We start from the raw sequence: 576716 nt of genomic DNA, 5'->3' as shown, positions 1-576716 counted from the left end.
GTTTAAATGTACTTTTTTTAAAATACCAGAACCTTTAATCTTTCCACCTTTTTTGACCACATTACAGCACAGAGACTGATCTATTTTAAACTGTTTGAAAATCTCCTCTGTCAAAAACATCAGCTTTGGTTTTACAGAAAGTTGATCATGACATTTTAATTAAGGGTGTGCGACACTGGGAATTTTGGTATTGATCCAATACCAAGTAAATACAGGACTAGTATTGCCGATACCAAAACCGATACAATACTTTTTATTGATATGCCATTATCATTGAATAATTATCATTGGTTATTTGACTTCAGTTAGTTGATTATGATTATGACAAAAATATAGAACAAAGATTTGAGAAAAATAAAAGTGTTTCTTTTATTATTATTAACTAACTACAATATATCACAATGTAACAGAATATACACTAATTTTTTTATTCCTATTTTGTCTGATAAGTTACAAAGTAAAGTTACTGTTTTCTGCAGAAAAGACTTTGTCAGGGTACTGGGTGCGGTTTGTGGGAGGAGGGAAGGCTGACATAGGGGCTTACCCAGAGCACCAGCTTACTTTGACATATCTATCACGTAGTTCTCTTGGATTTTTTTGTGACAAATTTGTGCTTCTCTGCAAGTAATTATTTATTTTTTTTATTTTATTTTAGGTCATTTCTTTGTGTTTCTTTTGCCTTAAACATGGAGTCCCTTTCCCTCCCTTTCCAAAGAGGTGAAGACAGGACTGTTTTCCACGTTGAAAGTGACCTGGTGCGTAAAGGACCTCGCCGCAAGAGGGAATTCATACCCGATGAAAAGAAGGACGACCTGTATTGGGAGAAGCGTCGCAAGAACAACGAGGCAGCCAAACGGTCACGGGAGAAGAGGAAGTTAAATGACCATGTGCTGGAGTCTCACCTCATGGCTTTGAAAGAAGAAAACACCAGGCTTAGTGCTGAATTGATGGCCATCAAGCTACATTTTGGCCTGGCTCAGTCCACGGCATACACAGGTCGCCAAAGCAACCAGCTGCAGCACCACTCCCACAGCAGCGTCCAACCCAGCACCTATAACCAATCCCTGCAGGGGAATCCCTACTGGAGCACCAGAGACTCTTCCTCTGTGGCTAATCACCAGTCTTCTTACCCATTTTTAATCCCTGCATATGCCCTTCACACAATGAGGGGCTATTCTTACCTAAACGGATCCGCCACGAGTGGATCTGGTGTCCTAGCACCTCTTGTTTTTCCTCGAAATCTGCTGCCACCCTATTCTGCCTGTCCTGGGGCTCCTCTCCCGAAGCCCTACCCCACCAGAGCCACTTCTGACGAAGAGGAGGAGCAGCAAGTACCAGGGGTTCTGTACCGATCCGTCCCACATCACAGAACGAGCACAAGGAAAGACAAAAGTTCCCCACTAAGACAATACATCTCTGACTGACAAGAACCAGGGGAGTATTTCACTTCTGTTGCACCTACTTGTCACCGAGTTTATTTTAAATTTCTGTCATTTGAAATATTGCCAAAACAACGGCCCAATTTCTCCAAGCTGAAACAGAACAGTAGCCTTGGTGTAACAGCAGCGTCTCATTCAACATATCCAGCAGTGTGTGATCCAGTATGTTCTCCTGACTCACAATATTCAAGAAAAAGCCAATTCACACTACATAATGCCTCCCGAAAGTGTGTAAATGTTAAGATATGCTCATCATGCATCTTCAGCTTTGCAGTCTGTACGTGCTTCAGATTTAAAAATGTCCTTATAAATAGTTGTGGTTCGAGACATAACATAACTGCACATCACAGCATAAAATAAGCCATGAACCATCTAAAGAAACTATCAGCTGGCCAAATTTATCCACATAGCTTCAGCATTAGCTTATCTGACATGTCTAAAGGTTGATCAAAACTGACGACAGCGGTGTGTTCTTGGTTGTAAATAATAAAAAATGATGATGACTGACAGCTTTGGTTTTCTTGTGTGGGAACATTTAGCTTTCTTTTCAAACCCCTTTATCACAGTGCGTTTGAATGTTTTAGTATTAAGATACAAACAGGAACGACCTTGTGCTGTAAAGATTTAAATAAATGACGTTTAAAACTGTGAAATACATGCGCTCGTCGTTTGTTAACTGTCCAAATTCTGCTGATTTTCTTTGTGAACACAGATTCATTTCAATAACCTGGCATATCATCTTATGTAATTTATTTTAAGGATTCAATTAATAAAGTGCAACTAATGCATAAAGTAGTTTCGTGATGCATTTCAAGAGTTTATTCTGTTATTTTTGATGAACACGACTTACAGCTGACAAAAACAAAAACTCAGTTTCTTGGAAAAATAGACTTTTACATCATACCGATTGTAAAATGTGATTTTAAAACATGAGAATTACAGTGTGGTCCATACTAACAGGGAATACTAGCAAAACATATCTTTGCTTAAGGAGCTAGTTATATTTCCAAGCATGCCAATAGAAAGTTGAGCTGTTAAGCCACTGCTTAAGCAGAGAAAACTTTAGAAGTGTCTTACCTGAGTGTTAATAATGGTAGTCTAACCTACCAAAGACCAAAACATTAAAACAGCAGAAGGAGCGATGGCCCTCTCCTTTAGCTATCCTTTCTTTTGGCTGAATGCTTTAAGTCGTCAGCAGCTCAGAAAGCAGCAGGTTGTTGGCTCTCACCCTGACATTGCTGATAGCAACGATGTTCCTGGCCTGGCAGGACGGTCTGTCCTGCTGGCTCAATTATACACAAAGACTCAGAGCCAACTGGAGGACACAAGCCTATTTTAGGAAAACGCTCTGTAATGTAAATCTGTTTTAAAATGTGGTCATGAATTCAATGCATCATTAGCTGTAATAGTTTGATTGTTAAATATAATTTATAAGCCACTTAGCCATGGGATGTTTTTTAAATTGGACCAATTTGTGTGCTGTAAAAAAGCAAAAAAATGTCAAGGTTTTTTTTTCCTATCAATTTCTTAAAACTACAGTAGGTAACTTTTATAGGAACACAAACAATTTCTTAAAACTGTCATTTATGTTATGACAGTATAACATGAGAGAGATAATGTGTGACAAAATCGAGCTCCTCTGCCTCCTCCCTGTGGTTCTGCTCAGAAATCCACCACTCCCAGTCAGAACCACCCAAGGGGAACTGTGAGGAAAGGAGTAGCGTAAGAATAATTCAGTCGCATTTACTGTAACTGGTAGAGGTGGACTCTTACTTTTATATTCACCCTATTTCTAATAACAGCAAGTGATGAAACAGGTTTCAACTGTATTAGTCACAGCACAAAATGAATAGTCCAGGAAACAACTCATGATTATGCTTTCTGGTGTTTTGATGGTTTTCTAATGTGAAACAGCACACGTTTTGCTTTCCATTTACGCAAAAATGACTTTCATGGAAGAGTTGCATGACGAAGGTTGTTGATGGCAGAAAATTAAGAACCAAGTCCTGTTTTCAGTTTGGCCCAAACCATGTGGGGGGGGAGGACACAGCAAATATGTGGAAGAAGATGCTCCAGGTAGTGAAGCCCAAAACCGAACCTCTTGGTTTACGTGCTGAGTGGTATCTGTAGTTGGATGTCCTAAACTTAGCATCTCCGTGAGAGCATCAAAACGTGGGGAAGCCTCTCTTCATCCGTCATGGAAACTGGACAGACTTGATGGGAAGACGGAGCTAACGGCAGAGTAATCCTTCAGACAGGCCATTTAGAGACAATAAAGGTTTGAGAGCTAATTTACATCAAACCATATTCATGTGTTAGAATGGTTCATTCAAAGTACAGTGATAGGAAACGAATACCTTAAACACACTGTGTTCAACATGGCAGAGGCACATGATGTTCTGGGAAAACTTTTATTCAGCAGGCATGAGAGCTGCGCAGATTTGATTTGGATGCATTGGAGGCGACAAACGATTTGATCAGGTCAACGAGCTTCAATGCAATAGATTATATCAAACCATTTATCTTTTTCTTGTTGTTGTTTTGACTTCCAGGATTAAAACAGACTAAAAAGGATAGAGGTTTAAAATGTTACAACCAGTAAAAAAAACTAACAAACAAAAAAAACATAGAAATTATAAGAAATGACATGGATCAATGTCAAAGTATAGAAAATAAATATTGGTAGCAATGTAGATCCAAACCCTTGGTTGTTTGTATTGGGTGTCTTTACCCAGAATGCCTTGCGCTGTGGTTCACGTCCTGCTTTTGGAGCGGTCTTCGGTCCGCTTGGCATTCACATCAAGACCTACTTTTTTAGGCAGACCAGAATTTGATTGCAGGTTCACACCTCTCAAACACAAACCAGACTTTCTTTTCAAACGTACTACAGTTTGATAAAAGTGAACGAAACAGGGCTGGTGTGAATGCACCGTTTAAAGCACCAAGTTCTGTTATTTTCTTGCATTCAGATGGTAATGAGTTTCATAATTTTTTTAAAATAAAAACATAGATTGACCAAGATTTGAAAATTGACGTTCACTGCTCTTTATACATGATTGTGTGTTAGCTAGACTTGCAGCTGTAATCATAGTAATGGTGGTTCTACAAAACAATGCAGATGGATGCCACACCTTTCAGATTTTTATTTGTAATAAAAAAACAAATAATATATATATTAAAACCAGTGTTATTTTCCTGTCACATCATAATTTCTTCTTGCCGCACCATTAAATGTGAATACTTTCAGTGTGCACGAATGAAGATCATTTTCCCCTTCTAACCATTTCAACTAGGAGTGGTGAGAAAAAGGAACCAAACCACCTGTCAGATGAAGTGACGAATGAAAGAGAAAAATTACATGAGACTTGAGTCACACTGACACCTCTGCCTTTTAGTCAAAACAAAACTAAGGCAAACCTGAGTAATTGTGCCATGGTTTTTTAACTGATGTAATGCAGGGCTTGAAAATGTTAACAAGAATTGAAACTAATGCATGAGGATATACTGAAAACAATAATAATGATTTTGCAGGTTTTGTAATGTTCAACAGTTCAATTGGATTTGTGGGCCTAAATAACATATCTGTACTTAATCCAACTGAACAAGAGCAGACAAAACGAAGCTCGTGCATTGTCTGTAGATGATTTTTTTTTCTCTCTTCAGCAACTGCTAACCACAACAATCCCATTTAGGCCACCGCATTTCAACACCATGGTAACACAATATGTGTAATAGCTCTGCACACACAAACATACACGCATGTACGTGTGCACGCACCACGTTATATCATCTTTTTCACCCAATCAATGTTCCCAGCATTGCACCAAAAATAGCTCTGGTGAAGCAGAAGTTCAGCATCTCTGTGTTAAAGTGCAATCTGACATCATTTCCTCTTACAACCAAATGACAGAGGCACTCAAGAATAAGGCTGCAGCACATTTTGCCACTCTTACCCGCGCCGTGTGATGGGGGTTATTGTAGAATCATATTCAGCGGACTAATTTGATCAGTGATGTAATTTCACACGAATGCCAGTAAAGAAGGCCTCGTTGGTGACACATCTTCCCATTGCTGTGCAGACTGAGACGTTGGTGCATAAGGCGTTAATTCCTCTTCAAAGACCCCCGCCTCTGCAAGCTGGCTGCAGTTAACACATGCAAACGTAGGAGGGAGTTTGACATGCACAGAAGTTACTTAATAAATACAATTTGCTGCCTCACAAACGTCAAATAAAAACAGAATGAACATTTTCCATCTTGAACAAGATTGCGCCTTGATTTCCTCCCCATGAAAACACAAAATCTTCAATATGCAGTCGAACAGATCACACGCCGGTTTTAGTGCTGCAAACAACAGCATTTTGAAGGGTTTAAATGCTTAGATTTTCATGCACTGATTCACATTTATCTACTTTTATGACTGTTGTTTTTGGGAAATAAATGAAGACTCGACTCATGCATTGCCCTTGTTTGTAAAAAGGTGAAATGTAAAAGAGTCATAACACAGATTTATAAGTTTCTGAGTCACCTGATGATCATTTTCATTTTTCTCATGATGAGTGCAGCAATCCATAAGTCACAATCTTTGCTGACACATCTGCCGGCGTAAATTGTGACAACAGAACCTGACTGTGATAACAAACGCTTCCACGTCTGTGCAAGTTATGCACAATATGCAAAAACACAGAAATAGAAACTTTTCATTTCTTTATTCTTCTGTGCAAAATGTTAATGCAAACATTTCATTACTGTAACACAAACACGCAAGGCGTGCATCAAATAGTCAGACGATATTTGTGACATCAAAGGTGCAAAGGCCCTTTACGCACACTCCTCTGAGGTGAGGACATGTCACTCAGTGAGTCATTCTTTGCCGTATTTGTGGACATAAGTGTGGGGAGTGTAAGAGCAATAAACACCAACAGAGTGGCCAAAGTGTCAGTGCCCGACCCCCGCAGCGCAGGCGTTTGAAGTTTGACACACACTTGTTTTTTCCCCCTTCAGTTGGAACTACGTGTGCCCTGAGGAGGAAGGGTCATCTCAGGCTCAACTCAAAGTCTTTTTAATAGGTTACGCATCTTTATTTGGACTGAAATAGCATCCAGGTGTATTTAAAAAGAGACGTGATGAGGATTTTTGTCTGGGCCGTTTCCTGTTTTTACATATGCAAAGGTAAAAAAGATTCTTCATTTAGCAGAGGCTAATTTTGTCATGTTTGCAATCACGGGTCTGAGGAATTAGCAATACAGGCATCTTTTTTTTTTTTTTTTTCAGCCACATGTTTCATATTACTAAAATATTTAGTATGTGAACTGGAAGCTTTAGACATCCATCATGTTCTGCAGTAAAACAGAAACCTGATAAAACTTGATAAAATATTTATAGTGATATCTTTATTAACACATGAAGAGATGAAAAAAAAATTGCTTGTTGAAACAACCTCAATCCTAATCATTACCATAATATGTTTGGGCCTTTCTGAATGCATTCCCCCTCCCCCGGGTTATGATGATTAAATAATGCACAACTCCACTGACTTTCAAAATTAAGAACTGGGTGAAAACAAAATCATTTGTTGTGGATTTCCATACGTCACAAAGGATCTAAACTATACATGTGAGCTCATAGCTACTGTCAGGTATAGAAAAACAACATCCTGTGTTTTCCTTTTGTCTTTTTGCAACATACTGTGTGGGTTTTCAATATTATTATTAATAATATCAAGGTAGCTGAAGTTATTTAGGCCTATACGAAAAAACAAACAAGAAACTAAAGAAATTACTTTTATTATTGTTTTCAAAAATGAAAACTGCAATTTCTGGAGAGGAGTAACTTATGAAAGCCTGATATTAAGCCATCCATGGTAATATACATTTATTTCTGTTTAAAGTCACACAGCTTGCTAATAATAAGAACAGAATTACTCAGCTTTTTAGGGAGATTATTCAGACATCAGGAATTTGATGTAGTTTTCTCCTGTGTGATGAAATGACATGGTGAGACGACTCCCTCTTAAACCCAGAGTAGGATTTAAAATTCTCATTTTCACATATAAAGCCCTTAATAAAAATAATTTAATGATCTAATTGTTCCATGTGTTCCTAGTGGAGCACTTCGCTCTCATACTGCATGCTTACTAGTATCGGTCTCCTCTTCTGCAGAACCAGCTCCCAGTTTTAGGTAGTGAGCCAGATCACTTTTCTACTTTTAAGAATGAGCTTAAAGCTCAAAGACTGGTTAACTGGAGTATTCTCTATAGTTATGCTGCCAGATAAGAAACTGACCACTTTTGTGCTGCATTCTTCTCATCTCTCAAATTTCGCAATACATATGCCGTTATTTCAACTTTTAACGTTACATGATGTCCCCCTTTTTTCACTTTGCAGAAGCCACATCTGGTCTGGCGGTCTTATTAGCTGTGACGTTTTCCTGAATGGGGGCATCAGCTGAGCTGCTGCAGCCAACAACTTAGCATTCTCAGTCTATAGAAGATACACTTGAACCTGTTTTTCAACGTTCAACCCAGTCTCTCTTCTAGACAAAGCTATTGGCTGAACTTATGTCGCAACTAACTGCTCTTTTTCATTCTTTAGCAGGTAAAGGAGCTATTACTGCCATTAACTTCTTGTTTTTTTTTCTTGCTGCAAAGTCAACGACACAATTTGAGCGATTGTCTTTTGTCGCTGCATGCGAGGAGTGAACGTCGCAAGTCACTGATTGCAGTCTGCTGGGGTTTGTTAGATAGAAAACTTTAAAAAAACAACTAATTCTAATAACAAACCAAATTTGACTGCACAGATTCAGAGCTTTATTCATGTCCCAATGGGCAATTGATAACTGAGATAACATGTTGTGAATTGGTGCAACTTAAATATAATGAGTTGATATGAATGTGTGAGGTCTTTAGGATAAAAGTATGAGATTTATAGACAGCCAAAGAAAACAGAACACTCAAAAGAAAAGTTTGGAAAACACTGCGCAAGTTTCATTGGAGGTTTGCTAGGAGGAAACCCTTGCTATCTAAGAAAAACAACAAGAACAGACTAAACTTTGTCACAGAGAGACTCCTGGAATAATATTATTTGGACAAACGGGTTTTAAATCAGTGTGTGTGCATGGCTGTGTGTCCTGTGTGTCTCTGTGTTGTCTTGCGACAGACTGGCGACCTGTCCATGGTGTACCCCGCCTCTCGCCTGAAACGTAAGCTGGAGATGGCTACCAGCAACCCTCCCGACCACACTAAGGGACAAGGGTGCAAGATAGATGACAAGGGTGCAAGATAGATGACAAGGGTGCAAGATAGACGGACGGACGGACTGGACTGGATTGGACGGACGGACGGACGGATGGATGGGTTTTAAATCAAACTTTTTGGACATCAGAACAGAGACCATTTTGGCATCAACCAAATAAAACCTTCCAGGTCAAAATTTCTACCACCTGTGAACCTGTGAAGTGCAATGTCATGCTTTGCTGCAGAAGTTCTTGGCCAGATTGTAGTTCCAGAATCCACCATGATTTCATGTATCAGGGGGAGTTTCTTGAGGAAAATGTCAGACAATCTGGAGGAAGAAAAAGAAGTCAAAGCAGAACTGAATCCATCAGCATGACAAATGACCAAAACATTTTGGTAACATTTTACATGCTTGTATGGACTCTCTCCAGTGTGAGAATGTGTCCATAAAAGCATGGAAAATTCTTATATGGACTGTTGATCTTTAAATTGATCTTAAAGATCCACATTCCCATAAAACATCTAGATATTAAATACTTAGAGCTGAAATAAATTTAATCAGTAAAGATCCGTTCAGAAGAATCGGATCGTTTCTGAATGCCATATCAATGCAGACTTTGGTCACAACGTTGTCCCATATTTGTGACACCTCAGTCAACACGTCCACACAATAATTCAAGGCATGAGTGACAACTTTTTTTCATCGCAGATGTGTCTCAGTCAGTACAGCTAGCTTTGCTAGCATCACGTCCACATAGCTTACCTTTCTTTAAGCTTTCCTTCAAAGTGACGCTAAAAATTAGACGAAGTCCCACCGTCTGTGAAAGCAAAGCGCTGCTTATTTTACATGTCGCCATATCTTATTATTTATGCAGCGCTATTATAATACTGAAGATTAGACAGACTTTTCTCCCAGAAACCACTGCGCATGTCTTGGAGCTCCGCGTGCGAGTAAAGGGGGAGGCGATGGGTGGATTTTACGGCGCCACCTTAAGTCCCTGAACTTCACATTTTAACGGACAAAAAGCGCAACGCGACTTGGATGTAACGAGTAACGCGACAGTTTTGTAGAAATGTAGTGAAGTAGAAAGTACAGACACTGACTTTAAAATGTAGTGGAGTAAAAGTAGAAAGTACCCATTATTAAATCTACTTAAGTAAAGGACAGATACTTCGTTACTTCCCACCACTGCTGGTAACGTACTTTAAGATAAAGACAGTAAAGAATGAGGACTGCCTCCAAATGTTCCAACTTGATGTCAATCAAGATCATTGAAAATTAGACAGATGCGTTTTGTTTTTTTTTTGTTTACTGAACAATGCCTACATGTCATGTTGGATTTCAGCATTGATAAAGATGAATTAATGTCAGGCTTGTGGAAAGGTTGTGACCTCATCTCTGATTTATTCCACAAAATCAGCCAATATAAATTCATAATACCAGTTCTGCTAGGATTTGGTGAAATACCCAAACGTTATGACTACAAAAAGCATGTGGTGAAAGTGTAATTTTTTAGGGATAGTTGACCAAATATACACCTCAGTAAGTATGACAAGAAAAAACAACAGCAATAACTTTAAACATGTGAACCCAACTCTTGTATTAGAAAAAAAGATTTAATCTGGGTCCTTCAAACCGATTTGGGTCGTTTCATAAACGCCCCAAGTTTATTGCCCGTTGAGGTGCATGATGTGTGTAAATAACTCACCAGATTTGTGATGTCAAAGATCCTGCAGGTTCTTCTGTCGCACCATAATACAAGCTGAGGTAACAAATCAACTACTATTCTTAAGCTGGCCTTTCAGCTTTTTGTCAGAAATGCATTTTTACATCAACTATTTTTAAAAGCTGTTAGATTTGTCCTCCTCCTACTCAAATAGGACCTCAGAGGAAATCTTGAAATTATAACTGAAAGTTTTGTTCACAAAATTATACCCTTGTGTAATTGTTTTTGGTTTTCTATTCTATAGATGTAACATGTAGTAATAAAAAGTAACAGTTTGCATCTAGAGAGCTAGTTATAAACAGTTGCTTCAAGGTTTTATTTATTTCTGCACTTTCTGTGTCTACAAGATATGTAAAACATCCTGCACACTTTTTATTCCTTCAAGTCAACTTAAGTGAGCAATGCTGACTGTTGTTTAATTCGTCAATACAAATTGTTCAAACTAAGACGATGCTTTCACTTATATAGTTGTTCAGATCAACAGGGTTAGACTCTTGAATTAGAAAAGACATTAATGAAAATTTAATAAAGAAAATGTCTGCATTATTTGTCAACACACAATATATTAAACTCCCATAGTAGTTTAATATGATTTCCATGTTTGCTTCAAGCAGTTTTGAAGAATAGCCATAAGTAATATTCACTCTTTCACAGTTTTGAAAGTGTTTTAAAGATGTAAAATGTGTTTTTGCATTTTATTTTTTTGAAGGTCCACCCGTTAATTTGTGTACATTTATTCATTGAGGGAAAACCATACAATTAACATAATATGGCATTTTTCCTTTAACATTCCTTCAGGTTGGAGCACACAGAGAGAGTGACCTTTCATCATTCCTCCAGAGTCCTCACTCCTCTCTTACGGCTTGGGTCAGAATCTGTAAAAATGCCAAGTAAACACATTTTTAGCTGACTGGTCGTCTGTCTTATTTATTTATTTTTTTAATGTTCTGGTATTTGTAAAAGCTCACAATTCAACCTACCCCAACAAGATTCCTATAGGAGCTTTGGATGAAAAGTGTCACAGTAAACTCAGTGACCATTATGCACCTCATATTCAGAGACAAAGAAACAAAATTGTGACTGTAGCAACTGAACACAGGACAGGACAATACCAGGCATCATATTTGAAAACAATTAATGCTTCAAAAATTGTGCTTCATCATGTCAACAGTTCGTGTTGCATTGCTGTCAGATGCTTTAGATAAATTTATTAAAAGGGCAAAGAATCTACTGATACTGCACTAATATATTTGAAATCTTTTGTCATTACCGGACACAATTATTATCAGTTTCAAACTTCAAAATGAATTTAAAGGTAAGTTTTTTGAGCCAGTGAACATTATTTTACCCTAGATTCTGGTCAGTCATCATCCAGCTTCCTTTCTTTTTTTCTTGAGACGATGGAGTAAAGTCCACAGGTTGCTGAAGCAAAAACCATGAACTGTTTTGTGTCAACAGAGGGCAGCAGAGCCCTGTTTGACAGAGTGTAGACGACCAATACCGTACCTTAAATCCTGAGTTATTTGTTTAGATTTTTATGTAATATATTTAACTCTCCCTACATGCATCCTCTTCTCTCTCATACCTCATACATCTGACATACACAAGTCAGCGTGCAGGTGTATAATGTCCCACAGTATTGCTGCCTTCTAAATATACCTAAAGTTTTTTTTTCTTTTTCTCACCTCAGTCTCTTAATGACCGCTGTGCAAGGTCTCTAATACATTAGCATTTTCCCTGCATGTCACTATTGAGGCTCTTCACCCTCTGCTCAGTGAAAACTCCCCACCTCGACACTCTCAAAGCCAAAAATAGGCAACTGAACTGAAACCCGCTGCACAGTGAATGTCCTTTATGATTGACTACAGCGAGCAGCCACATTTACATGACGAACATGATACACTTAGAGTCGTGTTTACAGCTGCACTGAAGTTCACTGTTTACCGAATGATACTTTAGCAGTTTAATAACGGTAGAGCAGTAAAGTCAGATTAATCACTCAACAGTACTATAAACAGTCACATTAATTTCAATATCAGCAATACAAAATATATATTACATCTTATCATACTCTGTCTGTACAATTTTGGTGATCAAAGAACACCAACGGCTGTTTGTTTTAGAAATACAAATTGTTAAAGTATGAACCAAAGTCTGTACATGCATTCGCTGTTAAAGTTTTCTGTTTTAGACCAAGAGGGTAAAACTCTTGCACAGATTTACCAAAAATAATAATGAAAAAATTCATGATTTTTCAGTGTTCATACATGTGTTCACTTGGGTCCTTAAAAAAGTATCTTGACTCCGACGTTCGCTGTGAACAGATGTTACAGGTAGAAGTAGCTTTTCTCTTCTGCACAGGTTTTTACAGAAGCTGACATGTTTCTTGGCAACCCTGGTAAAGAATAAATAACCTAAAAATGATCTTTCCTTGCAGCAGTTAATTCTCACACAGAAAAGTTTGAAAAAAATAATAATCTGAGCACACTAACTTAGTAGGGAGGGGGAAATCTTATATAAGGAAATCATTGTTTTTAACTAAATCATTGGTACTCCTCCATTTACTAATTTACTACTGCTAGGTATTCATATTTTACCAGTAGGGCAGCACTAATCCGTGTATAAAATTTCACAAGGTCAGAGCACACAGAGAAGTCACTGAAGAAGGTAGGATTTATGGTAAACCATTTCTGGGCTGATTCAGCCTCATGGTTTGGATCAGTATCTTGTTAAACATTTTTATTTCAAATGTTATGATATTTCAAAGAGTTCATAAAACCATGCATTCTTTGTAGGTATAAGGGGCTTTTCCACCATGTTTTTTTGTGACAAAAAAGCTCAATCTTAGGCTCATCTTAACAAAGCCCTTGGTTCCTCTAGAGTTCAACAAACCCTAAAATTTGTGTTGGTGATTGCAGGCTAATATTTTTGCTAATATAACTCCCAAACAATCATCTGCAGTATATTATAGAGACTTGGTGTCCCTAAGATGCCCCACTTTGCTGCACATCTCTAACAGGGTCATTATTTATTTAAATTAAGGCTTGTCCTCATGGTAAAATAAACATGAGTCCTTGTCCATGCAGGGAGTAAAAAATTGGCCTCCTTTGTTAAATTTATACAATAGAAAAAGAGAACGTTGTATATTAATAATTCGTAGGTCATTCACACAATTTCTGACCTAAAAAAAGTATACATTTTATTAATTTAATTAAAGGCATTTTGTTTCCCAATGCAAAAATATTATCGACAAAAAGATTGGATTTTTCCTAAGATGTCTGTGGGAGATCATGCTTCTGCAACTAAAGATCAATAATTTTTTAGGCATTTTACAAATCTATTAACCCTGGTGCCAATAAATGTGGCCAGTGCTGTGCATGGTGCTCTGTGGTCAAATTGGCAGTGATGTAGAGACTGGTACTAAGTTGGTCTATTTTCAAAAATCCTTTAGTAAAATCACAGTCAGCATAAGTAAAGGCGTTGTAACTGTATTGAGCTCTAAATATGCACCAAATAGCTGGAATTATCTAAATATATATTGGCAAGTCCTTGGCAATTACTGAGCACCACCATCTAATTATGTTTTCATCAGCTTGGAGTGCTTGAGTCAGTTTGAATGTGGCCCTTCAAAGGTGAGGATGACGGTTCCTTTCAGGAAAGAAGTGCGTTGGCCTTCGTAAAGGTTAAACACGTGTGGGACGTTGGGGGGCTTACGTTGCTTGTCTTTTAACAGTCTGTCCAAAGTTTTGAGACTTCCTTCTCTGGAATAAAACTTATATACACAATTATATGAACAAAACAAAGAGCAGTAGAAATGTATCAAAGCATCATACTGTAGTTTGACATTTTGCATGCATGCACAAGTTTCTTTAAACAAAACCTCATCCTAATAAAGTGTCCAGTGGGTTGTTTCGCACAAATTTTATTTGTTCTGTTAATTTGCGTCTTATACTGAAGCAGGGAAAAACACCGGGGCTTCTGCAGAATCAAATCATTTTCATGTTGAACTTTCGTGCCCCCCCCTGTCCTCCGCTGGTTGCTGGTCCGTCCACTTTTCTGAAAGAATACTCAACCGAGAAGTTGTTCTTGTGCTGTCCTCTACCCCGACTCCACACAAATAGCAGGATGAAGCAGAACAAGACCACTCCCAGAAACATGATACAGCCCATAGCTGTAGATATTAGAATGGTCTTGAGGTCAAGGGTAAACTTCAAGAACACCCTGGTGTCATTCAGATTTGTGTCATTAAGGTCCCCGGCGTAATAGGTGCGGTTGGCCATGAGTGCTGCATCCAGCGGTAGCCCACTGACTGTGAGCGTAGCAAAGTAGGTGTCATTCCCACCAGCATTGCTAGCGATGCATATGTAAGTTCCACTATCAGTTACCTGGGCGTAGCGTATTTCTAGAGTGCCCTCTGGTAACACAGTCAGTCGCCCACTGCTCTTTGTGGTTATGCGTCGACGCTGAGGAGAAATCCAGAATATCACCGGCGTAGGCTCACCTTCTGCTCTGCAGATAAACGACACTACTTGCCCTTCGCGGGCTGAAATTTGCTGCAGTTTCCTGTTGCGAATTTTAGGCTTCTGGCAAGTAAAGTGGTCAAAAAGAGCTGAGTCGGTGAAAGCGCTAAGAGCCCGACCTTGGACTTCAACAGGGGCCATGCACACAGGGGAGGCACCATCAAAATTAAGGGTCTTCCTACGCTGAAGGATCCAGAGCAGGCGGCAGTCACAGGCAAGAGGGTTTCTGTCCAAGCGCAGCGTCTCAAGAGTGTTGACTGACTGAAAGGCTCCCTCTTCCAAGGTCACTAAGCTGTTGGTCGAAAGATTAAGAAGGCGGATTTGCCTCAGACCACCTAGTGCATAAGGTTGAACTACTGCCAGGTTGGTGTTCACCAGATGCAGCTCCTTCAGTCTGATGAGATCCTGCAGACCCCAGGACTCTAACACAGTGATTGGATTATGGGAGAGGTTGAGGCTAGTGAGGTGAGCCAAACTACGAAGGGCAGAAGTGGGCACAGAGGTGATGTTGGTGTGAGTAATGGACAGCCACGACAAATTAAGACCTTGAAGGCTATGAGGGGAGATATATTCCAAAAAGGGCCAATGATCAATCTCCAGACCTCTAAGGTTTCCAAGTTTTCGAAAGTTCTGGTCGTCTAAGGAAGAGATGCTAAGGTACCTGAGTCGCAGAGTCACCAGGCTGTGCAGATAGGATAACGATTGGCTGGACACTGACGTCAGGTTGCATCTCTCAATTGTCAGCTCCTTGAGTCCTACTAATCCCAGAAAAGCCTTGTTGGAAATGTAAACCAGATCATTGTCACCAACCTCCAGGTTCTTAAGACTTTTTAGGTCTTGGAAAGTGAAGTCCAAAAGAATTACAATCTTATTTCCACTCAAATCTAAGGAGGTGAGGTTGGAGAGACGTGAGAAAGCTCCCATGGGAACCAGTTTTAGCTGGTTACCCCTCAGTGAAAGTGACTGCAAGTTCTGAAGACTGGAAAACGCATTTGGCTCCAGGACGCTGATCATGTTATCACTGAGTTCCAGTTTCTCCAGGCGTGTATATGGAAGAAGATCATCCTGTTCTATCCAGCGAAGTCTATTCCCACTCAGGTCCAAAACTTTGGTGTCAGGCGGGATTCCCTCCGGCAAGGAGGACAGACGTTTGCCAAAGCAGGACACGGTCTTCAGCTTCGCAATGCAGTCACAACGCTGGGGACATCCTTGACTTTGGGTGGAGGACACTGTGATCATAAGCAGCAAGAAGAGGAAAGGCAGCAGCCAACATACACCCTGACCAAGGCAAACCCCCATGGCCCTCCTTTCTGCTTCTTCCTCTGACTCCTGTGCGAGTTTCAATCACTGGGTCTGGCACCTGAGCAAAAGGATAGAGGGAAAAGATGGAAAAATAGAAATGTGAAGGTAGGAAAGAGGGAAAGAAGGAGAGGAAGAGAAAAAATAAAGATGGTGAGACCAAATTCATTTAATTTAATTCCCTTTAAGCAATCAAACATTCTGAATAGGGCATAAGTTATGTATTTTAAGCTCAAATATACCTGAAACAGGTAAAATTAAAGACTGAGTACAATAATCCCCTGCAGGTGATTTTGCTTTACAATGGTTAACTGTGTTCTGTTGAAAGGTGCAAGAATTTTAAACTAGAGAAAACTCTTAATAGCTCTAGACTGAGTTTCATCTCAGCTATGAGTTAGTTATACATGTGAATTATAATAGGTAATGCATCTTTCTATGTTTCCCTCTGGCTCTTGATTTGTATATTGAGAATGGGAATTTGTGGATCTCTTTAATTTATAAAGCCTTATGTGAGACATTACAAGAAAAACTAAGGCAACTGTTAGCTTTCAAACAGCAAACAGACCAGCAAATGGACTCTATCAACTTATCAATAATATACGGAAGGGAAAACAACAGATTTATTGCTCTACAGAAGAAAACCATAGGCCTACACAGTGGAAACAAATGGAGGAAAGTGTCCATGAACAACACAACAAAGTCATTCACCACAGCAGAAGGTCACAACACACAATAATTCAATCCAGCCCATCATCTGCATGAGTCTCTGAGGACATGAGGCTTATCATAAGATGAGCTTGCTAAGCATGGCCCACCAACGGGTTTCCTATTAGACACACAAATGTGTGAGGTTCTCCTACCCAATGCCTCAGTCTGCTGACGGATGTCAACAGCAAAGTAGTAATCTCCCCATAAACCCAGCATGAAATGCCAGCTACCAGCATGGACAGTTACTCCATTATAATAGGCAAGCTGCCTGGTGAATCTGACAGTGTGTCTCACACAAGCCTCACAGATGTGTTTGTTCTTAATTCACAGAAAATTAAAAGGCCAAATAATACATCACAAATTCCCATTAGAAACATCTATAACCCTTTGTAATTAAGGGCTTTGTTGTAAATATCATTCTTAGACCTTTAAAATTAGTTTCCTGAGGGGTTTCTCAAAAAAATGTAAGCAGTCCACTTTAAAATACCCAACCTTTAAACAGATACTGCAGTCACTTTACTATGTACACCTATTCAATTCATCATTGACACAGATAGCTAATCAATCAATCACATAGCAACCTCAAAGCATTTAGACTTCTACACAAAGTAAAAACGACTGTCTGAAGTTCAAGCTGAGCATCAAAAAATAATTAAAAGACTTCAAATGTGGGATGGATGTTGGTGTCATAGACGCATGTTTAAATATTTCAGACGCAGGTGATCTGCTGGGATTTCCAGTCACAACCATCTCTGAGGTGTAAAGAGAATGGTTTGAAAAAGAGCGAGTATTCATGACTGTGAGTTATGAGGATGAAAACGTCTTGCACACGTTGAATCTTGAGGGCAACAGTAGAAAACTTCGCCAGGTGTCACCGTTGACAGATCAGAAAAAGAAACTGAGGCTGGAGTTCACACAGGCTCACCAAAGTTTGACAAGCTGGAAAACTGTCGCAGCTGAATCTCAATTTTAGCTGCAACTTTCACTTGTTGAATCTTTGTCATTAAGAATTAGGAAGTTCAGAGGGGGGTCCAACCTGAACTTGTTGGACCCCTATCTTCTTCATTAATTTGTATAGCCTACTCTAATCCAAAACCCAGAAACACATTAATTCAATGGCTGTGAAGTGACAAAATTATGAAAAAATTAAGAGAGCTTGCAAGTCCCTTTACACTCAGAAACATGTGTATTTTTACTGGTAAAACATTTTAAGACATATAAAGTACAGTTGATATTATGGCCGGTCTTCTTTAACAAGCAGAAAGATTTGTTGCATGCTTACAGAGTAATTTGATTTGGCCTACATGATAAGATCAAACCTGCATCTGTTTGCATTAAAGTGTCACTTGTGACCAGGGGTGAAAGTAGTATGTCTGGCATATAACCATTCATTTTAGCTTTTAAACTGGTTCTATTGATCCTGTGTCCAGACAGAGGGATAATCAGTAGCCCAGCATCATGACCTATTTGTTCTGAAGATCCTCCAGCTTCCACTTCGTCTTCCTAACATGATGCCTCCTCACACAGACTCTCATACTGACAGGAGGAACCACGGAGCTCTGTTAGGTTAAAGCTCATCTTCTGAAGTTGGGATATTTTTCCTCCAACAGGTTCCAGAAGACCTCAAACCAGATGTTGGACTGGATTTTATTTCACTGTTATTTGTGAATGTTAGAGCCTCATTTTCAACAGTGGAGCTATAAAGGTTGAAAAAGGTTATTATTTTGGAGAAAGTCTCATAAACACCAATATTTCCACTAAATAAGAGGCAAAAAATAAAGTTTGATAAAGGAAAAGCCTCAGACTATGAGCCCGACCACACCAAACTATTTTTTATATTCTACAATTAATTTAATTTCACACAATTATCGCAGTAGAAGCCATTTGTTTGTTAAATACTTAATAAAACATATTTACCGTGTTTGATGTTTGTTGTAAATGATGTATACTCACAAAGAACGAGGTAATAGTCCAAGTTTGTCGAATGTTCAGAAATTACATTTAGTTGTTTTACCTTGTATTGATCAGCCAATACAAAGGTAAAACAACCTGAACAGCTGATCAACTCTAAACCACTCGCACCTTTTTACTCTCTGTCTCTCTGTCATTTAAGCACACCCGTTGCCATGGCAACCTCCTGCGCTCCACAAGCCGACCAGAGATTACGCTAAAAACATAACATTCAGTCCGTTACGATATTAGGTTTGCAGGCTTGATATTTTTGCGATTATTAATAAGCCTCTCATGAACACAGTGGTGGTTGATTAGTTAATTTTAAACCCCTGATCTGCTAGTTATTTTGGTAATGGAACTGAAAAGCACAAAATTGCGCAATACCTTGTAAAAACAATAATCATTGAGATTATTATTGTTTTTGGGTCATTAATTTTAACACGTTTTGTTGATTTTTTTATTGTTGTTCTTTAATAAAGTTACGAACGTTTTGATAAGGAGTCAGAGGAGGACGTTCTGCTCTCAGCATCCTTGCAGCGTTCAGTTTGTCACCTAATGCTGAGATCGACTCAAAACCTTCCGCGATCGTCGTGTTGCACCGCTGCTCTAGCAAAGCACGAACAGTTCAGAAACAATATGAAATGGGAAAAAAGTTATTTATTAACTGATTAAGTCGTGTTTTAGATTGTTCTTGAAAAACTAATCAGTCACGGCTGCACAGTGAACCCACTGATTTTTTACAGCAGACAGCCGCTCCTCTCTTGCAGGTACTGCGTACCCCCGCTAAATCTTTTAGGGGTACGCAGTACCCTGCCGTACCCCCTTACTTTCACCCCTGCTTGTGACAGTTGTAGACAGTTGTAAGTGCATTAAAGTCTCGGCATTAGTTCCCAATGCACAGCTCAATATTTTTACTGCTACTGTTTGCAACTTCAAGGTAATGACAGAGGGATATGCGACTGGAGGAAAGGGATTCAGCTCTCATCTCGGCTGTACTGATGTAAGACATTGGATTCTAATAAAAATGGAAATGGAACCTGTGGCTTAATGTAAACCACAAAAGTTCCTAAGTAAAACAAAAGACAATTTTGTAAAGAAGAATAACTATGATGGCTATAGTGCGTTTCGGTTGACAGTAAAGTTGATAAAGTGAAACCTACAACACTAAAAATTATTTACTTGGCATGAGATTAATGTATGCAAAAACCCATCCAACAAGACGGGTGACTGCCAAAACCTTCATGCCAAGCAAGAAGGCTTCTGCTCTGAAACAAAGTAAGAAATTGGATGAAGAAAAATAGGTGTTTAAAATTGTCACATTTCCACATGTTCTGTTTCCTTCTTTTGCCTTTGTCACGATTCAAACACACTTTTTCTTAATCTTCTGTTTTTTCATAACAAGCTGTGATGCAGCTGTCCAGCATCCCTCTGCAGGGTTTCTGCCTTTGTCTGCTGACCTCTCCTGAATGTCGGGATCATCACTCATCCTCTGCACAGACGATGCTCATTTGCGTCCAGCTCCTATGTTGCCTGGTAATGGAGGTATTCAAGACCTTTCCTTTATTTCTCACTTCTGCGTGTAATTTCCTGCCCGCCACTGCATCTCTGCCTAGTAGGCTTTGTGGCAACATTAACATCCTGTTCCTTTTTTGCATGATGCCAAAACTGTCACGATCAGACAGATGGTGACTGTCAGTCACTGACAGAGAGAAAAAGCAAACATTATCGGTGCATTCAAGATGCACATCCAGTGAAGTCTAGTGGAAAAGTTATCTTTTACTTTTTTCTATTGCCAGGCAACAGCTCCTCATCTTGCCCATGTTCTGAAAACAGCTTTAGTGCCTGATAGAGATGGGCAATACTGGGAGTTTTGGTATCTATGCGATATGGAGTAAATGCAGGGCCAGTATCGCCGATATCGATACCAGTACCGATACTTTTTCATGTTTAAGCTTCATAGAACCAAAGGATCCAACAAACCAAGGATGTAATTTCATCAAACATTATACGTGACAACAGAATATTTTAAGGATGATACAGAAGAATTATCACACCACAACAAGTACAGTAAACAGTTTCAAACTTATTATGTTTTTCAAGTCGAACAATACAACAAAAATAATGCAAAGGATAAAGAATTTCTTTCTTTCTAACATTTTAATTCAGCACTATTTTTAGGGTAAAGAATGTTCTTATTTTACTGAAGTGTTAAAAAGAAAAATGGAAAATACTGTCTTAATAAAACAAAATGGCTTCAGGAAAAGAAGTAAAATTAGACGATGGATGACAGAATCTATGAATCGTGTTTTCCGTAACAAATTGGCCTGAGAGCAAATGTTCTGTGTACATTTATAGCTCTAATGGAAAATCAAAGGATAAGTGCGACAGATTGAGCTTGATGTGTGATTTGTAAATGCTTTAAAGGTGGAAAACGGTTTGCTAGAGATTGTCTATTTTCAGGACACGGTGTTGGAGTTCCTCTGCGTGTGTAGCAGACAATCCGACTTCAGTGCGCTGAAAGTGAAAGACAGACTGCAAGTGAAAATCAAAGATAAAGTCCTCCTCCTGTCCTGCCCTTACTTGCAGTGCTTGAGACTGTGGATTACACTTGTCAGGTTCTTGTCAAACTGTACAAACCTAATTCTATCTGAAGCATTGAAATACTTACAAAAGACATGTTTTCTCTGTCCAACTGAGCCACGCCGGACTATGGCTGAAATATTTTTTTACCAAAATAATGCATGAAAACACTTCATTTATACCTGACATTTAAAAGCATGAATGTAGCAAGGGCTATTAAAATTCAAGCGAATATCTCAAATGCATATTAGCCTTTTTCTAAATGTTAATGAGCATGAATAAACAGCCGCCTCCTAAAAGTCACATTACAATATTTAGTGCACATGTGTTTGATTGCATCACAGCAGCAGAGGACAGTTTACGTTCTGGAGCTGACAAAAACAACTGGGAATGTGATGCTGTTAAAATTTCATTAAAAAATCTTTTGTAATAAAAATGTTGATGCCTTTTACTTTCATGATCTGTCACACAGCACACGAAGGCACAACATATTGGAGTCGACGATGCAAACACAAGGCTCATTGTTGTTTCATGTTTGATTTCTCAGGCCTTATTTTAAGCAGAATTATGGGCCAATTTCTCTGCTTATGAGAACAGATCAGGTACTTAATATTTTTTTTATAATTTGTTTTGTTTTGTTTTGGTGACCACCTTATTGTATGTGTCTGCAGGAGTGTCTAAAATGCCTAGCATGTATATTTTATTTATCTTTATCACAGTATATAAAAATTATTTTAATACGACTGTACAACTCCAATGCCTGCAGAAGATAGGCACCAACTCTCCCTTGATCCTGAATAGAAAATGGATGGACAGACAGATTGATGGATTTCCATGGAGATGGTCACAATGAAACAGAGACAGATAAAAACAGAAATTAAAAAAAGTAGCACTCATCCATCGATGTTGTAAATTTTGTAAGTCACCAGCAACACGCGTGTGAGGCTGCTGACCGGAAGCTGACAACTTGGGGAAATAGCAAGACTAACTAACTAATTTTAGCTTGGCTTATTGTTTTACTGTATAAAAATCAAAACTGAAAAATGATCTAATATTTTGTGCAGAAGGAATGCCACTTGTAGCTAACTAAATCCAACCTGTTTTCCTATAAATTTGGCCTAGACCTTGTGATATGTGTACCATACCATGTCATACTTTTTGCAGCAATAGTATACTTTTTAGTTTTGAATGATTCAACTAGATTGTTATAAATTGTTTTTAATTTTTTTCTTATATTGTGAATGTACGGTACTTTTACTCAAGGCCATACTGACGAATACCTATCAAAATCCAGAAGGAAATCAGATAAAATATAAATATGAATAAATAAAACATAGATGCCATAAATGTAAATGTTATGTAAAAGCTGCTTAACTGATAAGAAATAAGAATTATGAAAACTATAACCTACAATGTGCTAAAAGCCAGTTTTCAAAGAGGTCATTTAAAACTGTTTTTGAGTTTTTCAAGTCAAAGAAAGAATCAGGAGTCATGGGATAATTCCACCGTCGGTCAAAGCTAATTTGAGTACGTACACATATTTAAGTGACAACAAGACCCGAGTGTCGCTTATTTAACTTCATCTGCCGTTTCCAGATTTAATTCATTTACAATGTTTATCCTACATAATTAACGGCATCTTTAAAAATTCAATACCTGTTTGAACACTTAAAGTGGTAAACAACCCTGGTTTTGACTGCCGCTCTCACTCTCTGCAGCTACAGCAAACGTGGGTCCTATTCCAATCTCTTAAGCACAGATAGTTAAGTAGGTGATTTGCAACTGTTGTGCTCTTTGACTGCAGCCCAATTACCATCCGAACGCCGCAGATACTTAGCAAGAGAAGGAGGTGGAACAGGGCGGCTAAAAAAGCTTAGTGCAGGTTAGATTTAACTAGAAGAGCCAGATTTAGACTGTGGAGTGGGCTGCAACAGCAGGAGGCTCCAACACATGTTCTGCTACTTTACTCTTACACAAACCCCTGCATCGCTTGTTTCACTGGCTAGACAGCAAAATTAGCTCATGGACATCATCTAAACACTGTGTGATATATGAATTTAAAATAGCCTGTTGTCCAGCCAACCTGATGCTCATCAGACATATGACGCTAATGATGTAAAAGAAAAAAACAAAACAATCAAAAATGTTTCTAAATTAAGTCTCCATAAGGACTATGGTGATAAATGTAAATGTACAGTTAAGTTAAAGAAAAAAAAATACACTAGGGACAAATAATAGCACAAATGCTTGTTGGCTATTGCTGGAAAGAAGCCATTGTGAAAACAGTTCAAAATAAATCCATCCATGTCTAAATCTACAACATGAAGTGAATCTACCAGAGAGACAATCATGCTGCAGGTGTTGGAAACAACTGACAAATGAGCAGCTAGTGTGTTGTAGAGTGTGTAGGTGTTGCCAGAAAAATCACACAGGCTGAAGTACAACATCCAAAGAGGCTCCTCAAATGGCTGCACTCACTCATTTCTACCCTGCCCACTCATTACACTTTACATAAACCAGATTCTGTTTGTGCTAGAGCTTCCATGTCTCTATGTGTGCATGTGTATGCATGTGCGTGCGTGTGTGTGTGCGTGCGTGTGTGTGTGTGTTGTGTATGCGTGCGCTCCACTGAAGCGTCCCTCTGCGAGAAAAAACATTAGTCATTTACACTGAGGGAAGCCATTGTCAGTGTCCACAGGGAAACCTTGAAGCTCCAGGCGGCTCAAACACACACACACACACACGCACACACGCACACACACACACACACACACACACACACACACACACACACACACACACACACACACACACACACACACACACACACACACACACACGCACACACACATACCCCCCCCCACACACACACACACACAGGGAACATTACAAACACTCAAAATCACATTGTATGAGAGAAAGAGCCCAGGGCTAAAAGTGACTGGAATGCTTGTTCCCTTTAATGTCCCTTCCACCTTGCAGTGTAGTGATGGATCGTTGTTTCTGGCAGGGTCATGCCACCCACCACAGGCAAGGACAGCCAGTCGCTGCGTGAGGAAGGAGAAGCTGTGGGTGATAGCCATCTATGTTTTATGCAGATGTGAATAAATGTGTTGGTTGGTGGCAAAGAGGAATTAGTATTTAAATCAGGGATTGTGTATGCACAGTGCCTTGTAAACGCAATCACGCCCCTTCAACTTCCCCACGTTTTATCATGTCACAACCACAAACTTCAGTTTATCTCGCTGGGATTTTCTATGAAGCACCCACAGAACGCAATGCATCTTAGGCAGTCAAAACAAGTATTGAAATAATTTAACAGATACAAAAATTGACACACTGTATGCATCTTTTCAGACCCATATTCAGATATATGTTGTTTGAACATCTCTTGAAGCACTGTTCGACTCATATGATAAAGTGAGTACGGAAAACATTAATCAGAGAAGAACAAAAATCTGTGGAGAAGTTCTAGAGATCAGTTGTGCGTTCCTCTAATCTGGCCTTATAGAAAAGCAGCACAACAATGTATTTTGTTGAAAGTAACGTACAAGAAACCCTGCTTAGTTAGCCACAAGCCACAATGTGGGCACAGAAAACACAGTGAAGGTTGTTGTGTTCAGATAAGAACAAAATTAGACGTTTTGGACTACTGTCTACAAAACTAATTCTGTTCCTGAACATATCGTCCCAACTGTGAAACATGGAAGTGGCAGCCCAATGCTGTGGAGGTCCTGTTTTTTGTATGAACAGGGATACCGCATAAAATAGATTAGAGGATGGTAGAGTTAAATAGAGGTATAAAAAAACATTAAGGAAATACAAAACTGGAGATGAGGTTTGCCTTCTATCAGGATATGAAGACATAGAAGCAGGTCTGCATTATGAGCCTCAAATCCAAACATGTTTATGTTCTAGCATGAGGCCAGATGTAAATCTAAATATGAATCTGTGGCAACATTTGAAAATGGCTGTTTGCAGATGTTCTCCATCCCATGTGGTTGAGGTAAAACTATTCTGCAAAGATGGAAAGAATTTGCGACTCTTAATGTACAAAGTTCATCAGCGTAACCATAAGGTGGATGAATGTAAATGCACATCACACTTATCAATTTACTTGTTGAACATTTTTTAAAACATGCATTTGTTTCCTATCATATCACAATTTTGCCCTTTTTTTCCATTTATCCATCACATAAAAACCCATTACATTTCGGATGATTTGCGTTACGTGCAAATTTATTGTTGATTGGACTCTTAGATTGGAATCTAAGAGTACAATCAACTCTTAGATTCTTGACAGATATATCGGAAACTTTCAGAATAACTCATGATGACCGATACAAAACAGCGGTTGGGTTTGGATGTTCATTACAATAAGTTGCAAAGAGGCAGGGGAGATTCCTGAACTGCAGTTTTGTTCTTTGGAAAGCATAAACAGTGAAACCAAAGGGCACCTAGAGGTGATTAAGAATGTGCCTCGCCATGTGTTGTGAATCTTTAATGAGAGAAAACTGTTTCGGGGCTCACGGGAGAAAAGCTTCAACGAACTGAAGCTAAATAATTGACGACGTTTTGCTACATGGTCATGACCCACTGGCATGCTGGGCTGACCTCACCTGGAGCAGTAATTGCCAAAAAAAACAGACAAAAAAACAGACAGAGAAACAAAAACAATTCATTCCACCTACAACATCATACTCAACTGTGCTGCAAACTGTATCTCTTTCCTTGTTATTACAACTGATGAAGGTTTTCAGTCAGTTTATTATTCTGAAGCTGGAGATTAATGTTGACAATTACAAACAGTTTGCAGAGGAATAATAAAAATTTATGTCCAATGATAAAAGTTTAATTAGATAATACTTGTTTTTTCAACATAAAGTGGAGGTTTCGAGGCATATCCCATGGCTCATGTGCAATATATTTTAAAAGTCACATGGGGAGCATCTGCAGATTTACAGCCTTATTTTTGGCATTAGTCTGACACTGGAAAAGGCTACTCTTTTAGAAAGATTTACACGTCAAAACATGCGATAAGCATCTAGAAACACAAGCAGCATAACTGGACGACCTTTCAAAAACACCAGCAGAAACAAATACACAGGAGAACAGAAAAGGACTGCTTTGCGGATAAATACAATAAAAATGTTACATACACATATTGCAGTTGTGGAAATATAAATAGTCACACTCGCCTCATTTGTAAGGTTTTGGATTCTTGGACATTATATAAATATCATCAGATTTTAAATGAGACCAGTGCAACATCAAAATGAACTCAAAGTCTGCATTGATTTAACAAGTCAGAAAAAAAACTACTTGGTATTTCCAATGGAAATATAGTGTTAGGAAAACCTAAGTTTTCCTCACTTTTGTTAATTTATAGCAAATTTAACATTTGGTTTATCTAGAGAACTCAGTTCTGATGAAAAGAGGAAACTGTTGTTGTGCATTAATCTGACAAAGGGTTCAAAAAGTTTGCAATCTTCCAGATGTATTAGTAATAAATAATGTGGCATTCTCAATATACAGCACATGGTTTTTACAAGTACATGGTGCTAAAGAAAAATGTAAATAAAAAAATAGGTCTGCAAAATGACATGAGAAAATGTAATTGCTAAATAATTCCAGTGGTCTCACAAAAGTCTATCCGACAGAGTAAAATTATTATTGACAAGAAGAATTAGTATGCATGGAAATTGAAATATATCCTAAAAAATTCTATGATGACAAATGTAACTCAGCATACTGGTGCAGCGCTAATAATGCAGATAAAAACACAAATATTCAAACTTTGAGGGAATCCTCTTCATGAGACTGTTATACAACAGCAGAGTGTCTTCAGCTAGAGGCTTCTTCAGCTCCACTGCAGCACAGACCACTACAGGACAGCGCTCCTGTCCACAGACATCGGCATCTACAACAACTCTTGGAAAACAATAAAACTGAATCTGTGGGTTTTCTGATCTCATTCACACAATCTCTGTATGCAGAATGAGGATATTGATTTGTGGCATCAGTATACTTTATCCAGCTAAATAATAATTTTTATTTAGATTTATGTGCAACATTAGTTTGACTGATTTTAAAGCAATCTGATCAATAACTAGACACACTGACAGGCAGCATTGTAAATAGAAATGTGGCAAAATTCAAAGGTGAGACTGGTAGTCATGAAAAAAGTGACTACTCTAAGTGCTGCTGAATGTACTTCTGAAGTTTTGATTCTGTTAGATATTTAACTAGATAGAGTATTTTATGTGCAGAAGTTCTTCACCAAAGGTTGCATTTACCGAAAGACGTGTGCAAGACGTAAAAACATGCATAAAACCTTTTTATAAAGTGATCAATTTTACATTTTGCCAAGTAAAAGTGGGTGTATTTTCTTTTACAAAGTAGTGTGAAAATGACTGACTATAAATCTGCGTATTAAATAGACAAAGTTTATATAATTGACAGGCTTTCTTTATCAAATTTATCATAGCGCCTGCATTTATGGAGATTCTATTTGTGAAATTCAAGTCCAGGCAAGCAGGTGGGCCTGTTGTTCATTTTGAAGCTCAATTTTCCGACAAGGTACGAGGTGATTTTTGTTTTTATATATTAGCACTGAGGCATGTTCACAGCTAAAGGTAAAATACATACATAAAAAAAAAAAGCTCCGTACAAAAACACTCCTACGCAATCTGAGCCCTCGGAGCGCAGTCGGTTTGAGTTAACACAAAGAGATCTGCGGCTTCAGACAACATCGAGTCTGATGCCACACTCTGAGGGGCCACAGGCCATCACCATAATGGAGTGTGAGGTGTCCTCTTACAAACACGTCCACGCGCTCTTTTGAGGCTTATTGAACAATCAGCAGCGTTAGTGCTCCGACACACAACCTTGCACACTTTCATTAGTAATGTTCTGTAACAGCGATTCACTACCGTGCTCCATTAGTTTCGGCTGATTATACGGGTGGCAGACTTATTTATCTTCTGCTTGTTTATTTCATGGCTTCATGCGAGTTGAAAGCTCACGCTGAATGGACTAATGATGACTGAAACTCCATGCAGTAATCGCTGAGGGTGCCAGTTTTTTTTTTTTAACCATAAGTATATATTTTTTTCAAATTCATTTTGTGAGGATAATCCCAAATAAATTTTTTGCATTGAAATTATTGCTAAAAGAATGGAAAATGTTTAATTTTCTCCACCCTGATGAGGCTTGTACAAATGCTAGGACAGAGTTAGCAGACAATTGGTTTGATTTTAGCTTAAAGAGGGGAAAATGACTGCTTCCCTCCCTACACGAAGCCATATGACCAATCAAGACATAACACGGCAGGCAATTAGCTGAAGAAATGCTGGTTGGAAAGCTGCAGAAGAACAGTTACAGTTCATGTCCAACAATGGGCTAATTGGCCCTTTGGCTCTGGTCTCATATTTGTTGGACTGACATAAAAAATTTCAGACCCAACAAGCAATAAAAATAAGCACATTTCCTAACATGTCAAACTTTTCCTTCATTTTTAGTGGTACTTTTCAATTTCTCAAAAAAAAAAAGCCAGTGTCATTCCTTTAATTGGAAGCCATGTCCTTTTGGTAATAAAAAAAAGAAAAGAAAATGAAACTCTGCCCCTGCAGCTCTGGAACAACATGGATGTCACAGAAGAATCACCACCACTACTGTCAGTGACCCGTCGGTGTTTTCAGCCAACTTACCGTGAGGACTGACTGCCCACTAATGGCAGCTGTCCCAGTAAATGTCCAGCCGCTCACTCTGAGACCCCATGTCCTGCGTTTGTCATTCAGCCAGCAGTTTTCCACCTCAATTCCCCCTTTCCCCTTTCAGGCTACACACACACACACACACACACACACGCACGCACGCGCGCGCACACACACACGCACGGACACACACCCCTACACACACACACACACAACTTTAGCATGGATGAAAGTGGCATCCTAAAAGGAAACTGAGGATATAATTGGGGGCACTGGGAGAGCGGGCAACTGTTTACGCTTAGTGAAACAAAAGGGAAAAAAAAGCTTCATTTGTCCTTGTTCTAATCAGCCAGAGTTGTTTGATTAAAAACAATTAGAAACCTTGACTTTGTTTTCCTCATGCTGGGAAAGTAGTAAACCAGTTTGAATGAGATCCATGTCTATGGGAATACTGATCAAATAAAAAATTGAGTAGATGTTTCCATCCATTACTCTGTGGCTCTGTCTTCAGAGCAAATGGCTGACAGCCATCTCCGTTGCTTTGATTGCTCAGTATGCATGGCACCTGCTCAACACATCACTGTACAACACTCTGTTCCATTCCTATTATGCTGGTCTAATAGAAAGCCGGGACCATTATAAGTAATAACTCAATTACTGGTTTCCCACTTTATCAGTGAGCTCAGACGAAAGCAGGCTGGTTGTAATTTGTGCACCGACAATTCATTATCTGGCTTTACTGCTCACAGAGAAATATACAAATAATGGCTTATTTGAGCAATTATTCCATAAAGAAGTAAGTGAAGTGTGATAAATCATTCCGAAGACATAATGTGAAATTACTCCTTTGTAAATGGTGTTTTTATGCAAAAAGATTTGTTTAATTTGTCTTGGGAGTGGAAGCCCTAAACCTGGAATAACATCATAACCCACCAGAATTCATTAGGACTCTTAAGTTGAAAAAAAAACATGTAGAATTTTCCGCTCTTTTTCGAAACTGGCGCTTCAGTTTAACGGAAGAACTAAAAAAAATACCTGCTGTACAGAATAAGCTTGCCACTGCATGCTAATATAATGCAATGGAATATAATACATTCCAGAGCTGCAACTTTTACTACATTTTATCTGCCTGACTTGAGATGGAAAATATATTCCAAACTTATGATGTACGATCAACATCTCAATGAACTGTTTGGGCTGCCATAAATATGACAAACTTGAATAATTGCCATGCTGCGAAAAACTCCATGTTAGTAATATCTTTTCTATTTATTCGACTACACCTAAGTTATTTAATTGCCAAAAACAGCAGATGTGTCCGGGTGTAGTAATTTATTTTTTTATGTGTTGAGGTGAAAACAATTATTTTTCATAATTTATTTTTTAGTAACTGCAGACTGCAGTCTATCTTTACACAGTCTTCATCTATTCACCAACATTACAGTTTATCACATGTTTTCCTAGCGCTTTGCAAGCCAACCTATCGGCTTGTTGGATAAAAAAATTTGAAGCTTCCTGGGAACCTGTGACCCTCGTGGTCTGAGTTTTACCTTGTCATGTTGTTCTCTATTTCTGACTCAGAAAATCTGAAACACTATGTAAAATGTTGCTGAGATTGTTTTTTTTTTTTTTTTTTGCAAATTAGCAGAATAAATTAACACTTGAACTAATTTGTCCTTTGCTTTGATTACTCAATGTGGACCATATGGTCAAATATGATCATCTGAAAGCTGGGACAAAAAGAGCTCTGAACTCAATTTCTTGTTTCCCACTTTATCAGTGAACTCAGATAAAGCAGCCTGTTGTAATTTGTGCAGTCACACTCCATTGCTCCCAGAAACACATTGACAACAAAAAAAAGACATTATTTAGTAAGTTTCCAAAATCACCTCATTGATCCAATATAGGACCTATTTTTTCTGCTTGAATGGGAAGCTGTTAGTAACGAGAGTCAGCAGTGGCCCTCAATTCACAACTAGAGTTGTTTATATTTACAGTAAAATATCCACTGATCTGTATCTCTGAGGTCATGCATTTCCTCTCTGAATGACTTGTCTTCCTTGTCACCAGCCATCACTTCAAATCCTGGCTCTTTTCCTTACCAACAGCCTCGGCTTTTTTGTCTCTCTAACATTGCCTGCCATCACCATGGAGGCGACACGGGAAGGAAGCATATAAGGCAAGACAAGCCAGCTTTGCCACTAATTTTACTCGGGATCATTTCACTCTAAGGCAGGCGAACACAAATGATTTACTTTATGGGTTCCACTTTACAGGCGTCTGTACTGACACACACTAACAGCAGTCGGCACATGAATTTAATCCCTTTACTGCAAAAACCTGAGTTGTTGAAGAGAAGATACAAATCTGCACAACACTGTAAAATATCGAATCTATTTTGTATTTGGAGGAAATATAATTTCTTCTTTATTTTCTTTTATATTTGGTAGATCATGTGGAAGCAAGAATTTGCTTGACCCTGACTAATCCTCCTTGAAGCCCGCAGGCTTTCCATGTCTTTATTAAGGATCCTGTCTTTTCTGCTTCTCTTTCACCGCCTGCTGTAAGCTCATCAAGTGGTCCAATTATAGACAGTTAGCATGCATCAAAAAGACGGGCCTCACATATACGTCGCAGCTGCCCTTTTATTCAAGACGCAAAGTAAAAAATCTGCTATGTTTAGCAGGGAATTAAATTAATGCTGCAGACAGAGTGCGCATGGAGGCCTCATTTCCTAACCTTTTATTTTTACATGACTGTCAGGGTTAGAGTTTCAGGTGGTAATCTAATACCGTCATGGAGGTCCCTTGAGGAAGAGGTCTGTCTAGCGGTGCAAGTCGGCGAGTCGGGAGCAAGTGAGGCAGTGTGCAAATTGAAAGTAATCTTCAGGCCTGGCCTGCGGAGCCTGTAAATTCACATCTATTCATAATTCATCACTCAACAGTCAGGAGGGGGAGAACATTCTGTGTAATAAGGCAAGAAGAGACATCTTTAAAAAGGGACAGAGGAAATCAGGCAGAATCAGCCGCAACACCGCTGAGGGTCTGAGGTGAGAATGGAGCTTGTTATAAGTTGGGGACAGACTTTTACGGACGTGGCAGCTTTAAGTCTGAGGAGTTCACATTGTTTCACACTGAACTATTGGACACCAAGGAAGGGGATTAGCTGGCTAAGCCATGGTCAGTCGAGTTTGAACTGCCAAAAGCCCAATCAGATAACTTTTAAAGTGTACCATGTGTTGGAAAACTTGTTTTTATTTGTTTATTTAATCTTGGCATGGTCGAGGACCAATGGTGGAGGGTTCTGTGGGTGTGGAAATGTTTGGATTGTCACACAGAAAAGTGTTGAAGTTGCTTAAGAGTGTTGCAGTTTCTTTGGCAAAGAAGATGGAGACATCCTTGAAAACAACATTAAGGACATGTCAATGAAAATTATTCAAGTTAGAGAATAGTTAATGCAACCAGATAGATAGCTTCATTGTATGGAAAGTCCCTGTTATTGTTGTTCCTCCCTACTTATTTTGTACACATTTCTATGAGAATTGTTTGCAAATCTGCATTGTAGGCTCTGCTCTAGTTGGTGCAATAATTTCTGAACATCATCCAACAGACTTATCAGAAAGGGAACACATGGGGGGAAAAGGAAAAACAAACAAGAACTGCTTCTATGAGTTCACTTGACAGAAATGTAAGTCATACATTTTGTGTAAGTTACAATTTGAATGGTCAATATTGAAAAACTAATAAGACTTAGTTTGACAAGATTCAGTATGCACCATGTAAAATATTGGAGTACAAATGTCTGAGGATGGTGATTCTTGTTTGCACCTTACAGCAAAAATACTATAGCTTCAACCAGAGAAGAGAGATTTTATAAATTACAATCAGACATGGGAAATGGACAGATGATGGATGAATGAATGGATGGACAGACAGATGGATGGATGAATGGATGGATGGACAGACAGATGGATGGGACTGACCTGATTTTTCCATAAATGAGTTTCAAACAACAGGCTCTGGCTCTGAGAATTTTGAATTTGTAGGTTTTGCCTCATTTGAGCCGAATGAAAGGAAATCAATGCCAGTTTACATTTAAAATAAGGTTTTCCCACTGTACCACTCTGCGCTGCAATCAAACAGCTCTTTCTCATCAGCACCTAAAATTAAATTGTTCTCTTAAAGCCACTAGATCTCCCTTGAGAGCATAAGATTTATAACGCTGGTGCCTCTCACAATGGTTATTTCTTTTACTGGCTTTGGTGTTTTCATAAATCAGGTCAGATCAATAAGGTGGTAATACACCAGTAACAACTGGGTTCTTTTAAAACCTCATATTTTTAAGAGAATAGTCTGATTTTGTTTTTGGTAAGTCCTAAAAAAATGTCACCTTCAATTCTAAATGAAGTTTCCCCAAAAGATACTAAACTAGTCTTTCTGCTGCTTTATGGGTGTTGATATAAAAGAAGCTTTGTCAGGCTCAGAGGGTGTTCAAAGATGTGTTACAAATCTCTTTATTTTGTTTTCTCAAACTTTGAGAGACCTTTTTCATATTCCTAAGGCTCATTTGATCCCTTCCTGTAGTGAAAACAGGAGTTAAATCCACTTTGTCACTTTCATAACTCTAAATCCAGCTTGAAAAACTGTTTTTTACCGCACTCCAATAAAATGTCATGTTTTTTCAGAGCTACATTCGTAACAAACTGCAAAAGAAATTGATGTATTCACCGTATCCAAAATTAAACCCACTGCCTCACAGTAACTGGAGCAGAAAAGCCAGCTCACACTTTGGACCTTTTTTTTTCTGCAGAAGCCCCTCAGCAGATTGAAGCTGACATTGTTAGATGACGGCAACAGCAATTCAAGATGATTGACACTGACAGACAGACCTGTGTTATTCTGGGTTGCTTGACAAAAATAGAAAAAAAGTGACTCTTTAAAGTAAAATGTACTTTATGGAAACGGGAAAAGAATTACACACCAAAACCATATTCCTTATCCTTCACCAGGTATATAAAGGACAGACTGTGTGGCGTCACCTTGAACACTCAGTGAAATGCCCTAATGCAGAGGCACGCACAGCTTGTCTACTGACACCACCTACTGTATACCGGGGAGGCGACTGAGGCTGTCAAGGACCTTGGCCGGTCATGCAAAACCTGGCCACCTAAAGCTGGGACTTGACACTGACCCCAGAGCCAGGGAGGAAACCATAGACTGGAAGAAACATGGCGAAACAAATCCCACACAGTAAACCACCTCTACTGTTACATGAAAAGGTTTACAAAGTCATACGAGCATTAGTGTTAAAACTCTTCCAAAATTAAAATACCTTTATATGTTGAATCACCTCATTTCATAAAACAATAGTGTAAAACTGTTGGACTGGTATGGTGGGCTTTGTTGTAAAATGCTCACCCCTCTGTTTGATTAGCTGCTAATATCCCATTTCCTATCTTAAAAACATGTTTTTGAGTCCAAATGGGAGTAAATAAAATTTTTATGGATCCCTTAAGCTCTTTGAATTGTGTGTGTATACTGGGATCAGGGGTGTGAAACTCAAAGTGTTCAACTGCATCAACACCAGGTTTGTTAGTTTTGCGTCGATGTTGATTTTAAATCAGAGGATCCACTGACTATCTGAGAATTACATTTAAACAGACTACGAGTGCCCCCACCGGTGAGATTATAATTATACAAATTAATCAGAAACTAGAGCAAGTCATTAGTTTCTGTTTCATGCGACACACATGCTGAGGTAAGTGAAGTGTCATAGTCAAACTGTCTATGCTACGGTCTCAAAAGTGTAGAATGACATTGCTGGAGTGTTATTTCCTGTTATTATCAAGGCAAAATCCAGTGCTTCTTCACAATGAAAACATTTTACTACAACACGTTGAATACCCAATTACATAAAACACACAATTTCTACATGGAGGATTTTGTCTATTTATGGCCAGTGAGGATCTCTAATGACATGTAGGGGAAAGAATAGGTCTAGGACTTTGTCAGATGTCATAAAAACTCAAAATTTGATAATATCACAGTATTACTTATTTTACTTTTAGTCATTGGTTGATGATATTTAGGAAGTAGAGCTAGATCAGAAGATTTTACATCTTTCACCATCCAAATAGGGATTTAGAAACAGCAACAAGTGTCAAACAACATACTTTTCAACATGAGTTCTCTTCTTTGGTAGCTACTATTAATTGGCATATCTGGGACATTAACTGGTGAGCCAGACATTTAATTTTAATGCGAATCAGACTGATATCAGTTACATCATATGACATCAGGCATGAAATGCAAATGGTTAATCAAGTCTGCAAAGAAGCGAATTTAAATCTTTAAAACAGGAACAACCTCTTCTGAATAAGTGCAATATTCCTTTTTTATAATTTGCACTGTTTCTTTTTGTAATTTCTAATTGACGTCTTTCGCTTAAACCTGGCAGTGACAACAAAGTGTTGTCTGTGTTTACTAGATTGTACATTTTGTGTTTATGCTGCTCTAAATTAATATAAACTAAACTAGCAAAGCTACAGATATTTAATATTTAAACCATTACTCCAAATTACACCACTTAGTTAACACAGAAAATGTAAAACCTCAAACATAAACAACAGGTTGGGTTATTGTATCGCTATTTTGAAGCCAAGGCAATTGTTTCTGCTTGTGGTTTGAGCTGAGCGAAATAAGAAAACACCGTTTCCCGACTTGGAGACAACAGTCATTGTGACTTCTTGTATGCTTCTTAAAGTTAAGGGCTAAACTAGATGTAAGAAAACTAAGCTAACAAAATTCAATGAAAATATTTAGGTCACATTTTCAGGTTCAAAATTTGTATGAGGAAGGCAGCATGGTGATGCAACACACACACACACACACGCCAACACGCCCACACGTTTGCATGGCTATCTTCGTGGGGACTTTCCATTGACTTCCATTCATTTCTACAGCCTAAACCTTTCCCTTCTCCTAACCCTAACCAAATCTAAATTCACACCGTAGTCACTCTCAATTTTCTGCTTCTACGAGTGACTCTGAAGTAAACTGCATCGTTTCCACTAAGAGAGAAGAAATCAGTGATGATGTGTTGTTCTTTTACGCCGTGTCACTTCCTGTTCAAAGTCCCACTAGTTCCCAGGAGGAGAGACTCATCACCACCAATAAAATCAGCAAATAGCATTTAAAATGAGTCCTGTTTTTGAAAGACTAATATATAAGCTTCAAGAATCATTTAGGGGAATTATTGGAATAATCAAATGGTAAAACCAGCAGGAACAGAAAAAAGTGTATCTTCCTATCTAGAACAACCAATTAAACTTGGGTAAAGTTAGAAAGTTTGAGAAGTTATAATGAGTTCTTCCATTTGTATATTCTATTTTCTGTCACTTTGTGCCAAACAAAAAGTTAATTCTCCATTATTTCTCCCCAGAATTTGTATCTTACAAATGATTCTCAGAAGAAAAACTCACATATGGGAATAAGTTGCTCTCAGCTTCTTTTTTTATATTTCAACAGTAAATGCAAAATATATCAGTTGCCAAGATTCTTATGGTTTAGCCTTATGGTTTTATTTGACAAAATAAAACGAAAATGTATGACATAACTTATTTAATGGAGATCATTTTAAAGTGTGATTGTGGAGAGGAGGCTGTCTGGTTTGGAAACATTTATGTAAATCAAAGTTTTAGAGTATTCAGGTCACTACCTTCACTGGAGTGGTTCACACCTGAATAGTTACAAGCCTGTGACTACTTCCTGTGGTGGATCAGTCGTGTAAAATTGGTGGGATGACCTCAAACCCCCATTTGGTGCTGGGACAGTTCATTTGATCTCATTCACATGACCATCATCAAATGAAAGGAGGACCAGGAGGAGGTTAGTTAAGTCTGAGGCTGTAGATCTGGACTAGAAAAAGAGTGAATTGGTCCAACCAGGTTGGACCATCCTGTCTTATTTAATGGCAGGATGGAGGATGATGTGGATAAATGTCCTCGTCTGCCATAAAGTTGAAGTCCGTCACGTTGGTCAGTTTGTGTTCAGATCCAAAGAGGAGATTTGGATCATGACTGAAAGAACAAGATCCCGGGTAGAAGCGGCTGAAATGAGGGTGGCGAGCCTCGCTGATGCTCATCTGCATGGAAAGAAGTCAGCTAAGGTGGCTTTCAGGTGGTTTATGACCAGGATGCTTTATGAGCATTAAAGATTATTCACAGGAATAATCTTTAATTCCACACATGAGGCAAAGGCTTCATGTTCCAACATTATTTCTCAGACAGGGAGGTGTGACAAAAACTAAAGCAAGGTTGCAAAAAAAAACATAATCTCTTATAATCTCTGATAAAAAAAAAAGAAAAATAGGGCACGTCTGACATCAGAGCCTTGTGTGTCAAGTTGAAAATAGCAATATCCACAAGTGTCCCTGGGTAGTAATTATCCCTGTCTGACACAAATCCAGTCGGGATAGTGGCTGGGCTAGGATTACTGCATAATGACATGGTGATGAAATGTACTGGGCAATCCAGCGATGTCAACGTTCCAGTCTGTTGTCCGTATTTCAACTCAGCCTGTTTGACTGGCCTACTTCAGTGTCCCACCCTCTAATCCTGCATGTGCCTCTGGGAACATGCCTTTGGGAAATGCTCCACTGCCCGGTCCACTTTCAGTCTCTTCTCCGCTTGGCTTTAATCTCTCTGCAGTCAAGACAGCGCAGCGAACGCAATGACAGTGGCTCTTTGAAAAAAGACAAGAAAAAACCCCCCGAAAAAAATCCAAACCAGCCGAATGCAATAACGACACTAAAGTTAAATCAGCTTAAAATATCCTTATTTGTTAATAACTCACCAAAGTCTAATTTAGCCAAATGCATGCTGAGCCTAACAATGTGAGAGCAGCGTAGTTTGGGAGTCGGCTGTAATTATCCGACAGTGTTAATTACAGGAAGATTTCGGAGGCAATTATAGGATCTCATGCAACAGTGCTGGCAGTGGAGCGGCCGCTCCAACGGCACAGAGTCCCAGGAAGAGTCTCGCAGCAACTAACTGTTGATTAATCTTCAAACACCACGTTCGCAATAATGTTTTCACAAAATCTGTGGAGAAAATCTTTCATTTGGCAATTCCCAAACTTACTCATTCTGCCTTTCATTCCCCATTTGTGCTGTTTGCATAGTAACGGGATGTTTTGTCTGGGAAGCAAGATACAGCTTATGGCTTTGAGCCGAAGCAGAGAAAAGTAGAAGAATCCGTATCTGTGCCACGTCTTCCGAGGGATTCGTTAATGCAACAACAACGAGCCTCGTGCTGGAAGAAGGCAAGGAACCCAAGCGTTTGAAGACAGGAAGAGGGCGCGGGAAAGAGAGGGAAAGATGAAAGTGCTGACCATGTTAATGAAATACAGAGGAGTCAACAAAATGAAGAAAAATAAGACGGGGACAAGAACAAGAGTGCATTTATTCAGCACAAGAATGGAAAATTAAATTACAAATAGCAGTTAAAGATAGATGAAGACAAAGCAAAAGATGTGAAATGAATTTGGGAAGCCGGCAAGCAATTATTCAACTGAGCCAGTGAAGGAGGCAGAGCTTTAGAGAAGGATTTGTCAAAAGTTAGGCGCTGGAGAGGAACATGGACTGTAACCATGAGAGTTATCTGGGATGGGCTGAGATGGTTGACAGCAACACTTTTATCTCTGAGGCGTAAAGAGGGTTTCTATCATCGAGAGCGCTGCTGCAGCTGCAACAACCCTGACTAATATGAGAGCCTAAAAGAGCACACACATGTTAACAGCAAAACAGCAAACGCGCTTGAACAAAATCTGAGAAATGTAAAAACTTTGCAGTCCGCTTCAGCGGGAAAATTAGAGTGCCTTGGAAAAAGTATTCCTGCCCCTAGAAACTGAAGATGTAAGTATTTTATTGTGAATTTCTGACATACCAAAGTATAAGGAAGATGATTACATCAAATAAATATATAAATTTTTGCCATTGTGACAGCTCCAAGTCACCCAGCGCGTGCCACAACCAGTTTTGCAAACCTATAAACTGAAATGGAGAGCACCTGGGAACAACAATGTTTAACTCTTTCCACAATTTTTTATTTGGGTTTAGGGCTGGACTTTGACAGTAGCACAAACATTTGTCTTGATAATAACTATTCTACACTTCAATTTTGCCTTTGTCTCTGTTTGCCTTGGTTGTTGTGATGGAAGGTAAATCTCTGCACCACTCCCACGTGCTTTGCGGGATCTAACAATTTTACTTTTAGGAATGCTCTTTAATTAGCTCCATTCAAATCTATTTTAAGAAGCAACGTTCCTGGAGGTGCAGCGTGGCTTTGACACCACCATGTTTTATCCTGGGGTGGATGAAACAAAACAGCTTCTTCACCACTCTCTTCTTGGCTTTCTTCTATAAAAGTCTAGATGTGTGAATAAGTTCCACTTCTCAATAATTTATGTCAAACTTTGTGGTTGCACTGAGCCAAAATGTGAAAAATAAAGCTCAAAGTGTTTTACAGAGGACTGCGAAGGTGGCAAATGACTCAAGCGGTCAACAGCGGTTAATATAGTTCTGCGATAAAGAACGAGGGAAGGTAGAAGAAGGAGGAGTGGGAGCAGAGTGAGCATGAGAGGAGGAGGAGAGAGACTCAGCTGGTCTCCCTGAGGGCCTCTTAAGGGAGGAGACTGAAAAGGGGGACGAACAGCCACCAAAAAGAAGGGGGGTGGTCCGTGTTTCCCTTGCTGTTGATGGAGTCATCTCGAATCCTCAGGGTGAGAAAATAGGAAGGAAAAAATAAAAACAAAAAACAAAAACAGGCCTCAGCCTAGAGGAAGAAAGGAAGAAAGGTCCAAAGAGCGCAGAAGATGAGCAATCAGTGCTCCTGTAAAGGGGATCACCAAGCCACGGCATCCCAAAAATACTCCCTGAGTCGAATTACAACACTGCGTTATTTATTTTTTTCTTCCTCTCTCGTTAAGAGGCCTTTTTTTAAGTCTCTGGTTTCAGCAACCAAGTAACTGGGCCATGTCTGTGTATTAAACATAAATATGTCCTGACATCACATAGAAGCTCAGCATTGGATTCAGTGGGATGAAACGGCATGCGGGATAGAGAAAGACTGCGCCACACCAAAAGTAAAACAAAAAAGAAAAGAAAAGAAAGAACCCTCACCCATGCATGCAGAACCACAGAAACTGACACACAAATTATTTACAGGCTCTTTTTCCACAGTGTTTACTCTGACATTTGCACGTCGCCCCTTGTTGCCCGCAGAGCCGAGAAATCTCCTTAAAGTGGTTCTGATGAGGCGTTTCACGGCCAGAGCAAAAACCCAAATGCAAACGAAAGGATGACGAGCACATTGTTTGAAAGAGAGCTGCTATGCGTGTTTATTTAAAAGTCTAAGGGACGGAGAGAAAGGGAAGCAGGCGGGGTTGTCTTAAGAGATGAGGTGAGCTGACAGTGCGCTGTCATACAGGCGGATTGATCCAAGAGTGTCTGATCAATGTTTTTTTTTCTCTCCTTTTTTTTTTTTTTTTTTTTTTTTTTTTTACTAAGACAACAGAAAAGAAATAATAAAAGATGAAAAAAAAATCATCCCGCAGTAGTGACAAGTAGCTTCATGGAATGCCGTCTCCCTGCAGACTCTTCTGGCTCTCATTATATATTCATAACCTTCCTCCTGATGTCCAGAAGCGGCTCGTCCTCTTCACCTCAAAGTGCGGCAAGCAGCACAGGCAAGAAGGCGCACCTGTCAAACTAAGAATACGTAGCAGGAGGAGGATTAAATGATTGTGTACATATGTGCGTATGCAGAGTGACATGGGGGCGATATTTATAGCCTCGCACATCTATAAAGGCGATCTATTCTGACAAACGTAACCCCGTCCTTCTCGGAAGTAGCGAGCAATCCTCCTCCGCGGGTAAAAATGGAGCCGGCGCGGCACACCGAGTGCTGCAGCCTCTACAGAGCGCTGGTCCAAACAGCAGAGGGAGGGAAGTCACTACAGCTGTGAGTCAGTTCAAAGCGGAGAGCACTTCTGATCAAACAGTTCTGACAGGCAAACCGAATCCGTATGCTCCCAAAGAGCAAGCCGGCAGGACGTGACGGGGGGCGGGGGGGAAGGAAGGAGAGGGAGGAAGAAGTCTGTTATGAGCAATCTCATCACTCCCATCTGTCACGGTTACCCGTGGACACATACAGCTGCAGACTAAACAGATCAAATCAGGCAGAAACGGAAGCAGGGAGAGTTGTTCCTGCGAGCTTTGACGCATTCTCAATTGACAAGAGGGGGGGTGGAGGGGGTGGAGAAATAGTATTTCTAGAGCTGCTGTACTTCAGAGCATCCAAAAGAAAATTAATTCTTCATCAGCTTTGCATACCACTTAGACATTCTGCACCGATTTAGAGCAGGAGTACTGTGACACTTATTGAGATGGATACTGATGACTGAGAGATCAGCAACTTCTCATACTGCTTAAGTCAAATGTTAATAGATACAAAGATGTAGAAATGCTCATCAGAAGGCACCCATGAATGTGACAAACGCTGCAATTCAAAGCACTAAACCTCTGGGAGCTTTCAAGTAAGTGTTGAAATTTCTGTCACTTTTGACCAGCATTGCCTCCCTTACTCCCAGGGGTGTCAGCCCTCTCATTATCCCAAGCCACTGCAAACAGAAAACTTTATATGAGAGAGCCACACGTTGATTGTGCAAGTCTCACTCTGTTACACATAACTGCTCTTTGTTTATCTCGTGAAGGAGAAGGAGCATAAAACTACATCAGTCACTCAAACTCTAGGAATCTGTCCAGATTTAATTTCCTCACTTGTCATTTGGCCCAAAAAAGTCTCGACCATTTAATGGTAGACTTGAGGTGAATAAAAGGGCCAGTAAAGCTGCAGTAGATAACTTTTATGAAATTTTTTTTTTTACACGTATTCATTAAAACTTTGCTGCTTAGTGACACAATAATTACAGATGATTAAAAACAGAGTTTTCAATTTAAGACAAAAATTGGCATTCTCAGTTTTCTCCAATGTATTCCAAAATCGGATCAAACTTTTCTTCAGTTCAACCACCTACTTCAGAAATAAAACCCAAACGAGAACAAAAAGACAAGATGGACGAGTTAACTAAAAGGAAAGAGCAGCTCAAGTTCATCTGCCTGTTCCACTGATCTTCACTCTGAGAAAGTGATGAGATCGACTGATTGCCTGATTCATGTTCAGTGACTGACAAACAGATAAAAGTGTACTTCAGTTTATTGTGTTAACCGGGACAACCTGCGTCTACCGGCTGAAAGGAGCACTGAGGGTTGTGAACTGATGCGGGAACTCAAAGACAAACGGGGCTTTAATCTTAAATCTGGAGAGAAGCAGAGGACATTTGCTACTTAATTTAAAAAAATAACTAAACTTGAAGAAGGACAGAAAGTCAAAGACAATGTTGGGGAAAGCTTAAGTTACAAAAAGGGGAACAAGAAAGACCCGACAGAGAGCTATACAGAGGGTAGACAATTACCGACATAAAGCAGCTAACAAGATTAGCAAGTCAGGATCAGTGATGCAAACTAGGGAACAGACCAAGGGACAGGAGCAACATCATTTCAACACTAACAAACATACAACAAAATCATGGAGAAACAGAGCGAGAAAACATCCAAAAGTAGTGCCAAGAAACAACAGAGGCGGGAAACAGGAGAGGGAGCTAAAAGAGGCACAGACTGAAGAGCAGGACTTGGTCTAAATGCCTCATCAGCTCAGGAGTAAACGGGCTGTTCATAGTTCAGAAGAGTCCAAGAGCCATTAGATGTTGTCAGCGACAGAAACCGTTTGAAGAGTGATTAATTAATCGTGTACTTAATACCCTCTGATGATGTTAATTGTGCTTGACCCCCAACAGAAAGATCATCAGGTGGATCAAGACAGCAAAGAAAATAATATTATTAAACTAGATAAAAACAGGATATAAGATTTCTTGGTTTCGGAGAATGGAAAGTTGTGAGCTTGTGCTTTGCTGATCAGATCCTTAGAAGCAGCCTTACAGCATGAAACCCCATGTAACACACTGTCACATGTGTTAATCTTATCTTGCTCATAGTTGCATAATTGAAGAGAGCTGATTACAAAGCTATCTGATGTGCAGGGGCACGCTGGATGAAAGGAGCGTGTAACCCGAGTCAGCGCGCGGGGACGCAGCTGGCTCGACACGGTGAAGTAAGTCACGACTTTGTGGCTCAGCTCCTGCGAAATGTGCTTCATGGCAGATGAAGGGGCTGATACGCCTGTGAGAATGAACAGATATTGTCTCTGGAATCTGTCATTCGGTCTTCACAAAGCAAAGAAAGTGTGAATAAGCCATTTTCCACATTCGCTCCACTGAGGGACTCACAATGATCAATAGCAAAACGTCAGTGTAGTAACGATGCTGGATCAATGGGGGATAAAGGGGAAAAAAAAGATGCATTTACATATATTTGCTAAAAGCTTGCAGGTACTTCTGACAAAGGTTTTGTTATTATTATTATTATTTGGAGAAATCAAACAAGGCTTGTGCAATGATCTGGAAAATATTCATGTATGAAGTTGAAAACAGCTTCAAATGTCTTCAAGCTTATTTTCCTTCAGTTAAACTTGCTAGCTTAAGGAAATAATTAAGTTGTTTACTTAGTAGTAACAATGTTAAATAAAGACTTTTTAATCTTCTGATATTAAAATGACCATATGTGCATCCCCTTAATGCACAAATGTAAAATTAAAATAATAACGAAAACGGGATTCTAAAAAATCATGAATTTTCAATACAGGATTTCAGCATAGAGGGGCTCCCAGAATAATTGTTATTGTAGGCTTAGTTTGAGATTAACTTGTTTGCATCATTAAACAATATACTGGACACGGAACAAAGTACAGATCTGAATTTCGAAGCATTTTCATTCAGTCTTGCTGCCTGTTTCCTGAGAAATATGGGAATAAGAGCAGATAAGGACAATAATCCTCTACAGAACTTTAATAGGTACAAATCTCTTCATATTCCTTCCTGAAATGATCCTTTTCACTGGTTTCTTTTCATTGACATTCTTCTGTAGTCGATTATGTGGCACGCCTGCATATATCACATACACACATCACACACTCAACAAAGCGCATAAACGAAGCAGAGGACTTAATTTGTGATGTGCAGGAATGAAATAGGTGCTGCATTCGCTACGAGGATGTGTACCGGGGATCACATTTCACATGGAGCTGCAGCGGAGCTAATTGGTTTGAGCGGACCCAGCTGGCATGATTGGCAATCATTCTTAGCAATTGGGGCAAAGTGATGCAACCTGCGTTCAGCTGGTCATGGGAGGATAAATAGTTTGTACTTTCCAATGAAATCTTTGCATGAAATGCTTTCATGTGTTTTTCATTGCCAAGTTAAAAGCAAAAAGCAACATTAGTGTGATTGGTTTCGAAGTTTGGCGCATTACGCTTGAAGTGTTCAAAGAAATCTGCGAGGTCCGGGTAATTTTTAATCTGGAGAAGCCACATAAGGCTTACAGTGATGTGGAATATCATGTGTAGTGTTAAAAACAACCATATTAATTTAACTGAACTATATTGTTTTTATTTATTTCATTGATATCCACCATAGAAAATCACTGCATTGTTCTTTAAGCAGCAGCCTCAAATGCTACGGTCCTAAACCCCACCTTGGCAGGAGCCCCAAGCTGCCTTTTCTTCATGAATCTGAAGGCGGTTGATTTGTATTGACGGATATTGTTTTATAGCTGTCCATTTTCCATACTTTAAGCTGCCAGCAGCAGAAAGTATACATAAAAATAAATGAGGCGGAGAGCTTGACAAGAGTATAAACTCCCAGATACCCAGCTCTTTATCTCGTGGTCCAACTCAATCTCTGAGGCACACGGCACTCTCAGTTTCAAGCATCAACACAGGCGTAAATTTACAACCTCTTAGCGACCTTAACACTCACAAAGCTGTGCTGTCTAGCGCCACTTCGTCTGTAATTCAAGCTGGTGCAAAGCTAAAGGTTTTACAGGTTATTTTGCCCATCGTATTCCTGGGAAGCTGAGAGCCAACAAACTGCAAACGCTGATCTCTGAACTCCTCTTGAGTGCGCCTGCACCTACACTCAGCTTGCTCTGCTTCCCTATTTTTTTTTAAACTTATGTAACACTACAACTATCTCATCACATGTCCTTTCATCCAGAGACCTGAAAAACATGAAATATGCAACATCCAAAGAGCAACAAAAAAAAAAAAAATAGTTTTCTCACTCCAGCACTTCCTCTGCCTGAGCTCTGCTGCTCTTTAGCCAATCCAGCAGTCACACAGGGACCCGTCATGGCAAAATGAGCTTGTTTTGCTCACTGACATATTAAAAGGCTGACAGACACTTTTAGAGCGTGCAAAGATTAAACACAAAAACGTAAGAGGTAAGTGAAATGGTGAGCTTTGCAGACTATTTCTACAGAGTGATTCTGGTGGAATATAAATAGGTTGAGCACTAAAGAAAAGGAGCGGTACAGCCTGAAAATAGACAAGATGATTTATTTTACAATTTCCATCTTGGGAATCAGGATTCTTTGCAATCTTTAAAGTGGACTCCAGATTATTTGGAAGCTCTTTCAAACTTGTTTTTTTTTTTCCAAACATATTCTATTGATTTCTGTCTTGTCCAGTCATTGTCACTGAGCATAATAGCTTTCTGTTCAATGTGTAACTAAAAGAGAAGAGAACAAAACAAAAAAGTGCATCAGAACAGCATCTGATGAAAATCTGCTAGTCTGTAGAAAGAAAAATAAGGACCAAAGAAGTTAGACACGTATTCAGACGATGTTTACCACGTTTCCTGCTGACAGCTCTTCAGCACCTTGCTGCTGCAAAAAAGCTACTTACTCAGAAAACTGTGTTATTTTGGGGCATTTTTGCATTTATTGTTCTTTTAATGTGTGAAAAAGTTGTTTCTTTGTGACAGGTTTTTGTTCATAAGCTACACCAAGGATTGTAAAAGTTAAAAGTTTCCTATCCGTCAATTTCTACGGTTTAAACTGAGATGCCAGGAAGTGAGTCTGAGTGACTGAAGTTTTTTCATCGCTGTAATGAACACAGAGAAACCCAGAGCTGACCCTCCCCAACGTGTTGCCGCACACTGCCAGTCAGCTGGCTGAAACTTGGCTTCTACATGTTTTGCTTGCTTACAAGAAAAATAAATGTGTCGGTTTGGGAATATTTCTGGTCGCAAAAAAAAACCACAGGTAGTAGTTATGGTTTGGAAACTAATCGTATTAAAAGTTGGTTCTTTGACAAGTTGACAATTTAATCTAGTTCTTGTCCATTAGTTCAGTTCAGGATACTTTTACGCACAGCTTATTAAAGTTATTAGAAAAGCCAAATGGAAATTGGTCAAGTACTGCAAACAAGCAACAAAATGAAAAGAAAGAAAAGCGCTAAAATATCACATTAGACGGCCTGGAGAAATATAGATTCAGATTATTTTAAATGAATACAAAAAGTTTGACTTCATGAAAGCGAAACAGAAATAAATGATTTAAGACTTTGGTGTAGTGCAGAAAGCTCATATAAATTTAGGTCACAAGCATCTGCGGAGGGTTTCATTGCTTGCATCTGTCCCATGCTGCTCTGCGTTTTTGCTTTGATCAAATTCTGTTTCAGCTGTTACAATAAAAACTAAGTTTCTCGTATCTCAATTAATGTCACATGAATAACTAGCACTGCAATGTGCTGAGAAATTGCAGAATGCAGCACTTTATTGCTACCCTGCCTGATTTAATTTATGTGTGGCTTCAGCTTATTTTTCACCGGAGAGACGGCTTAACAGAAACTCGAAAGGAAATTCTTACATTTGGCCTCAATTAGGCCCAAACGCACACGGGTCCAATCCGACAAAATGTCATTTAGAGATGTGCTTTTAGCATTACTCACTAAGGTCACTAATTAAAAGCCAATCTAAAGGTGGAGATGGCCACACGGGGACAATGAAGTTTCCACTCCCGAGGAAGGAAAGTGAAGCAACTCTGGTATCTGTAACGAGAATGCTGATTGTTATTGACTACATGAGAACATGTACACAGGTATGCTATAAAGACTATGGTGCAGAAAATTTTTAAATCAAATTTGACAAAAATGAGTAAAATGAAAGTTTAAAAAAAATACTGTCTTGGCAGTGTCACTGTCTGTGGGGATACATGTTCTCAGTGCTGAAAGGAAAGCTGGTCAAAGGATGTTAAATGCTGCTAAAAGGGCTTGCATCGGGTGGATAGTCGTCTTCCAGCAGGACAATGATCGCAAATACATAACAAAATCTACAAAAACAATTTCAAACCAAAACATAACTGTGTGCTAAAATGGTCCATACAAAGTTCAGACCTTATTCCAACCGAGAACCTGTGACAAATCTTCAGAACAAAATACACAGATATTATTCACCCAACCTGACTGAAGATATCTAAGAAGAAGAAAAGCTTAAGTTTTTTTAATGTGCAAAGCTGATAGAAGTATATCAAGCAAAACTTCAAAATGCACCTGCAACAAAATATGGTATTAGGTTATTTATTGACTCAGCAGCAACAAATAAAACACAGAGAACACAGTTTTCAAATGATTATTTGTGTGCGTGCGGGGGTGTGTGTGTGTGTGTGCGTGTGTGTGTGTGTGTAGGTGTGCGTGTGTGTGTGTATGCAAAAAATGTGGATGTGTCCCACACTATGATTAGTTAAATTTCATGACTATGTGAAGTGGAGTAGAAAGGTTCTTATACGTTGTAATTGGTCTGATAAAAGTGCTTGGCGATTCCAGGGTTAGCCAACCACATTTATCAGAGCAAATGTCAAATAAAGCAATCATCTCTGGAAAAACCAAAACAAAACAAAACCAAAAAAAAAAAACATGTAAGGTCCAGATGCTCTCTAAGCTCTGCATTTAGGTTGCAGTCCCATCTATAATAGCATTACACCAGTCAGAGTGGGAGGACAGCCAGCACACACACACACACACGCACACACACACACACACACACACACACACACACACACACACACACACACACACACACACACACACACACACACACACACATACACACACACACACACACACAGGGCCACCATTGTTCCAGTTGGACTTCTTAACAGCGACAGATGACATGCCAGCCTGCCTGCAGGTATCCGAGCCCTCCCGCACTACTCCACCACTGTATCCCTTTATTCCTCGTCCTCTTCGCTATTCTTCCCTGGAGAGCGGCGGTGATGCCGTCTCGCTGACAGAGGATGCATCTCCGCTTTACTGCCTTCATAAATACTGCGAAATTGAAAACAATGAGGTTGTCTGGGCATTGGCAGTGTTAAGCTGCGGTAATGTCACTACTGAGCACAGATGACAGCTTTATGCACATCAGAAAGGCTCGAAATGGGAAGGTAAGAGTGGGCGTCATAATGGACAGAACTAACAGGCCCGATTCAACAATGCACTCTGAAGGGACACATAGACCTGTCGGTGCACATTTCATTACTGACGCATAAATCTGTCAAAGAAGGAGGCTAAGTGGCACCTCGGGTACCATTAAAGCTTTTGCATAATTGCTTTCGCTTCGGTCCTTTATTTTATTTTTATTTTTTTTCCTTTTTGATGTCGGATCATAACTGCTCTTGACAAGTAGGTATAGGAATCCATGAGCTGAGGCGAGCACTACGGGAAACACATCCAGAGATATGGAAAAGGCCACACTCAGAAATGCTGAGAATTGGAAAAGACATCGGTTTTGATTTCTAAACAGGATGAAGTTAGAGATTACATATTGTTTTGGGGATAAATATGAGTTATATCTTAATCTAAATACCTTACCTTATTCCATCTGAGGAAGAACAAAAGTTGATTTTTTTTCCTCTACTGTAACTGGCATATTTCAGCAGATATTTATCCACAGCCTAACAGTGGATCACAAGTCCAGAGTCTGCCAAGTCATGCTCAAAGTTTCTGCAGTCAAGCTAAGCCAAAATGTAACTCACTTTCCAATAGTCTGACACACAGTCCTACAGTTTTCCTGGTCATTCACGGGTCAGTTCAGTTCTTCCTCAATATATTGTTTCTTATTATGTAAGCAAAAGAAGCACACTGAAAAGATTTTTTTTATTCAATATTATGATCTTATTGTGTTTTATCTTGTAGATTTAAAACTGCAGAGATCCCGTGGCAGTGATACTTGAGAAGGATTTGTGAATGTGTGAAATGTGCAGAACCAAAGATAAAACCACAGACTTAACAAGTCAGTCAGACAAAGGCATGAAAAAAAAGCTCTTCCCGTGTGGCCCTTTTATCATTTTAGTAAAACAACATCACTTTTGGTGCTTAAATGTCAAAAAGGATTATCAAAGCTAAAGCATTTTTAGTAAGGAACGTAGCTATGATGGTACTCTGACTGCATATCGAGTAAAGCTTTGTGAGTTATGTGGCTTGATTATCAGAACATGAAATATTAAATTTAGGACAATGATATTGTCGGCATGTATGCCGATGTGTCTGATATTTTGAGTGTCGGTCATTTTCTTGATGTGCTTTTTGAACAGAGTCAATTTAGTCACACTTAAATCTTCAATTAAGGCCATGACCGTTAACATTTTGTTTCTTGTAAAATATAATGTGTAAACATATAAAGTTCTGCATGTGCAACATTAGACATAACAAATTATTCCAAAGATAAATTTTGTCTGCTGTGAGTGAAAATTTGGCTCCGAGCTGTTCCACACCATTCGACACCATGTGTCGACCATGTCATTATACATTATAATTTTAGCAGCGTCACACACCAGTAATACAATCTGAACAAAAAATGTCACAAATATCCATCCTTGTGACGCCTCATAGTACATGGATTAAATAAGTAATGCAGAAAGATTTTTCTTTGTCTTATTTTTCCAATTAAGTAAGCTGTTTGACACCATATGTTTTGTCATAAAAGAATCAAAAGAACAACCTTAAAATAAAATAAATTACCACATGCTATTAACTCAAAATTCTAAAATACAAATTTATAACATAATCTAATAGGATTTTTTTAATTAAAATCTTGCTACTCATTTATATTTTTGGGGGTTCCTTATCTTTTTAGACCTTTGTGTTTTTCACAACTAGACATATTTGCAAACTGCCAAAATAATCTTTTATATAAATATGAGAAAATCCACCTGACCGGAAGTGAGCAGCAAAAAGGTGAGGGAGGATCAGAGCAGCACTAGGATATCCAGTAACATAAAAATACATCTGAAATGACTCGTAAAAATGACTAACTTTAGTAGTTTTGAAACCATAACTTTTACTGGTAACCGGGCTGTAGTGAAGTCTCATTACTGCAGCCTAGGCCATGACCTGGGCTGCAGGTCATGGCATGACCTGGCACCCCATGGTGCCAGGTCATGGCACCTGGCACCTGGGGTGTAAAAGCCTTCCTCACCCCAGGTGAGGAAGGCTTTTACAGCCTTCCTCATCCTCCTCTCCATCTTTTCAGAGTCCTATAATAGGAGCATTAACACCTGTAACTGGATGTCCATTCATTTTTGGATTAAATTTTCTGTCCGACTTGTCTGGCACAACTCTTTTCAGCAACAAATCACACAGTCTGGCATCCTTATCGCATAATGTGACAGGAATTGCTATCAAAAACGAGGTTTTCATATCTTGCGATTTTTTTTTTTTTTTTAATTCCCAGCATGCGATAATAACTTTGTCCTTGACAGATTAAAGGCATAAGAACTGGGATATTAAAGGAACAATACAACAAGGCTGACTGGGAAAAATTCTTTAAGCCTCAAAACAATGAATAAGAATGAGGTCACTGCAGTATAAATGACTGATGAAAACCTTGTTTGCTTGCATAAATGTAAAAAAGTCTTAGACAGGAGTATTGCTGGAATGTGAGTGGAGAAGAGATATAGCATTGTGCGTTCTGTTGGAAAGACTGACCTATATAACCAGAGGGATGAGCGAGGGGATTTGAGGAGGAAGTCTGGAAGTCCTAAGTGACTCCTTGGATGTTAAGAAGCAGTATACTGTTATTATGCTGTTTTGGTGTTCTGTATTTTTGCGGTAGGAGCCTTTTAAACTGTCATTTCACATCACCCACAGTTGTCCAATGGGACAAAATGAGCCAGCGAGTGAACAGTTGCCATCTAATCTGCTACTTACAATAAAATCCAACACATACGCCCCTGGAATGAGACCTACATCACATTCATGAAGTCAGAGAGAAGGGCTGAACTTCCTGCAAAACCTGCATACGGAAGAAAAAAAAAGTCTGAACACCTGGGTGATCAAGCAAACATAATCATTCTGTCACGGCGTGCAAGAATGCAGGGGGGGCTTGTTGGGTGAGGCGAGTTGTGACAGTTTTGTCGTTTCTTGAAATATGTGTCAGATCTTCACGTCATTATTTATTGAATGCTGGCCACGTTAATACAGAAAGCATGCAGTGACACTGCAGTGCAGAAATCTTGGAAGAGGTCAGAGCGTCTATCAATAAATCAAAGCAGCTGAAAAGCTGGAATTGTGAGAAAACAATGGGACAGCTGCTGATTTATGGAGTTGAGGGCAGCAGGTTAGAGTTGTTTGATGCCTTTATCTTGTCTCTCTCTCTCTCTCTCTCTCTCTCTCTCTCTCTCTCTCTCTCTCTCTCTCTCTCTCTCTCTCTCTCTCTCTCTCTCTCTCTCTCTCTCTCTCTCTCTCTCTCTCTCTCTCTCTCTCTCTCTCTCTCCCTGTATAACTTCTGAATGAACAGCTGTGGGAGAGATGAACTCCAAAGCCATTAGAGGGAAGGACAACTGCACTCCTTGGAATAATCATCTGATTTGTAGTTGCTGCACTCAGTTGCTGCACACACACCAATAAAAGACGCTGGGAGCCGAGCTGGAGATGGGCTCGGAGAGCACACGGGATTAGATGTGTCATCTGGTCACACCGATACGATCGTGGGCCGCCTTGCCCTTCCTGCCCACGCCGTTTACATCATTAAATCCTAATTGAAACCTGATCACCAGAGGACTCGCACAGGCACACACATACCGATGGAGATGAGTTGTGCACGGATGCACAAACACACTGCCTCAATAGAAACAATAGAAAAGAACAGATAATGAGAGCTGATGTCCGTCTAAGTTACAGAGCAAATCGATCAGTGGGTGGGAGGTGGGGGGATGCTGCACCATCAGAAAGGAGCTGAAGGGATAAAATAGCATCTTCTGCTGATGAGCAGAAGATGCTCATCAGCAGCAGCAAGGCAGAGGAAAAAAAGTAGGACGTACACACACACAAACACACACCACGTGTGTACAGTCTGTTTTTGTGAAGATGGATGCAGACAGTTACAGACAGCACATGGAGTACTCAGATGAGAGGGGTGTGTGTGTGTGTGCGTGCGTGGGGTGTGTGTGTGTGTGTGTTTATTGGAAGTTGACTCACCCAGGACTGGAAGCTGCACCGTGCTGCTTGTTCATCTATAAGGCTGAAGATGCTCTGATCACTTGTGGCCGTTCGGGCTGCCTGTGCAGGATACCGGAGTTGCTCCAGTCTCTCCAAGCCCACAGCCTCCTCCTCCTCCTCCTCCTCCTCCTCCTCCTCCTCCTCCTCCTCTTCCTCTTCCTCTTCCTCCTCCTCCTCCAGCAGCAGGAGCCAGTAGCTGGACTGGAGCGTATTCACTCGCCTTCCTTCTCTTTCTCTCTCGGCTCTCCCCCGCTTCGCTGGTTAATTGTCTGCCGTCTCAAGCAGAGGTCCGCGGCTCTCCTCTGTCGCCTGTGAGGGCAGCAGGAACTCCTCTCACGGCTTCGAGGTGCGGAGAAGCGGAGAGGGCTGATGCCGCTCGGGTTTTCGGGCTGCTTGCGTGTGTGTGTGCGTGTGTGTGCGGCTGTCGTGTGTGTGTGAGAGAGAGAGAGGGATACGGAGCGTGTGGTGCTTTGTGTTTGAAAGAGGAGCCGGCTGTTGTTCGTTGGGGCTCATCTGCGCTGTTGCCTCTCTCTCCTTCTCTCTCTGGGTCTCATTCTCGAAATGCTTTATGCTGCTTTCGCTTCCTGTGGGATAAATGCGAAATGTGTGGCATATGTAAAAAAAAAAAAAAAAAAAAATTCAGACAGCTTCAGTTTTCCAGTGGGTGGATGTACTCAGAGTTCTGTTCTGGAAGAGAAAATAGCAGAGATTGGATAGATATGCCGTCATCTGGGACCAAGAGGAACAAGTAAATAAAAACAGCTGAAAACAAGTGAATCAAAACAAACATCAGCAGAAGATGTAGCACCTTTAACTCCCTCCCAAAATGATGATGTAACACCTTTAGAAAGACATGGAAAGAAATAGAAGAACTGAATTTTAAGATGTGACTGTAACAGTATAAGTAAATTATCTCATCAGTTTAAAAAGTTAATCTTAGATGGATTTAGTAAAATTTTGTGTCACTATTTCAAGCTTTTATTTATGTTAGTTTTGTGGATTGTGGCTTCCAGATGATGAGAAAATTAACTTTTATTTTATTTAATTTTTTTTGGAAAAGTTGATTATCATTTAAGGTCAGTAAAAATGGATTTATAATACAGCAATGTTACATCATAGGTATTATGTGTCCTAAACAATCATGGAGAGCTCATTTGGACCAATGAAAGAAAATTGTGTACTTTATACTGTTTACTGAACTCACTTAACCTCTAATGGCACAGCTTTGCTCAGCTGATGAAAACATACATTATAACAACAGAACCTGTCTGCAAAGAAAAGCTATCACTTCAACATTAACTGTGCAAGTTGGTTAAAATGTATTCTTCTTAACCAGAAATTGAACTCAAGTAAAAGTAGCTTTACTGAAAAATGATACTTGAATGGAAGCAAAAATAAGTACAGTGCAATTAAAAAAAAACTACTTAAAATTAAAAAGATTACTGAAGTAAGTTTAAGTGAGTGAATGTGATAAGTTACTATCCACCTCTTGACTCTAAAATGAAGATTGGAAACGCCAGCGTCAGCAACCACCTCGCCTGATCGCCTCCATGACACATTGCATGGATGCAGTAATTTATCTTTTTTATCTTTACACCAGAAAAAAAAAAAAAAATCTTTAAGATAAAATGGACCATTGATGCTTCAGCCAAAAATGATCTTCATAGGCAATGATAGTTTCCCATACTACACTGAAGCAAAAGGTATAGAGATTTTTCTTCAGTGACTCCAAAACTCTGAAAGTCTTATATGTACTGAGATCAGCTTCCAGTAAGTTAAAAACCTGTTATTTTAAATCTGCTCTTGTGTAACATATCTTGTGTTAATGTTGATTTTGAGGCAGTTTATGATCTTTATATCTTCAAAGGTGCTATATAAAAAAAAAGTTTAGTTACTGATTCGCTTTCTTCTTTCATGCCCAAGTATTTAGTACATGTAATGTAGGACTTGGACATACATTTTTAGAGTTCATTTTAAATATTGGTCCTATCTAATATTAGTTTCCAATAAACTACATTTTTTGTTTCAATTAACTGTAAGCCAGAATCATTATAATAAATTGAAATAAATGTTTGAAATACATCACTTGTTCTAAACTGGTACATCTAAACGAAACGTGGCCATTTCTGAAAGAGAAATATTTGGTGTATTAACAGCATAATAGAAACAAGATTTTGTCAGAAGTATTCCTTTAAAAGCTACAGATCTCAGCTGCGTACTAAAATCCTTCAGGATGCAGAGTTTGTGGGTGACAGCGGGAAGCCCAAAGTGCATATCGTCTTGCCAAAGTATTCATGTCCCTTGAACTTTCTCATGTTTTACTGCAGAACAACCACAAACCTCAACATGTTACGTTGGAATTTTATGACAGATCAACAAAAAGTGGCGCATAACTGTGACACGGAAGAAAAATGATCCATTTGGACGTGGTTTTTCATAACGTTTATGAATAAAAATCAGAAGAAAAAAAATATAGCGAGTGGGTTCAGACCGATACCCCTTAATAAAATCAAATGCTCTGGTCTTTAAACTTAACCAAAATTCTTCATCTCCTAAAATGATTCAGTGCACTGAGCAATAAATCTCATTTTTGTGGCCCTTTTAAAATATTATAGGATTTTATTCTTTTTACAAGGCTGGAGGAAATGCAACCGAGTGCAACAGAATCACATCTGTTCCCATTGTGCAGTTTCTGCCTCAAAGTGGTGTATTTTTTTATTTTATTTTAAAATACAAAACATCATAAGAAAGGGTATTATTAAAATTAAATAATGCAAATATGCTGAAAGTTAAATGGCTTTTTTCCTCTTTAAACCTAACATATTTACATTTTGAATAATCCTTTACCTTGTCTAGCATTTTATTTCTGATGGGAAAGGATGCATAATGAGAAATATGATACATGTTATTTTTTGACATATGGTTCCGTCATGAATTGTAACTGTGTTCGAGAACATTGAACTTGTGGGAGGCAAATGTTCCAGCTATTGATGGGACTAATCTGCAGTCGTCCTGAAATGGAAACCAGTGATCAGTCAGCATGTGGACATTATTGAGACTGACCAGATGTGCATCGTTACTTTACCATTTGATTTCAAATGTGTAATTGGTGAAAAGCTACCAGTTAAACTCATTGAGCTTTCAAAGTGCGGCAAGATGGAGCACGTTTTAGCCTGAGGCCTGCAGACCGTTCTGTGTGAAGGTCTTTGCGTCTGTGTCGGGTTGTTGCGACTTATTTTTCTGGACACTTCAGCTTCCTCCCACAGCCTACAACAAACAAGTCAACTCGTGTTTCTGAAATGAATAATTTTATTCGGTTTGACCTGGCTGTAGGCAAACAACCAGCACTGGTACTTTTACAGTGATTTACAAAACTTTTCAAACTCTTACAAAGTTATTTAATTGTCAAGTGGAAGGAAAGTGAAACATAGTTTTCCATTATTTCTACCAAAAGAAAGAGAAAAAAAAAGTTGTCTAAACATTTCTCGCTGCATTTTCAGCTGTAACTTGTCCGGGTTCTCTTTACCAGCGTTCAACATTTAGACACTAATGCTTTCTCCCTAACCCGGTAAGAATACATTTCAGTTAATGTAAGAACCCAGATTCAATATTCTGCTTTACATCATCCATCATCAGGTTTTATGCATAGAGCATAAATTCCTACAGGTGAGCAGACTGATGATGAAATGTTATTCCATTCTCCTGGCTGGCTTATAAAAATCCCCTGCTTTAGTATCCGAGGTCTAGATGAAACCACGATCTCTGCAGCCAACATCCAACCTATTACAGCAACCGAACAACATCTGCTGTGCCCTTGTACCACAGTGAGGCTGCGGAGAGAGGGGTATGGTGTGCCAGGTGGCTGCAGATATAATACAGCATTAAGGTTGGAACTGGATCCCGTTCTATGGATAGTGCAGGATAAGTTTTTTTTTAAATCTCAGGAGGGCTAGAGCCAAAACATGATGACATGAAGCTTTACAGGCAACTGTGCAACAACCTTATGCAACATTGTGCAACCCAGGTTTCTGAACAGCTGAGTTAATCTTCAAATCTGTTGAGCATTTTTGCAAACATCCCATTAAAAAAAATTCTTTGTGTAAAATAAGCAATGCTGAATGAACAAAGAAAAAAAAAGGTGTATTTTGAGGATTTTAATCATGCTAGGCACATTCCATCTCATTCCTGACTAAAATATTTACTCTTTAATGGGCCCAGATGGTGACAAGCATGTCAGGTAGATTTGCATTACTGCCCCAGTCATCCACGCAGATTTTTCACACTGTGAGCTTTTTTTTTCAAAGAGCGTGGAATGGAGGCAGCGCAGCAGTGTCACATCCTGTTAAAAATTGGAAAGCTGTGCCATGTATCATCCCATCTGCAGTCTGAGCCGCAGTCCTCAGCAGACACAACGGGGATCTCCTGAGCCGGATTCGTCCGTGCTGCAGTCTCTGCATGATACAGTGTTTCCTTTTTTTTTTTTTTTTAACTGTAAAGTGAATAATAAAGAGGAGTGTCATCATTCCTGCTGGCGGCTGCACTTTTAAGACAGAGTCGCTGTTCTGCAGCGGGGCTATAGTATGTTGACCTTCATGACTGTAATTTCCACAGGAGGTTGAGGGGTTCTGTTGTGAAGTCGAGGATCTGTTTCCATCACCACGGCACACTAACAATCACCGCCTCATCAGCTGTGGTCAGGCCAAATCCTCTCGGAGTTCCAGGAGCTTTCCAGTCTGAATGTTTTTCATACTTCCTGCCGCACTGACGTAAATATGTTATACATAAAACATGAAGCCACCATACCTGCCGGCGCTGAAGGAACAGCAGACCCCAGACTTTACGCTCATTTGTCAAACTGAAAGGTCTGCTTACCCTCAGTCACGGTCCTGGGATCCAAACTGTGTTACTCCCATGGAAACATGTAGAACAGTTGTTCATCATTATGCAGTAAATGCAACTCTAAAGCTGAGTTTTGAAGTACAGTGACTTGCTGAAATAGTTATATCTCTTGTTAGCATTTCATCACATAATCACAAACTTCTGTGTTTTCAGCTGGGATTATGTTGTCATAAACACAGTTGTAAAATGAAAAGAATACATAGATTAAGTGGGTGGGATTGGGTGTTTTGTTTTCTTTTACATGAAACTTTTGTGTGTGTTTGTTTACTGTTAATTTCAGAATTTCACATTAACCCTTTACCTTTCATGATGACACAGATATATAACAAATGCTATTTTTCAGTTTTTCTGATGTCAGTTTAATCATCTTTACTACAAAGTTTTAGAAAACAAGATTTTTTAATATTAAGTTTTTGCATTTGAAAAATAAAAAGAGCACCCTTTTCCAAATATCTCAACTAATAACATCAACATCCACTCTAACAAACAGCAGTGCATTGTCAGATATATGAGCTGCCTCATCTACAGTTAAACCTACAGCTTCATCCAGATGTTTTAGTACATCTACAGGTTAATATTTAAGCTAACAAGGATATTTGTGTTAGCCTTTCACACACGTCTTGTACTCCTTAATAATTGTTGAGTCAGTAAAGGTTTTATTTATTATTATTTATTTATTTTTTGGCCCCAAATCCAAACGTCCCTAAAGGCCAATTCATTTGCATGCTGCTGAACCATCAAGGACTCCGTCATGATATCCCATGATTAATGGAGAAAGAAAAAAATAAACAAAAATACCCCCCCTTGATGATATACTTTATTGAAGCATATTTGATTTCAATTTCAACTATCCTTCTATAAAAAGTGCTCAGATGCTGCCACCACTCTGTTTTGCCTGTGAGTAATGTTTGTCAGTCTGGAAATATAGAAAATATACATAGATTGTTTCTGCAGAACACGACCAGCACCTAGCAGAAATCCCTGCAGCGCAGCCGTTTCCTCCGTGACCACTTTCCATTCTGGAGTAGCAGAGAATTGTCATGATTTCAATTTTATTCTACATTTTTTCTAACCACAGAAGAATGTCTTTATTATGCAACATATAATTTTCCTTTGAACAAAAGATCCAATTTCCCCTTTGCAACCACTCTGTAAACTATCTCTAGCTAAAAGAAAGGAATGGGCAAATGTCAGGAAAATCCTATCAGGATGCCAAAGTTTCATTTCACTTTAATCAGATTTACTGTAATTGTTGGCATGTGTGACTATAAGAAAGTTGGATGATGAAATGACTATAAAAGTTCCACATTTAGTTATCTAGATTATAGTTCTCTTTTTTTCTTTGTTGTCCAACTAAACATAATTATGGACTAATTTTTATTTTTTTACATCAGAAAATTTACTGGAGTTTGTGTAATTTTGATGCTTTCTGTGCTCATGACAATAAACTAGACCTTTCTCATTAATATGCAATTTTTTTTATGCGTATTCATCAAAAATATTACTTGATGGTGGAATAAACATCCCAAAAGAATCTGTCTAGTTCTCATAGTTTGCACTTTTTGAACAGCTTTAATTACTTTCAACTCTTTTTTTGCCCAATTTTTTTTTTTTACCAATTTCTCACTTTTTTTGTGTCTCCCCAAAATTTCAGCAGTTGAGGGTTCCTTTCTACCCACTACCTGAAAAAGTCCAAACAAACAAAAACAAAAACACCGCCTATGAAAATCCAACACACACACACACACACACACACACACACACACACACACACACACACACACACACACACACACACACACACACACACACACACGCACACACCCCCACACACACACACACACACGCACACACACACACACACAGGTGGGTAACAAGCTGGATAAACTCGACTGCAGAAAACAAACAACCACGATTCAAGAAACTGGCAGCTGACAAGGGAGAAGGCTGGGATACAGAGAGACAAACAAGACGCATGTGAACACAAACATTCAAAGAGATGAGAGTAAAAAGCAGGAGCAAAGGAGCTAGAAACAAACTTTGAACATGGAAAGGGGGAGAATTAAAACAGGCAGCAACTGAATAATCAATCAAGTCTCAATAAACCCAACGCAGATCAGACGCCACTTCAGTCTCAATGCAATACCAAACAAAGAAAAGCTGAAAGTGAAGCACAACATTTATGTTGCACAGCATCAACAGCTCCAGTAAAGAGTGGCTGTATCACAAAGGAAATGGGAGAGACGAAGTGTTTGGCTCCGGATGCACACTGCCAGGCAGAATGTTACAGAAAGTGTCATGCTGAGCCCATCTGGCCACTAGTTGCTATTGGATTGGGCAGGCAGTCAGCAAAACACCAGTCGCTGAAGAGCCTTGGATGTAATGTGAAAAACTTGCATTAACATTAGCTGCTGCCTCTCTTGGCTGCCTGCTTTGGACATCCTGAAGGCACATAAAGCTGTAGCATTCAGGGCCCTCAGAAATCTGACTGCATGGCTTCACTTTGCACACCGCTTCGTGTTTTTAATCTTACGCAGAAAGATCTTGATTACATTAGATTAGCTGAAATAATCTAATGTAATCAACTCCAAAATCAATGCTTCTGGGATTTGCAAAATGTTTATGAGCCTGAAGCTTTTTTGAAGAAGCTTTTTAATAAGATTCGTGCCTGTTCACGTGATATAGTGCCCTTTAACGTAATTTTCTATTCTTGAAAGTTAAGGACATATTAAGTTTTTTACTTATTTTTTGAAAATAACGCCTCATGCTTAAAACGCAACAAATATGCAAAATAAGCAGAAAAACACATGAAACTATTAAGGCTTTATTGAATTTTAGAGCTTCTCCATAAAGGCCTTTGTTTTTCTTTTTGCTGCACATTCTTGTCCTTTTCTCAGCACAAGATTTTTGAAAGCACTTGTGAACAACAGCAGGCGTTAACCACAGCGCTCTAAACCGTGTTGTTTCCACAATCTAGGGTGCAAAGGCCTGGTGACCTCTGTGTGAAAGCTTAGACCATCTAGGAGGAGATGATCCCTTACCTATGTGATCCTAAAAGCACATTTGGTAGGCAGAGTGGGATCTCTCATTGATGTTCTGGAGATTTGACCAATGAGAACTTTCTATCTCAGCAGAAAAGTCTTGATCCTGGTAGACACAGAGAGGAAATGGTGGGATGTACGACATGACATATGATCACGCTTTCTAGCCTAAGTCTTCTGGACCAACTTGAAAGGTGAAAGTGAGGTTTGACACCAACATTCAAAACCCATGCAAGCATCCATCCGGGAAGTAATAGTAGCAGGAATCACTCTTTCAACGTCAGTGAAACATGATCTTACCTATGACGACAAAAGTCTCACTTTAAAGAAATATTGACTTTTCACATTCCATTTAGCAAAAGTCACCAGGTTTATCCAAATTCAAAGTTATCATTCTGGACACGTGTGACAAAACCATGATTGATCCGTTTGATTTTTGCTGAAATTAAGGGAATATGTGGCAGTGTGGTTTCTACAGTAACTTAATTGTTACGCTTTGACTGAAATATCCAGGGGCGCTGCCAGGAATCGTGGGCCCCCTGACAAAAAATTCAATTGGGCCCCGCTCACGCAGCTGCTGTTACAATTTCTTGAGTCTATCTGACCCATCAAAAGCGTCACAATTTCAAAGGCTTGCAAATGCCTTGCTTTCTTTGGTCCAATACTGATAACTAATACAATATTTACTGCTCATGAATTTTACATGCAAGAGTAAATTTCAGTATGAATACAGTCTGCATACAGTATGCAAGTAGGTTGCTTAAGTTTTTTGTTTTGTTTTAGATAACTGAAATGTCTCTCCCCATGAGCAACAGTCACAGGCAACATGCAAAATACACATAACGCAATCCAATTTTATTAAAGCTGCAGTCTATAACTAAAAAAATTATATTTTCTCCATATTTGTTAAAGCTGTCACCATGTCATGAAGTTTGTTATGAGACAGATAATTTGTGAAAACAATCAATCTCCTCCACCTGCTCCCTGAACTACTATTGCTAGCTAAAGTAATGCACCGTTCTGACCAAAACAACCAATCAGAACCAATAGGACGCTCTTAACGCTGTCAATCAACCTCATTCACTCACTGCTAAATGTGCTAATGGTGGAGAAACAACTTATTGTTACAGGAACATTTTTATCTGCTATCACTTGTAGCTATGCTTACTAGACTAAGCATTTACAACAGGCTACGCCAGCTGCAGAATAGCACAGAGAGAGGCGGAGGAAGGATGAGCAGCCACATGTAGTTGTGATTGACAGCACTAAAACTCTCCTGGCACTGACTGGTTGTTTCTAGCACTGGGAGAAAGCAGAGGAAATAGATTTTTCACAGATTACCTCTCATACCATAATGTCACAACATAATGACAGTTTTAACAAATATGTGGAAAATATATTTATATAAAAGTTACATAATGCAGCTTTAATTTCACTTAGGAGAGGGCAGGTCAGGAGGGACGTGGGTTATAACTGCTGCTGACTGACTCATCTGTTGTTAAGTGGTAAAAGGTACAAGGGACAAATACATGAATATGTTGGTAATTTTTCTTAATTCATTAAACGATAGTGAAATGGAGGTAATCAGTAGTCTGTAGCTAAGCTAACTATGCTAAATGGTTGATAATCTCACACCGTCTCCTCACCTCTCGGAGAAAAACTGAGCTATAAATTGACACTCTTGCCTTTTTCTCTCCCTCTTTTTTTTTGAAAACCTGATTTTTATAACTTTTCTTAGTAGCATAGTGACTGCCACAATCGTTCGTGTCTTCCACTGACTGCTGCCAACAGCATCACGGTGAAGCAAGCAGGAACGAACCATTTAACTCAGATACGGGGGTTCAGGGCAAATACGGATGTGTGTTTTTTGATCTGGGAGTGTGAACATTAAATTTTTACTGCTAAAAACAATCTTCGAAAATACAATATGATTAATTTTGTAATTGGCAGGGCCCCATTTTTTTTTATTTCTATGAACAATAAATAAATTGTGGAGGGCCCCCTGTTGGTCAGGGCCCCTAGAATTGTCATCGCTTTTCCCCCCTATACCGTGCCCCTGAGGATATCCTGCACAGCCATAAAAAGACGTTTCCTTAAACAAAGCCAGGGAGAATCATGTAGAGAGGGAATAGTATGGGTCCAAGTACAGAGCCTTGATGCACTCTAAAAGAGAAGAGGATCTCTGAAGCACGACAGTCCAAAACTTCCTATACCAGCAAAAAATGTCCATGTGGAACATCAGTGTTCTGGTCCGGGTGATGCATGTTCACAAATTTCTCGTCACATTTCAAATTATGATGGGATGACATAGAAATGATTTACATAGCAAGGCGAGGCAGGGTGAATAATATGACGGAGCTTCACCGTTTCTGTGTGCGTCAAGAGTGTGTGCGTGGGCTGGACAGTCCCACAGCCGTAGGCTTGGACAGCAGCAGGTGACTCACCGTGCCTCAGCTGCAAGCAGGAAGAAAATCAAAGTGATACACTGAACACACAGGACTGAATTAGGGGCGGTTCAGAGGAAAGGAGAGGAGTTTTGAGGAGAGGAGTCGGCAAAGGATGGAGCAAATGGGGGATAAGGGAGGGATACAGAAAGTGTGTAAGTACGGGAGAGGCCAAAAGAGAAGGATAAGCAGCCCCAAGGAGGATGCCGAAGGAAGCATCACAGAAGAAGAGAATAGACACCTCCGGGGAGACTCTGGAGACTAAAGACAAACACAAAAAAATTCCTCCAGGTTGTGGGCAGGAGAGCATATTTGCCTGGGTAAACACTGAGACAACTGTTAGGCTCTGTGTGGATGTGTGCGTGCCTACACAGTTTCTTTTCTTGTAACAGTGTTTACATAAACAGGAACTGGGGACTGCAGTAGCCATGGGCCTCGAGTATCTTTAGACTTCACACATTATGCCACACAGCCTGGAAAATAAACAAAAAAAAAATTAAATATCACTGCGTCCAGAAGCTGAAAGGTGTGTGGCTTAACAGTTTTCTCAGAGAATGATTGGTAATTAAATGAAAGACCTCTCCCTTCACTGATGTCTGGGCGGGGAAACTTCCTCATAAAGCCCCCTGCGGAGACCTTGACCTTCAGAAGAGCTGAGCTTTAATGAGCAACTCTCTGATGGGAGGGAAATGGTCGAAAACAAGTTAGCCAGTGTAAAAAAGGATTCACTAAACACTTTCAAAAATAGCTGCACAGTTGCATACCAAGTGTACATATGTATTTGCTTAAAATGAGAAAGTAATAAAATGTGCTTAAAGATAAGAAGCATACAACTTGTTTCAAAATTTGCACAAGTGCTTGAGATTTTATTTTGAATAATCTTTAACTGGCTCCCTGCTCACTGAGATGCCATCAAAAATTTCCACTCCACATTGCATTTTCCTGCCTTCCTGTGCAAAAACAAAACAAAAACAAAAAAACCTCTCACTTCCAGCACAGTCTGGAATTTTTTTCAATTGAGTCAGATTGTCTCCGGTAGATTTTTCACCAAGCCGATCGATGAACAGAAGGAGAAGTACATTTTCTGGACTGTTTTAGAATTGCAGTCTGCCTGTAGCAGAGGAAGTGAACAAATCTGTTCAGTCTGTGTTGGTCACTTCTAAATATTGAATTAGCATTAGTAGCTGCCTTCATCGGCTCAGTTCTTCCCTCTTTGCAGTGGAAGATGGTTGTTTACAGCTCAGGCAAATTCCTGTAAGCTTCTTGGCATCAAAGTGTTGCCTTACATACATCTCGGGCAAACATTACCAATTTGGTAAAATCTAAAACTTCAGCATAGTCCTCCAGGAAGCAATCGTTTCTCAATAGCCGAGAATCCAGATCCTCTGTTTGAAGCAAATAGTGTAGGACCAGGGGCTGGTTTTCACCTGGCTACCCTTTTCCTTACCAATTTGTTTAAGACAGTGATCCACAATGGTGGGACAGTGGAAAGGGGGAGAAGCAAATTCAATTTCTGATGAAAATTTTAAGAAGCACACATACTTCCACAGGATGGTGGTGTTAAGAAAATATATTTAAAATAAGCTAGTTTTAAAATTTTACGTGACTTGATTGAAATAGCCTAATTATAGTTTTAAAATGTATAACTTATTCTGGCCTATTGACCTTTATTTTACCTGTAGTTAAGGCAGATTGTTTGCCAAGATCTTTGATTTGCCCTCAGTAGCAATCAATAGGAAGTTCCAGCTTTTCACTCTGATCTGTGAAAGCCATGAAGCAGCAGGACTTCAGGAGTCCCTGTTTTCACTTATTTAGACAACTGGTGTTTGATCTTGTGAACAAATTGCAGGGAGTTTCTAACTTTAAAAAGGGTCAGAGACAGGTTCTGGTTGGATGAGAAAAGATACGCCTTATTTGAAGAAATTAAATACAAGAAGATAAAACTTTCCACACAGAGTAACAGATCAGATCTTGCCCTTGCAATTTCTCCAAAGATATCTTTGCTGTCCCCATCTCTTGTCTCAGGTAATGAATTCCTGAGAATTATTTTGTAGTTTTCTGTTGTATCTTCTCACTTTGTTCCGATTTGGATTAAATTATGTGACGTCATCACGCATTGTTGTGTTTTGTCCCAAACGCGCCACCATCAAGAGAACCCGGGATCCAAACAGGAAGAAGGAGAGCCAGATTCTTCTAAATTTAATCACACAAATAATTCTTCCTTAACAGTGGTTTAAAAATAAACATCCATTTTATGCGGAAAATATTTTTTTCAAGTATTTTTACTCTGAATTTGTATTCGCAAAGTTGCTCAGGTGCGAGATGTTGGCGTGTGGTCTTTGTTCTTATTTAGCAATACTGATGATTACAAATGACACCTTCTTCTTCTTGAGATTAGTCATCCATCTCCTTGTCAGGGTAGTGAAAAGCATTCTGGAAACAAAAAAGAAAAAGACCAGATCTCCACGGATGACGTCCAACCTCTGCTACAGCAATAAATACAAATACAGTGAAACAAAACTCTGCACCCCGAGTGTTTCTGGGTCAGCGCGAGTCCTGCCGTGACGTGAAGCCGGCTCTCTACTTGACACGCGGTCCCTGGCTTTTCGTGTCGAGGGTCAGTGCCTTCTGAAAGGGATGTGGAATATCTCTGCACACATCACTGCGTCGCATGAATAACCCTCGCAGCTTCATGCCAGCGTCAGGCACTGATGAGACGTTTCAGCACCCAGGGAGAGCGAGCAGGAGACGGATGTGACAGATCTCTCATTAAACACGCAGACATACAAATATTAAATTTAATATCCTTCTGCACAGGCGCAAAAGTCTGTGCAGCAAACATGGCGACTAAGGGCCCAGCATGACAGATGCAGAGCCACGAAGGCATCTTCAATGAAATGTTGAATTATTGATTAGAGCCCAACTAAAATATAACAGGTGTGTGTGCATGAATGCAGGACTACTGCTCCTGGTGTATAACTCCAACCAAAGCCGCATAAGACTTCATTAATTAAATCAGGACTACATGGGACTAAATTCCCCTGCTAGGTTAGCTAATTAAATCCCAGCAATTATTTATACAGCAGCCATAAAGTTAAATTAATCTTTAATCGTATATCAAATTGCCTGAGCTGTGTGAGCAGATGCAGGAGAGAAAAAGGTTCCTGAAAAAAACAACAACTTTGGAGTGACAAAACGGCAGTAAGTTGGTAATTTGTTAGAACGGCAAAAAAAACAACAAAGAGTGACAGCACATGAATGAAGTGAGAAAGCATGCAGTTAAAGGCTAGGACGCAACCTCCGAGATCATCCATCAAATAAAAGCTTTAAGCTCCAAACGAGCTGAGGCAGCAAATGAAGCTGCAGGTGAAAATCAGTCACATATCCGTGCCTGGATGAAGCTGAGGTTGGCAGAAATGAGGTGAGCAACAGAGGAAGGAGGATGCAACACGGAGCAGCTGCAGGAGCACAGCAGGCTGAGTAACCTGAACAGTAAGATGGATTATTTCAAATAGATTTCTGTTTGTCATCTCTGGTGTTCCACTTCCAGTTTATTCTTTAGTTTTGATTTTTCTAGTGTTTAATCATGCTTTGTGTTTTGTTTTTCCTTCGCCTTTGATATGTATTTATTTAGGTCTCCCTATTTGCTACAGCTCCATAAAAGTGAGCTTTGGATATATATATATACCATCCTTGCCATCGTGCTTGAAGTTCATAGAGACAAGATAAACATGAGTTCTTATCCAGGCAAGTGCCTATTGAATAAAAAAAATAGATCACTGTGTCATGTCACATTTATGTCACATTTGTGCTCCAGGGAAATAAACAAAAACTTCAAGATAAAAATATAAATATTGAGGCATTAGGAAACCAAGGGAGTGAGAAAATCTCTTACATAAACTGTCACTTGGATTCGTTATGTCGATTGTAGTGGATGCCGTTTTGCTTATAACCAAGGGAATGTAAAATAAATACATCTCGGCTTTAAAGCAGTTGGTTTTATTATTTCTCATTCACATTTGCAGATAATGCATAAAACGATGCGCATCTTACCTGTGGCAACACATGCTGCTGCCTTTATTAAAACAACAAGCTTGACATTAAGCTAAAAGGGACTCGATTTGGGTGGTCCATAACTGACCGCCTCCAGAAATTGAATATTAAAGGCTAGAGTCAGGAGGAGAAGCTCTGAATACAAATTAGGTGTTGCTTATAGATTTGGTATTTCTCACGTTCAGGGTGAGTTCAGCTTCTCCACGACTGGTCTGTTGACTTCTGCTTTCCCTCTGAAATTGAAATGCTCAACTCCCTCTAAATGCAAATCTAGGAAATATGTTTCCGTGGCGATTGAACCATGTGCTCTTGCTGACACGCAAGGCTCTCAGAGACCAGCGCAGCTCTCCAGGTACAAAAATAAAACTCAAATCAAAAACCTCCTTTATCCTCAGTAAGGAATGTTTTAGCCAAGTAGAGATTTTTGTTTCCTTGCCTTAAAAAAAGATGTGACTCATGATTAACTGATGGGGGTAAAATTTTATAATTTCTCGAGTTTTGTCAGTCTGTTCACACATCCTGTGGCCTCAAACACCAAACAGCCTTAACAGGAAGCAACGCAGGAAATCAGAGAGTGCAGCAGCACAGAACAGAGGAAGTTACTAATATTGAGCTCCAACTTTTAGACCTTTATGAAACTGGATTTTTTTTTAACTCTCCAGTCTTTCACTCAAACAACTGGAAACAATTTCTGTATTGATTTCATCTTACTTATATTTTGGTAATTGTCTGTATTTAGCATTTACAGTCACCACTGAGATTTAAATGAGTCAATTAAGTTAATTTGTATAGCACATTTCAGCAACAGCAGTTCAAAGTGCTTTATATTAAAACAATAAACATATAGTCAATAGATGTAAAAACTAATAAGACACATTACATTTTGTCATTATAATAATCAATGCACATCAAATATGTTGGTCAATGCTCCATTTATTGTGGTTCAAAAGCAGCTCTAAACATGTGGTCTTGATTTAGCTTCGACTTAAAGAAACTCTGTTTCAGGTGTTTTGCAGTTTTCTGAAAGTTTGTTCCAGATTTGCGGAACATAGAAGTCGAATGTTGTTTCTCCGTGTTTGGTTCTGGTTCTGGGGATACAGAGCAGACCAGAACCAGTATACGCCCCTTTCTCTCTACACTACAGCTGGTTCACCTCAACAGAGCCTGCTATGAAAGCTCAGGCTAGTTAGCATGGCCACCGATGACCCCAGGTAAACGGTTGTTTACCAAACAAATAATTTTGGTAACCCCAACTGACTTGAAACTGGAAAAGTTAAGTTTGAATTTAACGCCAGGTCAATATCCAATAATCATCTCCTTACACGTATTCTGCTGTCGCTCGCAGTGAGCCCACTAATTAAAAAGCGGGCATGAGTCTCGCTCAAACAAAAACCTTCTCAGAGGCAGAAGGTCCTGATGAGAGTGTGTGCAGGAAATTAGCCTTGGACCTGATCTTGGGCTCTTATCTGCTTCACACACCCGCTGGCTTACATCTGTGCCGCTAACAGGCAACGTAAAGTCCATCCAGGTTCTGGACGAGCCGGGCACGAGGCCAGGCACGCCAGCTAAGCTCAGGACTGCCAGAGACTCTCTCTGGCTCCAGGCTCACAGGGGGTGGCTGTTCTGTTTTCAATTCACGAACAAGGACACAACCACAGGTGACATTTTGGTGGTGATTGTGCGTCTGTTGGACTGCGCTGAGGCAATCTGTTGTGAACCGAACTGTGAGTAAACAAGAAAAAGAGAGGCATTGATTTTATTTTTTGCTCTGTCTATTTTTTGGATTTGGTTGTTAGTGCAATAAAAAGTGTATTAATGTGTGCGTGTGGTGTTGTGCTTGATAAGCTGTTTTTCCAACAAATACTACATTGTGGGGACCGGCTGCTTCTTATGGGACCCAAAGAGGTTCTGTTTTTGGGTTAAGGGCTGAGATGTGAATCGAGTTTAGGTTAAGGTCAGGAGTAGGCATGTACTGTTGATGTTTAGGGTAAGGACCTAAATCCTTATCCTCACTTGTTTTTCACACTTCTGCTGTGATTTACCAGCTTAGAGACAAGATATGAATTAAGTTTTGGTCAACAGACTAATACTGGTGAGGATCACGGGAAATGTCTGGTTAGGCAGAAATGTAGCTACTAAACTGAAGCAGTCAAAACAAAGACCTCGGTTTGTATTGAAGTACAAAGATGTGTGTTTGAATTTACATTGACAGTCAAGTCCATATGCTTAACTTGTGGAACGTTCTTTATGTTCGCACTAGAGTTGCCTCTTCAGTTGAATTATTTTGCCAGTGATGGTCTTCCTTACTGGAGGCTGTGCTTGGCCGAGGCTGCGTCTGAGCAGCAGGAGTGTGATATTTTTCAGACAAACAGCGGATATTTGCTCAGCAGACATAGGTCTTTGCTCCCATCCCATCAGACGGTAATGACAGAACTGTCTATAGCTGTCACAGAGAGAAACACACTCGCTGTGATTAATCCACCCCTTATCTCCTCTGTTCTGCTAATCCAATCTCAAGTCATCTGTCTGTCGGGTCTTCAGTCTTAACTAATGTACTGCCCAGTCCACCGAGAGACAGAGGGGAGGCTAGAGGACTAGCGGAAAATAAAACAATGTCAGGGTCAGCTATTGATGGCTCCCCAGAGGATCTGCTACTAAGCCAGAAGAAAAAAAGGATATCAGGAGGGAAGGGCACAGAGAGAGACAAGAGAAGAAAAACTCTCTTCCCCCTGCAGTGCGAAGCTGACCGGCTCTAAAACCCGAGCGTGACTCTGGAACGTTGTGGAAAATGTGATCACAGTTTCAATTTGAAGCTGTCAGGAGTAAATAAGAAGTACGTGTCCGAGAGCCGTATAGGGCAGAATTGCTGAGCCCTGCGGTGCTGCAGCTCATTTAGACTTTTACTTACAAAAAAAAATGGAGATAAATAAATAAATATTACAGTGAAAGACCTTCAATTACCTTATGGCAGCAGACAGGAGATAAGCCCAAAAAAATCTCTACATCTCTATATATACAGCTGCTAATGCTTTATGAAAGCTAGTGAGTTGCTGGAGCATTAATCTTTTTAAGATTTTAGATCAATTTTTCTCTTTCCAGAGAGAGTGTCCTAACTAGTGGTAAAAAAACAAGGTTTGAATGTTTACTAGTAATAATTATAGCAGGAATGTCACATTCTGTGCTTTAAATGGAGCATTCAAGCTCTTTTTTTTTCAGTTTGAGTAAACTTTGGTCTACAAACATTGAACATATACATGCATCACCACTGATACTGGATGAAATGCCCCTTTGTAATTTGGATCTGTACCACAAACTATTTATAGCCATCAAGTTTCTGGCATAGCTCTTCTTGGCAGAAATATCAGAGTTCATTTAAAATGCTTTTTATTCTGCACAGCTGTTCAGCATAGTACATAAATTCAGGATAATCTGTTTATTTACAATAGGTTTTTAGATCAGGGCTATTCCGGACATTTTGATGTTCAGTTTTGCCGTTTCCAGTTTTTGTGCCGTCTTTCCTGTTGGAACATCCAGTTGTGTCCAAATTTCTGACTCAAACTATAACCCTTAGATTAAAGGCAATTGGTTAGGATGTTTACAACCAACCCAAAAACCGTCAAGGCTCAAGTATTATATGAAGTGAAGAGCTGCTCAACTAAGTTCCCCCTTTCAGTGTTATTTAAAACAGGATCCATTATGTGGAGGGGTTAAACTCTGAGTCTAAAATTCATATTAGCCCACACACACATCTTCAGTGATGACCATGTTTATTTGGGCGAATGACCTACTAAATGGGAGGGGAAAGAGCCGGAGGGTTCTGGTACAACATGGGGGAGGGTGGGGGGGGGAGTGGGTCAGGCGGGGCCGAACTTGCAGGAGAGGGCTTGGAACCCGTTCATCACTGCTTGCAATTCAAGTTATCTTTTGAATTTATATTTAAAATTTATTTTAAGCACCTAGTTTATTTTTTTTTTATCATGAAAGTTTCATAATCCTATCCTGGAAGAAGAAGGGTTTGAATTCATAGTTTGAAAAAAGCCCTAAAATAATATTACATTAATGCAAATGACAACATACGCAGGTATCTTAACAAAACTCTGTAGAATGAACTGTTGCCACTACACTGTTTGATATCTATTATAATCAAGAAAAACATTAAGTAAAAGTTTCAGGCCAATAAAGAAAGTTCAAAATAAACATGCACCATCTCTCTTTGCATCTCTTTCTTCATTTAATCTAAAAATGTCATAACCAACGCATTTAAAACCAGAAATCAGCATGAAGCTGACACAAAACTGCAAACAGCAGCAGCTTATGAAGAATCTTCTGACATGTGTGTAGCATCTAGTCATCCTTGCTCAGATAAGCAGCATCACAAGAAAGCCAAATAAATATTTGCCTCAACTAGATCCAACTTAGTATTTTCATCCTCAGGCCCTCCTGAAAGCCAAATTATGTTCTTTCCATTTTCTGTTTAATACCAAACGTTTAAATGTCAATCTAGTTTCAGCAGACAGAGAAGTTTCAGCCATCAAAACAAATTTTTACAGCCTTTTATTAAAGTCATGATAGCTTTTTTAAATGATTAGTGAGCATAAATGTTAGATGTGTGTATGTGTGTGTGTGTGCGTGCGTGCGCTCTCCATATCAAATGAGTGAGTTCAGACAATTGCCTCCCACATCATATGCAGACTGAAGTGGTGCAGAGAATAGTGGGTGGATTAAAAAGCTCTGGGAATGCGTTTCTCTTCTGCTGTGGGTTTCCAGCCGGTTTTACCCCGCTCAGACATGAGGGGGTCTAAATCACTGCAGATGATACAAGAGAATGAGGCATGGTGGATATAATACAAACCAATTAGATGCGGACAAAAGCAGACATTTTTCCATGCTCGGGGCTTTTGCCGAATTGGAAAAATAGCTGCTATCAGTAAGTACACGTTTCAGAAATTGGATTTTAAAGATTACGTTGAGAGGAAGGCGATATCATGTTCCCCCTCTGGGCCTTGCACATTGTACTGCATCAGCTGATATATACAGTGCATGGCAAAAATAGTCAGACCCATTGAACTTTTTTTCCCACATTTAGTCAGATTTGAACCACAAAGCTTTTCTATGTTCTAAAACAAAGTAGTACGTCTGATGTGAAGGAAAACGATACATGACTCTTTCTTCATCTTCTCTTCCCTCTGGTGAAGAGAAGCACCTTTAAAATATTGCTGAGTCGCCAAAGCACTGGTAATCATAAGCAGGGTAAAAAATACTTTTGACAGGCAGATATTCGTTGCTGACCGCTGCCCCGCTTTGCTGTAAGCTTGTTAGCTCTCAGGGCCTGCGAGCCGATTAAAACGGGTGGCCGGTTAAGTTAAGCTGAGCTCTGCGATGCACACAGCTCACATAAAAACCCCTCGCAAATGTCAGAAACAGTGGAGAGAGATGGAGAATTCACACAGAGGGGTGGGGTGGGGTTGCAGTGTGGCTACTGGTGGGAGTGGAAATGAGCTGGAAGCCCACTACTATAAATCAAAAATGATTTAATCGCTAAAGGTGCATGACAGCGAGCTACAGAAACAAACCAAGCTTGATGAGTCAACCAGGAGCCGGCTTTTCAGACAGATCCCAGACAAGGAGCATAAATGTCCCTCTATTGTTCGCGTGTTCTCGCCTTCTGCTTATTTTCAAACCTGTCAAATGGCCTTCCTTCGTCCCAGCGCCACCAGGTATCGGAGGCAGGCTTCTGGCCTGGCAGTTTATCGGTCGTGCTCGCACCGCCTCCGGCCGCTGTCCTTTTGGGGTTTCTTTACATTATGTGAGCAGACCGAAGCGAAGCAGCGCGTCCACATTCGTCAGGTCCCGTCCCCGCAACAAAGGCCACGCTGACACGGCTCTCCGTCCGTTCCCGTCCCGCTGCAAGCAAGCCGGCTTTTATGGGCACACACTCAGCTTTAACAAGTGTCAGCTCGCAGTGGGAGCCTCAGTATTATTTTTTCTGTGCCTCGCCTCACTGCTGCTCCTGTGTCCACCGCAAAAAATATTTTAATTCAATTGGGAAGCACAGCAGCAGTCCTGGCACCCTTTGATAAAGCTCCATCAGAGCTCCATTAGAGGCCCAATCAGGCGGTTGCTCTTCATGCTTCATAACAGTGCGATCAATCATACATCAGAAAAACCCTTTTAAAAAGACTGAAGGCATAAACTACATGCTGCCCATAACCAGTGTCCGGACAGCCAAGGTGAGGTGAAATGAAAACCTATTAAATGCTGTGGTCTCCAGACGGCTCTCAGAGATATTTGTTGCAAAAAAAACTGCAGACATGTCATGAATTGTTATTTTCTGCGGTCTGCAGATGCCTTGGGTTGCATCAACCTTGGGATCACGGCGATGTTATCTGATACAATTTCCCGTTCCATCGCAAATCACATAAATAATCGACGCCACCCAGAGCTTGAAGGCAGTGGCGGAGCTAGACTTTTAAAGTTGGGGGGGCCAAAGGGGGGCCAGGACTACGTCTGGGGGGGGGGGCAAAATTTAAAATGTGTGTGCACATCTATATACACTGCTTAAAAAAATAAAGGGAACACTTGAGTGTTCCCTTTATTTATATATATATATATATATATATATATATATATATATATAGACGGAAATGGGCGAGAGGTGAAAACATGGATCTGTTGGAATGCTACTACTCAAGTAATCCTAGTCAGAGGGGCTACATGCAAAGACTGTGGGAGGAATGGTTAGCTTGACATCCCCAGTCAACACTAACTGCCAAACAACTAGTAGCTCAGTGTTCCAACATCCGCAAACGGCAACTGCTGTCACAACTTGAGATTGACGAGGTACGACACAAGTGCTACGGCAAGGGGAAGGAGCCAGGATGCCAGGTCAGAAGGGAGTCAACTACAACTCCCCGCCCAGAGACTGGGTATGTAGCCCCAGTAATGAACGAACCATCTGAGCTGAACGAGGCAGCAACTGACCTGAGAGAGAGAATCATGGCCCGAATGAACACCAGACGACCCCGACGCCAATTACAACGGCTGAGTGAAGTACCATCAGAAAGTCTCATTGAAGATGTGAATGCAGCATTGAGAACGATCCCTACCAACACCATAACAGAAACCAATGAGCTGATATACAACTCAGCATCAGTGATCCTTGAGATGCTTGAGACCCAATACCCACCATGGAAAAGACGGTTAGAGGCTAAGATCAAGATAACAAGGAGGGAAGTGAGTCAACTGTCAGAGCTCCAAAGGGGTGCAATGAAAAGATCAGTACCCAAGAAGTACAGCCAGATGCCCATACCTGAAGCACTCGAAACTGCCAAACAAAGGCTCCAAGCCTTGGCCAGCCGCCTAAAGAGATACACGAGAGAGAATGAAGCCAGGAGGATTAACCGGCTCTTCGCCACCCAACCAGCTAAAGTGTACTCTCAATGGCAGGGTAATAACAACAGAGCAGACCCACCCAGGCTGGAGACTGAACAATACTGGAAAGGCATATGGGAAAGGGAGGCGTCCCACAACAGCAATGCACAGTGGCTAACCTCTCTACGAGAGGACCACAGCAACCTCCCTGAACAAGCCCTGGTAACCATCACTGTGGCAGATGTCCAAGACAGAGTCTCGGGTATAAAAAACTGGACAGCACCAGGACCTGACATGATCCATGCCTACTGGCTTAAGAAACTCACTGCCCTCCATGAGTGACTGGCAGCTCAACTGAACCAGCTGCTACAAAATGGGACTCACCCTGAATGGTTAACTGAAGGGCGCACAATCCTGATACAGAAGGAACCCTCGAAGGGTTCAGTCCCATCCAACTATCGGCCAATAATCTGTCTCTCTACAACATGGAAGCTCATGTCAGGCATCATAGCGGCTAAGATAAGCGGGCACATGGATAAATACATGAGCAAGGCACAGAAGGGCATAGGCATAAATAGCAGAGGAGCCAAACACCAACTCCTTGTAGACCACACAGTCGCCCGAGACTGCAAAACCCGACACACCAACCTGTGTACCGCTTGGATTGATTACAAGAAAGCCTATGACTCAATGCCACACACTTGGATCATTGAATGCTTAGAGATGTACAACATCAATAGGACTCTAAGAGCCTTCATTGCAAACTCGATGGGACTGTGGAAAACCACCCTTGAAGCCAACTGCAAACCACTTGCACAAGTGTCCATCAAATGTGGCATATACCAAGGAGATGCTCTGTCCCCACTGCTGTTCTGCATAGGCCTGAACCCTCTCAGCCAAATCATCAAGACTGGCTACGGATACCGACTCAAGAATGGGGCCACGATCAGTCACCTCCTCTACATGGATGACATCAAGCTGTACGCCAAGAACGAGCGAGACATCGACTCACTGATCCACACCACCAGGATCTACAGCACTGACATTGGGATGTCATTCGGACTAGAGAAGTGTGGTCGGATGGTTACAAAGAGAGGGAAGGTCGCCCACACAGAAGGGGTCTCACTCCCAGAAGGAACAATAGCAGACATAGAGCACAGCTACAAGTACCTGGGAATACCACAAGCAAATGGCAACCTCGATGAGGTCACAAGGAAAGGAGCCACAGCCAAATACCTCCAACGAATAAGGCAAGTCCTGAGAAGCCAGCTCAATGGCAAGAACAAGATCCGTGCAATAAACAGCTATGCCTTACCAGTAATCAATACCCTGCCGGAATAATTAGCTAGCCAATGGAAGAGATGAAGGCCACGGATGTTAAGACTAGGAAGCTACTAACCATGCATGGAGGGTTCCACCCCAAATCCAGCACCCTGAGACTGTACACGAGCCGTAAGGAAGGAGGCAGAGGACTAGTGAGTGTGAGAGCCACTGTCCAGGATGAAACATCCAAGATCCATAAATACATCAAGGACAAAGCCTCAACAGACGATGTGCTCAGCAAATGTCTCAGGCAATGGGGAACAGAAGACAAGGTGCTGGAAGTACAATCATGGGAGGACAAGCCCCTACATGGGATGTACCATCGACAAATAACTGAAGTGGCTGATGTCAGGAAAACCTACCAATGGCTGGAGAAAGCTGGACTCAAGGACAGCACAGAGGCTCTCATCCTGGCCGCCCAGGAACAGGCCCTAAACACCAGAGCAATAGAGGCTCAGATCTACCACACCAGACAAGACCCAAGGTGTAGGTTGTGCAAGGAGGCCCCTGAGACAGTCCAGCACATAATAGCAGGGTGCAAGATTCTGGCAGGGAAAGCGTACATGGAACGACATAACCAAGTGGCGGGCATAGTGTACAGGAACATCTGTGCAGAATATGGACTGGAAGCCCCGAGATCGAAATGGGGAACACCCCCAAAAGTGGTGGAGAATGACCGAGCTAAGATCTTGTGGGACTTCCAGATCCAGACAGACAAGATGGTAATGGCGAACCAACCGGACATTGTGGTGGTGGATAAAGAACAGAGGAAAGCCGTTGTGGTGGATGTAGCAATACCAAGTGACTACAACATCAGGAAAAAGGAGCATGAGAAATTGGAGAAATACCAGGGCCTCAGGGAGGCGCTACTGAATATCAGCTTGTTGTTATAAGTATAAAGGAGGCTGGTATCGCGCCTGATCTAAATCTATTTATTTATGTCATCACATGGACTTATATAAAGTTTTATACATTTTCTTTTCATATATTTATTATTGTTTTTCTTCTTTAGATATTAGGTTGGCTTAGAATGATTCCAAATAATGTACAGCAATAACCAATCATCAGGGGGGCCACTGGGGGGGCCAATCAGATGACAGGGGGGGCACTGGCCCCCCTGTCCCCCCCTCTGGCTCCGCCACTGGGTACACTACCGCCCCCAGCTGGTCAGTCTGTGTAACCTTTAAATCAGTTGATCTTGGTTTGTCTTCATCTACCATCCAGGATGGATTGCCTCATATTTAGATCCTCCCCGTTACACAAAATGATTGTTTTTTTTAATAGATTTAGTTTACAATGACAAACAAAAATCATGCGTTTGCATAGATCTGAAAATGACCTAGCCTTGACATTTACTGTGGCTCACATTGTGTTTGTGGTGGTCAAGCACGGTGGGATGGGTTTGAGATCCCTGGTTTTCTCATGGGTGAATATTACAACTTTATTTGTGCTCTGTCCACAATTTATTTTGTTTGTTACTTTAATTAGTTCATGTCATTTTCAATTTATTGAATGATTTTATATTTATATTTATGGCATTAACTTAGCAAAATGTTACCTGTTCCCACATCAATGTTCCAATGTTTACTGACACAAGAACAAGAAAATAAATGTTTGACTAAACAAGCAAAATTAACTTTCTCATGTATACTGAAAAAAGTTCAAAATATATGGAACAAAAACCAAGTGAATCAAACTATTTTGAATATAAACAATAGAAAGTATGCTATTTGCTGGTGGGATGATGTAACAGCACCAGCAAAAGAAGATTCTGTGATGTCACAAGTGAGGCAGCGTCTGTGATGTCATAAACTACATATATATATAGAACAGAATTCTGGATATTTTTCATTGCTATATCACTGACTAGTTCAGACATAAGCAAAGCCTTTTCGAGCGTTCAGCTAATTTAGAAATCAATCGATTTTGGAGAAAGTCTTGAGAGAAAATGTCTTATCAAAATCAGAGAAGACACAATGGAATGATGGGACCCCAGGGGAGATGGGGCAACCATCGAAATGTCCAAGGCGGGTTTCCTCCTGTGCACCCAGATCTTTTGCATGAGGAAATCCACAGGATGAGCTCTCTTTTAGAGATGGAGAGAGCCCAAAGGTTTGCAGACAACCAAAGACTGGCCCATCTGGAAGCAGAGCTGGAAGAAACCAAACTCCAGTTAAAGAGGCAGAAAGCTCTCAAAGAAGTATTCATAAACAAGGGCAAAGAGACCAAGAGGGAACTCGAGAGAGTAGAGAGGCTTAGTGATCCAGCTGTTGTTAATGCTGTGATTCTTGCTACCAAGGCGCACAACGAAACGAGATTTAAAAACAAGAAGCAGCTCCAGCAAGACTTTGTGGAATTAAAGACGGCCCACCTCCTCAGCCAGGAAGCATTTACATCGGAAATCCAGGCTGAGAAAGAAAAAAACAAAACCCTGCAAGAAGAAATGGACAAACTCCGGACTTCCCACGAGGACCTTTGCTCCAAGTATGAAGCGTCGGAGAGATCCAACGATGCTCTGGTGAGGCAGGAGGCCGAGATGCAAAAGTTGTGTGAAGTGAGAGTTAGTGAGATACAACTGGACCTTGACAAGATAAGAGCTGAAAAGGACGATATCTTTCAAAAGATGTCAGAAGAGGTCACGTTTCTGAAAAGCAGCAGAAACAGTTTACAGGCAGAATTAGACAAGGTGAAATGTTCATATGAAGAACTTGAGCAGAAGTTTGAAAGAGACGTTTCTGCTCTTAAAGCTGAAGTGGAAACATCTGAGCACGAGCTACAGCGTGAAAGAGAAGCCAGTTCATATACAGCAAAGAGATGTCACTTTGTTCTATCTGAACTGGCTTCTCTTGAGCAAGAACAAGAACTGAAATATAAAGCAGCGTCAAAAGAGCTCCAGACCCAGCAGCAGAAATTCTACAAGGTCACGAACGATTTAAAATGTGAAAATTCTTCCCTTCAACAGCAGGTGGAAATGCTTCGGATACAGATGATTCAGGAGAGAAAAGCGCACATGGAGGAGATGGTGTTTCTAAACAACATGAAAGCCACCTTCCAAGAAAATACAGCAAAAGATATGCAAATCCTGGAAGAGAAGGAAAGGGATGCACAGACAAAGTTAGAGAAGATGAAAGATATATACAAGGTGCTGCATTGCAGATATGACACCGATATTGCTGCACTCAAACAAGAAATAGAAGAATTTAATCAAGTTAGTTGTGAGAAAACTAGTCATTTGGAAGGAGCATATGACTATCTAGAGATTGACACTTCTCTGAGAGACATGAAGGAAGATGTCGAACAAGAAACACCACAAGAGTCCAAAACTTTTCAAGACATGGAGAACGAGAGCCAACCTGACCATGATGAAGTTTTGCATCAAGAGGTTTCTTCTGAGGAGGATCCATTAGAAGGATCCTCCTCAGGTTTTCCCAGGCATTTGGAACCCATGATGGACTTCGCTGCAGAATCCAACCAGGAGGATTTGGACAACATGGAGGATGGAAAAATAAAAAAACCAAAGCTTACAGTATGGAAAAGAATGCTAAACTTCATGCATTTGAAGAAATCAAAAAAAGGAAGAAAAGACTAAACTAAAGCCAAGAACATCAAGTTTTAACCATCGTTCCATGCGACATCATCAGGAAATTTAGAAAGGCCAGCTTTTTTCCTGCCATTAACCATCTAAAAAAAAGATCCTTCCTAACCCAATTCAAAAAAAGATTCAAACTTTAAGACGAATTTGAAATAGAAAAAGTAGTGGGCAGCACGGAGATGCAGTGGCTAGCACTGCATCTGCACAGAGAGGATGTGTCACATCTTTGCTGTGTGGAGTTTGCATGTTCTCCCCGTGCCTGCGTGGGTTTTCTCCAGGTGCTCTGGTTTCCCCCCACATCCCCTAAAACATGTAGGTTAGGTCAATTGGTCAATGTAAATTGCCCCCTAAAAGAGTTTAAGAAACTGCAAGAATTGCTTTAACAAAAAAAGTGCAATTTAACATGAAAAACTGAGTAGAAAAGGTGTTAAATAAAGGCCACTAGAGAATGAAAGAACTGACCACCACATGTTTCCTCATGGAAAAAATAAATAAAACTCTTTCTTAATCTCTCACTCGCGTTCTCTCTTAAACCCTCCTGTTGTCCTCATTTTCTGTGTATAGGGAAAACACATACAAATCTCAGTCATTTTGACCCGAGGACAACAGGAGGGTTTTAATACAGAAGTTACTTAATATACATACACACATATACATACATAAATGCATACACACATGCACACATATACATATACAAACATGCACACACATACACATCCCTTCCATAGGCTGCCACCTTATCGTGGTGGAGGGGTTTGAGTGTCCCAGTGATCCTAGGAGCTGTCAGGGGCTTCATGCCTCTGGTCACCCAATGCAGACAGGTCCTAGGTGAGGAACCAGACCAAGTGCAGCTCAAAGACCCCTTATGATGAGCGCCTGGTGGCCGGGTTTTAACCCACGGAGCCCAATCAGGCTAAATAATACATATTTAGTTCACAAAATAAATTTAGCATTAAGCTAAATATTTATTTAGCAAGCTTAACGTTTAGTGACTAAGCTATATATTTGGCATTGAGCTAAATAAGCCTTGAGCAAAGCTGAATACTTAGCTCTGAACTAAATATTTGGCTGACAAGGCAAACATTTGTCTCTGAGCTAAATATTTAGTTCAGTTTGGAGTATTTACCTCCAAACTAGATATTTAGTTTGAAGCTAAATACTTTGTTGGTAAAGTAAATATTTAGCTTGCTATTTGAATATTTAGTTTGAAACGGTGACATTTATAAATCAACGAATAACATGGAGAAAATATGAGTTAGAAAAATTGGTAACACTTTATTTGAAGCTTAAGACTGAAATGACACTGTCAAAAACATGAACCTGTCATGAACATAAAGAAGTCTTTATGGATGTTTATGACAGTTGTCATGAAGTAATTCGGTAAATAATGACACTTTTAATGCAAAGTTGCTCTAAAAGTTGCATTAAAAGTCAATTAAAAGTGCCAACTTTGCATTATTTTATAATTGATCAAAATCATGCAAAGTTGGCACTTTTAATTGACTTTTAATGCAACTTTTAGAGCAACTTTGCATTAAAAGTGTCATTATTTACCGAATTATTTCATGACAACTGTCATAAACATTCATAAAGACTTCTTTATGTTCATGACAGGTGTTACGTCATGTTTTTGACAGTGTCATGTCAGTCTTATGCACACCCCGTCAAATAGTGTTACCGAAAAATCAACCACATTGTTTTCTGTGACAGTCGAAATAACACAAATTATTGCTGTCAGTTTTTGACTGTAACTTTAAAAATGGTGCCCAATAATTGTGACAAAGCAATCATTCAGTTTCTCTGAGCAGCTCTTCTGTTCTAGGCTAGCGGCAGTTAACACTTCTAATAAAATACACACAGACATTTCTCAAAATACAATGTGTGCCAATAAAATACTGTTCTCCACTCATAAACACTTACAATAATGGTACCTTATCGATTAAATGTAGACTTCACCCACCTGTTAAACAGAAATCAGCTTTTATATCAAAATAATGGCTTCGTAGCTATGGTGACTCTGAGCTTCTTCTAGGCTTGAAGTTAGCCTCTCTCGTATTTACCGCTACTGCCATCTTCTGGTGGAAACTGGTATTGCACCAGAAATGTGCTCAGTCATACGGGTGAAAAAAGAAACAAAGTGCGACGACTATGGATAAACAGATGACGAAAACTCTAAATGTAATGTCTCAGAAAACGTTGTAGCACATTCATAAAACTTTTAGAGAAAGGTAAATGTTTGAGAGGTAAAGAACTAGACTGTTTCTGAAATGCGTGACAAAAAATGTCCCTTTTTCATAATGTTTTTTATAATATTCTCCATTTTTGGAGCTTTACTTGAGCAACTATGGTTGATTTTCAACAAATTAAGTGAAGCGGAAGAAATGTGACATTTTCTATCTTTAAAAAGTCATTTCTGTTCAGACTAAAGATGGACAGAAGGAATAAAAGACTAGCGTTATCTTGTAGTGAAACACGATGCACCGTCTTTCAGCGTTTGTTTTATTTTGAATTATTTTCCCAAATGAGACACGGTGTCTTGATAAACTGACTGGTTCAAAATGAAGCCATTTTCATTTCTCAGAGCAGGAGTTCTGCAGGATGTGAAGTATTTGTTCAGACACTGAATATAATTAGAAGTTAACCAAGAAGTCTGACATGATTTGATTCACATGAACTTTAAATCCTGTAGGACAAGTCCTCTCTCTGTTTGTCTCCTTATCTCTGAGTTTCTTCTGTTTTATTTGAGTGATCAAAATTAAACAGTGAACTTCATGCGAAATTTCTTGAGAAAAGCAAATAAGCCATGTCCTTCCTAAATAAACACAGCTGCTTGTTCTGCAGTCTCAGGCTCTTAAACTAATGCTAAATATGTTTAAACTTCATTCCTTAAGAAAAATAGTTTGTCAATTTATTGTTGGGAACTTAATGCTTTTTTTAACCTCAGTTATCCACATGTTAATGGTTTGGATCGCCTCACTGTTTAAAATTCACACATGAACTGCCGGCCACAAGGGGAACTTAAATCACTTACACATATATCAGCACATGTACGTTTACCAGCTATTCATATGTACGCAAAATAAAGGACAGAGGATAAAATATCCCAAACTCTTCACAGTGTTTTTATTAATAATTGATAAACGCAAACTAGCAGGAAGTTGCTGGACAAAACTACATCTAGTCAGACTGCAGCCAACAATGTAAATACAGATAAAATACCAAAGAGCCTCTGTTTAAATTCTTACAAAAAGATGACGAATTTCCACTACTGCTGGTGAAGGCCAAGTGCCCTTGTAAGAAATGGGATGCTCAGTGGTTATACTGCGCTTTGCAGGCACAGCCATTCATCTCATCTACCTCAAAAAGTTCAGGGCAAAACAAAGCAGTGGCCAAACGACAGGACAAAAGCAGACGCTGAATCACACTCAGCTTGGCACCAATTTCTAGGACATGTAAATAAACTGCTTTGCAAAAGAAGTCATCATTTTGTCACATTAAAACCACAAAACGCAACATACTCTATCCTGATTTCAACCAAGACAAAGAGACAAATAGTCATGAATACACAAGGAAGCCACCATTTTCTGGATTTTATTATTTGGGGGGGGGGGAGCTATGAATGCGAATGAAGTGGTATGAATTTGCAGTTCACCTTCACATATAAGTTTCTAGAGCTTTTTATTATTAGTAAGAAATGGTTAATCCTTCAGGCTGGATGTTCTGTTTCCGCCAACAAAAAGTCTGTTCCAAAAGAGCTCCACCATTTTTTCCATTTGTCTGTCCTACTTCTGCAGTCAGCATCACCACATAACTCTCCTCCAGCAACAGGAGAGATTTTCTACTGCATCAAAAACAGCGTAAAAAAAAAAAAAAAAGTGGGTTAATTGGGGAGCTTGTAGTTGAAGCGTATTATTCAGGAGGCTCCAACAGATCTTCTACAGTGGAAAACTAGAAAGTGGGGCACAGGGGAGACACACTAGCTGATGAGATCTTGAAACATCCTGGTCTGTTTTCACAGTAAAAACAAGTGGGGAGTGTAGCCTTAAGAATGAGGGAAGAATATTAAAATCTAAACATGACATCAAAGAAGCAGCTCTGCCTTTGAATTTATTACACATGAAGCAGGATGTCACAGTCAAGCTGAATTTCAACATTGCACATCATGTTGAAAAATGTTATTCACAGAGAACGCAGAGAAATTTTCCAACATCCGAGTGGGAAATATTTGCATTTCTCTCTAAATCTTAAAGATGGGAGATAAAAGAAAAATATGTACCCAAAGAAATGGCTGATCATTTGAAAACAAAAGACCAATAACAATCAAAATGTGTATATATATATATATATATATATATATATATATATATATATATATATATATATATATATATATATATATATATATATATATATATATATGCTTATCTTTTTTCCAGGACTTGCATGTGGTTCTTATCTTTAGTCATCTCTCTAGGCTGGAAGAAACAAGCAAGCCTTGAACAAATTATATTTGTCAGAATGTATATGCATTTTCTTTAAGTCAGACTTTCATCTTTCCAGTTATTTTAAAACAGGAGGACCATCTGTTGTGGTTTTCTGCACAAACCGCTTCGGTGTTTGATGGCATTCTGCATGCCTCGGCTCCTAACAGCGGCTATATGAGCATGTTTTCTTGAGGCTGCCGTCCTAATCTAACCTCCAACATCAAGAGGCATTTTCCTCCACACACCTGCTGCTCACTGGATGGTTTGTTTTTCTCAGACTGCGTACATGATTGTGTATGAAAATCTAAGTAGGTATCTAAACCAACAACCAAGCTACATTCTCTTCCAGTCACTTAAATCTCCTCTCCATAATTTTGCTCATGTTCAGTTATAACTTTGGTGACAGCTGCTGTCAAGGATGAACATCCAGTTTATGAGGTTGACAGTGATCAAAAACATGCATTCCTATAATAATGACTTTCACACAAACTCCTTCCTTATTTTCTTCTTTTGTTATTACATCTTTAAATATCAATTAGGAATCACCGTGTTTTTGGCTCTGTTCAGATCTGCAGAACTGCTGCCAACATCGTTTTCTAATTTTCTGTCAGTTTTCAGCAAAGTTTGGCTGCAAAGGGTTGATTCATGTAACCAGCTTAGTCCAGAATAATGGCTGCATTATGAATGCCATCAAGTGACATTTAAAAGTTGGTCACAGAGGATGAGCAAGCACTAAATCATTACACGGATGACCTGAGCTGCCCTCCATCCTCAGCCCACACATTAATTCATCATTAGAGAATCAGAGAGAAACTGGGTGCTTTCTCTCATCTTTTAACAATGTGCAATTTAATTCCACTTCCAAATAGCAAACGTATACCTTTCGTGTAACTTTGTAGAGATGAACGACGCGTAAAAAAAGTAAAATAAATAAATATTTGGATGAACTTAGAGTTTGAGTTGTGCCAAAGACAACGCCACTGAAATAATGTTTCTACTATTACTCTGCTTTAGTACAACTAAATCCTCAAGAACAATAAAAAGACTGATTATGTGCAGAAAAGTTCAACTTTGTCTTTGATTCCCTGCTTCTCTTATGGTTTAAATAACTAATGGCTGTCACTGGTTGGCTCATTAGGGAAACTATTCTGGGGACAGAGAAATGGGAGTGCTGGCACATGGATGCATGGATGAGAGGAACAATGCTTATGAAGAACATGTCAAACTCAAGCCTACAAGAATTTCTTCAACTTCATTACAGTTTTTGCCGGAAAGTGCTAGGTCTCCTTCTGCATGTTAAACGGCATTTCTTCTGACTCGTGCAAATCACTATTCACATCTTCCCTTTATTGACTCACATTTGGTCTAGAGACCTCACTATCACTACCATCTTCTCAGGTAGTCACTGTGTTCTGTTACAGATACTATGATTCCTCTGTAACTTTAAAAATCTGTCCTCAGCTGCATTTTGCTAGCTTCTGTTCATGCTTTTTTGCATATTTTCTCAGTTTCGATCGTGGAAATGAATGAAAATATGAGCAACAAGCCCACCCAGAGCTAAAAAAAAAAAAGATCAAAATACCAACGGGATCGGCTATTGACGTGAACCGAAGAGCAAAGCCCACCGTCGGAAAATAAATTAGGTGGTGAACTCATAGTCTAAGCATATAGTCAGAGAAAGGGTACACACTGTGGGAGCAGCTGGGTGCCGCATCAGAGGAAGCAGCTGTCTCTCATCATCACATGAGAAAAATAAAATCCGCCCCCTCCCACATACCCCCAGGTCTGTGTCTTGAAACCAGAAAAAGCTGCAGCTACGGCTGACTGGCTGCAGCGTGCCTCGCTGATGGTGGAAGAGAGATTCCAGGGCAGCTTTACTTTCAGACACGTGGAATATAATCAGCTGCACTGAACAATAGCAGTACATCCTCAAACATTCACAAGAGAAAACAGAATGCCTGAAATTTCACCGAGATATTTTCCTTTGGAGTAAAGGAATGTGATTGTTTGGGCTGTAAAAGCTGCTGGGGAGTAAAAAAAAAAAAAAAACCTGAGAAGCAAAGTGAGTTTGCAGGGGCGCAACCTCTGCTGCAGAGGAAGATAAGTAACCAACAGAGGAAGGTGCCAAAGCATATTTATTCAAGCGCTCCCCTCTCAGTCTGAGGAGCTGACACCAACAATGTTGGGCTTTGACTTTCTTAGTCTCGCTGAAAACCTGTTACATTCCTTTTTAACAGCCTGAAATACTTCCATGGTGTTAGCGTCTGTAGCAGTATGAGGAATGCATGATGACATGCATGAGGAGAAATGCAAGCAACATGTAACTTCATGAAAATAAAGCTGCCCGTCAAAACCGACCCCGTAATAATACAAACATCAAATCTATTACATTTGCAACAGTTAGCAGATGTTCTTAAGCAAAGAGGCTTAGGGAGCTGCTCAGTATGCATGATGAAGACGCCGACAGTAAACGTGAGTCATCCGAGTTGATTCATCTCTCTTTAGTGAAAGAGCTACTTCAAGAGTTGCGAGATGGGCAACTACACTGCCAGAAAGAATGCAGAGTGCATTAAAATGTTCAAATGTATTTTTATCCAACGAGTTGAGGTAAAAACCGAGCATATTTTTCTTGCTTTGGCTTGCATTGTTTGTTACATATTTCCTACTGCAGTGGGCTTGAGGCAAATTGATCCCCCCAAAGAGTATTCACTGAATCAGAAGTAAATCTTTAACAGAACAACGAGGGAAGCTGAAATTAGAGCCATCATCCTTGTATTTTATGCAAAAAAACAAAAAATACAATACATACTTCAGTTGAAGTGTCATTAAACAGCAGGCAGGATTCTGGTCACTTAAATAAGTATTTAACTGCGACAAAGTGGTCTAGATTGTATTTACTCATCACTTGTTCATTCATAACTTCATTTTAATTTACTTATTCATATTAATTTAGATTAAACATTGCTGTTGGGATTTTGCTTCACATCCTATGCTAGGATTATTTGTGGTAGCATTTATGTTTCATTTTACATCCAGACATGTTTATAAAGCAAAGACTACTGAAAAAAAAAATCTGTGAATTTGAGTTTTCTTTCCAGAACAGGTGTATGGGAGGGGAAGGCCCAGCACTTCCTGTTTGCAAAGGTTTATGATGTCATTGATTGCATCACCAGATTCAACCCAATGAAGGGTTTTCCATTTCTCTACATTTTATTTCTTCACTGTAAAGTAACCTTTTGAACTGTACTGTATGAAGTGTTTTACTTGGAAGCAATTTAGTTGTGCAGACAAGTTTGTAAATTATTCATATTTTTTATTTAGATTTTATTCTTCATTAAACGTATTCTCCAATGGTGCAGACTGATTAGGTAAAGTTCTGAATAAACCCAGTAAGGTTTTTTTTTGGCAATTGGGAGCTTAAAATGGCAGAAATGAGGATGTCATTAAATAAAATACACCAAGAAGAAATTCAGCATATCCTCCGATATCTTCCTTGACACTTGTACTACGTTAGTTCTTAAATTTTTCAATCATGCACTTAATTGTTCTGTGTTAGATCTTCAAAACTTGGGATGTTGCTTCAAGCTGAGATGTTTAAGCTTGTATTAAACATCTCAGCTTTATTCCTTACTGCTGCGTTTCTCTTCATGACTTTGTTCTGTGATGAACCTTTGCGTTCATCACAGAACAGCTGCAGTCATGAGTGAATCTATTCACAAATTGCTGGTAAACTGATTGCACTGCGTTTCGTATAGGCCTAACAGAGTAAAAGAGGCTGGATGCAAATTGTCTCCATGCCTAAAAACCATTTATGGTTTTCTTTCATCTCGCAGACAAAATATTTCACTATAAACACAATAGTAAAATTATTAAATAGATGTGGACATGAAATATTCATCCAAAAAAAAAAAAAGACTATAGAGCTGACAGTAATGCTCAAATGTAATGCTTGTCTGAATAAAAGCAAAAGCACATTCAGCTGCTTTTTAAATATGATAATGTCTATGGAGTGAATAAAAAGAAAATCTGACCAAATGTGAAAAGGTTTAAGTAGAAATGCTCCTTCCAGGGCTCCGTGTTGTTAATAAAGTCAAATCCTTTTGATATTCTAGATTGTTGTCCACTAGACGCTGACCGCCCTGCAAACACAGAAGGTGTTGGCAGTCCTTCAGCTGGTGCGAACAAATTGAATAAAGGGGAGCCAAAGGTCACAGAGATCAAAGCAAGATTCCCTCATCACAGCACCGGCGCTCAGACTCCAAACCTCGACTGTCACCATCCTGCAACTTTCGAATGCGTCCCTGCTGCAATGCATCTTTATCAAATTAATGGTTAATGAGAAGGCCTTTTTAAAACTTGCTAACATGCCTAGGAGGTAATTCAGCCTTTGGAGCAGAGATGCATCCAAAAGTTGCAGGACAGTGGCATTTATGGGCTGGAGTTCCACCGATCTGGAATATGTGAAGGTGTTTTTACATACTTCTGACGGACAGCTGCAGTTTGCTAGTTGTGGAGGTTGAGTAGTTGCTAGCTCTGCTCATGAGAAAAGGACCTTAAATGCTCTTGGATTGGGCAAGAAGGTGAGACAAAGATGTGACATCTCTCAAATCTCTTTCAGGCCGTCATATTTGATGGGATTTAAAGCAGCACTAAGGGTTTTGCAATAAATGCCATGCCATATTATCTTCATCGGTGAGCAAGGTTGATTTTGATTTGCTCCAAAAACTTGACATCATTAAGGACAGTGCCCTGAGGTGACAGCGTCTTCTTCAGCTCAGGAAGCTGAAGATGGTGTCACCTGGTAACACGTCTTCTTCAGCTTCCTGTGTCAGCACTTGCATTATCATAATTCGCATAAAGTCTTCACTTTTCTTCACTTCTGAAAACTTTGAGACCCATCACTGTCCAGTGCCTCAAAGTGTGCGACGAACGGAGGGGCTGCTTGTGTCTGCTTTACTTTTCATGCCTCCTTTTCCTGCTCCACTTCTCTGAAGGTGATGGATGCTCTTGAAATCCGCAGGGACAGCCAGTCATTAGGGCCGCAGGTAAAGTGAATCACCCTGCATGACTGTGCTTAGGGGCCGGGGAGCATTACGATTAGAAAGTAAGAGGTATGGCAGTGAGTTCGGGCCGTGTTCGTGGCGGACGTTTCAGGGTCGCATTGTAATGCAGCACGTAAAGCAGCCTGCAGGTCACACTGTGGGCCGGGGAGCAGCCGGCGACTGCCGCTATCCATTTGAGGTGACAATACGCCGATGTCACCAAGTCCTGGCTGTGGCTCTGCAGCGTGCGGGCTGTGCCTCTAGGTGTGCATTTGTTGGTGTCAGGAAGGTTTTACAGCCATCTGCACTCCATCAACTCTGGTGCTGCTCACATAGATCAGGTAAGAGGTACAAAAATATAACCGTGCAGCGTCACAAGAAAGTGCTGTTTGTTGTTTATTCAATACTTCGCAAAAGCACTTTGTACTTAACTGGGATGTTGCAACCGCTATCTTTACTGGATTTTGTGCGAGACATCTACAGAGTAGTGCATAATAGGGAAAGGGAATGAAAAAAGAAAAGAAAGTAAATCAATTTGACATTCAGTGCAACCAATTTCTTTCAGAAGCCACCTAATTTAGGAATACAATCCACCTGTGTGTGACAGCTGTTCTGCGTTTGTACACAGCCGTTGCGTTTCTTGGTCTTCTGGCACATCCGCAAACCATTGACAGGTTTGATGAGAGCAGAAAAAGAAGCAGCCAAGAGGTTCACAGCAACTCTGCAGGAGCCTCAGAGATCTACAATTCATGTGGAGGAAAAAAAACTAAAAAAAAACTAATGACATATGTCATTCAGCTCCCAAATCTGGTCTTAAAAGAAAAGCATTGCTAAAAAAATAAATAAAAAAAAATTTTAATCTTGTTTGCCACAAACATGTGAAAGAAGGGGATCCGACCAGGTGATATAAAGAAAAGCAACTTCTTGACCTACAAGCATGTTGTGATGGAAACTGATCCGAGGCAAAAATAAATTGAACCAAAGACAAATCTGTAGAACGTGTGAAAATGTTGCAGGAAAACTTGAAAAGGACAAATCATTCAGCAGGACAAGCATGAACCTAATGCCAGCGATGCAATATATTAGTAGATGAGTTAGAATTTTTAAAGTCCAGACTGAGATCCAACTCACCAAAAAAAAAAAAAGGAAAAGATTTACAAAGCTTGTGGAGAGACTCCCTAAAACACTGAGCTGTAACTGCAGGACTGAGCGAATACAACAGCAGGAGACTCAAAATTTTATTTGTAAAAAAAAAAAAAAAAAAACCTTTTCAACTACATCTCCTTTGGCTTTCACTTCACATAAATACAAAAATTTGGGGTATAAATACTTTAGCAAGGCACAGTAACAGCAAGTCACCGTGCATCTGAATTGATCATCTCAACGAATCCCTGTGCACCATCTCATCCTCTGCCAGTCTTATTTTTCCTCCTTTGCAGCAGCACATTTAGAACGATTGTTGTTCCTCACATGTATTGTTTTCAAAGTGAAAAACAAAGCTTCGAGCTTTAAAAGATGGTCTCCAGCTGACTACAAACACAAAAGATTGAGGTTGATGCTCTCCACCACTGCCTCTGCTGAGCAGGCTACCCTTCAAACGTTCAGACAGCCATGAGAACCCCCAGAGACCATCAGTTCCTCCTCTGTATCCTGCTCTCACTGCAGCTGCTCCTCTCTACAACACACACACACCAGGCATTTATTTTATACCAATGTCCTCTTAGTATGCCTGCCTTTTTCACCCAAGCATCTGGAGGTGAAATAGATCTCAGAGGGGGATAGAAAACAGGAAGCCACAAAGTACAGTTAAAGCAGGCTCAAAGGCTTCCAGGAATTAATTGAAAGCAGCTGGATCTTGATGTTTACCAAATTACTGCTTATTTTTTGCCGTACAAGTCATTCAGAAATGCACGGTGTAGACAAATTAACGTGAACCCCTGCAGAACAGCAGCTGTGCAGTCAAATTAAATGAAACTGGAAATGATGATTGTTTGCTGAGGATGTGAGCAGTGTTGGCTTTTCAGTTTCTCCTGCTACAAATGTGGTAAATGAAGACAGCCCATTCCCTTTCTGCACCATTAAGAGACTGGCTCATCCTTCTCTAGTTACATTTCACATTGCATATCTCAAAGTCTTGTCATTTTAAGTTTGTTGCAGTCACAACTTTTGGAGTCAGCTACATTTAGCAGTGTTTAAACATTTAAATGTTCCTTTAGGTATAGGAACTTCCATCAATGACTTTCTCCAAACCTGGGAAAGCTAGTGGTTCAGCTTTAGCCTTCAAGCCACTGACCTGAATAAAGGACCCACATTTACTCACCAGGTCTCAATCATTAATTGCATCTACCTTACAAGTGTTTTGAAATTTCAGAGAAAAATAACCGTCCTATTGTAGACATGCGAGGTCTGCTAAATACTACTGGATCAGTTTGTCAGAATAGAGCCTTGGGCAACACTTGGGTCAATTTGGCATGGGGGAAAAAAACACGCAACTTTCTTCCATTATGAAGTACTGTAGATGTGGACCATTTTCTCCAAACACCTAGAACATGAAATGTGTTCTAGCTACATTCCAGTTGTCAAAATCTGGACCACCCTCTAAAGCAGTGTTTCTCAACCTTTTTCGGGCCAGCGCCCCCCTAGCCTTTATCCAGGTCCCTCACCGCCCCCCACCAAAACATTTGTAGGCTACTTTGCACTGACTATTATTTTATTATTAATGTTACTATCATTATTGTAGATGTTTTGAATCGGCGCACCGATTATGTTTTCCGGACACTTCAGCATGCCTTACGCTCCTTCACCTCGCGCACATAACGGGGTAAATGTAGCGAGTTTTGCCCTAAACGTATCGCCGTCTGGAGGAGGGGTTTGGGAGGCGAGCGTAGCCTATGTTTCTACGCTCCTTTGTGGGGGGGCGCCGATTTATGTTTTCGCATCCACCTGAATAATGTGTAGTTGCGCCCCTGCCCATGGCACTTCAACAATATTATTTTACCTTTTATCTGGAAATAGTGTCTGTTTATTCTTGCCATACAGTCCTCTGTATTAATTATTTCTCTAAAGGTCTTGCCATACCAGTTTATTCCTCCGTATTTACTTTAGTTTTAGTTTATTCTTGCATTTTGTTTTTCATTCATTTCCATTTAGTTTCATTTGATTATTATCCTCTCTCGGTTTATTGCCATGTTCACTTTAGTTTCTTTCCTGTTGCTAGATTTATTTTATTGTTTATTGATCAGTAATATTCATTCATCACCTGCTGCGCCGCTTAATCGTCATGTTTTTCACATCATGTGTTGATTTTTCACGGTTCAGCGTCGGATTCTGTTTTTATGCCAAAATTCACATCTAGTTTGTCGCTACGTTTTGCCCGCTTCTCACGTTTCAGAATTTTGCGCAATGTGCTCGGCTTTTTTTTTTTTTTTTAACTCCCTAAGATGCAGGGCGGTCGGGAAACATATCTTTGGTGAAAAGGCAGACTGACATAAAACTTTTAAAACAACGGAAACAATTACGGCATTCTGATTATTGAAATTTTAAAGTGCTGTGGTACCGTTGTTCCATCACACCCGGTTCACGTCGGACCACGTACAGCACCATGTTAACGCTATAAAATGAACGCTCTCTATCGTGGCATCACCCATGGAGGGATTTCTTTATTTAAATGGGTTAATTTAAATAAATTAACCCATTAATTTAAATAATTAATGGGTTTTAATTATTTATCGATACATTCACGATAAAGTGAATGTATCGTGATTTTAGTAATTAAGAGCGATTTTCTGTTCTTCCATGGTAGCAGGCAGCTTTCAAACGGAAATAAAACACTTAATATAAATTGCTGCTTTGACATGATCACAGAACTGCCAAAACGTAGCCTACATAAATACCAGACAAAGTGAATCACAGCAGCGTCATCAGCCGGTGTAGTTGAACTGATGCGGAGCGGAGCTGCGCCATGAAGCTACAAACACTGAATAGAAGAGCTGCCATCGATACCGTTGCAGCCAAGCATGATTTAATGTTACACAATACATTTTTACCAAGTTGCTCAAAGTCTAAACTGGTATTGTTGTGGATTTAAGGTGTAAAGTTTACCTTCGACCAAACGCCCCCCAAAGGCATCCCAGCGGCCCCCTTTTGTAAAAATGTCCGCCAGCGCCCCCCTGCCGGCCTCTGAACGCCCCCTGGGGGGCGGTACCGCCCACGTTGAGAACCGCTACTCTAAAGTCTAATTTCTTCCTGGCAGCAAGTTTAACTAACCCAGTTACAACCTGCAAGGCTCACATTACACCTCAGGAGTAAGATGGGATTTCGCTACAAGACAACAAGGCATGTTTAAAAATGTTACCTACAACTAAAGTTTTTGGAAAGTAAAGCTTAAAATGTTTGAGAGGTACTGCAAACAGTGCTTGGGCAGCACCATGAGCTACTAGAGCGTCATTACCTCAGGTGTGATTAAAATCCAGCTTAGAGTTGAATGGACCTCAGCATAAGACTATGCATAGTGCAAGTGCTGATAACCAGGTTGCTTGGGTTTAACAGCTTTAAGAGGCTTTTCAGTGACATTCCTCCTCCCATAAATACAGCAGGCTGCACCTCCTGTTGAACAGGAGGTTTTACTCTGCAGGCAGCAGAAAAGGTTGGACGCAAGACAAAAAGGACCACATGATTGGAACCTTGCTCTACAGATAAATTATGGGCAGTTTACACAGTTTTTGCAAGCTGTGTTGCTAAACTTTGAACAGTTTCACTTTAGCAAAACTTGATCTAGTTGAGGCACATCACAGTTTCAGATGAGGGGGAACAAAAAATAAAATCTTACTCTTGTAAGAACACATCACATTTGTAATAGCATCTTTGAAAACACAATACTGCCATCTAGTGGTAAAGAGTCCACAATGTTAGAGCAAAATAAAGTTTTATTGAATTACCAAATATATATAAACATACAAAAATCACAGCATATGAAAAAAATTAAACAGCTGTAGACCCCTCAGAAGGCACGTCAACATCCTGTAAATAAAGCAGACAGTTAAAGTAAACGCCTTACACGATGTCGCTCAATGAGGCTGCAAGTCGTCTCACCTCAATAACGACACTACTCCCTGAAATATCAAAAGTACTTTCTGTATTGTCTGAGGCAAATTCCTCACTGTCCGTCTCTTCTGTGGTGTTCTGAGGAGAGAAAGACAAAACCCTTCAGGGTCAACATATCAGACATCTACAAATAGCTGAATAACTTTTAGAGTTGTGTCTGGTTATTTAGAGGGATTAGATTTAAGCTAGTCAAGAACACCAGCTAAAGTAGGTGTTCAATTATGGTAGTAAACTAGTGTCTGGCTTTTCTGTGTTCAACTCATATTTCTACAAAAGTCAGACTGCATGTTGGATCAGCAACACATGCACAAGGCGACACCACAATACCAACTGGCCTGACATGTTAATTAAAGATCATTTAACAAACCTCGTAGTCGGGATCATTTGAGTAGTCATCATCATCTGGAAGTTCCTTAGAAAGCGCAATAACCCAGGATGACTCATCATCGTCGTCGTCAAGCTCATCTATTTTTCTCTTGCTCCCTTTTCCAAATGGTTTAGTAGGAGAAACACCGACTTCTGTTTAGAGAACATGCAGAACCAGCTACAATAATCCATAGCATCTCATGAATATACTGGTTGAGTAAAGCAACTATTTGAAGCTTATTTGCCTTCTAGAAAAAGTGCATGTAAACTAGTCATTGCATGAGATTAAAGTAGCTTCTCCAGCAAGATGCCCCTTTCAGAGAGATTCCATTACACGTTTTCTACTTTGATACATGCAAATTGAAAAAAAAAAAAATTCTGCCAATTGTAACACGCTTTATATTGTACAGGTAACGAATGGGTGAACTCTTGAGTGTCTTTGTGGACCCATCAGTGCAAGATAGAGCCATAAGCCCCAGCTGGCCAATTCTGGATTGAAGTTAAAATCGTAATGAAAATATATAGAGCCACTAGTTGAGAACGCAGTGTAAGCCAAGGTTCTTGCACTTAATTTAATTTCTTTCCTAGATAAACTTGGCATTTCATGTGAACACTTGGGAGCTAAAGAGTTTTTAAAAAGCATGAAAACGGCAACCTCTAAAAACAGATTGGTTCTACACCCCGGGGTGTTCAACATGCAGCTTTGGTCAAATAAAGTTTAAAGGTAAGAAATTCCAACTTCAGCATAGCATTTAAAATATGTCAAGTTATATCATTTCCATTTTTTAAAAATGTATTAATTTTAAAGCCTATGCAAAATTTTGACATGCTGACGAGGTAGTTGGAGCAGAAACTCAATTAAAACTGGCAGGTCTGGAGCCGGACGTCCATGTTTTAACGTCAAAACAAAATGGGCTACTTACCTGGGGACAATGAGCGCCCAATACTGCGGGACACCGGGTAGCCCAGGGCGGCCTGCGCCCAGCAGGGCATGATGCGCAGCAGCAGGCGGGTGAAACGGGAGAGGCGCTTATGGCCAGTGAGGCTGTGACGTGCCGGGCTGGAAGCCACGGAGCAGGAGAGGCTTTTCAGTTGAAGCGCCCACACAATTCCGCGGAAGACCCTTCCCTGCAGTCGTGCACAGAGTTAGTCCACGCCCGAGGAAGCTTCACTCAGTGTTGGTTTTGAAACAAAAACTTACAACGATGCGGAAAGGCCAGAGGAGGCCGCGCCCAACAGAGCGAAACACGCCGTCTCTCCTCACCACTTTGCCCTACAGGTGGAGACACAGACGGGGAGACGCGCTGAACAAACGGACTGATCGCAGACACATGGCCGGCCGCGGCGTGTTTCAGAGTTTACCCTCACCTCAGAGTCCTCAGGCTGCGCCACAGCGTCCCCGGATGCTTCACAAGACATGGTACTGCGGGACAAAGCCTGGACCTGCCGGGTCTGCAGCGGGGGAGAGACGCTCATGAATATCACTGAGAGTTTTGGGGCCTAAAATGTATTTTTCTGTTACGTCGATGTGGCCAATGAGCACCGACGAAACGCACCTGGTGTAATCAGCACAAACCAATAGACATGTCCAGCTAATTAACGCAGAATGCGGAATGTGGGCCAAGTGTGTGGACTCTAAAAACCGAGGATTAAGATGCGGAACCTTCATGTTTCCTGTTTTATCATTTAAAGGGAAACAGCATTAACACACACACAATGTTTAGCAAATGTTTGGATAGCTTTTTTTTCAGTCAATTAACAGATACTCCAAAAAATAAAACACATTTTCCAAAAAATAAATATATACATATGGACAAATAAGGCAAAAAGTGGAACTTTTCAAAGGGTTTCCACCGTTTCACATCTGGTTTAGAACTACAACAGCATTTCAGATAAGAAACATTTTGCTGACAGTCAAACATCACAGCTGTATTGTCCTATTTTGCTCAACTAAGAGCATTTATTTAATATTACAGTGTGCAAACATAAAAAAGGAAGTGATGTAGACATATAGATTAGGGAAGGATATTTTACAAAGATTTTGCAACTGCTGTTCATGTGATTTGTTTCACATTGAATGAACAACAGTTATATACATTCACATCTATTTCCACCCAAACTCTAACTTATATTTTAGCAAAACACCCATAAAGTAGAGTAGTTTAATTTATCCCTCTACACTTGGAAACAATATTTTTTAAAAGCCATACATTCTTCTGTGTGGGACTATTTGGTTTCTATCAAAATAACACATTTTTTTTAACTCCACTTGAGTAATCCCTCATTGATAATGAAAACTAACCCTGAGACGGTTCTATCGTAACAAATGAAAAGTGTTGTGGTCTAATATCAGATTACTGCTTCGGGCCTCGAGAGGCAGACAGATGCTCTTCCTGCTCTTGTTGCTACTTTGCATCTGAAGAGCTTTGAGAAACGAGTCCTTAACCGTGCTTCCATACGAGTGCAGCTCTCTAATTGGTTACCATTTCCGGCAGGAGTTTCTGTCACGTCTCCGTATCCTTTTATGCGTTTGAAGAAAAAAAACAAACAAACAGGTGCAACTAGATGGATATAAAAGCCTCCTGTTGCCCCGCCTTTTGCCAAACTGCAATCAAACCTGCGCAGCAGCAGTGGAAGAACCTTACAAAATGGATAAGCAACCAGTAACGAGAACATTCAGTTTTGGTGCTATATGCAGTGGAAGCAAAGCTTCGGGTAATTTCTCCACAACAAGGAGGCACAGCGGCAGCAGTGCGGGGATCCGGGCCCTGCTGTGGGCCACCGGCAGCGCAAAGTCCTTTGGATGCTCCACAGACTCACAAACAAGTCGAGAAAACATCTACGCCAACATCCTGACACCTGATAGCATCCCACAATTTACCATACCAAGTCTGTCAGTGCAGACCAGTTTACGGTCACTGGACAAGGAAGCAGAGGACAATGAAGCAGAGTCAAAGGGAGAATTAAGGAGCTGTGGGGCTAATGTCTCTTCATCTTCATCCTCCTCCTGCTCCAGTTTGCTGCTGTCAGGCCGCAAAGCTGAGCGGTGTCTTTCAGACCCTTTAGCCAAGAGGAGATCTTTCCATCAGCGGGATGTACCATTTCCTCCCTCCAACAAAAGCACCCTTTACTGCCTGGACCCGACGAGTAAGGCCGCTCTGTCCCTACCCCACCTCACCAAGGTCACCACACCGTACGGCTTTGTGACTTTAAGCCAGAGCCCACAGATGGCGAGTGAGGAGGCGCTGCTCTGTCAGGCCGGATTGCACCGCCTAAACAGTGCCAGCAAGGCTTCTAGTGCCGTTTGTCATTCAGGATCCAACGCGGAGGTCATCAAAGGGAACTGTTCCCACCTGTTAGGAGCCAAGAAGAAGCCGTCCAAAGACTTTCCTGTCTCCCAGTGCGGAGAGAGTTCACTGAGAGGAGAGCTGCACGCTTCCCCATCCGCCTCAAGTTCTGCTTCCTCCACGCCGAAGCCACCAGATAAGCTAAAACGACGCTTCTATCACATCATAAAAAAACATTTAATGTAACACGCTGACAAAAGAAGTTTGATTTTCAATGTCATTTGTGTCCACTGTGTAAGCTGGTTAAAAGTATGCATTTGATTAGAATATCTGTCGTTTCCTGCAGCTGTAAAATGTAAAAACATGCGTGAATAATTGAGTCTGACAAACATTTCAGGTCAATTGAGTCCTCTATTGTGATCATCCTTCATCAATGTACCAGTGCCACTGGCTCTGAAACACGCCCTAAGCATGATGCATCCATCACCATGCTTGTGAGTTAGTATGGAGTTCTTTAGATCATGTTCACACTTACAAATATTCTCCAGTTTTTGTTGTTGTTTTTTTACATATTTATTCTGAACATATCAATTTACTCTCAAGAGTGAATGAATGTTTGGGACAACAAAATTTGTGCGTAAATACAAGTGAGTGCTCCAGAAAGGACAACGATCGAAAAACACTCCCCATTTCAAATTGGTGTTGAAATGGGGAAATTAGGCTGACATTAACTATAAAATGCTCTCCCCAAACCTCTGGCCTTAGGAAAATGTGTCTACTATGTTTGAATTTCAAGAATAGTGGTTGAATATCCTTCCAAAAAAAAAGAAAATGCCAAGAGCGCGTTGATGACTACAAAAACAACAAGTTTCAAGCAGCAACAAACACTTTTAGTTTCTCTGTGCTTTTCTACGGGACATTTGACCAAGTATTAGTGGGAACGTATGTGTATATTTGAGTCTGTATATTTAATTTTGACACCAATGAATGGGAGAAAATTCACTGTAAATTCAACTCAATTCTTGTTTTGTAAATTCATTGATGATGTATGTTGCACAATTATTCTACACCTGTAAAAATAGTGGTTCAAATGCATCATTAAAAAGAAAGAAATCAAAACGGTAGCACGCTGTATAAATCTGACTGGATTTATAATTTGACGCCCTGATGGGCCAATCTTCAGGCTACCTGCTTCGGTTTTTATCAATGTTAAATTCATGTCAAGAGTTTCCACAGTCCCGCTTCAGCGATGTGTTCAGAGGAACCAGACCTGCCCCTCTCACAGCAGAAGAGGTTCGCTGAAGAGGGTCTTAATGTTGGTCACTTGATGCGTCCATCTGCCACCCACTCACTGAAGTGTGGAGGATAAATCGCACTGTGACGCAAACGGCGATGGAGCTGCTCCTTCAAACACGAATTTAAATTTATAATCTCGCTACTATGTGGTTTGTTTATTTGCATGACGTAAAAGGTTTCTCCTGAGTGCTTCTGGGTAATGAAGGGTTTCGGCTTTAATGAAATTCAGCCTCTAAAGCATTTACAAAAGCAGGAGCAGGCAGTGAGGAATGAATGGGAGGAAAAATAATGGATGTTTAATTTTTGAGGGCCTTCTAGTAATCAGGTAGAGAAAATTCAGAAAACAGATTTAGTATGCAGCCCAAACAAATAAAAATCCACAATAAAATGGCTCCTTTGAGCCCATTAATATTCACACCTCTGGTCGAGTTAAATCTAAACTTGTTTTTCATTCAACCAGGAAATTTGTTTCTGGGAAATGAGACAGGCATCGCTCAAGCAACAAGGAAAACAATATAAAATAAGTTTTTTTTAAAATTAAGTATGTTTTAATACATTTTCTTAAAAAAATAATTTCATAAATGATTTTTGCTCATGCAAGTAGCAACTGAAAGTGTATTTATTCATTAGTTCCATTTTATTTTTGGTGATGAATCTCAAATCTTAGAGATTGGAAGCATCTGCTTGAGCTTCAACCACAAGTTTTCTATTTGGACTTTTGAGTTTATTAATTAATATTAATCTTATGTGTAAAACGTTTCCCTTCCAAAAATTTTAATTCTGTCAAAATTGCAAAGTTTCAAGTCTTTAGTTTTTTTCAGTATGTGCCAAATACTATGGATCCATCGTGCAAGGGACAAAATAATGACTTTTTCTGACACTTTTTCACTTTGTTGCAGCAGCAAAGTAAACTACTATTCAAGAAGGACCATTAAAAAGACACACTGCTGTGCAATAAAGGCATGCATGAAATAAGGTAGCTGAGAATATCAGAGGCAAATGAAATTTAACACTTTTCTTTGATTGTATGAACAAGTGAGAAAAAAACGGTAAGAAAAAAGCAGAAAGATATCTGCTTTAACTTTAACTTTGCAGACTGCTTTCGTGCACAAATGATATCCAGACAGAGAGAAGGAACCATCATCTAGTCATAATATGATATCAGCCTCAAGGACTAGAATCTGATTATGCTTAACTCCAGAGGAGGACAGAAATAACACCACGACTAGTATGTTCAGTGGAAACAGGAATCGGTCAGACTCTCCCAGGATTCTGGTCAGTCAGAACAATGCAGTGTAATTCCTGTTGAGTAAAACAGGTGACTGAGAGCGATTCTCAGATTTGTGAACTCCGTCTTTGTTTCTGCTCTCATATGGAAGTGAAAATTCAGATGAACATGAATCAGGGGAGATTTAAACACCAATAATTTGATATTGTTGGTACTGTTTAACAATTTGATATTGTTTAAGCCTTAAAAACTACAACTGTGTTTCTAAATGTGACTCCTAATGCAGGAGTGTTTTCTCTTAGAAACTGATGACAGATATGCAAAAAAAAGTAACAATAAACTATTATTCAATTTTATTGTAGTTATTTACCAATTTAAGGTATTTAGAAAACATATCTGGCTAAGAAGTAGGGAAAAATACCCATTCTATTCATATTTCTGTAAGCAGACACTTAAAGGTGAAACCACCATGTAGCTGTCGTGACATTAGAAGGCTCTGTCTCTTCCTTACACCTTGTTCTCAGAAAGCAATGCGGCAGGTTTGGCTCTATTAAATCACCATTTAGACTCAGACATGATTAATAATTAGGCTACGTGTCATTGCAAATTCTCACACCATACTGGTGCTAACCTGTCACCAGGCAACACGTCAGTTTGCTGTGAGATGAGGATGATGAAGATGATAAAGGATGAGAGACATTCAGGAAGAGATATGTCGCCCAGTGCTTGTTCTCACTCACAGAATGTGCTGTCACATGTTATTATGGCTTAAATACAGTGAGATTAAAATGATTTAAATTTCAGAGGTAGGCTGGCTGGCTAGATTATTATTAATTTTTTAGAAAAACAACATCCTTGTTATCTTTCCAACTGATGGCCTGTTACATTTGTGTTACAGTCCATACGGACACTTGGCTCTGCATTTGACGTAACTTTCAATTTAGAGGCAAGTCAAGGTGAATAGAAGAAAAAAGTGCCTCCTAAAATCTAGAGTCTAGACATATGATAGGTACCTGCTAAGAAATGAAAACAAAAAATATATATTTTTTTGTTTCTCTAACCAGATATTTTATATTTCTATTATCTCAAATAGAAAAAGAATAACTGAATTAAAGCATTTTCAACCACAAAAAAAAAAAAAAAAAAAAGGATACATGTGTCATCTCATCTATTAGGATGTCTTCACATGGCCTCTAAATCAGCTGTTTGGTCTTTTAATCTTGCTCTGTTTATTAGAGGCTGCTAACAGTCCGTTGCATGGTTTGAAACTGAGGGTGCACCGATTGCAGTTTTCTGGCCGATTGCCGATGTGGTACCACTGGTGCCTTGCAGCAAGGACGTCGTAGGTTTGAATCTGTTTGCCCCTATAATGCCCTGTGATGGCCTCTTACTGGGGAGAGGCACCAAAAAGCCCCAAGGCTGGGATTCAAGGCAGCAGTGCTACAAACTGCATCAGCATGCAGTCCAAGTTTAATACTTGATCAGTAGAAAAAGGTCATAGAAGCATATGAAGTTGATGCAAAAGCCTATAAAATTAGTTCTGTAACGTCACATGAGCTTAGGATGAAACACCGGCGAGTTGCACCTGGGAGAAACAGACAGAAACGAGCGCAACTTGAAGGCGCTCTGTTGCAACTGCTCTTCCTCCTTCTGCCGGCGTTGAGGTTAGCTCAGAGAGCAGCTTTGCCCTCAGTACAGAGACAACTCTTCCGGTGCCAACCTCAACCTCTGACGGAAACTGATCGCAGTAAGGCGTCAGCCGAGCAACACCTTTTAAAGACGAGTCGCTTTGAAATACGCAACCATTCAGATGAAATAGTAGGAAGCAGAAACTGAGGCAGACAGGAAGTCTTTAAAAGAGACGGTGAGTTGGCCTCCTGAGCTTCTAGTGTGCTAGAAGTCAGAGGAGGGAGATGCTGCTGAGGTGAAGGGAAAGGATTGAGGTGTTAAAGCTTAAGTTCTTGATGGCGTCTGCTTCTGGTAGCAGAGCGAAGGATCAGCCTCCAATACTGCCCGTCAAACAACACAGGTAAGGCGAAAGTACTTATCAGACTCTCATTAATTCGATTTTCTTTGAAAATGTGGAAAAATGAAAAAAAAAAAAAAAATCATTTTACAATAGTTATATTTTCACAGATCATTTGTCATTGTATGTTCAAGTATTTTTGCAGTGCATGTTCTTACTTGTAGAAAAAAAAATACAATATTCTACAAAAATCAGACTATTTCTGCAGAGGATGATTCTGCAGATATGCACGCTTTATGGGAGAACTATTCTGTGCATGCCTTCAGACGTTCCAGTGTGGAGTCAGACTCTGTTTTCAGCCCCGCTGGGTTTCAGCATCCCAGCTTTGCATTCAACGGCGACGTCTTCTCGGAGCCCACCGACTGTCATGCAGCCCAGTGTCCCATCCACCAGCGCTACGGTACGACTGCTTGTAACTCGTCATTTTGTGTAGGATTTAAATTCTGCACTGAATTGGCGACTGGTGTTGATTAGGGGAACAAACGGGAGGCGTAGTTCACTACTCTCCTCAGTTCGTCTTTCAGTTCGTGAGAACGACAGAGAGGAAGTGTAGCCCTACGCGACTTTTACTTTCAGCAAATTCCAAGTGAGCTTCAGAGTAGAATAACTTTGCAGGAAATTCGGGTCATCCAGCTGTCATAATAATAAAATAAGTTAAAATATGAGGTGAAACATACAAGTAATAAAAATACTGTAGTAAGTTCAAACTGAAAAAGTTAGTGCTCGTTTATTAAATTAAGGTAAATAAAAAAAATCAGTGGTAATTTTTTTTACATTTTTACCGCAGGGCTTCCTGTGTTTTAAGTTCTAAAATAGAAATAGTCTTTTCTGAAACAAGGCCATGTTAGGTAAATAGGTGCCTTACCTGTGTGTGTTATATACTTTATATTAGAGCAGATAAAGCTCTAAAATAAATGAATCTTATATTAAAGTGTGAACATCCCAAAAATCTAGTAAAAATGAAACCTTTTAATTGGTCACATTTATTCAGGGGTGGACAGAAGTTAAGAAACTATTGTGTTTAACTTAATCACTTTTGTTTCTATTAGTAGAACCCACACAAAATACTACTAATAAATGACAAGGTACTTTATGTTTCAAGCTGTCTTTGAAACTTGAATCTATATATTATTTAGTTCTTCACTGAAGTGCAAATATTATATAACACAGAAGCTTATTTCCCATTCATTCTGCAAGATGAATGGGAAATAATCTTTGTTTCATTAAAGAAAAACTATTATCTATGTAGCAGCTTTTTGGTTGGGAGGCGTGACAGGGAAAAGATGTGTGTCGGATTAGAGTACGATTAGGCTGTGCAGCAAAACAAACAAAAAAAGATGAATGGGAAATTTTCATCAAATGTCAATAGCAACTCATCCGTACATATTGAACTACAGATGTCCACAAAATTATGTGAAACACTGTGGACACACAGGAAAACACAGGGAAAAAGTTTTGACCACATGAAGAAAGGAAGGAGCAAAAGGGCACAGAAAGAGATGAAAGCAGCTGAAGTAATATTTAAAAGGAAATCCTGTCACTTTCTGCCTATTAAAAAGTGTCTCATTACCAAGGGTCTGACAAGAAGGTTCACAATGTTCTTATTTGACGTTCTTATTGTTGCATAACATACTGACAGAATTGGTTAGAGAAGAATATCTAAACCACTGAAGGTGTCAGCGATCCAGAAGTTGGAAAAATGTCACTGCAACCTGTTTTTTTCCCCCCCGCGATTGTACAACTATTTTGAGCATTTGCGACTCTTGAATAGAGCCTATTTCCTCTTATATTCTTGTTTAGATCTAAGGTTCCTTCTCATTGTGCTCCCCAGATCCGTTCAAACACCAGACGAGATTCTTCTCCGATGGCACGCCACCTCCTGTTCCAAAGAAGAAGCTGACCCGAACCCTCTCTCTTCCCGGCATTGATCCACCTGCGCACTGTTCCCTCTCTCCACTCTCTCCTCTGCAAAGACGTCCTCAGAACTTTGACAACCCCCTCTACATGATGGCACCGATACCCGACACTTTTATGCATGAGGAGACTCAAGACTTGGAACCAGCCAGAAGAAGCCCCTCTCCCTTGCAGCCCCTGTCCCACCTGACCTTTGACACCCCAGATGAGCACCTAGCCTCCATCTTTGGGAGCTTTGAGGACCAGCGTGTTGTCTCAGGGAGGATTCAGCATCGTCAGCTGCTCTTCCTTCGAAGCATGTCTAAGAGCGTTGAGGAGCGCAGCATCCTGAAGGTGAAAGAAAGGGATTGCGACTCATATGAGCCTCAGGATTTCCTGCTGTGTGAGGGCAGCAAGCCAAAGAAGATCGGAGGCAAGACCTACTATAGCTTCCAGAGCCCAAAGTTCCCCGGGAGGACGCTTGGTTTGAGGGTAATATTGCAGGGAAATCTCTTATTTCATATGTGGTCTTTTATGATTTGATATTTTTCATGGCAAGTTAGGTCTGACATACAAAGCACATTGCGCTAAAAACAATCTTGATCTTTATCAGCATTTGCAAATGTTCTAACCATTGTGGTGCCAACATAACTTCCTTTCAACAGCAACACCAGCTGCAGCTACAGACCTCTTTTTTGTCACATTTATCACAGAATTGCAAAACACTTTGATGCAACCAGTGCATTTTTGTTCCGTTGTTTGTTGTGTAGGCATGCAAAGGGACGAAGAACGCACCTTCGACTCGTAACAAAGAAAACCTGCACGCGAATGTGCAAGATGTCATCGCTTATTTTCAACCGAGCATCAACAAGGAAAGCAAAACCAGCGCGACGCAAGATCTTTCCACCGCTGGAGAGTCAGACTGCAGGGCTCCTGATCCGCCAGACGGAGGCAGCGACGAGAAAGCGTCTCGTCTCGGCATGACGTCTCTCACAGTTCACTCTCTCCTTCAGAGAGGACACTGTGTGAGCGTGGAACGTGACCTGCCGCACGCCACCCTGGAGGACTTTGTTCAGGACAGCTGCTTGGTGCAGCCCAGTGACGGTCAGAATTACAACAGACAGGTGTGTGTTCTGGTGCTGCAGGTCTTAATGGGCTTACACCACCTGCACAGCAACAGTGCTGCTGCAGCTGAGCTCAGACCCAAAGAGATCCTTCTGGTCTGGCCCGGCAGGGAGAGATGTAAAGGGGGAGATGTGCTGGAACGGGATGGTCAAATTGGTTGGGTGCAGGAGTTGTGGAGGAAATATGGCTGTCCTCGTGTGCTAGTGACGCCACAGTCTGCTGCTTCGGCCCCTCAGGCTCTGACCTCCATTAAATGCCAAATGGGAGCCCTAATTCATTTCTGCCTGCGCCCTCAGGAAACCCACAAAGACCCTACTCTGTCTGTATACCGAACGGGGCTCCTTCATTTGTCCTCTCTGCTTCAGAGCGAGAACGGTCCCCAGATGACGGACATAATAGCCACGCTGCAGGTGCTCCTGTGGGGGCCCCGGGTTTCCTTATCCGGCCACGGAGGCTCCTTATCGGTCACGGCTGTGCAGAACTGGCTGACCGTCAAGCGAGCCCTGCTGGTGATGAAGCTGGCAGAGGTGGGACTGAACCAGGATCAGCCTGGTGTGGACTGGGAGGACTGCATGTGTCTGAAGTATCTGCCATTTACCGATTCTGAAACGGTAATGGGTGCAGCTATGCAGCTTTCCAACATCCTGAGCTGAGTTTATACAGATGTTTCTTTTTTTAGAATCCGTCAGGTGCAGAGGACAAAATACTTTCAGAGAGATTCATCCTTCCTTTAGTTCCTCTGTTCATATTGATGTAAACTGGTCTGATAAAAATTTTAACTTGTTAAAATAAATATTAGGGATGAGATCCTTAACTGAGCAAGCCCGTTAGTGATCTCATGCATTTTAATATCCAATTTGCATTTATTCTCACCAATAAATCAACAGAAATGCTGCTACAATGCAAAGCAAGAACACACTGCTTTACCTCCCTGAATGTAGCCGCAGGACAAAGTCAGCTTTTCAGTGAATTAAAACAGAAATGATGGTCATCTATTCAATGCTGGCCAGACGTTTACATACTCCTTTATTTCAATTATGCATTTGAACCTTGTATTTTTTTTTTTAAACACACAGGGTCAAATTGTAATACAGATCTAAAAAAACAAAAGTATATGATGAATACATTTAATGTTTCATCTAAATTACACAGGGTGGAACACATGCACACCTCTCCACAAAATATATAAAGAAGCACAACACACTTTTTGTAACCATCAAACTGCTTGTATAATTCTGGCTGAAAATGTTGACATTGTGATAAATGGTACTTTCGCTTCAGCCTAAGAAGACGCATGTTCATTACTGCTCCTCGCTTTCAAATCGAAGCACAATGTACCTGCTGTCAAGCATGACATGAAAAATACAAAGACTACCTTGAAATTCATCAACTCCAAACACACATCAAACTCGGTTCTGGACAAATTAGCCTTGGGATTAAGCCTGTGAATATTTTATGGCTCGATAGTCGGGTCTCTACCAGGAAACCAATCTATTTGAATTAACTCTACCATTTCTGTAGTGAAGAATTGTTAAATATCCAGCCAGAGGTTTGGCTTTCTCTGCAGTATGCTTTTTTTTTTTTACATGTCTAAAATGTCTTACGTCTGGTTTTACATTACAAAACAATAGTACCCACATGATAAACTCGCCCATCTGTAAATTTGATCCCATGCTGTGCATCACCTAAAAACTTTGATTTTGTCAAATCTTTCACCGACATTACTCAGCCGACCACACGTTAAGGTGAGCACTTTTATTTAGTCGTTACAACATGCAGATCTCTACCACGTGGATCAATACAAATTAAAACCATGCACACATTAAAAAAATTATCAAGAAAAAAAAATCAGCTTATAATTACTATGAAAACATCTACTTACATGAGTACGATTTCAATTTATCTTAAATATACTATGGAGATATTCAGGAATCAGGGGTAGGATGGACAAGAACATTATTAAACGGTGGTGAGGATGTAATGCCCGGATATCATGCAGGCTCTCTGCTTTACATTCCTGATCTATTTAAACGTCTCAACTCTAGTGCAACTTTTACTGAAACACAGCACGCAGTATGTAAAGACAAAAGAAAAACCACCAACCTCAACCACACTTAACGACTAGAATGTACTCATTTTCAGAACTGATGTTGGTGTTGATTGAAATAGGAACAAACATTTGTAACTGCTCAGCGTTATTTTATTCGTCATCGGAGGAGTCTCGCTCGATGCTGTAAGCCATGAAGAAAGCGTCAGGTCGGGAGGGGACGAGAGGATGACCCGGTCTAACAATCTCAAAGCCCAGGAAACTGAACGTACGCAGCAGGGATGCTGTGGAGAAACGGCGAGGGAAGAGACATTCGTTAGCGCGAAATCAATACAGCGTCAACACTTAGAAACATATAAAGTTCTCTCAGAGCAAAAGTACATAAAACACGACATGGAGTATGCATAGAAATAATTCAACAACTTTAGAAACAAAAAAAAAGAAAACAAGTTTGTAGTGCAGCAAAAGCTACATTTGGTTATTAAAATTCATTTAAACAAAATTATTTTCAAGTACTTTTTATGATCTAACCTACATCAAGCAGAAAATAATTTGCTCCCACTTTTGGGAAGCATCAAATTGGATTTAGTGATTTACTGAAGAGAAACATTAAATTTAAAATGTACTTTTTATTTAAACAAAAAACACTTTATTTTAAACAAAGGAAAAAACAGAAAAATAAGCTTTATACCACAAACAAAATGTGTTTAAACTGATAAAATATATTTTTAAAAAGTGGTTTTGCTGCTGTGAGCCAAGGTGGTTTATTATTAAGCAATAGTTATTAGTTAAACCAAAGCCACACAAATATCATCTCACCTCTGTCGTCACGGTTCTTGTGAAAGCAGATGAAAACATGATCAGCCTGTAGTTGTTCTTCTGCAAATTCCAGCAAAAGTGCAAAACTGTTGAGAAAAAATAACATTTGTTCAAGGACTAAGAACTCTGAGGTAATCACAATACTCCTAATACAGGTTTATGAGTGAAAACAGAACGTATTGCTAATAAGCATCCAAATCCATTATAAAATGGGTTATACTTTATAACCCATTTTATAATTATATTAGTACAGTACAAACAGATAAGAAAACAGTAAAGGCATGACTTTAATCACAGACTAAAACAATAAAAGCAATCAGCTTCAGCAAAGATCAACGTCACTTCTATTTAATTTGTTGAAGAAAAACTGAGCTCCAGCACAGATGCAGAGAAAGATGCATTTACTCCTCCTGACCTGTCTTTGCTGCCTTCAGGCAAAGCTCCAGAAGGGATTTCAACATAAAGGTTTCCCCCCTTCAGCGCAGCCCTCCAGACACAATGTTTGCCTTCGGTGCGGCGGGGCTCAAAGAGCAAGAAACGCACTCTGCTGTTTGCAGGGGGAGACTCTTCAAGAACCAACAAATGAGCATCCTATGGAGAGAAATAAAGATGAGACGCCACAAAAGGAAAGGATTGCCTGAAAAAAAAAAAAAAAAAAAACCTGTTCCACGTACAGAGTAGAATAGTGTAGCTGAAAGATTGCGATCCCGCTGGTCATTCCCTCGCCCACCTGGGATCTTCAGGGGTGGGAGAGGGGCATCAGGAGCACCACAGAGGCCCCGGACACGGGTTACTGCAACAGCGGGAGCACCTCCTGGGACTGGAGATGCTGGAGAGGGACACAGACGCACACAAAGACGGAGCCATCGTAAGTGAAGTACTCAGACGCTCACAAACCAAACGTGCAATGCAGACGGGGGGTTTTGAGTTTATTGCACAACGGAGAGATATACGACTGTAAAACATTTGCTCAACTTAAGTTAATAAACACCGGGTAACACGTGGCGGGCAGAGTTCAATCAGCGACTGTGCTTTTCAAAAGAGACGCACACTTCTATATGATGACTCGTGAAATTTGAAACAAGCACATCAACATCCCAGACAGAAAGTTGGTTTATGTGCCACTTCTGTGATGACCAATTAAAAATAAGAGTTCCCAGTTAAGCGAGTCACCTTTCAGTGAAATATTAACTGCAAACTGAATACATTTCTTTAGACTTGAATTACCTTTTTCTTCTATTGAAACTTACTGCTATGCTCAGGGTTCCTACAAATTTTTCATTTTAAAATTTCACACTTTGGGTATTCAAAGTTGTTTTTGTTGCACTTAACATGTTTTAAATATAAATGTTTTATCCTCTAGTAGACAGCAGTGGGGATTTATTATCTGCATGTTCCATAAATCCAGTTGTAAGAGCCCATTTCACCGTTTTTTGACATTTGGGCTGAATTTGATCAACTCAATTTTAAAATGTCTAACACGTAAATGTGTTGCTGCATGTCTAAAATTGTAAGCTAATTATTTGAAGGCTTTAAGCCTCCAGTTTTTGGACCTAAATGTCAAGTTTAAACCGTCACTTATAGCCGTCTAAAAAGCAGAAAAAAAGCTCCCTTATCTAGAGTTTCTCAGGCACTTAGAAACAAACCGCTGAGGTCAAAAAGGACTTGCGGGAAATCAACGTTAAGACAAAAGCCTATACTAAATTACTTAATTTTTTGAATCTAGATTTCCTGTAGAAAACAAAATTAAAGTCAGAAAACAAACATATGTCCATACTTTCAAAAAAAAATGTTCCTATGCTTAAGACAGAAAACTATAAAAGCAAATACTAACTCCACCAAACCAACCTCCATTTTGCCATTTTTCCTGTGGTACATTCAGTTTATTCCAGAAACTATCGAGGGACGACGTCCTGCAGGTCTGACCATCGGCCTACTTTATTCTTTGACTAAACAGGTCGCTCCACTTTTCAACAAATGGAAAAATGCCATCCAGCTCTTTGATTCAGCTTGGCTTTTAGCACTAATGCTTGTGTTATCACATTTATTTTCCACCGTTCGTGAAGATCAGTCTGTTAGGGATTAGGAACGGGATCCATTAGCAGCACCACAAAGATGCTCTAGAACACAAATGTCACAGCTGTGCTGCATCTGGAATAGATGTGTTAAAACCAGCAAACACCCATTCTCATGGCTGACAATGTTACAATATCAGATTTTATAAAATATCATTTTATCTGAAGGTTTTAAGCTAAGAGTTAGACTCAATCAGATTAGAAACTCAAAATCGTATTTCCCCCCACCAGTGAACACACCAGACATAACAACTCTCATGTGGAATGTTGTCATTGAGGAAAGATTTAAGGTTAGCCGTTTTCCACCACAATGGCGTGTTTAAAAATGAAGTTGGAGAACATTCACGGATATAAAGCTCCAAAAAAAAAAAAAGAAAAGGAAACTACTCTTTCTGACATATCTGCAGATAATAGAAATTAGGGACGGAGCAAAAGTCATGGTGCTCCTTTTATTCGTTTGAACTTTGAACCTCGGTTTGTTAGAGAACCTGCTGGATTTGGACAATGTTTACAGCCTTTAGAAAATCTGAGAATTAAGGTAAGGTAAGCATCTACAGTCTCCAGTCTACAGAAAACCCACCAGAGACTGTTAGTTGCACTTGTCACACTTCAAAAGTGTGACACTTTTAGAGATTTCAAAAGTCCTCTTTTAGAGATTTACACATGGGGAGCAAGACATGACTTCTAGTCAATATCACAGCATCTCAACAGTGACTGCCTTACAATAATCTGACCTGCTGCTTGTAAGCACACTACAGCGGCTGAGCAGATTTGGCATTTTAAGGACAGCATCAGACATTCAAAAGAGCTTTGACTTCCACTATTTTTACCTCGTGTTGCACACAGATCACGTCGCGCCACCCTTCTGATTGTGGGACCGCTCAGCTACATGATTACCGCACCCACTAGAGTTGTTGACTGTAATGGATAAAAGCCCAAACTGACCCACTCAGGGAGCGCTCACCTCTGCTTCAGACCAACAGCTTTTGTTCGAGGGACTCGAGCACAGAAAGACACATTCAACCCAAGCACATTTCAGGTTGTCTTTCTTTGAAACAGGATATGTATTTTTAGTATATACTTTATAATAAATTTAGAAAATCATAAAACTTATTTGCCAAAAAATTAAACCAAATTCATAGAGTTTACTGCATTTATCATAGTTCTTAAATAGGAACAAAAATTGACCTGACAAAATCGGAGAATAGAAATAAGCCACAAAATCCTAATTACTCAATGTGAGCTCAACCCTTCAGACACACTTGTGTATCTAAGCACTACTTAATTTCAATTAAAAAAAAAAAAAGCTCTGGCATGTACCACAAGCGGTTACATAACCCCAATCTGACTCAGCGAACAAACTGATGGCAATAAAACAAATCTTTAAGGCAATAAAGCTGGCATGATTGAGAAATAGTCATTATAAAACTATCAGCTGACACTTATTCCTTTATAAACAATCAATGTTCATTTGATGTCCATCAGTACAAACTAACAGTGTTTTGAAAATGTACATCTGACATTTGAAAATGTTACACAACTCATCAATACATCCAGTGGAATAATTGGTCAAGGTTAAAGCTATGATAATAATAATAATTGTACCATCTAAGAGCAAATGTACACTGTGTATCATTAGCTGTCTCAGAGTCCTCTATGCCACCCCCTTTCGCAGTGCAGTGGAAATTTCCTTCGAGAGCTTTAAAAGACGTCAGAACTGGACAGACCGCCTGAATAAAATCTAAATAAACGCCTCAACACAGAACAGGAAAAACGTACCAGTAAAGCATAACTCATGATTCCGGATAAAGACATAAGTGAGCTAATCTGCCCTGTTAACATTTTAATTAACCCTGACACCTATAATCCACCAACCAAGTGAATATCGATCACTGTAGACGCCGAATCAGAATCAGGTGGAGACAATGGTTGCTTAAAATAATCACAGCACCTTCGCCTGATTGGCCAGTTGCAAAATAAATCTGCCTTAAATGGGATTTTCGGAAAATGTCCAAACACTTGTAAGCATGTGAGACAGATGGGGGTAAAACACGACTCATCACGACGTCGGTTGGCATAAAAAGTAAATAAAATAATCCTTTTCTAAGTGTTTTCATACAACAGCAGCATGATATACTATACAATTTAACGAAACTGTTATGTTTTTGTGTCAACTATTAAGAATAACATTATCATGGCAGCGACAAAAACAACATCGATGACATAACCCCATGAAGGATAGGTAAAGTTGGCTTAAAATGAAGAATTTTATCCGTATCCGCCATGCGACTAAATTACAATTTAATTATTTAAGCGTTAAATGTTTTTGATTTGACGATTAAAAATAAATTCAAAGCTAATCTTGCTCCAAACAGCTAACGTGTAGCACTTAGCATCGGGCTAACACATTTCAGTTGCGTTTCATGTATTAGCCATTCCGTTAGCATTAGCTAGCTAATAGACTGTCAACAACGTTACGTGACTTCTGTCTAATTGCTGGTTACCAATGTACAGTATATATTTAAAATTGTAATGAACTGTATCAATTATACGTTTATATATCATTTATAAACTTTTGTTAAATAAAAAAATCCTGACAACTGTTTAGGAGCGTCAAATACCATAAAAAATCGTGTTATTGTGAACAACATACATGACTTGTGCCAGTCGTTCCAGTAAATAGACAGTAGTACACCTTGCTTAGGCCGCAGCTTTAGAACTTAGCGTTTAGCTTTTTTTTTCTAAAACAGCTGACACCGACATACCTTTCCGGTTTATTACTGGACTGCTCAATAACAGGCATCTCGGGTCTTTCTTTTTCTCTTACAAAACAATGACTATTCAAAATCGTCTGTAGGTTGGATTTAACCATCCGGCCAGCGTCCGCCACAGGCTGCTCGCTCCGTCTCCTCTCCTCGTCGGCTGATGCCAGAGTCAAGGCTGCGAGCTGCGGTTATCAGTCAGGGGAGTGTCCCGATAATTGTGACGTATAGGGACAAGACAATCAGACCATTTAAATTATCCCGTGACACTGTTTAATATTACTTCTATAATTGTCCCTTTTAGTTTGTTTTGCAGTGTCTCTAAATAGATCTGTTTCTATGGTAAATGACATGCTGTTTTAATAGTGTTGAACCTTATTAAGAGAAACATGTTGGAAAAATATACTTTTATGAGTTAAGTAATATTATAAAGTGTAACTATTCTTATTTAAAGAAAAACCGAATGCAAGTAACTTAAGGACAAACATATTTTGACCAAAATTACACCCGACTCAGACACACACTAGTTCAACTTAAAGTGAGACTTCTTGTTTGTGTAAAAGCTCTGTTACTCTATGGTTATTTTCTGAGCTTGTGTTCACCCATGCATTAAACTTGGTTTGACAGAAAGTGTTTTGGAAGAAAATGTGCCCCACATCCCAATCTTGAAGTTGAGAGAACTAAAACAATAAATAAAAATAATAATAATACGTAGATCAAGAAAGTAGAATTAATTTGACCTATAAAGTTTGGGACATTGTGTGCCTTTCTTTTATTAATGTACGAGGTCCTTTCAATGTCCTGATCCATTTTCTTCGAAAATCACACTATGTTGTTTTATTGAAATATTGTGTCTTTGTGATTGAGCAGGTAAAAACGGAAAAGTGCAGCTTGGGAGAGCTGATGGTAAGATAGATGAAACTAGATACAGAGAATACTTGGAAGAAAACCTGTCAGAGTCTGACAAAGACTTGAGGCCGATGAAGAGGCTCATTTTCCAGCAGAACAATGACCCTAAACATAAAGCTAGAGCTGTCACTGAATATTCATGTGTTAGAATGGCTCGAAGACCTGAAACCAACTGAGCCTCTATGGTGAGACTTGAGAATTGTAATTGATTTCTCTATTAAACAACGCTCCCAATAAAAATGTTAATGTTTCGGGCTGTAGCATAATAAGAAATTGTGAAATTGTTCAAGGGGTACGAATAGCGGTGTGAGGCTCGGCAGGGCCGTGCAGAGACCACTAAAGGGGCAGGTGCACAACAACAAAAAAAGGGCACATCTAACCGCATTCTAGGACAGAATATTAGCAAAGCCACTCAGCTTTCAGAGTTTAATAAACAATGATAAATTTCCAAAATGTGACATATACCATCAAAGCTAATGAACATCTCCATATAGAGCATAACACTATGTAAGATATTTTATTAGTAATTTCTTTCTGCAGGTCTATTTTGTTATAGGAAAGTATTGCAATATTCAAACCTGCAATTTAGCAAGATATGTAAATCAGAGCTAGACCAGACATATTTTGTCTTTACAGAATTGCACTATTAAAAATGTAAACAAGGACACAATGCAACCTTTTAGTGGATTGTAATTTATAAAAAAGAGCTGCCTGTTTGCTGCAGTGGAGATGAAGATGGTCCATTCAGGAAAGCAGAGCCGCATCAAACTTTAATGTGGAACTGCAGAAAAACGAAAAAAAAAAACAAAAGTAAAAATTTCATTGTTAATGCATGTCACCATGAGAAAAGCCTACTGAGTTTTGCTTAAAAAAAATTTTTTTTAAAAATTTAAATCACACATTTTTGACTCATGAAGTTAACTTTTTTTGCAAAACAAACTTATTTGCGCTTGTCAGAAATCTTTTCTTGCTATTCTAAGTTTTTGGTTGTGACTCAAAGTTTTGCTTGTGATTCCCATATGACGTCTTGAGCAGGGCCTAAAATCACAACAAAAGATTTATGATGTGTGCAAATAAATGTTTATGTTTGGTAAAAAATGAGTGAATTAAAAAAAATCTTTTGAACAAAACTTTTTTTTTTTTAAGGAATCATTACAAGTCCAAAAGTTTTGATTACAATTTTATTTTACTTAACTGAGGTTTTTTTTTTTTTTCATTGAATAATTGAGAAACAAATTTAACTTAATACTGTGCGAACCAGACCCTAAACTTAAAGTCTGGATTGAGTTTTTTCACCTTCATTAATGTCACTTTTATTACATACATTATATCTATCATGGTAATTCAGGGTGAGTTATTTTTAATTCTAAATGAATATCCTTGTTGTATTATTATTTAAGTGATATTCTCCTTCAAGATACATTTATATAACTACATTAGGCAGCAAATTAAACTAGAAGATCAGACATATATCCATTATGGAGATGATCGGTTTTGGACGGGCGATGTGCCCTTATTGCAAAAGCGATACTGAAGAATGACTGATATCATTAAAGATACAGGGGAGAAGCTCTTTAGTTATCTTGCTTTGCTAGCAAAGTCGTTAGCTAGCAGCTAGCTAATAGCACAACAGCAACAGCCTAATGTCTGTATGATATAAATAGTGAATCGATAGATAAGAACAGTTTCTCCTCACCTGGCTGTCTCCTCCCGCTCAGTAGTTCTTCAGAGAAAGGCAGACGCAGAGGCCTGTCAGTGTCTGTTGTATTTCATTACCTCTCTGCTTAAACCGCGACTACAAGCTGAAGCAGAAACGATATTTCAATCTTTTCCGTCATCTTACAAGTAGCAAGTCTACTCCACTTTATTCACCAAAAACGTTTTTTTTAATATAATTCACCAAAAGCTGTTCTGTAATCTGGAACATTCGCTAGTTGAGCTCCGCAGTTAGCCGCCTTATCTCACTGCGCAAAAGGCAACTGCGTCATGCGTCACGGCCTAAAGGTCAAAGGTAACAAGGTGACCGGCTTATTATGTTGTACAAAAAAGAAACAAAAAAAGCAAAGAATGTTAGTACATGTTTTTATGTGTCAGAAGAGGGCTTAGGAAATAATACCAAAAAAAATAAAAAAATAAAAAATTTGACCAAAAGGGCACTTGGGGGCAAGGAGCAAAAAGGGCAGGTGCTCAAGCCCCCCCATCTCCCCCTCTGCACGTGCCTGAGGCTCGGCATGCTACTCCTACTTTTGGCACACTTCTCCAACTGTTAGTAAGTATTAGGGAGCGCTATCAATGTCGTCTTCCTTTCACCCCCTGCCCCCGCGCCTCTCTTCTGTTGCTGTCAGTCAAGAAGCTCAGGAGCATGTTGAAGGGTTTGTGTGACACTTCCCTCTACTCGACTCAAAACAGGGATCATAACTTTTCCGACCCTTGCGTCTTTGCAAAGGGAAACTCAGGTATGTTTACTTTCTGATGGCTAACGTATAGCAAACCTGTGAGGTCCTTCCAGCAAATTTTGATAGCTCCATGTGTTTGCAGGCCCCGATTTAGACCTTTTAAATTGTACATTGAAACATGGTTTGCCAAAAGGAAAAACAATGTACTTATTTGAGACTTTGTTTTTAAAACAGATTCAGTTTGGACCAAGGCTTCATCCCAATTCTCAGAATTCAGAAGTTAGGCCTGGAGCGAATAAAGAAAAAAACATCAGAAGTAATACTAATGTGCACCATGAACAGCCATCTGGGTGTGTGGACGCCACTCCAAATTCTCTGACGCGTTTCCGTCTTTCCGCAGTGTCTTACGAGCGGATTCTGTCCATTGAAAATTTGAACGACGTTCCAAATCCATGGAAGGGATTTACGATGAACCGCTGTTTGGTGGTGGCGCTGGTTGTGCTTCTGGTGAGCTCAGGAGTAACTGAAGTACATGGTGAGTGCTCGCTTGCCATCACTTTTATTCATTTTATGTACACACATGGTTCAATCTCAGGCTGTCAGATTGTTGTTTTTTTTTTTTTTTTTTTTACTTATTTCAACAATAGGTTCAACCACAACACAGATATTTAGTCAGTTCTGCTACGACTAATACTTTAGTGTATTATTTATTTTAAACACAACACATGATAGTTTCTGTCTAATCTTTAACTAGTTTGTTTCAGCAGACTTGAGGGTGTTTTATATTTGTGTGTTTTAGAAGCTCTGGATTATTTTGTGGAGGAGACGGGTATCGGGTATCTGGTTGACTGTCTCCAGACAGGTACTCTACCTGAGGTAGGATCTGTCTCTCCAATGCTGATCCTTTGCATGTAACTCTTTCTGTCTAAACAAAGATATTTAGGATTAGGGGTTCTATAGATACATTTCATACAAAGCTTGAAAGTGGATTATTTTCATCCTTTTGATGGCAGTACATTACTCACAGTAGTAGAATATTCACAATCGTTAAGCCATTTCACAGACTATCACGTTACAAAATCACACTTCAGTATATTTTGTTGGTATTTTGTTCGTGCTAAACCAACACTAATTAGTGTGTAATTGTGGAATGAAAGGAATTTGATGCATCTTATTTCACTATTTTATTTTATTTTTTACATTCCCCAAAAGATTTGCAGCTGGAGTCAGATCATTTTCCTTTCACTTTATAATAAAGCACTATCTTGTTTTGTGTTGTTGTTTTATATAAAATACAACACTATTTTTGTATTAGTTGGTATTTCTTAACCTGATAAAATGTAAAAGAAAACATGAACATAATGCATTTTGTAAGGTAACATTTCTTGAAAAGTGTTAAAGGACAAAATTAGGAAGTTAAACTCATGTCAAGACAGACTTTTACAAAAGTACTGCCAATACCTGAAATGAAGTAAAAAAGACTTTTACTAAAAACCTTTTTACTTTTTACATTATTTTATGTTTATAAAATAATTTCATGTAGGAGAATAGATGGTAACTTTATGTTAAATCATTATTGAATGCCTCTTCCACACTCTAATCTGTCTCACATCAGCACAGAAAAGCTGTAACTTTGCTGAAGTTTGTAGTTTTGGTGTGATTATCATTGACCCACATCTGGCCATCACTTGTCTAGAGATCATTTTTATTCAGAGTATTATATTATTCATCATGCTTTAATATTATATCCGTAATGTGAACTTGCCTTGCCATTTAGAATCAATGTTGTTTCCTATTTTCTGCCCTCAGTTTTCCATATGGGACAGTGTCACAAGTTGGTGGGGATCCGAAGAGGTCGGAGCAATACGAAGAAGAAAAAAGCCAATAGGGAGGAAAGCAATCTTGAAACCGAAAGCTAACGAGTGAAACACAAACATGAAGCTAAGTTACATGTTTCTTTATCAGACTCCAGAATAAATGACAAAGAACCCCCCCAAAAAACACATACTGGCTTTGAAGATGGTGTTTTTAATACATTATCATTTAACTACTGTTTATCTTTGACTGTGCTTGTAAGACAAAAAAATATATATATATATGACGTGCATCATGCAACATTTACTTGAAAGTAAAATCTAAAGAAATCTATGTAAATAATATGAATTTACTGCACTATTTAAATACTGCATGCAGCAAAAATTAAAAAAACAAAAACAAAACACTTATTTCTCTCTGGAGAACAACAGCTCAGGCATTCCGAAACACTTTTAGCGACATCCGCACTCCTTGGCCACCATGTCCGGCTTGCTCGTGAGAAAGCTGCCCTCGTCGTTCCAGTCTATCACCTCCAGGGGGTCGTAGGCCAGCGGCACGCAGCAGGGCCCCCGCTCGTTCACGTCGCCCCGCTCGGTGTGGTAGGTGAGCAGGACGGCGTGGTTGTTGCCGTTGATCAGCGGGATCGCGCACGAGCCGCGGCAGTTGTTGAGGTCGGCACTCTGGGGACCCAAGACGAGCTTTTCCAGGGACACAGTGAGGCTCCCGAGCCCACAGATGGGGCCCCTGGTTGAAGGGCCTGCTCTGGTGGCCCTCAGCTTTCTCTGCATGTTGTACGCACGGGTCACCATCTGCAGGGCCTTCAGGAGGAGGAAAGCGCAGTACTGGCTCTCTCCTGTTTGGAGCAGAAAATAAGATATTGTCGTTTTATTTATTTATTGTTTTGATATCAGGCTCAAACAATGTAAACGAGAGGCTGATGCTTTTGCACACCTTCTGCTGACGAATCTTGCTTCTGAAAAGCACTGAGCTGCCTCAGCCTCTCCAGCTTCTCCGATGCTGTTTGAGGCACCATTCCCTGCCTTATCAACTCTCTTATCTGCCGCTCGTTCGTTTCCAGCCTCTGCCCCAGCTCCCCAAGCAGAGCAGGGGAAAGGGCCAGCTGTCCAGGACGGACCGGGAAGCTGGAGCTCCAGCTGCTGAAGGAAAAGATTGTCGGGGCAGAGGAGTTAATGATCTCCGCCAGCAGGGTCTCGCTGGTGGAAAGGCCAAGAGCCAGGGGAGGAAGGGCCTGCAGGGAGTCGAGCCGCAGCAGAGGGGGCTCGGCGTGTTGCTGCGGCAGGCCGGCATCAAGGAAGCGTCTCAGCTCACACAGGAAGGAGAGAGAAGTTGTCTGGGAGGAGGCCGCTGACGAACCCGACCCGTTTGCATGTCTGAGACAGAGACGACAATGAGAATTCGGTCCGGCACCACATCACTTGAAAGAAGGAACATGAAACCCAAACCAGCCTCGTATCGGTTCCTGTTTCTGCAGCGAAAAGCAGAATTGGGGTCAGGCGAACGTCGCTTCCTGATTTTCCACCAATAAGGACGTCTTTCAGGTTTTCTCCTGCATGACAGGAAACCGTGACGAGGTCGAAGATGACACACGAGACATTGAAAACAAAAATAAGCAGTATGTCTTACTCGTGCTGGGGGATTTTGCCTGAACAGAAATATTCCACTTCTGTTCAACATTTCCCTCAGATGATTTTCCTGTTAGCAGGATGTACAACGTCCTCCCTGAAAAGCAAGCAGACTAGAAAAAAAAACAAACAACAACCTTGTGGTCAGAACACAGTGAAACCTGCAACTTCGGGGAAAATAATTGGTATTAAATTCAAAAAACAATAAGATGAATCTCAGACTAAGTTGCTGCTGCTTAGGGTTTCCCAAAAGAACTTCAGAATGACCCAATTAAAAATAAACATGCTAATTTAATAAAATGTATTCTTTCTTTCTTTCTTTTTTTAAATTGACATATATTCTAGGAAGGAAAATATTAATTCATCAGTCATTCCATAATTTAATATCGAAACGCAGAACGTTTTCTGATGCTCATTAAAAATAATTAACTTTGAAGAGAAAAATAATTTTAAAAAGCCCCAGCTTTACTAGTCTGCATTGAAACACTGTACACTGGTTACAACTTATATGACTAAATGGATACTAAACAAACAAACAAACAAAACAAACATTCAGTTTCTGCAATTTACTCAATGTTGTATTTTTTGTTACATAATGTGATGATCAAGTTAATTCTGCAATATAGTCTGCATAATTTAACTTGCTAGTGAACCATGCATTAACCCTTTCATGCATTTTGATTTTCTTAAGGCATAAAAAAATGTAGGAAAAAAAATTTGTAAAGAAAAAAAATTTAATATTTTTTTAGGTGATCAGTTTCATGTAATTCTGCTTGAGGTCTCAAATACTCTTGGACTTGCCATGATATGGGTAATTTTCTTAACACATAAAAAATGTCACACATTTTTACAACAGAGTGTGTTTTTTTTTTCTGTACCTGTGTGTTTGGCTGCAGAGACTGACTAGAGAAAGTGACGCCCAGCTCTCCGTCTGTAGGGGGGCTTTTAAATGCTAAGACCAGCACCGGTTTCAGCTTCAATAATTGGGATTGCGGGAGGTCAAAGGTTACCATGAGGCCTTCCTGATCATCTTCGTCTGACACAAGCACTAGTGGAGAAAAAACATGCAAGCATGACAAAAATAATAAAATCTTGTTAAAAAAAAAACAAAAAACAAACAAACAAAAAAACGGTCATAGATTGTAAATGCCGATACCTGCAGCCGGATCCAAAACCTCCACGCCTTTTCGGTCGTTCCTTCGTATTCCCACGCTGAGCTCTGATAGGACTGATCGGGGTGAACTGTCGGATTCACTGCAGATCCCAAACGAAGCCGGACTGCTGGCTAGAAGTTCACCGTCTTTCCCAGTGGCGTCATGGAGAGCCGCTACCAAGTCGTCCACAAAGCAGGGGCCATCCCGATGCGCTGCGGAAGCTGGAACATGTGGGGATCAGATCAGAAGAGCTGCAGAACAAACAAAGCCAGATATGGGCATACGCCACCTCAGCCTGACCTGTTACTGCAGGACCAAAGCAGCTCCAGAGCAGGATCAACAAGAACATGTTTCACTTTTGCCGGCGTGAACACCTGTGCGGTCAGACGTCTCTGAGCTGCCTATTTAGTTTGGGTCAAGCTCTGGCGGATGGGAGTAACATCCTCCCACCTTTTTCTTCTCACTAACGGAGGAGTGGGGCACTGAAATGATAAAAAAAAAAAGAAAAAAGGCGGCTGATGTGTCCTTGAGGATTTGAAATGTTCACCGCTCAGGAAGGCAGAAGGCAGGTTTGGGGTGGCTTGTTGAACATCTTTAACTTTGAGAAGTCAGAGCAAAAACAAGCATAAAGGGAGGATTTAACTGGAAACAAACGCAGATTAATGGTGGACCATTAGGTGTCGTTTTCTCTACTAATGCTGCCAACTAATAGCACACAACATAGCTTGCAAGTGTTGAAAAATTACATCTACATTTCTACGAAGCATTTTACAGAAAACGCAACATATTTAACACAGCGTAGCCTAAAAGGAGTTAAAAGAAAGTTTGCAAATCTACTGGTAGTTTTAAACACAGGATTAAAATTTAATAGTAGTGCATCAAAAGTTTTTACTTACTACTGAAACTAATTAAGGCCTTTATTTATAAGGAATATATTTCTCCTTTTGGAGGATCCAGAAGTGAATTTCAAAAAATTTAGCATCATTTGATTAAACATTACAAAAAAAGGAGATAAAAAAAAAAAAGCACTACCATTCACGTTATCCCATGAAACAGTTCTGGTTATGGAGTATCTGAAATTGTAGCAGACAGGGGAAACAGATTCCCTATAGAGACGCTACTCCCTTCAGGTTCTCACCAATTCAGCCTTGTTTTGCAGACAGTCAAGGTCTTGGGGCCCATGAAGCGCCTCTGAATCCCAGGAGATAAAGGATCGACCCATTCATGGACATCGCTACTCTGTCAGCACCAAGTGGCAGGAGAGAAAGCTTCACTTTCTCAGGGAAAACAGCAATGTTATTTATTCGTAAGAGAGCATATAGTGGTGAAATGGAAGAAAAACGATGAACGGCTTTGAATGCATTTTTTTATGTTTTTACAAATAATCTGAAAGGTACGATGTGCATTTTTATTTAGTGCCAGTTACATGACATTTCATGACATGAACATGAAATTTGATGATGTCAATTACAGCTTTGTCTCCATCCACTCCTTGAAATGCACAAGGTCAGAAGCTGACTCTTCCTGTCATGGTTTTGTACCAACGGATTCACCACAGGAACAACGAGCCACTCAGTCAAACTGAAATGAGTTCCACCAATAACACACAGGTAGGTTTAGAGATTCTTTACATAGTTTATCTTATTGGAAGATAAATCAAACTCAGTTGGACTGGATGAAGAGTGTCTGTGTGTGTTCAAAGCTTAGGATATTGTTCTAACCCTCTTTCAAACTCCCCCATAACTTTATCCTTTATCTGCCTGTTGGGGTTCCTGGACCAAGAAACTTCATGAGACACAGGCAGACTCTGCAGACTAACTATGGGACTTCTGAGGGCCATTAACGTGATATGGATATGAAAGCATGTCACCGTTTTTGGAATTTAGCTATGAAACATATTTTGAAAACGTAATTTCCATTCCACTCAGGGGCGGATCTACTGGGGTGGCATTTGCCACCCCAAATGAGAGCCTTGCCACCTCTGTTGCCACTCCAGGTGGCGACTATGAATTCAATAAATAGTTATGGCAAATCGGACATTAAGCGCATGTCCGATTTGCGCTTAATGTCCGATTTGTTATCGGAATCTCTTTTTTCCAATAACATTGAATGCAACACAATGTAACCTGACGTCACCAGCTTGAATTTACCAAAATTAGTAACTATTGTCAAGGCCCTCTACTTTGAAGCCTATATTATGCAGTAAAAATGTCGAATTTGAACAGCGCTTGTTATCTTCCCTGCGTTCAAGTTTTTTCTACTCTTTGTGGCGTTTTTTTAAATAAATGAAAGTGTGCAATACCGCCACCATCTGGTCTGGAGTGTGAACTGGAGCTAATGCCGATTATCAGGATTTACATCACACATCTGAAAATGTATTGGGTACTTTCTTAAAAATTACATCATGATAATTTTTTTTTTATTGTATGCAATTTTAATAAATAGTAAAAGATTATGAAGGCACTTAAAAATTCATACTTTTTAAGTACATATGCCTACATATTACATTAAACACACTTTAAAGGTGCCTAAAAGACATACTTATGCATATGTATCAATTAGTTTTATTTTGTAATCAGGTTACTGCGTGATGCAGACTTCTGCCCAGGTCCCTCTTGAAAATGAGATCTGGATCTCAATGGGGTTCACCTGGTTAAATAAAGAAAATTAAGGCATACTTTATTAGCCTAAAATTTACACTGAGATGTAATTTAAAACATACTGAAATTAATCATCTAAAGTAGTGTTAAGTGAATTTTAAAAAATTATATTTTGAGCATATATTTTTAAATATGCACAAAATATATTTTAAATATACTTGAGAAAGTGCATATTTACACTTGGGCAAAAATATATTTAGTTCACTTAAAGTATACTTTTATTTAATATATTAAAAGTGTATTTTGGTGCAATTATGTTTAAGTGTGTTTAAAGTTTTAATTTCAAAATTGGTACAAGTATACTTTTGGTATACTTCAGATATACTTATAGGTAGTACACTTAATACTTAGTATACTTAAACTGTACTTTCACAAATTTAAGTATGTTTGAAATATACTAAAGTATACTTTTTTTTCACTTGGGTGAACTGAGCCATAGTTTGTCATGTTTCACCTCCTGGTTATTTATTATAGTTTAATTGCTAGATCAAATCACTGCAGCCTTATATTTTATTGGGGAATCAAAATAATCTTATAATTTTACTTATTTATTTATTTTTATTTAAAAATCTGGGGTGCATTTGAGTACAGCATTATTACTCAGCCCAAAATAAAATCGAGTGAAATCAAACACTTTCAGAAGTAACCTGTAATAAACAAAGTCCATCTTTGTCATAGCATATACACCAATGTTTACACTGTTTTTCAATGCTTCCATGCAATGCATGCAAGGCACCTATTGCTCTATACCAGTGTTTCCCAACCCTGGTCCTCAAGGCACACTGACCTTTTATGTTTTAGATGTTCCCCTGCTTCAACACACCCCATTCAGATGATTGCAAATCAGCAAACCCTGTTAATCAGCCATCAATTGCAATCATGTGTGCTGATGATGCAGGGGAGCATCTAAAACATGCAGGTCAGTGTGCCTTGAAGACCAGGGTTGGGAAACACTGCTCTACACCTATAATTAATTTGGTTTTAAGAGATGAGTGTTTTCTAAAGGTAACGAACTGCAACCAAGTATAAATCAGATTTTTACTTTTGTGTTGAATGTCTCTTATACAATATATTTACCATTAAAAACAAACAAAACACAACGCTTTTCTGCAAAATTCAGCAACTGCACAGTTCTTGTTAAATAGTGTAAGATAAATAGTAGGCCTATTTCAAAAGAGCAGAAAAAATCTTATGTTTTTTGAACAATAATAATATTTGTTGCTAACCTGTTGCTTATAGATGGGTGTGTTTACTGGTTACCAAGTGCCACGAAGTGAACATCAGATTTTTACCTTTGCAAAATTTGGCAACGGCAAATGTCTTCTATCTAATCAGGTAAGCATTATTTTTGAAAGAGCTTATGTTTTATAAACTATAAAACTTATTAATTTGGTTTTAAGAGATGAGCGTTTTCTACTGGTAACGAACTGCAACAAAGTATAAATCGAGATTTTTACTTTTGTGTTGAATAAAATATTTAAAACTAATGACAAAAAGAATTAACTTTTCTACAAAATTCACTAACTAAACAATTATTAAGTATAAAATAAGTAGTATTTCGAAAGAGCAGAAGAAATCTTATGTTTTTTGATCAATAAGAATTTTTGTTGCTAGCCTGTTGCTAAGAGATGGGTGTGTTTACTGGTAACTAAGTGCTACGAAGTAAACTTAACATTTTTACTTTTGCAAAATGTACCAACGGTAAATGTCTTGTATCTAATAAGGTAAGCATTATTTCGAAAGAGCTTATGTTTTATAAACTATATAACTTATTAATTTGGTTTTAAGAGATAAGCGTTTTCTACTGCTAACGAACTGCCACGAAGTATAAGTCGAGATTTTAACTTTTGTGTTGGATGTGTGTTTTATAATATATTTACCACTATGACAAAAAAAATTAACTTTTCTACAAAATTCACCAACTACATAATTGTGGTATTTCGAAAGAGCAGAAGAAATCTTATGTTTTTTGATCAATAAGAATTTTTGTTGCTAGCCTGTTGCTAAGAGATGGGTGTGTTTACTGGTAACTAAGTGCTACGAAGTCAACATAAGATTTTCACTTTTGCAAAATTTGCCAACAGCAAATGTCTTCTATCTAATCAGGTAAGCATTATTTCGAAAGAGCTTATGTTTTATAAACTATAAAACTTATTAATTTGGTTTTAAGAAATAAGCGTTTTCTACTGGTAACGAACCGCAACAAAGTATAAATCGAGATTTTTACTTTTGTGTTGAATAAAATATTTAAAACTAATGACAAAAAGAATGAACTTTTCTACAAAATTCACTAACTAAACAATTCTTAAGTATAAAATAAGTGGTATTTCGAAAGAGCAGAAGAAATCTTATGTTTTTTGATCAATAAGAATTTTTGTTGCTAGCCTGTTGCTAAGAGATGGGTGTGTTTACTGGTAACCAAGTGCTACGAATTGTGCAGGCCCCGTTTAAATTTCTTCAGAAATGTTGTAGTTATAACGAACTGTTCTTGATATTGCCTAATGTTTTCTGATAACGAGTATAGTCTACAGAACAAAAACAGAAATATTTACAGAAAGAGATGTTCAAGCAGAATCATTGCAAAGGCAGAAATGAGAAAAAAGCCCTATTTATCTTAAACTCCTAAGAATTGGCTTTAACTCTTGAGTTAAAGGAATTCTGTTAAAAAGCAGAAATACCCGCTTTAAAAGCAGCCTTAAAATGTTCCTTTATGTGAGCACCCTATGTATCACCTGATGATGTTCAGACAGGTTCAGATCTGACATCACTTGCCTTGTTAAATTTCCTGTTCCCAAGTTCTCTGACAGGGCCCAGAAATTTGATAACGAGTCAGATTTCTAAGTTTTAAATGATCAGAAAGGTAGAAAGTTTACAAATTATTTTCCTTACACTTTACAGTTATGCAGCAGTTTTTGTGTTGATCTGTAGTAATCATCTTTGTTGTAAAATATCTTGAAAATTGTGGCTGCAGCATTGCAAATGCTAGAATTAATTATGGGATGTGAGCACTTCTGCACATCATGGTGCTTGTTGGAGAGCCCTAAATACTGTATGTTCATGTTATTTCCCTGAGTTACTCAACATATACTGTTACACAAACTCACAGTTTCAGTGTTGGGGTCACATTGTATTTGGGAAACATTTGATAGTTGTGCACATAAGAAAAAAATAATGTAGTTTACTGCAAGGTGAAACACTAGTTAAAATCAAACCTACTTGAAGATACTCAGACAGTATATATATATATATATATATATATATATATATATATATATATATATATATACTGCTCAAAAAAATAAAGGGAACACTTAAACACTTAAGTGTTCCCTTTATTTTTTGAGCAGTATATATACATTTATAAAAAAATCCCTTTTCACCCTTCCGCAGGTGGACTCTTTCATCCTCTGAGCTCGGGTCCTCTACCAGAAGCCTGGGAGCCGCAGTATCTTGGCTGTGCCTAGAACTGTACATTTCTGGACTGAGATGTCTGATGCTGTTCCTGGGATCCTGTTTTAGCCACTTCTCCAGTTTGGAGGTGACTGCCCTGAGGGGCCCTGCGCTCCTCAGCCCTGTAGACGCATGGTGAATCCTAGCAACCTGCAGCCTCTTTGCTGGGAGTACCGGACGCCAGCTGATGGTGTAGACCCGCTGATTTCTGCCAGGATCGGTTTTGGTTGCTGACAAATAAAACTTTGGTCATTAGGGATTTCTTTTCCTCTCATTGATTGGATGTTTTATTTGTAACAGAATCATGGACAAGTGGTTTGGGTGACTCCAGCATTTTTAAAGAACTTGAACCGCAGAACTGCAGCTATTTTAATGCTCCAAGGATGTCGGGGTCCGGTGGAGGAATAGTGACTGTTTTTAAAAGTTGTTTTACTTGTAAGCAATAAAACAAGTACTATGGGATTAGCTTTGAGATCAGCCTATCTGAACTCGGCAGCTCTCTCACTGTGCTGTGTGCGACAGTCTATCGGCTACCAAAGTACAACAAAAACTTTATAAATGACTTTTCTGATTTCATGGCTGATATCATGCCAAGGTATGACCCAGTTCTCATTGTTGGTGATTTCAATATTAATATCTGTTGTCCTTCTTCACCTATGGCTCAGTCATTTCTTAATGTTACCGATTCTTTTAATTTTGTGCAGTGTGTGACTGGTGCTACCCAGGAGCATGGTCACAGTCTTGATCTGGTTTTATCTTATGGTCTACCAGTTTTTAATTTAGTGATTGGTGACTCATTATTTTCAGACCATATGCCTGTTTATTTTAGATAACGCGGTCCTGTGCTGAAGCTAAAGCATGTGCTGCAGCTCGGTTCTGTCATGTTCTTAACCCTTCTACTGCTGGTCAGTTTTTTTCTGTTTTTAATCAATTTATTGGTGTATAAAGTGCTTCATAAATAAAGTTGGTATGGTATTGTATGGTACTGTGGTCTTCACCTTCCAGGTCTTTTCCAGTTCCTCTCTGAGGCCCTGGTATTTCTCCAGTTTCTCGTGCTCCTTTTTCCTGTTGTTGTAGTCACTTGGTATTGCTACATCCACCACAACGGCTTTCTTCTGTTGTTTATCCACCACCACAATGTCCGATTGGTTTGCCATTACCATCTTGTCTGTCTGGATCTGGAAGTCCCACAGGATCTTAGCTCGGTCATTCTCCACCACATTTGGGGGTGTTCCCCACTTTGATCTTCCAGTCCATATTCTGCACAGATGTTTCTGTACACTATGCCCGCCACTTGGTTATGTCGTTCCATGTATGATTTCCCTGCCAGCATCTTGCACCCTGCTGTTATGTACTGGACTGTCTCAGGGGCCTCCTTGCACAACCTACACCTTGGGTCTTGTCTGGTGTGGTAGATCTGAGCCTCCATTGCTCTGGTGTTTAGGGCCTGTTCCTGCGCAGCCAGGATGAGTGCCTCTGTGCTGTCCTTGAGTCCAGCTTTTTAAAGAGGGGCCTTTATTTCCAATAAAGGTCTTTAGGATTCCCTAAAGGTTTGGTTCCCTCAATTTAGAAAACCAAAACTCAAGGAAACACCTGCCTTACCTTCCTTGCGGCTCGTGTTTAGTCAGGGTGCTGGATTTGGGGTGGAACCCTCCATGCATGGTTAGCAGCTTCCGAGTCTTAACATCTGTGGTGTTTATCTCCTCCATTGGCCAGCTAGTTATTCCTCCAGGGTATCTGATTACTGGCAAGGCATAGCTGTTTATTGCACGGATCTTGTTCTTACCATTGAGCTGGTTTCTCAGGACTTGCCTTATTTGTTGGAGGTATTTGGCTGTAGCTCCTTTATTTGTGATCTGGTCAAGGTTGCCATTTGCTTGTGGTATTCCCAGGTACTTGTAACTGTCCTCAATGTCTGCTATTGTTCCTTCTGGGATTGAGACCCCTTTTGTGTGGATGACCTTCCCTCCATCCGACCACACTTCTCTAGTCCAAATGACATCCCAATGTCAGTGCTGTAGATCCTGGTGGTGTGTATTAGTGAGTCGATGTCTCGCTCACTCTTGGCGTACAGCTTGATGTCATCCATGTAGAGGAGGGTTAGGGTAACATTAATGGTGGCCCCATTCTTGAGTCAGAATCCGTAGCCAGTCTTGTTGATGGTTTGGCTGAGGAGGTTCAGATGCAGAACAGCAGTGGACACTTGTACAAGTGGTTTACAGTTTGCAGTAAATATATATATATAAAAAAAAAAAACTGCAACTGCAAACCAATTGCACAAGTGTCAATCAAATGGGGCAGAGATCAAAAACTCTGGAAAGAATCATAATTCTTTCCAGGAAACTCTCTGCCCCACTGCTGTTTTGCATAGGTCTGAACCCCCTCAGCCAAATCATCAACGCGAACCATCCCGTCCTTCCAAACAGACTCCAGGATGGTGGCTTATGGGATCCTCCCGGTCAGAGGCATCATGCACTCCCGCAACATCTGCCCCCGACCCGGAGTCGGTTAGGCACCTTCTGTGGGAGTGCAGTGCTGCTGTGGACCTGTGGGCAAAGGCCGGCTCCTTGCAATTCCCATACTTGCCAGCAAGGGAGGTCCTCGACACGCAGCTAGTGCTGCACGGGGTGAGCCACCGTAAAATAGCAAAAAAAGACTTCACAGAGATGTGGCTCACCCTAGCCACCATATGGACCTCCAGAAACTTGCTGGTAAGCAGGCGCAGGCAGATGCCCCCCCTGTGGCTGTGATCCAAATGGTGGCAACAAAAAGAAAAACATACAGAGCTACAGGTGACACGCCTGTAGCTCAAGGACACAGGCACAAAGAAGAATCGCCTGCGCCTCTTTGGACGAAGGAGCCGGCGCTCCACGGACAGAGGTCCCAGCAGCAGCGGCTTGGCTCTCCGGGTGAGGCAATGGGGGGGGGGGAGGAGCAATAGGGGAGGAAAGCCCCTCTGAGCACCATTGCTGTTTGGAAGGATGGGATGGCTCCAAACTTCAAAAGAGACTGGCTACGGATGCCGACTCAAGAATGCAGCCACCAAAAGTCTCCTCCTCTACATGGAGAGGAGGAGATACTTCCAACGAATAAGGCAAGTCCTGAGAAACCAGCTCAATGGCAAGAACAAGATCCGTGCAATAAACAGCTATGCCTTACCAGTAATCGGATACCCTGGAGGAATAACTAGCTGGCCAAAGGAGGAGATAAACACCACAGATGTTAAGACTTGGAAGCTACTAACCATGCATGGAGGGTTCCACCCCAAATCCAGCACCCTGACTAAACACGAGCCGGAAGGAAGGTCAATAAGGCAGGTGATTCCTTGAGTTTTGGTTTTCTAAATTGAGGGTATCCGTAGCCAATCTTGTTGATATTTTGGCTGAGGAGGTTCAGATGCAGAACAGCAGTGGGCACTTGTGCAAGTGTCCACTGCTAAAGGATCCTAAATGTGTTTAGGATCCTTTATAGAGAATCCTAAAGACCTTTATTGGAAATAAAGGCCCCTCTTAGAGGATTAAGAGGCAGAGTGACCACAAAGTTGATTTGTTGGATTTTGTGAAGACGTTTGCAGTCTAAAGAGGAAATCCAACCGAATTCAGGAAGAATGGGTCTAAGTGGTTCCAGCACACAATCTCCTCCTCAGGGTGAATTGTTTGGAATAAAATGCTGAACATAAATCTTTTGTTGATAAATTACAGGCCTTAATATGTTTAATTTTTCTTTTGTGGGTTTGAATAAATAAATAAATAAATAAAAAAAAAATTTCTTAAAAGGATCAATCAATTAATTTTATTTATAAGGGACCCTTTGCCAGCAGCTCTAAGAGCTGTACCAACAATTAGTTTCTCAGACAAACTGTTCCACAAACAGAAGCCATAATACTGTATGAATAATAAATGACTAAAACTATACGATCATGTAAAAGTTTAAAATAAGATCCATAGATATAAATATATATGTATAGAAAACAACAAGGAAAATGACAAAACAAACCCTAATCGATTTCTATTTGCTTTCTCTCTTTTCTTCTGTCTGAGCCTCGCGCGGTACCTCTGACCTCAACTCCTCAAACCTGTCCTCCCATGGACCAAATGATGTCCCTCCTACAAAACCAGCCAATGAAAATGATCGAGAAGGTCTGGAGGATCAAGAAGACAAAAAAGACCTCCATCACCTCCAGGGGACAACTGTCAGTCTCCTGTTGGGCATTTGGACTGAAAACTGTGTGAGACTGAGCTTTAACAACCTCCGCTGGTCTGCTGTCCAGTAGCGTAGAGGAAGAAAAGCTAAACATGCTTCAGAGCTGTGAGAGAAGATGACTCTGAACTGTTGACGCTTGTTTCATCTGTGGACAACATGGACATTTCCTGAGGGACGATCTGGACAACCCAAAGATCCAACACCAAAACCAGTTGGACTGACAGGAAGCCGGAGGAGAGAGACGGGGGAGGATTTGGCTGCAGCAACGCCGAGACCGAGTTGGGGAGAAGGGCGAAAAGGAAGGAACAACCTGAATCCACATCAACCACGGTGAAGGACGACCTGTCTGTAATGTTCATCTAGATCATGATTTTAAATTTGACACAGCAACAGAAAGAGCAGCAAAACTTCAGTCTACCAAGTATCAAGTACTTCAACTTTTGACACCAAAGAGGACAACGTCCAGAACAACAGCTAGTTTAGATGTTTCTGAAAGGCTTTCCACTCAAAGAACTATTGCTGATCCACTGGCGAGTGACCGAAGAGGAGAGTGAAGATTTACACTGTCCTGTTATCCTTAAATATGCATTTAAAAGATAAAATCAACTTCAGAAATTACTTGGTTTTTCATATGTTTAATTTTGACCAAAGACGATGAAATTAAATGTTGCCTGGTTGTTTATAACTTGGGTTTATTTAGAATCAAAGAGGATGAAGATCACTTTGAAACTGTTTTGTTTTAATTTGAAGTTTCGGCATTAGAATCAGATGGGGCAACATTAAAATTGTACTTGTTTATTATAATGTGTTATATTAAAATCAAAGAGGATGAGATTATGTTAAATTTTAATTAGATTTTCATAGGAGGATGACTTAATATCACGTAAATTACATTTAGGATTTAAATTTACATTTAGGATTTAAAATTAGTGTAAAACCTACATGTTCATTAACATAAGCAACGTAAAATAAGATTATTCATAATTATCGTGTTAGGGATGTCTAAGGATTGAAATGCATGCTCTTATTTTGCAGAGAAGAATTTGGGATTAAAACAATTACTTATTTAAACAATTTAGAAGAAAACGGTTACTTAATTACTTAGAAAATGGTTTGGTATCCTGCTGGTACTTTACCATTATTTCAAATTCATCCTTTTAAAGTTTTGTGAAAGATGACAAAACATATAGATGACCGTCTCCCTGGCAAGGAGAGGCTACAGGGTAACATTTCCTACTTAACAGAGGTGAAACAAAGGGATGAATGGATGAATGCCAGTGGGTTTTTTGTATCCTGTGTATATGATTTTGTTTTATCATACAGAATAATGTTTCAATGACTGAATGAATATGTAATGTCTTAAAATGTATGGGATACTTTTTCACTTCTCACTATAAAAATTGTAGAAATGTCCTTTTGTATAAGACTCATGTTGTCTCTGCCTGGCAGAGCTTTCCATCCAGAATTGCTTCATGATTGATTGTCCTACTCTGTATTGTGCACAATTCATAAATAAACCTGATTGAGTGATTTTACCTGAACAGTGCTTGATAATAGTTTTTTTCCACAACAATGGACAAAAAAATTAAAGGCTCTCAAGTAAAAGGCCTGGCGGTTTTAGCTAATGTTGGACCCATGAGCAACATGCTAACATTAGCCTGCAAAGACTTTTGTGCGTCATTCTTTTTAAAGACAAATCAACCTTTAACCATATATGCGAGTAGTAAAGGCATACATGACACATGAAAACATACTGAAGACGAATAACTCGCCTTTAAAGAAGCTCTGCTTCTTCCAATGTTCAAGTCCACAAACGTTCTAGAAGCTTCCCACACTTTCCTGTGCAACGCTGAGCTGAAGCGTTCACTCCAGTAACAGAACCCTCAAGCTCCCAGGCTTCTGGTAGAGGACCGAGCTCAGAGGATGTGAGAGAGAGAGAGAGAGAGAGAGAGAGAGAGAGAGAGAGAGAGAGGATATAGGCATATGCTGCCACCCCTGAAAAAATCCCAGCCCCCCAGATATTTTTCTAGATCCGCCCCTGATTCCACTTGACAATGCTTTCTCTTGGTCTCCGACAATGAATCAATAAAGTTTATTAAAGTTGCTTTGTCAGCAATTTGTGTTTAAAATCAAAGTTTCTTTTTGGGTCGTTGACATTCCTAATTTCAGGCCTTAAAAGGCTTAAATACAACCTCATTTTTTTCATTCAAAGTCTGAAAATGTATTTATTATAAATAAAAAATGTAAACTATCGTTTTATTGTATCTGCTAAATGAAGGCTCGAACATGCTTTCATGCTCAAAATAGTGAAATTGTTGTAAAAAATGATAATAAATCCAAATCATATAAGAGGCCCTATTGCACAATTGCATTATAAGACAAGCACGTGAAGTATTTTGAGTTTTTATTTTCAGGGAAGAGACAAATTCATTTATTCTAAGCAGCAAGGAAATGGCGTCAGTCCCTTTCCTCATGTAGCTCTTGCTGCATTAATCAGTGGATGGCAGCACCTAAGTCTCCTTTTTACTTAAAGTTGCCAGATGTATGTGGTTATATTTACTATAAAAAGTCAAATGAATGCAGAAACATGGTTAAAAAAATATTTTTGTTGTACCACTCAACATTGTAACATTATTTTTAATACAGAATTTGTCTGTAAAACTGGAAGAAAAAAAAAGTGTAGGCTAGATGTGCTCCATTCAAATCAGGGGCCGCATCAAATCATTGAGAGGGCCACAAAGGGCTCGATTGTGGGTTGCTGTGTGGTGTTGAAGCTGGGTACAAAACCATTAATTTAACCTCAGTTAAATTAATGGTTTAATTTAACCATTAATTTAACTGAGGTTAAATTAAACCTCAGTTAAATTAAACTGAGGTTTAATTTAACCTCAGTTTAATTTAACTGAGGTTACATTAAACTGAGGTTTAATTTAACCTCAGTTTAATTAAACCTCACCCCATAACTTACTTGTGTAAATTATGGGGTGAATTTAATTTATCTAAAGTCTTGATTTCAAGTAGTACTCCTCGGATCCTTCAGAGATTTATACAGGCAGATATTAATTTATTTGAAAATCAACATCTCTACCAATTAAACACACACTCGAGTCGGGATTAAACACACTGAACACCAGGATGTGTCAATATCATATGAAACATTTTTTATTAATAAACATAAAAGGCAGAAAAAAAGCCCCACTAATTCCATTTGTTTCATTTTAACATCATAGGATAAAAGCACCAACATCAAACAGTAACAATTGTTTCAGGAAAAAAAAAAAACCCAGGGCCTTTTGGAAAGTAGGTTTGCCATTATTGCACCTCAAACCTGCCCTGGCTTCACCAATCAGTCACCGCACGCACCGACGAGGTTACGTCTGTCCTGCGCTGCCCGTCCCGACAACAGGGGACGGGAGCTGGACAGGGAGGACGACCAGCCTCCTTCTTGGTGACACATCTCGAGACAGAGGCATTTGTGAGATGAGGAAGATGTCAAAAGCACATTTCGCGGCTTTTCGGAGATCACAGCGACTCACAAGGGGTCGACTTCACTTGGGGGTGTGGACGCACGCGCCAGTAGGAGTCAGTCTGAGGACATCGCAGACAGATTTCTATTTTTATTTATTTATTTTTGCTTTAAAGCATGCTCACAGAGTTAATTTGTCCTGAGCTTCGATTCTACTGGGACTCCAGTCCCTTTTATAAAAAGAAACAAAAGAGTTGTTTCTAGAAAACTGTTGGAAGGTTCCTGAGTTAAGACCTTTGGCAGGATTCGAAGTAAACAGCATTGAGTGCAAAAACTCACATCTACCAAAGACGTACCAGGAGTATTGCAAAAACAAAAAAAATAAAATAAAATAAAAAAAAAAAATAAAAAAAAAGCTTGAATTTCAAATATTACTGCGCGCGTTAGCTACAAAACTGATTGAAAGCTGTACTGAGCGTCATACAGATACAGTCATACAGACTTTTCTTAGCGGCACATGCATCAAATCACCTCCAAGGGAAAGCCCTGAGAGTCGGATCGGGCCGTCCGAAAAGCAACAAAGTGAGCTCAGGTTGAACATGTTGGAACCATGAAACCCTGCAGCACAACAGGAGGAGGGTAGGATCTATCAAAAGCTGCAACTCTTTACGTTAAGTGAAGGAGAGCACCGTGCTGTCCGTCTGAATAGTAGTAATAAAACCTGACAGGAATCTGCATACACCATAAAAAGCATTACATGTAACTGCAATTGTATCAAACACCAAGAATAGGAAGAGAGAGAGAGAAAACAAAAATCCAAACAGCATCAACAATAATTACAAAATACCTCTCAGTGCTGGTAACAAATGGACTAGTCTCTAACTACGTCTGAAAATGACTTCTGTTCGTTTAAACACTCACATGTGAGAACATTGGTTTACGTGGGGAGTGCACAGGACAGGAGGTTTTGACCATAAAGCTTTCAATATTCTTCCCTTAGATATGCACCAGTAAGAGTGGGGAGAAAGGGAAAAAAAATTAAAACAGCACCCACACGCAACTGAGCTTAAGTGTAATTCCTCTATAAGGTTTCAAAGGGAAGCATTGCTGCTCTCGATCCTCAACACAAAGTACTTTACATCAGCATGTCTGCTCGCGGTCGCACAACACGGTCACTTGACAAAGGTCGGCCTCGTCAGGAAGAGATCAAGAGACAAGTGTGGGAGAAGACGCCGACGTGGCGTTTTTATGCACCAGTACAAGACCTAGTCAGTAAAAACTGAAGTGACGTTGCATTGAAACAGAAGCACCATTTCTTTCTTTCTTCCTTTCTCTTTTTATTTTGTTTTTCTTCTGCAGAATCTGGGTCCAAAACCAAAGAAAACAAAGAGTTAAAAACACCTGATTAAAGTGATAACAGTTCTAGTGCTGGATTCGAAGCGTGTCCAAGCTACAGCACCGCTGTGTGTGTGTGTGTGTTGTGTGTGTGTGTTAGCGCTTAAGTACGAACACACACACACAGTTTGAGTATCTAGTCCTGTTTTGTTTACATAACGAGGATTCAGGAGGTGCTGCGCTGCCATGTTTAAGGTCCCAAGGTGGTAATGCTTTGCTCAGCTTGGCTTCAAGCCTCCTGTTTAACAGGCTGAAAATAAGGGTCAGAATGTGAGCACCAAACATCCCTCATTACTCTATATATACATATATATGTATATATTGTATTTATAGCTATATACATATATATTTATTTACTTATATAGATGTAATGTAAATAGATACATACTTTATAAAACTTTGATGGAGACTTATAACAACAAGACGAAATAGAAAAACAGTGTGTCTTATTCACTGAGAGAAAAGAAGCTCACTTCTGAGAGAAAAAAGCAGTCCGACTCTATATGAAAACCCCCTGTAGGAGAAACATCGACACCTATTTTACTCAGACTATGAGGCAGCTACTAGAGAGCTTTATCATCATTAGGCGGCGTCTACTGCTGTACACTAGGCTAAAAACTTGAAACAATAGCATATTAAATATGAGAAAATAAATGCCAAAAAATACAGCCTAACGAATGTCCCTGTGTAGAGCACCAAGTATTCAAATTGTGTTTTTTTTTTTCTGATTTCAATTTACAATAAATAAGATCAGGCACAGTCCAAACTTAGCACCATTGTTTTCAGACTGTGAGTCAAGTACACACCCACGCACGCACGCACACGCACACACACACACACTATTGCATTCTACTTTGTCAACACAATTCAAAGTGAAGAACAAACACCAAGGCAAAAAGGAGAGACGGACAGCATAAATAATAATCTTCTGAATTATTCACAACTATACAGTTGGAGAATGAATCACATTCACAGTACAAACATTGTTTACAAACAAATAATAATAATAAAAAAAGACAATTAACAAGCAAACAAATGTGTGAAGGGAGTCCAGTAGTTCCTTGTGGTCACTAAATTTTTTTTGTTTGTTTGTTTTTTGTGCCAGTGTGCGAGGGTTTTGCATGTCTGCCTGTGTATGTGTGCGTGGTTGTTTTCACCAAGCGCAGTAGAGATAAATAGGGCAAAATTTAGCTTAAGTTCTGTTTAAAAAAAAACAAAAAAACCTGGCTGTAGAAATGATTCCAAGTAGTAGTGTGACTTAATCAAACTGACTTAGAAACAGAAATCTTAATAAATAGAGAAGCTAGTTGAATTCTCTAATTCTGTACACCTGCTCTGAAGTTTTTTCACAAACTTCAACTAAACTCCGACAACGAGCCGCCGCTGCAGAGCAGCTGCCTTCTTAGAGAGCCGTGTGACTTAGTGAATTTCATTTCCATTTCATCTTTTTAGATTGAAACATACTCGGCTGGTAATGTGAATGCCCAGGACTAAAAATCAAGAACATTGTTGCAACATCTACAGATGTTTTCCATACTTTTCATTCATTAGTTCAATTATTAAGAGGAGAAATGTCTGAACTGTGATAAGCATCACAAAATAAGCCTTGCTGATATGCTAAACGCTTGATATTAGATGAAAATACAGTCAATCACACCTCATTCCAATGTCTAATTTGACTCCGGCTGAATTTCAATTCATAATCAATGCATCAAGAACTCAAAATGATCTTTTTGTTTTTTTTGGTTTTTAGAAAACATATCAGGGTGTCAAATTACCCACCCAAGACTGGAACATTTGCGTCCCAATATCCAGTGTGAAGTTAAACCATATGATCCTCATCTTGCTTCTTAAGAAAAAAAAAAAAAAAGCAACACATGCTCAACTTCATAGGGAAGAATGGATAAGAGAAGATGCATGCAGTGAGGCAAAAGCTGCATGATATCCGAGCCCAGTTCAGTCGACTGGCTCTGGGTTGTGTGTTTCAGTGTACAAACACACACAGACACAGACACACACACACACACACACACACACACACTCATGAAGTGAAGCTTTGGAAGGAGTGCGGCACCTGATTCGGCTGACAGGATGTGTGCTTCATGCTGTGATTTCATTTGTTTAAAGGATTTTATTCCTTCCTTGTTATACCAGAATCATATCTGAGCACCTTTAAGATGAAACTGATAATTATTTCTCTCTCTCCGACGGCTGACTTTCAGATTTTAAATCTTCATTCATCAAACAGAAACAAAACTCTCCACTGTGGATTCTGCTCCAGGTGACCACAGTGGTCCTTAGTGTGAGTGTGTGTGTGTGTGTGTGTGTGTGTGGGTGCGTGCGTGTGTGTGTGTGCGCGTCCCAGATTTTCCCCGTAAGAAGCCGGTCTTGGAGGCGGTTGGGTAGTGCAGACAGTTTGAAGCACCAGTAAATGAGGAGTGTGCCTTGGTCCACGCCTGGACATTTGCATAGTTGTTGCTGAGGTAGTTCGCATCAATTACCTGAAACAGTTGCACACAGAAAACCACAGTCGGTCACTCAGGACATTTCACACAGCAACAACAAAGCAGCGTGCAGTGCTTTGGGAGAGTCTTTGTGCCCCTTGAGCCTTTCTCATATTTAGTCACGGTACAAACACCAATTTAATGCAGCTTGCTGCAACTTTATGTGATAAAACAACAAAAAGTTGTGAATAACTGAAGTGGAAGGTTATCAAACAATTGAACAAATTAGCTGTTTTTTACTCAGGTACATGCAAATGATATCTAGCGCTTTCAAAAGTCACCAAACTAGTAAAAACTAAAGTATTTAAGCATAAATCCAACTGTTCTGCTGAAGAATGTTAGGGAACAAACAGGAACATGAAGATCAACGACCAGAGGAGACGGGGCAAGGAAGGGTTTAGGTTCAGCATTTCTCATGTAGTGGGAAGCGGCACAAAAGGCAGGAGGTTTTAGTACAAGTGTCTGTATTCATGCTTGTCCCACAAGAAGTAGCCTACACAGGCACCCTAAATTTAAGCAACAGTGTTGCAAATTTAGCAAAAAAGAAAGAAAAAAACGCTACAAAAGTTGTATATCTTTTTAAGCAGATAATGTTGACAAGCAACCAAAGCTTAACATTTAAAAAAAAGTTTTGAATGTTACTGTGTTTAATGTAGAACGTACTGTTTAATACACATCCCAGTGAATAATTTGTACTTTTCCTCTAAAGAATCACATTCTCAAGACAAATGAGAGCAGGGACGGAGTCCAGACTAAGGCCAAGGTCGAATGCTAAGAACTTTGACAAATATTTCAGGACGTCGGCTGTCAGCATTGAGATACGTTTGTTACTCTGTGTGTCAAGTCCTTTGCGGGTTAAGCTGCAGCAAAACAACAAAAGTGCATACCACGTTTTTCAGTTCTTATGTGCAAAACAGTTTGAGAACCATGCACTTAAGTTACACACTGCTTTTAGGTCTATCACACAAAATCCTATTAAAATACACCGATTTTTTGGCTGCAGCAACCTGACAAAATATGGAATGGTCAAGGGGTGTTAATACCTTAACAACACACACTTTGAAATGATAAAAAAAAAAAAAAAACAAAAAAAAAAACGCCCAAGACATTAGTTAGTCTTCTTACCTTGTTCATTCTGAACAACAGCTGGTAGAAAAACAGGGAAAACAGGTATCCTGTCTCTGTCTCTCTCTCCCTATCTTTCTCTATCCACCCTCTGATCGCCCTCCGCCCTTCCCCTCTTCATCCCCTCCTCCCCACTGCCCTTTGGCCCAAACGCTATCTGGGTCGGGAGCCGGGGATCTGGGCGGCGGTGTGGGGCCCATGCATGCCCTGAGTCCTCCACATGCTCCCGCCACCGCCCGAGATGCTCGGCGGTGGGTGCAGGGGCAGCCGGGGGGAGTAGTGCACTGCGAATGGACGAGACGAGGACGAGGTGGACAGAGACGAAGAGGGGAGGGAGGGGGAAGCAGCGACAGTGGTGCAGACAGAAGTTGAAGCAGTGGAGGTGGTGGTGATGGAAAGCGAGAGAGATAAGTGTATTCGCTGGTGATGGAGGGACGGCTGGGGCAGACGCGAGGGGTGGAGGGGCTCTGACCTAGAAGACGGCGAGACGTCAGGGTGTGTGGAGGCTGAGGAGGACAAGGAGGAGGAGGAAGGGACACTGTGAAGGGGCGGTGGAGGGGGCAGCAAGAGAGTGGGAGGGGAGGGGCTGTGCAGCACTGACTGCGTGCGGCTGTGCTGGGCCTGGGACAGCGAGAGTGGGGCAGATGAAGACACGGAGGTCAGGCGCGTGGGGGCAGGCGACGCGGTGGTGTGCTGCTGGGTTTGGGGGGAGGCAGAGGAAGAGGAGGAGAGACTGAGCAGAGAGCTGAGGCCTCCAGAGGTGGACAGCGTCGCCCCAAACTGATGGGAGGACGCTGAGGGAACCACATGGTGAAAAATACCTGCAAATCACACAGCAGAAACGGGCCAGAGAGTGGAGAGCGGAAGAAGACAGAGCAGATGACAGCAGCGGAGAGAGCGAGGAGAGGGGGACAAAGAGAGAAGCAAGGGCTGAGCCGGGTTGAGCACAAGCGCCAGGCAAGTCTGAGACAAGCAGGCAAAAAAATAAAAGCAAACAGAGTCAGTCCACTGCTAGCTGCAGAAACACTGAGAGATTAGGGCTGGGCCAAGAAATGTACGTTTTATTGCGATAATTTGTGGTACTACAGTGATGACGATGAAAATACTACTACTTTACTTCTTTGTATGTCTGTGACTGCATGGAACAGCATTCGTAGCACCACAAACATTATTTTTGAAAAGCCTTCCCATTTGAAACAGGATTCTTCAGGACGCCGCTTACGTAAAGATTTACAGTAACTGCATTTTGTCACATCTTCCAATTTACTGACATTTACTGATTCTCTCGTGGAACTAACAGTGGAGAAAAATAACATTATCAATAATTTTGTTTTGTATTTAGCATTATTTGAAATTCACCAAGTCAACAATAAATCAAAATTCTCATCATGATAAGAAGTTTTTCGCAATAAATGATAAACGATACGATAAACGCCCAGCCCTGTAAGAGATTAAATTAATTTACGGAGAAACAGGATTTAGTAAACTGACTCTGATTCAAAACTCAAATATATACACCCCAGGAAAATGACAAGGGATTAAACATTCAACTTGTTTTTTTGTCAATTGTTTTTGTTTTCTATTCACTTTTGTTACAGAATTCCTTCATTCGTTCCTAACATTGTCCCAGGGTGTTTCTAATTGCATCATTCAAGCAGCCAGTCCATGTAGGAAGCAAAGCAGCACAGAAACTCTGTCATTCAGACAAAAAACAAAACAAAAAAAAACAACAGAGCAACGCTGTGTTCCCACTCACCTTTCTCATGCATAAAACTAAGACCTCACTCTGACTGTTCCTACATTTGATGATAACCTGCTAGATGATCAGTGATGCTCACCTCCTGCTGCTCCCCCTGCCAGCCCTGCGCTGGAGAAGCCGCCGAGGGCAGAGTGTCCGTTCACGAGCCGGGAGGTCCCGTTCACAGTGACACCCGTCTGGGCCCCGAACAAGGACTGCAGGACCGAGGCTCCTCCAAGTGGGAACTGGGAGCCCAGGTACTGCCCCATCACTGACCCGGTGGTTGAGGACACCGCCACAGGGCTGCCCCCAACCTTCCCGCTCAGAATGCCGCCTCCGTTGCTGGCGGCAGCGGCGGCGATGAAGAGGTTCTGACTGGCCATGCTGCTGGTGGTCTTCAGCTCCCAGTCGCGCGGGCCCTTCTGCTTCTGAAGGACCTGCCGCTGGTCCGAAGCGGTCCCTCCCTGGACGCCGTTGCTGGCTACCGCCCATGTTCCCGTCTCCTGACTGAGGAAAGGGTTGGGGGTCATGTAGCTGGAGGAATCCCCGTCGCCCGCTTTCCTCCCATTCTGCTGCTTGTAGTCCGAGTCGGAGTCTGTGCTTCGGCTCGAGCCCCCCGTGCTGAACGGGGAGCCCCCCTGCCTGAGGTCCGAGTTGGGTTGCTTGGGGTCTGATATGGGGGAAAACGTTGATTTCCACTTGCTGTTTGAACAAAAGGACGAAGAGGAGGCCTCACTGCCTGTGCTGTTGCCACTGCTGCTACCAGATTTCCTTCCTGGGTGGAAAGAAAAGGCAGTCGATTTCCTAATGACTAATAAAATACATGAGCAAAACGTTTCCCAAAGCGTGCGGTTTTCTCTTCTTACCTCGTTCCCCATCACCCAGTCTACCATGGCCATCTCTGCTCTCCAGTGATATAGTGGCTATTTTTCTTTCAATGCTAAAAGAGAAGGGACAAACAAAACAAGCATGAGCCATGTGGCACAACTCACATGATGAAATGAGAAGTACCTGAGCGAAGTACTGATGAGAATGAGAAGTACTCTGGTGAGAATTTAAACTTAACAATTTGAATGACTTAGTTTTAATGACAGGCTTTTGACAATTTAATTTTTGGAAAATCTGGATGTTTTTTGTTCCCCCCACCAATCCACTCCTTGGGTTTCTAAAGTTCAGAGTGATTCCAGAATGCCCAGGGCGGCCATCTTGTTTGACAAGCGTGTTTCACTTCTTAAGTTTATTTGGACTTAGAATTCAGGTGAACTCTGATGGAATATGAGAGCCTGGTTATTTTATTTTGTTACGAGAATAAATTAATAATATTACAAGAATAAAGTTGTAACATCAGGAGAATGAACTACATAAAAAACCCCAAGAGATTCAAATCAGGAATGTTGAGCATACTGTAATACCCATGGTATCGGTTTTACAGATAAGGATATACTTTATCTTTTCATACATGAGCATCAAATTGTTATTAGTATCAAAACTTTAAAACAACTGAAACAGACAGTTGTTTGCACAAATAAAAGCACACAAACCAAGCTGCTTTAGGTCAAATTCTAGAAGTCTTTTCTTTTAACATTATAATGACTTTTCATGTAATTTTAAGATGGGTTTTTTTATGGTAATATCACTGATTTCACTGCTGAAGCAAGAGCACGCTGAAGTTTGTTTGAAAGATTTGACAATGAAAAGCACAGCTGGGCAGATGAAGAGAAAGCCGTTTGGATTTCAGTGAACACATCATGCTAGGAGGAAGGCTGCTTCTGCTCATCTCCCCTAAATCACCAGAAGTCTGCAGATGGGAACATAAAGTGTGGCTGTGTTGCAGCATACGGGACTGGTAGACTTCCTGTAAGTGAAGGAGGATGAATGAACCGACCAGGATATTCTCGATAAGAATCTGAAGATGAAACGTGTCCGGATTTCCAAACAACACAATAGTCCCAAAACAAAGCCAAGGAAACTCTACATTGATTTCAGAGAAAGACTCCGCTAGAGTGATCCAGCTGGTAACCTGACTAATGTAAAATTAGAAATATAAGAACTGAAGATCAGAGTGCATTGAAAGGATCCCACTTGCTTTAGGATTCAAATACAGTTTTTGTGGAAAAATGGTACAAAAATAACATCTAAGCAATGAGTGTGACCAGTTTTCAATGCAGGAGATGTCTTAAAGTCCTCAGTAACAAAAAAAACATATAGATGTTTTCACTTATTTTCCCTTTTTTTTTTTTTTTTTTTTTTACTTTTAACTAGAACTGAATCACATTCAATAAAAAAAAATAAAATTCTAACTACAATTATTTTCTCAGCAGAAGCAAAAAAAAAAAAACCTGGAGAAATGATGGGAAAAAGAAAAAATCTGCAACTCAACCCAGGACCAGGAAGTCATCTTGTAACAGATACAGTTCAGGCAACATTTGTGATCGTTTCTGAAGCGCTACATTACCGGGAACTGGAGCTGTCGGGAGGATATCCTGAGTCCTCGTCGTCCGAGCTGGGAGCGGTCGAGTATCGACCGGTACCGTTGAGCTCCAGGGGGCGCTCTCTCTTCAAGACTGGGGGCTGGTCCAGGTCGGGACCGTGGGGGCTGCGGCTTGATTGTTCTGGAGAAGAAATGGCGGAGATTTCCAGAGGCTGGTTGATGTTGTTCACCTGTTCGGGTAAACAAGAAAAAGCTCCTTCAGCTCAGACAGACAATTTCATTTAAGCTCCTATTAAAGTAAAGTTCAATTTGGCAACCACAGTATGAGGATTACAACTTCACGTTTCCAGGTGCATTTGTGACTCACCATGGAGTTGATGTTGAGTGGGGATCCTGATGAGTGGCTGTTGGAGCTGACCCCGGGGAAGGAGCGCCTCTTCGGGGATCCGCTGGCCGCCGCTCCGGTGGAGCCGCGTTTCCTCCTACCGCGCCTCCGCCCCTCCTGAGAGCCGAAGCTGTGGGAGGATGACGTGTGTGTTGGAGTGTGTGCGTGCTGCGTGCTCGGAGACTGGTGGTGGTGGTTCCCATGGTTACTGTGGTATCCCTGCTTGGTCGAGCCAGCGTGATGATGAAGGCGTGATCCTCCAGCCACGCAATTCCCGTTGCCTGACAAACAGGAAGACGGAGATGAAGACAGCGAGAAAATCTTCCTCGGCGGGTCGCCGTCTCGCAGCTCCGTGTTGGATTCCTCACCTTGGCGCTCCGCTGCGTCTTCGGGTAGAATCCTGGGGGGTCCGTCAGCATAGTGGAGCACCCCTCCGGTGCTCAGCGACGGGCTCTGGATGGGACCGCCTCGACCCATTGGTCCTGTCAGAGGACTGTTGCTGTGTGGAAGAGGTGATAAAGAAGCACCATTGTGGTCCTCAGGGTGGGGACCTCCATTCATTAGCCCTGAGCTACATGAGTATCCTGCAGAGATGGAACAGTCTAAGGTCAGACCTAAACAAAGAACATATCTAAAAGACATTCTGAATTTAAGTAAGATATGCCACATCAGACTCAAGTTGATAAATACACATATAATTCAGTAAAAATCTGCTGAAGAACAGATTTAAGAACTTTAAAAAATTTACACAGTTCAAATACTTAAAAATCTAAGATTTTTCCAAGCTAAACTAACAGGTGGCACTGACAGCACTCTTCTTTGTATACGTTACTACAGAGTGAAGAAGACTTAACGTTACAAGTTTTTACATCAGCGAATTCTCAAAAGAGTTAATCAGAGTAAGGACAAAAGATGTAAAAAGATATTTAAAAACAAGTTTGTACAAGTTTTAGTAAGCTAAATGTCAGAAGGGCTATAAAGAAATATTTAGAAAGCGTGTAGTTATCTTTAGTTTAGCAACAAAACTGATTTATGAGCAACTCTGATTGATTAACGAATCATCCTTACCATTGGTCTGACCTGATTGAGACACAGGGCTGGGAGTATTTCTCTGAAATGGTAAAAGACAGAAACAAATATTTAAACTGACTATAAACAGTAGCAATTTAACATGGAACCTAACTAATAACACAAGTATTAACTATTTGAAAGTGAACAATAATTCATACTACAAGTCAGGCAGAGATGGCTAGGTATTGTAATGTAGGAACTGTCAAGACAAAACGTACAAGTCTCTCAGCCCGACTGGGCAGCACCACACTGGCCAGCGGAATGCTGACTGGAAGTTTACTGGGATGGACAGTACTCAGAGGGATGCTGATGGGAAGGCTAGTGATGCTGTCACCCTGAACTGACGGACTCCTCTCCTTACCGATCTGGAAAACAACAAACAAGATCAGTTTAGTTTCGTTTACTAAAGCCAAATGCATTTATTAATTTTTTTTTTTTGTAGGCAGAATAATTTAAATTTCTCTTCACCACTCGAGTAAAAACTAGCTTTAAAAACTGGAGAAATATTACCATCAATATGTTTTCACTGTTGTTGCTCAACTGAAGTTAAAGCTTTATTTAGTCAGGAGATGGCAGCATTGGCAAGACAAATATTTCCTGCTCCAACAATCAGTTTATGCTGTGAACTCAGCTATTTGATTTAGGCGTTTGAGAAGAACAAAAGGATCTCAAAGTTGCAGGGTTGTGGCGGATAAAATGATCCTTACAATATCTATTCTTGGTCTAGAAGTTGTAGCATTGATTTAATAAATTATGAAATGTTGCCTACTTAAATGAATTATAGATATCCTATAATTCTGATACATAATACAAAAAAGAGTGAAATAGTAAAAAAAAAAACAACTGAAAAGCGACAAATAAAAATCAGTTAAAAAAACAGAGAAGCTCAATTTTTACCCTGTCAGAGATTTTCACATTACACTGAGAATCAGATGAATTGGGAGAAGGACAGTTTTGTTTGGCTCCATGAGGGGAGTTAACACCTCCCAGTTCCCTAAAAAAACAGAGAGATAAATTCAGCAGGCGGCCGACATCTTTCTTACTCCGTGTAAGCTTTTAGGAGAAGCCCACCTGTACGTCATTAGGCCCGATCCTCTTAAGTGAGCAGAGGCAGTGGGGTCTTGGTTCAGGTGCCTCCGTAAGGCAATCTTGGCAGGGGAGAAGCGAGTGTAATCAGGCTGGGAGGAGCTCTGCTGCCTCTGTCGCGCCTCGGAGGCGGCGGCCACCGCGTCGTGGTCTGGAGAGATGGGAAGGTAGCGAGAAAGCTCTGCTTTTGCGTTAGCCCGGTCGAAGCATGGCGAGCCCGTCCCATTGACCGAAAGCTCCGGGCTGATGCCGTTCAGTGCTGGGGCCGACGACAGGCCGAGCCTAGAAGAGTCCATGTCGGTGGAGCCTCGTGACTCCAGACTCTTCCTGTAGGGGGAGCTATCACGAGGGCTGTAGGATTTGAGCTGCAGCAGTTCCTGTTGCCTTTGACTCTTTTCCAGTTCAACGATGCTAATCTGGAAACAAACAGCAGGGGGAACCATTAGGAAGGACAAAATGCATTCATCAACAGTCATGCATTCAGGAATTACAGTTTAGGTAAAAAATAAAATAAGAGTCATGTAGTGACTTTTGTTTTCACAGAAATGTGAAAATTAAAACAGAAGCTGAAGAATATTAAACGTTATTCTGCAATCACCATTCTATTGAATGCAAATAGAGGATGAGTAAACATTGCCATTTAAAGTGTGCGTTAAAATGTTTAATTACTTGCTCATCTGAAATTAATTGTAAATTTAAATGTTTCTTGGAAATCTATTAAGGGTTTAGCAACAAATGTACATTCATATCAGGTTTTAATGTGTAGTCTATTTAATATTAATAATATTTAACATTATAAAAGCTGTCAGTCTAACCAAGTCTGACTTTCAACATCTTTGTTTAGGTTGTGTTCAAACATGACACACAGCTTAAAAAAGTTATTTTTCTGGACTAAAAACGCAGAATGACAGGAGGGCTTGGGAAGGACGGTGAAGCAGGGAGTCATTCCATCGGCTGAAAACAAAGTCCAAATATCGAGGCGTGGCGTTTACCTGCAGCTCCAGGCAGTGCTTCTGTTTCTCAGAAATCTGTCTGCGCAGCGCCTGCTTCTCCTTCAACAAACTCTCCAAACACAGAGATCCCCAATCTAGCTTCAGCTCCTCGCATCGAGACTTGAGCTGCAAGTAACAAGCACAGCAGAGTTTTCCTCTGATATATTGGGAGCCAGCACCTGTAACTTAATGGAGGTTAAAGCAAGGTGAACAGGCTCTGGGGTCTCACCAGAAGCAGACTGTGGTCCCTCAGGAAAACCATTTCTCTTTCAAGCTGCTTGGTTTGCTCTTTTAGCTGACAGTTGTGGGCTGATATCTCCTTCTGAGCCTGGATGAGGTCCTCCACAGTCAGAGCTTTGACTCCAAGCTGTTCACAAACAGATTTAGAAATAAATATATAATTCATACTGCAGTAGTTTCAAGCACAAGTCTTCCTCCTGAAGCAGCTGGAGCAAAGAGGGGTATTCCTTCTAGGTATTCTAGGAATCAGAGTGTTTCAGTCCATTAGTCCAAACACCCTTAAATGTGAATTCTCCATTGTCTCTCACTATAACTTAGGGCTGCAATTAAGGATTATTCAGCAAATGGCTTTTTATCTTTTGAGTCTGTATACTCCACTTAACCATTAATGGGTTACTAAATTAGCTGACCATAATTTCAATAATTGATTAATCATGATTAATCGTTTCAGCCCTACTGTGAAAGAAAGTAATTTGCTTAATAATGAAGCTCCACAAAATAATCATCAAACCAAGGTCCCCCAAAGGGTTTAAAGGAATTTTGTTTTTTAGGCGAGTTAAAGGCGTCGCTAAAGACATGTCATAGATAAAACAATTTAATACATTTTTGGTGGGAACATTACCACTTAAAAAGTACAGGAAAAGAAGTAAAAATGGATCATTACTGTGGACATCAAAATATTCTGAGTTCAGATGTGCCCATACCTCGTCTAGTTTGGTTTGGAAGAGTCCTTTAATCTTGTCCTTGTGAGACTGACACACCAAATGGAGCTGCTCTGCCTGTCCTGACAAATCCCTGTGTTTTTCCTGGGAAAAGAGTGGAAGACGGAAACAAGCCTGAGGTCAAGTGGAATATCAACCTTTATACCAAAGTTAATGAGTCGAGGGAGATCCTTGTTGCCGGTGATGAAAACATGCAGAATGGATCCAAGCATGACCAGTTACCTTCTCCTGCTCCAAAAGCTGCTGCAGATTGGAGCGATACTGAGGAGTCTTCATGTGAGCCATAAATTGGAGGTACTGGACTTTGATGTTATCTGGAAAACACACGAGTTCAGAAAAAAAAAATGTTTGCAATTCGGTTCAGGAAATTTACTCTCGTTGGACAGTTTTTGCTATTGTTTTGAAGGAACATTTTATATAAAAGTATATGAAGAGAAACCATCCAAAAAAAAACAACAGCATGGGAATAAAAGTGACCAGTGTAAAAAAAAAAAAAAAAAGGTCAGAATAAACTTTTTCAAATCATAATGCGTCTGTCATTATTAGCTTACCAAGTAGTTGTTGCAGACCCGGAGGAGTTGGGCTCATCAGCAGCTGACTGGGATTATAGTGCTGGACCTTGGGAGGTAGCTGGTAGAAGGGAGTCTGAGGTGGCCGGTATGCATCTATACACAAAAACATTTGCAATTGAGCCTAATATTGATTGTCATTACAACTTTCACATTAGTTTTTTTTTTTTGCTAAGGCAATATGCATTGTGTGTTAAAGATGAGTGACCCCACTGACCCTGAGGTGGTGCTGCAGAAAGAGTCTTAGCATGCAGCAGATCTAATGCGCTCTGATTCTTCTTGTTCTTCTCAGCAGCAGGGGTGGCTTTCTTGGGTCGACCGCGTTTCTTGTTGTTTAGCTTGCGACCTTTGGCCAGCAGCCGAGTTCTTCGGGGTTTGGGAGGGGACTTGACCACGGTCATCAGGCTAGGACGCTCCTCCTCACCACCGGAGTCCTGCTGCTGCTGGACGCAGACCGAGATTTATGTGAGTTCTCCGATACATATTCGAGATTTACAAATAAGTGTTTAGAGACACTCAACAAATTTGTAGATTAAACCATTAATGCAAACGTTTGACCATTTTCCCAGGATCTCTCTCATGAGTGAGGTCAAACACCGATGTTAGACAAGAAGGCTTGTCTTGTAGCCTCTGATCTTATTCATCCCAAAGGGGTTTAACATTTTCTTGGCAACTACCAAACCCAGACTTGTCCAGTAGGTTGACAGAGAGGTATGACAGGCATAATAAAAATGGGTCCTGGTCTTACCTTGTTTTGCTCCTTAGGTTTTGTGGGGGTGGTGTTATTGCTTTTGTTGTCCTTTGTGTCCTTTTGTTGACGTCGTCTAGCTGCCTCTTGCTCCTCCTAACAAAAGTAAAAACAATGTATCATTTGATAAAAATAAAAAATACAGAAACAACTCAAATATTCTGATGCAACTCACCCTGAGTTTAGGATTCTTTAGACTGGCAAAATAGTTTTCAAGCTGAAACACAAAGCAAATATAGATATTAGATAAATATGCTGTCACTACTTATACAGGTATTAATTTCATGCAATATTGGTTTTTCTATTCAATTCAATTTATTTATACAGTGACAATTCATAACACAGTCCTTTCAGTTCAATCCTCCATACAATTTAATTAATCTATCTCAAATAGTTCATTATTTTAAAAAAGTTTTCTGTCTAAGGAAACCAAACAGATTGCATCGAGTCATTGACTTGCAGCATTCACTCCTCTCGGGCGAGCGCATAGCGACAGTAGGCAAGCGCTTGTTTTGTGTCGTTGACTTTGCAGCAATCCCTCATACTGAGCATGTATTTAGCAACGGTGGAGAGGAAAAACTCCCCTTTAACGGGGAGAAACCTCTAGCAGAACCCGGCTCAGTACGAGCGGCCATCTGCCATGGCCGACTGGCGGTTTGAGAGGACAGAGCAGATACAACACAAAAAAACAGAAGCTCTGATCCAGGAGTACATTCTATGTTGATGAAAAGTAAACAGTTAATTAGAGAAGAACGTTTTGTTGCTGGCAGCATTATCTCAGCTGATGCTCTCCTCCAGGAAGGTACCACAGCCAAACAGAGGGCCAGAGCAGATGTAGCTTCTATTGAGAGAAAAAAAAACTGAGAGAGAAAAATCAAGTTAAACAGTTGAAATAACAACAAATAATGCAAGTAAGAGAGTAGAAGAAGAAAGTAGCAAAGTGAGGAAAAGTGGTTAGTTTGTCCTTCAGCAGCCTAAGCCTATAGCAGCATAGCTACACAAATAGCTCAGGATAACCTAATGAGGCATGAAAGACGCAGGGAGAACCGTCTTTACAGAATGTAATGCAATGTGTTCTATCAGTGTTTCTATTAGCCTTTAAAAAAAGGTAACAATTGTGTCAGAATTTGAAGCCAAGTCACAGTCACAATGGGATTTATGAGCCAATAAAAATAAAATGCCACTAGCAACAGCTTTTTCCACACCCTACTAGGCTTTAACAAGTTGCTGAAATGGCAAACAGACGGCTTTCTAATCAGCAATAATCTGTGAAAACCATTGTGTCTTTAACTGCTTTCATTCTCAGGACCGGTGACTGAATAAAACACAAGACGGCTCTGTGTTGGGCTCAGTCCATTTGTTGGCTCTAATGTATTACGCACTACTCCAATATTCAGTGTTCAATATTTACTTTTCTGTAATTAAAGGGAAGAGATAGCATTAGGCGCTTACTATAGTGCGGTCTATGGTATGAAGGTAGTAGGAAACGGGCTTTCCAGTCCACGACACCGAGCCCCTCAATGGAGAGAGTTCCACCACGCGCATTATCGTGCCAATATCTGCAACACAGAAGCAACACATGTAACCAAAAACAGGAATAGAACAATGAATTAAGTGTTAAACGCAGAAATCTTACCGCTCAAGTTTCGACTGTTGATTCGAAAATTTAAAGGTGCAAAGGGTTTGGAGGACACAATTTTGCCTCCTGGAAAGAAAGGAGAGGAAAAAATGCAACTATAATAAATATGTGCATTTAATTAAATAAATAACCTGTATGCAGCGTCGAAAACACAAAATAGAAATTAGTGGTCAGGAAACACAGTTCAGACAGCATTTCAACATCGCTGAAACACAGAAGGGTTTAGTGAGATAAAATATAGTTAATAAAGTTATCCAACACCATCCGCTGTTTTAATTTGCATAGCCAACATTTACTAAACATACGTCTTTATTCCTTTGCCTTTTTGAGCCTTATGGCACACAAATAACGTTGCATATTGCAAATGCTGGACAGAAACATTCCATTACTCAACACTGAACTCTTCAGGAAATAATAATCGGGAAATTTACTGAATGTAAATTCAGTTGCCAAATTCTGTGGTTCCATCGATATCGATGGAACCACAGGTGGATATAAAGATTGGTCAATAGAGTTGATTGGCAGAAATAAACAAAAGTGTTTATGAATAAAGATACCAGATTTTTGCTTCAAGGTGACAATTTCTTGTTTAGCACATGTTCAGCTTTATAAAAACAGAACCTAGTTTTAAGAGTAGAACAAATTTCTTTAGTAATAAACACTTTCACTGATGTGAATGAATTGTTTTGGTAATCTAAACAGATTCAGCTGAGTCGTAGAGTTGCAAAAGCAGTGGAACATTCAAACTGTTTTGTATATTTAAGTAAAACATAAGCCCAAAATCAAATATATGGTTGCTATATTGTTTGCTGAGGGGAACGTTATCACTCTTCTCTAGAGATCTGGGTAACATTTTATTTCAAGGGGTGTGCATAAGACTGACATGATACTGTCATAAACATGACATAACACCTGTCATGAACATGAAGAAGTCTTTATGAATGTTTATGACATTCATCTGGTAAATAATGACACTTTTAATTCAAAGTTGCTCTAAAAGTTGCATTGAAAGTCCATTAAAAGTGCCAACTTGTAAATAATCATAATTTACAAAATCATGCAAAGTTGGCACTTTTAATGGACTTTTAATGAAAACTTTTAGAGCAACTTTGCATTAAAAGTGTTATTATTTACTGAATGACACTTTATGACAACCGTCATAAACATTCATAAAGACTTCTTTATGTTTATGACAGGTGTTATGTCATGTTTATAACAGTGTCAAGTCAGTCTTATGTACACCCTGTCAAATAAAGTGTTACCGAGATCTGTTCTCCCAGTTTACAGCTGTGCTTGGACATAAAAACATCTGAGTGTAATTTATACATAAAAATAACAATATCATATAGATATGCAATATCTATATAACTTATAGATATTACATTCATGCATTTCAGTGGCCATAGAATATTCATTTCTCACGTTTATGTATCGTTATGAAGTCAATAAAGTGTTTACTGATACAAAAATCCGTTGAATATCTTCTATCTAATTGAAGGAAGCCAGCCCAGAGATTTTTTTATTTTTTTTTTAAATCAACAGCTCCTACTGGAGCAGCATCACGCAGGGCATGGACTTCAAAACCGCTTGTTGTAAAATAAATGAACTTACCCTTCTTCAAATCGTTCTAATCTGCTGTCAAAATCCTTTTTTACCACAAGAACCAAAATGTTGGAGATCTGATCCACCAGAATCTCACTTTGTATTTTCTCTTGTTCGCAAGCATTTTTAGCAAAAGTATCTGATATTTACTGAACAAAAACTAAAAAAACAGACCTCTTTGGTTGTGACTACATCTTATTGTGTCTGAAAACTGACAGGTCTGATACTTTCATGACTCGATCGCAAATGTAGAGCCTGTCGATGTAGCAGAGTCAGGCTGTCTTCATCTGCTTGTAACGTCCCGCTCTGAGCTAAGTAATATCTTCTTCGGTACTTTAATTACGATAGCACGGATTTTCACGAAATAAATGTTGAGAAAAAGTTGATTTTGGAAGCCCTGGCTCATCATTGTCCGCAAAGGGTTCATTGAGAACTTACCTTCCTTCATGTTTGCAAAGCGCTCCTTCAGTTGGTGATCTACTTCTGGACCAAAGGCAAAGTTATTCACAAAAATAATACTGGAAAACAGACAGAAAAGTACATATTTTAGTATTTTGGTCCACACAAAGAAAAGTTAAATCAATCATTCATGAAAAAGATTTTAGAAAACAATAACTTAGCATCATTTTGTACACAGATGAGAGTGACTAAAAAAAACTGTGTTGATTTCCAAAGATTAATAGACACTGCTAAATCCAGCTAATTGTCACAGCGGTAAAGGAATCTAAATAATCACAAATGAAGAGAAGAAGAAGAAAAAACAAGCTTTACATGTTATTACAAAAATCTACAACTGTCTCAAATATAAATCATGATCACTCCAGCTTGTCTACATGTATATAAACAAAAAATATTAACAAGATTTAACTGCATAAATTACAAATAAATATAAAGTCTGAATCTGAACACTAACCCTAACTTTTCCACACTCAAAAAGGAATGAGTTAGACTTCCTTGTAACGTGGAAAGGAGTCTCCTCTGATGAATTATTAATATTTTTATTGAAGTGTCTGTCAGAAACCCTGTATGGAGCTTTACCTTGTGGTGGCTATCCTTTCTTTCCACTCCTCAGATAAAAAATCGCCTCTCTCCAGCTGAAAAAACACAATAAAAATAAAAAATAAAAAACTGAATACATATTGGAATGCAAAATAAAAATCTGTGAAGTAAAACAAATAGCATAGAACTTACTGTGTACTCCCCATGCTTCTTCCCATACCATCTCATCCACTTTTTAAACTCTTTATCCATGGTCTGAAAAAAAGAAAAAAATCTCCAAATCATTAAAAAAAGAACAGATTACAGACAGAAAACAAGATTCTTTTATTAATATTCTGTAAACTAAATTCAGTCAAATTGTTATTAAAAAGATGCCGGTCATTGAACAACTTTTACAACAATCAGGAGGTGGCTCTCTCCATAAACACTTTGCTTTGGTCACAGTCAAGAAGAGAAAAACCTTCCACAAAAGAGGTAAACCAAACATGGTCATTGCTACAGAAACAGCAAAGTGCTGACTCTGAGGCCCATCATTGTGTCACTGTAATAGTCTCATCCAGTCTTTTAATTAATAGCACAAATCACTATTTTTCCAGAGACTAGCTGTAAACAGTCACCCTAATGTCACTATTTTAATTTATTAACAGTTTAAACAACAAGAGTGTTTGTAAAAGCTTCACAACACCAATCAGCTGATGTCTCATTTGCACCAGAAACCAGGAGTTATGCAAACAGTTTAAAGCAAGACTAATTAACAACTCTTGTTGATGAGAAAAAACAAACAGAGTTTAAGAACCTATTTGCAAAAATGACCTTTGTAGACGGAGTGAATAGTATCGACTGCGAGCGCAGCTCTATGCGGCGCACTGACCTACTTAAAATCCATGATGGGTAACATCGAAATAAGCTGCAGGAAGGAGAGGGGATGGTGGTATTGTGTTACTCTGACACTAATCCAAATTGTTCTTTTTGTTAAAGCACAATGTATTTTCTTTTCTCTTAAATTAAACATGACTCTCACAGAATTTTTTATTAGCTGCTTGTCTTCATAAAGGCTCCACTGGCTCTTGACAAAACCGGTTCAGAGTAGGAAATATTGAAACAATTTGTTGACGTGTGCTGAAGCCAGAGTTTGAGGTGGACTGTTGTTCCACAAATCCTCTTCAGATGAAAGCAAATTTAGATTTTTTTTTTTTATTTGGAAATCACAGTCTCCGAGTCTGGAGGAAGAGCAGAGGCACAGAATGCAAGTTGCTTGAGGTCCATCGTGACATTTCTGGTCAGTGATAACAAAGGGAGCCATTTTATCTGGTGTTGGTCCACTGAGTTCTTTTAAGCCTAAAATTAAAGCAACGGTCTACCAGGAACTTTCAGAACATTTCATGGTTTCAAGCCACGCAGCAGCACTGAGGCAGGAATTCATGGAAAAGGAATCTGGATGTTCTGCAGGGAAAATCTAGTTCTTATTGGTTTGCTGCAATATTCAAATTATCTGGGTGAACTTTGAGTTTTCATTAGCTGCAGGACATAATCTTGACAATGAAATTCACTAAACATTTGAAATATATTTCTTTATATGTAATGAATCTTGATAACAGGAGTTTCACTTTTTGAATTTCATTTCTTAAATTAACTTATTCAAAACAGTAATCTTCTTTTTTCCCCCCTAATTGAAAAGTTATATGAACAGAGTGCTAATTACACAGTTACCTCTGCATAGCTAGCTGGAATGTCTGCTTTCTCTACTCCATAGTAGTGTTTACAGTTTGTTGCTGCTGCAACCTGCAGCACCACCTGCCCCACTCCTGTAAACAAAACGATTCAATGCTTTATCAATCAGTGTGCTCGTTAGGAATGAAGCATTAATCTAAAGCGGGAAAACCAACCACTGCCAAGGTCAACGAATGTGTCTTCTTCCATCATTTCCATCTCATCGATGATCTGAGCCACCAGGTCAAAGGAGGTCTCTCCATACACCTCAGGGGAGAAGGGTTCGTAGTTGTTCAGCTTCTCGGGGTCGGTCACTGAGTGGTTGTACACCTGCTGTAGGATATGTCTCAGCAGCCCGTTGGAAGGACGCTTGTTTAGCTTCATGGGCTGGGTAGTCCCCTTCCACTGCAACCAGATTTTTTTTTTTATCAATTAATTTGCCACACATCAGACAGAAGAACATTTCACTGCCTAAAAATACGACACGTGTTGAAACTATATGAACAAAACTAAAGACAAAAACACTAAAGAGTCCTTGCTTTGATATTTTGTTTGAAGTCTTTAAACTCGAATATTAACAGGGGGAGGGGGAATTTATCAGATAACACTCAGGTATAGCTGAGATTGAAAGAAGTCATCACACACAGACACGATATTCCCCACCTGCTTGTGACTAATACTTTCACTCCACCTACAGAGTAGTGAGAAAGTTCCCACATGTAGACTCACCAGCTGGTGGATGCTGTCAATGGCCCTGTTGTACTTGTCACAAAGTCTCTGCATGCTCTCAAAGCTGCAAGAAAGGCAACATGGATCGCATGGTCATCATATGACGGCGGGATTACAAAATTTATCTCAGCTTCTCTTTTCTGTAGTTAGCATAACTGTTTGGTATTTAATGCTTATATCAAGGGTTTGGTTTATTTCACATCAATGTCAATTTTGAAAGTGATTCAACCCAAGACTTACCTCTTGGTGTCATAATCGATGAGAACATAATTTTCCATTGCAAGTTTGAGGTCAGGGATTTCCTCACACACCCACCTAGAAAAAAAAAACATCCACACACACACACACACACACACACACACACACACACACACACACACACACACACACACACACACACACACACACACACACACACACACACACACACACACACACACACAAGATTATCACTAAATTGATCGTGACACTTGAGTTGATTGGGAGAAAGTGGGTGTGTTCAGTGAGTGGGTGGGGGGGACTGCTGGTGATGTCACTTACCGAATGGTCTCGATGATTTCGTGAGCAGCATCGTGGTGTTTATCCTGAAAGAGAGAGGCGACGAGGCATAATGAAACCCTGAACATGACACATGGCTCCATTTGACATATCAAATTTAATTGGATCACAAATGACCAATGTTGAAATGAGCAGAAAATAATTAAAAGTTCAAGAAAACAACAGTCCAAACAAAAATAAGGGTATTAATTATACAAGACATGGGATGTTGATTATAGTATTTTGCAACTAGAGTGAAACGCGCACAACATCTATTATGTCTGATTCATCCTCTCGTTACAGAAACTCGAAGCAGAAAACACAGCCACTTCAGACATAACTAAAAAGTTACTAAGGACAGACTTGACTTCTCAGGAACGCTTTGTTTTACCAAAATCGAGGTTCCGAGTTATAAACGCTGCGTGACCGCAAAAAAACAAAACTAAAAGCTGCATAAACAATGTCTCAGAAAACCAAAGCTGAGCATTTTCCAGACGCAATATCAGTGAGGTGTTGAGTCAAAGGAAGAACAAAAGCTGTAAAAACGTTCAAAAAAAGACAAAAAAAATAATTAAAGGCACGTTAGCCATTCATTTAGGTTACCATGTAAATGGGGACAGAAAAATCAGCAGATAAGAGGGAATGCAAAGTTACCGTTTTGGCCATTCAAAGAGACCAAATCTGTCTGAAACACCAGATCACCAGAACCAGATAGGCAAAGTTTCCTCTCTGGTCAGTCAGAATCAGTCAGAACTGTATACGACACTTGGAACTATTAATCCACACCTTTCCATCTCTTTTCTTTCCTTACTATTAGGCATTGTCCCCACCAGACCCTGAGAGTTTTGGCATCTCGCCCAGTAAAAATATATATCAGATGTGGGCATTAAAGGCAGCTTGAGTGCATCCAGATGGCCAAATATATTATCAGTATGCACCGCAGCATCTAAAATCCTGCCAAGTATCACATCCAAGGGATAGAAATGTTGCACAGATGGATGTTGCAGAGACGACTGCATTCAGGATATTATACAGCATTATTCAGCACACACACACACACACACACACACACACACACACACACACACACACACACACACACACACACACACACACACACACACACACACAGAATTGCCTCATGCAGTAGAGAGAGGTGTTAACACACACATCTCGTATTTAAATGGAGCAGAGTTGATTCAACACAGTGGGGCCCGCAGAACATTTTATTCATATGTTTATTTATTGGGTTCTACATTTATGTCTTGATTGAAGGAAGTGACTGTATAACTTATACCTGAAACCACAACGCTCATTGACATAACTGAACTAAAGGCTGGCTTCACAATTTAAATTAGAAATGTTGGTTATTGATTGAAAAGACTAAAGTTGATTGATAATATCAATCGACTAAAGATTAATTGATAAGTGGACATTTTCTCTCATATCAAGAGGGTCTTTAACATAAAGGTCTACTTTTTTAATAATACTGTATGCTAAATACAAACAAGGAAGCACATTATATTTTAGCATTTTTTTGTGACAGCACAGCTAAAAGAGTGCCATTAAGGTGATAACAAGAATTAAGGATCCTGTTTAGTGTTTACATTTCAAACCAGAACTTCTTGAAGTGCATTTTCCACCCCACGCCACACTCTATTTGGACCATTTCACTTTCCTGGTCTGGGATGCCTCCGCCATAATTATTTCCCTTCTAACTATCTGCTGGTTCCACTTAAGAAACACCAGCAGCGCCCTCTTCTGGATGGTGGCCACACTACAACACTAAGGGAAGGACTGTGTAAACGGAAGTTATTACTCTAACTGAAATAATTTTGATCTAATTAGCCAAAATTTGACAATTAATTGCATTTGTTTGAATCTCTAGTTTAAATACAGAATTTTAATATTTATATCAGTTACTGGGACAGCAGTGTTTTCTTTAGATGTTGCATGAGGCCTTTTAGGTCCCCGCCCAAAACCAGATGGGCCAGAAGCCAACTGTAAGGGACAGACACACAGATGTGAATGTATAGGAGGAAAAAACAGGATGAAACCAGATGAACCAGATCAATCATTTCAGTAAGACATTTTTACATGGGCTTGGTTCTAACACCACCTCTTATTCTCCAACAGTCAGAGCAAGCAGCATGCATATCAAAACACAGTCAGCAATGTGTTCATGCTCTGTGGGTGAGATAACGAATCTCAACTACTGTGGGTGGAACATGTTTTTAAAGAGACGGTTCTGTAGTTAGCTGCAACAAAATCAAGACGAAAACCTCACCAGGAAATTTGATTGGAACAAACACTTTAATACAGATATTGGTGCAACAAGCCATTTTGTTCTAGGAATACAGCAGAGCGGGAGCAGTTGCACATCTTCCTCCCTGCAGTCCTGACCATATGGACAAGTGAGGAGGGAGAGAGAGAAAAGAGGAAGTGTTTCCCTTTGAAAACAGGAGGAGAGCACCGTATGGCTTCAGAACTCCACATGAATCAGCTGCTTCTAATTCAACTCATGACAACAAGTCATGAAAATAAACAGATAAAAAAAAAAAATATATATATATATATATATATATAGAAAATTCCTGACATTCTCGGCTCCGCGAGACACGAGAGCGTGCATGCAGTTAACGTGGAGGCGGAAAATGTGAGTGACTCAGTAACCCAAGAAAACTCATTTGGTGCATATTATGATAACGAAATAAACGGACTGACTGAGGAAACTGAAAGAACTAGATTGACGAGGTAGACTACAGTGTGGGCGGAGAGATAGGAACTACAAAGAGACCCCACTCAAGCATTCGGAGAAGTTCAGCGCTTTCAGTCAACACAGAGCGTCTCACCATAGTTACTATAAATGTGCACTTACACCACTAAAAAACACCACAAAACTGTTCCCAGCTTTGCTTTCAGTTTCTACTGAATGAGCGAATTGCTCCAGCTTCTGACATGCAGACAGCTACTTAGAAATACTACAGAGAGAGAAAAAAAACAACTCTCTTTCACGGCACAAGTAAATAGCAAATGGAAACGGACTGGTTAGAAATCAACAGATTGCAAAGAACATGGAATAAAACACAAAAGTGAGCTGTTCCTTATCATGAGCTCTAAAAGCTGAAAACAGTCTTAGCTAGTCTCCACAGTCACATGTTGCAACTCATTTTAAAATTCATAACCTATTTTGTAGTTCATGATATTGAGTGTGCAATGCTTTTCTTTGTCTAATAATTGCAAGTGTATTGGCAGCTACTTACAGTTCTTAGTGTGCGTTTACACTAAATCTGATCTGATTTTCTTTATGTTTTTTTCTGTACAAGATTACCCTGAAACACATGGAAATGTGTTAATTACTAAAAAGACTTGAATTACTCAAACAAGCTTTATTATGAAGTGAAACATAACTGGACAGTGAAACATAAAAAATTTAAAGAGTCAAAATACCATGAGTACATTATTCCACAGGTTTTGGTTTTAAACGATTCATATATGTATAAGCAAGCAATGGAAAAAATTAAATGCATACACTGAGAGTGCATCTCTTCATAACCAAGGAATGGATGCAGAATAAATTAATTGAGGCAAATGCAAACCTTATTTGTACAAGAACTGTCCAAATTAATGTGTCTATTTCTTTGTGGTACTTTTAGGTAAGTGAAAGAGCCGGTTACCGAGATTAAAAACTTTTTGTAAAAATTGTTGATCAAAAACATTTCTACACCTGGAAGACGACAAATAAAAGATACCAACTGTACAAAGTGTTCTAGATTTTTTGATAGCCGCTGATTAAAAACCAAATTCCACTGTTTCGGTTTAATAAACAAACAATTAAGTTTAGATTTGTCAGACACAATCTGTGCACCGTTTCGGTCAGTTGTGCTTTAACAAGCAGAGATAATATTCAAATTGCAATTCAAAACAATTCATTTCAGCAGAAAACAGCTTAATTTGCTGTTTATTTCGATCCAGAGTTACAAAACCAAGTAATCAACTCAAACTGATGACGACTATGGTTAACAAATGAGTTCCATTCAAGCACAAATAAGTGATACATTTTTATTCAAAATATGATTTATTTGAATCTTTGCAAAGTGTTGCTTACCATCGCAACTGTGCTACTTTGGTGGTGCAATGAGGCAGCTAACTCATAGGAGAGATGACGACCCAAGTTTGAGACTTTGAGTTAAGTCACAAAAATAAGAGAGTTCAGACACACATTAGATCTGTGACCTATAGACCGTGGACTCCAGGTAAAAGACTCTAGTCTTTGCAACAGAGTCTATCTCATGTGATGAAGAGTGAAAGGAAGCACCAGACAGCATCTGCTGTACAGGTTTTACAGTGAAAGGATGCCCTTCATCTTATTTTTAGAGCAGTGTTTGTGCTCGTCAGACTCTACAGTCTACAGCGTTAGATCCATTTACAAAAAGACTTTTTCAGACTTTTTTTTTTTTGTCGCCTGTCATCAGTACTATGAATATTTGAAGATATAAACTTAAAATTTTACAGCAGCATCACTCATCCACAACTCTAAACTTTTATCAAAATCAAGTATGGCTTTGACAGGCACAGTTTCAGTCATGTTTCTGATCTCCAATCCATCTTTTTTGCTTCATCCAACTTTCTATGCAAGACATGTTGCCTCTCTTAAACTTAAAAGTGCAACTTTAATCAAAAATTGGTGTCTTCTTCTAACACTGTGTGCGTACTTCTCTCTCTTAAAAAGGATTGACCCATAGCACAGTTGAGTGGGTGGATGCCCCTTTGAGTCTATGCTCTCAAAGCTCTCCAGCTTTCAACCTAATTTTTAGATGCACTTCAAAGAAAATAGTTCCAAAAGAGGCAAAAAGAAAAGTGCACTCTTTTTTTGTTCCACCTAGCAAAATCTAAAGTTAGAAATACTAGCAGCGTCTGAGCTTTTCTGTAGGAGGAACAGAGCTCAGGTTTCATCCAGAGTGCAGTCAGGCTGAGCCCGTCGCTCGTGCTGACCCACTGACCCACTTTCTGTCTCCTGTTCCAGAACATTGCCAAGGAGAGCAAGAAACGACAGAGAGGACGAAATAAGAATAAAAGAAAAGGTTAAAGAAAAAAGACGCAACGTTCATAAAAACTACAAACTGTTGGGACCGGAGAGCCACAGAGAGGATGGGAAACGGGACAGTTTTGAGGCCTGGCACAGCAGCTACAGCTAAGCGCTAACAGCTCGGAGTTCCCAGCTTCCCGCTCAATACTGCCCGCCTCTACTACGCAAAACGTCCGCCAAACATAAAACCTGCATGCACACACAAACTTTTATACAGCTACTAACGACATCTACACACCAGATGTACTATATGCATCGTACCGCATGTAACATTTACACTTACGGCATCAAGCCAGGCGGCTAAAAAGCAGCATGAACTAAAGGCTTTCTTGAAAAAAAAATGTCATTTGTATAGTAGATATAAACCCTCGAGTTCAGAAGCTGTAAGTGGTATGCAAAGGCATGGAAATGACTGTGTGCAGCAGAAAGAGAAGCAGTAGGGGGAGGTCACCTGCTAAAACGAAGACGGCACACAGCAACACCAGCAGCGGGCTGCTGCTAAAAATAAACACTGTCTGACAAGCCAGAGACAAAAAGACCAGAAGACCCTCCCCTCTCCCTCCCAGCTGTGGCGCTGACTGATGCATGTTCAACTCCGCCTGTGCACGCAACACAGAGCAAACTCTTCAGTCAATCTCCTGTCAAATCAGTGACGCACGGTGGGCGCAGGGGCTTCATGCCGCACACTGTTTCCCTCTGTAACTCATGCGGCCCACAAGAACAAATGACTGAAGCGGGCTTACACCCGACTACTACTCTGACTCAAAACAACCAAACAGTAGCGTGAATTTGCACAAACTAAGCTAAAGAGCTCTTCTCACACCTCTTCAGAGATGAGCGACGCGCTTACAATGACGAGGAAGTCAACTTGACCTCGAGCGGTTAGTTTCACACTTTGAATATAGAATTAAAAGTATGTCAAAAAAAAAAGAAAAAAAAGAAAGCTGCATAAATATTTCAGTGAAGGTGAGTGGCCAACGAACAATGTAGCGTGTGTTTAACAGCACTGAGACACCAGTGTCTCTTTTAGATGTCGTTTGAGGCCTCCTACTGCCTCCACCCAAAACCAGATGGAAACAGGAGCTGCAACACTTCGGAGGAGGTGGACTTCACATGGAAGCGTTTACAAATCCACACATGGTGTGGAGATGGGAGCGAACACAAAAGCAAGGGTTAAACTGGACAAACAGATCTGGACTTGGTCCTAACCATGCGCCTTGTTCTCCAACAATCGGAGCAAGCGCATTAAAAGCCAGTCAGCAATGTGTTTGTTGTCTGTGAGAGAGTGAGATAACTAATCTTAAATTAAGTGGGTGTGGAACATATTTTTACTAAAGAGGCTCTTTAGTTAACAGCAATAACTTTAACAAAAGAAAACCTAACAAGTAAGTATGATTGGAACAAACACTACAGAACAAATATTGGAACAAGCCTTTTCTTTCTAATAAGATAGCACAGACCTGACCATATGGAGAAGTGAAGGAGGGTGCAGAGAGAGAGAGAGCGAGGGAGTGCTTTCCTCTAAAAACAGGAGGCGATCGCTGTATGAATCAACTCCATGTTCAAGAATCCCATAACAAAAAAAAAATAAAATCAGCTGTTTCTAATTTAATCCATGGCAACTAGTCTCCATGTAAACAGCTATCACGCAGATCGGAAAAGACGTTACATTCCTGACATTCCTGGATTTTGAGTTCATCCTTAAAACAAGGGACTGTGCAAGTTGACTGAAAGTGGAGGCAGCAAACGCTAATGACTCAGTAAAAAATAAAATATATATATATATGTATATTGATCACGAAATAAATGGACCGACTGTTGAAACTGAAACAACTTGATTGACTAGATAGACTAGGATGTGGGTGGAGAGAGATAAACTACAAAGAGACCCTATCCAGGCATTCAGAGAAACTCAGCGCTGGCTGTCTCATCATACTTACTATAAATCTGAACTTGAGCCACTAAAAACACGACTGTTGCCAGCTTCTTTTCCGCTTCTGTTGAAAGAGTGAGCTGCAACCAGCTCCTGATATGCAGACACCTACATGGAAGCCCAGCTGAGATGAAAGACTTGCTTTTCTCTAGCATAACGAGCGCTGCATGAGAAGAGCTAGATAAGACATCAACTGTTCACCCAGTTTTAAATATAAAATAAATGAGTAGTTCTTAGTCATAGCGATGTTACTAAATGGCACAAAAAGAATATGACAACAGCAATGACATAAATAAAGATCGATATCAGAGACGCTGTACACATACACTCGTTAAAACAACATTCATTCATTTGGTGTTTTGCTGACTAGGCAGGAAGTTGTTTTGACCAAAACCAGAAGTCAGGGGCTAAAATTCAAATTTTCTATGCATGAAGTACAACGAGATCTATGCTGGTTTTACAAATCAAACATGAAAAAGAGACTAATGTTAGAAATACTTGTGTCCGATCATGCTACGAGTAAAAACACATAATCAGAATAGGAAAACCAGATGAGAGTTAAATGATCTCGAACGGGAATAACACCCTGGTTCGATCATTTTAGACAATATTTCTATCTGACAACTGAATGTCACCGGTTACTACACCCAAATAACCTCGTTACTAAACCTAAACTACAATTACATCTAATACAGCATAGAGTGTGAAATGTTTTATTTTCAAAAATCTAACGGCAAACGGGAGAAAAACAATCTGCAACTGTCAGATCAGTGTGTCCCAAGTCCCCGGACGAGCTACATCTTCTTCTGTTACCCAGGGTTAGCCCAGGGCTAACATAGCTAACAAAGACAACATCAAGAGACTAAACATAAATTTGTCCCAACTTGGTGCTGAAGGGTATCACTTACGTATACTGGTAACGGCCAGGGATAACCAGCGGGTTCCGCTCCAACCGGCGATTTGAGCTTTAGCTCCAGCTTTTCTCCCATTCTCCACTCTGATAGAGAGCTAACTAGCTCCTGACTGCTCTGTTAGCCAGCTGCTCGATAAGCGAGCGACTCACAACGGGAACATTTTGTAAGAGGGAAAAAACGGCGAAAACTTGAAAAATGAAAACGACCTCCACACTCGCTACGGGAAAAATACACACGCGATGCAGTCAGGTGTGTACAAGAATCCCGCTCGTTTTAATATTATTAATAAAACGCCTATTATGTGCTCACTGGCAGGAACATCTCGTCCGTTTCGCCGCCATCTTGCCCGGCATGAATAAATATGGCAGGAGGCCACTGGCACGAGAGGAGGACTGTGACGACTGCGCGTGGGCCAAAAAGCAACGAGCACGAGCGCCATACAACTGTTTCCGAACTGCGTGAGAGACGTGACATCACAACTATTTTCCAGATAAATACCCGAATAGTTTATTTGCGTGAAACTGAAATATTTCACAATGTGTAATTTCCATTCACTTAAAGTAATAAAATCTGATAATTAAAAACATACAACAACAAACTTGAAACCAGCTGCAAATTTCATCGAGTGAAAGTTTCTTTACTTATTATCCTACCCATTAAATATATTTTTATATAAAGCCATAAATAATAATAATAAGATATATTAGAGGTAAATGTGTCAGCCAAAAAAATTGGAAAAAAATATTTTATTAAATACAAAACAACCTACAAAATCATCAAACATTTTGATGTTTGATGATCATCAAAATGATGCTTTGTTTACAAAGCATACAGTGAATATGCTTTGTAAACAAATAAAAAAGAAATGAATCTAGTTTACTTATATAATGACAATGTACCAATACAATCTAAAGATCAATATGTATGAGTTTATACATCAAATCAATCTTTGTTATACCGGTACAACACATCCATAGTGCAACTGATCATAAATCCGATGGTAAGTACGAAGTATGTGCTGCCTGTTTGTTGATCTGTTCAATGCTTTTCATTTTCTAAAGCACACATTGTTGTTCAGTCATGTTGGTGTGAGCAAAGGGCCCATTAACCTGGTTTAGAAGCTACTTTTCAGACAGATCACACTGTCCTTCTCCAGGTGCATATTAAAAAATTTAAAAGCAGCCCCCCACCCCAAGGCCTAATCTTTGCTCCCCTTAAATTTTTCATTTTATAAATAACAGAGAAGAAATATACTGTCATTCCAACACAACGGAATGACAGTTTACAGTATGCAGATGGCACCATACATGCTTTACTCAGTTGACAATATTCTCAGGTAATGTTGTTTGCTCATCAACTGCCTTCCAGTTGCTGCAGACTTTGCCATTTAACTTAAAATACATTATTAATATTAAAAAAACACACACATTTAATTAAGCATCATTTTATTGAACGCATTCCCTCTATAGATAATGTATTGTGAGAGAGAGAGAGACCATGCTGAAAAAATCGTATTCTTCAAATCTTAGTGTATCTGGCCGAATGGTTGTTTGTCTAAAGGGAACACTAAGCATGCAGCCAAAAAATCTGAAAGTTAGACTTTGCTTTTGTTGTCAAAATAGGCTCAATTTATTGTTAAGAATAACTTGTATAGGCTGCATCTTTAAATTTTCTCACTGCACTCTGACCAGCTTGTAATACAGAACCCATCACTGGTCAACTTCTTGTTAGACAAACCATTTACTTCCTTCTTGTAAATTTTTATTTGTTTTACATTCTAAGGGGAATGTCAAACTACAACAAATAGGTCAAATATTATGACCACCTGCCAAGTAATGTGCTGATGCCGGCTTTGCTACCGAAACAGCTCTGATCTGTTTAGGTGTGGCCTCCGCTTGACTCGTGAAGGTGCGCTTTGCTGTGGTATTTGGCACCAAGACGTTGTTAGCCACAAGTCTATCACGTTCTGCAAGTTGCAAGACTGGCCCTCCATGGATTGGACTTGTTCATCCAGAACATCACAGATGCTCCATTGGATTGAGATTTGGAAAATTTGGAGGCCAACTCAGCATGGTGTGCATTTCAAACAATTATTGGTGACCCAAAGCAAACAAATATATATATACAACAGGGCACTTTATCCTGATGAAAGAGGCCAGAGTCATCAAGGAAACATGTTTTTGTCCTTACTGGTCTGTGAATATACCGTCCCATACACAACAAACTAATGTACAGTGTTACTGATGCATTTCTCTCAGAGCAGCCTCAATGCACCTTGGCACAGGCTCTCCGTTGCTTCTTTTTGACAGCTTGGAGTGGCAAGAGTGGCCTTTAAACTGTAAACAATCTGTTTTGGTCTGACTTCGGCATTTTTGATCACATTCTACACTCAGTTGCTGCAACAGGCAGAGATCTCAGACGACCTGGTTAGCTCCTTCTGTCCCGATTAGCAGAAGAAGCTAACCAGGACAAGGGAAGCACAGAGCGATTAAGGTACGTATAAAAGACAAATGGAAGTTCCAGAGAAAGAAATATTTAGCAACCCGAAGCTGAAACATTCCTATAAAACATGTAGAAATACTACAGACGTTATCAGTCTGTGTGAAGTGTAATCGGGTTGTGAGAAGGTTACTGGGAGAAAAGTCAGTTTAAAAAAAAAAATAAAAATACAGAGGCGATCTCTCACCCTTATTTTATTTGATACTTTTCATAATGAAGAAACATTCATGAAGAAATTCAATAAAGCCAGCACTTTAACCTTATTGAGCTCAGTAGAGGGTACATAGACGACCTTTGGAAAATGCAAACACAAGAAGAAGGGATCAATGTGCTTGATCAAAGGTCACAACAGGGAACTATCGCACAAAAAAAAGTTAAACTCTGCAAAACAAATACTGACATCAGCTCTGACAATTTTCAGTGTTGCAATAGTTTACCGTTACAACAGATATCTGCTACAAAATCGTATACTTTACCAAATAAATTAGACACACACACACACAAAAAAAAAGAAGTTAAAATTCAAATTAGGTCAGTAGCAATCTGTTTTTCTACTTGACGCAACTGCAAAACACCGCAATGTGTTTTTCCAATCGTCAACTGGACCAGTAGAGTAAATTAGGCGCAGCTCTTCTCACGGGCAGTTTTGTAGGCTGATCAAAATCAACAGCATTAACAACTTTGCGCAGCTGCTATTGATAATGAACACTTCCAGCATCTGCACGAAATTGATGAGTCACGCATTTGTGAAGCAATTTAGTGCGATTGAATAAACTGTGCTCAGTGCCGCACAACAGCACACAATTTGGATGCTATATTCATTCACTAGAGGTTACCTGCACAGCTGTAAAACGTCCACAGTGAGGTGGGTTTCATTTTAATAATCTGCTGCTCACCAAAATCTTGTCTTTTCATGCACGATCGCAGATTTTGCAGCAAAAGGCCATAGATTTGATGGAAAGCGTATAAATAAGGATTACAAACATTAGGGAGAATTTTATTTATTTTTTAAAGAAGCTGACTAATTTATTTTGCTAAACTAGAACAGAGTCAGTATTGTTTAGTGGGTTCAGTCATGTGCAGCTGGGATTGTGAACTCAGATTGTAGTTCATCATATAAACACGGGCAGTATCTATGAAAGATATGATTTACTCAAACATTTCAAAACACTAGCATCATCAATCTAATATTGTTTCACTTTTGAGTTGCAAATAAGTTCAAATCAGATGTGAACGTGACTTCATGAACATAAAAAATACACTGAAATGTAATCCACACAGACAAACGGGGGCTCACAACAGTGTAAGCCTCACGTCAAACGGTCAAGATTAATAGAAAGGTAATATCTAGGTGGGGGGAGGAGGGGAACACAATGTAAGGAGAATACAGAGTGGGCACAAAGGTTTAGCTCTTCCACACACTCAAAGCTTGGCTACAAATCACTGAAGCAGATTGTGATACAATCCCAGTAAAATTACCAGCAGTCAAACCTGGCAGTTTGGGGTCTCAATGATGCAATGCATTGCTTTGTGTTGAAATGCTGAGAGAAGCACTGCTACTGGCTCTTTTATGAGAAAAAAAAGTAAGAAAAAAATCAATTTGTCATGCTGTATTAGGACCTTTTGTAAAGAACTATTTAGCCTGGCCCCTGTGTAAGAGTTGAGAAATTTCACGACGACGTCCCAGGGCTTTACCCTTCTAACTGCAGTCACATGTATATGTATAGACTTTTACTAATGCTTTAAAAATATGTGAATAGATAGAAATGTCCTTGCTTGACACAAGCTGTACATGAGAGGAAAATGTTCTTTTTTTTTTATCATTACTTATTTGCTGTGTCGAAATCGATGTTTGCTTTCCTTTAAACTCCAGCAAAGGAACCCAAAGTCTAATGTACAGTTTACTTTAAATGATTTGCTGATAAATTCAGTTGCACAAACAGAAACCAGCACAGAAATCCAGACAAAAATAAATTCTGTTTGACAACTAAAAAAAAAGAAAAATCTTGGAAACACGGAAGGGGAGGGCAGCTCTGATGTGTGTGTGTGTAAACATGTCAGTATACATGGCACTGTATGTTGGGGAGAAAGAAATGGCAGCCTGCCACGGTGAACTCGCTGACCGGGCCCCCTTCGGCTCCCCGAGCTGCTCGGAGGCCAACTTTGGGACGGGAGCCATAGTAGCAGGGCTCAGGCACGGCACAGCCAAGTGGAGCACAAGTTGAAGTGAAGATTTCTGGGATCTGTGTCGGATTACAGCGAGGCTTGTCCTTTGCATAGCATCTTTTGCTTCCAACAGCAAAAGACGCGATGTTTTGTTAAAAAAAAAAAAAACAAAAAAAAAACACAAAAAACATTTATGAGCTGTGAGAAAATGATACTCAGATACGCATCCATGTAGTCCAGAGACGTAAACAAAAGTCTTTTTGTCCTGGGGTCAATAATTTGTTACATCTTACCACTGCACTCAGGATACAGCAGTGAAGGAGACTGGAGGTATTTTTAAGTTTCGTGTGTAATCCAACACTCGCAGGAACAAAACTGATGTGACAGAGGCTACAATGTGAAACTGCTGCCATCTACAGGAAATGAGTGGCAACAACATTTTCCTCAGTGATTTTTAACCGGTAAGTCAGTTTTGAAAGCAGAGCTTGAAAAACATTTTTTTGGAGTTAAAAAAAAGGACATCTAAAAACCATAATCTCAAGTAAAATAAATCATTAAAAAAATGTTGTACCTCCTCTGCAGACAACGCATGTTTACTTATTTTGTTGCAGCCAGAAACGTCAAGGTATTAATTGAGTGTTTAAGTAATATACCTACACAAAGTAGAACTTGATTTTGGAATGACAGGACATTTATGGTTCTAATAATGTTTCTGGAAGTGAGCCCTGCATTTATATGCAAATCCTCATCATTCTGGTACCCCTAAATAAACTGTGGCTCTCCAAACACAGTTCAAGAACGGTAAACGTTGTTCCTCCTGCAAATGAAGCTGATGCAGACGGACGCTATAATGTTTAAAGGACAATGTTTTTAAAGAGAAATTTACACCTTAAAAGGAAAATGCTTGGTACAACACAGACATGGGACCCAGCCATTTGTTAGCCTCTGCTGAAAACAGTATGGGTTTTGTTTCTGATGATGACAATCTAGCAAACAAAACTGAACACCTTTCTGTTAGCCGAAGACAAATTATTCTATCCTACTTTGACTAAAATATTGGTTGTAATTATTTCTGAGCGGGGAAAAAAAGAAAATCACAAAATATGTATGTTTCTAACAAAGGTTAAAAGAAAATTTTGGCCTGAGGGAAAAAAAAAATGTTTATGCAGCACTAGCTTAAATCGAAAGCATATTCATGCGTTACAATTGTGGCAAGACATGAAAACAGATCATCACAGATTTCCTTTCATTCTGACAGAATTTTTTTTAATGAAAAAATTTATACTTTTCCCCTTCCGTTATGTTTTGTGCATCAGAGAAAATCCCAAATTACATTTTAATTTGTGGTTGAAAAATGACAAGATGAGAAAAAGTTCAAGGGGAATTAATTCATTTTGCAAGGCATTATACATTTAGTTTTCAAAAGCCATAAAGAATTAGGGGGCCTTTAATTGTGTGAAATTAAATGAAATGTCTAACTGTGAAAATAAATACCACAACAAGTTCTGATTTTCCCACATGAGGGTGTTAAAGAGTTTTATTGAAACAAAAATCACTTTAAGTCCCAGTCCCTTATGGTTCTCAAAAGGAAAAAAAAAAAAGTAGAAGAAGCATACTTTGGATTTTAGCTGTGATATTTCATGACTAATCTTCAAAGCCCTCCTTGCTTTCACAGCAGCATGTGTATGATCAAAAAACAGAACTATACAACAGGTCATTTTGGCACAATCAGCTCATAACAGTGGCACTGTGCTGGCATGTCTTCACTGACAAGTTTGCTCTCCACTGGCTCAAAACATCTCGCATCCATCAACTCATCTGCAATGGATCTGGAGCCGTAACAGAGATGCGCTACAAACCAAACACAGCAACAATGAGGACAAAGGCATTCCTTGCTAAACAGCTGTGGTTCTGGGTTAAAGTGAAGTGTCGACTGCTCATGTCTCCGATCCAAAATCCGGATCCAGCGGCACACGATCCAACACCGTTCTGATAAGAGTTGATGTAGTGTTAACAGAAGAAAAAAAAAAAAAAAAAAATCAAAGTGAGCATTTTCTGACTTCCTCTTGACATGTTGTGCAGAGTTATAAATTATACAGAGTGAAGAAATGAAACGGGAAGTAAAAAAAAATACTGTAAGATCCTTCTTTGCCAACATTTGGTGAAAGCGCTTTGTGCCATTTCGTTTGATAGGCGCTTTGGTTTAACATGCTGGTCTGAGCCACGGCCAACCGATTACGCGCCAATTCAGCCGGACGATGCCTTTGCTTGGATTTTGATGTTCTTGGGCAGTTTTTCTTTTTTTTTTTAAACCAAGTAAAGATAAAAGACTGCTCATTGTAACATTCATTTAGCATGCATTCTGAGAGACAGAAAATAAGTGTCTTTAGGACAACCCCTCCCACCCAAGTAACAGCAAGATCAGGAGAGAGAAAGTGCCGATTTGTAATATTCACATAAAAAGATCAATACAAGAAATGAATTCAGCGGCTGAAGTCGACTCGCTTCTCGAAAAGGCTTCTCCGAGGACGTCAGCGGATTCGGGCGAGACTTTTTCAGGAACCAATCATTGTTGACATCACGTTCTGAAAAGGCAAAAAGAAAAAACAAAAAACACTCGGCACTCCTTCGACGTGAAGGATCGGGACGATGGACAACGATGGCTTCGTCTTAACAGTCATCTTAATGGGACTACAAAGGGGGTCAAACAAAAGACGAAAAAAAAGAAAGAATATCTCTCTTTTTAGATGCAGTAAACATTTAAACACAATCGATGATCATATGTGTTTAAAAGATATGAGATCTGATCTGAAAAATAACTTCTTTCAAACAACTTTAAGTCGTATGTTGCTACAAAAGCCTGAAAGAGTACCAAATAGGAGCCAACGGGTGGCCTGGTAGGAAACACTGCTGTAAGGAGCACCGCAGAACGACATGACGGGGAAGAGACTGCTTCCGAGAAAATAAATCTACATTCCAAGGGTGACTGAGAACTTCTTCCCCCCTCTGTTAAGACATCTCCACAATTTTTAGAAAAGCCAAACACAAAAACCAGTGTCCGACTCTGTGCATTTGTTTTTTTTTGATTCAAATACTAATTTCTGCATCTCTACATAGAGAAAGAATACTATTGCCAACACTGACAATTAGAAGGGAAAGGCAGCTTCTGAATAGTAAAATACTGGCAGACAATCATAATCTGAGGACACAAAAAAAGAGACAGCATTTTTTTAAGCACTGATTTGATTTTGTTTCTTTTTAAAGGAGTGTAAAATAATTTCACCCCCACCAACAAAGTAAAATGACGAAAAATAAATAGGAAACTAACAAGATTCAGCTTTGCGAGCAATACAATTATGTGAAGAAAACTCATGATCTAGTCACCATTTCTTTTTACTTTTTTAAATGTTCAAAAACAAATTTTGGTGTACAATCTACAGTTTTCAGCTCAGAGTTCAAATTCATCCAGTTTCAAAAGCAGGAAAAATTATTTGGAAAATCTCCCGTGAAAGTAGGAATATTTCACAACGAACTCTCAAGACTCTGTTGCGCATTAAAGGCAGGGAAGGCTGCAGAAGAGCAATATTTACGGATCCACTTTTATCTACGCTCAGACCTGGCCCACATCCTTCAGAAAAAAAAAACAATAGGGAAAGGTTAAGGAAAAAGAGATCATGTGTCCTGCCTCGCCCCAGCACATGGGATTTGTCCTTTCGTGACGTTTCTTTTTAGTGGAAGAGGAATCCAGAGTTTTCCCTTTATCTGCCCGGTTTCCAGGCATAACAGGGAAACGGTCTCTAGTGACTACGTTTAAAGTTGCTGATGATCGTACTCCGCAATAAGTTTCTTTATATGAGCCAGTTTGTTGTGTAGATGTTCACAGCGGTTCTTCTCTTGGCTATAATTTGGATTAGTCTGTGAAGACAGAAGCACAGAGTCACAGCCTGATCGGACTCATATTTTCTTCAAATATATATAAAAGAAAAAAACCCAGCAAAAATGTTTTACCTTTTTGATCTTATGATACTCTTCAAGTATCTGATTGTGGATTGACTGTTGGGAAAACACAAAAATAAAGAGCATTCTAAATAAATGTGAAATACTGACACAGCATTTCCTTAATCTTTACAAGGTTTCTGCAAGTTTCTGAAGGTTACATTGACCTGACCTACTTAAATATGACTCTGATTCAAATATTCTTCCTAAAAAAGACATTTATAATAGAGAAACTACAACAGATGCTACCGCAGAGGGCAAAAGCACCAAATCAAACAGAACAAGATTATCCCTATTTATAGGTTGTTTTTTTTTTACCACTGTTTAAAGTCTGAAACTGGTTTCTGAAGACAGTCAGGAATCCCCTGGCTGCCCCATTTAAGCCGATTATATGTCACGTAGAATAGAAAACGAAGACAGAAAAATATTTTTAAACATAAAACCAGAGAACTCACACCTTTAGTATCATCCAGAGTTTGAAATGTATGAGCACACTGGGCTAGCACTGAACATATGGATTCAGCAGCTGTGAAAGTTAAGAAATTTGGCATGGGAAAAAATCGAATTATAATGCTGAATTTGTAAGTAATTATTGTTGGGTGGCATGATGTGTAAATGCAATAGCAGATACACAATGCACACCTTGGTTACAGTCATGTAGGTTTCAACTTCCAGCCTTGGGATGAGACACATTCCTTCCCCATTCGCTCTCCTATAGTGCAACAAGGAAACACTTTCACTGTACTAAAGAAAATAGGCTATATTAATCTACACACAGTCCTCTTGTAAATTCTTCAGCACATATATCATTTTGTTTCATTTTTGCAATCTTTATAATAAAAATACATTTTTGGAGCCTTTAAAGCATTGTTTTACTGACAGTTTTGTGCAACGCAGCTATAAATTATCTGCATATTTTTTTCAATTTGCAGATAATTGAAAAAATATGCAATTTTATTAGCAATTTCTTGAGATGCACCAGACTCGTACGTAAAGTCATGCATATTAAAATTTTGGCTGCACTGATATATATCAAGTTGAAGATAAACTGCTCTATTGTAGGTTTTATGGTAGATTAATTTTAGCGCACCTAATGAATGGGGAGTAACATGTGACTTGCTGATCACCAGTCAAAGGTGGCCGATTCCATTTGATGATTTATTGTTTGCTTCATTTTGGATTCGCCGCTGTTTTTTGTTACAGAACAATAAGATCCAACCAAAAAAATAAATGAAATCTTGACAGCTAAATTCATCAAATGAAAAAACTTGGGTGAAAACAGCAGTGAATAAATGGCTCATACAAGTGAAGAATGCATTATGAAAAACATTTCTGAAGCTTGCAGAAACCCTGTCTTTACCATTTTATCAGCCGTATCATCAGACTTCCTTCTGAACATTACTTTGTGTTCGTTTCGTATGTACCTTGTACTTGTCTGTGCCTTGTTGAAGCTGTTTCAGCTCGTTGTCAAGCACAGTGAACTGCCGGGTGATGCCCTCTATTCGAGCGTGCAGACCCCGGTACTCGCTGTATTCGGCGTTGAAATCGTTTTTATACCTTTGGCGCTGCTCCGGGGAGGTGATCACTGTGTACTTTCTGGGATTAAAAATACAACAAAAAAATATGAGCAACAAATTCCCCCTCAGACATCACATATAACGGTTTGATTCCAGCGAGCAGAAGACGTGCTGGATTTATTTCACGCAAATGCCAGAAAGGCAGCCAGCTTTTGTTTGTGTTGAAACCGTGACCGCTGCGGAAAGCACCTTGCACATGAATTTTACAACAGCTCAACCAAATGATTCTTCTTCACATAAGTGTTTGTTTTTTTGTTGTTTTTGTTAACTCTGCTGCAATACAAAAAGTCCCTTATAAATTGTAAAATTACAAACATCCCAAAATATATGAATCATGTTTGTGACTGCTGATTTATGCTCGACTTCTGTCTAAATTGCAGCATGGGGGAGATCTGTGTTGACCACAGCTGCCAAAATGACAGAAGATAATCACATGTTTTCAGCACTCTGGCTAACACCTGCCTTCCTTCCTCCTTTCTCTCCTGTGCCTCACTGTTTCACTAACAAAGCTGCTCTTCAGATTGTGAGGAGAGAAAAAAAAAGGTTTGTTTTTGCTGGAGTTGTCCCCATCTGGGCCCCAAGTGTTGAATTAGGGCCCAACCCATGCATTTTAAATCTAGAAGTATAGTCTTTCATTAAACCCATCATATTAGCTGTATGATTTTATGAATGCAGTACCTAAGATAAACTTTTAAAACATTGTATTTTAATGTGCAAGGCTTGATGTATCCCTAGTCCACCCCCCTGCAGCAGAAAGACTAGTAATTAAAGATAATAACATTTGAAGCAAAGTGCCAAGTTTATAAAGCCTGGGAATAATAAGTTTTTGTTTAGTTTGCAAAAAAAAATAAAAAATCCACACAGAAAAGCATTATGAACCATTTCATCACAAAGTTGCATCTAAACAAAAAGTAAAACATACTAATCTGCATCTAGAGTTTATGTTTAAAGACACTGCAGGTGTAAGTGTGGAGTTATTTTAACTTCTGCTCTTTGAATCTACAAGCATAAATCTGGCATTTATTTAACAGACTGGTGGATTCTACTTTTAAATGACTTTCGTTGAGATTGTGGACAAAGATTCCTGACTGGGAAAATCCAGATTTCATATTTAGAACCCATTTAGTAATTTACTTAATACTCACAATAAATAATCTGCCACTTCAGGTGATGATGAAGGAATACTGGTAGTTTTGCACATCCCATTCAGATCTGAAACAAGGTCACACAAATTAGAGTTTTACTTTTTAAAAATGGGACAGACCAAGGTACATTCTATAAAAACCTAATTTAACGAAGGTCAACTCATTGGTCCGTCACTCAGATGTATTTTGTGAGCACAAGTGAAGACGGCTCAAAGGCGAGTTTATTTCAGGAATTCAATTCAAACGGGGAAACTCACATGGGTGAGTGTGTGGAATATTTTAAGAGTTTCTACAGTTTAGATCAGGACAGTCTGTCGGCCAATCAAACACAGTGACACCATGATTATTACAGCACGTAATGGGAAACTGAGCCTGAAACCAGGTAGGATGCTTCTGATGTCTCTGCTACAGGAGAAGCTTAACGCCAGGAATGCGACTGCTCTAATCCGTGTCCTGTGTCTCTCTTTTGGTGGCTTGTGAAATACAGACTTAGGTCGCAGGCCATGGTCTGTCTGCCTCCCACAACTGGTTTTGCTTTGCAATCTTCTGAAAGCTGTGGTAATTCCTGTTGCCTGTGCGCTTTTCTTTACAATGCCTTCCTTCCACTCAATTTTCTATTAGTATCTGAGCAGCTTGCTTCTTTATGCCTCTTACCCTCGCAAACAAAAGCTGTCAGCAGTTGTAATTCAATTGACCATAAAATTGTGCAAATTGGAGTTATAAATATAAATTTGCTTAAAAAGTAATTTTGAAGAAAACCCCCCCAAAAAACTTGCATTTTTAGCTAAGTTTTTGTGGATCTTCAGCCATATCAAAACTTATTCACATCATTTTAAATTTCTTATTAAATGCATTTACAAAATTGCAGAGGTTTTTTTTCGACATTAGCGGAACAGCTTAAATTTTTTGCGCACATCTTTAATGGGATCACAGCTAGCGACTGTCTGCTTCTCAGTTTTGTAGGCTGCAACATTTCTGTTCTGATCAGCTTTTTGAGTTTTTTTTGCTAGATGAAAACCATAATCATCAAAATAGACATAAATCAGCACTTGAACTTCTGTCTTATTGAGATGAACCTGTACATAAATAAGATATTTCCATAAAGAAATATTATGTTCAGATCAGAGAATATTTTGGACATGAAGTTGAACAGCAGGGGTCTCACTTTAGACACCGAGAAGCTTTCAGGTCACATGATTCATCACCTACTCAGTGGAATGACTAACATACCTATATACACAAAGTAGTATTTTATTGAGAAACACACAATGTGCGAGTGTGCTGGGTCTTACCTGTGCTTTTAAATGCAATACTGTTCTTGAAGTTTTTCAGGCTCATCTCACATGCTGCTTTGGGCTCAGACGCAGGCTCCTGACAGATCTTTTTCTCCTTCGCCCTCCCTTTCCCCTTGTCCTTGCTTTTCTCCTTGTCTTTATGTTTTTTTGACTTCTTTCTGGATTTGTTGTTAACCGCTGAAGGGCCATTTTCCCGCGGGCCCTCCAGCACGGTGTGCCCGGAGGACGATGTGCCTATGCTGGGCGCGGAGGCCACCGTTGACACGGACAGGAGCGATGGCGGCTGACTGAGCCTCTCGGACAGCGTCGTTTCCTGAGAGTCGCCGTCCCGCCCGTTGTTGCTGGAGTCATTGCTGACGTCCGACAAAGCCTCGAAAGGACGGGGGATGTCCAGCACCGGGAGCGGCTGCGAGCCAGACATCATGCCGCTTTCGGACGTCGACACTGCGCCGCCAGAGTCTCCTCGCCCGCACGAAGAGCTGAGCTTGCCGTTTATTTGGACTGTTGCGGCCTTGCTGGCAAGGTGTGATATTCTGGGCTTTTTGTTGGCAAGAGGGTCGATGAAGTCAACAGTCGGCCGTTTCTGGTGAAAAATAAGACACCAGGTTTTAAAGAGGGGGGCAAATATATGCCAGAATATATTACAGAAAAGCTGTTTTTTCACCAAAATGTTCCAAAACACTTAAAATGAGTAATTGAACTGGACTTCTCTTATTATCCTGAAGACGTTTCATCCTCTCACCCAAAACCTTCTTCAGTTCAGAAACTAATGTTGGAAGTATTGGGCTCTTTAGTTTTAATCAGGAGCAATCACCCTGATGGGGCAATAGAGGCAGGGGCAGTGCCAAATGGGGTGTGGAGGTTTCTGCCCCTTCTCGATGATTGACATGTAAAAGCACCAGGGCATTTCTGTGCAGTAGTAAAGCGGTACAGCTTAAATAGGGAAGTGGAGAAAAAGAACAAGTGGAACATATATGTATTCATCTAATATATGATGTGGGAATTAGGGAAAGCATTCTCAAATGCTTTCCCTAATCTTTATCTGTGCATGTATAAAGTAGGAGGACTTATTTTTTTTAATCAATGATACTAATGAGGCCGTTGTCGTCACTAATGAAGGATGTTTTCCAAACACAATTTTCTGGTACGTTTTAAATCTAGCAAAGCTCTCAGACAAAGGACAAAACACCCAAACACAAGCTCAGTGGTTTGGTAAATGCAGTCCAGCGCAGTGAAGAATGTTCAGACATTTACACTGGAGAAGCAAAACAGCAGCTGCACAGATGAGCTAACTTAGGTCAAGACTCAGGTTTATCTACATCTCAAGGACGAAGAACAATCCTTCAAAGATAACAATGTACACATTTTGGACAGGGAAGACCGACGGTTTGAGAGGCGTGAAAGAAGCCATCTTTGTGAAACATGAAAAACCAACCTGGAACCGAGGAAGCCGTCTAAAATTCAAACCTCCTTAACATCTACAGCGTAGCCTTGACTTGTTTCTCCCTGCGGTTTCACAGAAACTCGTACCTTGAGACATTTGACCAAAACTGTAGACACTGTTGACATTGTTGGGGATTTGATAGGATCATCAGTTTCAATGAGACTTAAAAAGGGAATATAATAGAGGGTAGGGCCAGGATTTCACATGACCTCATTAGTGACATCAATAAGGGTGATATCGCCCTTTCCGTGTGATTGTTACTGATTACACATTGTGAACCTGATGCTTTCTAAGTTTCAGAACGGAAGAAGCCTTTTGAATGTCTTCAAGAAAATGAGAGAAGTCCAGTTACCGGTACCTTCATTTTTAACTTTCACGATTACCATGTCCAGGTGGCTGAGAATCTAAACTAACGTCCTTAAAATGGGTTATCTTAGCATAATGCTGGAAAGACAGATCAAGAACCAATTAATGACTCGTGCTGCATCTGAAAGACTCATTTACCCTTCAAAAAAATATTTATTTTACACAACTCGTCCAACTCCTTAATATGATATCAAAACCATCCATGAATGGAGCCTCTATGTACAAACATCTCTAAAAATGTCACATTTTTGTGGTAATTAAAAAAATGTTTCACCTCTAAAATCAAATATGTTCTGCATAATTCAACTGAAAATGAAGCTATTTGATGGGAAAAAAAAAAAATGAACATGACAGAATAACCTGGACTGGACCGACTGACGAATCACAGTTTGAGTCGCAGTTTCCAAAGAGCCCACTAAGAATCAAAGGGAGCACACTGTAAAAATGTATCAATCAGGAGAAGGCTGACATTTTCACATTCACAAGGCTGACATTTTCCCAAAACCTTGAGGCAAATTGAGATATGAATTCACGAACCCAAACTTTACATTTTCAAAAGGCACTTTCAGGGAAAACAAAAACAGACATTATAACATCAGTGAAAGATGGTGGTGGAAGAATTGTGATCTAGGGTTACTATTCTTTGTATGCAACAAGGTAAATCTGACAGAAAACCTGTTGGGTCACTTGAAAATGGCCGTGGACATCCTCACAATGACGAGGAAGAAAACCAAATAAAAAAAAATCAACACAGTAGTTTACATGAGTGAGCATTTGCAACCAGTTTTTCTTTTCTTAGTGTAATGCAATTTTATTTATACAACACATTTTCAGCAGCAAGGCAATATACAGTGCTTTCACTTTGTATTAACAGATGCTAAGCGGAAACAGATGCTTTAACAGTAACATATGCTTTTGTTTTTCTGTTGACTTGTTCAGGATGTTTGGCACTTAAAGGGTGGAAATATGAGGCCGACGGGAAGTAACACTTTTGAAATCTACTGTATTTGTCCAGCGAGTATGAAAAACTGCATTGTGGAACTTCCTGATTTAACCCACATCAACCTGAACATTACACTAAGCTCTCTGTGGCTACTTGTAAGACATAACCTTCAAACTAATCCTTCAGTACTGCTGCCTTTTACACATGTATGTGTGTGTGTGTGTACACGTGTCTGTGTTGTGTTTGCAAAAGGAGGGACAGGAAAGAATGGGGCATACAGTAAGTGTCTGGGGTGAAAACAACCTGGAGGGAAGGAGCTATTAATAAAACATAGCAGGTTCTCGTTTGTCTGCCTAATGGAAACGTAAATAATCCTGTTGGCCGTGTGTTTGTAAGCAACGCAAGTCAAATGGAAGCAGTTAGACATGCATTACAAATTAAGCTGTAAAACAAAAATACACTCAAGAGAAAAAAAAAAAAAGTTAACGCAAAAATTCAAACCAGAATAAATTCATAAAAAGGGGAAATAAATTTTGTCCTATGTCTTAAAAGTGATGAAAAGCTGAACTGCCATATACTTAACCATCACTGTGGACATGCAGTTGCATAAAGTGTCTCAGCTGCAGTAAAAGTGTCTCAGTCAACATGCTTGGAAGGTGTGAAGGTGACCACCAGGTGAATGAGAGAAGGTGGGACTCACCTGAGACGGAGAACTGGATCCCAGCTCTTTGGGAGGACTCTCTGGTATGGGTGCAGAGCTGGTTTGGGCTTGTTTTCTGCATGAATTCAAGCAAAAACAGGTGGAGATCCAATTAAGCAGCTTGAAAAAATATAACAGTCAAAGCTAAACTCAGTACAACAGCATTAACCAATAAAACATCAGCAGCTGTCTGTTTAGAAGACAGCTTTTAGAACACTGTCTTCTAAAAGCTCTTCCTTTAGAGCCACCACCCGAATCTGTCCTCTAAAACATTCCTCGCAACAGAATGTGAGAAGTGCTTAAGGCACGGAAAATTTGTTATTTTTTACTGTCGCCAACATTTGGACATTCAAAGTTTTCTCCTAAAACTGGTAAGTGCCATCATGTCCTAAATTCAACACATTTAAATCCTTTAAATTTGAAAATGCATCACTCAAAACGACACAAACTATTGAGCTTTCATCTCAGTGATGACAAGTAAATTACATGGAAGCGGACTTCGGAGACAAGTTACAGTTGCCGTGTGAAGCTGAGTGGGTAGCTATGACAACTGTGAAGGAGGAGGTACTTGACAGGACAGCGTTTTTATCACAAACAGATTATGCTAATTTTCAGTAATTAAACCCACACATTTCCGTTAGTTTAACCCCATTTAGTGTGTTTTTTAAAAAGTATTTAATGGATAATTCTCTCTCTTTTTTTTTAAATCTCGGACACAGTTAGTCGAGTGTTTATTTTATAGCTTAACAACTACAGCAGATTGATGTAAGATAGTGAGACAGCGAGCCGACACTCTGCAGTGACGGAAAGAAAGTGAGAGCTGGAGAATATGGTGGTGCAGCTCACTTTGAGAAAGGAAGCCATTTGGCCAGTGGGATTATGAAAACAATCGCTACGTAGTTGTTTGGAGGAGTCAAGGCACCGGTTGTGTTTGCTTCTGAACTGCTTTTATTCCTGGCCACCCCCACACAGAGCTTGCACGGCTGCGACGTTCACACCTGCTTTGGAGGACATGCACTTTTGGCTTCATTTATCCAAGCAGAAAACATTACGGCTCCAGGTACGAAGCGAGCCTAGTGTTGTAGTAGAGCAAGCTGTTAGGCAGTAGCAGCCAAACTAGGAGCCGTGTTGATATAAACCTATCCAAGATAAACTGATCATCTCCACAGAGATTAAATGAAGTCTCAGGAAAAAAAACAAAAAAAAAACACAGATTTTTATGCATGTATAGCATGCACAATATTGGCAAGAAGTAAAACATTAAAGCTTGCTCTGGATTAAGAGTGCACAAATAGAGATGACATTGCGGTTGCAAAATTAAAAGGTGATTAGAGCTGCACAATGTTGCCACAACTGATGACAAACTCAGTTGTTGGGCACGGTTTGGCACGAGGACAGTCCTGCAGGCAGGGACTGCAAGTGAGACGAGAGGCAGACCAATTCGGCTGGACCTTGGACGGACGCCACCTCACACACAGATCAGCATGTGCTGGAACACTGTTGCATCATGCGCGTTCCAGTCATGTTGCTCTGCTGCTGCTCCTGCGTGACTTGCTGCATGAGCTCCAAACTCTAGAGGAACTAAGGTGGGGGAGGCAGAATTAGGTGGGAGGCTCTGGTTGTTTAGTCAGCTGATGAACTCCCAAACTGAGCTCAAAGTGCAAAGAAAAAAGAAAAAAAGAAGACAGACACAAACAGAAAGAGAAGGTGCACATTTGCACCGTCTTACAAAACAAAATGTGTCTGTGAACTCATTGGATGCACTGGGAATTAAAGAAACAGAAATCCATTTAGAGTGGGATAGTTCAGGGGCAGCTGCTACCTTTGTAAAAGTTTCAATTGCTGACTGCTTCAAAGTACATCTGTGTTATTATTTTACTACATTTCAGCAAGTTTTATGAACTTAAAACAAACCAAAGAAAAATATTCAATTCTTTCACAGAATACCTGTCTTATGTTAGTAGTAATAATAATAATAAGAAGAAGAAAAATTTGAACAAATATGTAAAATAACTATTTAAAAAAAATAAAAGTTACTTATGTAGGATTTTTTAATGACCTTATTTTGTGCAAAACCCAATAGGCAGTAGGAAAATCTGCAGAAATTTACATAAAATTAACTTTAGAGTGTTATTTTCCAACAGGCAACTGGAAAGTTTTTTTTTTTTTTTTTTACACGGTCTAAACAAGCATCTGTTTTAAACAAGCATGAGTTCCCCACCTGCAGCCTTGCCCCGTTTCTATGTTTCTGGTAATGTTGTATCAGATATTCTTTGGTCAGTCAACCGGGTCATGTGACACGGCCTTTAAAATGTTACTCAACTTTGTATCCATCCCTCCTCAGCAAAGCTTGCATTATCCCTTATCGATATCCTTTGGCCTTTTCCTGTTTCTCTTCCTCATAGGCAAAACATGTCAAAAACAACTTTTCTGCTTTTGTCTTTTTGACTAAACGGGGTCAAAAAGGCCCTTATCCAGATGTACTTGCAGGATTTTTTTTTAAAACTTCCAGTAGGTCACAGTTTTGATTGTCAGGTGTCATTGTTTAGAAAAGGACAAGCATAACATATTGTATAAACATAACAGGATTATTCTTTCAATATTCTTTACACAAAGCTCAAGCTCAGTATGCAGGCAATTGCTTGCACTGAATTTTGAAGGCATCAGAGTAAAAAACAAGTGCAGAACACAGTCTTCTGATTTTTAGCTGCAGGAAGTATTGAAAACTGTACAACCTTTTCATTGTACTTCATAATTGTGTGCTGATTGTGTTGGTCTACCACATCTAATCCTGAAAAAAATACAAGGTGACATACCTGAACAAAATTCTCTTGAGAAGCTGCTGGTCTCCCTCTGTGTATCCTGGCCAGTCCTTCTGGACTTCCTTATACATACAATCCTTCAATGTGAAGGTATTTTCTTTCCCATTCAGATTGGCAACCTAAGAACAGAAACATAGCACTACGTTAATACACTAATCTTCACCAACTAATCTGGGGGAATGACACTGAAGATGAAAGTGAGTGGAGAAAATGAAAACCCCAATGTTGTAGATGTTTCCATGACTCGCCTGTTGCAGGTGGCTGTCCAGGGATTCTTTGTCGAGCTGTGACAGGCCGTCCTTCTGCAACCTCAAAATCAGTTCGGGCTTTTTGTAAGGTTTCAGGGCCAGCAGGTGTACGAGGCGCTCACGGAGAGGCCGGTGCTGAGTCGTGGCTTTCTTCTGCGTGCTGCTGGAGATGAGGACGGGCCGAGACGTCCTCCGTGACGGGGCTACGTCTGAAAGCGCAGGGGCCGGTTTCCGGATCTGGACTTTCTTACCTTTGAAAGTCAGCCACACATGAAAAGAATGTTTCTATTTACAAACACAAAAAAAATAAAGTTTTTTAATTATGTACAGAGACATTTATGGTTTTCCCTTTTGGGTCGCTGAACTCGCCGAATGTTTTATTAAAAAGTACCGCGCAGCAGAAATGCACTGATAAAGTAGCCAGTGAATGGAACAACATCAAAAATCATTTGCTATTTGACCCAAACAGCCTGTCAAATCCAGGGTGAACCAGTTCACAAGAAGAGCATAACTACATCATCACTTGGATGTTTGCAGATTCTTCCAGTCTGACTCTGTAATTTAACTCCTGACATGTTTACAATGTCTAAGTGGAGGGTCTGATTGCTCTCCTCAGAAACTAAAGACAAACTTATAAGCTAGCAGTCTTGGGAAGCACAAGGCTAAAAGCACATTATGCACTGAGCAACAGTATGTTCGAGTCAATATCCAGCTTTCCTCACCTACGTATCTCCCCCCTGGCTTGATGACGATGGCGCTCCTGCTGCGAGTCGTCTCCTCAGCCTGGGCCATGCTCTCTCTGGCCTTCTGGTAGGAGTCGTCGGTGGCTCGCACTGTGATCTTGTCCTGGATGCTGCCCAGACAATCCAGCTGAATGCCCCCTTCACTACCAAAACAAAGAGCAGATGCTAAGAAAAACATAGGCAGAAAGAGAAGTTGAAACACAACAAGTATGAAAGAAAAAAAAAACATATTGATTTGATAGCCAACTGAAAGAAAGCCAAGCCATTCTCACATATGCTTTTGCATTACATGCACAAGCCATTTTTTTATTTTTCAACTTTTCATTCCTACCCAGAGATTGAATAAATCTTCTGTGGGAACAACGATTATTTTTCCAATTTCCTCCAACCAGCCATGGTTTCCCACTGTGCAGCTCATTGCCACATAAAATCTGATTCTTTCCCGACTTTCCGACCGTTTTTTTTTTATTCTCCTCCACTTTGGCGGAAAATGAGACGGTGCTGGCACGATCTGCAAAAGCTGAGCTCGGTCATTTGGGTTTCAGGCTGCAATTCAATCCTGAGTAGGATCTAGGGAGAGACTTAAATGAACTCCGCCTGACCCACATGTTAAAAATACTTTCAGAATAATTGGGGTCAGAAATCTGAAAATGACAAGATTCTCATTGTTCCCCTTTCTGTTTCTGTGCCCGTCTTTTTAGGCACTAAAATCCACGTGCGTTTATTCGATTAATCACATGTTCCTTTTTTGGACTCATTAGTTCTTGAGTAGCTTTTCTGTTATAAAAAGAAAGTGTGCAAGTGGGTACACATTTAACCCCTGGATGTATAAATTAATTTCTTACTGTAGTTCACAAGTGCATCTAACAGAGGCTTGTTCATTCAGCTCAAAACTTGTGTGAAGTCAGTTCTCACTGAAAGAGGGGAAAAAAGGGATGTGATTCTGCTTTAGATTTCACCTGGTGATGTACTGCTGGATGCAGTCGAAGCTGCCCTGGGGGTTATCTCTGCCCACATTCGACAGGTCGAAAGTAAACGCTTGCAGCTCGCTGGAAGTTTCTGACCGTGGAATTGAAATCTTCTGTGAAAGACAGAACAGGAAAAAAAAACAAAAAAACATGGACGCGTTAAAAAAACCAAACAAAACATGTTTCTTGATTTAGAATCTAATTATCATAGAAATATATAAAATTTTTTAATTGAGTAAAGAAGTTATGCAAGATGTACTTATGACTTTATAATCTTGTAAAAAAAAAAAATAATAATGTTTTGTAATAGCAGGAAAAAAAAAATCCATCTAATGCCACATTATATACAGCCAGAGCCGGATCAGTGGTATTAAGTTTTAGGTACTCTTTTGCAGCAGGCACCCGGACCCCTCCCCTACCTATTGCTGCACACTGGCATTAAGCCTGACAGAAGAATCACACTTTTCACTTGATCAGAAGATAAATTTGACCATATGGAAATATTTCCATTCACCCCCCCCAAAAAAAAGCATTGATTGCCGAAATCAATGTGTATCACTCAATACTTTTTTTTTTTTTTTTTTAAACGTATCATTTTAAAACTACCATGTACAAGCTACCTATGGTAAGTCTGTCTCCTCACAGCCAGTATTGAACATTTTTATGGAGAAACCTTAGATACACAAGTGGTCTCACCCCCCTCCCCAAAGGTCTTTGAAGGCGTTTAGAGATACACACTATATTGGGCTGCAGTTGTGCAGATGCCACTAAAAGCAGCTTGTAATAATTAGTACTGTGTGCGTTTCAGTGATTGTTGTTGCTACGTTTATTGCTGTGTTTTTGTTTTTTTTCCTGTTTCTACAGGTGGAGAAGCAGCCTTCTAGGGTGTTATCTTGCAATCTCTATTCTGCTCACCTCTATTCTTATCTTTTCGCTTTCAGCCCCACCAGTCTCTTTTTTTTTGTCATTTTCCCCCTTTTGTATCAGTCTCCATGTAAAATGCATTTGAATATATACATTTCTGCTGCACTGTCAAATGCTGTATATAAAATATTTATTCAATATGCACTGCAGCAGCGAGAATAACTTGTTTTTCTGCTTAATAAAAGTATTTAGATCATATTGCATGACTCCGTTTACTCAAGGTTATGACACGATCACATTCTTGCATGAGTCTGTTGCTATAAATTTAACAAGCAGTCATGCAATAGACAAAACTCCAGTAATTTATGTATACTTTGGGCTCAAATCTCGCAATTACAATTCTCCAGCATTGATCTTTTTACATTTGGGAAAAAAAATTCTATAACCATTTCCAACTCCCTCTTAAAAAAAAAAAAAAAGCTGATTGGTAGTTTCTAAGTGGAAGAAATAGTTTGAAATGCAGCAGCAGAAATTTGGACGCTGCATGCTGGTAAGCCTTTTCAAAGCCATGGAGAAGAGGAAGCAGAGGAAGAAAGGGTGACCTTAAAACCTCCCATTTTACCTTCCATTCAGGGCTTGGTTTGTGTGCGAGATTGGCTGGCCAGCTGAATTCGTGGGCTGTCACTGCATCACACTGATCCAGTTCAACAGCACACAGAAGCAGCAGCCAATTAAGATACTTTCGGACTCCTAACACGGGTCCGCATGACCAGTCAGCAGTTCACTGGTAATAGCCTAACCTGTATAAGAAGCTCAGGATGTGACTCAGTGGATTTTATCTGCGCTAGAAGTGACATGTGGTCAAGATGCGGGCCGCTCTGCTCTGTTCAAAGAAGATCTCAGAGATGTGAGAGCAGAGGATGAGTTACAAAGAGCTCTGCGTATATTGCAGCTCACCTAGACAGAGCTTGGTAGCTTCACAGAAGGTTTTATGGTCTGCAGTATCACATTTAAAAGCAGAGGGGGATTGAGAGAAAAAGTTTTGGAAAGGAGATGATAGTTTACTCCAAACGTGACAGATACCTCTAGGGAAAAAGAGTAAAGCGTAAAACCAATAGAAGAAAAGCTGATTAATCATAGTACCTTAAGCGACAACACTTTTCAGATTGGATGCTGTTACTAAGGAGACTTTTGGAATCGAATTGTAAAATGATGTTAGAACATAGTTGACTTGTCTGCAGTTCACTCAGGCTATGAGAGAGTGAGATCTCCAGTAGATAACAGGAAGGCTGAATGAAATACACCAAAGCTGCTGCTTTATCCTGTTGTGCTTCTGGCTCTCCGTTATGGGAAATCATCCATGTAGAAAAAAAAAATGACAATGTCCTGTAGGTGGTAAAACTATTTTTAAAAAGTGCAGTAAATGTGTGAATCTACTATCTAAAGGTATAGGTGCAACATGGCATTACTACGCCTAATACCATTAGGTAAAATCAATTTTAAAATAGCCACTTAAAACAGCCAGAAAATCAAAATACAAACAATTATTTTTCAGTTCTCTTATCCATTTGATCTACTTATTTAAAAGGGCAAACAAAATCATATTCTCAAGCTATCTGAGCTGTTCTCTGAAAACCTTTAATCTGTGCTTATTTAGTGGAACCATCTTCTAAAATTAAGTAATCTTTTGCTTTCAATCTCAATGAAGGTATTACGCCAATGCATGCAAGTAAGAAGGGGAGACAATGACATGTAACTCATTACACTAATGCCCTCTTTTAAAGTTATTGGTTTTAGTCATGTTGACACAAGAGAGACCAATGTTTGGCCTTGCACACACACACAAAAACCCCCCCAGCTCTCATAGCGGTGGTTGATCTCCTGATTGCTCCCGTATTTGTTTCTTATTGCCTGAAGAACATACCCCGTCGATTTTTGGGAAAGGATGTAGCTGGCACACGCAGCGCATGCTTGGCCTCAATTTGGAGATTCTTATTGTTTATCAATGCGGATGCTATTGTTATGAATGTAATTACACTTCTTGTTGTGAGGAACACTATCCAGATGCATGGAATGCATAATAAAAAGGAGAATAGTGCTGGGGGGCAATGTTCTGCTGAGAGAGTTCTGGCCCCGACAAACACGTACCACCCACCTAAACACTGCTGCAGCCACACACACACACACGCACACACACCTTTCATGAACATTTTTACAGTGGCAGGATAATGCACTCCTGTGAAATTTGAGCTCCAGCTGGAAGAGTGGTGGTGATACTATGTCTTGGAACCTGCTAAGGTTTGAGACTTGACAGCTACTGTGCTGTGAAAGATTATTTTCTCTCTCTCATGCAGATTTCATCGGTTAGTGCTTTTTGTCATAATTAAATTATTTGGAGCGTTGATATCATCGGTTTTGGAGCAAGGAAAGGAGAGAAATTTCAAAGAGTAAATATTAATTGGTGATGTAATTTATTCAGGTAAAAAGTGATCAAAAACCTGCCTCTCCCTATGTGGAAAATTATTTCATTCAAACAATAAAACTAACCTGCCACAAATGAAATCAAGTTTTTGTAAGTAGAAGCAATGAGTGGAGGGATTTTATTCCACTCTTTATGGGATTGTTTTAATTCAGCAACACTGGGGGATTTTAATATGGTCCGTTTAAGGTAATTATGCAGCATAAAGATTGAAGCCGAAACTTTAACAGGGCCAATCAAAGACAGGTGGGTCTTACAGGTGGGCTCTGGATTACTGACCATATAAAAGTTTACAAGCAGATTGCTGGTCATTCTCTCTGAGAATCTTCCTGATAAGAGACAACTCAACTTTCTATTGATTATATCACACCAACACTCTACCACTGCTGGTTTTGATCATCGGTATGACACTCTGTGCAAGTTTCTATTGTTGAATCATGGCCACAAACTTTAAATTTGACAAATGACACCTGCAGTGCTTTGAAGCATTTATTTGTCCTTTAGTTATCCTAATCTCCATTTGCAGATAAAGACCATCGCTCTTGGAAAGTGAGTCCAAATATGTGAAGAATTGCTTTTTAAACCAGTCAATAACTGATTCTTATTTGTTCTTGCATTTCTTTAGCTTAGGACATGATGTGTTGCTTTTTGAGGTCTGTTTAGTCTATTTTGGGTTGCAAGACTGGTTCTATTTAGGAGAAATCTTGATTCAGGTCAGTCAGTCATCAGGCTGGAAAACTTGGAAAGTGAACACAGCTTTCCAAAAATTAGGTGAATGTGACTTAATAAAGCCTGATGGGTTATTAATTTTTTTTATATAGACCTAGGTGTTTAGGTCTATATAACATATGTCCAATCTTTGGACATACGTTTTTTTTAATGATTATTATTTATTGACCTGATTTTAATTACGGTAGAAAAAAAAAGGGCCTGGAAAAATCAAACATTTGCAAGCAAAAATAACATCGACATTGCGAGAGAGAGGATAAAGAAGGTAAAAGTACAATCTGCTTCATGCAGATTGCACTCTTCATCTGTCTTTTCAAATACGTGTAATATTTGAAAAGACAGATGAAGAGTGAGGCTGAGCTGACCGTGTTAGTCCAGATACAATTAGGAGGCAGAGGAACTGACTGAAAACCAGGGCACAGGGGTGTGACTAAGCTGGCTCACTGACTCACTGTAGAGGATGACACCGCGAGAAGAGGCTCCTCCGCACCAAATGGCTCAGGTTTCACTTGAACAAACATTACAGCTGAACCCACTCTGAGTACGCATACAAAATAAGAGTGAAGTGTCTGGAAAAGAGATGGATTCTTACTGAAAACCCCAGCTGAAGAGCCCCTTGTAACGGTCAGCCCAGCCTCACCCAAAAGCAAGACAGCGTTCCTCTCATGTAGGTGAGCTGTGTAACTGGGCCACCAAAGTCTGTTTGTATATGCGTGTGGGTACCGATGAAATAAGATTCAACTGCATAGTGATGTTTGTGCAAACTGACACTGACTGTGGCTAAAGAGGTTGCAAAAACAAGGTTTAGCAGTTTGATAATAATCATAATATCTATTACGGCAATACTTTGACGTAAATTAGATTTCTGATATATACTGGCAAAAAAAAAAAAGTCAGAATATAACGATGACTTTCACAGCAGCCTGCCAAGATATAATCTAGCTGGAGATAACGCCAACGACTCATTAAGGTCTTTCTGAAAAAATAACTTAAAAAAAAAGTATCATTTACACATCAGTTTTACGTAAAAAAAAATTGCCAGCTTTTCAGTGTGACCTTTAAAAGCATTCGGACCTGTCAACTGGTTTTGGTACCGACAAACCGGACTCAAGAGTGTGGAAATGGTAAAAACAAAGCAAAGAAGAAAACATGTCTAAGAGGAGCCACTGAAGTGGAGTTTAAAAAGGTCATCTCATGCTTGATAGGACTGGGGAGGAGAAATAAATAAATAAATAAAAAACACGTACAGGCAGAGATTAAGCTGTAACAATCATGTTTTTGGACTTAGGAATCTGATCTAGTAACTTATTATGAAAGCACTGCACAATCCGGTACAAATTATCAGATGCATGTATTATCAGATATCACATGTATGACTCTAAAAAGAGTGAACAACAGGAAGACAACATGTCTAACATAACTAAGAATCAGTGAGTAAAAGTCTAAGACACAATCTGGCCTTTCACCTCATTTAACCGCTTTCCTCTAGGGCGATTCAAAATATCTTTGCTGGACAAGCTTTTAAGTCTTGCAAAGGGAGTCAGGGAATCGGAAAATATTCATGTTTTCAACGACTTTGAAGGATTGTACTAAAAAGAATCTATCTGGATGTCTCTCAGCATCTAAACGATCTTATTTTACCAATTCAGAAAAGTTTTTAATAGATAGATTAATGAATAAAGTTAACCAAACAGAATCTGAAAGCATACTCCCATTTTTTTTTTATTTAACAAAATGGTACACTTCGGAAATCTTGAAAATAAAGCTTCAACCAGCAGATGGTAACTGACATTTTTGATCTCGCTCTAGTCCGGGGTATCAAAACTAGGGTCCACCAGGGCTGGTGTCTAACAGCTTTCAATGTGGCTATGCTTAAACACACACACAAGTCAAATAATTAAATTATTAGCAAGACTCTTTATTTCCAGCTGATGGGGTCATTCAACACATCTAAAAGTTGTGGTACACAAGCCCCTAAGAATTGAAGTCTGAGACTCCTGCACTAGTTAGAAGATATAAAGAAAATTAAACCATTTACGCCAAGCAGTGATTTGCACAATATTTGAAGCTTGCTTCTAATTGGCTTATTAGCACCCTGGGATGACTCTTTTCCTCCAAAACCCCAGCTAAAGGTGAGACTTGAAAGCGGACAAACGCAACCAACGAAAGGTTTGCCCGACAATCTGCAAGAAAAAATAAATAAAAATCTACTCAACACGGTGAGATGTGGATGCAAAAAAATGTTTTCACCATTTTTATGTTAATGTAATTATTAATCCCAACAAAGCCGTTGCTGGAATCCGTTTTGCCTCTACACCTCCAATAGAGTTAGGATTCTTCAGTGACTTTCTTCAACAGTTTCAAATCTGAAGTAGAGAAACAACCCAAGCATCCAACGAACTGAGCCAGAACCAAGAGCTTTCCAGTTCCTGACTAACAGAGCTGAACCCAATAGCCAAAACACAAGTTCTTAGAAATTAAAACAGCTGTGTCTGACTCAGAGAAGGCATCCTCTATTCCCATTCCCTCCTGCCAGTTCTGGCTTGGGCAGCCAACTGATCAAAGACGGTTCAAAAACATTGAATTTTCCCTCATTTGCCTTAGCCTTTAAAAGACTGCAAGCCCCTTTCTTAAAACTGTTGAGATATCAGTGAGCATCTGATAAGACAGATTTTTATTCAGCTTTGATATTTCAAATGTTATTTACTCTTCTACTCTATAGTAAGTAGTGTACAGAAGGTTTAGGTACAATACGTTTTATTTCTCTTATATTCACCTTCTGTGCTTACTTACTAAAATCATAAGTAGGCTCATCGAAAAAAAATACTTCTTGACTTTTTTGAATAAATTGTTGTTTTTCTAATTGTTAAAGTGTTATCGATGCTAAGACATTAACATATGCTTTTTGCAAAACAATCTTAATTATACAAACAGCCTTCACTGCATAGCCATTATTTTTATAAAAGATTTATACGGATTCCATCCTTAAATCTTTGCTTTCTTTTCACTCTAAAAGAAATTTGTGAAAGCTTTACCAGAGCTCAGAGAGAGAGAAAAAAAGAGAATTGTACCAGATGAATGAATCTGACTGAATGAAAAGTGGGATCTTGTGACAGCCAGACCATCTGTTGTATAATTTAGACACTTTCTCACTTCTTACTGGCATTCTGAACTAGTAGCAACAAATATTTTCCTGGGCAAGCCTGCGGCATCAATAAAATCTTCTGCCTGCATGAATGATCAGATGATAAATAAGCTCTGCAACACCGTATCAGCATGTGAAAGGCAGCACTATATGTGCCAAATATGTCACTAGAGGAGGACGCTAAAAGCCAAATAACAGAAGGACTTCCTGCGACACGGCTTTAACAAAACAGGTAAAGTGAGGATGAGTTTTCTGTTCACATTTTCTGAACAGACAGGCTGATTAAAAGAAGAATTAAAAAATAGATGAGGTACAAGAAAATGTTAGCACTTTTTTTTTTGAAGTAGAGGAATCAGAAGACGAAGGTATAACTAAGGGATAAAATTTACCTTTCCAGACAACTGGCTACACTGTTCAGAACTGCAGTAAATGTATAATGAATCCCACCTATGAAACAGTGTCTGTACCGGTGGAAAAGGGCCAACAGTTAGCAAGGAACAGCTTCCCTCCAACAAACACCCTCTTCAAAACTGAAAGCAGGCTTCCCTCCATTAATCTGAATAGTGAAAGCAAGCTTTTGGTAGGCAGATGGTTCATTCAATGTCCTTCCTAGTAATTTTATCTTTCAAAATTGCTTGCATAGTTTCCCCAAAAAAGGATTCCAAAATTGTGAATGGCCCATTCTGCAGGTCTGGTTAACGGTGACTAGCACAACTGGCATTTCACATTTTTTTCACTTTAGCAGAAATCCGAACCCTTCACTGTAACAGAGCTTCGCAATAAATTAAAGCATCACAGAAAAGTTCATTCATACAAGTAATTCAATTCAAAAAAAGGAAAAGAAATGTATATTACATACTTTTGTTGCACAGAGATTGAGATTTAGAAGTGTTTCATATTTCTGATGATTAAACCTTAGTTTAAAAACTTCAAAGATTTTTAATGCAAGAATGTGGCTCTGCTGAAAGGTTGGTCTGTGTCGTATTCAGTTCATGAAGTTAATAACTGGTCGGGGCTTCTTTGCATGAATTCCTGCATCCATGCAGCACAGCATGGAGACAATGAGGTTGTGGTTCTGCTGGAGAGTTAAAGAAGCCCAGGTTGCTTTAGTAGCAGCCTTCAGTACATCTGATGTCCCTCAGCTTCCTCTTGATAAAACCCCGGGTGAACAATGAGGTTTAGGTCGGATCAGTTTGCTGATGATTCAAGCAGGTATTGGTATTGCCAGCACCAGCTGTAAAATGAAATCAGCATCTTCATAAAGCTACTCTGCAAATGCAAGCATGTGAAACGGCACACTAACAAGTCAGCTCCTTTAGCAAATAAAAATATACCACGCTGTGTGTAATGAAGATATATAAACATTCGGGTTTAACTGAATTACAGAAATACATTTACTTTTGGTTGGCATTCTAATCAAGTGGGATGCACCTAAAAATCAGCAGGCGGTGTGCGATTGCCAAAAGGTTTAGGTTCTTCTTGTCACTGAACGTAAATATTCAACTTGACTCATAGACCCTTTTTTTTCCTCTCCAAAGGCTCTCTTTGCATCTATCCCAAATTTATATTCTAATGTAAAGGAATGAATGTAGAGGTCTAAAAACAACAAATCCTCATGAGAATGGATTTCAAACATGCCAATTATTCTCATACCAAGTTGTTTATGTATGAATCGGAAAATGTTACCTGCGCTTCAAAGATTTCCTATTACCACACTTACTGACATACGTCAAGGTAAAGTCAAATTATGCAGGTAATAGTGCGGGGTGGGCCAATCAGTGCAGGAGGTAAAATGTAGCAGGGTAAATTTATACCTTTCCATATATGCAACATCATCGTGTATGGACATGTTAGAAGTTTCTGCAGTTCTTGGAATGAGAACCACAAGAAGCCTATATTACAATATTCAGGATGCGGCTGCAATGCCAGCAGAGTGTTTGGATACAGGAAATCACAAGCTGTGCCAGTCAAGAGCATGTCAAAGTAACCTGAACATTTGCAAAACAGAAGAGCAAATAAACCCACAACCCATGTCGGACTGAGCACGCCCACACACGTTAACCATTTGTTTTGTCTCTTTGTGAATATCGTTACTAGACAATACAGAAATACTTCCACAACTGCACGGTTAGTTTTCTTGAGACACATTTGCAGCAGCCAGCTGCAGGAATAAAGATGTATTATTACACCAACATAAAACACCCCTGTCTAATACATCCATTACCACTTGTCGGTGAGTCAACTTTATGCTTTCACTGACCTGCTTTGAATGCAGAAGAGGCAAAGCAAGCAGATGTGTGTTGAGTGAACATAATCCTTGCTTCAGGGTTTAATTATATGAATATTATTTCCCCTTTTCAGTCTGCACAATTAGCTTCTTTTTTTTTTTTTTTTGCGCTTCCGTGCCAATAATTTTTCTCACTGTGTGAAAACTCTGCAAAACTACTCAGATTTCTTCCTGGAGAGTTAAAATAGACTGTTTTTCTATAGAAAGTATCACACAGGCAAATAAAACCGCTCCAAAACTAAACAAAAAAAAAAAAAAAAAAAAGGACAATCCAGAGAATCCTAGCATTTCTCCAGAGACGGATGCATCATGGTCAAATTTCGCAGAGCCCTACAATGACTCCTATAATGGACAGAAACATGAGTATGCCAAGTATGCTGACCAAAAGGGGAAAAAAAAAACTCAAAGATGACCCGTCCTTCAGCCCTTATATCCACTCACCAAAAACAGAGAAAAGAACATAAGTTGCAAAAATATATGGTCACACAATTAAAAAATATATAGAAAAAAAAGCATTGATTGTTCAAACTTCTAGCCACTTTGATTTGAAACCCCATTAAGGTTTAAAACATCTCTGGAAAACATCTCAAATAATCTCAAACTGAAAAATACAGAAATGACCTATTAATTTTAATATATGGGGGTCGGGTGTTTTTTTTTAAAGATGTGGGGGAACCATACTCATAAGAATGCATTAATATAATGACTAAGTCAAATAGGTTAGGATAAAGATCATCACAGGATAATGATTTAAGTCAAGGCGGAAATGGTTCACCAAATAAAAAGTTAACCTTGATTTCTTAGAAAGCAAAGCAAAAAAAGCTTGCATTATTTTCTTAAATTATTGCTTTTTCTCAGCAACTGCAGCCCCCCTGTTTCTCAGTCCCCAGACCTAAATCCAACAGAAATATGCGAGTTTAGCTGAGGAGAAGAAAGCAAAGGGGAAGACTGGGTCTGTATTACTAGTAAATATATATTAAAAAAAATCATTTCTTATACTGGGATTCTTTTTCACACTGAACAAAAGTATGCAAATTAAAGATAAAATCTCTTTCTGTTTGAGGTTATAGCACTGCAATTATAGATTAGTACATTTTAACGTTGCAGTTTTTAATATTGACCATAAATATGGCTAGGCCTGCAAACCAAAGGAAAAATTACAGCTTTAAAAAAAAAAGAGTAAAATGTAGGCAATAACACAGAACAAATAACAGTAAAGCAATAATTTAAGAAAACAATGTGAGCTTCTGTTGCTTTGCTTTCTAAGAAATGAAACACTGGGGAGTGGGTGGACATGAATTTACAGCACTGTGTGTGTGTCGGCATCAAAATGATGAAATCTTAAACTAAGCTGCATCTCAGAAAGGCTCAAACATGCATTTTGGCACTAAAAAATATATTTTTTAAAAATTCAGCAGGTTAACTGTAATGCCTCCAGAGCAATACTGAATAAAGAAACGATGGTTTTGCAACACGTGCATGAATGGCTGTGCTGAGGTAGTGAAAGATTGTTTGCTTACCCCTTGGTTTCCATTAAATCTGATCAATGGCTGTTGTGACAAGACCTGCAACAAAGAAACAGAAATTAGTTTAGGTTTTATTTTGACTTGTAAAATATGTTCAACTCAGACCACATCTCAAAAATCATATTTTCAATTAAACGATTCAATAAGGGAAATTTATTACACAAATTTACATCAACTTCTTAACAGTCGCCCAATAGTCTTCTGCAGTTACTGCAGCACCTTCCAGTGTAGGGCCAGTTGTGAATGCAGCCAATTAATTTCTGGTCAAAGGTAAGGCCATCTAAAGCTACGCCAGCGCTGGCTCATGCAACAAGTCCAATGTAGCCCATCAGATAAAGAATCAACATTTTCCAGTGGTCTAGTCAAAGTCCAAAATTAAAAAAAACTGAAAACCTGTGAGGGATCTGGAGAAACCTCAATGCAAGTCATACAAAAAAATAGAAGAAAAAAAAAAGAACTGATGTACTAGAAACAAATTTACAAGGAGACAATCTCAAGATAATAGTCAAGTCATACAGAGCAAATATTTTCAGTTTAAGGCTGATAGAGGTGGCCCTTCAGTCCACTGGGTCATAGATTGTACTTTGTTTCTCTAGTCACAAGTTTAGATTTGGGCTTAGCTTGTTAAATAATGAAGTGACGAATTTAAAAGTAAGATTGTATCCGAATTCCAATGTTCCCCATCTCAAAGGCATGGTCGCCTTATTAACTGGTTAAACTTCGCACTAGTTTGATATGCGTTGTTCCAAAGCTTATTGGATGTTCCTTTAGACAGAAGGGAAGACATTTCTAAAGAGTTGGGGACCAGCCATTTTGCAGCATAAACAGATATGCAGTTATTTGTTGCAGATGAGAAAACAATTGACCTCCGACTAAGAGGACAAGGAGGGCGACCCCATTTTGTACATTAGCAGTTTTGGTCGTACAATACCAGACTTTATCAAAGTAATAAATTTAATCATTCTTCGTGAGATGTTTTGCGCTTACAGCATCAATTTGTATCAGTCACAGGAACATTTCATATCTGCTTTGACAAACAGTTTGTCATTTTCTATGATCTGATAGTCTAGATAAATGCCATAATCTAATGCCAATAAACATGTCATTTGGTCTGTATGGGGATAACAACCACAGTAAATAAAAGTCTGATATTCTGCAGGGTTTCCCCCAGAAAACCCGCTAAGCCCAGTGGTACAAGTGATAGAGCAGTTCACTCTGTTTCTGTGTTAAAAATGGAAAACCTGGTGACTAATAATACACTTGGGGAAACCCAGAGTCTGTCTAGAGTTAAGAACATAATTGTTTGAAATGTGACTTTGTTTCTTGCATACAGGCAGTTATTGAATTGTTTATATGAAATGCAGCAAAAATATTTAGCAGGATAAGAAACAATTTATCTGGAGGATAAAATATTTATGTCATGATAATGACATAGCTAAGTGATAAGAGACAGTCTCATAATTATGAGGAATTAATTTTTTTTTCAGAAATGGGCTTCCACAATCTATACCAAATACGGCTTCTAAATTTTTTTTTTTTTTTTTTAGAAACAACTACAAAACTTTTCACCCAACCATAAAGGTCATAAGGTTCCTCTAGACAATGCAATGTCTAGCTCAGTTATTACTTAACTTCACAGTAAAAGCCCAACGTTTTCTGTTGCATCATCCTGACAAAACATACAAATATCTGGACAGTTATCCCACTTGATTTCAACATTAGTAATTCTCTGCTTAAAGCTGTAAGACAAACCAAATTTCACAATACATTTAAGTTACTTATCATTTAAAAAATTATATTTTATAAAACATGTTTGCTTTAATACCTGATATTTTAGAGGTTGAAGCAACCAAAACACACGAATAAGTATATTACTTTAAAGTAGGGCTGTAGTGATGCAATAACCTCACAATACACCATATTCTGCTCACAATACGATATATATTGCGATATTCAGCAAACGATGCAATTCAATATACTTTTGCAATTTTTTGAAAGATTTTAGAGGGACAGAGTGATTTTGGTGACATTTTGTGACTGTTATAGAGTTGGAATGAATTAATTTAACTGAAAACTGATTAAAAGCACCAACTACACAATACCTGGCTCTGGTTGGACATGGACATTTGGACACTGTTTTTTTGTTGTAGGACATTTCTTTTAATTGAAATAGTACAAACTGTAGCTTACATGCATTTGTAAAGTAAATAAAGTGCACCAAGTACCCTGCTCTGAATAGTTTGATACCTTTTTAACCTTGACACTTAACATCATAAGGAATCACTCCAAACCTGATGACCTAATCACTCTCCCGGCGAAGCAAGCAGTGAGTGAGCAAAGTGACAGTTGGATGTTACGATACTTGCGGATGAATATCGATTTTTTTCTAGGAAAGAAAATAGATATATACTGCTCAAAAAAATAAAGGGAACACTTCAGTGTTCACTTAAATGATAAAGTGTTCCCTTTATTTTTTTGAGCAGTGTATATCGCAAAATTGATATTACACAGCCCTACTTTAAAGTAGTAAAACTTAAAAGTAAAATTATTTCATAGGAAATATTTCAATGCTAGAAATAATAAAATTATTTAAGGAGGAAAACATGCACTAAGACACAACAATAAGTGTCTCAAGGAACAGACCCTAAAGCATTGGCTGCATAAAGTCAAACTAGCAACTATGTGTGTACATTTTCAGAAACTCTTAAGATTTAAGTGGAGGTTTAATTGGCAGCTGTGTGGTACATGCTGGACATTATAAAAGACACATAACCACTTTGTCTGGCACCCAGACTAAAAACAACAAAGGGGAAAAAGGAATAAATGCTATAGTTCACAAGCTTTACAGAAAGAGACCGTTTCATTTCCTCATGAAATGTGCTCGCTCAGAGCACCAAAACTGACAAAGCGCCTCACTATTCCTGAAATTTTAAACATTGCAGGTTTTAGCAATCCCCACCCAACAGGCTCCCCACCTCCCCCGCCACTCTGGTAACACTGCTAACATAGTGCTACCCTCAGCCTGTTCATTTCAATGGGCTGCTGACATGTCACTATTCTCTGGGACCTGAGCCCAGAATGTTCCACCCACAGGGCTAACCTTAGGGACAGAGATTGGGTCCTGATCACCGATCAGGGCTGCGGATGCTCCCAGTCAGAGCCAACCAGCAACAGAGTGGGGATCAGCTTGACAAGGCTCCTCTCTGCTGCCAAGCTCACCGGTCTGAAACTAACCCTGTCTAAAATGTGTTGCCCATTTAACCAACACTTGCTCTCTGACTGCATATTCCCGTTATTTTGGAAAAGCAGATAAAAAAAAAAAGACAATCTTGAACCTCAATGTTTTTTCTTTAACGATGGTAGAGAAAAAACAATGACTTCAATCTTAAGACCCCAACAACAAACAAATAAACAAAAACAGCCAAAAATCATTACATTTATGGAAGTCCCTTTTATGTTTTAATTGGAAACAGGCAAAGGAATGGCCAGGTCTAAATAGGTATATGAACTGAAATTATCAGGTATTTGTTTTGCGTCGTTGCCACATTGAGATATTCAACTTGTCTAAGATTAAAGAAGTGGAAGGAGCAGTCTGCACTCTACAAGGATGAAATGACAGCGTCTACATGTTCAGTGTACATTCATCATTGCTGATTATATCTTTCCGCTCTGGTCCTTTAACGTAGCTGAGATTATGAGCCCAAGTAACAGATGTTGGCTTTATTGGACCCAGTTATTGGTGCTTTTACAGGAGCTGGCTCTTCGACACTATGAAGACATCCTTTGAAGCTTTTCATGTCTTTTACCGATGAATGCATCAGTACGTTTGATCTTGTGCTTCAAATGGAAGCATTACTTTAAGATGTATGCACCCTTTGTTCGCTGTAAGAGTAAGATCAGTTTATGTCGCACATGACACACACCTCACAAGCTGCTTCAAGTGACATTTACAAACAAACAAGGTAATTATCAAAAAGCAGACAGATTTTTTATTATTTTTACAGTTCTAAGCACTTTTTTTTTTAAGGAAACGGGTGATGCTTTGAAAATATATATATTGAAAGGTGAAAAAAGAGAAAAAACAAGTATATTTTAACAGGATACACCAGAAAACTTAACATAAACAGCATCATACATTATTTTGCCACTTTACTAGGAATACCATGTTTGTACTACTTTGGCACCCATTTTGCATTTAAACTTCTTGTTTTTAAGGTGCATAGATTCAACTGGGAGTTAAAAATGCTCTCTTAGGGATTCTGGTTGATTTTGGCAAAAGAGCCTCATGCAGTTGCTGCAGATTTGTCCACGTTGCTCAACTCTGATTACATCACATCCTCAAAAATGCTCTGTTGAACTGAGATCTGGTGAGAGTGTAGGTCGTTTAAGTACAGCGACCTTCCTGTCATGTTCAAAAAAGCAGTTTGAGAAGATGTGATCTTAATGACCTGGTGCATTATCCTACTGGAAGCCACAGTCAGACAATGGGTACATTGCGGTCTTAAAAGGGATGATCACAGTCAGCATCAATTACTTGGGTAGGATGTGGTGCATAAACAATATCTGACTGGTACCAGTGTTGTGCATTCAGAGAAGGTATTCTGGATACTTTCCCATGGTAGACATTCAAAGGTATCTTAACACTTATTCGTACGACGCGCCACCCATTCACCCCAACTTGGATCTTTAGTCTCCAGTCGAGCTCCCAGCACCACGCCCACACAGCTGTACCAGCAGCAATTAGCAAACCCTTACAACACACTTAAGAACAGCTGTAAACGTCATCAATGGAGAAGAATTGTGATGACGTGCTGCAGCTAGAATATCGGAAAGGGTAGGAGGATCTTAAAGAGACTGACGCCAATTTCAAAGCGTCATATTGTTATGAAGCTACGTCAGTTTACTTATGAGTTGTTTTCGATACAACATTTTCATATTAATTGAAGGTAACCTAGCTATTTGATTGTTCTATAAAACCGCACTGTGTGCCTGGAAAATACATAACTTTTGTCACTATAGTAGATGTACCTAATAAAATGTTTGGTAAAGCAGGGGTCTTAAACTGCATTTCTCAAGAGCCAGAGTCCTTTGACTTTAGATGTCCATTTCAGCACACCTGGCTCCAATATTAGCTCATTAGCAGAGCTCTGTAGAGCTTCACTGCATGCTGGTGAGACAATTGGACAGTTTGATTCAAGTGTGTGGGACAAGGGTCACATTTAAAAGTTGAGGACTCCAGCCCTCGAGGACTGCAGCTTGAGAACACTGATTTAAAGGAAGAGACGAGTGGTATAAAATGGTTAGGCTGGTGTGTAACATGTTCTGTAATCAGCATGAGTAGTAATGGCTTTAATACTGTTGCAACATAGAAAACACGCTTTTATTAAACAAGTGGTAGCAGAAGAACAGTCTTGAGGATTTGCATTGGTCTATACAACTCCGAACACATTTGACCTTAACCGTGTCATTTTCAGCTTCTGAAAAGTTCTACAACATTTTCCCCTAAATATTCATCCTCTTGTTGCACTCAGCAGTTTTTTGTGCTTCTTAGAACAAAGGGGCTGTCGGACTCGCTGCTTCTATTCCTGTTTGGCAAGAGCCACTTGCAACATAAACAACAACCTCAGACAAACGGAGACTGTACCTGTGCAGCTGGAACAAAAGAAAACACCTCCTGCCAGCAAACTCCAAGCTGCCGTTTTTGTCGCAAGACAATACAAAAGCAGCAGCACGCATAAATTCAACTTTAATCGATGATTTCTACAAACCCCTCCACATGCAAATATCGTTAGGAGCAAGAAGCGAGTTCCCTAGTCAGATGTTCCTCTAAAAGAAACAAATTACTCCCTTCTGTTGCAGAAACAGAGAGATTTGCTGGGACAAAAAGTAGAATTTAACAATAAATGTGAAATTGCAGAGTGCATTAGTGTTGTGAGTCAAGCGCTATTCAAGAACAAGTATTAAACACACTAATGTAGACTATTTAATACTTATGACATTCTGTTCACTTTTGCAGGGCCTTTATTTCATAAAAACATATTTACAATCATATGAGAGGAAATTCTTTACAACATAGGCCTAGCTGGGTATAATGATATAACACAGATTAATGGATATAGCAGTGCATCAACCTGCTTTTATATAGCTGTCCTCAACCTCAAAAAGCATTTAAAAAAAAACAAACAAACAAAAAACCTTGAAAATATAAGGAATCCAGTATTGTAAGCATTATTTACACTTACTGAATGTCTTCATAAGAATACTGTGACACATTTGCTGACAAAATGTGTGAAAACAGGATGGAGTATAGGTTCTCTATGGACCTAAAAAGTATGTCATAAGCTTGAAAACAGTCACAATTAGTTTTTTTTTTTACTTACAGGGACTCCCCTACAGATTTGAAAAAAGCAGAGAAAATCGAGCACCATGTTAGAGGGGATTCCATCAAGTTTTGCCAAATTTTGTTTAATTTTATTTTATGCAATCTCTTAGGGTTAATAAAACAATTTTCAACTGAAGGTTACAGTCATACAAAGCTCCAAATTGCTTCACTAGCTGCTTGTTCAAAAGCAATACGTGCTTCCACACACACGTATTGCCAAAAGACACAACAAGTCAGGCAGTCTGCTGTGACACTGTGTTGACATGGTCACTTGTAGTAACCCCGTCACAGGACAGAGTAACACCATGACATTCAGTGAGTCATATTTGGCTTTAGTCATTACAGCCATCCCTGGCACTGACCTGTGATCTGCTGAGATGGAGGAATAAGCATTCCTTAAATAACCATGGTGCTGGCAGAACAACCAAAGTTGGGCAACAAAATCCAGATCCATTACTTCCCTCCGATCTCATGAGGGTTGAGGAAGGACATGGATGCCCAGGCCCATAGCTTGCCACAAGAATTTGTTTTTTAATCAGTAATAAGATCTGATTATTTAGGTTTCGACACAAAATATTTGCACCAAAAATGCATTTATTTAATGTACCAAACATCTGTGGAGGCGCCAAGTATCCCTATTAGTCATGGCCTTACTGCATTAATGCCAGAGTTCCATTTGAAACATCACCAATACTCCGTGATCTGTTCTTTTCTAATAAATAAATAAATTCACACACAGCAATGAATAAGGGTTATCAAAAATAATTGATATCTTGATCAAATCGATACCTAAAAAAGGAGTCATCCAAAGAAACTCATTGCATCAAAATCCATATAAATCAATAAATTTATTATTTCCCCAAATTGTCGCATTTCCTCAGACAGCAGCTTTGCAACAAGACATCCAAATCCTCTGGAAGTCATAACCCAGAATAAAAAAGAAAAACGTGTGTGACCCTCCTTAGCCGACAAGCCTAACACGGTGTTGTTGTTTGGAGGTTCTTTCCCCACGAAGCAGACAGACAGGAAAAGAGGAAATGCAAAAAGATCCCATATGCTAGTTGTGCTAATGTTACAACACTGATGTTAGAGATCAACTTAAAAAAGGTCAATGAAGCTCCTGAAGCTGCAACAGTGAAATAAATGGTAAGCCTCCAGGAACACGCAAGTTTACACTATCCGTTTACATATTAGCTTCAAAATACTTCATAATGCAAAAAAAATGTTTCAGATAACAGTTCAATCTACTAAATGGTGAAGAAATTAAACAATCCTTCCCTGCTGCTGTAGTTAATTGCTAAAGAAAATATTCAGCAAAATTATCAAAAGGACAGAAAGTCTGCAGAGCTGCTGTCGAACACATCTGAATTAACTATATCCTTGTTTAAACACTGCATTTTTTTTATGCTTAAGAACCATGCTTGTCTCGAGGCAAACTTTATTTTAGCATAGAATTACCCTTTACTTCTCACTTTCATGAATCAAAACTTGATTAATCGCACGGTCAAATTTTCATCTCATCCATTTATAAAGGTTTGATTTTTTAAACAGTGCAATACCCTGTCATCAACTTTGTTATAGTTACAGCAAACTGCTGAAAACTTCAGTCAAAACATTAATCAAAAGTAGATTCGGAACATCAAACAACAGTCTAAAATATCAATATTAAGGTCAGGAGTCTGTCACCAATTCACCGTAGACGCACAAGTTTGGCTTCGTATATATATAATTGATAGTTTGACAAAATTAATCTAAGCCTTACTTCACACAGTTATTTGTGTTGACCAAACATGTGTATTGCCTAAACACTGGGAGAAGGTTTGCTTGTTTTTGCTTGTGTACACTTCAACAGGGGTCAGTGGTTTTCAGTTTGACATTTTCTACACTCAATTGCTGACACAATTTGGCAGAAATACATTTTCTGTATGAAAGGATGAAGAAACATGTCAACCAGATCACATATTCCAGGCCGCAACATGACAATTCCAGTAATTAGGAAATAATTTAGCTTTGAAAAACTTGCAAATGCCAGTTGATATTTAGCTTCTTTATAGCAAAAAAAGAGAAAAAGTAATCTTGAGCACTGCTGAATCACACTTTGTCTCTCAATATAATCGACAACGGCTTTCCAAAGGCGTTATTAAAAACTCATCCGCTCTCTAGAAACCGTTCTGGATGACGCTGGTAGCAGAATTACTCATTTCCTCACTTGCGTCACACCCGGTTAAAGGAAAGAAAAAAAAAATACAAACATGATTAAAAGGAAGAGTGAGTGTTGGGCTCCAAGTCCCACAGCAGGAGCTCCGGTTAACTTTGTCCTCAAATGTGCAGAGAGAGAAACCCAGCTGATAGTCATGTCTCTTACAGGAAGCACTCATTACACAGACAGCGCCATGGCTGCTGGGTGGATGTTGCGCAACATCCAGAAACAACATGAGAAATACTCTGAAGCCAATAAGCAAACTGCACAAGCTCTGCACCTGAGCCAGCATTTTGCTAGCTTAAATAGGCATAAGCTGAAAATATCTGAAAGGAAAAAAAAAAATACAATGTCTTGTTCCGTCAAGTGTCTACACGATATATTTAGTCACAGGACAGTGATGCAATTAAGAGTTTAACTCTCTACCTTGTCCAACCCGCTGCTGCAGCTGGGTACCAGCCAGCGTTCGGGTTATGACGAAGCTAAAGGCGTGCAAATACTTTAGGAAAAAAAAAAATGTCTGAGTCACAGTGAAACAATTGAGGCTGAAGTCTAGGGTGTTGCAAAGAAACATGAGATTAATTTTACTTAGATTGCATGTAGCCTCTGTCTAAGCAAGGTGATTAAGTTGGTCGTTATTGATGTTCAGCTAAGCATAAAGGCAAATCCTACGATGCTGTTGGTTTGTCATGCAATACTATAAGTTTATTCTTCAAAAGCATTTCAAGCTCTCCTTTATAACCTTTAATTATGCATATTTGTTTTAAATGAAATAGGCAAATTGTAGTGCAGCTATGTATACCCATATGAAACTTACATATTTTAAAACAATAACTTATTTGCATGAATTTTCCCATTGTCTATAATTGTCATTTAAATTCATCTGGAATACAAACTGAGATCTCCTAAACCAAAGACACTCCTCATACCCAAAAGAAAAGAGTGACTCAACCATAATCCTTCGTTCTCCAGGTGATCTTGTGTGTGCTCATTTCCCTGCCAATGTTTAAAGCACTCCTAACAAAATAAGTCCTTCATGAACCCATTTGATTATGCGGTAGACTCCATCCAATAAACCCGAGTAAGCGTTTTAAGTGTAATAAGTGGGAAAAGCATAAAGACACGGTTAACCTATAATGAACTTGGCCACGGTGGCTGCAAGTCTGCTTATCTGCTTAGGATGAAAACTGCAAACAGGTTCGTCACTGCCGAGTCCGTCTCTCCAGTTTATCAGTCCCTTTCATCTATGGTGTAATATTCTCCTGTCAGCTGCACAAAGTTAAACGGCTGACAAACTTGTGTGTCTGCACTGATGAATGCCATCTTCAACAGTCACGCCAGACGATAACAAACCGAAGTGTAGCTGCTTAAACTGACACACAAGCCTCGGAGAGGTTACCGTCAAACCAATACAGGTGACTACATCAGCAATAACAATATCCAGTCAAGTTTGCACCTAATGTAGGACTTGAAGATAACCTGTGATAAATACCTGCAAGAAGGAACACTCCAATAACTAGAATAATCAGCAACACAGATAGGAACCAACATCTCTGATTTACATGCCATCACAATCATAGATGTAGTAAATATTTCAATTGCAAAGAAAGGTTTGGGTGAAAGATTTGGTAGGCTGTAAGATGCTAAAGTTCAGGTAGAATGGCGGAAACTTTGTAATTATTAAAAAAGAAAGTGTAGTGAGCAAAAAGTGAATTTATTTTAATGGCCATCTTCATCACATATGAACGTTTTCCCCAATATCTTGAAGCCCTATATCTCAGTTTGAGTCTTTCCTAAATTGTATTTGCCATTAACAGTTTTAATACATGCAGTCCAAACTATGACATGAATAACTTCCCTCTTTCTGACTGCACAGCAGTGGCATTTCTTTCCCCACTTCTTCCCTCTGACGTTGGCTAGCAGTGGCGACTGGACCATAGGGGGCGCCGCCCTTCCAAACGTGGAAGGGGGAAAAATTAAAATGTAAAAAATAATTATCTATATACATGATTAAAATATTGTATTAGCAACACCAGTTTTCCTTAATAGCGTGTGGTTAAAAATAATCTGAATTACTTACACAACATTTCTACCAACTGAGTATTCAACTGTGAATTTCCCTCCTGCACCACAGAAGTGGTGCCTGGTAAAGTCCCACTGATTTCTCGGTTAATTTTATGTTTGTAGTCATGATTATTTCATCTCATACTGCTGTCATTAATTTATACTCAAAAGTTCAATTTCAACAGAATTTAGCCTGTTGTTTCAGAGTTAAACTTCTAGGCAGTCATAGAGTAGTTTGGTATTTTTCACAGTTTTGAGTCGGACTCGGTGTTGACCGTTGTCACTGATTTAATACTTAAATACTGTATATTTTGCTAGCTACCTAACCAGACCTTTTACTTTTAGCTCAACTGACTCTTCGTGTTATTTTGAAGTACATGAAGAATGCTATATTGTTGTGGAGCTATAGTTATTTTCCAGTACCAGTAGTTTGAATCATTAGGAACTATGAAGGAAAAATGTACTGGCACAGCAAGATTTTTTTCTCACCGGCCGCCACTGTTGACTAGAATGATGATTGCTGGGGTCTGCAACCTGCAGCTCTGGAGCCACATGCAGCTCTCAAGTTCCTCCACAGTAGCTCTTTATAACTTTGCTCCCAGAGCAAATAGAACTGAACAGTGTTTCTAAATGTACATGGTGTGCCTTTTGTCGCCATGTTTAAATATGTTTTGCTGTTAGAATGTATTCATTCTCTTGCTATAATGGCTTAATGGATTTTCTCTGCTCTAAAACCTGAAAAATTGACATACAATTTTGATAACTTAACCATAAAAAGCAAAACAAATAAACAAATAGTAGGTTTGTTTGAAGGATTATGTGTAATTTAGTTTGAGAAGGGGGAAAAATGGCTCTTTGAATTGTGGATGTTGTCACCCTCTGGTACAGGCTGTTCTACAAGTGAAATCTGACCATTCTAGATTTCCCTTATCCTTTCCACAAACTGCTTCCATGTGCTTCACTGTAGCCAAATGTTCCTGAAACTCTACGGTCTGTTCTTACATGACCTGAATGAACTTACAAAGCTCAGATCATTTGAATGAGTAACGTTATTCAAAACCATCCAAATAAATATAAATAAGAACTCTGACCTGCTAGTTGCCAAATGTGATGTCACTGCAGGTATGTGTGTGTGGAAGCTTGTTTCTGGGTAAAGTAGATTTTAACTTGATTGAAGTACAATTAATTAAAAAAAAACAACAACTAACAATTACATTGTGTTCTACAGGCAACAAACCAGAGCTAAAGAGAACAAAAGTTTCTGTTTCAGATGTAAAATGGTTCTCTGTATCTCCAAAGAAAAATAAAGTTGAACATTCATGGCGAACGCAAATACTTGTGTAATGCAATTGAGAGAGAACCCCTCTTTCTAACACCCAGTTTACCTGTCCCAGTTTATTTGTTTTGGTTTATCAGCTGCAGTCTTGCTGTAGACAGCCACTGGAGCTGGAAATAAGGCCCTTTCCTCCTGCCCTGTCAGGTTTTCCCTGTCAAATATTTATAGAAGCTGAAACATTAGATGGCCACAAACAGACTTAAAGCTCTGGGCACAGAAAGTCCAGCGAGCAAGAAGAAGCTGTAGCGCAATGGCTGTAGATTATTTGAAAGCCAATGTTGATACGTATAAAACAAAATAAAGTAAAATCAGAATTTTTTTTTTTTTTAAGTTTGACGCAATTTTTAGGCTGTGATGAGTACGTGAGCATTTACTGGAACTGAGGGGGTTGGGAAATGAAATAGACGCTTCTCGCATGAATGCTGGCTGTTCTCTCATAATTATTCACGGCGTCGTCATTTGACAGTCAACCCAATTCACACTTTCCCCTTACACTACTTTATAAGAAGGCGTTAGTTCAGAACAGGCGATTTAAAGCTCCAACCCTCACTGCTTCCAGGCAGTCGCAGGCTAGTTCTGCTAGCAAAGGTCTGCCAAACATTTATTTGCAGCCCAACAAAGTTTCTGGAAGCATCGACACATGACAGCCTACATTCTCCCCTCGTTGTCAGATTAATTCCCAACTCATGTTGGGGCGAATTAAGTTAAAACTGTTGCGCAAACCAAACCAAACACCTTAATCCAATGAAATAACCATTGAGGCTCTGTGTTGAGAAGCAGCGAGCTTGATAAATGCGAGACGAGTGAAGTTAAAAAAAATTAAATAAAATAGCCTCGCCACAACATTTCCAACTCAAAACAAGACAGACTTTATAAACCAGGCGGCTGCAGTGTGTGTTCCAGCTTTGAAGGCAGCGGCAGACAGAGCGGTGACTGACCTCCCTCTGCCTGCCTGCCTGCTTCTGTGTCTGTCAATGCCGACAGGAAAAGAGTTCAGACCCGAACCAGAATGGCACGCTGCTACAAAGAACAAAATTACCTTGCTGCTCTGAAAGCCTTCAAGCGCCCTCAGCGCGCTGTCAGTGAGTTTAACGTGAAAGACGGTGACATTACTGCCGTTGCTCACTCTTCCACAGGACAGTCCGTAGCACTGCTCCTCCTTCAGCGCCGCCATCTTACCCACCGTTCCCACACTCTGTCGTAAACCGAGAAGTCCCATTGCTTTTCATTGAATATTCAGTGGCTGGTCACCGATGAAGTCACTGATCTGCGAGGAAGCCTGTACAGTTACATTTTCTAAAACCGTATGCTTATATATAACAACGTGTCTGTTGTTAAGTTAAATTAAAGGAATATTATATAGAATATATATCTTTCTGATAATTGTCAAAATAAATACTTTTTTCCCCTCAGTGTCGCGACATTATTGTGAGAACTTAAAAAGTTTGGTGACCTCAAGTCAAATGGATTATATGATATGATATGATATGAGTAAGATTTAGTTGGAGGCGTAACTTTAAAATCTTGCTGATATTTGTTTGTACTTATCTGCACACTAGCCACAAAACCGAATGCCTTTTAAAAATAGAAGTGGTGTAAGGTCCCTTACATGGGAAGGACATAGAGATTTTATTATGTAGTATGAAGCAAAACATCATACGTTTAGATTATGAGTAACAACGGTGACGGAATAAATAATGTATGTTTCCAAAGAAACAAAATTCATTGAAATTAATAAATTTTTGGATGCATTCTGTCCCAATTTACCTACAACTGATAAAGATTAACTTATCATCCAAAATGTATCGCTCTACATTTTTTTCCCAGCCAAGAAAACTTTAGCATTTACAGCCTTTAACAAAACCTGAATTTTACATTAATTTATCTGAAATTGTTGAGGTACTTATGTTCATCCATTTTACCTCAGTATGTTTACTACAATCATCCGACTCTGTGGACCCTGAAGTTGGGCGTTGCAAACTCAACTTAAATACTCTTAAAAATACAATATATGAAGAAGTGAATTAGTCTCAAATAGTAATACAGTTTGGTTGCTTAAACTCTTAGTATTGCCATCTGGATTTAAATTGACTGACTAGTAATGGTTGTATGTTTAACCAAGAGATTGGGGTTACTCTATGGAAATGAATTTGAAAAATTTGGGAACCACTCATCTAACTTCAATAACTTTGTTTAACCAAACATTTTATACAAATGAAAATCTGCAGAAGCATCTTTGAAGAATTTCTACTATTATGCTTCAGACTTTTCAAACTCCTTCATCAAAATATGATACATCTTAGCCAACTTAATAATTTATTAAATTTTAGCACACTATAACAATGACATTGTATTTTACATTCAGTTAGATGCAACTTAACATTTTTCTTTGCCACATGTTTTAAGAAAAACTTTCCTAAAATCTTGAGTTAAATAATAATAAAAAAAGAATCAAAACTTTTTCCGTCCAGATCTAAGGATGAGATTAGTCGAATGATGTTATACAGTATCAATATTATTGGTATGAAATCACTGATTTTCTGACTTTGTTACAGGCCATTGTGAGTGGATGTCAAACTTCCTCCTCAGTGCAGACACCGATTTGACCCTGCAGTAATCTGTCGGAAGCAGGAAAGATAGGTCATCTAAAACATGCATACAATGTGAACAGATATCCAGAAGCCTTTGGAAAGTCAGACTTATCAGTTCAGGGAAATGTTCAGCCAGTGACTTCTGCTTCTTTTCTGTATAAGAGAAAAACATGACTCAAATGTATCTAATGGGAAATGTCCCAGTGAAGCGTCTACGTAATTAACAGTAGCACTTTTAGTTCCTCTGATATTAGAGAATTAACCAATTTAACCACAGCTGGACATAACACATTTCATTTAGCTAATAATAAAAAAATTAAACAAAACAAACAATACTTTCATAAGATATTTATTTGTAATCAATACAAAAATTAAGAAAAACAAAGAATGCCAGGAACTCCTCTGAACAGTTATTTTGTTGGCATGATGCGGCTTGTGGCTCCGTTGCTCTGACATCTACTCAAAGGACACATTTAGCAGAGTCATGTTTCGGTTTTGGAATGAACAACATTAGAAGATAACTTACAAAAAAAAAAAAAAAAGCAAACTTATGGTCAAAGTCAGAAACATTTGGTCATTGAATAATATAATATTAAATTGAAATTAAATAAATCTTCCTTCAGCTACACTCCTAACAATATATGCCTTTGATAAGCTAGCTAGGATGAAAAAGTGTTTTTGTTTGTTTCAACTTTGATGCCACTGTCAGTGTTACTTCGATAAGACTGCAGATCGCTATGTTTTATTTAACTGAAGTATGTTGCTTGGTGTTTATTTTTACTCTATAGTGTCAATGAACAGTGAAACGAAAAACTACCTCATCAAAAATCAACTGCATAAAAGCTGATCAACATACATAAGGTATTCAGTTTTGGACTGCTTTCAAAGTGTGTTGGGATTACTTTGGTCAGCTAATGTATTTATATAAAGTGTAAACAGGCCAGCACACAACCAACTATTTTGCTATCTTATGGACCTCAGATAACAGGGAGCAGTTTGAGAGGAAACACTGTACCATAAACTGAAATCACATCACTTGGATAATAAATATTTTACGAGCACAATATACTGCTGTTAAACTATGTCTCAGCATAACTGGCATTTTATTTTCTATGTGGTAAAAATATCTTCCATCTCTATCTGTTCTCATTTTGCTTTATTTCAAACGAGCAGTTCCTCACACCGACTACCAAGAACAAGAAACAGCTGGAACAAAGGTTAGATGCACAGACCTATACATCTACAAGGCTGGAAACAACATTTGCCCATATGTAATTATTATTAATCGTCACATACAGTTCTCAAACATAGTAGAGAAAAGAGTGTGACAGTGAAGAGGCGATTCGCCACCTGACATTTCCACCTCCTTTCACCGAGAGAGTGAAAGGTGCCGCCAGATGTGCTTCAGTGTTTAGGCTCTCCCCACTGCGCTCGACTCTTCTGGTTCACTTCAGTTTCTGGCAGCTATGACAACAGATAGAGCTACTCCACCAATGGCCACAGCAGTCGCACCAAAGAGCCACTTCCAGCTGAGACCCTGCAGATAGACGAGCACGGGGTGACTCGTGAGAAGGCTGAAGTCATGAGGCAACAAAAATGGACCAACATACACATGCTGCAGTTAAGCCCAAAAGAGTCAACATAAATTAGCATCCCTTTATCAATGATTGACTATGTTTACAGATGCCGATATTTGCTTGAGCAGACTTTTTTAGAATTAAATAATAATAATAATTAAAAAAACTGCAGCCAAATACAATTTTTTTTATATTTGATCAATTAGAGTTGATACAGAGAAAAGTGTATGATTGATTAGTGCAACAAAAAAAACAAACTGGTTTACAATGCAGCTTTATTTTAAGGACTTTCTTACCCATGAAGACTTGGCTCTGGATTTTGTCGTGCCGCTTTTTGAAGGATTTCCTAACATTTTCTTGTACATGGCCTGCTCTGCTCCCCTCTGCTCTGAGTGCTTCTTCACCAGCTTGGAGAGCTCTGCATGAATTGTCTGCATAGAGAAAAAAAAAGCCCCAAGAAACAAAATGATGATAATAGACCTAGTTCAGACATTGCAGATGATAACTACACATTTAGTAAGTTATCATTTTATACAATTACACAGTTAGATTCCCAAAGATCTCAGTCAATGTATGTAGCATGTAAAGTAGAACTTTTAGATATTTCTACAGTGGACAGGCTTTAAATATAAAACCTGAATAATATCATGAAGGGAAGAAAAGGGATGGCAGGTGTTGTAGTTTATTTTCTAGAATAAAAACACACCAGATAGAGTTGAATCTCTCTATAAATGCAAATATATATGAAGTAGATATAAAACATTGAACATTTTTCCATTATTAAATCGACTTCCATACTGTTGACTGACTGTGAGAACCCTAAAGAGTCCATCAAAACAGAAGCTAACGTTGCATTTGCAACACGTTTGAAATTACTGGTAAAAGAAATAATAACTATACACCAATTTAATATGACTAAACACTGGGAAAACGTTAGCTCTGCTCTGCTGGGTTCCAAGAAATAACAGGCTTCCATTACAATAACCAGGCTGCAGTTTAGCCCACATGTCCTCACAAATATTCCAGGATCTGACTTCAATTATTGTTCCAGCAAAAGCTCCGGTGTGAGTCATTTCTTTGCTCTTAAAGCTTTCGAGTGACTAAGCAAATCGGTCTCATCAGACAGAAAATGTTTATGCTCAGTAATTGCACTTCATCACAAAGACTGAAGAAACACCGCTCAGAGTTTACAGAAATATTTACCCGTTACAAAATTAATATTATGAATTAAGTGTTCCTGCACAGACCTGTGGGAGAAAGGCATTGCTCGCTCTGTACAGATTTAGCTTTTCTTTAGTCATTTTTGCTCTCAGTTATACATTGAAGGAAGGGACAGTGTTTAGTTGTAAGATCCAGTGAAAGTGGTCCATGTTATTGTAGGATTATAAAACTGACAGAACAGTGGCCGGTTCCCAAAGGAAAGGACAAAGAGGGATAAACAAACATGCAATGTCCTGTTTGTTCAAACTCTGTGCCGAGACAGCCGAAGGCAGTCTAAACTGGAAATGTCAAGTCTGTGTGTCATTTTAGGAAATTAAACAAACCAGACAAATAAATCTTCTCTCGTCAAACTTGGAAGACGAGGGGTGTGGCAAGCTGACAGAGTGACAAATGTAAACAGTGATGTACGGGGAGCATTAGCAATGTCTTTTCACTTCCTCCACCAGCTAAAAGGCACCTTATTGATTTGAACGACTGTCATTAAAAGGGAAAAGAGTAGAGATGCTTACTTTGGTATTACAAATGAATCAGACCAGCATCTGGCTAATGTGTTAAATCTTACTATTGCAAAGAGTGCACAGAGATATTTATTAAGGATTCTCTTAGCCATCAGAAGCTTTCTTTGTTGACACAAAGCCAGAAAGTCCTTCCAGCTTAGATTTAAGGGGTGCCACCCTTAACCAGTTGTGTAGACCCAAATATTTTGACAGCCTTGTTAAAACAAAACTAGACTTCCTTTCGGTTCCCTATTTTTCATCCCTGAAACTCTGCAAAGCTAAGGCTTTATAGTGTAAACTTTCTCAACATCTTAAGATTGAATTTCCCCCAAATTGCATGATTTAACTTCCAAAATATGCACTCGCCTGTAAACGAGGCAATTTAGCCAACGTGCATCTGTCCAAAATGAAATGGTACCTTTCATTACACAGCATGTGCAAGCAGGAAACTGGTGCACAGGCCATGTGCTGTGCAACAGATTGGTGTAGGACTGACGTGGGGAGCTCTGGGCATCAGCTACTATGGTGCTGCAGCTGATCCAAGAAGCCCACACACTTGAAAATACTCCGTTAAGTGGCCTTATATAGCCAAAGAACCTTATATAGTCGGCTGTATGAGCAGAAGAGAACCCATGGATAGGCTTTAGATACGGCCAGGGTGCAGGGTGAACCTATTTACAGCAGCAACATGAAAGCAGATCCTTTGAAATGATGAATCAGCGGTTCACCTCGCCTCGCACCAGACTGATTCATGTCTTACCCAACGGCACCATCTAGTGGTCAAAAGGGAGGACTTTTATTTTTAGACGGATTTACCTTGTTGCTTGGTTCCAGCTTCAGCGCTCTCCGCAAAGTTTGAATGGCCTCAGTGTATTCGCCTTGTAAAGCCAGAACCTTAATCGGAAACACACATCAAATAATGCACGACTGCGGCAGAGTTCGGCAGAGCTTGGAAGGTAAAAGAAGAAGAGCGATACCTTGCCCATGCGGAAAAGGGCTTTTATGTTGTCCGGCTGGTGTGCAAGAGCAGAAACGCAAGATTTAAGGGCCGCATCATAGTGGTCCAACTTCAGCTGAGAGGCAGCCATGTTGTTCAGACACTTGACTTTGACGTCCAGCAGTTCCTCCTCCTCCTCAGGACTGATGTCAACTGGAACAGAACAACGTCAACAAAAGAATTACTAAAACCTAACATATGTAAACAAAAAAACCCAAAAAAGAAAAATCCCCCTCTTACTCAAAAACATGACATGGTTCTCAATTTTTTAGCCTCCATTCTGATTAAAAAAAAAAGTCTAATTTTGTTATCGTTTCATGACTAAACCTAAAATGTACATAAATTAATCAGGAAACTAAACAAGACGAAGTAAACAAAATTTGCTGTTCTATCAATCAATTTCAAAATGCATTTTCAACTTCAGGCATTAAACATGCAGACAGGATTCAAATTGTTGTTTTTGATTTAACAGTATCAAATTTTAAAGATCAAACGTAATAAAAACAAATTTAAAGAATTTCAAGCTGAACCCAAAACATATATCATGGCCTATTTTTTTTTTTGTTTTCTCATGTGGCTTTTTGTGTGTGAAATAACCCACACAGACAAAAACACAGTCCTCAGGTCAAAGGTGGGTTCTAAAAAAAATGTATTTCAACATTAAACTAAATAATTACAACTATGATTTTCTTTTTATTACCAAACAGCATTGTGACATATTTTACAGAACGTGAAAAATAGAGAAAGTTTCTCTATGACCCTTGACTCCTCGTTGTTTAACTCACCTTTGGAGTTTGACTCTGTAATCTGCAGGGCAATGCTGTATGAGTTGACAGCAAAAGCATAGTCTGCACACTGATAGTGAACATTGCCCCGCTCTCTCTTGCGGATGGCCAGTGCAATTCTGTCTGAAGGCGGCATCAGCTCCACGTCTGGTGCGTCAGTAGCTCCCACCAGTTCCACTTCTAAGGACAGCTGTGCGTTAGGGGGTATATCGGGTTCAAGGCTGGCGAGAAAATGAGACATCGGTCCAGTGAAGGGAAGCAAATACATGGATAACTTGGGACAATTTCATGAAATAAGAGGAAATATCCTCACTGGCTTGTGTTCATGTCAAAAAGTTGGAATTTCTGGCAGGATGATTAACTTCTTCAAGTAAAATACTATTATAAAAGTATACCATTAGCTTGATTTAAATGTATATGTAGAGGCTCGCCATAAATTTCTAACATATTCTCGATTACACAATGTTAAGTTATCAAATGCGTAGTTTTCTTGTCACATTACAGCTGCAAGAAGATGCTGTCTTTAAGCTGCCCATTTCAGGTAAAACTTTAACGTCAATTTCATTGTATGCATTTGTCTTACTGATGTTTTATGTGTTTTATGACCTCAACAGTGTTGCTAATGTTGGTGGTTTACAGTAAAGTGAGCTGCTGAATATTCCTGGGTCTTCTTTCCTCCCTGCCACGTCACTATTGTAAGTTTGGTCTTAGTGTAGTAACTCACCTGCTCAAGTAAATAAAATAAATAGGACACTTTCATAAGCAACAGAGCTTTTTCCAGGGTTAAAACATTTTAAAAAACTGAACTCATGAAAGCAAAACCAACAACAACAAAAAAAGTCAGTGTGATTTAATCGGTGAAATGGACTGGTTGACATCATGTAACAAGACTTGCCAACAACAGGCACTCATGCATTCCTCAAGCATGCGCTACATTTTCTTTGCAACACGCCACACTTACAGAAAGTCATTTACCACTTTTGAAAATAGAAAAGTGCATCTCATTTTGGCTTTGTCTTCTTTTTTGTTCAACTGGCCTGAAACCGCAACTCTATTTGTAAATATAAGCAGATTCCTCTTTTAAGTCACCAGAGCAATGAAGCTAAATGACAAGCATTAGCGGTTTACAGCAAAGTACTGTCATTTACAGCAAGGCAGAGTGGCTACTAAATATTCCGGTTAAAAGCTTTCAGTCAGTAGACAGATATGCTCACACATATGGATCAACAACATATTTTCCAGCTCTCCTGTCTGTGAATTGTTTTCAAAGCTGTTAAAATACACCGGACTTTTCAAGATTTAACACAGGTTCACAGCCTTCACATGTTAACACAGGTTTTCCTACCTTCCCCTGACACCATATGCATATTTTGCATCAGTGTGAATGAGCGCCTTCTCTCCCATTTCCATGAGCTGCACAGTCAGATCCAGTGCCTAAACGGAAGGAGAAATTACCATGAAATAAACTTTCATCACAACTGCTTTGATAAATGTCAAGCACGCAACAGCCCGGCCACTGCCGTCCTGTGCATATCTGCTCAAAAAAAAAAAGTTCTTGCTTTCAGAAAAGTCTGGGCTTTCTCCCCTCGACTCAGCTGTCTCCGGTCAATTTTTGATCAGACCAATCGGCGAACAGAAGGAGAAATCGTAAACGATGACGTCAATTTTCTGCGTTGCTTTAGAATTGTAGTCTGCTTGTAGTTTTATCAATGGCAGAGGAGGAAGTGAACAAGCAGTTCAGTCCGTGTTGGTCACGTTTCCAAATATTGAATTAACATTAACGGCTGCCTCACAGGCAAACATTGGCGACTGGGTAAAATTTAAAACTTCAACACAGTCCAAGCCTCCAGGAAGCTGTCGTTTCACAATAGCTGAGGGCCCAGACCCTCTGTACGAAGCAAATTATTTTGGATTTTTTTACGTTCACAAGAACATTCCACATTGTTCCTAGTTCTCCACAATTTAGAAATATCAGTTAACCTAACTTAAAAGTCATGCTTTTGGGCGGTGAGAGGAAGCCAGAGTACCCAGAGAGAACTCAAGTATTTATAGGGAGAACATGCAAACTTCCTGTAGAAAGATCTCAGGTCAGGATTCAAACCCAGGGCCTTCTTGCTACAAAGCAACAGTGCTATCGACTCTGGCATGATGCAGGCCTTATTAAAAAAATTAATTAATTAACAAAACCAAAAAATGTTTTGTACTTGAATGACGTCGCCGTCCCCCAGAGTAAACGACAGATTATTTTGCTCCTCTACAAGGGTTCCATCCATCAAATGTGTTCTCAGATTAATTTCCACATCTTGTCCTTTTTGAGGTCGGCTAGCTCGCCCCTTCCCTGGCTCCAAGACTTTCTTCTTAAGCTGGTCATTTCCTGCAAACAATGCAAGTGACATTGTGTCAGAACAAAACGGAAGGTTTTCTGGTGATTATGGAACAGCAAAAGGCTAAAAATTGGTTTTGTTTAACATTGTGGAGATTAGAACTCATTCATACAAAATGAAAAAAAAAAAAAAAACCAGCACAGAAAAGCCAAACGTTTGAGTTTATCTTTGAAGTTTCAGCACAAGTAGCTGTGAAATCTCCAGTTAGCTTTAACCAAATTATGTCTCATTATTATGTGGGCTATAAAGCAGCTTTCCATAGCGGCATATCCACTATGGTGCCACTAGCTTTAAAGACTGAGTAAAACTCTCCAGAGGAATGTAACCCGCTGTGTCCTGTCATCCTACAGTTCTCACATACCCAACACATCCAGCCATTCGTCCATTTGTGCTGAAGCCTCTGATTCTTCCTCTGCATTTTTGTTTTCTGTATTATCTGCTACATTCCTGTCCCCTCCCCCAGCATCTTCCAAAGGAGGAAGGTCATCATCGATGTCTTCTTCGTCTAAAACTTCAAAGTCCTCTCCGCTGTCCAGCAACGAGGTTTTTCCACTCTTCTTGGCAGATAGAGCACTTTCATGGGCATCTGATGCGTCCATAGTCTCAACTTTTCCAGTCAATAGTGCATCACTCTGTCCGGCAGATCAAAAAACAATGCAGTTAAATGCATTTGAGATACATATTTAGATTTGGGTTGCGATCTTAAGAGATAAAATTTCAAATCACTGCTTGATTCAATCAACCATAAGATGTTTACCTAAATAGCTACATAACTATTTTATAAAACATTATAGAGTCTTTGTAAGTTGTAAACAAATAAAGTACTAAAAGGCTCAGAAGAACATACCACACTTATCCGGTTAACTGACAAGCAGAAACAAGCTTTCTAGAAGTTTCTAACAAGTTACCTTGCAGCCAAACCCTGAAGCAGCTAGCAGGCTAACAGATTAGCAAAATACAGTGGCGTTAGCTGTTAGTCTCGATATGAGCTAGCAAACTGTCAGTGAACACCAGAAGAGCTTTTTCACCCTATTTAGCGACGTACTGCTGTTTTAATAATTTCAGAAAGTAAGAACTCGTCTAAGTCATTCATTAAATAAAAAGAAAATCCACCATTTACCTCCAAATAACCTTGTTTTGGTCCCGAGTCGTGTCCCCCTTACTTCAGTTTAAGGCAGAGAAGTCAGCTTGCGCTTTATCAACACGACAACAATTATGTGGGTTAGTGTTAGTCTGTGCTCAACATCGTACTGACTTCAACCAAGCAGCAACCTTTTTCCGGTTGACCTGAAACTCCTCCTTCGTGAGTGTTAAAAGTTGACTGCACACACACACACGCACGCACACACACACATACTCTCAGAACCGTGGTTTAAATGTTTTATTATTTTTGCTGATTTAAAAGCAATCAAGTGTAGAATGGTGAATAATTAAAGACTGTCGAAAAGAAGATGTCTACTTTAAAGCATGTAAGAAAGCACAAATAAAGACACCGTATCTTGGACATTTTGTAAATATCATCTCCAGAATATTAGACAAGATGTTTATTTCTACTGTACCATTCATACATTATAGTTCTAAGAAAAAATATCTATAATATATAAATGATACAGAAAAATAAAGGTACACTGTAAATAAAAGGACATTTAGTCAAGACATGCATTTAGGAACTGTAAGTATTTAGTCATCACATAAAATGAAAAAAATAAAATAAAATAAAATCTTAAAAACAAATAGATACGACCTGGTAAAAATTAACTGATCAATGTTTCCCAACCCTGGTCCTCAAGGCACACTGCCCTGCATGTTTTAGGAGTTTTCTTACTTTTGCTGATTTCAATTGATGCCTGACTAACAGGGTTTGCTCAATACAATCAACTGAATCAGGTGTATTAAAACAGGGAAACATCTAAAACATGTAAGGATGTATGTCTTGAGGACCAGGTTTGGGAAATGCTGCCCTAAGCTATTCAGACCACTCAGTGCTTTACAGACCAGTGATATTTAAACATGTTGTTTTTTTGTACATTTTGTCAAATACAACCTTGTTTGGATTAAGTTGGCCCATTGATTGTGTCATTACATAAAAATGCAGAAGTTGGATTTGGGTTTTATTAGTATGAAAAAAATCTCGCTTACAGCGCAGTCTGGGCTTTCGCTCCCTGACTTGGATGGTCTCCGGTCAATTTTTGACTGGACCAATTAGCAAACAGAAGGAGAATTTGGGTACAATGATGTTGTTTACCCTTTATGACCACAAGTAAGATCTGATCTTTTCTGAATGGATAACACATAATTTAACAAAGTTCTAATCATCTCAAGTTGGTTTCTTGAACATGTCGAGTTCACTGCACTGTGTGTGTTTCCTTACAATCATCAGATCTCAATCTTTCAAAGCATCTTCAGCATGTGGTGGAGGAGGAGATTCATATCATGGATGTGCGGCAACTGCATGATGCTATTGAGTAGAAATGAACCAAAATGGGTTAATTTCTACTGATGAATGGGTCAGCCACATTTTTGAATTGGCAGTGATGATTTAAGGCCGTTCTAAAAACAAGAGGGACCAAACAGCCATGATAAAGATATTGTGATACAACTTAAATCGTTTCTCATGTAATATGATAAAGGAGTGAGGACTAGATCTTACTGTAGACATGAACTTTGTTCATAACTCAATAGGTGTACTGTGAACATGAATTAATTAATTTTAACATGGGTGAAGTAACTTTAGAACTAGTTCTTGTGAAGGGTGAACAGGTAAAACACTTCCTGTTCTTAGTAATCCTCCTCTGCTGGTAGCCCATGTTCTGGCATTGAATATCATCTGATCACGCTTTATAGCAAACGCCCCTTAATGTTAGTTACTTAATAAAAATTCAAGCCATAAATGTAGCAATATTTTCTGGAAAAAAATATTTCCAGTCTGAAAATTTTAGCCATGACTAGTCCACAGCTTTAAAAATGATTAAATTATAACCTTTTTAAAAAAAAACAAAAAAAACTTTATGTCAATTAAACCCTTCAGTTCAGACACGATGTATTTACTTTCCGATCCTTACAAAAGTAACTCAAGCTGAAGACGTAACAGAAAAAACACAAACAACAGGGGAAAAAAATCAAATGACATTTATTATTGATGCATTGTTTCTTTTTTATAAGCAAATTATCTGTTTTTCTTTCAGTCTAAAGAAACTTTACAATATAAAGAAACATACAAAGAACATCTTTATTACCTACACAAGACACCTAAGTCCCTAAGACAAGATTCTCAACTATCCTACCATGAAATACAAAGCAAACCCAAGAGACAGACTGCTTCATATTGAATACTGCCGAGTCATCCGAGAGGACCGCGAATGGTTCAAGCCAAACCCTCCCAGAGTAAAACAACCAGCCCATCCGACCAGCAAATCTTCCTAATGGTACAGTATTATACATCACAATAGAAGTACAGAGATGGCCAGCGATCAATATACACAGAGGACCGAGAGAGGATCAGTGAGAGAGTTTTTCACTATACAATGCTATCACGGGAGTGGATAACGACACAGTTTACCCCGCACCCCACCAAGTTTCGGATTTTGATGTACTCTTACTTTTATAATCGTGATTTCATTTTTTTCTAGATTAAACGTTTTCTGGTACTGATAAAATCCTTCATATCAAAACTGCAACACGAGGTCACATTTCTGTAGGAACAAAAAATGCCCTTTGGAAAATCTGGTCACAGGATTTTTTTCCTATTTCATAGCAAACAGTAACATTATACAGAGAAAAAAAAAGGAGCGAAGAGCCGGAGCGGGGATGCCTCGGCCAGTTTTGCGTCTCTCTGTCCTGTCCTCTTTCTGTCCTGTCCTTTCTTTCAATGCCTTCACCATGTTGCCGTCATTTACACATTCAGCCACTTTACAGTATCTTATAAATTTAGCCACGTGAGCCAAATGGTTAGGTTAACGCGTCTTTTTCTCTATGAAAAAAAACATGAACAGTTTTATTTATAATTTACTTTCAGCTGTATTCATTGGTAGTGACTGACATATCAAAAACATGTCAATGATATCAAAATGCATTTTACAGTATTTACAAAAAGAAAAAAAAAAACAATAACAAAAATGAAAGGGTGGTTGGGGTGGGAGGGAGAGGAAAGAAGGGAAGCGTTTCATTAAATTCAAGGAAGGAGAGACTGATTCCCAGGTCAGGGGTTGTCGAATCCTGGAGATATCCCTGTTTCCGCTGATATCAGGAAATGGACAGTTGTGTCGCCATCATCCGCAGAGGCTTCAAATGTTGATTGCTTATTGTTTGTTGATGTGAGTGGTACAGAGCAAATTTGATTTCAGCAGCAGTGATAAGGCAGAGAACAGAACATACAGGAAAACACTCAAATCGTTTGATATGTACCCATGTTTTGCTTAGTGTGACGATTAGGTTTCAGCTAAATGCATAAAAAAATGAAGGTAGTTCACTGAAAAGACATATCTTTTTTACAGTCTTCTATGATTGCTCTCTTCTCTAGATCACTGTGGCTGCATGTTCTGGAAAATTCAAGGTGCATCGTCTTATCTAGACAAGTCCATCGCAACAAAGTTAAGGAACTTGCCTAAGGACAGTCCTCTGTGTTGTCTGAAAGGAATCATCCAACTCTATGATTGGCATGGGCAGATTATTAGAATTAAGGTATACCAAGGTTTTAAAAAAATTAAAAAACAAAAAAAAATCAATATTTTTGCTGCTCCGATTGGTCTTTTTTAACAAGATTCAAGATTATTACATTATTAGCTTTACTGCATTTAAAATGGTCAAATCTATTCTACTATTAGCTGTTATGAAATCATTGGTTACAGCACCTACATAAAGAGCAAAAAGAAGTAAAAGCTATAATATTTTGCGAATTAAACCCAGTTTATACCATATTTTTGCCTAAAAACAAATCAAAGTAACAATATTTAGATGCTTTAGCATTTTAGCTTAAATGGGAGTAACTGCTGTTTTTTTTTTTTTACTTTTAAACAGTTTTGCTTTGATTTTTTTTAGGTGTTAACATCTTGATATCATAGTCACAGCCTGAGAATCGTACACCTGACAATTGAAAACAAGTTAAGCTTTGTGAGCGTATCACAAGGTTCAAAGTGATCCACCGGTCCAAAAATGTGACACAGTCCAGTTCTTTTTGAGTGAATCCCAGATGGAAACTTTGCCACACAGGAAGTCCAGAAGAAAGAAAAAGAAAATGCAACCAAGTTGGACGACTCACTGACAACTCGTAAATAACAAGAACACAAGAACAACACAAGCCAAACCTGTTATTTACAAACGAGGGGAAATCTAAGGTTCACAAGCCGAGTTACCGAGAGCAGTTCCTGTCAGGACTGCCAGAGTACCCAGACTGAGCTGCTCTCCAGCAAGTGAAACAGAAAAATGAGGGGATTTTTTTTTTTCCTAAAAAGAGACGGATAAACAGCCGATCATCCAATGTGCATCTGCAGACAAGCTCTAGCAGAACAAGTAGACATTTTCTTTTAACGACATCACCATTACATGATGCTGATGTGGTTAAGTAGCTGTTTCTCTGTCAACGGAGAATAGCTGGGAGGTCAGTTGTACCTTGAAACGCAGTTTGATGGAAATCCACGCAATGAGACAAAAACACAAACAACAAACGGCCTCAAATCATGTAAACAGAAAGTCATTGTGCATTTCTCAGGTGTGTGCTTCTTCTGTCGTCATTGATGCTGCTGCTGAGATGCAATGTGCCCTTTGAAAGGAAAATACATACCTACGTTAGCTGGATAATCGCAAAAATATTAAAATAAGATTATTATCACCCACAAAAACAAAACAAATATTAAATGAAAGTTGTCCTAAAATAGCATTGTCAGTTCATTCTTTTGAAACGCCTGCCCACAAGAGGAGAGTTTTTGAAAAGTCCCACGTGAGTCGACAGCTGCAAAGTCCTCCGTGTTCACGATTCTGATGGTGGCGTCCGGGTGGGAAAGAGCTAAATGAAGAGCGCAATCCTACATGAGAAGGTTCTCGCTGAAGGAGAGGCAGGCTCTCGGTGGAGCAGATGAACAGAGAAGGTCCGTCCTGCTGTTTGGAGACCCTTTCACGCTCTCACACCCATTTTACAGGCAGTGGGATGTGGGGCTCGAAGGGAAGTCCTGCTGTCCAGGGGAATCCCCAGGGGCTGTGTGGCACCACAAGCCATCCACGAAGAGGAGGATGAGGAGGAAGGGAAGAAAGGAAGAGGGGGAGGAGGAGGAAGAGGGCAACGCAAGACACACCATGGTGGTCGGGGAGGAAGGGATTCAGATAAAGGGAGATGAAGAGGTAAAATGAAAAATTAAAAAAAAAAAATCACACACTCATCGTCATGTTGGGTGAATACTGCAGAGAGAGAAAAGAGAAGGGAGAGAGACAAGATAAGCCAATGCTGGATTAATATTGTTATGTCACCCAGTTTGAGATGAAAGCAGTACCGCTACAGGGTAAATGCCATGTTCAGTAGCAGCTTGCAGCAAACGCAGTAACACAGCAGATAAATATCTGTTATTTATTTTAGGTGGTAGAAAGCAGACGAGATATGAGCCCAAGGAGAAAATGTAGAATGGAGAAATTTAGTTTTTACTGACTGATGGGCCAGCCTCACACAACTATGACATAAGCTAATATCTGTTAGCTGGCTGTACACCTTGAGTTAGGACAGGCTAAAACAAGCAGCAGCATTTCTTGCATGAATGTTTCCCTGGGCGATCCCTCTCTTTTGCCCCGCCCCCAATTAATGGAAATGCAGGAAGTCACCTGCGATTCTTGGACAGGGTGGATACAGTGCAGCTCCACACAAACCACCAAAACTAGTCTTTCTATTCTCAGCATCGAGCACAAGGCGCTGAGTCCACGCTGACTGCTCATTCATAAAATAAATAAATACATTATTTCTTACATGCGGTTCTCATGTGCCCCCTATTTTAATGCGGCTTTGGACGCCTGCTAATATAGTTCATTTCAAAAGATGTAACGTAAAGAAATCAAAGCCTGTTTGTGCTTACATTAGCTTGAATAAGCACTCACCTCCTTAAAAGTCTTCATATTTTCCATGGTACAAACCCAAGCTTTTATTGAGGCTTTGTTTAAAGGACAATAAACAGTCCTCTAATTAAAAATCTCAATAGAGTGGCAGTCATCAGTCCCTTTCACTCTGATGCTAATAAATAAAATTAAAGTCTGTCCAACTGCTTAAGCAGTAAATAAGAACACCTAAGTGCAATGTAACCTTAGCATAAACCCAGCTGTTCTGTGAACCTCATTAGTGAACAAACAGCATCATGAAGACCAAGCAACACACCGGGTAGATTAAGGAAAAAGCTAAAAGAAGTTTAAAGCAGAGTTAGAAGGAGCAGAAGAAGCATTTTCAAGGCCGTAACGAAGAGTTGACATGCAGAGCAGTAGTGTAGATTTAGCTTTTAAAACAAAAAACAACGACATGGAAGTAGGTTACAGCAGAAATGAGACTTTTAGTTTCGGGTTGATGTATGATGTGCTACATGCTACTCACACTTTCACTTTGGAATGGGTTTAAAAAGTTGCCTGCCATCTCGCCGTCATCCCGCGGAGTGCCGGGAGGATTGTTCATGCCTGCCATATTGTTAGGCGAATTCTACAACCCAAAACAGAAGAAACCAACAAGAACCAATAAATTAAAAATAAATGTGGAAAAAGAGAAATCAGCAGCTACGCAATAGGTCAAATAAGCTGACCTTTGGCAACCCATCCATGTCCCCAGAGCCTGTAATCAGAGGTAGAGGAAACAAAAACATTAGCAGAATACCCAGAACTTAAATGAAGCTGTTTGTTGCTGACACAGATAAACTTTACTGGCTTCACTGATCACGTCACATCCACAAAATCAATAGGCCTGCTCACCCCGGTCTAATCTGTTTAAACTTTGATCAATAATAATAATAAAAAAAAAAAAAACACTGTTGAAAACGCTCTTCCCGAATCTGCCATGAGAGGGCGTTGTGCTACCGCTAAAAGACAGGAGCAAGAAGAAACAGCCATGTTTCATCCTGAACGTCCTCAGGAGAGGAATCTGCTGCACACAGCTGTCTCACCTAGTGATCCGTTCATATGATGCTGCTCCATAGCTCCCATTCCTCCCATTGGTCCATCCGGACCTGGTCCCATTGGGAACTAAGGAAAAACAGTTTTTGTTAAAAAAAAAAAAAAAAGCTGAGAAAATCATTGGTCTTTTCTGTGTTTTTACATGGTAAAGCAGCGCGTATAAAAAAGGAAGTTGAATATGAATAAACTTTTTCAGGACTCACATTCGGTCTGTTTCCACCCGGACCAATGGGGTTCATCATTGTGTAGATGTTTTCGCTTGAATTTGTGGAATCTGCATAAAGAAAGCAGGTGAACATTAGCGAGCGTAAGATATGAAAGCAGCTGAGTTGCAAAATCTTTGTGCGTTCACTCGACGTGAACGCACAAAAATAAACCCTTCAAAAATAGGGTTTTATTTTTGAAGAAACTTTAAAGAAAAATGTGACACATATTTCCTTCTACTCTCTTCTGAAGGCAACATATGCCTTCAGAAATCAAGAGGTTGGGCAAGACTAGTGAACAAACTATATCATGAGGAAACAAAGAAGGGAAACAGGACCACGGTTCCTTCATCGTGTTATGAGGAAATTAGATATGCCTGCTGTGTGACCCCTTTGTGTGGATGCTGAAGAGATTCAAAGGGATAAGCTGACCTTGCAGTGACACTGCAGGTATCTACCATATAGCAGATGCAAACAAAAAAAAAAAAGTGACACAAAAAAGAATAAAGGACAATCTGGTCCAGGATGCATTGAGTGGTGGAGAAATCCTAGCTGTGAATGCCACTTGTGTTGTCGTGACTGTCGGAACGTGGGGGGAGGGGGGTGAGCACATGTGAGGTGTGCCTCACTGAGGGAGGTTTGTGTGACTGCAGAGGAAATATGTTTTCCCTCCCGGTGTGCGTGCAAGCGTTGCTGCGAAAAGGTTGCCCCGCAACATATCACAATAGAGGAATGTATATAAATAATGAATGGAGGACATAAAAAGAAGCTCTCCACAGGCCAACGGGAACGGAGCAGCTACAGGGTATCAGTGTTTTCTTCTCAGCCAATCCTCCACTGAGACTTTATTGACGGGTTAAAGCTGGGACGGATCAGTCAGTGGATTTTGGACCTACATGCCTTTGCTTCCTTGAACACACTCATTATAAAACGCTGTAAACAATGCTGGAATTTCAGTATTTATATATATTTTAATGATATGTAGATAGGTGTTTTTTTTTTCTTTTTTTTTCCTTAAATATTTCTGAAAGAGAGACAAGGGAATAAGTTTAGATGGATCCTGTCTGGATAAAAAACAAACAAAAAGTGAGCTACTCACCTCCAGGGCTGGGCATGATTGGAGTTCCCGGTGGTCCACCTCCACCTGGGGGACCCTAAAAAGGGATGAGAGAAAGGAATGGTGCCGATTGCCAGTCAGTCACCACAGAGTAACAGGTAATTTATGACCCGTGGTCACACATGAGCCCACGATGGGGCACTTACCACATAGTTTCCTGGAGATGAGGATGAATAAGCTATCTGTGGTGAGAACAGACATGAGGAGAGAGAGAAAAAATGATGCCCGCTCTTGTAAAGGCAGCCAGTCATGGTGGAGGAGACATGAGAGAGAGAGTGACTCACCGAATTATTGTTGGGATTCGGCCACGGACCTCTTCCACCGGGACCCCTGAGAATACCAGCAGGAGAGGAGAAATTACCCAACGGAAATAATGTTGTGATTCATGGATAACAGGAGATGATTTTAAATTGCTTCGTGGCGTCATACTTAACAACTGGAAACAAACAAGTATCAACAATCACAATAATTCCTGATAATCGGTAACAGAATATAAAAGGTGTACATGTGAGTATTATAAACCCCAACTTTTAGAGGCTAAAAAAATGTCTGCTAAGATTTGATCCTAGAATAGGGTTTTATTTTTGAAGAAACTTTAAAGAAAAATGTGATACATATTTCCTTCTACTCTCTTTCTTTTATTTAAAGCTGTTTAGATCCAAAAACAGCCTCCAACAACTGATTGACATGTGGACGGCAAACTTCGACTAAGCTTTTAACATTCTTTTCAACAACATCAATAAAAAATTGTTTCTTCATTTTCATTTTAAATGTGGTATGCCTCAAGACTCAATTCTAGACCCAAAGATTTTTTGTCTCCTATTCATACAATAATAGTTAGTTGCTATTTTAACATTTGTACTGGCATCACTTAACTTTTTTCTTATTTTCTCCAAGAAAATATTTTGTGGACTTCTTGTGTTTTGATCTCAAATTGGTTTGCAAAAAAAAAAAAAAAAAAAACACAAAAAAACCCCATCAAAAACATTAGCTGCTTTCCAGTCATCAAATCAAGCACTTCATAAATGAGAGAGGAAATTTAAAGGGTGGCAGCAAATAAACCAAATTCATCTAGCAGGGAGTTTATTGCTGTTTTGTTTAGGAGTAATGTAGGTACCAAGCGTAACAGGTTCAGTCTTGTTTTTATCATCTGAATATTTCAGCAAAACCTCTGAATAACCCTGAATCAGAGTCTGCTGGGATGGATCACTTTGCTGTTATTCTGTCCCCTACCAAATGGGAACTCAGTGGGGGTTTGTTGGATTAACATCTCTCTAAATCACTGTGCACCTTGTTAAAAATAATAATACATTACACATGTAGCAAAACTTATTAATACCACCAGTAGATTTAGGTTCATATTATTTATTTTCACTAGCATGCTTCACCTTGGGGTACATAATATTAATGTTGTGGAGCTACCCAGTTTGAGAATCTGTGAAAGTAACCAAAGATTAGGGTGATGGCAAAGAGTTAGAGGTGATTACTAAAGTTAAATCAGTAAAAAGATGCAAAAAAGTGGGTCAGCATTTTATAAAACTGGTTTAATTGCTGTAAAGATTTTTCCACTGGGATTCAAGAAGAGTTTAATTAATTTTCAATATGCAATTTTTAGTAAAATACAAATAATTTTTTTTAATAGATCATTTATGACACTCCTTTGACAATGATAAACTGTCTCACTTATAAACAAGAAGCAACTCATAGGCTTGATCCAAATAATTTAAAATCTAAATCAGCCAGGGTGTGAATTACGTTAGGCCTAAAAGTAAGTAAATAATCAAATCTACTAACCAAAATAACTTAAATGTTCATTCTTGATTACGCTGACAAAGTACTTAAATATGATTTTTATTTTTTATGAAACACTTGTTTTGAGAAAAATAAAAAACAACACAACAAAAAGCTTTTTCTTCAGCCTACTAACATGTTCATCCCTGGCATCCCCGGCCCCATAGAGTTCGGAGGAGGCCTCATCCCTCCGCCGTAGTTCTGTGCAAAGACACAAGCACACCGTCAGCTCAGAGACCCACACCTGCTCCGTCGAAAGTTTTTGAATCCTGATGAAGGTCAGTGAGGATCATGTCTCCTCTTAACGAGAGTCTAATTACGTCCTGTGTGCATGTGTGTGTGTGTGTTTCAGTGTGTCTGCACTCCCCTCTCGATATTTGCATGTATGTTGCGAATATCATAGCTGCCCGGTGGGGACGTTTGGCTGCCAATGCATGTCTATACTCGGGTATGTGGGTGCGTGTGCGTGTGTGTGTGTGTGTGTAAGGGGTTCAGGCCACAGATTTGCTCCACCAAAGGAAGAGTTTTGTTCAGCAGACGATTACACTTGTCAAGCAGATGCCACACCAGCTGCTGCCGTTCTCACTGCCAATGTTGGAGAGTCAGGGTGGCACACAGAGGGGCTGAAGGGCACAGTGTGGGTGTCTTTGTCTGAGATAACGTTTTAAAATGTGAGGTGGAAGGGTGCAGAGCAAAGAACATCTCTTCTAATCAGAATTCAAGAGAAAATTCATCTTTCTGATGAATTTCCTGAGCATTTGGAGCATTAAAATACACCAAATTCAGTGAAATCAAAGTTATAAAGGGAAAGTATTAATCTTGGCTCTGGTTTTGGCTCACGCCAGAGCGTCTGAATTCAGCAGCTACACCCACCCCGTATAACTGGTGTTAGCAGGGTGGGACATCTGGTCAGAGCCAAGGTAATCATCAGGGCTCTTCTGATATTTACAGGCAAACTTATGAGGCCGGTCAAGCCAAATACATCCATTGTTTATAGGTCGTTGCTTCAAAATGATCACTGCTTTTATGGAAGCACTCAGTAAACGGCCGCCAAATGTTGGCCTGGCTTGTAAACTGACGACAGCTCGAGCACAAAAATGACACTGCAGAGCAGCTGGACAGAGAATCTGCTTTACTGGAGCATACTATCCCATGTCATTACTTCTTTTGGCAATGGCTTTTGTGGGTCCTTCACAACAATAATGTTCATGCTGCGTGTTGTAAACTACCTGTGGGCCCATGCCTCCCATTCCTCGTGGGGGGTTCATTCTCATCGGACCTCCCATGTTTGGATGTCCTGTTGTGGCACACAGAGGGTGTTGGAGTAGGAGCTCAGATTAGAAGCACAAAAACTACATAAAATGTTCATATTCAGATGATAAAGACTCCAAGGTAAAAGAAAAAATAATTCATGCCACATTTATTTGCACTTTCTGGTAAAGATATGTGAAAGCCTTAAGATAAAGTTATCTTTTAAGTGAAATTGGATAATTTCAACTGAAAAACTGGGATAAAATCTAATCCTTAATTTGAATACATTCATCGGTGCCAATATGGCACTTTTAAAATATTTTCTATCACAACTCACTGCAGGCAGAATGATTGGTTTCCCCCCCAAAAAAAATCCTATACAACAAATGCAATTTATGCTTTATTTTATAAGTTTCTGAAAGTTTCTAGGAACTTTTAATTCTCCTATCTTCTCCTAAAAATAGGAAAGACAAGAGACACATACCTTCAAGTAAACTAGATACATATTTAGTGTCAGGAAGTCAGGGAACAACATACAAGTAAACTTGCCTAAATTTACAGTCAGCGCAATCATTTCAAAACTTAAAAACTACTGGAAGTGTCACAAACTGAGCAGGACGATTAGCGAGGTTTTTCTTCTCATCACACACACAGAAGACGATGGTAAAGCAGGTAAAAATAAAAAATAAAGAAAATCTCTGAAGCTTACTGCCAGAGATATGGAGCAACAAAGTGAGATTATGCTGCTCCTGTGTAAGATTAATTTATTTTAAGGCTTTTGGGACATTTGTACCATCAATAACAGTGGAGCATGCTGGGATGCCATTAATGTAGTCAGTACCTTGAGGTCTAGTGGGATCCAGGCTGTTTGGAAGGAGGGGCTGAGAGCCCGGGATGCTCCCGGGAGGCTGGTTTGGCATTCGGAGGGAAGGTCTGGGGCCTCCTGGGTACCGTGGAGACATGAAGGGCTGCAGAATGGACAGGAAAAAAAAAACAAAAAACCTCTTTACATATTTATTTTAGAACAACCACTAAACATGTTTATATTTCATGACTGAAAGGATTTCAGTTATCCTAACAAGGATTTCCTGACCATTGTGTTTGGGATAAAAAAAACAAAAAAAACCCCATAAGCTGAAGACATGAAATAAGAATTACACTGAACTCGATATTAACGTTCTATTAAACCAAATTAATTAACGAATGAATTAAATTTGAGTTGCTTAAACAATATGTATTTGATCAGGTAAATATGCTTTGATCAAGTCTTTCAGGAAAAAGAATGAATATATCTTACTTTTAGTTAATATGAAATATCCAATTAAATTTATTTAAGTGAAGAAAATAGAAATAATTTTAAGGCTTCTGGGAAAAAAAATGTTTTGTTATCAAAAACATTTGAATGTAATAAAAATTAAAACACCAATATTGTAATCTGCAGCCCAGAGTTACACGGACAATTGCTGAAAGAAGTAATGCGTGACACATTATCCATAAAGCTGATGAGATATGAGAGAAACCACAGCGTTTATTAAAAAGACAAACACAAACCACAACATGTCTCAGCGTGCTACAGTCATTATCAGCTTTGTCCTTAAAATCCAGCCTAGATTTTACCTTAATAACGTCACAACACAGGCCAGTGACTCTGCCAGTCCATTCTCGCTCTCTTCTTGGCTTGTTACATTAAGACAGACTCATGTTTTTGCTGGTTTTTAATCAAAAATAAATGTCTGGCTTCTTAAGTCATTTAAAATATCATCAGCTCATTAATTCTAGAAATAAAATCGCTATAATATGAATAATTATTTCAAATAGGCCTCTAAACTATACTTTCTCTTTCCTGTGCAAATCTGCTAAATTATTTCATGCAAAACAGATCAAAATTGGTACTCATTACAGCCCAAGTGGGAGTGTTTAGGGGTCAGAAACAATTAGAAAGCACGTTTTAAGCTGCTCAGTCTGGAGGCGATTTCTTTGCTGGGCAGCAGGGGGAGCTATTGTGCTGGACAGTGATGAGTTTTTGTTTTGCTACAATTCTTAAAAATGAGAATCCTGTCGTGTCTTGGAAAGTAAGACCTCAGGAGGTAAAAGCCATCAGGATAAAGGTAGAGGAGGTCAGGCAGCGTAAACAGAACCATGTGAAGGCAGGGAAGTGCAGGAGAGAAAGTGGAGATGCACAGAAAAGGGGCGATTGCACAAATTCAAGCAGATGAAATACTCAGTATTAATTTAAACTTCACAGAACAATTTGCTACCATTTCCTGCAAGTCAGAGAGCAGAGATACAGTGATTCTGAAACCGTAGTCTGAGCGTCGTCAGACACAAACCTGGACGTTTCCGCAGAGCGGAGACAAGAACAGCCCGGTGGGGACACGCGTACAGAACCAGCGCTACTGAACTAGTGAATAATGTAAAGCATTACAGGCAGACGGTTAGCACTATTACCAACGAGAGTACATTGCTGTATCTACAAAGTACCCACATCCAGAGGGGCCATCTTTCAGTGTCAAATGAGGGGAAACAGTTGTAAACAAAACCCAACCTGGGGAAACATGGAGATTTAAACACAGACTGGAAGACAGATGTGTTCACAATCACGAAATGCAGATAAGCAACATTTGTGTTTAAGGGGGAACTGCGTTTTCTGTGTCAGTGTGTGCGTTTGGGGCAAGCGGAGGACAGCTTATGTAATTACACTCAACGCTGGAGGCGGTGGACTGACTTACTACTGTTTTCTTACTCTTTACTCTGCCACTTCCTCTTTTCCTCTTCTACCCCCCCCCGCCACCCCCTGCCTCCTCCTGCATTGTGGTGGGTTTGCACTCGGAGAGCCTGCACAGTGTCAGGCCATGCTGCAATATTAATGCTCTATTGATGGACTATGGGATGGTGAGTGCTGGACTGAGGGAGAGAGGAGGCCCTCCAGATGCACCTCCGCTCCTCACAGCCCGGCCAACACAGATAAATTATTCATCCAGTCCGCCATCCTGGATGCTGCCTGTCCCTGGCTGCCTGCACACTGAGGGACCCGGGAGCCGTTTCTCCTTTAGTGTTACCATAACTGAGTGAATGAGTGAATGAGAGAGCGTACACAGACACAATCGAGAGGAGAGTGGAAGGAAAGTGTCTTACCTGTCCATGGGGTCCCATCATGGGATTGCTGGGGTTGTGTGGTGGGGGCTGTGTGTGAGGAGAAGGCTGAGATCCTGGAGGACCCTGGAAAAGATGATGAATAAATACGTAAATAAACTGTGACAGGAGAGATGTAGGTGATTTTCAGTTTATGGAGGAATCTGCTAACGCTGTGGCTCACAAAAGCCTTTATGTTCCTTAGACTTTTTCATCTTATGACATGTATCAACCACAAACTAATTGATTTTATTGGGACTGCGATGTGTCCATGTTCCTCTATAGAGCTTCTGTTTGAACCTGTACATCTTTTAGTGTATGTGTCTAACAGCTTTACGCATCTACACACCTACATTTTTCCTTTCTTTTTTGCAAAAATAGTTGAAGCTCAATCAGAATGGACAAAGAGTGTTCGCGAGCAGCACATTTTCAGTCCCAGATTTTCATTTTATTATTTTACTAGGACATTCCAATACATGCGTTGACTTTGATCTGATCCAACCCTTTGTTTACATCCTCTAACAGATTCCTCTGCGAGATGCTTAGGGTTTTGTTTTATATCCTAACTCCGCTTTAAACTTCTTAACAACTTTATCCCTAAATGTTTTGCTGTGTTGTGGTGTTAAAAAAATAATGTTCTCTATCAAATCCCAAATGCCCTCACAGAAACGATGGATTTATACTGAAATTATACCCAAATTGACTCTCTTCACAAAGTGGTTGCCCAGGATTATATTTGGGGAGATCAGAGTAAAATGTGGTGAATGCAAATGCAGGCAAATTTTGTGTAAATAATGACAATATAAATATCTTATGCTTTACAATTGTGCCCCACTTTGGGTTGGTCTATCGCCTAAAATCTAAAAAAATAAATAAATACCTTGAAGTTTTTGATTTTAAAGTCACAACATGTGAACAAGATCAGGAGGTGTGATCACCTTTGTACTGAATACTTTTGCAAAGTAGTTCAGGTAAATTCAGGATGATTTACTGTTAAAAAAACAGTTGGATTCTCACCGTGTGAGCACTACATTGAATGGCGTAAAACAAGTTCATAGGACAACATTTCGCTGTTATATATTTGTCTGAAATCTAATACAGTTAAAGTGAGCAGAGACATCTTTTTTTTACTGCTATTTAGAGGCTTTTGAAAACTTAATAAGGCTACATGTTTGCAGGGACGCAAACATTCAACACAGGGGATATTATTTACACAAAGATACCGACAGAAACCTTAAAACAACAAAAGCTGTATTAAGCTTTAGGACCTTCGGTTGTTCAGTACGACGTGTGCGGAAGCAGAATTTCCCCTGAGACAAATGCAGCCCTCATTATTCAGACTGTGTTTGTCCCACTATATCAAGACAAAATGTCAGCTGCAAAACAGGCCAACTGCAGTGACCAGACGATTGAGTCACAATTGTTCCACCGATTCATAAATCAGCGCTTAATTGCCTATCACAACCGTGAGAGACTGCAGTTTTTGGTTTGGCTCACATCGGATGTAGGTTAGATCCAAGCATCTCAACAATGTAAATAGTTACAATTGTACCTTTTCACTTTGGCTTCCTCTGTCTGTAATAATTGGAATCATGGTGGAGTCTGTTGTGTAGTTTTGTACACCTGTGATTGGATTTAAATCTAATTAAACCTGATAAAAACCAGAAAATTTATACAGAACCCAAAAATTGGCAGAAGGCATATTAGCTTTTTCCATGTCAAAAATAAAAGAAAACGGTTAAGACCAGATATACATACAAACTTAGAATAATTAATGAATGTGGTAAAGCTCAAGTGTTTCCTAAATGAGTTGCAAAAAGTAGCATAACCCGTAGCAATCTGAGAAAAGAACAGTAGAAAACAGAAACTCTATGGAAAGTAGTAACAGGATGTTTGAATAAAGCTCCAAGAAAAAAAAAACAATCAATCAGAAAATGATCAGAAGCTGGAACTATGATTCGGAAACAAATTATTTCAAACCAAGTACAACTTTAATAGCCAATATGGCTGCCATACAAATCAAAGTGAAGGTGGCTGTAGAAATAAACTGCTTATTTCCAACTTTTAACAATCTGTATCTCGTTACGTCAATCACATGCATAATAATACTGTGCAAGACTTTGTTAGGGAACATGTTGCTCCAGTGTATGAATACATAAAAGCCTCAGAATGGTTCCCACAGCTTGTCAGACGGGCAGCTGGGAAATAATTTAGACTGCGGTGACATCATTCCCAGATCCAACAAGGTAAATGAAATACAACTGGAGGCAGAACATGTGTGCCAATCAGAAACTAAACACAGGTTTGGAAGCAGATATAAGATTGAGTGAAAAGAAACCAAGGAAGCGAAATAAAATGCTATATTCTGTATTAACAGAATATAGCATAAGAAACTAAAAAAGAGCGCTCAAAAAAACTAAACATAAACTTAAATAGAGTCGTGGAACTTATTATCAGTCAGCTATGCTAATAAGATGCAGGAATAATTTCTCCTTCTACTTATTTTTATTATCTAAACATTTATAATCCCAAGTTTCAGCTCATTTTAAGATGGGACACGTGAACAGAAATATTAATTCAGTGATTGTGTGAGTGATTCGTCCAGTAAAATTAGCTCAATAGCTGTGATTTTGTTTCTGCCTCACAGTCACTGCATGTCCAATTTACATATGTAGCCTATAATTACCAGACAACTATCATATCTAACCTATTAGCCCAACAGGGAGTGTGCATAATAAGATTTGTCACTGACATTTACAAAGGACCACAGTAATTCTGATGTACAGGAATTATTAATAGCCAGTATGAGGTCAGATCAATTCATGGGGAATGCTGTAATCAGTGTTCAGTTGCATTAATGTGGCTAAAGGATAATTCAATGCCTTTTCTAACACAGAGTTAACCTGCAAATTTCACCTTAAGGTACATTTGATCTAAGCAGGTTTAATATTTGTCCAAATACAGAATCAGGTGCCAAACTAAGACTATTTCGGCGAGTCAGCTTCGTTTGATAAAGAACCACATTTCAATCCAAATCAAACATCACAGAGTAAATAAATAGAGAAAAATGGGTCAAATCATTCTGCAACACTGCACTGAAGACACAATACTATAAAAAACAGCTCTCACTTTGTAGTTTGACCGAATTTTTTATACAAAGTCTAACAAAAGAAAAAAAACAACAACTACTGAACAAAGTGATACAGAACCAGAGTGCGTTTTATCCTCTGCTATAAGGTAGCGTACAGGTTTGACCATAAGTGCAACAGGGAGGGGTTAAAAGGACCCTTACTATTCCTTTCTGAAGGACTATCAAGATGATTTTCTTCTCAATGCTGAGTGTGCTTTGTGCAATGAATTTATCTAAAAGAATAATGAAAAGTATGAATGGCTGTATCCTTGCTTTTCCTCTGTTTTCCTTCCAATATGAAGGCCACTTTTTAGCTTTTACGTATGATATGAGAAGCTGTGAATGGTTGTATTATTCTATGATATATCCACCAACAGGCTACAGGGTGATCAAGTCTGTTTTCTGAAGTTGTAATTGATACTTTTCAACTCTACAGATGAGTTGAGACTCGTTCCTGACTCTGAGTCGATGAACCAGAACAAAACAGAAGAAAGATGTTTGAGGAGGTGAGGTGCTTATGGACTAAACAAACTGGCCTAGCAGAGTTAGGAAAATGAGTCAAAATAATGGCTTTTTACACTAAAGTCAAATCAAACACAATTGTAGCAAATTAAATGCAGTGGTTTCAAATGAGGACATTGTGTCAGGGTTTCCCACAGAAAACATGCGAAGCCCGGTGGTTGGCTTGTTAGGGCAGTCATTCATCCAGCAGCCTGTCGTGTTTTTGAGTTAAAAAGGTTTAAAGTTGACAGGAAATTTGAAAATATTGCTTGATAATTATGTGTCATTGAAAGATTGGAAGATTAATACCTGAATACCAACTATAAGGTCTTAAACAAATGCAAACATTTAAAAAAAAGACTTGAAAAAGTAAGCAATGCTTAGCCTGGTGAGGGCACAAGTAAAGTCTGGTGGCCCGCCAGGCTTATAATACACTGGGGTAAAACCCTGTCTGTTTTTTGTCCAGTCTCACATTTTCTTAATACAGTTTTTGCTCCTTTTTATGCTATGGATACATAAGTATATGGATGGATGGAGTGTTAATGTCCTAATGTAGGCTTTCTTACACCTGCTGAGGCAGTGAAAGATAATTTCTGGCAGTCAGATAATGATTCGCCTTTTTACACGTAGATTAAAATATATTAGTCAAGATCCTTGTTGATTCTTTTAGCATAACTTCAGAGCTGCTGACGATGTAACTCAAATGCATCTCTCAGTAAATTATACTTACTTCTATTTTATGTAGACAAGCTAATTTCTTTCTTTTTTTTTTGTATGACATGAGGTGTAGCAATGCACAACTCCTCTCACTTTCCTGGCCCGCCCATGGCGTCTCCCACCCAGAGTGAGAGCCCTGGTGGCATGGCTGGGGGAACCTGCGGTTGATGCTGCAGCGGGAAACTAAACGCGGCTGACTGACTGACAGCCTTAAACAAGTGACATCTTGCCATGCTCGTCTCAAAGCGATACCAGCGTTGAGATCGGATGCGCGGCGGCTGAGAGAGGTGCTTCCCATCCTTCGAAAAACACTTTTCTTTATGCATTAATTCTGTTTATCTCCTCGCTGTGAGAGAGGCTTATCTGAGCAGCAGTCAAGTCGTCACTAAAGCCACTTCTTAACAAGCCACACAATGTGCGGCTTGTCAATTATTTATTTGACGCTCTGGAAATGTTTACTTAGTTGTACATACAGCGTATTCTGGATGTGTTGGCACAGTTCTGACATTTGTATCAGAGCCAGTGTTTTCTGCTGCTCTCTGTGAGCGTGCGTGTGCGTGTGTGTGTTTTGGGTGGTTAACACCAGCTGTACTGGCTCACTCTGTCTCTCAGCAGGTTCACACTGAGGCTAATGCAGCGCTGGCTCCGACTGACCTCAGAGGTTATTGTTGTTGCCAAGCCAGGCTGTATGTGTGTGTGTGTGTGTCTAACAAGGCGCCCCCGCGGGGGTCCGTCGACTGCACTGACCCAGCTGTGGCAGTCTGGTTCTCCTTTGCACACAAGCACACATGCACAGCTGAGTTTTAGTCACTTAGTTGGATGTCGCAGTGGCTTTGTTCATCCCTGACATTAAACATAAGCACAGAACGGCTAGCCATGAACTTTGACCTAAGACTAAACTCACCACATTTAAAGCTGCCAGCAAGGCTTTTCTGTAAAATTAATAAAACTTATTTTGAACATATTTGATCACCTCTAGAACAATGCGTTTTGCTTTTTATTTATGTAAGTCAATGTTCACGCAATTTAAGATCTACCCTCTCAAAACAAGCCTCCAAGCAAATGTGCCTCTGGTGACATCACACGTGGCAAGAAGTAACTAATCAAAACTCTTGCGTACCATTTGTGTTTTTTTGGGGGGGGGGTTTACTGTCAGAAACAGAGAAGTTCTTATAAAAAATTAGGCTAGTATGAGTTTTGGCCACTTGCAGTCCAACTGTTCTCTTTACCCATTTTATTATTGGCAAATTAAAACAAAAACAAAAAAATATGACTGAAAAGTTTAATATAAAACAGATTCTTCTGGTCTAAAAGCCTAAAAAGCAATGTATGTTAGCGTTATCGTCCACAACTGCATCCACTGAAAAATCATACACATAAAACTGAATGCTGTCCAACTCAAACGCTTCAGATCCTTCAGTGGAATTAGTGGAGAATCACTTGTCCACAATAATCTTTACAAATCCTAGCGGATCATCTTGATTCTTGCGCCTCTTGTGACATCATCAACCCACATACACACATACAGTAGGATTAGCTTCTTCTTTTTTTTTTTTGCAGCATCTTTCTTTAAACATATTTTAATGGAAGACATCAACACCTGATTTAAAAGTTTTGAATGTTTTCTTCAATTTTTTTTATTTTTTTTTCACTTCGATTCCACACGTTTTCTCTGATGCGAATGAATCCGAACATGCACAGATCTGTGCATGACGTGCCATAATGGAGAGCGGCTCCTTTGGCTGAGCCTCCCCAGGTTTTCCTGCTATTACGTGTGAATGGGCCAGCATATGGCCTTTACAGCCCCACTGTTCCCTCCACAGGTCCCCACAGAGACTCGCCGAGAGAGAACATTTCAGCCATCACAGAGGTGTACGCGGGGCCACTTTTAAAAGTAGTTTTTCCTCATGCGTGCGTGTGTGCGTAAGCATGCGAGCCCTTGTGTGATGTTATTTGTGTGTTTGCGGGAGAGAGGGGAAGAAGGAGGGGGACACGGGGAGCGTTAAATGAAGCAATTAATAAAATCATTTTCTACCCGGCTAAGGAGATAACAGCTTGGCACAGCACCACAAACCCATCAACACAAGCCCCCCTCGCCTCCCCACCACTCATTTCGGCTTAAGGAAGACCCACACCGCTGCCCCTGATGGACCACTAACAGAGAGAGAGAGAGAGAGAGAGAGAGAGAGAGAGAGAGAGAGAGAGAGAGAGAGAGAGAGAGACAGGAAGAGAAAGAGAAACGCCAGTTTCTTTCCTTTGCTGTTTAAAGCAGCGAACACTAGAGGGCAGTGTGTAGCTGTCGTCAAAAACTACAGCTCTCCCACACACACCGAAACACACACATTCATGCAGACAGAGAGCACAAAGCAGCCTGCATCATTGAACACAACAAACAAAGCCAGGAGGAACAGCACCACACATACACACACACACACACGCACGCACCCCCACACGCATACACACACACACACACACACACACGCACACGCACGCATACACACACGTACACTGAATGCACTCTCATTGTCATTCCTTGCTAACATTCCAGAGAGAGCAGCGGTGGTAGCTTTAGCTCTCCTGCTTTGCTCATGGAATATACCACAGGCAGGAATACGCCATCCCGCCGGTATAGGAGGAGGGAGTTTTATCCCCGAGGAGAGACATGCAATAGTGACAGACATTTAAACATGTTAGGATGACACCAAATGATTTATATAAGCACTACTCTGCAGAGGTGTTAAGCTGTATTCACACTGGAGTTGACTAATTCATTGATTCTGCAGCTGGACAACAACAAACACTGATAAACCAAGTAATTCACATTTACCCTTATAAAAAAAACAAAACAATCTTTACACAACAAGAGGTTTTATGCAGATGGTTCTAAGGACTGTTGAAGGCTGTGTTTGCTTTCAATATCAAATAAATGTGGCAATGCTGTCACACAAAAAATTCTGCATTCAGCCAAGCCAAACGGGTTTTGTGGCAGTAAAAACAAGATTCTACGCAGACGGTCATCCATTGTTTGCATTTTACACATGTAGGACTATCAACCTCCAACTGCAAGACACGAGGAGAAAATATCCAATGTTGTGTTTTGCGTTAATTCACCATTCACAAACTGCTGCACGTTATTCATTTCTTTTTAAAAATCAAAGTTGAAGTTAGAGCTCCAACATGAACTATTTGACGTTCATCAATCACTTCTTTTTAATTAGAGAAATTTCCAAAAAGAAAAAGGTAAACGCTTATAGGTGACGTCATTTGTCATTAAGCACACTTGCATCATGATGTAGGGGTAGCAATCTCGTCTCTGCCAGCTAATTTGCATCACATTGATTTTCTGTGCTTGCATAAACGATATTTCAATGTAGCCAAATTCTCGATGAAGCCGCTTCATTCACAAACCTGCTTATGTTTTCAAGGGCCAGAATATTTAAAATCTGGATTGAAATACAGCTCATTAGGACAGATTTTTTTTTCTTTTTTTGGCTAATTAGCTTCATTTTTAGATAAACGGGAGAGAGAGAGAGAGAGAGAGAGAGAGAGAGAGAGAGAGAGAGAGAGAGAGAGAGAGAGAGAGAGAGAGAATCGGAAGACATTTCGCTGGTAGATTAGACTTATAAGAACACATGAATGTATGTAATATCAACAAACTGAAAATCTTAAGAATGAATTGATTTTAGATCTTGCATATCAGCTGAGAAACTCCCTTAAATTTGTAATAATATCTGCTTTTATCTCAGCTACACTTTTACTAACATCTTATTATCAATAATAATATTATTAATGCCCTTATTTCCACAATGCATGTCCAGAGGAGTCTACCTGGACAGGGTGCATACTGCAGAGGAGTAGGACCTGCAGACGACGAGAATGTGCAGCTCCTCTCCGTGTTCAGTAGCTGAGATTTCTCCTAAGACTCCATTAATTTGTTTAATATTTCCACAATCAGCTACACGAGTTCAATTTTCTGACTTTGAAACAGACCACAGAAAGCCTTATCCTCCCACCACACTCGAGCATATCTTTCTTAAATTTCTCTGGTCTTACAAAAATATGTAGATTTAGTAAACTGTGTTGTGTTCCTACAACCTAACTTAGATATCGTAGCCCAGGCATCCCAGACTCCAGTCCTCAGGGGCCGATACTCTGCAACTTTTAGAGGCAACCCTGATCCAATACAATTCCTCAGCATGCAATCAACTTTTGTAGTGTTCTGCTAATGACCTAAATATTTTACCCAAGTGGATTGAAGCAAGATATTAATTTAAAAGTTGCAAGATGTGAGCCTCTTAGGACTGGACTTGAGACCCCTTGCTAAAGCAAGGGGTCTCAAGTAATTATTAATTTGGTCTTGAGCTAGTAGGTTACTTTGGTTATTCCACTGATATGGAATTAATGCAAGTGCTACACAAATGTAGGACCAGTGATTCGCTTCATGCTTTGGTATGCAGACGCTCTGTCTGCACTGAAGAAGATTTACAAATCCGGTATCAATTTCTGATTAATTCAGCTATTAATTTGTTGTCCAGTAGAGGGCACTCATAAGTTGCACAGCAAAATGAAACTTTCTGCCTGAGATGTTAGTATGATGATTTAGCATGAAAAACAAGCAAACAAACAAAAAAAAAATACTAATTTTATAAAATTATATACCAATGGGTATATAATGGGGAAATATTCGCTGGCATTTCCACAATCAACCATTGCCGACCAGCTTTTTCCGCTTTTTTAATTGTACTTTGATGATTTGCATTTGGTGATGAACTCCAGGTATTTCAGCTTGGAAGGCCTCCATGCCATCACCCAAATCTTCAGCTCCTTTAAAGAGTCTCTTTCAGACGTTGGCTGGGCCCAGGTTTACTTTAAAATTAAATCTGCAACGGCTAGGAATAATGTCAGGCTGTTTAAAGCCTTCCTACACATGGTAAAAACTTGATCCTCATTTTAAAGACTGAAAACGGAAAATGAATGTAAGATTAGACCAAGGAAGCGCACAAAGTAACGGGCAATAAACACACACAGTTAAACGTTGCTTTCCCTTAACGTGGCTCGGCCCACTTAGTTATTAAAAATTGCAATAAAACAGTGATCTTCTTTCAGATCGCTCAGAGCACCTACAGTTTCAGCGACTTATGTGGCGGTGTGCATCGGGGGTGCGCTTGGAGAGATTTCCTACACCTGTCTCCAAACTGATAAACCCCAGTGCGTCGGACACAGTGTGCTGATAGAGATGACACATGCACAGTAGGAGACAGAGGCTACAGTCAAAACACTGTTTAACTGCAGCGACTTATCAGCAGTTCTGAGCTGCCGCTAGAGAAGCAACAACAAACAGCGAACGAGGGAAACTTCTGATGGAGCATGGGTGTTTTTATTTTTTTAGGACTGTCATCCAGAGAATCATTAGATATCATTTTTGTTGCTGTCTTCTCAAGGATGAGCGCCGATGATAAGAGTAAAAGGTGGAAGCTCTTCTTGTTGGCTTTATTTCAGGCAGAAATGAGGAGACACGCCAATGAATTCTTATCTTCACGTGTCTTTTTTTTTTTTTTTAAACTTTGACTCCGAGTGCTCCTTCAGTCAAAGTACAAAAGAGACATCTGAATTCAGTTTTAGAGAGCTGGTTATATTCCAATATACTGAAGTTTAGAAAATATCTAGGTTTTAAACAAAGAGTTCTCCAGCAGAGCTGCAACAATGGCTTTAAGCTAATACTGAGATTTAGTACTGTATTTGTCTTTAATGGTTTGGGTCCTATTCTGAGGCTGCTGTGGTTTTAAATAGTTGATAGGTTTGCCCTGCTCTAACAGTTTTACAGGCTTCATTTAAAACATAATTTTGATAACTCACTGGGATGTTGCACATTGAATATGTTACGGAAAAATAGGGAACTTTAACTAATTTCTTATAACTTGCTTCAAAGCAGCCAGACTCCTTAAAGGGGTACTGATCAATAATTCTTCAGGTTTAACCTTCTTTGAACATGAGGGGCCATTTTACAAAATGTATGTCCACGAGAGCACAAGTTCCTAACATAAGCAAAATGTGGCAAAAGACATGAAAAGACCCCTCACATAAATGATTTTTTTATTTTTTTTTACTTCCCTCAAATTCAGAAGTTTGTCTGATCATTACCTAGAATTGCCTTTTGAACAGTTTGACTCATTTCAAGTGTTTTGGGTTTTTCTTAATCAAGCTTCTCACAAAAGCTTGCTGGATTTTTGGTCCATTCCTCCTGACACAACTCGTGTAACTGAGTCAGGTTTGAAGGTTGCTTTACTACCAAGACTTTTTCAGCTCTGCCCACGAACTTTCTATAAAACTGAGAACAGGTCATTATGATGGCCACTTTAAAACACTGATTTTACTCACTTTTAGCCAGTTTGTGACTAATTTGGACCCATTTGTGCCTAATTGTGCCAGAATTCTCTTCTTGATGTTCCCAACAACTTCACACCAAAAAACATGTCCACTTGTGTGTCTCTACTTAATGCAAAAGTTGTGAATCATCCAATCAGAACTTTACAAAGACATGACATCATCGTTTGGACGTTCAAATAGTTCAGATGGAAACTTTTGACTTGAGGAAAGTAATTACCATTATTCTGGCAATTAGCAAATGGGAAAGATTTCAGAAATCCCAGCTAACCAAAAGCAGGGAAGAGCTAGTCTGATTTAATGTCAGACAGAGAAAATGAACCTTTGTGGGGGGGTTTTATACAGTGCATGTAAATATTTGGCTTCAACTGTATATAAGATGGCTTAAACGGCAGCCTCTTTTAAGACACATTTCACTCATAATGCTGCAAAAACGAGAAATCGAAACAAAACTGAAGTTCTTCCTTAGTAGGAAAGGATAAACAAATAAAGGGACAATTCAGGACTTTTGCACAGAAGTCTATATGTAGAAAGCACAGCTTAGCTTTTATTTTTTAAGACATAAGTCCTGAGTGCCCTCTGCTACTTTTTGCTGTCATGCCTTTCATTAACTTTGTCACCCATCAACCTCCCATAATCCTCTGTCATCTGTGTTTTTTCTTGTTCTCCCCTGAGGGCCATGATGCCTCAGGACTGGACATTGACAATTGAGGACAGCAGTCTTAACGTACAACTTACACAGCATGTTTTCTTTGCTATTAATTCCTCTGTTTTCCTTTCTAAACCAAGACTACTTTTAGCTCCATCTTAAGCCCTACGGAATTTACAATATAAGGAGTTGCACATGATAGTGTTATTCTTCAATATTCATTGGTCAGGCTAAAGAGTGTTCACATTTGTTTTCTGAAGTTGTACTTAGTAAATTTCAAATCCACAAATGAGTTGAAACTCATTCCTGAGTCAATAAAGTGGAATTAACCGACCATGGTCATGCAAGCAAAACAGAAGAAATATGTCTGATGAGACGAGGTGGACTAAATCAGCTGGGCATGTGCACAGCAGAGTTATGAATACTGGTCATAACTGATTTCAAAGAGACAGAATATTGGCTTTTTGAATTGAAATCAAGTCAAACACAATTGTTGCAAATTAAATGCAGGGTTTCAAATCAGGATGATCTGTATTTTGTCCAGACTTAAACATTCAGAGTTCTTAATACAGTTTTTATGTATCTTTTGGATGGGTTAATGAATAAAACCATTAGAATAAAAAAAAAAGTAAAAAAAAAAAAAAAAAAGAAATTTTTCTATGCCCTACCTTGTTCTCCATACCACATCAGATCAGGAAAACACTTAAATTCTATAATTTTCCTGAATGCATAGGAATCCTGTAATTGTTAGTGTTTACAGATAGAAAATAGTGATCGGGCCCTAAGTCTGATGGACCCAAAACTGGGTCCATCAGTTTTTTTTATTTTATTATTTTTTTGTTTTGTTTTGTTTAAGTGTGTTGTGTTTTATGCAAATAAACTTGACTTGACTTTTATGGCCATTTTCTATTCTTTATTCAATTTGCCTCAAAGATCTCTTGCCTTGCACTAGCTCAGTAACTTCACATTTTAAGTTCATTGTCAAAAGTACAGCATATGGTTATAGCAAACTCTGTACGGCAGAAAAAATAAACCACTTCAAGTTTCAAAGTAAACAATCTCACCTCCACTTTCCTGTTTATTCCTTTTCTTTGGCCCTTATTTCACACAGGATCAAAGCCGGTAACAGAGTTAGGGTCAGCCATGCTAATTATCGCATCGGTCCAACAAATATTTGCAACATGCGCACATGGACAGATCATACAGAAGCAGCACAACCACAGATGCTGGTGAGTTTGCACACGTCCCTGAGGCAGCTTCAGAAAAAATAATAATTTCAAAGACAAGGAGGAATAGAGGGAGTGTGGAAATGTCATGGAGAAGGATGGCAGACATACAGAGAGAGAGAGAGAGAGGCGGGGGAGAGGGAGAGGAAAACTGACCCAGAGTTCAGCTAAGAAATGACTAAAGCAGCAGGAAATTCAGTTTACGGCATATAATCCATTCACAATTCTAGATCGACAGTCAAGCGGCTGTATCTGCAGAGTGGCTGAGGAGGAGCGATGGGAGTGCGAGGAAAACCTCCACAATATGTGGGAGGGAAGAATCTGCTTCCCCCTTCATTTGAATGAATGAATGTGTTGCAGAAAACTCAGTAGGCTGCACTTTCAGATTGGTCCGCAGCCATTTGTCCGCTAGGGAATGAATGTCGGAGCAGAGAGCAAGGTGTAATGCTCAAGGAAAATGATGTAATGTGAACAAGACACTGATATACTGCGCGCTTTTATGGATGTTTTCAAAGAACACTTTATCTTTGTTGGGTTTTTTTTTCCCACCCTAGAACATGATAACCGAGCTAAGCAGATAGAGGGAGAGATTAGGAACGGAAGTAAATATATCCATTCATCCTTTCATTCCCTCTCTCTTCTCCTTGTACCCTTCTGCCCACTCTCCCTGCCCGTCTATCTGTCTGTCTGCCATGCGCGCAGCGTCTATTTTTGGAAAGCAATGTCACTCACGCAACACCATCAGATAGCTTTCTCGGTGTCCTGCTCACAACTCATCCATCATTAACATTCTCACACGCACGCACGCACACACGCATTTTGTGTTCAAAATGTGCTGCACACACACATTTTGCACACACACGCACAAGGCTGTGCAATGCAAAATGTGCTGCTGATCCACAAAAAGGAAAAAAAAGCTCTTATTGTGTTACAAACGTTAAACTAAGTAAGGGGAAATTTGTGCAACACGTTTAGGCCAAACACATAAAAAGAGGAACCAAGAAATCGACTGGTGACTGGGATCAGCTGGTTTTCAGTTTGATGTGGCATGACTGGTGACTGGGCAGCTGAAAACTCAAATATCCAATCTCCTTGTGACCAGAGAATGCACCGTAATAAGTGATATCAGCTCTTGCTGACAGTAACACTCTTCTGGGTGGACGCAGTAACAGAGGGGGGAAAAAAGACTCATAGTTTGCCAGTTTCACTATCAGTTGTTTAAAGTGAAGCTTGTTGAAGCACAGAAATGCAAGCAGCCATATGGAAAGGAAAATTGTCAAGAACTGCTGTTCCGTTTAAGCAGTGAGAGAGAGCATGACTTTCAATGGATAATGGGAAGGCTGAGCGAGCCTAGCCAGATTTCTCCGTTTTTATCCCGTTAAGCTCGTCACGGAGCAAATTGGATTCAGAAACTTTGGCAGACTTTTGGAAATCTCACCCTTAGGGATGTACATTTTCTAAGAATACACTCAGAGTGTGCGGTTTTGGCTCTGCCAGCCATGTTAGCCGCATTACTTGCTAATATAAAATGTCTATGCTAGTTTAGAATGTAAACTTCATATATTTCAGTCTTTGTTTTGAAATATTAAACTCTTTGACAGTGACTCACATAAATGCCTCCACTTTTAATATAAATAAATAATGACCACTCAGGTCAGAAGGCTAGAAGAACATACTTTGAATGTATCTTCTTTTTATTCTAGTTCTTAAAGAGAAATCGCCAGGGTGTCAAATCTTAAACAAATGAGAAATGAGAAATCATAAAAGTCCAATGAGACCAAATGTTTTAAATGTGTGTGGGAACCTTTTAATGTGTTTGAAAAAGCTAAATGAAATCCAAAGGTTTCTGACATTTTTGTGAAAATTCTGGGATTTCACAGCGCTAAATTTATTTGCAACATGGCAGTCATATGAATACTAAAGGAAAAAGGTTAATACTTAACTACATTTTCCACAAAAAGTAAGGAGAATCCTATCTCGCGCACAACTTTGTATTTTAGCTTCGGCATGCAAAAAAGGAACTATTGTGGAGATGAAAGGTTTTTTCAGATTTTTCAGTCTTCTAAAAGTCGTTAAACGACAGCTGGTTGAATTTGCGTAGACAAAGGTTTGTTTTAGTCCACTTATCAAAAGCATTTGCAAGAGAGTGGAAGAAGTGCGTCACCAAACCTGTCTTGTTATTACAAGGATTTCATTCAGATCAATTTTTGTGAAAGTTTTGCTGCGACTGACCTCCTTTTCCTAAATGAAATGGGCACTATATGAAGCAATTCATTAAATCTTACCCCATGCTACTAGTTTAATTAATGGCCGAAAAGGAGAAAATGAGAAAAGGAATAAAACACAGATGAGGAATGACCTCACCGGCTTCTGAAAGCTCTCATTTTGGAGAATAAGTGAAACAAACAAGAGCAGCTTTATCTGCTCCTCCCAAATAAATAACTACAAGTTCATTCTGAAAATAGAAACTGTATTTAAGCAAACTCTACAGAGCAACAAAGCTCAGCGAGAAGACCAGGGGTTAACAGCTCGACAACCGAAGAACATTCTAGACATATGCAGGACAGAGAAGGGAACACATCTGGACAGGGATTAGGGTGGCTAAAGAGGCTAAAAAAAGGAGGAGGAGACAGAAGGATGAGCTTAACTTAGGCTAAGTGAGGGGGAAGGGTGTGTTTGGGGTGTGTGTGCGTTAGATGAACAGCAATGTTTGAACAGCGGGTAGAGAGGTGAGACCTCAGGACAGATTCTTACTTGAAAGAAGCCAGGGGGCATGGGTCCTCCTGGCATGCCATCATTGGGTGGCATGTTGCCCATCACTGGACTGGGAGCAGCGGCCGCACTCTGAAAAGACACAAAAGAAAATACTTTCTTTTTTTCTTTTTCCTCTCAGTATCCTTGTTAAATAGAGCAACACAAAGTGGCTGAAGGAAGGTGTTAAAATATTCTTGGAATTGCCTAAATTATTAGAAAGTGAGAAAAAGTCCAACTGTGCTGGCACACTAAAACAAACAAAGTTCCAAATCGGGTGACAAGTGATCTGAAATATTATTAGTTGATGCACTGAAAAAAACATTATATCACAAAGGCCACAAGACAAGTACCGTTCAATCTGTCTTTCAAAAACTGAGTAACTTAGAGCATAAATCAGAGGAAGCCAGAAGAAAGACACTGTAGCCACAGCAGCTGCAAAAGACTTAAGACTGAAGTAAAAGTTCACCTTCCAGCAGCACAACATCCATAAACATGCAACCAGAGCTCCAATGAAATGCTTCAGATCAAGACATATTAGTATAAAATCAAATTACAGTTCTGAATCAAACAAAGAATTTGAAGTAAGACTTGAAGGTTCACTCGATCCAATCTGAGGACTTATCCCAAGTTTCTCTAGATAAAGCCGGTAGAGACTGACCACAAAAGTCTACAACATTTGATGTAGGAAATAAAGCTGCACGCAACACTTTTCATATTAAAATGAATCAAAAATTTCAAATGATACATCGTTTCATTCATTTTCCCCAATTAAGAACTATATTGCATTGGTCTTTAGTCCCAGTAGAATGCATTAAAGTATGTGGCATCATACTCAATGCAATGACCACTTTCTGGCACCATTTCCCATTTCCTTCATCTTCCCTCTCAATTCCAACGATTTTAAGCACTGATAAAAAAAAAAGACAGTCGTGACACTAGACGCTCTGATTTCCTTTTGAGATGGTAAAGCTGACCTTTGGTATTCAGTCCTGTCATAGCTTGACGTTCACATTTTGTTGGGGTCAAAAAGAAACAAAAAGTTACCCCGAGAGACAAATTTAGGGCAAACTATGTCGACTGTTTTCATTACTCTCCATACAAACTTTACATTTTTCTGAAAGACCTTGACGTTGCCGTCAGAAGGCTGGAAAGATGGATGGCCACAAAAGACGCTTCTGTCAGTCAGAGTCGGTTACTCTAGCACAGATCACAAAGGTTTAGTTGCCTAAGCATAGCCTTTAACACGCGGAAAATTCTCACATGAATCATGTTTACAATTGTGTCACCATTCCTATTTCATCAGTCATGGATTTGTTTCCACAAAATGCAAACAGAACCCCACCACCACCAACAACAACGCCCCTCAGCGAGATTTCTACACACTCCCACTGCAACAATCCCAGAGTGCCCCGGCTGACCTGCACGGCAAAGGCGCTAAGTAAGAGGGCCCCAAGGCCATGAGGCCAGACACAAACAACTCCGGTGAGGGGGGTGGGATTCTGTGGGACTGTGGATGAAATGTTAAATTCAGTATGGAAAAAAAATGAATAAAGCAGACATGTATCAGAGGAACAAGAGGATGTAAAAAAAAAGGGATTTCTCTGGAAAGGTGACAAGAGGTTGCAGAGTGTTCAATAGCCCAACAAAGATGCTACTGTATTACTCTCAGGTCAAGGTGTTAACTCCTTCAGCTCCTTCTGAACTCAACAGTGGAGAAACACGAAGAGGTGGAGGTCAAGAGTAACTACTAGAGTAAAAAGTGAAAGGGAGCAGGAGTTAACTCTGCTTTTTCAAAAGCAGATTTATAATAATAATAATAATAATAATAATAATAATAATAATAATAATAATAATAATAATAATAATAATAATAATAATAATAATAATAAAAACCCTGAAAGTCTGATGATCTCATCTCAGGAGCTGCAACAATTTCTGGAATTTCTTGTGTCGTTTGAATGAAATAACAGTGAGCATTTACAATGTCAAATGCATAATCACTCTGTTCCTAAGAACAAAGATCCAAACGAGATGCTGTGTGATTTTGCAGCAGAGTTTAGGTGTGTGTTATTAGCAGTGCTACCAGACAAGATCTGGGTGGGGTCATTGAAAGCTCTGACCATGATTATTTAAGATAACCATGTTTTTTTTTCAAGTCATGTTTTTTTCAGCAGTTGTTGCTTATCTACAGTACGTCATTAACTATGATTGATTGAATTTTTTTTACCTCTTTTTTTAATTCTTCATCTTCTTCTTGTTTTATTATTTGCTTTGATTGATTGATCAAACAACCTACGACAGCTGAAGTTCTTTTGGACTCCATTGCTCTCTTTGAATGGACATATACATAGTTTCAAATCAAATGCATAGTTTTGGACAGCCAGATGTCCACCTCCTGAGAATCCTGCAAAAAGTGAAACTCTCCAAGCAAAGAAAAAAAGTGCTGGACACAGTCTGACAGGATTTTCTTTCTTCTTTACAATAATTTGTCCAGTTAAATATAATTATGAAGGAAATATGTAGTTATAAACACCTAAAAAATATCGAAAAGGAACATTTATTAGGTCAGACTTACTGAGTTTTAAATTGGGAATGCATTTCCCCAGAAGATTCTTCTTCTGCTACCAATCATTAAATATAGACAGATTTTCTGTGAAGTAACATCCACTGTTTGAAATAAGAACTGCAACACAGCACCTAAGTAAAGATACAGTAGCGAAGGGCTACAGATAAACTGTGCATATGAATTTCCTAACCTAAACATTGTGTGTAAGTGAGCCCCACATGGATCTTAGTTAAGCTGGATCCACACTAAATGAGCCAAAAGCAACTCATATCAGCAAATCAAGACTGGCGCCTAAAGTAGTTTTTATCCTCTACTCAACAGTTTTTGAAAAGATCTATTCAGATTCCCCAACTTGTAAACGACCCATTTTTATCCAGATTTGTCCTATAAGAAATGCTAACATGCAGCAGATGAGACAGTTTTACTTTTAGTCATAACTAACTTGCTTTCCACTTATTTCTTAAAGTGTGGCGTTTCACCATTTTGCACAAAACAAACTAAGATTGATTAAGAATCAAGAAACCCCAAAACAGCATTACAGGAGATTGGAAAAATCAACAGACTAAATTCTGGATATTAACTCAAATGCACACACACACAGTTAAGCAGCTGTGTTGTTTCTGAGAGCTTTAGCAGTGACAAAGAGAAAAGACAAAGAAAAGGAGGATGAAATGAAAATGAGCAAAGAAAGAGAGATCTCAGGCAGAGGAGGAAGAGTGAATGGAAGAGGTGGTGCTGGCATGGAGGTACGTGTGGCCAGTGTGTGAGTGTGCGTGTGTGTGTGTGTGTTGCTCGACAGTTTGCAGGTGAAGCAGCAGCAAAAGGCCCCTTCTCCTAGTTGCCATGACAACCCCGACCTCAGCTCCTGCTCTCCAGCGCCCATTAAAACCCTCAGGCCGTCAATCATCAGCATGGCCAGGGAGCAGAGAGAGGGAGGGATGGAGTGAGAGAGAAAGAAAGAGAAAATATGAGAGAAGATGGAGAGAGAGAGAAAGAGAGAGAGAAGAAGGAGAAGAAGAAAGGAACAGAAAAGACACAGAGTCTAAAGCTGCCTGTGGCTTTTGATAGCTGCCCTGTTTGCCACAGCTATCTCCCTCTTTTCTCTCTCGCTGCACACAAACAAACCATCAACACAATACCAGCACAGCGTTACCTCCTCACACACACCGGCTCCTCCACAAACACGTCTGCTAATAATCATAGCCGCGTTTCAAGACGTGATTTCACAACAGCATCATATCACACAAGACTTTTTCTCTGCCCAGCTTCCATTTTCTAATCCATCATTCTTCTGGGTCACCATTTAACAGCAACCAGTCACTCACAATGAACTACTAAAGCTTGGCTTCCTGGACATTTATGGAGAAATAAACACCCACATCAGTACCAAAGCCTATTTTTATACCTATGCAGAGGCAAAGAGGAAGAACTGAGACAACTTATATAATTTTTGTCTGATGGCGAGGCGGTCTCCTGCAGAACACTCACTGTTCATCATCAGAATCATGTTAACAGTGGTACCAGAGGGACGTTGTCAGATTCTAACTTCAACATTAACTCAAATAAATATTTTAAGTTAGATCAGCAAAGCTGATTCCACTGTCTAGGCAGCATGATGAATATGACGCCATAGCCCGTATGGATAAACATTATCCCTAAACCATTGAAAAAACCTTGTCGGGCTAAGTCATGGTAATGACTTCTATCATCTAATGCAACTTAATTTTAATGATTACATGCCCCTCCTCACATTGTCTCTGTTTTTATGGGAGCAGTAGAGCGATGGAGAACAGCTGTGCTGGCATTTGAAGACGTTTAAATGTATCTTTTAGCCCAATCCAGTTTATTTTTTCTTTAACAGAACTTAAGGATAACCTTTGAAAATCTGTGGGAGACAATAAAAAACTTGAAATAGAGTAGTAGCTGCATGCTGAGGAGGTAGCCAGGTAATGTAGACAAATCTACCTACATTACCAGCTAATTGTAGGTAGCCACCTCTAGCCACTAGCTAGAGGTGTGTTTGAAGACAAACCTATGAAGCAAGCCATAAACAGAGCGTGGCTTAACATTTTTTTTAAATTTTCTTCTCTAGGTTATCGTTTAGATGAGATGTATTATCTACAGCCGTGACCACACACAGCCTGAACACCTGTACACCAGAGCCAGCTGGATGTGCTGGATGTGCTAGCAGCTAACATTCTTTAACCCTGAAGAAAGGGCTGGTAGTGAAAACTACCACAGCCCCTTTAGCCCAGCTGGTTACCATGGAGACTGAACTCAGACAAGTGGACAAACATGTCGGCCAAAGAATTACACTGAACTCCTCCTGCCGCTTTGTTTTTAAGAAACTTGACTCGCAAAATGTATTTTAATCTTCTACTAAAGTAAGGAAGTTGCTGAAATTTTTCGTCATATCATTTTTATATCAAAGTCCTTTCAACAAGATTCCAGAGAAAGTGCTTGCTCTCTCGCAGACAAAAAGGACTGACTGCAGCCCAACTAACTAAGTAGCAAATTCCAGTTTCTAGTTTTACTCTGTAGAGGGTAAAACAGCAAACTAAGATAAACATATATGCAAAGAAGCATAAAAAAAACACCATTTTATTTTTTTATTTTAAGCTTATGTATAAATATATAACAGTAAAACCATGCTAATTTAATATTTGTTTACTTAAGGTCGTCATGTAGTTAGAATTTCATATCAGTGGATGCCTACCACTAAGTCAAAAAGCTAACTTTCTGCTTCGTTACTTTGCCTCCTGTGTTGCATTACCCTCTGATGTGCATTTTATAATTGACTCATACAGAAGGGGGCTCGGCTTTGCTGAGGCCCCCGGTTGTGATCCTCTTTAGCTCCATGCAGGAGGCTGGCTGCAGCACACAGGCTGTGAGTGAGCAGCTATATCTGCGTGGTGATCAGACCTCGGCTTCCAGGGGGTAATGGATCTGCTGTTATCTGGCTCCAGACAAGCAGGCCAACACACGGCTACCTACTGGCCACAACAACACTGATACTGACCCGATGGTGCTGTGAATATGTGTATATATCTGTGTTTCTTTCAGACTGTGAAGGATCACCCCAACCCTCACAATACAAACACACAGGCATGTTAACACACACACACACACACATATATATATATATATATATATATATATATATATATATATATATATATATATATATATATATATATATATATATATATATATATATATATATATATATATATATATATATATATATATTAAAAAAACCCAATCTGATGTCAAGGGTGACAGATAACAAATTGCTACTGAATGGAATTTGTTTTTAATAAGCAAAGGCTTCAAAGATATGATAGATCTGAGAAAAAATGACATGCAGGGCTTTACAAAAGTATTGATACCTCTTTAACACAAACGCTTTAGTGTATTTCAACAGGTTTTTATGTGACAGGACGCGAATTGTCAAGTGGATGGAAAATAAGGCATAGTTTTCTTCTTTTGTTTGCAAATAAAATAACTGGAAAAAGTTCCTTGCACTTGTTTTCATCACGTACAACTGCAGCTGCAGCTGTAATTGTGTTGAGGGTTATCTTTTGAAATAGCTCTGCTAGATTTGATGTAAACAGGACTTCTTACGGCTTTCCTGTACAGGGGCTAAATATGCACAGAGCACAAAAGCAGCAGTGACAAGATTTTCCTAACTGAGCTGTTGATCTTCCACCTCGTCCAAAGTTAATTGGACTCTTCTCTGAGTAACGCTACCCTTGAATGGTCAGTAAAAGGGGTTAAAGGAGTACGAACAATTTTGCCAGACCCTTTACATGCAAGAACATAGGCTGTGGCGATAGCCATTTAGATGAATGCCACATATATGCAGGGTTAATATCTATATGTAGTGTGCACTTTGTTATGCAGAGTGCTTCTCCGGCAGTGTTTTCTGTAAGTCAAACCAGGAATTAGTTTTCAAGCGGCTCCTTACTGTCACTGCTGTCAAACTCTGCTCTCAGTTCCCTCATTTGTCCCTCTGTCAAAGCCCTACTTCTCCTCCTCTTTCCTCAGCTTCGAGTGCTCCAATAAGTCTGTCAGTGAAGTCAACTCTATAAAGATTAGCGGAGAGGCAGGAGTGTGTAAGCAGGGCTGCCAGCTGACAGACGGGCCTAATCGATGGAAGACAGAGAGCTGCCGGGCGGCGCTGCCGGGAACCCCGCTCCCGATGCTGTGACATGGAAATGCCCTCAGTGTGCCACGGGTTTGTCTCCGCCTCGCGCACACACAAACCTGTAACAGGTCTGTATAAAAAAAATTCACACGCACACGTGCTGAGTATGCATGCTGTACAGTATATGCCGCATGCAAGCAAACCCGCACATATGCCTCTTGCCTTCCCATAGCTCCGGCAGCTGTTATGTCAATCAGGTGAATTAATTACTAGTAAACAAATCTGCTTGGGATCCCTCAACCCCTGCCACACACACACACACTCAAGCAAACAAACAAGCACGCACATATACATGTCTCCCTCGTTCTCACACTGCCTCTGTCTCTAAAGCATCTCCTCCCAACACCCAGGAGCCCGGAGCTGCCTCCCAGCTACCAGAGCAGCGCTCCGAGGTGGAAGCCCAGAGGGAAGGCGCCGTGGCTGGTAACGCACCGCCTGGCACCTCCCCTCTCTGCCCCACAGCTCCAGCGTTGACTCCCACTGCTACCTCCGAGGCTAACCAATCAACCTGTGAGGCTCCTGAAGAGAAAGAAAACTGATAACTGTGTGCAGATGGCCTGCCTGTGCATGGATGCATGTACACAGATGGGAGAACAGACACCTAAAAAGGCTGCTCTGAGAGAGGAGAAACAAATAAACACAGGTAAAGTGAAATCTGCTGCTCAGCTTCTGCCACTCTGAGGAAGGTGGGTGAGAAAATGAAGATAGAATGCAGTCTGACTGATGAAAACTAGCAACAAACATTTGAAACCGAAACATTATCAGAATGATCAGAAAACGCCTTTCTTAAAATAAAAAAAATATATATATTTATATACAGCTTTAAAAAAGAGCTATGCTCAGCAGATGAAAAGCACCGGAAAGTCACATTTTGGGGGGAAAAAAAGCCGAAGGTGGGAGAAGGCAAGTTTCCAGCTGATACCTTTGAAGGAATTGCCTTGTTGAAAGTAAAATACCATTTTATGTCTGTCAAACTGTGTTTATCTGTGGTATTTTTCAAAGATTCAGCAAAAGAAGTAAGAACAATTAATGTCTTTGTGACAGAAAGTCAGATAGTTACAAAGTGCCTCCTCATGCAATTTGAAGTTGTTCTTTGCTAAATTGCCTGTTATGTGTCAACAAAACACTTGTTCATTCTTTTAGCTCAGGAGGCTTTTTATTACCTCACCGACTCCAACATCAGAGGCAAGGGGCTTAAGAAGATAAAAAACAAACCTTTGTTAAATGGTCAGGCAGCTGACTGAAAAAAAAAAAGCCAAACCAAACGTGAAGAAACACAAATAAAAAAAAAAATATTTTAGGAAAGTCAGGCTTTTTGAGAGCAAAGTATAAAGAAATTGCAGATGAATCAAGACTTGGGTGACTTAGTACCATTGGTGTTCATTCATCAACTCTGAACTATATGATTTACACACTTAGAAAACCTCTGGTTAGCAGGCAGCATGATGTTAGCAGCCATTTAAAAATATCTCAATCACTAGATATTTCACCCGACAGCGAAACATCAACATCATAAAACTTCTTTTTTCACCACCAATCTGGTTGTTAGTTTAGGATTTGGATCAAGATTGTCTATTACTGTATCGTTTGTTATAGCTAAAAAAAACTTTTCAAAGTTTGCTAAAAAAACCCCCACTTCTTTCACTGTTGATTGAGTGACGACAGACATAATTGCAGCTTTTATGTTTCTAATTATAATTTTTTTCAACTATTGCGTGTTGTTTAGCAGCTCATTAGCAGTAATTGATCAAATTGATGTATGACGGAGTTCTGCCATCATGAGTCAATTTATAAATCAAAACTAAGACATTTTAGGAACTGGTTTCTGAAAACATTTTTGGTTCTATATTAGACACAACTTTTGCTGGAAGGTGAACCCTCACCTGAGTCTCAAGTGTTTAGACACTTTTTTCCACATTTTTCTTTGAGGATTACCTTTTATTTATCCATCTGACCAGATTCCCTGCAGAAATGATGCTGCCACCACCATGTTTCATGGTGTCGTCATCTTTTATCTGCTGTCCTCGGCCGACGTTTACCGCGCTAACAGGAAAAGCTTTAATTCGACGCCAACTCAATTCAACCACTCGCATGAAACACAAACATTTACAAACTGTGCAAGGCTCCTACTGATGCAAAGTTAATTTAATAGCTGACCTCCTGACATACACACATACATGTAAAACACACACACACACATGTACACACACTGAGACACACACACCCCAACACCCAGCAGCCTTTATTGGCTGTGACGGTAGTTAATGACCAAAGCTTGGTGATGGCCTGCTGCTCTCTTAGTGACCCTTTCTAACACAGGTCCCCCCTGCCGGCAATACTCTTTAATTACACATACACACCAAAAACACACACACACACACACACTGAAATGTATCCCCTGTCCGCCTTCCGCCCATGGCCTTTCACTTCTTCATTAGACAGTCGGTGTTGGGGTGGAAAACCACACAAGAACCAGACGACAGGGTGTCTCCACACTGCAGCTCACAGTCAGACACATGCACATTAAAAGAAAGATGCGGACCCCCACACACACACACGCACACGCACACACACACGCACACACACACACACACACACACACACACAATGCTATATGCCTCACTGACGATTATAAATGGTGCTAATTAGAGGATATTAGAAAGCTCAATGCTTGGAAACTAAACTTAATGTAAGGGACATGATTGTTTAGAATAAAAGGAGACTTAATCATGTATTGTCTGTCTAGATGCTCAACTCGTGTCAATTATTCCCTGAAAAAGCCAATTTGCAGGCCATGACCTAAAAGCGAGCGCAGCCACCTTCGAACGCTTACAAGAGCTTTGAATGGCGATGCAAGCTGCCTTCTCAGGCATTCTTTGTTTTTGTTGGGGTTTTTTTCCTTGTAACTGGGATGCGAATAAATGCTCAGCAGTTTAAAACATCAGCCTTGTCAGGTGCTTTGTGTCAGTAGCTCAGAATCCACCGGCAGAACCGTCTTTCATCGGCCGCCCTTTTTTACACCAACGTTCGGCTGTAATATAAAGAGAAATCTGTCATAAAGGGAGGCTCAGACGCCTCAGCCTCCACAAACGCAGCTGAAAACACAGAGCGGGCGAGATGCTCCTTGTTTTCAGCCGCAAAACCTCAACTTACACTTTCAACTTCCTCCACCTACACCGAGAAATTTCACAACAGGTTCACAGCTTCTGTCTGGGCTTCGCAGAATGTATTTCAGAGGGAAGACAAGAGAAAAAAGCAACGCAGAAATGTACATGCGCATGTAAATACGACAAAAATCAACGTGAAACACCGAGGCGTCTAGACCAAATGTAAATGGTACAGAAACAAACAGGCAGAAAACAATCTGAAACAGCTGTGCTGAAAACGTAATGCACGCTGACATTTAGTACGTAAAACTGACATTTACATATCTCTAAATATTTACTCGTCGTAATCATGTTCACACATTCTGAAAGCCATTCACACAACTCGAAGGCAGATACTAAGGATTTATTACGTTATGATTTAATTCTGCTTGTTTAAACAACTGCTGCGTCTCTCACGGGTAAATCCCCATCCATACGAATCAGAAGCACTTTGTAGAAACTGCAGGAATAAACAGCAATAATCAAACAGATATAATCTTAGAGAGAGGTTTTTAAGAGGCGACATAAAGATGATACAGCACTGTGGAAACGATACAAGAAGCACTTACCTCTAAACATATCGGATCTTAATTCAAACTTTCTGTTTTTTATCTTTCAGGGTGCTGACTCGAAAGATTAAAAAGATTCATTAGCGTTACGAGAAAGATATTTTAATTCTGGCTTCTACGCACTGTTTACAACCGATTTGTGTAGTTTTCTCTAATAGCTGCAAAATCAGAGGGAATACTGAAGATGTTCAAAATAGTAATACTTTATTGCAAATGTACTTATAGGTGCAAACACTTTTAGAGCAGATGTAACATTTAAAATAGCTTGCGTGACTGTTGCTTTAATTTGCAACCATGTGGCCACAATGACATAATTTCCCAACCAACACGCTGCTTTTCAATTTTCTTGTCATGTTTGTCAATATCCACTGAAAAAAACTGAATGTTTTGTTTGAAAATGAACTATGAAGTATTAATTACTGAAGAAGGTGAGCTTCGTCTTTGCTGTTTGATCAGATTCCCGCTGCTACGCATCAATCCATTATGCAATTAGTGAGGACATGCGTACGTGTAAATCATTAGCAAGACATAAGTCTTATGCTAAATAGATAAGATTCGACACATGTCTTAACCTGACTATCTAACCTGTATCAATTTCTCTTAACAAAATGTGAAATAACTAAACAGTACTTTACTACTGAAGCTGTTCAGTGTCTGCTGTGATGAACTCTCCTGGATTCACAAAGACATTTTACAGTCATGGTAAAAGAGAAAGTGCGACCAACGTCAGTCCTGGGATTGCAACAGAAATGATCCGGTTTTTACGAGCTCAATTATTGGGGGCACGAGTTGGTAAAGAGACAAATCTAATCACGTGCTGTTGAAAGAATCAGTGGTTGAGTTTTTTTTTTCTTTTATAGAATATTGCAAGACAAATCTGATTATGACTAACATACATTTTCTACTTTTCCTTCATCACAGTGTCGCCAACACTCTCCAGTCTCTCCTGTAATTTTTCAGCAAAAACAAAAACGTCTGTCCTTGGAAGAGTTCTATGAAAACAAAGAAGTTATTTAGAAAGTTTTCCAATTAAATTATTCACTTCAATTACATTTTTACTTGAACGTATAGCTTTTCAGATCTTTATTTTCAAAGATTTTAGACGCTTCAAAACTGCTACTGTTGCAATCTATTGCACTTCAAACTTTTACTAAGATTTAATAATAGCATATAACTCCTTTTTGTATATTTTTCAGCCAGAACTCCTGTGGGACTATTAAAAATGAAAAGACACTCTGGCAACCTCGTTAGCAACATCTACCTCCTCCTTATTCTTTGGCATTTCTCCGCTTTCCTCAGCTCACTTCTTCTTTTCGCACTGTGCTCAGACAACTGGATATTTCTGGCGACCTGAGGAGGTGCCGGATGAAAAAGGAACAGGAAGCGGATGGTGCTTTTATACCATGAAAACGAAAAGTGGGGAGCAGACGGGAGAGGTAGAGCCGGGCTGTACACACTCTATAATGCCTGAAGGAACGCCACGGACCTCAAAGCCAGACGTCTTTAGCTGGCGACAGTTAAAGAATTACCATATAATGTTCTGCATAATGTGGTCTTCGGGGAAAATGAGTTGAGTAAAGAGGGAGACGAAGCCGAGCCTCACAGCCGGTGTTATACGGTAACATTTGACATTCGGCCCAAATTCACACCCATCTGCAGAGCTAAATTTGTGTGTCTCACAATTATGTTTAGCAACCAAGAGAAACAAACCAGACATTCAAAACCATCTCAAGCCGGTCGGATCCAACTCACCCCGTTTCTATTTTAAAATATACGTGCTCCTGGGTGTGTACGTCTGCGTGCGTGCGTGTGTGTGTGTGTGTGTTTGTGTGTGCAGGGCCAAGCAGGAAAGGCATTCCCAAAGGAGAAGTCCTCCTGAGTGCCAGACATTGGGGGGCAGGAGGGAGGTATGTGAGACACGCACACACACTCTCTCTCTGAGACACACATACGAGGCACACGCTACCAATTTTCATTTTGTATCCCACAGGCACCACCATGTAGACCACCTCCACCTCATGAGTCACAGCCGATGAGATCGGCTTCCAATATTTTGATAAATATAGAAATTCCTATGAGGCCTTCCCTCCCCCCCCATCTGCAGATACATCTCGCAACATTTAAGAAATCCTTACAGAAAAGGACTGAGCAGTCAGTGACATGTCTCAACAGGGGCATTCTAACTAACTTTCATGAGCGTGTGAACACAAATGCTTTTAAATAGTCTTTAGGTGGTTTTTTTTAGCCTCTGGTCAAAGCCAAGTTTAGACCAATCAGCTGTTCTGGCCCAGGTCCCGAGGTCAGACAGGTTAGAGTGGTTAAACCCAGTGGCCTTGAGGAGCCAGGAGCAGAACACCACCTTACATTGTCTCCCGCCAGACAGGAGCAGGCGGCGGAGGTGAGTGGAGACAGCTAAACCACATTCCCAAGACAATGGATGGTCTGTGGAGCTTGCTGAAAACTCTGAGGACCTGGAGGGTTGTTGAAAACAAGAAGAGATTGAAGAAAAAAAAAAAGAAAAGAAAAAACAAGTGCATGAGACAAAAAGAAGGCTTGAAATATAAGGAACAGTGAGAAGCAAAATGAAGAATACGAGCAAGGAGAAAAGTAAAGGCAGTGGGGAGCAGGAATCAGGGAAAAGATTAAGTGCAAAACTATATAAAACCGATCAGGTAAGAATAGGATGCTCCATTTGTGCAGCATGTCTTTTGAAAGTCTACACCTTCGTTGCTCAAAGGAATTGTGTTTTATGTGCTACTTTGATAGATACACAATAAAATACATATTTACTTTGAAAGGTATATGGTGGGCTGAGGCAAAGTTGAGCAAATTGGCCACAACGGCAAGAGGAATCGAACCTGGGACCGCTGTCCCATCGGTCCAGCATGGCGGCAGCAGCATCATGTTGTCAGGCTTTCATTAGCTTAACCAGCTGCACGGTTTGAAACATGAAAACAAACCGGTTGAAGTCCAAATTAATAGCAGAAAATTGATATATTTATGGATATTTTGGTAGAACAGATCTAAAATGTTTGAAAGAAAATGCAGCAGGGAAAGCTAAAGCACCAATGCCGTTTTCCCCAGCAACCGATCCAGTTCACTTTCTTTGGAGTTGATTAGCTGTGCCATCAACAGCGAATTTTAGGAATACTGACGACATTTACTTCTGCGGTAGTGCTATGACAGTTTCGATTAGGCATATTGAGGTATATGTTCAGTGTTTGAATGATTAAAATAGGCACTTCTAAGCGTTTTTAGAGGGGCCCTCGAGTATTTGCGGCCAGAGTCCTCTCAAACCCCATAAATACCAGGAGGTCTGCTATACTTCGTCTTCCTTGTGCTTTGCATTTTTATGTAGGCGTAAAACGTATTTAGCTGAGTATTTATCTAATATAGCAGGTCTTAAAAGAAAGTACAGCTTTTAAAAAGGTAGATTTTTGAAATTGTCTTATTGAAAAGGTTTTTAGGGTACGGTTTAACTAAAGTTAACCTTTAACTTCACTAGAGAGGAAAAAGGGACCCAACAGTGAATGTACTTCCTAGTCGTTCACCACAGGGAGACTCTGCAATATTAAACACTCCCCTCTCCTAGTCGTCCCACTTTCACACAGTCCCCGCTCTGTATGTTCCTGGGAGACACGGCAGGAAATAAATGGTTTCGGTGTTGACCTCTGGACCACCAGCTGACGATCTCCCAGAGTTCAGTGGGGGTCTGACACACAATGACATTTGACATTAATGTTCTGTATTTGCATTCTTGCTCCCCCAGAAGTGCGCCGCTGAACGGCTACGCGGCTGATAGCCGGTAAATGGCTCCTGGTCGGGAGACTGCCGTGTCGGAGAAGAGCACTTTCAAGGATGATTTAAACTTCCACTGCAGTGACACTGGCCTTTCATCTCCCCCTCATGACAAAAGCCAGAGACCCCCGGAGAGGTCAAAGAGCGAACACTTGACAGGGTCGGATTTAGCGGAGGTTGTTAGGACAGAGGTTGTCAAATATTGACTCTGAAGGAGTCGCGGAAGGGGAAGAGGAGGTAAAGATTTCCGGAGAACACCTCACTTTTCTCCAGACAGAAGCTTGCATGTGGGCAGGCGTGCTCTCACCCGCGTCGCCATCAATAAATAAACAGGGACTGACAGAAATATCCCCAGCATAGACTCAGCCAGCAGTGGCACGCACAGAGAGGGAGGGGAGAGAGCACAGCACGGAGATAAAGGCTTGAAGGAGACGGCGAGTGAGAGGAGAGAAGCAAGGAGGAGGGAAACAGAGCAAATAAATAGGCAGGGCTGAGAAACAGGGAGGAGAAAATGTAAAGATCACAATAAGGGGGAAGATGGTGCCTGCGTTCTTCCAGTTCAGAAGTAATGGCCGAGGTGAAACATGCTTATGGTTTCAGTCCTGTTCCCCCACCCATCCGTGTTTCCCCTCCACACTCCCGACACACAGACCGGAGCAGCACAGTGACACACACACACACATGCACGCACACACTCACACACACATACCAATCCCCCCATTTCCATCTGAGCCTCTGCTCCATCACCCAGTCTCAACCTCTGGTTCTCATTTAGAAGCAACCTCCTTTCTCCTTCTCCTCCTCCTCCTCCTCCTTAGCACACCTCTCTCTTTCTCTCTCTCTCTCTCTCTCTCACTCAGCATGTTTGCGTGTGTGTGTGTAAAACCCTTACACCAACAAACGTGCAAGCACAGCCTGAGACATTTATGCCTCCTCTCCCCAACAACCCGCAGCCTGCGTTGAGTTGCAACACACACAAAGGGCACAAACACACGAGCAAGCGAGCGAGCGGCGTGGAGCGCCCGAGATCACATTCATGGAGACGCACGCTCCCCCTTCTTCCATGATTAGTCTAAATATGCCAGTGATCACAGAACGGCAGGAAGACCCACTCCACACCGAGCTACAGAGACGGATACGCGCACACAAACCTCCCTCCTCTCACTCTGCTCCACGAACACAACAGGAAAAAAAAAATAAAAAATCACACACATTTCATTTGCTGTCTCCCAAGCTGGCAAGTTGCCAAGCTTCACATAAATTTGGTGCAGTGCCTTTCACAGCCCTTCTGCAGGTACAGTAACGCAAACACTGGAGAAACCGAGCATTCGGTGGATCCAGCGCTTTTTGGTAGCAAATCACACAGGCGAGGAGGGAAAACATTAGAGGATGTTGTGTGTCCCCTAATCAAGGCGAAGAAGCAGACGCCTCATACAGTAAACTCAAATTACCGCCTCACGGTTGTACGCCTCCGCCCACCAGTCAAGCTGCAGTTCATATTCATGTTTCCATTTTTGCCCATTAATATGAGTTGTTTTTTTTTTCCTCCATCCAAGCTCAAGGTCTAAGGGTTTGTGCTTTTGCTGCAGGGACTTTGGATTTGAGCCAAAATCATATATAAGTAAGTGAGACTTTGAGTGAAATAGATGGTTTCTTACCTGCAGCAGACAGCGGTTACAGCAACCTGAGAGGGTAATTACAAAAGAACGGTGAAGCTAACTGCTACTTCATGCAGAGACCGTTGGACAGTGGATTTTACACCAGAATATTCTTGGGGACTCAGAGAGAGCTTGAAAGTTGTACAACTTCATTTAGCTTGGTTCACCATTTAAATCATATATATCTGAAATAGAACCCTCTCAGTTAAAGCCATTATATTCATTCTAGATAGAAAAACATTGTTTGTTGTAAATGTTATCATGAATACATTTTGCTGAAAACCGTTTCCTTTAAAACATCTTTTTGCATCGCTTTGCTTCCTCAGCTTCAACTCACACTGAGAACAGCTCATTTGAATCCTTCTTCTTGCAGTGACAGCATCCACACTGATGGGCGTTGTCACCATTTACTGGAAGAACTTGGCTTTGGTGTGTTTACTGGTTGAGAAATCACTGATTTTTATTTTTTTTTTACATTTCAGACTCATCAGTCACTGGTGAGGGTCGATCTCCAGCTGATTGCCTCTCCATTTGACAACATATTAGTAATATGCTTATGCTGACTCAACTTTTAAGGCAGCTTTTGAAGTTAATGGACTTCAGATTGATTAGAATTCAAAGACTGGTGTTTTAAAAGTTACAATCTCGACAAGTTGTTATCAAATCCCAGAAAAAACACCAGAATGACCAGTTTGTTTTTTGGAGCATAAAATCTATGGAGCATAGGGTAAAGCAGCGGTACCTGTTGCTTCATCCTGCCAGTCAGCTGGCTGAAAGAAGGCTCCTACACATTTCCCTTACTTACAAGAAAGTTTAATTTAGCCACTTGGAACTGTTTTTTTTTATCTGATTGCAAAACTAAGTTCACTTATTTATGAAGATGAAGCTGCTTTGAAACTACAGATAGAAGGTTTTATGCAGAGATTGTGGTGAGTTGGAGACTCCTTAATGCCTCCAAAGCCTGCCTTCATCCACCTGCTACCACTGCTAAGTTAATGGCAGTGGGACTTGTCAAGTATTCACGAAGCCTCTCAGAAATTTTATGTTTCACAAAGGATGCTGGTGACCACACAGCATCTTTCTTGTTTTAAATAATTTAAATATTTTCTAATGTGTCTTATGAAACCTTTGCTATATTTTCCGCAACACAGCCCCCATTGTCTTGCTAACAAGACAAAAAAAAGCTCTGAGAATGTGCTCCTTCGCTGTTGCTCTCTGCCACCAGCTGAACAAAGCAGAAGCAGCGAGCTGAGCCTTCGATGTGGAAACAAAAGCTCCTGCTCTTGCTGCGCGGGAGTTGAGATTGTTTAAAAAGTCACAAGATATGCCACCATGTGCTTTTAGAAACAACCCTTTGGCTCCGACACGTCTGAGAAAGCCTATCTTCTTCAATAACATGAGCAATTGTGCGCTAATTCAGAAGCAAGGGAGAAAATCACACAGCGAATCAGCACTTCAAAAACAGCTTGCTCCATGGGAGGGGAAGAAATTAAACCTTCAAACTGGAAGACGTCTAAATTCAGGTATCAATTAAAAACATTAAATATTTGGATTTCAATTTGGATCGCCAGAACCTAAATATAAATCAACGAATACAACCAATGCCTTTAGGGTACGTAAGGAAGCAATTTCCTTTTTTTGCAACTTTTTGCAGTTTTTACTAGACTTTTTTTTTTTAGCCTGGAGAAACTGCAAAACAATCTTCCGATCCGACGTTGTCGTTTCGCAGGAAAAGTCATCGGTGACAAACAGCGTCATGCAAAAGAAACGTGCAAAGATCCCAACGGTGTTGCAGTGTTGAGAGGCAACGCGCATGTATGCATGTATGAACGCATGTATGCACGCATTTACACACAACCTTGACCAGCAGCTTTTATTATGCGACCCAGAAAAGATCATTTACACACATGCTTCCACGCCCTTTAACACCCCCACCGGCCCCTCGATTCTCCTCACCCCCCTACCCACACCTCCCCTGTCTGTCCTCTCTCCCACCCCCTTCTTCTGCTCCAGCACGAGAACCTGAACACACACACACACACACACACACACACACACACACACACGAACACAGCCCCATGAGGAGAAATAGGGTGGTTTGCCTCCGTTATCTCCTCTCTACTACACACACACCATCTCTCTCTCTTTCACTCTCTCTCTCTCTCACACACACACACATACACATAGAGCCATGCCCCCTTCTGTCTTTCTACCCCTTGCTTAACTTACTCCCACTTCTCTCACTCTATTTCTCCTCCCCCTCCCTCAACAGCCTTCAGCCAATGGTGTCTCAGAGAAGCTGTTGTCATGGTGACGGGGCTCCTGTCTGTGCTCTGTCCCTCAGGCATCCCAGATCCAGAGAACGCCGTGGTGTTTTCATGAGACCGGAGGAGAGAAGAGAACAGGGCTGTGGAGAGACGTGTGTCAGAGATGCAGCAGACAGAGGAGATGGAGACGGGGAAGATTTAAAACATTTCTTCCACTTTAGCCAGCTTTTGTCCGGCTTTGTCTTTCAAAACCTTTGTATTTAGTGTGTTTACTCATATGCCTGTGTGTGCTTGCGTGCTTGTGTGAGTGCGTGTCACATGGCCTTGCAGAGACCCAGGCATCTCACACCCCTATTCCTGGCACCTCCACCCAATCTCTGACCTTTCCTGGACTCCAGCAGGCACACTCACACTAGCTTGACCCGGTACACACAATCACAGCTCTTCATGTCCCTGCACAGACAAACACACACATTGGCTTAAGATCATATAACCAGCCCAAAACGCTTGCACCTGGTGTGACCTAAAATAAAGTCCCCGGGCGGCCAAAGAGGCACAGCGACGGTCTCAGCAGTAACCACTGCGCCACTCTCACATTCAACATGTGTTCACAGTGTGGAGTCAAGACCTATTAGATTTTTAAAGAGTATATATATATATATATATATATATATATATATATATATATATATATATATATATATATATATATATATATATATATATATTTGTTTTATCTGGAGATTTTTTTTTCTTTTTTACATTTTGAGAGGTGCAGCTTTTCCAGGTTTAACGACAACGCCGTTGTGGCTTGACTGCAGAGGACAAGCAGCTAGCAGAAAAACACAGAACAACTGAGAATATAAAACTAGAAGTAAAAGCATAGATGAGCTCCAATGTCTAAACGGGGAGAGCATATAAATTTCTATTTAGATTGACACGAGTTTAGCTGTTAAAACAGGGTTGTTGTGTATTTCTTTTAGACTTACTAAGATTTACTAAAAAACTATTTAGATTCCAGTTTCCTGCTGAAGTAAAGCATCGTCCACAGCATGACGATGCCACCACCGTGTTTCAATATCGGAATGGTGTGTTCAGAAATGTAAGCTGAAATTATCAGTCTTAGTCCCATTTTAGCCAGAGCGTCATCTTGGATGTGTGGCAAACCGCAAATGAGATTTCTTAATGTTTTTTTTGTTGTTGTTGTTGTTGTTGTTTAGAAGTGGGACTTAATTCTAGTCACTCTTCTTTCAATGTCAGATTTGTGGAGAAGACAAAAAAAAAGTTCAGAAATCAACAGACTGCTTACTCTGAATGAGGATTAAATGGATTTAGGTAAAGACTGAAGGGGTTTGAAGTGGCAGAGCAAAGGAGCGAGGTAACCCTGAGCCTGCAGAGAACAACCAGATGTTTGGAAACATGCAATAAGGAGTCAAAAGCTCATGCATAAGAGGTAAGAAAAAAACTAAAAAAAAAGTAATGATTCGACAAAGCATCACAGCAGCAACTGATAGGTGAGCTTTCAATAGCAGAATATCCAAGCGGTTTATGGAAATTACTCACATTGTTTGGCCAAGGATATTGTAGCTATTCAGTCGTGTTTGTTTTTCGGAGAACGTTTGTTTTGTATTGTTGCTCTTTGTTTATTCAATGTGTAAAAAAAATTTAGTTCAGCTTTATTAGCTGGCAGGATTTTGCCGTCTGCTCAACTGGAAGGTTAAATTCTGTATTTCCAAAGATCACCAAGGATATCAGTGTTTACCTTGCACCCAGCAGCGATTTATTTTATTTTATTTCATTTCATTTCATTTTTTTTTTTGCAAAACACCATATAGCAAAAAAAATAAATAAAAAATTATAATCGCAGCATGAATAGAAGCACGTAGAAAAAAAAACAGTTATTCATATTCGATAACAGTGAGATGCTCCATGTAATCGCTGTATTCCTGTAGGTGTCATTATTATTACGGCTTTCCATCAGATAGCACAATATCATTTTGGGGTCTCACCCATTCCTAATCTTGACCTCTGCAATATAAACTCAGGAAACGCCTACGTCAACATTCAAGGTGCTGACCAGCTCTCTGAGCCGTCGCCCACATCTAATAAATCCCACAAATTCCTGATCTTCATCAGCGGTGGCAAAGCATCCACACACTTGACTTTCTCTTCTCTTTCACAGGACAATCCAGCACATTAATTGCAAGGTAAACAACTGAAGAGGAGCGTCACCCCATTTCCCACCACGCCCTCCGACCCAGAAGCCCCTTTCTTCCCCTCCCTCCGTTCCCCCCTGCTCTTCCCTCTCTCTTTTTTTTTTCTGAGGCAGGCTCGGTTTAAGCCCCTTTAGAATCAGAATCTGGACAAGCACCAGTCGGAAGCTAATCCGGCTCGCTGACCGGACCCCTCCTCTGAAACAGCCCAGCGGGGGGCGGACTGATGAAAGGCAGGCTGATATGAGGGACATGAAAGGCATTGTCGAGGCGCACAGAGCCGCAGACGCAGCTTGCCTCAGACCCCCGTGCTGCGTGCAGCACTGTACAAGAAGCCATTTAAGACATTAAAACGGCACTGAGTCGTCAGAGCCGCTTCCATATGCCACGGCTGGCGCGTTTTGTCTGCTGCCACTTGACGCGCAGGTTAAGACACTTAATGTCTGAACTGTGAACACTTTGTGTTCCAACAACTGCTTAACTAGCATCCTGCTTGATCAAAGCGGATACCCTTGACTGGGAACATTACATCGCTCTCTGCGTCTCTGTGTCTCTCGGTCGGTGAGGTGTGGCAACAAAATTAGCTCCAGTTGGAGTAAAGAGTAAACTTTTTGTCTCAAGCTGTCCAAACATCATAAATTAATTGAAAATAGCTGCCTGGAGTGCATTAGTGGAGCTGTTAGGAAACATATGGCTTGTTGCAGTGGACGCATTGACTGGATCGGTGAGTGTTTTAAGGCCCGTTCACATTTAGAAGACAAAACAAACCTCTGCAGCAGGAGACTCAAACTCCAGGCCTTGAGGGCCGGTGACCTGAGACTGTTTAGACGCGTGCCTGGTCAAACACACCTAAATCAAATGGCTGAATCACACCCCCAGCATGCAGTGACGTTCTACAAGGTTAAACTAATGATTTAAGGAATTGACTCAGGTGAGATGAAGCCCACTGTGCTGAAATATTCAAATTAAAATGTTGTCATTTTATTGGAAAAGATACTGAAACCTGATTCTTGCAAAAAAAAAAAAAAAAGACTTCTGTATGTATATGTAGATTTTAGCACAGTAAATATGACATCAGTTTTCTTTAATGACCTGAAGTTTTGAAGACACAATGGAGACGTTAGATTTAGACACACTCTCAAGCTGTTGTGTTACAGGATCCCAGGAGATAACGCAGGATCATTATAGAATGATATAGATATCATTCTATAATGAATGATATCATTCATTATAGAGCTTTAATCGAAACATGAGACAAAAGTATTCACTCACTCATCCAGATCATTGAGTTCAGACCATGGGTGTACAAAATGCAGCTTCTCTGCATGCAGACTGTTTCTACAAACATTTATGATCTCAGCGATTTCCAGCATGATACTGAAACTGGATATCATAGAAGCAAGGATGTGATATTTCTTTGCTACTATATTCCAAAGTTTGCTGTGAGGGGTCTTGTAACAAAGTGGACCCGATTGGGAACAACAGCCACATAAAGTTCCAGACCGGGGTCAGATGATGCTGAGGGGCAAAGTGTGGATAGGTCACCAACTTAATGCTGCTTTGTGCAAGCTTCATATTTAAGCTAAAGAGGGGGTATTATGTATTTTTCAGGCATGTAGTGCTATTTTTTAGCACAATTAAGTAACTATGTTACCTTCAGTTATTATGAAAATGCTGTATATAACCATAACTTAAAAGAAATTACTTTGCATCATAGCCGTACCTGGGGTCTTAGAAAATACAAATAAAAATCTGAACTGGTTTAACTCTGTCTTGGCAGATCAAAGTTTTAAAAGCCAAAGATTGGAAATCAGACAAAATTCTGAATGGTGATTTTTTTTTTTACATGCAAAAACACATTGTGGTCAACTGCTCTAATCTTTCAGTTTTTCTAAGACTCCAAGACACGGACATGACAACAACTTATACCCAAAGACTGCTTGTCAGCTGCATGATATTTCTAAAGTGTTAAAAAAAAAAAAGAAAATAAAGGTGAACCAAAAACTGTGGCTCTAAAATCATATTCTAAATTCAACAAACAGCAGATTTTGCAAACATTTCTTTTAATACTTTTACTTCAAAGTTGAGAGAAATGTAGTTATTTTATAAACATGGATTAAAATGCTACACTCACCACTTGGCTAAGGAACACTTCTCTGACACTTGTTGAAGAACATTTAAAACTGATATTTAGGCTGCCGAACAGATTTAAGATAAACAGGAAAATAAGTTCAGCATCTAAAGTCACTAAAATGAGGGGATTAATTTTATATATTCTTTAGACAAACTAACTTGCGCTAACTAAACGTAACCCGATCTATCAAATTAACGGGGCCAGATGCCTCTAAAAAAATATCGTTGTGCTATCAGATTAATATACTTTAAAGAACTTGTTTGTTTTACTTCTTAAGGCGAAGATTTCCCGACTACTGATGACCCTACACACCCGTACCCAGAAGAACAAAACACACGAGCCAAAACCTAAACCACAACCAGATGCCTAATGTGCACCCATATTGTGTATCCCAGTGTTTCATGTTCAAGTTTAAAGAGATTAAAAATAGCTTCTAAAACACACACGCACCTCCTCCCCCCTCACACACACACACACGCACACACAAGAAAATGACCCACAGCTAATAATGACAGAATCCAGTAAACTGATAAAGACCTCCAAACACAAATCAAAGCTTTGTGAGTCTGAACGACATTGACACGATGGAGTAAAATAAGATTTTGATGCTTTTAGAAGAAGAAAAAAAAGAGAAACACCAAGGACGTTTTTGTATTTTGTCTTTGAAACACAGAACAGACTAATTGTCTGCTAATATCTGAAGAGCATCTTTTAGCTGGCACACACACTCACACACACACACGCAAGCATGCAGAGGACAACTTGACGACAGATGGAAAGAAATTAGAGGCAAAGTAGCATTAATATTCTATCTCTTAATAACAACCAGGGCCCTTCCCCCCACCTCTGCAGCATCACACATACACACACATACACATGCACACGCACATGCATTCGTGTGCATGTGTGCATGCAAACAGTGCTGTCCTGGAAAGCATTTCAGTACAGCAGCAGACAAATGAGTCAAATTTTTCACATTCAGTCCTCCTTTTCCCCTCTGCTCCACCTTTCCTCTTTTTCTACCACTCTCTCACCCACCCAACACCGTTCTGTTCCCCCGCCTGTGCCCTCCCGCCCCCCTCCCCTCGGTGCACCCACAAACCCAGCCCAGTTGCCCTCCAGCCCTGCAACCTCCCTGCAAAGTAGAGAGCAATCCCTTGGTGGGTCAGCCAGATTAAACTGCCACTGTAATCCGCTTGGCTTTCACCTCCTTGTCCTGAGCTGAAGAGCGCGAGGGATGGAGGGATGCAGAGATGCAGAGGAGGAGGGCTGGGTGGAGGAATAAAAAGGGCAGAAAGATGGAGACAAAGAAAAGTAAGAGGAAAAAAGGGGAGAGAAACAAGGAGGGCTGCGAGAATGAATGGGGGGGGGGAAGCAGGACTGGGAGAAGTAGCTAAATGACAACAAGGGCATGGAGAGAGGAAAACAAGAAGGAGGAAAAGGAGGGAAACAGGAAAATGTGGAGAGAGGAATCTGCATTGAAGGAGCATGAAAAGAGGCGACGGGAATAATGAATCGCATAAAGGAACAGATAATAAGGACGAATGAGAGTCAAATAAACTGCGTTGCAAGAGGGAGCTATGAAGGACAGCGGGGCGACGTTCGCGGCGAATAAACAGGAAGCAACGCCAAAGCACGCCCTCGTACTGTTGCAGTGATGAAATTCGGTCTGCGTGAATTTCCAAGCTAAAGTCTTAACTTCCCTCGTGGCTCATCAGCTTTGAATCATTTACCTTGTTTTGCTTTGACCTGAATCTGCTGCTCCCTGACTTCCACTGCTGTCGACCATTTAGAGGGGAGAACGTCATGTTTGGACCTCATCAGTGGAGTTGGACCGACGGAGGGCGATGATGGGATAGATTAAACTGTCACAGCTCAAACGTCAGCGGGCGCTATTATCACAAAGTTAGAATAACATTAAACATCCTCCTGCCAACTGGTTTCATGGAAAGGCTTTGCAATTTGATGGATAATCAATCATGACTTCAGCTAAATTCAGCATCGACTGCTGGTTTATACAGTTTGGGAGTTTAAGTTCTCCATCTACGAAGGTGCCGGTGTTTCTTCCCGCTACTGGTTAACTTTGTCTCCCCTCTGTTTTCATTTCCATAGAAGGTACACCTCACCTAAACCAGAGCTGCTGCTGGAAATGAACTGGGTTAAATACTAACGGCTCAGTGTTTCTGTGTAAGTTGTAGCTTTTTCTTGGATTGAATCATTAATTCTTAATATTAATTCACACAGAAATTTTTTTAATGTTTTTCTCGCACTTAGAACAAGAAACATTTCATAGTGGAAACTTTAACGTACGTCCCAGTGTTTAGGTATTGAACTGGGAGCATGAAGAAATCAAGTTTTAGTCTTGATAAGGATGAACTATAACACAAACCTGATCATATATTTAAGAGAAATACACTGACATAAAGTTATCATGGGTAATAACACAACTTAAGCTTTAATTTTAAGCATTAATAAAGTTGTTGAGATGTGTTTCTATCTTCCATCCATAAACATACTGAATCTGCTTTTATTTCTCCTTTTGGTTTAGGAAAAATAAACAATGTTTAAATCTTTGAAGCGATAATTGCCTTTTAATATAAGCAAGGATGCTTTAAAAAAAAAGTATATTTAAATAAAACCTAAATTGCTCGTAAAAAAAACAGTAAGAAATTGTATACAGATTAGTTATTAAAGGTAATGTGTCCCTGTCACACATCTTGCATGAAAAGAAAAACCTGCGCAATGAAATACCTCCAACAAAGAAACTTTTCACAAAAGTAAACTTAAAAAGGATGACTGCTCTCACATGAAAGCAATAATAATCTTTTGCCATCAGCTCTGGCTACAGGGGGCCAAGTGCAAAATTAAAGCAATGACAGAAAGAGTTATTCGCCTCACTGATGAGCATCTCATCCTTTTAATCGAGTTTAGCTACAATTACGACCTTTATGCAAATAAGATAATCAAGTCAATTTGTGCATATGACAGTTTCAATAATCAGAGAGTTGCCTGCTGCCAGTTAAAACTTAATTTCATGTAAATTTGCTGGATTTCAGGACAAAAGTGTAAAGTGGAGCAACCGTTGGATCACTTTAGCCAGCCGGAATTAAAATAATCAGCACAAACACACCGAGCTGCGATTCTTATTTCTCGCAACGGCCTCAACATGCTTTTAACCAGTTTCATTATGTCTGGCTTTTTCATTCAAAATTTAATCAGCAAAACCAACTGAGTTTAAAAAGAAAAACAAAAAAACAAAAAAAAAAACGAGGAATACCACAAGTGAGGTTTAATTTTATTGCTGGAAAACTCAAGGCCTGCAGACTGTGTGTGTGTGTGTGCGTGTGTGTGTGAGGGAGAGACGGTCCACTGGGTGTTAAAGTGTAGAAACGAAATAGAGTTAACAGGTTCCCCCACCCCCAAACTGACCCCCCGGTTAATCACTCTAGAGATGGGGGGGAGAAAAAGAGGGGACAGGCAGGAAGAGGGAGGATATCCTGCAAGAAAAAAAAAAGGCTGTGATATATGAGCAGGGTACTTCAAACAAGTAGAGGGGGTTTGGGGGGGACACCACTACCCCTAATAAAGCCAAGGGAGGTAGAGGAGAGAGAAGAAAGGAGAAAGACTCTAGGAAAGAGTTACAGTAGCAAAGGTGGAGGGAAGTGGTGCCAGATGAGCCACAGTGGATGGATGTGAACGAGAGTGGGATTCCTCCTCTGAAGGAGCATCATAAAACCCCCCAAAGTAGAAAGCAGACGGAAATCAGCAGGGGGGCTTCTTTAATGTTCAAATAAAACCTCAACTCAAAGAGTAAGAGTGTGGGGGGGGGAAGCATCTGCAAGTTGTTAAAACAGCAGATAATTTGATAATTAATTATGTTTATTTCTTTATTTATGCAATTTATCATTCATTTATTTATGTAGGAGTTTAACGAGATCTGTCTCTCTCTCTCTGGAGGTCTGGTAACATGCAATGATTCTCTGATTTGCAATGTGCTCAACGTACTTACTGCTATCATTTAAATTCTTCCAAGAAATCTTTGTTTACATCCTAACCACCAATCTGGTGCACACACATAACAAACACAGAAAACGATACGTCTTATAATGCATGCTAAATAGGATCCTCTGACTGAAATTATTTAAGGAAAAAGCTGATGGACAATATTAAAACACCAAAAGCAGTTTTGGGATGAATATTTTGCTAAACAGTTGTTCCTCCGGTTAACGCAAATCAGTCTGATGGGAAGCTGTCCAATTATGATACACAGACATCGGCATGAAACATCAGTTTATCCCACACAGGAGATGTGAAATCAGATCTCCAACACTGCAGCGCTTCACTCCTCCCACTGAGCCACAGCAGCCAGCTGTCGGTGAGCGTCCAGCAGTGAATCCGCCGGCCGATGTCTGATCTGATCGCATGCAGGGAAACAGCTCAGATTGGTTTGAGCAACGCCTTTACCAATCTTTTTCAGGGTTCTCACTCTAAATTTCTCCTTTAATTTAAGGATACTTTATGGGGTACTAACATTTACTGTAGATTTGGGCAAATGAAAAAAATTGCTAATTTTTCTGATAAAACCTGCATTGTAGATCTTTTGTGGAAAGTCAATTTGAAAAGCTTATAATTTGAAAAATTACTTGAACAATTTCTTTAGAAAAATCCACTTTTTTTTTCATCTGTCACAGTATGGTGGCGCAAACATTTTGGGCATTTTTTTCTATCACATCCAAAGTAATGAAATTATTGAATAGATTTTGTTTTTAATTTTCCTAAAAATAAATATCTGAAAAGCGAATTCAAAATAGGTTGAGGTCGTCATTGTCTTTTATTATTGTTGTGCAAAAAAGAACACACTACTCCGAAATGCTGAATTTGTGGTTTCTCCTGCTCAAGTACTCAACTCCACTTGTTACTAGAGTAAAATTGAAAGTCGTTGTTTCAGTAAACAAGGACTTTTGACACTGTCCTATAACTAGTTGATAATATTTGAAAACCTGCAACAAAACAGGAGGGAACATTTGCTCTCACTACAGCCACCCAACGTAAATCAATTTATAAGGCGAGCTACTAAAGGATTTATTTGGAAAAAAAAAATTTTCCCACAGCAATTTTTTTTTTTTGTATTTAAAACTATAAGATGCTTCATAAAACTTACAAAGAGTGGGAACTTGTAAGGCAAGCAACTTAAGTTTTTATTTGGAAAACTGTGTTGTTTTTTTATTTTTTACTTTGTATTTAAATCTATAAGATGCTTGATAAAACTTATAAAAAGTGGAAAAGACACCCCCCCACCTGGCTTCAGTACACACACACCACATGCATAGGGCACACACTGCTGCGTCCTACAAGAGGTGATTGATGAATTCAGGAAGGGGCTCTGGGGAAGAGGAAATCCAGTCTGGGTCAGACTTCATATACACATCCATCCATGGGCACCATCTGTATGCACTCATAGGTCACACTCTATGAGGTCAGTGTGTGTGCTCTCTCCTCTAACACACACACACGCCGCACGCACGCGCACGCACCCACACACACACACACACACACGCACACACACACACACACACACACACACACACACACACACACACACACACACACACACACACACACATGCACACAGGAACCTGATGCGATGCTTCTGACATGCGATATGGCTCCACCTCATGCTGTTTATTATATAATGTCTTTTCCGCCCTGTCTCTCCAGCGTGGGTGAGACAAAAGGAGGAAGGTGAGCGTGGCACGCTGGCACTCTCAGACTTGGCGTGCCATTGCAAGACCAGCATGCGGCCGTTTTTTTGACAGCAGCCATTACCACAAATAATTGAACAGCAAATGAAGACAAATGATATGATTGCAGAGCGCGTCGCAGCAGTCAATCGTCTATCTTGGTGGTTCCCATTCAGAGCCATTGATCAGCTTTACAACCTAAGTAGCCGGCCAGGAAACTAAATGGTGGAGATCAATGCTATTTAACAGATTATTGACTGCTGACTGGTTGCCTAGGATCAGAACAGAAAGAGGGCGACAAAAAAATGACCAAGTAAAGGAAAGGGAACATAAAAAAAGAAAACATAGGAACTGTTTTTTTTTTTTTTTAAGCTTGTCTGATGATAAATGGGGAAGAAAGTCACCGAGATAGCAGCGAGCGAAGAGAGGAACAGTTGCTCGTGCAGAGTTCTGAGATGAATGTGTATGATCATGTGCATTTAATGAAGAAGAAAAGCAAAAAAAAAAAAAAAAATGTGGAAAAAGAACCATTACCGGAAGAAAAACACCCCAGCATACAGTCGGATTTTATGTTTATGTGTCTGTGGCACACCTGAAGACTCCACAATAAAGCAAAGATCAGCTCAAAGCGAAGGAATCTGACCAAAAATCTCCCGGCGCTTTCTACTCGTCTTTGTTCAGATGATTCTTGACGGAGCCTCGGAGAAGCGCGCAGGCTGGCGAATAACAACAGCTGCACGCACCGCAATTACATGCCTTTGACTGCATCCTTCTTCATGTGCCTATTGCAACTGTCTGTGTTCATAATGAACAAGGCCGACTCGAGCCGGCCGTCGTCGGTTTTCAGGCGCCGAGCGTTTGTTGGGCTCTTTACACAGAGCTTTTCAGTCAATGAAAATGAGGATCACCTAGTGGAGGTTGATTCACGAGAGGGAGACACCCAACCTCTGAATGGGGTTCTGTGTATTCAAGAGCATAAAGTGGAGAACATCAACAATCCCAAAGTGCTGTAATGTTTAATACACACATTGGAGTGTTTCCATGGCGGCTGGGGCCAGCCCTGGTGACTGATTTATGTCAGTGAGTATGCCTTTATGGTTGTGCAACTCTGAAAAGCCACATGTGGATTTATTTGAGCTTCAGAAGGGACTTTTCCACCAAACAGGTTCCAGTTTGCCCAATTACTTGCTTAGCACCGGTTCTATACACTTGTGCTGAAGCTATAAACACTGTTTGGAGCTCCATTTATCAATACAGGTGAGAGATTGGAAGCATAAAGACCATTCGCAAACCCTGACTTTAGCTTAAAACATGCTGCATAATCAAGATGGGTGTTACTAGGACAACTATTTGCGGGGAATAACATTGCAAATCAAATAATTTGTCTGAAAAAACTCCCTTCACTCTACATGTGGTCCTCTATGGAAATACAGAATAAAACAAACAAAGGATCAAACATTCAGTAAAAGAAAAAAAATAGTGCAGATTTAGCTCAACTCTAGGGCTTTTCTCACCTAAATACTTTAGAACTGGTTAGTGTATCGCTGGATATTATAAATAAACACCTAAACCTTTTGTCAGGCAGTTTTCTTTATTACATTATTTCAAAATATGCTGGGGTCAAACAGGTTTAACTGAGTACATTTGCATGTCTGTCCACGCATTTTCTATAGAACATAGATCTACACTTCACAATGCAGATCTACATTGTGTCTTTAGCTATTTTCTAACTAATCTGGTGGTATGTTCAAGTTGATGTCCGTTTGGTCGACTCATTTAAGATCAAGCTTAAACTTCCTGGTTGATGTCTTAAGTTGTTCCTTCAATATTTTCCATTTAATGTTTTTCCTCAAGACTTTCTGAAGTGAAAATAGTCCTTCCTACCACAAAACACCCAAACCATGATGCTACCGACCCCTGATTTGGTATTCTGAGCAAAAATATATTAAAACTATACTTTAAAGTGTAAAAACATTAGTAGAGCTTAACTTCACTGCCATTAATATCAACTTAAATATTTTTGTCTTTACTGAAATGCTGCCAGAAAAGTTTTAACAACACTTCAAATAGTCGATCCATTAAGGTTGAGTCAACTCAGAGTTTAGTTGGAGCCGTAGTTTATGAAAGGAAGCTCACTCCCTGATATTGATGACATTAAATTAAGTCGATAGAAAATCGGATATCATCATATCTAGAAATAATAATGTAAAGCAAAACAACAAAAAAAACTATAAAAAGATATCAAATCAATGAATTGTCTGGGGCTGACATTGAGGTTGCATCAATGAGTCCATTAGTGCCCCGAGTGATTGATTTGATCAGGAAATCGGAAAACGACCGACCCAACCGGCTGAACCACTCCAAGCATTCGGCATGCCGCAGTGAGTGAGTCTTTATCATGGCACACAGAGTGTCTGCATATAGCATGAGATAAAATACCGTTACCAGGTAAATGCTGCCACATTTGGGTCAAACCAGGGTAAATTCAGTAGCCGTGGTGCTTTGTTTTGAATCTCTGTAGATTTTTTTCCAACATGTCGCAAAATAATCTCTTGCAGCCTGCCACAGATCACATTACATACCCACATTATCAAACGTGTACAAAGGAAATGCTGCAGCGTTAAGTACTTATAGCTGTGCATCCCTACAAGTCATACATAATGCAGACATGCAGCGGTGTGACGATGTGATAGATTCAGCTCAGATTCTGGTCCAGCTCCTTCCAATCCTCATTACTAGAAAGTTACATTAAAACAAAACAACACAGTGTTCGTGCTTTGAAACAGAGAAAAAGTGGCCAAGCTTCAGTGAGTGTGAATGCAGACTGAAACAAGGCTGTGGACATGCAGCCTGTGTGTGTGTGTGTGTGTGCGTGTGAGAGACAGAGAGAGAGAGAGAGAGAGAGAGAGTTTCCATCTTTACATGCCTTTGCTTGCGTGTGTGTGCGTGTGCGAGAGAGAGAGAGAGTTTCCCTCTTTATGTGCCTTTGCTTGCGTGTGTGTGCATGTGCGAGAGAGAGAGAAAGAGAGAGAGAGAGAGAGAGAGAGAGAGAGAGGGAGAGAGAGAGAGAGTTTCCCTCTTTATGTGCCTTTGCTTGCGTGTGTGTGTGTGTGTGTACACATTTCCCTTGCCTTTTTTCAGTTCAGCAGAACCTCATTAATTCAGCAGGAATGGAAATCATTTCTGCATGGAGAGCACAGGAGACAGAAGGAGACGGAGAGGAAGACGCACGGAAGGGTGGGTGGGAGTGTGTGTGCGCGTGTGTGGAGGTGTGTGTGGGGGGTGTGGGGGTGTCAGGCCCAATAAATACTGAAATTTCTTTATTGGAAATCATCCCATTCTCAAAAATAACTTCCGACAAAATTACACGACAATTTATTGTGTTAGAGAAATAATTCCACACTAAAACACGAGCATCATCTCAGCAGCCCACTGCGTGACTCTGCCCTCTGATTGACCGCTCTTTGGATATAACACATACGCCTTATCTCAGCTTGGATCTACCCAGAGTTAAATCTTACAAGATTTTTTATAGTTCCTTCTGAAAACGGAGGCAGCAAACAACCAAACACAGCTCATGTCCAGATGGATACATTAATAAAAAGGTAATCTTCCTCATGTAGCAGCAGATCAGAGCGGAGCCTCCCTCCCCCGTCGATCCCGAGGCCCGCCACCAGACAATATGGAGCAGACAGTAATCTGGCCATGCACTGAAGAGATTACAGCATCCAGCAGAACCGTTCGGTGAAAGAGGAGAGCGGCTTGGTTGGGTCCAGCGGCTGCTTTTCTCATGGGGAAACGGACACCCTGGGTGATCGGCCAAAACAACACAAAGCGGCGTAACAAGAAAAACACGAAGCGAACAGCCGAAGCCTCCTGTTTCTCTGTAACTCGCCGAGCGACGGCTGGAAGCACACAATCCTTCAGAGCGAGCTGACCTTTTCAGGAGGCAACAGAGTGCAGAGCAGTCCGCCGTAGTCCATCTCTATTCCAAATGTCAATTTTCACACTGAAGATGTGATCAGGCTCGGTTGGACGGGACACATGAAGGGACCGGCACACGTAGTGCGTTAACAAACCGTCTGGCTTTTTTAAAAATCGGGATTTTGCATACAGACCGTGCAGCCCAGTGGACAGGCAAAACAAAGCTAGAGCAACAACTTCAAACATCCAGTCAACAACGAGGCAGATGTGCTGCCCTATTTATCCACTGAACTTAATCATAACAGATATAAATAACTGATATGAGGGGCTTACATCCAGACAGACGAGTCAAGGTTGGAAGTTCACGCAGTGCAGTTGTTGCTAAGTACACGAGGTGGATTTTTGTGATTTTTCAGTCCTCTCAGAGTTATTAACCCCAAACGGCAGCAGGGCAGCCTGCACGCCCATGCGCTGACCTCCAGGCCGTCCAACTGCGGCTGCACAGCTCATTCGGCGGAACGCATCACATCCACACAGAGATACACTCATATCAATTTTCTAAGGAGCAAATCATTATCTCCAAACGGTTTTGGCTGTGGGAAATCTGGACCAGAAGTTATTTAGTGCAGTTGTATTCTTTTCCTTTTACTCTAATACCCCTAAATTAAATCCAGTGAGATTGACTGTCTAAGTAAATAGTCTACCTTCCTCCATTCAAAAATTATAAGAATACTCCAAAACTGACAGGCTGTGCAATGAGACAATTAATTATGAGAACCAGCCAGGAGGTCAATGGCAATTCTGGAGGAGCTGCAGAGATCCACAGGTCAGGTTAGAGAATCTGTCAACAACAGGACACTTATTAATGATGCACTGAAAGAAATCTAACCTTTGTGGAAGAGAGGAGAGAGGAAAAACAATCTTGGAAGAAAGGCAGATTACTCTGATCAGATACAAAATTGAACACACAATGTTCGTGCTGGATACTTTTCTCCAACAAAAGACCAAGAAGCCAATCAGAATGGATAAAAATAAAAAAGCATGCGAAAATGAAATATCCTCACAATGGTTGAAAGTAATATAGGAACAAAACCTGTCAGAGGCTTTCAAAGACTTGGGATCGAAACAAAGGTTCACATTCCAGCAGGAAACTCTAAACCTGTGGCCAGTGGTGGTACAGTGGAATAGTTTGGACCATATGTAGGTGTTGGACCGGCCCAGTCAGCATCCAGACTTAAATGTAATTGAAAACAAGAGGTAAAAAAAAAAGAATGTTCACAAATTCTCTTCATTCAGTCTGAGTGAGCTTGAGCTTTCTGATTTTGCAAAGCTAATATCCACAAAAGGAAATGCTGATAAGTTTTGCCTACGACGGTCGAGCCTTCACATAAAATCACAATAAAATGCATTTAAGTTTGTCGTTGTAAGGTTGCTACATGAGTTCATCGAGGCGTTTCACCGTCTTTGAGCTGTAAAATGAGCGTGTGCACATCAAACAGGCACAAACAACAACCCATTTCCATTGTTATGTAACTTTTACCATGAAACCCAGCTCATCCACATCTGCCCGCTGTCTGGGCCATCAGCAGCTTTTCACAAACAGCTTTAAAACTGTGGGAACAATCCGAGATGGCCATTTAAGGCTGCATGACTTATGTACTCAGCTTAAAATGTTTTGGCTGGCCATCGGCTTTGTTGCTTTAAAAAATGGACCAGGTTCCAAAACACTAAGAGATCTGCTATTATTATCTTTAAACAGGAATTTATCTCCACAGTGTTGAGCCATAATGAGTTTGACAAGACAAAACCTAAAGGGGGGGCTTTACAAACCATTTATTAAAGTGATGCATCAAGTGTTATGGAAGCTGCCATTGTTATTTCTACAAGTAACTCGCCGATAAAGATGTTGTGTCAAGGCTAAGAAGGAATGCTGAGACATTTAGGTTTCTTGTTTTATGCATTTTCAGTCATGAGTGGAACATAAGCTCATGCACCGCAAGGAGTGACTGAAATGAGCCCTCCAAAATCGGTCCAATAAATATTGAGTAATTAGGAAGACTTTAAAATTGAGGAATTATGACAGAGTAGCATTAAATATATATCACAATAAATCTAAAAGCCCAAATTCAAGTCAAGTACAGAAAGCTCAAAATAGCAGCAGCTCTGTGGTAATAATGTTGTTTAACAGCTCCGGTTCTTCTACATGTGAACCGGAGCAAGAAAGAACAAACTCTTGAAGCTAGAACAAGACAAATGAGGGAGATCAAGAGTCTTAAACAAAGGAGGATGGCTTGATCTTGTAATCATAGACAGGAAAATGGAAAACAAAAAAGGTGTTGACGTGCCATTGTAATCTGAGCACAGAAGAGACAAAAAGTAATTAGAACCTGACCTTTACTGCTTTATTCTGTTGTCTAACTTTCTTTTTTCTGTTCCTTCTCTGCGGCTACGTACAGTATTGTAATATCGTTCCATTCCTACAGGTCAGTGATATACTGATATTTAGGGAAGCCTCATTCATCTCAACCAATATAAACAAAACAGTGCAGTTCCTGCAACGAGGCGGCAGTCTGAGGTTTACCATTTAGGAATGAAAATAAACATTTAGTCTATTTTGAAGTAATTCATGATTTAGTTTGAATAAAGCTAATAAACAAACCCATGTTTCGGACTTTCTAGTATTTGCATCCACCAAGTCTCAACAAATCTTCTCAGAAGTCAGGACCTCATCCCTCCATGAAAGCTATTTGAGATCTTAGCTGCAGATCGTAGCTCTGACACTGACTTGTTTGCAGAGAATCGTCCAAGAGAAAACAGTCAGAGAGCAGCAGCTGTGTGAGTGGAAATGCCTCGTCGACGTCAGAGGACGATGGAAAGGCGCCGGAAGCTCAAACAACCCACCCATCACAACCAAGGTAAGCAGAATACCATCAGTGACTGCTGAACACGTCGAACCGTGAGCAGACGGACAACGGCGGCAGAAGGCCGCACCAGGTGTCGCTCCTAGAACAGGAGAGGGAGTCAATCCGCACTGACTCACTGAAGTTGAACAGTAGCAAATTATAAAAACTGCCTGAACCGACGAGTCTCCGTTTTAGCAGCAGCATTGAGATGGTAGGGCCAGAATTTGTTGTAAACAACATGAAGGCATCGATCCATCCTGCCTCGTTTCAGTGGTTCAGACTGGAGGGAAAATCAGATTTAAATTGTAACGTTAAGTGAAGTTGGACAACGTACTGTCTGCTTAAACTCTTTTATCATGAGTAACTCTTAATTTTCTTAATACCAACACTTAATATTTTGAATATGTTCAACACTGCTGATCACACCAAGGACTGTTGTTATTCTGAGACGATTGTAAAATCACACTGTAACCCCCATAAATTGATTTTCCTTCCTTCTTTTATTTCTGTCTGACATTGTTCCCTCCTTATTCTTAAATATAATGTAAGGATTTATTTTTAACAGCTACAACCTGATAAACGCGCTTCTTACTTCTATGAGTATATGCGCAATTTGGAGGTGTTGTCCCTTCTACAACACATTCCAGTTGGAAGCCCAGTTTACTCTGGAACTAAGCTGGTTACTTTAACTAAATATTTAGTTAACATAGTAAATATTTAATTTGGAGTTACATATTTAGCTACATATGTATGTGTGCGTATGTACACCAAAAAAAGTGCACTGCTTGAGAGTGTGATGAGTGTTTTGACATTAGGAGGCAAAGACGAAGGCGCAGCCTACAGACGGATGCTAAGTGTACTAAGACTAAGGAACAGGCGTGGTGATGAAAGTGGTGGGGGGGGGACTGAGGTTATAATCGTAAGTAGTTTGGAGAACTAAAGGAGCCAGGTGTGGCGGCCGTCGCAGAGGTAATCAGTGCACCAATGGGGAGTCATTTCTTTCATAGCGAGCGCGCTGCCAAAGTACCTGGAATAAAAATAATCATTACGCTGCATTAAAGTCGCTGTCTGTAAATATGCCCAGGGCGGCAGTAAAACACGCTCTCGGTGGCCCATGCACCTTAAAGCACACATGTGTGAATATGTAAAAGTGCACATATGGAAATGACATTAATGTAAATGTTTCTAGGGTTGGGATCTTTTTCTGCACAAATGGTGAAAAAAAAAAAAATCAAAATCTTCCCTGCTGATTTGCTGCCTTCATGCCGTCATTGCAAAAAAAAAGGAAAAAAAGTCGAGCTTTAAACAGAAACTGTCCTCCAAATATATAATCCAACTTGCTCAAAGCCAAATAATTACCCCCACCCCTCCTCTGAAACTTATAAGTGTTATTTTAGCAACAGAAACCCCAACAGAGGCTTCAAATGGATCTCTTTCACACATTTACTCTGCCTCTCAGCATAGCTGCCTTTAGAAAATCAGAGGATTAAGTCTGCATTTAGCAGAATTTAAATTGCAAATAAGGCTTTGTAATTGTTTTAGTTTAATCCAAGCAGGGAGGACCCCACTGTAATGCAAAGTTTAGGCACAAGAGCATCTCGGTTCATCTGAGGAAAGCCTGTGCTTGTGTCACAGATTGGTCCAATGACACTAAAGGAAAGGGTCCAACTAGCTTTCTGCACACACACGCACACACACACACTGAAACATGTACATGTGCACCGACGCTCGAAGATGCACTCCTACACAGCACTTGAACTGAAAAGCTCAGGGTAGCCAGTTTATTTTGGTCGTGAGTTTGGGTGCCCAGCTGGTACTTGAGACTGGTGGACTGGCAGAGCAGTGGCAGACAGAAGACGCTCTCACACACAGACACATGCTGAGTGCCAGGGACACACAGCGCCAGGCTGCAGCGTCTGCCAACAACAAGCCTGCCCACTGTTACAAAGACAGACCGAGCCTGAGGAGCAAGGCCAAGCAGAGTTTGACAGAGGGGCAGGAGCAAAGTAAAAGTGGACCAAGAAAAGAAAAAAGACGGGCGCCGAAGAGTTATTTAAGTTGCTCCTGTGCTTTTCAAGGAATACTTTCATTACTCTGGTTTCTTAATTTGCACAGCTTCAATGAGTTGGAAGAGTCAATTTAGTCAGTAGAGGAACTTGTTTTAGACTAAATTACAGCTGTGGAAACCTCCTACCACGCTCAATGTTCTTATGGTAGCACGAGATGAATAGAACTTCTTAAATCAGCTAAAGATGCTTAAAATTTGCATCTGGCCATTTTGGTTAGCGAGAACTGCTTTCAATGAAAGCACTTCTTTTCCTGCTACACATGTGTTTATGGTCAGATATTCTCTCTAAAAGATAGCTTCCTCCACAAACCAACTCAAGTTGTCGACTTAGGTCCCTCTCGCTGCCTCTGTTTGTTTTGTTAAAGGACTGAGGCAGCAGAGGGGATTGAAGACAACCCGACACTGTTACTCCTCAAGTTCCCTGCGAGGGTGAACATTTACACTCGTGTACGTCAAGAAGAGATTTTAGATGTTCTGGGCAGCCAGTTGTTTGGCAGAGACTGAAAAGCTCTGTCCCAATACTTGCACTTTCACCTTTGTGACCTTAAATGCACGAATCCGCTGAAGGATACGAGAGCCTAGCGTGTCCCAATTCCTTGGTGGTCTTTTTCCCCCTTTGTACCCTTCATCCAAACTTCAGCTACGTCCACATCCAAGCGGACTTAGGCGAAGTGTATTACCCACAACTCATTCCTGCATGTGACGTTTTGAATTAAAAGGTGGAAATATGGAAATGTTCATCAAACAAGCTGTATCTGTTTCCAGCCATAAAGTATTGAAATAGTTTGTGTTTCACTCCACTGTACAAGTGTGAACACGATCGAATTTTGCTCCGTATTCAACAAGTCATAGAAAAGCATATATTTCTCCTGCAATGACTTTGGAAAACAAAAGTATCTCTACTGTAAAAGAACAAAAACAAATGGTTGTTGTACTCATACAGTTTTTTAAATTGTGTGAGTAAAGAGCACTTATAGATCTGCTGAAAATCTAGCAGTCAAACTTCTGTTAAGAAATCAAATATTTCTCATATACATCTAAATAGTCTTGAACATATATCTATCTATACATATAAACTCATACAGCTATATATGAGCTCCAGGCTGAGCTGTCTTAATTTAGGAACCTGATGTAAAAGAAGGAAATGGCCTCTGATCTGTCTGTGGGTGTTAACCTACAGGAGAGTATGTTTAAAGATAGTTTCTGCTTCCTTGGATTTGACTGACAATCCCTCTAACTATCATCACAGCTTTAGATCTAATGAGGAATGGCAGTAATAGAGAGTTGCAAGCCTCCTTTTTTTTTTTTCCTCAGCGAGGAGAAAAGACGCAGAGCTTCATAGGCGCAAAAAAGTCGATTCACTGAAAAGAGATTTACTCTGTGAAACTGTGCAATTCTCCATAATTTGAGGACAAAAGTTGAAGGGGAGAAGCAGAAAAAAGCCTTAAAAGTGGAGTCAATTTTGTGGCATTTGTGCAGGTTAGAGTGTTGTATAATCACAGTTGACAAAGATGTGATAAATGTAAACCGTTTTTTTTTTTTTTAATTATTGAAGCTCATTTTATTTCCTGAAATTAGCAAAGTGGAGTAGAAATGGTAGTCAAATGAGTTGGCACAGAAAGCAGCATTGGTTCAAAGTGTTCATGGGCATTAACGGATAACTGGGTTAGGGAAATTAAATGGGACTGGGATGGATGTAAAGTCTTCAGGGCTCAGCCTCCACAATATCTGGGTTGATGACATTTACGCCCGGTCTGACTAGCAGGACAGCATGCAGGAGGCTAACACCAAAAGTCAGATAAAGTAGGAAAAACGCAGACTTCATAAGGGGTTCCCGGTGTCTTCGGACACTTGTCTCCACCTGAGCGTTGTTACATCTTCAAATCCTTTTTTTATTTTGTGTGTGTGTGTGTGTGAGTGTGCGTGTGCGTGTGTGTGTGCATGCGTCTGCGCTGTATCGCCCTGTGTCATTTATCTGTCTTCATGTGTCCGTCTCCATGTCTGTTTCTGTCAAACAGAGATCCAGCAGCTTGTCCTTACAGAGTTGAGATCAAATGCTAAACCGCAGCTCAGCGCAAGCCTGCACAGAATGAACCTGCAAGGGAGGCAACCATAAACAATATTTGATCTCGTGCTTCTGTCACTTCTAGACCTCCACACACAGACACAGCTTGAGGGCAGCATTTTCAGGCTTTGTTGCCTCCCTCAGATAGAGGAAGGCATACACACAGACACAGGAGCCGACTGGCCTTTTTCATTTAGGCTGTAACAACGGTAAACAACGCCGCACAAAGGCAGCGTCCTCTCGCTCAGCCTGCTGCCTGCACTCCACGTGCTGTTTGATATTAAAAGACAAAACAGGCGTGAATGGAGGAGGAGAGGTGGCGCTGGGGATGGTCAGAGGACGGGCAGAGTAGGACTCAACGTTAAGGTCTAAATCTGGAAATAACCGGGAGAATCTGTATGAAGAAGATATCAAAACAAGCCGAGTCCAGGTTGCATCCTCTGTCTATACCCGCTCCTCCTGCAGTATGGGTGTTATTATTATTCCTGCATGTCGTCATGCCGCTTCACTCCTTCCCTCGAGCGAAGAAGCGGGTACCGCTGGCATCCAGCCAGATTAGCCAATCAATCTCCTCCAAGAAAGAGAACGTGGAGCAGAGAAGAAAAGAGAGAAAGAGCAGCAGGAGAGGTCTGGAGGAGGGATGGAGAAAAAGACCTGAGAGAAACTGAAGCGGGGCAAGATGGTGTAGGATGAGTAAAATTGTGCCTTTGAAAGAAGAGCAAAGACTGATAAAGGAAAAAGAAAAAAGAAAAGGAGAGCGGTTGAAAGTGAGCACCTGGTGCAGCAACACAGCAAGCGGCAGTGATGGAAAGCACACAGAACAGTCCAGACAAAAGCTCGGCCATCAGCGGTTGTTTACAGAGCGCGGCTCCTCCCCTCCTGCCACCTGTTACTGTGGTTGAGCCGAACAAATGTTTAACCCTCTCAAAGAGTCCCCCAGCAACAGCCAGCAGAGCATCTCCATCCATCCGCAGACTGCCACTCTGAGCTCAGCAGCTCAGCTTAGTGCACTTCTTCCTCCGTATCTATTCATGTGGACTAATCGATCAGGAGCCGAAACGCTAACAGGACAAGTATCACCAACTACTTTGACCACATGCCAAACACTCCTCTAGTTAAAAAGCTTGACTTGTGTTTCTGTTGTGTTGTGAAATGTAAGGTTTTCTGTAAGGTTTTAGTGGTTTTAGTGGTTTTAGTGTTTTCTAAAATTAGAAAACCTTAATTTCTTCCAATGTAAAACTAAAACTAAAAGTGGAACTGGTAAAATACTAAAATACCTGACGAGGATAATTTGTAATAAAAGGAGAACAATGATCAGGTTTTGTTTAAAATGTTATACTGGTCATAGTTCATCACTTTTTGGATCCTTTTTGTTTCAGTACAAACATTTACAGTAAATGTAAACATTTAAAAGTAAACTTACTTAGTATTTAATACAGTATAATCTTCATGCAGCCATGAAGACAAACACATTTCAGTAGGAGATTCTCACACTATGATAATTTCACACTTTCAGAGTATGACAGTATTCATAAAAATATTTATGATCTAATGCCATTTGTTCAAATTGTAACATTAGAAGTTTTAGTTTTATTCACAGAATTTATGTTTGACTTAATTTTGATTCTGATAGATAAACTTCCAGAAAAGGACTGACTGCACAGCAACAGGTGTGTTGAGTGCTTTGTTACTCTCAGATCCATTACTCACTTGATAAAGTTAGTAAGTTAATGCAGCACCAACCACTCAGCAAGTGACTGAATGATTAAATCCACCTATTTAACAGGCAGGTCAAATACTAAAAACCTTATTTTTTCCTGACTGTCAAAGCCACTAAAATTGAAAACTGGGACTTTTACATGTCTGCAAACGCATCACTGCTGTGTTTGGATGCAATTTGTTTTGAGAGTTTTGTTAAAATCTGATAAAGGTTAGGAGAATATGCATTTACACGTAAACAAGACTTTCTTTTAATTCTGGATTCAGAATCACGTCATTCGTCAGTTTAGATGTTGGAATAACGCAAAGTTTATTTTTAAGTTTCAGTTCTCAGAAAGAAAGTCTGAATTCAGTTGTTTACATTTATTATTTCAGAGAAAGCATATAATCAGTGTTTTAATTAACCTTTGACCTGGATACAAGGCTGCTTACTGCTGGCTAGTTTGCATTTCCACGCCAGAGTTGGAGTTCCCTATTAAAACAAAATAAAAAGCAAAACAAACCCCTAACTTATTAATAAAAAAGGTCTGCAATTAAACAAGAAAGCCAAAAGACTAACGTAGAGACGCCTCAGCACCATCAGTGCATTTCAAGATATCCAGGAAACAAATAAAATCTGAAACTCAATATTTAATGTGGTCAATAAACCAATAACTCACACCATAATCAAACCAATGTAGATTCATTGTGAAACATACTGAGCAATTTATAAGTAAAAAAAAAAAATCTGATTTTCACCTTTCAATAACCATGAAGGCCGTTTTTTATAACTGGAAAAATACTATAAGTAAATTTCTTAAAGTAAATTGTCTATTTTTTCCCTTAAACTTGATTGTCATAATAAAAATATGGGAAAAAAATCAAGTAAAACAAATAACTCTTCTCTCTACACACAAAATGCTTTTTTGATTTTCTCCTGACTTTTCTGCCAGCTATCATCATCTTCATCAGTCGACCAGAAGCCCGCCGGAGTCGGTGAAGTGCTGTGACGCATTTGTGGCACTAAATCTGTGACTCTCCGCAGGCGGCGAACCCAGCCTTGCGAGAGCCGCAGATGTTTGGGGTCGCGACCCCCAGCTGGGGCGAAGCAAAAAAGTCTGCAGCGAGGCCGAGCGTGACGTTTCCTGAAAGACTCGGTTTGTCCCAGACCGCGAGAGCGTGTGCGCGCGCACACGCCAGCCGAGCGCAAGACAAGAGGCTCCTTCTTTACGCGCCACGGGTGTGCGTGCGCAGACGGGAGTTCCTGTCCGTCCGTAAACATGTTTGCCTTCTTCATCACAAAGCCTGCGTGCTTTAATCACTCATATTGCATTACAAAAGACATGCTCTTATAATCAAACACATTTCCTCAACAAAGCGCTCTTTTGAGGATCGTCCAAATTCCCAAAGAGAAAGAGGACTGCAAGATGTGCCAATCTCTTTTAGGAAATAAACATGATTAAAAGGCAATGTGAAGAGGAAGGCTGAAATACAAATCAGAACAATTAAGAGAGGAAAAGATTTCTTTGCAAGACTTCAGGCTCTTTATCATGCACTACCTCACTCGGTTTGAGTGTGTGCATTCATTTGCATAAGAGTGTGGGTGTGTGTTATACACATAAGCCTTGCTGCATGTGGGAGTGTTTACATGCAACCTGTAAAGTGATAAACAGAAAATTCCCGATTTAAAGGTGAAGCCCACCAGCTACCCAGACAGGCAAAGGGCTCCAGTTCTGGGACTGCGTCCAGAGATCCAATTCCACCACACTCCCCCTGGATTAGCTGTCAACCAGTCTCCCAGATCTGGGGATTAGCACGTTATTTTTCAGTATCTCTCCCCAAACTCAAAAGTCTGGGATCGAGTCTCCACCACTGCTGTCGGCGAACGACGTGAGACGTGGCTACAAATCAAGCCGAACCGAGAAGCGATAATCCAGATCTCTAACTAAGACCGTCGCACTCGCTTTGCGTTTCCTGGCAACCAAATTAGCTTTAGGGAAACCGGGGATCTAAATTTCAATTTACGGTACTTTGCTCATATTTTTCTCATTGTCATCTCAGTGCAGATATCCCAGAGAAGACAACAGATTACTTCTAAAAGATGTGTCCTGGTCTATCCTTCACACGTTCTCCTTTCGCCGTCCTCGTCAAGCGGCACGCAGAGTGAAGCGTGTGCAGCTCCTGGGAGCTGTGTTGTTTTTCACTCTGTAATCCGGGCGGACTCAGGGGAACGAGGGATCCGTTATCAGCAAGGGGCCGCGATGGAGACTCGATCAGGCCAACTATCTGCGGGGAGCGAGGGAGCCGAAGTTAATCAGAGACCGACAGACCCCTCATTACCCCGAGGATTCACACACTGCGACCCTGACGCGCTCTTCGTCTCTTCCTGTCGCACAGACACACACTTACAGAAAGCATGAATTCTCGCTCACACCTTCACCTTCTCTTTTTAGCCATCAGCGGGAGCTCTGCCACACCCTCTGGGATCTTACTTCAGATGAAGTTGAACACCAAGAATCAGCTGAAAGCCAAAGGAAACATGACTTAACTCTTTCTTTCTGATGTCCAGCCCCTCTTTTAAGGTTACTTTGCGATGCACATTATACAATTAATGTTAAACTCAACATGTTTTCTCAGTTAATGAAATTATGATGTCTATTTATTCATGAAACCCGTTTAATCCTTGCGAGGTTTCAATAAGCTGGTTTCAGTTTGTTAGTGGTCAGTGGCTGAGGGTTTTGCACAGTCAGATGCAAGTCAGTTAAACTAAAATGCTTGGTTTTGAGTTGTGGGAGGAAGCAGGGCAAACCCAGAGAAAACCCAAACAAACGTGCAAACTCCACATACAAACCCCTCAGCCAGGACAGAAACTCTGGACTTTTCTATTGCGAAACAAAAGTGTTAACAACTGCAACATCGAGCACATAAACAGAGGCTTAACAGTTTTGACAGATTAAATTAGCCCTCCGTGTTGAACATTTGATTAGTCTGACATCCTGAACTTGAAACCAGGCTAAAAGTCAAGCCACACTTCAAGTCTTTAAAAAAACAAAAAAAAAACAATACAATCGGACCTCTTCGTCACTACTTCTGTCCAGTCCAACCTACTACTGTTTGATTTGAGGGTCATTCACACAGCACTTTTGCATCAATCAGTCACAACAGCTGGGAATTCGGGGCGCTATTGCAAGAAGCTGCCCAGTGCAAGCATCAAGAGAGGTGGTGTGGCTCTGTGAATAAAAGACAAATGCAGCAAAACAGAAAAATAAAAATAAAAAAAGGCAGCAGAGAACAAAAGAGTATGCTGCCCAGCTGGGCTTCCTCAGAAGCAGAGCCAGGTACTGCGAGGATTTAAATGTTTTAAGATCACTTTTTATGTCATTTCCTCTCTGGTTCACTCGAAAGTCTTTTATTTTTTTGTTTGTTTTCTGCCTATAAGCAAACCACATCAGCGTTCCTTTAGTAATTGAACCAAGACCCCGCATTTTCAACCTGGAGCATGCTCGTTCGGTTCACAGCAGAGTTCAGATAAAGCTTTCTGCGGAAATGAACTTTCCTGTATAAAGGGTGCAAACGTGAGGGAACCCCCTAAACTTTAATTTGACCCATTTTTCCATGTTTCGTGTCTCTTTCTCTGCTGGCTGATTTTAAGCAGTGAAGGACTCAGCACATGTGAACAACAGCAGAAGTCAGACCTACACATTAAGCCGTATATTGACCAGCGCTGTCAAACCGTAGCCATTAAAGAGCTGACACGCAGGAATCCAGCTGGCCCACCTCTGGAGAAAGGTGTAGGAAATTATATGGCATTTAGATTAATTAGACACAGTTGTCAGATTTAATTAACTACTAGGTTTAATTAACCATGTAATTAATCTTATGGTGGTCCAACACATGTACACGCGCAGACAAGCACGGAGGCAAACACACACACACACACCCAACCAGTGCCCACATAGATATGAATAGTTCATGCGCAGCAAATGTAATCTGTTCAGCCGACAAGCGCTCGCACTTTTTTCTGTCAAACCTCACAAGAGAGTTCAGCTGAATGGGTGAATGGCTACGAGCTAAAACAGCCTGAATGAAGAGCGCGTGGTAAGAATAGCACCTTTAATCCATTTCAGGTTTAACTCCTGCCCTCGCAGGATGGTAATCTTACAGCTGAAGCAGCAGCAGCTCATTCAGTCAGCATCCACACACCTATGTAATCCTTTATCAAACACGCGCCAGGTAACACGCTGCCAACGTTTATCGTGGTTCTGACAGGTTGACGAAAGACAGAGAGGAGTTTCACGTCAAAGTAGTCATTTCAAGAGAAATGTGTGCAACTTTTCAAAAGCCGAGAGGGTCAGGAGGGGCCACCGACCCTGACCTTTCCCATCGCCAGGTCCGACCCCTGTAGCCATAACAAGTGCAGCCTGGCAGCATCTCCTGCCTCGTGTGTGTGACTGAGGGTGTTGGTGCCATTCTGTGGTCAGCCTGCTGCTTTGTGTGCTTCCACTTTACTGAGACCATGAATGGACCAATAAGCAGCCGGGCATTACCCTGACCTCTGACCTCAGGAAGAAGAGAGTGGCTGGGACCAAAGGGGTCATAGCAGCCAACGGCTAAGCGACAAAGTTAAGCCGATGTAACAACAGGAGTGGGAACAAAAAAAAAATTATTTCTGATTGTGGCAGGCTATATGTGAAGTGGCAGAAATTCAAAGATGGGACTCCAAGGGTTTTTCCATAAAATATGAAGCTGGTGTTCTTGGGTCATACATTTTTAAAAGCAGAATATTTCGGCCGTCTGCCTCGCAGTCTGTCCCATCCAGCGTTAAAGCTGCATCACATAAACACTGGCAGAAAACACAGAGCCACAGCAGCATTATGACAACAATTACGGTCACGCTCTGCATGTGCGTGTATAAAAATGTTGGATCTGTACGTGTGTGTGTGTGTGTGTGTGCGTGTGTGTGTGTGTGTGTGTTTGCCATGCTGGAGCAGTATCGGTGGAGTTCACTCACATAGTCATGGAAAGCCTTGGCCTCGCTGGAATGTTCGCATGTCTCCCTCCGGTCCGGGGCGGCGCAGTACAGGTCCCAGAATACACTGTGAACACGGGACAAGACAGCGGCAACAGTGAGAACATCTACCAACAATTCATGTATCTGGTGCAGACAGGTTTGTGCACAACACACGGAAGGGTAAAACAAACCTCCATGATGGCAAAAAATTAGCATAAGCGATACACAAGCAGAAATGGAGTTAACAAGTGATCAAATAATCCTGTAAAAAAAATTTGTTGTCAAACTTTGTACAATTCAGATAGAAACGCATACCAAAATCAAACCAAGAAACCTTTACAGCGTTTTGCTTCCTTAAGGTCTTTTACATGATGAAAATTAATTAATAAAGATTTAGAGGTAACCTGTATTTGCCTTTAACCTCTAGTAAATATATGAAATATGCCAACATTAACTCAACTCAGATCAAGAAAAGGAGACGCTGATTGAAGTATGTGTGCAAACAAAGTGCAAAGCATTTGGTGAAATCAGAAAAAATATATAAGTGTCATTCGTGACACTTTTACTTGGATACTGACACTGTCTGAAATATTTAAGTCTGGATAAATTGTTTCCCACTAAAATCTGCATAACTAAACATATTTAATGTCATTTGGTTACAAAAGTGTTGGAAATTTCTGCTTCAGGCATAATAGCCATTATAGTAATAATGCAGGGGTGTCCAAAGTCGGTCCTCGAGGGCCGGCATCCTGCATGTTTTAGTTCTCTCCCTGGTTTAACGCACCTGGATCAAATTAGAAGACCTAAGGAGAACATTGACATGCTGAAAAGGTTGTTACTACCACCAGGGAGAGAACTAAAACATGCAGGATGCCGGCCCTCGAGGACCGACTTTGGACACCCCTGTAATAATGCATCATCAGTAGTGATAGTAGAAGCAATAGCCAAAACTGCAGTACTACTAGTTTTAACAGAAGCAATTTGAGTAGAAATAATAATAGTAGCAGAAATAGTAGCTACATTAATATCTATAATATTAGTAGCAATAGCAATTACATTAAAAGTAGTAATAATAATGTCATCTGAAGTAACAGTCCGTAGTTCTTATAGTACTAACAATACTGTTAATAGTTGCCATGATGACAGCAGCTTTAATAATAGCAATACCAGCGGTATTAATTGTTGGTAACCTTGGTAATAACATCAGCAGTAACAAACTGTGTTTCATATACTATCATATATACAATATAATCTTTGAAATACTTCTGAAAAGCAGAACACCTTTAGCCTTAAACCCAGAGTCTTTCCCCTCCTGCTTCCATAGTTTAACAGTGTATGAAGCTCAAAGCTACAGGTACATTTTAGTTCATATTTGAAAAGTTTTACTTATTAAATCCAGAGTTTTACATCTCAGAAAGCTCATTAGAGTTCCCCCTTCCTTCCCACTTCAGAAACTTAGAGTGATCTCCAAAGAGCTGTTAGCATGAAGGACCTCCAGATGCTCCTCTCTGCCCGCCCTGCCGACCTGCAGGTTACTGACCAATCAGCTCTGATTATGTTACTTACTGTCCAATCAGCCGTCCTCATATAATTTAACTAGAGCAGGTCCAGTCCTCCAGGGCAACAGGGGCCACAAGGTCCCACTCCAAATGGGCCCTTAATTACTGCACTGAAATTAAGTACTTGGTAAGGCAGTCCATATAAAGCAGATCTCCTTCCTCACCGTATTGATTTTATGGACCATGCATTTGGAGATCTCAGGAGGGGACATTTTTGCAGTCTTTTAAAGGTGCAAATAAGCTGTTAGCTGTCTTATTTTGGTTGATGGAAGGACGGCACCATAACATTTGTCAAGAGAAAGAAAATATAAATTATTGTCAGAAAGTGGCTCAGTCGCATTCTGCCCTATTTTATTTTTTTAAACAAAGCCGATTGATAATTTACGCGGTCCTTCTTTGTTTTATTTATTTATTTTTTTACTATTTGAGGGCTTCAACAAGATAAAGGTGCAACAAAAGGTGTCCTAAAATGAAAAACATGAATAAACATCCCATGTAAACCCTGTAGTACACCATATCAAACATCTCAAAAAAAAAAAAACCAGCTCAAATTGAAATGTGTCATTAAATTATTTAAACTTTTAGAAGAGAGTCATTGCCCTTGGGTGCTTAGCGCGCGTCGGAGTACTTTCTAGACAACGAGGTGCGCCGAAGAACAGAGGGAGAGCAGGCGTTGTGTGCTCTCCTGTCACTTCACAATAAAGTCGGCGTACATTATCATATCTATCGGTCGGCGTTAAAGAGATTGCTGAGCCGTCGGAGACGAGCCGCGGCAAGGAGGCGCGACCATCGCAAATCCAATCGACTCTCTGGGAAATGAAATGTGACTCGGGTTAGAGTTTGTTACGGGGGAAGACACCACCGGGTCGGTGGTGCAGCGGGAGGTAAGGTGATTTAACACCTCCTGCCCTGTGAAGTCGATAATATATTGCAATTTGAACAGCTGACCCGCGTGCCTCCGCGCCTCGCAGGGAAATCTCATACACGCCACGTCTCTGTAGCGTAATCTGAGGAAGAATCACTGTTGGGATGAGAGTAAACGTACAAACCGAGACTTTCATTATTCCGATATTATTTTGAGGTTGATATTTTTCTGCAGCGCTGGAAGTGAGGCAGGTGAGAGGAAGTTTAGGGTGCGAGGATGAATCCGAACGTTTCACTGCATCCTAAGCTTTTCATCATTCTTTGTCACATTACAACCACAAACTTTGTGCATTTAAGTAGCATTTTTGTTTTATAGATCAGAACAAAGAAACACAGTTGTAAAGTGGAAGCAAAATGGTACAGCTTTTTTTTTAAAAAATGCTTCAAATTAAGAATCTGAAAATGCATATATTTTCGGCCTCCTGTACTTTGAAGCCACCCATCAATCCATCCATCCATCCATCCATCCATCCATCCATCCATCCATCCATCCATCCATCCATCCATCCATAATCCTTTTTTTTTCAGCAATGATCAATATCTAACGATCCTTGGAACGCAGATGAACTGGTAAATCAAGATCTTTGTTTTTTTTTTGGTTGAACTGCTTCAAGCTGTTTCTTCACTGCAGCTGACCTGAGCAGCGTCGGCGTCACTGCAGATCTCTGATACCCCAACAAATAATCCAGTGCAACCAATTGCTTTTTGAAGTGCTCTAATTAGACAATAGAGTCAAACTGTGTGTACTTTACTCTCAGTATAAACCCAGCTGCTCTGTGAAGCGTTTCAGAGATGATCATCCACCTCAACCAACAGACTAGAGAAGAAACGGAAAAAGGTCCGTGGTAACTCTAAAGGAGGTGCAGAAATCCACAGCTCAGCAGGAAGAATCTGATAACAAGTTGCAGCCCAAAAAAATCAGCAAAAGAACAAAAAAGCTATTGTTGGAAGAATGTCACAATAAATTGAGATGAGATCAAAAACCTAAAGGGTCAAACCAAAGCAGCGATGGCGGAGAGGAACAACTATTACAAGGAAATAATGATTGATGAGCTGCAACATCTAATTTTATTTGCCGTGTTATTGGAAAGAAGGGACAGAAAGCGTCGAAGGGGGCGTTCGCCCGCCGCACCGGACCAGAACCGATCAAATGGAGTTCAGTGTTCTGGTCCGTCGGTACATACGTTCATCAGAACTGGCTGGTTGAGTAGTAAAACATCAACTTCAGAGTGAGACATACGTGTGGCAGCATCATGCTGTGAGGATGCTTTGACTCAACACAGATGGGAAAGTTGAACTGGAGGGAAAATAAGAGGGGATGAGAACAACACTGGAAGTAAACCTGCAAAAAAAAGGCTGCAAAAATATGTATTTATTAAGGGACTTGTGTAATTGTGTGAGAATGCTTGTTGAATGAGCTCCTTGTCAAAGAATAATTTCTGTCAGTAGCTGGAACAGATAAGGTTATTTTCCTATAGGATCACATTCTGGCAGAAAAGCAACATGAAGCATACAGTTAAATGGTTTTGATCAAACAATATTCAAGAATCAAAATGTCTGATAGAGAATGTGTAAAAAAAACTTGAAAACTGATGATTTATCAAGAAAATGTCAGTTTCTACAGATGTAAAAGACTAGCAGCTATAATTACAGACAGTAATGTCCGAGAGCGGCTGAATTCAACTACACCCCGCACTTTTCAGATTTCTATTTTTCAAAAATAAATACTAAAAACCACAAATCCTTCTCCTTCCAATTCACAACTCGGATCTGGTATTTGTGGGCGTATCACCTAAACTCCCGTTAAAATTCAAAACAAGAGGGTTGCTGATGCTTCTCTGAGGCACATCGCACCTTACGAAGGGGCTGAAAGCCTCTCAGCACAAACCTGACAATCGCAGCACAATTTGGAGGGAAAACCTGTGTCAAAGTTGTTGTCACATTTTTAAAGAGACGCTAATCTGTAGAAATTATCAGGGAAGTCAACATTCACAGTTAATTAGCGCAAGCAATCAACAAGAAATCTGATACTCCTACACACCCTTGTAACAGCAACATTTCTATCCAATTATCTAATCATCTCAATCTAATCATCTCATCATGGGAAGCTCTTTATGGTCTTAAGGGAAGTAACTGGTGTTTGAGCCACACATCTCTGCTCCGAGGTTGGAAAGTTTAACTGCTCTTTACTTTTGAAGTGCTACAGGAGAGATTTGGATCCAGCTCCTTTATTTAGATGAAAAGTGAGTATAAGATAGCTGCGTGAGTGCAAACACACACACACACACACACACACACACACACACACGCAAACACACACACACACACACACACGCATGTGCACTTTGCTTCGAGGACAGAGGAGGAAGGGGATTAGCGTCCGTGCATTCAGGAGAAGACAATTACTAAAATGAAATGCCATCACGATAATTATTTGTAATTAACTGCGGCCTGTCAAAGCCAGCGGTTACAGTGCGCTTTTTTTTTCCCCTCCCCTCCATTATAATAAGGAGAACAAACAAAGATGGAGAGGGAAAGCTGAACAGACGAGTCCATATGATAATCCTGTCTGTGTCAGCTGGTCAGTCAGCAGAAAGAGAAACAGACATTAAGAGGAAGGTGGAGACAGATGGAGATAAGGAGGCAGGCAGAGCATGAATGAAAGAAACAGTGAAATAAAATTACACAGAGCCAACGGAGCTCATCTTATCAGAACAGACTCTTCTTAATGGGACAGAAATGTTAGAATCAAGGCGAGGAGGTGGAGAAAACGCAACCTCTCCAATTCTTCTTGCAGCCATGAACAGCAGACACTCTCCTTGCCGGTATATAATATGCATTCATCAAGCAGGTGGAAGCAATAACAATACTGTAACATGAAACTATGGGAAACTACCATTACATTGCGGGTAATAAAATCAGCAGATTACATCATGCAAGAGAACCACTGGCTCAAAATGAACAAACAGACGTCGGTGGACTTGTGGTTTTGTGCGGCTCTCAGACAAACATTACAAAAGAGCTAATCATTGTGGAAGCAGTTTATAAAAAACAGACACAAAAGGTGTCTGTTATACAATTTAATTATACAATTAAATTGTATAATTTAATTGAATTAGCACTAATGAAGGATCGTTTTAAAGCCACTTGCAATACTTTGCTGTAAAATCAGTCAAAGTGAGCTTAGATATCATTTGTTACATGCAGAACATGACATTGTCAGCTTCCTCTTTATTATTTTAGCATAAATCAATATTTAATCAAGATGAAATCTACGCCGCCCAAAGACAAGCTTCCCTGTACATTCGCCCCTGAGCCTTTGTTTGCAGAACTTTGACCCCGAGGTCAAGAAGCTGCAAGGATATCAGGAAAATCTGACAAATATTTTAGCTCAAATTGAAGTTTTAACCCCCCAAACCTAAAAACCCAAATACTTTCAAGTGTTTTTGAAACTTGTCAAAACTCTTCACAATAGTGTGCCAATCAGATCATTTCTTGTGTCTCTTATTTATTTTTATTTTTTTTACTTTTTAATATCTGAAATCATAAAGTCACCCTGACTCTTTATCCACCTGTGTTTTTATTGCTAATTTATGTTTTATGTGTGAATAAAATGCTCTCCTCGACAGACTCTTTAAGAACATTGTCCAAGAACACAATATTATAATTGCATAAAGAATTGAGTGTAACTCAATATGTAAAACAGCGTCTATCACAAAAAAAAGTCTGTTAAAGTGTAAGTGACATAAATTAATTCATATGAATCTGGTGTTTTACAACTTTGGCAAGGATGAGTCTATTATAAAAACAAATTTTGTGTATATTTGTGCTGTCTGGAGAAGAGCTTTAATCCAATAGATTAATGGCTGCAAATTGTAAGTACAAGCAAAAATCTATAAAGAAACAAATTTTTTTCATAGAATTGTACAAAATATTAAACTATTTGCACCTTTAGCTTCTCAAGAAATAAAAAAGATCAACATATTTTCTGGATAATTGGACTTAAGAGGATATTACTGGGATGTTGTGAAGCTAGGCCAGTCAGTGCTGATCTAAAATGGAATTACAATTATTAAAATTGCTCATATTAAGAGCCTTGATGACAAAAACACACAATACTAAGAAGAATAAGGTCATAAATTAGTCAGGGAGGAAGCGATGGAGTCTAATTCTTCTGGAAGTAAAGAACGCTTTCCGCTGTCTCTGATCCTCAGACGTAGGAATTCCTGCTAGAGGCCATCAAAGTGAGATATCTGCATAACGCTGTTGGCCTGTGGTTTATGGTGAAGGGTGGTGTGAGTTTTTACGAGGGCGGGGGTCAGGGGGAAGGGTGCTGGAGACTCAGAGGCCATCCAGTGAAAACTGGTTAAAGCGATCGATTCTGGGATAAAAAAGGAGACAACTAGCATCGGCCAAGAGAGAGGCGGCTAATGACACAATCAACACCTGCAGCCTTCACTGAGCCCTTTCTTTATCCCTCCACCCATAACAACAGATGTGGATGAGTGACCCCCACCAGCACCCCCTCTCCCAAGGTCTCTCCACTTTTTTCTCTCTTGTTGCCCTCCCCACCCCCCCAAACCCACCCACCTTTACCGTCCTACAGGAAACGGCGTTTGAGAAAAGAAAAAAGAAAAAACCTGCACACCAAGGAGCTGAAGAGGAGACAGTGGGGGTGGGGCCGGGGTGACGGTGGGGTCGGGGTCTTAGGTTTGGCTGTTTAACACAAAAGAGGCTGGAATGCAAAGAGTTAATCCGTTCGGGGGTCTCTCTCTTCCGCAAACAAAGGGACGGGCCTTCAGACAAAGGTTGAGGGAGGAGGAGCGGTGGGTGAGGGATGAGGGAGGTTGGTGGCTTTTCTGCCATCTGGAGCTTTTGTTTTGAAGGATGCTGGAGGTTGGAGGGGAAGGGGTGGGGGTGAGCTGGGTGGCACAAAGGTGGAGACGGGGGCTCCGCCTCCCATCCTCCTCAAGCAGCCGACCCCTCCGCTCCCCAGACTCCACACACAGCCGGGATGGAGTCTGGGTCCACGTGCTCTGCGGCCCAGACAGACGCCCCTCAGCTAGGTCACACTACACTGGAGAGTGCCCTCATAGCCCAGATAATCATCTCCCTCCACTCCCAGGCCAGTGTCATCTCCCAACGCCAATGAAATACATCAGTACAGTTACGACACACACTCAAGGGTGCTTGGTTTTCCTTTCTGCTTTCCGCTTTCACACGCACGCACACACACACACGGAAGCCCTCTCGCTGGCTGCAGCAGAGTAGAGAGCAAACTAATGCTGCACTGTGTGTTTGCGAATGTCACTCCGTCAGTGTGACTGGTGGCTGTCAGATTGAGAGAAGCCAGGCTCTTTAAGGGCCATTATGAGCCGTGTCAACAGGCTGCACAATCACAACACACACGGGGGCAGGAGAGGATGAATGAATGAAGCCGCATGTCCGGGTTTATTACACAGGGTTGGCCGGGGGGCTTTGGGGATGAGCGGGATAGCATGAATGACAAACAAAGCGGACCCTGTCAAAGCTCTCATCCCCTCTCCTCGGCTCTCGTGCTGCCTGGCCAAGGATCCAACCTGCCTGCCTCGCTGCCAGCCGGATTCTTTGTCTGCTCCAGTTCTTGTTCCTTTTTCTGTCCTGCCTGCTTTCTCCTCTCCCTGCCAAAAACTTATCTTTCAATCTGACAGACACATTTTCTGCTCTCTGTTTTGCTCTCAGGAGTCATCTGTTGACCGGAGCTGGGCAATTTTCAGCCCGATCAACTCTGATTGTGTATGATTGTGTTTTCATACCGTAAGAAAGGAGACACAAAGTTAAATGGTGTACAACATTAAAGAGGTGTGTTTCCTGTATAAGGTCTCTGATCACGCAAATGTGATCAGACCATGCAACACCAACACAGCCACTGCTGCAGTCAAACTGAAAATACAGATTTTAAACTCTCTCCAAGTTTTTTATTCGATGTAAAGAGAAAAATAATAGTTTTATTCTGGTAGTATAAACTATCCTGATGTAAAGGCAGGCCAGGTCTATAGTTGAATCAGCTTTAAGTTGTAGGTCAAGCAGAAGCCAACACATATCGAGATTGATTAGCCCCTTTAGTTATCTTCTCAGTATTTATTTTGGCTTATATTGAAAGTCTTACATGTTTATTTAGCTTGTTTTGAAAAGTAGCAGCTGAAAAAGATAGAAATACTCACCAGTAAAAACAGTTTTACTATCCCTGCAGTTTTACGTTGAACCACTGGTTCATATCATCAACCTACAGTATGTTCACTTTTTCAAGTTCCCAAAAAGTCCTTTGACCACATGTGTGGTTATTATTATTGTAATAATAATAACCACACATGTGGTTATTATTGTGGTTATTATGTGTGGGTCTAAACCATTGTTTAGACCCACACATCTGTGTGTATCTCTGGTAGTCATTGAGTAGGAGGCAGGAAACACCCTGGACAGGTCAAACTCTCCATCACAGGGCAACACAATAAAACATGGACACACTTACACTAAAGTATAAATTAAAGAGGTGAAAAAGGTGAATTGCAATGACTCTCAAATCAAAAAGGAGAAGTTGTGCTTCAAAAAGTATAACAGACATGAATATTTATGTGGGTTGTGTAATGTCTGCAGTTCATTCAGGCTGCAAGAGAGTCAGCGAGAGCAAAACTTTCAGCAGATAACAGAGAAAGTTGAACTGAAATTGACCATTTTGAACTTTCCATATCAGAGTTAATGTAAGAATCAACACATTCTGTGTAGGACACAGAAAATCTACAGCTGTACTAATGGAAATGCGCTTACCACTAATATAAGATGCTAATAACAGTTTGAGACATTAACGCAGCAGCCACGTTTTGTTGGAATCGGCTAAATTCAACGCATTTAGTCGTATCTGTTTTATTGTCACAGCTTTGTAAAGACCTACAATTCACAACAACATTTCTGTCTGATGCATTTTTTTTTCTCCCACTCATGATGAGCATTTGTGCCAGTCTCTAAGTCCATTGACATAGCTCTTGCAGGCAGACAGAAAAACACATTCCTCCATTTGTGCAGCATTAAACAATTTGACAGATTTATTTGAAGAGTCTGAAAAGACATAAACCCACATCAGAGGCTTTGTTTTATGACCCAGAGCTTCAGGTTGAAGTCTAAGTTCTGGTGATGGAAGCAAAGGGTTTCCAGCCATGAGGCCAATACACAGTGACAGGGACAGGTGCATGAAAACCTTCTGCAAACAACAGAGGGCTTCGGCTGACTAACCCGCTCATGCAACCTCCCCGCCCCTAACATGGTCAGCAGTTACAGCAATCACAGAGGATGGGACACAGAGGCTTTGGGAGCTTTTTCATTAAAATAAAAATTCAAGCAGACAGTCAAAAAGGAAAAGATGTGCTCGTTTTACATTTTGTGACACAAGTTTGAGTGTATTCCTACGTAACGAGTGAATTAAATGACAGGAAAACAACTTTAAATCCATTAGAGATCCAAAAAGGGTTAGTCCAGACTATTTTAAGAAAGCAACTATTCACATGCGCTCCACATCATCAGATGATTCCTCTATTCTCATTTGTTAACAAATCCAACTTCTATAAAGCTGTACTCCAGAGTTCGGGAATCACACATTTGTATTTACAAACGATGTGTGCTAATTGCTAGAATTGTGTCACTTTAAATTTGAATGAAAGGAAAGTCGAACTGAAACCTCATGGGACGTCTGCATTTGAGTGATAGCAGAAAGGAAAGCCATTAGAAGACCCAGGTAATATTACTCTACTGCTGATGAGAGAAAGAAACTCGTCAAATATTTTTTCCTCGAGTGTCTAACAGTAGTGTCTGAAGTGTCTTCAGAGCCACATTAAGACAGTCACAAAGTTGGCCTTCTATCACCTGAAGAACATCTCCAGGATTAGAGGACTGATGTCTCAGCACAATCTAGAGAAACTCATCCATGCGTTTATCTTTAGCCGCATTGATTACTGCAACAGCCTCTTCACAGGCCTGACTAATAAATCAATCAAACAGCTGCAGCTGATCCAAAACGCTGCTGCTCACGTTCTCACTAAAACCAGGAAGATAGAGCACATAACACCAGTTTTAAAGTCCCTACACTGGCTCCCTGTAGCTCAGAGAATAGACTTTAAAATACTGATGTTAGTTTATAAATCACTGAACGGTTTAGCACCACAATACATTAAAGGTCTGTTATTGTTGTACCAACTGTCTAGACCCCTCAGATCTTCTGGTTCTGGTCTGCTCTGCATCCCCAGAACCAGAACCAAATGAGAAGAAACAGCATTCAGTTCTATGCACCACAGATTTGGAACAAACTTCCAGAAAACTGTAAAACAGCTGAAACACTGGGTGCTTTTAAATCTCAACTTAAAACCCACCTGTTTAGAGTTGCTTATAGCTAAATAATGTTAGACTGTGGGTTTTGATGTCTTCGATGATTTTAATGTTTTTATCTTTAATTTTTATCTATTTATTAATTTCTTTTTATTTCTCTTTATCACTGTTTAAGTTTTAATGATGTAAAGCCCCCCAGAAAACGTCCCAGTTAAACGACGTTTAACTAAAGTCCAACGGGGTTTAGAGTCCCAGTTGACGGCGTTTCAACTAGAAACCTAGAGGTTGTAGTCCTTGTCAAACGGTGTTTTTGACTAAAGTCCCAGACGGTTAGAGTCCCAGTTAAACGACGTTTAACTGAAGTCCCAAAGGGGTGCGGGTTTTAATGTTTTTATCTTTTTTAATCTTTTTTAAAAAAAATCTTTCTCTTCTCACTGTTTATTCAATGTCACATGCTGTTTTTATTTTAATTATGTAAAGCACTTTGAAATGCCTTGCTGCTGAAATGTGCTATACAAATAAAATTTGATTAATTGATTGAGTGGAGTAATAGGCTGATCAAACTCCTCTCCTTTGGAATTGCCCACTAGTTCCTGTCCGTAAAGCAGACACCCTTTTTAAGACGAGGCTTGAAACTTTTCCTATTGATAAGCTTGAAGGAGTTCTCAGCTGTCTTTGCTTGAACCTTGCTATAGGCTTAGACTGCTCAACAAAATGCTGACCACACTCTGCTTCCTTCTGTTACACTCCATTGGTGAATTATCTTTGAATTATTAGGGTCATATTTGTCTTCTGTCTGTATTTTCTTTCAATAGAAGAGACGGCTGACCTAGTGCTTGTTTTTATTTTCTTCAAAAGGACCAGTGAGAAATCATTTTCTACCTTTGCACTCCCTAAATAAAGACCTAATGGAGCTCATGCTCCCATAAACTCAGTGTACACTGCAACAAACATCAGATCTTATAACGTAGTTTTGTCTAGTTTCTAGTGCAAATATCACTTTGAATAAGACAAAACTAATCTAAAAATAACTTTTCATTAAGATATAAGAGCTTCTTCTAAGTCAATATTTCATATATGATAAGTTCTAATTATTTCACTTGTAACAAGACACGGTTACCGTGCTATAAGTGAAATAATCTGCCAGTGGAATCAATGCTTTTTTATCAAGACTAAGAATTATTGACTTAAAATGAGCTACAACATCTTACTTAAAAGTTTCTTGTAAGTCAGTTTTGTTTTATTTCAAGTGGACTAACATATTTGAAATAGAAACTAGACCAGAATACTTGCTAAGACTTTGTGTTTTGTAGTGTAGGCTTTTTGATGTCTCTTCAGTGTTTCACTGCATTTAATTTCTGTCTGGACTGAACTATTAGACAAGCTATTACTTCCATTAGCTCTGTGTATTTAGCTTTTTTTCTTTTTTTTTCTGTTCCGCAAAAAACAACTTCTGTCTTAGTAGGTCTGTGTTTTGGTTATCTGTCTCTTTTCTGTCCTCATAAACCCCAGACAGTCACAAGAGAAGGCTGATAAACTTCCTGTTTGTGAGCTTTGCTAAGAGTTAGTGTTAGTAGTAGTTGTAATGTGAATTTATAGCTAAAGCTATTCAGTTAACTTTTATCATTACAAGTGTGCCGTAGTGTAAAATGTGGTCTCTGTGCCACATTCACAGGAGGGGCTGGGGAGTTAGGGGGGTTCAGTCACAACAACCACAGTGATTGGAGGATGTGTCAGTGATTTTTGACATTAACTGAACTGTGAACACTTCATAGAGAGACGCCATGAGAAGAGCCTCAAATAACGGAGCTCAGTTGTCAATCAGGACACCAGGAGATGATGCCGTTGCCGTACCTGCAATTACTGCCTTCATTTCACCTCTGCACATTCATTCAAACCTTTAAGATGACCTCTTTGGTATATAAACATGAGACGCTTAAAAAGAATTGTGTGTGTGTGTGAGTGAGTGTGTGTGTGTGTGTGCGTGCGTGCGTGCGTGTGCGTGTGTGTGTGGCCGAGCAAAGAAACAAAAGCGAGAGGATGAATGAACACATACCACCACCACGAGTGTAAAAATCCTGGCGGTTCCCCGAGTGTGATATTCTTCTCCCATCGGATCTGCGAGAAACAGGGAAGGAGAAAGAACATTCAGGGCAAGAGAGAAAGGAGAAGAATGAAAAATTAGACACTGCAGCATGTTTTATTCATAATGTAACCATTTTGCTTAACGTTCCTCCCAACTTTAGGCTGACAGAGCGACACTTTGGGAGAAATAATCGGCCGGGGAGTGATCTATAGCGCAGAGCAGACGAGTTCGTGGGTAAGACAGTGTGACTGTCTTGAAGCAGCAGTGCTCTCCGCTGCCCTCAGAAAACCAGCCAAGCTCCTGCCTGTATCTGGACTCCGAGATAAGATCCAATGAGAGATAGCCGACCAACTGCCTGCTGCACACGCGACCGCTGACACGGCTCCACACACATAAGCAGCAAAGATTCAGGGCCTCTACATACAGTCTAAGAGCATGTGAAGACAGCATGACAGGGCCGAGATTTCTTTATTTTTTTTTCTATATGTGCTCTGTATCAAAAAAAAGAAAGAACAGATACAAGCCCCAGGTTTCTATTAAAGTGTCTATCCTACAGATTTCCCCAGTGCCACTTATAATGATGTGATGTGCAGCGCGTTGTTGTGGGCCTGTTGATTTAATGCTGCTAAAGAGCTGAGTGCTGCACTGTGCAGGAGAGCAGAGTGCGGCGAAGTCCTCTCGGGGAACGGCGGCGCGTTGTGTGGATACTATAAACGTGAGTGCGTGCGCTTCCCGCTCGAGGAGGAACAGAGGCTAATTAAGGCCGGAGAGGCCCGGTTGATAGCACGCTCATTAGATGAGCAGGTGTATCTGTGTGGGACCTTAAGTTTATCTGCAAACTATAAAAAGTCCCTAATCTATTAAAAACACATTTGTGATTGCTCTCGTGGGCATTACACTATATAATTTTTCTTTAAAGTCTTGATAAAATCATGTCGCACAAACATTTCGAGAGCAATTTGCCAGGCGTCGGATGGCTCCCGCTTGTCACTTCATGCAAAGTGAGTTTGTATAATGACAGAAAGTTGTGTTTTCCTTGTCTGGATGAATGAGTGTCTTCCTTCAGATATCAGGAGGGGAAGCTGCAATTGAGAGGACAGTTACGACTTTTACATATTTTGATGCACAAGCAGCAGGTGGCTTGGTCAGCAACGTCTCTCCACCAGCAACAAGGCCAATGCTGTCTCTTCTGATGGATGGCAGCAATCTCAAGCACAATATTGATTTCCAGTTCAAATGAGTACCACAGCGTTAACATATCTAGGTTTTACAACCTTAAACCATTCTTGCACGTCCGGCTGCATTTACAATAATTGATATGGATATTTTAGGTAGAAACACTAGCAGAAAAAAAAACAAAACATTGTTGTAGTAATTGCTAAGATGTGTAAAGCTAATTACCCCGCTACCTGTGCACACCTTTTGAATCAGCTTGCACCAGTAGTCGTTAATGCAGTAGGTAAATCTGGGGAAAAAAATTAAACTCAATTGTGGCCTATTAATCTACATGGCCTCCCTGCCTCAGATCATCTCTAAGCATAGCTATGCCAACTTTATATATCGGTGTTAACAAACGATCAAGGACTACTAGTCAACAATATCACTCCAACTTAATGCAGATAAGACAGCAGGGATTGTTTATGGTCCGAAAAATTCAAGAGTAGAAATCACTTGACTACACTGTTTCTTAAATAAGCTTAAAATGCATTGCCAAAATAAAGTGTTTCCTATTAAAACAGGACAATAAAAATCTGGTGTGCTGTTTTTAATGGGGTTTTTTTCAGCACTTAAGACCTTTTACTTGAAAGTAATCTGACAGGCAGAGAGAAGAGGAGTAAAGACATGCGGCGGTCAAACTCGGGACGGCCACTCTAACCACTGTGCCATGTTGTAATGGTTTCTTTACTGGTCTCTGAAAATCAATCAGACAGGCAAGTATGTGTGTTACTGTTGCTCCCGAAAAGTCCATGTTTATTGGAGATTATTGGTGCAGTTCTCAGCTGTATCAGGATTGGGAATGTTACTTCTGCTGTCTGATCATGTCCCAAAGTATAAAATAAAACTCTAATGTTATATAAAGTTTTACCCAAACTCATCAAAAGAGGAGCTCATGCTGTCACTTACATGCTTTTAAGTTGCTGACGTCAGTAGGCTATCTGGAGAATATAGCGTGAGATAAATGCAGGTTGTTATAGTGTTTTAGTTTATGTGCCATCTGAATAAGGAGCAATTTCTCAAAATGTCTAAAAAAATGACGCTCTGCTTTAGGTGAGAATCAATTTGTTTATGCAACAACGTCAAATGTATAGTGAAGTGATGCATTTGTAGTATTTCTTATGATCTAATGTCTTCCTATCCTGCTAAAACAATTTAGTAAATAACTTATCAGAAAGCCCCAAAATGCCCAAAAAATCCCATGTATCAATAATGCAACATTGCAAACCTTTTCAAATAAATGGTAACACACTGGAAATACTCTAGAAAGCCTTAACAGTATCAATAAATGGACACTGGTGAATCCTCATGCTGTGCACTCACAGAACTAGTATTATTTGAGACAACTCCATCCAAAAGACTTAGTTTGAATACCATGTGTGCATGTGTACACACCATGAGAGTTTGTCTGTGAATATGCAGTTTTAATTCAGATCTGTGTTTGTATGCCTCTGGTTGCCTGCGACCCTGAATTTCACCCCTTTCCAGCAGCCCGACGATAAAACTTAAATCTCTGGGAGAAGATTCACCCGTAAGGCCTCAGAAATTATCAAAGCTTTCTGCAGCCTCACTGCTTTATCTCACAGTGCTGCTCTCCCCCATTGTACTCAGATTTGTGTTCTTCACATACACACACACACACACACACATATATATATATATATATATATATATATATATATATATATATATATATATATATATATATATATATATGTGTGTGTGTAAAAATATCAAAATCTTTTTTTTCCTCCAAATTTAAAATAGCAGCGGTCCAAATTTAAAATAGCAGCGGTCATCACAATATTGTTGAGGTCAAATATGATATATTTTGCCTGTTTGTTTTTTTGGGGGGGTTTTTTTATTCTTTAAATCAAAAATCTCAAAAAGTTGGTTTAATTTGAACCATTTTACACTTCTTGAAAGTTTTTCCAGAGGGGACAGGCAGATGAAAGAATAATGCAACATTTTATGCAACATTTTTGTAGTTCTGTTGTAGAACAATAACATATTGATATTATTGTGAGTAATTGGAGTTAATTTACCCGATTGTGTTAAGCCTTTATTTGCCAGCTTTCCACGTTAAATTCTTATTTACTGAACAGGGTGCATATTAAAGTACACACTTAAGCAGAGCCTGGTACAAGTACTTTTACCAACATCTGCTGCACTATAATAATAATAATAAAAAAAAACCATCTGCTGCACTGTGCTTTTTCAAACTGTATAGTGGCTTCTGATTTGTGAAGCCATTATACAATTTGAAGACCCAGGATGAAGATGTTTTTATATCACTCTTTATATTCTTTCAATCAATAAATGTATCAACAAAAAGCATGCTCTGAGATACATGTTTTGAATCAAGTTAAACTCAGATAAGGATTTGTGCTTCAAAGCATAAATGCATATAGCGCTGCATTATCTCCATTTACGCATCAAAGGAAGTGATTCAGAACGAACACCTTCAGCAAAGAAACTGCAGCCCTTTTTTTATGGTCTATGTTTGTAACATTTAAGTACTAAGTTAAAACTAAGTTTACACAACTTAGTGTTTCTATGCCAAGAAGTAAAATCCAACTTGGCAGGTCAGAGCTCCAAAAACCTGATCATCTCTAAAAGATTTTGCCACCAGATTTAAGTCTTATTGATCGTCTTAAGCGGTCGAGTAATCATTTATTTCCCAGGTACACTCAAGTAACTGTCGCCTTCATTTGTTATAAAAATTACGTATACATCAAAAACTACTTAAAAGAAATTAGACTTTGTAATTTAATGCCTCGAAAATGGGCCTGTGTCTTTTTAAGGAAGTCCTGCTCTTTCTTTGTGGAAATATGCAGCGTGTTGTATGAGCAGGCATTTCGGTTGCCACGGAGAATCAAGGAGTGAGTCAAAGCAACACGCTGGGGTCTTTTCTGATGACAGAATGACATTAAAACATGATAAAAACACGATTTTGTATCATAAACCCCCTTTAAAGGACTGCAGATGTTGGGTTGACTCTTGTGGAGTACCTCAAGGTTTAGTCCTTGGTCTCTCTCTTTTTTGTCACAGTTACCATAAAACACAACCTTCATGGACATAACATCCAGTGCCATTTTGACCTAAATTATGTTATTTATTTCACTATAGGCTCTTTAATAAAGAACCAAATATGTTTGCTATTATTTTTTAGATATGGCAGATCTTAAGACAACTTAATTGGTTTATAGCATTAAATGGTAAGTATGTGCCAACTCATGTATAGCTTTATAAAAAGTGGACCCCCGTCATAAGGACTAGTGTGTTTGTTTGAACAGATACATTTCACCATATGTATAGCAGATATTATTTGAATAATAGTGCAATAGTGCAGTTTCAGTATGTAATGAGTTACATTTACCTGAATAAAGCTTTGAATAAAATGAGTTTTACGGCACCCTTCTTTTTATTTTTGAGAAAAATTATTTTGAAGTATCATGAGTCTTAATTACAAAAATATTTCAACTACATCCACCTCTGATCATTTAACACATTAAAGAATAGCACACTGTAGCCAATCATGTACCAACACAGACATATGCCTGCAGAGTTTACAGTAAAGTGAGACATTTTGCACACGGATGGCCTTGTTCTGATGTTATTTTCTGTCTGCTCATCCTGCTGTGCTGTTTGGATGGCAAGTAAATACACAGTATGTCTCATTATACTGTAAATGTGTCATATTTTTTTAACTTTATTTCAAAATACAAGTATTAGCACATTTTAAATATATTTTTGTCTATCTGATTACATTGTATCCAGTTGTGATTTCACTAAATAATTTGTTACTGTTTTTATTGATAACTACTTTTTACTTGTACTTGAGCAAAAGTATCTTCAAACAGCACTACTTCTACTTGTTGACAATTTGTACTACACCCAGCACATATAGGTACGGAAGTGTGTTAGTGCTTAACAATGCTACTTTGATCTATTTTTGTACAGATACAAGAACTGGCTAGTTATATATGTTTTTAATGCATTTTGTCCAGTTCTTTAAAATTCAACAAATTTACCACGAGATAAAACATGTTTGACAAGACATGTTCATGAAATTTATTCATAGTCTAGATTCCTGAGTTCAAATGTTGCTCTGGCCCGAGCTGACATGATGACGTGACAGGCAAATGTGTCCTGGAACAAAGTGGCCAGAAGTCGACCTGCCTTTTCTTTCACTGGAAGTGAGCGTCTTTCACAGAGCTGAGTAAAGCCTGCGTGTAAGAGACGTGTTCAGCTGCAGAAAGCCCGTACATGGAACCGTTAGCAGGAAGGATGTCCATTAGGAAAAGGATGCAACACATTAGAGCCCTTACAACTTCTACCGACTGGAGGCATAATAAGAGGCTAATATCTCCAGTAGACCTTGAGCAAATTGTTAGGATTAGCTTCAAACAATCAAGGTTTAACTTGGCAGCCACGGGCTTCCCTTATCAAATATCAAAACAGAACACAAACAATATGTCCTCACAATACGTCTAATTACACAGTTTATGATTCCAAATTGAACCTAATATAGAGAGGTGGTTAATCATGTTAAGTAGACCGACCAATGTTTGTATTGTTCTGAACACAGAAACTGGCTAAAGTCCACTGTTGGCTGTAAGAAAGGTCAGCTGGAGGTTATAGAATAACTGCTGAACCCGGAAAGACCTACAATGTAAATTCCTCTGGTGGTCGTACAATAGAAGGGGAATCACACTCATCCTTTTTAAACAGGAAATTTCATTAGGAGGGCATCTTACCTCTGACAGGAAGGTCTGTGCGGATTTCTGTGCGCCAACATGCAGTAAATACTCATAGACGTATAAAGCTAACCTGGAAAACAAAGCAGAGAGGAAGACAGGTTGTCACATTTTTTGGTTTCAGTATGTTTTTTTTGTTTGTTTTGTTTTGTTTTTTTACGTCATTTTACAATTTAGAAATCATTCAAGGATTCACACTGTAGGAAAGCAATGAAACAGGACGGTAAAGCCTTTGAACCGAAGCCGGACCAAATCCTCACTGTTCATGTGAAACGAAGCCGAGACAAACAAGACTTTTACCGTGCGAAGATCGTATACATTGTGGCGAGGTTGTAAATGTGTGATGTAAGGCTCTTCGGCGAAGAGCTAAAAAGCTTTGGTGGCACTTGGCCATATCCCTGCGGTTTTAGGCTGTCTGCTGTCAAGGCCGAGACACTGAAAACAAAACGGTGTAGACACTCTGAGGAACACGGGACGAAGGAGAGAAGGAATGAGCTCGGACACGATGCTCAGACATCACCCAGATCTACATCACATCAGAATGTGAAATACCTACATTCTTGTCATGTCACAAGATTATCTTTGGATGTTGTGCATTAGCTATGTTCGTCTTACTGGTGTCTTTGTTTTCCTGAGATGACGTTTTTGTTATTTCAAGGTTGACACTAACCATGTTCAATTAAACAAAAACTAGGGTTGTAACATTGCTCTGATCTTACAACACAAGAAAATGTTAGATGTTGAGTTCACATAAAAACAGAGAAGATATTAAAAATACTCCAAATTCACAAATTTTCACCTTTCACAGACACTGTTTCCAGTAGGATCCTGGTAGAAGCAGTGGAGATATTTGTTTCTGCTGCTTTACCATTGGTATAAAAAACTGAACCAGGTGGGAAATTACCACAGAAAGAAAAACAACCCTCTTTGGAGGGCAGTACTTTTAATAGTACTCAAAACCTTTGTTAAGGATTTCTGATTTTAAGTTCAGAAGTTGATCAACTCCAATAGACAACAAACAACACAGGGGAAACCAAAGGTTCAAGGTTATTAATTATTAAGTTCTGGCGGTCAAAGAGTCAGGGTAGCATAATGTAAACAACCTTTGTAATAAATCTCTTGTATGACAATCATGGCAACAAATCGAAAGATGGGAAATGAAAAATGCAGACGAAATTCAACAAACAAGTGAGTAGTCTTCTAGTTACATTGTAAATGTTGGTGTTCAGTATAAAACGTGTTCTTTTTGTTGTGCAAAAGGATTGTCTGCAAAGCATGCTGCAACATGCACAAGCATCACATCATTAGAGTCTATGGCATGTGGTCTCATATATGGAACAAAAGCAATCATTTATGTCAAAGATTATGAGATCTGATCAAAAGTTTCCAGAGTCGAAGGGAAAAGAGACTCATTCTGTCAACCAGGTGTTCTTTGAGCTGCTCACAAGTGATCATAAACAGTGTGAACGGAGCCAAAGACTTGCTGGCTGACCAAACATTGCTATGTTTTTTTTAAAATTATTATTATTCTAAGCAAAATCAAAGCATTGGGACTCTGACATTAAGGAAGGACATGCAAATTGCACGCATCAAGCCCCTTTCAGCCCTCTGAATGAAATTCAGATCTGTCTTGCTGTGAGGTGTAATCACACAGGGTAATGGTGAAAATTGGTGCCGAGATGAAAAATAGCGTAACTTTTCTTTAGACCTGCAAGTTAGAAAGATTTTTCTTTTCTGTAACACCATTTAATGTTCAAAATTTTGAAAAGGCAAACATTAGAGACAAAAGCTTAGATAATCTTTGAATTGTTTAATTTTCTGTTGGATTCAAAACTGCTCAAACATTGTTTTCCCCCCCTTTTACGATAAATGTAATGTTGCGGTTGACCACCAGGGGGCTCGACTCACGTCCATATAATTGTTCATTTTGCTTACAGTAGACTGGGTTTTTTTTATCTGTGCATAGCTGTCAGCTCTTCTGGCCAACTCTTCACCGCTGTTGAAGAAGCTAACCAGGCTACAACCACCTTTGGACTTCAGGCAATGATTCCCGAATCTCCAGCAGCAACCTGTGAGCATCCAGCAATGTCTTGAGACTAATATCTCTACCCAAAGAGCAAATCAACTCCAAAACATGCCGTTGTCTCTCACCATGTAGCTTTAAGCCAAGGGAAATGACACTGCCGACGCTCAGTAGTGACCATGACTATTGGTGACAAAGAAACGCTGCTTTTCATGGAAGATTCATGATCAGAGAGACGGATTCTGGTTGATTCCGGTTCACAAAAGACCCTCATTCACCTGGCCGGCTCCAATAGGCTGGATGGAGACTGTCGTCTGCTGCTGGCTGCGGCCAATGGCTCTCCCATCAAAACTAGCTAACAAACAAACTCACTCTGGAGTCCTTTGTTACAGGTTATCTTGTTATCGCAGCATTTTTCATTATTAGTTGCATCCTAACTACATGCATCAGTTTTAAAACCTTAAATGTAACTGAAAACACTCAATCTTGTCCTGTTCAATTAACATAAACATTTACTGTCGTTACCTTTTTCTTTTCTTCTGTTTTCGTCTGTTTTTCTTGCTGTTCTGATATTGGCAGACAGTTTATGAAGGGACTTATAATGAAGCTGATATATGAATGCAAACCCTCCTTTTCCAGGAGAACAAATTGTTACTTTCTCTCAGCAGCTGACTCATTCCTGTTACTTGTCACTGCCTTTGCCTTATTAGTGCTCATCACACAGTCACCAGAAGGGATCTTGACAAGTATAGCTGGCCCAGACTTCAGAAAGCTCAAGGCTATCATCCCAAGCAACTCAAACGCTGTCGCCTACATTTATTTGAACTTTACAGACTCAGACAAAACTGCATCAGTTTTGTCAAACAACCGAGGACAAAAAAGATGTAGTTGCGTCGAAGCAATCAGTCAACTAAATAGTTTTACAGTATGTACAGACACAAATTTACAGATTTTAGCGGAGCTGCAATGTTTTCGTCTGTATTGAACAATTATTTTTGCACGGATCACATGCATTCAGGCCAGCGCAGAAACACGGAGATATGTTGTTTGGGTCGATGATGCTGAGTGAATCAATACTGAACTAGGCCAACAGTTGAGCAACCAGATTTTTTAAGCTTTGGATAATCAGAATTGAATGCAACTAAGTGGCATGAACTGACATCCGTCTGCTAAAAGGAAAACAATTTGTTGCAGCTGATCCATACCAGCTTAAGCTCACAGCAAACAGAAAAATGTATTACAAACTTTCCTCTGTTTTAAAACCACATAAGCATCCATTGCTCTGTTGTAAATCAGGACATGCAAACTCAATAACATTTAATTGAAAGTGAATCAGATATCATTAATGACTGTTTTTTTGTTATTATGGTATAATACTGTATATTATTTTAAATGCTAAATCTTTCTCCAAAAATCTGAAATGAAAATTATATTTTAGTATAATTATTAGCATATATTTATTGTATTATTCCAAATAAATAAATAACAAAAAAAAAAAAACATAATTTCATAAGTAAAAATCAGAAATGGGTTAAAGCTGTCAAATCTAACATGACAAAACTTACTCTTACAGAAATAACTAATTACACTTAAACTGTTATTTAGCATGTAGAGGAGGCCAAACATGGTAAACTGTTCCAGCCTCGTGATAGATGTGGCTGAACTAAAACAGGGTTCATTCAGTCATGAGTGAAACTAAAAAAGACAAATAATCAGATTTTGTTGAACCATTTGATTAAAATGTAATAATTGGGTACACGGTACAAGGCTGCTGCGACGTTTTTTGAATGTGTTGATAATTTCACTTTATCGGTGCTGCAGCATTGCAAATGTAGCTGTGAATTATCTTTGAGTCTATGCTATGCCGTCTGCATTGATAAAGATTCACTCACTTCTGCATGCCGGATGCTAGAAACTAAGAGTAAAATGTGCAATTTGATCGACTTTGTGACTAATTTGTCTAATCACCGTCTCACCACTCAAGACTCTTAAAGAGGATTTCAATTTCATCCCCAGATGGCTAGTTGATAATGACAATAAAATCAAAATGAACAATAAAACACATACTTTTAAGCAGCAGTTATGTATGTTCCATGTGAAGCCCCTTCCTCTGGATTCGAGAGCAGTTTTCGGTGAGACAGAAATGTGGAACAAAGAAATTGCTGCACTTATCTACATCTTTGGATGAAGACTGAGAAAAACAACAAGCTGAGAAGAAACAAACTAAAATTAAAATCTCCATTAAATTGCTTAATTATATTGGTAACCATGCCCTTTTTATTGCCCTTTTAACTCTCTTGCAGCATGAGGCGATGGATATGTGCTGACTGGGCGCCCCTTCAGCTTAAGACATGCCAGGACGGAGGGAGAGCAGCATCAGGGAAACGGGGGCCAATTGTTAATTTTCCCAGTCCTCCACATAATGTATGACATAATTACATCTTGCTTTCTTTTTCACATTCATTTAGTGATATATAGTAATGTAAAAAAAAAAAAACTAAGGACACCTCTCAGTTAGTTCTTCATGCAAAAAAAATTGCTGATTTAAAAAAAAATGTCTCTGGAAAGGGAAGTGAAATAATTGCACTTATGCAACAAAAAATAAGGGCAATTATTTTACTTATTAAACAAAACTGAGAAAATGATAAAGTGCCTTTCCTGTCACTAACTAGAGTTACAACCTTTAGCTGAAAAAAACTTCAGTGAGATCCTTCTTGTAGTCCTCTGCACGCCTCAGGGGCCAGCAGGGGTTTCATGTTCAGCTCATTTCAAGTTGATTCGCATCGTCTCAAGGAAATCAACCTCTGGTCTTTGACTGGGTCCAGGAGTCACTGATACAATTTATGTCGCGTTGCAGGTTCCAGTTCTGTTTCGGCTTTTGTTTTTATACAAATAATGTGATAATTTCCTGAAGCAACTTGTGATGCATAATATGATTCATGATGAACTCTTTGATGGTGAGCTGATCAGGCCCCGCTACGACAAAACATCCCCAAACACGACGGTTCCACCTTCAAAGTTTTATTTTACTGAATATATTAATTGGCTCACATCAAACATATCCCTTCTTTTTTTTCCTAGTGATTAAATAATTATATCTTAGACTAATATGTCCAAAGACCATTATCCCAGAACTTCATCTCTTTAGTTTCCCTTTATTTAAACTTAGTCTGGCCTTCATGTTTGCTTAGAGAGTAACAGTTTCATCCCTGCACACCTCCTTGAAAAGTCAAACATGTGCAGTCTTTTTTTTTTTTTTAATTGTAGAGACGCCTTTTTGTTTTCAAGAGGTCTGCTGGAGGCCCTGCATTGACATTATAAGGTTTTTAGGATTTATTTTAATATATGGCGTCCTATTTTTTATTTTTTTTCAAAAGTCTGTATTTTTATTTAAAGTTGTTTATTTATTTACCTCTGAATTTTTCCAGGCACACAGCAGCAGGGTTTTTATGCACCTCGCATTACTAATGAATTGTTGACATGTTATTTTGCCTTAAATTGTTTTAATATCTTTATATTATAAAACAGTGTTCAGAATGGGTTACTGCTGCCGCTTGCATGCACTGGAAGCAGAACAGTCAAACAACTTGATGCATTTTCTCTGTTCAGTCGTGTTAACAAAGAAAACGTATGTAAGAAGTGTTCCAGCATATTGACTTAATATTTCTGAAAACAGCCCCGTTTCTTTTTTCACACGTTCTCCTGTGTTTCCATTGTGTCAGGCTGAACAGTTCACACGGCAGTGATGTTATGGTGAAAGCAGGGGGAGTCCACCGCTGTAATGTGTAAAATTGAGCCCCTATTTGCGGTGTGAAACACCCTGCAGAAAGCGTCAGATCCTATATATCCCCCACCCCTTTTTTTTTTTTTTTTTGCACCGTACAGGATCGCACAGAGATTCCCAAGAGTTCTGCGGCAATGAAATTTTCATGGCGGAGGCCGGTGTGATCTGAGGGGCGCTGCGCACCAGCGATGGGCACCTGCCCTGGCTGCGATGCATTATTTAAAAACACTCATTCAATCCAGGCTTCAGGGGACACCTTTTGTTACTCTGTCAGAAGCAGTGAGTGTAACTCCGCAGAACAGGACCTTCCATGCAAGCCGATGATGCAGCTTTCTAAAAAGAAGCACGCTCGGTACGACAGGCGTGCGTAAGAGAGGGAAACCGAATCGGCGTCTGGTTCTTTTTCTCCTCTTTGGACACCAGAAAAGTAAATTCCCTCTTTAGTGACCCCGCCGCTGCTTACACGTGTCACTCAGGAATAAAAGATGAGATGCTTACAAGACAAACCACACACATACAGCCTTCTTCTCGGTGTCTCCCGTTTCCTCTCCTCTGGCTTTCACTGTCTCACTGATGAATTGCAGCAAAGGAAAACTCTGATGCAAATCATACGCCGGGAAGTGGGAGATCAGACTGAGTGGGAGGAGGCTCGTTTGACCTGCAACTGACTCAACATCACGGCCCATGATAGTAGGTTCACCAAACATCTGTCTGTCATGCTCTTTCAGCTGCTGGATCATTTGCATCTATTTTTACTCCATACTCATTGAGCAGGATTGTAGCCAGAGGACAGGGGGGAAAAAAAGAAAAAGTCTATTAGCCCCTTTGTGATTTTCTCTCTTTTTTAGCTCCTCCTTTTCATTCAAGCGGAACAGCACTTTGTTTCACATCTATTTATCAAGAAGATCTCTCTGCCCGCCTCGTCCTGAGGAGCAAAACCTGACATTTAGCCCCAGGCTGTCCCATCCAACCTTCCCTTTCCTTCACTTGCCCCCAGAGACGCGGGCATCCCAGCTGAGTTTAGCCAGCTAAAGCACAGACAGTTAGAAAATTAACTTTCATGTCCTGATTTGAATAATTCAGCAGTGATCACAGTGCCAGAATGAGGTAAAAAGTGCAAAGAGGCGGTGAAGGAGGAAGAAGCTGATCTAGTTTCATTGATTTTTTTTTTTAATATACATTTTGTTGCATTTTAAACCCAAACTTCAAAACGTTTCATGTGACAAACCGGCACAAACGTAACAGATAGTGTGTAAATGTATTCAACCCCCTTTAAACTGTTGACCCTAAGCCCCATTTCCACCAAATTAGCCTCCCAACATGTTTCCTTGTCCCGTTTTTAACTCTCAGCATCTGCCTTCACTGCAAAAACACAAAATCTCACCAAGTACTTTTGGACTAGTTGCTAGTGTAAATGTCTTATTACACTTAAAATAAGACAAATTAATTCAAAAGTAACTTTTCAGCAAGTTACAGAAGCTTGTTTTAAGTAAACAAATCCTTAATATTGTTGTAAAAGTACTTGTTCTAATAGACAAATTAACTTATAGCATAAAAAACGCCTTGTTATAAGTTAAATAATCTGCCAAGTATTTTGTCATCAATATTGACATGCAGTGCAAGTTTTTTGGAACATTTGGCAGGAAGTTCGGTTTTAGTCGCAGTCAACCACAGCACCTTCTTCCACATGTTTGTGGTCAACTACAAATCTCCTTCAAATTATTTTCAGCAATGATTTTCTTCTTGTATTCTGTGATAACGGCCAGATTTGTAAAGTGACATAATTGAGCTCTAGAGTCACCACTGGACTGTGAGTAGCTGTCCTCTTTAATGATTTGTTTGTCTGTGCAGGTGATTGATTAAGCCATGATTGCTTTGAACAGAACTTTGTGAATTGTTCAAATCTCAGAATAATGTTTTATAAGCTAACCTTGCTTTAAAATCCTCCACGGTGTTTTCTGTGACCTTTGTCTGCTGCGTTCCTTCATGTTGATGTTTGTTCACTAATGTTCTCCGACAAACTATACCGACAGCTGAATTTATATTGAGGATAATCTACACAGACGGAGAAACTGACTACATTGGTGTCAGAGAGAAGGGAGCTCAATACAAGACCATGCCACACTTTCCAGATTTGTATTAGTAACTTGTAAATTATTTTGAAACCTTGGTGTCATTTTCCTGTCAATTATTATGAACTCCTGTGTTTTGGTCTGTCACACAGAATCTCAGTAAAACACTTTGTGTGTAATTTAATAAAACGCGGAATAGTTTAAGAGGTAAACAAGATTTCCCTGTGCACACAGAGAAATATTCTGCTGGGCAACAGAAATAAAGAGTTAAATGAAGTCATACGGAGGTGAGCGAGAGGCTCGGTGCCTGCTTCAGACCTCTGCGATGCTGTAAAGATGTTTCACTGACGCTTATTCCCAGCGCGCATGCCGTTTCTATTTGCCCGTCTTTGTTCTGGCGGTTCCTTTGTCAAAACAAATCAGTGTCAATGAGCATGTAAACACAAACGGCTTTAGCCACGGGTTAATCCAGACATTTCTCACACATGCACATAGACGCGTCTGCATTCATGTGAACACACCAAGGCAACCTGATCATCTCGCCGGTACCCGGTTTAGCTCTGGTGATCTCCTCTTGCCACAAAGAAACATCTCAGGCATTTCTGAAGATTTGGGATAAGGAGCATTTTGGATGTTACCAATACAGGTTTCGCCATTAGTGAGTTTCGTCATCAGCGAGTAGTTAATGAGGGCAACAATGACATAACCTACCATGAAGTAATTAGTCCAAATATTCAAAACACTCATCTGTTTCCTATTATCACCTGACACTCACCTCATTGCTGTTCGCACAGATGCTTTCCTCTGTATGTTAATAAGAGACAAACTGTTCTGCTCGGTGTGCAGTGTTGCCAAACTGATTAACAACTTCAGGCGCAGAGCTTCAATATTTATACTGCCTGCTTTATTTTGAGTGCGAAGGGCAACAAATTTGTGCAGATGCACCAAAAGCGGCTGACGACAGGCGGCATTAATTGACTGTTGACACATCTGAATGGGAGCGCCGTCACCCCGAAGGGCGCTGGGGGTAAATCAAGGGTTTCTTTACTTTTTTCTGAATACTGTTTCTGCTTGTGTTCCTGTGCAGCTCTTTATGCTTCCTTCAAAAGACTAAAATGCAGATGGCTGAGCCATCTGTGAAGAATCAAAACCATGCATTCAGAGCTGAAGATCCCCCGCTAAATGGCACGTAAATAGGTGGGAGGAGCCAGAGGAGGAGCGGAGGATGTAAAGAAACTTGCGTTCAAAACAAACTGATTGACTTTGCACTTGAAGTTCTTCACCCAAACAAATATAGAATCACTTGAAATCACACCAAAACCACACCGTAAACAAACAGAGTATTAAAAAATTATTTTGCTCCCTGACTGCTAACTGTGGCCCTTCTTAAGAGAAGATGATTGATCGAGCTTTAACTTTTTTTTGTTTTTTCTGTGAATGGAACCTCTAATTTATTTAGGTCACCGGATTTACTAGAACAAACTGAAAGAGATTTCCATTTACCCTATGAGAAAAAACTCACTAATTTTAAAGCTGCTGTGTTAAGTTCTTCCATTAATCAGTGACTTTTTATATATATTTCTATACCCAGTTCCTCCTCTGTGGGGAAGTGGGGGGTTCTGAGGTCTTTCCCCAAAAGTTTATAGGGGAGTTATCAGTCCTTCAAAGAGACACAGAGTACTGACACCCAACCACACACACCACAGGGAAACTTACAGCGGGCCATTCGACCTGACATGCAAACGCCAACATATCCTGGGACAAAACATGCGAGGTCAAAGCAGAAAGGTCCCAGCTGGGAATCAACCCCAACACCTTCTTGCTGCCTGAACATTTGTCCCTCTGGCTTGACACCAGTTTTTAACTCCTTTCAAAATTAAAGTAAAAGTCCACCGACGAGGCTTTTTCTGCCAAATAGAAACGATTGATTTTCTATTGAGTTCTGACTTGTTGATTCCGATTTCTCTTTCTTAGGTTTAGAAAACACAAAAGACAGAAATTTTGTGCAGGTTGTTTTTTTTTTGGTTATTTTTTAGAGCTAGCATTGCATCCAACAGAAAATGAAGAAATCACAAGGTTATGCTCATTTATGCATCAACACAAATGCAATTAATTTTGATCAGATTTTTACAAAACCAAAAAAAGTGCATCAACGTGAACGCTGATGGTTGACACAGTTATAGACTGAAAATGGCTGTAATTCTTAGTTTTCATGTGTTTAATAAATAAGAAGAGAAAAGTTGCATTTTTTCAGTAATTGACTCGAACAGAATCGAACGAAGAGAATATCTATCCAATTCTGATCTGAATGGTTTCATTTGACAACATGCATCAGTTCTTCCTCTTCCTAATAAAAGTATTATCACAATAAATCTGTTCCCATGAAAGCTCTTATGAAAATAACCTTACGCAGGGATCTGGTGTAAACACACCCCTGCACTCCTGCTACCTGTGACCTGAGGAAAGTGAGGCCAGCCGGCTGAATCCCGGCTATATGGCGGTGGAGGAATCCACCTAGTTTTCTGCATTCCGGTCTGTGCATGTTGCTGAACAAAATCAAGACTCAAGACTCAGTTTTAAGTCTTTACAGGATTTTTTTTTTTTATCCATCACTGTGCAACACAGCTTCCTAAACACACTCAAACACACTGTTGAGCTTGTATCTAGGAACATTTTGTACACTACGTCAGAGATTCACAGCATGTAACTGAGAAGTTCAGTGTAAACCCTTTTTTCCTTGTGTTTCAATTTCAGATGTCACCACTTTGCGGATGTGCACACCAGTCTACCTGCAGAACACCAACAACTGAACGGTCCTCACAAAGGACACCTGAAATAAAACTTTATTGCCGGGGAAGCCATGGATAATAAAAGTCGTTGTCTTTGTCTGGTAAATAGGGCAAAACCTTGAGAAAACACTGAAGAAACACTGAAGAAACTAGTTGTTGGAATATTTCAGGAGGAAAGTTAAATTCCTGAAAAGCAGCTGCGCATTTGCAGAAACAAAAATCAGAAAAAAAGAAGCCAAGAGGCCTTCTGGTTGTTTTCAACACAAGCATGAACTGCAAGAGCAAAGCAAGGAGGCAGTTTATCAAAATGTTTATAGACATAACCATTAATATTTCATTCTACAAGTTTTTCCATGAAACATTAATGCTCTAGTGTAACTCGTGTGTTCTGTCCACACCCATGCGGTCTGACTTCCTCCAGCTGCGCAAGCAAAAACATTTCTCTACACTAATATTTCCTAAATGTTGGTGTCAACAAGTTTTGCGCTCCTAGCTGAAACATTGCATCACCTGGTTCTTCATTAAAACAACACCAAGATAAACATGCAAGTGCAGCAGGTGGATAAAAAGTTTAATACTTCCTGCTTACTTTTGCATTCTGATTTCACTTAACGTCATGAAATCTTTCGTACATCTGATTAAATTAGAACGACCCGATGACGAATTCTCCTAACAGGAGCTGCAGCTCCGATGCCAGACTCCTTCCTTAATGCCATATGCATCCATCTGGAGAGCCTTCTTTTTCATTAGGCCAATATGTAAAGAGTTGAATGAATATGTAAATATGAATATGATAATTCACTGAAGCCGCTGTTGTGAGCTCCACGATTACAAGGGAACATGTGTTAGCCCTGCGGGGCGAGTTAGGGGGACAAGACAGGTGAGCGGAGAGGGCAAACCTTTTATGTGATGTGTGGACGTTACCTGCTGGCCTGTGACGGATATACACACCACATACACTGCTTTGCAAAAAATATTCACTTTCTCACATTACGTCCCGTTTAAAACCACAAAGTTCATTGTATGTTGCTGGGATAATGAACAAGGGTTCTGAAGGTCCTACATGAGGTAAAAAATTTAAAATGTGGTGGCGCATTTAAACCCCTTTACTCTGCCGCTTGTGAATAATATCCAACGCAATCAACCATCAACTAGTTAAAAAATGTGACTTTTGTGTATTTAAACTTCTGCAAGTGTGACTGTTCTGCGAAGGTTTCGGGACCAGTAATATGTCACTTATCAGGTGGATAAAAGGTTTAAAGCTGAGTTTAGATGTAAAACAATATTCCAAGCTCTAAAATTCACTAAGCATTCTTCAGCTAATCATCTAAAAGTGTGAAGAGTGTGATCAAACTGCTAACCCCTGGTAACTCTGGAGGAGCTGCAGAAATCCACATCTCAGGTAGGAGAATCTGTTGACAGCTTTTAGTCATGCACGCTACAAATCTGGCATTTCTCAGAAAGTTGCGAGAAGGAAGCTATTGCTGCGAGAAAGTGAGAGGAGGTTCTGTTTGAAGTTTGCCACCAGCCATGGAAGGGCATGGCATGGATGTGGGAGGTGCTCTGACCAGATAAGACCACAACAAAATGAAACTTTCTTGTAAAGTTGGCAGAAAAACTTTAATACCACAAAATACCCATAAAAAAGCTTATGACCAAAAGGGAAAGTGATGGTGGCCCCATCATGCTGTGATGGACAGGAAGTTCATTCACCTTCCAGGAGGACAACAGAAATAACAGATAGAGCTACATTGTTAATGGTTGAGATCGAATTGTCTTCATTTCTTAGAATGGCCCAGTCAAAGTCCAGACTTGAGGCTAATTACAGCCAGGTCGGAATATGTATTAAATGTCTTTTGGACTTTCATTTATTAAAAAAAAAAAAAAAATGCTGAAAACTGTGATCTTTCCATTTCACAGTTATGCATTTTGCTCATAAATATATGGAGCATTTGTAATTAATGTGACAAAATGGGAAAAAAGTTCAAGTGTTGTGAAGTTTTTGTATATCACCGAACACGTTTAAAAATGTGATGCCTAGTAGAAGAAGCAAGTTGCTGCAAATAAGTGACAGATATTTAAATGCAAGGAAACAGCAGGATGTAAAAACAAACAGGAGTTTTTCTTTTGTAATTTAAGCAACCTCGAGTTAGATGCATTTATCATTTGCAGCTTTTCTCAAAAGACTTGTACTTCTTATGAGTTAAATTATTAATCCTCCACCTACACTATCATTTGAAATACATGCTGCCTCTGTGCTGATTTCACTCCTAGTGACACATGCAACATAATCCACAGTCCCCTGAACAAGCGAGCACAACTAAGAACTGACTAAAGACACATTATTTAAATTATAAATGGCTTTTCACCATACTGTAAATAACCCAGGCTCCACAAACCGGTGTAAACTGAGATGCTGGCGCTTCATATGCAATATTAAAGCATCATATGCTGGTTCAAAGGTCAGCCCGCCTGCTGCTGCTCATAAACTCACATGGGACTGTTTTCATTTAGGATTCACTCCTCCATATCAGCACACACAAATACACAAACTCTCAATTTTCACACGAAATAATGGGAGTTCAGGGTGAAATCAGACGCTCCGTGCAAGCAGATGTGCACAAAGTCGTACTCGAGGAAGCCTCCACTAAGCGCATAAGTGACTCACATCACTAGAAAGCCTAATCAATTGAATATGACACGGCAGTGCATCAAAACATATAAGAGAGTCTCAAAAGAAATTATGTTTCCATTACAGATGTATGACGGGGGTGGTGTAGCCGCACAGCCTCCCAGGACTTGACATTGTTTTAGGGATTACAACTGCATCTCCACGGGGAGCCCGGCTCGCTGTTCCACAAACTCGTACTGTTTGGTGCGTAATGGTGACAAAACAGCACCACGACGATACACAGAACTCCCCGAAGGCTCACGTAAAGAAATAACTTTTTTATATTATTATTTTACCCCCACTGAAACTAAGCAGAAAAAAGGACAGTCATCACTTTCTCGGGACTATGACATTTAAAAGTTGCTCATAATAAACCAAAAAATGAGTTTATTAGATCAAATCTAAAATGGCAAATAGATTTCTTTTTTGATGATATCTGCTTGAAATAAAGCTTGTCTCTAAAATAAAAGCTGCGGTTTTAACTTTAAAAGTTGAGCACTATTGTGGCTGCTGAACGGGACAGAGCTTCCCTCCTCTTGCCGCCTGAAGTGCCTGCGCCCCGTGTTTTACGCACCAAAAAACGCGCAGCCTGAGCGCTTCGAGCCGCTAAAAAGAACCGAATCCACCCGAAGCATCCAGCGCCTTCATCCCCGAAAGTTTCACGGAGACACATGCGAGCAATCCACGCAACCGCGGACGCATGCTTTCACCCCGACGACAATCCCTCCTCAACTTTTACCGCCGCACAAGTGCGCGTTATAAATAACCGGGTAAATAAAAAACACAATCCGTGATCTTGTCCAACATCCCGCACCGACTTACAGAGCTGTTCGCTCACATTGTTGGGAAACAACAGGCGTATAATTACTCAAGAGACGTGGGGTTTTTTTTGTTGTTTTTTTTTTAAGGAAAAAGTTTAAGAGACGCACCTCCAAGGTGGTCGGATGAGTTGAGGAGGAGCGCACTTTACTCCGGCGCACTCCTTTAAATTACGCTACCTAGTTTAGAAAGTTGTGCGCCCCTCCGCTGCCCCCCTCACGTTTAAGCAGGTAAAAAACTCTGACAATTAAAGCAACACAATCCACTTACTTTTCTCTCGCTTGGCTATCGGAAGGGACGACAGCTCCTTTACCTTTGGCGTACATGCTGAATTCTGTTTTAAGACTTTTGCCCCACTCAACACCTGTCAAAGAAAGCAGCCAGGAAAACGCTCCATCTCCATAGCTACCCCTTTAGTGTTTTTCCTCCCCCCCTCCTCCTCTTCTCCTCCTCCCCCTCCTCCTCCCTCCTCCCCATTCTCTTCCCTCCTCCTTCTCTCTCCCGCTCCCTCCCTCCCTTCCTCTCTTTCTTTTTTTTTTTTTTTTTTTTTTTACATCTCCAACATTGGCCACAAATCAGGCACAGTTTCTACTGGGGGGACTTGAAACCGTCCGCAGTTGGATTTTTTTTTTCTCCTTCTCAGTCGCTGTTCCACTGACCTGCTCCTCCTCCCTCCGTTCTGCAAACGGTGGGGGCTTCTTAAAGGGAAACGCACACTTTTTTTTGTTTGTGGAGTTTCATCAACATGAGGAGAAAAAAGGGGTGAATGGGGAAAGGTTTGCCGGGTACTTTTACTCCTCTGTTCGGGACAGGGTAGCTGGTTTATCCTCCCTCTTTTGTCTTTTAAAAACATACCAGGACTTTGACAGGCCTTGATTCATTCACAGGGATGGAAACATTATCTAATGTCGCCTTTTCTTGTAGACTCTTGCCTTTGTGTTGAATGAGTTCTGTATGTAGTGAGAGACGAGAAGTGATATTGAAGATCTAGTAGCATTTACATGGTCAGATTACAACTTGCCATTTATTTCTTTTGGATGTTCTGGCCTGCTGATTCTGGGTTTGTCTGATTGTTAGTTTTTGTTTATTTTCTTGACAGTAACCACTGGAAGAGGAAGTAAGAGTGTGGAAAAGGAAAGTCACCAAGTAATATCTCTTGAGGTACTCCACAAAAATGGTATTCAGGGAAAGACAGCAATGTAATACATTTCATTATAGGATCAATACTAAATGAAAGAGCTATTGTATCAAACACAGGCGTGAAACTGTTTTACAGATGCATTGACTGAGAAATTAAATTTATATATATATATATATATATATATATATATATATATATATATATATATTTTTTTTTTTTTTTTTTTCTTTTTTTTTTTTCTTGGAGATCAGGTCTGTTAATTCAAATTTTGACTGAATTTATTTTCCCCCACAGGACAATAATGCATAAAAGATATGCATTATTATGGTAGCAAGTGTATAAAAAATACTTTGGTTTTGCTTCTTAAACAATAATTTTTATTTATTCAGCCTACTTGTTTATATTGTTACTTGATATATCAGAAATCAGATGTACCTGTGGTAAGAGAAGCACTACCAAAGCCATAATTAACAGGTGATTAGATTAAGCACTCACGCGTCAAAGAACTAATCCTTCAAGTGTTACATGCAGACCCAGTAAGTGAGTTGAAGCTGCTGATTGTTGTCACACTGAAACCATTTGCAGCACAGCTCTGTTCCTCGCTGGATAAAGTGTCTCCAGGTTGTGAGTCAAGAGTCGAAACAGAAGCTTTACAAGGTGATCTGTGCTTATCTTCATCATCATTATTTACATTCATTCAAGCTATTCCAAAAACCTGCTCTCGACTTTATCTGTCTTCAAACACTGTTGAATACGCAAATCGTCATAGCAACATTGCATGGCTGTGTATTGGTGCACAGCTGATAGAAAGACGGGTCTGACATTTTGATATGTGTCTAGTAATTTGGCAATAGGGAAAATGATGGAGTTCATGACATCCTTTTATATAACATAAGAAACCAATGGATGAAATTCATTTCAGTGCAAGTAGAGCTGTTCAGTGAATTTCTCAGAGGTCTTGTAAACATTAATGAACAAACTAATAAAGACCAAAGAACATACTTAGACAGGACAATGATACAGTGTTGAATAAATTTAAAGCAGAGTAAGGTGAGGAAATAAGGAGAGCTGCCTAAAGCTTTCAACCCTGCAGCCAAAATACAACGTATCGCAACAAGCAATAAACATAGGCTAAATGTCAAACTGTTAAAATGTTATTTGTAAAAAAAAATTAAAAACATGCATTATTTTAGTTCTACTTTTACAATTGACATGACCCTGGCTCCGCCCAGTGTGGAATTTGAGCAAACCTCTAATAAAGAAACAGTTTTATGATGGCAAAGGTAGTGGAAAATAATGCATTAAGACATTTTTTGAGTCATTTTTTGCCTTTTAAGAAAACACTGAGACAAAGATGACAAGCAAGAAAATTCTCCAACAAATTCTACATTAGGTCTCTAAGGTTATTTGTGGGAAACAACGGAGAATTTAACGTTAAAGCCCAAGTTTTCCCAAACAGAGAAGGAATGAGGGGCACAACGTCTCATTGGATGAGAGTGCGAAAGCTGTGTTGGACACATTTTGCACATAAACAGGTGAATGACTTAAATATACAAGCTTGTGAAAATCTGCCTTCAGAAAAATGCTTAAAAATTAACATTAACATAAAAAAGTGCTTAAATGTAAATACCACAGTTACTGCAGCACATGTTTTCATGCTGGCATAGCGCTACCATTGGTATTTACATACATAAAATCAAGCATAACTACCTTCATTTATTGATCTTAGGTTTGATTTTCAATAAGTGACGAAATATGGGATGTTTACCGCCAGATACATGTGGTAGCTGCCACATTCATTCAACTGGACATGAGGTCGACGGCAGGAAATGTAATAAACTGTATTCCACCCTCTACACACTCGATATCGGGATTGCATGTTCCCCACTGACAACGTTGGATCATGATTTCCTTGAAATCTCTCTGACCACATTGTGTAAGCGATGATGAACCATATCGTGTTGATTGAGGTCCAGTTCCTCCAGATAAGGGGCTTGTACTTCGGGGCAAATTGCAACCATCAATTGGTCAGTTGCTGACCAACAACATAGAATAATTGACATGTGGTGTCATGTCAATTATGTAAAAAAAATATTGAAGCACGTTTGTACAAGTAATCTTCATCGGAAAAGAATATCCGCTCTGGTCATAGTTTTTTCCAGTGATTGGTAGATGAAATGAAAGAACTTAATGTTGCTCTGTATTTAACGAGTTAATAAAAAGTGGTTTCATAAAGCAGACTTGAAGATGACCGTCCTGATTCAGGTCATATTTACTCCGCACAAAGAGCATATCCTTTGAACCAGCATCCTTATATATCCAACATCCATCCCACAGCCACTGTAAGGAGGTAAGTATTCTCCAACCAGGACAGTTCAACATCAAGCTCCACCAATAAGACAAACAAAAGCCAAATTGGTTAACTTTGACTACAGAGCCAGCAGTGGTTCCACTGTCAGTAGCCTGACAGCAGGAGACACCCACAGGTGAAGAAAAAGCAGTGACTTCATAGAGGCACGTGTGCTTATTAATACCGTTACCAAAACTACGGTTCCTCAGACTGCGGAGATCTGACAGGACCTGAATGAATACTCTTCCTACTGCATCACATACAGACATATCTGAGTTAAATTCCCCCCTTTAATATTAGAAAATATGTTAATATAAAAAAGTAATGGACATGAACATTTAAACAGGAAAAAACTACATTTATTTCAATATCCTTTCAACACCCATGGGGCATAATATCTTAAATCTTGAATATTCACAGAAAGCATGAGGCTTACACACACATTATTACCGTTTAGTAGATTTCAATAATCCCGCTGCAAAGATGTCTCCCTTTATAGCTCTAATTACATTGAAAAGAACATAATTAATGCTGAACAGGTTTTTATTTTTTGAATGAATGTGTTTATTATTAGTCTTTATTTTCAATTCAACAATGAAATAAGTATGATAGTTAACACGATTGCAAGAAAATAATACACTAGTGTTTGCATTTGGTGCTGGTGGATTACCAGATGCATGAAGCTAGCTGGCTACGTGGAGATCTGACTGCAGGCATCCAGCTTGACGTCCAACGGGAAAATGCTGCAACTTGCATCTGTCAGAAAAAGGAGACATTTTTCTTCTCTGAGAAGAAAAAATCTCCTTCCTTTGGACCATCTTACACGTTGTCCTGATCAAACCCTTAATAAAAATGTCTTAAGGAGGTTTACAAACGAGGGGCATGCAAAAAAAATAGCACATAGCACTGTTAAACATACTATTGTGCATCAAAGATTAGTCTCATTTACCTATTTATCAGTCAGTCTTGTATATTTATATATTTGTACCCATTGGTGCTCAGGATTTTGGTTTTAGTTGTGATTCTAAGTTGCTCTTCTGTGAGTGTAAAATGCTTGTTTTGGCCATGTTATGGACTGATGACCTGCACTCTGTCCCTCTCTGCTATTTCCTGCTAAGGTCAGACACACACACACACACACACACACACACACACACACACACACACACACACACACACACACACACACGCACACACACCACTCACCCCCAATTGACCCAAGTAGATACAGAAGATGGAGGGACACATTCATCCTTATGGCTTTAGTGTACAATGACTGTAGTCATAAATGTAGTTACAATTTTACTTCTTTGTAGTATTAAAGATGAAATATTACCTGTGGATGCAATCTGACTTAGAGCACTTTTTTAGAGAAACCATATATTTCCTATTTATCTTGAGCAAGTAAGATGACTGCAAACCTTAAAGCGCTGACCACTACAGTCCATATTGACTTTCTTTAACATTAAATGTGTGCTAAGTGTTGCTTCAGTCTGCAGACTCATGTGATGAAGCAGCTTCAACAGCTTTGACTCATAGAGGGCGTTCAGGCACCCCTGTGAGTTTCCCTCTGCCTGCACATCTGCCTGCATGGGATGGAAAAAGCACTTTAAGTCGCAGTCCATAACAACTGAGGAATTCCCCGAGCTCTGCCCTTGCGATGCCAAATTCTAATTGATCACAGATTAAATGATTCAATGCCAAACGAATGAAAGTCTTTTTCTCCACCTGCCTCAAGAGGTGTCCCCAGAGTCTAAAAGTGCGTGTGTGCGCACGCGAGTGAGTCGGGTGTGTGTGTGTGTGTGTATATGGTAGATAGTGTTATCTAAAGCCAGTAAAATAAGAAAAAACAATCTAAAAACAATCAAACTCAAAGCAGCAATGAACCCTCCACCCTGCAGTTCCATGAGTCAGCCTTGACCTTAAGTAGCTTCAAAAACCTCTTGTCAACCTCTTCCTTCAATTCACTTCTCTTTATCTTCTTTAAATCATGCATTTTGCACAAAAAAAAGTAAAACAAACACACACTTTGCATGCAATGATTCTTGAAGGCCAAACTGGTTCCACTGGAGACTGTTTTACTGTTATTTTGTGTCATTGCGTGGCTCAACGGGGTGGAGAGATTTATATACATTTGGGTGCAAGTAGGAGTGAAGGGAGTCATAATGACAGATATGCGCACAAAATAAACTTACAATATTCTTTTTTTGCTGTCGGTTAGTGTAAAATAAGACAGTTTTATTCCACTTTTTGTCCGCGTAATCCTTTATTTAAACAGAAAAAAAATCTCAAGACTCATTTAGAAGAAAGACCTGTTACATACATCACAGTGAAACTATAATGATTATGTCCTTGCTACCTTTGAGCTTCTTGAACTTTCAACCACAGCTTTAAAAAATCTTATCTGTACAAAAAAAAAAAAATTTCACAGTAGTTGTTGGTTGAGTAGTACAATTTATATTTAACAAATATGGCAGTAAAACATTCACCTCACCAGGATAGTCTCTATAGACCTTTACAGCAGCAGGGAAATGTTTTGAAGCTACAACCTGTTACTCTCACGTAAAGCAGGTCAAAACTGGAGAAAATTGATAAGACGATTTTCCAAAACTAGAAACAACACAGATACTGTATTACACTTGATCTTTTGTTATAAATATACAAATATAGATATTTCACAGATGTCTCTAACCAATCTGGTTGAAAATGTTTTACTCAAAGCCAACAGAGACATACCCCCCAAAATCTTGCAGCTGTAACTGCAACAAAATGTGTTTCCACAAAGCATCCTGCCACCAACAGTGTGTGAATGTGTGCATGAATGGGTGAATGACTGAATGAAGCGTAAAGCGCTTTGGGGTCCTCTGGACTTGATAAAGCGCTATACAAGTGCAGGCCATTTATTGACCCAGAGGGTCCTGAATACAAATGCATGCTACAATCTTAACATTCAAACGCACAATTACACTGAGTCGGTATGTCGCATAAAAATCCCAGTAAAATACAAGGGATGTAGAGGCTGTGACATGATCAAAAGTGAAAAAGTTCAACTAGTATGAATGCTTTTACAAAATGTTTGCAATTTTAAGTTATCTGTGTTCACAAACGTGAACCTGTGTCTGTTTTGGATGTCTATCTACCAGCTGTTTTGGCTGTCTGGCTGCATTTGTGGCTGTTTGTCGGTTTTGATTTGCATCACACCACTTGGTCACCCAGTTCATCTGTACCATTCCCAAATGGCCAACACCCTCTACACCCTCCCCCCCTTTCGGACAGCTTCATGTCTCTTACACCCAGCGGCTACAGCTGCAGCGAAGAGAGATCCTTGAATTCTCCCATAATTAGATACGAAGACAAAAAGGGAAGGATTATAGCTTCTGTGTCGCACACTTGAAAGTACAGGTTACAGCAGCAATGTGAGAAAAATAAATCCATCAACTGTACCTCTGTGATCCCTGTTAAAACGTTCAAAGTTAGTGCAAACTTTAAATGTGTGATTCGGCATATTGTATTGGACATCACAAAAGCCTTGGCTGCTTGAAAACATCTGTGTTACATTTTCTGATGTCTCATTTAAAGTCGCATGTGCTGCTATTTCAGATTTACAAGCAGCTTAAGGCAGCTCACCATCAAGTGCAGTTTTAACATGTGAAAGACGAGGCCTCACCTGGAATGCAAGCAGAAAACAGTCCTTCATTTAAAAAAAAGGGGGGGGGTTTGCTCTGCTGTGGTTTCTTGGTAAGATGATGAAATACGATCCAGTTGGGCCAGGCTGAGCACGACAACCTTGTGTTTTTTAATGCCTAAGAGAGAGCTGGAAGATTCAAAGATATGTTGCACAATCCTGACCAGACAAAACTTTTGTCCTATAGTTTTTGCATTTTCATATTTTCATAGGCAATTATCTGTTGTACAGTAGCGAGGGATTAAAAGACACCTGATAAGTTTCAAATGCCTTTTTTTTAAGCAAACTTGTAATCTATCAAAAGTCTTTCTAGATAATAGAAAGATTATTATATTATCTGTCCATCTTGCTTCAGGGATGTTGGATACTATTTTGGTCTCCCCATTTCTTGTAGTTTGTCATAATTTATTGGCATCTGGTTGTTCACCTGCGTTTTAAAAATTGACCTCAGATTCTGAACGGGACTGAGATTTCATGTGGTCAAGGTCACAGGTCAAAAAGTCTAATGTGGCCATCTGAGTCATTCCAGCATCACCTATACCTTGTGACACTGGACTCCACAAAAGTAAGAGGAAACAACTTTTGGAAAAGATTGTGACACAACCAATAATATCCTGCAGTTTTTTGGAAGATAATTATGTGTCATTGCACACCTGGACTGTTTCACTATTTTTACAACATAGGAGTCGTGGTAGCTCTGACCTTCTCCTCAAATGATAATCCAGATGTCTTGTGCAATCAGGGAAGGATTTTCTCTGGAAAATAAATGATACATAGCACTGTTAAACATACTAGTGTGCATCAAAGATGAGTCTCATTTATCTATTTATCAGACAGTCTTGTATATTTATATATTTGGAGAAGTAACAAACAAATGCATTTCAGTGTAACGACTAAACAATATACCTACTGCAAACACTCATTTTTTATCTTAAATGGGAATTAAATACTGAATTCAGCAGTTTTATTTAACTGATTAAACTCTGGTTAGTCATAACTCGTGAGATTCTCACAAAATCTTTCTGAAAGTTCTCCCTGTATCTAATTACTTTCTAATGCTCATATCAGAGTCCAGTCATCGACGACCTCAGTGCCCTACAACTTTTGAATTCATCCCAAGTCCAACACACCTAAATCAAAGGATTGAGAACTTAATATGATTCAGTTGCACTGATGCAGAGAATCATTTAAACCCTCATAAAACTGAGTTTTACACCAGTGATCTGGTCTAAAAGGGAAAAGAAAAGATATTTCTCTCAGCCTTTACACTTATTTGTGTCCAGTTTTAGAGCAGGCTATACCAAGAACTTCCCCCTATATTTTAACGTGCAGCAGGAAGAAAGCAACTGTTTGTAACCAAAGCCAGTACGAACGTAGCAAAATCACAGGACACATATCCTTATTCATAAATGCCCTCAAGTGGTAAAACAGCTGTAGACTGAAATAGACAGACTCTAGATTGGGATGGCATCATCTGGAGCTTAACCAGACATCCAGCATGCAAAGGTGAGTACGTTTTCAGTGCAGACAAAGTGACTGCATAGAGAAAAAGTAACATTTTTAATAGGTATTCGCTGTGACATTCTCACAGCCTCTGGGTACTTTTTGTTGCATCCTTGTCCCTAGTGGCGTCGGGAGGGTGCTGGTGCCTAACTATCTCCAGCAAGACATTTTGGACAAGATGCGGGGTACACCCTGGACAGGTCACCAGTCTGTCGCAGGGCAACACAGAGACAGACACGACAAACAACAATGCACACACACACACACACACGCACACCCACCCCCACACACACACACACCCACACCTAGGGACAATTTAGAGAAACCAATTAACCTTTTGGACTGTGGAAGGAAGCCGGAGTACCCGGAGAGAACCCATGCATGCATAGAGAGAACATGCAAACTCCGTATGGGAATTGAACCCAGAACCTTCTTGCTGCGAGGCAACAGTGCTGCCAACTGCTCCACTGTGCAGCCCCACTTAGACCATGAAGTTCTTTTTTTTAAATTTGAAATAAAATTTGTGGCAACATGGCTATGATGGGCTTTAAATTGTACATGCGTTATTAAAGCAATGCAAGCAATTTCATTTATACTTGTAAATCTTTGTATATCATTAGAGTACACACTGTATCTGTGGGATAGTGGTGCTACTGCTGTGTAAACATTAATCAGCAACAACAGTTCTTCTGCATAATGCCTTACGGTTTTAGTAGACTGTTTATATAGAGGTTGCTCACACATTTTCAGCATACCTGCAAACAAAGTGCACAAATAAAACTGCCTTATTTTATTACCAACTAGTAGAATTAAAATCTTAAACTATAAGGAAAAAATACTCCTTGGCTTAAAACTACTCTTATATAATCTTCAAGCTATTTTTCTTATTTACTTTCAGACAGACTTGTATTTAAAAAGTCTAAATGTTTTGTGTGTCAATTTGGCACAATTTGTACCAATCAGCAGCTGCATTTGACCATTCTGTCTGCAAGACGCAGAGTGAGATCTGTGAGGCAAAACTGTTGTCTGAGCTGGCAGCAGAAGTAATCGGAGCTGAACTGATGGCTGCGGGAAAAGAACAACTGCATCAATATATCTGCTGGTCATGCCTCTTATTTGCATTGTCCAGAAATGATTGTTTTTCAAGCAAATGCTGGGATAGCACTTCTGTTTGGTTGATGTTAATGAAGCTGCTTTATTGCCAATTCTTACTTTTAAGCTTTAAAATTTTCCTTCAGTTGTGCAAAAATCTAACAAATCTTAGTTTACGTTTGAGGACTTAACAGTAGCTCCAAGGAAAAGCCAGAGAACAAGTCTTAAGCCTTATTGCCCAGTTGTATTTAAAGTCTATTTTACCCTTCAGAACAGGAAAAAGAAGTGAGGGTGGCTGAGCGGAGGATGTGATGTTCTCATGAGGGAAGCTGCACAGCTCATCCCAAGTATAAAGATTCGGTGCCTGCAAAGAGGATACACCTGTCTGCGAGTGGACTCGCATTTTATTCCCGTGTCAGGGTCCACCTTCTCACAGTCAGAGAGGACAGAGACGTGCACACAAACATCTCCCACAGCTGAGATCCCATCATACTCAGCAGGCGTGGAAAAGGCGGGGAAGGCAAAGACGAAAAGACAAAGACAAAGAAAGTAACAATGGAAAGTACCGACACATACATAGAGCTTGCTAGGCAGAAAAGTATGCCCTGGTGGAAAAGGCAGAGGAGGCAGAATTTTAAAAATTACCATTTTCAAAGTAGAGGAGTGAGCTGCAGACGCACCACCTGAGCAAGAGACAATCTCGGTTTGTGTTGTTGCCCCTTCCTGCTATATTTTGGAGTGTACTACTCTCTCAGCCCTGCAATCTATAACAGCTTGCCCCTAAAACTTTAATCCCCCACATTTTGTTACAACACATCCACAAACCAATATTTTATTCAACTTTTATGTGATAGGCCAGCAGAACACAGTGCGGCGCTGTGATGGGATGGGAAATAATACCCGTTTCTCTTTTTCTTTTTTTTTTACAAGCAAGAAAAAAAGTGTAGCATGCATTTGTGTTTGGTCCCCTCGAGTCAATACTTTGAGAACTCAACTTGCAATACACGTAGTTACAGCTTCAAGTTTTTTAGGTTACTGTACATCTCAACCATCTTCAGACAAAGAGTGAATTTTCCACACAGTCAAATTGGATGGAGTATCTGTGATTTGCAGTTTACAAAACTTGTCACACATTTGCAAATAGATTGAGGTCAGGTGTTTGATCTAAAACATTTTATCACATAGGTAGGCTGTCATCTTAATATCTCATATACTGAAAGATGAATTATGTTTTAATCTCTGGTATCTTTGTGTCTCCAACATATTTTCTTCCTGAATACTCATGCATTAAGCTGTGTGCATCTTCTCATGGCTCAAGTTTTAATAAAAGGTGGTTCAAAACAATTTCCTGGAGACTCCAGTTTATTTGTGGTTCGCAGATTCACCTGTCAGTAGATTCTTCTGTGGAATATAACTTCAAATTATTTTATAATATTTTTTGTCGAGAATATCTAAATAGATAAAAGAAAATGCAGATAGAAAGCTGAAAGCACTGCTTCTTTTAAAGGATTAATAACCTGATGTCCCAATTAGATTTTGAGAAACTTGTTTTATTTGTTAATTGTGTCATGTTTTTGACATGTAGAGCACTTTGAGCTGCCTTATTGCTGAAATGTGCCATACAAAAGGCATTTTTCTTGACTTGAACTTGTCAAATAGGCAGTTCTAATGGTTTTTAAAGGGGTTCTCAAGTATGTGTGGTCCCTGACCTCTGACCACCACAGGTCCACTGTGCCAGATAAATAAAAACTCTGACATGAACACGTTCTGCCCCATATTTGCTGCATTCTCTTCATAGCTGGTGACAAACTGTCAAAAAAGCACTTCTTATGACTGTCATTTTCCACTAATCCATGCAGGCCAGATTTAAATCTACATTACATTTTTACAAAACAAAATTAAAAACCACGCATTTTCTTCCACTGGACACTTCTGCGTCTCCTGGTTTGCCTGCAGTACATAACATGCATTAAAGTTTGCCGCTGTAAAGTGAGAGAATGCAAGAAGGTTCAGGGGAATTGAACTATCGCAAGAAAGAGTGTTAGGATATACAAGTAGAGTTAATTTATATAAATGAAATCACAGACAATGAATGATGTATTGTCTTCTTGAAGTGACTTTACATTTAATAGGGGAAAATTTTACTCCTTGCTACTCCTCACTTTGAATTCTAGCACAAGGAACAACTTGGATGCAGGCTTCGGGATAACTGGTGAGCGTGACCGTACCTTATAATTTATGGCATGTATTGCTTCCATAAATTAAGTTCTGGTGTCCATAATATGTCCTGATGATGCAACAAGGCATTATAATGTCACCACACATACTGTCTCATTAGTCCTGGGTGATAAGTAAGGAAGAACTGTTTTTCCAATGTGGTTTCCTCCGTAGTTTTGAGTAAGAACCACTAGAAACTGGGCCAAACCCAAAAGAACCACAGTAAAATATGTGGTTACATTCTGGCCTGCTGGTCCTCTCTTTTCCATCTTCCACTATCCACCACGCTCCACCCTGCCATCTCCCTGCATCCCCACCAACGCAACACTGGCTTTCTCTTTCTTAGAAAAGCCATGGTGACATTACAGAGAAGAGAGAGCAGGGCGCAGTCAGCCCAGAGTGGGTTAAAAGTTAAAGTGGAAGCGCACTATTTGTGTTGCAGGCTTTGTGGTGTCTTGATCTCATCTCCCTCAACCACACTGGGTGGGCACGACAAAAGTGCAGCTTCAATCAGATAAGGACCAGAGCAGTGGTGGCAGAGAAACACGTAGCGCCTGCAACTGGCTGGCAGGCGCGACAGGAAGTTGCATCATTAGTGTAAATTCAACCACCACACCAAAAACATGACTCTGTTTTACTTGGAAAACAAGGCTGTGTCAAATCTCTTCTCCTCCTCTTCTTCTTCTTCTGTTGTTGTCCCTTGTCTGCACTCTGTGCGATCCCACACCCTCCCCCATTCCAGCCCTTCACTCTGTCACATTTGTTAATTCTCTGCTCAAAGACATGCTCTGGAGCACACTCGGCGGCGTGCGTGCCCACAGTGGCGCGTGCATGCACCGTGCATCACTGTTAGTCTCTGCTGTATGTCTCCCACACGCCACTGGCAGCCAGCACAGAGCGGCGTGACCTCCCACTGCCCTAAGGCGCTTTGTGTGTGAACATATATGTATGTGTTTGCATGTGTTTGTGTGTAGGAGGCGGGGGAGGGGACGGGGGTTTAGCAGACGGGTAATGGGGGTTGTCACACCAGGGAGTCGGGGATTGACGGTTGTCTGCTCCTTCATGTCCTCCAAGAGAGAACCGGCGCTATTATGAACATCATTCATTTCCCACCACCTCGCATCGCAAGCCTTTAAGTAATGGAGCTGCAGCACAAAGCTAATTTTTGTTAAATTACAAAAAGCCTACTGTTTTTGTCACACCGTTTTCTTTCTTGCCATCTGTATTGGCAAGATAAAAAAAAAACATGTTTTGAGCTCATTTAAATATGAGAAAATCCGATGTTGAACCGTTTGTAAAGTTTGATTTCTACGTGATTTCCTTTGTTGTGTATGTTGTGTGAGTTATTGAGCTGAAGGGTGTAGAATTCATGATACTTTTACGGTCTCATTTTATTTATTTGTTTCAAATAAATGAACCAATTAACCATGTAGGGATGAAAGTTTAAGCTCCCAACGCATGAGTGGTCAAATAATGACTAACTCCCTTAATCCAGAAAGTACAGTTTTGTATTTGTTCCCTTTTGTGTTCATAGAGATCACTAAATTTTAATATCGGACAAAGATAAGATAACCTCAGTAAAACAGATTTGAAAACAAAAAATGGCATCATGTCCAACCTGGCCCAACGTAACAAGAAAAGATTTCCTCTAAACCTAATAGCAGGTTGTGCCAGTCAACTTCCATTGTTCATTTGGCAATGAGGATTTTTTTTTATGTCACTATTGATGGATTTTGTCCTACTTTTCCTTACAAATTTGTGTTAATTCAGCCACAGTGGAGATTTTTTTTGTATGTGCATGAAAGACCCGTTTATTGTTATGCCGCAGTGTCTGTAACATCATCCGACAAAATTTTCTGGTGGAAAACATTTCTTGGTTCTTTAGATTATGGAAAGTCACGAAGGTCCTGAAGCTGCGAACCAGCCCGAGAACGTCACACGACTCCTTTTACGTTATTCTTCTGAAACGCTGCATTTTGTCATGTTTGGTTTGCAAAGGACTCCGGTGCAGAGATTGAACATTTGATCAAATGAAAACCAACAACAAATGTACTTACATGGAAAACACGCGACAGGCACACAACAAAGACAAACAGAATTGAGGTAGGCAACGGAAGGATCCAATAAGAAACGACTGAATGTCACTGGATTAAATACTGGGGGGCTTGATTACTGCACAAAAGACTGATTGGAACAGGGTGCAGGTCTGAGGACAGACCAGGCATGCAGAATGAGGAGAGAGAAAGAGAGAAATTGTAGGTGAGGAGCAAGGAAGGGAGAAAACAAATAATCTAACAAATATAAATAAATAAAAAGCATGCCTAACTAAGGTTTAAACTAACCAGAAGTAAACCTTAGTTTGAGGAGACCGATATAAAATAAGGCATGGATGGCAGAAACAGAATACAACTAATAATTAAGGCATATCACAAATAAACAAATCAAAATCCAAATGAAACAAAATACACCCATTTCAAAAGGTTTCACTTTCGGCTCATCGGTCCACAGAATATTTTCCCAAAAGTCTTGGGAAGATGCTTTTTGGCAAACGTGAGACGGGCTTTTGTGTTCTTTTTGCTCAGCAGTGGCTTTGGGGCTTAGAGCTCACTGATGGATGACATTTTTGCACTATTGCACAATATAATATCTGTTTCTTAAGCTGAATCATGAACAATAACCTTAACTGAACTTAACTTCTTGTATGGGAACAGGCATGAAAAGTAATAAATTGTGGAGGAGGACTGATCCAGGTCTGAAAAACAACAGTTAGCTCACCTGGACCTCCATGTTCCTAATCCATCTAGAAAGCAACTTCTTTCCTGGTTGCCCCTAACAACTCAGTCCAGTGCCTCCTTCAGCTGCCAGCTCAGTGTCAGATTTTCAATTCGGTTTATTTTTCAAAATATCTGGATTTTTCCTTAGGGCAAAATCTTTTGTTTGGCTGCAAGTGGTTTTCTTCAAAAAGAAAAAAGAAAAACCACAAGCGTATATGTTCACTATATGAACTGTCTTTGTTGTGCATCACACCAACAGGTGAACCTCATCAGCCTGATCAAGGCAGTGTACACCTTTTCATGGTCGCACATTTGCTTGTATTGTTTGTCAGCCAAAACCAGTTCAAAATGTAAGGGACTTTCCCACAACTCTTAGCTGACACCTGCAGTGCTTTAGATGTTGTTGTTTCTTTTGTGAGATCACGTTTGAGTCATTGATGCGCCATTTGGGCGGCTTTGTTAGTCTGGACGCTCTTGGGAAGGGTTGTGAGGAGGAAAATACTTTCCTACAGCATTTTATTTCATGCTAACCTCAGTTGGAGCCACTCCATGCATTCAGCATGCTGAGGGGAGGGAACTGTAATCAACGCAGACTGACCATCTGCATAGCTTAGTATAGGAATAGGTGATATATTTGAGCCACACTTGCATCAAAACAATAGTGTGACCTTTGAAGTATGTATTTTACTTTTGATGTGACCTTATTTAATTTGTGATGAAAGGGGTTAAATTCAGTTGTTTATTGTTTCTGTGAGTTGGTTACTTTTCCCATGAAGTCAGCATCTTGATTTTTTTTCAATTCAAGATTCAACTTACCGTCTCAATAGTTGACCCATAATGGTTAAATTGGAGCCATCAGTTGAAGCACTTCTAAGCAGTCAGCATGCAGAGGTGAGTGAAACATCATCAGTGCAGACAGAGGGTTTCCATATTTATAACAGTCATTATCAGCTTACGGTGATATTTCTCACATTTTCTGTGACATCTTGAATGTAAATTTCATAGCACTGATGCATATATCGCTGTACAGTCTATAGTACTGGATTGATGCTGATAATGTGAAATTTAGGGCAGGTTTTTAATCTGCGTGCCAAAATCAAAGTATAGTTTTGAAATCTTTTCCAGCAATATGGAACTGTAAATACTAGTCCTGGTGATGTCTATTATAAAAGACACACCGACAAAATCCCTACTTGTTGTCCGTTCTGGATACCCTGCATACAGAGGCAGGGTCACCAGGAGGACAGAAGACAACATGGTAGCTGGAGGTGCATGTCGTCATGCAAGGAAGATGGCTAGTGTGTTGGAGGGTAGGCAGGCTGGATTGTGATTCTGTCAGAGGAGAGGAGGGGGTGGTGCTGATATGAATAATACCACACAGAAAGTAAACATTTATTCTGTACACCCACACTGGCAAACTGGAAAAAATTGTAGGAGGACGAAGATTTAAAAAGAGAGGGCGACAGACACACACAAAAAAAACAGAAGAGACGCTTTAATGTGAAACATACCAAATATTTTAGGTTCCCAAAATAGGCACGGAGGGATGCAAAATTTCATTCTGGCATTCCTGTTGGTAGACTTATGAATGAAGTATTGTTTGGATTTCTTGTTTCTATACTTCGCTCTTAACATCCTGATGCATGAACCCAAGGAAGCCTGTTTCCCCTATGTGAACTTTACACCCGATTTAAACAAGACTGTAAAAAAAAAAAAAAAAAAGTTTGAATGAGAGCAGTTAACTCCACAGAAAAGAGAAACATCAAAATGAGCCAACACCGCAGGATGCCAGGGGAATGCCACTGCAGGCTCCACACTGAGAGGAAGGCTCTGCAACACGCTTACTAGCGCTTTTTTTTTTTTTTTGGTTTCCTGGGGAGACTGTACAGTCTGTGGGCGTGTAGTCTGTTTTAGGACTGTAGCATCCCTTCCTCACGCTGTCTATCTCCTCAGATTTAGCTACAGTAACTAAAAATGGCTGATTTAAGACATCAGGGTTGCTGTATTTCTAAATGTGTGTTAGTGGATGTGTTTATGCTGCATGGAGGGAGAGGGGGGGGTTAAGCTTTCCAGAAAGTCAGTTGATGTGACCTACATATTCATTATCTTGCACCATTTTTTTCCCACATCGACACATGTGGAAAATCACTAACAGATCAAGAATGGTGACCGGTGTCAGGCAGCAGAGACAAAGGCTACTTTACATCAGCAGCACTGTTTTCTTTGTCTGCACTCAACCGTGTCTTTTCCAGAGCAGATGGCATACTGCTCCTCACACATACATGTGGACATAAATAAATGTGTAATCAACCCTTCGGCTTGCATATTTACATGATGAAGATTTTAAAAGAAACAACTTGAATGGTAACATCAGGCCACATGAAGTATATCTGTGAATGCCTCACAACACAAGTAATATGAAGGAATTCAAAGCAGTTGTAATTTCATTTTAATACTGATTTGTACTGATACTGTCACCAAGTCAACTTGGTATAAATTTTGTACCTTGTGGCATTTAATTGGTTTTCAGTTCTCCTCTTGGATACAACAGGTATTTTTAACAGGATCAGGTGTGAAAAAACAACTCATTCAGATCAGGTTTGGAGGTGTGCTTCATGCGAACTCATACATTCAGATTTAGATTTAACATAATGTTTTATTTTGACTGATATGTTTCTTCTAACTGGACGTGATCTTTGGAGTAACGCAGCCAGAGTCCTGTCGTCTCGGTTTAAGGGAAATAATTGTTGCTCAACTCAGTCTTTCTTTTTTTCTGATGAAAAGCTTAAAACCAAATAAAATTTTTTAGTTACATGTTCAATCACCAATTTCTACAATACGCTGTCTGGACACAAAATAATGTTAAGCTAGTAAGCACAAATACATATTTTAATTGTGCTATTTTAGTGAACATAAATAATTACAATTATTAATATGTTATAACAGCAATCTAATTCTGACCCTTGAAGGCTTCTGTCCTGCAACTTCTAGATATGTCTATGCTTCACATGTATAAAGACTGCTGGACTTCTGCCCTCGAGAAATGAAGCTTGAGACATTCTTTATATTTCAGTGGAAACTTATGTGACATCTAAGTGAATAAAATTAAAAATAAAAATCATCAGAAAACCCCCCCACCCCAGAGCATTTTAGAAGTTACATATTACCACTAGATTACTTTAAAGTAGTGCACGTTTGAATTTATGCAGGATTTTTTTTTTCACAATCTGCACATGTTCCAGCTTGAGTCACTTTCAGATGAGGCCACAATTTGTCTGGAAGAATCTGTGAATGTCAAGTATAAAATCAACTGTGGACGACCCTTGAACCTGACTCTTTGACTTTACCCAGAGATAATGTGTGACACCAGGACTGTGAGTGATTGGGATGATGTCTGCTTACAAAGGATGAGGAAGAGTGGGGGAGGGTCGCAGACGAGCAGGAGACGGGCGAGGCGGGGCTAATTTTCATATTCATATCCCTGCATATCAAATGAACCAAGGATGCAAAACAACATTTCATCAGTTTTGAAGTACAAGGTAATCACATTCCAGAAAATATTTGTTAGATGTAATTTTAGTGAGAAGTGACATATTCTAAGGCCCGTCGATCTGAATCTATCTTTAACTGTAGCAGCTTGTTCTATGTTACTAATATATGAAAACATCTGAGTCAGATTTTAATGACTTACTGGCAAAGTAGATTCATTCTGTGGCTTTCCAAAATGTAAACAATCCGTACTTTTCCTGACAAATAAAAAAGTGATAAAAAATGTATCTTTATTATTAGGCCCAAGCAGCTAAGCACCGTGAAGGCCTATTGAAATTGTGCTGTTTATTAATAATTATTATTATTTCTATATTTATTATTATCTCAAATATCGTGTTCTATTCAATATTTGCAAAAGTTGTAACCGTCTTCCATGTGTTTTGGGAATGGACCAAAATGGAGATAGAACAATGGCAGCCTTCTGTTGATGGTGTGATGGCCTATTTAAAGGTGACATATCATGCAAAAACCACTTTTTTAGCCCTTAAGTAAATTTTTTGTTCACTTTGAGTGTCTATGAGTGTGAAAATTTTAGATTTATTCTCTCCTGGTGATAAATAGAAATCTTTATATTCTTCAGTCTGTTCATTTTTCTCTATTGCCCAACGTTTTCTTTTCTATGACGTCACTGCATTTGCTGTGGAACTGCTTAACAAGGTCATGACTTCTGGCTAATTAGCTTTGTGAATCTGCCATCTTTTTTCCTCACGATGATTTTGTAGTTCAGCTATGCAAGTAGACAAGACAAAATGTTCGGTTCTCGCATGTAGCACAGGACTCCTTACATTAGAGGCTTTTCAAAGTGTCTGGTTAAATTTTATGTTTCTGGGGAAAGTTTGTTTGCTCGGAGCACTTAAGCGTTAAACTATGCTCCATATTGTAGGTAGTTGGTATGGATGTGGAGGGAGTAAATACAGTATTAACACCATTGACATGCATTCATTTGAATGCGTGGTTCTGCAGGTTCGTCATCTTCGTTCCCCTGCTCTGGGTCAGACTCTGGCTCCAACATCTAAGGCTGGATGAACAAGTCTTCCATTGTTAACATCTTTAATAAACTTGGGAATTAAACGTTTTTCTGCCGGAAGATAATTGTTGACCTGTGACCTGGAAGGGAGAGGGGTGTGAAAAGTCTCATTCACAAGAGTGTGACACAAGTCACAAAGGGAGCAGAACACCAGAACAGAGAACGATCAGGACAGGAACTTCAGAGAGACAGCAAGAACTTTATTTTAAATTTATCTTCAAATTTTTCTTATAAAACAATTGCAGAACCCAATTAGCTTTCTTACACAGCTACACTGTTAAAACCGGCTGAAACACAGAAGATTAGATTCATCTTCTGGAGTTGGAGAACAGTAATTCATAAAAGAGACTGAAATACATGACACCATGTATTACAATAAACAAAAACAACAAAAAGGTGTAAAATATATCAGAAAAATAAACCAAAAACCATAAATTGTGTACAATTTGCTGCAGCTGCTATTGTTCTTACGTGAGCTTAATTAACCATCGAAAGAAACATCAATCAAATCAGTGCAAGTCCTGGTCTGAGGAAAACAACTGTGCCAAACAATTCATGTCTTTAAACACAACTAACTTTCCCCAAGTGTGAGTTTATAGAGTTTATACGAGTTCAAGAATGAGGAAGTGTGGTCTGAAGACTCCAGTGTGTTGGAAGCTGTTTCTTTTTTATATGTGCAAAGCTAGTTTAATGAGATGGGAGGCTAATCTGTATCAGCCTCCTACCAGACCAGAGAACGAGTTCAGGCTGGGATTTCATACTCCTAGATGGGCGATTAGCTGCCATCCACAAACCTCAGGTTGGTTGATAAGGTTGAGGAAATCCAGGTTCTTCAGAGTTAAACCGAGTTCATCCAACCTGGCAACGGTCAAACAGGACTTGTAAGGTTTTATAAATAAATTTAATAACAAATCCTAACTTGAATTGAAGCATGGCAATGTGTACCTTATCAGTCAATATAAATCCAAAATTAATCCCCACTTCTAAATAAATACATTACCATTTACAGCGGAATACTTATGTACTGTGTTTGCACTTTGAACAAAGCAAAAAATAATCCATAATTGCCACATAATGCAATACAAATAGCATTGGATCTACTAGAAGCTAAGCATTAGCAGCTAATGCTAACTGCAGCAGCTAATGCTAAACAAACAATTCAGACTCACCAATTCCAATTTCATACTTAGACAATTGAAAACATCCACTGATCGTCCAGTCTATTGGTTTTAAGTCAACATAGTTTGTCAAATTCTACATTTGAAACACTTGAGAGTAAAAAATAATGAATTGTTTGTAAAAACAATTCTACTTCCCCCAGTCATCTAGGCAGCTTGTACCTTTCCTCCATGTCCACAATCGGTCAACCGCGATGACATGAGTTACGTGAGGGGCGAGTTATGTTGGGTAACTATTCTGTTTAAATTGACATTGATTAGTAATCTGACAGTTATCTTTCTGTGCTAATATTCAAGAAACCACTCATTTCTGACAAACAGAAGAAAACAAGAACTTTAAACTAATAAGACTTAAAATGTAATCATTGATAAAAACTGTTTTATGACAAAGAATACTTTTTTATAGGGGCTTGTTAGCGAACATGTAATTAGTTCTGTTGAGTCCAGTTTATAATTTATCAACTACATGACAAACAATAGTCTTGCAATTGTGCTTAAATCTACAGAGAAAACGTTGGTCATGGAACAACACAGGAAAATGAATTTAATAATTCACTATCAGCGCATTGATATTTAAAGACAGCGTTGAAGATTTTGGTAAACAAAAATTTCCACACCATCAAGCCTCGTAATTATCTGTGGTTTTTGATTCACCATTTTGATTTCCCAACCATGACATGATCCCTTTGTCTTGCTTTGTTTAGAGAAAGAAAACGGTTTAACACACAATTGCAACACAACAGGAGACATCTGCAGACATTTCTTAGCTCTCCGAGTTCTCTCCGTTTAACCATTTCAGATCAGTAACCAGGAGGCATCCTCTCCACATCACCTCCCTTTCACTCTTTCTCCACTGCTGTTTTCTGCTTTTTTGTCTTTTTTTATTTTTTTTTTTCCACAGTTTTTCCCCCGCCTCGTTCTTTCCTCCCTCTCCCTCTGCAGAAAAGCCATCCCCAGGACAACTATTAATCAGAGGCAGAAATGATAGATGTTTTGCTCACCAGCACTGCCATCTATTTTGCCTAAGCACAAACAGTTGATGTGCTCTGCATATTTATTTCAGCGGGGAAAAAAAAAAACGAGGAGTGACTCAAACGAACACACATATTTGCACGCTGACAAATGCACTCACACAAACACACATATTCTTGTCTTCTGTAAACAACCTCTGCCAAAGTGATGCAGAATCAAGACTTAACAGATTCAGCTCCCTTGAGTATCTGCTATTATAGCGTGTCATGGCACCTTGCAGCTTCTTCTGCAGGCTGATGATCGAGCTCCACGGTGAACATTGGTCACTGCCGGCATAAGACTTCTTAAAAAGACTGTAACTAGAAGCAGGCGTGACTCACAGAACGGTAAAACCAGTATATAAATAGTGCAAACCAGACTTGAGCCTCCAATGAATCATTCCGTCTGAAGTGTTTTGCAAGTTGACCTGTTCTAACTTTTTCTTTTGGTGAAAAAAAAATAAAATAAAAAAATAATTCAGCTGACAGCCAAAATGAAAAAACCAGAAACAACCACCCAGAAAAGTAGAAGCGATTCTCAGGGGAGCATTTATTTAAAATCGTTCCCTGACAATGAAACGTTTCACATGGGCAACAAAGTAAAACTCAGTTTCTTAGATTTCAAGGTTGTTATTTTAGTATTCCTTGTTTTTACTAGACAATAGACTCTGCTGGCCAGAGATTTATGGCACATAGACTCATGATAATGAATGATAATAATTTGGAGCTCTAATCATGATTTTAGGGAGGCGTGGTTGTAGAACACAAAATATCAATTTTAAAGAACTTGAAGTTTTTTTTTAACGCAGAATAAAAACTAGACAAATGTTTTCAAAGATATTCAATGTTTGTTAAAATGACCTGTGCCAAGTTAGAAAAAAAAAACACTTTTTTTTACTAGCCATCAAATCCTGTGATGATAAGAGCTTCTGGAGCTGCTTAAAAACTTCAAAATAAATAAATAAAATAATAATTAATAGTTTTAATCCTTTGCCGTGACTGGCACTCCTTCCTGTTGCTCTCTACTTAAATAAACTAAACAGATGAGTACATAAACATTTTTAAACATTTCCTGTGGGAGGCAAAGGTGATTTTAGCCCATCTTATATCAAAGTTGACGTGCAAAAATCAAATTAAAAATTACCCAGTACAAACTCTTACACTGCCATCCACTGCCAGGTTAAGTTGTCCCTACAAGCTAAAGCTAATAAATGATTGGTGGTTTTAAAACCACAAGTTTTTTGTTTAAAAAAAAAAAAAAAAACTTCATGCCATCTACTGAGTTGTATTTCTCAAATCAGATGTAAATGTCAATGTCAAGTTTTCTTCCTGAAAAATCTGATACAAGATGAACAGAAGTCATGCCAGGTTAAATTTAAACCTTCAAAACGTTATCAAACATGTGATTACACAAAATGAATTTTATCGACATTTTGTTTCCGCTTGATTCAACCTCCCAGAAATTATTACTTTAACTATTATGGAGACCTAAGCTTAGTTTTGCTGTCGTTCAGTGTTTATTTCTGTCATCTGCTCCTCTTATTCAGAAACTAGTCAGTCATCCAGATTAAATGGAAACTCTGGAACTAAATCATTGTTTTCTGTGAAACAAAATAGACAACATCAATTTTCTGTGATATTCTGCTACTCAAAATGATCTTATTGTTTATTTGTTATAATTTTGCCTAAGGCACCAAATGGACCTGAGCAAGCTTTGATCAGGACAATGATCCCAAACGCACTGTGAAACTGGTTTTGAAATGAATAAACCATGCAGATCTTTAGTGGCTGATTACTAATATAGAAAAGGCGGAACATAGAAAATGTGCTGAATATGCTGAAGAGCTAGACTTGGAGGCTTGAAGCTGGACAGTTTAAAAAAAGCTCCATCAGTTCTGCTAAGAAGTGTGTGATTTCTCCTCAAATTGCCAGGGAGCGTTTTTAGATATTATTGGAACGGTACGTGTAGAGTTGAGTTTTAAACCTTGTGCACCCAAAGACTTTTTCAAAAATAAAACAAAGGTGAATTAAAATTAATTGGAAAAAAAATAAATAAATTTGAAAATTACACATGCTGGCTTGCAGGGAACTGCTTGTTATGCCCAAAGTGCTTTATGTTTTTAAAATATTCAGATTGGATTCTGTGTTTTGATGGTGAAAGAAACATGAAATAACACTGTTGTATGCTCTTTTCTTTTTTTCTTTTTTTTTAGATTCATAGCTGGGCTGCATTTGGAAAAACATTAGGGTTAGAGATAAAATGATATACTTCCATTGGTGAGGTTACAGTAATAAATCCATGTATTGGTCAGTGTTAATGGTGATGTTAAAAATCAGCTTCCATTAGGAAACATTAGTCCACAATGGACCGATTCTACTGTCGTATCTACAACACAGGCTCTTTTCCTACAAAGGACCAGACGGCTCGTAAAATACGATTCCCCGTTCACTTCTTTCAGCTTTAAATCAAATGCACATATATCATTTAATGGAGTTAAATAATATACTCCAAATTGTATGCAAAATGGAAAGGAAAACAGAATGAAGCATACGGTGCAGAAACATTTCCATGCTACTTTCTTTTAAACCCAGTTTCTAAATACAACCATTGTATATATTAAGATAACATAACAACCAGAAAACAGACATTAAAATATTCACGTTGACTACTTACTGCTTATATTTCAACTGATGCCAAGTAAACAAAGAACACAATGAATTATGGGTGAGCTGTAATAAATATTAAAAGCTAAATAGCACATTTAACAGCTCCATCAAATCCTTTTCTTTTTTTCTTTTTTTTTAAGTTGGAGAGAAAATGGCACCAAAACAAGTCTGGGCACAAAAGGCAGATCAACAAAACTCACAAAGCAGGTATGGAGGGAATTACAGATAATCTTTTTCTAGAACCTCTAACCATGTGGAAGAAGTTACTTTAATCAGAGACACATTTTGCATTGATCCACATATAAGTATCTGATGGGTGATATTAAAAGAAAAAGCTTGTGGCTTGGGCTTGTGGTACACCAGTGACTTTTTCTTAATGATGAAGCTCGGTATTTTTATAGGTTTTGTTAGAGAGGAAAAATAAAGCTTAACTAACTCTGGAGATTTATACACAGGGCATAAAAGATTTTCATTGTTTGCAGATGCACAGAGAGGTAAAAAAAAAAAAAAAACCCTGAGTGAGGTACAAGCTTAACTCTTAAAAATACCCTGACCAAAGTAAAACATGGTGATGGCAGAATGATGCAATGGGATTTAAAATCTTTATTAACTGGGTGAAAGATTTTTTTAAGGGTCACTCGTTTCCGGTTTTATAGAATTTTTCAATATAATCTCAGCAACAACATCAGGATATTTTCCACTTAAAAAAAATTAACAATAATTGCTTTATTTTTATTTTATTTTTTTCAATTTTAATTATTGGATATGTTCTGGTCTGGTTTTGAGTAAAGGTCCCTAGATGGTTGTCCCATTTGTGTTTCCTTTACTTGTGACTGCTTCTGTTTCAGGAGTGAGGTTAGTACACTGAAAAATGTTGAAAGTTTTTGTGATATTTATCACAGTAATGGTAATAAACATAACTAAAACGTTTTATTGGCATTTATGCAACTTAGATATTTCAACGACTGTGTGATCTTTCACCTTCTGTACCTTCTAAAACATATTGTACTGCATTGAACAGTTATCACAAATTATAACAGAGGTATTAAATGATTGAATGATGCATATCTTGACATTGCTATAATGATCTGCGACATATCGTGCTTCCCTAATGGATCTTTGCAAGACGTTCAAAACTTCTGAAGTTTTCAAAAATAATTCTGATTCAAAATCTTGTCTACAACTTCCTTCCTGGCCATTTCTGTTGTTCTCCTCGGTTTTCATGCTGCTGCTTGTTCACACAAATTAACTCAACATTTTGTTTATTAAGTTTCTAGTTGTAAAAGATTTCTTTTAAAAAACATGCATAATTTTCCTTCCATTTCTTGGTTACTTTGAGTTGGTTTATCTCAAAATCCCAATAGAGCAAAAAGACACACGTACATGGATATATTTGTAGGACTTGTAGTAAATATTGTAATGACCACTGAGATTACAGCAGTAGAATAGAATAGAATAGAATAGAATAGAATAGAATAGAATAGAATAGAATAGAATAGAACAGAATAGAATAGAATAGAATAGAATAGAATAGAATAGAATAGAATAGAATAGAATAGAATAGAATAGAATAGAATAGAAATAACCTTCTTTGTCTCTCAGTGGGGATACTCATTGTATAGGCAGCAAAGAGAGAGGAAAAATGGAAGCATGTAGTCACACAAAGTAAAAGATAAAGCAAAATTAAATGAAGAGCCTTCACAGATGTAAAATTGAAAACATCATGTAAAGCATCAGAAAAAGACCCTCTAAGTAGTTATTAAAAAACATCCTCAGATTCAAAGAAAAGTGCAACTGAATGTAATAAAATTCTCGATTCTCTATGTTTACTTGCATTAAGCTTATTTTGCTTAATTTGAATCACATTGGTTGGACCTTGGAGTTGTGTGTTATACGTTTCAGGCTGGCATAAGTAGAGGCATCGAACCGCATGTGTTTCTATAAGAAAGTCCCAATCTCAACTAAGAGATATATTCATTGATGAACGATCAAGGCAACAACTCCTTTCTGCCTGCCTTCCTGTACGGTTTGCTTCATAAGGAGCTGCCTGCTTGGGAATTAATTGAATAGGCAGTTTTACACACATCCACAAAGAATATGACACGCAGTACGAGTTGAGTAGTATCAGTTTTCTGGGCTGGGGGTTGGGTGAAGCAGGAGAACAGCAGGATGGCAACCTGGTAAGGTCAAGGGAGAATGTGAAGGAGAATGGATAAAAGACTGGAGATTATTAAAAGAGAGTCTGCCTCTGAAAAACTGAAGTTCCACTTCCAATGTGGAATCACTAAAAAGCTCTGCTTTGTTCTTATCTACGTTGCTGTTTATATACAGACTGTATAAAATGTGGAGAACTCAGTAAAGTACTACCTCATTATCAAGGCTTTTGATATGTAAAAAATGAAATGTATTTAAATGTAATTTTAGGCACAGTGATTGTGTGGAGTTGTTTCCAGCAGTCAGTACTTTACCTACAATGCTAATGGAAAATGGTTCTTACTGGAGGGTTGAGCTTATAGTTGGTCAAGGTTGGGCTTGATCAAAAGAGGACTTCTGCCCCCTTAAACAACTTTAATATATAAAAAAAATCTCGCAATAATTCACACCAATGCGTCGACTTTTTCACAATAATGTCAGCATCAAACAGGTATTAATGAGCACATTGATTGGGGGTCAACTGGAAAGTAAAATGTGTGCAAAGCAGATTGTGTTCAACAAGTTGCATGATGATTCCAACTCAACAGAAATAAATGTTAGAAAAATTGTAATCCCAAAATGTCCTTATGGTTTAGAAAACTTGACCATTTTTTTTTTTTTTACTTTTTCAAAATGTATACTAACACAAAAAAATGTAAATAAATTGTGCTGTGATTCAATAATTTTTTTTGTTTGGATAGATTGATGCATTTAAGATGTGCAATGTGTGATGATGGTTTGTTTTGTTTTTTTCTGTAAAATCCAGACCTAATATTTCCAGGTCTAGTTGTCAACACTTTAATCAATGCTTGTTTAAAAGTAAAAGACATGCCTCAGTTTCCTTTAATTTATTTTAAGATACTACGATGAGGTTTCCACCCTGGCATCAGCCTCTCCATGACTGCCTTGGGATTCATTGATGAACGATCAATGATCATTCATAAACACGATCGGAGACAAGTGGCAGCCTTGTTTGTTTTGGTTAATGTTGCTCCAGCTCTTTTGTTGGAAAAGTCGACCAAACGCTAAAAGCTTCTATCTTCAGCATGATGGCTTCCATTACTGCAGCCTTGGTTGCTGCTATGATCGACGCAAACTACCTTCAGGTCACAGCTCCTGAACGCTGTTTCAGAAGAGGCCCTGAACGTGGTCCATCCTGATCACAAGTTCCCAGCCTCCAGAAGAAGATCAGAGAAACTCTCTGAGAGACTTGAGATCTCCAGACTGATGGTCAGACATTCCCAGTTGAAGTTCTGAGTTCAAAGAATAAAATATACCAGTATATTAGAAAATCGTGAAAAGTGTGACAATGGACGCTACTTCAACATTACACAAAGCGTTTTGCTTAAATTTTCCCAGAATACATCCGTAGAGGTGTATTCTAGCTAGCGCTAACTTTACATAGCCCAATGATCTGGTATCTGACTAAACATTTGGTAAACAACTCACTAATTCACTTTACTATTTTATACTTTAGATTACTTTCTCATATGCCCAATGTGGGATAAACAGTTGTGTCTCATTTTAGGACAAATGTCTGGGCACATCGTCGCCTTTAATGACCATGATCTAATTTACATGACTGATAATCTTCTAAAAAAAATTGTCACGCGGCACAGACGACAAGACTAAACAGGACATCATGGAAAAGCTTGAACTGAGGCAGCAGAACGGAGCGCATCAATTATGAGGACATAAACCTCAACTAGACTCCAGAGCTCTGCTAAGGATGCCCAGATTTGTCCAACTAGATACATCAGAAATAATTGCCCAGCTCTCCTGCATTCTCTGGCGACACTGAATGAAGATGAGGAGACATGACGTGATACAATAAGACAACAGTCACTTCCCCGCCTTCGCAGGTCAGTGCTTGAAACCGAAGGGATCAAGGGTAATTGTTTACTATGTTTTTCTGACAAAGACTATTTCTTTTTGTCCAAATCAAGAACTCAGTTTGGTCATGTGAAAAGGAAAGCTGATGCGGCGCGCATCCGTCTACACGTCAGGTTCTGTTTCTTGGAGACTAATCTCTTTATAGTACTTGCAGCAGTAACAAAAGTGTACAAAAGTTTAGAAGGCACGGGCACCTGCCTGCGTGATGCCAGTCACTTGGCTGCAAACAAGACACTGATAGCAGACACAGTGAGCCTGTTAGCAGTCTGCAGCGGTTCAAACTGTCAAATATGTCAAAATGTTACAAAACTTACAGGAAAGTTTAGGAGAGCAGAACCAGAAAAAGCTCGTTTAAGTGACACTTGCACAACAAAAGTGTTTTCCGAAGAAAATAGATTGGAGTGTCTGTGCATTTCATAAACCTCGCTTTTTTCATACTACATGAAAAAGAAGAAAAAAAAAAAAAGATTCTCGTGGCCTTTGTTTTAATATGATGCAGCGGAGTTAGGTTAACAACAGCTGACCGAAGGGAGCTATAAACACAGAGGGGACGGGAGAGACGTTGTATGAAGGGCTGAAATGGAGTGAATCACCTTTACGGGGTCCTGCCTCTGCGATCTCGGGTGATTGAACAGATCATCCGGGTTCAACCTGACAAGAGGAAAAGAGATGTGACGACAGGAGAAAAGGCAGGAAGAGAGATTTATCAGTGTATGGAGATATTATCCTCCTACTGTACGTTCCCAAAGAGGTAAATCACAATGTGAGCCCCCGCAGGGTGAAAGGTGGAGTTTAATGACAGCGTCACAGTAAAACCTCCACCAACCTAATGTCATCTGTTTTCATAGACGGGAAGAGAAGAAGGTCAGAGGCTGATTCTGGCTATGTGACTGAAGGTTGCCTTATATCTATTGAAAAAGTTGCCAGCATCTCTGTTTGCAGAGATAAAAAAAAAAAAAAAGAAAAGCTGATCTGTAATTTGTGTTTTTTCATGAGTGCTTTGAATAAACATAAAATCAATTTACAGACAGTTGCTTTGAAATGGGCTGAACAGTAGTTCAAGCACAGATGAGATGTTTTTGAAGCATTTGAAACCTGAGCGGGTCCAAGCAAACCAAACTTAGCTACTGCTCCAAAGAGACCTTGACTTCTCACATAGAACTAGATTTCAACACTTCAGATTTCTAGTTTATGAAGAATGAGGCAGCTAATAAATTTGCTCAGAGAATTTCTAAATTAAGATTATTATTATTAAATGAGCTAAACAATATAAAACATAAAGATAAAGAATTGGTCATTGGTTATAATATAGTGTCACCAGTTAAATAATTTCTGCCACATTTTCTGCAGATACATTTTAGCAAATAACTGGCAACTCATGGTGCTTTTTCTAGAACAAGAGTCAAATACTGCTGAAGGCAAATTTCATCAAGCTAAAGTATTTACAAGATTGCATTTTCCAGTGAGACTGTACTATATATATATATATATATATATATATATATATATATATATATATATATACTGAACTGCAACTTAAATTATTAGATGTAGAGACTAAAAACCTTTATTTAAAGATGTTCTATATTTATTATTTATTAATATACTTATTCAAAATGTGCATTTGTACTGTCCTACTGTTTGTGGTTGTGCAGAAAGCTGATAAAAATGTGAAGAATGTTAATTTCCATCCAACATTTAAGATTTGTGTGAAATTATTAGACTTTATCTTCATTTTTTTGTTGTTGATAGTGGAGAACAAAGCTGTTATAAATGTCGTTTAGTTGTAACATCCCCCTCTTTTTCCTATAGATAAGGATTTTTGCGCCACCTTGAACATCTTAACTTCAGCTCTATAAGCATTTATCTGTTGTGATGTGATTCCTCGAATTACTATCTGTGCTGACAAGTAATTGAATCATTACTTATAAAGTGGCCGTCTGGAGTATTGGGACAGGAAATGCTTAAACACTCCAAAATGGATAAAACACTCAGATGTTGCACAAGCCCAGGATTTCCCTTAGTGAATTATAAGCCTGGCGGGCCACCAGGCTTTACTTGTGCCCCCACCAGGCATTGCTTAATTATTTCAGTTTTTTTAAATGTTTGCTTTTTTAGAGACTTTATAGTCAGTATTCAAGCTTTAATCTTCCAATAACACATAATTATCAATTGATATTCTCAAATTTCCTGTCAACTTTAAAAAAAATTTAACTCAAAAACACAGCAGGCTGCTGAATGAATGACTGCCCTAGTGCTTCAACCACCGGGTTTGGAACGTTTTCTGGGGGAAACCCTGATAAGCCAGCTTTATTGGAATCTCATATCACTTGCTAAAGATTAAGACTAGTGCACAATTTTGTGCCTGACGTCCTGAAGTGGATCAATTTAGAGACCCACTTGTGTTTGAGAAAAGAAAACTGTACTCAAATATGCACGTCCACGACATGTCGCTGAAGTGTCTGGTAACATGCCGCAGTTATGAATAATAACCAGGAGATGCGGACGTGAACATTTGTACGCATGTGGTCAGACTGTGTGGTAGCATAGCAACCAACACACCAATTCCTTTTCTTCTCTGTCTGCAGGAAACATACGAGGAAGCTTTGTTCGTGATCCAAACCAGCTCCACAACATGATGACAGTCATACATCAGTTCATACGTGACACATGTTGGCTGGAGCTGCGTGCTCCCTTCCTCTCCAAGAGCATCAGTGACATACTAGTCCAGGGAGTAAATTTGCCCTCTTTGTTTTGTTTTGAGGGGCTTTAATTTTGCTGCTGTTGGAAAAATTACCCATAATTGCAGCCTGCAAACGCTTATCCCCCTCTTTCTCCTCTCCAACTACTCTCTAGTGTACACTAGCAGCACACACACACTCACAAACACAGAGAGTAAAATGGTTGCTGCTGAAGGGTAAAGCCACATTTTCTCACCGTCACACTTGGACACGTTGCAACACAGACACACGCACATGTTTGCATACAGACGCACACTCTCTCTTCACATGTCCACCCTGAGGTTGATAATGAGACTGGGGCAACATGATTTATGTTTCCTCGTGCAATCTAATTGATTTGATTAATCACATTCTTTCCTGGCTAATTAAATTACCGCAAGAGATTACAGAATATTTAGCCACAAACACGCCCAACAGCCGCGCTGTTTGTTTTAAACTGAGTTGCATTATGTATTTCTGAAAAGCTCCAATCAGTGAATTTCACTGCCACTAAATCATTACGATGTGCATTACAAAATGTAATCACAAGATTTCTGCAAAAACATTTGTCCTAGAAGAACTATAGTCCGTATGTCTGGATTATAAAATTTCACAATTTTCTCATTTGAAATACACAATGTGCATTTTTGTAGTGTTGCATATTTAATTGTTTTTTTTATCTGACACATGTAAACAAGAATTTTTCCGTTTTTAGATTTATGATCGAGTGTAACATTTTTTGTTTTTGACGTCATGATCTGGTGTAAATATGAGATTTAATTTGGTTTTCAATCCCCCTAAACGTCTGAAATCTGGGTGAACTTGGTGGTCTAAGATGGATTTCACTCAAAATAATGTTATATATATATATATATATATATATATATATATATATATATATATATATATATATATATATATATATATATATATATATATATATATATATATATATATATATATATAATGTATTTGGTAAAAATTCTTTCAAACCAACTTGGTCCTGTGTGAAGTAAATAAATAAATAGTAATTAAACAAGTTACATTTCCATAGGCACCATTTAAAGCTAGACATGTAGATTCATAACTTAAGTAGAACCAGACTGGCGATGTGAAGTGGACAAAAACATCTCCCAACTGATAGAAATTCAGGACCTGACCAGAAACAAGATCCCTGACATCTATCTGTACGGAAAAGGTCGTAGGGTCAATTTCAAAGCTTTGGGATGCCGGTGAAACAAAGTACGAGACATAATCCTCAAAGGAAGAAAAATTAAAAACATAAACCTTACCAGGAGAGACCACGCTACCAAAATCAATTCAAGAGCGGCTTTTCAATGGGACACAAAAGAACCCAAAGCAACATTTGACCTCATCTGAAGGCCACGCATCCTTCAGATGAGGCCAGTGGTCATCATTTACCAGTAAGAAAGAAATACAGAAACAGCATTGACGGGAAGAAAAACCACTGTGGACACAAATGAAAATAAAGACCTGCAACTACACAATTGTCAAAAATATTCTGATGACTAGTTTGACAATAACTAGAACTACTTTTGAGGCGTTTGTCTCTTTACATTTGCAGTAAAACGTACATTTCGTAAAAACAACGTCATGCCCTTCAGTCAGATGTGATGGTGATAATGCGATGCGGTGATATTGCGATGTTCTGATACTGCGTTGCTGCTTCAGGAACTAAACGAACTGATTTAATTGGTGGAACCTGAAATTTGTTTTTGAGGCCACTCAGAAACAATATATATTTGTGAAGCTATATATTTTTAAATTGCTTGTTTGTTTTCATACACATTCAATTGTCTACAATTTAGAGCCAAATTGATTTGAATCTAAAACATTTTTGAGCAGCGTTGAAATCTATGCGTGTATTTTTGGGAAGACAACCATTTGTGCATAATAAACTCATGTTCATAATGTTTTTGACTTTTGGTAATATTGTAGTAGGCTGGCATCTTTGTTGTAGGGGCATAGATATGGTTTTGATGAATAATGATCTCCTAAATCAAAGATCGTGTGCAAAATGTTCAGAGAATATCTCATTTCTTTTTAACTTAATGACAAGGATGCAAATCGTCAGCTTTACCTCTCAGTGCACTGAGCCATGAGAAGCCATCAGCCACCAAAAAGGTGGTGAATGTAGAAAAATGAAAATAAATTCAGTGGGAGCAGGAGGAGGAAAGAACAAAAAGAAAGAGCTGGGAAAAGAAGGAAACTGCAATGAATCAGTACTTGTGAAGTTTAGAGCTTCAGCAGTGGGACCTTATAAATTGGGTGAAAGATGGTAAAGATAGAGCACCTAAACAGAGAGCTGTGGATTGGGGAAGATTGAAAGGGAGACCAAAGCCAAACAGAAGACAGATTGAGCTGCACACAGTGGAGAGGAGCAACAGTAGGAAGGGAAGAGAGAGCAGAGAGGGGCGCAGGAAGGAGAGAGAAAAAAAAACAGAAGGGAAAGAAAAATCTAACGAGAGAGGTCATGGAATGGTTACGAAACCAGCGCTGACCTAATCTGGCGTGTTTATGACCATTTTTTTCCCCCTCTGGAGTTGAAATACAGACTGGAATTAAACTGGATGGTATCCTAGGATGTGTTCAAAGCAAGTGGAAAACATTGATGGGAGCATTTTGTATTTAGGACAGATATAGGACTGCAGAGGACCAAGACATTCAACAAGTGACGAGCCTGGATCACTGATGTCTGCTAATCATTGAAAGTGTCATTAAACTCAGGACAGGCTACTAAAGAAAAATCTTTGGGCAACTCCCCATCTGAAATCCATGGATTGCATTGAATTTCAGAGCCACTGGATGTGGTTATGTTTGTAGTAACACTGGCCTTCAACTTTAATCATTACCTCTGCAGCAGAATAAGGAACCTCTTCTCTGTGAACACAGCAAACAGCAACCGCTGCTCAACAAAAAACGGCATCCCAAGCAAGACGATCCTGTTGGTTCTTGGAACCAACCGAGCCACACACAGTTTATCTTTAATAAGCACCCCCACTGAAGACTCATATTGCTGACAACAGTAATTTTTTTCTTCTTTACTGGCTAGAGTTTATGGAGCAGAACGCAAGAACTTTTTATGGACAGGACGACTTGTTTGAGCAAACAAATTAAATGCTTTATTGGCTTCATTTCTTATTTCAGATCTGACATGACTTTTGTCACTCCAGCTGTCTAATTTGATCAACTTTAAAGTTTGTGTCACCAAAGGACTTGCTGGATAGGAGGCAGGAATTGGACTAAGTGTGACTTGAAGTCTTTTGACTGTCGATGAGCCACTGATAAAACGTCAGCCGGCTCTGCTTTGGTGGTCTTTGAGTTGCGCTATCGAATGTCTAAAGAACCTTGACACGCTGCTCTAAGCTGAGGACGCCTCCTTCGCTTTTGCTTCAGGATTCATCCATTGGAGGTGGACATGCAGTTCCTTAGGCGTTTCCTCTTCTCCTGTCATACCGAAACGAAATCTCATTCAACATGTGTCAAGACTCACTTCAAACTTCTGCAAGACAGCAATACTTAAATTTTACATCCACAGTGTTAGCAATATCCATGACTACATATGCAGAACGAGCTTTTCCAGTGAAGAGCACACTAATTTCAAGAACACTGACAGGCATGGGCAGCTCTACCAAAGAGGATTAAGTAATGCTCAGTGTCCTCACCTTCTTTTTCAGGGCTGCATCCAGACTGGGTATTTCATCAGAGTTGAATGCTGTGGCTCACTGTGTTCATTTACCGACTCAGATCTTGTGAAATAAGAGCGTCTGGAGTTGGTCCTCCTGATGGAGCAAAGTGACTGCAGCCTGCACTTAAAAAGTAAACTTTAAATAATTTTCACACTGTTTGTAGTTATTCTCTTAATGTACATCACTTTGGTCAACCGTCTGTTGAGTTTGCATCTACTTTATAAATAAATCGGATTGGATTGCTATAACCCAGTAACATGACTGTGTATGTTTTGAGTATTTTGAGTGTAAAAACCCATTAAGCAAATACCTTTTATGAGTTTGGCCATGTAAAATTAAACTGAATAAACCAATTTCATTAAATGAATATACACACTTTTAATCACTTAAGCTTACTTGCTGTCACTGCTCTTGCTCACACCACTTTCAAAGCAGGTGATAACTGCAGACTTATGCCAAGGATTTAATTTTATTTTAAAAAGAAACACGTCACTGTTCTCCAACACCACGAGTGTTAATATTAGGTTTGTTTTTCACCCACCCTTTCCGAAACATCAGTAGATATACAATTACTAAAGATTTAAACATTGTAAATCTGAAGGAGCTCTCTATAGCTATAAATTAATATGTTTTATTTTGACCGTCTGCCATTCAAGTTGGACAATAAGAGCCAATATTCTGACAGCATGTGGTATCAAAACTTAAACATAGACGGCTACATGCATTGTGGTTTATGCAGTGTATAACTTAAAAAATGGGATTGTCATGTATGTGTTGGTCTTGGTCACACCCACACATACCAGACAATTTTTATGCTCCAGTTTGTCACCGAACACCTACATTCAGAGAAATAATCCAAATCAAAATCTTACTATGATCAGCTAAACTTGCTTTGCAGGTTTACTGTGCCCTGGATCTCCAAAACATTCCTACTGCCTTAAGAAAGCCATTGGTATGAATTTCACCTACTGCTATCATCACTTTTAAATTTCCTTTTTAATTAATTTATCAGGTCTCGCAAGGTCAACACACAATAAAAATCTACTTTTATTTTAGGTGATTTCAAAGGAGCCACCCAATCCGTCTCTTTGGCCAAAAGCCACAGGCTGCGGATCCGCTCCAGGATCGGTTCTCCAGATTGCTATCATTGCTGTTGCTAATGAAGACGCAACAAGGGAGTTAAAGAAAATGCTCCTGATAGGTAACGCATGTTTTTACCATGACTGCGAAGTCAACGTAACATGTTAAGCAGGTTATCGTAACAGTGACACATTTTGGAGAGGGACCAAATGTTCTCTGTTCGCGTGTCATCCCAACCTCTCATCACGTTGTGATTACATCAGCTGAGTGGTCGTACCAGGCCGGCGAAATATAAGAGCTGCAGTTCATTAACGAACTCGACGGCAGGTTTTTTTCACTTTTCACATGTGTGAGAGGAGAAAAGGAAAAGAGTTTTGTTTGCATGTCCATCACGTGTGTGTGTGGCATTGCAGAGGGAGAGAGGTTCTTGTGCGAACCGGGCTGAGTGCGTGCAGCAGTTTCTGGGAGACGGTTAAGAGTCTCAGCATGTCCACAGACAGTCGGAGGGGAAAAGCTGTAAACAGTTGTTATGCTTCCCTCTGTTCTCGATCGACCAAAACTGACTCCACACAACAGTACCAAAGCACAGATTTGAGGGACTGCTCTAGGTCTGCTTAATAAAGACAAAACAGGTTGATTCTATTTGAAAATGAAGCACACGTTAACTGGAACCCATGGGTAAGATGTCAGAATGAATTGATCTTTTATTGTTGCGACATAATTTTATACTGAAAGGTATAAAAACAAAATTTGATTTGAATACATTTGTTTTTGATTGATCGGATCCTGTTAACATGCAGTTGTAGAAAACGATCACACGGTTATCTGAACCCCTAACAATTATTTTAAAACAAATGTAACTAATGCAGTTTTGGATACACCCTTTTTCAGGTTAAATTACCAGGAACATCAAGTAAAACATCAATTCAGGGTTTCTGCTCTTCTAGAGGTACACACATAACATGACAGAGGTCTATAACTTTGAAGCCACCAGCCCATGTACAGTAAGTTTGTTGACCATGAAATGACTGAGGCAGCGGCTCCTGAAACCATCAGGATTTACGTGTCACATGGAGAGTATGAGCTGGTTTCTGCAGTTTCACAACATCCTGGAGGATATTTCCAGAACGCCGGGCTCTCCATGGTTTGTTCACGAACTGGAAATGATGAAAAGATGCCGCCAGCGTAGTTACAGTAAGCAGAAGAGAGGATGGAGAGCTGTCTTGCTAGCAAGGCTAGCTCGAGAAAATTAGCAATCAAAGTATCTTCCTAACCAATGCTTCGTTGTCCATTAAAACAGACGAATTGGAGTTACTTAAAACAAACGACAGGATATTGAACCACTGTGTGGTAATCATGATGGAATCATGGATTCACTCGCTCATTCCTTAAGCTCTGTTAGCTGTATAGAGCCTGAACGACTACAACAGGAACGCTAACCTCAGTAACATTCTGCTTGATCTGTCCTGTTTGATGAAAAGATTCTGTAAAAACATCTTAACTTTGGGTGCCAACAGATCTGTCTGTTTCTGTAGATGTGTGGATGTTCAAATCCATTCTTGCCCTCCAAATAGCAGACCAGAAAAAAAAAAAAAAACGCACATCATAAACCCTCCAAGGAGGGGATGCTGAATTCTGTACAGTTTGATTAAAATGTTTTCACCATAATAAAACGTGCAGACTCTTCACAAAAAAACAACTGCTTTGAATTCCTGTGCAAAGCTCTGTTTACTGCAGGGAAAAGGCCAACTAACTACCATCAGGTTTTCTGTCTTCTCCCTTTCAGGGCCTCTTCAACCCCCACCCCTTGTTCTTACACACGAATGCACCAGATCGCTCTCTGTCTGACACACACACCGAAGCACTGACGTTTGCTGTGCAGTCTGTGTGTTTCGGCGCACATGCACCCACCTAACAAAGACACACGAGAGCACACAGGATTGTCTACACACACGCACACACCAACACACATGAGCATTCCTACCCGCTCGGCTGAGACGGTATGTGAAGAAACCACAGGCAGGGAGAGGTGGAGAAGCCCGGGCCTCCACTCCTGCTGATTACTGCAGGAGAGAAAAGAGGAGCGAGGAGGCTGCTGCCAGCTCCTCACACAACAGCTTTAACACAAAATACACATACTTTGCAAGAAATGCGAAAGTCTCACATGCACACAAAGAAGAAATTATGCATTCATCTCCTCTAAGCTGCAATAAAAAAGGGAGGACACTAAAAACAATATCAATCAGTGGCGCACCCTGACTTTGTCCAGGAGTAAGCATGCAAAGGCATGTTAAACGAAATCTTTTTATTCGCGTAACTCGTAGTACAACATGCATTAATACTTTAACACTTACTCCTCTTCTCCATTACCCATCTGCGCTCTTTACCTTCTGTGAGAAAGAAGCCTCAGAAGCGCAGTTGCTCCTCCACGTTTGTCTTGTCAGACACCACAGAGTAATTCACTCACACACTGTATTTCCTCAGAAATTTTATTCCATGAATGACACTGAAGGTAGCAATTAGAAAAAATAAAAAGAGGGAAGTAAACCTCATTTGACGTCATTCTGTGTCTATTCATTACGTTTAATCCTTTGCTCATAATAGAGTTAATAGAATCCTTCTGTCTTTTTTTTCTTTTAAGTTTGACGTCTGTAGAGTTATGGCCCAACAGTTCCTTTCCTTCAGTTCACAGATTTCCAAAGGAGTTAAAAATTTCTCAGGTTCAATAAATAGAAACATATGACAGTAATGTAAAGCTTGTGGCTTTGTCCATTTTAACAATAGTAAAACCGACTCCAAAGTCAAAAATGCAACAGTTTCATGTAAATGCTATTCATAAACCTTCACACAGCCTTTTTTTATTTTTTATTTCATTTTAGTTCTCTAAAGGTGGTACAGTTGTTGCTTTATGGCATCTTACCAAAAATCTTCTATCTGAAATATGAAAAACAGAATATGATGAAGCTAAACGGGTAGTGAAACTGATGCAAAAATAAATTCATTATGAAAACATGCAGAGTTTTGATTGGCAAATTGGGAATTCATATTTCATGCTTGTTTTCCAATTAACACACAGTTTGGTGCATCCATTGTTGGAAACAGTCAGGAAAAATTTTGAGATCTTCCGTGTCGACACTTCTGAGACACTACGGATAAAACGAGGCTTACATTTTCATTAAAGAATAAAACTTGTGCTCAGATAGTTAAAAATTTGTGATGATCTCCATACCTACTCAGATAAAGTAAAAAAAAATTAAAAATACTGTCAACGTTTATCGACAGGAATTAGTTGCCTCATGTTCTGTTGTGTTCATGGGTTAAATGAAAAACTAAATCAGAACAGGTTTTTGCGTCATCTTTTACTTTACGTTAATGCTTTATGGATTTTTATTATATTTATATTAAATACAGCTACAATCAATCTTTAAGAACGTGGATGAAATATTGCCAGAGGCTGAATCTGGCGCCCTGGATTTCCTCTCATTTGAGATTGATGTTACTGTACATAATACTAAATAAATAAATTCAAACAGTTCAAGTGAACAGCATCTCATTGCATGAGTCTTGCACTGACTTAAGGCTGGTGAAGCTGAACGCCAGGCGTCGGCTCGGTGTGCTGTTTTCCACCACTGGCCTAAAGTGTACCTCAAATTGGTTACAGATGGCAGGCCAACAAGTTCTTCAAGATAATAGCAGACTTCGATTTAAATGAACATTTAAAGACAAATCGTTGTTCGTGTCCAGGTGAAAAAAAGTATACTTCAAACATACTTAAATTTGTGAAAGTACACTTTAAGTATACTAAATATTAAGTGTACTACCTATAAGTATAACTGAAGTATACTAAAAATACACTTGTACCAATTTCGAAATTAGAACTTTAAATACAATTAAACATAATTGTACCAAAATACACTTTTAATATATTAAATAAAAGTATACTTTAAGTGAACAAAATATGAATGAATATGTATGAATTTTTAAGTGCCTTAATAATCTTTTACTATTTATTAAAATTGCATACAATAAAAAAATGATGTGTAATGGTGTAATTTTTAGGAAAGTAGCCAATCAATTTTCAGATGTGTGATGTAAAACCTTATAATCAACGGCATTAGCTCCAGTTCACACTCCAGACCAGATGGTGGCGGTATTGCACATTCATTTATTTAAAAAACGCCACAAAGAGAAGAAAAAACTTGAAAGGAGGGAAGATAACAGACGCTGTTCAAATTCGTCATTTTTACTCGCATAATATTGCCGTAAAAGTAGAGAGGGCCTTGACAATAGTTACTAATTTTGGTAAATTCAAGCTGGTGACGTCCTAGTCCTAGTTAGACGACAACACAACGAGACAACAACCGATGGAAATGAAATGTGTTTCACAAAAGGAGCCCAGAGGGACGACGGCTGTTAAGTGTTGCTAGCTGGTGGTAAGTTTGCTTATTAATTATCTTCATTTAATTATAAACAGTGCAGTAAAGACATATAACTTACGTTGGTATAATAAATAATTATTTTATCAATTTTATTGTGACTTATTACAATAGGAATCATTCAGCTTCATGTTATAACTGCATGGAGGCTGTTTGTTCCGACTTATACTTTAATTCATAAACTAACCTGATTTTAATTAAGCTCCATAAGACAAAGATACTTTGATATTGTGAGGTTGTTGTTGTTCTAACTTGTTCATCAATGATTTTATCTTCAACATATGTTTGCAGTCTAAGCAAATGAAGATGAAAGAGGAAGCCAGAGAAATCAGGTGTTAGAAAACCTAAAGACTTTCTGTCTCAGAAGAAACTCTGACTCCACCAGATCACCAACCAGCTCTGAAGATGAACCTTCACATTGTCTTCATGATGTAAGTTTGTTTTTTCAATGAGGAGCTAGCTACATTTTCAACAACAAAAACTGGTGTGTTACTAACACCAAGTGCTTAATAAACATTATTTGATTTAAAGGTAATTGGAAAGAATTTTTCTCCTTGTTAAACATTTCTCTTTCATACATTTTATTTGTTGTTGTCTTTCAGGGCCCTGTGATGGACTGGTGACCTTTCCAGGGTGAACCCTGCCTCTCATCTGATGGCTGCTGGAGATGGGCACCACCAACCCCCCTCACCACCCTACAAGGATCAGTGTGTTCAGATCATGGATGGAAAGATTTTAAGGTAGTTTGTCTCCTTAAGTCCACACTTAAAACAGCTTCATAGTTAATGCCAACATCAACTGATTCTATGACGTTGCTGACTATTTTTTTCTACTTCTAACATAAACAGGCAAAGACGACACCCAGAAATGTTTTTCCACCCCAGGCATCCGGTCCCAATCATCATCAGTTCTGATGATGTCACACACATGGCGAGTCCACAACGTCTTAAAATTGTAAGTATTATTTTTTTATTTGCCATTTTTCTGTTCTCTTTAAATACAAATACTTTCTCTGTTTAATTGCTCTATTGTTCTTTTTCGTAGGTTTCTGTAAGGTGCAGTGAACGGGAATGTTCTGTCGTTGATCCTCACTTTCATGTTTTATTGTCACACTTAAATTTTCATGTTCATGCGTTCACTTTTGACCTGAAAACTTATAATTTGTGTTAAGTTTATAATGTTTTGATTAAAATTAGACAGTTTTAAAATGTCTGTAATAAAACAATATTTGAATTACCTTGAACATCTTGTGTAATTAATCTTTCCATGTAATTGTAGCCTAAAACAATGTAAGTACTGTAATGTAGTTATGCATGTCATGTACAAAATAGGTACTTAGGAATAAAGACTTTCACAAGTAATTAAAATTGTAGTTTATTATCAATAGCAGGAAATCAAAAATAAAAATTAAGTGTAATTTAAATACATTACTAATATATTAATAGTATATTTAAAATATACTTTAATATAATTCTGAGACAGAATTATTACACTCAAAATATATCAAAATATAATAATAAAGCTCTGAAATATATTTCAAAAGTATACTTAAAGTACACTTGAAGTTGTTCCAAAAAAAGTACGTATAGTATACTAACTATACTATTAGTTGTAATTTAATACTATTTAAATACTACTAAAGTATACTAAGCACAAAATTAGTTGTTCCAAAATAGTACAGTTTAAGTACATCGATAAAAGTATACTAAGGTATGTTAAAATTTAGTATACTAAAGTACTTTTTTTTTCACCTGGGTGGAAAGGTGTTAAAAAAATGTCATTCGGATTAAACTTTATGAAATCTCTAGTTCTGGAGCTGCTTGGCGGAAATAAGCAGTGACACTGACCTCAGTGTGATTCGTAATTAAACCGTTTCTGATTCTCCAACCTGAGACAACTCTGAATAACACTTCTGCAATGTAAAGGTATTCCCATTCCTTTAACGCTTTTCACATTTCACATTGCAACCCAAATGTTTAAATTCTTTTAACAAAAACCTTCTAATACACTGCCTTTTTTTGGTAACTCCTGTATCTTTCCTCGCAGTTACAGCCTCGAGTTGTGTCTTCGTTTCCTTTACACATAAAATTCAACTACAGACCAATGTTTTTGCCAATTCTTTACAAAACAGGTCCAGCTTAGTCTGGCTGATTAGAGAATGTCTGGACAGCAATTTTTAAGTCCCGGCACTGTTTCTTATCTGTGTTAAGGTGCAGACTTTGACTGGGCCGTTCGAACACTGAATATTGTTTAATTTAAACCGTTCTGTTGTTTGTTTAGAGCCAGTGTCCTGCTGGAAAACAAACCTCTGTCCCAGTCTCAAGCTTTTTCACAACCCTCCAACAGGTTTTTGCAGAATTGCCTTGCATCCGTTCATCTGTTTAGCAACTCTGACGAGCTTCACTGTCCTTGTTGAGGAAAAGCATTCCCAAGGGTCAGTACTAGCATTATTCATAGTTGGAAACTGTTATTTTATGTAGGCTGAAAAGTTCAGCCATCTGTTTTCCATTTGTTTAATCAATGAACGTACATCACAGCACTGAGACTACATTGGGAAAAGTTTATTCAACAGCTACAAGATTCTGTAGCTCAGATTAAGGAGTACTGCGATCTCTAGCCGTGTATATGCTGATGATATACAACTATAGGTTTATATGTCACTAAATAAAAACACAATAGTCACTACTAAGTTAGTGTGTTCATATGTCAATACCTGGATGGGTCAAAGTTTCCTCCTATTTAATGCAGAAAAGATTTAAGTTGTTGTTGTTTTTGTTCCTAAAACAAGTTTTAAACACTGAGAGCATAAAGTTTGATGGCAATAGATGCTTCTCCAGCCAGTGCCAAACTAAATAATACGTCTAGTTTGAAGTTTTTTCTGTCCACTTTTATATAAAACGGAGACATTCCTCTAAGTAACACTTCACTGGTTTCACTGAACTGCTTTTCTCCTAAAAAATTATTTCAAACCCTTGTGTTTGCATGTCACAATGCCAACAAAGCAGAGTGAGCTCATCTGCCTAATTAATGGCACTGCTTACATCTTTTGAAATGGTGCGTTTGTTGCTTCAGGATATTTGAGCACCAGCGTGTCAGAACTTACTGTAAGCACACATTTTGTCTTAGAATATCGCTCCAGCCTCTTTAAAAATGCAAAATCAATCAAGCAGCCACAGTCCATTCAAACTGCTGCTGTCAGAGTCCTGACCATCACCAGGAAAATTAACCTGCGTTTGAATTACCGCTATGGCTCGCTGTTTGTAAAAGGACAGATTTTATTTTTTATTGCCTACAACTAAAACCAGTTTTAAGTTCAAAGAGTTGCTTGTCGGGTACGAACCATCCAGATCCTTTGGGTCATCAGCATGCTGTTTACTCAGTCTTGCCAGGACCAGAACCAAACAACTTTTAGACAGCATTTAGCTTGTCCTCTGTTGTTGTTTTTTTATGTTTAACTTATTTTGAATTCTCTACTTTCTTTTCCCATCCAGCTACTACACATGAAAATCTAATCATGATTGAATCACCCCAAAAGCCCAAAACCTGGCTTTGCCTTTTTAATATTGTGAAAACAATTTATGGCTTATGAAGATGGAGAATTGTTGGCAGACGCTGTTCTGTCCACTTCTAAAGACTGATGGAGAAAAATACTGACTTAAGGAGCTACATTTGTGCTGTCATCTGCAGCTCTGTGCGTTTTGTGTGTGAGTTCGGCAGGAGCTCGGCATCATTCAGGGCAACACGACTGAAAAGTAGCTCCTCTCATTGCTTTCCTATCACTCATGCATGCCACCATTTGCATGGATATTGCAGATGCAGAAATGCATATGGTTGAGAGGTTTCTAACTCCCAAATCTCCCCCCCCCCAACCCTCCACCTCTGTCTGTCTCCTTCATCTTTCTTTTTCTCTCTGTTTCTCGCTCTCTCCACCTCGCCCAGCTTCACGTCGCCTGACTGCAGCCATCTGAAAATCAGCAAAATCTCACATTGCATCTGATATGCTTTGGTTCTTTGTTTGAAATATATTAACACACTCCTCTTCCTCTCCTGGTTCTTTTGCTTTCTGGTTCTCTTTAATTTCTTACTCCCTCGCTCCTTTATTGTAAGTCGTGTTCTTTTAAAAAAAAAGATTATTAGCAGGCCAGAAGCGTGACATTTATGTGGACGCCTCTCGGAGGTTGTCTTTCCTTTTTGTCTATCCGTGTGGAGAACCGTGGCTCCACACGAGGTCAGCTCTTGCCCTCTGTCACCGTTCATAATTCTCATATCAGTCGGCAATGAAACTTAATATCGCTGTATCTTTAAATCATCAATTCTTGAGTTTTAATAATGAGGGGAAATTGCCAGTCGAGGAAGCCGCTCGCAGCAAATTCTCTGCATGGCTCCGCATTAGCAATATTTACTAAGTCACAGAAAGTAAAGCTAGAAAATATTTGTTTTTTTGTTTAAATACTCAATTTGTTTTTGACGTTTGTCCTTGCTACGTATTGCCTGCAGCCTTCGCTGCTCACTTGCAACGCGGTGAAGACGGAGCCTCTCATGGCCAGCAAATGCTTCCGCTTCCACCTTCTAATTCTCCTCTGGAGAGCCACTTGCATGCAGGCCGAACTAGTGCGTGCTCACTCTTACAGGAGCAGATCCGGCTCCTGACTGAACTCCTTAAAGATACACCAGCAACACTGAGTACTAACTGTCTCTGCTGCCAGCCATAAATAATGAGATTTGGCTCAATTAGGATCCTCTTGAGGTGTAAAACAAGCAAAGAGTCTGCAGTTAGTCTTTGGTAATCCACACACAGCTTCTGCTCGGCCTGCGAGTGGATTACAACCCAAGGGTCACTGTTTATCCCTTACGTAAACTCACTGCTGTGTGTGGCACTCGGCGCAGAGCAGACACCTCCTGGCCCGATAGCATCTGATCTCCAGACTACTTGACGAACAACAGGACACCGTGGCTTCCAGCGGCCGTACAGTCATTGCCAGCGCTCCATCTATCTTCCGGCTCTCTGGATCTCTATCTTTTCTGCTCAGACATGTGGACTTAAAGGGCAATTCAATCGCAGTCGTATCTGTTGAGGAACGGTTGGTGCTGCTGCATCTGCGATATACAGCAGGGGAGTGGCTGCACAGCATATGTGTGTGTGTGTGTGTGTGTGTTTTAATGTTGTGAAGATTTTTGATAGTCCAAGAATCTCTGAAAATATCTTATTAACACGTCAGAGTCATGTTTAGATGAATCTGTTTCAACCAGCTGAGCACAAGTTGTTTTTTTTTGTTTTTTTGCAATAGTTCTGGTCAATTACATGTTGTGAGGTCTTTGAACCATTCATTCATTCTTTATACCTGCTCCTCTGTGCCTACATGTGCTCTGCAATATGAGTGGGTGGGTTGGCAATGGGGGCGGAGGGGCTGCTTATGAGAAACATAGATACACTCACACAGGGCAACTCAGGGGAACCATTTAGCGAAGAGGTCACGTTTTTGGACTTTTTCACGAAGTCGAAGTACACAGAGAGAATCAGTGGTTGCTCAAGGAGAACATGTAAACTCCACGCAAATAAGGCAGCAATCACATATCGGATCTTCTTGATGCAAGGCAATGGCGCTCAGAACTGCCACCATGAGGCCATTTTGGATTTCGGTATTCTGAAGGTGTGAAAGTCACAGTACATTAATTGCATCAGCAGCACTGAGGCATTTGTTAATTTGAGTTTAAAGCACAATTGTCATCTCAAAACATTTTAGAAATAGGATTTTTTTTTCTTAAATTTCATGTTTAAAAAAACAGTTCAAATATACAAATTCAGTTGCATAGAGTATGCTAATTACAAAACAATTGCAGTCAAGTGGAGTTTCTTTTGCCGACTTTTGAAAGGTTTTCTGTCAAAAGGACTTTTAGCCAGTTGGATAAAGAGGCTCGCAGGAGAGTCCCTCATGCTGACCAAGCATGTGGTAAAGGTGGGAAGGAATGACTTGGTCTTACGAGGAAGAAAGCACAAAGTGGTTCAGTGTGAGCGTCCATCTTTTGAGGCAGACTGGGGGTTTTAGAAGATGCACAAAAACACAGAAGCCAGGATAGTTTTGAGTAGCAAATGTCCGATGCAAACTGTTGGTCTGAAACATTAAACTCCTCTTGATCGGTTCCGGTCCAATCCAGAGGGTGAGAGTCCCACTGACGCCTTCCAGCCTTTTTTTTTTTTTTTAATAATATGGAAAATAAAATGAGATGTTGCAGCTCGTCAGTCATCGTTTCCTCCTCCTTCAGACGTGTGAACTCATAACAGTTGTTCCTCTCTGCCATGATCACTGTTTACTATGCTACTGCAAGCCACTCATGACAAAACACCATGACGTCCGCTGCAGGGGACACGGGGTTTCACAGGAGCTCGTGTACTGTGAAATGTGTGTGTGAATCAACAATTCGACTTTGGTTTGACCATGCTAGGCCCTTAAGACAGAGTCATCTATCAACCCTACCTCAAAATCTGAATGCCCATGCCAATCTTAAAAAAAAGTTTGACTTAGAAAATAGTTTAATGGGTGAGATTAAATTACAAGAGACAGAACTTCAGTGCTGCATTTGAATATAAGTCAGTTTGCGTGTTATAGGTGCCCCTACTGTTGATAAAGCAAAGGGAAATTATTTTAAAAAACATCTAAGAAAAGTCAAACTAAGAATTAAAACAAAAGAAAAAATGATTTGAATGACTCATTCTTTACTTCAGGTGTATTTTGTTGCAAAATATACCAACAAAACCACATTTTTGGACACATTTTGATCTTGATTTTATCGTCCAATTCCTAAACTTATTCTCTGTCCTCATCCACTGATGCATCATATTACCTCAATTTTCGTGCAACCTGAATGGACAATATTTGCTCTGTCTCAGCAGCTCGTTGACAAAGCAAGGCACTCGCTGAATGTCACAAACACACCAATCAAGGGGATCCGGTGAAAGCAATTTGCACTCTTAGCGTCGAGTCGCAGTTGTTTTTTGCTTCAAAAATCCAACACAAGCACACCAGTCGCAAATATTAAGGAGAGAAAGAGACGTTGGTTTCCTCACTGCAAGCTTCAGATCTCAGTATATTTCAGTACGAAGAACTCGCCTCAAAACCGTTAGAACGGCGTCTCACTGTATTATTGAAAAAAATGTATGTGCAGATAGCTGTTGTGAATAAGCAAGTAATTTAGATGTTTTTGGAACAGAAAAGAAACATTTGTGCTTTGTTTGACACCACTGCATCTTGTCTTCATTTAGGAAATGTGAAAAGGCTCTTCAAGTTTTCTCCCACTAGAAGAATTGGGATTTTCCTTGGCCTAAACATGACTCCTGGCCAGGTAAGGCGTGTCTTACATGCAGAGTTATATCACTTGAGTTACTAACCTCTGAATGTGATAGACTGAAATTTTAAAAATTATAACTTTTGCTTTCTAAGGTGCCAACAAAAACGTTTTAAGTTTTTGGCAATTCACTCAAGAGATCATGGAAATATAAGAGGAAAGAAGATGAATTATACCTTGCATGAAATCAGTGCAATATTTTAGTAAAGCCAGCAGTGGAACAAAGTTTTGTTCCTGTTGTGCATCAGAATTAGCACTGATTGCAAAATACTAGTACTATTTCACCCTGTAAGTCAAATAACAACTAATCTGTCAGGCTGCAATTTTTATAAATATAAAAATAAACAAAAGATACAATGGATTATCCACCAGATGCAGGCACAATACACAGGGAGCCACTATCAGCTTAGCAGCAACAAATATTCCTTTAGGCGAAGACTTTGTGAATTAGACAGATCCAAATTTCTGGCATGTTTGCATTTTGCTATATTGCACATTTTTTTTGCACAACTAGTTTCTCAGCTTGTTCGTAAAAAATACAAAATAATTCAATTCATTGAATGTGTGTGTATAGTAAACATTTTAAAAAGTTGAAACAATCAGCAAGTCATTCGCCGCCCTCAGCATTGAGCATTGAGGATCCCCCTTTTTGGTGTGTGACTGACAGAGCAAGTAGTGGGAAAAAGACGGAGAACTTCCCCCTCAGACGTTGACGAACACCTGAACCCGTACTTGACGGAACCTTCAGCCTTACAGACGGAGAATTAAATGTCTTTAACAGAGGTGTGGTCCATCTGTCTATATGTCTGTCGGTCCTCTGGGCTAACATTTTATGGCGTGCTGGTGAGGCGGACTCAGATATGGTTTCACTTGGTGGAGCCGGGCCCCGCTGCTGACAGCAGGTTTTATTTGATGTGGACGTCCCGTGTTGGGTTTCAGCGCCGGCTTCGGCATATGATCTCAATTATAACCAGAGGAGGGACGCATGCCGGTGGATGACTGGTGACTCTGGGCAGACAGGAAGGGCGGTGGGAGGGGAACTGGAAGAAGAGATGGAGGAAGGAATAAATGTGAGACCGCTGGCTTAGGTGGACAAGTCTTCTTTCTACTTTACTGTTTATTTGCATGGGGACAAGTGTTAAGTATTAACAAAAATAGAACACTTTAACGTTTATAGCCTTAGCTAATTAGCAATGCACTTCCCCAGATGGGCATTTAACAACATAAAACAATTTAAGTCATGAGGAGAATATTAAACAGAGGAGTCTGGAGTGCTAAGTGGAGAAAGTCAATGGATTTGGGTGTAGAAACAAGCGAGTGTAGATCGTCAGCAACCAACTTTAATCTACTTCTTAGTTTTTAACATAGTAATAAATATTCAACTACGTTTGTTCAGCACAATATCACAATATTGTTGGTTTTCGGCACAAAACTAATATTTAAGATGTCAAGGAAAGGAAATCCAGAACAAGTTTTTGAAAGTACTCTGCAAAAAGTTTAACTCCCGTGTAATTTCTTTCTTGTCTCCTCTAAAGTAGCACTGAACAACACATCCTCATGATTTCTTTGGGTTTTTCAATGATTTTTGTAATGTTTTGGTCACTTTATCCTCACATTTTCATGACATATATCGTATTCTTAGAAAAACAATGACAATGGACAAGTAATAAAAGAGAAGTACCAGGCATTTATAAATTACCTTATTGGTACTAAAATGCTATATATGTGTATACATATATGCTGCAATATTTTTTTTTCAAAGATTCAACTGAACACATTGGAGCAAATTGTTTCTCTTTAGCTTTGTGGCTTTATCAGAGTACCCAAACACCTCATTTTAAACGTTCTCATTGCAAAGTTGTCAATTAACAGATCACAGATGACTGATGGCTTTAACATCAAAAAGAATATTACTTTGAAAATGTTCAGTACAAGAAGTACAGAAAAAGTGAAAAGGCCACACAGAAATGAAAATACAATAATGAAGGATGAATGCAGACTTTTACATGAAGCTCTACATTTATTACCTTGAAAAATTTTAACATAAATGTTTTATTTCTTAATACAAATTCTGAGTCCTTGTTTTACATTAAATAAAGGCTAGTTATTCGTAGTTAATAAAGCAGCTTAGAGAAAAGAATAAATACTTTTTCCAGAGGTAATAATAGGTACAGACCTATAGGTGCACAAGTTCAGTGACTCAGTCTCATGGTGCGTCTACAAGGAACATATTTATGTCAGAGCAGCATCTTTTTTGATATCGGGTTCTGTCCTGTGGAATCAGCTCCCAGTTTTAATCCGTGAGGCACACGCTGACCCCTTCTACTTTTATCAAAATTCATATAGTTAGAGCAGGTTAAGTTATCCTGAGTTATCTCTATTGTTATGCTTCTACAAGCTTTGGCTACCGGTGGACAAACTGAACACTTTTTCTTGCTCTTCTTCATTCTCTTTCCCTCAAATTTTGCATTTTTTTTCCTGTTATTTCAACATTTAGCTTTGTGCTTTTTTTTTTACTCTGTCTGGCACTTTGCTTAACTACGACACCTTCTTGCGGGGTGGCTTCGGCTGAGCCGCTGATGCCAACAACTTAACATCCTCATTCTGTAAGACGGTGTTTTTACAGTGTTTAACCCTGTCACAAAGAATTTACGTGTGGAAGAAAATTGTATTTTAAAAACCAATTACATAGGTTTGACATTTTTGTGACTTTTTTTTAACTGGTACAAAGCAAAACATACGTACAAAACTCTGCACTCAAGTTCCCTTGCGAGAATGAATTCCAAAAAGGATTTCCTCCCTTTCAGCTGATTGGTCGACGCCATGTCAATCTCAGATCTAACAATCCAATCAGATTACAGATGAGTTTAGCTGCTGCTTGGTCTCACAGTAGACCAAGTCAGGTATGCAACAACACAGAGAAACCATTTTTATTGGATAATCTTTCTCTTTCACTCCAAATGTCCAGTTTTACTTTTGTAGTTTTACGCCTGCAGTGAAGTTAGTTTTTAGTTAAATGTGTGACAGACATGATGTGATTCAGACAGGCAGCAGTGGTTTTTCATGCCATGTGCTGTCTCAGAGCGCTTGGTGAGACTCCATGTTCTCGCTCTGGAATGCATCGGTTCGCTTCGGGACCGACAAGAGATTCCATTCGGTCGAAACACATTAACAAAAGACTGCTGAAAATTTGAGCTTCCAGGTGACCCAAACACTGAGAATCAATGCTGAATGTGATTCTGCTCTGGACTAACGAGGCACACCTGATTGATTCCGTGATAATTTCATTAATTTCCTATTTTTATAGTAATATTTATGCAGGCTCCAGAAAATCAGAATGTAGTTATGTCACTAGTTATATTACCTTTAAGGACAATCTTTTAAAACTTGGAACATGTCCAAGGAGTAGATGGCTTTTGTTTTGAGCCTGTTGTGAAAAGGTCAAAAACATAAATAACTCGAGAGAGTCAAAGTGTACAATAAATACATTCATGAATTTGCTTTATGCTCAGGAATTCACAAAATGTACTCAATTTTTAAACTAAATTTATATAAAAGTCTAGGACGAGTAATAACTAGAGTAACACTTCTGTGTTATTTTCTACAAAATACTTTAAAAATTTTCAAATTGACATTTTGTTAAGTTACCATCTACCAGTCACAGAAAGATCTTCTCGTGTCACAGCGAGTTTTGGGTTGTTATCACCGCTTTATTGCACAAAAATATAAAGGTGATTATACCTGACTCAGGTATTATCTGTTATGATTGTGTCATTTTTTTGTACCCAAATGCAGGTTAACAGCCTGGGAAATTAGTTCCAAAAAAGAAGGTTTTGATAAAAAAATGGGAAAACTAAACAAAAACAGAAAAACATAAAGGTTTAAACCAGAAGAATATGGTGCAGCTGGAGAATTATCTGAGCAGGTAAACTGAGGTAAGGTGACTAATAAAGAGGGATTAAAATTGTACACACAAAGAACCTTACTATATGGGTATTAAGAAAATTAGTTCAAATTGCATAGCACATGAAGGACCCATATGGGTCCCAGAACTGTCCTGAATCAAACCTATATTTTCATGAAGCCATTATGTAATTCATGGAGATTGCCTTTTTGAACCTTATTTTTACCTCTACAGGTCTCAAAAGTAAAAGTTGAATAGTCACATTGATCTTTCTCCTTCACTCCAAATGTCCAGTTCTACTTCCTGCAGGTTTTTAGTTCAATAAAACTGAGAGGCTGAAGCTCACAGCTGATGTGGGTGGGTCAAACACCTGGTGGACATCGCAACCATCTTAAAATACAGTAAACATCAGAGAGTTCTTCTAATGTTAATGTTATACTGGAAACATTAAAACTTCCATCACATTTGCACTGGGTGGATAAATGCAGAAGCTGAGAATTAATTACATGGGAGATACCCAATAATGAAAACCAGCAGGAAAGTAACTATACCATAAGTAAGGCAATGTAAAAAATGATCAATTATCGCTCACTTATGACACTTCTACTCGTTTATGTCACAGTTCTGAATAAAAATAGCCTCAGTAATACAAAGCCCACTGTGGAAAAACTCGAGTTCCCACCAAGCATCAAATTCCAACAAGGTGGCGTAATATTAGACACCATTTTATCATTGCTGTATCATTAACAGCATAATCAGGAACCTATTTTGGCAACATGGAAATAACACTTATATAAACTCCTCATTATATCACCTCCAGGGGCCTTTAAATTTCATTCCAACATCTGAAAATCAGCTTCATATTATTAAATGTTAATTTACATTAGGCCCTTTTTAGAATGCTCACATATACCAACCATCAGGATCCAAACCACGCACAGCGTAATTCTTCCATAAGTTGCTTAGTATACACAGTGTTGTGTTAGTAATAATTGTTAGACTGGCACCAATCTGTTTAATAATATGATGCAGCCGCATAGGGAGGAGATGGGGGTGGTGGAGTGGGGGGGGATCGTATTTATAGGTTTAAATGTTTTGGGGGCCGAGTCATTCTATAATTCCTCCTTATCGGCCACGGGCTTTAGTTATTTACTTTAAAATGAACTAATTTCTTATTCCAGCGGAGGGGGGACAGGCCGCTGACTTCAACAGCTGCTTCATGACCCAAAAAACTGTCAGTCTTTCCCTGGAATAAATTGTGGAATGTTCCATTCAACGCCGCGGGGGTGGCGCTGAATAAGAACCGGCGCGAATCCGACTGAAACAGACTAATTATCTTGTTTTATCGCGCTAAGCACAATTGAGGAAATTTGTTAGCCTCCTTTTTACACCTGGTAAAATAAGAGGCGCTTCTGACCAGAACCGGGTTCTGTCCTTTCCTTTCGAGTCTCCCCGGCTCGGAGAGCAGAGGTTCGTGTAGGCTCATAGTAGAATCAATTCACAGAGAGGGGAGCTTGAAACCGACGCTTCATGCCTGCGCGCTTAGTTTGGAGAGAGCGGCGTGTCGGGCTGCTCGCAGTTTAATAGTCCAGGTAGCATCCGTGCTGTACGTACACGTCTGTGTCCGCATGTGCACTTGCATGACTGCTGCGGCTGTGAAAGGCTGAAAGATGGGGGGATAAAAGTGCCCGGAATTGATTGATTCTTTGTTTTGTGCGGTTTCATGACAGATGTCGAGGTGAAAATAAAGTTGGTGCTCCAACAAAGTCCGGTGCTGGCGGTGGGTGGTGGATGGACGGATGGATGGATGTCTAGCTGGTTGTCTTAGTGTGAGGGTGTGCATGTTGGAAACAAAGCGCTTTCACACACACACACAGGCACACACACACACCGACATAGAGGGATGTTGATGGAGAGGGTTTAAATATCTCATCCTCTTACAAGTGTACAAAACTTTCCACCACACCAAAAACTGATGTGACACTAATTCAGATTCACTTTTGCACTTCTCACTCACACTTTCCATAAGTCAAACAACTGCAGGATTGACTGCTTCATAGCTAGCTAGCTCTGATATTTCTATTTTCTTTTAAAAGCGAGGACTAAATCTGATGTTCTGACTTCAGATTTAGGTTGTTCAGTATTTATTTGTAATATTACGGCAGGCAAACTCATCAAACAAATAAAAGTAGACCCAGTTATTGTTTGTACACATTAGGCATTAATTGCAGAGGGCCCTGCAAAAGATAGTGAGGGGATATGAAGACCAGTGGAGTGTCCCCACTGGAGGGACTGCGTGATGTTCGGAAAACATGCAGTTATTTCTGAGTATTGTCATACAGATGATATGAAGTGTAACTCTCATTTGAGTAACTATCTTTTAGCATCACAATTCAGCACGAGGCGCTATGAGAGTCTAACAAAACAACCATCTTAAGTACAAATACCAAGGCTTCAGGGTATTTACCCCCAAAAAATTAAATATAACATCCAACATGATCTAGTTGCTTTCATTTAAAACAAAAGAGCTGAAATTACTCATACAGTTGCTAAAATAATGTAATCTATTGATTATTACATTTGAAATAATGTTTCAATAGCATTTAGCTACTGTTTTGATTTAGATGTGTAGTCTTAGACAAGAGCGTAGACTAAACACACACTGAAATTAGTCATTTTTATTTCAAATATGATACATTCTTAACATTCTGCTCTTAAAGTAACATAAAAATTATTTTCATATTAATCACCCTGGCTTTCCCTTGAGTTCAGAGTTTATTTTGAAAATAGTAGCCCTTGCTTGCAAAGCAGTAAATGGTCAGGCACCAGTCTGCCTGTCCGATCTCGCAGAACACTCAGTCTGTCATTATCTACGTTCACAAAATCAACATTTGTTGATTATTACACACATCAGACTGATGACTAAAGGAGGTCAACCCTTTCAGGTTGTGTGTGGTTGATTGACTTGATCCTTCAAAGTATAAACGACCCATCGTTTGAGATTTGCCTGGGCCCTTTTACGTACATTGTTACTTTTAAAGTATAAGTAATTATGCTGAATCTTATAATTTCACTTCCTGTTGCATGTCGTGGCTTTGTGCAAAACGTGTCCTGTGATTTTATGTTTTATTTCAATGCTGTTCAGTGCTTTATGACATGTAAAAACTATTCAATATCAGAAGCTGATGGAAGCTGCATGACTTGGTCAGGCTATTTGTTCGCGTAGCTAGCTAGCTAGCAGTACGCCGCTTTACAGGCACGTTGCTCCTGGTTTACCAAATGTAGCTTTAAAGCGGCCTTTTGGGCGGTTCTCCAAGGATTTTTTTTTTTTTATCATTATTATCTGTGTTTTTCACAACTGGGAAAATCTCCAAACAGATAAATTCATCTTTCTTGTAAAAATGGGATAAAAAAAAATGGATCCCAGGTCAACCAGCTGTTGGCAGAGCACAGCAACAGGTAGGCCTTCTGGTCACTTCCTTATGGGTCTCAATTTAAATGACTTTTAACTGTAAAGGAAGTGTGACTAGCTGTTTTGAAACTGTAATCTTTGTCAATCTTGATACCGGTGACTGTCGTCTCGACGCCTCCTTTCCCCTGCAGTAAGCTCCATAGCAGGTGTGAGCATCAAGGGCAGTGGAAGCCTGCTAGACTGGACATTTGCATGCAGAGAGTGAATCAATGTCAGCTGAACCTTTTTAGTTGTTGCCCACTTTAATATTGCGGCGATGATCGTGACTCCGTACGTGGCGCTACGCTGCACCTCGGTCCAGGATCGGTTTCAGAACCGAACCGCCGCAGGAACAAAACACCGAACGACAACTTTTTGAACCGCACGCCGCCGTCAGACACGCAGCGCAGCTTTCAGGTGGCGAAGTGGTGTTAATTGGTGTTAGGATGTTGCTCTTTACTTTGTTGCTCTTGTCTTACATGTTGTTCTGCTTATGTTTTAATCTGCATGGGGTTTGTCGATTGGCCGCACAAGGATTTTAGCATTGCCGTGTGGCAGATCTCAGGAGAGCACTGACTTGTTCTGCCGCCTGCTAACAAGTATTAAAAAAAGAAATGAAAATAAAGTGAATTGAATTTGATTTGAATATCAGAACCCAGTTTGTGTGCGTCTTAATTAAAACCAGCCAACGTACGCCTCATCTTCAGGTCCCGTCATCATTGCGTTACGGTTTCATCATTTTTCTCTTAGTGTAAAATTTCTGATAAATTATTCACAAATATACACTACAATGTCCAATCAGTCCCTCTGATGAACTCCCCCTCTCCTTTCTTTTAACAATCTCACACTCCTCTTTCATTATTCTGCTCATTTCCAAACACACGCACGCACACTCACGCTGCTGCTTTGTGTGTGTGTTTTCACCTGTGTGCGTGTGTGACTTGTTTAATGCACTGCAGGTTGGCTCCTGCAGCAGGTCTGGCCAGATAAGAGCAGCACACAGCTCTGTGCGGCTGGGAGGGAGGAGAGCTACAGAGGAACATTGCCTCTTCACTCACATAAACCATTAAATTGTAATAATGGGGCCACCAGCGCTCTAACGTGGTTCCATAGCGCCCCCTGAGGGTGATTAAGTGAGCGGCATGTGAAGATGACCAGAGATGTGGATTTGAGATGTAGGAAAACATGCAGTGAGGGAGAATAATTCAACTTGATATGCCGTATGTGAGTTAAAAAAAAACATAAAGGGATCGCATTTCTAAAAAAAAAAAAATAATGCTTCAAAAACCGCTCTGAGATCATCGAAATGAAAGGTAAACGAACCAGTTGTATAGATTAGCCATTCGCGTTCAGTGGGTGAATTTACAGTTGCAACTCTCATCCGGTCATAAACGTCCGCTTGCATGACACGTGTTGTCCGAGTTTCTGGCTGCAGTGGCCATAAAATCCCTGTTTGTCTTCTCCTCCGTCAACAGAGAGCGGCTGATTGTAGGAGGCAGAGGAAGAGTAGGACAACACTGCCTATTTGCATTCAGTGAGTCAACACACCAGCACAGACGGTACAACCCGTTCCTGTAGTTTTCATAAACCCTTCAGAAGGATGTATTTCACCAAATCACATCAGGCTCTGTCCTGGCTCTCTCTCTAGTTCGTTACGAACAATATCCCATTGCAGGCAAAACCCTTTGAGAGTGCACAGAGTGAAGGCCGGTCTGGTCAAGTTACTGAAGTGGTGCTACAGCAGGTAATTGTCTTCTCTCCACCTAAAGTGTCTGAATGTATAGCAGACGATTTTGAGCTCCAATCCTCCTCGGAATGAGGAGTTCAAAACGCAGATTTGACCTTTTTACTCACATGGGTTTGAGAAGTGAACCTACTGTAGGATTTTTTTTTTCTTCCCCAAAACCTGTTGATGAGGTTGCTCCTCATCCGGAGAGCGCCTCCCTGAGGAGCATTTCCACACATTTCCCTCTAAGAGGAAACCCAGAACCCACTGAAAGGACTAACCAGGCTGTTTCAGGCAGGCAGTGGTGCTGTAGGATTCATTGTCAACTACCACAAAAAAAAAATTTAGGCAACAGCGAAATGATTTGTTTTTATGACTAATTGTAGTTTTGACATAACTGATTTGCATGTTGGCTAAACGTTGACTCTTTCAGCGCTCCTCAAACTCATCGACATGTCCATTTGAAGCTCCACCACCTGTTTGTTACTCCTGGGTGCACCTGGAACCTGACAGGTTTTAACTTGTGGGATCAATAAGCATGTGAAGAGTGCACCCAATCTTAAATGGGACGGTTTCGTCTCTCTGTGTTTCATTTACCATCTGGTGCAAACAACAAGAAAAATTAAGCTTAAAAGTTTAAAGTGCATCCAAAAAAACTTACTTCCCACAGAGCAAGAAAATGTACCTGGCGATTCACCTACAGCCAACTGCCCAATAAGAAAAGTTGGCTTTTGAAAAGGATAAACATCAATGCTGAGAGTAGATTATGTATGATTTTAGGTTTTGGATACAGCAGGTATTCTGTATCTGTAAAAATTCTGTAAAAATTGCCCCTGAAAAAAAGAGTCAAATAAAGAATTAATGTGCAATTGGAAAGTCTAGAAAACGCTGAATTACTATCAAATTAAATTTGATTTCAGCTTCCATGTCTGCTGTCCATGACAGTTTTCTCCTGAAAATGATGGTAGAACCCAAAACAGAGGGATGTCCTGGACTTTGACTAGGCTCCACCTCTGCTTTGAGGCATATTACGAGGTTGTACCCAATCCCCTTCTTCAAAATGCAACCACACTTCTCACTGTGTAAGTAACGATACACCTCAAGACTTTCAAATATTGTTGCCACTCCTTCATCTGAAGGAGTCGATCTGAAGAAGCAGGTAAATATTTTACAACACATAATCAGTTTCTTCATGTCCTCCTCCATGTTACTAAGTTTGCAGATATTCTGCATTTTCCTGTCTACAGCACATTTCTGGACTTGGCTGGATGGATGGATGTTTTCATTTGCCCAATTTTTGCATAATAGTCCATTGTGACATGAACATCTTGTTGCATGCATGATGATGATGATACATTGACACATCATGCACAGTGACCAGCTGAAGTCTCTGCACCAACCCCACTTCTGAATGTCTGTCATGACATCAAGGGGTAATGTAATGTAACACCCTCTCATAGTGCAGCTTCCACCCTTTGATTATGTGTCACAGCTAAGGCATGTTTTGATATTTTCCTTCTGTCTTTGTGTCTTTCACACAGCCAACCAGCATGTTATGCTAATTGGACACATGCGCTGGAAGCTCTGTTGTGCTGGCCTTGTTTTGAGCTGTTTGATTAGGAATTCATTGTATCTGGTCTGTGTTTGATGCCGTGACAAAGAGGCCTACGCAATTTTTTTTTGTCTTTGTTCCGTTATTTCTCCTCATATTCGCATTTCTCCTTTTAACAGGTTGGGATTCTCTACATTTACAGTTTGTTATCTGCAGTGTAAAAAAATAAAATCACGTTCCTCACCCCCCTCTTCATGTCGTTTCCAGATGGCAGCCAGTGAATTGTAGCATTTATTTGCTTATTGGTTGTAGCGGCAGCTTTCAACTGTTATGTTTTCTGCAGAGATTTCTCTCTCCACCATCTTAATGAAAATGTGTATATCAAAAGGCTACATAGCTGTTTGTCAAACAAGTTCACAAACCCTTCATGCACTCCAAATCTTCTTTGTCTGATTATTTGATTTGAATTTTTTTCCACAGATTCTTCTCTGGTCTCTGAACTTTTTTTGCTTTAGATTTTCTTAAATATGATTTTAAAAAACAAACACGAAGCGCGAAGCACTTGTCCAACTTCATGAACTTTGCTGCCCCCAAGTGGATTTTTTTATTTACTACGCCATTTGAATGCATTTCTGGCTGAATTTTTTTTGTTTTTTTTAATCACAGCATTTCATTTTTATGCTATAATTTTGTTGCTGAATGATTTTCAGATATGCTTCTTTGATTTTTATTTTTTTTTGCACAAAGCTTTTATTATTTTTAAATGAATGTCATTGCCAAATCAATATATTGTCATTTATGAACGCATTGTTCAGGTCAAGCAGTTCTGATGAATTTTGAAAAGCTGCTAATTTTAATGTTTGAGGTGAAGGTGAAGGCTAAATTGAAGTTTTAGAGTTGCACTGCACTCTTTAAAAAAAAAAAAGATATAAACATCTCATTTAAGATCTTGGAGTTTGGAACTTTTTGAACAGGTAAATCAAAATAAAGTTATTTTAAATATATTTTAAAAAAGTCTGCACATAGTGTATTGCAAAACATAACTAACTATACTACATTGTAGGATGAACATTTGACCTGGGTATAAAACATTTTTTCTATGGTTTATTTTTTTTTTTTCCAGATTAAACTCCTAGGAAATAGGCTAGGAAATGGCTAGTAAAATGACTACAAATGGGTGAAATGCTACTCTACATTTTAATTAAAACACTATGACTAAAGCAAATTAAACTGTGCTGACAAAATTACCTCAAAAATCTTGGAGTGACTCACAATCTACAGGAGACTCCGACTCAACTGCAAGAGAGGAATCTGAAAGTTGCAAGTTCGATTCCAGATTCTTTCCCTGCTACACGTCAAAATGCTCTTAAACAAGATAGTTAATACCACGTTCCCCACCAATATGCAGGAGAGGGTGGCTCTAAATGGTCTTTGAATGGATTAAGAAGTGATGCATTACTTTACTTAAAAGCAACTCCAGACATATCTCAAGCAGTTAGCTTTTTGCAGAGGCCTTTTTTATTATTATTTTTTCCTGACATTACATTTAGACACTGTCCTTCTGCTCTAGCTGTGTTTTTAAAACCCAGAACTTCTTCTTGGTTCCTTCAATTATCTGAACTTAAACGGGGGAAAACCTCCAATGACTTTTAAATAATACAGGAAAGTCTGGCTTCCTGGAAGTATCACCAAATTAGGACTGAGTTAAAACTTTTGCACAAAACCACTTATTTCTCATAAGAAGTAGTTTAGACTTTGAAAAAGGAAAAACACAGACACTGAATCTATAATGTCAATCATCCATTTATTAAATATTCTTCTTACTAGCAAAAACAAAAAACCTCCGCTTGCATATTTTATTGATTTACAGTGAAAACACTTTATTTCATCATGTTGTATCATTTCATTGGAAATAAACGGTAAAAATAAACAAATACAGTTTGATTTAATCAACTCATATCCTGTAACTTTGAGCTCGAAGCTGCACATATACTGATCAGATGGCTTTTTTTTTTTTTTTTTTAATCAAGAGTCCTAGCTATAAATCATTATTATATGTTTTAGGTTAACTGTAAATATGAACACATAAAACATTAAAAAATAATAAGAATAAAAATTTAAAAAATCACAAGTCCACAATAGAGAAGTGTCGTTACTGGCATGGCGAGTGCTTAGAACAAACTATCATCTAAAAAAACAAACAAACAAAACAAAAAAAAAGGATTTATTACTTGCATGCACGGTTAATTGTCTACATAGAGGGGGGGTTAAAAGAGAGCATTACAGGACACCAAAAGCACGGAGAGGAAAACAAAATATCTTCTCTAAGACTGTGCAATTCTGTTCAATAACAAAGGTCTATGCTCAAAGCTTTGCATTACACATTATTACAGGGGTTATCCTTCAATATGTGCTCCTAGGACATACAAAATAGTCAGCTATTGGAAAGCACATGGCACAGGAAACAGCTACAAAGTCTTGAAGTGATATAAGAGCCATAGTAATCATAATAATCATAGCTATATTAATACAGTATCTGGTGCCATCTTGTCCTGTTGTGTGTTTCTCTGTGCTGCAATGGTCATACACAAAAGAGCCTTTACACTTGTGTGATGCGTTAAATGTCCATGGCACTTCAGCAAAACACTTCAGCAGATTACTTATGTCGATGATTCAGAATAAATAGGGAAGAAGAAAATAAATAACGGCTTCAGCTTTTCCCGTTTCCAGTCAGCACGCCCAGATGCTGTCGCTTGAATTTGTTCTCCGTAGATGAATGAGTGCTGTTGCAGATTTATTCAAACACACACGCACACACACACGCACACAAACGCACAGGAATTAGATTACAGAAAGACGCTAATTTAGTTTTTGTCTCCCTGGTGAGGATTACTCACCTGAGAACGATGTCAAGAAGAGGATTTTCAATTTCAGAGCCGTTTGCAAAGGCGATATTTCTGAAGAGCTCATAAAGCTGATTATGTAAACAGATCATAAACTGCGTATTTGTTACTGCGTTTGTTTCCCACGGCGCTGTCAAGTACTTTGCTCACCTTTCATTCATCTTCCTCTCTCGCGCCGCCTTTCATCTCTCGAGTCTGAGCGAGCCGTTTTAATTAATCCCAACTCTGCGCAAATGAGATAAATTAAATCTAACACGAATCTGTGCATTTGTCCAAGCTCAACATTACGAATGACGGCGGAGCTCTCGGCTGTAATCCATCCTCTCTCTGCTCGTCTCGTGTGTGGACGTGAGACGAGGGCTGCGTCTCTCCGCCGGTGAGCGAAGCGGATCGTTAATGGTAATGTGAGGATGAACTTGCAGAAAAGTGGACTGTACAATGAAAAACTGAAAAAGAAATTAAAAAAACATCCTGCTGACACGAGATGTTATTGATCATTCTGAGTAAACAGGACATGGAGCCGTGCTTTTTTTTAATATATATATTAAACGTATTTTAAAAACTCTGCTGAGTGGCGCGTTGATGACAGGCCACATGTTTTACCAAAAGTAACGAGAAACGGCCGCTTTCTCTCTAAACGCAGGTTTTGTTGAGATCAACCTTGACCGGAAGCGGTCCTGCCTCCTGGGTCTCCTCCGACTGCTTCACGCTGACGGCGATCATGGAGCTCAGATGGAAAGGGTTGACCTTGTGCACATGTTCCATGAACTCCTTATCTCCATTGATGCTCAGCTGAGAAATGCAAGGAAAAGCAAAGACAATATAGCAAAGAGCGAACGAGAACATGACTGGCCAAAAAAATTGTCTGGGTTTTCAACTGTTTTAGGGTCATTTTGATGTACTGGATCCAAAAATCACATTGGTTTTTGCTCAATCAGGTCAACATTCAGCTTGCAACAATTTACAGAAATCCAAGTTGCAAACATTTACGCTCTGTTAGAAAACTTTTTTTTTCTCCTATATCCTTTTTTGGATGAGAAATATTAATGGAAATGAACTGATAACGTCACAAAAATGTAATCAATTTAGTCAGTTTCTAAATCAAATTAGAATGAAAATCAAACCTGATTGAGAAAAATTGATCATTTTTGGATTCAACGGTGCAAAACAGTCCTAATTCAGATGAAAAAACATAGACAACTTTCAAAAAATAGTTTTTGTAACCCAGTCATATTTAAGCAAATCTGTTCCCTATCTTGCCATTTATTTTGATGTGTTTAAAAACAAATGAAAATGAAGGCATTTTTTTTTTCATTTTTTGCTCTATCCAGTAATGTAGCAATCAAAATTGCTGTCAGAGGGATATTTATTTTAAGATAAAATAAGACAGAATCGTTTAGATGTTAAAACTATAAATTGGAGGGTGTACTTTCTCTTTAATGGAGAATAAGGAGAATAATCATTGTTTTCCAAAAATTGTGCAGCCTTATTAATCGTCTAACTTGTGAAAACAACTTAAGCTAAACATGTATCGACCTATTTGATATGCACAGAGGAGAAAGTATGACACATTTAGAGAGATAATAAACAAGAAATTTTGTCTAATAGATGTTTTATAGCTGCTGCACATTTTTAGCAGTGAAACAGTACTGTGCACTGCTAATACTTTGTTAATATTTTAATAAACAACTAATAATTCAGAATCACAAACAGCATAAGAGGGTCGACATAGGGCAAGGCTTAAAACTATTTAATCACTAAAATATATGTTGCATAACAAGGATTCGACGATGAAGAGGGATTTAATAAACTGAACAGAAAACACTGTAATTCATCTTCCTGGATTTCCGCTAATATCACAGCAGTGATCTAAAACTGCAGGCAGAGGAGGAGAATACAGCAGGGGACAGAACACGGCGATGCTCTTCTGAATAAGTACCTGCGTCTTGATGTGCTGCTCCGGTGCGGTGACGAGGCTGGCGCAGCTCAGCCACAGCATGACCATGATGGACAGGAAGAGACAAGCGGCTAAAATCCACCGTGGAAGACCTGAGCGTCTGCAACAAGGAAGAGGGAGACAGACACTGAAACACTAAAAAGATTCATAACCAGACCAGTCCAAAATAAAAATACATCTAACATTCTCTGTCAAATGTTGTCACTTGTTTACTGCAAGCCAACCAGTGCGGTCTACTGGTACACGGCTCGGTGTCCAGAGATGGGGATAATCCCAGTTATGATCGTATGTTGACATTTTTTTTTCAGTCAAATATTACCAACAGGAGGCATTTCAAACTGTGGACTGGTGCCACAAAGATTATCAAAAGCTACAACCGAACAGGAGGAAAAAGAACAAAGAACGAGTGGAAAGCTGTGGTGATTCTGAATAAGATTCGATACAAACAAGTTCTGAATCATTTAATCATGTGAACCAGGTCACCAGAAATATATATATTTCTCTCTCTCTCTCTCTCTCTCTCTCTCTCTCTCTCTCTCTCTCTCTCTCAAAGGTTTCTGACCTTGACATGCAGCCCAGGAAGTCGTGGTCAGCTGCAGCGTCCTCTGCGTGCTGGACGGGGCGCTTCCCTTTGATCGCCGACTTGCCTGCTCCTTTTTCTCCTCGCCCCTTAACGCCTGCCAGGCAATTAGAAGAAGTTCTCCGCTTTGCTGACACGCTCAATATTCACTCAACTCTTTCACGTTTTGCCACATTACATCAACGACGTTCAATGCAACATGTTGGGATTTCATGCAGGAAACCAGGACGGCTCGACGGACAGATTGTTACGGCCAAACTGTTGATCCGAGTCACGTCACTGTTTGTAAGCGTTGTGAAAAGGTTCCTACCATGGGGTCTCTGGGTGTGGGAGTGGACCTGAGGCCAGGGTTTGTCAGCCACACTGGATCGAGGAGCCTGCAGCTCCGGCATGGAGTACTCCATCTCTGGCTGGCTCTGACGTCACAACAAGCAAGAGCAGAAAGATATTTAGCCATGAGTGGAAATATAGACAGGAAACTTTCACCGATTTCATGCACAACTTTCCAAACTTCTTCATTACTATGTAGATTTTGGATTTGTGCTGTTATTCTAGACAGAACATGATTGATAAACCACTTAAGACAATAGTTCAAAAGATCATACCAAAGCATGTTATGCCCCTTGTTCTACAAGAATTATATAAATAATAATCTGTAACCTTTATGGCATCCCTCAAGATTGGGTTGACAGCTTTAGCTTCTGGTGCAAAAATATATCATTTCCATTTCCAAACTGCTTTTTGTATTAACTCAGATCATATTTTTATCCCACAAAAAATGTTTGATGATCTGAAATGTTTAAATGTGACTAGAAAGCATACAGAAAAAGTAAGGGATACATACATACTTTTTGAATACAATAATTTGCTGGTAAACTAAATGTTTCCATCTTGACATCGGGATTTTATGAGCACTAATAACTTTCCCTGAAGCTCAGTTTTTATTTATTTAAGATTTTCTGTGTTCCTTCATTTCATTTCACTCACTTAAATGGGTTTTAACTTAGTACTGAGGTAGTTTATTTAAAAAAAATGCATCTAAAACACAGATTGCCTGTCGTCACTGTTTTCACTGCTGTGTGTTTGGTTCACCCAGAGGACTCATTAAAAGAGGATTTTGCTTTCCCACTGCTGACCCTCTTTTCCCTACAGCAGCAGCTGCAGTCACTTTTAATAATAGCGTTGCTGGCCTCAGCAACAACACACACATGCATGTGCACCTAACGGTAAATCATCTCCCGCTGCAGCTTGAATCCTCCCAACTGGTTTATTTTTTCCCCTGTTCATGTAATAATTTATGTGTTTTCATCCAGATCTGAACCTCCTAGAGTAGCATCAAAATGTTGGTCTGCGCCAACCAAATCCAATCACTAGTCTGAGACAACAAAGTGCCGCAGCTTCCCGGAGTCACAGTGGAGAAATGAAAGGTTAGTTCAACTCCCAAAAATGCCAAAATGAAAAGGCAGTTTTACAGCTGAATTCAGGAAAGCTCTCGTGAGTCATGTTTTTCTGACCGAGCGCATTGAAACCAGATGAAGCACCAGTGTAAAACGCTCTGACAGGAAATATATATATATATATATACACATCTAACTATACAGCTAACTCCCCTAACTGTCTGACATTAAATTATTTGTTGTTACATTAGTTGAGCCTGTTAGTTGTGTCATCCCACCCCATCATAAACACAATTCAGCGTCAAGTGGCTGAATTGCCTCCTCAGGAAGCATCCAGTGCTACGGAGCGATGATAATGGCCTCGTCATTTAATCCAGGTGTAGTGAAACAAACACATATAAAAGCTACGTGACACCAGTTTTTAGATCGGGATTTGAGACCCCTGTGCTAGATGCATTATCAACAAAGACAAATCCACACTGAGTCACACTGGATCGTACAGCTAAAACTGCAGACTCTTTAAATCGGCCAACATGGCGATCTATCCTATTGCTATGATCTTTTTTTTTTTTGTTTTAGTTATTTTAGACTGCAGACACATTTTGTCTCTCTTGGCTTTGATCACTCCTCGTTTCGATATCTGTGGTTGGGTTTTTCTGTGTAGTTCTTCACATCTCCACTGGAGGGCGCCATGGAGAGCTCAACTTTTGCCCACCTGCTTGTCATCCCAAACCCAACGACTGACGACCTCAAAGCTCCTAATTGTTCAACTCTTCTGTGCAACCTGTCCGCTCTCCACCTTCCCACCAAACCCAAGTCTCTCTCTCTTTCTAGAATTATTACTGATGTTGACCTGACAGAACCTCGCTTCAAAAAACTTAAAACCAACCCTTTCGTTCTGGGAGACGTGCCCTGTGCTCTGAAGAAACTACAATTGCAGCAGCATCTTGCTTTTGAGCGTTCCTTCTATCTTTCCTTGTTGTTTACTTGCATGGGGATAAGTGCTAAAAACAAAACATTTACAGCCTCGGCTAATTTGCTAAGCACATCCCCAGATGGGCCTGTTTGCTGCAGGAGGGACAAGTGTTAGCTACTTCATAAACGTACATTGCATCATGATGAGAAAAAACTTTTAGTTGGATACAAATGAGTCTTCCAGTTAGACAATAAATTTAAACTTGACTCGGTTACACAGGTTGTATCAGGAATGGGCCAAAATTTCAGCAAACAATAGGGAAACTCTTGTAGAAGGACACTGAGAAAGTTCATCCAAGCCATACTCTTAAAAGGCAAAGCTACCAAATGGAAACCTATAAAAACTTGTTTCTGTCTCATTATTTTCTCATTATTTTGGCAATTAGCAAACAGAAACAACAAAATTATGGTCATGGTCATCTTAATGATCCTAAAAAAAAGAAGTGCGGTCTGATTTAATGACAGAGAGTTGGGGAGGGGGGAGCTTTTTTTATTTTTTTGCACATCTGGTATCTCATTTCAAATGTGTATTTCTGAAAACAAAGTTAGACACAACCAGAGCAATGGTTGCTTGTAGATTGTCAGGTCTTTGTGGATATTCTCATACTGTAATTTGTATTTCAGAGAGCGTTTCCCACCTTTGCCATCCCTCAGTGTGTTGGATTTTTTTTTCTTTTTTTAAGTCTGAACCTGTCACATTTCTGGCAGTGTATCAACTGCAAGCTAAACATAGGCCTGATAAGTTCCCTACAGCCCTGCTGAGGCAGACTTCCCTTCACAGTGTTGTTCTGCATGCAAATATCCGTCACCGAGTCCAAAAGCAACTCTGAGATGGATGCATTGCCCGACAGCCAAGTCGGCGCACCAATCCTCACACGCAATCCTGAATTCCCACATGAAGAGGGCTCTTTTCATACAGAAGCACTTCTGTGAGGGTTAGAGTGCATAAACACTATCATTTCCCTCTGAAACGGTCAATTATGCAGCTAAAACTGTCATCCATGCATCCAAACAGTAAAAAAAAAAAAAAAAAAACACGACAGAGATGCAGGTTTCTGGTCCGCTTTTTTAAACTGCAGGGTTTGATTGTGCAGCCTGGTGGTTTAGCAAAGCAAATCTTTTTTACAGCTTCAATAGGTAGATGTTTTATTGTGTTGACTTTAGTTTAAAATTCTTAAAACTCCTCTAGAAAGCAATGCAATGTTGCATGTTTGTAAAAAAAATAAATAAATAAAGTTGCATGAATCTTACTTTTCAAAGTTAAACATGGCGAAGAATGTTTTATATGGACGCAATCTCAAATGTAATACACCTACCCTAGTTGCTTAAGAAAAACTGGTCAAAATGTTTCAGGAAAGTGCAATTATAACAAATCTATATGCTGTCCCTTTAAGATTTTTGGTAAAAGTTTCTCTAAAGTGTGGGAATTTACTTCTAATAATAATGTAATTGCCACATTCAGCAGTCCTCTGCATTGTGTCCCATTTTATTGTGACTTCACCAACGAGGTTATCAGAGCATAAAACTGAGCGTCATGGCATCATGTAAGAGGATGTTTTTAAACCTTAAAGTTGTGTGAGAATAAAGGAAAAGAGCTTGTCACTGTCACATTTCAGCCACCTTTCCCTGCCCAGCTGCATGCTCACTCATGCTGCACATTCGGTACACGATGGCCGCCAAATGGGGTGAGACAGCTGCTGGCACTCTGCCCAACTCTAAGAGAGGCATAGAGTCGAGGGTATAATTCCCAATCTTAACAGGAAACAGAGTGCAGCATCAAATAATCTACAGGGGTCTGCTGGGTTCCTTTAAACCCCAAATTACAACCATGTGAAACAAAAAAAATGGCTACCTCTCATTTTGAGAAATAGAATAACTAGAGAATCCAAGGGACTGATACATTTTTATGCAAAATATGACCACAAACTTCAGAGCATTTTCTACAAATAGACCAACCCAATGTAGAACATAATCATGAAGTGGAAGAAAAGGGTTACGGAGAAAGGAAGAGAGAAGAACCCGAAAAGGGTGGAGTTCATATATATATATTCAGATCTCTTCTACTTTATAGAACCACCTTCCACTGCAGGTAAAGCTGGAAATGTTTGGGATCTTTTCTTCCAACTTGTCACACTAAGAGACAGAAATCTTGAAACATGTTTTTTCTCCCCCTGCAACATAGTACCAGTTGAGTCAGATAAGGAGGAGAGTTCCTGTACATTTTACGTTTCAAATCTTACAGATTTAGGTTTGAACTTTGACTAGGCCAATTCTAATTCTAATGGAATCACCTACAGCAAGTCAACCAGGTGATGAACTAAGGAAGCATTAAGAGACCGTCACACTCCCTCCACCATATTTAACAATTAATTTGATCTTTTTTGTGTGTGTGTGTGAAAAATGTAGTACTATTATGCCAGATGTGACGCGACACACACTTTCCAAAAGGTTTCCCTTTGTCTCGTCTCTCCGCAGAATAGCTCCACAAACATTTTAGTCATTTAGGGACATTTTCTGGAAAATCAAGATTTTCTTTGGTAAATTTGAGAAGCATCCTTTGTGTTTGCATTGGTTAGTGGTGATTTTCCCCTGTGAACACGAGGGATGCAATTTATATTCATGTGCCGTCTTTCTCATTGTTGAATCCTGAACGCTGACATTAAATGACGCAAGTGAAGCCTGCAGAGTTTCAGATGTGGTTCTGGGTTTTACTGAGACCTCCTGACTGACTCGTCCACATGCTCTCAAAGTAATTTTGGTAAACTGGCAACTCCTGGGAAGATTCATCGCAGTTCCATGTTTTCTCCATTTGTGGATGAGGCTCTCATTGTGGTTCACTGGAGTGCCCAAAGCTTAGAAATGGTTTGGTAAGCCTTCGATTCCCATCTGCTCTTGAATTTCTTTAGATCTGTGTAAGTGTGTTGCCTTTTGGCATCTTTTAGCCTATTTCATGTTGTCAGACGGGTACTTTTGAATTTCTTGATTATACTGGCCTATACTGACTTGATTATAATTTAAAAGTGACTAAAAAAAACAAAGCCAATATTTCAGATAATAACTGTTAATTTATGATTTAATAAGGGAAGGGAAATTCTATTTTTTCATGCAGTCATTTTGGTTTGAAATCTTTTCCCTTAAAAATGAAGGGAATTTAAAATGTATTTTGTGATCTAATATTAAAATGTGTATGATCATTTGAAATATTAAAGTATGAGGAAAAAGTGCATAAGAAGTTTGTGAGAGGGTGAAATCATTTCACAGTGCAGTGATAGTATCACTTGTGTATTTCACTGGAGTATTTTTGAATTAATTCGATTGGTGTGAGCCGAATTTAAACCAAACCGTTCTGTTAAGAAATCAAATAAGAATTGGATGTTTCTGCCTTGCGTAGTGGCTCAGGTTTACCGAACTGAAGTTAATCGAACAAGCCTCTGTTGGTTTTGAAAAAGTATAAGAAAATGGGATTTTATAAGAAAATATAAAAACAAACATTTCGGAATCGGTGATATTCTACCTAAGTGCAAGCTGCCTCGTAAATAATTACTTTGCATTAAAGTTGTCTTTTTTTAAATTAAAAATAATTTTTTAAGATCTCGTCGGGGCCTCTTACTTGGAAAACCACAACCTTGCCGTCGTCGGCCTGCAGGTAGAAGGTCCAGGTGGAGGAGATGAAACTCTGGGCAGAGCTGACGATGTCGTTGCACCAGCTGGACACGGCCTCCATCACAGAGGGGGGCTTCGGGCGCAAGGTCATGGCCCTCAGCTGCCAGAGAGATGAGAACAGGTCAAACAGTTAAACCCAGAAAAGCCTGGCTGACCTCAGTGTGTATGCAAACGTGTCTGCAATGGTAATTTTCAGCGGCGACTGGTGAGTCACGCTCGTTTTGAAAAGCAGCACGTAGGTATGGGAGTGTGAATTTATTGTGTACGGAGCAGCCTTCCCTCACCTTCCTCCTCATGATCTCAGGTTCAGAGGGTTGGCTGGCACAGCCGGTGCTGCAGGCCTCCTGCTCCAGCAGCTTGATGTATGCCTCCTGGCAAGCTGCACAGAAAAAGAGGAGGACAGTTGTATGAAAAAAATAATAAAAAATTTGACAGAATAACGGACAGGCTGCGTGATAACGAGGGAGAATTTGCTTCTGCTGGAGAGAATTCACTCTCCACTGAAACCGAACACCTGCATGGATGGCAAATTACATGATTGATTTTTAAATATGACAGTTGAAAAAGGTGAGCAGCCTCTTGCTGGAAGAAAATATCAATAAAAAAACACTCCAAATTGACCCATCGGTCACTTAAGTCTCCATCAGTGATGCAATATCTGTGAAATTATTCTATCTGGGGACAAAAAGACAAACAGTCCCATGCAAAGATCGCCTCACTGACTCACCTCCCTGACACTCCTCCTTGCTGGTATTAAAGCCGGCGTCCCCATTGACGAACTGGCAGATGGAGTAGAGGCGGCAGCCGCGGTGACAGGCGTTCATTATGGAGTCCTACCAGCCAGACAGAGAGGGAAACAAAATTAGAAACATCCCCTGGTAGTCTGGGAGAAAGTCCACTTAAGTTTGTTTGAGAATGTGACACGGATGGAGCACGGCATCAGTTAATGACACAGTGCGGCTGTCATATTATGGGCTGTCATATACAGTTCATAACAGAACCGTAGACACTGTCAGGGAAAACGTGTGGTAATGAGCAAGCTGGCTGTTTCAGACTTGTGAAGAGTTTAATGTGACGGTGGGGGAAGGGGGATGGGAGGGGAGCGGTTGGTAGAAACAGCACCCTCTAGCGTCCACTGCGAGCACGGGCGAGACAAAGAGATCCTCTGAAATATTTGCTGCAGCTTTTTCAGCATCTTTTCTGGAGGGGATTGTTGACGATTCGGAGAAAACCGAGATAAGAACTGCTCGTTTTTCAGCAAACGATATTTGGTTTGAATGCATTTCCCAAAAACACGATAAGCAAAAGCAGGCCGATTAATATGCATCATAAACATCCTTACTCTTTCGCGTCGCACAGTTCTCAAGCGTGCGATAAAACCTAAAGCCCTCTTTGCAGGTCTGCTCCTCGCAGCCTTGCAGGACGTCTTGAACCGCACCTGAAGGCAGCGGAGAAGCAGAGGGAGGGGAGAGCGGATGAAGGCTGCGGATTTAGCCGCATTAGATCAAAGAAACCGCAAGAAAAATGTCCTCCATCCCCGCATCCCGCTCGGGTCCAGCTTGGCCTCCTTCTGTGCGCAGAACCGCAAACTGTCACTAACTGGTATCCCCTGATCCTAATCTGTCATGGTGCAGTGTTGAGTAGGTTAAATCACGGTGCGAGCCTTGGATGCACTCCACATCTTGGACTTGCCTCCAGGGCGCAGACGAAAGCGAGCTGCATCTTTTCGGCCTAAATTGTGCGCGCCGTAAAGCGCATCCAAGAAGATGCAGAGAAATGTCCGAGCCTGGATCTAGCTGCGCAGAAATGCGTTTACCTCAGCTATTCATTCTTCACACTGTAACTAACCGAAAACAGCTCGTTATAAAAGACGCTGATGTCGCTGATGAAATGTAGGTTATGATGAGGATCGAACCCGCTTTCAGCCAGTGCTAACGGGATTTTCCTTTCAAAGACAGCTAAGCGCACGGGAGCAACTTACTTTAGCGGGGCTTTTGTTTTTGATGGTGAGCTGGCATTGCTTCTTGCAGTAATTGATGTCACCCAGCTGGTTGTCAAACAGATCCGAGGATGTCGCGGCAGCGAGCCCGGCGAGGAGAACCGAGAGCAGGGCGGGGAAGAAGCCGCGCATGCTGCCGCCGAACCGGAGCATCTGAGGGAGCCTGGAGAGAGGAGCGGAGAGTCGGCCTTCAACCCGCACTGAGCTACCTGGGATGGTGCTGCTGCTGCTGCTGCTGCTGCTGCCTCGGCTCGGCTCGGGTCCTGTCTGTCTGCTGCTCTTCCGATCCGCTCCTGCTCGTGGCGTCACGCGCATCATCACCATTCTGCACGTACGCACGCGCGCCGTTCTTCTTTAAACTGAACCTGCAGAGCAGCCTTCACTGCAGTGTGTCTGATGACTTTGGCACAAACTGTTAGAAGATGGTAAGCAAAGATAAGGTTGGCAGCAGTGATTCATCCTGCTTAAAAATCAGTTTAATAAAATGAGAATATTACTCTCATTTTATATATATATATATATATATATATATATATATATATATATATATATATATATATATATATATATATATATATGTGTGTGTGTGTGTGTGTGTATATATATATATACACACACACACTCCTGGCATAGTTACTTTGAAAAAGTAACTTTAATCAGATTACTGATTACTTGATTTGGGGAAGTAACTAAGTTACATTAAAAGTTACTTTTTTTTAGTTACTTTCAGCAGCTGTTGACAATAATGTTCCCCCGCCTGTGAAAATTACATTGAGCTCTGCCAATACCTTTGCAAGTTATTGTATGATGGTAACATCAACTTCAGGTCCTTAAATTAAAATTAGCATATTGTGATAAAGTTCATTATTTTCCATAATGTAATGATAAAAATTTAACTGTCATATATTTTAGATTCATTGCACACCAACTGAAATATTTCAGGTCTTTTATTGTTTTACTACTGATGATTTTTGGCATACAGCTCATGAAAACCCAAAATCCCTGTCTCAAAAAATTAGCATATTTCATCCGACCAATAAAAGAAATGTGTTTTAATACCAAAAAAGTCAACCTTCAAATAATTATGTTCAATTGTGCACTCAATACTTGGTTGGGAATCCTTTTGCAGAAATGACTGCTTCAATGCAGCGCGGCATGGAGACAATCAGCCTGTGGCTCTGCTGAGGTGTTATGGAGGCCCAGGATGCTTCAATAGCCTTAAGCTCATCCAGAGCGTTGGATCTTGCGTCTCTCAACTTTCTCTTCACAATATCCCACAGATTCTCTACGGGGTTCAGGTCAGGAGAGTCGGCAGGCCAATTGAGCACAGTAATACCATGGTCAGTAATACCAGTGGTTTTGGCACTGTGAGCAGGTGCCAGGTCGTGCAGAAAAATGAAATCTTCATCTCCATAAAGTTTTTCAGCAGATGGAAGCATGAAGTGCTCCAAAACCTCCTGATAGTTGCTGCATTGACCCTGCCCTTGATAAAACACAGTGGGCCAACACCAGCAGCTGACATGGCTCCCCAGACCATCACTGACTGTGGGTACTTGACACTGGACTTCTGGCCTTTTGGCATTTCCTTCTCCCCAGTTTTCCTCCAGACTCTGGCACCTTGATTTCCGAATGACATGCAAAATTTGTTTTCATCCGAAAAAAGTACTTTGGACCACTGAGCAACAGTCCAGTCCAGTGCTGCTTCTCTGTAGCCTTGATCAGGCACTTCTGCCGCTGTTTCTGGTTCAAAAGTGGCTTGACCTTTGACCTGGGGAATGCGGCACCTGTAGCCCATTTCCTGCACACGCCTGTGCACAGTGGCTCTGGATGTTTCTACTCCAGACTCAGTCCACTGCTTCCACAGGTCCCCCAAGGTCTGGAATCGGCCCTTCTCCACAATCTTCCTCAGGGTCCGGTCACCTCTTCTCGTTGTGCAGCGTTTTCTGCCACACTTTTTCCTTCCCACTGAGGTGCCTTGATACAGCACTCTGGGAATAGTCTATTCGTTCAGAAATTTCTTTCTGTGTCTTACCCTTTTGCTTGAGGGCGTCAATGATGACCTTCTGGACAGCAGTCAGGTCAGCAGTCTTACCCATGGTTGCGGTTTTGAGTAATGAACCAGGCTGGGAGTTTTTAAAAGCCTCAGGAATCTTTTGCAGGTGTTTAGAGTTACTTCGTTGATTCAGATGATGAGGTTATTTGCTCGTTCAGAGAACCTTTTCATGATATGCTAATTTTTTGAGACAGGGATTTTGGGTTTTCATGAGTTGTATGCCAAAATCATCAGTATTAAAACAATAAAAGACCTGAAATATTTCAGTTGGTGTGCAATGAATCTAAAATATATGACAGTTTAATTTTTATCATTACATTATGGAAAATAATGAACTTTATCACAATATGCTAATTTTTTGAGAAGGACCTGTATGTGTCTTAACTTATAAGGTTGAACTGAAGGGGAGAGTGCAAAAAAAAAAAGAAGAAGAAGAAGAAAAATTAACTTTAGTCATTTTTGCATGTTTTTGTGTGGTCCACTATTGTCTGGAAGACTCTAGTTTAGAGTTCCCCCCTCCCTGCCCCAACCTCCAGGTTGTGCGTTACGGCCCTGCGTCTGCCGTCACAGCGTAGCGCACAGCGCTCCTCCTGCGGCTCCACAGCTCTGATGACCCGCTGCACAGATTTGTGACACTTATCTTAATATTAATTAATATAATTGCGTTTAGTCGCTCAACTCCACGGACACGTTCACTCGTTGCTGTTTTCACGTTTATTGCGTTGTTCATATTAGTCCCGATGTTTGCAGTTTTCTGGAGCGCAACGCGAAGCTCGACGTCATTCACAGCAAATATATTAACTTGACGTGAAAACACAGCGGGACGGATCATCCGGGAAGTGATGGACGGGGAGAGTCTGACTAAGACGAACTGGTTGTCAGACAAATTCTTGGGCTTATTGTGTTTCTGCCTATTTCAAAACCCAAATAAGCACCTTCACATTCAAAAACAAGTCCAAAAAAAGCGCAGCCTGCAACTCATTAAATTTGCAAGTGACTTTAGAAAAAAAAACAAGCTCAAAACTGTTTATAATAATCGGACTCGGCAACAGAAACTCAAAATAGTTCCTGTTTTCCCAGCAACAAAATGCGCGTCTCTTTCCTCCCTCCGTTATTTACATTTCTGTCACGGCGATCAGAATAAACTTTAAGAGGGATAAATTTGTTTTTGTATTTTCAGAGCTTAATGCCAAACATGTAGAGAGAGAGAGACTCTTATGGAGAGTGAAGAGTGTCAAATGACAATAAATAAGTTATGTAATAATTATTGAAGTGTGCCAATAATTTATTAAAACTCTTCACTGTCCATAGATCTGTGTCTTTTGATCCGTGTTTAAATAATATAAGTTTATTCTTAAAATGCTTATTTAAAAATGTACGATAGGTTTTGTAAAATACATTTTTCTTTATCATTGATTTTTTTTTTAAGTGGCATAAAAAGTGGTACATATGTATATATTTCCAAATTAATAAGCAAACATTTCGAAAAATTTAAAGTAATTCTTCAACAACTGCTAAGCGACATGGCAGTGGGAGAACATTCTCATAACACAGCAAAGCAACCTTCACATTGAGTTTTAATTAGTCATCAGTCACTTCCTGTGTGGCCCAGATGATATCGGCATTGTTCATATGATTCTTTATAAGATTCTCTATGACATTTACTTTATGTTATTGCACAGATACCTTATATATTGCAGCCAATTGTATCTTATACCTCATGTATTCTTTTCCTAAGATAGGAGTAACATAAAACACGCCTAGTTCCCAATAACTGACCATATCTGCAGTTTAAACAAAAATTCATATTTCAGTCAATCAATCATTCAGTTTTTCATTTAATTTAACAAATGTCATCATTAAGTCACAGGCTATATTGATTTGTGCTACATCTGCGTGTTGTTTGTGTGAAAAGACTGAATACTGAACCAGAGCAATGAAAACATCACAAATCATATGTTAAATATTAAAATACATGTTTATGAAATATTTTGGTTTTAACTGTTTGCACAAATCTGAGCAACACAGTTGCTTAATTATCCTATATTGTTTAACTGCGGTGATATGCTTTTATTAATTTGTCCATCCGTCCGTCCGTCCGTCCGTCCGTCCGTCCGTCCGTCCGTCCATCCATCCATCCATCCTTCCATCCATCCATCCATCCATCCATCCATCCATCCATCCATCCATCCATCCATCCATCCATCCATCCCTTATCTAACCATGGAGGCAGAAACCTATCCCAGGTCAAAAGTGCATTAATGGGATCCAACATCTTTAGACACATTTATATTTATAGGCACTTTAGATTCAATGAATAACTTAATCTGCTTTGTTTTGGAAAACCAGAGTTTGTTCTTCTTCTCTACGCACATTTGAAATGACGTAGTTGGAGGCCCATCAACTGAAAGCAGAAACAACACATAAGACACGGAAAGCAGAGTAATGACCAAGACTTGGAAACACTAAGTTAGAAAGATTATGAATTAATGGCAAAATATGTGGATACCTTGATTTTTCCAGGAGTTTCCCCACAAATAAACCCAAGAATTGATGTGTCAGAGATTCGAGTTTAAGATCTATAAAAAGTAAAGGTTCCTCTCAAATTGGTTTATGTTTGCGTTAATGTGTGAGCTGTTGAATAATTGGACTAAAAAACAACCTTTCTTTAAAATACATCGAACTACGTGTTACCATACCAATGTAGAGCCTTTGGATTTAAGATGCATAAAACATATATTTCTGTGTTTAAGCAAATTTCTTGTTATGAGAAAAGGAACAAACATGAATCACAACAATTATTACTTTACTACCTTTTCCTTATTCAAAATTTAAATTAGCAGATTTTTTTTTTTTTTTTGTAATTTCAAAATGATGAGCTGTGAATTGAATCCCAACAGAAAATGAGCAGCGAGTTCTGAAGAAACATTTATGTCAACAAATGTATCAAAATGTTTTGCTTCATTTTCCTGAATTGGTTGTCATTCTCTATGCCAAGGACTTGTTTTACCATCTGAGGATGTGTGTGCGTGTGCGTGCGTGTGTGTATGCGTGTGTGTGTGTGAGTATTTGGGAGGGAACAGGCTTGGAAACACTAAAGATCTGAGTCGGAGGAGGAGGAAACCCAACCTAAGTGTCGCAGCAGCTGGAGACGCAACGAGGTACAACTTGTGTTTTTCGGATTGTAAGCAGTTATTTTTCTTTGTCACAAGAATTCAAACTGGGAAGCTGGACAGGTCCTCCCTCCGCTTCGTCCGTCCAGCGAGGGACGAAGAGACAGACGCAGGAAAACAGAAGAGAAGCAGCTCACAAACTATGATTTTCTTCATGTTTCTGCTGCTCCTCACTCCAGACGTGCTGCTCTCCTCAACACGTAAGGGATCGGTCGTTTTTATCTCTTGTCGCTCCAAACTTTGATCCACGCAGACGGACAGAACTGCGCTTCAAAAGATAAAACATTTCTGATGTTGTTTCAGCCACTTCATTGTTTTTATTTGCTTCATTATCACATACGGCATCACATATAGTAGCTGTCACATGCACTACTTTACATAGAAAAGGTAAATAAACACTGAGTCGACTGCACTTTAAATGTGCAACTTTATTTTGCATGGTCAGTGGAGCAAGCTGTCTTATTTAAATTTTATTTTGGGTGGTTTCTTGAAACTAATAGATTACAAAAGATAACTTTTTAACCACAATTCATCTATATCGAAATGAAATTCAAAAAAAGTTGCACAGTGCAAAAATATGAGGCAGTATAATTTATCCTAATAAAATCTTCTACTTACACTTTAAGGAATGAAGTAATATTTTAAGAAAGAAAGATTTAATTGTTGACTGAGCAATGACCTATTTGCATTTTTCAGACAAAATCAAAAGCCTTTCCAATATTTGTACTCAACCTGGCACACAACCATTTTCTTCTTAGCTTGAGTTAGTTATTATTATCAGTATTTATATTATTATGAGCAGATTTTTAAAGTACAGAGACACATGAAAAAGTTAACCACCGTCACAAATCTGAAGTCCAGTAAATAAAACCCAGATACACTATTTAAAACTCAACAAAGAGTTTTTCATGGACATCAATCAGGGAAGCAATCTTTATGTTTTACAGGTGGTTCTGGCTGGTACTGGAAAAAAAAAAAGCAAAACACTTTTTACAGAAAAATCTGAGGAATCGTTTTGAGTAACTGCTGTGGCTCCATAAATCTTCTTCATTATGAGCTGAATACGTAAATAAGATCTGAGCTCCTGCTTTGTTGTTAGGCGGTGTGACTGCAATCTCTAAATATTAAAGAAAAAAAAACAACAGTCAAAACATTTTGCTAAAATGAGTGATCTCTTAAAACGTGGCCGTGACTCCTTAGGACGCTTCTCGTGAGAAACACTGAAACCAATCAAACACTACAGACAAAAAGCCTGTAACCCTTTAACTAATTGCTGATAATTAAATGTTTACTGAGAACTAATCAACACTAAAGAATAGCTTAAAAAAGTTAGTATTTAGGTTTGGTGTGTAGTTTACTCTAAATGTTTTTTTTTTGTTTTTTATAAATGCTGCTGAATTTCCAGTTGCTTGAATGTGGCCAAGTGAGAAGCTACTTTATGATTTCTCTAATTCATAAAGCTTTATGTGAACTTAATTGTAATTTATTTCCTATTTTGAGAAGCAGAAATACGAAGGCGCTGATAACAAAACTGAAAGTTCCTTGAAGCATTTGCTGACATAGAAGAGATCATTAAAGGTCTATATTTATCATAATAAATTAAAAGTGTTCTACATCTGCTCATAATTCTATCAACATATTTTACAAGGTCTTATGCAACATTAGGCACTACTTTTTACATAGAAAATTCTCTAAATATCCAGACATACTGCAAATATACAGATGCAACTCTTTTGTATTGTCTAATTTACTCAGGATCAAGTCTTGCTCACGTAGAAAGCGTTTTAAAAAGTAGCTCAGCCTAAAAGCTTGCGCGCTTGTGCTTCCTTCGTCCAGATGTTGCCGTGATCTCCCCTCAGGATCCCGTCCTGAGAATCGGCTCTGGTTTGACGGCCTCCTGCAGGCTCAGCCCGGAGCTGGGTCTCCACGCCAGCTCCTTGTACTGGACTCTGAACGGAGTCCGCCTGCCCAGCAGCGCCTACGGCGTCGTGTCCTCCGACATCCTGAGCGTCGAGCTGCGCGGCCTGAACGGCTCCCAGCAGAAGTCCGGAGACAACCTGATGTGTCACGGAGCAGACGGACGGATCCTCGCTGGTTCTTGTCTCCATGTGGGAAGTGCGTATAGAGACTTGATCTTCCTCGAACGTTTGCACATTTTGTGACACTTCATTGAAAAGCAAACTTGGATGCTTTTATCAGAATTTTTCGCAACAGACCAACACAAAATGTATAATCACAAAGTGGAAGGAAACTAAGACACGACTCAAAATTTAAATCTCTCTGTGACTAAATACAATCTAGTGTTAAATATTTGTTGTCTAGTTCACATCAAGAGGCCAGAAGAAAAGCATGAGAGAAAACAAAGCAGAAGAAAACACATGAAAACTATACACCATTCTCATTGTGAATGACGGTGGCTGCATCATGCTGTGGGGGATACTTATTTTCGGCAGGGACTGGGAAGGTGACTTGAAAATTAGTGATCAGGTTTTCTGTCTGTCCAATACGACTGAGCTTGAGAATTATTTCTAAAACATCCGTCCGTCCAACTCAACAACCTGTTGCAACGACAGTCGCAGCTGTTTTCAGATATTTGGGCCTGCTTGCTTTGAATTTCTGCATTTAAATAGGAGTAAAATATTTATTTGAGTCGAGATGACTTCCTCAACTCCAAACTGACAAATCTTGCTTGCATTTGGTTTAAATTTGAGTCAAAGAAATTGCTTCTCGGAAGCTGTTTGTTTTGATTATAGAGCCACTTTTGATGGAACAAGAAATCTGGAAAACATCGGCAGAAATCATCGTAAATACGAGTTTGAAGTTACAAGGACTGGACTCCGTTGCTAAAAACACATCATGGTGTTTGACTTTAAATGAAATTAGTTTGCAGCTTAGCACAAGGACAGCTTTATGCGCCACTCTGACTGTAGGTGTAAGATTTCATTAAAATGGGAAATATGAAAACCTTAACTGTTCGAAATACGTGTAACACTTCACCTGAAATGTTTGACCTTTCACTTTGAGTTTACCTCTTTGCCCCTTTAACAACAGTAACAATTTTCAACGTCTTTCTTTTTTGCTTTTTTTAAAAGTCAAAAGGAGGTCATTATAGACATGTTTGAGCACACTTAATTATTATCGTTTTTTTTTTTTTTTTTTTTTTGGATTGCTTAAACCTAATTCTGCTACTTTAATTATATCCCAGTGCCTCCAGAGAAGCCAGTAAATTTAACATGCTGGTCCCACAACGCAAAAGACCTGAGCTGCAGGTGGAGCGTCGGTGGGCAAGGAGAGACCCACATCCCAACCAAATACACCCTGAAGTACAAACTGAGGTGAGGCGGCTCCTCACTTAGACAGATAAAATGTCTGATTTGCATAGTTTATCAGTCTTTATGAGTCACAAGCTGGTAGACGGTGATTCTCCAGAGCAAATGATTTGGCGTTGCTTTGTGTTCAGGTGGCATGGGAGAGAAAACGAGTGTGAGAATTACAGCTCAGAGAAGAAGGGTCACGCTTGTCGCATCTCGGCAAAAATCGCTCTCTTCACGCCGTATGAGATCTGGGTGGAGGCAACCAATCAGCTGGGCTCAGCCGCCTCCGACATCAGCTCGCTCGACGTCCTGGATGTAGGTCAGTAAGGAAACTCTTTGGCCTTTGTTTCATGGGGGTAGGGAGGTGGGATGATTGGTACATGGAGACACAGCAGCTGAATACGACAGGAACGTCATAAAGTAACTAAAGATGGTGAAGTTTCAAAAATGTTGTTGAAGGAAGCGGCCCAAGTTTTCTTCTTTCTTTGAAGAACGAAAACTTCAAAGAGTTTTCTTTCTTCAGTCCACAGAATATTTGTCTCAAAAGTTGTTTCAAACATCAAGAGGTTGTTTGTAAAAGGTTGGCATCTCTTTTGGGTTTCACCTTGGCTCCAGCTAGTCTCTCTTTCTCTCTGTTCAATCTGCAGTCCTTCAGATGCTGTTCTTAGGTCTTTTCTGACCTCCTGGATTAGTTTTTGATGCCCTCCTGGTAACTTTGGTAGGGTGGCCACTTTTGAGAACAATTATTATTCTGTTTTCTCTATTTGAACATAAAGGCTCTCACTGTGGTTCACTGGAAGATGGTTTTCTAATCCTTTCCTTTGGCCTGCTTCATGTCATCAGTCAGGTTGTATAGTGACTTCATTTCGATAGGCCTGAGTGTGACTAATAAAATTAAACTAAGCATTTGTGGTTCATCATAGTTAATTCAGGCTTTAATGAGGACATTTTTTTCTCCCCTTCATAAATGATCTGGTATTAAAATTAGTTTGGTAATCTCATCTTTAAAGGGGCAAACACTTTGCATGGTAGTGTATCTTACCCTTACAGTGGGTACAGAAAATATTCAGACTTCTTTAAATTTTTCATTCTTTGTTTCACTGCAGCCATTTGCCAAAAAAAAAAAAAAAAAAAAGTTAAATATGAATGCCACCGCAAAGGGAATGATGACCATGTGATATTTTAATAAATTCGCAAACATTTCTACGCTTCTTTTGTTTTCTGTCAAGATGGGACGCTCAGCGTACATTCATGAGAAATAATATGAACTTTTTTTTTTGGCTTTAGGAAACGACTGCAATGAAACCAAGAGAAAGAAATTCAAAGGAGTCTGAACACTTGCCACTATACACTTTATTTATTGCTTAGTTATTTTCTCCTCAGCTGTTCAGATCTCCTGCCAATAAATAACAACACTCCAGTCAGGCAGGAAGAATAATTCCCAGCGTGCGACACTCTCAGAAGTTTTGTTGTAAAAGTATGGACTCAGCAGATGCCTCCCAGTTAACGACTTCTGAGGTTTTAGGTTTAGAGCCGTAACACTAAAGCACTAATATACTGTTGTCCCCTAACCTTCTGCAAACACCACATTCTCCTAAGCCGTGTTTGATAACTGGAGCATTCGCTCCGCATTAAATCCTCTCCAAACTGCAGAGTAGCCTGGAGGTCGTAAGCTTCTTGGGGTCAAAATGGAGGATTCGTCTGCTGCGTTGATACAGCAAATAATAAAAAAGCAAAAAGTGTGGCTTTCCTTTGTCCTTCTGATTAGAATAAGCATACCTTCTAAATAATGTTGCCCACCAGCAGTGTGTCGAGCAGAAGTTTACAAACGGATATTTAATAGGTTCATAAATCAGATTTGTCTCCTGTCCTGTTATCTTGTTCGTATTTCCTCTGGTTTCCTCTCCTTCGAAGTGGCTGAATTATTTCATCGCAGCCCCGTTGTGTCTTAATGAGGAACATCATGCTCACACAGGAAACGCCGGCTGAGCAGAGCCAAAGTCCACAACATCATGCCACCTGACTGCCACAGATGAAATCTTTGAGATCTTCGTATTTTCAAGAATCTGGGTTTTAGGATAACTTTAGACCAGTAAAGATCTGCTTCCTTTTACTATTTAACTTGGTTAAACATAAAACAGGCCCTTATTAGACCTTCTTTGTTGTCTTCATTTGTGCAGAAGGCATGAGAGGAGCTGTAGGTAATGGGGTTCTGTCTTTAAGGCTTCTTGGTTTATTGAAGCTCAACATCAGCTAAACTCAAGAAAGCCTACATTTACCTTTGCAAAAGAATGTGAAAAACAAAAACACACATTATGGATATTGCACGTTGTTCCTCCTCAGTGTTTCCTAATGCGTCCATTAGAGTTTTTATTTTTTATTTTTTAACCATCGTCTGTCCAGTTTTCACCCTCATGTCCTGTCAGTGTGCACAGTGAGGGGAGCCGTGTAGAAACTCTGCAACGCTCTTGCCCTGCAGTGACAACAGACCCTCCTGCTGACGTGCGGCTGAGTCGCGTCGGCAGCCTGGACGACCAGCTGATGGTCCGCTGGGCCAGTCCGCCCGAGCTCAAGGACTTCCTGTTTCAGGCCAAATATCAGATCCGCTACAGAATGGAGGACGGCGCTGACTGGAAGGTGATCCTCCTCACACCAAGCTTGATGAAGTTTCCCGCTCGTGTCTTCGTTTTTTTTTTTTGTTTTTTTTTAATTAAACTCGCCGTTTCTGAACCCGCGGGGCTTTGATCGCAGTCAGCAGAAGTGAAGGTTTTTTTTTTTTTCTTGTTTTTTTTTTTTGAAGATGTAATTCCTTCAGAAGTCGTTCTTTGATGTTTTCAAGACGGGAATGCTCGACGTTTCTAAAATAGTTAGTGAAAAGGATGGACCGAGAAGAAAGCGGAGGACATTTTAGCTACAAGTCTGCATAGAAATATGAGGACTTTAGATTCACCCTCGTTGTCCTTGTGATATTAAGCATCCGACCATCTTCTGTAGTGAAAGTATATCTTTAAAGAATGTTTCCGTGAGAAGCATTTCTGTTGACCTCTCGTTTCTTTAATCATGACGCTGTTTCCTCCGTCAGGCGGTGGATAACATCGGGAACCTGACGTCATGCCGGCTGGCGGGCCTCAGGCCTGGGACCGTCTACTTTGTCCAGGTGAGGTGCAACCCGGTGGGGATCTTTGGCTCCAGGAAACCTGGAATCTGGAGTGACTGGAGCCACCCGGCTGCAGCCTCCACACCCAGCGGAGGTAAGCAGGAGGACTTTCCAGACCTCGTCACACTACGTTCACTGAAATTCATGGGAGCTCCGTGGTAATGTCTTCTGATGCTCAAATGGACAGGACCGCAAAGAGTCCAAATGTTTGAAATCCTTCCCGATTGTGGACCATTTGCTCTTTTCTAATAATCAACCTTTCGCCGGCAATTAAAGCCAGAGAAACAGTGTCCCTTAAACATCCTGCGCAGGAAGATCCGAACCGCATGTGACCCGCAGGAAACCAAACATCAGTCGGCTTGCTGGCTAGATAGAGATCTCTCCTCTCCGAGGATTAGAGGGAACTGCAGAGAGCCGGGGGGGCACATTTGGTGAAGTTCTCTCGTCCGCTTCAAAGATTGATCCAGTTACGGAGCTGGCTGTCAGTCTGTGGCACACACAGAGCCTATAAAGGCTGAGTGGAAGCAGGTTTGGGAGCAGATAATGAGCTACATAAGTTATGGTGGTATTTACTTCCCAGTGGGGCAGGAGGGTGGGGGGTGGGGGGGGGAAGTCGTTATCGGGCTCTGTCGTTTGCCATAGAGGATTGATTTTGGCAGATGACAAAATTCTTTCTGAAACCCAAATATGGAATGTCACCTCTTCGGCTGAGGTCGAGGGAAATGTTTCTGTTTTAAGCCACTCTAATTTTAATTCTGCTACTAGGAACTTATTCTTCATTCATAAATTGTTAATTAGATACATTGAGTTAAGCAGATTCTTTGTGCTTCATGCTGACACACTCTTCATTATTAAAAAAAAATATATATCAAAAATGCTGATGTTAATTGTCGGTAGTTGTCTCAGATCATGTTGTGTGTTTGTTAGCTCAGCATGCAGACACCAGGGTTTGTGTCTTTTTTATTTTTGCATTTAAAATGTAACTCCACATTGGATGTAGATTTTCAGCAAATTTCTACAATGGATTTGATCAGAACTTTGGCTTGATTTGATTATTTTATTTATTTTCTGTATGTCGATGGCTATTGCCTCGCGGATCAGGCTAATGCACTTTCTCTCATTACGTCTCTCCCCACAGCCATGATGCTGCCACCACCATGTTTGTGGTTAAACAGATAAAATCATAATTTTTTTCTTACACTGCAATAGTTTAGAACATTTTCCAGCCCTCTCTTTCTCTTTTACATGCTGCAACATGGTGGTGACAGCATCATGCTGAGGAGATGCTTTCCTTCAACAGGAGCAGAGAAGCCAATCAGAGTTTACGGGAAAGATGGAGAATGATAAACTGAGCAAACCAGGCTGGGGTGGATTAACCTCCCTGGTCAAATCGGCCCAGTCCAAGTCCAGACCTTATTCTAATTAACCAGCTGTGGCGAGATCTAAAAATGTAGATGCTTATTGAGTTTGAGGTATTTCACAAAGAACAATCAACAAATACAGACGTGCACAGCTGGTAGAGACATGTTGCTCAAAGGATTTCCAGCTAAAATTGCAGAAAAAGATGACTGTAGAAAAGAATATCGACTCAAACGAGCCAGACGTTTGTTTTGTTTAAAACTCTGTAAGCTCACTTTAAAACCGTGGATTACTTTTCTGCTTTCAAGGCGATAAAATGAGAATACTCGAGCTGCGTACGAGACACTCTAACCATGATGCTCCTGACATTTCCTCCCACGTCCCCCTCCCCCACCCACTCCTCATCCTGTCCCTCCTTCCTCCCATCAGAGCTGCTACAAAGAGGCTCCTGTGATCCTAAAGCCGGTGAGCAGAACTCCACCCTGCGGCGGGAACTCAAGCAGTTCTTCGGCTGGGTCCGCAAGCACGCCTCGGGCTGCAGCAGCATGTCGATCAAACTGTACGATCAGTGGAGGGTGTGGCTGCAGAAAACCCACAAAACACGCAACCAGGTCGGTAAGCAGCACACACTCTTTTTTTTTCTTTTTTCTTCTTCTTCTTCTGTGGGAAATGCCCTTCGCAAACACCCCATTACTCTATCAATATACGCCGAGCTGAATTTCTGACCCGGCCTTTTTTTCCATTTGCCATCTGCTCGGCATTTTTACAAGCAAAAAGAGGAAAGATTTCCTTTGAACTGGCTCTGTGGAGTTTCAGTCTGTGCTTTATGATCAGGTAAAAATGTGCGGTTTGAACTTTACGGGCTCAGAAGTGGGAATGGAGAGAGGGACATGCTCTTCGTCAAGACGCCTGATTGTCTCATATTTTAATGAGCGGACTTGTGATCTTCAGCTGATGACCACAACAAAGACTAAAGGGAAAAAAAATAACATTTACATATAATTAACAGTCCATTCTCATCTCTTTTGTTTTTGCCTTAGCATGCAATTTCTTTTTTGGGAAAAAATAGCTCTGAATGTTCCTGTGTGAGGAGTTCAGATCCTTCAGCCACATCCTCAGTCCATGAACTCAGAGAAACCTCCAGTCCACCTGACTGGGTTCGCTCAGCAGGGCTCAGTTATTTTCTGCTTTCTAAAGCACAAGGCGTCTCCTGAGTAATGTCTCTGTTCGCCAAGAGTGACAGATTCTCATTGATTACCTCGAAGGAAAGTTAGCAGGAAAGAAAAGCTGAGAAAGAGATAAAAGAGGCTGGCAGACAGAGTAATTAGTGGAGGTTTTATATATATTTATTTATTTTTTTACATGTTTTTTTCTAATATTCTTTCCAGGATGAACCACCTACTTTTTTCTTTGCAGGTTCCACAAAACAATAATTCGTAGCCCGGGTACTCAGTGCTGCTCTGGAGTCGAACTGGTCGTCGTGGTTCCAGTTGGGTGAGAAGTCCAGGATTTGAAGATTTGACCCTGACTTTTTAAAAAAAGATTTGTGAAACAGCAGAGCCGGTGGGGGGCATCCACAAGAACACAGATTGTCAAAGATGTTTATTTTTTAAGGTGATGTTTGAAATGTAAATCAGGAAAGTCGAACTGTAAGTTTTGTTTTTTTTAGGCCAAATGTTTAGTTGATGAATGGATTCGTGTTTTACTAAGTAGCTGTTTGTTTGCTCTGTCTGGCTACATGCCACACAGAAGAAGAAAAGATACACTATCATTAGCAATGCTTACATCCGATACGGTGCTGTGAAAAACTATTTGCCTCCTTATGGATTTCTTCTGTTTTTTGTCAGATCATGAAACAGATTTTAACATCTGACAAAGATAGCATAATGCAGTTTTCAAATATGGAGGAAACTATCAAAACAACCTAATTAAATGAGTCACAAATTATTTGCCAAGAGACAAATGACTTTCTCCAACAGGGTCAGGTTGCCCCTCCCCAATAAGTCATCACTGTGTGAAAATAAAAAGAACTATAATTTTTTTTTTTTTTACTTGGATTATCATTGATCTTAACTTTTGGAGAGGTGTGCCCCATCAACCTTTTTTTGGTTCCATTGCAGCCATTTGTTTCCCCTCAGGTCAGATCTGTAAATCCTCCTGTGGTTGATAAACTTTAGGTAAAATCTGTTCATTTTATTTTGTTTGATATTAAGGGGAATTGACTGATATCTACAGGGGCAATAATGATCTCTGTTTACTTCAATATTTCGGAAAACATATTCAGATATTCAAGTAAAGCATCAGTAATTTAAAACATGACAAGTCTTATTGTCGGAACCAGAATAATTGTTTCCAACCTTTGTAAGAGATTATATTTTTGTATCGAGTTTTATTACTTATGCAGTTCATCCAGTAAAAAGTTCCAACTCAACTCCAAGCGTCTTTATTATTTAAAAAAATAAAAGTAATGACATAAGCAAGAAACAGTTGGACGAGCACCAATAATGATTTCATCTTGGCGCTTTTGACAAACATTTCATCACATCATGAATATTCCATGTGTTGAGCAATGCAGCAAATACAAACACATGATTCCACACAAAAACACACAGAGGCGGACTAGCAACCCCCCCACCCCCCCTCCCTGGGTGGGATCGGACTGCAGCAGTGAGCAGGGCGGAGCCTGAGGCCAATCAATAAGAGCTGAGAGGGAAGTTGCATCAGGGCGAAGTCGGCCTGTCGCCCCGCGGTTTCGTCATGAGAGAGGGTTGCTGGTGCAGACGTCCAGGGAGTCGGCTGTCAATCGCACTCTTCTGAGTCGTATTTAAAGTCCTGCATGATTTCACTCAGAGCCTCTTTGTTCTTTATGATCCTGTCCAACGGCAGACAAAAAGACATTCTTTATAACTACCACATCAGTTACACCAAGTGCGTTTATTTCGCACATCAGTAGACAAGTGAATAAAGACGTCAACAACGCATTAATAAAGCGTCTCGTACTCGTGCTTGAGCTCCTGAATTCTTTCCTGACATCCATCGTCCTCCGGCTGATCCTGGGCCTGCTGCTTGGCCAGCTGCAGCTTGGCAGTCTGTTCGTAGGCAACAGCAGGTAAAAAGTCAGGGATAACAGGAATTTCATAAAAATAAAACGTACATGCGAGAAAAAAAAAAAAACTCCAATTCATCCCTTCTAGAAAGCAGCTCGAGAAAATTTGAATGTTTGGGAAGTAAAATCCGACACAGAGCGTGAGGCAGGTTTGAAAGAGGAAAGAATCGTTTGAGAAATGGTGTGGAAACAAATACCAAAAACTGTTTTCCTGCTTATTCTCAAAGCTTCTGAAATAACTTTCTGACATCGGTGCTGAGAACGTAATACCTTAGAAAAACGTCTGATGAAAAGCAAAGCAGTGAGATATGTTTCATACAGAAAGACATAATTTGATGTTTGAGAAGTCTGCCTCCCAGTGGTTAAACAATGACGTTCTATCAAAGAGAACTTTTTCCCCTTTAGATTGAACAAACCAGCTGTGTTAGAAGCCGATTCACTTACAGCAGTAACGTTGGGAGAAATAGGACAAATCTGCAGCTAAATATTGTGAGAAATTTGTGAGCAGAGATCTCGAAACATTTACCAAAGTTTTGCAGCTTACAAGACAATTCTACCAAATCATAAAGGAAATACAGAGGATATGCATGTTAACTTCTGACGTACAAGGCGGTAATAAATAAAAACCAATATAAAAAAGTGAATATTTTAAGTCCATTGATGAAACTGGTGACTTGTTCAGAGTCTTTGACCAGGCACAGACACGAGTATAGACAATGAACGGCTGAATGTTTTGCTCGTTGTGTTCAACAGTGATGTTTACCCACCAGTTCGAGTTTCTGCTTCTCTTTGCTCTGCAGCTTTTCGATGTGCTCCGAGAGGTCAGCTCGGTCAAAATCTCGATGAAGCTTCGCCTTGATCTCCAGAACTTCCTTAGAAATGCCACTGAAGGCCTGCGTTATCTCGTTGACCAACTGCTTATAGTGCTCAAAGTCGTAATGCGGCCCAGTCCTCAAGTAGGCTTCGTGTCCTCTGAGCAGTTACGGCAGCCACAAACAAACATTAAATAAATATTATTCACAATTTTCACAAACTTCATTGGTTATGGAATGTAATAGTCTCAGGATTAATTCTTGATTTTTTTATTTTTTTTTTTTGCTGTGATCACAGTAAACAGAAATGCAGATCTGATTTAAAATAAAATGTCAGGAAAAAAAGAATAATTGACTTATTTTTTCCCAAATCTCCAGTCAATATCTGGACTTTCACATGGGCTTTTACCATTGAATGATTTGATCATTAGGAAACAAGGATTAATAAACAAAGTAACGGTTTAGTTTAAAATTAAAAATTATTTTAAAAATCTCCTTCAAAGACCAGATCATTTCAGCCCATAATCTGATTTCTAAACCCAAATTAGCCTCCTCACAGTCCTTGACTGTGTTAAGATACCTGCAGAAGGAGAAATCACACATCAGAGTGTGCGTAAAATGCTGAAACTCTTTAATTTTCTACATCACATTTATAGCAGTACTTCAGTTGTCCCTCCATTCCCTAAACGGGGGATTGGTTTGCAATCGAGTAGCAAATCACAAACAATTGTGTCTCGCAAAATTCAACAAAGACATGTAATCTGACTGAAATAAAACCACATTTTCCAACATTCCAATTAGTAAACCTTTACATCATCTATTAAAAACAACAAAGTGATTTTGTTATTTTTGCCTCCTTTCCGTTTATAAAAGCTGCTCAAAGTGTGTGGGCAGGAAATCAGTCTGTTCAAGTGTCCCTGCACACTCATTTTAATAGTTTAACTATCTTTTTTTCAAATCAAACTATTTTAATTTTGTATTTTTTTCTTTAGTGTTTACATGAAATGCTATGTCTGTTTTTAGCGCTTTAACTTCAATTTCCAAGAGGAAGGTGTGTTTACTGAGATTCCAGATGAAGCATCAGAGCTAAACGGAGCATTAATAAAACACACTGCTGCTGATCCTCCACATGTTTGGGAGCACTGCCAGTCAGCTGGCTGAAAGTAGACTACCTCACTTCCTCCTTGCTTAAAAGAAAGCCAAATATGTTTTTGTTTTTTTGTCCTTGTTGGTCGTTAAAAGAACATAATCTATCAGTCACGTCATGGAAACTGTGCCAATACCTTAATGAATGACCGAACTAATAGCAGCAACTAATTATCCTTCTGTTTCTCTATAACAAGGGCCTAATGGAACAAGGGGTAGAATATTTTGCACAAAAAGCATGCTTACTTGAAAATTACAAGAAAATTTAGCGTCTTTAATTTAACTAAAGTTTATGCATCACCTTCAGAAAAAAATATACGATAGTGTGAAGCCTTGAGACATTAAAAGGAGGTACAAACTCACTCTTCAAATAGTTGATACGTCTCTATCCGCTCAGACTGAAGGTGATAAAACCTTTTTATCAGGGCCTTACAGTCTGATGGAACCTGATGAATAAAGAAAGGTTTCATAAGATGCAAGATGCCATGAATTGTAGTGAGGATAAACAGCTTTCAATCACCCAATATGGACACCAACTATATATATATATATATATATATATATATATATATATATATATATATAAATAAATAAAGGAAAAACTAAGTAAAAAGTAAAAGCTAAATCAAACCGGATATCTGACGTTGTTTTAAATATTTGCTTTTCATACCCCATTACCTTATTATTAGCTTGGTTAGCTTAGCATTAGCTTTGAGATGTTTAAATGTATGGTCAAATGAAACGGACTCTCACCATGTTGTCGTAATCAATACGAAATGTCGCCAACCAGCTCCAGCTGTTTTATGACAGCAGCATGTTTACATGTAGCAAACTCAGGTCGTTTCTGTGTTTCTTTAGTGTTGCGATTCAGCAGCGTGTATGCTGAGCAAACCGGAAATGACGATTCAGTTCGGTGTAAACAACTGACCTTCAAAGTAAAAGCACGGAGTTTTTTTTATTTATTTATATATTTATTGCCTTCGTTCTTTCTCAATAAAATTAGGCCAAAGCCGCAAAATGTAGATCAGGGGTAAAATCCTGCAACTGTTAGACGTGTCTCTGCTTCAACACACCTGAATCAAATAATGAGGTCAATAGCAGGACTCTGGAGAACTTGGCTGCATACCGAGGAGGTGATTGAGCCATTTAATTCAGGTGTGATGGACCAGAGGTTATCTAAAAGTTGTAGGACACACCGTCTGGATTTGAACCCGTAAAGTCAAATAAAGTCTACAATCTAGCTTGGAAAGTTTCTTTTAAAAAAAATGTTAAAACAACCTCATTTATATGGGGGCGGGGATGATAACAGTGGTTGTTAATTCACTAAAATTGAGCTCATATGTAAACCAGCTACTGTTGAACATTGAACACGGTTTTAAGATTTAATTTTCTCATTTATTTTTTATAACTGCCTTTTTATTTGAAACTCTAGCGGTACCTTGCAGTTGTCTAGCAGCGGTCTACCAGTTTGGGTTGTATAAAATTCTGTTTTGCAGCAATACAGTAGACTGGCACTATATGAACCAGAGGTGTCTTTATGAGGTTAAAACCAGTTGAAAGCTGGAGCCCGCAGGGCACCGCCTATAGACTGGTGTAGTCTTCATCCCATCCACTGGGGGCTTGTATTTTTTTTATTATTGCGGGATTAGAAAGCATTATTCCAATATGGAGGAACCAGGTCGTAGATCTACTACAGTGTAGACTCCTACGCCCCGAGTCTCCCTCTGCAGTTCATTGGTCCATGAGCGGGTTCAGCACCACGCAGGGTGAACAGCGACACTCCGCAGTTTCGTCGGATTAGGATGCCGCGGAAGCTGCTCAACACGGTTACTATGACACCGGGTTTCTTCTTCTTTTTTTTACTCTGCATGACACTGTTCCATCCATCCATAGGAAGTACTCCCAGCCAGGACATTTCTCAGTTTGATCGGCGGATTCGTCTTGTCTTCAGAGGAGATCTTGCGTCGCGGATGTTCGGATGCTTCACAGATTTCCTTTATTTCGCCGGGTCTGCTTCGCTTCGAGTCCAAAGGCATGACGGACTCTACTAACACCATCCCGCGGGTTCAGTCCAGCTGCTTCATCTTCTCATGCACAACGCCGCATCCGCTATCACAGCTGCCGCCGCCCGAACACCGGGTCTCCCTGCCGGCGCCCCGGTGTCCGCCGGTCCCCCAAAGCCTCTCATGACATGACAACTCCGGGCAGGAGGAGCAGGATCAAAGGTTGTGGGTAGGGGTTGCAGAAGGATGGGTCAGATCCTCAAGGGAAGGGTGCGAAGAAACTGAAAGTTTCCCTTTGAGAGTGTCTTAGCAGAGAAGCGCTCGACTGGCGTGGAGTCTCCAGAGGGGTCAGAAAGTCCCCGTGATCCTTGTTCTGATCTGTATACCTTCAGCGTGGTGACACCCACCTCTGCCTCCCAGTCTCATCTGATGTACGGCCTCATAGTGTTGATACTGGTCGAGTCCCAGCCAGCTGCGAGGTTCCCCGGGCCTGTGAGGTTCTCCTTCTCCTGCGCAGTCATGGGCTGCATTCAGAGCATAGCCTGCAACAAGTCGCGAATCAAGCGGGAGAACATCGTGGTGCACGACCTGTCCGCCACCATAGACCACTGCCCGACTGTCATCGAGGAAAACTCCCCCATTGTGCTCCGATACAAGACGCCCTACTTCAAAGCCGCTGCGCGGATTGTCATGCCCCCCATTCCGCGCAACGAGACCTGGGTAGTGGGTTGGATCCAGGCGTGCACTCAGATGGAGTTTTACAACACCTACGGAGACATCGGCATGTAAGTTAACATCTAAGTCACCGGAGTCTCCATCTCACTGAGTGATTTATCGCGCAAACAGTGGGCAGTTTTCCGGGCAAAGCTGCGCCAGCATGCTGATGCTGGCGCATGGCTCTGGGAGTTGGAGCATTTGTGCACACAGCAGGTTCACTGTGCTTGTCAGCCCTTCTTCATTCAGACGCCCACCGACAGATTTTGTTCCTGTGACTCTGGCACGTAAATAGAAAAGCTGCTATTAGATGAAACAACATTTGCTGCTCGCTCTCTGGCACTCAAACTGTGCCCACGGGGACATGCCGTCCCCCACAACACGCACGAACACGCGTTATCAGCGAAGGCATATGTGAGGGGGTGTTTAATCCTGCGGGGTCCAGGTCTAAGGTGGGTGTACCGCATAAACTGGGGGAGAGGGAAGGGGCTTCGGAATCATAAAAGCTCGACAAATAGTGGAGGAAGAGAGGGCAGCGAACTGTGCAAGAACAAAGAGATGATCGTGCACTGACAGCAGTTTGGTTTGCATTGTCAATGTTTTGCAGTGCTTTCCGTTTTTATTGGCACCGCTGGCAAAAAAAAAAAAAAATGTATCAGGTTAGAATGCAGCTGTAAAAGATGGATTGATTTTTAAGGCTGTTCTGTTACCTGGGGATCCAGGTAAAACAAACTAACTAACTAAAAAAGGCTTCCAACAGCAGAGATAACGGTGTTAGTCAAATCAAAAGAGACAAACAAAATGTATTTTGTTTGTCTGAATTGCTAAAAGTGAATTTCACACAGTCTGGAAAGGCTAGAGAGTGAATGGGGTCATACATGCCCCCCTTTTACACCAATGCTATTTATTTCAAAGAAGACTGATAATATTAACGATAAATATAAAGTTATAGATAATATACAGGATGATAACAGGCGCAAAACAATCAAAATAAAAAAAATTACACCTTCAAAAGAAGTCTACAGTTTTTTTTAGTGAGTTTAGGATTAGATGATATACAAAAAGAATTAAAGAGGAAACATTTGAGCAACATCTGTGCTATTGTTTTATGGTTTGCATGTTTTAGTAACAAAAATGTATGTTTGACTGAGTTACAGAGCGAGTTCAAAGTCATTACATCAAATCAATTAAATATTGCTTCAGATAAATGGTTGTAAACAGCAAAGTTGCATAAAATGATAAGCAAAATGCTTTGTCTTTTAGTCATAGTCTATATTTTTATCTTTTTACAGAAAAAGTGACTTTGACACCAGTGTCAAATTTGTCCCTTAAAAAAACAAAACAAAAAAAACATTTTTACAATAATAACCAAAATTCTTCAAGATTCTTCATCCGAATTTCCTAATTTTTCATCATAAAGCATTGAGAGTGGAAAACAGGTTGAGGTGTTGAAGTGTTGGAAGTTCTCTGCTGTCAGACGTTTGAGAAAATGATCTTTAACCAGTTGGGATAAAAAGCCCTCAAAAGGTTTTAAAATTCCTACAGGAAAACACTCAAACACCAAATTAGTAACACAGTCACGGATGTGCTCAAAGACCGACAAATAAAACCATCTGCAAAATAAAAAGTGAGAGGCAGAAGTCAATGAGTTCAACTGACAAACAGTATTATCAAACACGGACTTTTGTGTTTGCAAAAAAGAAAAATCCTCCACCAGTAGGTGCAAAACACTCAATCTTTTAACTCCCCACCTTCAAAAATGATGTAGAAAGTAGTTTTTTTTTCTAGCTTCAAACATAAAGCTTGAAGAAAACTAGTTTTCTTTGTGTTCCTATGCGCTATGTGGTATGGCTGATGATATATGAAGCTAACATTTTCAGTTTGTTGACTGGTAAACCATTCATTTTTTACAGTTTCACAATAAATGCGGATCAAGCAGAGCCCTCCAAATATTTATGTAATTGTTTAATTTTATTTTTATTTTGAGGTTTTCTCCAGCTGTAGTGGCCTTTTTTAACAACTGTCAGACAGAAAGTGGGTTTTCAGAGAGAGGGAAGACATGGGGGGAAAGGTCAACAGGTCGGGACTCTAACCCATGACGGCCATGTTGAGAGCTAAGACCTCCGTATGAGTCGCCACCTCTGCGCCTGCATGTCAAAAAATTTTAACATTGAATGGGACTTTCTACTTTAGACTCCATCTTTTACAAAAGTTCAACAAAAGTTTGAACTTAGGTTAAACTTTTCTTTTTTTATTTGTTTTTGTACTCTTGAGCTTGTAAAACCAAAGCTTGGTTACCCAGAAGGGGGATTTCCTTTCTGTCTCCCTGCAGGTCAAGCTGGGAGCTGCCTCAGCTGCGGGAAGGTCTGGTGAGGGCCATCAGCGACTCCGATGGCATCAGCTACCCCTGGTACGGAAACACAACGGAGACGGTCACCATAGTGGGGCCCACCTCCAAGCCGTCCCGCTTCACAGTCAGCATGAATGATAACTTTTACCCCAGTGTCACCTGGGCCGTGCCGGTCAGCGAGTCCAACACGCCGTTGCTGACCAACATCAAGAGGGATCAGAGCTTCACCACATGGCTGGTGGCGCTGAACACCACGTCCAAGGAGAAGATCCTGCTACACACCATCAAGTGGCGGATGAGGGTGGACATAGTTGTGGATCCGGCCCAGCCTCTGGGCTCCAGAGCCAGGCTGGTGGGCCGGCTGTACCAGGAACAACCGCGGGTGTTGAGCCGCATGGAGCCCGTCCCTCCAAACGCCATGGGGAAGCCGAACGCCAACGACGCCCAGGTTCTGATGTGGAGGCCCAGGAGAGGTCCTCCGCTTGTTGTCATACCGCCTAAATAGAGCCAAGAGAGGCTCTTCAGAACTGTTTCTTTTTGCTACGACGTCACAGAGAGCCACACACGACTGAAACTTGCAATGACAGACCGAAGCAGAGTTAAATATTTAATTGTTGAATTGGTGTTAAAACTCTGCCTTAATTCCCCGCCGCTGCCTTTGAACCATCCAGAAGGTTTCAGCCTCTGGTGCTGCTGAACTGTGGGGCGTACAGAGGTGCACTCTGGCCCAGCACACCCGAGCAGAGCGCCGCTTAACTCTTAGAAAACACCGTCAGTGCTGGGATGTATCATTAATCTTCGATGTAGCTCCTCAGGCTCAGGAGGACGTGATCAAGCCTTGATATGGGCGGTTATACACGAAATGGTTTACAGCCTTAAAGATCCTCCAGAGGGAAAGTTTTGGAGGTAAAGGTGAAACAAAAGACAACTCCGTTGTGGGGGGATTAATTGATCGTTTTCATGTCAGATGGATGATGTGAATGTAGGTATTCAGGTGTTTTTGTCTGTGCAGATGTGTTTTTTTAAAACGGCTGCGTTCGGGCTTGCTGCTGTCACACCAGACTGCCTCAAACACGCCAGAGCCCTCATTCAGGTTAGTTTTACATTCAACTTTCAGATCACAGGAAACACAGACTCGATACGTACACATCCTCATGGACACACTGACACGTGAATGAAGCCTACAGAGAGATTCTCCTTTTCTAACAGTGACTTCATCCAAGCTTCCCAGTTGCTCCAAGTTCTGCCTTTGCAAATCCAGAGATGCCTGCCGAGGTCGACAGTGAAGCCGGATTTTTTGTTTTTTTTTTGTTAGGATTTTCAGGCCCCTAGTATTAGATTTGGAGAGAATGAAGATGCAAAGGAGGCAAACGTACCCCAAAATGGTTTGACTGTTTGTTACAAAGGGAAGCCAGTAGTATACCACCATGTTGAATCACAACTACACGCCTCATCATCAAACCCTCTGCCTCCTTTTCCACCTCCATAAATTCCTGGTCCTTCAGTATTACTTACAGGGGCTTTATGCTGCTTTAGGCTCCCAGGGGGCGCTGTGTTCGGACTGGTATCGTGACAAGGATGGGATGTAGCAGAGTTTGGGGATTGGGAGTGTGGTATAGGAACTCAAAACTCTTCAGTTTTCCTCTCTACCTTACCTGTCGCTCTTAAACTTTACATCCCGTCTTAAAACGTGGTTTAAAAATCTGTCTCTACAATCGACTACTTGGTTTAAAAACTCATTGTCGTAGTTTTTATGTCTCTGAAGGCAAACCAGAGAGCGCATTCCAACTACTGAGGAATTACACTTCTCCTGCCTCTCTGGGAAAAATTTGCTCTTCCCGCTATTGCATAGCAAGATCCGACTGATTGTTGAACCTAGCAACAGTGTGGCTCTCATCCAGGCAGGCAGAGAACAGACCTTTACCTTTCCCTGGGTTTGAAACTGGTTTCTAATTAGCAGAGTATCAAGGTGTGACAGTGTTACAGCCACAGTCTTTAGATAGTCTCCAGATTCTACAAGATTTCTACAGATGTTTGTGTTTTTAGCCAATAATGAACAATTTCTACGCACAATATTTCTTCTTTTTCTTTAGTTGTACATAATACAAAGATTATTTTAAAGGCTGGAAACTGAAACACATTCAAGACGAGAGGCAAATGTATCTTTTTTTATTACTTTTTTTTTTTTTTTTACAACACTAAGCATTTAAAAATATGGCAGAAACAGCAGCTGGGGTGTTAAAAGTCAAAGGTGTCTGATTCTTGTGTGAATTAAGGGGTTTTGTTGCTCGGTGGTTTAATGTTCTTGTATTTTTGTTCCATCTTGTTGTGTCAGCTCTGACGTCCAGGTGGATCAATTTGACAGATGGATTTTTTTTTTCTACTAGATATTTGCTAAAAACATTTGAAACAGGGGTCAGGATTATCAGTAAGGGTTGCACCAGTACATGCATAAATGCATCAGTCAGTATTATTGGTGCCTTCTCTGGTTGGTAAGCTCCACATCTCGTGCGTTTCTCCTCCTGATATCTGTGGTGGATTTATTCTGTGGTCAGGGACGGCCGGGTTTCTCTTCAGCCTGGAGGACACAGATTAACCAACTTGAGTTTTTGTTTTAATATTTGAGTAGAATTTTAAGTTTTTCATAATCATGTCCATAAACACTTTACTTCCAACCTTATGTATGTTTTGTTTATAGGGGATTTTTTTTGTTTGTTTGTTTTTGTGATTTTCCCCTTATATTTCAAAGTTTTGAGAGGCTATAGTCTGTTTACTGACCTTTGTCAGTTTGGAAGTGTCTTTGTGGCGACCAAAAGATTTATTCTACAGACCAGTGTTTTTCCAGACATTCAGTGTTGTCAGCTGGAAGAGTTTTAATTTTGTTTTGTACCTCCGCCCCCTTCCCGCCTTCTGTTGTGTAGAAATGTCCCAAGATTGTCTGAATCTTTCTGTGGATATTGAAAAAGGAAAATGCTAATTTTAAGCCAGTTCGTCTTTGAGGATTTCCCACAAAGCTCTAAATCGGTTCTCCCTGCTGATTCTTCAAAAGTCAGTTTCCTTTATATATTCAGTCCTATTCCTGATCTGTAAAAATCTCCAGCACAAAATTGCTGGCAGGCTAATCGTAATTAAATATGCTTTAAAATAGTTAGAAAACCTTTTTTTCCACATAGGATTTAAAATAGTTCACAGCTCCAGGTTTTTGAAATATTATATGCATTTATTTGCTCCTCACCCAATAAAATGCAGAGCACAAAATTTCCTTCGTAAGTGCTTTTAAATGCTGTGGGACTTTGCACTTATGGCTGCTGTCAAAATGCAAAAGCACTCAAGTGTGATACGATTATATTAATATTTACCACGCTCCCCATCTCAGTGTAACCACTGAATATTTCAAAGAAACCAAAAATGAGAAAATTACTAGAAAATTTGCTCTCGACTCAAGTCAACCCATTTCACGATGCCTTGAAAAATATTTCTATCTGTTGATGTTTTTCTTTAAAACATTTTGTCATGTGACAATGACGAAAAAATGAGAAGAAATCCACGTTGATGAATCATGTGCAATCAAAACAATTGATTAAACAAAAGGCAGCTGCATGCCTTACGCCACATCTGTCCCTAATCAATAACCAATGTTCACATGAAAGGAAAATGCCCAGCCCAAACACAAGCCATAAACCTTGACATGTTTTATTGGGATTGTATTTATATGAAACTTCACCCAGTTTGTTAATCTATGACCTCTGAAGGTCGCACTGGATTTTATTTAAAGGTATCGGAATAAAGGAGGCTGAATACAGGTGCATGCCACACCATTTTTTTAGATTTATAGACCCAAAGATACACTCAAATTTGACTGGTGTATCATAAAAAACAAGTAAAATGTCAAAAATATGACAGTGTAGGAATACTTTTGAAAGGCACAGTAAGGCTGACTGTACGCTCATGACAATCCATTTAAAAGTGGTCCAGAATTGCTGCTCAAAACTCAAACGGATAAATTCAAAAAGACGTCCTAGTGAATTAAAAACAATCACAGTGCCTCTCCTGGCATCATGTCTTTTTCTAAACTATTACAAAAAAAAAAGTCACTTGTTTGCCAATTGTTTAATCAGTCCATATCGCCTCATCGACACAAAAAAACCCGGACAGATCAAGAAGGAGCGCCGAGCCCAGCCAGAGGAGGAATGGACGACGTTCCCACAAAAATCACTCCCATGCTGCTTCTTCATCGTGGCGCCAGCTGTACGAGGCTTCACGCACAGACCGACACACACCTCACTGTCAGAGAGGCGGGCAGCCGGGTGGTTTGGAAAACGGATGCGCCTACCTTAACCTCAACCCGGGAGCGGTCGGTGAAAAATCAGAGGATTCAAACTTCTGAAGTCACGCTGACAATCAGGAAAAACCCCAACAGAGCAGCACTTGTGACCGAGGAGTTCATTATTGTTCAACGAATCGTGGCTTTTCTAGTGTAAAAATAGTGACGACTGTAATGTTTTAATGAGGAAAAATAAACTGAAATATATTTATATCCGAACATATCTGCTGTCTGTGTGTATGAGGGTTTCAAAAGTATCATTTTCTCTGTAAAAAGGAGTCTTCATAAGGAGAATTATCGATTAATTATTTAGTGACGTCAACTCAGAATATCAGGCTTTTGTTCTTGAATTTCTTTCCATTTTACCAAACCGCACAAAAAAACCCTCTCCATATTGTCACCTTTATATTGTTTTAATACATTCCAGTCTGAATATACCTGTTAATGTGTTGCACAGCAGAAAGGTTCAAACAGGAGCCACACAATAACCCATACTCATAAGTTACACACTGTCGTTACAGAAAAGCTTCACATGTAGATAATTAAGATAAACTTAATATTTATACCCGCTTTATCCCAACGTAGCTCCGAAAACAAAAACAAACATAATGAATCATAAATTCCCTAAAAGGATTCTGTGTTTGATTGTTTGGCCACAGAGTCAATAAAATATACTGCAAAAAAAATAATTAAATAAAACAAAGAGCTTCACCATCATCATTGGCCTAAAGGAACAATGTAAACCTAAGCCAAATTACTGCAGTTAAACTAAAGACTGATTTAAAAATTATTTCAAGTTCCAAAATGAACCAAATCACCAGTTTTTACTTTAAGTGGCATCCAAATTACAGTCGAAAGTTTGATTCCAGCTGGCTGAGACGACGGCGGAGCGATCCCGTCACAGAGTCTCTCTGAGTTTGATGACGAGACATTTCACGGACTGAAGAAAGACACCAGTCATTTAGAAAACACAAGTTGTAGTCAATGAAACCGTCTGTGTCTTAAGAAAATGTGTTTGTGGAACCTTTCAAACTGACTGGCACCCCTGGCAAAGACGAGAGGAATCTAACCTTTCGTTTAGGCGAACTTACACACTAGAAAATATTTAGAATATTGTGAAATAATTTTTTTTTTTTACTAAACTCACTGCTGCCATATGTGCTGCTCATATCCCCTCTTTTGGCACCTGTACAGTCTCTCCAGGTTATCCACAGTTTTGGGTCAGCTCTTAAGTTTTCTTCTTCTCAGCTCACCAAACAGGTTTTCCCGTATGATTAAGGCCTGTGGAGTGAGTTGGATCTGACTGGTGATTTGTATCCGTTTAGATTTGAACATATGATTTCCACCATTACTGTGTGGGACGCAATCTAACGAGGTTCCCACAAACTACAGTTGTTTTTTTCACGCTGGGAATGGGAAACTAAGTACTCCAAAAATATTAAATGATGTCCCTCAGATCAACTTTAACTCACACAGTCCCAGGAGGATGGAAATAATTGAAACCAAATCCCTTTTCTTTTTTTTTTTAACAAAATGAGTCTTTTGACCCCCAACAGCAAGTGTTATGCAAAGGTTTCCACAAATATTAACCCATTTCCCAAATTACCAGAAAATGTCTTTTCCTGGTTGTCGTTCAGACTTTCCCTTCCCATCCTCTTCACCAAGCATACTGGTAAAATAAACTTAGATCGTTTGCTGCAGCCTTAATTTAAGTTTTTAATTATTGTTGTTGGGAAGCCATTTTCCTGTAGCATTTCAGTCATTCAGTAGCGACTGACAATGAATGCACATCTGTCTTCACTAACCCACATGTTTTTCAGTGTTACCCAATTTGAAGAGTCATATTTAAATATCAGGGAAAGGAAAAAAACTGGGTCTGTTGCAATGTGGGATACATCAGCTTAAATTAAAGGTTAGATTTTCTAAAAATAACAGCCTAATTTAAGTTGAGCCTTTTTTCCCCCTTCCCCATCTTCATTAGGGTGCCATAAAGTGTGCAGGCCACTGCAGTTCAAGTGTGTGTGAAGGGCGTGTAACACCTGAGCTACACTGGACCCTTTTCAGCCAGAGTTATTGACCTGTTTGAGTTTAGTGATCTGTTAGCATCTCACATCAGGTTCTAATGTTTGCTTAAAACGGACAAAAAGAGCAATAAATACTATGGCTGTAGAGGTGCTCTCTTCCTCTGCAATCATTTACTGCATGGGTGTGGCCGGTGTGGCAGTAAACGGTTACTGGTTGTCAAACTGGTCCTTCATGAACGCAATCAGTCCGTCCGTTTCCTGTAGACGTGGCAGCCAGGACATCTCTGCCACAGTAAAGAGAGGAAAGGAAAAAAAACACACACTCTTGTGTTTTCTCCTCCCCCCCCCACACAAGAAAAAAATCGCTTCTCCTTCAGAAGTGAGGCACTTTCGGTGCGAGACCAACCACAGTGTTGTGCTTGCATTTCTGTCCTCTGATCACAATATGTGATGAAGACCTCCTTCCCCTCCCCCTTCATCCCTCCTTTTTTTCTGTCCCCTCAGCGCTCTCGTCTGTCCTTCCTCCTCTCCGCCGTCTTGAGGCTTCAACTGGACCTCCTGAAGCCACCATAGAGTCAGCTTAAGCCCTGCTGGGGTTGGCAGGCGGCTTGCCTTCGTAGCCGTACAGGAAAGTGGCGGTGATGACCAAAACTGCCCCGAGGAAGAACACGCTGTGGAAACGAAACAATGAGCTCCGGAAACCATAAGAAAAAACATCCATATACACGAAGAAAAAAAAATACAGGTTCTTCTACCTTGAGGGGTCAAAGTCCTGCAGCAGGAAGTAGGATATAAGAGTGGACAGGATGATGGAGAGTGACGTGGCGAAACCTTTTAGGATGTTGTCCGCATACTTGATGACCGCTGCTATGACCAGACCACCCAGCGCCTGGAGAAACAACAAACACACAGATGCAGATGGACGAAGGCGCGACCTGAAGGGGCCCGATGAGCCGCTTTCAGCAGAACTGGATGGCTGCTGGTGGGGAAATGACATCGGATCCCGTGGTAGTGGAGGAGGAGTTACCTGCAGGGCTACGACCGTCCAGGTGATCGTGTTGTATCCCTGAAACATCCCAGACTCTCTCACCCGCTCCCCGTCGTATGCTAGCATGCCAAAGAGGCCAAACACAAAGCCGAACATTCCTGGAAGGAGAAACACACACACATAAATAAATAAAACGGGATAACCCAAACAGAACAACACAAAACACACCAGCTGCTAAAACAGCATAAATACAGCAGTCCACATTTCACAGGAAGTGTGAATGTGGTAGATCTGCTCTAATAGGTTGCTTCTGGGCTCTTTACTGTAGCTGCTAGCGCCCCCACTGTTCAACTTGTAGTGGGATTTTTTTTCTAAACGTAAAATTTAAAAATAATTGTAGTATCCGCTGAGGAGGACTCTCAATAATCTAATGGTTTAAAAGAAAATACAGAAACTCTTTAATAAGACCTAAAATATTCTCAGTTGAACAGGTTTGTCTGGTGCAAGATTTAGTTTAACTTGTCTGCAATGGTTATCAATGGTTGTAATAATCCCCAGCACACCAGTTTCAACAAATATTATAGAAGTGTATGAAAACAGAAGCACAGATTGGGAGAATTTATTTTTAAGGGAAACTGTTAAGAAGATGTGCGCAGCATGTAATTAAGATTGTATAAAGAAAATTGCAAATTCCTAAAAAGTAGAGTTTGAGACAGAAGATAAACTGCATCGGGTTCAGACAAAAAAAAAATTCCATGCCGAAAATCAGGAAAAACAAGTCTTTTTATGGGGAATGTTCAAAGTAAAGCTCTGTATGTTGTAGCGCCCCCTAGTGTTGCATGCTTCCCAAATTGGTAGGTCACCAGTTCAGGATAAACAATCCAGTTTGAGAATGTTTGTCCGAATAATTCAGCTAGCTAGCAACAATGTGTTTGCGCAGACTTCATTTTCAAATAACACAACATAAAACAATTTCTCTAAAAAAAAGACAGTTAAAGTCATATCTTAATCAGGCTTAATTTTTGGCCTTCACAGTTTTAGCAGTGCTGTAATTTATAGTTCAGGAGTTTTAAACTCTAGAATTGGGTTAACCTAATGACTAAAGAAGCTCATTTAAATTACCTTGAGGTTCAAGGACTGTCTCAAGACTCTTAGCAGTTTAGGCTTTTGTATGAGTTTTAAAGAAAAGAATGATGTAAAAAAAATAAATAAATAAATTGCAATAATTTTTATATCACTGCACATACCAGAGGCTGTGGACCTTAACTGTTGATGGCTGCTTAAAGCGCTTAAGTGTAAATATCGTAAACAAGATTTGCCTGTAGAATTATGAGTTAGCATAGCTTAGCTCGAGTCAAAATAAGCAGGTTAGCTTCAACAACCTTAAGGTCGGCTCTCAAATGTTTAACGCAGGTGAAAAAAAAAAAGCTTTGAGCTCGCAGGAGGAGTCACAGGAGACCGAGCACATGCCTCACATGTTCCAAGGTAAAAATAAACCCAAACAGGAACATTTGTCTGAACAGAAATTCACAGGAGGGAGGGAAAACCCAGCTGCCTCTGTTCTCGCTCTGGAAACACCGGCACACGCAACGCCACGCAGTAACACCCCCAAACCCGACGTCTCCCGTTGACCACTGACCGAGCTGAATGTTGCGGACCCACACGCTCTGTTTGCTCTCCTTCAGGATCTTCTCAAAGTAGACGCCGGCAAAGCCGCTGGAGCAGCACGCCACCAGGACCGCCGTGACCCCGACGAACTGGGAGCCTGTGGAGCGGGCCTCCTTCTCTGGGGCCGCCGCAGACTCAGAGGGCCACTGTGAGGGGCAAGAACGGAAAACATTTTGATCTTCAGCATCAGTTTAGTAAGTTAATAATAGGAACACCGAGAACTCGTGTCAAAGTGGGTCAAACATGTGGCTTTGCATCCGAGATGATGTTCACTTCAGCATTAGCTTAAGAAACGTTCGATCCATTCAAATGGATGGATGAAGAGCAGGAGTTTTATTCTTTGTTATGATACCAAACTGGGCTGCCATTAATTTATTGCAGGGTTTGTAAATATTGAAAACTACACCAGGGGAATTTGTAGAAAACAAGGTCATCACAAAAAACATATCCACGTGTAATCTAAAACTTTTATTTAAATTTCCTACTTTGAATACCAAAGCAGACGGATTCACTCGCTGGCTCAGTAACAGAGTTGGCCCGAGTACGCCTTATGTTCATCTCGGGCAAACTTCTGTTTTCATTTGAATTTTTGCAAGCTGACAAGTTGAGCTGACAGGTTTGCAGACGGTAGAGAACGACCTTGTTTTCTGACAGCAAGCGAAAAACGGAGAAGGGAAAAACCCACCAATGCAAATAATCACGTGTTAAACTTAGCTGGTTGACTTTTAGTAACACCGTGCCAACACGAAGAGAGAAGAGAAGACTTAAACAGCCCTGAATGAGTCATAACTCTGTGCTTTTGGATCAACTATGATACCACATATATAACTCAATTTTTTTAAAAAAGGGCTCAAACTCTAGTCATTAATATTCGCAGTCAGGTCTGTAGATTTATAACACTAGGTGTCTGAAATCCATACGCTGGCATCTTCACGGTTTTGCTGAGTTGTGAGAAAATTGTTCTTGTGCTCTTTGTGCTGCCGTCAGCTGGAAAAAAGGTGGCAACACACAAAAAGGGAAAGGACGAGCCGCGGTGGTGCAGAGAGACGAAATAAAAATGGAATTTGTTTAATAGGCCGAAAGCTTCGTTTTAGATACAAATATCATTTGCTTGAATTGCAGGATTAGACGTAATATCCAGGCAGTCGCATTAAAAAACCACAATGCGAACGGAAGAGAAACTGAAAACAAGGCAGTTGCTCCGTTTAGTGTTTTCTTTTATTTTCCTTCTCCGAATCTGGAATCTGCTGCCAAACGTAAGCAGAGTAAAACCTTGAAGTGAAGAGCTGAGACAGATTAGAGACAAAACTGTTGTTTAGAGATTTATAGAGAATGTTAAAAGCGGAAATATTATCAGTAGACAATGACACAGAAATATCCATCCTGTATTTTTAAACAAATATCAGTCGATTTAAGAACCGCAGCCTTGAAACGTGTTCGGCTGATTGTGACTTTGTTGTTACAGTGGGTCCAGGCAGTTCTTACACTACTTAAAAGTTTTTTTTTGTTTCTTTAAACGGAGCCACATTTGTTAAAGAAATATATTTGTTGGCTAATATGCATGATTCTGCTAGTGATTCTTGATTTTTTTTTTTTTAAATCATTGGATTGTATTGAAATTTGAAGCCAGAAGACATTTTTGGCAATTCTAAATTTCTCATTTAACAAGCAGGGGAGACGCAACCAGTTCCTGGAAGCACCTCGTTATTCTGGTCGGACACTGCTGTGGGACACCGTCCTGTTCTTCACCCAAGCATTTGTCACAAATCAGCCATCTTGGTTGTGTCGACAGTTTTAGGCTGTTTGGCTCCAATAACAACAAAACCCTGTTATCCAAGTGACGAAGAGGAAGGATCACTTACTCATATCAGCTGCTCATACCACAACTTATGAATACCGACACTCTTAAAAGGAAATACATAGCTATAAGGTGTATTACCAGTTAGCATCGTTACGACAAAGCAAAGCAAAACACGAAGACCAAGGACATTTTCATTTACTCTTTGCAATTGATTTAGTAACATTTTTTTCAACCGGTGGCACAATAAGACTTCCAGCTCTGAAATTTCAGAGCCATCACTCCAAAACTAGTAAAGACAGCAACAACGAAGCCACTGCCTGGCTTCAGTTAAAGGACTTTATCTCTGACATCTTAAACTGAAGCAATATTGTTCTGGTTCATTCGAACAAACTAAAACCAAACAATGTACCTCACCTGCACGAGAGCCACTCCGCCCATCAGGATCAGCAAGGAGAGCCACTGGTAGATCCCCAGCCTCCGGCCAAGCATGGAGACAGAGAACAGGGCCGTGGTCAGGATCTTCAGCTGGTACGTCACCTGAGGTTAAAAAAAAAAAAGAAAGAAAGAGGGAAATGTATTTAATCTAAAAGCACAGATTCGTCAGTCACTCCCATGGTCCTCTGGGCGTACCTGATATGTGGCGGCGTCCAGGTTGGACAGGGCGACGTACAGCAGGTTGTTCTGCAGCGTGTAGATCCCCGAGGGGATGGCCAGCTTCAGCGTCTCCACGGGTTTATGGAGGATTTCCTGACGCAGGATGCTGTTCAGAGCTCGCATGCTGTAACCTGCAGCAGAGCAGGGAGAGCCGTTAAAATGTCTGTATGCGGGGACAGAGCAAAAGAGGCAAGTGGAGTTTGCTTGCCCTCACATGAGTCCAGCAACAATGAAAGCACAGCTTGGTGAAGTCTGAGTCTTTCCTTTCCAAATTGTTTTAATTGTTCGCAGACGTCAAGGTTAAACTTGGTGTATGTTTGGTCTAAAATAGCTGTTCTCAACGTGGGCGTTACCGCCCCCCATAGGGCGTTCAGAGGACGGCAGGGGGCGCTGGGGTGTCTTTGGGGGGCGTTTGGTCGAAGGTAAACTTTTCACCTTAAATGCACAACAATACCAGTTTAGACTTTGAGCAACTTGGTAAAACTGTATTGTGTAACATTAAATCATGCTTGGCTGCAACTGTATCTTCTTCTATTCAGTGTTTGTTAGCTTCTGTTAGCTTCTTGGCGCAGCTCCGTTCTCCTGCTACTGGTAGCTAAAATCACGATACCCTCACTGTGTCCCTCTGAAAAATGAACCCATTTAAATAAAGAAATCCCCCCATGAGTGATACCACGATAGAGAGCGTTCATTTTATAGCGTTAACACGGATCTGTAAGTGGTCCGGTATGAAACGGGGGTGATAGAACAACACAGCACTTTTAAATTTCAATAATCAGAATGCAGAAATTGTTTCGGTTGTTTTAAAAGGTTTAAGGTTTCTTTTTCCCATCGATACGCTTCCCGACCGCCCTGCACCTTAGGGGCTTAAAAAAAAAGACGAGCACATTGCGCAAAACTCTGAAACAGGAAAAGCGGGACTTAAAACGGAGCTACGAACTAGATGTGAATTATGACATAAAAACAGAGAATCCGACGCTGAACAGTGAAAAATCAACACGTAATGTGAAAAATCAACACATGATGTGAAACACATGACGATTAGGCGGCGCAGCAGGTGATGAGTGAATATTACCAAGCGTCAATAAACGATAAAATAAATCTAGCAACAGGAAAGAAACTAAAGTGGACACAGCAATAAACCAAGAGAGGATAATACTAATCAAATGAAACTAAATGGAAATGAATGAAGAATAAACTAAGAAACTAAACTAAATACAGAGGAATAAACTGGTATGACAAGACCTTTAAAGCAATAATTCATACAGAGGACAGAATGGCAAGAATAAACAGACACTATTTCCAGATAAAAGGTAAAATAATATTGTTGAAATGTCTTGGGTTTGTTGAAACCACATATAATACTGAGAATAAATATATCTTACAGACCATAACAGTAAAGAACTTATCACTTATTTATGTGTTTAATTAGATTTGATATATTTATTTCTTCAATATTATTTTTCATGTCAGTGTTAATGTCATGAGGCTGATGACTCCATGACACTTTCAATTTGACTCATTAGGATTTGATTAAGAACCAGATTTGTTCTTTGTCATTTCTGTCCAGTAAAACTATTAATCTATAAATCAATAGACAGGTCTATATAAATATATAATCCATGTTTCTGTCTCATGGCATTAAAAGGATCTGGAACTTTTGTTTTTCCACTGAAAGCTCTGGTTTGCACAATAAATGCCATGTGGGTGAAGTTTGATGGATGATACTCTGATGTCCCATTCTCCTGAAGGCAGCACAGAGCTGCACCACCAGAAACTGACAAACACTGAAGAAAAGAAGAGCTATGATTAATGTAGTTACAGTTCTATCCATGTTTTAATGCTGCAGTCATTTTGCAAATAGTTCAAAGTTTAAACTGGCATGTTGAACATCTTTTATCGGGTCATTTTGTGGAATATTTAACAACTAGAAAATGGCACAAAATAAGAATATTTTTTCCACTCTGATTGGCTGCTGTTACGCCTACAGATTTTAACTTGAATGTTCATTGCATTTTTCGTAGACACCTGTGAAAATAATTTCTATTCCCATAAATTTTTTGATCTCTGTGAAATTATTTTTGATGATACAGAAACAAGCATAAAAATCAAAACATCTACAATAGTGATAGTAATATCAACAATTAGGCCTGTCGCTATAAACGATAAATCAATTAATCGCACGATAAATTAAACCTATTGACCTCATTTTAATTATCGGCTTTATCGTCTCTTCCTGCCTTTTATTCTGTTGATGACACTGAATGAAAAAAAGCTCAACTCCAGTGCTCTCCACTGACCCTCCCTTCCTCATTTCCTAAGTGTAAAGTCCAGCGCACACGACACAAGTTATCGGCCGACTGTCGGCCCATTTTCACAACCTGAGAGACCACACATTAGCCGACAGAAATCCTAGATATAATTGTGTGGTGTCCAGCCACACAGCCATTATTTTGGACTTGTAGCGAAAAATAATGGCTACAAGTCCAGTTAACTAATTTTAAAATCAGGCATTAATCAATGCTTTACTAGAATCTACCTGTGACGCATGTGGCTAGAGTCAGCATAAAGTCCTGACTGAATGAAAATCATTATAACCTATTTATGTCACGTTAACGAAGAACAGCTGAAAAGTTACCGGGTAGCAATTTGGCTCCAACGCCCCCTCTTGTCATTTCTACATTATTTGCAGGAAACGTTAAATAAATATTAATGTTGTTTCCACATATCATCTCCGATGTCCGCTGGACTTCGGGTTGCGCCGTGTCAGCTGTTTTGGATTCCCCTTTGTAATTTTCCCTCAGAAAGCTCGGAGGAGAATCCGCGCTTTCTGATTGGCTACCTGTCACATTCAACAGGCTGCGTTAAGCTCCCAGTCGGGGAAAACCCCCGATTTAGATCGAAGCGGCCACGACGATCTATATCACACCACAGCATGATCGGTTACGAAATCACCCGCGACAATCTCAGATCGGCCAACGATCTAAGATTGTCATAAGGGGAAAATAGGGGCAAAAAACCGTGTAGTGTGAACTACTGCATTAGGTAGTCGGATGTGCTCATCTTCTCCATTTAAATCTAGTGATTACTGAAGGGCAATATAGTATACAGACTTCATAGTGCAGAGGCACTCTTTTGGTTGAATGCAGTATTTATTTCCACTTTGGCTTTATGTTGTTTAGTTTTTATTCAAGTACGTTTTTTGTTAATGGAGACTAAGAATCCTTTTTATTTTTGTTTTTGGTTGTTTTGTTTATTTAGTTTATTAGTTCCAGTGTTATGTGTTCTTTTGAAAATAAAGTGTATCCATCTATGGCAGGAAATGGCATGCTTTATTAGTCATTTCCATTAAATCAGTGTCAAAAGGTCTTGAAACAATATTATCGTTTATCGCAATAATTTTTTAGACAATTATTCGTCCAGCAAAATTTGTTATCGTGACAGGCCTATTAATAATAAAATAATAGTCAGAGAAAAGTAACCTATAAATTCTTTGGTGGGGGGCGGTGAGGGACCTGGATAAAGGCTAGGGGGGCGCTGGCCCAAAAAAGGTTGAGAAACACTGGTCTAAAAGTTAAAAGATTTAGAAGCTTATTAAAAGTCTTAACCTAATTGAGACGAGAACGACAAGCTGGGAACGAGCTAGGGAGCTCTCGATCGCCGACAGCGTCTTCAACAGATGAGCTCCTCAAATCACACATGTTGCTATATGTTAACATCGACCATGCACACCTGCGTAAGGAAATAAATGCTATTTTATTCTGTTTTCTGTGTTATGATGGAAACTGAGTTCACTTCAAATCGGGGACTGTAGCAGCTCTGGTTGGAGGTTTTGATTCATGCTTAATGGCTGACATTTTCTTTTTTATGCAAAACAAAAACTTAATTTTTAGTGACATCTAGAAACCGTCTGCTTATCGGTGCGAAGACTGCACACCTCACAATTCTAACAACATCCAGGAAGTATGATAAAAATGTTAAAGTTGCATCATAATTACCGTTACTCTCTCACATTTTGCATTTTCAAGTCTTCAGCAAACAAAAATATATACTGCTCAAAAAAATAAAGGGAACACTTTAGTGTTCACTTAAATGTTAAAGTGTTCCCTTTATTTTTTTGAGCAGTGTACATATTTTCCAAACACTGTCATTACCAAAATGTCACCAGTTCAAAAAGATTCAGTGCAAAAAAACACAAAATTATTAGACCAAAAGTATCTTTGGTCTAATTTCTAGAGCAAATATACACTTAAAACAAGACAAAACCAACTTACAGGAAATATGAGTTCGCTTTAAATGAGTAATTCCTTAATATTGATTGAAAAAGTTTTGTGTTTTTACAAATAGAAATGTCGATGTGTTAGTATCTAGGGGCCCTGGATTAAAATCTGCCTAGGGCCCCAAAAAGACTACAACATCTGCCCTGTGTGACACTGACTGATGTCAGAACAGGTTCCAGTAAGGTGGATATGGTCCCCAAATCAAGGACTAGGTAGGACCCTAAACCTCCTGGGATCGGCCCTGTTAGGACCAGTACTTCTATGCTGGTGGAGCCCTCTGAACACCCCACTCACTGTGCTCCTTGAAAACGAGCAGCACACAGGCGAGGATCTTCATGACCTCGGCCACCACCACGGCTGAGGACGCCAGGTACCGCGGGCCCTCGGCCTGGAGGGTGCGGGAGTATCGCATCGTGAGCACCAGCGAGGTGGTCTGGAATACCAGCACGCCCAGGGAGAGGTACTTCAGCCGGGCTGAAGCCATGGTGGGAACCTGAGGAAAAACCGGACAGTCAGACTGACGTGGAGGACGACGTGGAACCAGAGACAGGTGAGCAACAGACAGGTGAGCTCACCTTTTCCTTTACCGTCAGCCCTTCAGGTTCCCCTCAGCATGAAGTGGATTCCTCTCCTGGAAGTTGTTACCTCAGTTCGGTTCGGATTGTCTCTTTGAGGCAGACAGAGGGACAGTGGAGGATAATCCCAGCTGTCAAAACAGCAGCTCCTCTCCCGTCCGTTCGTCCGTCCCTTTATGTCCGGTGAATCTCCTCCAGGCTCTCCGCACCGACCGTCGGGAAGCTCCGAGCCATTACGGTTCAACCACGCTTCAGAAGAGACGCGCACAACCCGCAGGAAAGCACTTCACTGGAGGAATCTCATGCCTCTGAAGGTCCTGGATCACTTCCTTGTTCACGTCTCTTCCTTGTTTTTTTTTTTTTTTCCTTAACGACTGACTGCTGCATATTGCGCCACCTGCTGGTTCGAGTCTAAACGCGTGGTCGAATAATCCGTAAGGTGGGTTTATTTAGGAAATACTAACTCACACTATTTGTAAAATAAAATCAAAATGATTAAAATTAAATTTCACACAGTGAAATTACAGACGGCGCTAATTATTTACAAAGTCTAAAAGAAACAAAAATTGCTCAAGTTTAAGGAGCAAATTTGCAAGTTAAGGAGGAAATCACTGTTTAAAATGTGCAATATCAGAACTACTATAAAAAACGTATTGTGTATCAGTAAGTGGAGTCATACCGTGGAATAATTTCAATATTGAACTAGACAGTGTCCAAAAATAATTGTCTATAAACATATGATTATTGCCGGATATAGTATTTAACATTACTATTCAATTATTGTTGGTGTTTTTGTTGTTAATAGCCTACTAGTTTTTTGCGCAATTTAAAGAAATAATGATTGTTCATCCACTAATTTTAATCATGCTGAATTTGTTGTACATGTTGGAAAAAAAAAAAAAACATTTAGGAAATTGAGATTCAATGACATAAAAGTAATATGCCATATTTGTAGGCCTTTTGATTCTATATATGACTCTACTTATTTATCTACAGGAAAAGTTTATTTTTATTTAGTCACAGTATCAAAAACACACTACATATCTAATATACTATTAAATACACAAATGGACTCTATTCAACTTCTGAAGGGAACTGGATGTTTTAGGAGCTTCGGAGAAAAGTGGGCACAGTTGAAACCAGAAGTTTACATGCACATTTACGTATAGGTCTCTGACTAAGTCTTTCTCTTGTTATCCATTTTCCCCTGGGCATATTTCCGTTTTTTTGTTTTTTCCCACCCAAAATTTTTTTTTATATGAGACAAAGACAACCTAAGGTAAATTTGAAAACTGTTTTGCATTGAAAAGGTTTTCAAACATAAACAGAGTCCATATGGACATCATGAAACCTTGTTTCATTTTTTTTTTGTAGATATTTCAATGTGAACTTATTGGTGAACTTTGGATTACTGTCCTGCTGTATTACCCAAGTTTGTTTGAGCTTAAGGTCACGAACGGACGGCCAGATGTCTAATCCTGGATTTTCTGGCAGAGAGCAGAACTCATGGTTTCCTCAGCTTACAGCAACATGTCCAGGTTCTGAACCGGTTCTGTTCTGGTGCGTAGCAGCCGCACCAGAACATCACAATACCACCATCATGTTGTTTTTCTCCTGAAACACCGGGAACATCTAGTTTTACTCCAGATGTAACAAGACACACACTTTCGTAAAAGTTTCACTTTTGTGTCACTAGTGCACAGAATATTTTCTCAAAATAATTGGGGATTATCGAGATGTCTTTTTGAGTCTCATATGCCCAAGAAATATTTTTAAAAGGTTCAAATTCAATTCAAAAACACGTTATGTTAGCATGTTGTGTTGCTTTTTGAGACCTTTTAGCCTACTTCATGTTTTCAAACAAGTTCCACATTATTCAAGTCTTTCAGGTTCTACAGGTGTGACAGTAATCAGGTCTGAGCTCTGCTAGTGATATTAAACAAAAGCTTTCTCAAAATGGTGCTTAATCACAGTTCTTGATTAAACACGGCATAAGATGAGTGACGCTTCATTAACCCTTAATAAATGAGTTGATCATCTGGAAGCCGTCTTAGTATTTTATTATGTTTGTTTGTTGATGTGAGCCATTTAAGTGACATCACACGTTTAGGGAACAGCAGCAGAATATGTACTTTATAGTTATGCACTATTTTGTGTTGGTGTGTCACATAAAATCCCAATAAAAGTGTAAACGTGAATACTTCTGCGATAGGCTATAGAATATTCCAGCTTAGATGAGAAAAATGGGCAAACATGCAGAGGTCTATGAAGATCAGGGCTTTATTTAAGTAAACACATTTGGTTTATTATTGTTTTTTTTTTCTGAACAGATTACTTCCTGAATCGACGTTGGTTCTACCTTTAACAAGCATGGTGACAACTACTTCATACTGCATGGATAACATAGGCTATTTGGTTAACATAAAAAAGAATGGTAAACATACAAAAAAAGATTTTATATACAGAACACAGACAGTCTTGAATAGGTACCAGATGATTATGACTATGAAAAATACAGACTGACATCACATCGTACAGTACATGGGTTTGTGAAACTAAAGAGACTGTGTGTACAGAAACGAAGGCAAAGGTCAGGAATATTGCTGAGCTCGACCTCACTCACGGCGATTCAACGTTTCAGCTGGTGCAGGATGTAAGCGCTCCGTCTCTTACCGTTGAGCAGATGCAAAACTTTTACAAGCTACAAATATATGTACACAGTGAGCATTTTTGGATTAACAAAACACAATTTGGTCTCCCACTCCTTTTTGAAAATAATCAGCGATTTTATGATTGTCTGTGAATATACAGCCCAAACTCACCATCCGCTTTGAGACAAAAAACAACAAAAAACAACAAAAAACTCATCTTTTACTGCTTGTGGTCAGACTTGGTTATGAATCATGACAAACGTTGATTGTAGATAAACAAATCTTATACATTTTTGGAAGACAACTGCTTAGAGGCAGTTTAACGGTAAAAACATACACCTTTGTAACATTCAAAATCATTCAGGAAGTGCAGATATTTATATAAAAAACAGGCACTTTAAGAAGGCAACAACACCACATTTAGCTCAACTAAAACAAGCAGAAATTGCTTTAAGTGTATGTACATTTCTTCTTAGAGAATAATAACAATGGAGACGGCAACGACGGACAAAACCAACGCAAACGGCTTTAAAGCAACAGAATGAATCCCTCTGATACTTCTTAAGAGTGGAAACGGACAAAACATAAATATCTCAACACCTGTTTTTGACTGTAAATCCCCATTTAAAGAACTTCCTGACATAATCGATGTACTTGAACAGACAGAAAATGTAAAACCATGATACAACAAAAGCTAAAAACCTAGCCATTGGCACAATAAACAGGCATAAAAATAAAAAAAACAACAACAAAAAAGAGGAACCAACAAACATTTTTTTTTGTTTTAGTTAATGAAAGCATCAGCTGATTGAGACTCGTTAAATTAAAATATTTAGAGTGAACGGTGTCAACCAGAAGTTAGTATCGGCAAGTTTATAACACTGAAGAACACAAAAAGGTAGCATCTAGCATCTAGTCTCATTTTTCTGTTATTTAAGCAAGAAGAGCTGAACAACTTCTGGTCGATAGTTTTTCTTTGCGATCCCTCGGGAATCGCACAACCAGTTCGTGATGCACCTGGATGCCGTAGCAGTGGTTATTATTGTGCAAATTTGGTTCCAAATGAAGAGGAAGAAGTCTTGGCTGATGAATGTAAATATGTGGAAAAGTTTTTAGAGCCAAGCTTCTGCTCCAGAGAATGTGATTTTAGCGGAAAGTACCAAATTACGCTATACAAACTATATACTGTTGCCTTAGTTGGAAACAGAAGGGGAGGTGGGTGACTAGGATTTTAGAGGACAGAGAGTACAAGAAAGGCACTGGGTGTGTGTTTATGTGTTGAACCAAAGAGTCAGTCTGTTTCTGCCCTCCTCTGGCGCCTTCATGCATACACCTGCATGTTTCCGAGCTGAGGTTGCTGCGCGGGCGGCTGCATCTGCTGCGACGGCGGCTGCATCTGCGCCTGCTCTGGAATGTGTGTGTGGCGTGAAGATGGCAGTGTGTGGTGCGAGTTCCCCAGCGGGGTGGGGCTGGTGGTGACATCGGACCAGTCCGAGTTAGAGTGTGGAGAGGAGGAGGACCAGGGGTCCGGGGATTCGGGGGAGGGGGTGAGGTACGGGTGCTCGTTCTGCGGGTGGGTGGAGCGGCCCGGGGTGGTGCCCTCTGACCCAGCGGGGACATGGCTGTGCTGGGAGGGAGGGGTAGGATATTTATCCACTGGGCTTTGCATGGGCGTGTAGGGCGGCAGCGGTCGAGACTGGCCCTCCATCCCGTTGGAGTGGTTGATGTTGTGGGGATGCTGCAGGGTGTGGGAGGGGCCCTGCACCACGTTCATCTGGTCCGGGTAGATCATCCCCTGGCTGCAGTGGACGTGTCCCGGGACCGGCTGGGTGTGACACAGACTCTGGTTCTGGCTGACTTGTACCTGCCCCGATTGGGGCTGCTTCAGCATGGCTTGGCCCGTTCCCGTGGGGACCATCTGGAAGGTGACGATGGGGGGCAGCGGCTCTCTGATCATGGTGACGTTCATGGGGGTCATCATGGCGCCCTGGCCGTGGCTCATGCCGGGGTGCGCTCCTCTCATGGCGTGCGGGAGGAGACCGAACATGTGACCGTTGTAGCCGTGCTTGCCCACTCCCCCCCAGCCCTGCTGCTGCCCCAGCATGTGGCTGACCGGGGGCAGCATTGCTCTGGAGGTGGGACTGCTCAGGAGGGGAGGGGAGTTGGCGGTGTTGGAGCCTGCGGCGGAAACGTCGCCTGCGTAGGAGTGAGGCGACTCCAGGGAGTCGACAGGCGACATGGTGACCGAGCTCTCTGGAGGAAGTCCTCCTGCTGCCTTTACACCATTAGTGCTGCCTCCACCTGCACCTCCTCCACCCGTCGCAGCCAGACCCGGACCCTCTCCTCCAGCAGGTTTCTTCCTTCTCTTTACTTTCAAGTCTTTAAGCTCCTTTGGCCCCCCACCGACGCCCCCGGACTTCGATCCAGCTCCTCTGCTTCTGCTCTTCTTGCCTTGGGGTCCCGGCCGCATGCCGATGAAGCCTCCACCGTTTGCCCCACACATCACAGAGTTTCCACCTCCACCCATGTGGTTGGCGCCGTTGTGTGGGCTGTGAACCAGGTTGTACTGGTCCAGCAGGCGGACTATGTCATGGTGCATGCGCTCTTGAGCCGTGTCGCGGGGCAGCCGGTCCAGGTGATCGGTGATGTCGCGGTTGGAGTAGTGATCGAGAAGAACCTGAGCCGCCTCAAAGCTGCCTTCTCGTGCTGCGAGGAACAACGGGGTTTCCTCCTGAAACAAACAACGATGCAGCCTGTTAATTTATGTCAGGCTACAATGATCCAACAGAAACACCCCTCAATATTTATACAGTAACAAATGTGTAGAAACAAACTCATCACATGACGATAGATACATTTATCTGTCAGAAAAAAATGGCTTTTAAACCACTTATTGGACAAAACAACACACAAAAAATATAACTATAGTAATAACGACATACCTTATTGTCCTGCATGTCGCGGTTGGCTCCATTCTTCAGAAGCACAAGAGTAGCCTCCACATTGTTAACTGCAGCCGCCCAGTGCAAAGCAGATTTACCTAAACGTTGATAAAAAAAAAAAATGTTCGTTAAATAGATGTTATTTCTTCAGATGAAATTTAAAATCAGATCTCCATTTCTACTCTTTGCTTTTTAAAAATTCAGCCAAAATATGAACAATATGACTCAAAAAGGAGTGTAAATGACCACAATGTTTATAAAATGGCGCAATTCCTCTGCAGTCACATTTTGGTTGATGAAGCTAATGTTGTAGTCCGCCCTGCTCACCTAGAGCAAGCATACCAACAACAACATTATCATTTGCTGTCTTACCGTGGTCGTCTACAGCATTGATGTCAGCGTGGCAGTGGATCAGCTCCTCTACCATCCCCTCCACAGCGAGTCGTGCTGCCAGGATCAGCGGTGTCGTACCGTCGTTCATCCTGGCGTCCAGTTCTGTAGCGCGGTTCCGGATCAGAATCTGGAAAAACAAACATAACGATGCGTGAAGAAAACAAACCTGGGGAAATGTGTCTTGGACTAAACAAAGCTGATACCATAATTAAATACACTACAATTAATAGAATGATACACTAAAATGAGCTTGATCATTTACATTCTGATGATTAATATTTTTTGAAGGGAAATTTTATTTTAAGAGACTTCATAATCTATTTTTTATGGTTTCAATTGTTAGTTTTCATTTTCATTTTATTTGTTATTTTTGGCTGTGATTTACTTTGGATATATTCCAGTTCCAGTGTTATGTGTGTTCCTTATAAAATTAGAGTTTATTTGTCTTGGAGAGGGCGAACTTGTATTATTACACTTTAAAATGGTCTCAAAACAACATTATCATTTATTGAAATAATTTCAGTGATAAATAATACATTTTTTATTGTGACAGGCCTAATGACTGACTTGTACTGTCATTTTTCACTTTTGTTTTGACTTGCAAATACTTCTCCACATTGCAGCCAAACACTGCAGTGTGTTTTATTGGGATATTTTTTGACAAGATCAGTGCATGCGTTTGTGTTGACTCCCCTACTATATCTAGAGAATATAATTAAAATTCAGTGAAACTAATTTCCCTCAGATATCAGCTAAAAAGTAAAAAGAGTCCATCTCTTTCACCAATTCTGAAGCTCTAAATCCAGCTATTAGAGCAACTAAAATAAACTGAATTTTGAGGTTGTAACGTCTCATAATCTAAAAAACTGTTTTTCTTTTTCAGGACTTCTCGTCCCTGTGGTCAGGAAGCTGATTTACCTGAAAGACTCCTTGGGCGTCGGCTGCCACGGAGGCGTGAAGCGGGGTTCTGCCCATATTGTCATGAGCGTTGGGATCTGCTCCGGCGTCCAGCAGTCTCTTGGCGGCGTCGGCCCGGGCGTAGCGGGCGGCCAGGTGGAGAGCGGTTTCGCCTGTGCGGTCGGTCTGAGCCATCAGATTCGCGCCCTGAGCGATCAGATCAGAAATGACACTCGGTCCCGGTTCGTCTCCTCCGCTCTCGTCTTCCTCGTCTCCATGCAGGCTGCAGTCCGGACCTCCACCGTTACGCAGGGACGCCACCATCAGAGGGGTGAAGCCATCTGAGTGAGGAAAGAGAAAATTAAGAACTAAACACACTTGCTCATACTTCATCTTGTAAAATGATAGAATAAGCGGCGTCTCACCAGGTCCTTTGACATTAACATCCAGACAGTCAGCATCTAAGTCAGCCTGGGGAGGAGTGAGAGTGATGTCTGCAGCTTTGTGATGCTGCAGGGTCCACTCTCTACGGTCGATACCTCCATCCATTGGGATGGAAAGCAGAGGCTTGTCTTCAGTCTGGGAAAAATAAAAAAATAAAAAGCTTAAAAAAAAAAAACATCCCTTAACCATCGACGAACCGTTACGCAAGCGTTATCATCCACATACTCTTGGTTTTTTGGATGGAGTTTCATCATCGAGCCATCTCTGACTCTGACCTCCATCAACCATGCTTCCATCATGGGTCTTGAAATTCCTAACACAAGATGAAAACATATTTTATAATGTAATGAAATGAATGACAAGTTTCTTATACGTTGAGTTTCCCTTGTAGTTGGCGTGAATATTGACTCACTTCATGTCAAAGTCGTCCTGTCCAACAGGCTCTCTCCTCTTGTCATTCTTGGTGGCCAGGAAGCCATCGGGGAGCCACAGAACTCCATGTTTATGTTTCTTCTTGGCTGCCAGCATCCCCAGCACCAGAATCAGGAGAACGATGAAAGCAGCAACTCCTACCAGGTACCAATATATCGTGGGTTCCTCCACTGGTGGATCACCTGCTTGTAAGAGGAAGGTAGATATGAATGTAATTTTTACTCATCAATTTCAGGATAATCAAGAGACATGATGTAGCGAAGCAAAAACAGATTTCAGCGAAAGTGTTGTTTATCAAAAGAGAAACTGTTCAATCATGTTGCAGGTGTGTGATGGTAGATCTACTTACTCTTAACAGACACCAGTGGGTAAGGCAGGTCGGCCTTGATGTGAGCCGCTGCAATGAAGGAGGCGGCTGTAGAAGTGTTGGAGAAGCAGTTGGAGGTGGAGCTCTTGGAGCATTCACGGTTATCGATGTCCAGGTGCACCACAGAGCTGCGTCGACAAAGGTCAAAACACCAAACTAGTTAGCAATAAAATATCAACTGATTATTTTAACCCATTGATTAGGGAACTACAAAGTTCCTACACACACTGTCATGTAAAAGTTCAACAGTTTTCCAGACTGAACTTTTCACAGGATGGAAGTAAAGACACAGGAAAGAGGACATAAGTAAGTATACAAAGAAGGGAGGAAAAATGATAACAACAGATGATAACAACATTTACACACCGGGAGAAGAAATTATGGGGAAAAAACATATTTCTCCAAAGTAGTTTTTTATTTTCTTATTTAACCAGATGTTTGCACTGAAAATAAACTCTGTATTTTTCCATTATTGCCAGACTGAACAGAAACCATTTCCCATTACAAGCCACTCTTACCCAATAACCTCTCTGGCCAGCTCCCGCTTGCTTCTGCTTTGGTCAGTCTGTCTCTGCTCTCCATAGTAAGGGTACACCATCCGCTCCTTGTTCTCGTCCAGCCTCACCCGCACGTTGGTGTGGAGCAGGGCTCCCAGGGAGCGCAGGAAACCACTCAGGTCTTCCAGCAGCTCCTCTGGCTGCAGTAGGACCACAATAACCAGCGTGCCGGCTGCCAAATCAGCCGGTACGTTGTTAGAGCAGTCCAGTCCGTCCCATCCACAGGCCTCCGTGTAGCAGCTCTGGTCACAGATACCATTTCCAAAGTGGTCTTTGCAGTACATGTCATACCTTAAAAACACAGGGAATGTTTTTTTTTTAATTGCTTAAAGTCATTTTGGTGCTTTTTATAGATCAAGAGAAAAAGGAGGAGAATGACATACTTGCATGGGCTTGTGTGGACCTCCATGCATTCAAAACTGTCAAAGAGACAGCCAGGGTTGTCACACTCTTTGTCACACTGTCCGTTCTTAAAGAGATCCCAGCAGGGGACCTTGGCTGTGCAGTTGGCCCACGGCTGCAGCAAGTGGAGCGAGCAGTCGCCTCTATCCCACTGGCATTCATGGTTGTTGCACTGCTCGTCACACGTCTCATCTCCTAGTCGTAACTTACACTGTGCATAAGGGCATCTCGGAGGCTCAAGTTCACGTATTTTGTGCTCACAGAATCGTCCGAAGAAGCTGACGCGACACAAGCAGCTATGCTGAAACGGGTTGGACGGGTCTTTGACACAGGTTCCTCCGTTCTGGCAGGCCACTGAGCACATCTGCTCCTTCTCACAGTGTGACCCGCTGAAGCCCGGCTGGCACTGGCAATACAGTTGTCCTACTGGTGACTTCATGCAGCGGCCGCCGTTTTGGCAGCTCAGTCTTGCGCAGTTGAAATCCTCTATTTCACCACAGCTGAATCCAGAAAAGCCCTGTGAAACACAGTGGTACCGCTGAGTTATTACACTGATATTTCATAGGCTCATAAAGCGCCGGATAAGCTTGTAGATTATTTTCCATTATTTCTAGTTGGTCCTACAATGAGATTCTACTTTACCTGAACCATGGTTTAGCCCTCTGAAGCAAGCATGAAAATATAGAGGCAGCAAGAAGTTAGGGTAGACAAACAAAAGTGGTTAGTAAAGAGAGAGATAATGGCAGCAAAGAAAAGAAAACAGCTGACAGCATCGTCACCTTTAGCCTGAACTCATGATACACAAACAGAAAGTAGTAGTGTTGATAGGGCTGAAACGATTATTCAGATTAATGGTGATGAATCGATTACTGAAATATTCATCAATTAAATTAATAAAAGATTAATCATTGACTGAAGCATATAGACTCTAAAAAGGCCATTTGCTAAAAGAACACACTTAAAATACAAGACTTTGAGTTCATACAAGACTTTGAGTTCATATTTTGAATGTTGGATATCTTAAAAAATAAACATAGCTGCATGCCATTAAATACATTTAATAAGTTAGTATACGAGAATTAAAAATTTGTAATATTTTATCGCACACTGATGGAAATAAAAGCAAAATTAAGAATGACTTACAGGGGGACAAGTGCACATGTAGCCATGTACTGAGCTCATATTCATGGTGCAGACGCCGCCGTTACGGCACGGCTTCGACACACACAGATCCACCATGGATTCACAATGGCGACCTAAAGGAACCAGGAGGAGAGAAACAGACCCGTGAGAAGGTTAAGAAATAATCAGCAACAAAAGGCAGAAAGATCAATAGGGTCTTGCGTGATGCTCACACCAACAACAGAAAATCGCTCTACTTGCGTGCCACCAGTTTGAGCAGGTAAGATGCACGTACCTGTGTATCCAAGGCGACAGAGACACTGATAGTCATTGACCAGCTCAATGCAGTCGAGGCTGCCAGCAGCACTGCAGGGTCCAGACTGGCATTCGTTGACGTCGCCCTCGCAGTGTTCCCCAACAAACCCTGGAGGACAGGAGCAGGTGTAGCGGCCCACGCCGTCGACACACTGTCCTCCGTTTCTGCAGCGCGGCTCAGAGGAGCCTGGGCTGGGGGCACAGTCATCATCGTTCACCTCGCACTGGACTCCTGCAGAACAGCGCAAAGATTTTACTTCACACATGCACCAAGTGAAGCAAATCTTTCAGGGAGAATTTTACACAAACTTCCCGCCATCTGTACAGCCGAAATGTAAGAGTCAAAGCTCCAGACACCAGCAGAGGGTGGTGTGGTTGAACTTTTCGTCCATCACATTCAAACAGAAGAAATGCAATGAATACATTTAAGATAAAAAAAAAAAACATCCTAACAATATTAGTTGTAAAGACATGAGGCCTTCAAAAAAACAGAAAGCTAAAACCAGATCTTTACGTACACTGTATTAATAGAAACAAAGTTTATTTTTTCCACTGTCTGACATTAAATCGGGCTAAATTTCTCATGTTTTAGGTCAATTAAGATTACCAAAATTATTTCTATTTATTAAACGGAATAGTAATGAGTGCAATATTTTATTTGTTTGTTTTTTATTGGGGTTTTTTTACTTACATTTTTCAAATTCACAATTTTAGAAAACAAACTTTTAAATTTTGATTAAAGTTTGTAAAAACACTTAGGGAACAATAGCTTCACTTTCTAATAACACTAAAATTAAAGTGTTTGGAAAATATCTTTTTTAGCCTGAGAAATGTATGAAACCTTTTGAGTTAAAAAACAAAAACAAAAAACAATTCTGCTCTTTATTCTGGGATTTAGCAAAAATAAATAATTTAGCCAATCCGAACAGACCTAAAACAATTTAGGGGTTTAGACCTACCGTGTGTTCCAGATGAGCAGATGCATGTAAAGCGGTTGATGAGGTTGATACATCTTCCTCCGTTGAGGCAGGGCTTAGAGTGACATTCGTCAACGTCATACTCACAGTTCACTCCTTGGAAGCCTGGTTTACACTGGATACAATGAAATGAGATTTATTTTTTGTTCTTTTTCACCCAACAACCACTTTCAGAGATGTGCAGAAAAAAAAAACAAAAAAAAAAAAACAAGAAATGTACTCACTACACATTCGTATGTGCCCTGATAATCCTTGCATGTAGCGCCATTTCTACAGGGATTCGACTGGCACTCGTCCACCATTTCCTCACAGTAGCTGCCCGTGTATCCTGACTGGCACTTGCACTGATGGGAGTTCCCCACGTTAACACAGTGACCCGCATTCTTACATACACGTTCCACTACCACCCCTGCAGTGATGTAGACAAGGACCAAAATGTTTAGAATGTAACTTAGGACAACGATATTGAGCAGAAACATCAGATTTAGATTTTTATAGAAAACGGGTAGTTTGCAGATAAAACGGTTGTTCGTGTGTGACACTGGCATAAATTGCCAGTTGCTTTGAAACTGAAATAATCCCTCACCGCTCCTGGCAGCATAGTCCTGACAGGACATGTTGGGGACATCGCAGTAAAGTCCTGTCCACCCCATCTGACAGCGGCAGGTCCAGGATGTAGCTGTCTGAGAGCAGGTGCCACCGTTCTTACATTTCACCTGGTTGCACAAGTTTGCATAGTTCTGCAGAAAAAAAAACATAATAAAAAGTATTTTAAATGTAAAGATGACAGCACAAGGTAAAACAAAAAATACCCAGACATAGAATATTTTGGAAAAAAGTAGTCATCCCTTTATAACTGAAAAAATATCAGTTGATTCATCATCCAAACAAAAACTGAACATTTCTTAAAGTACACCCTAACCATCACTGCAATATTTTAAATTCAACATTTTTGTTTTGTTATTCTCAGCACTGAAGCTAAAGTTTTTGCAACACCTCATTTTCAAACAAAGCACTTTACCTGACAGTTCTGTCCGCTGTATCCCACAGGACAGGTGCAGCGGTAAGTCCCCAGGCCGTCTGTGCAAGTGCCTCCATTTTTACAGGGCTGAGAATCACATTCGTTGTGCTCAAACTCACAGAACGTTCCGTAAAAACCATGTCGGCAACGGCAGGAAAAAGTGTTAATGTCATCAATGCAAGTTCCGTTATTGAGGCAGGAGCTGGAGAGAAAAATAACAGGAAAGTAAAGTTTTCTTAAATATGAATTTGATGTAAATTCAATGTCTGTTTAAGGATTGACAGCAGAATATTTCTTCTCTATCGTAACATCCCTTTTGTATGGATAAAAAGTCGATCAACTGGCTCACCTCTCTGTGCATTCAAGAATGTTGTGTTGACACTGGATGCCATTGAAGCCCTGTTGGCACCTGCACACAAAGCTGTTCACGTAGTCGTGGCAGACGCCTCCGTTCCTGCAGGGTTCGCTGGCGCACTCATTCACATCAGTCTCACAGCGATCCCCTTCAAAACCCGCGCGACAATCACAGGAGAAACTTGCCACTTTGTCCACACACTGGCCTCCATTCAGGCACGGGTCTAGTCAGGGCAGAATTAGGGAAATAGAGGTGATTTATGACAAAAATGATCATTTAGATGCAATTTAGAATTCACTTCAGTCTTTAATTACCCCTTCAGAAACGCCAGCAATATCTCTATGCTACTTTTGCTGTATTAAAAGGTTATTGCTTAAAACTGGAAGACCGTTTAAAAATATTCATATTTTTAATACTTAAAAATATCTAAAAATATTAATATAAAAAGAATATTTTGTTATATTTAGAACTATTGTCTAAATTAATAAAAAATAACCTAAAATAGCTTAGAACATGAAAAAAAAACATTGAAATGTTACACTTTTCCTACAAGGGTGCATTTCTACTAAAATAAATGTCACCATTAATGTTGGTAAATTAATGGTGACATTTACCAGAAAATATGTGTGTATTTGATATGTATATTTCAGGCTGAAGTAGTTTTAAAAGACTAATTTGTTTAAAGCAGAAAAATGTCAGACCATAGGGACTCAGGTGAGTGTTTTTTAAATCTTTCGCTGCTGGATAAAAGTCATCATAATCAATGTGGCTGCCAATCATTGATCCATGATCATTGCTTTGCTTCTGTTGTTTTCTTTTAAGTGAACAGATAAATTATAAATATGATTATATTAGGGAAGAATAGACTTAAAAGACAATATTTTTACACAATATTCTTACTTTTACATTAGTTTTGTCCCAATCTGACACTGCAGAGAAAGAAAATTATCAATCAGAATTAATGGTCCTCCTAATCACTCATCCATCTCCGGATTTAATAATTAAAAATAAGCAAATACTTAAGGAAAACAAATTTATAGATTTTTATAGTATTATTTTTCCTAGAAGCAACTTTGTAGTATAGTAAACAAAGCACCTTAAAGGATTAAAACATTCACAAGTATGATGTTAAATGTTGTTAAATAAAAATGTGTTGTTTAGATTCACATAGTTTTGAAGGTCTGTTTAAAGTGACACAAATATCAATAATGTTTACAACACTTTTTTGGAATCCTAAATCCTTTGTCCTCTTTCTTAGAATTTAAATGTCATTTTTCATCCCATGTGTATGAGGCTCTTGCTTCACTTTTATGCACACAACATTAAAAAAAGAGAAATTACCAGTACGGGTTTTATGTAGGTAAATGTGCAAATGAGGGGAATACATTAGCTTGAGTGAAACTCACTTGGCGAGCAGTCGTCTACGTTTATCTGACAGTTGTGTCCGCTGTATCCACGTTGACATTGACACACGTAGCTTCCTGGGGTGTTAATGCAGCGGCCACCGTTCAGGCAGGGGCTCTTCATGCATTCGTTCACGTCTTCATTGCAGCGTTTTCCTATTTATATAAATAAAGTCTGTTAGCAAAGCCAGCAGCATTTATGTTGTGCACCGCACCACATCACATGTCTGTCTCAGACAGGTACCTTGCCAGCCAGGTCGACATCGGCAAGTGTAAGAGGTGTAATCTTGAGACGGGAGGCAAACCCCTCCCCTCTCACATGGATGGGAGGCACAGGGAACCTGCTCCACCTCACAGTGTTTTCCTGTTGTGGCACAAAATATGTACAATCAAACACTTTTCACACAATAATAAAGCTCAAGCTGCGGCCATTTGCTTCTGATGGAGCTTGGATTTACATGGTGATGTAAATGTAACATTTCTAACCTGTGAATGGAGGATTACACTGACAAGTGTAACTGTTGATTCCATCTTTACAAATGCCGTGGTTCAGACATGGCCCTGATGCGCACTCGTCTACATTCTTCTCACAGTTGACCCCTAACGAGGCGAGAAATAATTCTGCTTAGTTTTCACATCTCCCTGAAGTCACCTTTTTAGAAGAACGCTTTCATCCAACGACTGCTTTATAAAGCCTTCACTGGCTCTCCTGAAATACACTCTGGTTAATGGGAACATCATTCCCAGGTTCCAGGGAAGTAAAATTTGCCTAATGTATAGCTCTACCTCTGAATCCTGGTTTGCAATGACAGGCGTAGCCATTGAGCAGATCCTGGCAGATGGCCCCATTTAAGCATGGATTCGGCAGACACTCGTTCTTCTGCTGCTCACAGTGTTGCCCGACCCAACCGGGCTTACACTCACATCGGTACCTTGATGACAGGAAAAACCAATAATTCAGACTGTGAAGTCAGTTAAAGGCATCAGTTATCTGTTTCCTTAGCTATTAGTCTGATTACCATGTGCGAATGTAAAGTCAGTTTAATGTAAAAATGCAAACGTGTGGAAAATATTGAAAGTTTAAGAAAAAATTGCTATTTACATTTGAATCAATAACACGTAAAGGTACAATCAAAACATCTGATGGTAGCTAACAGACTGGTGGGACAGTCTCATTGTTCAAGTCTCTTTACCCTCGTCATGTCCAGTCAAGACAGCCATGTCCTTACTTTTTAATTTTAAGTCTTTCATTTAATGACAAATAATGATGAGATTCATTTGAAATTTATAAATATGTTTTTACAAGGTGTTTTTGTTTGCAAGAACAACCAACAAGATGAGCAGAACTTCAGAAAATGTCAGAAAATCACTGTCGACGTTGGTTTTTACAATAACAGACAGTAAATTAAGAATAGAATAAGCAACTTAATAATGCAATAAAAATGACCAGATTACAGGTAAAGGTAATTTTATTTATATAGCACATTTTCAGCAACAAGGCAATACAAAGTGCTTTACAGGAATAAAAAGGAAATACAACAAAATAGCAAACCAAAGGAAAGAGCAAAAGAAGAAAACTAATCTAATGTTGATTTAAAGTAAATAAACTAGATAAACTAGATACTCCTATTCAGGGTTGGTAGATAAGTATAAGTAAGTATTCTCCGGACTTTCTAATTATGCTCTAAATTTGTAAAAGTAATAAGTACTTCACACTCACTAAGTAATAATAAAAACTAAATGTTCCTGTTCTGGAAGAATTTTTCTGGATTCTAAGTTCGTTCTAATTCCTTTTCTGGATTGCAATAATCAGAGTCTCTCTGCATCTAAATAGTGAATACTCTACAGTTTCTAAAATATAAGCTAAAGAGTGACTAATAAACTAACTAGAGTCTCTGGTCTAATTCCTACAGGAGGACTATTCACCACTTACTTAACTTCAGATGGCAACTGGATGCACTTGGATAAAATAACCTGAATCTGCCTCTTCATTTCATTGTGAGGAGTAGAGTCAATAAATGTTCAGGGTGTTGTATTTAATATTTAAAAAGGTTTATTTAAATTTATTCTTATTTCTGCTGTCAATCAATCATTACTTTCAGACATAATTTCCAAAGGGCAAATTTATCAACAAGCAGAAAGTAAATATTAATTTAGCGTACAGCTAAATTAATATTTAGCTGTACGCAAAAAATCAGTGGTTTTGCCTACCCATGTTGCTGCTCGATGCAATCTCCTTGAACACAAGGCTGGGAAGCACAGTGATCAGTTCCTGAAAGGCACAGCGGGCCGTAGGTGCCGGGTGGGCACAGGCACTGGAAGCCATTCACTATGTCCACACAGGTTCCCCCACTCATGCAAGGGTTTGAGTTACACTCGTTGATGTTGACGTCACACTGATCTCCTGTTGATGAGTTTTTCAGGTGTACGCCACATTGAAACGTTCATTAGCACACTCGGACTAAAGCTAAATTGATCATTATTAGTGATTTTACTCACTAAAGCACATACCTGTGTATCCAGGGGAACACACACATTTGTACTCATTGATGCCATCTTGGCACTCTCCGTGCTTACAAGGGTTGCTGGCACAGTCATTCTCATTGATCTCACAGTTCACACCTGAAGAGGAAAGCAATGAAGAGATGAGGACAGTTTAACTAATACATTACTGCTGTTACTGCAAAAGCTTCATGTTGATTGGCTGATGACCAACTTGAATAAGGGTTGGAGTTAGAACACTAAAAACCTTACTGTGGAAAACAGACTTTATCTAAGGTTACAACACTAGGGGGCGTTGGACTCAAAGTAAAGCACATATAGCAAGACCTTATAAAAGGAGAACTGAGACAGACTAAGTAGCACACAGGAATGTTGCAAGCACAACATAAGTGCTTAACATTATTAAAATGCTTACTAAAGGTGAAGTGAGAAATGGGATAGAGAAAGAAGGGGAAGGTGCAGCAGAGGAGAGGAAGTGGAGCATAAAATCTAATAGGGTGACCTGACACTAGGCTTAGTGAAAACAGTACCAGTTTTAAGGGTGGTACTGAACCCAATAATCCACACAGCTTTTACATTGGTGGCACTTGTTTCAAGCAACAGGCATTTAAATTTCTAAACATCCAAAATGCACCACAAAGTTCTGAGTTCTCCAACAACAAATTGGGAACACATTTTCACCAAGTTAGCATTCAACAAAGTTCTCCATTAAACTGTTCAAGATAGAATGCATGAAATGAATTTGTGCATGTGAGCTTTAAATGGAAAGAAAGATATTATATACTTAGTGGCAATAGGACTTTCATCAGTGTTTTCTATGCTTAAGGATTAATAATCCACTAAATTCTTCTAGCTTATTTCTAACAAAGATGACTCAAAGCATCTAATTACAACTCTTACTACTATAAAGATAATCAAGGATTTGGTGTGGATTTGGGTAAATAAAAAATCTCAATTTTAACAAGAAAATGTAATACTATATTAACTACAAGCCTTACTTAAATGCCAACTATAAAAAATTTAGAGCCATAAAAACTAACCAATACTTAAAGTATTAAACATTAATCAATCAGAATATGCATTTCCATTGGTTTTCAAAGCATGTAAGTAATTGAAAAAAAAATCCCCAAACATTTCTCTGATAAACAATTAACAGTGAAAAGTGCCCAGACAGATCCCATGCATATTCACACTAATCCAACCGTGTCTTCCCCTTTTGTAAAAACACTGTATGTACACAAAATCACTTTTCATATATTCATATCTAAAATGTCTTCACTGAGGAAAAAGTGGAAGTCAAAATCTAATTTCTCATTTGTATGCACCAACTTGGGGAATAAAGCGGATTCTGAATAAATAAAGATCGCTTTTTCTAACAAAAACAAGATATTCGGTAACTGTTGAAATGGGCCAATCACTTACCCGAGGTTCCTGATGGACAGATACACTGGTATGCATCAACCAAGTCAATGCAGCGCCCTCGATTTTGGCACGGGTTGCTGAGGCACTCCTGGACCTGGATGTTGCAGATGGAGCCTGTGTAGCCAGGGTAGCACTCACAAGAGAAGGTGGCAATGACATCCTTACACACACCGTGATGACAAGGTGGTGGATCGCAGTCATTGATGTTCTCCTCACAAAGCAGGCCAGCGAAGCCTATGAAGAAAAGTTCTTGTTAAACTGAAGACACAAGGAATTAAAATGTTGTTTCAGCTGAAGCCAAACGTGGTATTTGCCTTCACCTTCTGCACATTCACAATCATATCCATTTGGTCGATCGATACACTTGGCTCCATTCAAACAAGGCGTACTGGAGCACTCATCGATGTCTATTTGGCACATATCTCCGCTGAATCCTGAGGACATTTTATAGAAAAACAAGCTGAAGTAAGCAATGTACTAAGCAAATTCTAGAAGACTTGGATCTGTCAGAGAAATAGGTGAAAACAGGTTTGTGCCAAACTGACCTGCTGGGCACTGGCAAACGAAACGGCTGACCTGGTCCACACATTTACCCTGGTTCAGACAGGGAGAGCTCAAACACTCATTCACGTCAATCTCACAATGAGTCCCCTCAAATCCTGTAGGTATTAGGGGAAGCAAAAATAATAATAATTATGTGAGTGGATTTACATCAAGCTGGCTCAAAAATAGGCACAAAAACACTTTTTGATTATTTTTTTCCTCAGTTCTTTTTAAATGAACCATTCCACCTGCATCACTTTACTTTTCCAAACAAAATGAAAGTGGTTTCATTGCGTTTACTAATTTAAGTTAAAAGTACTTGGCAGACTTATGATGTGTTGTTTTAAAGCGTTTTCATATTGTTGCTTAGAAATCATCCAGACATTTCAAAACATATTTTGAAGTTTGTTGAAGTCAGACAGACCATGTTGCCGATTTTATTGATTCCTATAAAATTAACTTAGGACACTTTTATTCGGACAAAGCTTTTAGTTAAATGTTCTACTTCTTGTTTTTATCAGTCGTTCTTACTGTCTTAAGCCCACATCGCAATCTCAATAAACCACCCCGTGATTTTATCTATGAAAGGCGTAGCATAAATAAAGTTGCCTTGCTTTATTACTAACAAACAAAAACAAAGACTGACTACTTGAAAAAGCGTCATTTAAGGTTTCTTTTTGTGGTAATTTTCAGCTTCTTAAAAAGTTACCAGGCATGCAGATGCAGGTGTATTCCCCGATGCGATCCAGACATGTGCCATCATTCAGGCAGGGGTTGGAGGCACATTCATTGACATCTTGTTCACACCGAGGCCCAGAGTAACCTTTGACACAGTTGCAAGTGAAGGAGCCATCAGTGTTCACACACTGACCGCCATGCTCGCATGGGTTGGGACCTGTTAATGAAAGAAAAAAAAAACAAAAAAACAATTAAAAACACACACACAAAAAAAAATAAAGAGCAGAAAGCTAAGCAGGAAAATATTTCCAGACGCTGTCTCACCAATGCTGCATTCATCTCTGTCTTTGTTGCAGGTGTTGCCTACATATCCCGGTGGACAGTTACAGTTAAACATCCCAGTGATGGGGTTGGTGTCGCAATGTGAGCCCTCTCTGCAGGGGTTACTGATGCAGGCGTCGTCTCTATGGCAGAGCAAACCTGACAAAAACAACATGTTAGAAACATTTAGTAAAAATTGTCGATTCCCATGTGAAGAAAAAAAAAAAAAACAGCAACAAAACTTTTGAAACGACTGCTGAAACTCCTGCCTGTGCTTTAATGGGGCTTTTACACAGAAACATCCGGCATTATTTTTAAGGTCAAGCTCCAAAAGAATTAGCCATCAGTTAAGATCAGAAAGATGAAAGCATACACTGTGTTATGTAATTTCTCTATTTGGCATGGTTTGGCCGCCAGTATCAAGCTTATCACACAAGGTTTTGTAGTGATGCATCTGATCTGACTGAAACAAGGCTTATGACTTGATTACAGAAGGACAAATTTTGAAAGAAAGACAGAGGCAGTCATGGGGTGAGAACTATAAGAGTGCAATCTATGACTCTAAAGGTCTGCTAAGCAACCGACTGCAGGACCTAACAAAGTATATAGTATGTTGATTTATCTTTTAGGCTTTAGCTTCTGCGTTTTTGTTTTTATGCTTGTTACTATTGTAAAGCACGCTGCTGTTTTGGACCTGCAAAAGTTTCTATGTAAATAAAGTTTACATACTTAATTACTTTACTAACATTGCCTTCTCAAACTTCTGTTCCTCAATAAAGAGGGAACAGTAAAACAGAGCACAATATTTAGTCATTTTGGATAAGCCTAAATCAATAATAAAATATTAAATACATTTTAACTGTAATAACATTTTAACTGTAATAACAAATATTTCACACTATTTTAGATGCAAGAGGAGAATTTATTTTCTGTTTTAAATAGAAGAATGCAGCTCATGTTATACATCATATAGAGATACTTTTGATATTTTTTACAGGTCCATGCCTAATTTCAAAGCAGTGTCATCAGTTTTCTAAATTAGTAACAATAAACCAATAACTTGGTTTATTGTTATTGGTTATTGGTTTATTGAACCAATAAACCAATAACTTGGTTTATTGGTTCAACTAAGTAGACAGGAACACTATTTCAATAATATCTCCAAGAAAAATAAAAAAAAATAAAAAATCAGTATCAAGTTGAAGTGACAGAAAAAGTATTTTTTCCAAAAAGTATTTTTTTCACAGTCTTCTTAATATAGAAGCGCACCTGTCTTTCCTTGTGGACAGACACAGATAAAAGACGCAACACGGTCGATACAAGTGGAGCCCAGGCTGCATGCGGCTGTCGCGCAGTCATCGATGTTCTCCGAGCAGTCGGGGCCGCTCCAGCCGTTGACGCACACGCAGACGTAGCCGCCGATCAAGTTGCTACATGTACCGCCATTCTGGCAAGTATTTGGCTGCAGCCGACACTCGTCCACATCCTCTGTGCAATGCTGACCTGTGGATGGGAAATGAACACAGAAGAAGACGTGTTAAAATAGCACTCTGGGTACCAGCTTTCATCATAACTGAGGCAGGTCGATTTCTGGTGAAACAGCATAACCCACTTCCACAAGGAAGTCACTTTGGACAGAGATTGAAAATATATAATAATTTAACTTTCTCACAGTGTCCAGCTTTCTTTTAGATACTTATTCCTTCGATTGTGTTTCTGCAGGCTGGTTTGAAACTCATGACAGACACTTCAAAACAGATTCAGATATATAAATATATATATTTCTTTTTTTTTTACCAACAGAGGACATATTTCATTCAGAATATATTTATACAGATATTTTAAATTACTACAAATGTATAGTTTTAAATAAATATTTAAAGCCATGAGCCCAAAAGGACATGTCCAGATCTAAAAATGGGATTATTTTAATCCTAACTACAGATAAAGATACGACTGTCTTACCAGTCCACTCTGGAGGACACTGACAGTTGTAGGTATTGACTCCATCTATGCATGTTCCTCCATTGGCACACTGATGGCCAGGACAGTCGTCAATGTTGTTCTCACAGTTAGTTCCATTAAAACCTGGAATCAATAAAATACAGAGACATCTGTCAAAATATGGCGCACATCGATTCAATGGTGTGTCCATGAAGACATACAAACAACTGTTTTGAATATTGATATTAGAATAAAGTATGTCCTGGTGCAGTATAAACAGTACAGGAGTGTGTTTGCTGTTTCTACAAGCTAAATGTAACAAGCTGCTATGTGGTTAATACAACAAAGATCAAGATCAAACTGTTTGCACTGCAAACAGCACAGAGTAACAATTAAAAAATTAAAATGTGACTGTTATTTTTTCCTAAATACCAACTATAGTGTAACAGGCTTTAGTTTTTTTCTTCCAATGTTTGCATCTCAATAAGAGTGTGGTGGCAGGTGTGTTAGGATGCAAGCTTAATGGTCCTACCTGGAAGGCAGTGGCATGAGTAGGTGGTTTCAGAGGTCTGGTGGCAGGTGCCTCCGTTTAGACATGGCGAAGGCGAGCAAGGGATGTATGAACTCTCACAGTGGAGGCCCGTGAAGCCTGGCTTACAGACACACCTGTAGCAAAAGCAGAGCTCACTTCACTCAATCAACTCCTTCAAACTCAGCATAAACTGTCTGCTGTTCCTTCAAGAAAAAACATGTGGAAGTAGCGACGTTTTTCACGTAATCACTGGATACTCACTTGTAAGAGCCAGGGGTGTTGACACACTCGCCTTCATTCTGGCAGGGAGAGGGTGTGTCTGCACATTCATTTGTGTCATTAAGGCAGCGAGGGCCTTGATAGCCGGGAAGACAGGAACAGGTGTAGCTGCCACCAGGCAGAGAGCTGCACCTTCCTCCGTTGGCACAGGGACTGGAGAGACAGCTGTCCTCATGCTCACAGCGTGGACCTGGGAATCGGGGAACAAAGCGCTTAAAGTCGGTGTTTTAGCAGATGTTGGCTTCTGCACAGATGTCGAGGGGTTAGATATCAAACCTGCAGTATTATGTATTTTCCAGGCACATAATGCCATTTTATGGCACAGTCACATAATTATGTTACCTTCAGTTGTTTTAAAATGTGTCAAAGCAACACTTTAGTTATGTCTTTGATGAGGGGGAATAACATTTTAAGATTATGTAAATCTCAAAAAGTCGATTTTGCATAACACCTCTGCTCTCATTAAATTCATTTTCAAATAGATAGATGGGAAAGTGCTGGCTACCTGAGTAAATAGCCCATTAATTAAGAGGCAATGTCTCATTGTTAGACTTGTGCTGCTCTATAAAAAGCAGAACACCAAAAAGTTAAAATTTTCTGCACAACAAACATGTTTATTTGAAAATTACAACAAAAGTTGGCTCGAATTTATTCAATATTGAATTCTCCAATTTTGCTGGAGAATTCTAAACAACAATAAATGTTTATTTACTATATACTGTTAAGTTAATTATTACAGCTATAACTTTATGTCATATTGTTACAGCAGCAGTGGGAGTAATTATATTTTTGTTCGATGTGAAAGTTTTAAATGTATTGTGGTACTTTTACAAAAGGCTGTCATAGAATCACCCATGGTCCATGACTAATTTATACCCATTAGTATGTTCTAGATTTCTCAGTAACTTTGTATTGAGGTAATAGGTGGGTGAAAGTGGTGAAGATGGGCAAATTGTGAGAATGTGTGCTTTCATGGGGCCTAACACAAAAGAAAGTCAGATTTTTTCAGCCAGATATTAAGTGTAGAGATGACTCAACAGTGTGACACTAAAGGGGAAAAATGCAATAGATTAGGCAATCAGAGCAGTTTCAAAATGTTTGATGGAATTTCCTAAACTGAATCTTTGCTAATAAAGCCATTTTTCACTTCATAAACTCCCTTCTTCTTGTGACACTGCCAAAAAAAAGCACAGCTGAAACAATTTAGGGAAGTTATCCTTATGAAGAGAGCAATGCCACTGTCAGCAAGTTAAAAACCATTAATCCAGAATTAAAGCTCCAGAAGCAACAAAAACAAAAACAGACACCAGGGTTATCTTTCCTTGTATCAAATAATTCTGGGATGAAAGAGCTGATTAAACATCATCTCACCTGTCCATCCTCTGGTGCACTCGCACTTGTACTTGACAAGGGACAGCAGGGTACAGACCCCTTTGTTGGAACATGGGTTGTTTGGATAACACGTGGAGTTTTGGGGAGTTTGGCAGTGCTGTCCGGCGTAGCCGAGAGGACAGGTGCAGATGGCGCTACCGGGAACAGGAACCCCAGCTGACATGGACACAGAACAGTTCCCCCCATTCAGGCAGTATCCTGGTTGACAAGGGTCCTTGTGTTGACAGTACTCTCCCAAAAAACCAGGAGCACACCTGTATACACAGAGAAAAAAAACATAGAAATTATTGATCAAACGGACAAAATCACAAAGGAATTAAAGCTAACCAGCACTCAGTGCAGACAATGCAACAAGAAAGCATGAATTGAAGAAGCAGACAATTGTGTGTGTGTGTGTGTGTATGTGTGTGTGTGTGCGTGTATGCGTGTGTGTGTGTGTGTGTCTGTGCTTTAAAGAGACGCAAACAGACAAAACAAGAGTGAGTTTCAGTGAGGTGGATGTAGTACACCACATCAGACAGCTGCTGCCAAATGCTGCAAGTATCATCTGCAAAATAAATCCTGTTCTAAAACACACATCAAAGAGCACCAGTGAATACTTGTGTCTAATTACTCTCTGCTGCTATAAAGTGGCCTAAAGAGCAGTATGTGGGGAACCACATCCCTCTAGGAGAGTTAGAAAGAAAGTGGTGCTCAGTTAGTTCAAATATTTAAGGGGTAATTGATTTTACTTATTAAAAGTCTTCTTATGTTCGTTTTAGTGGTTTGTGTTTTGCTACATAACATTAATTCAGAGAAGCTGACTGGCATAGATTCCCTAACCCAAAAATTGCAACAGGTAGTGTTTTGAGCCCAGAGCTGTTGCACCAAAAGGCCCTCTTAGAGAAACTAAGAGGGGCTTCAACCCTTTCGGTTCTGTGAAAGGGTTAAATCTAGGTCATTGATGACAAGGAGAAGTTGAAAAGCAGAAGGATGTGGAGTAAGGTTATATGGAAGTTGTTGTATGTGCCTGGCAGAAACTATAAACAAAAGCAAGAAGACATTTCCGAAGAGTGATCGGGCCGCAGCATAAATCCCAACATAAACACTTCATAGCAAATTTCTCATTACGACGTATTTTGCTCAACCTAAAAAAAATGTTCCCTTTTACTCATTACAGCTTACAAAATCACACTCATCATCCTTTTTGGTTCGATTTTGCTCTTTTTCAGTAATGTGATTCATCCACATGCAGGGCAGCTTGGAGACATTTATAATATTGCACAACGTGTCCACCAGGGATCTTATCCGAGACAATGTTCCCTTTGTGACTTTCTATTCCTCTGTTTTTTCACAGCTACTCCCACTCCCCACTCTCACTCATCACTTCTCTATGCGAGGCTGTTTTTGGGCATAGATAATACACTGTAAGTGACAAAAATGTCAGTAGTCAGGTAGTTTCCTGTGCGTGCTGCATAGATTCGTCATCTTTGTGTCGGCAGTGGCACATGGCAGACACGCTGTCTGGGGACCGTGGGCGACAGCGCGACCTGCTGCCTCTTTCTGAGGCCTCTAAACTTTCCTCCCTTGAGGAGCTGAGGTAATACAATAAAGAGCAGACATACACATCGCAGGAACTAACACGCACATGTACACAAGGACACACTAATATTAAATATTGTATAATTAAATCATTTTACAAATAAGCAGGTTAATAAAATGTAAAAAAACAAACAAATAATAATAATAATAATAATAATAATAATAATAATAATAATGAAGAGAAGCCAAAAACAGCAGTATAACGTTTAAATGAGGTAGTGGAGAAGAGAATTGTGTGAAATTCAATCTCACACTTAACTTATAGTTAGAAATTGCTGCTCCACCCCGAAGCAGCTTGAAGCTATTAGGTTGTAGGCGCATGAGAAAGGAGGGGAGCTATGAATCACGTCAAACCAAAGGCCCACAGATCGATCACATCCTAGAAGCTTCTGCCTGGTACCATGTGTGAGTCACCAGAAAAATCTTCACAACAACAAACATCTGACACTAAAGTCCCAGTCTAAAGGAGCCTGTTTATAGATGAAAGGCACAAACAGACACATAAACAGACCTAAAAATAAATAAATAAATAAAAAAGTACAACCCTATATGCTTATTTTGATGCTTTTCAGTCTCTTTATGCATGAATGCACAGATAAATCAGAAAGACAGTAATCGGATCGTTTTTAATTAATTATCTCTCACAAGTTATTAGCAGTTAAACTAGACAGCAGTTATGCGAGTGCGTTCACTCATAAGAGAATTGTAAGTACATTCCTGGCAGATTAAGAATGACGTTCTTAGGAATAGCTGCAAAAAAAAACTTACAATTGTAATAAAAATAAAATTTCTCTGAAGAAAACACTCTAAGTGTTTGGATAAAACAGTTAAAATGTTAGGAAAAACACAACCATGTGGAAAAATGTCACACCTCATTAAATATTATTTTCATCCATTATACAAGGCATCAACAAACCCTCAATGCCCTGATAGCTAGTGTTTCCCCCATTGGCTGAAATCAATTCCATCTACGAGTCTCTGACATTGGTCAAGGCCCCGGTGCCACATCTGGCTTTGGCTTTCAGTTTCTTACTTTTCAGCCGGTTCTTGATGGGGTCACTAGTATAAATTAGGACATGTTGCAGGGTTCACTTCTGCTCCAGCTTTTTTCTTTTTAGCTTTTTGACAGATGGTCTCACAATTTCTTCAGAAACCCTCCAATACAACGTAGATTTTAAAGGTAGATTTTATGCTGACCAAATTCTCTGCCAGACATGTCTGTATGAAAAAGTCAAATGTGAGTTTTTCAGATTCTACAGACATGTACTTTCATGTCAACAATAGTAAGAGTCTGCTGTATTGTTTGAGCTTTACTGGTTGTTCAGGTCCAACTATGTTGACATAAGCTGCTACAATCTTCCTTACGAACGCCTCAGACAGCTCTTCCAATCTCCCCATGAAGGTCACTCTTACTTCATCGGCCAGGAGCGCATCAAACTGTGTGTCTGAGGTTTACTGGCAAATCTCCTTCAAAATGCACAGTAACGACGTTCTAATCATGTGAATCTAATGTGAGAGGCCTAATGTGTGATTTTAGCCACTTTACATGGGAATAAAGGTTTTGGTGTCCAAACTTATCCTTGATCAGAAATGTCATTACTTTGTTAGATTTTACAGAATGTTCTAGCCTTTTTTTTTTTTTACTTGTATTATTAAAATTTCCCAGTAATGCTAAAATTAATGTAAAATATCTGTATGCCTAAGACTCTACAAGCTGACATACAATGTCATAACAAAATGAAATCCTAGAAAGCTATATTCGTTGTGTGTCAAAAATTTGGGGCCTATAAATAATAACTCAAAGAACATAAGCGGTATTCGTGGAAATATGATTTGAAGGTCTAAAAAGTTCCCTTGAAACGTAAATAGTGTTGTGAAGTCAGCACACAGGCAGGCAAGATGATAAATTAGAGATGTGAAATCTTCAAAAACAGGACAAACTTCAAATTAGACATGGTCAAACTCAATCTTCCCCATCTGTATCAGCTGGTCTGCAGCGCAACTCCCCCGCAACACGAGTATTCAAGACGACACATAAACACACTTTCCTCCCCAGTCTGACTCCCCACTGTAAACACAAACACAGCTTCATCACGGTGTCACAACAAGACGGCCGTCCTGGGAAATAAGCTCACTCGTTTTTGTTCGGACCACCTCTGCGCCCTCTGTCCTAGGGTAATGACATGGCCTTCTGCCCTGCAACATATATCACATTAGCAGACTGTCACACAAAGAGCCCCGTGTCCTGGTTAATACAAGGTTTACTTTTCATCACTTAAAACTGTTTTTTTGTTTCGTTTTTTTAAAGGTGGGAAACAGCCAAAATCGTCAAAGTGAGACAATACCACCTCATCAGACCTAATAAAATAAAATGTGCTATAAATCACTGGATTTGCTGGTGATTTATTGTGTTTTTAATGTTTGTTTTTTTTAAGGGAGCAGAACTCAATTGCTAAAACATCTGTTCTGGGGGTCTCTTTGAACTCAGTCCCACCTGTCAAGAATTAGTTGCTTGTCATGGATTTTTGTGAAATTTAAAAGTGCTGACAGGAAAGATGCATGGGAGGCTCTATTAAAATTCAATCGCTGCTATCTAACCAGTGTTGACAGAGCTAAACGCAGTGGCGTCAGGAGGCGATACCCTGTCCTTCAGGTTTTGCTGCCAGATAGAGAGCTCATTATTAGCCGCTGGCTGTATCACCAGAGCCCGAGGCAAACAGACAAGGCTGTGCATGATTCACATTATTGTCAGGGAGTGGTGTCTCACCGAGGAAGCTCTAACCAAATACTCTGTCACACACACTCTGTGGTTAAAAACAACACAGGTCCCAATGTGACTCTTTTGACAAATTTCTAAACACACAACAAAGTCAAATATTTTCTCACAAATCATTAGTCAGATACCTTTACAATACCTTTACTTTTATAAAACAGCCTGCCAGAGAAAGACTTTGCTGCCTCACTCATCTAAGGCTTTCTTTGTTGTACTTCATGAGGACTCCCCCCCCCTCTTCTTTTCTCCATCCCTCGTCTCATGCCGTTTCCTGCAGCCCCTCTTTCCCTCTCTTTCTCAGTCCTCCACCTCTCCTTTCAAACCCACTCTTGGGGTGTCAGGTTTCTACAGCTGGTTCACATTAACGCCCCCATCTCATGCACACCCTTCTTTTCTCTTTTTCTGTGCTCCTTCATTTTCTTCATTCCCCTCCTCTACCTCATGCTGACCTCTGCCTTTCCTGGCAAGTGGTGGGGGGGTTTTCAGTGAGCAGTGAACTAACCCATCTAATATCAAAATTTCTTTGTTCCCCACTCCTTTGGCCTAAGATTTTCTTCGGCCTAATTATGTTTCTATTGCTGCCAAATCTTCCGACCTACGTCTGCATTCTCAGCTACAGTTATGTCACCACAACCTCCTCTTGCTACTTTTCCTTTCTCAGCTACGGTTAATAACTTGTTCAACCCCTGCGGCCATCGTGAAGACTTGGTGTTAGAGAAACAAGACAGGGTAAAAACCAGCTCAAATTTCAATCCCCGGATCATCCCCTTACTTGGTTGGAGCAGAGGTGGCCTATTCACTGAATGTTTGTGCAAGGATGCATGGAGATCGAGCTTTGTACAATATTTCATTTCATGTAGAGAAAAACTAATAAAGCAAGTATTAGAGACGAGGCAATCAATAATTGATCAGAGCCAGTCAGTGTTTCCTCAGCCAGCTCTGATTGGTGATCAGCAGATCAAATACTTGTATCTTTTTCATAGAATACTAAATGCAGCAAAAGCAAACAGCAACAGTCTTACCCTTTTGATTCATAAATTAATTAAAGACAGCTGTATTTAATGCTGTTTTTGAGAAATAAGCTCATTATTTTAGTGGTTTTAAGCCTCTTCAATGGCTTTGATTGTTGATCAGCAAGTCAAACACTGAGAAATCAGATTTTCTATCCAATTCATGAAATGCAACACAACTAAAAACTTTCATTATTTGGGCCTATAAAAGCATCAACCAACAGTACGTATTTTCAAGCACTTTTTGAAAAGTAAGATGAAGTTTTGGAAGCAGTTGCTTTGATCTGTAAATGAAGACATTAGTGCGATTCATTCATTTCGTGTTGGATTCAAAATTATTGATTAATAAAAGTTTGCATCGCATGAGATTCTTCACTTAAAGACAAATTTCATTCTGGTAAAAATTGGAAATGGCACAACAGACCACAAACAACACCCACAAGAGTGCGGGACATGAAATGCCTGATTGGTGAATCAACATTTGTAGCTACACTCACAATGTGATGCTGTTGTTAAAAAATGACTGGCGATGTGAAACATTTTGAAGGACTTGCGCTAAATCATGATGAGTTCACAGAAATACGTACAGAGTTATCTTCTTCATGTAAAGCCCAGTAAATAAGTAAATGTATACAAATCAGTGCTCTACTTTTTTTTTCCTTAATTGTAGAATTTTTACTGGCCTGGCCTTTGCTTAAAAACAGGGCAGATACAATAAAAATATCCAACAACAAAATAATTTGAAAACTTCTTAAAAGTTGCATCTAAAAGGCCTTGAGTGGTTAAATTCAGACAGCAGGCCTGCTGAATAAATGAGGAAACAAAATTTAATTTTACTTATACATTGCGTCTTTTTTTCATGATTTGGAAGTGAATTACCGCCACATTATGATTTACCAATATTTTCTTCTCATTCTGACACAAAAGAGTGGAGGAGGGATGGCAACTGTCAAGGTTATTCAAAGTTACACAAATCAAATGACGGCAAAAGACAAAGCAAAGAGTTAAAAATGAGGTGGAACTAAAGAGCCAAGTAAAGTAAAGAGAGTGCGAGACATACCAGAAAGAGAAGGAAGTCGGGCAGGCAGACTAAAACCATCAGTGTTGACCAAAAAAAGGAGTGTCGCGCTGGGTGGAGTCCACACAAGCATCAAGTGGTAAAATCACAGGCCATGTTTAGAAATGCATCTATAAAGACTCATCCAAGCTGCCGTGGTACACAGCGCAAGTCCCGTTCAGCCTGCGAATGTTCCTAGTGCCCGTTTCTGTATGTTGCTCTGTCATTATGCTGTTCCTGTGGTTGCTTAAAGTCAGGTTTCCAACAATGGGCCGGTCGACATATAAAAGCTCCACATCTAGCTCTACACTATGCATAGGACACCACTGGCTAATTTGGAAGTACGCTACAAAAACTGTTTTAACTAACACAGAATAATGACAGCCTATGATAGGGTTAGAAACTGAAAAAAAGCAGGACGTTTTGAGATACTGTCTGGCTGAATGTTTGCCTGTGATTCCTTGAACAGACAAATAAAAACATGAAGTTCAATGTATTTCATAGGTACCTCTCAGTTTTTAAATTTAGTTTACTAAACTGGAAGATGTGTTTTTGGTACTGCTTTTTCAGGACAATGAAGAAAACTATTTATGAATTTAAAAATGTAAAAACGTCAGATCCTGGGTTGTTTTGAGTTGTTTTGGTGTTTTGATTATTTGGTTCTAGTTTTATTATTAGTATGCGTTCCTTAGTCTTTCTTTGATTAGATCAGCCTTGTTACGGTTTAGCCTTTTTTCAGTTCTTCTTAGTGATTCTAGTCTATTATGTGTGTCTAGTCATTCTTTGTTACTCTTAGACACATTTGTGTACTCTCCCTCGCCCCCTATGCTACTTTCTTTCTCTCTCTTTCTGTACTCAGCCTCTGCCTACTCTCTCCCGTCTCACCTGTAACCTTTTGGCTAATCAGACCAGGTCTTTAGCTCCAGCATTCATCCTCAGTATTTAAACCCTTCTCCTGCTCACACTCCTTGCTGGCTCTTTCCATTTAATCCTATTATTTCCCTGTTGCTTCCCCATTTTAGCATGCTGACGTTTGCTTTTGTTCTGCTCTGGCTCCCTACATTCCCTTTGATTTCAGTAAATCCCTTTACAATCTCTCCCCACCATATCTTTCAAATCTTATTCATATTGCCATTCCCTCTCGCTCCCTCAGATCATCCTCCTCAATCCATTTCACTGTCCCCTCTGCCCGTCTCACCACCATGGGGAGCAGAGCTTTCAGTCGCTCTGCTCCCCAACTATGGAACTCATTACCACCATACCTTAGAAACATAAAGTCATTATCAAATTTTAAAACCGAACTCAAAACACACCTTTTTAGATCTGCCTTTTCCACATGACACAATTGGTTTGCCTGATTTTACATAGTTTTTATATAGATACATTGTTTTGTTTTATTTATTTTTATCTATTTTTAATTGTTACATTTTATTTGTTTCTGTCACAGTTTTTTTTTACTATTGTACGGTGTCCTTGAGTGCCAGAAAGGCGCCTTTGAAATAAAATGCATTATTATAATTATTAAATTTTCAGTTTTACCATTAAAGAAAATTCAGCATGATCCGTGCTCCCAGCTCCTGTGTGCATTGTGGCCCATCAACAAACTCACATTTCATGACAAAAAAATGAATGTTCTATTAAAAGTTTTGTTTAAAAATCTTGAGACATTTGTTCTGAGGCTGTAGGGGTAGCAATTTGCTTTCTTGTGAAAACTACCTTTGAATTAAAAGACTGAGAAATGTTGATGTTTTAGGTTAATGTAAGTTATTTTAAATATCACAGAACTCTAAATGTGACTAGAATAAATATGTAGATTCAAACTATCACAATTACCCTAAGAAGTTTATTCAAATACCAAAACAAACTTTAAGGTATTATTTTTATTGTCAATCTTAGAACAGCCCTTTATTTGGAATTTTTTCATTTAAAATAAAAATAAGATTACTACAGTAGTGTCAAAGAAGGACTCATCATCACAACGCATGTGCGGACAATGTGTGTGACCTTACGACACAACAGACGTACATTTAACCTCACAGTGTGACATTCATGTGTGACAGGGGACACTTGCCACTCCACCGTATGTGGGTTATGGTCTGGTTGCTACATTCCCCACTGCTTTGAAAGTCTTCCCCTTTCTGAGGAATCCAAATTTCTTCCAGTCCACTGAACTGTGCAAGAAAAAGGAGTTAAGGGCAAACGATACAGCAACACAAGGTTGGTGCAATGCTGTTTTGTACTAATGAAGTGTCACGCACCCCATGAGTCATGCAAAGGTAAAACTCAGTCATCCAAATATTGACTTTATGTACTAACTGAGAGCTAGCTATTTAAAGTGGGAGCATGTGAGCCAGCACTCGGCTCTGGTTGCCCTAGACTTCCAGATAAAACAGCAAAAAAGAGTTCAAACACACATTCACAATGAAACTCTTATCACTGTGGTTCCAGTCTGAACCACAACTACACTGCTGTTGGCTGAGCTGTGGGAAGAAGATAAAACTTTGGAGTGTAAGATTGGGAAATCACTGCTTTGGCTTACAGTTCCCCACATCTGGGTATGGGGAGCTTTGTTTGAATTTTGTACTGAAACCATTTCCAAAACTTAGAGTGGATGTCTAGAAAGTGTGTGTGTGTGTGTGTGTGTGTGTGTGTGTGTGTGTGTGTGTGTGTGTGTGTGTGTGTGTGTGTGTGTGTGTGTGTGTGTGTGTGTGTGTGTGTGAGAGAGATCCTTTTTAAATCAAAAAGGTTTCCTGTGATTCTATAAGGTGACTAACAGAAAAAAAATTAGTGAGGAAGGGAAAGTTCAGAACAAAGCTCACAAAGCCCTGAGATTCTAAATAGAGATCATGTCGTGACTATTAAAACAAAGACTAATGATTTATGACCTCCAAACCTGATCTAGAATTAGGAAATAGTCATGAAAAGATTAACAGACCAGGTGGCTTGTCTAGAGGCATCTAAATCCCTTCAGCAGTGGGCTGAACTGGGAAATGGATGGATGAGTGACAGTTTGATGAAGGAGGCAAAGCAAGAAGGGAAATTACACTCCTCTCTCCACTTCTTCCGAGCCTCCCATCCCCCCCACTCGACAGTCTCTCATCCTTAGTAAGGAGTTGTGCTCTGAGGTATTTCTTCTCAAATTACCTAAAAAGAGACATCCTCTTTTGTTTTGGCCCTTTCTCTTCCTCTGCCTGCCCTGCAGGTTAATTCTACTTGTCAGATCAAACAGGGAGCAGACCCACACAACACCATAAATCTCTTCAAAAATGCTGCAGAAAAACTTTGCAAAGAAAAACTGCTTCACAAAGTGAGAGAGGAAGGAAGAAGTAATCAGTCTGCTCCGAAGCCAACGCAAGACAAAGAGGTCTTGTTCAGAGGATCTGGACAATATGGTGTTCAACCTCATGCTTAAGTTAAACATGAATTCTCACAGGCCTGAAAACAACACCATGACATTAGTTCTGTTACCAGGTAACCTGTTTACTGTGATGCAAGTAAACAGGCTAACCATTCAGTCTAACAACACAGACAGATCCTCACAGTGACTGACTCGTAGCTTGCACCTCACACACCTAAAGCCGATGGTTTGCAGTTTCACCGGTTAGACAGCTTTTCTGAACCCTGCCCTGCAAAAGCAGCCAATTGACATCTCACACGAATGTTAACTTCGTCTGACAAAATATTTCAGTCCACGAAGACATGATTGTAAAATAAAATTCCACAATATCGTCAAGTCTTTGAGGAAATACATATCATAGTTTATGCTGCTGCTTCCTTAACTTGTTAAGGAAGCGGAAATGTTTTGTTCATTTAAATAGGAGTTTAAAGAAAAAAGAAATTAAATTCTCATGACTAAAATGAAATTTTCAGAATTCATAGAATGTGCTGGATTTCTGCAGGTCAGTGAAGTCATGAACTGTGAGCAGCAGCTTCTTCTGCCTCCACTTTAGCAGGCAGATAGGCAAGGTTATGAGATAATCATACTCCACACAACATTCAGGTATATTCATTGCTATTTTTTATGCGAAAGAGCAACACAGACTCAGCAACACAAAATGGTACATAATTGTGAAAAAGAAGAAATAGATTTTTACAAGCATGATGTCAATTTGCACTTTTTTACACACAGTTTCTGTTTTACAAGGTTTGTGGCAATCTTTAAATTACTTTTTTTGCCTTTCTTTCAAGAATGGCTTTCCCCATATTTGGGGATTGAAAGACTAAGCTTTTTCCTGTCAACAGATTCTCTCAACTAAGTGAATCTATGCAGCTTATGCACAGTTAGTAATGGATGATTCAGCTGGTTCACTGAATAAACCACTCCTTACCCAGCCTGTCAGACAACCTCTTCTTGGCAAGCTTGAGGTTTTCCCATGTTTTCCCTTCATAAGAGGATGAATTGAGCAGCGCTTTGTGTGATTTTCAAAGCTTGAGAAATAGTAAAACCTAACTCTGCTTTAAACTTGCTCTAAATTGTCTAATGTCTTCCTTAGTGCTTATTATACTGTTTGTGCAGTAATGTTCAAAACAAACCCACCACCCATCAAACACAAATAGGGAATTTATATGTTAACTAGTTGACATCTGAAGACATTTGGTTAAACTGGATTTTAATTATGGTGGACAAAATAAGGGATATACGTGCTTCCCAGTCTTCAAATTTGTCTTCACAAAAAAAATGTTGAAAAAACATGTCATTTTCTGACCACTTCATAGTTATGCCCATCTTTGTAAAATTCCTATGTGGAATTTGGGATATGTGGGAAGTCGAAGGTGCACGATTATATTTGAATAGTCTGTGAATAACTAGACTGGACAACAGTTTCCGTCCATTGTTTTGTTACTTTCTGTCCAATTTAACCTCTCAGTAGTAGAGATTAAGATAATAAAATAAGATCAACAAAACCGCACGTGCAACCAACAGACATCAGCAACCCAAATGGCCTAACATGCCACAACAGGTGAACATGTCTGATAAAAAAAAACACCAACACCGAGCACATATGAAATATGTGATTCAACAGTGCAGTTTTAACAGCAGAAGTTTCTAAAGGTTTGATGACATAAAAACCATGGAAGGAATACATCAAAAATGGGAAACAATTCAAAGCTAATCTTGAGATTAACCAGAGAAATTCATTTTTCTGTGCTTTCTGTTTATAAAAGGTAGAACAAAAATATCAATTTCTAACATGCTGGTTTTTTTAAATTAATATCAAACATAGCATAATTGTATGCATTTTATAGCTCCAGCTTTTCCTAATGAGGATTAATTTAATTATTCAGCAACTCAGTTTGACTTCCACAAGGATCCATGTGATGTTGTAACTGATTGATGTCAAAAGGCCACAGTGACTGTTTATTTGAGTTTAACTTGCAGCAGAGTTTAATAAACGTGTAATCAGATTTTTGGACAATGTGCCTTTTGAACAACAACATAGTAGAATTAGAAGCCAAGAGGTTCAACAGAGGCAACTGTGCACACATGCGTACATACACTATGCCTGTATGATAATGCACATGTTGTTCTGCTTGTAGGCAGTAGGAAAAAAATTGGCAACTTAATCAGTCTAACACTAGGCCTGCTCTCTGTCAGCTGACTCTTCTATGCTGAAAAACTCATGTATGACCTCAGGGCTGCTAGCCATTCTACCAATATCTTGGTAATTCAAATCAGTGTTTTTTAGTATTTCTGTGGTGAGCAATCATTCATTATTTAAATAGGTGAAGTGCATAATTAAATAATTCCTATATTTTAAAGAAATCCTCATTTGCACCAAATACATTCCCATACACACAATATGATGTCACCACTTGCCACTTTGTTGTAAAATATAAAAAAGACAACATGTTTACCAAGCCAACATTTTAATCTGGGTTTACCATCTTCTATTAAGAAAACAATACAAGACTAGCATCAGTAAAACCATAAAAAGCGGAGTAAGGTGACTACAGACGGCACACATAGAACAGCATCTTGACAGGATATGAACATAGTCTACAGATATACAGCCAAAAAAGACATTTATGGTCACTGTCATAAATTCCAGTGTCTGTAAATTTTCGGTCTAATTCGTATTGCCTTAACTGTCTTTCTCATCATCATCCTCAGCACTGATCTAAATGTTGCTTAGCATATACTGTGTGTATATATATATATATATATATATATATATATATATATATATATATATATATATATATATATATATATATATATATATACACACATATATATATATATACACATATATATATATACACACACATATATATATATATATATATATATATATATATATATATATATATATATATATATATATATATATATATATATATATATATATATATATATATATATATAATGTTTATACTAAATAAAAATAATATAACCATACTGTAAAACATCGGTTCCCTAAAACTCTGCTCATGTTTGTGTTAACTGCACACACAGTTCCACATTTAGTCAGGTCTTTTTTTGGTTGCTGAAAAGTTTCTACCAATATTACAGTTCTCACTATGTACATCCTTTAAGTGGTCACCATGACCATCTCTTATCTCTCGAGATATAACAACCTGAATGAAGACCACAGAATATCATATCAAAACCAACCTTCCTTCACACATTGCATTTATCATTGTGACTTAAATTCAAAATCCAATTAATTTTTTGCCTTAAACAATGCAAAGCCTTGATTAGAGAAATGACAAAGCCTAACTGACTCCAACAAAGCTTTATGCAAACTGACAACAGGTAACTTTGCACCTGCAGGAAAAATGTTTACTTGACCTTCAGTTAAACAGAGAAAATGTTTAATACTGATTAAGAGCTGTTGGTTTTATCTTCACTTTCTACAACGGCAGCCAAGTACTTACATTCCAAAAGCTCTGGGAACAGACACGTTTCAGCATTCTCATCACATCTGATGAAACACGATCAGGTTCATGAACCAGCTATGGTGCGTTTTTTGTCGGGAATTGGGCTTGGGAGTGGCAACAGAATTAAAAAGAAAGCTCAGGCCTAATTACAAACTAGGATAAGTCATCAAAAAGTAGTAGTTGCACTCTTAACGTTGCAGTCCTTTTCCTACATGGATTCCTTGATTACTCCAGTAGAAGAAAAAATATATATTTTTAGCTTTTAGCTGACATGGACTTGGCACTCTTTGATAACTTCAATTTCCTTGGGATTTGGACAGTTTCCGTTTATTCTGTTCACACTGAATATGTGTGTGTGCGTGTGTGTGTGTTGGTCTGGACTCATTAAAAGTAATAACATGGAGAGAGGAAATATGTCTGTTGCTTCTTAAAGTAAAATGTTATTGCAACAAGATAGTTTCCAACAAACCTCAAACATGATGCTAACATAAAGGCATTAAAAAACACATTTTTATTTATTTTTTTATTTACTAATGGAAAAGTACTTAATCAAACAAAGCAGTCTGTCAATCAAACAAAACCTCATGATCCCCTGAAGAGACTGTGGTTGGCCTAGAAGCCATATTTTTTGGCTTGGGCTTTCATATCCAACTATTACACAAATGCACTTCTACATCTGTAGACATGCACAGTGTGACCTGGTGAAATGAAACTGCAATGCTTGTGAATCTCGCCAGTGGATCTTACCTGCAGTATCCTGTGCCATTGTTAAAGGTCAGGCATGTTGCGTTGTTAACACATGGCGCCTTTTCATCCACACACTGCAGACCTGCAAGAGACATGAGTCATGTTAGACAATTAGAGTAACAGTCATTAATTTGCTGCTAAAGGTTCGGTCAAAATATTGAAAACAGATCAAAAATCAGAACAAGATAGCTTGTATATAATTAAACAGGCCCCTTCTAACTACGGAAATGTTTGCTTTAGCATGTTTTGCAGGTAAGATTTGACGATTCTCACAGTATCACAGTGCAACAAAAAAGTAACAGTGGCAGAAATATTGAGTTTCTTATTGAACCATTGATTTCCTTATTGAAATGCATCTGTGTTAGCAGGATGACTTAATTGTTGTCTACTCTGAATTAATTAAATGAAATTCCAATATGTGCTACAGGTTGTATTTAGAAAACCAACCATTGAGATTACGACAATTTGTTTTAACATTATTTTATGTATACCAATGTAAATGTGAGATATTATCACTTCAATACACAAGTATGTAACTTGTGTAAAAAAAAAAAATGATTTTTTTTACATCTGTTGAAACTGTCACTATGTCATGACAGTATGAGACACATAATCTGTGGGGAAAAAATCAAACTCCACTTCCTTCTCCAAGTACTCCAAGTGCTAACTAGATACAACTAATCAGAACCAATCAATCACCATCTCGTGTGGCGGTGCTCATCCTTCTCTCTCCCTCCCCCTCAGCTCTCTGCTACGCTGTGGCTTCTCCCCAGTCGTGAATGTTCAGGCTAATTAGCAAGACCACAGATGATGGCAAATACACAGTTTTCCTGTAATGTTAAGGTGTTTCTCTGCCACCAGCACACTAAGTAGTTAGTACACATGGTTGTTTGACAGTGCCAAGACCCTCCTCCTGGCACTGTCAATCAATCCTGGCTCTGATTGGTTATTCTTGGCTGGGAGTGGAGCATTTCTTCAGACAGCAATAATAAGTTCAAGAAGAAAGTGGAGGAAATTGATCTTTTCACAGATTATGTGTCTCCCATTATACTGTCACAAAATAAAAAGTAAGAAACGTAAAAGTTACATATTACAGCTTTAAGTGAAAAAATTTTTTCTACAAGGAGGAACATGCGAGCTAAAATTGAGTTAAAATTAAACATAGCATTGCCTGTTAATCCTGGAAATCTTTCAAAGGAAATGGTAAGATCCCAAAAGCCTGCTCTAAATCTCCTCTCTTTGCTTATTTTAGCAGTAACATTAGGCAGCAGACTGTACTCTCTTTCCCAGCTTGGCAAAGCCATCCTGGAACAAGTCATCAGCCACGAGCAAGCCGGATGGCTAGGCAGGGGGAAAAAAAAAAGATCCCGCTGAAGACAACAAAGGCCAACTATTCCCCTTCCAATGAAACACTTATTGCCAGACACATCAGCCATTGTGCCTTCAAGCCACCAGAGACACATGGCTCAAGAGGTCCTCACGCGCACCAGGCCAAGACAACATGCCAAGCAGAAGTGGAGTTTTCAGATTTTATTTATTAATTGTGATATAGCTGGAAAGCAACGCTTAATGGATGTTTTTTATTAAGAAAACTGGCTAGAGTTATTACCAGTAGTTAAAAAGTATTTTTTTCCTAAATAGCCTCTAATGTATTAAGATGCTTTTTTCAAAACACGTGGGCAGGTCAGCTGATTTTGAAGAAACTGTGTCTTCGCAAAACAGTCATTGCATTACAGGAAGTGCACTCAGCAGTTGTGTTACTTCCTGCACCTAGATTAATCTCAATGTCACTCAACTTAGGAAGTCCCTGTGATGACACAAACACCAATATTTGGGCTACTTCATGTACTTATGAAGTGTCAGACGTTTATTGCAAATGGTTGTGTATGAAGTATCTCTGAACTGCTGAGGCAGGAGAGCAACTGCAAACTGATGCCTTCTAGTGTGGCAAACAGGCATACCCATTTAGACATGGAGATACAATACGCAAACCCCTGTGAAATTTATAATCCTACAGCTATCCACACACACACACACACATGCACACACTCACGCATACACACACAAACTCAGCCTTTGCTACTACTAGATATCTTTTGAGTAAAAAAAAAAAGTGTAGGCTGCTGCATAATGAAAACCACAGAAAATGCTTAGCTATTTTAGGACTGCAGAAGTAGATCGTGCAAATACTGCAACAAGAATTTCTTCATCCTGGCAAAAGTAAGTAGAATTTTATTTCACTTTAATGTTTTCTACATCAGAACAAGACAAGTACATGAATCTATTAAACACAAATTCTGATAAATAGCAACCATTACACTAACATAAATAAACCACATTGTGGAAGTATTGAGTGAAATTATGGTTTCGATGAGTAAGTAGAATTGAAGTCTTGTTCCATTCACTGATCATCATCACGTATGTTAAAAAGAACAAAAGTCCTGATATGTTGCTGCTCTCAGATATTGAAGAATGTGGTAATTCAATAGCAAGATGGAAAATGCATCAGCAATAAGACGAACCGGTTAAGTTTTTCCTGGATGATAGTGAGTTTTAGGTCCGGTCTGCTCATATTGGTCAGGGCAATAACCAATAAAACATAAGATACATGTACTCCAGGTTCTTTAACAAAGTTATTAATTCTGAATCTAAGAGAAAACTAGAGAACATTTCACTAACCTTTAACCATCTCCCAATAAACTCAGAACTGAATCAAAATTCACAAAGTTTGATGTTTTTACAGGTCAAACATGGTTGGAGTTCTGAGTTTTGATATATTTAAATGCAACTATTCCGGTTTTCTGCATTTAACCTGCTCATTCCTTAATCAGTGCTGATCAAGAGAAACTGCCCAGTACCAATCAGCATGAATAATAGCCGAACAAACATCGCTTCTTTGGATGTGTTACATTGAAAGAGCATTCCCTGAAATTTTCAAAGCTCTGCCTGAAAAAAACATCCAATTGTGCTTCAGAAATACAAGGCTAATATGAACATTTTCAAGAGGCAATTCATTCCAACAGGAGGGGTAACTTTTCTTGCTTTTTCTTTTAAAGCCACAGCAACCATATGCCAACCATATGGCAATTACTGAGTCAGGGGTCAAATCTCAGGCTATTTGTCTGACTGGTATATCATATCCTCTCCTTGAAACTGCATCGCATAACTTGACAAAACCACAATAGCTAATAGACAAAGCAGGTAGAAAAAAAAAACATAAAAAAAGAAGCTAATTAAAACAATGCAAATGAACTTAATGTGCATAAACACACGTCCACAAACCTGACTGCTCTTCAATTTTGTCCTTGGAGAGATGTCTGACGCTGATGTAGTCATGCAGAATATATTTTTATCAAAGTTATTGCTGTTAAAATTACCAACTTGAGGTATGTATGGATCCACAGCAACACAAAATCTAATCTAGACAGAAATTCTTCTGGTAAAACCTTTATAGATTTTGAATTAACATTAGTCCTCTTTAAGTTGTGTAGCATTTCAAACTAGCTTTTCAAACATGTTGTTGCTGACTACAGCACCACACATGCTAGCCAGAAAGCTAAAAACACCCTAAGTAAGCCACACAGCAAAAGATCCAAAATAGACATGGATCTCTAGCAAAGAAAAAATCAAAATGAAGAAAAAGGCTTTATTTCAGACAATATGTATACTTTTTATGTCTATAAGTGGTTCTGCCTACAACATGAAATTCACTCTGGCCTTACAACTTTTATTACTTGTTACTTAGTTCATCCATTTTAATGAAACATAGATAAACAAAGAACAGAAGCTCAGACCAAAGGCCTTTGTTACCCCAGCAGGTTTGACAAGCTTCCGATTCTACCTGTTGTAACCACAGACGCGATAGTCTTACCAAATTTGGGACATCCTGCATAATACCACATCAGCAGACACATAAAGGTCAACGACCTTATCCTGCAGGGGTTACCAATGCTCTGACTGAACGATTGGAAAATGTTTCCAAAGCAGACTTATTGGAAAATAAAACAAGCAGGAAGTTCACACACTGTGATCCTGAATGTGAACACCAGCATTAGAGCTTTTTTGCATGGCTATTCTCACACCTCACTATCAATGGAGCACAGATAGAAGTAGTTCCCAGGAGTGAGAACCTACATTGGCCCGATCGACCAAGTCAACAGTAAAACAAAAACCAGACTGTGTCGACATTACCTGCCTGACTGACTTCAACCATGAAATGGAACCTTGTCATTTCAATAAAAGTCTTTATTTCTGTCTAACTTCCAGCTCACCTTTTAGCTTTGTGCACTTTTGGTCTGCATAAGTATGATCAACATGAACAAACTCAGTGAAAAGCGAATGTTAGTGTTTACAATTTGATGAGACAGAGGAGCCTTGAAGGAAGCCGACTGATAGTAGCTGGGTCTTGACAGATATTATCAGACTGCAAATAACAGATTACGGTTTGCAGTTGTCAATAACCTCCAGACGATAACATCAATGAACACACAGAATGTCAGGGTGGTCTGCTAAACTCCATCAGATGTTTTGACGACTGTGGGAAGGACATGAACACAAACAGTAGCATTTAAAAAGTTTTTGACCTGTTTCACTACACGTGTGCTTTGTTTAGAGCATAACATCTAATCATATTGTGTGGATAAAGATTCCTTTTCACTCAAGTATGCACACATTCCTGTTAAAATTTAAACTTTAAAATATGACATCATGCTGGGTGTATTATAAGACTGGTGGGCCACCAGGCTTTACTTGTGCCCCCACCAGGCTAAGCACTGGTTATTTATTTAAGTCTTTTTAAAATGTTTGCATTTTTAAGACTTTATAGTTGGTGTTCAAGTATTAATCTTCCAACATTATAATAACATGTAATTATCAAGTGTTATTTTCAAATTTCCTGACAACTTTAAACATTTTCTAACTCAAAAACACAACAGGCTGCTGGATGAATGATTGTCCTGGCAACCAACTACAGTGCTTAGCAAGTTTTCTGGGGGAAATCTTGATTATGATTGTAACTTGTATAACTTACGGTACTGCTTTTTCTTTGCAGTACCATAAGTCCTCCACAATTTCTCGAAAAGGAAACAAATCTTTCAGGTTGAAATATAAAAACAAAAGAAAAGGCGCAATAAGCTGGTGTCATAACTTTGTACACCCTTTAACTGTTACTTCCTGGAGCACATTTAGATTAAAATTCAGCATACAGTCTTATTTTGTTGAAGTCTATCAACATGGAACATCTGAACTTGATAATATTTGTCCACTTGAGACTGCAAAAGTTCAGCATTTCTATCAGATTGTGGGGTGAACTCTTGTCCAAAGCTCTCTTGAGATGACCTCCAAGATTTCCTATCAGATTTAGTTCTGGACTCTCTAACAAGGCAACTTCAAAGCTTCCCATTTCTTCAGTGAATTCATTTTTGTGTCAATTTGGATATTTGATTGGACTCAACATGATGCTGAAAAGCTAGATACATCTTCTTCTTGAGTCTTCTAGCACATAAGTTACATCTGCTACAGATAGAAAACATGACAGCAATATTTTCACTTTGGTGTCATTTTCTCCAAAAACTACTTTTTTTCCAGATCTGGTGGTTGAATGAAAATGTCTTGTTTTTGTGTGTGTGTGTGTGTGTGTGTGTGTGTGTGTGTGTGTGTGTGTGTGTGTGTGTGTGTGTGTGTGTGTGTGCGTGTGTGTGTGCGTGCGTGCGTGCGCATGTGTGTGTGCTTGCGTGTGATACGCCTAGTCAGTTTAAAATCACATCGTAGCCTTCTGCAGTGCAATCCAATTGAATCATGACTAAAGACTCCCACCTTTTATCTAGTATCTTTGTACAACCAGGCTATTTTGATGCTCTGCAACCTCTAAACTACTACTAAAGTTAACACTGGATACTAGGACATGTGAACTTTATTTCAGGTTTATCAAATTCACTAGAATTTTTACTTTGCAAGTGCAAAGTAAAGAGGACTAAATGCTGAGATTAAATCAACTAATGACACCAAAGTTATTTCAGTAGAAAAGCTTTACAGATTATTTATTTTCTTAGTTTGATGAGCTTCAAAACTAGGAATTTAAAAGGGGTGTGTACGTGCGAAAGTCACAGTATATCATCTGATTGCTTCAACAACTGCATTCTGAAAGCAGTTAATATTAGGGATCAGGAATGAAAACTACACACATATCACCCCAAAATCATAACAGTGGAGACAGGTTTGCTTACATTTAGAATAAAACAGAAATGGCAGATAAACAAAATTGTTCACTCTTGTTTCTATCGTCAGTTTATTTCAGTGTGACATTGAAATTATTGTCGTGCTTCATTTACCACCAACTATTCCCATAATGCGGATAATAGCAGAGGGAGGTTTAGCAAACCGCGTCGCCCCTGTTTTCTGATGGAGGACTTTTCTGCAAGGCCTGAGTTGTAATTGCATCAGAAAGCAGTTGTTCACTTAGAAAAGGTAACCAAGCAAAAATGACTACATGTAGAAAGTCCTTTTACATGTTCTAAAAACCTTCAAAAGCTAAAAATCAACAGTGCTGTATTTTCATAAGTTTTGGGTGAAAAAAATATAGGAAAAGAAGTTAGTACGACAAAGCCCTGTGTCAACAATGCAGTTAATCCATGTTTACCTAATTTAATCAAACCGGGCCCTCGCCCTTAATATTGCAACACCTTTTCCAGCAGCTAAAAGACAAATACGCGACACAATTTTTTGTTTAAAAGATTTTGTTTTTGTTTCCATCATTTCAAATAAGAATCACAGTAATTAACTAGGCTGTGTCATAAATGAATGTCAAGAGCTGCATGTTAAAATGGCACTTGTACGTCTTTAAATACCGCAGTAGCTCTTGGAGAAGAAATCAATGTTGTTACACTGTGCAAGTATTAAAACCTGCCACAACCTGTGCGATATATCTGTAATGTGGCATGCTGGTGTATCACAGATACTCTGAAATACGTGTGACGAATGTTTGTGGTATGAATTCTTCTACAGAGTGGAGATGCTTGTGATAATTCAGCAAAGCAGCTTGGCTTACATTGAAAAAAGATACCCCACACTGTGTGCAGCACTTTCAACACAGACAAATCACAGCTGAGCAGTTACTGTAGTCTTCCCAGTAAGCAGTTAGCTAGTTTGTACCAGAGACTACTCAGGACTACATTAAAAATGCTTTAGTGTAACAGCAGTGCAACACAACAGCTGTTTCATTTGCTCCTTCTAGTTCTTTAACATTTTTGGTGTTTTACTGCAATGTGACACCACAATGTCTTCGGCAGGATAGTAGGACGGACATCCTTTGCTGTTAAAAACAAAAAAAAACAACTAGCTCTGGTTTGCTCAATCCACAAAGAAATTAAAGTCATGAAGGTAAGCAGAATGAAGAAAAGAGGTTTTGAGCTAAAAGCTGTGGATTGATAAGAGGAAGTAATTATGAAACTGGAGTCAAAAGGCAGCGCACAAGCGGCTGTCGCTGACAACTGGCACATATCCATACAGGAGAGGGCAGGAAGTTGTTGGCGCTGAGTGAGGAAGTAACCCCATTTCCTGGAATTGCTCCACAAGCCTCTTTATCTAGCAAGGTAAAAAAAAAAATGTTGCCATGGCAATTTGCAATAAAATACTTTTAGCTCAGCGTGAAGTAGAGAGAGAGAGTATGAGAGCGAAACCTCTAACTAAACAGTATTACCCCGAAGGGAGCTTTGCTGGCCCACACAAACAGCACTGGGGCCAAGCGGACGATCTCAGCCTAAACCTCACACAGGCTTCAAGGTCTGCTGCTTCAGATTCAGGGTGGTGTCTTAACTGTACAGATAGATGAATGCCAGCAAAAACAGGTAAATCATGTGATTAACTGAGATGTCTTAAGCTAATTCTCTAGATTTTTTTTCAGAACTCTAAACCCTAATGTATTGCAGACTCAGAGTACAAAGGGTTTCAAGAATATCACAGCCTTTTGTCACAGAGTCTGTGATAAGTCACCAGTAACAATCAAAATGCATAAAAACAGGTCAGTGGTTCTTAAAAACTAAAAGTGTGGTAGAAACAAAGAACAAAAGAAAGCCATTAAGTTCGAGGTAAAAAAACCTAGTGTCAGTCGTGGCCCTGCTGCTAAACGCTTGGAAAACTAGGGAGAGTCTTAGCAGAATATAATGTTGGGCTGAGCTGTTTTTGAAACACCAGGACACCAGAGCATACTGTTGTGCACATGTTACAGTCAGCGTGCGTCAGAATGTGATTGGAAAAGCAGACAAAAACAAGGTGAGCAGTCCAGAGAAGGCAAATCTCGGGACTTTCCCCACCCTTTTTCATATTCAGAATTCTCCTCCACTCAAAGCATTATGTCTAATCATTTCTACTCTGTTTCAATCACGGTGGCTAAAGATGATACATAGTCTGCTATCTTATTATCTGGATGTTTTGATAAATTTTCACACACTCGGGCTACTCGGTCACCGCATTCCTCACCCACGTAGCTAAATGTATTAATATTTCAGTAAATATATCTGAATAGCCAGGATTACAGGCTGTGAGAAAATATCCAAGGTATAATTGTTACTATCTATTTAGCTATCAGTATTGAACACTTTACATTGAAATAGGTCATAAAAATGAATGTCTAATTGTACTTTTATGATGAGAACTATTAGCTAAATCAGAAAACATTCCCACTTCTTGTCTGTGGGAAAGCTTTTTGCCTTAAAGATTTCCCGTTCTCCTCCATGCTACAATCTGATGTGTAAGTCTGGTCTAAATTTCATTACCTTTAAAAAAATGAACTAATTTGTAATCAAAGAAACTTTCTAAATATGTGAAGGAAGATCCAACAAGCATGTTGTTTCTGGATTTTTGCACAACTATTGATAAATAAAAATACTAATTTAGAAGAATGAAATAACAGCATTTTTTATTCTGCCTTCTGGTATTAAATTATCAATGCAAAAGCAACATTACAGGTCTCTTTTGCATGAACAAACTGAAGAATTAAGCCCAACCTGTGATGTCAGTGTAGAGTTCAGAGAGGACAGAGATGATTATATTTTATATTACAACAAACAGCCACAATGTTACGCTCCAATCTGGAGGTCAGTAAATAATGCTGTCTTGTGGGCTGTTCAATGAAAATCTTTGTCTTCCAGAGCATAGGCCAAAGCTTGATGGAGATAAATCACATTTCACACCACACTCCGGCTTGGGTCAAATGGAAGTAAACCATGCACGGCACAATTGATGGCCTTTGTCGGTCTGCACAAGCAGCGCGTAACGCGCGCACAAACAGATACACACATGCATGGTGGCTTGTCTACTGTTCACACTGGGCTAAAATATGTAACCATCCACATGCCCACACCCAAAGAGTGGCACTATGTCGTGTGGCACAACAATGACACCAACGCTTGTTCAAGAAGGAGAACGTTGTGCACCTACTCGTGAGTCAAACTGCTTGTCCCCTGCCTCGCTAAGCTCTGAGGCACTCAGCTTTATCGCTTTGTTTTGTGTAATTATGAAAGCAATGACGGCATTAATCTTAGACTTTTCCAAATATTCCCAGCCATCAAACTTAAATGCTTTGAGATTATTGATTCCTTTTTATCTATGCCAGGCATATGTTCTCACAAAGATGCCCTAGAAAGCTTTTATATGCAAGAATGCAATGAATCAACAGTATGATTATACCATGGCTTCGTTTCACATAGAAAGATTTAATCAGTGTTGTTTGCAACACCAGAAGATGACTTAATATTTACACAATTACATATGATCTTAATTTAGTTTGCCAAGGGGGGGTTAGCTGTTTTCACTAATGAGAATAAGAGATGTTCACAATTTAGTCAGGACAATTCAAACTGTTGCTCTTCTTGCATAAACTTCAAAAATATCAGATGAATTCATAGGGAATGCATGGGAAGCTTTGGATGGAATGCACAGGAGGATGAAATGAATCTGTGTTACTTTCAACAAATACAACAATGGCCTTTAAGGACTGTTTCAGGATTTCTGTAACTGAAGTCATTCACATGATCCCCCAATGAGGGAAAAGAAGCATACATGCTGGCAGCCACAATACAAAAGGAGCAACTCTTTAATAGCCTGCACACCAAGTCACTGTCTGTATGTTCCAGAAAACTATGTGCTACATTCATACGTTAAATTATCTTGCAAACGTACTGCGGACGTTTTTCTTTACTGGTGCCACGCCCCACATATAAAGCACATTTTTTACAAGCTTGACCTTGTTGGATCTCTACAAACCACATATGACCATTCTAACAATGGAAAGACAATATATGTGCATTGTGCTTCCTGACCAAAAAAGCTGGCATATTTCTAAATAACAGTGAATATTCCAGAAATTTAAAACCCACAGAGGCATGCTGGCCCAAATATTTCACCCAACAGGTGAAATACCCAACCTGGAAAGAAGAATGATAAATTATAATGTATTTCTACAATATGATATTGTGAAGTTTCTCTTTCTAAAGATTAACAGGTTGTTTGTTTCTTACCACATAAAGGCTAAACTACACTGCTACTTTGTCTATGTCTTTGCTCATAAATGTTAGTGGCGTATACAAATTAGGATGAGGCATGTATCAAGCTATAACTTCTCTTTACCAAGTGCTTTTAATGGGATGTCAGAGAAATTGCTGAAGTGACTGAAGTTCATCTCCAGATTTATTAAACATTGATTAACACAGCATCCCACCTGTTGCTATGCACAGCCTGTCAGCTTGCTGAATGTCAGGTACTTCAGTGTTAAAAATATTTCCAGTCTCAAAAAACACATACAGTCCTGGTGTGGACATTAAAGGAATGCAACACGTCACTCCCATTAAGAAACTGTTTAAAACTCCACAGTTTTGAATCTACAAGTATATGTTAAGCAGCGGACTGCAGGCTGGCTACCGAAGCACACAACCCGCTAACTAAACAGATAATAAAGCTTTTTCCGCTTTTGTTACTCTGTTAAAAACATTGCAGCAGGTTTTAATACCCTTCACATTGGTAGTAATAAATTAAACAAGTCTGTATTTGAGCCTAAGTCAATAAATCAAATTCACCAAAATAAAGGAATGTTGTAGACAACTGTCATTTTGTATATGTCACCCAGTTTGAATACATTGGCTGAATGAATAAACAAATCTGAATCATCACCAATTTAACAGTATGAGCAAAAGTTGATTGCTGATTTACGCTTATAGAATAACTTTTACACTGAATGGATTCATCAGTTGTTTGCTAAAAAGTAGTTGACAAGAGTGTTTCAATCACAATTAAGGAGTCACTTCACATATTTTTTGCTATTTCCACTCAAAAAATGTAAACACTGTTCCATTAGGGGTTAAAATCTAAAGGTTGCAATAGTTTTAAATGGGACGGGAAAAGCGCAGTGCCTCAAACAATCATTAGCAGGTAAAAACACAGAAAATAGAAAGAAAAGAAAATCCCGGTGCAACGAGTGTAAGTGTGTGTGTGCGTGGGTGTGTGTGCGTGTGTGCTTAAGAGAAAGAAGGGGAGGGAAACAACAGAGAAGGGAGGAATGTCAAACACCAACAGCATTCCAGTGTTTCTCCTTGCACAGCCTGCAGCACTTCTATATTGTGTTTTCGTCCTTTGTGTGATATCACCATTCATAAGTAACTTATGGCGCATGAAAAAAAACCCAGCATGACCGAGAATAAAAAAAAAAGAAACACCAACGAACATCAATCAAATGTGAGCTAAATAGTTTCAAAGACCTTTGATGTAAAATATATTTAACCACTTTGGTACATTTGCATGAAAACTGCATAGCAACGTTTTAACTCATATCCACAGCAGTGTCACACTACACCCTGTGAAAATACAAAGCTGGCATAATCAGAAATATAAGAAAAATAGCAAATTAGCACACAAGTCAATTTCACACATTAAGAAGGTCCAACACTTGCATTATTATTATTATCCATAGATCAGTTCATTAAGGATCCTGGTCAGTTTGTACCCCACTGTGTACTAATGTGTTACCATTCTGAACCCATACAAACCCTTTTGTTACCATGTACTAAACCACGTTTATTTTTCATTGTAATTAGATACTTTACAAAAAGTAAGGACATAAAATTCTTCAATCTAAACTGTAATGAAACTTTGTTGTATAATTGAATTGTAACCGACTTTAAATTGAACTCTCCTTCCTCTGATTGTGGTTCTGACTCATGGATAGATCAGATAATGCTTCAGGATTATGAGCCCTGATCAAATCAAAAATAACTCTGTGTAACCTATATCTGATCAACAACACTTAATCAGAGTGGCATAATCACATTTCCTTACAGTAGACTATGATCAGATTTTAGAAAATTACTTTAAATCAGTGATTGCTAAAGAGGTACAAAACCTTCCCCCATTGGATAAGAACAAGTCAAAAGACTTAGGTATAAAACAGCCAATTACAAAAATATGAAATTGTTAAATTTCTTAGATACTGAAGATATTCTGTTATTCATGTTTCTGTTCGTGGAACCAGCTAATTCCAGTTGTAAATATGTCCTTTCCCACCATGTGCCTGAGGCCTGCATCTTAGGAAAATATGCAATTTTGATTATGTTATTTAATTATGCAATGATAATATCAGTTGCAATTAGTCCACATTTCCCTAAATTTTCTCTTTGTTTTCCCATCATCATCATCATCATCATCATCATCATCATGATTTCTCCACCACTTTCCATGAGTTGAAGTTTTTTTTCCCATCCAGTGTATGGGAAAGCTGACCCATACACAGTGAGAGTTGTTTCAACTGCCCAAATATGTTATTTGCATACAGATAATTAATGCATGTCACCTGAAATATAATAGCTTTAACAACATTGCATCCTTTACAACTGCAATAGTGCACACACTGTTGTTGCTATGATGATATATTGTGCAGATTTGCTGTAATTGCATTAAAATCATAAAAAAAGTTTTTGTTGTAAAGAAGGAAAACGACTTTTCCTCTACTTACTGCTTGCTTGATATGAGAATACATATTACATGCAAGTCACAATTTGAAGTTGGGGAGTGAAAGGTTTCTAACCTAACCCGATATCAGAATCCAATATGGCTGCTCTGTTTATAAAATCTACTAATAGCCAATAAGCAATAATGTACGGGGACTTTGTTTTGATTTGTGTCAAAAACACAGTAGTGTACAGCTCCTCCTTTGGAGGCCATTTTAGGATTATTTATTGAATTACTCAGTAAATACATCAAAACTATGCATTCCCTACTTACAGTCAATAGCTCATAAACGAATAGCATTTTTTTTTAACTTCTGAAAATCTGATAGGAGGTCAGGGAAATGGATACACGCTTTGGCGGGTGAATGGGGATAATCTTGTAATTCCTAAACTTAAAATGGCTACCTGTATAAAAGGACCTGCAGGACGTTTTATTGCTTTATGTGTGTTAAAGTACTTAAAATAAAAGGTACCCGAATTGGTAAAAAATCAGAAATCGACAACTCAGACCTCATAGAAAACCAGAAATCAGTATTCAAAAGTAAAAGTCTCATCCCCACTTCCAACTACGTGAAGGGATCATTACATTCACAAATTACATATTCTCTATAAAGCTGTGATTGTCTGCATGAGTATTTTTAAAATGAAGCAATCTGAATCAGTCAAAATCTGAAGTCAGACGGTCAGATCTGACCAGGTCAGGAGTGCATCGCTATGTTTCACCCTTCCTGCCCTTTTATCCCACACACTGTGAAGATGTGCACTTGACATTTAACCCAGCAGGTTGAAAACCTTACAGTGGTAGCTCACTGTTTTTGATAAGACAGAAAAGGCAAGGATTTTGCAGCATATGAACCATAAAACTCAAACAGTATCTGATCCATCGTTACTGACAGCTCTACTAATTCAGCACAGCAGCCTAATGAATGTTAAGTGTCCATTTTGAGGTTTTTTTTAGCTCCGCTTGAAAACATCTGGACAGTGGTGCAACACAGCTCAAGTTATGCCCATATTATCAGAATTAAACTGCTCAGTTATTTTAAATGTAAAATACATTCCTGTAACATTTTAGGAAGAAGGCAACCATTTTACGCACACATTTACAGTGCATGAGTAGGAGGTAAAAAAAAAAAAAAGTTTGGTAAAAGGTGTGAATAAAAAAACCACGCTTGCACCTATTTTTAGGCAAAAAGAACCATATTCACCGTAATGTGAACTTCCCTTGAAGTTAGAGGGTTATCTTAACTTTAGCTCAACTTCTTCTTCGCGTAACTATAAAGTCAGACAGCAGCACATAGGCGGTGAGCGAAGCAAAGTGATGCTATGCCTGCCCCGTGTCTCTCAGATGCCGAGGCAACAAAACGTGTTTCACAAAAATTATGAACTTGTGCCAAAACAATTGTACAATTCAACAAGTAGAAAACTTACCAAAAGTTAGCCGAGTGAAGTAGAAGACCAAGACTAGGGCCTTGCCAAGGCAAAAACCGGGTATGTGTTCCATATTTTCTGTAAAATCCACATAGGGCAGCCAGCCCAAAAGTTGAGCTGTCCCCCTTCAACGGTTACTTCTCAAAAAAAAAAAGGTCTCAGTGGAGGATTAACGCGAAATTTAAATGGTTTAAAATCAGCTTCAGCGGCTACTTACAACACCCCATTACTCGTCTACATGTGTTCTACGGGTTGTTTCTCTAAAACGGTGAAAAAAATACCCCCGTCAAAAAAGTTAACTTCATCTGCGTAGACACGGCGCTGAAAAAGTCTCGCACCTCTCTACGCTGCCAGAGCGCTGAAGTGTCACTACCACTGAAAAAAAACATATCCTTCCGCTGAAACCCAGGGGATCTATTCGTTAGATTAAAAAAGATGGCTAGTCTTTAAAATAACAGGGTCTTTGTATTTAAGGCAGCATTAATCGGCATTTTTAAAAAAATACACGGGAGAAGAGACATTTTGTCGTAGATAGGATGTGTAAAAGGTGTGAAAATATACAAGTAGTCGCTCTTAGTGTCGTTGTGGCGGAGGAATTTTTTTTCTCATTTTTCTACTTCTGGCGGAGTCTGGTATGACTCAAAGTTAACCCGTTCAATGAGTTTTCTTTCTTCTCTGCTCACCGTGAAATGTACGGTTTCCCTCGGTATTTTTTTTTAACACCTACGCCTTAAATGTCTGCTTTTAAAGTAACCTTAAGTTACCCTGATCATCACCATAATGCGCAGCCAGGGTTCATGTCCACAGTGAGGTGTCAATCACTGCTTCCAGGTAATCTGAGCTGCAAAAAAAACTGGAGTTTACATACAAAGTAGTGGTGGATTAGCAGACTAGAACATATAACAATGGTTGATAACTGCACTAATAGAGTCAATAAAGCTGTCCGCACACTACTAAAATAAACTGTTAGTATTTTTAAAAACTTGTGTCGCATTTTTCATCGTGTTAAAATTAACATTTCTGAGTAGAACTTGGGTAAGTTTACCAAACAAAATAAATTTACAGTGCGTTTCAAAAGCATAAACGTCCAATATCTCAAGGTTAAATTACAAAGATGCATTATTTTAAAACGTTGTCTCGTCTGCCCCTCTTTCCAAACATAATGCCAAATAACTAGAAAACAAACAAACCTGCTCCAGTGGGAAATTGAATAAATAAAATAGCTGCATTAACAGTGCAAATCTTTAAACTGACGCTTTGTTGGGCGACTTTGTTATTCAGCTTCAGCATCCATTCAAATTTGACTTGAAAAAACAATCCCCAGTCGTTGTTTGTTGTTGTTTTTAAACTAAAAACAATGTCTTTTAGTTTGAAGCACAGTATCTTTATGTTTTATTGGAAGAAATAAAAAAGCGCAGCTACTCTCAGAACTGTATGAAAGCTTTTGTCACATGAAGCGATATTTGCAATAAACTTCTGCAGCTTCTGTTGCTGTTGGTATGTTGGCAGCCTTTTTGATCAATTTTCCTTATTCATCAGTTTTGGAATTTTGTAAAAGTATCCAGTTTAATAACTTCAGAAATATATAACACTTTCTCCAAATGCTGATGACTGGCTCCAGTGTATACTGGAAAAATATACATCTTTTACTTATACTGTTTAAAAAGACACATAACTTTTTTTTCTCACTGTATGAAATTAAATAAGAATATACTGTGTTCTTCTGTAATAATTCGGAGGTACAGAAATCATAGGTATTTGCTAAATCCTAGAATGATGGGTAAGATCACTTTTGGTTAATAGTTTTTTACCTATTTTTAAACTCAGAGATATAAATAGATTTCCTTGGTACTCATTTGAATTGCCTTATAAACCGTATTGCTGGAATTTTGTCCCATTCCTTCTAATAATGCTAGTGTAACTATGTCAGGTTTGTAAACTGCCTTGAATTTCAGCTCTTCTCACACGGCTTTGTGGTGGCCATTCCAAAGCATTGACTTAGCTGTCCTTAAACCAATCTGCACTGTAACTAAACTGGAGATAGGACTAAGGTCATTGTCCATTTGGAAGAGCCATCTGTGCCCATGCATGCTTTAAGTTGCTGTAATGCTGTTTTGATATTTCCACATAATGACCCATTATGTTCCTTTGTTTTTAAGCAAAAACACCCCCACAACAAGATGCTGACCCCACAGGACTTTCACATTTGGGACGGTAATCTCAATATTCCAAGCTTTCCTCCTTTTCTTCCAAATGTTATAGTAACAACTCCAATTATGGCCAAACACTTCAAAAAATTAAGACCCTTTGTCCATCTGTCTGTTTGCAAGCAGACCTTTGGCCTTGTATGCTTTTTGGAGTCATAGGTTCTTCCTTTCTGAGTGTCTGGACGTGGGTTGTTTCGCTATGCATGGGGACTTTTACCAGTTTCAGCCAGAATCTTCTCAAGGACTTTTTGCCTATATTTGGGGTTGATTCACACATTTAACAGAGATGATTGTTCATCGCTGGAACAGGAAAACCCCCTCTCCTTCCTGAACACTGACATTCCTATGGATTTTTTATGATTCTATGATACATACTTGCTTGGGCAGGCGGCATTTTCAGAAATCTGAAAAGTGCACCCACAGATGAAACTAACCTCTGGAGATCCACAATTTTCTTCCTAATATCTTGCTGAATTTCTGGATCACATATACACCGTCCTAATGTAATAGTCTAAGCCCTTTTTCTGCCAAAAAAAATTATTATTATTTTTTTTTTTCCCTAAATCATCTTTTGGAAATAAAAAGGGGATGATATTTTTGCCAACATCTTTTTTTTTTTTCAACAACAAAACAAAAATGACAAAGGCCATTATTTTAGGAAGGTGATGATATTTTATTTTTCTTTATGTAAAAAAAAGTCTCAGTAAGTTAAACTTTTTGATTTGTTATCCCTGCAATCCTGTATTTGAGCATAATTATAGTACTGTCACTCTTATGCTTTATAAGCCACGATAAATCTCAGTAATCTCAGACTCGTTATCCCTTATCAGGGTGAATAATCCAGGTGTAAATCACAGGTTCCTCCCAAAATGACTGGGATCTTCTCATGTCTCTTCCTGGTCATTTGTTTATCTTTACACCCCATTAGAAAAACACTGCTGAACCTCCTGCTGCTGCGAGCTGCCCTTTGTCCTCTATTCAACCCCGCTGAAAAGCCTGGAACCAGAGGAGAGCAAATTGATCTCCTCAGGGGGTTCGGACCAAGAGTGCTTTTGTTGCTCTGGCCAGTGTCAGACTTTTGCTCTTCATGTGTGGCTTGTTATCAGGTGCTGGCACAGCGGCTTTGCTCAGACGTTTGGTTAGACGCACTTCATATTCAAAAGGTCTGCCTTTTGGCCTTGTGTTTTCTTTCCCCCCGCCCCTACTATCCGCTCACTGATTTGTTGTAAGACGATCCTCTCTAAATTTGTTTGTAGGGTCATAAATGAACCTTTGGTGGATCCAGTCTCAGTCTGAGAGTGTACAGTAATGTGAGATGCATCTGGTCCAAGGATCACTCTGTCTGCAGGGCTGTTTTCTTAGTGATGTCACTCCAGATGTGGGCTTCTGTAGTTTGGGAGAGACGAGTTGAGAGCAGGGTGCGGCTCTGCCGCATAGGCAGAAAATACTGATTAGTTCTTCCTTGCCATTGCACTGATGAAGGGTCTGTGAGAAAACACTTGAAAACAAGGAGCTAAGAAAGCGATGTATTTCTTTAAGTGGTCATACTGAATTCACCAAAACCCAATTTTCTGGATTTATGTGGGGAGGGGGGGATCTATTCGCTTTCACAGAAGACTTTCAATCCATTTAACTTTTAAAATTTTGTCATGTCACAAGCACAAACCTCAGTGTGGTTTATGGGGGTTTTTTTATGTGACTAGCCAGCACTTAAAATAATATAATAAAGTCATGCAAATAATGTTCAAGCAATCAATATTGAAAGCAATACTGAAAAGAATATGAATCCGATGAAGATCCTCGGATCAGGTGGAATAATCTGTAAAAAGAACAAGTTATACACTCCACAAATCTGACGTTTATGAAAAAGTTGCAAGAAGACAGCAAATGTTAGACGGAAGTCAAAGCTGTTTTTCAGTTTGGCACAAGTCACTTTGGAGGTATAGAAGATGTGTGGAAAAAGGGTACTGTAGTCAGATGAGGCCAAAACTGAACTTTTTTTGGCCTACATGCAAAAATGTTTTAGATGTAAACTCATTAGTGGCCACAAAAATCTTGAGACTGGGGTGAAGGTTCACCTTCCAGCAGGACAAAGACCCTCTACATTCAGCCAGAGCCTCAATGTTCTTGTGCTAGAATTTTGTGCAAACCTAGTAGAGACATACCCAAAAAGAGCAGCAGCTGAAAATTGCCCGGAAATATGAAATATTGACTTGTTGTAGTTGATCCATTTTCCCCTCTGTGCACCACGCAGGGCCGTTTACCAGGTTTGAAACATGAGCAAAACTCCTCAGTATGTTTACCTTGAGAAATAATGAGATTTGGTTAAGTATAAAACAGGCTTTAATGCCAAAAAATGATTAAATATTACAAGCCATGCAAGTCATATAAATGGAAGAGATACAGAGAGACATTCACCCCTCAGGTGAGCTGACATTCACTCAGCTCACCTGAGGGATGACACCAAGTGAAGCAAAGATTGTAGCACAAGTTCTGCTTTTAGTCTGCTCTTTGTTCTGTACGGTAGTGTAATCAGTTTCATTTTGTTTATGTGTGCCTGTCACTAGTCTTATGTGAAATGGTTATGTGAGCAGCAGCAGTATGTGTGCAATTAGATAAGAGAGCTATGGGGAAAGACACAGAATCCATACCGGACTCATACGCATGCCAAACTTTTCAAATTTTTATTAGGAAAATATTTGTTATTTGAAATGTATTCATTTACTAAGACATCATAGTTTTGCACTATTTTGTGTTGACGATTCACATGGATTTGTTCAACAGAAGGACCTGCGTTTCTGGCTGTGAAGCAGCAAAATGTGACCAAGTTCAAGGGGGGAAAGAGAGGTAGGAATATTTTTTTTGCAAGACACTGCAAATATACATCGGCATGAAGTCCACTTTGAAAAGAAAGAAAACCAAAGCTGTGACCTCACCACTTCAGCTTTAATGCGGTTCATTTTAAATCACCTCCCGTGACTAGTAAGCCTTTGTATATCAGGTGTACTGCGGAGCAGCAATAAAACTTGGCCTGGATCACAGCCATCAGCAGCTGGTGAGAGAGCAGCATGGCAGCTCTCTCACCAGCTGCCATGCTGGTGAGAGAGCTGCCTTCATCAGTGTCGGGGGGCTCTTCACACTGATATGGAGCTTCATCAGTCAGGGTGACTCCAGCTGTCAGACTGTAGATTTATTCTCTCTCACGGCTCTCGCAGGGCAGATAGTATTGACTGATTACGCTGGGGAGGATATGTGTGCTCTGGTGTGCTCCCTCTAACCATAAACATGCCATCTTCCCACAGTCCCACAGCCATGGGAAACCACATCCATACCTGCTGCTCAGGAAGAATCTCTGCCTTTACGTTTTGGACATCGGAGCCGGTGTGAAGTGTGCATCTGATGCCTTTCTATAATTAGCAGCAGCAGGGAATGATACACTTTTCATTTCTTGGCTCTGGCAGCTGATTTGCACGCATCAGCAGCTGAACAGAACAGAGGTTCTGGTTTCCTTTAGCTTCAAAGACCCTTTTTGCTCTCTGTGCACTTATTGAGTCGACGCAATTTTTGTCGCTGTTCTTATAACTAAGTTTTGGTTCATTTAATTATTGACAACTCGGAACTTTGCAGCTTTGTAGAGATCTACGAACCTCAGACGGCCCAGAGTAAATCTTTCATGACTCATGTGCGTTTCATCAAGACTTCTGTTCCAAACAAACTCTGATTAATATGAAGCTGCCTTTCTGATGCTTTGCCTCATTGACAGGAAACTAGAGAATGTATATTTAGGTTTTGATAATCACCTCTTCCCTTTTTAGTGATATGCTAAGGCCTCTGCAAAAAAGAAAGAAAAAAGAGCAGTCAGTATATCTTTTTTGCACTAGCATCCTGTTTGCAAAAGTATAATTTACGTATCAATTGCCGCAGTTTGAAAGTAAATAACTTGCGTAAAATTTGAAGCTGATGCCCTGATAGGTATAGAGTCGAATCTCTCCGCACCGGCAATATAAGCATCGAGTCGACAAGAAGCCGCATCGCCTCTAGTTTAGAGGGCGATGTAAATCAGACTCAGAGGTTTCCAGGTATTTAATCGACTTAAATAATTTTCCTGTGTGAACTTCAAGTTTTACGACTCAAGTGTCAACACTGGGGACAGTAATGCTTTCATAGGTGAAAAAAAAAAAAAAGCTCACCAATCCACTCAGTGTCGGTGTAATCATTCACTCGGCGAGGCATGGGATAATCTCCAGTGAAGGCAAACATACCTGTGGAAGTTTTTTTTAAGAGCTTCAGCTTCAATGTTTATTAAACAGATTGCAGCCAACTCATAAATCTGAAAAAAAACAAAAAAAAAAAAAAAACGTAAAAATTCTCAGATTCAACTTCAGGCAATTTAGTCTGAAGGTGATTTACTCTGTTTGTACAATCTACTAACACGCATCTCAGGGCATCTGCGAAAGGTCATACTCATGCACAGTGAAGAGCATGGTCCAGAGCTTGATACACTGACTTAGTGTCTGACAGTTTCCTGCTGGGAAGACGGAACTGTATCAGTATGTTTGTGCCAGAAGCCAAGCCAAGCGTCCATGGGTGAAACTTTTGCGTCACAGCGTTCCACGACGGTCAAAAGGTGGAGAGTCAGTGACCGCCATGGCATGACATGACGCTGGCGGAGACGTCCCCCGATGGCGGACGTCTTGAGGAGCCGAGGGGTGACTGAACAGGTGAGAAGGAGGAGCAGAATAGAGAAAGGGTGTCTGAATATGAACACATCCTGTAAGCTGACCTGTGGCAGGGCCAGGTGGACAGGAATGTGCTGCTGTTGTGTGTGGATGGGATCCTCCCTTGAGCGCCCCGGCATGCCCGCCATCACCCCACACCAGCGGGCTATTTATACCACGCTGTGGGAAAATAACATCCCCAGCAGTGCAATCTGGGTCCTGCAAGGTTTATGCTCTCCACCCACACGCATGCATGCAAAAACACCACCCTCGTTCCCAACTCCCTCGGTCACAAACAGCTCCCGGCTGAACTGCAGCACGTAACCACATCGAGGGATGAAGCACCGGCGTGGTTATGAAATCTCTACATCGCTCAAACACTCCGCTCAGCCACATGGTCACTTCTCAGAGGATGGGTTCGCTTCAGATCAATGGAGGCACCTCAGATTGGAATATCCTGAGCAGATTATAAAAAAAAGCAAAGATTAACTTGCAGCATGAATATAATTCGACGGATCTTTTCTTTTTTTTTTTTTCCTGGTAGGGACTTAGCTCATGACCACGTGAAAGTATTCCAAACTCTTATTTCATATTTGCTCATGTTACAAACACAAACATCAGAACACGTCAACTGGATTTTTTATGTAGGCCAACAGAAAGTAGTGCGCAGTTGCAAAGTTGGAAATTATTACAGAGGGAAATTATTGCATTAAATTTAACCTACTTTTATTTGCAAGAATAACTCAAGCTCAATAAGACCGGATAGTAAACGCCTGTAAGCATCGCTGCTTTCCAACAAATCTCGATTGGATTTAGGCCTAGACTTTTATGAGGACGTTCTGACATCTCGTTGTAGCTGCGGCTGTGTGTTTAGTGCTGTTGTCCCGCTGGACTGTTAGCCTTTCCTCCAGTCTCGAGTCGTCTGCAAACCACTAATAAGATTTATTTCTGGACCGTCCTGTGTTTAGCCAGTGTTCCCGGGGAATAAAATGATCGTTACAGCAAGATGCAGCCACCACCTTCTTTGGTCAGGTTATGTGCAGACCTCGCCAGTTTTTTTTTTTCTTTCTCCCCAGTATAAACAACCTCATCTTAAACTAATCTAATACTTTCATCCTGACCTGTCTGCTGTGTTTTCCCCACTAATTTTCTGCAGCAAACCTCTGAGGCCAGCTGCATTTACACTGAGATTATTTAACTTCGCCGAGGAACTCTGTTTACTTCTTAGCTGACTTTTGAAGGCAATTCATTTGTAGTAGGTTTTATTTTGGAGATTGCAAAATAAAATAAAAAGGCTAAATAAATGCCACACCTTTTCAGATTTTTATTTAGAAAAGAAAATTGAAAGTAGATTTTTCATTCAGTTTGCTATATTCTGCTTGTGATGGTTTATCACATCAAACCCCAACAAAAAATACCAAAATCTGCGGTGGCAATGTGATGAAATTTGAGAAAGGTTCACCGTGTTTGAATACTTTTGCGAAGCAGCTTAACTGTTTGAGTTGGTGTTATTTTTGTGGGCTCCTCTAACTGAAATTTCGATGAGGAAGTCACAAACCCTTGAATGATTAATGTAATACAGGGTGGTGATATTAACTGCTCTGTGGCTTCGGGTCAGCTTAGTCCAAAATCACCATATCGTCTTACATAACCTGGACCACAAACTGTAAAAAAAAAAATGTTGCAGTAAATATTTACAGAGACACAGGCCAAGCTAAAGAGGACTTTAAATGATTTCACAAGCAGCGGCACCATAAACCCCCCGTTTTACCCACTCCTACTCCCACGTTGTGTGAAAAAAGTGCTGGTGTACACCACAAGTGTGTGGTGATGCTTGAGTCTGTGTCTGATTCATTTCAAGACCACTGCAGGTGATCGCTTCCAGTTCACAGCCGTTTTTAAGGAGACTGCTCAGACCTCGACTGAATAACTCTACCCTGAACAAAGACTCGGTAAAACACAGGCTGAGATTAGTTATGAAAGAAAGTACAGTAACGTTTGATATAATATTACTGATTGATGGAGGTTCTGTGGAGACTTGAAGCTCAGAATCAAAGATAAATTCTCAAAATACCAGTGGAAACATTAAAATAGCTGGTTAAATGAAGGTTTATTTTCTGCAAATCAAGTCAAGATTTTTCCTCTGACAAAAATATGTCATCTTCGCCATCCCTTTTTAATAAATTGGAAATTAAATTTGAAAAAAATGTGTATATTTCAAAAGCGAATACTCCTTCTCAGTTGTTTTATTCTGTGTATTAGATGTAAAATGCTTAATTCGCATAAATAAATCTCTTCTCCTGCTTCTCTCTTGTCGACCCGTTTGATCAGCGGACTCCTAAAGATTGCAGACGACACTGCTGCTGTTATATTTAATTTTTCATTTATACAGAAAAATCTCTTGAGGGTTGTTGTCTCATTTACACTGGTCGGAATAGGAGGTGGACCGGCAAGTCCACACAAAGACTACAAGAAAACCGCAGCCTTCAACCTTATCTTCCTGTTTTCTAAAGACGCTAAAAACTATTATTTCCACCAAATGTATATATTTAAAATATCTGTACATTTCATATTTATGTATGGAAATGTATGGAAGCATGTTTGCGAACATGTGTGCACAGACAGAAACACTTTAAATATCACATCAATGCCCAGCTCTAAGAATACATTGAAGTCTATGCAAAACTTTGCAAAAATGTTAATGGATATAAATAAAGATTTTTCTATTGGGTCCAGGGCCAGAGACCGGTCAGTGTAACACGCTGGGCCCTCCAGCCCATGCTCGTCTGCATTTTTTTGCACTCTTAACTCGCACGCCACAAGTCATGGAGTGTAAAATGAGGGCGCAGCGCTCATCTTCCAGGGCTAATTGTATCATAAATTCACAAGCTGCTAAAAGACAGGCATGGCTGGAATTCACACATGAGCCATTACTTTCTCCCAGCCAAACAGCTTCACATTGCATGCGTGTGTCTGTATGTGTGAGTGTGTGCCCCTGCCATGAATGGGCACCGTCATTGTTTAAACAAATGTCGAAATAAGTTGTTTTAGGAAATGATGGATGAGGTGAGTGTTCGAAAGATAGTGTTTGCAAGTGTGATGGAGTGAAGATGTGGGATGCTGATGGACTCCTCCTTAATGGTGAGGCTGGATGAACAGGTGTTTCAAAAAGTACCGTTGTTGTACTTGTTACTTGTAGTGCACACTTTTGCAACACAGATATTGAACCTTTTAATTCTTTGTATTTTTCTTTTCTTGTTTTTGTTTGAATTGTCCTGGGCATACTTCACATTAAAGGTATAAAGCGATACGGCCGTCTTTTTGCTTGAGTTCTCATCATCTTCCACAGCCTTTCTTCCCTGTGGGGTTCTCAAAGGTTCAATTTGATTTGATTTTAAAGTGACATCATTATTTTTACTTTCATTTTTATTTTATGTTCACGATTCTCTATGCCACCCTCTAAGAGTGCACCGAATCTCCACTGAACACGTTGCTTGACTGTCTGAAATTTTTTACGTTGTGCTCTCATCACTTGGATTTCTTAATTTAATTGAAATAAAACTGTTGTAAACTGATGGTGTTATCTTTTACAACACACTTTCCTTCACCAAGCAGATAAATGCAACTGACAAAAAACACATTTTCTTTTATTTTGAAAATCTAATTTCTTCTTCAATGTACTATTTTAACATCCTTTATTTTGGTATTTCCCTGTCTCTGTTTTTTGTTTGTTTGTTGGTTTTCAACTCATCCAAAATGAAGCAGCTTCACTTCTGACTGGAACACTTAAGCACCTGTCCTGGCCCTTTTATACTGACTTTATCATAAAAGTTCATTTTAGCATTTAGTTTAAGAGTTTATTGTTGATTTTTGAACCATTAAAAGCATTTGCACCCACATACCTGTCAAACTCTCAAACTTTGTACACTCCCATAAGGTCACAAAGATCAGACACTCTTCTATGCTCTGAGGAGCAGATTAATGAACAGAGGCGATCTGACTTTCGCCATTTGCTGCACCTAAAGTGAAATAACCTGCCTCTTCACATTAGGATGTATCTTTGTTATTCTTTTTCATATTTTTCTCAATTTTCTTCTTAAATTTTTTGTGTGTCCAACACTTTGGTCAGGTTCTGTTCTTTTGTAAACAGAAATCTTACGGTCTCATGTTTTACAGCGCAAAAAAGTGCAAGCCAGCACAAGTGTGTAAACCTTTGAGAGCCACGTTAACCAGGATCCTGACCTATATCGGAACCTGTTCACTTGTAATGCAGAGGTGTGTTTTTTGACCGGGCTGTGACTCATTGCGCTGTTAACCTTTCTGTGAATGTGACAAATGTGACGGAGATTTACAAGCCTCTTGTTTTTTTTGTTTTTTTTAACCTCCTAACTTTGGGTCTGATTTCTCTCCTCTAATCCTAATCGTATATTTGTGAACATGTATAAATATTTCTCACGCCTTCCTGACACCCACAAGATCTCAGCTCAGCTATTTTTGAAGTAGACATGCCACATCTTGAGAGGAAAGTCATCTAAGGTGATGCTGTAGACTTGAGACAATATGCAATGCAGGTTCAAGCCAAAGAAAACAAAGAAAAGAAAAAACTTCCACACTAATCCACCCCCCCTCCACCTCCCGGCGCACCTTCACCTCCCGTGAGAAGTTCCTAGTTCCCAGGAACCGGTGTGTGTCTGTGTGTGTTTGTGTGGCAATAACGCACCAGACCCCCCTTCAACTTCCTCTTTCGGCCTTCTGTGTTTTATGGCACCTCATCTCTGCCATACAGCTGCTGTTTCTGCAGCTTCCCTCTGCTCTGATTGGATAATGCAGGAGTTTGACAGGAGATGGCGATCGGGAAGAGAAATGGAAGCAGCTGGGATGAGGTGGGAAGCTGGATGAGATGATGGACACATCCGCGGATCCTTGTTACGTTTCGCTTTCCCGCCACACTGCATCTGTGCAAAATGATATTGTAGATCCTCACTTACAGTACCTTGCAAATGTATTCATACCCTTTGGGCGGATGAAGATTTAAAAAAATTTTGAAAAATGTTTAATTTCAGACTGCTCTGCTCTTGTAACCCCAACAAGAGTATCCTCAGCCCACCAGACTGACTGAGGATAACATTTATTTACAGCAGAAGACCACTAAACTAAATTAAACCAAATTAAAGCAAGTAAGATGAAAAAAAATTGGAGGAACGTCAAAACACCAGCATCAACCAAAATCGTTTTTTTTTTTTTATTTTGTCTTAACTTAAACTGCCCACATTGTCAGCAGCTATCTGTATTGAAAGGAGCACCGATAGCTACTCCGGAGCCTGTTGAACGTGGACGCAAGGACACACTGGTCTCTAGGTGAGTGTGTGTCATGTACAGCAGGTTTTGATTAGCTCTGCACATCTTGAGAGTCAAACAGTTCCTTGTTCTTGTTTGCAGAAGAATTTGTGCTCAGTCAGATTTGATGGCGAGCAATCCAGACAGAAAAAAATGCTCTGACCTAAATTGTATACATATATATATATATATATATATATATATATATATATATATATATATATATATATATATATATATATATATATATATATATATATATATATATATATATATATATATATATATATATATATATATACTGCCTTTTTTAATATATATATATATATATATATATATATATATATATATATATATATATATATATATATATATATATATATATATATATATATATAGGTATGTATGACCTATATATATATATATATATACTCGATCATGTGCAGGGTCACAGGAGAGCTGTGCCTATCTCCAGCAGTCACAGGTTGTGCACCCAGGTCACGTCAGAAGTCAGAACAAAGGGGCGCACAGCTCCCAGCGTGAACGTTGTTTGGACTGTGGGAGAAAACTGGAGTACCTCGAGAAAACCCAGGCATGCACTGGGAACTTCACACAGAACTGGATTGGGAACTGAGAACTTCTTGCTAACAAGGCAACGGCATTGACCATCCAGGCAGCTTGCTTTATAAAAAGAATGAGAAAAATGGATGTAAAAAAGTTTCAAACTTTAAATCTTGATTCCTGAGTTGTTAAACCACTCATAAGCTCAACCCCCCTCCCCCCCTGAGGACGAGCTCCACTCTCAAAGGACATGGGAGATTAAAGGATTTCTCAAACAGGCATGAACGAATCAAAGCAACACTCCAGGTATGTTTTTGACATAATTGTAACATGATGTAAAGCTCAAAAAGGTTGATTTTACATAGTACTGCCTTCTTTAATGAAATTACAAAAATCTCTAAATCTTCTTTTCCACATTGTCATAAAGGAGTAAATTTGTGTGTATAATTTTAAGGGAAGAGATTAATTTAGTACAATTCTGTAACAAATCAAAATGTGGAAAAACGCAAAGCACTGTGAGTATTTTACAGGTGCATTGTATATGGTTTTCTGTAGGGGTTACAAAAATGCAGAACTAACTGTGGTGCAAAATTTACACTGCCCATCACATTGAGCACATTAGAAAACTGTGAAGTACACTAAGGCCTCTTAAATGTTGTGGAGTGAGTTTCCTTTTGAGCTGAAAGAAGATCTGTTAGAGGCTGTGGAAACTGAACATCACCTTTCAGCAGGACAACCAAACCAACCAAAGCTAGGAGAGACTTCAGGTTCTAGATGTGCAAAGATGGCTGCGTCATAACCCAAAGGACAACTTCGATTACAGCAAAGTTTTATCTATGGGTATCAGAGTAACATGGGTTGAATACAAAAGTATGTCAGACATTTAATTGCAACAGATTGCAATACTAGCATTAGCATGTAGCATAATAGTAAAGCTCTGATCAAATAACCTTCTTATGGGCATAAATAAATGTTACACAGCACCTTTCCGCTCTATTTTCTCGTGGGTCACAGTAACGTCGGCCCATTAACTCATTAGGAGCAGACACGACTGCATGTTTCCACATCAACCAGCGAGATAAAATTAGGACCCCTTGCACTTAAATAATCAAGGGATTTATAATTAAGTTTTATGTTTGCCTCTGTGGAAACCGAAAGCCAGCAGACCAAATTAAAACCTGCAGTCGCCATGTCTGAAATGCAGTACAGGGTGGAGGTGAAGGTTGAGGTGAATTCATAATTTAAGGTGCTTTTCCTTTAAGACTACAAAGTCAAGTGTGGGTGTGTGGCGCTGTGGTTCCATCTGTTTGTTTGTTTTTATTTTATTGATTGACAGGAAATCTAATCAAGATATGTCAATACGAGTGGGCAATAGCGTACTCCAGTTTGCGTTAAAACACAGATAAAATGTGCAGAAGTTGAGGTTTCAGTCCGTTACTGACAAAAGTCACACGTGTGTGCGCGTTTGAATCCGGCTCTGTGTGTTTAGTACATGTGCCGTATTCCTGACCTCTGATCACATAAAGTATTTTAATCCAATCAGCTTCGTTTTCACATGACTGTCACACACTCGCTGCTGCCATGGTAACGTGCAGAGGAAGGAAAGAAAGCTCTGAGAAACACCAGGCAATGTTGTCGCCTCTTTAATCACTGTGAAATTAACACACACACACACATTACACAAGGTTTTATTTACTTTCTTTTACAACGGAAGGGGCTTCTTTTTTTTTTTTTTTTAAGACCTTTACCACCACAATTTATGCTTGGTTATGATAAGGAATTGATTGAACCCAGACAACAAAATTGAAGGTTCTGTGTGCACTTGTGTCCTGTCTTATTTTTCTGCAGAACTGGCAAGATTCGTGCGGTTACATTCAGACACGGGGCATATCCAGGCTTAGAAGTAGAGAGAATGGTTGGGCAATGGGCGGGAGACACTGAAAGTTAAGAGGAAGGCAGACAGGATGGACGAAACTGCAAAATGCAGCACTGTCGCTCACTGTGACGCATTTAGGAGCAAACGGTAGATTAAAAAAGCAAAACAAAAAAAAACAAAACAACTTTCAGTGCCATTAAAACAAGCTTTTACAAAAACAGCCTCCGAGCTGTTTTAATGGAACATGATGACAAAGAGAGATAAATGTGATCACAACAGTGACAAACTCAACTTCCCTTGAAAGGTGAAAAGGTTAGCCTATGCCCTGTGGTTTGCTTTTTGGCACGCTACCCTCTGCTGCTTCTCATTTTTTCTCTGACATTTCCTGTTCTATCTCAAGTCAAAGACTCAGAGCGCTATAGTCTGAGAGCCAGAAGCTCTTGTTTGCAACATCAGGCTTTTATCCTACACTGTCACTCCACTTTATGACACTTTAAAAAGAAATTATTATAGTTAAATCGAGTTTCACATACGATTTAAAGCAAAGCTAAAGGCATCAGCTGCGGAGGGAGGACGATTTTGAGCCCTGTGTTGTTGCAGCTCCCTCTGTGCAACAGTGAGCAAAGCACTCTACCTGCTGGACAAAAGCAGCATGAGCAGGATGTTAAAGCAGAGCGCCTTAACGCCATTAGTTTGCTTTAAGACAAGAAAGTAAGGAGAAGTTGCTCCGTAAAACAAATGAGAGACAGAGTATGTCCTTTTGCCCAACAAAACCTGGTATTGGAAAATATAACACACTTTGAACGTTAAGATGCTGCACCATGGGAGGATACTCTGACTCACAAAGTTTCGTTTTCATGATCCACTCTTGACTCTTGTTGTTTTACTTATATTTCCCCCATATGTCCATATCAAAGGTTTTTCCTGGAAGTATTCTGCATATTTTTAGAACAACGGTTCATAAACAATGACAGCACCCAGTGTGGGAACGATATTTAAGTACATTTCTTTTATTCTGGATATCTGACAGTAATCAACCCTGGGTATTTGCACAAACATTGAACTTAAAAAAAAAATGGAGGTAATTACAGTTAACCAATGATTTAACAAGTAGGTTAAACCAAGGAGGTGATTGCATTCTTTCAAAGAGCCAGAAGAGTTTTAAAAACTTTTTCCCTTAATGAACGAAATCATCATTTGAAATCTAAACTGCACATTGAGTTTACTGAGGTTGATTATGAGTTGGATCATCTAAAACATTCAAGTGTGTTGGCACAGATACCGTAAGTAATTGGTTTCTTTGACCAATTTCATTTTTTTTCTCTTTACTTTCACAGCTTTACTTTAACAGTGAATTAAAAATTAGGGTTCTGCCATTAGGATTACAGTTTCCATTTGGTAGATCAGGGATCTGCAACCTGCAGCTCGGAAGTTGTAAGTGGCTGTTTGGCTCATTTAATTTTGGTGTGGTAATATAATAAAATGCAATATATTAATCTGGTTTTGTTTGTCCCCATGAAAGACTGCTGGCCACTGCTAAATTTGATGTAGCCCCACCCAAAGGTTACTAGAGGCCCTCAATCTCGATGCCTCATTGAAAAACTGGATTTAATGATGAACTCTTAAAATAAATAATTAAAATGACTGACACTAAAAATATTTAGCATATTTACTGTAAGAAATATGCTAAATATTTCCTCCAGCAAACATTAGTTTGCTACAACAAATATTTAGCATACTTGCTTTACTTGCAAATATGCTGTTTTTGCACTACAAATACAGCAAATATGCAGTACAAACAGTGTTTCTTCAACAGAAACACTGTTTCCAAATACCATCATTTTGTTTTAAGTGGTGTATTCGAAACATTTCTATTCATAAACCAACTGAAGTTGGGGTTGGCTTGTGGCTCAAAAGATAACCATTTTTGAGAACCTCTGCTTTAAATAATTCAAAGAAAGAAAGAATCAGTTCACAGATGAAACGGGTTGTGTTTCAGGGAAACGTGTCCGTTTCGACCAGTGGCAGTTTTTAACGCTGATTGTTTCAGTCCGGACTTCAAACTCTTGTTTATCGTGATACGGATCAGCTCAAGTTGAAGCCCTGTGACAGGAAGGAAGCACATTTAGTGCAAATGATTTTATTCATAGAACTGAAAAAGAGAAGATGTCCCTTCCTGCTGTGAGATAGAATTAGCTCAGCATGAATCCACTTTGAGTCACTTTTGTGGGTTCAATTAATCTCCTCTCCATTTAAACGACTCAAACAATATCATAATTACATCATTTCGAATAACTGCTTACAGTGCCTTGCACAGATATTAAAACACCTGATTAGTTGGGTTTTGTTTTTGTCAGTTTGCCAAGTGCAAACTACGAATCCACAGACCAAAACTGAACCCAAACACGACAAGCATTGCAGAAAAGTAACACCGCCTGTCGTCTTGAACACGTCTCAGTGCTGCATGGTAATGGCAGCATTATGCTGTGGACATGGCCTTCCTTGGCACTGGTTCAAATTCAATTAAAAAAATACTTCATCGATGCCAAAAGGAAATTAAAAGTTATTGTAACGCATTTAATTAAAGAGTTATTGTAGCAGTCTGTATCGCTAGGAATCTGAACAAGCCTCTGACTGAAGACGTTCCGTTTTTCTATGACAGTCTCACAAAGAGAGGACGCTGAGGATTATTCACAATTTGCTCGATTTTATGTAAAATCCGCCTTTGCACTCACAGGGAAACTGGCCGGTATCATGATCAAAGTTGAGACTTAATGCAGAGTTTCAAAGCCTTCCTTCAGACTAAAGCGTATAGAGTGCAGCATGCAGCGTATAGTGATGCTTTCTACCTGATCTCAGATCGTTCAGACTCCAGATGTGCAAGGTTAGCTGAGAAACACCCCAGAAGACTTGTGTCTGTAATTAAAGTGAAACTCGGCTGAGTGATTGCTATCTGAAGGCACGGATTAATGTGGTTGAACAACTCAACGTTTTGATCGGCTGGGCTCGTTACCTCGGCAGACAGTCTGCTTCATATTTACCAAAACCTCCAAGAGTTCAACACAGGTCATGTAAGTATCACGAGTCGTACTTGCAAATTGACTCCGAATGTCAACTGATCAAACATGACAACTTCAGACATTTAATTAAACTCCTCAGTCGCTACAAAGTTAGGTCATTTATTATCTCGTCATTTATTCTGCTTACAGTTCAGGGCTGCCGTTAAGACAAACAGCACTTTCCATTTCTGCTTAGTTCCAACTTATTAATGCCAGCTATAAAAAGGAAATGCATAAACGTTAAGAAAGGGATTACGTAGATTGCAGCTTTTAAGTAATTTAATAACTTACAACACAGAGGCTGGATGGAAGTGATTTCACTTACGGTAAACCTAAAATTTTTAATACTCCCACCGCAGTTTTCTCAAAAGGTGACTGCAAAAGCTTAATGTGATGAGAAATGACAGAATGAAAACTTGAGACAGAACTGATGTAAAAGAATGAGTCCAGTGAATATGTTGGCTAATTCGACATATTAAAAAAAAAAAAAAAAAAAAAAAGGGTTGCCGTGTTAGAGATGCACCGATCAGGCTTTTGCAGTTTTCTCAGGGTCAAACCTACCAATTTTGGCTTTTTTTTTTTTTCCTTTCTCCAAAATAATATAAGTGTCAAACCGTTATGTATGCTTGATTTATAAGGTGTAAATAAGTACATCCTGTCAGAGTTCACAAGCCGAGAATAGCACGAGCTCTTAGTTGTGACAGATCTTTTAAAAGCCCCGATCTGCCGTTTGCACAAAACCGGTTCGATTCCTTCCTGCGGCGGATGGATCGGTGCATCTCCAGTGCTGCCTTCTGCGCATGATAAGAAGCACCTTCATGAGCGAATATCCAACATGCAATGTGTTTTTACTTTGTAAGAAAATGCTGAAATTAAGGTTGGAATTTGGGCCAAATTAAGCTGTAGCTGCAGATCACCTTAGTGTCACTAGCGTTCCCTAAAAACGTGAAAAAACACAAAAATCAGAAAGGTTTATTGACTCGCCTTAACAGTAGGAAGTTCTGCATTTTCCTTTGTTGTGTCTACTATGTACCTCTACTTAGGTTTTTCTAATTATTTGTGAATTCGGAGTATAATCCGTTAAAGCTATCCCTACCATTATCATGTAGTAAATGAACACAACTGCCAAAGTGACGTGATCAGGCTTCTAAGGGGGGGAAAAAAAGGTGATTAGTTTCTTTCATCTGTATAATTAGACATACAGAGGCTTCAGCCACACACTCCTTTATAGCACAGAAGAGCTTTAGAAACTTATAACACAGGAAATTTTCTTTTTTTTTTCTCTCTCCTCACTAACCCACAAATCACCTTCAAAAACAGGCAACCCACATGCACACAGAGACTCACACGTTTACTCATTTCCTCTGAAATGCGCCCGGGGCGACTTCAAGGGCATTACTGTATGATAATAATAAAACAAAGCATTCAGACATCATTTAGCTTCAGATCAGACGCCCACACGTGGACAAGGTGAGAACAGACAGAGAGCAGTGGGACAGTATGTCTGTAAAGTCTCCTTAAGAAGCAGGGATCCTGTTGTTCATCAAAAGCGAAAGCTTCTTTTTCACGTCCGCAGACTGCGCACGGCTCACTCTCCACTTCTCTACATCCTTCCTCTTCTCCTCCTCCTCCTCCTCTTCTTCCGTCACTCAGAGCCACCAGAAGCGAATGTACACGATGAGCATGATGAAAAAGACGCCCCCTGCTGCCAGCTTGGCGTAAGTGGAGCGGGTGTTCAGGTATTTGGCGTCGCTCCTGTATTTCTTCGACAGGCTGGACAAGTTGCTGGCCTTGGAGTCTAGTGCTGCGCGAGGAAGACGAGGGAGGAGACGATGAGTGCAAAGCAAAAGCAGACTTTTGTTTTTTTTGTTTTTTTTAAATGACACGAGAGCAAACGCTTGACTCACCCGAGAGCGCCTCCCCTCTCTGCAGGACCTCCTCGATGTTAGCCACCATGATCCTCTGCACGTCCTGCAGCTCCGTGTTGATGCTGCCCAGGTTCCTTCTGGCTCGGCTGTCGATGTACAACTTCTTGGTTTTTTGAATGTAGGTGTCTGAGGAAACGGCAATCGTGAGCAGATTCCTACCTTGTGGTTAATCGTGATGCTCAGACTCATAACTCAGAGTTGGGGCTGCAACTAGCGATTATAAAAATAGTTGAAATATTTTTAAAAAATTATACATTTCAAAATTTTTATCATGTCAATTTTAAGTCATATTAAATGTCGACTTTTTGTGAATTAGTGAAAAATCACAATAAACTCAAATTTTCAAGAATGGAAATATGAAATATTTGGGGGGAAAAAAATTCATCGATTACAGCTAAAAATTTGTAATGACATTCATGAGCATGAGTCAATGTCTGAACAAAGCTGAATATTAAAAAAATAAAGATCAGTATGTTTAAAAATTTCAGAGCAGGTTCTTACATGCCGTCACTCATACTGTCAGTCTTTTGTTTCTTACCAAACTCGATGAAGGAGTAAGGACGGGACACTGTGGGGACCTTCTTTCCGTGCTGCTCGTGAAACTCTGCCTGCAGGTCTTCGAGGTACGCGAAGGCTAGCTTCTTGGAAAAGCTGGCTTCAGACAGCACAAGGTAGCAAACTCCCTGTTCTATGAAATAGCTGCGGGGAGAACCAAAACGTGGCTCGTGTTTAAAAAAACTCAAAGCGGCAAAAGACACGGTGAAAGAATTATCAAGTGTGGAGTAAGTAAAGTTCGTTCTGTGTTTGTGCAACTGTTTCAGGTTACATAAATGTTTTATTCTGATTACTGAGGATGGGGCCACTCCTTACTGAGCTACCAATTCATAATCCAGGGAGGAGTGAAAAAAATAAACAGTGAAAATAAGTTGCAAAAATCAAGATTTTTGCAACTTATTTAGGCTTGATGAGTTGATTCTGTTTATTTTTATTGAGCTTTTTTTCCTTTTTAGAAAAGGAATAAAAGAAGTTAAACAAAAAAAAGTGGTTTGGGTTCCTCAAGAGATTTGAATCTAAAAGAAAGTTAAAATAAACATTTAATTTGGTTTCCTCTTACCGTTTGTTTAAAAAAATAATTTAAAATAGACTCACTTATTTTAATGATACAGTAGTTTGAACTGCTATAAATTAGTTTGGTCTCTGTACGGATTTAGCTTCACTGCCCACATAGAGTTCTGAAAACATTGATTGGGCTTTACTTAATTTGGCATTTTTGAAAGAGAGAAAGCTAATGGTAGAAAACTATAGTTTTCCGTTTTGTTTAAAAAAAAGAAAAAAAAAAAGAAAAAAAAGCTCAATTCATAAATTGATTTTTTGGCAGTCAGCATTTTCACACTCACTGAAATGCCATCGATCCGGCCTCTAAAGTGCAGCGTGTGGGACTCTGCTCGTTGAGTTTTCTGAAAAGCTGCTTGGCCTGATTCTGATACTGCTGCAGGTCTCGACCCACCTGAAGAAAAATAGAAAAAAAAGAAAAAAAAGAAAAGAAGCTCTTATCAAATAACTTGGCGATTATGTTTACCATAAAACACTTGGATGCTGGTTTTATGAAGACCTTGACAGAGTGACTGCACAAGCAAATGTCTCTACGAGGGCGATAATGGCACCTTAACTACTTGGAAGAAAAACAAAAACTCTTTTTTTGTACTACATTTGCTCACTTTTTTGCCTTGAGAATGGATTTTAAATGAAAGACGATGCCATTTCTAACAGTGAGCACAGGGCCTTTTGGGCTGGGTTGGATAACAATAAATGACAGCGTTTCCACTGCAGCATCACAGGAAGACAGATGATGAAGCACAAAGCAGAGACACAACAAACCTTCTCGCTTCCCTTTTTGAAAGCACACAAGAAAGTAAAGAAAAACATGTTAGACTCCCGTGAAGCTATGCACAAAGTAAAACAGTTCATTTTGTTACAGAGGCCCTTAGTCAGTTTTCAGATTTGAAGTGTCGTTTTAAAGTTCTTAATTGTCATCTGATCCTTTAGTCTAAAATGACACAGCAAAACTTTTCATAAAAGAAGCCAAGATAACGTCAACACACCAATACTGACCTCTGGAGGCTCATACAGATAAAAGCTGTGTCAATGCAGGATGCACAGTCATGGTTGATGCTTTTGCCAGGAACACAAATGTGGCCGTGTTGCGTCGGTAGTTTTAACGACTTTAGTTTTTACACGTTTCTATGGTGTGGAGAAACGTTTTACATTTCTTAACAGTTGCTCTGAACTTACGTGAAGGGAGAGAAGAATGGTTTCTCACCATTAAATTACATCCAATGGCGAGAAAGCACAGTGCTTCAAGTTGAAGCTTGGTGAGGTTTAATTTTTTTTCTTCTTCTTCTCCACTTGCTTTCTGAGAACTGAGCACAGCTTCTCATTGGAGATAAGATTGTGGGAGTTCCTTGGCAACAGGTCTACAATGTCATTGAGGTTAACAATTAGTCTGTTTGTTTTACCTGTAACATTATTTCTACTAATGGGAGAATGCACCGACTTCTAAAAGATAGTTGTACTTGGAGGACGTTTTGATATTTTATTCATGGTAGTCAGGCAATGCGAGTAAGCATCTTCTGTTAAGCAACTTGTATCAATGGTTGATGTCTTACTGACGACAACACAAGACCCACGAGACCTTTTCTAAAAATTCCGATAAAAGTTTCAGTCTGTCCTTTATTTAAAGTTTCTATGTCGCCGAGGTTTCTGCTCGCATTGTACATTTAGAGGCCGAAATGTTTGTCTTTTCGTTATAAAATAGCTCAAATTTAGTCAAGCTGGATTGGAGAAAGGCCGTTTTCAAGTCTAACTACGACCCTCAATCTGAGCCAGGTGTGCGGCAGCCAAGAAAACACCTAAAACATTCAGGACAGTGGGTCCTGAGGATCAAGAAGGAAAAGCCCTGATTTAAAGCGTTTCACCGTAGACCTGATGTTTAGGGCCGTTGTTCTGCAAACTCCACCCATGTCCTTCAGTCCTGTATTTAGCTGTAGCCATCTGACAGTAACAAAAGTTAAAATTACAGTACATGCCACACTTCAGATTATCATTAAACACAATGTGTTTTCCATCCACTTTGAATTGGTCCATTTCATAAAATCCCAGTAAAATCCATTGAAGGATGTGGCAAAACGAATGATTTTGCAAGGCACTGGATTTATCACGCCGACAGAGTTATGTATTGATTTCAGTGACTCCAGAAATGAAGTTAATAGCTTTGTGTCAGCGTTGGAAATGAAACACAGAAAGTTGGTTTGAATAATAAAGCACACCTAGTTTTAGGGTAATATACTTTTGTCTGATCAATCCACGCAATAATCTAAAATAATCTTAATTTTGACCACAAAAATCTAAACTTAAGAACTTGCAAAACACAAAATTTGTACGACGACTGTCTACAATAAAATCCACATTTCTTGAACATTTCTTGTAACGTGATTCAGAAGTATATGCCATGATTTACAATATAAAAGGTAGATTTCTTTTCTTTTTAGTTGCATTAAATATTTATCTACATTGCTGTGCTGCCATTCCTAGTCAGCTTATTTATCAGAACTAAGATCTTTTAATGGAAGCCCTTTCATTTATCCTCTTTCGGTGAAAACGTCAACAAAAACTAACACCTCTGATCACAAGCACAGAAGATTTCACAATAAGAGAGACTGATTACTGTTGTGGGTAAAAAGCTGCCTGGTAGGCAGGCCTACTTCAAATAGTCATTCAGCTGATCAAACTAAGTTCAGCCCATTAGCTACTTATAATGAAATCTGAATGCCCCAGGATCCTTACATCTTGAGTAAGCCTGCCTCCTACTACTAAGATGGTCACACCTGATCTTTGTCAGCTAACGTGTCACTGCATTACACCCCCGAAGACATCAGCTACACGGGTAGAAATGTTGAGAAATTAACCTGCTCGTCCTCCTGCATTGAAGCGGCCAGCGGCAGACCGTCAGCCAGCCGAGCGATCATCGTCAGCAGCAACATCTCTGCAAAGTGTCCCGCTGTGTGTCCACGGCCCGGAGAAAAGTCCCAGCTGGTTGGCAGCAGCGTTAGCCTGACGGGCGGGCTATAAAAGTGACAACACCACAGGAGAGACGCGCTGAGCTGGCCGGAAACACTGCAGCTTTTAACGTCACAGTCAAATACCGCCGACGCGGAACTGAATGCGCTCACAAATAAAGTTCCGCATCACGTGAATTCCATCCTGAGGTTGTGAATGTTGAAAGTTGGGACAGTGCTGTACTAGTACAAAATAAAAATAAGTCGCCAGACAAAATAATTGATGAAATAAAAAATATTTGGAATGTCTTTAATTAAGTTGATCAGATATCTTGCTGCTTTCACTCAATATTGGTTTTAAAACACAAGAAAATATAAAAATAAAAAGTTACCGGCTTAGGGATTCCAGTCAACAACCAACTACAAAAAATGGAATATCGTCCTAGCTTGTAGCTTTTACAAAGAGAAGTCTGTTTCATCACTGAAATTCAGGGTATGTTACTTTATTGATTTATTTGTCTCAGACAGAATTAGTCTATTATCCATATCATTAAAAGAAAAATAAATAAGATTAAAAAGAAAGACACAACCTCCTATAGACTGCATCAAGAATTTAAAACATCAACAATCTGAGCTTTTGAATTCAAAGCAATAAAGAAAAAGGCATGAGTAAGAATCACAAAAAAATATTTATTAGTAATTTTTCAAAGGCTTTAAAACACAGATCACTCAGTTAATTTCCCTTTTATTTCTCAATAAGCACAAACTCATTAATCAACAACAAAAAGCAACATGTTATGATCTCCTTGATGTTTGGTAAGAATGTTCTTTTACATAACTGTATGATTCAATTTCACACATTGCCTTCACTGTCACAGTTCAAGTCAGTTAACGGTTTTAATAAAAATATATTACATTAATTTATTTTAATGTGAATATTTAACATTAAAACAGAAAAATAAAAATGTTGACCTGTTTCTAACGGATCAAAAATATGGCTGAAATTAAACCTGTATTAATAAAAAAGAAAAAATACTTCCCAGAAAGTCAGTTTGATCACTCATTTAAGTAGTTAAAAGAGTCACTACTTTCTAGAAATGGTCCAATATTAGAGAACAGAATAGAAACTAGTTTACCTGCAAAATTTGTAACATTTTACGTTTTTCCAAAAATAAATCTGCACATCTGATAACAAATAGCTGATTAGTTGATACGTGTGAAAGACGGTAACTGGCCTCATCGTTGCAGTACTGTGAACATAATCAGCAGGAACGAGGTAAAAGATGAACTCTCATTGTTTAATCTGTACAAGCTGAGACACGCCACCCATTAGTCAAAAATGCTGTGGTATTTCTGTAAGAGCAGCTGAGCAAGATCAGGAGAGCACGGCATCAGAGGGAGTCGAGGCGGCCCGAGATGCAAGCCCGACACGTCGGACATCAGCTGCTTGTTTACTCCAGTATCGAAACCTGTTGACACACACACCAAAATGGTTTTTCATGCAGTTTGCTGGTGAATTCCTCAGTCTGACTTCACTTTAAAGGTGAATATTGCGGTTACCACTTACCAAGTTTTATGGCGTAACGCAGGAGTTCTTGGATTTTGGACTGGATGTAGAAATCAGACCAGATTTTTAAACAAATATGTCAGAAACATGACAGGAGAGTTTGTAAAGAGGGACAGCGCTACCTGAATGGTTCGGGCTTTGACTAGATCTTTCGTCTCAAAGGCCGAAATCATCTCGTTGACGTAGCATCCCACGTAGTTATATGTGCTGCAGGAAAATAAATGTGTAGCCTTAAATTAAAACAATAAAATAACTGAACTATAGCAAAGAACTATGAAAGTGAAAGTTTACTAACCTGCCAACAGCTCCATTAGCTCCCATTGCCAGACCAGCTAGCAATTGCTGCAGTAAAATAATATATAAGATCTTTAGTTTTAGAGTGATGATCTGTGAGGTTTACATTGAATTGAACAAGCAGTGCACGGTGCCTTCAAAAAAGGATTCATCCACGCTACATGTTTATATTTTATTGAACAAAATCATTAATTGAAAGAGAGATGTCATTTGTTAACCCCAGTAAATATGTATTCAAATCCTTTAAATCAATTAATATTTTTTTGCAGTTTCACAACCTCACACTGAAAATTTGGGGAAAATCAGCAGAAAAGTTTGTTAAGCACTCCAAGAGTCCAGATGTTTGAAACAGTTGCAAAAGCGCTGAGAGAAGACATTATTCTAGTCAATGTGATTAAACAATTTAAACACCTTAAAAATCCATATTAATTCATAATGGCACTGAGAGCAACAGCGACACAAGACCAGATGAGTATGCGGGGGAAGGCTGACCTCGTCTACGCCGTACAGGACTGACCAGTGAGGCTGGCTGTAACCGACACACTGGCCAAAGTCCAACAGGTCGCTCCCACTGAACTTTACTCCTCTGAAGGAGGGAATGAGCTTCTCAATGTCTTCTATCACATCTCTCACTGGAACTGAAGAAAACCGGGGAGTGGGGAAAAATGTCAAATTTACAGCAGTAGACGCCTGCTAGGTCTTTACATGTGCTTAAAGACTAATTCAGCTCTATATTACTTTACTGCAAAGCACAAATCAAACCGCTGACCATTCACCCCCGTAAAGGATGGGATTTGGTAATAGTAGAAGGGCAGAGTTGGAGCAGCTGAAGCAACTTCCTGCAGAAATCTCCTCAAAGCCTCTGAAACAGGGAGACCAAGAAACAACAACACAGAAATGGTTGGATCTTATAGAGAATCGTACAGCAGCATTGATACATGAATTAAATCTGGAGGCAGATGCTAAAGTCTTATAGCATGAGAGATTAAAACAATGGTGTATGTCACACCTGCAGTTCTGGGCTTAAAGAAGGAGGGAGAAATGGCCGCTATCCCATCAGCTCCAATCTTTGCTGCGTGACGAGCCTGGAGTGGAAAATAAGAGTTAAGTTTAGTCAAACCAGAGTAATGTTATACTGCGATTCTAACACCTTGTTGCTGCACACTGTTGATCAACCAGCATAAAGAAGGCTTCGACACACACGTTACAACAAAAACATATTCAGCCATTAGAAAGTCCGAAATAAAAACGTCACTCTCATTAGCGAAACACTGGTGTGTGTGAATATTAATCATTACTATGCAGCAGTTACTGATGTAAGCTTAGCTCAACACTTGGTTTGTTGGTCAGTGGTAATTTGATTTCATCTCGCATTAGTCAGTAAATCAGCCAACAACTCACCAGGTCCTGGGAGTCTTTGAGACTCATGCATCCGACATGTATAATCACGTTATCCATTCTGTTAAGAGAAAATGTCAGAATTTAATATTTGCACCTGCTAAATGTAAATTAATGAGGGAAAAATTAGCCAACCAAAGTGTAAGATCGCTCACCTTCCCTTTGCTCTCAGACACCACTCCTCTGCCAGCACCTTCCTCTCTGCAACAGAGAGGGACATGCTCTCTCCGGTCGTGCCATTGACTGGAAGAAACATGAGGCATGTCTTAATCACACTAAATGGTTCACATTAAAGTATTTCTTTTTCACTGTGGAACATTTATCTAAACCTAAATGTTTTTTTTTATTTTTTTATTTTTTTGGTCAGTGAGGATTGCTAATTTATTTATTTCTGCTAATGCCCCCCCCCCCCCCCCCCCCCCCAAAAAAAAAAGAGGGAAGTTTATTTTAAGAACTTTTACCGTTTTTATAAACTCAGCAATGTCCACAGACTAAGACAGCTGCACTTTTAAACTGCTTGGGAAATCAAGGATGATGCTATGACTTTGTAATCTTCTGATTAATTAACCATCAATGACTCCAGTGATATCTACAAAGCCTAGATAATCTGAGTTGCAACATTCAATTTGGCTTTGGAAATTAATATGTATATTACGAATCGTTGGCTGTATAATATGTACGGTAAAACTTCAAATACATTGCTTCCTTGTGTGATATCATGGGAGAATAAAACATAAATCACTCCACGTGTCTGGAAAATAACTGTTTACCTCCACAAGTCTTGTTCATCCAAACAATTTCCAGATGCCTAAGTTCATCCATTCAAAAAATTATGTGCAACACCTCAGAAATGACTGGTCAACAGCTCAGGAAGCCAACATGTTTTGTGACAACCCCAGGACAAAATCAAAAGACCTCAAAGCTGGCTGAAGCTGGTGAGAGATTGCAATACTCCACAGTGAAGTGATTCCAGTACCGACAGACAGACAGACGAAAAAGCCATTGCTCCAAAAGCAACAGCACATGCATGTTGCAAACTAAAATTCAAATGCTTTGCTTTATTGACCATCATAACCTTTGGAGGAAAGGGCAGGGGGGGTTACTTCACTCTTCACACTAGACGCGCATCTGGAAACACAACTCTTTTGACAAAGGAATGACAGTGTCGACATATCAATCAGATAAATCAAGTAGCTATGCATTGTTAATATTGACTCAAGTGGGAACATAAAACAGGACAAACGTCAACAGAAGGCATCCCACTTTTAAACTTACCAAATATGCCCTTTATACCATGCTTTTCTGTCAAGTAGTCAACATAAGGTCCAATCACTGATAAGTTGACCTCACTGTTTCGAGAAAATAGGAGAAAGACAGTCCTACATACACGGTGCAATACATGATCAAACAGAACTCCACATCATGATGGTGGTCACACATCTTGTCAGATCTTTCCACACACACATGCACACACGTGCGCTATTCCTCTTTCCTCCTCACAAGGAAGTAGGAGAGACTCACACACACACGCACAAACTGGTGTGTGTTTGCGTGCTCTCTCACACACACACACACACACACACACACACACACACACACACACACACACACACACACACACACAAGTATCAGTCAGAGCTGCGATGGTCTGAAATGATAGAAGAGCTTCTGAAGGTTCCTTACCCTTGAGCATCCAAAGGAGTGAATGTGGCAGCAACCAGACCTGTCACCTTTCTGTCGTCACCAGGAGCCATGGCTAAGATAACAAGCTAACCTGTCAAACATAAAAGTAAAAGGAAGTACAACTAAACTGTGAGTTTAAAAAGAAAGGCATAGGACTGAGCTTCCTAATCATTTTTAGTACTGTTAGTACTAAGAAGAATACTAAGGCGTCTACTCAGTTCAAACACCAGAAAATCCCAACGTTGTTCCACTTATTTTTTTCCTCTTTTTGTTTACTTCTGGTATCTTCCAAAACAACTTGAGAGTACATACTGCCATCTACTGTGAACAACTGTACAATGGCATGCCATTTGTTTTCTCCCTATTCCACCAATCTGCTCCTTTGGATCACTGCTTTTCTTTTACCTTTTCAAGCCGATTGCTATCTATTTTAAAGTCAATTTCATCAGAAGATTTAATCCCTGGTTTGCCGGTGACACCAAACAGAATTATTTATCTGTATTAGCCCTTTTAGTCCAAAATATGCTAAGAAATTGTTCAACAAGATGATCTGCTCTGACAGTTTGTGTACACTGTAGCATTTCTAAGATGGCAACTGAGTCTGATCCCTTCACCTCATCTGACCTGACCTCTTTGTCCCCCTGCAAGCCAAAGATAACTGTGAAGATATCTGTTGCAAATATTTCCAACTGATAAGTCACTCTTTCATACATTTCATGTTTAAATTAAAATTAATTGATGCGCTTTCCTGATAGTTTTTAGAACCACCTGTGGTGATTCTGAGGTTAATATTTCCCAGATATGTTTCATTTTACCATGATTTTTCTTTAAATAACCAAAACTTAACTCCTTTTTAAGTTTATTCCCCAAGTTACCTTACTCTCTGTTCTTTGCTCCAATTGAGTCTCTCCTTTTTTTAAGTCCTGCATTATGCCATGTAATTTAATACCTTCAATATCTATAATATAGTGGGATCGCTGCAAAGCATTGAGTGGCAGCTCAAGTTAAATGTGGGACTATTTTGAGTTATAGATGTTTAATTTGTTACAACTATATGTCTCAAGTATTCAAGTACAGAATGCTTCTCATTACTGGGCTCTATAACATTACATTAACACAATCAGTTTGATTTTCAGAAGTGTTTACGGAGACCTTAAACTACTGAAATATATTACTCCACTTTCTCCACCATCAGCACATTCAATGCTTCACAAATGCTCTTTTACACTTTTTGAATGTTCTTTTGTTATTTCTCCATGGCCTCTCTGTTGCGCTCCTTCGTCATGATGTTGTTTGTTAATGTCCTCTAAAAAACCCCTGAGGCAACAAAATTTTTCAGCAACTTGGTTTAGCTTCAGTCTTCCAGAATACATATAAAATATTCAACCTGTGGAAAATTGCGTGGCATAGTTTGTCTCATGTGGCGTCTGCCTATTCGGTAACTTTGGACTATTCTCCACTTCTCTTGATTTACAATTTAATTTTAATTATGTCCACATTTATTCACGCATTTTGCCAATTTAATCTTCAACATGTAGATATTTTATTCCTTTAGTTGTCTTCAAGAAGTCACTAAGCTTTTCTAATTTTTTTTCACTATCTCCTTCACTCTGTAATAAATGGTGTTAAATTTCTACACCATTTTCCTTGCCTAAATACTTCCTGTAGAGTCATATCCTTTCAAAAATGTCCTGACTCTGGGCTTTGCTATAAAAACATGAGACAATAAAGCATGCGTCAACGTTCCCCAAAAACGTTAACTAAGCATTTTTGAAGATATTTCTGTTACTTAATGTTACTTACTATCTTAGTAAGTAACATTTAACATGCATAGGATGGTGAAAAACGTCTGATCTATCAATCAGGATGTCAGAAAAGAACACTGACATCAACTAATAAAATAAAGTAAATAAAATAAAACACAAATGTGTTAGTGGTTTTGAGTATTTTAGTGAGTACATAATCAGTTTAATCTTAGTGCATTACAGAATAACAAAAACGGAAACACGTTTGTTATAATATTCATATAACCAACATTCTATTTATTCTATATAGAATAAACAGAAAGAAAACACGAATAAACAAAAAACACATGAAAATATTCAATGCAGTTTCTGTAGTTTGTGGAAACATTTGACATATCTAACTCTCATCATACCTTTGCGTGTGATCCTCAATTAGACCTCTGGATAAATGCTATTTTCTGGAATGGAAGTTGCTGCTTATAATTTGTTCAGCCGGATTTTTCATTCGCCAGGGATTTGTTGGTTTGCTAGTCATGTGAAAATATCGGAAGTGTCAACTGACACCTCAATGGATCATGGGATGTGTAGTTCAAAAGTTACATCGAAGAAAAACACAAAAATTCTAAATATGTATCTAAATATAGATCAAATTATACATATCTTACCTTTCGATACATGCATGACAGTAAAGTAAAAAATATATATATACTATTTGTGTGTGTGTGTGTGTGTGTGTGTGTGTGTGTGTGTGTGTGTGTGTGTGTGTGTGTGTGTGTGTGTGTGTGTGTGTGTGTGTGTGTGTGTGTGAGAGAGAGAGAGAGAAATATAAAAGTGTATACTGGTGGAGACTTAAGGGACTGGAAGGAGCTGGTATGGTGGGAAACATTTGTTTCCGAGTCGAACTGAAAGGGAACACGACGGAAGGTGACGAAAAATTCTAATAGTAAACCCTGAGTACAGACTTTCAGGCGTAGCATTCGCTTAAGCGGTTTGCCTACATGTAAATCCAAATATATAAACTAAACAACACAAAACTTTGCGTCTTAAAAACTTATGAGTTGATTTTGAAATTATGATGGGGATTGTGAATGTGGCTAAAGTAAAATTGCACCTGAAAACTAAGCTCTGGGGTAAAAATAACAAAACGGATGTTGTTGACGTTTCTTTCGGAGTAGTATCCGGTTAGGAAGACGGCTAGTTTCTGAGCGGAATCCTTGTACTCGGTGCATTTGCTCACTTTATATTCCAAACGACACAGGCCAACTTCACAGTTTAACAATGTGGACGCTTATTTTCAATATGTTTAGTATTCCAGGTAAAGCTGTTGCCATTACTACGGTTCTTTATTAGCATAGCTAGCTAATTAAGCTCTGACAAGTGCTCGGCTGCTGACGAAAGACGAAATACTGTCAAGCGGAGGAAATAATTAACTAGTTTCTTTAAACGCTAACTCACTGACAATGGGAACTTGTACTAATAGGACTCCTTTGTGTCATTTGGTATGGTTTTTGAATTATTTGGTTAATCTTATTTGGTATAAGTGAAGCTTAAAACAAGACTGTAAGCATTTCTGTTTTTATCGTTGGCCTAAATTACTAAGAGATTAGAATATTTCTTTGTATACTGAACCGTGGTTGTCAGTGTCATATTTGGCTTCATTTAACTGAGTGGGTTTGCTTGAATGCGGTGTATGAAAGTCGGTCTCTTGTCGCATGGGTTCAGGTGACAGCTTGGAAAGGTAAACAGGACCTGAAACTGCTTGCATTGCTCCGCCTCTCTTCTTTATTACTTTATAGAAACAACATTCCTCCCAACTTTCTGATTGCACTTAGTTGTCGGTAGCGCAAATTCACGAAGACATGATTGGACTTAAATGTGCTTGAAGGGTGCCATGGTGTCCATTTGGATTAGAGCAGTGGTAATGACTAAATATCTAACATAAAACTGCAGCTGAGTGCACATTGCTGCTATCATGTCAACACATCACAACATGCCGCCTGTTTTGAGCCTGTTGATGCTCTTCGGGACATTATGGTCTTATGGGGAGGCTATGTCGCGGGAAGAGAAACAAAAGTTTAGGTAAGTTACAGGAACACTGATTGTTGTATGATTAAAAAATAAAACCTGTTTAATCCTACAGAATTTCGCTAATTTTTGTGGTTTTACCAAAGGAACCAAGTGGTAGAGATGTTTGACCATGCATATCAGAATTACATGGTAAGTTTTGGTCCTACTTTCAAAAACAGTGAAGTATGAAGTTCTTGGCATGGAGTTCAAGGAATGTTTGTGTTTATTCTAGGACCATGCATACCCAGCAGACGAGCTGATGCCTCTGACTTGCAGAGGGAGAGTACGTGGCCTTGAACCCAGTCGAGGAGATGTGGATGATGCGCTTGGGAAGTAGGTAGCGTTCTGCCTTGCTGCCCCTCGGCCTAATTTGTTTTAATGGAAACAGTGATGCCGATATGATCCCACAGGGTCTAGCTTGATTGCTCACAGATGTCAGAGAGCAAGCTTCAAATTTGGATTGAATCTTTATACACTTGGCTTTTTTTAAAAAATTTTTATAACACATCAATGGCATAGTTTAACTGAGTAAGAAAAGCGCTGCAACTTATTTGGAAAAGTACAGGCAGAAAAATTATTTAACAGTAATGTGGGAGTGAAATGCAAAACTAATGTTGTGATATAATAATGATAAATACTTAAGTGTTGAAGCTCGCAAAACCCTGAAACTAACAGCTTGACGGGAATGCTGGTTACTTGTTTGCTTCGTTAAAAAAAGACCTACATAAAAATAAATAAGTCAATTAAAATAGTTGGCAGTTCAGTTGCTCTACTAGACGTGACTATTGTAGTGAAGCGTCATTTTGAATAAAAAAAGAGTTGATTTTATTTTTAGATATATGGCAACAAGGTGATGAATTTCAAATAACTTTTTTAATTGTCATTGCAATACATACTGTAAAACTCAGTAATAAAATAAAGTCTAAACTTTATTTGCTATTACAACAAAAGCACTCATTAACTTTGTTGGTTTATCTGCCAGGTTTTCTTTGACGCTAATAGACACCTTGGATACTTTGGTGGTGAGTATTGTTTCTTATGTTGTTAATATTTGGTAACCTTACATGATAAAAATTGAGCAAATTAACTGGAAAACTGTTTGACTATTGCAGGATTTTTTGCATAAGAATAGCTACTGTGACATTTCAACAAAATTAGTATTATAAGAATGGAGTAATTGAGCAGTAATTCTATACCAAAAAAAAAATAAAATCCCCAAATATTGATTATAAAATCAAGTAAATATAAGAAGTGGATAAAACCAAGTATGAATTTGTTTTATACAATCCTAAAAGTCTAGTTAAAAGGAAATAATATTCAAAATAAACCACTTCTTAATAATCGTGGAATTTTACATGCAACAAAATCAATCAAAGTAATCATAAACTACAAATTCAACAGAATTAACATCCTCATAGTTTCTCTGAAATTTTAAAACTGAACTTTATACTATCTTAAGGTCTGTAACTAAGGGTGATTTTTGGGTTATTTCTGCAGCTTCTGAACAAGACGACGGAGTTTGAAGCCGCCGTGAGGAGAGTCCTGTCTGATGTGCGGCTAGACAATGACATTGTGGTGTCGGTCTTTGAAACCAACATTCGAGTCCTTGGGTGAGATTCGATTGGTCTGCCTATGCATAAAAAAAAAAAGTTATCTTGCATTATTTATTTTAAATTATTGCAGTACTGAGTGCTTAAAACAGTGGATGTCAAATACAAAACAGAAGAGGCAGCAGCTTCTATTGCACTGATTTTTTTTTTTAAACTGTGGTCCCACAGGGGTCTTCTCGGTGGTCATTCTATGGCCGTGATGCTGAAGGACGGAGGACAGAACATGCAGTGGTACCAAGACGAGCTCCTGCATATGGCCAAAGACTTGGGACTGCGACTACTGCCAGCCTTTAACACCAGCAGCGGCCTGCCTTATCCCAGGGTGAGAGTCACTGCCACTCAATTTCATGTGGGGAGAATTTTTGCAATTTTCATTACAGCGTGATAGTAGCTCCATAAAGCAGAAATGATAATCTGTATTGGAAGTAGTTGGTAATTCATTCCAATTACCAACTACTCCATTTGCATGGAGATCTGTCTCAGTTCAAAACTTATTTGCATTTTCCACTTTGCTTCACCGGCTACAGCTGTTGTATCTCTAAACACATTTTCACGCTTGACTTGCTTCTGTGTGGAGTCTTGAAAATCTTTGTTTGATTATTATTATTATTTTTTTTTTTTCTGATTACAAGATAAACTTGAAACATGGCGTCAGGGGTCCAGAGACGAGAACCGGAACGGAAACGGACACCTGCACGGCATGCGCTGGCACCATGATCCTGGAGTTTGCTGCCTTAAGCCGCTTCACTGGGGACCCTGTGTTTGAGGTACAAATTAATATTCATGAAAATGTCATGCATGATATCCAACCCATAAAATCCCCACAAACCCACTTATAAGTAAACACTAATTTGAGTAAGAAACTGGTCTAATTAATAAAACACACTAAACTACCTTATGTAATGGTTTTTTTTTATGGTAATGGATACACAAGTTTATGACCTGCGGAATAGATATTTGCACAGGCAGCACTGAACAACTGCACCCTTTATGCAACGCAGCTTCTACGATATCACGTTCGCAGGAGATTATGAAATAAGACGGAAATAAGCTATCTGTTGAAACTTAATACAGTTTTAGCCAGATTTTACTTATTTTCACACTAATCACACCCAATAATTAGGAAATATACCTTCGTAAATCTGAAATCTGAAAATTGGCAGCTGCTGAACAAAATGACCTTTATTATGTAGCAATACTTATTAACGTAAGTTCTAGATTTGGTTGCATAAGATACATGTTCTGAAGTTTTAGGTTTTACTTGCAAAACTGTCAAAGAATGAACAAAATATTGGAGCTTACATAATTCAGAGTAAAGCAAAAAAAAAAAAACAAGCAAAAAAACCAGTAACTTGTATGAAACAATTTAATGAAAGTGATCAATCAATCAATCAATCAATCAATCAATCAATCAATCAATCAATCAATCAATCAATCAATCAATCAATCAATCAATCATTACTTTATTTTGGTAAATTGTCCACATTAAACACATGACACAAACAAACAACTCCCCCCCCCCCAAAAAAGCAAATAAACAAACAACAATAAACAAACCCATAATTTACCAAAAAAGGAATAGGCTGAAGCCAAGCTTATTCTTGCCTACCCTATTTTACCTGACAACCTACCAAGATATCTGACAAGCACCTGAAATAATAATAAAAAAAACTCTTGAAGCTCCTGACTGCCTTGGGTGCAGTTGTTTGCTTAAATGCAGATGTATTTTTCCCAGCAAATATTTGACTTGAGGTAGTGCAGTTGGAAAAACAAATACTGCAGGTGTTACTAATAACAGTCAAGCAGTACCTTATCTTCTGTCTTTTTTGAACCACCACCAAAATGTCTGTTGGCTTGGACCAACATGACTTGTTGCAAGCAGAGCACATGACATAGCTGCTGTGGATTTAATTTAGGAGTATCAGAAGAAGGGGGTTGAATACAAATGTTTGAACTGAGAAGTTCCACTGTTCTGTCTTTAGTCATAAAAAAATGAAAACCTTGCATCAGTTATTTATTTACTTAACAGTTATGTACTACATTGTGATGGTTGGTTACATCAAATCTAAACAAAATACTTTTAAAGTTTGTGATTGTAACTAGAACTGAAACTATTAATCCGATGATGAATCAATTATTGAAATATTCGTCAACTAATTTAGTGGTCTATTATACTGGAATATGCAGAGTAAAAAAGGGCATTTACTGAATGAACAACATAGTCAGAGTAGTAAATAAAACAAAACTGTACAATGTAAGAAGTAATCTTTCATCTGCAGATGATTTTTTTCTGCTCCAAATTATCAAGCATACAGTGAAGGAGTATTGCATTTTCTTTTCAATAAAATGTTCCTTTTCTTATTAAAAAAAAAGGAATTGAATTATTCATGTATTTGCATCTTTTATTGTATTTCTACTATTGTATGATAGTCAAAAAGAAATATCTGCTGAATGTGCCAATTTTTTAATCTGATTAATCGTCGGAATAATCGACAGAATAATATATTACTTAAATAATTGTTAGTTGCATCCATGTTCAAGGTACACATACTTTTGCAAGGAAGACTGTTTTGTCGTTTCAGCCGTAGACTGATTAATTTTCTTGGTGCGGCAGTAAACTGCTGAGCAAGCACAGAGTCAGTCAGTAATTCATTCACAGCAGAGAGCTACTGTAGATTTTGGATTTATAGTAACTTATTCTTCACGCGCTGACAGGACCATGCTCGGAGGGCGCTGGACTTTCTGTGGGAGAAGAGGCAGAGAAACAGCAACCTGGTGGGAACCACCATCAACATCCACTCAGGAGAGTGGGTCAGAAGAGGTGAGATGATGCAGAGTGTGGGGATGGGACCGAGTTGCAGACTGGTCATAGAGGAAAGGTTTAGCTTTCTGGTAAATTAAAAAGCAGATTAAAGATTTGAGTTGCCTTGAGAAAGTTAAAGGTCGGATGAGCACAAACGTTTTTGTACCTTGCATTGAAAATCCCGTTGAAAGCTGCCTTTCTCTTGCCGCTTGCAGACAGCGGAGTCGGAGCCGGAATAGACTCGTACTATGAATACCTGCTAAAGGCCTACATCCTCCTGGGAGACGACCGGTTTCTGCAGCGTTTTAATATCGTGAGGGCACACGCACGCACGCACGCACACACACACACACACACACACACACACACACACACACACACACACACACACATCGTTGAGTAAATCGATTCTTTCTCTGTCTTCAGAGCATTTGTCATAAGATCATCCCACACATGCTGACGCAATGCTATGCTTTTAAGCTTCTCTCTCAGGTCCTAAATAATTTTCCTCGCCATGCTTTTAAGGTCCCAGACATAATCTATCGATCTGTTTTGTATAATGAGTGATGCGAAGGTTTCGCACACATACATCCATTTATCCACTGTTAGAGGAGCTTCAGTGGTCTGATGTGAGAGTTTTCCCTCTTCTGTATTATTTTTCAGTAACGCGATTGGAAAATTTGACTTAAAGTAAACCTGTAGACAGACTTTTGTCACGCCCAATCAAACCATATTGGTTTTCCAGCATTAAGCTCTTAGTGAATAATACATTTCTCATTGATTGGTTCTTACTTAGCATGAAATATTTAATGAAGCTAGGAAGGCTTAACGTCACGATTTTAAGGGCGTTAAGCTCTTTAGTTTGTGAATGTTCATCTTCATACTCCATGCATCTAAAAGTCTTCTCTTCTATATTCCATTTCTCCTTCACACCTCCCATGTAGCACTATGCATCCATTATGAAGTATATCAGCCAGCCTCCTCTGCTGCTGGACGTCCACATCCACAAACCCCTGCTTCCTGCTCGCACCTGGATGGACTCTCTGCTGGCCTTCTTCCCTGGACTTCAGGTCCGACTAGAACCTGTTCTGCCGAATGGATCAGGTCGCCTGTTGGGTCTTTTTGGCGTTTCGTCGAAATGAATATACGTTGCGTGTGTTTCAGGTGTTGAAGGGAGATATCCGTCCTGCAATCGAGACTCACGAGATGTTGTACCAAGTTACCAAAAAACACAACTTCCTCCCAGAGGTAATCTGCTTCACTCTGTCAGATGCTGTGTGCTGGTTTCGAATTCTGCCACAAATGAAAGAATCAAATTATCACTTGTGGCCTGCGCAGGTGATAAAAGCAGCTCTTATTGCATGAGCCCATTTAGAAAGCCAGAAACCCAACTCTAAAATAAACCTCCGCTGATCATCCGCTGGATATGCGAGCAGGCGAGAAACAGTGTCTTGCGCACACTGACCTTCAGTCACATTTCATCGTATAAAACCCATAAACCTCTGTGTATTTCTTTTAGGATTTAAGTACAAAATTGTGAAGGGAACAGAAACGATTCGTTGTTCTCACAGTATGATGCTGCGACTGCCATGTTTCTCTGAGCATATTCTGTATGCCAAATTGATGTAAATAAACTCCTCTTAATGAAATGTTAGGATATAAATTCACATGTTTATCATGAAGTTGTGTATATGATTCAATAAATGGATACTAAACAGATGGAATTACAAACAGGAAACTCATACAGTTTAACGCTGTTATTCCCATCACTGCAGATCAGAGATAACCATGTGGGGAAGTTTAAAACAAGGTTAGGTTATGAAGCAAAATCCCAAGCTTTCAATATCTAACAGAAATCTGTTTAATTCGTCATCTTAAAATGCAAAGAATACGACTGAACTGCAGGTCTATCGAAACGTGACCATCCAACTTTATGAGTGCATGTTGGAGTTTCATCTGCTGGTCTCATTCTCTTTAACGTGCTGACCGCTGCGCCCTCCTCTGTCCGTCCTCAGGCCTTCACTACTGACTTCAGGGTGCACTGGGCTCAGCATCCCCTGAGGCCTGAATTCGCAGAGAGCACCTACTTCCTTTATAAGGTGACTTACCAAACGACTGCCTTAACGCTGTGTTTTCGCTGCCCTTGCAGAAATATCCATTACCATGCATCACTTTTGTGATTTACTCCACCTCAAGCAGCAAAGAAATCATTTTTTCCTAAGACTGTGCTCGACTGTAGCAGCTTCCACAGCTGACATATTGTCTTTTTCCAACCTGCTTCCTCCCATTTCCACCAGGCCACAGGAGACCCTTACTACCTGGAGGCAGGACGCACCATCCTGGACAACCTCAACCGGTTTGCTCGGGTTCCTTGCGGTTTTGCTGCTATGAAGGATGTCCGCACTGGGAGCCACGAAGACCGGTAAGTCCAAACAGATTCACGTTTTCTTTTTTTTGCAATGAAAATAAACTGAATAGAAGTGGTTGCAATATTTAGATATCTATTGTATATATGACAATACTTATCAAGGGATATTTGTGTTATCCAATTGTGGTTGTTATGCTGCAAACAAATTGTAGCTAAAGGAACTAAATCCTGCTTTATGCTTCACACCCCGTTTGTTTCTTTTCAGAATGGACTCGTTTTTCCTTGCCGAGATGTTTAAATACCTCTTCCTGCTGTTTGCTGAGGCAGAAGACATTCCCTTTGATGTAGAGGATTACGTCTTCACAACCGAGGCTCACTTACTGCCTCTGTCTCTCTCTACAGCCCCTAACGCCTCGTCCATTCCCTCAAACAAAACGGTAACCTAAAGAATATGTAAAAAAAAAAAAAACTTGACGGAAGCGTTGTGGCGCTTCCGGTAACGGCAAAAACCTTTGTGGACGTTTCAGTCCGACGAGGAGCTGGACGACTCCAACTTTGACTGGACGTGTCCCAACACCCGGCTCCTGTTTCCCGACCCCGCCTTTCCTCGCAGCCTGAGAGAACCGATTCGAAGTGCCGTCGACAAGAGCTGTCCCCGTCCTGCCCCGTACAGGTATGCAGATGCACAGGTTGAACCGGCTCCTGGCCCTTCGCATATCGGGTAACTGTGTCAGCTGCATCGCTCGTTTTCTGCTCCGGTTATAATTGTATTAATGTTTCTCATAAGAAGCCTGTCACAATAAGCAATAAATAAATTAATCGCATGATAAATTAAAAATGAAAATTGGACAGCAGTCATTTAAGAGATGTCCGACTTTAGTGTTGTGGAAAAGCCAGCATTTTCAGACACACTGCTAATACTGAGCATCCAGTACGATGTGGTTAGTTTGCACTATCTGCCACCTTTTCCTGTTTTTCCCACCTAACCTGAATGATTATTTTTTGAAGTAAAACTTTGGTTACAAAGACTTTAATTATTGTCGCTTTGGTTGTTTTGTTTGTTTTTGGACATTTAAAAGATCTTCTAGTTCCAGTGTAAAATGTTCTTTAGAAATTAAAGTTTTGTTCTTATATTTAAGTGGATATGCTTGCATTAATAAGCCATTATTATTATTATTATTATTATTATTATTATTATTATTATTATTATTATTAGTTGAAAATGGTCTCAAAATGACAATGCAGTCGTTTATTGCAACAATTTCTGGGACAATTTATTATCCGGCAGTACTTGTTATTGTGTCAGGCTTCGTAATGTACAAGTAAATATGCATTTTATTAATTACCCTTTACTCCCCTTTTAGGGAACCTGGAATGGGCCGTCCTCCCCTGAGGGCTCAGGACTTTATGGCAAACAACCCTGAACATCTGGAGCTGCTTCGACGGATGGGAGTCAGTCTCATCCACCTGAAAGATGGCAGGGTGCAGCTGGTCCAGCATGCTACACAGGTTAACACCGCAGCAGGACCACGCAGCAGATGGCTGATTCTCATTAAAACTAGCATACAGTTTATCCGTTTATTCCTGGCAGATAGAATTGTATCACACCTGTGTTATTTTCGGTGTCTTCCCGGCTGAGTCCTTTAACGACGGCTGTCTCCTCTCCCACTCTGTGCGCACCTACGCCTAGGCTGTGAGCGCAGTGGCAGCAGAGGACGGCGTGCGTTTCATGCAGGAGATGATGGAGCTGTCGAGCCAGCAGCAGAAGGAGCAGCTGCCTCCCAGAGCCATCCAGATCGTCTCCCATCCGTTCTTTGGTAGAGTGGTGCTGACTGCGGGACCGGCGCAGTTTGGCACCGACCTCTCCAAAAGTTCCACAGGGGTAAGTTTTTCTGTCTGCCAAAGGTGTAAATAAACGTTTCTCTGTTTTTAGTTTATTTTTGTGTTATTTTCCATTAGTTGGAAAAAAAAACATATTCTGAGCAGTAATTGAGCCAAAAATGAGTAGTTTGATGAAACACAAATCTTACACACAAAAGTCAATGTAGTTTACCATAAGTAACTAAGCATCAACCAATTCATATATTTTTTTATTTAAAACATGAGTAACTACTTAACTGTATGTAAAATATTTCTATCATTGAATAAAAAGGCTTAATTATTTTTGCAGAATGTGGCAATTTTTTAAATGTAATAAATCATTTAATTGTCAGAATAGTCTATAAAATAATCAATTACTTTTATATGTATTTATATATAGAAAGAGAAAGAGAAGGAGGGATGGATAGAGATAGATATGTTTTACTTTAAGATAAGGACCAGCACAAATTAGTGCATTAACTTTAAAGTGAAAGGAAAATGATACAAGTACAAGAAAATGCAATGCTGCGACAATATAATGCACACCACACTTCAATTATTACTCTGTATCATAAAATTCTCATACATAACATAAAGTTTGTGGTTTTGCTTGTGCAAAATATGCAACACTTAAAGATGGATTTGTACTGTTATTCAACATTGCATCTTAGCTCTTTTCGTGTTTCGTGCAGGTACGGGGCTTCGTCACTGTGGCCGAGCCGTACAGCGGCTGCAGCGAGATCACCAATGCTGAGTACGTCCAGGGCCACATCGCCTTGCTGCAGCGCGGTCAGTGCATGTTTGCGGAGAAGGCCCGGAACATCCAGAAGGCCGGCGCCATCGGAGGCATAGTCATCGGTCAGTGCAGACAGCAAGCTGCCCGAGACAGATGCTGACTACTCTGTGACTAGATTAGTGAGCAATAACTGGATTAGCTTTGAAGACATCCAGTCTGGTAGGCCGCTGCACCCAACATGATGGCTTATCGTTTAAACGGAGCTTTGTAGGAGCAACAGGGCTTTATTAAACTTCCTTCTATATTTATGACATTTTCAATATTTCCTTTTTAATAAAAGAGTGCTATAATAAGTGCAGTAAAATAATAATTTAAAAAAAGCATATACCGTATTTTCCGCACTATAAGGCGCACCTAAAAACCTTCAATTTCCTCAAAAGCCGACAGTGCGCCTTATAATCCGGTGCACCTTATATATGGACCAATATTGAGCCACAACAGGTTCAACTACGGTAAACGGCCGCCGACTTCATTTTCCCCCGTAGAAGAAGAAGTGCGCGGTGCATGCTGGGATAGTTGTCAGAACGCTGGTTTGTTAATAAAGTTTGATAATAAATTTAAAGTCAGGGGTGGAGGGGCAGGGGAAGAGAGACAGAGACTGCGGCGGCGGCAGTGTGTCGGTTGGTCTGTTACCCAGAAAGCAGTTGGGCACAATATCGCAACACCGTGAGTGAAACAAAGACTGGGGCAGCCTACTATATAAAGTACTCGGGTACCACTTCTTTACAAATGTGGATGTGTAATAATAGAGTACGGAACAAATTGGTAACCCAAACTGAAGCGTCTATTATATGCGCCTTATAATGCGGTGCGCCTTATAGTGCGGAAAATACGGTAGTTTGGTAAAGCTGTGCCTCACTAACTTGTGTTTTTGCTTTCAGATGACAACGAGGGCAGCAGCAGCGACACGGCTCCTCTGTTCCAGATGGCCGGAGACGGCCGCAGCACGGACGACATCACGCTGCCCCTCCTCTTCCTGTTTCATAAGGAGGGGAACATCCTGCTGGAGGCGCTGAAGGAGTACAGAGAGGTGGAGGTGTTGCTGAGCGACAAAGCCAGAGACAGAGGTGCGACGTTGTTCCTTTCCTTGAGCGCCAAACTTCACATATCATTCATTACAAGTCTGATCACGTCACTGTGCTCCACTCTCCCCATCAGCCGAGCCTCATTATGTGCTTAGCTGTGTATAACAAAACACGGGGGGGGGATGTAAATGATTTAAGGAATTATTCAAAGGCACCCAACCCCCTGCGGTTATAATGAGACATGATGGAGCAGATTCGTCACCTCATATCCAAGTCTTTTTCTGATTATTTTTTTTCTCTGCCTTGTAACCTTACCTTTTTTTACCCTTCTACCTGCTTTCTGTTCCTTACTTGCTGCCTTCACTCCTGTTGATGAGCAGCAGCCATATTCAAAGATAAACCTCTTCCTGGGAGCCTGATTGAGGGCAGTAAGTGATCTCTTCTTTTCCCACTTTGTCTATTCCTCTTCTCTTCAAGTTAAACTGGAACATTTGCATCCACATATCCATGTAAACTAACATCTCAGTTTCAGGTGTTTATGATTAATATGAAACTGGCTGAACAAACCCAGATCAGTTGTGATCATAATCTGAAAACAGGAGCATCCATCCATTTCTTTTACCTATGCATCCATCCATCTGTCTGTTCTTCCTCCCTTCCTCAACAAATGGGTTGCCTGGATATTTGAGTGTAATAAAAATGTGAAATGAAATCGGTGTGGGATTTGGAAACCAGCATTAGTGATTCCTGCATGTATCCGTCTGCGATGTAGTTATTTCTTTAAAAGTGAAAACTGCTCAGTTACAATCAGCTGTATTTTTAGAATCAGGACAAACACTGCTGCCAGCTTTAGTTAAAAAAAAAATCACAGTGCTGTTGTTTTTTTTTCCATTTATCAGTTGGCTCTCAGTTTGGCTGCGCAGCTATGTGAGGAAGGCTATATCCTGCAGGAAACATGACTCACGATCAGCACCATGCTGTTCGAGTTTGACAGCCTCTTTATAAAAACTGTTCTATTTTTGACCTGGAATGGAAGCGTGTGTGGATTTCTGGCAGAAAAAATAAAAAGTATGTGTGACTTGTACTCATTTTTATGCAAAACGCCTCATCTCACACCCGTGCTTCCTGCCTAGGTGCGGATGTGCAAGAAGAGGAGGAGGACTGTCAAACTGAGGCAACGACTCCCACTTCATTTGAACCCGATAGCCAGTCGCAAATGAGCACGGAGGAGTTGGATGAATCGGCCCCTGAGGAAGTTACTCCTGCTCAGGAGGAGGTGAGCCCTGCGGCGGAAGTCATAAAAGAAGAGGAGGAAAAAGCCCTAGATCCACAGGCGGAAACGGCTCGGCCCAAAGAGGAGAGAGACTCCGAGACGACGGAAGAGCCTCGAGGTGACACGGACTCCAGCAGCCAGTCAGTGGACGAGCTGCTGGCTGATTGGCGGGAAGACTTGGAGGCTTTCAAGCAGATGGAGAAGGATGAGCTCTGACAGGCGTTAGACACATATTTGCTCTTCAACTGTGGGTTTACCACAGCGTAGGGAGAGAAGAGGGGACATTCACACAGAGGGAGTTGTCTTAAAAGGTGTATTTTACCATCTGCGAAAGGTTTTACCTGCAAAGGCAGAGCCCCTTTGCTGTAACTGTGGGAGTCATTTGATAGATAATGAGTTAAGAGACCATGGGTCTTACCTCACTTTCTGGAACAGTTTCTGTCTGTGCGTTCTTTTGTTTTTTAATGACTCGGACCAGATCGCTTGAAACTGTACGTAACTGTACTGTATTTTCCAATCTGTTTCTTCCTACTCTTGTTTTTCCTGTCTATGCATTTCTGACCATTTTTACTCAGTTGAACTTCCTTCTCAGTCGTAAATTCATTGACCAACTGATTCTATTTGAGAGTGCAGATTACATGTGATTTAACATTTAATGTTTTGATTTTGGGGCTCATCACATACTTTCGTTAGAGTAAAAAGAAACAACTAATTATTATGGGGGAAGATTGGTAAGATAAATATATTTTTATGGTTGTATGTCTGATAAGATCACAAAACCTATCATTTCTTGAGCATATATATATATATATATATATATATATATGATAAGATATGTAAATATTTATTTGCCCAGATAGACTGACTGAAAGACTACAGTGTTTTTTGCCCAGTCACTGACCTCCAAACAGAAACAACATTCTCTGGACCACATTGGAGCAAAACCTGCTCTCTGCGTTAAAGCGCAACCACAGGCCGCCACTGGAGGGCGCTGGAAGAACTGATTCTCACTCTGGACTCTGGAAGAAGCAGAGATCAATGAGTTGAAAGGATGAGATTCAATAAAGATCGAAAACTAAGTTGTCTTAATCTTTTTAAGCTCATTGTGTTTTTCAGTGAAACCTTTTACTCAGTTTGCTGCTTGAGATTGTTTGGAGAATTTCTTTTAAATGTGAATAATTACACATTAGGGAGACGGCATGGTTGAAACCAAGTAGGTGGAAAAAGCTGTCATAAATCTGAGAAATAATAGCGAGCACATCTTGACATCAAAATAATGGGAATGTTTGAGTCAAGGCTGAAGGCTTTCAAATCGCTTCTTTCCGACATACGTTTCTATAAACAGTGGGCGGACGCCCACATCAAATCACTTGACTCAACATGACACACATGTAATTGGAAAATTCTCAGTATGCACCATGGCATTATAGTCTTATGAAAGAGTGCTGAGACAGAAAAATTTATGTTAAATAAAAATATATATTACTATAGTCTTACCTTTCTGTGAATTTCTATAGATTTAAGTTAAAATACTGCTAAAATAAACAGAAATAGGAAGTAATGGGAAGTGAGTTCATATCTTACAAATTATTAACAAGAGTATGAATTGGACTGTCACGTTGATGGGCGCTAACCAGACAGTCAAAAACTGTCAAAAGTTGTTTGCAAATACCAGCTGATCAGCTTGACTGTTGTGGTTTTGGTGACGCTGTCAACTCAAATGCAGAAGAAGAATAAATAGAGGGGTTTTATTTTTTCCATCACACTTTTTTAAAAACTATTTAGTGAAATCCAGCTGTCTTTACTGTCAATGTATATGTATTTTTTAAAGATAAATTAATCATTAGTTGTTGTTTTTTTTAAAACAGAAACGTTGATTCAAATAAACTCAATCAGCTAATTTTGTATGGAGCACAATTCTATTATAAATACTGAGTGAAATCATTAATGTTTTAATTAGTCAAAACTGGGAATGAAAACAGCTAATTAACTGAATGCCAGGAATTAAAAATGTAATCAGTAAAATCTATAACAACAAAAAAATCTAAATCTAATCAAACTTCTAATTATTTCACACAACCCTGTTGCACATAGAGGACCAAAAGTGCATTGAATAAATGATGTAATTTCTGCTTTAATATGTTACTTTACTCAGTTGAACTTCTTCTTGAAAAAATATGGAATTAAAATGTTTATTAGAAAAAATTAAATAAAAATGATAGTGTCATTAGTCATTTTATGACCCGAGTCAATTTGTTACCTTAATAAATTGTTAAAATTGGGAATAAAAATATAAAGTTAATAAAATATGTATCTTGCTACCAAAAAGTCACAATTTACTTAATTGTTTTGTGTGTTTTAGAGGGGCATGAGAAGTTTTTTGTGATGATTTTTTACATTAAATATTTTATTAATTAAATTATCAATCATATTTGTCCACACACTGCTAACACCCTCCCCTGCTCTCTGCTAAGCACTAGCTCCTCCTCCACAGCAGAGCCTGAAGCGCAGGCTAGTAAACATGGGCCACCGATGATGGTGGATAAACAGTTTTCCTGTTATGTTAGGTTATTTCTTCTTCATTGGCACAGTAGCAGCAAAACATCAGTCTTGAACGTGAATGTGCTGTGAGGGAGGTCGTGAGGAGGTCTCACAGTGCCAAGACCTTCATCCTGACTTGACCCTGATTAGTTGTTTTTGACCTGTGCATTTCTGCAGGTGGCAGTCGGACCACAAGGAGGAGGCAGAGGAGCTTGTTTTATTTTTCAGGGTTTTATTATTTTTTTTTTCATTATTTTTATCTTTCTCATATTATTATACTGTCAGGACATAGTAACAATTTTAACAAATGTGTAAAAACTTTTTTTTTTTTTTTTAAATAAAAGTTACATATCGCAGCTTTAACAGTTTATGAATCACTGAGTTGTGGCACTTTTGGTCCTCCTTACTCCATTGAGACAATTCTATAATTTTTTTTCATCAGGTTGCAAGTTTTTTTTCTACTTATGTCTACAAATGAACTTTCATGAAAAATGTGTTAGCCTTAAACCCCGACCCTCAAAACTGCACGCATTAGTTTCCTTAATATTCGGTTAATTCCTGCCACTATTTGAATTATTTATTTCCAGTCACTTTGGTCAAATTAGACTATTGGATCCCTCGCATTTGAAAGAGATGTGATCCAACCCTCAGCCCCAGTCACTGCCGACTCCAGAAGCTCTGAGCAGCTAAGCTCCAGCAGTGATTGGTGAGTCGGTGGGGTAAGATGGCTGCATTGCTGCGCGCCGCGCATTAGTGGCATCCTGGTGAAATGACGCAGGCCACAGTTTACGTTCAGTCCTCTCAGCTCTCAGCTTCCCAGTCTCCATAGCTCCGCTCTCACCCCCCCGGCACACAGCCCCGGAAGACCGTACTGTCTGGCTGTTCCTCCAGTGGACCGAGCCACACCGGTTCCTCTGAAGTAAGTACAAACGTGAGTTACTTTCCAGTGGTCTCACAAAGGTGCAGTTTATGCCCCAGTCAGAGCCACGTTGTGGGTAATTTCTCGCTGTTTCCTGAGTGAGCCGTGATTATCCGGCGCTCTCCTTCGTCCGCGCACACGGAGCTTCGCATTTTGTTGTCCGCGGGGGTCCTACAGACAACACGACTGCTGCTTTTGATGTTATTTTTTACGCTTTAATTACGACAGGAGAAGAAGCGAAAGTGAGACGTGCTTTGGACCGTCTGTGTGACGGACCGGGGGTTGGGGGTGGAGGGAGGCTGCCTCGGACAGCTTTGCCTCGGCGCAGTTCAAATTTTCCACTCATCCTGGTTGGCTGTGCCACCCTGTCCCGCTGCTCTCTGAGGCCGACTGTTTCAGGACGGACAGAGGGGAGACCTGTGCACGGCGAGGCTGCAGGCCGTTCACACACTGAGGAAGTCCAACCGCACACAGACTCGGGTTGAACCCCGCTCCCCCGCCGATCTGCCTTGCCCTGGGGGGAAACAAAGCGCCCAGTGTCTCCCTGTGATGCAGCCCGGACACAGCTGCTCGAGCCTCGGGGCTGCACGGGTCTGCATGCCGCTGCTCCTGTACAGAGACCCTCGTGACTTACGAATGCCCCCTCGGCTCTTCGGCGTCTTATATCGAGCCGCTGCGCGTCTTTGTTGGTCATTTCTGTTGTTGTTTATGCAGAGCTGCTCCAAGGTTGTATGAAAAACCCTAAGCCGATTTCACGTTGGGTCCCCCAAACCCCGGAATTTAAGCTCACCAGCTACTCCAGCACAACTCAACAACAAATTAAAGATATTATCCAGTTGTGTACTCCCCCCACCCCCTACCAAATTGAACTGAAAACATTTATGCTTTGGGTGTATTTAGGTCAATGACACGAGGAAGCACAATTTGTAAACATCATGAAGGACGGGGGACTTTTGACAATTTTTGACATTCATTTTGAGTTGGTTCAACTTTTGTGTTGGTGCTGGAGTTTGACCGCATTGACAGAGCTTGAATGTGTTTGAATGAACTTTCGGTATGACTGCTGACCAGTGGGGTTCTCTTCTTCCTTCTGGTGTTGACTGGAATGACTATTATGGTGTAGGGTGTGCCTAATGCTGACTTTTGGCTGATGTTGTGGGGGATGCCGATGTTCTGCATGAAGCCTTGTTTGGATTTGAAAGTCATGATGATGCATATTGGCCAGACTGCGTGCTTTCTCGCGTTCAAAATGAAAGTAGAAGAGCTTTGATTATGAAATCTGGATATTCCAGTCTGCCTTCAGTTGTTGCCTACATTTCTTGAAATCCGAACGGTGTCCTCCCAGATGTTTTGCAGTGGCTCTACAAAATACAAGTGAACATCTTTTTAAACATATTCATTTATACTTTTACCTTTTTCTTGCTATTTCCCATTAGTATACACAAGTATTAATTATGCCAGTTCCAATAAAAGCTAAAAGAACAACAGAAAAAAATGTCATTTTGAATGAAAATTATCCGAGGTTTCAGAATCCCATAATATCTCAATCGTCACAGTACCTTTGATATTGCACAATCTTAATTAGACGGTGAAATATTCTTTTGCTACTCAGATCACACTAAATAAACTGGATGTTTTTTTTTTTACTTGCACATCACTACAAGACAAGAGAACCTATCAGCTTACATTATAACGTGACGTTTCTCAAGCTTTTGTCTTACTTGCATCTTGTCAGCATCTGAGTTAGTTCAACCGTTCTCTTTGTGATTACAAGAAACCACAGAAGAAGTGCTACCGTACACTGACGAGCCGTTATGATGTAACATGTTTCTCTGCTCAGACACAAGCGGCAGAAATTCTTTTTGTTTCAAAAATACTTTATCCCCAGGTGAAATAAAACGCATCATAGATCATACCACCCAAGAACCTTCAAAGAGTCATTGTGGACGGTGATGCTGCGGGGCACGAAGGACCTCCAGTAGCAGTCAGTGTTGATACAAATCTGAAGAAGCCTCTGATTGAAGAGACTGTTGCCATCCAAGGTTAACAGCTCAATATCCAGGGACGGTAATAACATGTCCTGGATGACTCCTTCAGTTGACGAGCACTGCTAATCCAGCTCATTTGCTTTTGCTGCTTTTCTTTAAACCTATGTCTGGCTGTGTGGTTAGAGAGACGTTGGAGTCGGGGGTACAATCCTTGTCTTTAATGATCGACGTTCCAACTCCTCTGGGTTTTGAGGACAAATTTCTGAGTCACTTTTAATTTATGACTGTTAATTTGAAAGCCACCAATAATTTTCTTTAATATCTGTCAATAACAGATTGCTTGTAAAGTTTGCTTACACCTGGGGCCAGTTCTGTGTTTCTGACTGCTCAAAAGGAGGACAGTCAGGAACTGCTGGAAAAGAGTAACAATGTGACAGCGTTGATAAAACAGGCCCGTTTATGGCTCATTAGCATCATGTCTATTTTAAACGGACTCTTCTCCAGAAGTTTTCCAACCATCTGCCATTAAATCTTGCTGGCGGTCACTTGTTACTGAAGACCTCAGCATAAAATGAGTTACAGTACAGATGTCCTTTTATTATTTGTTATGTAGCTCTTGGTTGGAGACAGTGCAAGACTTGTTACAAGCTTCCTACATGGTCTGGAAAAGTTTGGAATTTGATCCGGGTCACTTCCAGGTCTGAATGACGAAGATGATGATGATGATGATGATGATGATGATGATGGGAATATAAAGTAGAGTGAGGAAAATCTTTTTAATTGTAGTCGTCTTTTTCATTGTCTCGGTGTCTAAATGTTGTGTATCTTCTCATCCAGCTGCTTGTCCGTCCATTCATTTATCCATCTGTTTTTTGGTTTATCCATCCATCCATCCATCCAAATGGACATCCCAGTGTCCATTTGTCCAGCCGACCTTTGCTACATTTCCCGACAGTCGTTAGTTTTTGCTGGTTCCACATTCAAACATTTGACCACTGCTAAAATATCTGCCACAACTCCACAGTAACCATCCTATAATTGTCTAAAAAAAGGATTATGAAAATGTGAGTGTTGAAACCTCTGAAATTTTGACACTAAAATGTGTTGAACGTCAGTCAGCAGTAATCCGTAGATCTGTTAAGCCTGCTTCGTGGTTTATTTTTCATCTTCCTTCCTTCACGTCTTTGTTTTGCAGCGTGCTGTTTATGTGCATGCTTATTGCTCACATATGGCTTTTTTGATCTGGTGACTGTACAGAAAACACTAAAAGTCTCACTTCTCCTCACTTTATTTATTTTTTTGCTCCCTTTCTCCAAGGCATGAGGAGGAGCTACTCCTAGCCCTCCTCCTCCTCCTCCTCCTCTCTCCTTCCTCACCCTCTCAATCACCACTATCATCTGCCCCATGCCCCCTTAACCCCCAGCTGATGAAAAGCAGCTCAGATGAGCGTTTGACCCTGTCGGGGTCTTCACGTAACAACTTGGTGGAGGGTTACCTTGGCGACCAGGATGTCTTCTCGTCCCTGCGCAGGCGTTGGGAGGGAGTTTCCGCGTCTGTCTCTCACATGCGGCTCGTGTTTGCTTTGCAGCCACTGTGCTGTCAGGTGAGATGATGTAGTCTACATTGCGGTGCAGAAAGCCCAAGGCCAGCACAACCTGATCCCTCTGCGTTCGCTTCGGCTGAGGGCAGCGCCGGACTGCTGGGTCGTCTGCCCGACTCGGTAACGGTCAAACCTGCAAATGTCGCTGCATCAAACCCAAGGGTGCAGTCCGGGCGCTGTGATGTGGTGCTTTGGGTTTTCCACGTGTCTGCACGCGCTGCAGGAGACGTGCGGCTGTTGCGTGGTTGTGGGCTGTGTTTGCGCCAGTTCTGTCTTCCGACTCCTCGCCTTTTATGTCAGCGGCGAAAACAGCCTTTCGCGGGGTGCGCTCGTGTCTGTTTGCAGCATCTGTCTGTGTGTCCGTGACTGTGTTTACACTTCAGTTTCTGCTCAGAGCTGGAGCAAGAGATGGAGACAGAGTGGTGCATTGGTTTAGCCTTTTTTATTGGTTGTTCATTTTTTATTTTGGTTCTTTTGAATCATCCTTCTTAGTTTCTCCCTCTAAAGTAAGAGGATCTTTTGTTCTCTTTGTTGTGCATAAAAAGGACCCAGAGGGATGTCTGCGAGCCAACATTATGATAATCTAAGGACTGTTAAACCTTCACCCAGAGTCTACGGGTTTAATACTATTGGAATAATTGTGTGTTGAAGAGGTGAATAAATGATGATTAAACTATGAACTTTGGCTGTTATTCAGGTATTTAAAAAAAAAAACCAACAACAACCAACATCATAAACACACAGCAGAACACAGCAGACAGGTGGTGGAGAAAGTTGTGGAGAAGTTTAAAGCAGGGTTGGATTATAAAACAATATTCCACGCTCCACCTACACTCACAGGCCAGGAAAAGAGAGCATTAATCAGAGAGCCGGAAAAGGGTAGAGTGCCTTCTCCGGGTCACGGGGGTCGTCCTGCCTCAAGTGGAGGAGTTTAAGTATCTGGAGATCTTGTTCACGTATGAGGGAAGAAGGGAGCTGGAGGTCGACAGGCGGATTGGGGCAGCATCTGCCGTGAAGCGGGCGCTGTACCGGTCCGTCGTGGTGAAGAGAGAGCTGAGTCAAAAAGCAAAGCTCTCGATTTACCGGTCGATCTACGTTTCCACCCTCATCTATGGTCATGAGCTTTGGGTCATGACCGAAAGAACGAGATCATGGATGCAAGTGGCCGAAATGGGTTTTCTCCGCAGAGTGGCTGGGCTCTCCCTTAGAGATAGGGTGAGAAGCTCGGTCATCCGGGAGGGACTCAGAGTAGAGCCGCTGCTCCTCCACGTCGAGAGGAGCCAGTTGAGATGGCTCGGGCATCTGGTAAGGATGCCTCCTGGACGCCTCCCTGGTGAGGTGTTTCGGGCACATCCCACCAGTAGGAGGCCTCGGAGAAGACCCAGGACACGCTGGAGGGACTATGTCTCTCGGCTGGCCTGGGAACGCCTTGGGGTTTCCCTGGAGGAGCTGGAAGAAGTGGCTGGGGAGAGGGAAGTCTGGGCCTCCCTTCTGAAGCTGCTGCCTCCGCGACCCGACCCCGGATAAGCGGCAGAAAATGGATGGAATGGATGGATGGATAATCAGAGAGTCTTTCTAAGAGTAGCGAAGACCCACAGCTTAGGTGGGAGAATCTGTTGAAAGGACAAGTCGAGCGACAAGAAGAAAGTCATCGGTAAAGAAAGGGCTTATTAAAAGTGTACCACAAGCAGGACAGGGGATGACACGTTGGTAGGTACTCTGGTCAGATAACATCAAAATGTAACTTTCTGGGCTAAATGCCTCACACCACGAACACCTCAACTCCACTAGTTTTCTTCAGCAGAGTTCAGAGTTGATATGACATAGAGAAATAATAAAAGTTGTGAATGGAGCAGATGTTTTCCCTCCAACAGGACAACAGCCCCAAACATTCATTGAGAGCTACAACAAAATGCTTTATATCAAAGTGGGTTCTTGTGTTAGAATGGCCCATTTAAAGTCCAAACCTAAATCCAACTGAGAATATTTGTCGAGAGTTTAAAAAATTTACGTTTTATGGATTCTCTCAGTCAAATAAGGTTGAGCTAATTTACAAAGAAGAATGGAGAAAGAGGTTTATCAAACGTTGCAAAGCTGATAAAGGACAACAGACTTGGAGCTTTAATTCCAGCAAAAGATGGTTCTACTGAATGCAAATGCGTAAAACACTTTTTGTCTATACGTGGGAATAAAAATGGAAAACCGTATATGATTTTCCTCCCATTTCACACTATTTGCGTGGCTCTATCAAACACAATTTGAACGAAATACATTCCAGTTTCTGGTTGCAACGGGACAGGATGGAGTAAGTCCAAGGTTTCTTGAACCGGATTTACATGGACTGTTTGCTTCGATTCAGGAATCCTTGTGTCTGAAAAGACAGACATCTGATTAATCAAATAATCAAAAAAAATATATACCAGTTTTACGCACATGAGGGATGCTTGTGCCTTTTTAACTTTGTAAACAGTGTAACTTTTATTAGCTTTTTGGACTCGGAAGGCAATTTCCTTGATCCACAGTACATTTTTGTTTCACATTTAATAATTTTCCCTTGTATTTTGTAAAAGCATCGACCGTACTGGAACAAGCTTCTTATGTTTCTGTGTCAAAACCCGCTAAAACCCTCTTATTTTGTGAATCGGCAAATTTTATCTATCTGCCGTCTGTACCTGATTATCCTTACGGGGTTGTGGGAGAGACGGTGCCTGTTACCAGCGGTCAGATTGCCAGTCCATCACTTGAACAACAGACACAGGACAAACAACCATGCACACACTCAAATACCTAAGGCCAGTTTAGAGAGACGAATGAACCTAACAGTTTAGGTTTTGGACGTTGAAGGAAGCTGGAGTACCCAGAGAGAATCCACACATTAAACGGGCAAAACATGCCAATTCCATGCAGAAAGACTCCAGACTGGGATTCCAACTCTAGACCTTCTTGCTACAAGGCAACAGTGACGCAATATTTTTTCTGGCCATGTATGCAAAGAAGGTTCAAAATTTAGAATAATTGGACAAAGGTAGTGCATGTGCCTTAAATATGTATGCAAAAATTAACCCACAAAAACAAATGTGCGGCATTACTGCTGGATAAAGGTACAACATAGACATTTGGGTCATTGTGATGGTTTTGGCACACACACATGACTGACCATCACGTGTCAAATGTCTTCCCAATTTAGGAAAGTTTGCACCAATATGACCAGATTGCTCACATTGCCATTATGAACCACACCAACCCAATTGTTCACCGTTGGCCTTGTTGATGTAAGAGGAACAGAACTGGTTCGCATCTGGACGGGGTAGCATCATAGACATGACACCAGCCATTTTGAGATGTGAGGCACAGACTCCTCTGCAGCTCCTCGGCGCAGGGCTGAAACAGAAACATTTCAGCACGCTCTTTTTTTTTTTTTTTAATCAGCCAACATAACGGATTTGAAACAATTTATCCTGCAGCGTGCTGCTCACCGGTTATGCTCAGGCTGATATTTATTTTCTTCAGTCTTGGTAATTACTAATGAATATAAATGCGGGATCCTCTCTCTTTTTTTTTTTTTTTTTTGCAGCTCGTGGGCCGGTTTGTTAGCAATTCAGATGGATCTGGGTAAGAAAACGTAAACAAGGTTGACCTTGCGTGGTTGGCTGCTGCGCCGGAGCGGGCCCACTCTGTCGGCCTTGCAGCTGTCGCTTGGAAAAAATCCCCACGATGAACAGACTCACTCATACTAGTAAATAAATATATTAAAGCAGTCTGTATAAAGATCAGACATGAATCCGAGCACATTAGGAAAACGTCTCTTCATGCTATTATTGTCTAGGATTTCTTCAATGAGGTCATGTTTTAATTTTATTTCTCTCAATGACTTTTGTAAAAAAAAAACCCAAAAAAAAACAACCTTTTTACATTGATTGATATTTTCAGATTCCACATTCCAACTTGACTTTTTAAAAGTTTTTTTGTTGTTGTTTTTGGCATAAGTGGCCTTTATTCATTAGTAGCTGGACAGGAAGTGGGGAGGAGAGACCAGGGGAAGACTTTCAGGCAACCACCGAGCCACATGACGCCCCAACAACTTGGCTTTCGTCCAGCTCTGATCATTTTGGTTTTGGAGTTGCTGACAGTAGCACTCACCACATAATGTCTCCCGAGGTGCTTTAAGTGGATTTTAGAGGAAAGCTTTGCAATTCGTGTTTGGGATTTTGAGAAATTATCATTATTATCGATTTGCAAATTGTTATCAGAAGCATCTCCGTTTCATCCCAGTCCAGATATTTCTGACTATTTATAAATTTTTACTTATCCAAGTTTGTCCGGATGTCAAAATAAAACCGAAATGGCCCCCTCACCTCACGGCCGAGTTGGAAGCCAGCTTCGGGATTGTGCGGTTTGATTTATTTTGAAAGATGTAAAAACCCAAATTGGCTAAGCGTGTTTTTGTTTGAAAATGTCTCCAATGTTGTAACAAATTGAAGGGAAGATCTTTAAAATTGAGAGGCAAAGAAACTCTGCAGCCATTCGTTAAGTTAGCAGCATTCCATTTAAGAGCGGCGTGTTTGCGTTGGTGTGGCTTGTCAGACTGATGGAGAGCCCAAACTGCAAGGAGATTAGAGGTGAGGCGTTTGCTGCCTGGTTAAAGTAAATATTATGATGTATTGGACTTGAAGTTGCGCTGAAGTACTGTTCTGTCAGAGGAGTGGGGGAGTGGGGGGGGAGACGAAGCCGCAGAGACGCAGGCGACATTGTGCAGCGCAACAGACACGGCTCTTCATCAGGGGGTCTCGCCGCTGCAAAACGATGACACGGTGACGGAACATGTTGCCGATGTTGCCACAAAGTTTACACTGCGTTAGTGATCACTTCAGCAGGGAGCGCTGCGGATGGTTTTTGTGCTTCCATGTTAAAACCAGTGTGGGTTTGGTTATTTTTTGCTGCACTTAAAAACAGTTAATGCTGCCAATTTTTTTTATTTTTTGTTTTATAAATGCGTAGATTTGAAACCAGATATTTACCACACTGCATAAAAACCCGGTTTTCTCTCTCACGATCCCCCTAGGAGGGAATGCCTTCTGTAAACAGCAATATTGGGTGTAGAGGCAGAAGGAGCCCGGATGCCATCAGTCCGTGACACATCCGCCTGGAGTTCGATTCCTTAACCTTTGGGCCGTTTGCAGCATCTCTTTCCCTCCCTTTTCTCTCTGCCCATTTTCCGTATAATTACTAATCCAGGGGCCGATATTCTGTATTTTTTTTTTTAGTTCTTTCATTGGTTCAGCACACCTGAATAAAAGATGATTCATTACCGGGCCTCTGCAGAACATTGACATGCTGAGGAGAAATTTGGACCGTTTGAATCGGCCGTGTTGGAGCAGAGACACTGAACCTCGAGTACTGGAGCTGAACAACTATAGGCTGTAATGAATTGGCTTCCTAGATTCTTATCAATTTATATATACAAAACAAAGCAATAAAAACAACTTATTCTCGTGATGTTTTTCTTGGTATGTTGCCAGAATCACTAATGGTTGTGTGTTGTTGTTGTTGTTGTGTGTTGTTGTTGTTGTTGTTGTTGTTGTTATTGTTATTTTGAGTTGGTCATTGCAAAAACCTCAAAGCTCTTGCTTAACCAGTTCCAAAACCACCTTCTGTTTACGTTTGGGATCATTAATACAATGTATCGCAGAGTTTGGAATACATTTCAAATGGTCTACCTGAGCCCACAGCATGATGCTACCACCACTGCGCCTGACGGGTGATACAACATTCTTGGGTTTTAAAGACTCACTTTGACTCCTTCAAACATTCTCTTGACTCCTTCAAACATTCTCTTGTTATTATGGCCAAAATGAAGATGCAGTTTCAAGGAGCACCACCAGTTCAGCCCATAGTTTTACTTAGAGTGGATGATCACAGCTCTGGGAAGTCATAAATCATTCTGGTCTGCTCCACTTCTCCCATGTCACTCGTCTTAGGCTGCATACCTAAGTTTATCAAGAGTTGTGTAAATTACTCCACAGAAACGGCACTGAATTTGACTTTACAGGGATATCAGCAGGCCTGTTTATTTGCTCCTAAATCGCTCAGGACAGATTTTACTACTGTTCAGCTGTCCACTTGTGACACACGTTAGCGCCAGATCATGACAGGACCCGGGATATATGCCGCCAAGAGTTGTTCCCTCCATGTGATCTGGGGCATGTTTGCTTCCAGTATCTCGATGATGGCATAGCAACCGCAGACGCTTGTGATTTTATTTAGTCGCATTTCATTTTTATCTCGGGTGCATTCAAACATAACAGACTTATCTAAACGGCTCGGGGGCAAAGGTGAGGAAGACGATTGCAAAGTGAAGGCAATTCAGGAGTGATGACCTCACTGACCTGCTAAATGAAGAAACATAAGAGACCCACATAGCTGTAATGTGAATGTTTTTCAGAAAATGTTGTTGGGAATGCAGAATGTACTTTCTTTTTTTGAAGGACCAAGATTTAGAAATGTGTCTCTCTTTAAGAACTACATTAAAAAAAAAGGTTAATCAAGCTGAAAATAAACAATTCAGCAGCTGATCTGTCAGCTGACCTTTCGTTTTTTTTTTTACTAATACAATAGATTCAATACCATTTAATTTGTAAAAAAAAAAAAAAAAGAGAGGAAAAACATGTATTCAGGGGTGTCACTTTTTATTACATGTCATGTGAATTGGCTAAAACCTCTGTTGGTGTGGAAACTTCTGGTTTTCAGTAGAGCTCACCTCCGCCCAGTTGACTTCAGTTTAATATAGAGAAGTGCAGAGACACAGAGTGGCTTGATAAAGCCATGTTTCACATGAAGGGCCTGCTCTGGAGAGGTGAGTCTGCCTGCGCAGGTAAATCTTCCTCTCTTCCTAATCACACTGAGGCCTTGATGTTAAGGAAGTTTAAAAAAAAAAAGAAGAAAAATAAAAAGGCAAAAACAAGCCCTGGTTCAGCAAAACCTCCATGTGTGACTCCTCTCTCTCATTCACTCTTTCACTTCTGTCGAGCCAGTTTTTCAGGCTCCGAGGCTGATCGCTCTGCCTCTGGCTCAACCTAGTGTTTGAGAAACCTTCACACTTCTCTGCCTGTGAGCACAGTGCATGTTTATGCAAGCATGTATATCTCCCTCATCAGGTCCCCCCACCTCACCCCACCCCACTCATCTACAAGTTCCTCCTTTGACAAACTCCCTTGTCAAGTCGGCTTTTTTTTTTCCCTCAGAACTCTGAGCATGTCACGTCCCAAGTTTCAAAGTTTGCAGGCGTGGGCAAGTTTTTCTGTTTGCCAATTCATCTCCATTTTATGTGTCTGAGTTACTGCTTGGTGTTGAGGATGCCACGCAACTTAGCGCGCTTTTAGAATGAGTCAGAGCCGTGCGTTTCCAAAGCTCAACATTTTCTGACGAGGTATTTTATATATGCAACTTGGAGCTTTATCATAGAAGCAGTGCAAGAACTGCAGCCTGACATGAGTGGCGCTTGCAGATGACGAAGAAAGATGCAGCTTTGTTTTGGAAAGCACGAGTGCGAGGCATCTGGAGCTACATGCAGTCGGGATCTTTTTTATCCCTGTCACATGTAGCCCGTTTATCAGATCATGTCGGCTCAGCTTGTGTTTATGTGTGTGTGGGAAAGGGAGACGGCTGGCGCGCTCGCTGGACTAAGCCTGCCCCATTGACACACTTTAGATTTTAACGGGTGCAGGCGAGCTCTGAGTGGCACGGTGCAGCTGTCCTGTGGGTTAAGTCAACACCGAGCGGCGCCACGCCGCGGGCTGGCTCGTGGTGAAGAGTGGACCGGTGCGTGTAGCGCTGAAGGACCGACTCACACCAATTCCAGCTGTACTTTAGATGCTTAAGCGCATGTGGAAAAAAAAAAAAAAGGCGTAGGAGGATGCAAACAAGTTGGAAACTGGAATATTCTGATACTGGTGAGGCTTCAACAGGAAACTGTCTGTGCTTTGTTTTTAAAAAATGTATTTTCTTCAGCCTGTATGCTATCCACAGTGGCTGAGGAGAAGCCTTTCTGGCTCTTTGGATATTAAAAATTGTGTTATAAGACACTTTGCGAACTTTTGCCTTTTTATAAGCCTCTCTATGTATTTATAGGTGTATTCTGCTGTGTAATAGTCCATCTACTTGCTTTAACTCCAAGTAATAGCAGCTTGCGGCTCCACAAAGCCTAACATTATCCCCACACAACAACAGTTCTTCGTCTGCCGGGTCTATTTTTACCCAGTTCCTATTCACAATTTGGTGCTTCAATACACACAAATCAAAGCCCTTCAAACAGACGCTGCCCACACACCAAGGACCCTTTGAAACTTCAAATCTGTCAAGGCTGCATAGATTTCTCAATACACCTCCTCCAGAGGTTTTCCTGAAGGGAGTTCCTGCTTTTCTGCTCAACTGAGATTTACTTCAGTTCCTCCGCGCTGACACGGCGCCTTGAAAAGGCGCTCATTTATTTATGTGTGCTTTGTTGGGTTTTTAATATAATATAGTAGATAATATAGTAGTATTATTAGTAGTAACCTTTGCTGCAGATTCAGCTTCAGGTCAATTAGATTGCACATCTAGAGGTGGACATTTTTGTCCAGTCTTGTTTGCAGAATAGCTCTACTTGAACGGATTGAACGGAGATTCTCAATTGAGCTGGACTTTGACTAGGCCGTTTTAACACATGAATATGCTTTTGATCTAAGCCACTAAATTGTAGCTCTGGCTGCATGTATGTATAGTCATTCACAAGTTGACGCCTCTAATATTCCTGCGTTGCTTTGTTCCTCACCACATGATACTACCACCTCCATGTTCAACATTAGGCATGCTGTGTTCAGAGTGATGTTAGTTTTCTGGCGCATAGCATTTGGCATGTTGGCTGAAAGGTTAGTTGTTGGTCTCAGACCAGAACAGCTTTTTTGTTGCATTTACCGGGTCCCCAACATGGCTTATGGCAAACTGTATTTCCTGTGTCTTGCTTTAAACAATGGCTTTCTTCTTGCCGCTCTCCCTTAAAGTGTAGCTTTTTGAATTTCACAACCGATAGTTATCCCGTCAACAGATGACCTTTTCTGAACAGCGGATCCATGAACGTCCTCCTGATGAACTATGAGCCTGTTGGCTGTTTTGCTGTTCAGGTAGATGGCTGTGTTGGTTTGCAGATGACGATGGGCTTCACTTGTAATTCTGAGCTTGAAATATCATAGCCACATTTTCCACAATCTGATATCTAACCTGTCTAGTGAGTTACTTGGAAAATCTACCAACTACCATGATGTAATTCTGTTTGTTGCGGTAAATTGCTGCGTCGGTTGCCATTGCAACAGCTAACATAATTTCACCCAGGGTTGCATCTCCTCATATTTACTGGTAGCTATGTTCATCTTCCTATCAGGTCTGACCAGCTTACTGGGGCCAGTTGCAGAAAATCCAAATCATGATGCAGCCACCACCTTGCTTTAGAGTGAGAATGACGTTCAAGGTGATGAGAAGGGTTTGTTTTGTATTTATTTTCAAATAGGCCAAAAATTTCAATCCAAGTCTCATCCAATGCATCTTACCTGACTGTGTTTCATACTGTACCTGCCGACGTTTATCCCTATAACTGACTTTTCCACCATATGCGTGTGAATGAGTAAATGACTGGATGAAGTGTGAAGCGCTCAGGACTCGATAAAGCGCTAAACAAGTACCAGCCATTTACTATTTACCATAGGGTGGAAACTGTGGGGGTGTCACTGTCAATATTTGCAATATTTCTCTACATTATCACGGTTGTTTCTTTCAAATACTCTACTGCCATCTTCCTGCACAGTTGGTTTCCCTGGATTTTATTATGCAAGCAAAGAGCGGCTGGACACAAAGTGCACTCCACACTTTTCAGATCTTTTGTTAAAAAGCCACATATCGTTTTTCTTCCACTTCATAATTAAATGCTCCCTTGTGTTGGACTCTTAACCTGTTTTGTTGGAAGTTTTGCTAACATTTATGGTTGTAATCTCACAACATTTGAAAGCAGGGGTGTGAATACTTTCCTGTTCCACCTCTCATCGGCGTAGCGCTCCCTCTGCTGCTTCCACCTGTGACAGCTCGTTACTCTGCACACACACCTCGTCTTGATCGGTGCAGGGTCCTCGTTTGTGTTGCTCATTCAGCGCGGGCAGATTACGCCGGATGAGATTATTTATGACAACGTGCCTCTGACTGTAGAAAGATCATCCTGATGGCTACAGTAGGATTGGTGTGGGGCCGAGTCGGAGCTGCAGAGAGAGGCGTCCCAGGAACACCACAGGTGAAGGCACAACAACTAGTTCTGCAAGCGGTGTCTGCCTGATTGCTGCTCCCTTGCTACGGCTTCGTCTCGCCGGTTGAGGCCCGTCGGGAAACGAACGTGAGCTCCCGTTTGGGCTCTAGAGATTAACGTTGATTCACCAGGAAGGCAAATCCTCCCACCGTTCGACTGCGTCGTCTAAAGCAAATTGAAGCTCAGTTAGTCTCAGAGCGTTGGATCAGCGTCTCTCCGCGCCGCATACACCTGGTACTTTGTAGCTGGATAAGACGGGTCCGGTTGGCTCCGCCTGAACACAGGAATAAACACTGAGCCTGTCCAACTTCAAACGCTCTGAGGGTGGAAGGAGGGGCAGACGGTGCGTTTGAAGGTCTCCACTCGTTCCCCTCCCCCCTCCTCTCTCTCTCTATTGTCCATCCTTTTCTTGACCCTTGTCAAGCCGTTCTCCTCTTCGTCCTCCTCTTCGTCTCAGTTTCGTTTGAGCAACACAGATTCTCACTGGCAGCAATCAGAAGGGATCTGACAATGATGGCGTTATGTCTCAGTGACTGACATGGAGTCTGTCGATGAGCCGTTTGACTGACAACGATCCTCACTGCTTTGTGTCAGGCCCCCCTGCTGGGTGGGGAGATGCTACCACCACATGTACAAGATGAGTGTTAATATTGTTGTTGAACTGATTCATCAACTTCCTCCGAATACGCTCAGTAATTTCACATTAAAACAAACTAAACTTTTTCTCTTTTGAGTCAGTTACGATAACAAAAATAATTATTTTCTAAATCAATCAAGCTTATTTGTATGGCACAATTCAGCAACAAGGCAATGCACATCAAATATACTGGTCAATGTTCCATTTGTTATGGTTCAGAAGCAGCTCTAAACAGGTGGGGTGCTGGTCTCGATTTAAAGAAACTCAGTGTTTCAGCTCCTTTGCCATTTTCCGTAAGTTTGAGATGCATAAAAGCTGAATGCTGCTTCTAGGAAAACCGTTTCTTTACTGCGGATAATAACGCTTTTTGCCGTCTTATCGGCAGCATCTTCACAAAGCTGTTTAATTTTCTTCTGGGATTGATCTTGTTCCTCAGCTGTATGACTGATATTCTTATCTGTTTATTCTGGTCTATAGTCTAATGTGGCATCTTCAGGCATCTGGAAAATTCAATGAGACGTATGGAGGTCAGCAATTATTATTTTTAATATTATGGCTGGTTTGCGTTGATTATTCCAGTGACGTCACGCGAGGAAGCGGTGTGTAAAATACATCCACATACTGTCAGTTAACTAAAATTGTGTGAATTATCAGAATCTTACAAAGTTATGATGTCACCATTTGTTGTTCTTTTCCCCCAAGTTTATAATGTAATCTTCTGAATTTGATCAAATTAATACAAATTCTCTCTTATTTTGACACGTCGCAAATACAAATACTTTTGGTTTAGTTGGGTTTGTTGACAGACGCAGAGCTAATAAAGGTTGAGTGTGTAAGGTTTTCTAAAACATAGAAAACTTCTGCTTTCTGCACCCAGTTCCACATTGACGTGCATTTTATTGTGTGTGTTGTGACTGTAAATCTCTGCTCTCTGCCCCGTCCAGGTGCGAGTGCGATGAGGAGAAGTTTCAGACAGTGAGGTCATGGGCTGCACCTCGGCCAAGCAGGTGTCGGCCGTGCCCAACGATGAGGAGGGACGCGGGAAGGCCTACAGCAACGGAGACCTCTACTCTGGTCAGTTTTACTCCCGGCTGTCGAGGTGACGCCCGCAGCTCCGTCTCGCTCCACGGCCGAGTTCAGCGCAGACCCGTGGCCTCGTTCTGAACCCGCAAGAGCCCTCTGGCAGAGCTGGGTTCTCTGGTTTGGAAAACAACTGCAGTTTTATTAGAGTCTTCTGTGTTTACTGCTCATGTGGGAGAGAGGAAGTACCCAGAGGGTGATAATGTTTTGTGATAAGAGCGACGCTGGGGATTAATATTTCAGCGCTAAACTGGACAGAGAGATAACTTTGAGTCCGCTCCAATGTGAGGGCTGGGTAAAAAGTTAGGAAGCTACGTATGCTGTAACAATTTTAACATAATCAAACTAAGATGCGTTTCATAAAAATGTAACATTTTAGACACATTACATTTCTGATCACCGCAGAAACTTTGAGTTCCACCCTGGCTTGCGTCAATTCTTCTTTTAATATAATGTAGTAAGTGAAGACGGAGCCTCGTCATGTTGAAAGTGTTTTTAATCTTTTCTCGCCAATAGAGTTTTTTTTTAGGTAACACCGGCTCAGGAGCTTTTTTGTCATACATCTTAGGGTGACAAGTTCAGAGTAAAGCCCCGTTTTCCTTAAAATATTCCGGAATCGGAGAGTTTTTGTAAAAACTTTAGAAATTTTCCTGTGGAATATGTTGCTCAATTCTTCTTGCTACTCTACAGTTTGGAAGATTCCATGTCCTTCACATACTAATCTTAGATTTTAATACCGAAGGAAACTAGACTGACGCTCAATGGAAATTGGGTGTATCATAAAATCAAATGTAGAAAATTAACCCTTTCATGCATAGTGGCCACTAAAGTGGGCAGCTATTTATAAGCCATTTTCTTGTGCTTCTCGTGGATTTTTCTGTTATAAATGCACACAGACCACTGAAGTGGACACTAATGCATCATAAAATACACTATCAACTTACTGGCCATCAGCTGCAAATGCAAGAAATTATGCTTGTTAAATCCAATATGGCTGACAGACAATAAAGCACGCCGACCGACCCGGTCCTTCCTTCTACTGTAGACGACTCTGGCAGGTAAAAAAAATATTGTGACATCAGATAACGCCTAAAGAACAATACTACTGATGTATTTTTCAAATAACTTTGTATTTGGAGAAAATTACAATTGATCACCTTAAAAAAAATAAAATTGTTTTTTTTTTACAAAATGTCTTTTCCTACCTTTTTTTTATGCCTTAAGAAAATTAAAAAAATTTGGAAAAAAAATTGACACAAAGGATCATAATTCATGTATGAAAGGGTTAAATGGGCACCTGAGATCTGAATATTTCTACACTCTCAGATGACCCAACTATGAGGTCTGCTGTTATGTAGCGGCTTAAAAAACTGACCACAAGATGGTTTGTTTTAAATGGAAACCAGAAGGGCTTGAATTTGGGTAGAAACTGGCAAAGGGCGTTTGTTTCTCTAAAAATAGGTCAGTAGAGGTTGACCTTTTTTAGAGTTTCTCGGTCATTTAACGTTTTTTTGTTTTTCCACAGTTACAAGTGTTGTTGGTGGAGATTTGAGTTTGAACCATGAATGAGCCAGGGAAAGACCTCCTCGCTGAAATTATGCGATGGGTGGAAAGGAAAACCAAACCGAGGTTCATTAGTGACGGACACAAACGGCTGCAGCTCCATCTTTAATTGCATGCAGCCGGCTGTGATGTAATAAGGGACTGGAATGAAAAAGAGATGATGGATTAACAGAGATTAAGAATTAGGAGCGACACAGTTGGATGGATTGTGGCAGATGATCCATAGGAGACCCCTCCCTCTCCCCCCCACCGCCATCTCCATCTTCTCCCATGGTTTTCCTTCAACCCCTTTCTGCTCTTCCCTACCACCTCCCGTTGACTTTCTGCTCCTTTCCCATCCTTCTACTCTCTCTCAGACACGTTCTCCTCTTCTCACCCCAGAGAGTTCTGCACTCTTCCCTCTTTTGATTTTCTATTAGAGCAACAAAACGAGCCAGAGAACGAGCGGGAGGCGGTCCGAGGAGAGTAATTTCCTTGAGAGAGGAAAGGAGACTGACGTGTTGATGCTCATCGTTTTCTCTCTCCTCTAAACTTCCCAGCCGCTTTCAGATCGCCTCCTTTCCCTCCCCCTGCTCCAGGCCTCGTTTATCTCTTCCTCTTTCTCTCTGTCACTCTGTCTATTTTGGGTCTCCGTGACCCCCCCCCCACCACCCTCCTCCCACTTTCCCTGCGTTCATCTCCCCGCTTTTCTTCTGCTCGGCTCTTTTCCTCTCGTCTCTTGCACAACATTAGGTCAAAACCTTGTGTCCTTTCACATCCCTTCCTCCCGTTTCCTCCCGGCCTGTCCCGTCCCCGTTCTGCTGTCTTTTGATTAAAGTGGAATGTGGAGTAGCTGTGGATGGGGCAGACTACTGTTTGGACTTGCCCTAGTGGATGTGTGACTTGATGAGTAGTGTGATTCCAAGCTAAGGCTCTTGTAAAATCAGTTTTGTTTTTTTTAAGCTCCCTTATTTCGTCTTATCTACCTCATCTCGTCTTTTACCTCTTAACCTCTCCACCCTTCTCCAGCTTCCTCTCTGTGTTCATTACACTTCTCATAACTGAGGTGGAAAAGACTGGTAGCTCCTGGTCAGACAGTCCGTCTCACTTACGCTCATAAACTTACCCCCCAGTGGCCTGCGTGTCGGTGAGTGTGTGTGCGGCGTACATCGGCGTGTTTAGTTACCCTCTTCTTCTTTCACGCACTGAAATGCCCACCAGCAGATTTCGGTGCGAGTGCGTCCCAGATATTTGGACTTGTCCATCCAGACTCCAGCCTAGCCTTAAAAAACCCGCCTCCCCTCCAGCCCCCCCCAGCCCTCTTAGCTGCTCCCACACAATAACCGGAAAAAGGCAGAGCTCCATTACACAAACAGCGAGGGACGACGAGGGAAAATAGCAACACTCTCCCTCCTCAGCATCTAGCTGTTGATCTGGGGAATAATCACAGGGAGAGGAGATCTGAGAGCAGATGACGCTATAATGTGCTGCATGTGTTTGCTAGATTGCACGATGCAGCACCTGAACATACAGATTTCACTGTTATTTAAACCGTGCATCAGATCCAGAGAAAACTGTCAACAGACCTCTTATGATTTCACCCCCTGCCCTTCATTTTTAGTCTCCAACTCTGGTCTTAAATGAGCAAAACGTCTCAATGTGGGGAGAAAAAGGACAATAACTTCCCAGCTCTTCAAATTGTATTTTAATATGTTTTTCAAATATACTCATAAATGTAAATATTTTTAATTGTGCAATAAGAAATATAATGTCTTGTTTATACGTTTTTAACAGTTGATGTAATTAGAAGTGCCCCAATTCTTTCTTTGAGGCTTGAAGTGTTGATTTCCATTTTGCCCGACTTTGATTTCTTAACTTTTTTTTTCTAATAAAGTTCCCATTCAGATGGTTCTTAAACTATGTATAAAATCCCAACCAATTCGCTAAATCTAAACTTGAAGTGAAATATTTTGCACCTATGGAGTAAAGAAAACGTGTTTTTCTAGCATATTAAATAAAATGAAGGTGTCTTTTCTGTTTTGACTTCTAAACAAAATCACAGCCATTACAAATATTAAGCCCAGTACTGAGTCACCATACAAGCACCATGTACTTCACTATCTTATTTTTAGGAATGCCTAAGTGTCAGTTCTGAATTATAATGACTTCAACTCACAGCAAATGTCTACATTTCTGGCCTATTAAAAAGAAGTTCTGTACAGGGCAGTGCACAGAAATGGGGGGGAAAAAAATACTTGCAGAAGACCTAAAAAGGTCAAAAGTTGCTGCCCTGGCAAGCAAATCCATCACAAGGAGGTGAAAGTGGCACATCCGCTCGTTTTCAGTGGGAGTGGGAGGCCACAAGGTTTGACTGGGCAGGAAACAAACTGCTCAGTTAAAGAAACTACACACATTTAATACATTTATCTTATGAACTACAGATATGACTAATAAGATATTGAATAAATGTTGATTATATACACACTGTTGAATGTTATGAATTACTTGCGTTGCACCTTACCAGCATTTTTGTAAGTTAAAGCGGAAGTCTGTCGCAACGATAACGCATGGCATTACGACTTTTTCTCAAACGTCCAACGGCAATTAATTGCTCTCCTGAACTTTTATGTTATCACAATAGCCCACCATTTATTCATAGTCCGTGTAATCCTTGTAAATATGCCAAACATTTATCTAAAATCAATACAGCACCATTAATATTAGAATGTACTTCATTCTTAAGCGAAAAACAATTTATGATGGATATAAAATGCGTCCAGCAGAAGGTGAGGGTTCAACATATATCTTTAGTCTTTAATAAAAGACAGATAACAGTAGCTATATAACTACATAACTCCTAAATATTTTTTTTCAGGCTTGCACTGGTTTGCATCTGTGAGTCAAACTGGGATCTGTTACTAATCCCAACAGCCCCACTTCTACATTTTACAGCAGGACTAGCTCAAATTTTGTTCTTCGTTCTGTCCTCAGCCAAGCTCTTTGACGCCATTATGTATTTCAAAATTATCTGGAAAATGTTCTCACTGGACGAGCATTTAAAAGAGCAAGTCCCATTACGATGTGTGCCGTGTCCGGTTGCATGATATCAGGAAAACATGCGAGTGTAACGTTGCGTCTCTACATGCCACTAAAATCTATATTAGGTGTTGGCATCAAGGGCAGTGAGAGTTCATCCCTCCAACTGGATGGTTATAATATTCAAGCTCACAGCCTGAATGCACAGAATTGAAACATAATAGGCTACCGAATGTCGCATCCAAGCGGTCTTTAGTGATTTTGATATTCCGCATGTTAATATTGTGATAATGATTGCAATTTGATCTCTTGTGCAGTCACATTGGATTGCCTGGCTTTTGAAAGCATCGGGTCAAATTACAGCCCGGCCTCAAGTCGATGCCCTCCGTTCGTCTACAGCACTTCTCCTTAGAAAGACCTCCTGTGTCTCTGATTCAGGATATTCAGTCCCCCACTTGTCATCTATGCAACCCAATTCATACTTCATATTCCACCTTATTGTAAAGTAAATAAAATCTAAGCAATTTTTTAGAGGTTGTTTAGCTTAAATTTTCCGGTTCTGTGATTTTTCTTGCATAACTCACTGAAATTTTATAACATTCAAAGTAAAACTTTCATGTCAGTTTTGTACATTATACCAGAATCACATGCATTAAAAACGTGCGTTGATATGTGAATGATCAATTTAAATGATATGAACTAATACGTCATATATATTTGTATACTCATTGATATGTGTCCATTTAACTACATTTATTTTGAGTTGTTCTTTTTGTTTTTTTTTACAGCACCTAAAGAAGCCCCTCAGCCAGTCCATTATTGTTCTATATGAATACAAATAAATAAATAAAAAAAATTGTATGTGGTTTTGCATAAGACCATAACTTATGCAATACAATGGGATAAGATTTACATTTTTAAATATGTCACAGCTGGTTTAATAGTGTGTACACTTCCACTTTTGTCTCTTCACTTCCGCCACAATAAACCCGCTCCGATTTTCTTTCATCGCCGACGACCGTTTGATGTGCGCGATTTTCGACTTCTGCTCAGGTGTAAATGTTGATGCCAGGCTGCCGATGGCTTGCAGCCAGTCGGGTCGGGAGGGAGGACGCTCGGCAGGAAGGACAGAGTGACATAGCCACAGGACAGGCCGGGCTGTGAGAGCAGACATGGCCAAATAAGGCCATTTAAATGACTCACGAGCCGCGCAGACACTCGGATGCAGCGACATTCAGATTCGGAGGCATTCTGACTCGGAAACAGTCCCACAGACACATCCGTGCGCTCGCAGCGCGTCCTTAAGGTCAGCGCAGATCCTTGCTCTCTAATCAGAGACGAGAAAGATGTCCACATCACAAAACCGCAGCTCCTCGAAATAGTCCTTTCATCTCCCTCTCCCTCTTCTCTCTGACGGCTTTTCCTTTCCCTCCCACCCAAAAGCGAGCCCCGGCAACGACGTGACGAAACACCCGTGTCATTTCTTTTGACAGGGACGGCCACACACACACACGCACGCACACAAGATTCACCCTTTTTTTTCCTCCTATCTAAACTGAAGTCTGTGATGGTGTAAGCTGGGCCACTTTGATCTTTCTATATTCATCATGTTAGGCTTAGCCAGGACACTTGAACAGGGAGAGAATATTCAGGCAAATCCAGCATCATAAAATGGCATTTCTCTTAACCGCTATGTGCAAACGTACATTTAGATCCATCTCTGTGGCCTACAGCTGCTCATTTCCCTGCCTGTTGTATCCACCCTAATTGACAGCTTACACAGCTTGACATCAGTGTATACGGTTGTAGTGCCATACTGGAGAGCAGAGGAAGCGGCTCTTAATTCTGCTTCCTGCTTGCAGCGCAGTGATGTGCCATGTGTTTACCGAGCACATCCAGCCTCGGCGGGCCTGCGTTGCGTTAAGGAGCCGTTTGTGAGCGGCGGCATGCTCAGACAGGAGCGGCTTTGCTGAAACTTGTTTACATTCCTGGCATAAACAGCAGAGGAGTAAGCAGCGCTTCCCAACACCACGTTCTTGAACAGATGATTTGTCGGTAAACCGCCGGGCCGCCGTTAGGCTCTGCAGTGACGTTTGTGTTGACTTGCAGGAAGGCATGTGACTTCGCTCGAATGCGAGACGCGCACATACAGGTGATCAAGGTGCAGGAGGAGTGTGAGCAGAGGGGAGGGAGAGCTTCAGCTGGGTGCAAAGGGGCACGCAGATATAAACACAGACGGGAACAGAGTCGCTGCTGATAGTGAGGGCAGACGCACAAGATGTGGGACAGATAAAAATCAGGTGTTCCTCCTTTTTATGTGTTTATCACCATCAGCGGTCACCTTGAAAGACAAGCAGGCGCTCAGCTGATAATTCTCAGTGCTGGTGGTGGTCAGCACGTTCTTGAGTTGGTTGGCTCCATTATGAATGAAATGCACTTTATTTTTAATATTTTCCAACATCTACATATTTGCTGCAATGTCTACCATTTCTTATGCCGAATTGATTAAAAATGTAAACTCCAGGCAATCATTATTATTATTATTATTTATTTTATTTTTTTCAAAATATTCTCCTAAGGTGCATATTTTCATCGGGTGAAACCAGATATTTACTTAAACCAAATACCCATTCCTGCAAAATGCTGCTAAACTGTCCCAGTTCATATTCAGTTACCGTTACAAAATCTATTTATTTTTAAATAACAGACATTTTTGAGATATGTTTTTTTTTTTTTTTACTTTTTCAGCCAATCGTACAGTTTAAACTGTACGACTTGGATAGGTTTTGGGTATCCTTCTATGAGCTTCCCACAATACTTTGCTGCATATTTGGCCCATTCCTCCTGACTGAACCGATGTAATTCACTCAGGTTTTCAGGCCATTTTCCATGCCATTTTAGTTCTTCCCACAAATTTTCCCGGGAGGCTGATGTCCAGACTTTGTGATGACTACAAAAACATTGACTCTGTTGTTTTTAAGCCACTTTGTAGCTCTTAAGCTGTTGTAGCTCTTAAGATGCTGCTTCAATTTTTCCACATAATGGTCATACCTAATGATGCCATATTTTCTTGATGCTATTTTTGCCAGATGCTAGTTTTTAATCAGACAACAGGACATATCTTCAGAAATGAAGGTCTTTGTTTCCGTGTGTTTGCAAACTGTAATCTGGCTTTTGTTGCTTCTTCTTCTCTGAGTGGCAATTCAGGCAATATGGGTCAGGCTCTATGACAAAAAACCCCCCAAAAACCTAAAATCTGAGATGGGCCTTTAAGTCGGGACTAAAAACATAATTGTTTACTGAAGCGTTGCAGTAAAGGCAATATCTTTTCACTTATATCATGTTTTAGCCATAATTGCTGCTTTTATCCTTAAGTAATACTCCATTTTCATCACTTAGCCTTTTAATTATATTTTACTTTCCTTCTGGGAAAGCACTTGGAGTTGCAGTGTGTACAAATGACATTAGTTTATGCATTCCTTGACAATTTAACACAAATACAATTTCAAAATGGTCAGTAAGAAAATGTAAAATATCCGTCTTATCCTAAATAGTCGCTGCTGGTTGGGGGGATGAGGGGATGGACGGCGGTGCATGAGCCGTGTCATCTTCAATGAAGTCTTAAAGCTCTCGTCTTAGCCGTCTAAGCTGTGCATGTAGCCAAGAAGCTGTTCATCTGGTCTCTAATCCTCCCCATCTTCCTCCTCCTTATCATCACCCTCTCTCCTTTTCTCTTCTGCCTTCTCTGGTATTTCCTCCTGCTGTTTCTATGTTGCCGCTTCTTTATTTCTAAAGCTCCGATGGTAAAGCAATGTCCCATCTAACTGTACTTGCACCTCGCCTGTCGTGCGTATTACGAAATGCCGCATCAGGTTCTGTTCTCACATTACCATCGACCACGAAAGTCAACGAAAGTCAATAGAATAATGACCAGTCTTGATGATATAATGCAGTGACGATGCAGAAAAGGACGTTACCCCCCTCTCCCCTCCCGCCGTCTTTTCTCTCAAAATTTGTCAAAACGTGAATGAAAGGAATGTGCTTGACGTTTCATCTCTGGGTAACTCCTCATAAATACATGTAATTGTTAATTCCTCCTCCTTTAATCATGCCAACTCTTCTGTTCTCAGACGAATACAAGATGAAGGGAGTGGAAGAGGTGAAGTACATGAGAGGGGATGAAAACCGGGTGAACGCACGCAACCAGGAGAACCTGGTGAGAGACGGGCACACACACACGCACACATAAAACACACACACACAAAACACAGCAGCCAGTCCACTGACAGCCTGTCATCCGCACACACTCAAACCTTCCTCTGACAGCTCATCAGCTCCAGCCAACAGGCCTGCGTTTGTGTCCAAAGGCAACTCTCTCTCTGTCTGTGTGCAACACACACACACACACACACACACACACACACACACACTCTTTTTGCACAAGCGCACACACAAAAATACACAGAGGCAAACAGAAAGGTTCCTCACAAGCAGGTGGAGACAACAGTCTGGCGTGTGTGGAATGTGTAGGCTGAGCGCATGGTTGGTTTCCAGTCTGCCGCTGCAGAAATCTTTAGGTTTTAAACACATCAGGGGGAGTTTTACGAAGTCACTTTGCTCTGAAACCTCATAAATGATTTTACTGCCACTATGTCTTACCTGACTGTGTAAATAATTTATAAGCTGAGGCACATTATCTCTCTGAATAAATCCACTTCCTCCTCAGGACACAGAAGGTCTGAGCGTTACAACGGTGAGAGAATACAAGAACAGGTTTTCTTTTTTCCCTGCAAGTGGACATTGTGGCGTCCTGGCAATTGTTAAAACGGCGAGCGGCATAATAAATCCCGACTGTGAAACAGCTGCGGGATCACACTACAGAAACACAGTTTCATAAAAACACAAGGTTACAATCGGAAGACGAGCTTCAACACCATTATTATGCTGCCCCAACGCTACACTCGGTCCATTCATTGATTTGATTTACAAAAGTCAAACTTTTCCAAGACTTGCTGAAAGCATGTTCTTGCAACCTTCAAAAGTCCATTTTCTTTCTTTTTTGTTTTTAACTGGAGTGTAATTTGTTGTTCCTGAAGAATATTTTATTGTTATAGGAGTGAACAAACAGCACCATGAAGACTAAGGAGTGACGTTGTTTGACATATCTCATGGAGCACTGTTCTAACGTCTCAAAATGAAAAGAGAGTGGGCACAACTGCAAACCTATCATGTCTTTGTATGCAGTTTCCAGGAGCTGTACATTTGCTAACTTTGGAGGAGCTGCAGAAATCCATGGCTTAGGTTGGGAAACTTTGGTCCCTTCAATTGCAGTGGTGCAAAGGAATCAACTCATATTTATGTGTTCAAATAGCCTCTCTAAAGTACAGACCTACATCCCAGTAGGAATCTGTGGCAAGTTTTGAAAATTTCTCCTGCAGCTGCAGTTGCTGCTAAAGGTGGTTTTCCAAAATGAAAGACTCAGGGGGGATAAATACACACAGCACACGTTTTAGATTTTTGCTTGCACGTTTTCTTCTTTTAATCGATACATGATTTTCATCCCACAGACAGCTCTGTGTTGGTCCATCGCCTTTAAAGCGGCAAAATTTGAAAGTTACAATAGAGACAATGTCGCAATAAAGAAAAGCCAAAGGTTGTATGTTCTAAACCTTTCTGTGTTGTCAACACTGCAGAAACATTGACTAGATCTGACCTTGATCAGCGCTGATAAACGGGTTTATTAGATGCTCATATACATTATGTCTGTGACCCATGTCCTCCAGCAACTGGGCGAGGGTGCAGTTCAGTCATTCGGGTTTTTGATTTGTCAGCAGCGCGGCCGCTCTGCCGATGCCCGTCGTCGTGGTGGTGGTGGTGTTTGGAACCTGTTCTGTCTGCTGGTAATGAAAACTAATGGCATCTGCACGTGTTTGTTCTCAGGAGAAGAGCAACGTGGAGTACAGGGGCAAACAGCAGAAAGAGGCGGCTGCAACAAACATCAAATCTAAGTAAGTGGAATGGCAGCAGCCCTTAGAGCTGCTTCAGAGATACTTTGTTAAATAAGCTGGATACGTTTACATATTCGATCACGGTGAGTGATGGATTAAAGGAAAAAACAGCATAAATTATCACAGGAAGAAGCTGTCCTGCTGTGTGATGCCAACATGATGGCTGAAGCTTCCAGGTTTTTATTTATTATTCTTCTGAAGGGCCTGTGGAGTGTAAGCAGCATTCAGACAACTCTGTTAAAGGGATAGTTCACTCATATGAAATATCATGATATTACAAAGTAATTGTATTAAGTGAAAGTTTTCTTTTTTTTTTTTTTTTACAAAACATTGTTGTGGAAAAGATAATACAGTATGTCTGCATAAATGTTTAGACTTCACGTCGTATTCCATTGTTTTGAAGTTGAATCTGTCCACTCACCCTCTAATCTTTGTCCATTATCTATCTGTCCATCCATGCATACATTAATGCGAACCTCTATGTACGCTAGCCTACATACATGCATGCATTGGTACACGTATACTTATCCTTATTTCTTCCATCTGAACCGCTGCTGATTGTAGAAATACATACTACAAAGTTAAAAATAAAGGTTAACTTTTGTCCCTTGGGATTTGGTAAAGTATGGGATAACGTGAATCTTCTCAAGTGCAACAATATCACAATGATCCTATGTTTTAATTAAATTAGGTCAAATAGTTTTAGGTATTTTAATGTTGTCAATATTTTAGCTTAATGAAATTTCTCTCCCTCTATGAGAACATTTCAGGCTGAGATGTTTGGAATAGTTTACATCTTTTGCCAGTCTTAAGACGCAAGAGTAGCTGAAGTTGTTGACAGAAGTTGAGCGCATTCATTGGTTCATTACTGGGCCGCGCTGACCCTTTTATTAAACTGTCACCTCCTTCACAGCGTGACTCCTGTAAGTAAACAATCCGAAGCGTCTGGCTTTTGTACAGCGGCTTGGCCGTCCACCTCAGGCTCCGTGTGAATAATTGCAGCTATGTGTTGCACTCTTTCTCCTTTCAAGGACCGTTTTGATATTTTTTTATTGAATTATTATTTAAAATTATTTGTGGACTCCTAAACAGACAATTTCTCACACTGCAGAGAGTGTTCATCTGTGTTTGTTCTCTGTGGGGGGGCGGGTTAGGGAGGTGTGTAATGGAAAATTCTCATGATGGTATTTGTTGCCTCCTCCTCCTCCTCATCTCCATCCTCCGACTTCCTCTCCCTCCCTTTCTCCGTCTCCCTCAGCATTCACACATCAGAGAGCCAGCAGGAATTTTTCAGGATGCTGGATGAGAAAATTGAAAAGGTGAGTCCTATGTGTGTGTGTGTGTGTGTGTGTATGTGTGTCTTCATTAGTGGTTGGTTTGATGGAAGTAGAAAATACATTTAACATTGTTTAAAAAGTCACAGCTGGGTCTCGAAATTAAAAGGGACAAAATTATAAAAAAAAACGAAGATGTTTATTAGTCCACATTGTCGTTCTTGGTACGAGCTGAAGCAGAAGGAAAGGTAATCACTGCAGTTTATGAACACTTGTTCCTTTTTGCCCACTACTTGAATGACACGGTCACACGCGGTGAAACAAGTAATGACTCATTTTTATTTTTATTCCCTGCTTTGAATCACTTTTATGCTGGTAGCCAAATATAAAGAGATTCACATAATTTCTTGAGAGACGAGAATCACATCTTCAAACGGTAAAGGTTGTGCACACGTCTCAAAGGTCCCACGTTTCAGTCTTCTCTACAGTTGAAACCAGATGTTTACATACACCATTAAACAGAGACACAACCTTTTTTTGTTCCTCACTGTCTGAATAAACGTTTTTGGGTCAGAATTACCGTATATTCCGCACTATAAGGCGCACCGGATTATAAGGCGCACCTTCAATGAATGGCCTATTTTAAAACTTTTTTCATATATAAGGCATTATAAGGCGCATATAAAACGCTTCAGTTTGGGTTACTAATTTGTTCCGTACTCTATTATTACACATCGACATTGTAAAGAAGTGGTCCCCGAGTACTTTATATAGTAGGCTGCCCCAGTCGTCGTTTCACTCACGGTGTTGGTGTTGCGATATTGTGCCCAACTGCTTTCTGGGTAACACAGACCAACCGACACACTGCCGCCACAGTCTCTGTCTCTCTTCCCCAGCCCCTCCGCCTCCCCTAGCTTTAAATGTATTATCAAACTTTATTAACAAACCAGCGTTCTGACAACTATCCCAGCATGCGCACTTCTTCTTCTACGGGGGAAAATGAAGTCGGCAGCTGCTTACCGTAGTTGCTAGACCTGTTGTGGCTCAATATTGGTTCATATATAAGACGCACCGGATTATAAGGCGCATTGTCAGCTTTTGAGGAAATTGAAGGTTTTTAGGTGCGCCTTATAGTGCGGAAAATACAGTACTAGCATTGTTTTAATTTATTTGCTAAATGCCCATTTCGCTCCAAAACTGACTCCTTTCATCAGCTGTACAATGGCTGGACGATCACATGCCGTTCATACTACCGTATTTTCTGCATCATAAGGCGCACCTAAAAACCTTCAATTTCCTCAAAAGCCGACAGTGCTTCCTTTGGGCCAGGGCGTGGCTGGAAGATGGTCACCCTTCTCCGTTCATCACTGAACGGGAAACTCTCATCACTTGTCTGAGAAGACATAAACACAGCCAGAGAGGCACAGAATAAATAACTTGATAAATATGGTAAATATGGACCAATATTGAGCCACAACAGGTCTAGCAACTACGGTAAGCAACCGCCGACTTCATTTTCGCCCGTAGAAGAAGAAGCGCGCGGTGCATGCTGGGATAGTTGTCAGAACGCTGGTTTGTTAATAAAATTTGACTGACCTATCTACCTACCATCCTGATAATCAGGTCGTCTGCAGGTCATTTAGCACCACGTTCTCCATGAACATGCTGTGCGCGAACGGAGAAGGGTGACCATCCTCCGGCCACGCCCCGGCCCAGTCGCAGAAGGCTCTCCTCGCCGACCCAAGTCAGACTGTTTTGTTGACATTCCATTTAGTGCAACTCCATCTAGTGGATGCATAACGTAACTCCAGCCTCTACTGTAGCATCTATTCTATACGCCTTAAAATGCGGTGCGCCTTATATATGAAAAAAGTTTTAAAATAGGCCATTCATTGAAGGTGCGCCTTATAATCCGGTGCGCCTTATAGTGTGGAAAATACGGTACGGTTGTTTGAGCAAACGAACATGGACTTTTTATCTGGAAATTGTCCCACAAAAAACTCGGATAATTCAAGATATCCGTCTCTTCCAGATACCTTGAATTTTTTCCCCATGAAGCTGTGAATTTGGATGGTAGTAAAATAGCGACTCTATAGTAATAAAAGGTATCCCTGGATGACCCAAAATAGGAGACATTAAGTTTGACAGTGAGGGAAAAGGTTATGGTTTTTAATACAGTGTATATAAAAATCTGGTTTCAACATTTAAACAAAGTTATTTTGTGCAAATGCAGCTCTTCCCTTACAAAGACTAACTGATCGACTCAGCAGTTCTCCTCCGCTTCACAAAGAGCTTGAAGCATACCTTGTTATGCAATAAAGCTTTTTTTTTTTTTTTTTTTTTGCTTCACTTTCTTGCATTATGAAAAAGTTCTGCAAAGTTTAAAGTCCCCACTTAAGTAGTTATTTTCTCAGCGAAGACGGGGCTTTAACGCAATATGAGTCACCACCCAATGTGAGACTTGTCTGCACAAAATGAGACGCTTCTCTCCAATCGGTGTTTCTGTACAGGTTTATAAAACCTAGAAACTTTGCAAAAAATCCAACCACTGATGTGACCAAAACACTGATATGCTGTTTTCTACGCCATTCTTTTAAAGCAAAGACATTATTTAAATGCAACGTCTGAATGAATGGTATTTGAAACTTTATGGCCTACACACTGTAATTTAGTTTTTTCACACATAAATATTTGCGATGACAAATGTGTTTCGATATATCGTGCAGCTTTAATAGAGAACACGGAGCCAGCCACATTTATCAATACCCCTAGAAAAAAAATATGTAAAAAGCATTGGAAGAGTTGCAGTAGATTTGTATATTTTATAGGAAAAATGTTTTCCTTTTGTAAAAGATTAAAACAGATTTGTACATATTAGTTAAAATGGCTATTGATGCTGCTTGTGCTGCCATTACCTCCTGTTTAGTCAACTTCGTAATCATCCATGTGAACTCATCCAATAGGCAATACAAGTCTAACACTCAAATATGTTACTTGAGTTAGTCGAGGGGTCAGAAGCTGAAATAGAGTCCAGATCTTTTTATTAGATCTTCAGATCTTCAGACCTAAAAGGTTGTTTTTTCTATAGGATTTCAGTCTTGGATCTTGGGAGTGAGATGGCCATGGAAGAAGGTTGATTATGTACCTGGTGAAGCATTTTTTCCGCCGTGTGTTTTGGATCGTTGTCCTCCTAAACAACGATCCAATGATCGTTTTTTCCAATGATGGAAAAAAAGATCCCCCCTGGAGTTTTTTTAATATAGGACTACGTTGCTGGATTGAAAGAAATGCAAAAATCAAGGGCTTTTTACACATCTTGACCAGGGGGGAAAGTAAATGTGGCTGTCACTATATTACCTCTAAACTGTGTACGGTCATAAAAAACATTTACTGCACAAGGAAATGAACATTTCCGCACACCCGAGGAGTATAAAAACCCCTCAAGGTTTATCTTTGATCCCAAGGATGATATTTTGTCATTTATTGTGGCAAGTACAAGTGTGCATCAGTCGATGGCGTCCCAACAATCTACTCGTTATCATAAGACGATTGGCTGAGTGTCAGGTGTGTCTGGAAGGAATCCAAAAACAACCCATCTTATCGCAGACAAATCAAGATAAAATAAAACAGTGTAGGAACTCTTGACTAACGGCACAGACGAATGTAGCCTTGGGTAATCTTAATACTTTCGACTCTGCTTGACGTCACCACAGTAAGATCATAGTCCGAGCTGGTGTGTTTATCAGAAGACAAAAGCACCAGCCAGGCAACACTAGACCACATTTTAGCTGGTTCCTGTTATTTGAGACTGTAGCAACATTAGGTGAGAAGCACCAGGGCAAAACCTACAGGCAGCCTGCTCAGCTGCTTTTTATCTTTGACTTTATGCTCACAGATCACATCTGAGTTGTCAAGTCGAGCCTGAAATCCCATAAGCCTTTGCGGCTTTTCCAAATTGGCTAATGTGCCGCGCGTGCATTTTAAACAGAAAGGTGTAAAATGAAGTAGTAATGGACAATAATAATTTGTGTTAATTATTTGGAAGATCATATCTAATTCTAAGTTATAATGTTGCTCCAACCAGTGGCTGATGGACCTGTACACCCTCTGAGCTTTTGACATGTCAAAATATAACCATGCATCCAGCATATTTTGATACTTTATCCTTTTTTTATCAGCCAAACACAAAGAGTGCATATTTATGATGAAGCAGGAAATACGTGGATTTTAAAACATTTTACAAATGAAAATTTACATTTCTAACCATTATTCTTTACTTCAATGCCTCTAAATAAAGCAACACGTCACTTATGTGCAATTCAATCTGCTGACAGGACAGCGATTGGTCATACGTTTCACAGCTCTGGCCTTTACGGAAGAAGTGTGAAAAACAAAGCAAAAACAAACGTGTTAAAGAGGGTGTTCTGGTTAGATTAAACCAAAATGTGGTTGTTTTTTTTTCACCTATATGCAGTATGTTTGGGGAATGTGGGAATTAAAACTCCACATTCAAGCCTGAAACACAACATCATATTGGGGAGACATTTTTCTCGTTATTGTTAAGTGTTCTTCAGAAGATGCTTTGGTGTTATTCGCATGGTAACCGCATCCAAATCCAGTTAACTACACCTAAGGACTCAACTCAATTCTGAGTTGTTTTGCTTTTTTTTTTTTTTTACACATTTGACTTTATGTTAACCTAAGCAGGTTGTTCTTATGTAAAAGAATGGGAATCAAATTGGAAAGCATGCAAATAAACAGTTTTAACTGCAGCGATCAATACATTTTATATAAAGTGGACATCGGGGTCAGGTGGTGGAGAAATCCCAGGCGTTCCCAAGTGTCGGAGGGAGTTGAAATAAAATCATCTGTTCACAATTGGGTGACCCAAACACCACATCAGTTTGCCAGGAACGACAAAGGGGAAAAGTTTTATCTTTTACTTTGGAGTAGCCGTGGACAGAAATTGTGCCGTGAAAGTATTGCAGGCAGCGGCTTTGTTTATGACGCAGCAGCCTCCTCCGAGCTGGAATCCGGCGCCGTTCGGGAAGAGAGAGACAAGGCTGTCAGGGACGCTTTGAAGAGAGCAGCGCAGCAAACAGCAGAACAAGCCACCTGTCAGCACTTCGCTATCTCATTCAGCATCTCCTGTTTCGGCGATAGATGTTTATTTGAATGCGACTGAAGTAACAGGTGCAGACCGTTCAGAGTCATTAAACTCAGGGTATTCACCCTCTATTTCATCTGCTTGGCTGTGTTTTCAGGGGCGAGACTACTGTTCGGAGGAGGAAGACGGGACATAGCACACCGGCCCCCACGGACTCGACCCCCTTCCCCTTCCATCCCCCCTACCCCCACGGACAGCCTCGTCGAGTGTGTGTGTGTGTGTGTGTGTGTGTGTGTGTGAAACCGGTAGCGTGTGTTTGTGTGCCTGAAAGTGAAAGAGAAAGTTTAATCAGTGTTTTACAGTGTGACGGGACACTATTGGTGTGGGGTCAGGGGGGAGTTTTCTGAGCGTATGGCAGTGATACTTTAAGTGCAAAACAAAAGAGAATGGGACAAAGACGAGCTTCGTCACGGACTACGGCACTCGGCACCTCATCCCTTCAGGCTGAGGGAGAGACGACGGAGAGATCGTCGTCGGACCTGTCGGGTCAAGCAGATATTTCCTTCACCTGTCCGTCCTCATCTGTCCGTGTCCTCCTCTGTGGCCTGACCTTAAAATATATAAACCCTCGCAGTCGGGACTCCTGGGTGTTGATATCCGTCGATGATTAAAGTTGTCGTCTGTGTGGTGTGTTGAGGACTGGAAAAAACACACAGAGTAGAGAAAATGAAGCCCAAGGGAGAAGAGGACGGTGGTGGATCTTTGCTGAACTTTATAGCCTGACTACCTTCAGTCGGGTTTGCCTTGTCCAGGACGGACTGAAAGGATGAGGGTGGGAGATGCTAGAGGGAGAAATATGGGATATTTTAATATGAGAGAGTATGGAGGGAGCTGGTAGTTTAGAATCTCCTAAACTCCTCCTTCCGTTTTAAGTCAAGGACCTGTTTTATTTTTGTTTTTATTTTTGTTTTCATTCTATGCCACAGCCACTTATTCAGTTAAATTTATCCTTTTTTTTTTAAATGTTTGTTTCCAGCCGTTTTTGTTCCTGACGTCCACCATAGTATGTCATTATCGTCGGCAAAATGAAGCTCCAAAATTTAGTCTGTGTCTCAGCGCAATCACTCCTCCTTTATATGAATCCTCTCACACACACAAAAACACACGAAAGAGTTGTTTTATTTAACAAAGAGAAATGCATTTGCCTTATTTCAGTGTGGAAGACGGCTGTTCTTATACACACACACACACACACACACACACTACAATATCGTATTTGTTTCACCAGCAGATTATCTTGTGCATAAATCGGAGGTACCCATAGAGCTTATTTCTGATCCAGTCAGTATTCACACACTTTCACACCCTTCATGAACATTGCAGCGGCAACAATTTTGAGGAACTTGAAAGAAGAATTTGTGGTTGTTGTTGAAACACAGATCTGTTTATTTTTATTATCATTATTTTTAACCATCTTTACTGGATACGTCCTGTTGTATTATTTTTGAATACGTTTTTTTCTATTAAAGATTTTAAAAAAATGTAGGAATGGTGTCTTTGTTTTTTTCATACCTACAGCGAACTGAAAAGTGTGAAGTCACTTTTCCAGACGTGTGACGTGAAAAGGAGTGCGTTAAAGCTGCAAGGCTGTGTAATACCCCCTGCTGGTGAAATGTCGACACTGCATCCCAGTAGGAACAGATGGGCACGATGGTCAGAGGCGGACGTGGCCAGCAGCAACACTGGTAGCGTGTAGTGTTTAAATGTTGTTCGGTTCATGCGAAGAGGCCCGAAAATAAATGTCCTCCAGTCCACAGCATTACACCACCAGCAAAAACCAGAACTGCAGCTGAAATCAAGGCTGGATAAGACAGTGTTTGGTTTGTTTTTTTCTCCTTGTATCTAGGGAGACAAAATGTTGCACCTTAATGAAAATCCAAATGATTTTTTAAGTATTAAAAGCAGGGGTGAACGTAGGCGGGTACTGTCGGGTACCGCGTACCCCTAAAAGATTTAGCTGGGGTACGCGGTATATTGCAAGAGAGAGTAAAAAAATCAACGAGTTCACTGTGCAGCCGTGACTGATTAGTTTTTCAAGAACAATTTAAAACACGACTTAATCAGTTAATAAATATATTTCTTCTCATCTCATGTTGTTTCTGAACTGTTCGCGCTTTGCTAGAGCAGCGGTGCAACACGACGATCGCGGAAGGTTTTGAGTCGATTAGGTGACAAACTGAACGCCGCCGGGACGCTGAGAGCAGCACGTCCTCCTCTGATTGGCTTATCAAAACGTTCGTAACTTTATTAAAGAACAAGACAAAACAATCCACAAAACGTGTTCAAATGAATGACCCAACAATAATAATAATCTCAGTAAGTATTGTTTCAACAAGGTGTTGCGCAATTCTGTGCGTTTCGGTTCCATTACCAAAATAACTATCAGAGCAGGAGTTTCAAATGAACTAATCAAGCACCGCTGTGTCCATGAGAGGCTTATTAATGCAAAAATAAATATCAAGCCTGAAAACCTAATATCGTAACGGACCGAATGTTATGTTTTAAACGTAACCTGTGCTCAGCTCGTGGTGGTTGCCATGGCAACGGGTGTGCTTGCCCGTTGCCATGAGGGAGATTTAAGTTGATCACATGTTCGGGTTGTTTTGCCTTTGTTTACCTTTGCTGTGGCGCATTACAGCCCATGTAGTTTCTCAACGTTCAATAAAGACAAACTTGGACTAATTATCTCGGTTTTTGTGAGTTTACGTCATTTACAACATACATCGTTTTTTAACTAGCAAATGGCTTCTACTGCGATAATTATGTGAAATTAAATTGTCTTGTTTGTAAAAAAAAAAAAAAATTGTTTGAGCATCTCGCTTTGAGCTCAGAGTCTGAGAAATTTTTACTCTTAAACAATTTTTTTGTGCTCCTTATTTAGTGGAAATATTGATGTTGATGAGATTTTCTCCAAAATAATAACCTTTTTCAATCCTTATAGCTCCATCCATCCATCCATGCATGCATCCATCCTCTGTACACCCTTGTCCCTTACTGGGGTCGGGAGGGTCGCCAGTCTGTCACAGAGACAAACTGTGACAGACACAGAGACAAACAGGACAAACAACCATGCACATGCACACACACCTAGAGAGATCTTTCTGCATGGAGTTTGCATGTTCTCCCTGTGCACGGTGGGTTTTCTCCTGGTACTCCGGTTTCCTCCCACACGGAAAAAAAACGTTTGCAGAAAAAATTTCATGATATGAAACAATCCTACCATGAATTAATCGGCAAATATGAAATTGATGTTTCTGAACTGAATCAAGAAGTAGAAAGAATTAAGCAGGAGGTTATCCAAGAGAAAGATGCAAACTTAGAGACGGTTAAAGAAAAATCAGAAAGTCATCATTGACCTGAGGGCTCAAAAGGAGGAGCTCTTACAGAAGATGTCCGGAAAAATCACAATTCTTAACAAAAGGGAAAAGAACATTCTTGGTGAACTCGATAAAGTCCAGTTTTCATACGACGAGCTAAAGATCAAATATGAAAATGACGTCATGGAATTGGGAGAAACAGGCTGAAACGTACCAGCAGATAATAAAGCAGAAGGAAAATGATCTTTCAGAAACAGAAGAAAAAGAAAAGCTAATCCAGGCTGAGATGGAGAAATTTAAAGGTTTGTACCTGGAGGAAAACAATCGCTATGAATCTGATGTTACAGCACTAAAACACCAAGTTGAAAAATACCAGCAGGAAATGAGTTGCCTAAAAGAGGAGTTGAAAAAGGCAAAAGAGGATCAACTGCTTTAAGACAGAGAGGATGAAAACACCACTGTTTTAAAAGAGGAAGATTCACAGAACCCGGTCGACCAGGTTAAAGATACAAGACAAGACGTTTCTTCTCAGAAGGAACTCTCATCAGAATCGTTGCCTGGCTGTTCCACGGATCTGGAACCTGAAGAGACAGAGACCACAGGAGAAACCATCCCGGAGGATTTGGAAAAAGCTATGGTAAAAAGAAAAAATCGAAATTTTCAATTTGGAAGAAGATACGCAGCACTCTGGGGTTCAAGAAGAAAAAAAGTGAATATAATAA

The 576716-nt window shown here is 39.8% G+C and overlaps 19 protein-coding genes and 4 long non-coding RNA genes across 37 annotated transcripts; 7 read left to right on the top strand and 16 right to left on the bottom strand.

The window, feature by feature from the left end:
- Positions 1–12236: 12236 nt before the first annotated feature.
- Positions 12237–53692, bottom strand: lingo3a (leucine rich repeat and Ig domain containing 3a). Its single transcript, XM_081606463.1, has 2 exons — positions 52660–53692; positions 12237–16279 (listed from the first exon to the last, which is right to left on the bottom strand). The coding sequence occupies exon 2, from the start codon at positions 16216–16218 to the stop codon at positions 14386–14388; it is 1833 nt and encodes a 610-aa protein (XP_081462589.1). The 5' UTR covers positions 16219–16279; positions 52660–53692; the 3' UTR covers positions 12237–14385.
- A 6695-nt stretch (positions 53693–60387) lies between these two features.
- Positions 60388–66806, bottom strand: LOC145551480 (uncharacterized). Its single transcript, XR_014087330.1, has 2 exons — positions 65593–66806; positions 60388–65497 (listed from the first exon to the last, which is right to left on the bottom strand). It is a non-coding gene; the product is annotated as an uncharacterized LOC145551480 (long non-coding RNA).
- Positions 66807–93836: 27030 nt separating this feature from the next.
- org (oogenesis-related gene) lies at positions 93837–95929 on the bottom strand. The gene is made up of 6 exons (XM_008407120.3): positions 95767–95929; positions 95600–95671; positions 95322–95526; positions 94400–94551; positions 94021–94110; positions 93837–93948 (listed from the first exon to the last, which is right to left on the bottom strand). The coding sequence occupies exons 1-6, from the start codon at positions 95872–95874 to the stop codon at positions 93910–93912; spliced, it is 666 nt and encodes a 221-aa protein (XP_008405342.1). The 5' UTR covers positions 95875–95929; the 3' UTR covers positions 93837–93909.
- Positions 95930–99597: 3668 nt separating this feature from the next.
- On the top strand, positions 99598–107101 carry peak3 (PEAK family member 3). Its single transcript, XM_008407118.3, has 4 exons — positions 99598–102238; positions 102502–102635; positions 104067–104620; positions 104899–107101. Exons 1-4 carry the CDS (start codon positions 102174–102176, stop codon positions 105904–105906), a joined length of 1761 nt encoding a protein of 586 aa, XP_008405340.1. The 5' UTR covers positions 99598–102173; the 3' UTR covers positions 105907–107101.
- oaz1a (ornithine decarboxylase antizyme 1a) lies at positions 106994–113147 on the bottom strand. Its single transcript, XM_008407119.3, is given in 6 exon segments — positions 106994–107584; positions 108120–108205; positions 108535–108710; positions 108794–108880; positions 108882–108948; positions 112960–113147. Coding segments are annotated over 6 exon segments (654 nt in total). The 5' UTR covers positions 113067–113147; the 3' UTR covers positions 106994–107453.
- Positions 113148–115075: 1928 nt separating this feature from the next.
- On the top strand, positions 115076–127963 carry LOC103463637 (uncharacterized). 3 transcript variants are annotated; one of them, XR_014087329.1, is made up of 8 exons: positions 115077–116321; positions 116496–116577; positions 116662–116796; positions 117061–117137; positions 118071–122266; positions 122347–122483; positions 124773–124868; positions 126924–127963. It is a non-coding gene; the product is annotated as an uncharacterized LOC103463637 (long non-coding RNA). The 3 variants fall into 3 exon arrangements; XR_014087327.1 differs by having other exon boundaries at positions 115076–116321; positions 118071–122483; XR_014087328.1 differs by lacking the exon at positions 124773–124868 and having other exon boundaries at positions 118071–122483.
- amh (anti-Mullerian hormone) lies at positions 118270–121315 on the bottom strand. Its single transcript, XM_017304206.2, has 7 exons — positions 121174–121315; positions 120876–121094; positions 120598–120767; positions 119721–119832; positions 119544–119643; positions 119028–119467; positions 118270–118929 (listed from the first exon to the last, which is right to left on the bottom strand). The coding sequence occupies exons 1-7, from the start codon at positions 121220–121222 to the stop codon at positions 118529–118531; spliced, it is 1491 nt and encodes a 496-aa protein (XP_017159695.1). The 5' UTR covers positions 121223–121315; the 3' UTR covers positions 118270–118528.
- A 6361-nt stretch (positions 127964–134324) lies between the features above and the next one.
- Positions 134325–165206, bottom strand: dot1l (DOT1-like histone H3K79 methyltransferase). Of its 4 annotated transcripts, XM_008407115.3 has the most exons (30): positions 164805–165203; positions 156878–156921; positions 156578–156652; positions 156338–156401; positions 155785–156013; positions 155609–155703; positions 154091–154153; positions 153938–153993; positions 153338–153417; positions 151295–151363; positions 151111–151217; positions 149834–149875; positions 149659–149754; positions 149128–149353; positions 148893–149006; positions 148564–148655; positions 148324–148425; positions 147609–147746; positions 147380–147505; positions 146373–146803; positions 146199–146295; positions 145520–145666; positions 145299–145341; positions 144599–144814; positions 144213–144511; positions 143870–144075; positions 142281–142354; positions 141515–142189; positions 139677–140497; positions 134325–138548 (listed from the first exon to the last, which is right to left on the bottom strand). In XM_008407115.3, exons 1-29 carry the CDS (start codon positions 164883–164885, stop codon positions 139830–139832), a joined length of 4755 nt encoding a protein of 1584 aa, XP_008405337.2. In that variant the 5' UTR covers positions 164886–165203; the 3' UTR covers positions 134325–138548; positions 139677–139829. The 4 variants fall into 4 exon arrangements, with proteins under 4 accessions (XP_008405337.2, XP_008405336.2, XP_008405335.2 ...); XM_008407114.3 differs by having other exon boundaries at positions 144213–144814; positions 149128–149350; positions 164805–165206; XM_008407113.3 differs by having other exon boundaries at positions 144213–144814; positions 164805–165205.
- A 5772-nt stretch (positions 165207–170978) lies between these two features.
- ell (elongation factor RNA polymerase II) lies at positions 170979–209976 on the bottom strand. The gene is made up of 12 exons (XM_008407112.3): positions 209774–209976; positions 196747–196791; positions 185714–185835; positions 184734–184897; positions 184012–184262; positions 183758–183882; positions 180942–181017; positions 177486–178071; positions 176194–176260; positions 174896–175067; positions 173484–173528; positions 170979–173390 (listed from the first exon to the last, which is right to left on the bottom strand). Exons 1-12 carry the CDS (start codon positions 209951–209953, stop codon positions 173286–173288), a joined length of 1938 nt encoding a protein of 645 aa, XP_008405334.1. The 5' UTR covers positions 209954–209976; the 3' UTR covers positions 170979–173285.
- A 1682-nt stretch (positions 209977–211658) lies between these two features.
- On the bottom strand, positions 211659–220058 carry fkbp8 (FKBP prolyl isomerase 8). Its single transcript, XM_008407111.3, has 9 exons — positions 219907–220058; positions 219148–219418; positions 218607–218776; positions 217748–217836; positions 216403–216623; positions 215598–215770; positions 215437–215514; positions 213199–213333; positions 211659–212862 (listed from the first exon to the last, which is right to left on the bottom strand). Exons 2-9 carry the CDS (start codon positions 219383–219385, stop codon positions 212776–212778), a joined length of 1191 nt encoding a protein of 396 aa, XP_008405333.1. The 5' UTR covers positions 219386–219418; positions 219907–220058; the 3' UTR covers positions 211659–212775.
- Positions 220059–221900: 1842 nt separating this feature from the next.
- On the bottom strand, positions 221901–329233 carry ssbp4 (single stranded DNA binding protein 4). Of its 2 annotated transcripts, none has more exons than XM_008407108.3 (17): positions 329064–329233; positions 314636–314708; positions 308631–308692; positions 295737–295821; positions 249769–249858; positions 234411–234494; positions 232117–232243; positions 231254–231321; positions 230161–230225; positions 228518–228563; positions 228380–228415; positions 228216–228270; positions 227117–227187; positions 226904–226982; positions 226547–226575; positions 226345–226446; positions 221901–225176 (listed from the first exon to the last, which is right to left on the bottom strand). In XM_008407108.3, exons 1-17 carry the CDS (start codon positions 329117–329119, stop codon positions 225147–225149), a joined length of 1158 nt encoding a protein of 385 aa, XP_008405330.1. In that variant the 5' UTR covers positions 329120–329233; the 3' UTR covers positions 221901–225146. The 2 variants fall into 2 exon arrangements, with proteins under 2 accessions (XP_008405330.1, XP_008405329.1); XM_008407107.3 differs by having other exon boundaries at positions 221901–224976.
- A 17656-nt stretch (positions 329234–346889) lies between these two features.
- LOC108166211 (uncharacterized) lies at positions 346890–367251 on the bottom strand. 3 transcript variants are annotated; one of them, XR_001776501.2, is made up of 3 exons: positions 357666–358457; positions 356280–356432; positions 346890–348989 (listed from the first exon to the last, which is right to left on the bottom strand). It is a non-coding gene; the product is annotated as an uncharacterized LOC108166211 (long non-coding RNA). The 3 variants fall into 3 exon arrangements; XR_014087326.1 differs by lacking the exon at positions 346890–348989 and adding an exon at positions 366567–367251 and having other exon boundaries at positions 350965–356432; positions 357666–357723; XR_014087325.1 differs by lacking the exon at positions 346890–348989 and having other exon boundaries at positions 350965–356432.
- A 1993-nt stretch (positions 367252–369244) lies between these two features.
- LOC145551314 (uncharacterized) lies at positions 369245–370408 on the top strand. The gene is made up of 4 exons (XR_014087124.1): positions 369245–369449; positions 369621–369758; positions 369867–369972; positions 370063–370408. It is a non-coding gene; the product is annotated as an uncharacterized LOC145551314 (long non-coding RNA).
- Positions 370409–388780: 18372 nt separating this feature from the next.
- Positions 388781–400798, bottom strand: tmem59l (transmembrane protein 59-like). The gene is made up of 8 exons (XM_008407106.3): positions 400452–400798; positions 399198–399303; positions 398755–398849; positions 398418–398570; positions 392746–392851; positions 392418–392532; positions 391838–391955; positions 388781–390690 (listed from the first exon to the last, which is right to left on the bottom strand). Exons 1-8 carry the CDS (start codon positions 400791–400793, stop codon positions 390532–390534), a joined length of 1194 nt encoding a protein of 397 aa, XP_008405328.1. The 5' UTR covers positions 400794–400798; the 3' UTR covers positions 388781–390531.
- An 11-nt stretch (positions 400799–400809) lies between these two features.
- crlf1b (cytokine receptor-like factor 1b) lies at positions 400810–415989 on the top strand. 2 transcript variants are annotated; one of them, XM_008407104.3, is made up of 9 exons: positions 400810–400894; positions 405735–405895; positions 407532–407810; positions 408901–409030; positions 409156–409328; positions 411489–411646; positions 412092–412260; positions 413955–414136; positions 414942–415989. In XM_008407104.3, exons 2-9 carry the CDS (start codon positions 405838–405840, stop codon positions 414963–414965), a joined length of 1173 nt encoding a protein of 390 aa, XP_008405326.2. In that variant the 5' UTR covers positions 400810–400894; positions 405735–405837; the 3' UTR covers positions 414966–415989. The 2 variants fall into 2 exon arrangements, with proteins under 2 accessions (XP_008405326.2, XP_081462588.1); XM_081606462.1 differs by lacking the exon at positions 400810–400894 and having other exon boundaries at positions 403934–405895; positions 413955–414140.
- On the bottom strand, positions 415895–420372 carry rex1bd (required for excision 1-B domain containing). Its single transcript, XM_008407105.3, has 5 exons — positions 419343–420372; positions 418953–419035; positions 417399–417603; positions 416526–416614; positions 415895–416397 (listed from the first exon to the last, which is right to left on the bottom strand). Exons 1-5 carry the CDS (start codon positions 419343–419345, stop codon positions 416325–416327), a joined length of 453 nt encoding a protein of 150 aa, XP_008405327.1. The 5' UTR covers positions 419346–420372; the 3' UTR covers positions 415895–416324.
- A 224-nt stretch (positions 420373–420596) lies between these two features.
- Positions 420597–428199, top strand: fam78bb (family with sequence similarity 78 member Bb). The gene is made up of 2 exons (XM_008407103.3): positions 420597–421377; positions 423639–428199. Exons 1-2 carry the CDS (start codon positions 421022–421024, stop codon positions 424159–424161), a joined length of 879 nt encoding a protein of 292 aa, XP_008405325.1. The 5' UTR covers positions 420597–421021; the 3' UTR covers positions 424162–428199.
- A 620-nt stretch (positions 428200–428819) lies between these two features.
- slc35a3a (solute carrier family 35 member A3a) lies at positions 428820–440334 on the bottom strand. Its single transcript, XM_008407102.2, has 8 exons — positions 439971–440334; positions 439690–439888; positions 435092–435246; positions 434876–434998; positions 432632–432806; positions 431032–431150; positions 430760–430893; positions 428820–430675 (listed from the first exon to the last, which is right to left on the bottom strand). Exons 2-8 carry the CDS (start codon positions 439877–439879, stop codon positions 430585–430587), a joined length of 987 nt encoding a protein of 328 aa, XP_008405324.1. The 5' UTR covers positions 439880–439888; positions 439971–440334; the 3' UTR covers positions 428820–430584.
- A 1898-nt stretch (positions 440335–442232) lies between these two features.
- notch2 (notch receptor 2) lies at positions 442233–492694 on the bottom strand. The gene is given in 36 exon segments (XM_008407101.3): positions 442233–444070; positions 444072–445352; positions 445564–445661; positions 445936–446083; positions 446875–447194; positions 447279–447432; positions 447523–447610; positions 447710–447911; positions 448079–448224; positions 448615–448944; positions 449037–449572; positions 450199–450311; positions 450473–450724; positions 451452–451584; positions 451694–451878; positions 452056–452209; positions 452491–452692; positions 452840–453068; positions 454252–454404; positions 454493–454612; positions 454735–454848; positions 455035–455180; positions 456460–456652; positions 456760–456870; positions 458173–458406; positions 458493–458606; positions 458718–458831; positions 459425–459610; positions 459718–459873; positions 460984–461217; positions 461680–461802; positions 462191–462324; positions 462452–462659; positions 463841–464115; positions 477912–477993; positions 492332–492694. Coding segments are annotated over 36 exon segments (7626 nt in total). The 5' UTR covers positions 492405–492694; the 3' UTR covers positions 442233–443785.
- A 17499-nt stretch (positions 492695–510193) lies between these two features.
- sec22bb (SEC22 homolog B, vesicle trafficking protein b) lies at positions 510194–516225 on the bottom strand. Of its 2 annotated transcripts, XM_008407097.2 has the most exons (6): positions 515983–516225; positions 513896–513907; positions 513415–513524; positions 512556–512716; positions 511997–512143; positions 510194–511893 (listed from the first exon to the last, which is right to left on the bottom strand). In XM_008407097.2, the coding sequence occupies exons 1-6, from the start codon at positions 516055–516057 to the stop codon at positions 511739–511741; spliced, it is 660 nt and encodes a 219-aa protein (XP_008405319.1). In that variant the 5' UTR covers positions 516058–516225; the 3' UTR covers positions 510194–511738. The 2 variants fall into 2 exon arrangements, with proteins under 2 accessions (XP_008405319.1, XP_008405321.1); XM_008407099.2 differs by lacking the exon at positions 513896–513907 and having other exon boundaries at positions 515983–516223.
- A 517-nt stretch (positions 516226–516742) lies between these two features.
- npl (N-acetylneuraminate pyruvate lyase (dihydrodipicolinate synthase)) lies at positions 516743–523304 on the bottom strand. Of its 2 annotated transcripts, XM_008407096.3 has the most exons (12): positions 523173–523304; positions 521015–521105; positions 520607–520680; positions 519487–519574; positions 519335–519392; positions 518943–519018; positions 518703–518795; positions 518426–518571; positions 517935–517981; positions 517762–517846; positions 517640–517679; positions 516743–517541 (listed from the first exon to the last, which is right to left on the bottom strand). In XM_008407096.3, the coding sequence occupies exons 2-12, from the start codon at positions 521083–521085 to the stop codon at positions 517402–517404; spliced, it is 918 nt and encodes a 305-aa protein (XP_008405318.1). In that variant the 5' UTR covers positions 521086–521105; positions 523173–523304; the 3' UTR covers positions 516743–517401. The 2 variants fall into 2 exon arrangements, with proteins under 2 accessions (XP_008405318.1, XP_081462587.1); XM_081606461.1 differs by lacking the exon at positions 523173–523304 and having other exon boundaries at positions 521015–521301.
- A 586-nt stretch (positions 523305–523890) lies between these two features.
- edem3 (ER degradation enhancer, mannosidase alpha-like 3) lies at positions 523891–537640 on the top strand. 2 transcript variants are annotated; one of them, XM_008407094.3, is made up of 21 exons: positions 523891–524838; positions 524931–524976; positions 525059–525159; positions 525809–525848; positions 526324–526436; positions 526605–526758; positions 527069–527203; positions 529152–529257; positions 529455–529552; positions 530184–530309; positions 530404–530487; positions 531255–531338; positions 531537–531661; positions 531873–532044; positions 532135–532280; positions 532972–533116; positions 533298–533489; positions 534160–534325; positions 535145–535330; positions 535669–535716; positions 536422–537640. In XM_008407094.3, exons 1-21 carry the CDS (start codon positions 524732–524734, stop codon positions 536775–536777), a joined length of 2730 nt encoding a protein of 909 aa, XP_008405316.1. In that variant the 5' UTR covers positions 523891–524731; the 3' UTR covers positions 536778–537640. The 2 variants fall into 2 exon arrangements, with proteins under 2 accessions (XP_008405316.1, XP_008405317.1); XM_008407095.3 differs by lacking the exon at positions 535669–535716 and having other exon boundaries at positions 523893–524838.
- Positions 537641–539773: 2133 nt separating this feature from the next.
- On the top strand, positions 539774–574162 carry LOC103463620 (uncharacterized protein C1orf21 homolog). 3 transcript variants are annotated; one of them, XM_008407092.3, is made up of 6 exons: positions 539774–540033; positions 555515–555644; positions 564359–564444; positions 566169–566236; positions 567495–567555; positions 572775–574162. In XM_008407092.3, exons 2-6 carry the CDS (start codon positions 555554–555556, stop codon positions 572811–572813), a joined length of 345 nt encoding a protein of 114 aa, XP_008405314.1. In that variant the 5' UTR covers positions 539774–540033; positions 555515–555553; the 3' UTR covers positions 572814–574162. The 3 variants fall into 3 exon arrangements, with proteins under 3 accessions (XP_008405314.1, XP_008405313.1, XP_008405315.1); XM_008407091.3 differs by having other exon boundaries at positions 539778–540021; XM_008407093.3 differs by lacking the exon at positions 539774–540033 and adding an exon at positions 551344–551558.
- Positions 574163–576716: the final 2554 nt, after the last annotated feature.

The sequence above is a fragment of the Poecilia reticulata genome, chromosome 4 (genome assembly GCF_904066995.2).
Source record: "Poecilia reticulata chromosome 4, P_reticulata-male-v2, whole genome shotgun sequence".
Taxonomy (NCBI): Eukaryota; Metazoa; Chordata; class Actinopteri; order Cyprinodontiformes; family Poeciliidae; genus Poecilia; species Poecilia reticulata.
Note: the sequence above shows the minus strand (reverse complement) of the source record. Positions and strands in the feature narration are given on the sequence as shown.

Coding starts and splice junctions, on each gene's coding strand:
- edem3 (XM_008407094.3), top strand. CDS start 524,732: ATGTCAACACATCACAACATGCCGCCTGTTTTGAGCCTGTTGATGCTC. Junction 529,553..530,183: donor TTCTGCAGCGTTTTAATATC/GTGAGGGCACAC, acceptor CCTCCCATGTAG/CACTATGCATCCATTATGAA. Junction 530,310..530,403: donor CCTTCTTCCCTGGACTTCAG/GTCCGACTAGAA, acceptor CGTGTGTTTCAG/GTGTTGAAGGGAGATATCCG.
- tmem59l (XM_008407106.3), bottom strand. CDS start 400,793: ATGGTGATGATGCGCGTGACGCCACGAGCAGGAGCGGATCGGAAGAGC. Junction 398,850..399,197: donor CAAGGAGGAGTGTCAGGGAG/GTGAGTCAGTGA, acceptor TTTTCTGTGCAG/CTTGCCAGGAGGCATACATC. Junction 390,691..391,837: donor AGCAGCACATCAAGACGCAG/GTACTTATTCAG, acceptor TGCATTTCTCAG/CTGAGCATCAATGGAGATAA.
- rex1bd (XM_008407105.3), bottom strand. Junction 417,604..418,952: donor ACGTATCAACTATTTGAAGA/GTGAGTTTGTAC, acceptor GTAACTGCTCAG/AGGACACGAAGCCTACTTGA. Junction 416,398..416,525: donor ATTCAGGAGCTCAAGCACGA/GTACGAGACGCT, acceptor GCCGTTGGACAG/GATCATAAAGAACAAAGAGG.
- crlf1b (XM_008407104.3), top strand. CDS start 405,838: ATGATTTTCTTCATGTTTCTGCTGCTCCTCACTCCAGACGTGCTGCTC. Junction 407,811..408,900: donor TTCTTGTCTCCATGTGGGAA/GTGCGTATAGAG, acceptor ATTATATCCCAG/TGCCTCCAGAGAAGCCAGTA. Junction 411,647..412,091: donor AGGACGGCGCTGACTGGAAG/GTGATCCTCCTC, acceptor TTCCTCCGTCAG/GCGGTGGATAACATCGGGAA.
- amh (XM_017304206.2), bottom strand. CDS start 121,222: ATGTTCTTGTTGATCCTGCTCTGGAGCTGCTTTGGTCCTGCAGTAACA. Junction 121,095..121,173: donor CTTTGGTCCTGCAGTAACAG/GTCAGGCTGAGG, acceptor CACATGTTCCAG/CTTCCGCAGCGCATCGGGAT. Junction 118,930..119,027: donor GCAAGATTCGTCAGCAGAAG/GTGTGCAAAAGC, acceptor TGCTCCAAACAG/GAGAGAGCCAGTACTGCGCT.
- org (XM_008407120.3), bottom strand. CDS start 95,874: ATGAGCGTCTCTCCCCCGCTGCAGACCCGGCAGGTCCAGGCTTTGTCC. Junction 95,527..95,599: donor TCTGGCCTTTCCGCATCGTT/GTAAGTTTTTGT, acceptor GCACGACTGCAG/GGAAGGGTCTTCCGCGGAAT. Junction 94,552..95,321: donor TGGGCGCTCATTGTCCCCAG/GTAAGTAGCCCA, acceptor TTCTCTAAACAG/AAGTCGGTGTTTCTCCTACT.
- slc35a3a (XM_008407102.2), bottom strand. CDS start 439,879: ATGGCTTCAGCCCGGCTGAAGTACCTCTCCCTGGGCGTGCTGGTATTC. Junction 431,151..432,631: donor GGTCCGCAACATTCAGCTCG/GTCAGTGGTCAA, acceptor TTCTCCTTCCAG/GAATGTTCGGCTTTGTGTTT. Junction 430,676..430,759: donor CAGGACTTTGACCCCTCAAG/GTAGAAGAACCT, acceptor TCGTTTCCACAG/CGTGTTCTTCCTCGGGGCAG.
- lingo3a (XM_081606463.1), bottom strand. CDS start 16,218: ATGGGGGTTTGCCTTGGTCAGGGTGTATGTTGGCTGCTGCCTTTCCTC.
- fam78bb (XM_008407103.3), top strand. CDS start 421,022: ATGTACGGCCTCATAGTGTTGATACTGGTCGAGTCCCAGCCAGCTGCG. Junction 421,378..423,638: donor ACCTACGGAGACATCGGCAT/GTAAGTTAACAT, acceptor GTCTCCCTGCAG/GTCAAGCTGGGAGCTGCCTC.
- ssbp4 (XM_008407107.3), bottom strand. CDS start 329,119: ATGTACGCCAAAGGTAAAGGAGCTGTCGTCCCTTCCGATAGCCAAGCG. Junction 314,709..329,063: donor GATAGCCAAGCGAGAGAAAA/GTAAGTGGATTG, acceptor TTTGTTTTCCAG/GTTAGCTTTATACGTCTATG. Junction 231,322..232,116: donor GGATCCCACTAGACCTCAAG/GTACTGACTACA, acceptor GTGCCACAACAG/GACATCCAAACATGGGAGGT.
- peak3 (XM_008407118.3), top strand. CDS start 102,174: ATGGCGTCTGCTTCTGGTAGCAGAGCGAAGGATCAGCCTCCAATACTG. Junction 102,636..104,066: donor TCCCATCCACCAGCGCTACG/GTACGACTGCTT, acceptor TGTGCTCCCCAG/ATCCGTTCAAACACCAGACG. Junction 104,621..104,898: donor GGAGGACGCTTGGTTTGAGG/GTAATATTGCAG, acceptor TTTGTTGTGTAG/GCATGCAAAGGGACGAAGAA.
- fkbp8 (XM_008407111.3), bottom strand. CDS start 219,385: ATGGACGCATCAGATGCCCATGAAAGTGCTCTATCTGCCAAGAAGAGT. Junction 218,777..219,147: donor CGAATGGCTGGATGTGTTGG/GTATGTGAGAAC, acceptor CATTGTTTGCAG/GAAATGACCAGCTTAAGAAG. Junction 212,863..213,198: donor CCAGAGCCAAGTCTTCATGG/GTAAGAAAGTCC, acceptor GTCTATCTGCAG/GGTCTCAGCTGGAAGTGGCT.
- dot1l (XM_008407113.3), bottom strand. CDS start 164,885: ATGGGAGAAAAGCTGGAGCTAAAGCTCAAATCGCCGGTTGGAGCGGAA. Junction 156,922..164,804: donor CCTGGCCGTTACCAGTATAC/GTAAGTGATACC, acceptor TCTCTCTTTCAG/GATAAACACCACGATGCTGC. Junction 156,014..156,337: donor TTGACAGCATCCACCAGCTG/GTGAGTCTACAT, acceptor ATCTGGTTGCAG/TGGAAGGGGACTACCCAGCC.
- sec22bb (XM_008407097.2), bottom strand. CDS start 516,057: ATGTTGCTGCTGACGATGATCGCTCGGCTGGCTGACGGTCTGCCGCTG. Junction 512,717..513,414: donor GCCGGATCGATGGCATTTCA/GTGAGTGTGAAA, acceptor TTCTCCCCGCAG/CTATTTCATAGAACAGGGAG. Junction 511,894..511,996: donor GAGAGGGGAGGCGCTCTCGG/GTGAGTCAAGCG, acceptor TTCCTCGCGCAG/CACTAGACTCCAAGGCCAGC.
- ell (XM_008407112.3), bottom strand. CDS start 209,953: ATGGGACTTCTCGGTTTACGACAGAGTGTGGGAACGGTGGGTAAGATG. Junction 196,792..209,773: donor AAGGCTTTCAGAGCAGCAAG/GTAATTTTGTTC, acceptor TCTTTGTTGCAG/GTCTTGTCACAACAGCCATT. Junction 181,018..183,757: donor CTCAAGAGAATTTTGTTCAG/GTATGTCACCTT, acceptor GAATTCATGCAG/AAAACAAGCCCAAACCAGCT.
- LOC103463620 (XM_008407092.3), top strand. CDS start 555,554: ATGGGCTGCACCTCGGCCAAGCAGGTGTCGGCCGTGCCCAACGATGAG. Junction 555,645..564,358: donor CAACGGAGACCTCTACTCTG/GTCAGTTTTACT, acceptor TTCTGTTCTCAG/ACGAATACAAGATGAAGGGA. Junction 564,445..566,168: donor CACGCAACCAGGAGAACCTG/GTGAGAGACGGG, acceptor GTTTGTTCTCAG/GAGAAGAGCAACGTGGAGTA.
- npl (XM_008407096.3), bottom strand. CDS start 521,085: ATGGCTCCTGGTGACGACAGAAAGGTGACAGGTCTGGTTGCTGCCACA. Junction 519,019..519,334: donor TCAAAGACTCCCAGGACCTG/GTGAGTTGTTGG, acceptor TTTCCACTCCAG/GCTCGTCACGCAGCAAAGAT. Junction 517,847..517,934: donor GCTAATGGAGCTGTTGGCAG/GTTAGTAAACTT, acceptor ATTTTCCTGCAG/CACATATAACTACGTGGGAT.